This window comes from Melospiza melodia, chromosome 28, assembly GCF_035770615.1.
Source record: "Melospiza melodia melodia isolate bMelMel2 chromosome 28, bMelMel2.pri, whole genome shotgun sequence".
NCBI classification, from domain to species: domain Eukaryota; kingdom Metazoa; phylum Chordata; class Aves; order Passeriformes; family Passerellidae; genus Melospiza; species Melospiza melodia.
The window spans coordinates 2,524,028-3,072,700 of NC_086221.1; the positions used below are offsets into that span (position 1 = coordinate 2,524,028).

The window sequence follows — 548,673 nt, forward strand, 5'->3', positions numbered from 1 at the left end:
GCTTACGTGAGACAGTGGCACTGTGGATCAGGGCAACACAGGCACCCTGTACATGAATGGAAGAGTGCTGGAAGCTGTGAATTCCGCAGCACACTCCAAAGGACGGGCATTGCTGGCTGCCCACAGTGGTGGCATCCAGTGCCACCTGCCCCATGCTGCCCTTCACACCCTGGATGGCACCAAAACCCCGACCTGGGCAGTGGGGGCTGTGCTGGCCCCAGCCCACCATGGGCACAGGGTCAGGGTGTGTTATCCTGCAGTGCCCTCCCCCTCTCCAGCCCCACAGGACCCAATTCCCCATCCTGCAGCAGGAATGGGGCTGATGGGCTCCCCAAGGAGCCAGGCAGGAGAGGCAGAGCAGCCCACCCACCCAGGATGGGCCTGAGCAGGAAACAATTCCTCAACACCTCCCTGCTTGAGCAGGAAGGGGGGGCTGGATCACACAATCACAGAATTGTGGAATGTCCTGAGCTGGGAGGACCCACAAGGACCATCCAGCCCAACCCCTGCCCTGCACAGACACCCCCAAGTCCCACCCTGGGCATCCCTGGCAGAGCTGCCCAAACACTCCTGGAGCTCTGGCAGCCTCGGGGCTGTGCCCATTCCCTGGGGAGCCTGGGCAGTGCCAGCACCCTCTGGGGCAGAACCTTTCCTGACATCCAGCCTGACCCTGCCCTGGCACAGCTCCATCCTAGCAAACCTCCCCTGGCCCCTCCCAGCATCCCCATTCCACCATGTGGATCCCTCACTCTGTGCCCCATCTGATGGCCCCAATGAGAGGCTCCACATCCCCTCTGCTGAAACCCTGGGGCCCTGGCTGGATTCCAGCCCCAAGAGCTTCTGCTCCATTGTCCCAGGGGGTCTGTGAGCCTCTGCAGCCCCATCCTGGCCCGTAATGCTGTGGGCACTGGCCTGAGCCTGGTTCCCTGGAACGTGCATTGGCCAGATGGCCCCAGGACATCAATCCCAACATGTCCCAGAGATCTAAACACGTCTCCAGAACAGCCCTGGATAAGGGGAGCTGGCCATAGTTCCTGTGTGGATGCAGGGGCAGCACCAGGCTCTGCAATATTTCACCATGGCTTTGCTTCTGGGTCTCGAGCAGGCAGAGAAGAGCACGAGGCTGCCTCACTGCCAGCACTGCTTTAGCACCAGGACAGCCCCAAACACTGCCCCAGCATTTATCAGCACCTTCTCAGTACCAAATGCATCCTCCCTCACATCCATGCCACCCCATGGGGACAGTGGCACCAGGGAGTGCCCTGCATGGCAGTGCATGGACAGACCACGAGCTGCTGTGAGCCCTGGCAGGAGTCTGCTGCAGGCTGGGCTCCTCAGCAGGGCTGGGACATCTGTGCTGGACCCTGTGGAGAAGGATTTGGACCCTGGGCTGGCAGCAGCCTCTGGAGCTTTGAGCTCCTGCCAGGGCATTGGCACCACCCCAGGGAGGGCAGAGCCACAGGAGCCCTGCACTGCACACAGCACACACACACTCTGCACTCTGCAGTGTCACTGAGCAGCTCCTGGCTGCCTGCTCTGCTCGGGCTCCCTGGCACACAGCCTAACCCCCGTGCCCATGAGCTGTGCTCCAGGGAGGTGCTGCACAAGGGGCTCCTCAAAGGGCCACAGCATGGAGCTGGAGCTGGAGCTGGAGCTGGAGCTGGAGCTGGAGCTGGAGCTGGACTGGGTGATCCTCGGGTCCCTTCCAAGGCAGGGAATTCCACGACCCCTGCTCCGTGTCCTGTGGCAGAGGCTGCTCCTCTGCAGCCTGTCAGGGAGTGTTTCACCTCACAGCTCCCGGGAAGATGCCCTGCTAGGGAAGGGCAGAGCTCCTACCCCTGGCACCAGGGCAGTGCCTTGATGTGCCAGCCAGAGGTGCTGCCCACGGGGACAGTGAGAGCACACAGCAGAGCTGGAGGACAGCAGAGCCCTGCAAACATGGAATCCCTGAATGCTTTGGGCTGGAAGGGATCTCAGAGCTCATCCTGTTCTACCCCCTGTCATGGGCAGGGGCACCTTCACAGGCCAGGCTGCTCAGATCTCCACAATGAAGCACTTTGAGGCTGTGAATGCTCTGCACGACCCTCCCCAGGCTGCTCCTGGGATCCCTCACCCTGGGCTCAGCCCTGCTCTGCTCTGCTACCCCAGACTCACCATGTGCTCCACTGGCAGGTGGGGACAGCAGCACACCACAGAGTCCTGGCATGTCCTGAGCTGGAAGGGACCCACAAGGACCATCCAGTCCAACCCCTGCTCTGCACAGACCCCCCAACAATCCCACCCTGGGCATCCCTGGCAGCGCTGCCCAAACACTGCTGGAGCTCTGGCAGCCTCGGGGCTGTGCCCATTCCCTGGGGAGCCTGGGCAGTGCCAGCACCCTCTGGGGAAGAACCTTTCCTGAGATCCAGCCTGACCGTGCCCTCGGCTCTGGTGGCTGCCCACAGAGAGCAGAGATCGGAGTTGCCTTCGGGAGGAGCTGCAGCCCCTGGCGAGGGGTCGGGGGCAGAGCTGCTTCCCAGCACCAGCACAGGCCCCGAGCCAGCTCCAGGCAACCCCGGCACAACCTCCCGAGGCACGGCAGCCACTCCGTGCCAGTGCAGCACCTGGGGCCTTTCCAGCAGCCTGGGAGCCCCCAGTGAGCACCACAGGCTGCTCTGCCATGTCCCAGGGACTGCAGCACCCTGCTCTGCCCTGCCTGGTGTCCCAGAGACTGCAGCACCCTGCTCTGCCCTGCCTGGTGTCCTAGGGACTGCAGCACCCTGCTGCTGCTCTGGGACTGCAGCACTCTGCTCCTGCTCCTGCTCTGCCTCTCCCGAGCCCGGCAGCAGCAGCGTGCTCAGAGCGGGATGCCCGGGCCGAGCTGGGCCGGGCCGGGCGCTGACTCAGGCCGGGCCCCGGCGGTGCCGCACCGGGAGGTGCCGGGATCGGGCTGGAGCGGGGCCGGGAGCTGCCGGGACAGGCAGCGCTGTGGGAAGCAGGGAGTGCCCGGGCACCGCCGCCCTGGGCGCTGCCAGCCGCAGGGACGGGCAGAGCGGGGCCGGGGCTGGGCTGAGCTCCGGCCCTGCCTCCGCCTGCTGCAAAACTGCGAGGATGGAGCTGCAGGGCCCGGGAGAATGGAGCTGCAGGGCCCGGGAGAATGGAGCTGCAGGGCCCGGGAGAATGGAGCTGCAGGGCCCGGGAGAATGGAGCTGCAGGGCCCGGGAGAATGGAGCTGCAGGGCCCGGGAGAATGGATCTGCAGGGCCCGGGAGAATGGAGCTGTGGGCTGGGAGAATGGAGCTGCAGGGCCCGGGAGAATGGAGCTGTGGGCTGGGAGAATGGAGCTGCGGGGCCTGGGAGAATGGATCTGCAGGCCTGGGAGAATGGAGCTGCAGGGCTGGGAGAATGGAGCTGCAGGGCCCGGGAGAATGGAGCTGCAGGGCTGGGAGAATGGAGCTGCAGGGCCCGGGAGAATGGAGCTGCAGGGCTGGGAGAATGGATCTGCAGGGCCTGGATGGATCTGCAGAGCCTGGGAGAAAGAATGGATCTGCAGGGAGGGCCCAGGAGAATGGATCTGCAGGGAGAATTGATCTGCAGGGCCCAGGAGAACGGATCTGCAGAGCCTGGGAGAAAGAATGGATCTGCAGGGCCTGGGAGGATGGATCTCCAGGGCTGGGAGAATGGATCTGCAAGGCTGGGAGAATGGATTTTAGGGCCTGGGAGAATGGAGAATGGATCTGCAGGGCCTGGGAGAATGGAGAATGGATCTCCAGGGCCTGGGAGAATGGATCTCCAGGGCTGGGAGAATGGATCTCAGGGCCTGGGAGAATGGATTTTAGGGCCTGGGAGAATGCAGAATGGATCTCAGGGCCTGGGAGGATGGATCTCAGGGCCTGCACAGGGGAGGTGTTTCCAAGGCACACACAGCTGATGCCCCCAGTGCTCCTGTCTCCTGTTGCTGTGCATCAGGCAGGCAGGAAATGTCCCTTGCTGGACCATCACCCAGCCACCCTCTGGATGTTTCCCAGTGTCCCAGCAGTGCCACCCCACCCAGCTCTCCCCTTTGCCCGCCACACCTCGGTTTTGAGGAGGGAGGTGGTGGGGAGCTGGTTGTCCTCCACTTGTGCCTCACTGATTCTGAGCTTCCCAGAGCCTGGGAAATTCCCCAAATTCCCCAATTCCCCAAAACCTGGTGGTGTGTGTTGAAGGAGGGAAAATAAATCCTCATCCAACAGGAACACACGGGAGAAACCTGCAGGACACCCCCACATGACCAGGCAAGGGATGGGGAGGACAGGCAGCCTCAGCAAGGAGGACACAAAACATCTCACCAAGGGACAAGATTCACCACCCTGTGCATCCTCCATCCCCACTGCTCTGGGAAAGGCTCCTTGGAGGCTGGATTTTGCTTTATCAACAGCATGGGACAGGCTGTCATAACATAACAGGGCAGCAAACAGCCCTCCAGGCCTCTGGTGCCTTGGGCTGGCTGCCAGTCCAGGTTCAGCTCCAGATCCAGATCCAAAACCAGATCCAGATCCACCAGGAACACTGGGGGGTCTGCAGGTGATGTGTCCCCAGGGACAGCACACGTGTGACATGCTATCGATTCCCAGCCAGATGGAAGAGATCTGCCCCTGGAGCACAGAGCAGTGGCCTCCTCACACAGCTTTATCTCAAGGCTTCCTTGCATGCTGTCAGGAACATGCAGAGGAGGCAAACACAGCTGGTCAGAGCCTTTAGCAAGAGCTGGAAATAGGAATGGAAATAGCCTGGAAGGTGAGTTAGTGACTATTCCATGGGCCAAGAGGCTTGGAAGAAGTGCCCCTGTCCATGGTGTCCCACAGGGGACCAGAGAGCAGCCAGTGGGGCTCTGGTACAGAAGTGGCCATGATGAGGATTGCCCCAAGGTGCAGCAGGAAAAGCAGCTCAGAGCACCGAGGTGTGTCACCAAACTGCCAAGGAGTGTAGCTGAGCTGATGCTGGGAGGCACAGGGACAGGGCTTAGGGGGTCCTGGGTGGTTGCTGTGACCTCTCACAGCCTGGGCAGCAGGTGGGCAACTCCTGGAGCTGTGCTGAGCCTGGATCAGAGCCTCAGGATGGAGAGCACACCTGCACCCCTCAGCACCTCTTTATTTACAGACACAACAACACTGGGGGGGGCAGTGGGACACTCCTGAGGCCTCTGCCCCCTGGAAGCCCCACTCCTGCAGCCAGGGCTCTGTGCAGCCCCTGCAGCTCCTGAGGCTCCTCTCTCCCTGAGCCTCTACTTCCTTCGGCTGCCCACCATGGTCTTCCCACGGGCACCCTTGGATCTGCAAGGGAAGAGGAACAGCACGTGCAAAAAGGCATCAGTGACCACACAGGGAGGAGGAGATGGCTGCTATCAGGGGTCCTGCAGCCTTTTCCCGTTGGAAACTGCCCTGGGGTTTGTGCTGGCCCCAGGTAAACCTTGGGACTTGAGCCAAAGAGCCTTGGGACCCCCTGGGAACAAGCTCATGCAGTTGCCAGGTGATTCTAAGGACCCACCATTTCCCTCCCATGTTTCTCCCCCCCAAGAAGAATCGACAAGCTGCATCTGTGGCTGCAGAGGGATAAAAGCAGCTGCAGGATCCTTTAGGACCCAGCCCATGGCTTGCCTTAATGAGCACAGGGGAGCACAGAGGAGGAGTTTGGGTGGGCAGTGAAGGGCAGTGAAGGGCACAGAAGGGCACTGAAGGGCACTGAAGGGCATTTCTGGCTACCAATCCTTGGGATTGCCTCATCCCTGAGCCCTGCTTCTGCCCTGGGGTCCTGGTGTCCCTGCCACACACATGGAGTGGGACACACGGAGCTCCTGTGCAGGGACACACACAGCCCTCAGAAATGTCTGTACTCACCCTTTGCTGCAGGATCACACCGTGGTGGGGCAGGAGAGAAGAGAGATCTGGTGTAAGTGGGTGGGAGCTGCTGCCCCTGACACACGGGTGGGCTGAGCACCTCCCACATGAGGGGGAAGTGGGATGGGGATGTGGGAGCACCGGGGTGCTCCTGGGAGTAGGGGTCAAACAGCGTCTCCCACCCTCCTATGAACAGTTCCCCAGCCACCTGCAGGGGCCATGGGCATAGGGAAGGTTCCCCTGGCCTTGTGGGCCTGCACAAATCCCACAGCCCGTGGGACTTCCCCTGCTGGACAAGCTGGGATCTCCAGCAGCTTCCTGAGGTGCTGGGCAGAGCCCCTGCAGGGAGGGGGTGGCTGGAGAATGGAAGGACCCCAGAGGACACAAAGCTTCCCCTGCAGAGGAGGGTTCTCCCTGGGGCCCATTCCCTGCCAAGGTCTCTGGAGAGGGGGGAGCTGGTGGCAGTGGGACCATGGAGGTCCATCAGGAGCAGAAAGGCAGGGACTGAGATCCTGGGACAGACCTGCAGGTCCAGGAATGCCAGGCACCAGCAAGACCAGAGGCAGGAGGGGAAGGGGAGGAGGTGGTTTAGCAAGGGAGATCCACAGGGAGGGAACTGGGGAGCTGGAAGGGCAGGAGATGGAGGAGGGATGTGCAGCCACTTACACTTTCTGGTGGTCACTGATGCGATTTCGAAGAACATTGATCTGCAATGAAAAATGGTGGGTGGTGAGGTCTGGCAAGAAAAAGCTGCAGGTGGACAGTGAGGTCTGACAAGAAGCCCCAGGTGGGGGCAAGGCTGGCTGAAGATGCATCACTGCTCTCTTTTCCCCAGCAGTTTTTCTGTGGGGTTTAGAATCCCAGAATCCCAGGATGGCTGGAGTTGGAAGGGACCTCCAAGCCCATCTGATTCCACCTCCTGCAATGAGCAGGGACACCTTTCACAGTCCCAGGTTGCTCAGGGCTCCATCCTGCCTGGCCTGTGATGTATTTGCCCTGTGGTGGTGCCAGGTACACGTCCCCAGGAGCTGGGAGATCACAGCCCAGCTCATCCCCTGGCTGGGGAGCACAAGGAGCAGTCAGGAACACAGAGGGTGGACAAATCACAGATGCCCTGGGGCTCACCTCATATTTCTGCCGCTTGAATTTCTCCTGCAGGTCAAATTTCTCAGCCTCCAGGTCATGGATGTTCTGCCACAGCTCCTTGGCCTTGTCCCTGCAGGAAGAGCCAGCTGGGGACAGTGCAGGGAAGGGCTGTGGCTCCCAGGGAGCTCAGCAGGGATGGGGCACTGGTGCCAACCCCTCATCTGCTCCCGGGGATGGGGCTCAGGAGGCTCCCAGACAGGGATGTGTTATCCAGGCAGTGAGTTCAGGACAAGAGCCACGGGGGAGGTCAGTACACATGGGGACACACATCCCACCCGTGTGACCCTGGCTCCCCAGGACACCCTTGTGCCACCCGTGTGACCCTGGCTCCTCAGGACACCCCTGTGCCACCCGTGTGACCCTGGCTCCCCAGGACACCCCTGTGCCACCCGTGTGACCCTGGCTCCTCAGGACACCCCTGTGCCATCTGTGTGACCCTGGCTCCCCAGGACACCCCTGTGCCACCCGTGTGACCCTGGCTCCTCAGGACACCCCTGTGCCATCTGTGTGGCCCTGGCTCCCCAGGACACCCCTGTGCCACCCGTGTGACCCTGGCTCCTCAGGACACCCCTGTGCCATCTGTGTGACCCTGGCTCCCCAGGACACCCCTGTGCCACCCGTGTGACCCTGGCTCCTCAGGACACCCCTGTGCCATCTGTGTGACCCTGGCTCCCTCTCATGGCTGGTGCCATGAGTGGCAGCCTGGCCATGGTAGCCCTGCACAGCCTTGGCACCCGTGCCCCCACGGGATGTCACAGCCCATCCCCAGCTGTGCCATCTCCTCAGCTGGAAGCTCCAGGGAGCTGTCCCCAGCCCAGGAGCTGTCCCCAGCCCAGGCTCCTGTCCTGGCTGTCCCTCCTGCAGCCTGTGCTCACCTCAGCTTGTCTTCACTGAGGTGGTCGATGTTCAGGGGCTTCCGTCGCTCACTGAGGATCTTCTTCTTCTTCTCCCGCTCTGTTTGCTTCTTGCCACCCTTTTTCTCTGACTGAGGGAACCATCACTCCACTGGAGAGAAGGAAGTCTGCCCAGCCTTCGCTGTCCCCCATCCCGAGTTCTGCACCCAACACCCTCAGCTTTTGGGACTCCAGAAGCACATGAGGTCCTCAAGGACATTTTGGCAACAGTGGACAAGACACCTTGTCCTTGTCCCCATCCCTGTCCCTGAGGCAAGGCTGGAGCTGCACATCTGCAGAGCAGGGCTGAGCTCGGGGCCGCTCTGAGCTCACTCTGGCCTGGTTGCTCCTCACCCAAGCACAGTTCCCTGTCCCTCCTGCCTCTAAACCCCCAGTGTCACATGGATGAGGCCAGCCCATGGCCAAGCCTCCCCAGGAGCAGCAGTGGCTCCATCCCAGCCCCTGGGGAGGCTCCCACCTTCTGCATGTATCCCCCAAAGTGCAGCATGTTGGAGAACGCCTTCTTCTTCCGCGCCTCCTCCTCCGCCCTCTTCCGCGCCTCCTCTTCCTCCTTGCGGGCTCTTTCCTCCTGCCAGGGTCAGAGGGCGGTCAGCAGTGGATGGATGGACACACAGCTCGTGTCCCAGGCCCCATTTCCAGAGGGCACTCACGGCCATGCGGGCCTGGCGCTCCTTCTCCCGCTCGCTGCGGATCCGCTGCTGCTCCGCCCGCTCCGCTCGCCGCTGCTCCTGCACGGGGAGGGCACCTGGGCTTGGACACCGCCGGGAATCTGCATCCTCTCTGCCCCCAGGGACAGAGCCCTGACCCCGAGAGCCCCAGGGGAGCCTGGGCACAGTGACCCGGGGAGAGGTGCATCGGCACCGGGCACTGCAGCACCACCGGGGGCATCCCAGCGAGCAGGGACAGGAAGGGAAGGGCTGGAGCTGGGCCAGGGCAGGGTCAGGCTGGAGAGCAGGAAAGGCTCTTCCCCAGAGGGTGCTGGCACTGCCCAGGCTCCCCAGGGAATGGGCACGGCCCCGAGGCTGCCAGAGCTCCAGGAGTGTTTGGGCAGCACTGCCAGGGATGGGGTGGGATGGTTGGGGGGTCTGTGCAGGACAGGGGTTGGACTCAGTGATCCCTCTGGGTCCCTTCCAGCTCAGGAAATTTTATGGTGTGCAGGCACTGGGGTTAATAAAAATCTGGTTCAACCTCAGGCTCTGTCCTGCAGGGTCAGGGGTGTCCCAGGTGTGCCAGCACTGTGGGGAGGGGACAGTGGCTGTGTGCCCACAGGACCGGGTGGCAATAGCCAGAGAGGAGAAGGCTGAACACGTACAATCCTGTCCTTGAGGGACAGCAGCTCCTCTTCCTCCTTCTTCCTGCTCTCAAAGTGGGCTTCGATGAGGGCCTGCAGCTCGTTCAGGTCCTTCTCCATGCGCTTGCGGTGAATGTCCTACAGCAAGCACAGACAGCCAGGGCTCCAGCAGCTGCTGGGCACTGAGGGGGAGCAGAGGGAGGGTAGCACCCCCAGGGGTAGGAACTGGGCCATAACTTACATCAAAATCCAGTCTCTCGCCATCTGGGATCTTGGGGGGCACCAAATTGGGCATGAAGACCCTGCAGAGGAGGGGGAGCCGGAGCACAGTGGGGCTGCAGCAGGTCTGGGACAGCCGTTGCCCCTCACCCATCCCACCCCCTGAGCCCCCGGGTGCAGAGGGGGCACAGCTGGAGGAGAGGGAGTGCAATGCATCCTGCTGGAGGTGCCAGCTGGGCAGCCACAGAGGAAGAGCTGTGGCATTCCCTGGAAATGCTTCCAGGTGCCTGCATGGCTGGAATAACCCTGCAAGCTGCAGACAGGGCCCTTTGCCAGCCCCCTGAGCTGGCAGCCACCCCCTGCCCCCCCAAAGGGCACTGTGTGCTCTGTGTGACCGGGCACACCTGGATCCTTCCTCCTGTGGGGCATGAGGGAGGGCAGGGGATGCCCAGCAGGGGCACAAAGGGGTGAAGGGATGATGGTGGCTGAGGGCAGATCTGCCTCCCACACTGCAGAGTCCCAGGGGCCCAGGAGGACCCCCCGGGCTTCCTGCAATCGTTCACAGTCCTGCTCCCTCGGGGTCAGTCCCTGGCACTCCTGGACACATGTGCCTCATGCCAGCCATAGCCTGGGCTCTGTGTCCCACACTGGGGTGCTCACACACACACACACTTCTGCCACCTGCAGGGTCACAGGGCAGCTGAGCTTCTCCCAAGGAACATACAAAATGCTTCAGAACTGCCTAAAGACCTCGTTCTCAGGGTCCCCTTCATGGGCTGTGTTTTGCTGTCATTTCTCTCCCTTTTCTCTCCATGCCCCAGTCCCACCCTGCCCTGGAGGCTCCCTGTGCCCTGTCCCTTATGGACCAGGGCTGTCACACAGAGCCTCTGCCCTGGCACAGCTCAGACCTTGCCCCGGGGGACACCCTGCCACACTTACTTGGGTTTTGGCTTCGATTCCCCTGCAGGTCCCGGGAGCAGCACAGAAAGACAAGGTCAGTGTCACCGAGGGTTCCTGTCACACCCTGAGCCCAGCCCTCCCTCTCCCCACAGCAGCGAGGTGCCAGCCCTGTGCCCCAGGTGTGCCCCAGGTGTGCCCCCGGTGCTGCTGGCTGAGCAGGGCACAGCTGGAACCCCAGGCAGAGGAACAAGGGTGATACTTCACCTTCCCCGGGCTCCTGCTCCCGCTCTCCCTCTCCACCTGTGGAAAACACGATGCTTTTTGTCCCCATGGCTAGTCCTGCCCAGGGACACTGTGGGGGGCTGTCCCCCTCTTTCCTGTGCTTGTCCCCACTGCAAACCCCAGCTCCATCCCTGCAGGATGAATGGGAGGACAGCAGCCCCTGAGGGACACCCCTCACTCACAGGGGGACCAGGAGAGCCCCAGGTGCTCTCAGGAGGAATCCAGACAAGTTTTGCAGAAGCTCAGGCTGGAAAAGCAGCAGTGCCTCTCCTCTGCTGCTGTATTTTGGGTGAATTTCTGCCAGAGGCAGCACAAATCCATCCCTCCTGCTGCACCTGTCCTGCTAGGGATGTGGCCAGGGCAGCTCTGCCCCATTTACCACAGGTTGTCCCTTTGGCAGCAAATAAATTCAGCACCAAAACCTCATTACAAGGGCCCAGTGTCTGAGGGGAATGGGATCAGGACTGGAATGGCCATCTCTCCTCTGCTCCTGTTTTACCTTCTCCTGCTGCTTTCGTTTCATCTTCTTGCTCTGTTTAAAAGCAATGGGAGAACATGAGCACCCCTGGGTGAGGGCAGCCACACCCCAGCACAGAGGGGCCCCAGCACCCTGACTTGGGGCCACAGCCAGGATCTGAGCCTGCCCCAGCAGAGGGGACAGCACAGGGTCACACACCATGCCCCAAAGCCACCTCATGAACCCAGTGCTCTTTTGGTGATCAGACACATCAGAGCTTGATCCCAGCTCTGGAAACCCCCTCTGAGGCAGTGGACCCCTTGGTGAGCCAGGCTTGGCCCATTTTTGGCATTATTTCAGAGGGCTGGATGCAGCCACAAGCAGCAAATTTGTATTTCATGGATTTCATCACAATTTCATGTTTGTGGGGCCCAGACAGAGCAGGGAAGGGCATCTCAGTTTGACACCCCCTTGCTGCACACCCCATCTGGGTGACGTCCCCCTGTCACAGCCCTGCTGGGACATCCCAGCCCCCAGCTGGCAGCCCTGGAGCAGAGCATGGCCCCACCAAGCCACCATGGCCCAGCCTGGCATGGTCCCCACTCACCTTCTGCCTTGGCTTCTGTGCTCTCCTCCTCCACCTCCTCTACCTGCTCCTCCTGACCTGTGCAGGGAGGGCGGAGTGAGCACAGCAGTGTTCCCTGGCTCCTGCAGCTCCTCACATTCATCCTCCTCACGTTTATCCCTGCAGCTCCTCACACTTATCCCTGCAGCTCCTGCAGCTCCTCACACTTATCTCTGCAGCTCCTCATGTCTATCCCTGCAGCTCCTCACGTCTATCCCTGCAACTCCTCACCCTTATCCCTGCAGCTCCTCACGTTCATCCCTGCAGCTCCTCACCCTTATCTCTGCTGCTCCTCACACTTTTCCCTGTAGCCCCTCACACTTATCCCTTCAGCCCCTTACATTTATCCCTGCAGCTCCTCACATCCATCCCTTCAGCCCCTCACATTTATCCCTGCAGCTCCTCACGTTTATCCCTGCAGCTCCTCACAGTTACCATCCCTGCAGTTCCTCACATTTATCCCTGCAGCTCCTCACACTCATCCCTGTTGCTCCTCATGTTTATCCCTGCATCTCCTCACATTTATCCCTGCAGCTCCTCACGTTTATCCCTGCAGCTCCTCACACTCATCCCTGTTGCTCCTCATGTTTATCCCTGCTGCTCCTCATGTTTATCCCTGCTGCTCCTCACATTTATCCCTGCAGTTCCTCACGTTTATCCCTGCTGCTCCTCACACTCATCCCTGCAGCTCCTCACATCTCTCCTGCTTTGGGACAGAGCCCAGAGGGACCTGGGCAGCCTCAGTGGCTGGGGAGCAAAGGGCTCCTCTCTAACCCTACCCTGGGCTGCCTGTGCTCCTCAGGGCAAAACCCCCTAAATTAATGAAATGCAAGGATTTGTCGCCACCTCCTGCCTTGTCCCTCATCCCCTCTCGCTCTGCAGACCCCTCCCAGCCCAGGAGGAAGGAGGGATCCCCATAGCTCTGCTCTGGCAGGGAGCCCCAGGGCTGGCTGAGGATGCGCTGTGACGCTGCTGGAGCCTTTTTCCACTGGAGGGAGCAGCGTCCCCGCGGGATTCCCCGGCGGAGCCAGAGCGATGCTCTGCCCTGGGAACACCCGCGGGGCCACGGCCAAAAAAAGGGGAAGGAAAAGATGACAGCAAAGACAGCAAACCACGGCTGGCAGATATAGAGACAAGGCACAGACAGAGGATGGACACACAGCACGGCAGGGCACGGCAGGAGTGCAGGAAGAAGAGAGAGAAGTGGAAGAATGAAAGAAAACCATTCCCCAGCCAGGGAGAGGCAGAACACATGGAGCCAGGAGTTCTCCCGAGAGCAGAGAGAGGAAATAATGAAAGGTGCAATAACTACCGTCATCTTCCTCTATCCATTCTTCCTCTTCTGAGCCAGGGAGGAGGGAAGGAATAAGCACAGGGATTAGCTGGGTGCCACGGAGGTTGGGCGTGCGTGAGGTGAGGACTGGAGCACAGCAGGGGCTTCCCCCTGCACCTCTCTTTGCTTTTACACTTAGGGTGCTTTGCCTGGCAGTGCCCTAGAGCAGCCACAGGCTCAGCTCAGCCCAGTTCAGCCCAGCCCAGCTCAGCCCAGCCCAGCCTAGCTCAGTCCAGCCCAGTTCAGCCCGGCTCAGCCCTGCCCAGCCTGGCCCAGCTTGGCCCAGCCCAGCTCCTGGGTCTCCATCAGGCCGAGGCAGTGGCAGTTTGAGCTTGGCAAGGCTGTCACACGCTCAGCAGAGCTCCAGCTCCCGTTGGGATGTTGGGATCACCTTTCAGCCCGGCCCAGCTCAGCCCGGCCCAGCCCAGCCCAGCCCAGCCCGGCCCATCCCAGCCCAGCCCAGCCCAGCCCGGCCCAGCTCAGCTCAGCCCAGTTCAGCCCAGCCCAGCTCAGCCCAGCCCAGCCCGGCCCAGCTCAGCTCAGCCCAGCCCAGCCTAACTCAGCTCAGCCCAGCCCAGCTCAGCCCGGCCCAGCCCAGCTCAGCTCCTGTGTCTCCATCAGGCCGAGGCAGTGGCAGTTTGAGCTTGGCAAGGCTGTCACACGCTCAGCAGAGCTCCAGCTCCCGTTGGGATGTTGGGATCACCTTTCAGCCCAGCTCGGCCCAGCTCAGCCCAGCTCAACTCGGCCCAGCTCAGCCCGGCCCAGTTCAGCCCGGTCCAGCCCAGCCCAGCTCCCATGCTGGGTTGTGTCCCCATCAGGCCAAGGCAGTGCCAGTTTGAGCTTGCCAAGGCTGGCACACGCTCAGCAGAGGCTCCAGGTCCCGTTGGGATATTGGGATCACCCCTCAGCCCACAGCCATGTCCAGCATTGCCAGCCCTGCTTTGAGGCACTGACAAAAGAGATCCTGAGAAAATTCAGACTGGTTTGATCCTACTGATGTTTCAGGTGCAGGCATCTCAAACATGGTCACATCAGCCTTTCCTGGACATGGTTTGCCCATTGCAGCCCAGGAGCTGATCCCAACCCCCAGCAAAACACTGAAGCCCTCTCCTTTGGCTCTTGGTCCTTGCAGGTGCAGCTCCTACCTTCCTCCACGCACTCCTCTTCAGAGAGCACACAGGGCACGGACAGAGAGAAGGGAAAGAAGCCTCAGGTTATTGGAGTTTCCCTGATCAGTTTTTGGCCTTAGGGCAGCTGCAGGTGCTCCATGTCCTCTTACCTTCCTGCTCCCTGCAAAGCACAACAGGAATTTAGAGTCACATTGAGCTGCTGGAATGGGGCCATCAGTGAGGGAGGCTGAGGTGAGTTTGGGACTCCTCAAGGCTCCCCTGTCCCACAGCACAGGCCGTGGCTGCTGGGGGGCTGGCAGGTGGCACTGGGAACAGGGACAAGGCCCAGGTCACCCTGCAGGCTGTGGAGAGCAGGGCCTGAAGGTCTGGGCTGGCACTTTGACAGTGGTCAGGGCACTCCTCCATTTTGCAGCATGAGAAGATGAATGACCTTGGCTTGTAATCCCAGAAATGGGAATCTCACATCCCACCTTTGCCCCCAAGTCCTTCCCTGGCCGTGAGGGAGATGCACAGCCCGTCCCAGGGTTAGGTTAGGACTGAGTCTTTTGTCCTTGGGTGTGTGTGACAGCCATCTTGACATCTGCAGTGTCATGCTTTTTATAAGATACAAGAACAAGAAATTTGGTGGGTGATTGCTTGATGATTTATCATCATGGTTTGTAATTTTGTTTGGGTTTGGGGGGGGGTTTAGTTCTGCGGTTAATTCTGTGTTTGTTTGGGGGTGGTTGTGGAGTGATGATGACAGTTGGTTATTGGTTTTGATACTAGGAAATATAGAGGAAGGTTAATTGAAAGTGTATTGATGACAAATGATTTGGATAATGTAGGGATATATGGTTTAATTATTTGACAAAAAAGGTCAAGATAAAAAAAAATGGATGCATAAAATTGAATTTACATACCAGTTCCTAGTAAATGATAAAATAATGAATATGTCTGGCAGCCATTACACTATCTGTAATGATTGCCAGAAACACACAAGTCTGGTGTGGCACTGAAACCCCAGAGGGTTCAGGTCCTTTCCCTGCAGGTGGATGAGCAGTGGGAGCTGTGTTGGAGCTCACCCCTATGACCCAGCCCCATCTCTCCAGGATGTGCCTCCATCAGCAGAAGCTGCTCTCAAATCTGGGCCTTGGAGAGTGATCTGCTCTGCATGTGGCAGCAGGACCCAGCAGCAGCAGATTGGGTTTCCCATCTCCCCACTGACTCTTGGGTTTTCCCATCTCTGTCCCACACATTGAGACTGCAGCATTTTTAATACAGCAATCATCCTTGTCCTGCTCGTGGCTGTGGGTACAGCTCCCCACACAAACTGCCCCTGCTGGGGTCAGGACACAAACTGTGTGTGTTAATTCAGCAATCAAACCTTGTCCTGCCCGTGGGGAGGATCCAGCTCCCCACACAAACTGCCCCTGCTGGGGTCAGGCACTGCCAGGGCAGAGGGGCTCAGGCTGGGGGTCCATGGTGGGTGCTGGGTAACAATGAGAGCACCCCCAAGCAATGCTGCAGTGGGAAATGGTAACAGGGAGAAAGAAAGGGGTTAAATCCACCCCACTTACTGCTCATACTCCTCGGTGACCTCCTCCGTGTCTGACATCCCTGGTTCTCTGGCAGAGGTGGAGGCAGATTGGAAAAAGTGAGGGTTAGAAGTGAGATAAGGGCTGGCACAGCCTGTCCCTCAGCACAGGACAGGGGCACAGAGATGCTGCCTCTCTCCAAAGCCCTTTGGAGCTCCCAGCTGTCCCCAGCCAGGCTGTGACAGCGTTATCTCAGCAGAGATAAGGTGCCTGCCCCCCCCATCCCGGGATCACAGCATGCCCCAAACAGGAGGCAGGAGGTTGGACACCACCTCTGTGAGACTGATAACTCTGTCAGGAGCATGTCCAGGGCACTCAGCCCCCTGGCCCAGCCCTCTCAGGGGCTGTGTTTGCTCAGGGCACAGGAAAATCACCCTATTGCAGTGTTCAGCTTGTTTTGCTTCCTGACTATTCTTAGCCCAGGGATGACCCCTTCTCTCAGATTTCCAGCCCTGCACCAGGCACAGCACAAGCCCTCAGCAAAGCCTCCCAGCCCAGCCCTCCAAGTGCAGAACTGCTGGGAAAGGGGCAGCCTGGCCTCAGCAGGTGCATTTTCCCCCTGTTAGCTAAAAGGAATAATTAACAGCCTGGTTTAGTAACTTAGCCCTCGTTTTAGGGCTAAAACATCTGCAGAAACAGCTTTTCATCCTCCTAGCACATCTGTCTCCCTCCCAGCTGTGCTCAGGAGGACTTTGCTCATTATCTCACCTTATCTGACCTTCACCCAGCACTGCACTGGGAGATCTGCACCCACCAGCCCCATCCCTGGACATCCTGAAGCAGCCCAGAGCCCCATCCTGAGCCCAGCCCAGCCCAGAGCCCCAGCCCAGCCCAGCCCAGCCCAAGCCCAGTCCTGTCCCCTGCTCATGCCAACCCTCAGCAGGGCTGAGATGCCACAGGATGATGCAAGGCAGCTCAGAAATAACTTCCATGTGCTGAAGCACCTGTTCCCAGAGCAGCAAGACTTCCCTGCTGCTGCTACCCAGAGTCTGGGAGCAACTGCTCCTGTTTGCATCTGTCGGGCATTCATTACCCGGGATGGGGAGGCCAGGCCTCAGGAGTGCTTATTCAGGATGCTGGAGCCAGGGCTGGAATGCTCAGGCATGGCAAAGGGGCATTCCAGGAGGGGAACCTTGGCATACCCACGGCTCCAGAGGGTCTCTAATCTCACTGTTCCTCACAAGGAGCTTTTTGGAGACAAATAAAGGCAGAACTCAGCCCCCTCTGCCTCGGGGTCTCTGTCTGCTCCTGCCACCACTGTTCCCCTTCCTGGGTTGGGTCTGGGGCTTGGCTCCAGCACCATCCCCAGGATCCCTGCTTCCCACCAACAGCAAGTCCCACTTTTCCCCCAGGCTCAGCATGGTCCTGATGCCCCAAGTTTGGCCAAATCTGAGCTCCACACAATCATTTCATGACATGGGAGAAGAGGGTTCCCAGTCCCCAAGCCTCTTCCTACATCCTCACTGCCCTCCTCCCTCAGACACCGTTAGATCCCACAGAGCTGAGGGAACAGCAACCAGTCTGCCACTGTTAAGAGGATACACAAAAGAGAAAGTGGCTCAAGGAAATATTTATGCATCCTCTGCACAGAAACACATAAACCTTTTCATTAAAGCTTGGAAATCTTGATTTGGTAGAATTAGGAGAACTCAGCAGATATTACAGAGATGAAGAGGAAACATTGCACTGGCTAGAAAAAAATCTCCCAGAATTTGCTGTGTATTAAACAATCCAGATATTCCTCACACTCCTTGAAATCCCCCTATCCTTTAGCTCAGGCCTGGCTGCTCACAGCTCTGGGGCTCAGTTAATCCTCCACAGTTCTGAGTCTCTGCTTTCCTCCAGGCTGCCCAGACATGGAGCTCTCCTTTCCCAAGAATGGGTCATGTCCCTGCTCCAGGTCTGCTCGGCAGGGTCAGACCAGGCACAGCAGCATCCCATCCCATCCCATCCCATCCCATCCCATCCCATCCCATCCCATCCCATCCCATCCCATCCCATCCCATCCCATCCCATCCCATCCCATCCCATCTCATCCCATCCCATCCCACCCCACCCCATCCCACCCCTGGGCTGCCTCAGAGCCAGGGCCAGGCTGCCCATGGGCATCCCATCCCTGCTGTCACTGCACACAAGGGAATGGGATTCGGGAGATTTCCCAGGGCAGCCAAAACCCCTCTGAGCCACCTGGGCACCCACCAGGGTGGTCCAAAAGAGAAATGGCAAACACAACCCACGGGAGAGGCTGCAGATGCTTTATGCATGGGAATGCCTGCATGGCATAAAACACCGGGGAGAGCGGCTGGGGCACCCCGAGCCTGGAGCCCGTCCCGGAGCCGAGACCGGAGGCGAGACCGGAGCCGATCCCTGCGGAGGGGCAGCCGGGGATGCCCCGATCCGGGAGCCCATCCCAGAGCCCATTCCAGAGCCATCCTGGAGCCCATCCCTGAGCTCATCCCGGAGCCGATTCCCCCGAGGGGCGGCTGGGGACACTCCGATCCCGGGGCTCATCCCGGATCCCATCCCAGGGCCCATCCCAGAGCCCATCCCGGGGCCCATCCCGGACCAGATCCCCCGAGGGGCAGGCGGTGATGCCCCGAGCCCGGAGCCCATCCCGAGCCCATCCCGGATCCCATCCTGGACCCCACCTCGGGGCCCATCCCGAGCCCATCCCGGACCCCATCCCGGATCCCATCCCGAGCCCATCCCGGATCCCATCCTGGACCCCATCCCGAGCCCATCCCAGAGCCATCCCGGATCCCATCCCGGGCCGATCCCGAGCCCATCCCGGACCCCATCCTGGACCCCATCCCGGAGCCCATCCCGGGCCGATCCTGAGCCCATCCCGGACCCCCCCGCGGGCCGGGCGCCGCCCCAGCCGTACCTGGGCGCCGGAGCTGCGGGAGCGCGGGGAGCCGCGGGGTCTGGGCAAGGCTCTTTGGGCCAGGAGGCTTTAAGGGGCTGCAGCGCCCACCCCGGGGCGGGCAGCGCCGCAGGAATGTGCCCGGCGCCCAGCGAGGAATGCAACACTTGTGAGCTGCTATTTCGGCAGCCGCGGCCCTGGCCCCCTCCGCCGCTCCCCCTTCCCCCCCAGGAGCCCATATAAGCCCAAGCTATTGTGTGGCCTCAGAGATTTGCTATTTTAAACCCTCCGGAGCGAGATACGTGAGTGCCCGAGGGGCTGACACAAGCCAGCCCAGCTGTCACCGCGGCCGGGACGCTGATAAGGCAGCGCTGTCACCAGCACAGGAGCAGCCCCTGCCCGCAGCTCCGGCCCGGCTCCCGCAGCCCTGCTCCCACCGCGGGATGCTGCAATGACAAGGGAAGAGTCTGCTTTTAACCCCCAGGACACATTGGATTCGGGGTTTTCCTTATTTTCCCCTTGTCAGGAGAAGGGAAGGGAACAGTTTCCAGTCCCAGACCAGCAGTAGGTGACCAGGAGTGTTTTAGAAAGAGCAACTTTTATTAGAAAACAAAAAAAGCAGAGTCCTTTCCCAAGCCTAACAAGCAGGATCAGCTCCAGGGGCAGCAGCAGATTCCCACACTGAATTTGTCACCACAGTGGTTGTTCAAGGCACAACCCAAACCCAAAGAATGGCCCCAATCAGAGAATTTGAGTCCTTTGCCCATGGCACCCTAAAGCCACCCTAAAGGCTGTGAGAGAGCATCCCCCATCCCTGCTGGGTGGGCTCAGCAGCCACGGGAATGCAGGATCAGGGGCTGCACAGCACAGGGCTCGGGAGGAAAGGCAAGAGGGAAATGGGGCCCAGCCCGGGGCACTCAGCTCCATGAAATCCCCCAACAGGGCTGTGGCCATGGCCAGGGCCAGCTCAGCTCCCCTGGGTCACTGGATGAAGGGTCAGTGCCTGCAGGGGCAGGGGATGGCAGGGACAAGGACAAGTCTCTGGTTCAGCTGTGTGTGGAGGGAAACACCAGGGCCAAGTCCCCCCTCATTCCATGGGACATCTCTGAGCACTCGTGTGGCTTCATGAGCCTCTGGTTGTGCCCCTGTGGCAGGGACAGCCTGGCAGGGTGACAGTGCCTGCCCCAGGCAGCAGGGACAGACGTGGTCCATGGATGTGCAGCTGGAGCTCCCTCAGGCAGGCAGGTTCTGACATCCTCCAGCTGCCAGGGAGCCCTGTGGGGATCCCTTGGCCAGGGCAGCTCTGGGGCATAGGCAGAGATCAGGAACAGAACAGCAAAATGAGCTGGGCAAACAAGGCAGGAGTTTGCCTTCAGCATCTGTGGGGAGCCTGCAGGCCTGGACAGACCCACAGACAGGCAATGATGGGGACTGGGGGCACAGGGAGACTCTTCCAGGCTTCTTCCTTCCCATCCCACAAGCAGAGGACCCCATGCCCTGGGCTGCACCCACACATGGCACAGGGGACTCGTGGCAGTGGCTGCTGGACGGTTGGGTAGGGCTGGGCTTTGATCTTTGGAGCAAACCAGTTTTTCCCAGATGGTCTGATAGCACAGCTGGTGTTACTGCAACTGCAAAACAAAGTGGGAACCACTGAGGCTGTGCCTGAGACTGCAACCCCCCCAGAGCAGCTGCTTTAACCAGGACGGTGGCTGAGCCCAGCAGGGGATGGGGCAGGCAGGGATCCCCTAAACCCCATGACAGCCCCTTCCCTTCTCCTCCCAGACCAGAGTCCTCCTCTCCCTCACAGATGCCTCCAGTTGTCCCCTCCTGCTGACTTCCCAAAGTCACAGGGTCCTGATTCCCCCACGTCACCTCTCCCTGTATATCCTGCCTCTGCCTCAGCTGATGCACCAGGTTCCAGAGCAGCTCCACAATTACCTTGGTGTCTCCAGAGGTGTCTCCAGGCTGCTTTATCCAGACATTTCGCTTTGCCAGGCTGTTGATCCTCCGGATTTCCTGCAAACAGAAGAGTCAGAAGTGACAGGAGAAGTTTTCCCCATGCATCATGTGCAGCATTGCCTTGGTGTGACTGTACCCAGACCTTGAAGCACACAGTGTCTAGGTGAAACCAGCCAGCTTTGGGATCCTTCCTGCACCTGGGAGACCCTCAGGGCCAAGGGCAGCTCCAGCCACAGAAGTGGAGCAGGTGCTTTCGAAGGAGAACTGACCAAGGAGCTGCAGGCCTTCCCCAGGAGTCACCCCAGGAGCAAACCCTTTGCTGGCACAGACACGTCTGGGCAGTGCTGATCTCCCAGTCCAGCCTGGACCCACCTTCCCTGGCTGCAGGGCTGGGCTGGAGCTGCCCCTCCTGAGCTGCCAGCAGGGGCCAAAGCCCTCCCTGCTGTGAGCAGTGAGCCCTGCCCAGGAGCTGCTGAGCCCCTCCTTTCCAGGAACACCAAACAACCAAAGGCTCTCTTGTCCCTCCCCTGCACGTGGCCAAGTGGTGACCTCTGAGTCCCCTTGGCTGAGCACTTGGCACCCACAGCCACGAGACCCCCTCATTTTAGGGGGCTGGTTTCAAGTGGGGGTGCAGATGACTCCAGACCCCTCAAGCCCCTCAGAGCTGCAGGGCTGAGCACTCAGCTCCTGTCCCACTGGCCCCAGGCAGAGCTGCTCATCCAGACAGAGGAGATGGATGGCAGAGATGGGATCATGCTGGGGGCAGGGTCAGGTACCCCTGCATGTCCTGGGACATGCACCCAGCTGGCGCCTCTCCCTCCTCAAGGGCTGGAATCAGCTGTCCTGGGAATTTTGGGCTCACAGTCAGGATGCAGCAACAAGGAGAGCCCTGATATCTCATTGTGGTGTTCCTGCAGCTCTGACACCTCCAAACCTGGCTAAACTGCTCCCAAACCCTTTAATAGGTTCAGCCAAGGGATCATCCACCCTTCAACACCACCCCAAGGCACAGCACCATGTCCTGTGAGCCTGCCTGCTCCCAGGGCTCTCACTTGAGGCTGACACAAGCTGCTACCTTGCCGTTCTCCTCCTTGGCAGGCTCCTGAGCTCGGCTGATCCACAGATTAATGCGGGATGTCACCGACCCTGGGATCTTGAGGCTGTCCTGTGGCACAGAGAGGGACAGCGGGGTTACAGCAGCGGCTCTGCCTGCACGAATGTAACCCGGCCCGGTCCGCAGGGCCCAGCCCACACACTGGCTCCATCCCAGCTCCCCAAATTCCAGAGCTCGGCAAGAACCCACACAGCGCCGGGGCAGCCCTGGCACCGGCTCTCCCATCCCTGCCGCAGCCTGCCAGGCCTAGCCTGGATCGGGAGAGGGGAAATTCGCCCCAGAGCGGTGCCCGCCCCGCACGGAGCGCTCCGGGCCCGCCCCGGCCTCACCTTCCTGGGAGCCGCCGGCTCGGCCTTGCCCGGAGCGCTGCGCTCGAAGAAGTTGCGCTTGCTCGCCACCCCCTCCGAGGAGAGCAGGCGGCCCTTCTGGGCCGGCATGGAGGATTTCACCCCCTCCGAGCGCTGCGAGAGAGAGAGAGGGGCGTCAGCGGGGCTGTGCTGCATGCCGCGGTGAAAAGGAAAGTCCAGTTTCTGGCTCATACCCTGAGCCCTTGGGGTCCGGTCCCCCCCGGCCATCACTGCTCCCCTCAGGGACCACAGCACCCCAGAGCCTCTCCACAGGACCTCTCCTCCCTGCAGGGCCATGCAGCATCCCCGGACCCCTGCAAGGGTCCCTGCTCCTAAAACCCTGAGGCCAATCCCTTTTCCTGCCTTTCCACCTCCTTCACCCCCATCAGCTCTGTACTTGGCGCAGCTCAGGCCCCCACTCGGCTCCAGGCCACCCCTCTCTGTCCCCCACTCCCTCCTGGCTCTGCTGAGGGCCCTCAGTACCTGCACAGCTGAGTTGTACTTTTCCAGCTTCTCCCCAATGGTGCTGTTGCTGCCTGGGATCCTCAGACTCGCACTGGGGAACAAGAGGGAAGAGTTGAAACAGCCCCCCCCCCAGGATGTCCTGGGATCAGCCCATGGTCCTGGGGCAGCAGGAGAAGGCCCCATCCCACCCAGCACTCCTGCATCTCTGCCAGGTGCACCAGACAACCCAGTGCTGCTGGTGACTGAGCTCTCTGGGTGTCACTGCCTTTCCAGGGCCACATTCAACACCAAAACACCTCAGAGCTCCTCAGCCTGCCCTGGCTTCAGCCCTGCCAGCCCTGAATGCATCACCCCCAATGTCAGTGTGGCTCTGCATACACCTGCCCCTGATCTGGTCACCAAAGCCAGGTCAGGCTGTCATGGAGCTGCTTTGATGTCCCCATGGATGGGACCTGTGCACACAAGCACCAACATGGAGCTCCATGACCCCAGAGAAGTGGGGGCTTGCTGGGGGATATTGGAGCAACCTGGGACAGTGGAGGATGTCCCTGCCCATGGCAGGGGCTGGAGTGAGATCTGCAGGGTCCCTTGGAACCCAAACCATTCTGTGGTTCCAGGATCTCATTCAGATGCAAGCTGCACTTGGACATTGTTCTGTCCCCTGCCACTCCACAGGGCTGGGGACCAATGTCCAGCAGATCTGAGCCAGGCCCCAGCACCTCCTCCTGCCTTGGAAAACAGAGCATGGCCATTCCTGCCCAGCAGGACCAAAGCAACGCGACGAGAGGTGCTGACCTCCTTGTGAGAGGGCTTTGGCTCTCTTCTTTCTGCTTCTTGGAGATGATCTGGAAGAGACAAGGAGAGGAGATCCTGCAGTGAACTTTGCTTATCCAAGATAAGCATGGGAGACACTATCTCACTGATCTCCCCCAGGAAAGCTCCATTTGCACCCACACCAGAGCTTATCTCATATCAAAGCTCCCCAGACCATAGACACTTTATGGTGATAACAGTTTTATTTCCAGTAAAGCCTCATGGAAGTCAATCAAGTGTAGCCAGTCAGCCCTGACTCACAGCAGGGATGATCTTGACAGGTCTAGGCTTTCCCAGCCTCTCCAATCACTTCATTCCAGAGATCTCTTTTGAAATGAAATATATTCTCAGACTGTAACATGGGATGAGAGGGAGGATGGATGCTATTTTTATCCTGTGCTTTCACATAAGACTGGAAAGGCTGGAAAGGGGATGGCAATTCCTGTGGCTCTGGAAATTCTGAGGACAATGAGTTCCCTGTTTTCTCATCACTTCCCATAAGTTTTCTGGCCAGCAAAAGGTGGATGAACTGGACAGGTTCATCCTCGTGGAGAAGGAAAACAGGGGGAAGAGGGAAGCAGGACTGCAGTGCCCAGACCAAGGGGAAGTTTTGAGCACACTTCTGGGAACAGGTTCTGCCCACATACTACTCCAGGGGCCACAGCAATCCTTCCTTCCCCCCATCCTCCTCTGGTCACTGGAATCCTTTCCCCACCTGCTTCAGCTCTTACCCTGAAGGAGACGGTTCTGGGGCTGGCCCTTCGGATGGAGGTGACGTGGGTTGGAGAAGGCTCTGGCTTTTCTTCAGCTTCATCTTGGGAAGGGGACAGCTGGATTACCTGCTTTGAGGGGTTCCTGGATGGCTGCTGAGGAAAAAGGAGACCTCAGATGCATCCCTGCAGAGCCTGCAGGGAGGACTGAGGTGCAGGAGTGGGACAGTCAGGGCAGGAACTGGGTTGGAGGCCAGAGTTTGAGAACAAAACCCTCCAAACCTTTCCTGTCTCCGTTGGACATACAGAGTCCCCAACAGCCCTTCAGTGTCCCCATGATGGCAATCAGCAGGACTTGCTGGAGAAGGTGATCAGGATAGCACAGACCAGGGAGGGGAAGGAGGTGGTGGGACCCTGTTCACCACCTCGTGCTTTGCAGCTCTCCAAAAATCCTTCCTCAAAATCCATCAGGTCCCATTTCCCTCCTGGTACTTTTGGGCTGTGTCTTTCTCTGGCTCTCCCAGCAGCCAGGAGAGGTGAGAACCTCTCCCCCCCGAGGTTTGGTGCCCCATCCATTCCTGCTTACCTGCTGCTCTGGAGACGAGGCCACCGCTGAGGTTTTCTCTTCTGCGCTGCGGTTCCCCACCCTGGTGAGGATCTTCACCTCCCGGAGCCGGCAGCTCCCCACCTCTGGTGGCTCCTTTGCCTCCTTCCTCTTCTCCCCCCGAGCAGCCTGCACTCCCTGGTCTGTGTCCTGGAGCCGTGCCCTCAGCACCACCTTCCTCTCGGGGGCTGGCTCCGGGTTCCTGTCCCGGGCCGGGTCCCCCCTGCCCCCGGGCGCCTCCTCCGCAGCGCGGCCGCTCTGCTGCCTCCCGCGGGGCTGTGCCTCTGTCTGCGGGCCGCTCTCTGCCGCCCCCGCCTCCTTCTGCTCCTTCTCCTGCCGCAGCTTTTCGGACACGGCTGGGAGGCACCTCGTCCTTCTCCCCTCCTGTGTCTTCAGCACCTCTGAGAGCTTTCGCTCCTCCCCGTCCTCCGGGGACTGCGGCTTCACCAGGGACGAAGGTCTAAGGACAGGGACAACATGGGATGACAACCTCTGCACCTGGGCCTAGAGGGGTGCATTTCATGCTGCAAGTGAGGCAAAAGGCTCTGGAGAGGACATAAAAATCCCACAAACATCCTGGAGTCCTCCCTGCAGACCAGGCTTGCAGCCACTCTCATCCCCATCACCCCAGCTCGGCTGTCTGAGAAAAAGTTTGCATTAAAATTCTTTTTTATCCTTTCTGTCATAGAGATGAAGCATTTCTGCAGCCTCATTCCAGGACACCAGGACCCACCAATCCTGTGCCAAGGAGATCCAGGCTCAGGGCAGTGTGCTGGGTCTGCTGCTGGATAAGAAGTGTGGCTGTGACTCTTCACTGGACTAGGAAAAATCCCACCAACTTAAAGTGGGAAGTGTTGGCTGGAAGCCACTCTGCTCTGGCAGGTCCACCCACAGTGACAAGCTGTTTCCCTTCCTTCCCCAGGCAAACAGGCACAAGGCCTGGGAAGGGGCAGGAGGACACCTGGCAGGCTGTGTCTGCACACTCCCAGCACTGGGGAGGAGAAGTGATAACATCTGCCCTCCTCCTGAATTGCAATCACCACATGGCCAGCCTGTGTCAGCACCTTGTCCTTCCCACCTGGTTCATTTTAGCCATTCCCCATATCCAGCCCAAGTGTCCCAACTGCATCCTGTGAAACACAGGAACACCTCTGGAGTGGGAGTGTCACTGTGGACACAAACCACATAAACACTGGACACTCCCAGGACCAATTTAGAGAGTAGGTCAGGTTGTGTAAGGGCAGCCTGGTCCCAGAGTACCTCCAAATCCCAGCTCCCTGCAGCCAGGGACTTTGGCAGCACCAGTGGAAAGCCCTTGGCTCAGATCCCCACTTCAGCAAAGGAGCCACAGCGTCACTGTGAGGTGCAGAGGGGCAGCACAGCCAGCCAGGCTCTGCCTGCTCCTCTGCCCTGCACAGCTGGGCACCCCTCACCTGCTGCAGATCCCCCTGTAGCCCCACCCTGAGCCTGGCCCTGGCACCAGCCCTTCCCCAGTGCCTGTGCCATGGGGAGCCCACCCGAGGTGCCCCCCTTGTGCCCATCCCTCCTCCCCAGGGCTGTGAGCTCTGCCCACAGCTCAGCCAGGGCCCGGGGTCAGGAGCCAGGCCAGTGCCAGCAGGGCCCCACAGACCTGCTGGAGGCCGGGCTGGTGTCCTTGGCAGGGCTGGCAGGTTCCTCCTCTGTGGAGGTGGATGACAGCAGGTTCCGGTGCCTTCGGCGGCGCTCTCTTTGCTGCTCTTCCTCATCCTCCAGGGTCCTCTGCCTGGCCAGGCTGTTTGGGAGGAAACACAAAGACATGGTGGGGCTGCGTCCTGCATGGGCACCCTGAAGCTCTGGTGCCAGATAAGAAAGGAACTGCTACACCCTGGGCAAGGCCAAGGGCTGGCAGAAGTCACCTTGCTGGAGGAGAGCAGGGCCAGCACGAGCCAAGCGCCCCAAAGGGCTCTCACTCCACCCAGCTGATGCAGGCCTTCCCAAAGCAAGCACTTGACTTCCCAGCTCCCATTTTCTCCTGCTGGAGGGAGCACTCATTTCAAAGGAGTCCCTACATTAAGCAAACCTTGCAGGGGAAGGATATTGAACCTGTAGCTCAGCCAGATCAGGATCCTTGAGCTACCACACAGACCTCAACCACACAAGGGTAACCACTATGGCACAAGATTTTAGGCCAAAACCAAGATGTGGTGATGGCAATTTAATTTTTATAGAGCAAAAAGCCTCAGATGCAAAAGTCTCAGAGGCTGAAGGCAACTGCTGAGAGGCTCTGCCTGGGGATGGGGCTGGCAGGGCTCCACTCCCCTGCATGTGCCTGGACTGGGAATTGTTTATAATCACAGACTGAGACCAAAAGATGAGGTTTGGAATCATCTTTGAGCATTTTATTTTGCACAATGTGGGTTGGGTTTTATTAGTTTTGGTTTTTGCTTTGTTTTAATAAAATGCCACTCAGAATAAAAAGTTGTCCAGAAAACACCAGCTCTGCCATCCATTCTCTGTGCCAAAGCTGCCCACCCTCTGTGCTGGTGCATGAAATGTGCTGGAAAATATTTTTATTGGCTGATGGAGCCTTTCAGAGCCTGGTTCTCCCCCAGCACGATTCCTCAATCAGCCACAAACAGTGCAGGGCACCCAGGGGAGCCTCCCTGCCCAGGTCCGTGCCAGGAGCTCAGCCCAGCTCAGCCTTTGCCACCAATTTGACTTTTAGTGAAAGTCAGAGGGGCAGGGCCGCATTGCGAGCGGGGACTCGCGGCTGGTTCCGAGTTACTCAGTAATCCCAGCCGGTCATAAATTAATCCGCTTTACCCCCCGCGAGTGCTCTGTGCGGCTTCTGCTCCTCCTGCCGGGGCGGGCGGGAGCGCCGTGGCAGCGGAGCGCGGAGGGGGCGAGGGCAGGGCTGGGGACAGGGCTGGGACAGGACAGGGCTGGGGACAGGGCTGGGGACAGGGACAGGGCAGGGCTGGGGACAGGGACAGGGCAGGGCTGGGGACAGGACAGGGCTGGGGACAGGACAGGGCAGGGCTGGGGACAGGACAGGGCTGGGGACAGGGCTGGGGACAGGGGCAGGACAGGGCTGGGGACAGGACAGGGCTGGGGACAGGGACAGGGCTGGGGACAGGGCTGGGGTCAGGGGCAGGACAGGGCTGGGGACAGGGGCAGGACAGGGCTGGGGACAGGGCTGGGGACAGGGACAGGGCAGGGCTGGGGACAGGGCTGGGGACAGGGCTGGGGACAGGGGCAGGACAGGGCTGGGGACAGGACAGGGCTGGGGACAGGGCTGGGGACAGGGCTGGGGTCAGGGGCAGGACAGGGCTGGGGACAGGACAGGGCTGGGGACAGGGCTGGGGACAGGGGCAGGACAGGGCTGGGGACAGGGACAGGGCTGGGGACAGGGCTGGGGACAGGGCTGGGACAGGACAGGGCTGGGGACAGGGCAGTGTGGGCTGGGGACAGGGCTGGGGACAGGGCCGGGGACAGGGCTGTGCCGGGCTGGGGACAGGGCTGCCCTGCCCTGCCCTTCCCTCCACTGGCCCCGCAGCCGAACAGCCCCAGCAGCAATCGGACCCAGGCTGGGGAGCTCCGGGCGGGCTCTGATGCCTGCTCAGCACCGGGATGGACGGGGCTGGAGAAGGCTGGGACAGCCCAGGGAGCATCCCCTGGATGGGACAGCCCAGGGAGCATCCCCTGGATGGGACAGCCCGGCCGTGCTCGCACAGCCCCGGCGCTCCCGGGCACATCCCAGCCCGCACATCCCCGCCGCAGATTCCCGGGGAGGGGACACAGATCCTGGTGCTCTGCACTCCTGTCCCTCAAGCAGTGACCTCACGGAGCATTAATGCTGAGCTAAATCCTCACAACGACCAGGAACTTCTTTGATTATACACAGCCTCCTTCCAAGTGAAAATGGGATTTTCCTGCCTTGAATTCCCGTGGCTCCTTCTGAGGCAGCACAAAACCTGGCACTATCCACAGGCAGCTCCTTGTTATTTGTAATTAAGTGATCCACCCATCAGGCTATGGATTCACTCTGCCAATCTTTCTCTCCTCTTTTCAAAGATGGATTTATTTTTCGCTGTCTTACCTTTTTTAGCTGAAAGAGATGAGTAAAAAACTTTGGCAACCGTCCCTGCCTTGTCCTCTCCTGCCCTGTCAATGATTAGTGCAGAGGTTTCTGACATTTCTGCTGTTTCAGTGCTGCCTCATCTCAGGAGAGCTCAGGAAATGCCTCCCGGGCTTGGGAAGCACACGGGGTGCAGGACCCAGCTGGGCTGGGGTTGGGGCAGGTCTGGCTCAGGGGAGATGGACCAGGACAGGGCTGGAGGGGCCTCTGGGTCTGTTCCACCCACACCACAGGCAGCTGGTGGCCTCTGAGCAGAGGTGTCTCAACTAAGATGAGGAAGTTTTTCACAGTGAGAGTGGGCAGGCCCTGGCACTCAGGGCACTCACAGCAGCTGTGGCTGCCCCTGGATCCCTGGCAGTGCCCAAGGCCAGGCTGGACAGGGCTTGGAGCAGCCTGGGACAGTGGAAGGTGTCCCTGCCATGGCAGGGGTGGGACTGGATGAGCTTTAAGGTCCTTCCCACCCAAACCAGTCTGGGATTCTGTGGACTCCCCTTCTTACACCTGGTTCTGAGGTTTGCAATTAAGTCCCAGAGCCGTAGCATCCATTTGGGCCGGGGTTCCTGCTCTGATGGTGGCACAGCATGGCTCTGTTTGAGTTTCCATCCCCAGCCTAGGCTGCCCTGGGGTCTGCAGGGGGTCAGGGCTGATCCCACCTCGCCCCAGCCTCGTGTGAGAGCCTGACCCAGCCCAGGGTGCCCAGGAGCCTCCCCTGCTCTGGAGCACTCTTTGGGGAGCCGAGGGAGCTGGCAGTGCTGTGGAGATTGCTCAGGGGTTGCTCAGTGCCGCTGAATCAGGGCTGGCTCAGCACAGGAGGGGCTGCAGACTCCGCAGGCAGAGCAGGACTCACACCCGGGGGCTGCATGGGCATGGAGGGAGGCAAACACCCCCAGGCAGCTCCGAGCAAGGCTGGAGGCACAGCCCAGATGGTCTGTTCCCCAAAGAAAGGCAAACCAGACCCAAAATGTATCCAGCATGGCGCGAGAACGCTTATCCAGGTAATTCTCCTGTGCCTGGCCCAGCTTCCCCAGGCAGCAGAAACAAAAACGCCTCTGATCTTGCCCAGCCACAAGGAACTCCAGCAGCGCCGAGCTCTCCGTGGGGCTGGCATTCACCTCTGCAAACAGCAAACACCCCCAGGGCAGCTGCCCCCTCCTCCCATCCTCCCCAAGCCCCTTGGCCACTCTCACCCCTCCTTAAAGGGTTAAGCATTGATCCCCAGCACTCACCTGGAGAGATCGGACCAGTTCCTCCTGCTGAAGGACATCGCTGCTGGCCGGGAGTTCAGAGAGGCCCCAGAAGCTGAGCCGGCATCCAGGCCCAGGGAGCCGGGGCTCGGCGCTGCCCGGAGACTCTGCTCTGAGGAGGGAGGGACGGAGGGAGGGAGGAACGCCCTGCAAGGTTATTTCCCTGTGCACCTTCACCCTGCCTGCCTGCTCCCACCAGCCGCATCACATGGTTCCTTATCTACCTGGCACAGGCAGGGCTGTGATTTGTGTGCCAGCGGCCCAGGGCCGCCCTGCCCAGCAGTGCCCTCCTCGCTGCAGGCCCGGGACCCGCGGCTCGGGCCATGCACGGCTCCGGGCTTTCGGAGACAACTCCCTGCACAGAACCTGTTCTACCAGCCGCGATCCGCCCGTCAACAACCGCTGCAGCCCGCGGAGGAGGCGAATTACCCGGGCCGAGTGGGAGGAGGTTGGCTCCGGGGATCCAAAACAGTCATTAAAACACCTCCGGCTGGGCGCAGTGCGGCCTTAACAGAGCTTGGGAGGGTCCCCTGCTCCTTCCAACCTTTCTGGATTCTCAAATGGAGCTGTCAAGGTCTTCTCATTCTTGGGCTTTGCTGCAGCAATGAGCACTCAGTCTCAAAGGGGCCTGGGGCATGGGGGGATCCAGTTTTCGTGTGCCAGAGAGCACCTGTGTGCCCAGGTTCATCCCTCACCCAGACCCATCCCATCCATCCCATCCCTCTCTGGCTGTGCCCTGAGACCCCTACCCTTACACAGGGCAGCCCTTTCGTGACAAGGGCAGGTGTGGAGCAATGGGGTCACTGCCTTTGGTGGGATTGTCTTAGGGGAGAATGGGGGGCCCAGGCACAGCAGAGCCAGGTCCCAGCCCGGATTTTCCCACAGCATGGCCTCGACCCCACTGCTCGGGCTGCCAGGCACTATTCCCTGCAGGAAATGTCATCCAGGACCCCTCAAGTACAAGCTCTGCTCCCAGTGAGATCCATCCCTGCACCAGCCCGAGGAACTGGTTATGAGGCTGGGCTGGCCCTGCATGCCTCCAGCCCACAGGGGTGTGCCATGACCTGAGCAATGATTTTAATCAAAGGCTCCTGATTAAAATCCCATTTCTAGGAGATAGCCCTGTCAAACGAGCCGCCCGCTCCAAGCAGGGCTCGCTCTCTGCTCTTCTTTCTTCTCGCAGTAATCGCTCGTCTTTCAAGTGTTTTCATATATACAGAGAATTCAGTTAGTTGTGGCATAAGGAAAAAAATTACTTAAATAACCTTGCAATCATCCTGCTAATTGCTGACAGACTATATATAGCAGTCCAGCATCAGCAGCTCCTCTAGAGCAACAAAAACTCTGTGATTAATGCACGGCGAGCACGGCGCTCACAAAACTCATTGCCAAAGGATAGCACTGGAGCACAGGACTTAGCGGGGTTTTCCAAAGGATTAGACTGAACGTGGCAGTGAAAGAACACCCCTAGCTAGGATCTACACAGCAAAGGAATATAAAACCTCCCAGTCTGCAATTCCTCTGGTTATTAAGTTGAAGAAATTCTAGATGGACATTTAGTGCCTGGGGATTAGTCAGAGGATGAGCCTGGCTGACACTCGCCCCCTCGCTGACACTTGCCCCTTCCTGGGGCTTTATTTGCAGCTCAGAAACCTTTGGAGCTGAACAGAGTTTCCTCTTTATTCAAGATCCCCCAGAGGCTTTCTCCTCCATGGGTTTGCCCCATTTCCCTCAAACCCATGAAAACGGTCAGATGATAAAATCTCCTTCAGCAAGAAGTTCCCAAGGTCCAGATTTCCAGTGCTGGGAATCTCCTCCTGTATCTTGGATGGGTCCTGCTGGGCTGTACAGCAGCACAGAGCATTGACCTCTCATGTCTGGAGATCTTTGCTGCCATGGAGCTCCTGTTGTCCCTGATGTTCCTCACATCCTTTCATGTCCACCATAACCCCAAAATTTCACTGCCAAGGAGGTAAAGCTGAGTTCCAGAGCTCCTCATCTCATAGATGAAGTTGTGTTGGATTTTTCCCCTGTGTGTCACTTCATACCCCTCTAAACCTCCATTGCCATTTTATCCCCAAACTCTAAGTGCTGCCAGATCTTTGTGAATGTCTGCATCACCAGTCTTCCCCTCTGCTGTGACAAAATCCCAGGAATTATCAGCAGTCTGTTATCTCACTACTGTTTCCTCTCTGCTGGTTGATTATTTAGCTCTGTTTGGACTTTCCCTCTGAGCTGTGCTTGACCTAAAGGTCTTTGCTTCTGGAATCCCAGGAAAATGCTTGTGTCCCAGGTCACCCTTATCCATAGGCTCATTGATGCCTTCAGCAAACAGCAGTCACTTTGTCAGACCGGATTTCCCTCAGCAAAGTTATTTAGGCCACCCTGAGCTCATCCTCAAAGCACAGCCCAAGCTGCAGGTCCCAGAGCTGAGGGTGATGAAATCAGGCAGAGGGATGAGTCTGTGAGGGAAGGGATGCCTGGAGAACCAATCTGGTGTTTATCCAGACCCACTCCATTCTCCAGGCTGTCCCATCTGCTGTTCCAGACCCACAGCCCCCAGGGGAAGGCTCTGTGCTCGTGGCCCAGGGAGCAGAGCTGCAGGATGTGCCCCGAGCCTTCTCCCCTGCTCTGCCCAGGGGAGCTGCACCTGCCCGAGGAGGAGCCCAGAGCTTCCCCTGGTGTGATCAGCAGAGCTCATTAATACCCTCTAAGGAGCTAGACCAGTTTCAGCAGGGCTGTTTTTCCCTTGGGAACAGTGTCCTGTGTCTCATCACAGAGCAGAGCCTGTTTCTTTGGCTACAGGGTGGTGGAGAGCTCCCAGTTTGCACAACTGTGTGTAATTATGGCATTCCTCAGCTTCTCTGGGGCCCAGCTCTGAACCCTGCACCTCCATCCCTTGTGCTGTGCTGGTCCCTCAGCCTCAACCATGGCTCAGCTCCTCTCTCTCTCCTGAGGCTCATCCCTGCTGCTCTGCCATGGTGGAGCTGCATTTTCTTCCCAGGCTTCCCTCCTGAGCTGGGGCATGGGGCTCCATGGCCAGGAAAAGGGGTTTTCACTCCTGCTGGGCTCCATCCACCACAGCTCCCAGAGGTCCCACCAGCATTCAAAAGCTCTGGGAGGAGCTGGAGGTCTCCCTCCATCCCTGGGATGGTGCAAGGCTCTCCCTCCCCCTGAGATGTGTTCAGCTTTTGGAGAGATGTGTGTGATGATGCAGAGAGAGCACTGTGAAGGGTCTGGAATTGGTGCTTGCTCAGAAACCAAACCATGGCCTTTTGTAGGACAGGAAAGGAAATATCTATTGCCTGAACTGCCTGGCACCAGCTACCAGAGGGCTCATTTTCCTTTAGAATTTAGCTTTTTATTTAAAAAAAGACAAATCTTGCTTCAGAAATTCCACCATGGTGCCTTATTGTCCTTCAGGTTCCCTTTCTGCAGATTGGCTCCTCATCAGATGCCATCCCTGTGACACTCCAGATCTAACCATGGCAAACGAGGGGCATCCCCCAAAAGTGCCATCAGTGCAAACTCTCAGATGCTGCACAGAACAGGCTCAGTGCCAGCAGCTCTGTGACAGCTGCACCCTCCCAGCACAGGCAGTGACAGAATCCCAGGGTTCCTGGGCTGCAAGGGACCTCTGGGGTTCAGGCAGGGTCACCTGGAGCAGGGACCCAGGGGTATATCCAGCTGGGTTTGGGATGGCTCCAGGGAGAGACACTCCAGACCCTCCTTGGGCAGCTTTCCAGGGCTCTGCACCCTCCAAGGAGTGAAGTTCTTCCTCATGCTGAGGTTGAATTTCTTGTTGGGGTTTGTGGCCATTGCTCCTTGCTTGTGCTGTCCCTGGGCACCCCTGAGTTGGTTGTGATTCCTGAGGAGCCCCTGAGCAGTGAGGGACAGAGCTCAGGCCCAGCAAGGGCAGCTGGACAAGAGGGATGTGCCCTTCTCCCCCTGTGCCCTGCTCCTCCCAGGAGCTGCAGCACATGGGGGGCTCCAGGAGGGAAAAATCCCTTCCTGGTTTCTGCCACAGGGGACACACAGGGCCAGGGGGCTGTGCCATGGCCCTGCCATGGGGTCTGACCCTGCTCCCAGAGCCCTCAGGGGTCCCAGGGTGGAGTCCCAGCCTCACCTCAGGGACTGATCCTGTGCCAGCCCTGTGCAGGGCAAGATGCTGCAGCCACCTTCAGAGGCCATGGAATAAACTCCACTCCCTTCCCATCACCACTGACCTTTCTCCCATCCTCCCTTTGCAGCACCACCTCCAGCTGAGCTGCAAATATTCAGGGAGATATTTGGGCACAGTTCAGGTGTCTCTGAGTGTGACTGGTCAGCAAGGAGGTCACACAGCCCCTGTGTGACTTGGAAGGGACCATGTTACAACCAACAAGGAGGGATGTTTTTGGAAGTCCATACTGCCTTGATCATATTTTTTTTTCCCTCTGTCCAAATTAATTTGAAATTTGTGTAATTTTAAGATTCTAGTGCATTGCTTTGCTTTCTTTTGGGAGTTTAGGCTGCAGTGGAGAAAAGTGCAGGACAGTGGGGACTGGGCTCTGCTCAGCTCAGGGAGTCAGGGCTGACTTGCAGTCCTTCTAGAAAGAGACACCAGTGACTCCTCCAGCATCAGCCCCTCTCCCTGAGAGCAGCCTTGTGAACTCCCCCATTTGGACTGAATTTTCATTAAAAATGTACTGGAGGGTTCCTTTCTAATTCAGTGAGCAGAAACTGAGGTTGTTGTCACTTGGGAGGGAAAAACCACAGCACTGCAGAGCTGTGGCTGAGGGAAGGCAGCTGCAGCCCTGGTGGGAGGCTCAGCCTTCCCTTTGCCATGGGAGCACTGGCACCCAGCTGGTCCAGGGCCACAGGGCAGCTCCAGGGCAGAGATGGAGAGGAAGACTTGGATCAGTCCCTGATCCAACCAGGAGAGCTCAGAGCTGACTGTCCCATCTTCCCCTGGAGATTCAGTCCCACTAAAAGAGACCTTTTTTGTGTTCCTAATAGAACTGCAATCTGTAGAACTTTGTTTTCCCATGGCAGCCAGTGTGGTTTTTCACCAGAGAGGGATGAAAACGGGACCCAGTGACTGGGGAGCATTATACCTTGAAAAAGTGGGGAATCTTGTAGAGGGAAAAGTTTTGGGGTGGGTTTTTCTCTCCCCACTCAATCTAAAACACAAGGTAGCCTCATGAAGCCATCTGTAGCCCATGGCAAGGGCCTGTGGGCCCTGGGACCTTGCTGAGCACACCCGGCTGCATTTGGGGCTGCAGATTCTCCCTGGGGAGCCCCTGGGTTGGCTCTGCAGCAGCTTGGGGTGAGCAGGATCTGAGGGCAGGCTGGGCACAGGGACAGACACAGGGACAGGGACAGCCTGAGTGCCCAGCACTGGCCAGGGCCTGCTGCACAGCACCCACCTCCCCTGTGGCCTTTCATCTTCCTTCCAACCCTCCCCAGCCCCGCAAACCCCACCCTTGTTTTTTAATTACTAAATTAGCATAATTGTACTGAGCACAGAGAACTGTACTCAGCCCCTGCTGTGCCATTTTCTGCTTCTGTTCCAGGCCTGAAGAAGACTTTGTTTCCATGAAACTTCTCTTGCATTTACCAGCTCTACCAGTTGGTCAGGTCACAGTTATTACCTCTCCCTGCACATCTTTCTTCCTCTGCCAGGACCTGTGTGAGCTCCCTCTGGGGATTCCTGGAGACATCCCAGGATCTCAGACCTGGGCCCTGCCCCTGCCTGGGCCCTGGGCTTGGAGGGGAGAGCTGCAATCCAGAACCTTCTGTCTCCAGAGTGGGCACCATGGCAGGCCCTGGGTCTCACCACACACCTCTGGGAGCTCAGCCACCCATGCTGGCCACGACAGAGACATTTCCCAGGGCTGGGCCTGCCTGGAACCTGTCCTGGGGTACCTGGGATGAGGACAGGGGAGTCCTGGCACCCTGCTAGGCTGCAGCTGCTTGGCCAAATTAAGCTTGAAAAGATAAAAATGGGTGGGAAAGGCTCTGTGTGCCATGCAACTGCTCCAGTCCTGCAGGGGATGCTGAGGGGCTGAAGGGCCAGGAGGAAGGACAAGGACTGAGCATCCCAAAGCCTGAGCCAAAATAGCAGATAAAGGAGCAGATTTTCCAGTGGCAGCTTCCTCTGCTCCAGTCCTGATTTGGGGAAGAGTTTGCATATGAGTTTTGAATCTCCCTGAAGGAGCTGCAGAGTGCTGTGGCAGCCTTGAATGCTGGTGGCTGGGAGAGAGAGGTGTCCCCAGTAGTGTCCCCCTCACCCTCTGTGGCCAGGGACAGTGAGCAGAGTGGCTCAGGATCCCCAGAATGGCCAAAGGAAGGGATGTGAGGCCAGAGGAATTCAGCTGTCCTGGAGACAAACCCAAACCCACCTCCCAAAGCCTCTCCCTCACTGCCTCTGCCAGCCATGTCCTGCAGGAGCATCTGCATGGGGCCATCCTCTCCCATCCCCTGCTTTGGGAATGCAGTGTTTTCCTGGGAAGCTTGATCTCTCTGGACCCCACACACTGTTTGATGTGGTTTCCTTCCAGCCCTGTCTGGGACCTGTCCTTTGCTCTCAGTTTATGGCATTTTTGCACATTACAGGCTCACTCCAAAGGGATGGGGGGTGCTGCAGCACACCCTGGTGTGGTGTGGGCTTCAATCTGGGGGTGCTGCAATTCTCTGGATGCCCTGGGAACACAGACAAGGCACTGCTGTAACTGCCAAGAGCAGCTCTGCCTGTGGGCTGAGCATTCCCTGCAGTGCCCCCAGCCAGGAGACCCCAGCAGTTTGAATTCTCACAAATTCACCCCTCCAGCCCTTCTCCAGAATGAGCTGGCACATTCCCAGCTGCCTTCACTGCCCAGCTGCAGGCTCGGGGCTGTGACACAGAAATGGTTGGGCTGGGGGGAAGCACGGGATGTTTGGCCTGAAATATGGATTCATCTCTGGAATTAACCCTCGAAATGCCCCAACTGCCACAGCTGCAGTGCTTGTGGTGGGCAGCAGGAGGGGAGCTGGTGTCTGGAGCTCTGAAGGCTTTTCCAGAAGCACAGGAGTGGGGATGGAGAGCAGGCAGCTCCATTCCCCCAGGCTGGTGCTTGGGGAGCTCTGCAACCCTGAGCCCAGCAGGGCTGGCCCTGACCCAGGCCAGGGGGCTCAGCGGGGCTGTGGGATGTGAGGAACAACCCAGAGCTGGAAGGGACGAGCCCAAAGCCTGTGTGAGCCCAGGGAGGGCGTCTGAGTGCCAGCATGGGGACACTGCAGGGTGGCCTGGCCCTGGGCAGAGTTCCCCAGTGAGGAGTGCACACAGCCTCGGCCCAGGACAGTCCTTTAATGCACATCTGGCTGCCAGGGACATCTCGGGGTGCCACGGGGCACAGGGGGCACGGGGGGCACAGGGGGCAGCTCTGCAGGGCTGGCAGGGCCGGGTGGCACTGGCCCTTGGGGACAGCACGGCCTGTGGCTGCTGAGGGGACGCTGTGCAGGAGCAGGGCTGAGGGCACTGCTGGAAGGAAGAAGCTCAGGTCTCCTTCCCACACCGCTGTCCTCGTGTTCCAGCTCAGGGGAAATTCAGGGAAGGGCACAAAGGGACAGGGAGCAGCAAGGGCAGGCTGGCAGCAGGGACGGGGACGGTCCTCCTCCCAGTGCTCCTGTGGGAAAGAAACAGCAGAGGGGCAGAGGGACAGAGGGACAGAGGGACAGAGGGGCAGAGGGACAGAAGGGCAGAGGGGAAGAAGGGCAGAGGGACAGAGGGGCAGAGGGGCAGAAGGGCAGAGGGGCAGAGGGGCAGAGGGGCAGAAGGGCAGAGGGACAGAGGGGAAGAAGGGCAGAGGGACAGAGGGGCAGAGGGGCAGAAGGGCAGAGGGGAAGAAGGGCAGAGGGGCAGAAGGGCAGAGGGACAGAGGGGAAGAAGGGCAGAGGGGCAGAGGGGCAGAAGGGCAGAGGGACAGAGGGACAGAAGGGCAGAAGGGCAGAGGGGAAGAAGGGCAGAGGGGCAGAGGGGCAGAAGGGCAGAGGGGAAGAAGGGCAGAGGGGCAGAGGGGAAGAAGGGCAGAGGGGCAGAGGGGCAGAGGGGGTTGAGGGGCAGAGGGGCAAAGGGGAAGAGGGCCAGAAGGGCAGAAGGGCAGAAGGGCAGAGGGGCAGAGGGACAGAGGGACAGAGGGACAGAGGGACAGAGGGACAGAGGGGCAGAGGGGCAGCTTTGGCTGTGGCTGGTGCCAGCAGTGCCTGTGGGATGAGGGTGGCACAGGCAGCACACCCAAAGGGCAGCACCCAGCAGAAGAGGAGGGGCCTGGCAGGCACCCCGTGGCAGGGAGGTGTGGGACATGGGGACAGGTGGCCTTTTTCTGTAGGGAGTGGGGACATTTCTGTGTCTCCCCAAGCACAGCCCAGGAGGTGAGGGAGCTCAGGGGGATCAGCCCTACCTGTCACTGCCCCGTGGGGGACTTGGCAGCGTCGAACATCTTCTTCCTGCCCTCCATGCCCGACATGGCCTCCACATTCTTGCGCCAGTCTCCCACTTCCACAGGGCGCTCCTGCCGGGCACAGGGCTGGGCATGAGGCTCTGGCAGCCCTGCCTGACCCTCCCCTGCCTGCACAGAGCCCCAGCTGGGACACAGCTGCCCCTGGCAATGCCCCTGTCCCTCTGCCATGTGTCCTGGGGAGGTGGCAAACAGTGCCCTGATCTCCACAGGGAGCTCTGCATCCTTGTGGGCACTCCCCTCCCCAAAGCCTGGCCAAGATGCTTTCATGCACCAGAAGGCTCAATAATCTCACAAAGATTTCTTTAGGAGGAAGAAACCACGTGGGACTTTGGGTTTACAGCAGCACAGTGGGACAAATGTTTTTACTGAAGTAAAAACACTTCCTGCATTGCCCTCACCTTCCCTGAGACTTTGGTGGTGACTGGGATTGTTGGTGTGACAGTGGGAGCCTGGCAGACACTTCCAGAGCAGCTCTGGCCAGGTGACAGCAGCTCTGGGAGCCCAGGTGTCTGCTCTGCCCCCCCCCAGCATTTACAGATTACAAGCTGTGCCCCAACACCATCCCACCACACCTAGAACAAACCCAGATCTGTTCTCCACCTGGTGCCCAGGGCTGTAAGCACAGTTTTCTGTCCAAAGGGCTGGAAAACTGCTATACCACAATGGGGGGGCAAATGAAAAACTGCTGAAAATTGAGATTCTCATCCAATTCTGCTCATCCAATCCTCATTCACTCTGCTGAGCTGGAATGAGCTGGTGAAAGCCCTCTGAGGAGAGGGGATCCCCAGTTGTGCCTGGGGATGAGGCCAGCTCCTGCTGCTGGGGCCCCTGCACACCCCAGGCAGGTTTGGGCATCGCTGGCATTGAGACTTTCCCCTCTCACCCCTCTGCCAAGCAGGTGGGGACTGGGCCATTTATCTCAGGCCAACTGCTGGGCTGCTCTGTCTTATCTAATCTGAGTCTGGGAGTTCCCTGGGAGATTTCTGGGTGTGATTGTGCCCAGCAGGAGCTCTCGTGGTTCCCTACAAGATCAAACTCTGCATGTGCAGCTCAGCCATGGTGCTGAGGGGCCCTGGTGAGAGACCCCCCCCCATACTCTGGGAGGGAAAAGCACCACAGACACTGCCCTAAATCTCACCAGTTACCATCCACCTGGCCCAGTCAGATCCCTAAATCTCACCAGTTACCATCCACCTGGCCCAGTCAGATCCCTAAATCTCACCAGTTACCATCCACCTGGCCCAGTCAGATCCCTAAATCTCACCAGTCACCATCCACCTGGCCCAGTCAGATCCCTAAATCTCACCAGTTTCCATCCACCTGGCCCAGTCAGACTGGTCCCACATGGTCCCACAAGATCCCACAGTGGGAATGGCCTCACAGGGCTCTTTCCAAGGCTGATGGGGGTGAGCACAGGGTGCCCTGGAGAGGGCAAGGGCACCCCATGGAAGTGTGACCATCTCCAGCCTCCAGGGGAGTCACCCACCTTCTCCGTGTCCTCCTTCTTGACAGACTTCAGGTTGGCCCTGAGGTCCATGGACACCTTGTGCTTGGAGCCCAGCAGAGCCCTGAGCATGGCATCGGCCGAGACGCGGACCCGGCGCAGGGGAGGCCGCTTGAACTTGCCCCGGAGATCGAGGACTTTGATTTTCAGATCTTTAATCTGCAGGGGCAGGGGAGGAGCAGGGGGGGAGGTCACTGCTTGGCTGCCTTGCACATAGAGCCCCTGTGGGAAGCAGGAGCTCTGGCAGCACCGAGCCCCAAGGGGATCTGTTCCTCTCCCATGGGACCATCCCCACCAGGGCTCTGCCCCACCAGGCTCAGAGCTGGGCCATGGGCTGGGCCCAGCCTGCTCAGGGGGCAGCTGTGCCACCAGAAGCTCCCAGACCCACAGGCGTGACCAGGAGAGTGAGGAACCTCTCTGTGGACCCCGATTCCCTTGGGATTCCCTTGGGCAGGGATGAACCTTGCTCTGAGTGGTGCCTTGCAGAGCAAACACCAGCCCTGAGAAACCCTGGTGCCTGTCCCACATCCCAGCCCAGCCAGGTCCATGACACATCCCCATTCAGGCCAGAGCTGCCACTGGGAGGGAGCTTCCAGAAGGAACCAGCCTGTCCTCCCTCCTACCTCCCGGGTGTTATGGTTGCATTTTGCTTCAATGTCGTATCTCTCCTCATCCACAATTTCCACCTTCTCGTGCAGCTCCCTGCACAGGTCCTGGGCCAAGAAAACAGGAGAGGGGTGAGTGAGGCCCCTCACGCTCCCAGGGAACCCAGTGCACCCTTGGGCTGAGCAGTACCTGGAGCTGGCTCAGGGAGAGCCCGCTGGTGTGCAGTGGGGTCACCCTCTCAGACAGGTACCTCTCCTTCTCTGCCTGCTTGTCCACAATCTCCTGATCCCACTCCTCCTTGGCCTTGGCCAGCATCAAACTCTGTGAGCACAGCAAATGGCACAAGTGTGAACAGGCCCCTGTTTGCCCTGAGCCACTCACACCACATCTGTAGGATGGGACAGACTCGTGTGCCACCCCCTCCCTGCTGTCCCCAAACACATCAGAGCCTCCCCACAGCTGGGTGGGTCTGTGGGGCCGTGGGGATGTGAGTCTGTGGGGCTGTGGGACTGTAGGGCTGTAGGGCCTGTGGGGCTGTGGGGATGTGGGGCCATGGAGCTGTGGGCCTGTGAGGCCGTGGGTCTGTGGGTGTGTGGGTCTGTGGGGCTGTGGGTCTGTGGGGGCTCTGGGGCTATGGGGCTGTGGGGCTGTAGGACTGTGGGGCTGTGGGACTGTGGAGATGTGGGGCCATGGAGCTGTGGGCCTGTGAGGCTGTGGGTCTGTGGGGCTGTGGCACTGTGGGGCTGTAGGGCCGTGGGGCTGTGGGGCTGTGGGTCTGTGGGGGCTCTGGGGTGATGGGGCTGTAGGACTGTGGGGCTGTGGGTCTGTGGGGGCTCTGGGGTGATGGGGCTGTAGGACTGTGGGGCTGTGGGGCTGTGGGACGAGGGACCATGGATCTGTGGGACCATGGGGCTGTGGGACGAGGGGCCATGGGGCTGTGGGGCCGAGGCACCGTGGGTCTGTGAGGCTTTGGGGCCATGGGGCTGAGGGTCTGTAGGGCTGTAGGGCCATGGGGCTGAGGGATGAGGGGCTGTGAGGCCATGGGGCCATGGGGCTGTGGGGCCGTGGGGCCGTGGGGCCATGGGGCTGTGGAGCCATGGGGCTATGTGGCTGTGGGTTATGAGGCTGTGGGACGAGGGGCTGTGGGGCCATGGGGCTGTGGGGCTGTGGGGCTGTGGGGCCATGGGGCCATGTGGCTGTGGGCTATGAGGCTGTGGGACAAGGGGCTGTGGGGCTGTGGGGCTGTGGGACGAGGGGCCATGGGTCTGTGGAGCTGTAGCACTGTGGGTCTGTGAGGCTCTGGGGCCAGGGGTTGTGGGGCCATGGGTCTGTGGGTCCCTGTTCCCGCTGGCTGCTGCCATTGGCCCTGCTGGGACAGGCAATGTTTATCCCAAGCAGAGCCCGGGGAGCTCCCAGGCCTGTGCAGGAGCACAATCGGGCTGAGGCCTCAGAGCTGAAGGTGTGGGGGTCTCTCCCCACCCCAGTGCAGGGGAGGTTTGTTTGGACCACAAATCCCACATGAGTGAGAAGAGAGAGGTGGGTGGGAGCTGCTCCCCACAGCCCATCCCTGAGCTTTCCTCGCCCCTGTCCCACCAATGTGCTGCAACCTGGCTCCTTTCCCCCAGCAAGACAAACCCCAGGGAGTTTCCAGCCCTCGGGACTCACCTTCAACAAGAGTTTGCGTGAGGCTGTGATCTTGGATTTTCTCTGGGGGAAAGGGGAGGGAAGGAAAACACCCTTTGAAAACAAACGCGCAGCAAAGGCAGAGCAGCACCAAGGGCTCTCCCAGGGAAAGGCACTTACCTCCCTGCAGGCAGGGCAGCAGCCAGGGAACAGCAGAAAGAACAAGAGAAGAACACAGGGCATCAAGGAATGAGAGTAAAAAAAGAGGGGACAGTCAAGGAATGCATCTCATGTGGTTGCAGTTGGTTCCTTTTTTCTGTATCTCACAGCTGCCACCAGCACGTGAGCCAGGCCTGAGGGGAAGGTGCCCTCTGGAAATGAAGTGGGAGCTCAGGGCCACAGCTTAGAAAGCCAAAATGTCACTCAGGTGTGACAGGTGAGCTGGCACTGTGCCCATCGTGCCAATCCCAGTTCACTCCCTGTGGTTCAGACGCCCTCATTGCCCCAGTCCCACTTCAGCTGGGCCGGGATGCTTGGATGCTGCTGAGGTTCACAGGGTTGGGACATCCCCAGGTCGCTGCTCCAGGAAAGATTTACAGGGAGTTCCTCCCTTCTCTGCTCACCAGGGAATGTGTTGGATTTGTGCAATGTGCTACAGAAAGCCTCACGGCAAATCCAGAGGTGCTCCCTCCCCTCCAGTCTGCATTTGGGGATCTGGGAAAGCCCCGAGGTCTGAACTGGGACATTGAAAGGGCAAACAATTTGCATTTAAAGCCGGTTTTTGCAAGGGGAATGGCACAGAGGTGTGGGGCAGGGCAGGGTCTCCCAGCGGACCCTCCCCAAAGGGACAAGCGCAGCCGGGCGAGGCTTTGGGGATCCCGGGGCGCAGCTACTCACGGCTCCGGCATCGCGGCGGGGCTGCTCCTGCCGAGAGAGGACAGCGGCTGAGCCCGAGAGCAAATCTCATTTCACAGAGGCACAGGCAGCAGGAGCGGTGCCGAGGCGCTGCTGCCCCGCGCTGTCGGCGGTGGGAAGCGGCCCCGCGGCTCCGTCCCGCTCCGGGACACCCCGCCCGCATCCCGGGCAAGCTGCGGCGGGCACAGCCGGCCCTGCAGGGCTCGGCCCGCGGCTCCTCGGGGCTGTTCCCAAGCTCCGAGCTGCTCCCCCGCCCGCCCCAGCTCTGGAAACAGCGGGAGAAATGGGGGTGCCTCGGGGGTTCCCCACTGGGTCGGCTCCTGTCCTGCAGCTGCCGTGGGCAAGGCAGGGATGGGAGAGCCAAAACCAACCGGGGAATGCCAGAGCGACGGGCAACAACTCTGCTCTGAACCGGGCTGAGGGCTGGGGGTGCCCAGCCTGGAGAAATGAGGGATCCAGGGAGACCTGAGAGCCCCTTCCAGAACCCAAAGGGGCTCCAGGAGAGAAGGAGAGGAACTCTGGGACAAAGGATGGAGGGACAGGACAAGGGGAATGGCTTCCCACTGCCAGAGGGCAGGAATGGATGGGATATTGGGAAGGAATTCTTGGCTGTGAGACCTGGCACAGGCGCCCAGAGCAGCTGTGGCTGCCCCTGGATCCCTGGCAGTGCCCAAGGCCAGGCTGGACAGGGCTGGGAGCAGCCTGGGACAGTGGAAGGTGTCCCTGCCATGGCAGGGGTGGCACTGGATGGGCTCTAAGGTCTCTCCCAACTCAAACCATTCAGGGATTCTCTAAGTCAGATCCCAGAGCTGAGCAGGGTCCTTCAGCAGTCACATTCCAGGTGAAACACTCAGGGTTTCCTGTTTTACATTTGCCTGGTGATCCCAAGCCCTGGCAGCTGCTCCAGCCCACGCTGCTCCCCTGGCCCTGCTCTGACCCCTCCTGTGCTGAGCAGCCAGGGCACCCTGTGAGCCCAAGCAGCAGAAAAACGTGGGGGGAAATTTTAATATTTTTTCCCCCTCAAAGAGCATTTTCCAGGCATGGGTTTATTGCTTTTCCTTGGGAGTGAAATGGACAATCTGGGATTTTTTTGCCTTGATCCTTTTGCATCCCCTGATATTTTAAAACTGTTTTAGATCCCAAGGATTCTTGCTGGGGGAAATGAAAAGCTGGTCTGAAACAGCTGCTCACAGGTTTGTGTGGAGCCTGTGCCAAGCAAATCTCAGGGCATATCCTGGCTCTGTTCCCTTGTCCCCGTTCCCTCCCCATACCCCCACAGCTCAGCCAGATATGTCCTGAATAAATGAAGTTCAGGGGATGGGGGGAATGTGATAAAATCCCATCAGGAATCCTCTTCCCTAGAGCCTCCCGATCCAGATCCCCGGATTTACAAGGAGAAATCCCAAGAACAGGAATTTCTTTGTCCTCAAACCATATCAAACATTCAGTTTCCTGCTTTTGTGGAGGTTTTTGGTGCTGTGACAAACATCCCAGAGGACAGCAGGCAGCACTGGGGTTTATTCCTGCTCCCAGGTTTATTCTGGGGGTGGCAGAGGAGCCTTTCTTTCCCTGGAGCTGAGGGGGCTGGGAGCAGCCTCAGCCTTTCCTTTGTCCCCTGCTGGAGCAGAGCCCGGCATTCCTTGGGGTGGGATCCACACCACACCTCGAGCTCACGACCTCTACCAAGGTCAGTCACATTTTAGGGCCAAATGGTCCTAAATTGGCTTCCCAAACCGCTGCAGGGACTCAGTTGTGCCAGTGACACATCCCCAGCAATCCCCAGTGCCAGGACTTTTGGACTCCAGCTGGTTCTGGAGCATCCAAGAGAGACTTTGGTCCCTGATGGGGATGAGAAGATCTGGGCAAGCTAATTCTGTAATATTTGCACTGTCCCAGCTGTGAAAAGCTTGTAAAGCTTATTGAACCACTGGATCATGGAAATCTTTAAAAGAAATAATCCCATAAACGCAACTACAGTCAATTCCTCCATCCCAGGAGGCTGGAGACAAAGCACAAGCACTCTCCCACTACCAGGAGGGAGCTCTGTTCCCTTTGTTCCCACCCTGAACCTCCCACCAGTGAGCCAGGCTGGAACACACAGCAAGTGCTCCTCAAACAGTCCTGTTTGCCATGGCTTGGGAAAAAACAGGCAAATATCAGCTCAAAGTCTTTGTCCCCATTGCAGCCTCACCAATCCTCTCTCCCAGAGCAGAGGAAATGTCTGAGCCCCTCAGAGAGGGGCAGAAATTCAGGCAGATCCTCGTGCTGGGGGTTCCTCTGTGTCCCGTGCCAGTGCTGGGGGGTCTCGTGCCCATCTCAGCCCCAGCACACCCAGGGGGACAGGGGACAGGGCAGTGGCAGTGCCTTACCTGGCTGTGCAGGAGGGAGGTGACGCCTGGCTGGGGCAGCCGCGCTCTGCCGGGGCTGGGGCTGAGGGGGGATATTGAATCCCAGCCCTGCCTGCAAGTGGTCGGTAAAAATAGCACAAATCCCCTCCTCTGCAGGCATCTGCTGCAACCCCGGGCGTGCTGGGACTGCTGCTCACACCTGGGGCCCTGCCTGGAGCACAGGGGCACACACAGGTCACCCCTGTGTCACTGCACTTGGGTCCCAGGGCACCCACAACCCCCCTTTGGTTCCAGGGCTGTTTGCACGGGAATCATCCCAGACTGGTTTGGGTGGGAAAAGACCTTAAAAATCATCCAGTCCCAGCCCTGCCATGGCAGAGACACCTTCTACTATCCCAGGGTGCTCCAAGCCCTGTCCAGCCTGGCCTTGGACACTGCCAGGCATGGGGCAGTCCTGTGCATGGTGGGCACCCTATGCCAGGGCCTGCCCACCCTCACAGGGAAGAATTTCTCCCCACTCTCCCCTCTATCCCTGTCTCTGGCAGTGGAAGCCATTCCCCTTGTCCTGTGCCTCCATCCCTTGTCCAGTCCCTCCCCAGCTCTCCTGGAGCCCCTTTGGGCACTGGGATGTCCCCAGGACAGCCCCTGCTCACATGGGGGCTCTGGGGGTCACACACACAGGCTCAGGCTGCCCAGTGCTGGGGATGCCCTGGGCATGGGCTGCATCCTCCTGGCACCTCTGCCTTGTGTCTGTCTGGTGTGACAGAGCTCCAGAGAGGCTGCAGAAGGCAGGGGAGGGGGAGTGAGCAGCCTGGGAGCTGCTGCCCTGCACGGTGGGGCACACACAGGACAGTGCTGGCCAAGGCGACTCCTGGGAGCCACCAGAGGCACCAGGGCAGGACAGAGAACCCCAGCAGGCCAGGCTGCACTGCTGAGGGGTGATGGTGAAAACCAGCAAATGTGGGGCCACACCTCAGGCCAGGTGGGGTGGGGACCAAGAGGGCACTGTCCCCTCTCTAAGGAGAAGGAGCAGCCTCACTCCCCCAGCACAGCACTGCAGCTTGGCATGCTCAGCCAGCTCCCAGCCCCTCACAGGCCCTGAGGTTTTCCCCAAGAAAAGCAGTGAAAAAGCAGTGAGAAAGCTGCTGTCTGTCCCCACTGCTCCCCACAAAGCCCCTTGCCCGATGTCCTTTTGCATGACAAGGGCTGCAGGGCAGGCAGCACCTGTTCCCCAGGATATTTTTAGGGACAAATTTAGGAGCAAACAATTCCCAACGTGGGGCCCAGCAGGGACAATGCCTGGCATGTTAATCCTGAGGCTTTTATGGCCAGGAGGGACAGAGGGACACACAGCTGCAGGAGTGGGGCAGCTCCCATGGTGGGGAGTACCGACAGCCCCATCCTGCAGAGCCTTCCCGGCTCCTTCCCCCTGCCTGGCAGATGGGTGGCAGCAGCACTGGCAGTGGCAGTGCCATCCTCGTGGGAATTGCACCCAGCAAGTCCCAGTGGGCAGGGGAGAAACCCCCCCTGCATCCAACCCACCCGGGACTCTGCAAGCACCCTTCCCTGGCCAGCACGGAGGATCTGCTCTCCCCTCGAGCAGGAGGAGCAGGAGCAGGAGGAGGAGGAGGCTTTTAGCAGCCCCGTCAGACCTTTATAAGGAAAAGCCCCCTCGGGGCCAGGCCTCCAGCATCTTTCCTCCCGGATGCCTTGGAATTGTTTTCGGAGCACAGAGGAGCCAAAATTAGCCCGTGACAACGGCGCTGCATTCCCGCAGCTGCGGGGATGGGGCGGGGGCTGCTCCGGATGCCATCTGCTCCAGGCTCGGGTTTCACCCTCTGCTGGGACCCGGGGACAGGAGGAGGGAGCGGAGTGGGGCAATGGGACCCCCAGATTTGGGGTTTTTCCTTGGGGTTCCAAGCCCCGGCTCTGCCATGGGGGCTGCACAGAGGGACTGGCAGGGGACCGGGATGTCCCATCCCTCCTCCCCAGGTGACACAGAGGGGACGTTCTGAGTGCCCATCCCTGGCTCACACAGCACAGGGAGCTGTCTCCAGGTGAGGGGTTGTTTTATCAGGTGCCACCAGAGCCTTGGACACCACTCTGAGCTGCTTGGGGTGGGAAGGATCAGGCTGGAAATCTACAGGGTGATTTCCAGTAGTGCTGAAGGCAAATTCAGAGCAAAATAATAAAAATATATATCTGGGATTGGCTCAGGTGGTCAGAGCTGGGTGCTGATAACACCCAGGTCATGGGTTTGATTCCCATTCACTTTAGAGCTGGACTCAATGATCCTTGCAGGTCCCTTCCAACTCAGACTATTCCACCCTTCTGAGATTTGTCGACATGCTGCTGCTGCTACAAATCAAATATTCCTCTGTTACTGGGAGCCACTGGTTGAAGGGAAGGGCTCCCCATGGGCTGCTACCATGGGGATGGATGCCAGCAGAAATTTCCCAGAGAGCTGTATGTGGGGAGCTCAGAGCCAGGCAGGAGCAGGTCCCCAGGGACAGCTGCTTGTCCCTGAATGTCCCTGGGATCCACAGGTCACTTGTGTTTAGTCTCTTACACGTGGACCCCCTGGCATGTGTTTAGAAGGATGGAGCATTTCCCCCTCTGGACTTTCCAAGTCCCTGGAGAGTGTTGGTGGATCCCCCACACCCATGGCAGGGGCTGCCAGAGCTGCCCAGTGGCTCCTCAAGGTCTGGAGACTCCACATGCAGAGGTACCTGACTCCTGTGAGCAGTTCAGCTGCCCCACACGAAGCCAATCTCCCTGAGGAAATGGACTTGAAGCAATGCTGGAGGGATCTCTCCCCCTCCTCTGGAACCTTCCCACCAATCCTGTCCTCACCCTCTCCCAACCACCATCCTCGTTCCATCAACCTCGATGGAATTCACAAAGCCAACAGCTCCCAGAGCATCCAGGAGAGACTTAGAAATGACAGCTGAGCCCCTGGTGTCCTTTGGGACTGAGCCCCTGGTGTCCTTTGGGGCTGAGCCCCTGGTGTCCTTTGGGGCTGAGCCCCTGCTGTCCTTTGGGACTGAGTCCCTGGTGTCCTTTGGGACTGAGCCCCTGCTGTCCTTTGGGGCTGAGCCCCTGCTGTCCTTTGGGACTGAGTCCCTGCTGTCCTGTGGGACTGAGCCCCTGGTGTCCTTTGGGACTGAGCCCCTGGTGTCCTGTGGGACTGAGCCCCTGCTGTCCTTTGGGACTCATCCTCACTGCCACACTCAGAGTCCAGCACTGGGGGGTGACAGGAGAGCCCCCAGCTGCACCAGGCTTGTCACAGGACTGGGACAGATGATGCCCCACAGACTCACCACGGAGTGGGAGAAGGTTTTCCTTCTGGTGTGCTGGTGTGGGACAGCTCAGGGACCAGGGGACAGCGAGGTCACCCCCTAAGCTGGGTGATTGCAAGGCTGCAGGGTCAGGTGGCAGTGAAGTGGTGAAGGGCCATGTCCTGAGGAATGTCTCCCATGGTGTTCCTCCTGCAGACCATCCAGCAGGAACCAGCCAGTCCCACCTGCTCTGTGGATTGGTGACAGTGCAGTTGAAGCTCCTGGGATGCTTCTCTAAGAGCTGATGCCTCCTGCAGCCCTGGGGGGAATTTCCTCCCCCTGCTGCATCTGTGAACAGATCCCACCAAACCTGAGGGATGCCCCGAGATGGAAAGGGGGCAGAATTTGGATAATCATCACAGCCCAGCCTGGGAACCAGCACAGCCCCAGGCCAGACCCCAAATATTCCCTAGGGACTGAGAGACCTCTCTCAGCTCATCTGCCCCACAGATCTTCACTCCATTGCATCAGCCCCACCAGGGCATCCCCATTTCCCACTGCCTGGCAGGGCAGAGGCTCCTCATCCCTTTGGGATGTGCTGCTCCATGTCCTGCTCCTATCCCAGCCCCATTCTGGGACCCCCAAGCTCTGGAGCCCCCCTGGGCTGGTGCAGCTCAGGAGGGTGCCCATGCCAGACCCTCCATCCTGGGCACAGCACTCACCCTCCCCACTTGGCTACAGAGGACAAATCCATTGCAGGCAGCTCTGGGGCTGGATGCCAAAGCAGGACAATGTCCCAAAATGCAAGAAACACCTTCCACTTCTAGAAATACCATGGCCAGCTTGTTTTTCTCTGCTTGAATACTTTGGGGAGGCCTGAAATGTTTGCACAAGGTGCCAAAGCTGGGGAGGGTCCCCCAAAAGCCAAGGGGCCCTTTAGGAACAGCACAGGCTCCAGCCTTGTGCCTCTGGCAGATGGAAAAGGCTTTGTTAAATGAGGAGGAATTACCTACTTCGGGATAGTGGAAGGACATTATTGAAATGGAGCCACCCACTGAGGACTTGAAGCTTTCAATGGCTTTGCCAGTGACACATGAAACCTTCCCAGTGCTGATCCTGTGGGCTCTTCTCACCAGGAGGGGGATTTGGGCTGTTCTGTGCCAGTGCAGCCACGGCTCAGCAGTGACATCAGTCTGAGTATCACAAACTCCAGGCTGGTTTCCAGCCTAAGGCAAAATATTCTATATGAGCAAAAAAAGCCTGTTCCAAATAATTCAAAATTTCTGGCCCGGCAGGGACCCTGACAGAGTTTTTGGACATTTTCAGGGTATTTGCATGTAGGGGGATACAGTATGAAGATGGTATAGAAAGTAATGTTATCCCCTAAAGAGTTGCAGCTGAACCAATAACTAAAGATTAGGAGCAGGCCTGATGCTAACAGGCCACACCTGTAGCAAATAAGAACAGGGGTATAAAAGAGTGGATTGGTGGGAGTCAAAGGAGTTAGATGGCTACTGTGAGGAACAGTCAGTGCTTGGAGGAGCTGCCTACAAGAAAAGAAACATCGAGGAGGTATGAAACTCTGGTAACATGGAATCCTTACACTATAATGATAAGAGAACTCTTGATATATAAGACAACATTTGCAGGCCTTTGCATCTGTCTCTGAGACACATCTCAGTATCCTTACTTTGGGTTGGCTGTGCCACCCTTGCCCCCAGAGCCACTCAGTGGCTCCTGCTTGGGGACAGACAGGTGCTGGCATGTGCTGGTCGTTCCCCCTGCAGCTCCAGCAATGTCTGGGCCCTTGTTTGTTTCTTCCTGGGCTCCCACAGCCTCTGCTGTACTGCTGGGAATGTCACAGCTCTGAGCCCCCTGGGACACAGAGTCCCTCCAGCAGGACCCTGTGGCTGGGGAGTGAAGGTGTGACCCTGCAGTCCTGCCCTGGCCCCTGAGCAGCCCAGGGGCTGTGCTGCAAGCACAGGCACTTCTTCTACACACCAGTGCAGGAGGATTCAGTGGGGATGGCCAAGCCCCCACAGCAGTGCAGGGGACATCCCAGGCTCTGCTCCCTGCAGCATGGACACACAGACAGCAGAGCTCTGGGTGGCTGCTGTGTCCCAAACCAAAATCCAGTGATTTAGGAATTGTCATAAAGGATGGCCAACAATGAAATCATTTTAGGAGCATCTGGAGGAAGCTGGACAGTTGACCTGAGCCAAAAAGCAGAATGCTACTGGGGTTTCTTTTTTTTTTTTTTTTTTTTTTTTTTTTTTCCATTTTTATCTGAAGAGGAGCCACCCACAAGCTCAGGGATGATGCCCGGAGAAGCGGGGCAGTGCCAGGCTCTCCACAGGGCACTTGGTGATGGAGGAGCTCCCACGTGACAAAAGCATTGGCACCATCAGGCTGCACCTCCCTGTCTCAGCACTGTGACCCCAGTGCCCTCCCTGGCACTCAGGGTGTCCAGCCAGCCCCAAACTGACCCCAGAGCCAGACCTGGCATGTCCTCAGGTGGGAAAAACTCCTGTCCTGTGCACCCACTGCACCCCCGTGGTGCTGCAGGGAAGGTGCCAGTCCCTGTGGGTGCCCCTGCCCAGGGTGGGGGACACAGGGCAGCCCCCCAGAGCAGCCTCAGCACTGGGGCACCCTCACAGAAGTGTGGGGAGGGATGCTGGAACAGGGCACCGTGGGCTGGGAGCAGCAGAGCCAGATTTTCAGGCTCCTGCCTTTGAACTCTGGGTGCCCCAGGGCACCTCTCTCCTCTCCCTGGAGCCCCAGGGGGTCTGGCCATGGGAGCCCTTGTGCTGAGGGGCCACAAACCCACCCTGCATCCCCTGTTGTGCCTCCGTTTCCCCACCTCTAGGGGCATAAGAAATGCTTCCCATGAGTCCTCTCCTGCTTTGCAGGCTCCACGTCCCTGGTGCTGGGGATGCTCCAGCCTCTGGCCCTAGCCCCTCTCCACTCCCTGGCTGGCTCTCTGGGCTGTTTATTTGCTTCTCAGTCTCGGGGTGATTTTTCCTCTGCAGAGACGTTCAGGCCTCCCAGGGGAGATGAAGGCAGCACACCTTCCACCCCCACAGGATCAGCCTGGGCTCTGACCCAGCCCCTGCTCCAGGGTCAGCCTGGAAATCCACCCCCAGAGGATGGGGCAGGTGTGGGTGTCTGCTCAGAAGGAAATCCCAAACCTGGAGGCCTGCGGAGCTCTAAAGTCCCTGGGGGATATGGGGTCCAGGCAGGGAGCCTGGATGTGTGTTGGACTGGATGAAGGCTCAGGATGAGGATGGAGAAGCTTGACTTTGCCTGGACCTGAAACACTGACACAGGGATTTGTGTTTCCTTATTGTCCCCTCCCTGCATTGACTGCCTGAAGTTCTGCCCAGCTCTGGGGCACCTCTGTGGCCTCTCTGCTGCCTCATCATCAGTGCCCAGTGATGTACCACAGCCACGGCTGGTGCTTACATGCTCTCCTTGATAATTTTCTCTGACAGTTCCTTGCTGGCAGTTGGAAAACAGAAAATATCTGTTTACAGGGGGCAAGAGAGCAGAAAAAATTGAAAAAAAGGAGTCACACTGAATAAAACTGGTAACTTTGGGAACACTCTGGCACTGGGTGCTCCTCACCCTGGCACCCACCATGGCACAGGCTTGGGATACTCACATGGCTTTCACATGGCTCTGGGAGCTGGGGATTTGGGGGAAAGCCCAGGACAGGGATCCTTGCCCTGGAAATGCTCCAGCAGCACCTTCCTGGCCACCCCATTTCCCCCTGACACATGTGCAGGGACCTGCTCTGGGGCTTGTCCACGCAGGGCACCACTCCTGAAGCATGTCCTGTGGAGGGTCCCACCACCCCTGGAGCCCCCCTGTCCCTGTCATGACTCTGGGGTGGTGCAGAGCCCCATCTGTGCAATGCTTGGGTGTGGCTCCATCTGCAGCCCCAGCCTGGCTCCTGCCCCTCTGCACCCCCAGCTGGGGGGGGTCTCGGTAAATGCGGCTCTGAGCCCCCCCGGCCAAGGAGGCTCTGCTGGGTGGAACACCCAGGGCCTGTTCCTGCAGAGCCAGCACGAGCCTGGCCCTGCACAGAGAGCCCTGCCACTGTCCCCAAAGCCACCGGTGCTGCCTCTGCACGGGGATGGGAGCCCTCAGGCTGGGGTACAGGGTGGGGTTCAGGTGCAGGTACAGACTGGGGTGTAGGGTGGGGTACAGGTGTACAGGGTGGGGTTCAGGCTGGGGTACAGGCGTACAGGCTGGAGTAGAGGGCTGCAGGGTGGGGTACAGACTGGGGCTCAGGCTGGGTGCAGGCTGAGGTTCAGGCTGGGGCACAAGGACAGATTGGCATGCAGGCTGGGGTAAAGATCGGGGTTCAGGAAGGGGTGCAGGTTGAGGTTCAGGCTGGGTGCAGGCTGCCTGGCCCGGGCAATAAGGACACCGCGCTCCGAGGTTCCCACGCGGCCGGGAAATCTCCGGCAGGATCCGCAGCGCCTCCGGCCCCGGGCTGGGCTCAGGCTCCGGCTTGCGGAGCGCTGCTGGCTCCAGGCGCTGCCGTCTGCGCTGCCTGTCGGGGCAGGGCCATCCCTCCCTGCTGCGGAGCCACAGCGCTGCTCCCGCGTCACCGGCGCACAAACCACCGTGGGAATCCCTGGGGACACGGGCGCAGCGGGACTGGTGACCGGGGAGCCTCGGGGCGCTGCTGGGGGGCTCTGGAGCCCGACTAGGGGATGCTTGTTTAGGGGTCATGACTGGCAAAGCTCTGCACAGGATTTGTGCTCTCCTGTGCCCTGTGGGTCCCACAAATCAAAGCAACACCACGGTAAGAAGCTGAAAGTCCTTTTAAGGGACAGTTTTGGTACAGGGAATTGGGGTCCCGACCATTCCCCCACAGCGCAAGGACATCCCAGGGTGAGACAATGTCCAGCAGCATGGCTGTGTCACCACAGCATCGTTTCAGTGCCCTGCTGAGGGCTCCCTGCTGCAGCAGCAGCTTTCCAGCCCCTTTTTAAAATTGGGGCCCAGCCACATCCATCTGTCCCAGTGTCACTGTCACACAGGCAGAGCTCCCTGTGGCACAGATCCTTCGGGCACAGCCTCATCCATCCCCTGTCCTGCAGGAGAAGCCTGGGATCCCCAGCAGTGCATCGGGTCCTGCACACAGCTGAATGAAGGGCGGTGGGGCCCCAGGCAGGGATGTCACCTCCTGCCTTGTCTGAAGTGCCAGGTGGTGGCCCTGCCTGTGTCCTGTGCCCCGCTGTGCCGAGGGGAGGTGGCTGTGCCAGCCCAGCTCCTGCGGTGCCTCTGTCCTGCCCCGGCAAGGGGGGAGCCAGCGCCAGCACCGGCCTCCCCGGGGCCACTGTCCTCGTCCCCGGGCTGCACAGCTGTGACCTCACTTGCCCGCAGGGATCCCGTTCTCCCCAGCGCCTGCCGAGCCGAGCGCCATCTCCATCCGGCTCCTGGGAAGCTGCGATTCCCGGGGCTGCCCCACCGGGGCTGTGTCCAGCTGTACCACTGCAGAGAGAAGGCTCCTGTCACCCGCTGGGGCATCCTGAGGGCACTGGGGAGCGGGGCCAGACACCTTCCCCACCCCATCCCACGTGCAGGATACCAAAGGGCCCTGTATCCCCCAGGCCACCCCAGACAGAGGGAGGATGTTAGAAAGTCCCTGTCCAGGGATACAGAGAGGCCAAATCCACGGGGACATTCCAGCCAGTGCAGGGGGACATGGGAACATCAGCCTGCAGACCCACCCTGCTCCACGGGACCCCCTCTGTCGTTCCCCAAACCACTCAGGGATGGGAACCTGCGGCCAGGGACCTCACGCTGGGCTGCGGTACCTGCTCGGCAGCTGTGCCGGGCGCGCACCTCCTGCATCGCCTGCTGGTTCTTGAAGCGCACCAGCCCCATGGCGATCTCGGCGTTCCAGCCCGGGTCCTCCTGGGCGCAGCGGAAATCGATCTCCAGGCTGTCGTCCATCACCACCGTGAAGTAAATGTGCCGCTCCTTCCACTCCACGCACTCCACAGCCTTCATGCGGGCAAAGCTCAGCTCCTTGCGCCGCGAGCCCTTGGGCTCGAAGAGCTGCAGCCCCTTCTCGGTCAGCAGGCACCGCTTCTTCTTCCAGAGCTGCAGCAGCCCCCCGCTCCGCTTCTCCAGCACCCCCTCCCTCAGCACTTTCTCGGGGGTCATCGCGGCTGCTGGGCCCCGGGCTCCTCAGCACCCTGCGCCGGCCCAGCCGGGCATTACCCGCCGGGGGAATCCCAGCCGAGCTCCCGGGGCCGGGACCCGCGGTGGCCGTGCTGCCCCGGGCCTGGCCGCTCCCGCCGCGGCTCTCAGAGGGGCCGAGGCGCGGGGAGCCCCATCCGGCCCGTGCCGGGCTCCGCTCCCTGCCCGAGCCGCGTGTGGGATCCGCGCTCGCAGGAGCTGTCGCTACTTGCCCGGCCGCTCTCCCACTCGCATTCCTGCGCCTCGCCTGGCCCCTCCTGCTCCCAGGCTCCCTTCACGCCCAGGCGAAGCCCGACCAGGCCCGGCGCAGCCCCGCTTCACCCGGGAGGAGCTTCTGGGGTGCCCGAGGGCAGGCGCGGCCTCGGGGCCTTCATGTGAACAGGCGGGGTGAGGGACGGGGCTGCATGGCAGCGGTGCAGGGTGTGTGAGGGACGGGGCTGCATGGCAGCTGTGCAGGGTGTGTGAGGGACGGGGCTGCATGGCAGCGCTGCAGCGTGTGTGAGGGACAGGGCTGCATGGCAGCTGTGCAGGGACGGGATGGAGCAGGGCTCGGGGACTTGTGCACGACCGCCCGGGGTGCAGGCACAGATGTTGGAGGGGCAGGAGCAGCTCTTGGGGGTGCAGCACCGGGTGTTGGGGGTGCGGCCCCACGGGCACAGGGCTGTAGGGTGCAGGGGGCTCTGCGTAGCGAGGCAGGGGTACAGAGTGCAGTGCTACCGGCCAAGGGGGGCTGGGGTGCAGTGCCAGCCAAGAAGGCACAATGGGCTGCAGTGCCAGGGCAAGGACTGCTGGGTGCAGTGCCAGCTGGGACAGTAGGCCGTGCCTGCAGCACCAGCCAGGCAGGGGCTCTGGGGGCCTCGAGTGCAGCCCAGGAGGAGACAAAGGCAGAGAACAGCAGCAATGGGGACAACCCCTGACAGCCACCCACCCCCCAGTCAGTCACTCGAGGGTGCCGGGCCACCACTCAGCTCACAGAGCTCCCATCCCTCAAAGCCCTGAGACGGGGGTTTGAAGCGCCCAGGCTGTCCCACAGCGAGGAGCAGCATCCCCAGCCCTGTGACCTGTGCAGGAGCCGCGGAGCGGGGCCGGGGCAGCGCAGCCCGGTCCTCCTGCCTGATCCTCCCCCCGCTGCCGGCAAGCGCCGTCTCCTTTCCAGCCCGTCTCGTTCCCGGCCACCGCAGCACCGTCTGTTCCTGTGCCAGCGCCTGGCACCGAGGGTTCCCCTGGCCGGGCCGGGCCGGGCTGCCGGGGGCACACCTGGGGACTTATGCGGGCTGCCACGGGGGGTGACGGTCACAGCTGGCTGGGCAGCTGAATGTGCCCCTGCCTGTGAGAGTGGGTCCTTCACCCGGATGAGGTCTGCAATGGGACGAAATCCTCCCGGGGTCACTGACGGGGGCTGGATCAGCCGCTGTCTCCCTGGCACACAGCGCCCACCCTGCTCCTGCAGCCCTCGCAGACCCCAGCCCCGCAGAGCCCCGGCCGGAGTCCCCTCCTGCCCCAGCCCCTCCATCGCTCCGCTCCCTGCCGGGGGCTTTGCCGGCAGCCGCCGTGGCCAGCGGGCAAGTCTGCAGCGCTGATGAGATGCACCTCATTATCCCTCATTAAGAGGGCGGGGCGGCTGGCGGAGCCAGGAACTGGTTCGTGCTCCCTGAGGCCAACCTCGCCACGCTGGCAGAGATCCCGGCTGTCCCAGGAGACCCGGGCTCCTGACGTGGGGCGGCCACGGAGGTCACCCCGAGCACCCCGGTGCTTCGGAAGGGGCAGAGCAGGGTGGGTTCCCTTGGCAGAGCACTGTGGGTTCCCCTGGCAGAGCAAGGCTGTTTTCCCACACACAGCTAACACTCAGCTTCAGGGATGCTGAGCACTGGGAGCTCGGGGGGAGCAGTATTGGGACTGTCACTGTTCTGGTAAGCTGGGATGTCCGTGGGCACTTCTGGCTCACCATCCAGCTCCAGCTCCATCCTCACAGCTCGGGGGAGAGCCAAGGGCTGCCAGTCCCTGCCCGAGACCCCTGCCCCTCTGCTCACCACAGTCACTGCTCCTCCAGGCACCAGCCGCCAAGGGAGGGAGCTGGTCCTGCAGCCCCGGGTGTGAAGGAGCTTTGGGAACGTCCTTCTCTACTCCCATCTCCCCAGACACAGCAGGGGCAGGGCTCTCACTCTGCCAGGCTGCCCGGGGGCACATGGCACCTCCTGCCCTGCAGCAAACCCGGCAGGACCCGCTGTGCCAGGCTGTGGGTGAGCCAAGGGCTCTGCTCTGCTCCATGGGCTGCCCACGGCTCATCCCATCCACACGGGCCCTCAGGGCAGGTGACACCCCCTCTCACGGTGCTGTGGGGCTCAGCCCCGCCCCGAGGTGACATCCCCACAGGGCTGGGTGACAGGGTGACATCCCCCCTCACCGTGGGGCTTGGGGGCTCCACTCTGACCCCTCAAGCGGTGCCATCACCTCGAGGCTCCAGGGTGCTGGTTTGTCCCTTGAGGGCAGGTGTGGGTGCCACAGCCCCTTCCCCAGGCTGCAGCCCCCCAAGGGTGGGAGCTGCCGGGCTCAGCGCGGCTCTGCTGCCTCGAGGGGGAGCTGGACAGTACCTGGCACAGGTGAGCAGACTCGGCTGGGCCCTGCCGTGCTGCTGGCCAGCAGAGGGTAGCATGGTCAGAGCTGTCCCACTCCAGCTCGGGCAGGAGGTGCCCAAAAAGCACCTCTAATCCCACCCTGCTTCTCCTGGGCCATGTCCCACCACCTCCTCCCGCCCCCCTCATGCCTCTGTCGGGATGTGATCCCATCCTGGCGTCCCCACGGTGGGCTCTGTCCCTCCCTGAGCCACCCTGAGTGACCAGGGCAGGGTCAGCAGGAGTGTGGCACCCAGGGCAAACCCCCAGGACATGATCCCTGTCCTGGGACATGGTTTATCCGGGACCTTTGGGGCTGGGAGCTCAGCAGGGACCCACCAGGCAGGAGAAAAGAGGACCTGGGGAGGCTGAACTTCAGTTTTCCACTGTCTATAGAAAGGTTGTGGAGACATGGCCCTGCCTGGCAAAAGGACACAAGACACCAGGCACAGGGGCACAACAGGACAAGCAGGGATTCAAAGAATCATTAATGTTAGAAAATCCCTCCCAGGTCACAAGATCATCGATTCAAATCACTCCCCCAGCACTGCCACAATCCCATGTCCCCATGTGCCACATCCCACAGGGCTTCGGAACACCCCAGGGGTGGTGACTCCAGCACTGCCCTGGGCAGCTGTGCCAGGGCCTGACCATCCTTCCAGTGATGAAACAACCCTTCCAAGGCTTGTGTGGCTCAATGCTGTGACAGGATCCCCAGTGGTGGGACCTCCATCCTCAGAGGGTTCCTGTACCTGAGTGGACACCAAAGGCTCTGACCAACCTGACCTTTGGAACCCTGCCTTAAGCAGTTAAGGTTTCTGCTGGTCCCTTACAACCTACATCTATCCATGGCCCTCCAAAACCAAATCCAGCATTTTCTCCTGGCTTTGACCAGGCCTCCAAGTGGAATTGGCCTCTCTGGGGTCCATCACATGTGAAATGTCACTATCTCATAGAACCATCAACTGGTTTAGGTTAAAAGGTTAAAAACCATCCTGTTCCACCCCCTGCCGTGGCAGGGACACCTTCCACTGTCCCAGATTCCTCCAAGCCCTGTCCAGCCTGGCCTTGGACACTTCCAGGGATCCAGGGCAGCCACAGCTGCTCTGGGCACCCTGTGCCAGGGCCTGCCCACCCTCACAGCCAAGAATTCCTTCCCAATATCCCATCCATCCCTGCCCTATGGAGTGGGAAGCCATTCCCCCTTGTCCTGCCACTCCAGGCCCTTGTCCCCAGTCCCTCTCCAGCACACCTGGAGCCCCTGTAGGCACTGGAAGGGGCTCTGAGCTCTCCCTGGAGATTTTTCCAGGTGACATCCCCAGCTCTCCCAGCCTGGCTCCGGAGCAGAGGCGCTCCCTCCCCTCCCCTCCCCTCTCTCTGACAGAACCCCTACAGCTGCATGAGGAAGGGACAAAATACTCACTGTAGCTTTACTGACCAACCAGCACTGCCTGGGCACGATCCTACCTGGGGCACATCCAGCTGAGGTGCCAGAGCAGCAGCAGCACAGCATCCCCTGCATGCTCACAGGGAAGGCAGCAGCTTCTTGACCCCCCATCGCTGCAGCAGCTTCCAGAACAGGCCCCCTCACCTCTGTGGTGGAGCAGCAGGGCCTCTGCCAAGCAAGGGAGGCAGGTTTGGGTCTCCCCACCAGGCTGGTACCTGAGCCCTCTGTGCTGCAGCTCCCAGCCCTTCCTGAGCCTGGGCTGTCTGCCCCCCACACCAGAGCCCTCATCCCAGCCACCCCACAGCCCAGAGCAGTGGGTCCTGCTGGACTCTAGAGGGGGAAGGTTTTGGAGATGGTAAAGGTTTTGCAGATGGCAACTCCCCATCTGTATTTCATAAACATCATGTAAAGCTGAGGGTGTGATGAACAGGAGAAAGCACTGAGGTTGATAGAGGAGCCCCAGTCCTGCCCCAAAAAAAGGATTTCTGCCTCTGTTGTGCTTCTCAGAACACTCCCCATCTCACTTGCTCAACCACAATATTTATAACTTTAAAAACCCCAGAACTCAATTGCCTGTGGAGTCCCTAAGCTGCAGAGAGGCTGATCCGAGTCTGTCCCACCAGTCCAACAGAAGAATCACAGAAAGGGAGTGAAGAGTTTAGATGGAAACCAATTAGACCTGGGCAGCTGCCAAACTGGAGGCTTAATGATCCACAAGCTGTAAAAAAGCAGGGAGTAGGTGAAAAGCTGTTAATTACTTGGCACTGCTGGGCACATCTCTTGGAGAGGTGCCACCTAAAGCACTGATAGGGGTTTTGAGAGCCTGAGCACACGTGTGGTGCTACCAACACACCCAGGAGGGCTGTCCTGGCCTCCCAGCATCAACCTCTGCTTTTGGAACAGATATCCCCATTCCTGGAAGTCTTCACCAGGGCTTGGAGCAGCCTGGGCTAGCGGGGGGTGGAACAAGATGAGCTTTAAGGTCTCCTCCAATCCAAACCATTCCATGCTGATTCTTGGTGGGAGCAGAGGGGGAGCCCGTGCCGTGTCAGACTGCACCCACACATTGCTGCCATTGGGCTTTCATTCCAGTCCAGGGCTGCAAACCCCTCCCCAGCCGGGCCCTCAGCCCCCGGCGCAGTCAGAGGCAGGGCCAGGCTCTGATGTCGCTGATGTTTTATTGCTTGCTCGGTGTCACGGCTGAGCACGGGACGGGCGGGACTCGGGCACCGGGGCCTCTCTGCAGAGCCAGGGAGTGCCCCCCCCGTGCCCCCTGCCCCAGCAGGACCCCACGGGGACAGGGCTGGCACCCCCCGGCTGTGGGGAGCGCCGGGGCAGGGCAGGAGGGGCTGGTGCTGCCAAGCAGCGGTGGCGGGGGGTGACAGGGGTGACAGGGGGCACTCACTGCGGCGTGGGGCGGGCGGCGCAGCACAGCCCTGGGCGAGGGCAGGGCTCAGCCCTGGGGCTCACTGCGAGTGGATCAGTGCCCCGGCGCCCTGCCCGAAGCCAAAGCCCTTGGGACCGAAGTTCTTGGCGTAACAACCTGCACAGGATGGAAGGGAGACACGGGTGAGGCTGGCACAGGAGTGGGTCCCTCCAAGGGGCACACCCTGCCTGGCCACGACAAGGTTTGCCAGATTTGTTGGGCAAACAGAGGCCCTGGCTCAGCAGGAAATTCCCCAGCTCTGTGGCTGGCACAGTCTGTCCTGAAAGCAGCTGCTGGGCCACCCCTTCCCAGCCTCCATCCATCCCCCTGGGTCCTTTCACCCCCACCCCTTCCCAGCCTCCATCCATCCCCCTGGGTCCTTTCACCCCTTCCCAGCCTCCATCCATCCCCCTGGGTCCTTTCACCCCCACCCAGCCTCCATCCATCCCCCTGGGTCCTTTCACCCCTTCCCAGCCTCCATCCATCCCCCTGGGGCCTTTCACCCCTTCCCAGCTTCCATCCATCCCCCTGGGTCCTTTCACCCCCATCCTATCCCCAACCTCCATACACCCCCCTGAGTCCTTTCACCCCTTCCCAGCCTCCATCCATCCCCCTGGGGCCTTTCACCCCTTCCCAGCCTCCATCCATCCCCCTGGGGCCTTTCACCCCTTCCCAGCTTCCATCCATCCCCCTGGGTCCTGTCCCCCCCAGCCCTCAGAGCCCAGGAGAAGCCAGCAGGGAAGGTGGGGCTCACCTTTGCAGTAGATCTCCCCATCTTTGTCTGCCAGGGTGGTGGACTCCAGGCTCTTGCCACACTTGGCACAGCGGAAGCAGGACTTGTGCCAGGACTGTGGGACAGGGGCAGAGCCCAGTCAGAGCCCAGGGACAGCACAGCCAGGCTCTGGTACCAGCCAGGCTCCCTGCCCTGCTGCTGATCCAAAGGGGGTGGCAAAGAGCTCTGAACAGGATAAAAGCTTTTCCCTGGAAAGCACTCCCAGTCCCACAGGGAAAATACAGAGAGGAAACATCAGGTGTGGGCACTGCTCCTGTGCTGATCTGGCTGTGGAGACCTTTATGCCAACACTAAGAAGTCACTTGTGCAGTAATTTCTACAATAATTTCTCCCCTCTTTGGGGACTGCCTTCTCTTAACCAGTGAGATAAATCCCCCCATTGTCCAGCTGAAACCCACGACGGGTGGCAGCAGGGATGGGACAACTGCCCCACACAACCACAGCTCCAAGGAAGGCAGAAAACAGAGAGGAAAAATGCCAAAACCAGACAGTGTTTAAAAATAACCCCCCATGGTTCCAGCAGTCCCCTGGAGATAAATGAGCTCACAGCCTTCAGGCAGACCTTAAGTAGCCAGAGCTGCTCACCGAGGAATTTAAACAAACACTTGGGAAAACATGAAACCTTTTTTGGAAGAAAATGTGAAATTCATGGGCTGGAGGAGGAGGTATGGGATGCAGTCATCCAGCAAACATTAGCACATGAAATACATGCTCTGGAATCCTCTGTGGGTCTACTTTGATGTAATTGCTTCACCAACTTTGGTTCTCAGTAAACATTGGGGCCAGAAGCTGACCGGGAAGCCCAGATCATGGTTTTAAGGGTAAATTCAGCTCCTGACCCTGGGCTGACCCCCAACGTGTCCATCACAAGCCAGCTGGGGGGTGATGATGCTGAGGGGCCCCTTCCTTCTGTTGACTCCCTCCTTGTTCTGGGGACACGGGACAAGCACAAAGCCCCAGGAGGACAGAGCCCAGCCAGGCCAGGGAGTGAAGCCTCATCACAAGGGAGGCTGTCCCAGCATGGCCACCCTGTCCCCATGGCACAAAGCCTGGCAGCCTGGCCTGGTGTCCCTGACAGGCCCTGCATGTGCCTGACCTTGCGGGGAGGGCAGCTCCAGGCAGGGGCCTCATCTGGGGTGCCAGGGCTGGCAGGGCAGAAGGGATCCCCAGGCCTTGCAGAGGAGCTGGGCTGGCACCAGGTCACAGCTCAGGGTGCAAAGAACCCTGGTGAAGGGATGAGCTTGGCACAGGGGGTGCCAGGGCTGTGACAGAGACCTTCACACCAAACCTGAGCTGACCCAGCCCCACCAGAACAGCCCCAGGACCATCCACCAAACCCATGGCCACACTCCAGCACCCTGCCCGAGCTGTGGGCAGTGCTGACCACTGGAATTCACTGCCTGCCCCAAAGCCTGGCCACAGCATCCTGGCCTGTGGCACAGAGGGGAGAAAGAGGCACCTTTCAGTGACCAGGGACACTGGCCATGGCACATGTCACTGCTCACCCTCCCAGCACATCACACAGGATGTCCACTGTGGCCTCTGCTGAGCAGGGCCAGAAATATTTAACGTAAAATGTATTTGTCCCCCATCTACCAGTCTGTGAGAGCTGCAGCCTGGACAGCCTGGCTTCCAGGCATGCCAACATCTCCTCTTGGTGCCAGGCTTCCAGGTGAACATGGCATTAGAGCCAAGCTCAGCCCTGGCTGAGGGCAGGTCTGGACCCCCTCTGAAGTGTCCTTGCCATGCAGCATGCTGTGCCCCATGCCAACCATCCCTGTGCCCCATGCCCACCATCCCTGTGACCCCCATCCCCGTGCCCCCCATCCCTATTTCCCCATCCCTGTGCCCCATACCCACCATCCCTGTGCCACCACCCTGTGCCCCCCATCCCCGTGCCCCCATCCTGTGCCCCCCATCCCTGTGCCCCCCATCCCTATTTCCCCATCCCCGTGCCCCCCATCCCCGTTACCTTCCCAGCTCCGATGACCTTCTCGGCCGCGTACACGGCCTGCCCACAGCGGGGGCACCCGTCAGATCCTCCCACCTTCTGGGCCATCCTGGCTGCGTTGGGGTTCATGGGTCGGTGGGGCTGGCCCCTGTGGGTGGCAGGGAGCTCATGATCAGGGATGCAAGGTGGATCCCAAATCCCAGCCCAGTTTGTAAGGGGACTTCCAGAACAGTGAGCCCCATGGAAAGTTCAGCCTGGGGGAGGGAGTGGGCAGTGTGCTCAGGCAATGGGGACATGTGCCATCCCATCCCAGCCACCAAACAGGCTCAGTGGGATTCCCTGGAGCAGCAGAGGGGCCAGGCAGCCCATGGACACTGCTGGGAGCTCAGCACAGGCTGCACCACAGCCAAGCACCACGGGACAGGTGTAGGGAGAAGGTGCCCACAGCCCCAGTGTCGAAAACTGTAGCCATGATATTTTCTGAAAAATCCTTTCCTTAGGATTTTTTCTCCTGAGAAGCTGAGAGGCATCAGGAACAACATGTAAACAATGATATCTGCTGCTGTGGAATCCAACGGGTGGATCTGTGATTGGTCTCATGTGGTTGTTTCTAATTAATGGCCAATCACAGTCCAGCTGTACGGACTGTCTCGGTCAGCCTTTGTTATTCATTCTTCTTCTATTCTTAGCTGGCCTTCTGATGAAATCCTTTCTTCTAGTCTTTTAGTATAGTTTTAATATAATATATATAATAAAATAATAAATCAAGCCTTCTGAAACATGGAGTCAGATCTTCATCTCTTCCCTCATCCTGGGACCCCTGTGAACACGGTCACAGGGAACTTCCAGAACAGTGAGCCCCATGGAAAGTTCAGCCTGGGGGCTGTGTGCTGGGAGGGCTGGGCAGTGTGCTCAGGCGATGGGGACATGGTCCCATCCCATCCCATCCCATCCCATCCCATCCCATCCCATCCCATCCCACCCCACACACCAAACAGGGCTCAGTGGGATTCCCTGGAGCAGCAGAGGGGCCAGGCAGCCCATGGACACTGCTGGGAGCTCAGCACAGGCTGCACCACAGCCAAGCACCACGGGACAGGTGTGGGGAGAAGGCGCCCACAGCCCCAGTGTGGAAAACAAGGCTCCAACTCACTCTTCATATTTGATTCCCAGGGACTCTCCCCTGTCCGTGCTCAGGGTCCCAGCTCCCTGCCCGTAGCCGTAGCCCTTGGGGCCGTACTTCTTCCCGTAGCAGGATTTGCAGTAGATCTCCTCACCGTGCACGGCCACGGTGGTGCTGTCCAAGTTCTTCTTACAGACCACTGGAACAGAGGGGAGGGAGTGGCATCAGCCTGCTCCTGCAGAGCTCCTAATGAGCTGGGGAAAACAAGCCCTCACAGGGACAGCTGTGCTTCAAGGAGCTTCAAGGAGCAGGGAGAGCCTCGCCAGGATCCAGCTGCAGGGAGCACATGCAAACCAGGCAGATAAGGATCACAACAAGAGAGGCGTCTGGCTTTAAAAGGAAGCAACCATCAAAGCCAACAGGGTGATACCAAGGGAAGGAAAGCTCCCTTAACCCTCTGGGCGCTGCTCTCCTGCAGCTGCATTGAAACCATGGGGGTGAATTTTCCCTAGGAATCACTGGGGATGGATGTCCTAGCCCCACGCCTTATCCACAGCAGGAAGCACTTGGGGCAGAGAAATGTGAGCCAATGTGGTTTTGATGGTGTTTGGATGGACCAAGAGCCATCCCAGAGCAGCCCTGTGGCCATTGCCACACCCGAGGCACTGCAAGGGCTTCACACATTGGGCACAGTCACCTGTCCAGAGCTGAAAGGCTCCCCTGACACCCCAGCCCTGGGTCTGGGGTGGGCATGGGGGGTCTCAGGTGAGGAACACTAACCCAGCCGGGTGTTTGAGCCCTGGGGGTCAATGTGGGATGCAAGATGAGACTGGAGGAGATGGCAGCCAGGCTCAGGGGCCCTGCTGAGCCCACCCAGAGCTTGAGCTTGAGCTTGGTGCGGGGCTCAGGCCTTCTCTTGATTTTTAGGTTTCTATAGAATCACAGACTGGTTTGGGTTGGAAGGGATCTTCAATTCGGATTACCTGATTCCAACCCTCTGCCATGGACACTTTCCACTATCCCAGGTTGCTGCAAGCCCTATCCAAGCTGGTCTTGAACACTTCCAAGGATGGAGCAGCCACAGCTGCTCTGGGAAGCAATGTTCCACCACCCTGAGTAAAGAATTACTTCCTTATATCTAATCTAAACTTTCTCCCTTATATCTAATCTAGATTGTTCCTCTTTCAGTTTTAAAACATCCCCCATTACCCAGTCATTATCTGCCTGCGTTTAAAGTCACTCTGCCTCTCTTCTGTAACCCCCATAAGGTCCTGGAGTACCAGCTCCTGTCCCAGCTCTGCCCACAGCTGCCCCGTTCCTTCCCAGCCCTTCTGAAACCATCTGTGTTGTGAGTAGAACAGCTGCCCATTTTTTTAAGAGTTCATAGGTTGGGATAGTTGCTGCCAGGGTGGAGTTCTAACTGTTTGTTGTTGTAATCACCTTTTTCGTTAACTACCTGTCGTTGATGGTTAAGAATTCCCCCTTTTGTTGGGTGGCACCTGCTGCTTCCAGGAGGATGGCACTGGATGGTGAAGAGCAGGGGACATTGGGGCTGGCATGCAAATGAAGAAACCCCTCACCAAACCTAGCAAAAACCCCTAAAAACAACGAGCCAACACGGAATTGATGGATCAAAGTGATGTCTGCACGTGAGGAACACAATCCAGTATCCACTAAGACCCTTTTTACCTCTCACCCAACCCTAAAGATGTTGGCTGGACAGAGGACCTCAAATGTCAAACCAAAAAATTGGGACTCTCCTGATGCTCTGGTGAGGATGGAAACCCAGCTCTGCCTGCAGACACAGCTGCACTCTTCCTCCTCTTCCATGCCCCTCCCGGGAGCAGCAGCGGCGGCCTAAGCGTGACCGGTCGGTTCATCCCACGGGAGCTGATTTTTAACAAAGGCATTAAAAAGCAGAAGGATCTCCTGCCCTGTTTATTTCACTCTGCCAGGCAGAGCCGGCCCCAGCACCCAGGCTGCAGGTGCTGCCCCGTGTCCCTGTGCCCTGTGCAGGGTGGCACCCCTGGGGCAGAGCCTGCAGCGCTGGCAGCCAGCCCCACACACATCCAGCTGCAGCTGCCACAGCTCCCCCAGCCTGCTCTCCACGCCTTAAATGTCGAGGCTTCCAGAAGCTTCTGGGCCAGCAGAGCAGCTCCTGGGCCTTTCCCAATATCACAGGAATGCAAACAGAGCAGAGTTCTCCCCTTGGAGCAGCACAAACTGAGCGGGGGCAGAAGGCAGCCCTTGCATGACTAAATACAGCCAGGAGAAGAACCCTGTGTGCCTCTGCTGGGCCAAGGAGGAGGAAAGGGAAGCATCTCCTGCCATCTAAGGAGGCTCTGGCAGAGTCCTCCCCTGGCTACATGCCCTGACCACAGCAGGAGCTGGGATGGAGAACAGATCCCTGCTGGGAGAGACCAGAGCAGGGAACTGACTGCAAAGCTGCTCCTGGGCTGCTCCTGGGCTCCCTGCACTGCCCTGCGGTGACACTGCTCAGCCACACCATCGGGAAGGAATTTGGGCACTTTGGCTGGCATTTCAAAGGGGTTTGTGTGAGCTTTGCCCGGGGGCAGCAGTGAACGGTCTCGGCGGGATCTGGATGGATTTGGAGCTCCAGCCCAACCTTTCACAGTCCCTCATCTGTACTCTCAGAGCTTTGAGAGGCAACAGAAAAATTTCTTACCCAGCCCCCGGGTTTGTGCATTGCAGAAATTCCAGGGCACTGCACTCAGGAGTTAAGGACCCTTTGTTTTTCTAAGAGCAGCTGAGCTGCTCCCAAAACAATTAAACAAGAGCTGCCTCTGCTTTCCAAGGCCATGGGGCTCATTCCAGCTCGTTTCTGCTGCACTACCCAGGCAGCTGGACCACGGCCAGGAGTCAATCACCAAGCTGCTCCCTGAGCTCTAATGCACTGTGGTAGGCTTGGCTCCTTTTAGATGATGTTTTTGGCAGATCTGGTTGAAGTATTTGTTATTCTCCCCTAAAGATAATGGTTTTAAGTTCCTTGATGGGGCCCAAATGCAGCACTGGGGAACAGGCTGGGAATGCAGGAGCTCAGGAGCACCATCCACAGCCTGGGAACAGATTGGGAACAGTGGGCAGCAGGGTGGGCTGGCACACGAGGCACAGCCAGGACAGGCAGAGCTGCTGGGTACATGTGGAATGGCAAAACAAATGCCTGCCAAGCACAGGGACAGCAGCCCTGAGCCCAGGACCCCTCCCTGGGCATTTGCTTCCACGATCACACACGGGGCACCTTCCTCCCCTCTCTGGCTGTGTATTCCCTCCTGGAAGAAATGCCTTGGACCTCATTCCATGGCTCTGGAGGCCTGCCCAGCATCCCATGGCATTTCCCTGACAAACAGCTGTGTGCACAAGGGGTGAGGGCAGCACTCCCACCCTCCTTATCTGAGGCTAAAGCACAAACAGGATTTCCTTCTGCAGAGCAGCTGCCATACAAACCCAGCCTGTCGCCCTCATCCTGCCCAGGAAACACCTCAACAACTCCCTCTGAGCCCTTCCAGCCAAAGCAGGTTTGCAGCCTGGAATCTGCCCCAGATGGGAGCTCCTGGCCATGCTGCAGGGAGCACAGGCACAGCAGCAGCTCCTGTGCCAGCTGTGCCAGCTGTGCCCAGCCAGGCTGGGCAGGTCCTGCAGCCAGGCTGGGTGGGCACAGGGGCACCACAGGGATCATCCCATGAGGGCCCTGGAGTTTCCTGCTGGAAGGGATCAGCTCCAGAGTGTGCCTTGTTTCCAGATGCCACCTCTGCTTGCTGCCCCCATGGCAAAGACCCCAGCTGTGCCCCTGCTGTGATGGGATGCTGAGGGCACTGGGAGCAGCTGAGGGGACATTAAACCTCAGCGGGGCCCCGCTGCAAGGCCAGCCTGGAGATGCACTTCTGCTGCTCAATGACAGATCAATGTCTCAAGGAGCCATCACAGACACAGACAACGTGTGTGCTCCTGTCCACGGGATTCCAGAGAGGTTTGGGTGGGAAGGGACCTTAAAACTCATCTTGTCCTACCCCTGCCATGGGCAGGGACACCTTCCACCAGCCCAGGCTGCTCCATGCCCCATCTCCTGTAGGCACAGGAGAACCACTGGTTCTGATAGGTGACAGTCTCCAGGGACAGAGGACAGTGATCTGGTACCACACAGGCTGAGGACACTGCTCACTTTTGAATCGAACCTCTTGTGGCCCCTCTGGATTCCCCAGGTTTAAGGAGCTGCTCTCAGCACTGCAACACCACCAGCTATGGGATCCCCAAAGGCAGGGAGGGGGTCTGGGGATTGCAGCAGGACCCCAGCAGCGTCTGTAGGATCCTGCAGAGGGGGCAGAGGAAGGGGCTCAGCACTGCATCACCTGCGGCCAGGTCCTGCCCTGCTGCCCCTCCCCAGAGGTGGCACTTGGGTCCAAACACAGCCCAGAGACACCCTCAGTGACAGGGGACCTGCAGACAGGCTGGGGTGATGCTTCAGCACTGCTCAGGAGGCTTTCCATCAGCACCAGGGCCAGGACAAGATCTCCTCCCCATTATCCCCTCAGACATGAGGAGATTCCATGGCAGCTCCCCAGGCTCAGCCACCTTTAGTGTGGCACAGGCACAGAGCAGGCCAGAGGCAGCCCCTCCTGCAGCACTGCATGGCACGTGCCACCTCCTGACCTGCCACCACTGCTGGGACCCTCCTGCCACCCCCTGGCTCCTGAACATCTGGACACAGAGCAGGGGACCCAGCCTGGCCCTTCCCTGGGGCCAGGGAAGGGAGGGGAAGGGAAGGGAAGGGAAGGGAAGGGAAGGGAAGGGAAGGGAAGGGAAGGGAAGGGAAGGGAAGGGAAGGGAAGGGAAGGGAAGGGAAGGGAAGGGAAGGGAAGGTACTCACTGCACAAGAAGCAGGACTTGTGGAAGCTGTTGCCTTCACACTGCACCTCCTCAGCGAAGTACACGGCCTTCTGGCACACCCCACACTTCTTCCCTCCTCCCCAGTTTGGCATCCTGCAGGGGAAAGCAGAGTCAGGAGCAGGGCCAGGGCTCTGTGGGGCCGGGATGGGGCAGCCAGAGGAGGCCTGGAGCTCCAGCACCTTCCCACAGGTGCAGAGAGCACCCACAGTGCCTGCAGGGGCACACGGTGCAGGGCCTGAGATCCCCAAAGGCAGGGAAGGGCAGAAGCATTGGAACTCAGGGCCCCAGCAGTGCCAGCTGCAGCCCAGGGAGCACTGGTCCTGTCTGCCTTGGAGCTGTGGGACCTCACAGCTCCTGGCAGTGGCAGGAAAAGGGGGGAGCAGCACAATGCTGGGACAGAGCACCCACAGAGCCACCCAGGCACCTCCCCAGGTCACAGCCCTGCTGCCACCCCTGCCATGGCCAGGGTGACTGTCACCTTGGTGCTGCAGTGACAGAGCTGCTGCTGCCCTGGACAGTGCCAGCTCCTCCTCCCTGACCAAACTCAGGCACTGCAGGGCAGGGCACAGCCGGGGCTGCCCCTGGCACCACCAAAGCCCAGCTCTGGCACAGCTCCCACAGCACCACCAGCTCCTGCCTGACCAGAGCCTCCCTCCCAGGCACTCCCTGCACTCTCAGTCTCCCCCAGGTCTGCAGGCAGAGTCACAGCCTGGAAAACATGAGAGCAAGAAGACAGAGCAGGGCAAGGACCTGAGCTCCAGCCTAAGGCACCATCCAGCTCCTCAGCAGGCTGTAAATGCTTCTATTTCTCTTCTCATTCCTAAACTGTGTCTGATGAGACACCATCAAGAGGCCCCTGGATCTGCAGATAACCCCAAAATACTGTCAGCTGCTTACAGGAGCAGCAGAGCTCCAGCCCAGAGGGGCCCTGACACTTGTCAAGACCATAAACCTTGAAATATTCATACAACAAAATCCTGCAAGGAGATTCTGAGGGAGCCGGGCTCACTGAGCGTGGCCAAGAGGAAGCCAAGGAGGATCAAACACCAGGGGTTGCTACAAAGACAATAAAACACATTTTGGAGGGGCCCATGATACAAGCAAGGTCAATAGGCACAAGCTACAGCCTGAGAGGTCTCCAGGGGCCTCTTTCCATCAACACCTCTGGAATTCCATCCTGCTCCCCTCTGGGGACAGGCAGCACAAGTCACCATGTGCTTCCTGACCCCTAACAGCTAAAGCAGGGCAGGGGTCTCCAAAACCAAACCCCACTTTCCCAGTACAAGATTTGCCAGCCCACCTTGTGGGCTGGATCTCATCCCCCCCCTCAGCTGAGCTGTGTGGAGATGAGGGCGGGAGCAGGGTCTGCAGGGCACACCAGGAGCCCCCACTGCAGCCGGTCCTGGGTCACCTCCAGCCCCAGGCCCTGCGGCTGTCCCAGCTGGGGCGGGGGAGCTGAGCCCTGAGGGCTGGGGCTGTGCAAGCCCCAGGCAGAGATGGGAGCACCAGGGGCTCACAGGCACAGCGGGATCCCTGCACCTCCCGGGCCAGGGGGAGTGAAGACCTTCCCTGTGTGAGAGCATTTTGTCAGGAAAAGGGAAACTGATCCCAGCCTGGCCACCAGGGCAGGGTCAGAACCGACCCCACTGCACCCTGGGCACAGCTCCCAGGCGCCCAGCGGGTCTCAGGGCAGGACAGACAGACAGAGGAGGGGAGGGCAGGGCTGGGGAGGCTGTGCTGGCCCCCGGGATGCTGGAGCGTGTCTGGGCTGTGCTCACAGCAGCTGGGAAGTCTCCTCTCCACAGGCTGGGCTCCCCACCGTGCCAAACCCCTCCCTTCCAGCCTGATCCTCCCAGTCCCAGCCTTTGGATTGCCTTAAAAGGACACAGGCTGCTCTCTCCTGCTGTTTCCCCTCCATCAGGACAGCCTGACCTGGCTCGGGAGTTTCCTTGGAGGGCAGAAACATCCAGCAGCACCCTGAGCCCTGCATGGGCTGGGAGCTCACGGCCCCTGTGTCAGATCCCAGTCAGGAACGACAGACACATCACTGCCCCCCCAGCTGGCAGACCCCATCTCTGGGATTGCCAGCCCTGCTTGTGGGGCAGCCCAGAGCCAGGACATCACAGCTGCACCCCATGGTGTGCGAGCAGCTGCTCCCTTGGCCTCCACAGCACGTTTGTTCCCCTCAGAGCAGCAGCGCTGAAGGAAGATGTGGTATTCAAACTCTCTGAACTTGGTTTGTCCTGAACACCAAGGCTACCCTGAGATCAGCAGTGGGGACACCTTGCCCTGAGCTGCCTGGAAGCCTAAAGGAGGAGAAAATCTGATTGTGAGTGAAGCTCACCTGACATTTGCCACAACAGGAGCCCCAGCCCTTTTGCTGCTGCTGATTTTCCTCAATCCACCACGGGAAGGCTGCAGGTGCCTCCACTCAGTTTAAACGATGTGATTAAACGTGATTTGAGCAGGTGACTCTCACCATGCAGCACAAACAGAGCCCCAGCAAAGCCACATCCCAGCAAAACCTCCTGGCACACACCAGGATGGATTTTCTGAGGGCAGAGACCATGGAAATCAATCCTGGGGATCCCTGTGAGGGCTCACAGCCAGACACAGAGAAAACATGAGATAAGATTTAAGTTGCTGAGAATTCCCTGTTAATCCACAATAAACCACCCCCGCGTGCTGCGAGCCCAGCAGGCTACACACAGCCCAAATCTGTGCTACAGGCTTTCAGCAGCAGCAAAAAAAGGGATAGGAAATCCCTGCTCTGGGTGCCTGAACCTGACCAGCCACGTCCTCACAACTGCCATCCAGACAGATCCTCCCTCCCAATTCCCTGAGGAATGGCTACTCAAGATATGTCAGAGTGTTTACATCCCTTCAACATTATTTTCAGAATGCTTTGCATATTTTGCCCAATTGCAACACTTGGTCACCACAGTCACACTTCTCCAAGTCACTCTGTGCCCCGTGCAAAATAAGGAACAGGAGGTGACAATCCCAGAGCCAATGACCTCACTGAGCACAGGCAAGGGGCTGCCAAAACAAACCAAGATTATTCTCCTTCCTCCTGCAGCTCCACAGCTCCCAGCAAACACACCCAGAGCTCTACAAACACCACTCTCAGTGCCAAGCAGGGCTTGGCCATGGAGCCACTCCATTATCCACCACAGATAAGGGAAGAGGCCCCAAACCAAGATCCCATCCTTCAGCAGCAGCTGCACCGTGGGGAGCACAGACATGGGGAGGCTTGTGCAGAACCAAGGCTGACCCCAGTTCCAGAGTGTGACGTTGCAGCAGTCCAGCTCTCCAGCAAAGACCAGCTTGGATGGAGCCTGGAGCAACCTGAGGTGGTGGAAGGTGTTCCTGCCTATGGCAGGGGTGGCACTGGGTAACCTTTGAGGTCCTTCCAACCCAAACCTGGCTGTGGCTCTATGAAATCCAGGCTCAGGCTCACACACGTTTCAGAGGTGCTGTGTCACAGACAACTTTTATGGAAAATCCTTTCCTTAGGATTTTTCCTCCTGAGAAACTGAAAGGCCTCAGGAACAAAATGTAAATATTGATTATCTGCTGCTGTGGAATGCAACAGGTGCATCTGTGATTGGCCCGTGTTGGTTGTTTGTAATTAATGGCCAATCACAGTCAGCTGGATTGGACAGAGAGCCGAGCCACAAACCTTTGTTATCATTCTCTGCTATTCTATTCTGAGCTAGCCTTCTTGTGAAATCCTTTCTTCTATTCTTTCAGTATAGTTTTAATATAATATGTATCATAAAATAATAAATCAAGCCTTCTGAAACATGGAGTCAGATCCTCATCTCTTCCCTCATCCTGGGACCCCTGTGAACACGGTCACAGTGCTGTGCTGCACCAGCCTGGGAGGCAGGGTAAGCCACACTGAACCAGCATGGATCCAGGATGTCCTGGTGCTCTGGGATGTCAGCACTGGCTGTGAGAGGAAGCAGTGAGCTGCTGCAGCCATCAGGCAGCACAAACACACTCATCCTCTTTTTCAGTGTGCTCCTGTCGCTGCCCCCAGAGCTGACACTCAGCCCTGCCATCCTGAGAGCAGCTGGGTGGGAGCTGCTGGAGCTGAGCAGGGCCTGTGGCTGTGGGGATGCAGCTCCATGGGAGCACCCAGGGCAGGGCAGGACCTGCTGTCACTCCAGGAACATCCCTGCAGCCACCAGGATGTCAGCTCAACCATCCAACCTTCTGCTATAGCTGGACAATCTCCCTGTGTCTGTGCCCTACTAAAATCCTACAGTAATTAATGGCAGAACAATCACTTTGTGCTTGGAGATCACTGAGGAACAGCAGACTTGTACTGACCCAAATAAAAAGTTCTTTTTTTCCAAATGAGAGCGTTAAAACAAGTGAATGACAAGAGCACCATCAGTGATACACAAAATTCACTCCTAAGCATGTTCATAGCAGTCCAGGCAGAATTAATCCATGCCCTGGGCAAGGGAGAAGTCAAAGGGGAGGAAGCCACAGCAGGAGCCCCAAGCCCAGAGGTCTGAGCAGAGCCTTCCAGTTAGAGAGCAGCTGGCATGGCCATAAAATGGGCAGAAATTTGAAGCAAGAGGGACCCAGACAGATGAGACGTGGGCAGAGCAGAGAGGAAGCAGCTCCCAGGGACAGAGCAGGGAACATCCCCTGCTCTGGGGATGTGGCACCAGGGGCTCAGCATGGGGACCTGCAGTCAGAGCCATGGGGACCCTGCCCCAGGCAGCCAGGAACTGTCCCAGAGCAGCTTCCCCATCACCTGGGCACAGGTGGGCACAGCTCTACAAGGGGCGAGCTAGAGCTGTCCCCTTGTCCCTGCTGTGTCATGGGCTGGGAGGAGCAGCAATGTGAGCAGACTCTGGGCCACCCACAGCATAAACAAGGATAAGTGAAGGTCATGTGTGACCCAGTGATGTTGAACTGGTGAGCAAGAGAACGGGGACCTGAGGCTGCTGAGCTCAGAGACATGGAAAACCACTGGGAATTACCAGGGAGAAATCACAGACCTGCCCCAGGAGATGCAGCTGGATCACATCATGCCCCTGGTGCCTCTGAGGGCTTTGCTGGGATAGGAGGGAAGAAGTCAAGAGACTCTGAGCTCGAGAGTGATGCTCACATGTGGCTCATCTGCTCTGTGACTCCAAGAGCAGTCAGGCCTGACTCCAACAGCAATCAAATGATTCTGCCACCAAGGCAGCCTCAGGTTGTGCAGAGCAGGGGCCTGAGAGAGGCCAGCACAGAGCTGAGCCCCCGGCCAGACACAGCTCTCACAGCCACGGGCCCCTGCCTGCACACACAGCTCCCAGGCTTGGCTTACAGAATCACCAGGCTGGAAGAGACCTTCAGATCATCCAGCCTAACCCTTGCCCTAACACCTCAACTAACCCTGGCACTGAGTGCCACATCCAGGCTTTGTTAACACACCCAGGGATGGTGACTGCACCACCTTCCCGGGCAGGCTTTATCACTCTCTTCAGAACTTCACCAGAACTTTATCACTCTCATAAAAAACTTTTTCCTGATATCCGACCTATATTTCCCTTGGCGCAGCTTGAGATTGTGTCTCTTTAGAAGCAGGGTTCTCCATGAAATCCCAACTTGATCCAGAACAAAAGCAACAGCATTTTCAGGGGTGCTAACAAAAGCTCCTGACTCCCACAGGGATCAAGATCCACCACTGGACTGAGCCCACTTGAGCTTCCCCAAAGCCCTGAAATGCCCCAGTTGGTCACATCCTCCCCTTGCAGGAGCAGGGGGCTGAGCTCAGACGCTCTCAGGCACTGCCAACCTGACTGGAGAGCCCCTGATCCAGGGGACAGCAGAGGCTGGCACAGAGCCCGTGCCCCACTGGAGCAGCACAGCCCTGAGCTCTTGGGAAGGGGTGAATCCTCCCCAGGGCCCAGTGCACCCTGCCAGCCTCACCCCCAGCAGAACAACTGAACATCCTGAGCTGGAGCAGATCCACAAGGATCACACCCAGCCCCTGCCCTGCACAGACATCCCCAAATCCCACCCTGGGCATCCCTGGCAGCGCTGCCCAAACACTCCTGCAGCTCTGGCAGCCTCGGGGCTGTGCCCATTCCCTGGGGAGCCTGGGCAGTGCCAGCACCCTCTGGGGGAAGAACCTTTCCTGATACCCAGCCTGACCCTGCCCTGACACAGCTCCAGTCCTGTCCCATCTCACAGAGAGCAGAGATCAGAGCTGTCCCTCCGCTGCCCCTCCGGGGGAAGCTGCAGACCCCGGGGAGCTCTGATCTCAGGCTGCTCTGCTCCAGCAGGATCAGACCAAATGAGCACAGTTGCTCCTTGCAGGGCTTCTCCTCTCACCCTTCCGCAAGCTCCAGAGCCAGGAGGAGCAGCCTGGCTCAAACCCAGTCTCACGCTTTACACTATTTTAACACTGGCCCTTTCTCATGCAGGCAAAGACAGAAGATCTGACACAGGAACCTGGCACAACCCGAGGCTTTGCCCGGTGCTCCTGAACCCCCTCCCACGGGCTGAGGGCTCTGAGGCTGAAAAGCAGCGCCTGGAGCTGTGCTGGAGCCTGTGCCCAGCCCGGTGCCCAGCAGTGCAAATCTCCTCTGCGAGCCGACCCGAGCCCCCAGCAGAGCTGCCCAGGCTCCCTGGCAGTGAGCGAGTGGCACCGATCTGATGCAAGAGCTTTGGCTTCCGCATCCCGCCATGTGCGCGGCAGCGCGGGCAGCGCGGGGGGCTCCGTGCCCACCCCGCGGGCACACGGGGGGCTGAGCCCCTCCCAGCCCCGCACCCCCCTGCGGCCGCGGGGATGGGGCACCCTCAGGACAGGGCAGGGATGGGCAGGGATGGGCAGGGATGGGCAGGGATGGGCAGGGATGGAGGCAGCCCCGGGCACGGCAGGGCAGGCGGAGGCGGCTCCGCTGCGCTCGGCGGGACCCGGCGGCCGCCTCGGCCCCGCACCCACCTGCGGCCGGGCCGGGCTCGGTGTCGGGCTCGGTGTCAGATCCGGGCTCGGTGCCGGTCTCGGCGCTGGGATTCGGTGTCGGTGCCGCTGCCGGTGTCGGAGCCGCCGGGGCCGGCGCCGCTCGGCGCTTTTGTCGCTGGCGGGGCAGGGCGGGCCCGGAGGGCGGCGCTGATGCCACGGACCGGGGGGGACGGCACGGCCCGAGCGGCCCCGGCAGCTCCTGAGGCTGCCCGGGAGCCCCATCCCAGCACCCGGGCCGGGATCCTCCGGGTCAGAGCCCCAGGCTGGCTCCGGGCGGCGGGAGCGCTGCCCGATGTGTCGGCGCTGGTTTGTTCTGCTGGGCCGTTTCCTCTAAGTTAAAAGAGTTGCAAGATTGGAGAATGGACAGAGAGCAGCCCTGGGGAGAAGGAATGGGGATGTTGGTGGATGAGAAGGACATGGGGGTGTTGGTGCATCAGAGGACATGGGGGTGTTGGTGGATGAGAAGGACATGGGGGTGTTGGTGGATCAGAAGGACATGGGGTGCTGGTGGATCCGAAGGACATGGGGGTGTTGGTGGATGAGAAGGACACGGGGGTGCTGGTGGATCAGAAGGACATGGGGGTGTTGGTGCATCAGAAGGACATGGGGGTGCTGGTGCATCAGAAGCTCAGCCCCAGCCCCGTGCTCTGGCCCCCCAGACCCCCCTGTGCTGGGCTGATCCCCCAGGGGGCAGCAGGGCAGGGGGGGATTCTGCCCCTGTGCCCTGCTCAGGTGAGGCCCCACCTGCAGAGCTGCCCCAGCCCTGGGCCCAGCACAGGAAGGAGCTGGAGCTGCTGGAAAGAGCCCAGAGGAGGCCACGGAGCTGCTCCAGGCCTGGAGCCCCTCTGGGGGTGTTCACCTGGAGAAGAGGATTCTCCAGGGAAGCCTTACTGCAGCTTCTCCACAGATAAAAAGGAGTTCATAGGGCTTCAGCAAGAATTGTTGTACAATATGGGTAGGTAGGCCATGGCACAGGGTGCCCAGAGAAGCTGTGGCTGTCCCATCCCTGGAAGTGTCCAAGGCCAGGTTTGACAGGGCTTTGAGTAACCTGGGGTAGGGGAAGGTGTCCCTGGCAGGACAGGTGGGACAAGATGGGCTTTGAGGTCCCTTCCAACCAGCCCAGGCTGGGATTATGAGTCTCTCATAACAAATTGCAGAGCAGGGGATGAGGAGAGACTCTCTGGCAATGGCTCCCATGGGAAACCACCACAACAGTGCTGCTCTGGGTGCAGACAGAAGGGCTGGAGAAATATGCACAGCCCCAAATTGCACAGGAAAGGCTGCAGAGGTGTTGAGAAAGCACTCCCAGCACAGCTGGAGGACAGGTGGGAGCCTGGCTCCCTGTGAAGGGAGAGCTCTGAGAAGCGAAGAGGCCAAAGCAGTGCAGGAGCAGAGACTCTGCTGCCCTTCCCTGATGTCCCACACACCCCCTGTACCCTCACACGTGTCCCTCTGAGCCCAAACATTCCCAGAGCAGCCTACAGAAAGTGTGGCTGCAGGGCTGCAAAGCTGCTTTTCCCTTTTCCTGCATGTTTTATGCCAGGGCAGTACAGGAGCCCAGGAAGGCCCAGGACCTCATGACAGACAAACAATTCCAAGGCTCCAGGGGATGCTGTTTGCACCCTGAAAGGCTGAGGGTGATCCATGTGTGGCCCTGCAGCCTGACCCCACCCTGAATGCTCTGTCCATGCTCAGAGCCCTGGCAGGACCCCAGTCCCAGCTGGAGTTTGGCTGTGCCCTCATGTGCTCATCCCTGCTGGATCTGCAGCTTGCCAGGGTGCAAACTCCCATTCTCCATCTTCTCCATCTCCCTGGGAAGCAGTGTCCTGGTTGTGTCCCCCTCTGGCACTCCCCTGTGCCTGTGGAGGAGGGCAGGGATGGCAGTGGGACACCCTCCCTGATCCAGCAAAGCCCACACAGCGTCAGGAACCAGGTGGCACCAGAAATGGAAAGGATCTCCCATTTCTTAGGCATTTTTTAGTGCTCTGGAAGATTCCAAGAAGATTCCATCCATCAATGTTCTGCTCCCTGGACCTGGAGGTCACCAAAAGGCTCCCACTTCCAGGAGCAGCTGCACAGGAAGCCCCTGCAGGGGAAGTCAGGAGAATGGAACAGTTCTGCTGACTAAATGGCTTCCCACCCTGAGCTGCTGCCCTGGCAGCCCTGGGGCTCTGTGCTCCAGGAGGATCTGCCAGCCCTTGCAGCAGGTGAGGCTGGAGAGGAGTTGGATGATGCTCCAGAGCTCCTGATGGCAGTGGCCACGGGCAGGATTGCCAAGGGAGGCCATTGGCAAAGGCTCCCATTGAATTCCTCTCCCTGGGCTGGCCTTTTCTCCTTGACAAAGGGAAGAGGGAACTGAGGAGCAGGCAGCTGACACGAGGAGCTGATGGCCACTCTCTGGGACTCAGGGACCCTTCGCCACCCTCTCCTGAGGCACCACAGCTCGCTGGGGCAGGAGCCGGGGAGCCCAGGCTGCTGGAGCTGCTGGGATTGTGCAACTGAAACTGGCAGGAAGGGAGGAGGACTGGGAGGGCAACAAGGAGCTGCTTCCTTTGGACCTGGAAAGCTTTTGGCACCAGATCCCACAGGAATTTTACTGTGAACTCTGGGTGAAGAAATTCCTGGCACAACCGGGGCTATTTCCTCTTGTCCTGTTGCCTCCCACTTGGGAGAAGAGCCAGATCTCCACCTGGCTCCAACCGCCTGTCAGTAGTTGTAGAAAATGAGAAGGTTCCGCCTGAGCCTCCTCCTCTCCAGGCTGAGCCCCCCCAGCAGCTCCCCCAGTCACTCCTGGTGCTCCAGAGCCCTCCCCAGCTCCATTCCCTGGACAAACTCCAGCCCCTCAGCGTCTCTCTTGCCTTAAGGGCCCCAAACTGCCCCCAGGGCTGGAGGTGCCCCAGCAGTGCCAGCACAGAGGGACGGGCATTGCTCCTGCTGGCTGCACCATGGCTGGCACAAGCCAGCATGCCACTGGCCTCCTTGCCCACTTGGGCACGCTGACCACTCATGTTGAGCAGCTGTCAACCAAAACATCTCCCCCTGCAGCTGCTCCTGGTGGCCATGGATCTCCCACAGGGATCCCAAGGCCGAGTAGAGCATTAGACACATCCCAGAGCTGATGCCACTGCAGCATTTGGGAGTAAGCATCCTTTCCCTGGGGTTGGGAAGCCTCTACAGATGGCTCAGAGGCTGTGTCTAAGGCAGGCTGCAGGAGGTGGTGCTGCAGATGCCAACCTTGGGCAGACCTGCCTCCTCCAGCCTCCATCCCACAGGAGCAAGGCAGGGGCTGCCAGGTTTCAGAGTTTCTCCTACTCCTATTTCTTTTCTCCAGAGGAGGCAGAGCAAGTGGATTAAAAGCTGCCTGTCAGCTTCAGAAAGGTTCCCTGTATCCCCAATTCTACTGTGGAAATGCCATCTCTGGTCTTTGCTCTGAAGAGGCCTGAAGGGGACCAGGCTTGTGAAGGACCCCATTGCAGAGGGAGTGGGGCCCAGGCCTGGCCCCTTCCAGCACTGGCTCAGGACGCCTTGTGTGCCCCAGGGACACTCTCAGCCCCTTCAGGGAGTGCAGAGAGCTCAGAGCACTGGCTCAGGACGCTTTGTGTGCCCCAGGGACACTCTCAGCCCCTTCAGGGAGTGCAGAGAGCCCAGAGCACTGGCTCAGGATGCTTTGTGTGCCCCAGGGACACTCTGAGCCCCTCAGGGAGTGCAGAGAGCCCAGAGCCATCCCAGCTCACCCCCAGTGTCTCCCCAGGGGCAGAGTGGTGTCTCTTGGGCTCTGTAACCTGGGGCTGTCCCTCACCTGCTGCAGCCTTCCCATCTTCCCAGCAGAGCCCAGGGATGCAGGAGAGCAGGAGTTTCTGTTCAGGGACTCATAGCCAGGGCAGGGTCAGTCCATTCTTCCAGGGAACAAGGGATGGAACAAGAGGAAGGGATCTCAAGTTTCCCCAGGGAAGGTTCAGGTTGGATATTAGGAAAAACTCAATAGTGCTTTGCAGCTGAGAAACTGCTCAGCACCTGCCAGCCACGTCAGGGAAGAGGAAAGGTCCTGCATCCGAGCCAACAGCTGGGTGAAAATGCTCTCCGCTGATAAACATGGTTCATTAAAGTCTAATTGTATCATTAACACACCCCTCCATCCCAAAGGTACCCCCTCTCTCAAAAGTATGACTACCCCTCACTGGTGGTTTTTGTGACTCATCTGTAAAAGCAAAGCAACGGAATTTTACACATAAAGGCCTGCACAACTTGAGTCACTCAAGTTCCACCCAAACAGAAATAAACTGATAAAAAGTAAGTTGAGAATGGGGGAGGAGTGAGGGAAGACTCCATGGTTACTGCTGGGCTTAGTCAGTGGGCTGAACCTGCCTTCTTCCCCTTCAGGACCTGTTGGGTAAGAACTGCACTCTGTGCACATTGAACGCTTTAATTGGGGATTAGAGCTTGTCTGGGGATTGCTTTGAACACCTTTATGCAGTCAGATCCTATCAGTGACAAATCCTATCACTGACAGGTGGTAACACAGACAACTCTTGAACTATAACCTCACAGTCTTATATCAATAAAGGGATTTATTCTGTGAACTCTGAGGGTGAGCCCTTCCCCAGCACCGGCTGTCACCAGCAGGAGGGAACACACTCGGTAAGAGGAAGGACCCCTGTGGCATCAGAAAATGGGAAGAGCTGCTGGGGGCTCTCCCTAATGCTGGAGAAGGTCAGTGGCACCACCAGGATCCAGCAGGATGGCCTGGGGAGGCTCCTGACGGGACACTGACAGACTGCTCAGGCACAAGGCTTGGCTGTCCAGGGGCACTGAGACAAATTAAACACCGAGGGTGTCTTGGTTTGGAAAGACAGGAGTCTGCTAAGGAAGGCAGGAACCTCCCCTGAAATGGAGAGTGTAAACCTGCTCCCTCTGAATTGCTGTAAATTTTAAATTTAGGGGCTCTCGGGTAAAAAATATGGGAGCAGGAGTAACAATTTTTTATTAGAGAAGAAAATAAAAGGATAAAAATAAACAATGCAGTAAATCAAAACAACGCTGACAGAGTCAGAGCCCAGCCTGACACCCTGTGGGTCAGGGTGCTGGCAGCAGTCCCATTGGAATTGTGGCTCAGCCCTCCTGCAGTGTCAGGGCTGGTTCTGCTGGAGCAGGGATCCTGGAGAAAGGTGCAGTCTCTGCCTCTGAAGATGCAGGGGAAGAAGAGGCAGCTGCTGTTCCTCTGGGCAATCCAGTGCAGAAGCTGTGCTGGTGTTGCAGAATCTCCAGATTATATCTGGGTAGGAATGCTTGGCTCCTCCCTCTGGGCTCACATCTCCTAATGGGATGCTGTAGTTCTTATCAGCCATGCAGGGACATTCAGTAGCTGTTATCAGCAGATGTCTGCCCGGTTGTGGAAGAGATCAGGAAAACTGCCCACTGAACTGAATACATCTGCCATACAGATAGCAAATAGAATCCAATTTGCTTGGCAATCCAGGACAGAGGGTCAAGTAACTCTCCCCACATTAACAGTATAGAAAATCTCTTTTCATGTGACAGATGTGGGTGTAGCACTCGGGGACACAGGGTAGTGCTGAGCATGGCAGCTCTGGAGGAATGGTTGGACTCGATGGTCTTTAGAATTTTTAAAAGTTTAATAATAGGATAAAAAAGGACAATATTTCCAGTGCTGGTGTGCTTTGGACAAATGGCCAAAGAGTATGCCAAAACCCCTTAAAATCATGCTCTCTATATACAGTTACTTGCTGGGGTTACATGCATATTCATTAGATTGTACATTATTTAAATATTCCTGAGAGCTTTTGATACTTTAGGGCTCTTTGTGTTTAGCTTTCCCATCCTGACTTATCTGTATGACATCCTGAGATCAAGTCAATAAATTGTATTCCTTCCTGAGATTTCATCCTCGTTGTTTCACACTTTTCTGATAAGAGGAGTGAAGGAGCTCTTCCCCACTCTCCTCTGGTGCTCTGTCTTGTGTCACTGTTATCTTATCACTTGGACAGTCAGTCAATGGATGGTTTTGCACTGTTCTTAGTTACACAAAAGCTTTTTCACATTTATGTTTGCTCAGGTCTATAGTACAATAAGTTCATGGCACTACTGTTTCTATAAGTGATACATAGATATCATATTCATTACACTACTGTTTCTATGAGCAATACATTACATAAACTGATGGATTATATTGTATTAACAAGCAGCTAAGAAAAGTTATAATTTGTACCATATCTAAATCCTTATGATCAATAACAGCATGCAAAAGCTAATACATAAATGTGAAAGCCAATATTATCTGGTCATTTTTAACACTCAGGAATGCTCACACTTGAAGGTCCAGCCAAAAAGTGTCCTGGGGCAGTGAGATGGGACCAGAGGTGCCCAAAGCAGTGACCAAAACCAATCAAGGCATCACAAATATTGTTTACACCTCGAACAAATGGGGTGGTGTTCCCTGAGGGGAAGGACTCAGGGCACTGGTGCACGGGCAGTAGCCCCCTGTGGACAGGACACTTACATAGGGCCAAGCCCTGCCTTGTGAATCCCTGACTGATGGGATTTAGCATGGAGTTTTCCAGAGAAAGCAGCTGTGCCGAAATTTGGGACAAACTCCTCCAGGTGCAGATTTCCCTGCTGCCCATGGCGTGGCCATGCAGAGGCAGCTGTGCCCTGCAGCCCACGGAGGGCACGGGAGGCAGAGATCCCTCAGCCCCTGCAGGACCCTGCAGGCTGGAGCAGGGGGTGCCTGAGAGAGGCTTCGAGCCCCTGGGAAGCTCCTGCTGAGCAAGGTCCTGGCAGGGCACCACAGAGCCATGCAGGGAGGAGCCCTGTGTGCTGGAGCAGGTTTGCTGCCTTGGGAGGCCTTGGGGGCCTGTGGGGGACCCAGGCTGGAGCAGGAGGGCCTGAAGGACTGACCCTGAGGCAGAGTGACCCACCTGGCAGCAGGCTGTGGGGAGCTGATTCCCTTGGGATGGACTCCAGTTGGAGAAGTTCCTGGAGAACAATCTCCTGTGGCAGGGCCCCTGTGCTGGAGCAGGGCAAGGACTCCAGCCCCTCTCCCGGAGCAGCAACAACACTGTGGGATGAACCGACCAGAACCCAAATTCCCATCTCCCTGTGCCACTGGAGGGGGGATGAGGGAGACATTGGGAAGGAGGGAGGGCTGGGGGAAAAGTGACTGTGAGATTTGTTTGGTTTCTCATGATCCTGCCCTGATGCTGGGAGTAGTCAATTCAGTCGATACCCAAAAACTGAGGCAGTTTTGCCCATGAAGCTGAAGGGGGAGGGATCTCTCCCTGTCCTTATCTCAACCCAGGGACCCTTGGTTCAATTTTCTCTGCCCTGTCCAGGTGCAGAGGGCAGGGACAGGGCTGTTCTGGTGGGTACCTGGTGTCCAACCAGGATCAAACCACTGCACACCTCCAGGCCTGTGAGTCCACGACCTCTCTGGGCAACCTGGCCCAGTGCCCAGCCACACTTCAAGGCAAGAATTTCTTCCCAAGACCTCGCTGAAACCTGCCCTCCCTCAGCTTCAGGCAATTGCCCCTGTCCTGTCCCTGAAGGCTGTAGGGAAAAGTCCCTCTGCAGCCTCCTGGTGTCCTTCTCCGGGTGGGTACTGGGAGGCTGCTGGGATGTGTCCCCTCAGTTCTGCAAGTTCTCTCCTCAAGTCCCACCTGTTGGTCACTGGGGACACAGCAGAGTGCAGGAGCTCTGGCAGCCTGGGCCAGGTTATCAAGGAGCAGAGCAATGGAAGCCTCCTGCTGCAGAGCCAGAGGAGCTGAGGCAGCTCCAGGGGCAGAGCCAGCAGGAGGAAAGCACAGCGTGGCCTTTCCTTTGTCCTGTGCTCCCCTGTCACTTCCCTCTTGCTGCCTTTTGGCAGCCGTGACCTTCACTGGAAGTTCGCCCCACATCTTCTGCAGCCGCCAGAGGAGCAGCAGGAGGAAATGGCTGCAACTGGCCCTGGGATCAACCTTCCTCCCTGCAAAACCCACAGACTGGTAGAGGTTCTGGGCTGATCACCTCTGCTCTCTCCTCAGCCAGCTGCAGGGAAAGGCTGGTGCTGGCCTTGAAGAAGGAAGGCCACATTCCCAAACTCTTAAAGCTTTTCCAAATCTGTGAGGAGTTACAGCTCAGATGGGCCTTGCAGCATTTATAATTTGTCAGCCATTATACAAGGAATTCTGTGGCTGGACCAAGCAGCTCTGCTGGAGGTGATGCTGTCCCAGGAGTGTATCGTGGATGTGGTCGGATGCCTCGAGTATGGCCCCTCTCTGGCACAGCCCAAATGGCACCAGCAGCTCCTGCAGCAAACAACCAAGCTGAAGGAGCTTCTTCCCATCCGAGACCCTGAGCTCCAGCAAAAATTCCAGCAGGTGTTCTGGGCACAGGGTATTCAGGCTGTCATCTTGGCCAAGGCAGCTGGACTGGGGGAGGGTTCTCTGCCCAGCCTCACCTCCTTCATCAGTTGCAAGAAGAAGGAGATCTTCCATTGGAGGTTAGTGCCTTCTGAGCTGCCTTTAATGGCTTGGGACCTGGAGCTGGGGTTGCCAAGGGATCACTGCTCCTCAGACATGCTTGCATGAGTACAGGATGGGAATGATCCCCCCTTCTTTCTCCTCCCTTGGATTCTGTACTTTAATAAGGGAAGAGCTCGGGGGAGGATCTAAAGATTCCTGAATGGGCTGTCAAGGGTCTCAAGTTCTTCTATTTGATGGCCAAGCAACAGCCTGCTTTGGAGCTGGTTTGTGGGGGGAGCTGGGGAACAAGCAGCTTTTGGGATTCCCTCTCAGGGCCAGGTGCAATGTCTGTGGAACTCATTCTGAACCTGAGATGCCAAAGAGCATCTGAGACATTTGTTGGACCTGCTGAGCACTTGTGTGTCCCTCTGCTGGCGCAGAGTGGCTCTGCTGAGAGTGGAAGTGGATTGCACCACTCCAATGCCAAAGCTCCCATAGCTCTGGCAAAAGGTTGGCAGGTTGTCATGATGCATTTGCAGAGAACTTGAAGGACACTTTGCCAAGCCTTGGGAGTCTGGATGGATTGCCATGAGAGATTAGTATCCCTGGTGAGGATTCTCTTGGGCGTAGCAGTGTGGGCTGGATGTCTCTCAGATTTCCTCCCAAAGAGAGAAATGGCACTTTGTGCAGGAGACACCTGAATGCTTCAGGCCCCACCAGAAAGACACAGGCAGAGCTGTTGGAGCCAAGGGAATTCTTTGTAGGCTGTTTCTGTTCATACAGCCCTGGCCTGTGGCTCTGGAATCCTTGCATTTCTCTCTTCACAAAGGTTCTCTGCACTTCCTGAGGAAGATCATTGCCCTGAAGGATGAGCTTTATACCCAGGGAAAGCTCTTGGCACCCCTTGTGCAGGCTCTGCTGGATGATGGAGCTACATCCAACCTGCTCCACTGGGCTGTGCTGGAGCTCTTTGAATTCCTCAGACTGGAGTTCAGCAGCAGCTTCAGCTCGGACATGGCTGTGGCCTCTCTGCTCAACAGGCCCAGTGCAGCCTCCTGCTTCCACTGTCACCAACAGCCTTGGACACTGCTGACTCTGGTGTCCCTTGCCATGAGAAGATGAATCCTTCTTTCCAGATTTCAGCTCTTGCCTTCAGGATCAATCTGAATTGCTTCAGGATTGCTCCAGACAAATGTGTTTTAGTCTGGCCAAGGAATCTGTTCCTTTGCAAAGGGAACTCAGAAGCTTTCTGAACTTTGACCTGTGACCACTGGAGACTTGAGACCGTGTTTTGTTCCTCTGCAGGAAGATTGTAAGTCCCTGGTTGCCCATGTCATTGAGAACTGAGTCCACTACGGAGTGGATCTTGCCCTGCCCACTGGCTGGTCTGGCTGGGGCATGGACAGAGGAGATGGCATTTGGGTGTACAAAAATTGCACCTTTCTAAGTATTCTTTCAAATGGAGAATTTCCTTTTTTCTTTTTTCTATTTGGCAGAGACCTTGACCAGTGGAGTCTGCCAATGATCAAGAGGAAGTAATTCCAAAGAAAAGACAGCATCTGGCCTAAGGAAGGAAACCCACATTTTGGGATTTTCAGGCTAGGAGCAGTTGGATGTTAAATAGGTTTAGTTTGTATTGGGTTTAGCTCTTGTTTGTTAAAAGATTTTCTGTTTTTTGTAGATAGACAAGTTGGTAGTGTTTGTTCAAGATGGAGAAGTTTGCTTTCTGTTCAAGTTCCCAACAAAATTGTTTGAGCTTGTTCAAAAGTAGGTGTTAAGATTAATAGATAAAGGCTGAGCTGTAAAATTCAGAGATTGACATTGGACTCTGTAATTGTAGAAGATGTATTATTGATACACACTACTGGGATAAAATGTTCTCTGAAACTGGAATGGGTATGTTTGCCTGGTTTCCCGAGAGTTCTTGGACAGTGCAGTCAGCCATGGAATGCCGTGGGGAAAGGGGGACCTCTCCTGGTCTCATTTCCACTCTCCTCACACCAAAGCAGGAGAGGATTCCAAAAGATTTCTATGAGTCTTCACATCAGTTGTTGGGGACAGACCCAGCTTGGCATCTAAGGCAATTCCTTTTGCTTCAAGTTCTGTTTATGGCAAATTTGGACCCACAGGCTGGGAAACTGCTCCAAATGTCTGTCAAATTATATAATCTGGTCTTCATATGGACATGACAGCTTGACTCCAATGTGCTGCATCTTTCACAAAAACCAGAAACAGTGGCACAGAGTGCAGGGGTTTGGGATGGCTGTTGGTGTGGGTCACAGCCAGTTCTCCAGAGATGTGGCTGTGCAGGGCTTCTTGGCCTTTGGTAGGCCACTCCAATGTCAGAAGTCCTGGGAAGAGGCAGAAATCTCCACAAATAGCAGGATCAAGTCCTGTCAGGACAAGAAAAGCCCTGGTTTCAGATGGCTGATTGGCCCAGCCAGGCAGGGTGCACAGGAGCCTGCTCTTGTCAGCAGTGCAAACAGGGTGGGCTCTCTCCCAATCCCACAGCTCAGGCAGGGAAGGGGATCCCAGAACCCAAAGCTGAACCCAAAGACACCAATGTGGCCATGCCCACAGCTTCGGGCCAGGGCTCCAGCTCACGCCAGCCTGGCTTCCAGCCCCAAGGAATTCCATTCTGGAAACAAGAGGGCAAAAGCTCAGCAGCTGCAGGCCTGCTCCAGCACAGACCCAGCATGCTCATCCTCAGGAAGAACCAAACCTGCTGGGAAGAGCCAGGCTGGGGGACGAAGGCATCGAGAGCAGCCCTGAGGGGAGGGACCTGTGGGTGCCTGGTGGGTGAGAGGTGGACATGGCCCATCCACACGTGCTGGCACCCAGAACCCCCCTGTGCTGGGCTGATCCCCCAGGGGGCAGCAGGGCAGGGGCGGGTTCTGCCCCTGTGCCCCACTCAGGTGAGGCCTCACCTGCAGAGGTGCTTCCCACCCTGGGGCCCAGCACAGGAATAACATGAAGCTGTTGCAGCAAGCCCAGAGGAGGCCACAGAGATGACTTAGAGAAGTAAGGAAAGGCTGAGAGAGTTGGTGTTGTTCAGACAGGAATAGCAAAGGCCTTGTAGTGACCTAATTGCAACCTTCCAGTACCTGAACAGAACCAACAAGGAAGATGAAGGGAGACTATTTACAAGGTCCTGGAGTGACAGGGCAAGGGGAAACAGTTTTAAACTGTAAGAGGAAATATTTTTTTTGGATATTGGGAATAAATTCCTCCCTGTACGGGTGGTGAGGCCCTAGCACAGGTTGCCCAGAGAAGCTGTGGCTGCTCCATCTGTGAAAGTGCTCAAGTGTTCATCCACCCAGGCTGGATGGGGCTTGGAGCAGCCTGGTCTAGTGGAAGGTGTCCCTGCATATGGCAGGAGTGGAATGAGATAAGCTTTAAGATTCCTTCCAAATCAAACCATTCTGGGATTCTGTGATTCTATGATATGAAGCATGGGAAGGTGATCACCCACCCCACAACCAGTCTCCTGCTCCCCAGGAGTGTGTGCAGAGGAATCCCAGCCTGCAACAGCCCACTGCTGAAAGCCTTTTTCAGGCTTTCAGGCCAAGGAGAATTGTTTGGTATTGACTTACTGTAAATAATTTGTCCTGTTTCTTTCACATCCACCTGAGAGGTACCAATCTGATTTTTATTTATGCCTCAGCACATGTTATGTTCTTATAGGGCTGCAGATGTGCTGGCAGCCCTGTCCCCAGGAAGGCTTCACCTGGCAGGCAATCAGGGCAGGGACAGCCTTCACGATCGGGCTGTGAGTGGGCCCTCCACTCTCTGGCCGGTGGGGCAGATGCCGCCAAACCGGGCTGTGAGGGAGCAGCAGCGGCTCCCCACGCACCGGGAGCGTTTCCTTCGGGCACCTCGGGGGGAGCGGGGCTCGCCCGTAGGGTCCGCCCGGCCCCCTCTCCGTCTGGCCTGTTCCTCCCGTGGTTCTGTGTCCCTGTCTGCCCCCGTCCTGCCCTGCCTGGCCGATGCCGCGATGCAGCTCGCCGCCGCCACCAGCCGGTGCTCGCTGTTCTCCCGACGGGGCGGGCGCGCTCCCGCGGCCCCCGGCCCGGAGCCGTCGCGCCCCGACCGGAGAACACGCGGCGGCTCCAGGGCCGCGCCCTCGGCAGCCCGCAGTGTGCGAGGGAAGGAGCACACACAGCCTGCGCCTGTTTGGATACCGTGCCCAGCCCGCAGTGTGCGAGGGAAGGAGCACACACAGCCCGCTGCTGTTTGGATACCGTGCCCAGCCCGCAGTGTGCGAGGGAAGGAGCACACACAGCCTGCGCCTGTTTGGATACCGTGCCCAGCCCGCAGTGTCCGAAGGAAGGAGCACACACAGCCCGCTGCTGTTTGGATACCGTGCCCAGCCCGCAGTGTCCGAAGGAAGGAGCACACACAGCCCGCTGCAGTTTGGATACCGTGCCCAGCCCGCAGTGTGCGAGGGAAGGAGCACACACAGCCCGCTGCAGTTTGGATACCGTGCCCAGCCCGCTGTGCCCGAAGGAAGGAGCACACAGCCTGCGTCTGTTTGGATACCGTACCCTGCCCGCTGTGCCCGAAGGGAGCACACAGCCCGCTGCTGTTTGGATACCGTGCCCAGCCCGCAGTGTCCGAAGGAAGGAGCACACACAGCCCGCTGCTGTTTGGATACCGTGCCCAGCCCGCAGTGTGCGAGGGAAGGAGCACACACAGCCCGCTGCAGTTTGGATACCGTGCCCAGCCCACTGTGCCCGAAGGAAGGAGCACACACAGCCCGCTGCTGTTTGGATACCGTGCCCTGCCCGCCTCGGCAGCCACGCAGACGCAGCGCGGTTCGCAGCGCACACGCTGGGTCGGCCAAGCCAGGCTGACACACAGCCGGGTTCTTGTGCTGACGCTGGCCCTGTCTTCTCTTTGGTTCTCTGTCTCTCGTTTTCCCTCTCTGCTCTTTTTTTCCTATCCCCCTTTAGTAAGAACACTTACTATTTTTTATCAATAAACGGTTCTCAGATATAATATTGTTGCATTTGTGCTTTATTTTCGTCTGTCAAATCTATCAAAAAGAATTCTTGCCGACTCCTCTTTTTATAGCGGATCGGACGCCACCTCAACAGCCACTGTCTTTACCGCCCACTGCCAGGAGCTCCACACGGAACTCTGCCATGTGAAGCCCTTGTCCTTGTTGCTCTGAACTGAACCATTTCTGTTCTAGCAATTCCAAATGCCGTGTTCGTGATTTTATATTGTCATGTCAACCATTATCTGGCTATTCTATTAATATTGAACAGCCCTGTGGCTTCTAACAGTTCATTAGAGTGGGTCATGATATTTTGCATGCTGGGGATATCAGATACTCGGCTCCACAGCTCCTGGGGGTTTTCCCTGGAACTTTGCTGAAAACTGCTGGAGTTGCTTTAAGGCTAACAAGCCAATGTCATCTGCTCTGGGGGACTTATTACTGATCATTCAGCAGCGTAGCCATCCTGAGATTCCTCCAATGAACAATTTGAGGCAAATCCTCCGTTCGGCAGCTGGGTACCACAGAACAACCTGACGAGAGGGGCAGCCCCTTCGCCGAGAGCAGAGGGGCTGTGTGATGCTCAGCGGGACGGGACGGACGCGCAGCCACGAGAGGGGGCTCGGGGAAGGCACAACGAAGCCAAGGCAAATGTCTCATCCAAGCCCTGGGCGCTGCAGCGGGTCCGGCTGGAAGGGAGCGGCCGGGGGGCTGTGCCGGGGGAGCCCCGATGGAAGGAGCGGCCGGGGCTGTGCTGGGGGAGCCCCGATGGAAAGGAGCGGCCGGGGATGTGCCGGAGGGAAGGAGCCCCGATGGAAAGGAGCGGCCGGGGATGTGCCGGAGGGAAGGAGCCCCGATGGAAGGAGCGGCCGGGACTGTATCGGGGGAGCCCCGATGGAAGGAGCGGCCGGGGATGTGCCGGAGGGAAGGAGCCCCGATGGAAGGAGCGGCCGGGGCTGTGCTGGGGGGAGTCCCGATGGAAGGAGCGGACGGGGCTGTGCTGGGGGAGCCCCGATGGAAGGAGCGGCCGGGGCTGTGCTGGGAGGAGTCCCGATGGAAGGAGCGGCCGGGGGCTGTGCCGGAGAGAAGGAGCCCCGATGGAAGGAGCGGCCGGGGCTGTGCTGGGGGAGCCCCGCAGGTCCCGCTCCTCTCCCGGGGACGCCCGGGCTCGGGGCTAACCAGACACTGAAATACTACATGTATTCCATCACGCATATTTGTCCCTCGCTATTTTCCCCAGGAATTCTTGAAATACATCTTAAAATGTCCAGAGAATAAAAAATTCTTGTAATATTTCTTCTGTATGTCTGTAACCTTGCGCAAGTCCTGTATTAGTGTGGCGGAAGAGTTGCACAAAGTTCTGAGAAGACTTCTTGAGCTTTTCAAGGAGGATGAATTTGGTTTCATGCAGGTTTCAGAATTCCATACTTTTTTTTTAATATTCTTTGTGCCAGGGTTAGAGTTTTCACAGACCTACATGATTTTTGCTCAGTTCTTGCTTGCAAATCTACAGGTTCTGGCATTTCCTCAATAAAATCAGCAACTTGTGTGACTGATTTTAGACTGGCAGCTCTGGGAGCTCCGCACCCCTCTGTCCGTCCCGATGGCAGCGGGACATTTACCCGAGGCTCCAGAGAAGAGAACGGAGCTGGGGAAGGGTCTGGAGCCCCAGGAGCGGCTGAAGGAGCTGGGAAAGGGGCTCAGCCTGGAGCTAAGGAGGGTCAGGGGGCTCTTCTGGCTCTGCACAATTCCTGACAGGAGAGGGCAGCCTGAGGAGTCGGGCTCTGCTCCCTGGGAAGAGGGACAGGACAGGAGGAAATGGCATCAAGTTGTGCCAGGGGAAAGTTTCGGCTGGACATCAGTAAGAATTTCTTCCCGGAAAGGACGGTCAGGCCGGGGCAGCGGTGGAGTCTCCATCCCTGAAGGCACGAGGTCTAAGGGAGACTGGACGAGGCACTCAGAGCTCTGGGCTGGGTGGGCAGGTGGCGATCGGGCACAGCCTGGCCCCGACGCTCCCGCAGCTCCTCCCCGCCCTCAGCGGTGCCGGCGTTCCGTGAGGCCGGGGAGGGCGGGGTCCGAGGAAGCCACAGCAATGGCGCCCGACCGCACCCGCGCGCGGGGGCCGCCGGGAGTTGTAGTCCCGGTCGCGCCCAGGTGCGGCGCCGCGCGGGGGCCGCCGGGAGCCGCGGCCGCCCCGGGGCAGGTGCGGCGCCGCTCCCGCCCGAACTACATGTCCCGGGGTGCCGCGGGGCGCGCGCGGCGCGGGCGCGGCGGCGGCGGGGGCGTAGCGAAGATGGCGGCGGGGGCGCTGCGCCCCGCTCCGGGCTGAGCGCGGCGCGGCCCCGCGCGGCCCTCAGAGCGGCGGCGGCGATGTCCGAGCCGGAGCACCTGGGCGGGAAGCGGGCCGAGTCGGCGCGGCTGCGGCGGGCCGAGCAGCTGCGGCGCTGGAAGGGCTCCCTGACCGAGCAGGAGCCGGTGGCGCCGGGGGGCGGCCGTGGCCGGCACCGCGGCGCGGGGGGGTCCCGCGTCCGCTTCGAGGAGGGCGCCGTGTTCCTGGCCGCCTGCTCCAGCGGCGACACCGAGGAGGTGAAGAGGCTGCTGGGCCGCGGCGCCCGCATCAACACCACCAATGTGGACGGGCTGACAGCCCTGCACCAGGTACCGGGGCCGGGGAGGCGGCCCGGCTGTGTGTGCGCTCGGTCGGCACCGGGCCGGGGGCGCGGCGGTACCTGAGCCCCGGCCGGGGGTGTCGGTAAACAAAGGGCTCGGTGCGCCTCGGTCCCTGCGCCGTGCGGCGCGTTCAGCCGGTGTCACAGAACAGACCGGGCTGCTTCCACTCGGGCAGCGGGATGTACCAACTTTCACAGGGTTGTTAAGTAGCTTAATTAGCAAAATAAAGCGGGGGCTGGCAGGGCTGCGGGCCTGACCAGGCAGCTAATTTATTAATTTTTTAAAAACTTAAAATGTGATTGGAGTCTCCTGAAATGCCGGGAAAATTTCCCGGCAGGAGTGCAAATTCTGCAAGATCAGGGGTGTCTGGCCAATTCCTGTGTTGTGTTTTACCAGAGTTTCTTTAAAACTCCCCAAACTGTTCCTTGGCAGGGAGCAGAGAGTGGCCGCATGGCCGATAAGCGACACAAATTCTATTTATACTCATCCAAATGTGAAGATGATACGAAGTGGTATCAGGAATTGGCTGCTGAGCGGTAAAGCCTTGACTGTCAAGAAACATGTGCTGTGTTCCATCCGTAGCTTTGGCTGCACTTGTATAAATGAGCAGGAATGCGAGGGAACATGCAAAATTGCCTCCACAGAATATTGGGAAACCTGTTGCTGTCCAAGACTGATTGAGGATTCAGCAGAATGTGTGAAATCAGTGTCCCAGATTGGTACATCTGGTCAGTGAAATGAATCTGATTTGGATCCAGGCCAGCTTCATGAAGAAAATTTTGTTAGCACAAGATAGTGTAGATTAAGCATGTAATGTAGCAACAGGAGTGGGGGAAAAAGCACAGTTCAGGAATAACATCTGGAACTAATGTGTTTGTAAAGAATAATGTGTTAACAGCACAAATAGCAGGATAGTTCTTGAGTTAATCAGGATTTCTTCTTTGCTGGGCTGATGTTACAGAAGCATTTGGGACTTGTACACGGTGGTTCAGGGGCTTGCTGGCACCTGGCTGTCAGGGGCAGGGAGATGTATTCATTTTGGTTTAGGCTTCCAAAAATAAGTAGTGAAGTAAGGAGCATGCAAGCTTACAGACTGTCAGGTTGAATGAGACTTCAGCTGGCAAAGCAGTGACCTTTGTAATGGATGGGCCTTTTTCTTGGTTATTTGTGGAGTTTGGTGTAGCAATAGCAAATAAATTGCCCTGTGTTGGTAGCCTCCAGCACAGCACGTGTACATTTATTATCAGGTAAATAAGTAGTCCTGTGGACACTGGTGAGAACCAGCCACTGAAAAGCAGGTTGTTCATTTTGACAGCCAAGAAGGCTGAATTTGAGGTGGATACATGGTAGAGTTGGGATGACTTCATAGGGGTTTCCAGCCAGGATGGATTGTGATCCCCTTGGAGGGGCCTGGCTCTGTACTGAGGTGTCTGGTGAGTGCTGGATCTGATGGCAGGCACTGAGCTCAGCAAGGTCACACTCCTGCAGACTGTGGCAGGCCATGTATTGACAGGCAGGCTGCAAATTGAATTCTGTGTACGTAAAGGATACAGAATTGTATCATATGTGCCTTAGGAGCACAGTATCAGGTGACACTGACCAGTAACACCTAGGGCTTGATACTTGGGAGAGCTTGGATGAGTGAGTGGTGGAGCAGATGCTGGCAGTACCAGCCAGCTGCTTACGTGAAGTGTTTCTTCACAAACTTGACAGAAAGGGAGGGTGACCTTACTGGGATTGGAATAAAAACTCTGTTCCAACATCCCATGGATGTAATAACAGTTTTGCTGAGGAGTGACAAGATGTTCTTGCACACCCAAATGGAACAAACACTGTTTTGTAAAAGGTTTTGCTGTGCATGTGTATCCTCAGTCTGTAAATGTCTGTCAGGTGAGAATGGTTGTTAGCATGGTCGGGGAGGTTGTTGTGAGTTCCTTTCTCTGAACCTCTCCAAAACAGATTTGTTTTCATGTTGCTTGGAGAATGATGCTGCCTATGGTAAAGCGTCAGCCAAGGCCAGTTAGGTTGGGGATCCCCAGAGCACTGGTTGACAGCTTAAATGATGTAGTGCATGTGAGGGTATTTAAATAACTTCTCTTAGTATTAGAAACACAATGTTACATTACAGGGCAGGTGGTAGTGACAGTCTGCCCTTGTTTAATACCTGTGCAACAAATGGCCACTCAGTGCAGAAGGAAATCCTACATATTGAAAGAAGATGTCTTTGTTGACAGAAAGATCAGGTAAAATATTTTCCTTTGGTTAAATAATTTAGTACATGAGACTTGCTCTGGATGAGCATCAGGTCTTTTTAGGTAATGGAAGGGTTAACCAAGTCAATTGACTTAATTTGTCAGACTCGGCAGCTGCTCCCACAAAACCTAAGACCAATCTTACAAATCAGGTTAGTTTGTTTGAAGTGCAGGGTGGCCCCAATATTGTGTGTGTTCACAAAGGTAAAATTACACTTGCTCTGGTATCTGGGCCACTGTGGCTAAGACCCATTGTGTGCTTGCTGTGTGAGAAGCTGGCTTGGCTATTTATAGCCACCAAGCTGTATTTTGAAAATACCCTTTTAAATTACAGTGATGTTTCTGAGCCTGCAGCCTGTGTCACTGCCCTCTTTAGAAGCATCAGGTGCCACACAGACCTGCACCACAGACCGTGTCTGGAACCTGCAGGGTGGCTTCAGCTGTGCTTTGTCTACCTCAGTGCCTGCAGAATGTTGCTGGAGGAACATCAGTCCTGTATTTTCAATAATTAACTTCATTATATTCACTGAATTATTTTTGACAATGATTTTGTGTCTAATGCAAAATGGAAAGGGGGATATTAGTTAAATGTGAGTGAACATTTAGAAATCACAAGAAAGCTGCTACCAGTTGGTGAAATGAGCTGTTGGTGGCAGTTGAACTTCTCTGGTGTTTGCAGGTGGTGGGAAATGGGAATGAACTGCTCCTCTGTCTCCTGGGTGACAGATAAAACCAAAGAGTAAACTCTGTGAAATTGAGTCTTAAGGGAAAAACATTCTTCTGCTTCTAGTTGGTAAAGCATCTCCCAGTGTAATAATAGCAATGCTTGGTTGTCTTCAAGGACTGGTTCACAAAGGATGACAGCAAAGATTGTTTATCCTCTGTCTGCCCTTTGATGATTTACTCTCTGTTTCCCTTTGGCCCGTTCCAAGGAGCAGTGAGTTGCTCATGAAATAGCTCCTGTGTCATTTACAGCACTCTGCAGTACCTTGATGCTTGCTGTTGACTTTGTTTTCAGGTGCTGGGTGCCTGTGATAATTCAGGAGCTGCTTCCTGAATAGTCAGGTACTTTGTGCAGTAGCTCTGGGTTAGGTGGAGGCTGTTTGTTGTTCTCAGTTTGTTATTCCTCCTTCTGAGCCAGAGCTGTAAAACTGCAGGCATGTCTGGTTGCTCCTCAGAGCTTTAGAAGGTGGCATCTGTGTCAAAAGGTTTGGACAATTTTCAGTTGCTGCTCAGCAAGTTTGCAATTTCCTCATACAGGTTGTGTGCAGCCATAACAAAGCAGGAAGCAGCAGAATTTTAGGACAGTCCAGAAACCAGACAGAAATATTAGAGCACCCTGCCTATCACAGCAGTCTGGAGACTGTTGGAAGAGTCACTGCAGTGATAACATTGGAACAAAATCTGGAGACTGAGGGGGAAAGGAGGAAAGGATTCCTCCACCACTTCCATGTTCAGCACTAAACCATGTCCCTAGGTGCCACAGCTTTACTCTTTCTCAACACTTTCAGGGGTGGTGACTCCTTTGCCAGGGCCTGACCACCCTTTTAGCAAGGACTTTTCCATAAGATTCAACCTAAACCTCTCCTGGCACAGCTTGAGGCTGTTCTCTCTCATCCTGTCCCTGTTCCCTGGGAGCTGATCCCCCCCAGCTGTCCCCTCCTGTCAGGAGTTGTGCAGAGCCACAGGGTCCCCACTGAGCCTCCTCTTCTCCAGGCTGAGCCCCTTTCCAGCTCCCTCAGCTGCTCCTGGTGCTCCACACCCTTCCCCAGCTCCCTTCTCTGGACACAGAATTTCTTAATCACTGAAAGGTAGCAGCCAGTCTGTGCCTTGAAAGGTGAGGAGATAACACAACTTAGATTGGCATGATAACTCTGGAATGAATGTTCAGGTGCCCATCTTTGGGGCATCACAGCTGTGTGTTAAGGTAGTTCAGCTTCTGATCTTTAAGTTGGTGATGATAGCATCATAAATCAGGCTGCATTTTTTAAGATTGGGTGGCTGCATTGCCTAAAAATACATTCATTCCTGGAATAGAAGGTTATCTAGGGAGAGTCATACCTTTCCCACTGTGCTGTGCAGAGTTCCTTTCTGAAGGTGTTCTTCTGCCAGGAAAAATAAAAGTTGCAATCTTCTTGTGCTGCATGTAACACTGCTCGTCAAAGTGAAATATGGCACTGTCAAAAATAGGGTTTATCACTGGGGTGAGTGGAATGGGGTTTTTGGATTTCAGTTGGAAATGGGAATTTAGTAGCATGTACCATCCCACAGGGCTCAGAATAAAGTGAGATAGCTTGGAAAATGCCTACAGTACACAAGGAATTTATGAGACAAAATAGTTAAAATCTGCAGTGCTGTTTTATCAGCCTCGTGCTTTTATTTTCCTCCTTTTGGCTTACTCAGTCCCTGTTTTGCCTTGATACTTTCATCAAGGGTTCAATTGTCTTTCCCTTGCATCTCTGTTTCCAAGCAATCTCCTGAGTGGGCAGAATGAACTGTAGACTACACAAGCTAACCTTGAGCTGCAGTTAGAGCCTGGGAGAGCTGCTGCTCCTGGCAGCAGGGCACAAACCTTCCCTGGTTTGCTCTGGGGCACTTTCAGCTGCTTGCTTTGGCTTCTGGAAACTGAGGACAACCACATCATTTACTCAGTACTGGGTGCCTGGGAGGAAACTGCATTTTAGTAAGTAAATGGGTGTTTGGGAGGGGAAATGTGCATCTTCATTGCTTCCTTCCTCAGCCTTTGTTTATCCTCCCCAGTGATTCCATGTGTCAGGCTCTGCTGCTCCCCATAAACACTGAGCAGGGGAGCTGGTGGGACTTGCAGCAACAGCTTCCTTCATGGCAGCAGCTGGAAGTGCTGACCCTGGTTCCTTGGTGCTGCCTGTGGAAAAGTTCTCATCTCCACTAGAGCTGCTGGGCAGTCTGGAGTCCTGGCCTCATTGGAAAGCAAAGGTATTTTAGGGAAATGGAAAGCTCATTTGGAAAGCAAAGGTATTTTAGGGAAAGCTTGTTGTGCCTAATGTGTGCTCAAAGCTTTCTGACTCGTGCAAATGAAATTCTTGAGCCTGCATCAGAGATGGAGACAAGTTTTCCATGCTGCATACTTGTCTGAATCAACATGGCTTGATAAGATTGAAAGCCAGCTCAGCAGAAATGCAGGAATTAGCAATGAATGCAGTGCCTGGCCAGCCCCTGCTCCAGCAGCACAGCTCCTGCTGCCATGGCTGGAAACATTCAGTGTTTGTGCTCAAACATTCAGTACATTTATGTGCAGAACTCTCAGCTGTAAGCTAGGTGAAGCTCCCATCATCCTGGCATTATTTTTTGCAATTTATAATGTCTTCTGCTTATTTTAACAGGGAGTGTTTGGGCTTGGATCTGTTTCTATTTCAAACAGTTTTAGAGATTTAGAATTCAGACTTGGTACTGTGGGGCTTGTGAGACATCACAAGTGCTGTGCTTTGTAATATACTGAGATAATAACTGACTAATATTAAAATATAGGACTTCTGAATGGGTATGCTGGCTCCCAGTTGAGGATTATTATATACCATAAGTCAAAAAGGCCTGTCAGACTGTGCATATTAGAGCAATGAGTTTTAAGAAGGCTGGGAGAAGGGAATATTATATAAGTGATTGTATAAATTGATATTTATTCTTTCTAACTTTTGAATACAAATGAAGGCAGGTGGAGCATTAAATATTCTGAAACATGTGTTTAAAAAAATGTGTTTGTGCAGAGGGTTGGGGTAAAGAATGAAAGAGAAACCCAGAGCCTTTCAGGGGAATGGCAGCCCCTGCTATGCAGAGACAGGATCCCCAGCTGAGTGAACCTTTTGACCTAGTGATGATGGGATGGTGAGGGTGCCCAGTATAAATCCTGGGATCTGAGTCTGCAGTTTATTTTCAGCTGTCCTTCTGAAGGGAGGTGCCACAGCTGTCCCTGCAATCTCCTTTCTTGGGCTGCAGCAAACTGATCTGCATGGGGAGGAAGGTGCAGCTTGCCTGAGGAGCTGGGCCATGGGCCTGAGCAGGAAAACTTCACTTGCTGAAAATCTGAGAGCAGGTTGGACAGGACTTTGAGCAGCCTGGCCTAGTGGAGGGTGTTCTGTCCATGATGAGGTGTTCAGTGAGATGAACTTTAAGGTCCCTTCCAACCCACACCAGTTTGTGATTCTCTGAAGGATTTAGTGGGGATTTATGTGTTTGTTTTCATGGGGTTCACTTCAGCATGAATGGACTTAAGAACAAGCTGATGGTGGGTATAGTCTCTGCAGGCCTGTGCAGAGATGTTTCAAGCTGCTGTGAACTTCAGATGGGAGCAGTGGAAGCCAGAGCATGGCTGTGAGGTGAAGCTCCAACCTGCACAGCTTCAGGGAGCCACGTTTTATTTCCTCCCTCCACTCCTGAGATGTTCCCCCTCTCACTGTAGTGAAACACAACCTTTCTTAAATATCTAAGGCTTCACATGATTTTCAGAGGAAATTTGCTTTTCTGCATTTCCAGGCTAATGAGCACAATACCACACATTGCCAGATCCTGGCAGTCAGGCTTCTCTTTTCACATCAAGCTGACAATCAAGGGCATCAAAATTCCTGATTGAGACACCTACACAATTTTTCATGTCAGTTTTCATTCATAATAATTATAACATGCAGTACTTACAGGTGATCAGTATTTTAGAAAATACATCTGTGTGTTCTCTTGTTAAATATTTTCCTTGTTAAACAAATTTTGGAAAAATCAGTCTCCTTCCAGCTTTAAACTTGAAGTTTAAATATAGTCTTTGCTGCTCTGAAAACCACCAAAATAACTGAAAATTCACTCTTTGAGAGTAAATGGTATGATTTATTTTTATTTAATGCTGATTTGTTTGGGATTTTTGTAACTTGTTTCCTGTGGCTGGACAAAATAGAACACTCTTAACTTCAGTTTCACTGGAAATGTTTCTATAATACAATAAGCTGACCTTGCAGAGGGACACAAGCAACTTCAGCATTGCTTTTCCAGCATTCAGCCTTGCTCATAAATCTTTGTGAGATGTACAGAATGCAGAGTGACCACCTGCCATTAGCTTTTTATGTGTCACTGCCTTTTCAGGGTAAAACTAAACCTGGTCCCTGTCTGATCCCCTGAGCCAGAGCATTGATTTGCCACAGTGATTGCTCACCATCCATTTCTGGAATCTGTCTGAAGCCACCTCCTATTTATAATTTGCCATTCCCTGCTGTATCAGTTAATGTGGTTTTGTATCAAAGGCTGATGGGTTTTACATCTGAAATGTGGGATACTAGCAAGTCCTGGTCTAGACCTGTCTAAACACAAGTGCTGGCTTAGTGAGGGGACTCCAGCAGTGCTTTAGGGAGGTGAGGTGAGTGTGTGTGGGCCCTGCCCATACCCAGCTTAAGTCTGTTTGGTTTGGACCTGTAAATAGAGTGGCATCCCCCAGAGGAATGTAAACCAGCATGAAGCTGGTAGGGCCTGCACAGGGAGCTGCTCCCAGTTCACCACATGGGCTTTGTGCTTGAATTGAAGCATCCAGAAGTGCTTCTGGTTTCATTCTGAAGTCAAAGTATGAAGCATCTTCATCTTCCAGGATTTCAATTCATTTGGATTGTCATCCTTACCCAAAACTGCTATTAATTATGAAGTATCTTGAGTGACAATTATAAAAAGCAGGAGCTTTATTTAAAAAGTGGCTTTTTACACAGGCAGATAGCAATAGGACAAGGGGGAACAGTTTTAAGCTAAAAGGGAAGAGGTTTAGATTGGATATTGGGAAAAAAGTCCTCCCTGTGAAGGTGGGGAGGCCTTGGCACAGGGTGCCCAAAGAAGCTGTGGTTGTCCCACTCCTGGAAGTGTCCATGGCCAGGCTGGACAGGGCTTGGAGCCACCTGGTGTAATGGAAGGTGTCCCTGCCCATGGCAGGGAATGGAACTGGATGAACTTTAAGTTCCCTTCAAACCCAAACCAGCTGGATTCTGTGATCTCTGACAATTTGATACTTTATGTGAGACATGTAAATAGGGATTTCCCCCATAGAAGGCTGGTGGGACAGGGGAGCTCTAAGCCAGCTGGCTGTGAGTGCTGTGGCTTGCTTTAATTGTTTTAGTAAACCCAAATATATATGTGTGTATATATCATTGCTCTGAGTTACATCGTCAGCAGAGACCCTGCCTGTGCCAACAGAAATAATCAGAATATTTACCTTAAATACTATTGTGGTACTGGAGGATGAAATGTTCTAAATTTTTATCTAACAAACCATTTTTCTACCCCATTTGCTCTGTGGTTTCTGTGAGATGACACACTCAGTGTAGACAGCTTTGGTGTTTTTATGGATAGCACCTAAATCTGAGCTACTGGTTACATTAGCAGAACAAACACATGTCCAGGAAGAGGTGCACATCCTGAGTCTGACTGCACCTGTGACACACTTCACGCTTGCCAACTGTGTGATTTAATTTTTTTTCAAGTGCTGTGAACATGCCAGTGGTGGTTTCTGCAGTAGTGAACCCTGTGCCCTTACTTGAGCCTTTATTGAACATCACAAGTGATGTTGGTATGACTGACTTGTTGTTTTAATGTAATCATTTGTGTTACCCAAAAATATTCCACAGGCCAAGATGCTTTCTAAGCAACTTGATGGCAGTGAAATGCTACATTCTAGCCTATTACCAGATCATCTTCCATTTTTATGTGCAATGTGGCTTTTAAGAGTCTGCAGCAAATATTTCAAGCAGAATTATGATTTCTGGGCTGAAATAGCTCTCTAGAACAGAGGTATAAAGAGCTGCTGACTTGCTGGGTTAAACCTTCAAAGGTGGTTCCATCACTTGATGTTGGCTCTCAGTTCTTCCCTGGCTTCATGCTCCTTCCCTGTGTTCTCAGGAAGCTGACTGATCTGCTCCATGCTTCAGCCAGCTTGACTTAGTGTGGGCTGATGTTCTCATCACACCCTTTTAGGGGATTCTGTGTACCCTGCAAGGCTTTGAAAGGTAGAAGTTGTGTTCAAAGGGACTCTTTCAAAGGCTTTTGAGAGGCAGAAAGTCACTGTTGAGTTGCAGAGTCTTCCGGACAGTTGTATGGATTATCTGTAGGAGCAGTTTATTGTGTCTGTCTGGCCTCTGTCCCCTTGCTCTCCCCGAGAGCTTGGCAGGTTTGCTGCAGAGCTGCTTTCCAGCCAGCTGCCCCAGGGTGTGCTGGTGCAAGAGCAATTCTGTCCTGGGCAGGGCACTGTGTGCCTCTGTTCATAAACCCTCCATCAGCCCCTTTCTCCAGGCTCTGCAGGTCCCTCTGAGAAGGATCTCCTGCCCCAGCCATGCCAGCAGTTTGGTATCATCTGCTGACTTGGTGAGAGCACTCTGTCCCATAATTGGTGTTAATTGAGTTTGTTAATGAAGATGTGGATTTGTATAGACCCCATCATCACCTGAGGGATGCTGCTGGCGATCAGCTGCTGGCTGGACTTTGTACAGCTTTTGAGCCTGATATTCTCACCAGTGTCAGTCACCTGCTTCTGCAGTCCAGCTCCTGCCTGTTAAACACTGGCAGAGATGTGTCCAAGGTGTACCACACTTGCTCTCCTGTCTTCCACACAGGCAGCTTAGAGGGCAATCAAGTTAGTCAAGATTTGCCACTGGTAAATCCATACTGGCTGTTCCACCTGCTGCTGGAAATGGCTGTCAGCAGGATTTATTACACAGCCTTTGCAGGGGCTGCAGTGAGACTGAGATGGCTGATGGTCCCTGGATCCTTCTAACATGGTGGGGTGGTGTTTGCATGTCATCAGGCCTCCCTTTGTCACCATGACATTTGAAAGTTGACAGTGATTTGCAGCTCCCTCTTAAGCCATGTCTGCATCCCACCTGGTCTCACAAGTGGTCCATGGTCATTCCCTCCCCCTCCCTCGCTGGCTCTGGTGCTGCACCCAGGGGCTAACAGGACACGTCTGTGCTTCCTGGGACCTGCACTTGGTCTGTTCCCTCGAGCATGTGTGCCTCTTGCAGGACCAGGGCTGTCATCAGGAGCACTGCCTGGAGTTGTGGGCCTGCAGGGAGCTTCAGCCTCTGACTCTTTGCAGTGACTGTAAGACATTCCTAGAATCACAGAACGAGGGAATGGTTTGGGTTGGAGCAGCCCTTAAGGATTGTCTTGTTCCAGCCATGTCAGGGACATTTTCCACTGAACCCAGTTGTTCAAAGCCCTGTCCAACCTGGCCTTGGACACTTGCAGGGTTGGGATAGTCCTGTGAGCACAAACAAACCATTTGTAGGGCATTTTCCTGATTTTCCCCTCTACCAGCCTTGCTCTGCCTCTCCCCATCCCCCTCTACAAAATGCAAGTTTCATGGTGAAGTCCCTGCCAGGAGGGAAATAGGAGATGTTCTTTCCACTTGACTTGTCTCCTGTTCTTCAGCACTCAGTCCTGCAGGAACAGCCAGTGAGCAGTTGCTGTTGTGTCATACCTGTGGTGCCCTTCCCTACTTTTTGGTGCAACCTTGCACAGCACTTCACCCTCAGTTCCAGTTCAGTTCTGAGGCACATTGTGACCTCTGTTCTTCAGGAGCAAACCCACAATCAGCAGTGCTGCTTCCTCATGTCTCCAGGAGAGATGATGGCTGTAGATTTCTACTTTCTGCTACCACTTTGGTAAATGTTTCTTCCCCATCCTGCAGCACAGACATCAGTGGCTCCTAAGGTTGGAGGTATTGTCGCAGACATTTCTCCACAGAAATCCTTTCTTTCGGATTTCTGTGTCTTCTGGAGGCCAGAGGCTTCAGAAGACAAGGTAAACAATTATTATCAGCTGCTGGGGAATGCAACAGGGACACCTTGATTGGCTCATTTCCTATGTTTATAATTAAGGGCCAATCACCAGTCCAAGCTAGGGGACTGAGTTCTTGAACACAACTTTGTTGTAGATTCTTTTCTATCAATTCTTAGCCTAGCCTAGCTGCTCTGCAAACCTCTCTCTATATTCTATTTAGTATAATAATGTATTATATATAATATCTTAATAAATTAAGCCTTCTGATCAAGATACAAGGTTCACCGTCTCTCTATCACCAGCAGCGCCCACTCAGGTGCGGTAATAGAGTAATAGAGGTATTTTCTTGTAGAACTTGGCTGTCTTAATTTTATTAATGGGCTTAGCAGTCGCTTCCAGTTGCTGAGGAATGCTTCTCGCTGCTGCAGTGTGCTGACACTGTAGGAAATGCTACAAAGCTGAACAGACATTTTTGGTTCCTGAGCCCAATTTAGTGGAGCCCTCTCTGCTTTCTGTCCAGCTACCAATTTAATCACTGCTGCACTTTGGATATTAAGTGTTGCTCAGTGCTCTCTGAATATGGGAAGGGAGTGCAGGAGGCACCAGGTAGCGGCTGGCCTCTGGGGAGGATGCACAGCCTGTCAGTGATACCTGCTCAAGACTGAGCAGCCATAAGTCAGCAGGCTCAGCTTGGTCCTTGCAAAAAGGAATGTCCCAGTCCCACTTGCTTAACCTCACTTGGTAACTCCATGAGCTTGTCACAAATCAGTCCCATGTGCCCAGCTGACACATGTGCCACCCTGGGGAGCTGGGTTTGAGTAGCTTTGAGTGCCAGAGCTTTGTGCAGGCACAGCCTTGCTTCTGCCAGCAGGTGAGGAAACTGGGCTGGTGGGTGGGAGTCAGTGGCACCTGAGGTTTGGAGACCAGCAAGCAGGGCATGAGGGGAGAGCAGGGCTTGGCAGCTGCAGTCCCTCTCTTGGACCAAGGGTGCCGGTTTCTGGGCTGTTTTAATGACCTGGAAAGGCCCGGGGTGGCCTTGGGCAGCCCGCGCTCCAAAGGATGAGAAGAGGCTTCAGGTCTTTTCTCGGTCTCGGTGTTTATTAATTGTTTATCTAAAAGATTTTCTCTCGGCCCGACAGAGGTCTGCACAGCAGCCAGCCATGAGCACACTGAGAGCCCCCGGGGCGGTCACCTATCTTTATACTCAAAATTACGTATACAATATTTATCAATTTTCCCCAATACCTTTCACCCTTATTGACCAGTGCACTTTTAGTAATAACCAATCCCAAAGTGCCAACATCACCACAGAAGATGGAGGCCAAGAAGAAGAAGGACAGGACACGCCCCAATTCCTCCATCTTACTTCTCTAGACCTCCCTGTACAGAAATCCTAAACCCTGTGTCTCACACTCTAATTAACTTATCCCTTCACCATTCACCCAGTGAGATCCTCCCATCCTCATACAGGTGTCGTCTCCTGTGTAGGATCAAAGTCCAGCCACCAGACACTTCTGGCAACATTCCAGGACTCCTGAGCCCCCCAAGGGTGGTCTCGGTCTCTCTGCACCTCAGTCCTGAGATGCTGAGATCCCACACAAGTGGAATAGCCTCTGGCTGGGAGGGGAAGGAACCAGTGAGGATAGCAGCCCTGTTTGGCAGCTTGTGGCTCTGTGTTCCTTTGCATAGTCCTGGGTGGGACTGTTTGTTTTCTGTTCCTGGGCAGTTCCACCATGTGTTGGCTGCTCTGCATCCCCAGGTGCTACTCCAGGGCTGCCCAGATGCCTTCTGGACCAAAGTGCTGCTCTGGGGCTTCAAACTTCCCTGGAGCTGTTGAGCTTATGCCAGTCCCTGTGTTACTTTCCTATCAACTGTCATTTGTTTCCCAGACCCTCTAGTAAGCTAATCTGATTAATTCAGTGAAAAGCTGACAGGCAGTAGAGTTCCTGCCAGGTCTTCAGAGGTCCACTTTTTATCCAGGTGCCCTGGGGGCCAAGAAGGCCAGGGGTGTCCTGAGGTGCATTGGGATGAGCATTCCCAGCAGGTCAGAGATCCTGCCCCTCTGCCCAGCTCTGGTGAGGCACATCTGGCGTGCTGTGTCCAGGTCTGGGCTCCTCAGGAGGGACCTGGAGCTCCTGGTTTGGGGCCAGCAGAGGCTGCAGAGATGAGAAAGGGCCTGGAGCATCTCCCTGCCAAGGAAAGGCTGAGGGAGCTGGGGCTGTTCAGCCTTGAGAGGAGATAACTGAGATGGGATCTCATTCCTGTCTGCAGTGGAGGACTCAGAGCAGGGCCCAGGCTCTGCTCCCTGGGGCCCAGCACTGGCACAAGAGGAATGGACAGCAGCTGATGCTCAGGGAGTTCCACCTGGACATGAGGCAGAACTTTGTCCCTGGGCAGTGATGGAGCCATGAACAGGCTCCCAGAGAGATGTGGAGTCCCCCTCCCTGGGGATATCTCAGACCCTTCCAGACAATCCTGGGCCTTGTGCTCTGGGGTGACTCTGCCTGAGCAGGGAGGTGGGACCACATGAGCCACTGGGGTCCTTTCCATCCTGACACATCCTGTGATTCTGTGGTGCCCAGTGCCATCTGAGCTGCACCCAAAATGGTGCTGTAGACAGAGGTGCTCAGGTATTGGTGTGTCAGCCCTCTGTGCAAAGGCTCTGGGCATGAACTTTCCAAATTCCAGGTTAGATCACCCACACCTCTGCTGGGGTTTGCCCCTTCCCTGTTCCCACACACAGGATCTGGAGGGTGGGGTGTACAGGGAGAGTGGGTTTGTGAGCATGAGCAGATTTGCTGCACACACATGGTACTTCTGCAAACATCTACACACTGGACCTATGAAACAGGACTTCCAATGAAGAAAATAGAAAAGTGATGATCTGGAAGAATTTAAATCCTAATTATTTCAAATTGGAAAGAATGATATATTGTTCTTGTGACATGTCATCTTGTATATGTTGTGGCCTGTGTGCATTCTCTTCTCTATCATAAATCACTGTTATAGGTACATACTCTATTCAGGAAGCACCCAGTGTCTGTTTTTGAGGGGATTTTTTTGAGTGTATTGGGAGAATCTGAGTCTTGGATACAGCTCAACAGAATAGTTTCAAATGACAAATCTGTCCCACTTTTGGCATTGTGTGCTGAATAGTTTTGCAGTGTTTTCTCAGTGATACCAGGGCTGTGTGCTGTCAGTCTTTCCTGTACAAACATCTCTTAAGACAAAAAATTAAAATTCAGCTTTCTGAGCTTTCCCAAGCTGTAGTATTGACAGAACAGGTTCCAGAACTGCTCAGACAAATGAGAAGTATCAGGTCTTCAGCATCAGTTGGAGCTGGCACATGAAGTCACTGAGCTGTTCTCCACTGTGTGGATGTATCATTTAAAGCACCTACCAGGGGATGTCAGCAGGAAATGAGAGTTTCAAAAGGGACTCCAAGAACCTGGGGAGTGATGAACCCAAAGCCTGTGGAGAGGAGAAATCTGGTGGAGATGATGTGTTTGGATTTCCATAACACTTTTGACAATATCGCTCTATGGAAGCTCTGAGAAACAAAGCTGTTGTGAAATAAAGAGAATTTATTAATTACTGTCTGAAAGAGAGAACACAAAGGCTGACAATAAAGGGTCAGTTTGCAGGAGGAAGGAGAGTTATCCTGTGCAGTCTGTGCTGCTCTGCACACCTTTATGTGAGGCAGGAAAGGTGAAATAAATAGGGCAGGAGATCTTTCTCCTTTTTAATGCCTTTATTAAAAATCAGCTTGGGTGGGGAGAACTGATGGGTCACGCTCACACCACCGCTGCTCCCAGGAGGGGCACAGAGGAGGAGGAGTAAAAGTGCAGCTGTGTCTGCTGGTCTGCAGGCAGAGCTGGGCTTCCATCCTCACAAGAGCACTAGGAGATGCCCATTTTTCAGTTTGACATTCAGGGTCCTCTTTCTAGCATCCTTTTAGGTTAGGGTGAGAGGTAAAAAGGGTCTTAGCTGATACTGGATTCAGTTCCTCACCTCTAGACATCACTTGGCTCTCTCAATTCCATGGTGGCTTGTTGGTTTAGGGGCTTTTCCTGCTGGATTTGGTGAGGGGTTTCCACATTTGCGTGCCAACCCCGATGTCACCTCCTCCTCACAGTCCCTGGTGCCACCTTCCAGGAAGCAGCAAACTCAACAAAGGGGATTTCTAACTATCAACAACAGGTAATTAAAGGAAAACTATTAACAGCAGGTGATTGCAACATGAAATTATTAACAACAAATAGTTAAAACTCCAGCTTAGCAGCAATTGGTTTAACCTGTTAACTCTGCAACTTTTTTTTAAAAACGGACAACTTTCCTACTCATAACAAAGGGAATAGTGCAAGGTCACAGTTTGCAAAGGCTCCTGCACAGTCAAGGTAGTGAAGTGTGAGCTGGCCCTGAAGGGTTCTGTATTGGCCAATTCACTGATAAAATGGCTGGCAAAATTTGGTCTGTAAATGGGGAATAATGTTTATGGGGAAACAGTGGCTTCCAATCCAGCTGTCACAGCTGGAAAAGCTTGTGTTGTGCTCATGTGTAGATTAGTGTGTGCAGTTCTCTTTCTGCCATCTCAAAAAAATATAGTTAAGGGAAAGAGATGGGAAATAACATCAAAGGGATCAAAGTCATAGATTGGGTTCTATACCAGGAAAGAGCAGAACTTTGTTATTCCTTCTGACTGACAGAAAGCCACAAGCACAGATAGGATAAAGGTTTCCAAAATTATATGTAAAATGGCATTAAGGATGTTCAGTTTTTCCTACAAGGAGGGATTTAAGGACATCAGAGTTTTAAAACAAATACTTTTTCTCATCCAGTGTAAAATTCAGCTGTGGAACTAATTGCTTTAGAGCACTGCTCATGCCAAAAGCTTCAGTGTGTTCAGAGAATAGTGGGTTCAATTCTAACTGTGTAAGTTAAGTTCTGGATTGCCAAGCTCTAGGATGGGTGGAAGATATAAAAAGCAATTTAAAAAAAACATTATTTATTGCAGGTGAGAGTCAAGAAGAGAAAATTAGATATGGGAAAACTAGTAAGGCCAAAAACCTTCTCAAATGTTAAAGCAAAAGTTTCAAAATAAAAACCTGGTGCTTTTTAGAGGGCTCATAACACTGTCCTGCAGAAATTGTGGCAGTTCTGCTTAGTGGGCAATTTTATTGAAGTTTTTGGTAACTTGTTGCAGTGATGTGAAGTTGGTATTTCGTAATATCCTCTAAACTAGAAAAATATGTATATGTGTGGGATATCATCTCACTAGTCCAGGAGGTTTTGAGCATTTTTCTCTTCCTGACTCATAATAGACTGAACTGGTACATCTGACTGAACACAGAGTCCAGGTGTTCATGCAGGGATGGATTTCCTCTTTCTTCATCATCTGCACTGGCTTTTCTTTCATTCTTGGGTGATTGACAAACAGAATTTGACCTTCACAGCCCTAAATGGTTTGTCTTTTAAATGAACATCACTTGAGTCATTCTGAACAAGCATTCCCTCGTGCTGAAAAAGATAAGTGGTAAATGTGTCTGTCTCTGGTGAGAGACTTAGGGCTGTGCCAGCCTGTGCAGCAGCAGAGCCAGGGTTTGAACTTCAGAGCATATTGCAAGAGTTATTTTTGTTCCCTTATATTAATAGCTGCTGTAGAAGGAGCCCTGTGCTTGAGGCCAAATCCTGTCTTACACTTACTCTGAGTATTGGCTTCTCTACAGTCTACAACTCTGTCCTCAAAATCCATTCTTTTCCATTTAGTTTAGGTGCTGTCAATCTGTGAGGAAATTGTTCAATATTGCAGAAAGTGAACAAGGAATAAAACATTGATTGTAGTCCTTGGGAGGGCACCCATATGCTGACAGCACAGCCAGCTTCCTGCAAATTGTGATTGGCATTTCAGTTCAGGCCCTGGCCTAAACAAGAACTGCTGCATCTTTTAAATTACAGTCTTGTGGTGATGAAACAAACCTTCAGAGTCATGGAGATCGGGTGATACCTATTGTTGACAAAGCTTCTACTTCTTTTTGTAATTTATTTATTTTAAACATAGAGTCATGGAACCATTATGTTTGGAAAAGACCTCTAAGATCATCATGTCCAACCTTTGACCAACCATGTTGTCAGGCAGACCTGAGCACTGAGTGCCTTCTCCAGTTGGTCCTTAAACCTCCAGAGATGGGGAAGTCCTTAAACACCTCCTTGGGAAGCCCCTTGAAATGCCTGGCCACCTTTTCTGTGGAGAAATTCTTCCTGATGTCCCACCTGAACCTCCCCTGGTACAGCTTGGGGCTGTTCCTCTTGTCCTGTCCCTTGGAGCCTGGGAGAAGGAGGCAGCCCCTGTCCTGCTGATGTGTTGTGCTGGCCTGGTCTCAGTCTCTGACCATTCACCTCTTCTCCACTTTGGTCAAACTTGTTTCGTGATGCCTTGGCTTCTTGGAGCAGTGCTTGGCTAATTCCCCTTCTGTGGTGGATGCTGGAAGCTGCACCTCTCCTGCTGCCATGTGTTTGGCCTTTTGCTGTTTGCCCACAAGCCAGACTGGGCTGTCTCATGGTGAGTGTCACCTGGCTCTGGTGACAGACAGGTGAGGGCAGGTGGTGCTGTTGGAGAGTTCCAGACACAGCTGGAAGAGGTCACAGAAACTCTTTTAGTTCAGTCCCCTGTACTGAGACATGACCAGGTTTATCAGAGCTTTTTAGAAAAGACAGTTAATTATCCCCTTCCCAAACATCATCACCAAGCACTTGTGTGCACCTCCCCCAGAGGGTGAGGGCCCCCGTGGTGGCAGGCTCAGCTGGAGCCATGGGAGATGTTCTTCAGCAGCACCCTGTGAGTCATTCAGCCAGCCTCAGTTACCCACCGGGGACACAGAGGAGGGCACAGAGATGCTGGATTAAAGCAGAGCTCTCAGTCACTGGTGCTGGAACAACACATCAGTGAGGGCTGTGCTGGAGGACTGAGACCCCCAGGAAGCAGCGTGGGAGCTGCTAGGGCTGCAGCACAGCAGGGCTGGGGCTGCTCTGGCCTCCTCAGAGATCCCCAGTGCTGTGGCCTTTATGTGCTTGTTTTGCCTTTAGATTCTCCCACCTAAATGTAGGAATATTGCTATTTTGCTTCATTGTAGGACTGTTTATGAGAGGCTGGGCTGTGCTCTCTGGAGCTCTCCACCTTCTCTGCTTTGGTTTCATCTCACACCAGTAAAAGGTGAGCTCTGATTCTCCTTTTGTTGAACAGGAGGGACAGAGCTGGGCCTTGTTAGGCTGTGCTGGTGTGGGACCTTTGGAGGACTCAGGGAACTGCAACATCACTTATCACAGTTCAGCTTTAAGGAAATGCTTTCTTTTAAATGCTGCTGAAATCTTGATATAATTAGATTCCATGGATTCCCTGCCCAGCGCCATCCCTGCTGTGTGGCTGCAGTGGGTCAGGGTAGCAGCTGTGGGGAGCAAATGTGGAGCAAACATCCTGGTTTCCCCAACTTTCTACAGCTTGTTCTCTTTTTATCTTTCTGAAATCTTCTTCAGCCAGTTTGTTTTATCCAAGGAGTTTATTTCTGTGGTACCCTAGAAATAGCATCAACCATTTTTTGTGATGGCACAGAAATCCTTAAGAAAAGCTATTGGAAAATAAGGGAAGTTGTTTGGGTTTTTTGGGAGTGAATTTTGTTTCTTGTTTGGTTTTTTTTTCATTTTTTTAGCTAAGCTTTTTCTCATTCATGTCCTATTCATATCTTGTATCTTTCTCAGTTCTGGAGACCAGAATTTCTTATGATACAGAAAATCTGTTGCATTTTATAGAGGCCTAATGATATTTTATGGTTTGTTTTGTTCCGCTCCAAGTAATTTCTAGAATTTGCTTTGATTTCTGAGCTTGGAGCTGATATTTTCCTACAGCTATTTGTTATAATCCTAAGAGCTTTTCCCTGAACTCAGTAATAAGCTCAGAGCCTTTCATTTTGGTATGTTTTGTTGGGTGTATTTTGTGCCTGTGATTCACTCTGCAGTGATCTGCACTGCATTTCATCTGCTGTTTTATCAGCAGTTGCTCAGTACTGTGAGATTTTTCAAGTTTGTCCTTTGCTTTACCCCTTGAATTGTTTTACCAGCAAACTTCACCTCACTGATCACCTCCTCTTCAAAGTCCTTTTTGCAGCATGTTTGGTAGCACAGACCCTGTGAGAGAGCTTTCTGCAGAGCTCTCCAGGAAGATCTGTCTCATATTCTGGTCTCCTCATCAGGAAAATACATTTAATTGTGCAAGAATCTTCCATCTTACCTGGGCAACTCAGTGGCTTCAGGAGCCACAGTGAGGGGCCTGTTGAGAGTCCTGTAGAAAATCTCATAAAATCTCTGGAACTGGAAGGGACCTGCAAGACTCATCAAGCCCACGCCCTGGCTCTGCACAGGACAACCCAAAAAATCACATCATGTATCTGAGGTGAATGTCACCTCTGGACCTTCCTTGTCTGCATGCTTATTTACCTTTCAAAAGATTCCAATGGCTTTCTGTCACATGATTTCCCTCCCAAAATAAAACCATTTCTTATACACCTGCTCTTCTGCATTGTGCCATCCACTAAAGTGACCCCAGCAGGTTGGTGGTTCTTGGGTTTGGTGAAATCTTTCCCTTTCTCCATTCCAGGAGTTTCTTCACTTATCAGTGACTTTCTTTCCATCTCCTTAGTCATATAGTGACACACTTGCTGTTTGTCCATTTGTCTGCTACACCAGAGGGTCAGGCTGGATCTCAGGAAAGGTTCTTCCCCCAGAGGGTGCTGGCACTGCCCAGGCTCCCCAGGGAATGGGCATAGCCCCGAGGCTGCCAGAGCTCCAGGAGTGTTTGGGCAGCGCTGCCAGGGATGCCCAGGGTGGGATTGTTGGGGGGTCTGTGCAGGGCAGGGGTTGGGCTGGATGGTCCTTGAGGGTCCCTTCCTGCTCAGAAGATTCCATGATTCTGGTGTAGCCTTGACGAGGTTTCCAGTCCTCCTGTCCTGCTCCTGTTCCAAACCTTGGAGTTTCTGGAGCCTCCCATGCCTGCAGGAGGAGCTCACCTGCATCCCATGGCCATCACCACCTGCCCACACTTATGCCTGAAATCCACCTGCTCATGGCCTGGCTTTTGCTTCAAGCTGGGAACTCAGGGGTGCATCCATGGTTTTGGGGCTCTGCAGTCATGTTGCAGTGACAGAAACACAGGATTGCTCTCCCAAGGATCATTTCACTGCTTCCTCCTTTCAGGTCTTCCTTCACAGCTGGCACAGAGATGGGGCTGCATTTTGATCCCTCTGAAAGTCTTCCTGTGTGATGTTCTTTGTGTCTCTACTCGCCAGCAGAAACCATAGAATCATAGAATTGTTTGGGTTGGAAGGAGATCTTAAGACCCATCTAGTTCCAACCCCCCTGCCTTCAACTAGACCAGGTTGCACAGAACTTCATGCAGCCTGGCCTTGAACACCCCTGGGGGGGCATCCACAACTTCCCTGGGTTGCCTGTTCCAGGGCCTCTGCCTCCCTCACAGTACACAATTTTTTCTTAAGATCTAATCTAAAGTTACTCTCTTTCAATTTGAACCATTCTCCCTTGCCATGTCACTACATGCTCTTGTAAATAGTGAGATAGTAAATAGTCTTGCCCCATCTTTCCTTTAAATTTCTCTTAAGACACTGGAAGGCAACAATTAGGTCACCCTTAAGCCTTCTCTTTTCCAGGCTGAACAATCCCAATTCCCTCAGCCTTTCCTCATGGGAGAGGTGCTCCATCCCTCTGATTCACTTGGTGGCTTTGTCTGGCTGGGGTGATGCACTCAGACAAGAGGTTGTTGCATGCCTCTGGCAGTTGGGCTTTGTTGACAAACCTCACCCTCTCCTTGATTGATTCTCCTGTTCACCATGCAGGTTGTAGCACTCTGTTCCTGAGGATTTCCTGTGCCACCCACCTGCAGGGCAGACTCGTGCTCAGGAGACACAGTGCAATAAACAGGGAACTCACCATCCTCCAGCTGGACTTCCACCAGCTTTTGATTTCCTTCAGGGATGAGTAAGGGCTGTAGTTCACCTGTAAGCCCAGGCAGCTGCCTGGCTGCTGCTCCTGGTGGCTCCAGAGGTGGGGAGTTTGCTCTGCTGCCAGCCCTCCCTTTACTGGATGCATTCATTGCTCTCACCATGTCTGGCTGTGACCTTTTTTCATGTGTGTGACACTTGGGAGTCCTGTTGGGGCACTCAGGCAGAGTTCACAGCAGGCTGCCAGACCTCAGCCAGTGACTGGCTTTATGTTACTCTGAGGAACACATCAAAGTTTGTATCAGGTCTGTATTTCTTAGATCGTGGAGACCACAGTTTGTGATTAGATTTGAAATGTGATTCATGCCACTGGGGAAAGCTGACACTTTAGCTGTGTCCATCTTTCAAACTCCCAAGGTGTCTGATGTCGTGCTGTGACAAGGGGCAGTGCATGGCCACATCCTTGGCACACTCAGCTACCCTGGGAGATCTCACAGGGCAGTCAGGCAGTTCCTCTCCCTCTGCAGTGACCTTATTCCACAGGTCATTTTCTTTAACAGCTCAGTGCTCTCTGTACCATGTTGGCCACCACCTCTCTTTTCCACAGACATCACCAGAATGGAGTTCCCTGCCCTTTCTTTGGGCTGCTGATGGCAGCAGGAATGGAATGTGCTCCGAAACAAGCAGTGAAGGATTTTGTTACTGGTGGCTGTGCTGAGATTTGCTTTAGTTTGTTTCCCACAAGAGTAAAAAAACTCAAAGGCACTTTGCTGTGACCAAGCAGCCCTAGCAATGTCAATTGATTTCTTTTTCTTCTTTTTTTCCTGTGAATAAAGGCAAGTGCAAATGAGCTCTGCCTGACTCACACAACTTGGATCCTCAAACATATATATTTTTCCAGTATTGGGAGTTCTTGAAGACATTTTATCTCTGCTCTGGAGCCAGGTTGGGGGAGCAGGGGGTGTTCAGCCTATAGAAGGCTAAGAGACTCTATAGGGGCCCTTCCAGTGCCTAAAGGGGTTCCAAGAGAGCTGGAGAGGGACTTTGAACAAGGGCCTGAAATGCCAGGACACAGGGGAATGGCTTCCCACTGCCAGAAGGTAGGGATAGATGGGATATTGGGAAGGAATTCTTGGCTGTGAGGGTGGGCAGGCCCTGGCACAGGGTGGCCAGAGAAGCTTTGGCTGCCCCTGGATCCCTGCAAGTGTTCCAGGCCAGGTTGGATGGGGCTTGGAGCAACCTGGCCAATGGAAGGTGTCCCTGCCCATGCCTCTCCTGGAGGCTCTTAGGTCTCCCCAGAGCCTTCTCTTCTCCAGGCTGAGCCCCCCCAGCTCTCCCAGCCTGGTGTCACAGCAGAGGAGCTTCAGAGCTTTAAGTTCCTTTTAAACCCAGACCAGTCTGGATTCTGTGAAGGGATGTGCAGACTCTGTCATAGGATCATGAACTCCTGTGTTCTCCTTTACCTGCTACACTAAAAATGCCAGCTGTAGTCCAGGCTCAAATTGCTGTCTTTAGGTAGATTTATTTGCTGTGTTTTGGGAAAATGCCTAACTTAACTTCTGCTGTAATATCTAATTGTATCAAGTTTTCAGCAGCATTTTAAAGAAAGCATTTCCTTAAGACTGAGCTGTGATAAGTGATGTTGCAAATCCCAGTGATGGCAATAGAAATGGAAATGCTGCAAAATCGTGGCTGTGGGCCTTTCAGGAATAGTGTGGAATGAGTTTATTTTTAGAAAGATTTCTTTATCCAGCCCCCTCTTTGTCAGCTCCATTATTTGTTTTGCTTCAAAGAAAATTCTGTGTCCTCTGATTGCTGTGGAGCCTTTTCCTGCTGGGAATTGTGACTGTGGCAGCTGAGCCATGGTGGATGCCAGGCTCTTGTTCAGGTGTGGGCAGGAACAGTGGCAAAACTCAGAAAAACCCCTTGTTACTTGACTGAGAAGGCATTGAGTGGCATGGGACTGGAAAATGCCCAAGCAAGCTGCCACACATCTGTCTGGAGATGATTTTTGCCTCTAGGAGCACATGGACTGATCCTTAGAGAGGTTTTAGCCACTGAATATAAAACTGCAAAGTAACAAATTTAAACTTTCCTGCATGCTGCCAGACTGGAAAGGAAAATGAATAAATAGAATTACTGAACTGTATATATACAGTTCTCTTTATATACCACCTTCTTTTTTTCTGGCCACAAAGGTAAAATTCAGATCTTGAAACAAAACTTGATGTGGCAACAAGACAGCAAGACAGGGATGTGCAGGGTAACCAAGGGCCTGATAGTGTGTTTGTGAATAAACTGACAGTGAATCACTCCAAGGAATCTCCTCTTGCTCTTCACCTGGAGTTGTGTTGAGGTGTTTCTGCTCACAGCCACTGGTTTCCAGTCCCTTAGTGCTAATTCAGCATTTTTGGCATTTGCAGGAGTTCGTGAAAGTTTTCATACATGAACTTTGATATCTGTACAGCAGAGCTGGTTTCTGTGAAGGCAGTACTGGCCCTGGAGTGACTTGAATGCTTTCTGTGTTGAAAAATCCATTTTTCCCTGGGCTGTAGGCAGCATGAGCTGTCTGTCTTGACATAAGCAAGGTATTATGTGGCAGCTTAAGACTATCTCAGTGCTGCCCTTCCTGCTGCTCCTGTCATGTGCCTTTGACACCAGTGCTGTGCTTGTCTGGTCCCACTGTGAGCCAGTTTAGCTCCTGGATCTGTTCAGTGGGGTATCAAATGAGTGCCAGTGCCCTTGCTGGGGCAGAGGGTCTGCTGGCAGGGTATCAGGGGTATGAGGGCAGCCCTGGCTTCAGCAGAGCCTGCTGCAAAATCCTGCCGTGGCAGAGACTAAAGAAAGCCTGCAGTGATCCACAGAGATTTTTCTGTCTGCCTTTGAGGTCTATAGTTAAGCAACACAAATCTCACCTTTAGTTTGCCAAGTTGTAGCTAAAATCATTTGCAGCTGTTTTTCCATGTCTCTGCTGGGGTAGGAGACCTGGAGAGGCTCTTCTTGTAGAGGATTCTCTGTCAGAGCAGAGGGGCCCTGCCTGGCCTTCCCACCCCACCTTGCTCTTCCAGCAGGTGTGCTGTGAGTGGAGCCACCTTTCCAAGTGGGCCACAAAGTGATTTTGCATTTTTTCCTCCCATTATTCACCTGGAGAGTCCCCATTTGGCACTGGCCATGCTGTGCTGCTTAACCCCCACCAGTGGTCCTGCAAGGCACTGGGTGAGTGTCAGCCCTGGCCTGCAGGGCACCACCTTGGTTTGGCTGAAGCTGATCTAAGGCTGCATCTTGGGAGTTTAGGGTATGTTTGTGTTGTAGAGATGATGGCAGAACCATATCTATATTTGCTTGTGTTGTGAAAATGAAGTCTTAAGGAACTGCATTAAGTAGTGCAGTGTAGCCCGTGATGGAGCTCCTGTCAGGTCAAAGGATTGTTAGCTGAACATTTCTTTGCTAAGCAAACCTGCAGTACCTAAATTTCCATTTTCCACTCACGATTGAGATGCTTGTGAGTTTTCTAATTATAAAACATAGTTATTTTGGGCAGGAATGAAAATTTCAGTAATTTAAAGGCAAGGTTTTATATAGACTGTCTTGATCAAGTGCCAGGGAGCGCTGGCTGAGGGGGAGAGAAATTACATACTTAGTGGTCAGAATGACTAAACTGGTGAGACTTGAAAAGCCAGTGCTGTTCCACACCATTAGAAAACTGGCAGTCCCTGCTTTTTAGTGACAGAAAGACTTTATTTTTAGTGCTGGCACTTGATCACGTACTGGACTCATTTCAGGCTCTTCTCAGATGGTACCAATCATTACCCTCTGCTGTTGAAATAATGGGTATTAAAAATCATACTGGAACTAGTGGGATGATGATGATGATGATGAAGAAAAGGAAGGGGGTAAAATAATGATCTAGAGTGAATTTTGATGTCAGTCCCACATGGCCTGGTGCTGGTTTAGAGCTGTGTTGTGGGCTGTAAACACAAATGGCAAACCAGTCAGTCAGCTGCAGAGGAGGAGCACTGTGGAAGTGGCAAATCAATGTCTTGGGCCCTGTTTGAATGAGAGGTGAATTCAGTGCAAGTTGTTGTACACATGGGAGCACAAATACTGTGAGGCTGGAGGGGTTCATAGGACCATAAAATGTCCTCAGATGGAAGAGATAATGGAATCTAACTCCTGGCCCTGCACAGGTACTCCAGCAATCTTAGTCTGTGTCTGAGAGCATTGTTCAAACCCTCCCTGAGCTCTGGCAGCCCTGGGGCTGTGACCATTCCCTGGTCCCTGGGGCCCTTTGCATAGTGAATCCATGTCTGTGTGGTCCATACTGATTTTCCTAGGTTTGCCCAAATGCACTTTGATTAGAAGTGTTCGAGGAGAGGCAAAGAGCTGGCAATCCTGCATGCCTGTACCTGTCATCCTAGGAGAGTAAAAGCAAAGCAATTTAGCTTTCTTGCAATTTCCCTCCCCTTTCACTAACACAGAGTGTGAGTGTCCAGCTGACCTTCTCTCTCCTTCCCAGTGGCTCCTGTTTCTTACAGAAGCTGAGCTGGGAGCTTTGGCATTCCCAGGGTGAGGGCAGAGTGTGGTGCTCCAGCCCTCACTGGCAGCTCCATCTCTGCAGGACATGCAGGGGTCCTGGCAGCTGGAAAGAATCCCACAGACATTTAGCCAAGCTATCTCTGCTTTAGTGCAGCAGGGATTTACATCTAACTCCCTGGAAATAACTTGGTGCCCCCAGTACATATATATGAAGGTGTGGGGAGTTTCAAAATAGTTGCAAAATGTGGCTTCTATTCAAAGCACTTCTCCACCTGACATTTCATGCTGCTGTTTCATCTTGGAAATGCTACATTCATGGCATAATTATGCCTTTGCATATATTCCTCTCTTCCCATGTGCTCTGCTGGGTTTTTTGTTGTGCTAATCATTGTAAGAGATTTGTTGTTGGTTTCTTTTGATGACTGACATGGATACTGCTGAGTACTTCTCGTTGTGTGTGGGGCTTTTTTCAATGGAAAAATCTGACATAATCCACATATTTCTCTTCATGAGAAGTATGCTTACATGAGAAGTATGACTCAACTGCTGTTAAAGAAATGAACCTCCATAGCTAATTAATCAGACTAGAAAATGAATCTTTTTATCTCATTTCACTTCCTTTCATCTGTTCTTTTTAAAGCAGAATTTGCCTCTCTCTCCTGGTTTTAATGTGGTTGTTTCAGAATTAGATTTGCCAAGAATTTTAGGGCATAAAGATTTTGAAGCTGGGTTGGTGGTACAGAAGTGCCTGTGCAGGGTGTCAAGGCATGAGGGCATGCAGAAGCCAAGGCTGAGCAGAGAGAAGGTGCAGAAGCTCTGTGGTTTTGCAGGAGCAGCAGTGGGAGCTGTTTGTTGTTCCCCAGATCACTGGTGAGTGTAATCTGTGCTGCCAGAGATAGGGGATCACTTGGAGGTGGAATTTTTGGGCAGTGCTGGTTCTGACAGCAGCCCCTTAAGAGCAGAGCTGTGATCATGGGACACCATGGCAAGGTCATAGCTGCAGTGCCGACAGTCCGAGTGCTGACAGTTGCCAGGCTATTTTGGGAGCGCTTTTCCCTTTGTTTTCTGTGAACTCCTCTCTCTGTGCTCCCACATTTAACCCTGGTGCTGTTCATCTGTCATCAGCCCTGCCTTTGTTTGTGGTTTTGAGGTGTGTGTTGACATCACGTATTTACTCTTGCCTTGCGTTTGCTGGAAGATGCGCTCCCCTATCTCCTGGCTAACCTTGTTCATGGATTTCAGACTTATGACAGGAGAACAGTTGAGAAGTGAGTCTTGCCTTTTAATCCCTTTGGCTGTGCTGTGACAGCATGGCTGCACTGCCCTGCCAGTGCTTCCAGCCCAGTGTGTTAGAGTTAATGGTGCTGCTGGTGTCAGCGTTGGCCTCTGGTTTGCAGGAACCCTTTAACATTTCCAGAACTTCAAAGTCATCTCGTTACACCAGTAGAAGAAAATGTTGTTGTAAAGAAAATGTAGAAAATGTTGTTGTAATAAAGAAAGCCCTGTCAAAGCTCAGGCTAAGGGGTGAGCTGGTGGATCTTGGCTCGAGGAGCGTGGCCTGTGGCTGCTGGTCAGTCCTGGAGGGTGAGGCTCAGCTCCCCTGGTGTCACTGGCTCTGTGCTGCCCTGCAGGCAGTGGGAAAGGACAGGCTCATCCCACCCAGCTAGGCAGGCAATGCCCTCTGGGCACATTTTGAAAATGTGGATGAGACTGATCCTGTGCAAGGCAAGGTGTGGGAGCACATGGCTGGGAAGGAGGAACCCTGGCAAGCTGGGCTTCAACCTGCTGGGGCTCTTATGGTGATCTTGGGCTGAATTCAGACTGCACTTACATGAATTCAGAAACCTTCCTGCTTGTAGACTGCTGCTTTTGATGGCCTCTATTCAGTCTCACACTTCACTTAGCACAGAGCAAACCTTTTAATAATTTGAGTGTGCTGTCTCCCCTTGGTTTGTTTAAACAAAACCAACTTTTTTCGCCCATATCTGATGCAGAGTTTTTTGTAGCTCCTGGGTGGTGCAGCCTCTGTCACTCAAATGAGTCTGCATCACGTTTTCAACATGAGGACATCATTTAGGAGGCAAAAGCCAGAGGCTTGGGCACATAAAGCATCAAAGCTGTGGAGGTGAGTCAGGTCTGGATCAGAATGGCTGCACAAATCTGTCTTCTAGTCCTTCCCCACAATTATAAAGTGCCCTGAATTTTCAAGGAATAAATGTGTCTATGTCTGTATGAACATACATGCGCATATGTGATAATCCACACAGCCCAGAAGGGCGAGGAGAATTCCCTGCTGACACTGGAGGCACTAGCTCAGGAGTCTCCAGAGGTACTTCCCAGCTGCCTTGGTTCCCTGGTGTGTCTGTGGCTGCTCTGTGCCTGACTGGCACTGGGCTCTGTTGAGAGCTGGGTGCCCTTCAAGCAGCAGCAGCTGCTCCCTGCTCTGAGGGTCTCTCCATCTGAGTTGTAAGTGCTTTCACCTGATGGAAGGATGGAGTGGCCTTCTGGGCGCATGGATGTGTGGAGAAAGGTCCTGAAGATCAGTGCAGGAGTGATGGATGTGTGGTTGTGTGGAAGAATCTCAAAGGACTCAAGAGTTACAGAAATTTAAATTGGTGGGGGAACAGAGGGAAGCAAACCATGTCAGGGAAGGGCTGGGTGTGTAAACATGGTCCAACACTTGATTTCTAGATTGGAGGAGAGTCTGGTAGAAGAATTAATAATGGGGTTTCATGAGCAATCTGATTTAGCAGCAGCAGCAGCATTTTGCACAGGGCAAGGGGTGCCATAGTGCTGGGAGGCTCTGGAGGTTGGTATTTCCTGCAGTAATCAAGAAGAGCTGAAGCATGGCCTCTCCTGGCCTGGCAGCTCATACTCCATTTCCAAAGCCAGCATGTGCCTGAGCAGGCAGTTTATGTATCACATTTATGTGTGACAAGGGGAGCTGCCAAGTGTGATTTCCATGTGGGAACCATGGGGATTGCTACCCCAGGATCTGACACGGTGGGATTATGAGATTTTCACTGTGCACAGAGAAGTCACTGAGATTGGGTTCTGTCACAAGACTGGGTATTCATAGCAGAAACATGTAACACAGCAGCCAAGCATGCAGCCCTTTCTGCTTTCTCCCTCCTGCATTTTCCTTGTGCCTGGAGCAGATGCATGGCTTCTCTCTCTCAAATCCCAACCAACCACATTGGGAGCACCAGGGAATTAAATTCAGCCAAAGTTAGCCCACAGCAGTTATTACAGGTTTCCTGGCTGGCTGATGCCAAGTGTCTACATGCTGCTTTATCCTATGATCATATGACACTGGCAGATGTGACATATTATTTGTAAACTGACTGTTGGCTCAGAGGGGCTGCAGGGAGCAGAGCCTTGTGCTCCCAGCCAGGTTCCCCCTTGTTACAGGTGTTGCTGTTGGCAGGGCCAGCACCTTGTGCAGGCACAGGGCAGGACGTGGCCCAGCTGCTGAGTGGCCCTCACTGACATCCTGGCCAAAATTGTTCTTCCTGCAAACAGATGTGCTGAATGTTATTCTTGTATTTATGTTAAATCACCAACAATTGGGCAAGTTGTGGAGAAAACAACCACGTCCACGTGGGTGCCTGTCTCAGCACTGTGGATGTGCAGTTACTGCCTGGCATCTGTGTTCTCCTGGGTTTGTAAATGTTTGTAACCACTTTTCTCTTGTGGAGGTGAAAAGGGTGGGGTTTTCTCCCCTCTCAGCTGATGCCAAGCAATTTCTTAGGAATTTGTGAGGTGGTTTAGATGCTCTCCTCACTGCTATCCTGTGTGTATCTAATAGGTAGTGAAATGTAACACCAGTCCTAGGGGCTTTGCTAAACATGTTTCCCCCCTAGAAAGTGAGCAGTGTCACACTGTTCACACCTTCTTGGAGCTCGATTCCCAGTCCTCTGAACCCTCAGTCTCATCCCATCTGTCTCCTTTTCCTCGCTGATCCTCCAGTCTCAGGACCAGGGGATGCTCAGGAGATGTGCAAACCAAGCCCTTGGCAGGCAGCTGGAGCAGATCCTCATCAGGCTCAGCGGTGCCTGTGCGTTCTGGGTGCTCAGAGGAAAGAGCAAACACAACACCATTGTAATAATGAGGTTTCATTCAAGATAAGATCAGATTTTGTCTGGTTGCTGGACAAGCCTTGCCAGACAAGCCAAGTTGTTCTGTCCCATTTCCTGGTGTCCCCGTTTCCTTACTGTAATGTAAACTTCATGCTGGGAAGAAGAATGCCTTGGCAAGAGCTCCTGGCAAACTCCAGTCTGCAGAGCGTGTCCCTGCCTGGAAAGGGCTCCACCTGTTCACTGCAGAGGGGGTAAGCTAATATGCCATATCTGCAAATTTTAGAAACTGAGCACTTCCTCCCTATGGAAAAACTGCTAAATGCTGGTCTCCTGCCAGGAGCTGGAGGAACACCATGAGCTGGGGATGGAGGCTTGCCCAGTGATGCCTGGGATTTAAATCCTATGAGCCAACTTTCTTTGCGTGTTGAGTGGGTAATTCTGGGCACTGGATGTGGTTTGCATCAAGGACTGCTAAAACTGTAATACATTAGTACCATTCCAGAAGCCCTTGAAGCTTATCAAGTGCCAAGAAAAATACAGGGGTGGCAAGAGATTAGCCTGCTGAAGATCCACCATGAGAGGGAGAGATACTCACCCTCTACTCCCACCTTGCCACATCACCTTGAAGGTTGTGTTAGAGCTTGTACAGAGGCAGAGGATAAAGAAGGAATTAAAAATTTCAAGACAAAATTGCTATGCTTTGTAGCTAACCTTGCTTTTAGCCTCTCCTATGTGTGAACTAAGCAGCTGAGGGTTAGCAAGGCCTGAAATGGAAAGAATTAAGCCTATCCCTCTATTTTTCTTCATGCCTGATTCCAAGGGCAGTTGAAGAGAGGGAGTGTTTCCTCACATGAAGAAACTACCCACCAGAAAGGCAACATTACTTCTGAACCAACTCTTTTTGACTGTCTCCCCTCCCTTTGGGGGCTGAGGGCAGGTGTCTGCTCTGTGACTCTGCTCCCTGAGGTCGTGGTCCTTACCATGTTCCTGAGGAATGAGGGATCAAATAAGAGAGGAGAACTCTGCATAGCAATAGATCCTCTCGGATTACTAAACTTATCCACTCTCCTAAATCTGTTGCAGGATTAGTGGTACTTAAAGGAGGACATATCTACCCCTTTACTTCCTCTTTGTCCTCTTCTCCTTCCTCCAGTAACCTTAGGTAACCCAGCTGGTCAGCCTGAAGGTGAGCTGTACCCCTGAACCCCAGAAAGGCCATTTTTCCCTGCAGGCTGGCTCACAGGGCTTAATTTCAGTAGATTGGCACAAGAAAACACACAGCAGAGATGTGCCAGAGGGGTATCAGCAGTCAGGCCTCTCAAAAATTTTAGGTGGACAAATGTGTGCCCTAAGTTCTTCTAAACAGTGAGAATTTTGTTCTTGGTTAAATGGTGACATGTATGAAACTATAAATACCATTGATGTATGTGCAAGTATGAAATCTCTGATAACATCAGTGTTGATCAGTTGATACCTTGAAAGTACTCACAGAAATACATTGCAACCCCTAAAAGTTGCCATTTAATCTGTTGTAACATTTTTAAAGGTTTTCTAAAGTTCTTAAAGTTCAGAAGATCTTTAGAAGTTACCAATTTTACTCATTATCCAAGTTGTTGACCTCATAATTCTTGCTCTGAGTTGTGTTAAACATGTCATTATCATGTTAAGATCTGAGAAGTGTGTTCTTTTAGGGTGTTTGACTAAAAATTATGTAAATAATCCCTTGCCTGACAGTTTCTTGCATGACACCATGATGAGATTTTCAGAGCTGAGTAGGAGTTACTCAGTACATTTTTGTCTAATGCAGGTTTTGGAAACTCCTTTTTCAAATCTCAGCCAAGGTAATTAGTTGCATGTAATGATACAAGAATGGAAAAAAATCTTGTATTTTGGTGTTTGAGGTAGGCATGGTCATACCTGTCAGTTAAAAAACTGTTCATGTTACTCTGCACTGTCTCAGTTCCATTCCTGTGTGTCATCAGCTCGTACTAAAATCAATATTTGCCAGGCAGTGTTCCATGGCTATGGAACAGCAGCTTTTCCTTGATCACATACATTGAACAGAGCTTTTCATGAACTACAGAAGAGGGGAGGAGGGTTATTTCTCTTACAAATTAAAGAATATTCTCCTGCTGCATTGAGGATAAAGGTGGAGACCTTTGCACTTGGCTTTCTCTTGGTGGTAAGTGCAGACAGCAGGTGTTAAATGGCCCTGGCTCCCTTGGGAGTCCCTGGTGCTGTCAGCACCCAGAGAGCCCTGACTCCTCATCCTTGCTCTCTGCAGGAGCCAGGAGAGGCAAATCTCTGCAGATTTCTGTGTAGGAACAGGTGGGGATTGATCCCATCATCCTGCTGCTTCCAGCATGCATTCCATCAGAGCCAGGCAGGGTGGGCACAGCTCAACAGCAGGGCCAGTAACAGGGAGGAATTTAAAAGAGTGACAGGGCTCTTTTATGTATTTAAACAGGCATTTGACTGTAGAGTTCAGTTTATCCAGTGGCTTGGGCAACAACTGTGCTTTTCCCTTGGCTGATTCCCAGGCTGTACAGATGTAGTGGGTGTGTTTGATAAACAATGTAAATAAAATTCTCTCTCAAATATGTACAAAGCTCACGCTCTGGAGACATTCTTCAGTCTAAATTTAGATTTGCACTCGAGCTACAGGTAACACTTGAACAAAGCCAGCAAAGTAGTGAGTGTAGGCAGGATCCATCCATCCACCTTGCTGCCTTGGCTGATAAAATTCCTCTGTGAGGCTCCAGGGCTGTGGGCAGCCAGAAGGGATTGTGCCCAAAAGAAAAGCACTGCGTGGGTGAGCCTTGCCTGGCTATTTCCAGAGCAATATGCTTTTAGATGAAGTCAACACTGGTGGTGTTCCAGGTCAAAATGTAAATAACTCATCAGGAGGATGTCAAGTGCAGTTTATTTTAAATGTGTTGGGGCAAAACTTGAAGTAAATCACAATAAATATCAGTGGCAGCAAACCAGAGATTGGATCTGAGTTTTGCAGGATCAGACTTGAATTCTCAGAGAATTCCTCTTTGAGCTGAAGAGGGATTATTATGGATCCCTGTGTTTCCATGAACCTCTCTATACATCACATCCTTTGCCTTCCTGCTGCATTTCAGTGTGTTGGTACAGACAGAAGAATTCATAGATTTGTTTGTGTGTTTTGTGGAATTATGGATATCAGGCACTTATCCTTTCTACAGTGTGTCTTAAAATTAATCAGATGCACATTGGGCACGCTGAGTTCTCCTGGACACTAGGAATATTTGACTTGTGTTTCCTGCCCTCATCACTTTTCTGCCTATCCTGCACTCCTGCTTTTCTCTTGGTATTGAATTCTGAACTTCTGAGGATTAAAGTGAAGCCTTTAACTGGTTGCCTTTTTCTGTTGCCATTGGACTCTCTTATGATTCATTAGATACTTTAGCTAAAGTGCCAAGCAGAAAGGAAAATGGGACAGCTGCTACAGGGATGTGTAGTGAAGGAGCTGCTCCCTGTGAGGGTGGGCAGGCCCTGGCACAGAGCCCAGAGCAGCTGTGGCTGCCCCTGGATCCCTGGCAGTGCCCAGGGCCAGATGGGGCTTGGAGCAACCTGGGTATATGAAGGTGTCCCTGCCATGGCAGGGGTGGGACTGGATGGGCTTTAAGGTCCCTTCTGACACAAGCCAGGCTGGGATTCTGTGAGTGCATTTCCTTACCACAGACAGACTGAGACTTGGAGGCTGCATCTGTGTTGCTGAAGCAAAAGGAATAAGTTGCAAGGAAAATCCTGATTAGATTGTGAGAAGAATTACCCACAGAGAGGCTGGTGAAGCACAGGGATAGGGAGTGTCCATCCCAGCACACTGAACTGAAGCAGGCCCTGAGTTGTGTGGTGTAACAAGATTTAGCCATGCTTTGAACAGGGGGTCAGACCAGATACACTAAAAGAAGACCAAACCCTTGCTCCTGAGGCTGGTGGTAGAACCTGGTTTGCATCCACATTGCTAAGATGTAACCATGTTCTGCCCCATCATGCTTGGATCTGGGGCTCCTCCAACCTTATGGTGATGCTCTTCAGTCCCCAAGAATTTTTGTTTATGTTGGGTTGGTTTGGTTTTTTTCCTAGTTTTACTTCTTGGAATCATCTAAGAGAAGCCTCTCAGAGCAGGGTTTACAGGACAAAACTCTTTTGGGCCTGAGGGTGGGAGATCAGAGGTGGACTGAGCAGGGGGGATGGAGCCAGTCCAGACTGGGCTCAGCCATTCTGGGTTAGGAGCAGCCCCTGAAGTAAATGACTTCTAGATTTCTGCTTGTGCTTTTCTGGCCAAGGTTCAGGTAAACCACTCTAAAGCAGGGCCAGGAAACACACTGATGCTTCAGCACAGGCTCAGCTGGGACGTGAGCCTGCTCCTGGGGCATCCTTTCCCAGTGCTGTGGATGTTCCCTGAGTTGTGCCATGTCTGCCAAGTACCTGCACTAGGAGTTAGTTATCTGCAATGTGCTTCCTTGGGGGTTTCAAAGCTGGGCTTGTGCATGGCTGCTTGTGGGCCAAGCAGATGGAGGAGTGATTGTGTCCTAAGTGGGAGTTTGGGATTTGCACTGAGAATCCTAGAGTGTCCTGAGTCAGAAAAGCTCCACAAGGATCATCCAGCCCAACTCTCTTTGCAGTAAAAATAACAAAAGCTGGCTGTCCTGGTCCAGGACATGCCTCTCCTTTGACTTGAGCAATGCAGCACAGAAGAATGTGTGGATAAATCAGGATTGTTTATTTTTGGGGTGTGTGGATATTGGTTCGAGAGGATTTCCTCATTTTTTTCCCCTTGCTGGGACAGGAATGGATGGATAGTCAGTGGTGCTTATTTGAGATGGATCATCTGAGAGTCACCTGCCTGCTGTAAACAATAGGTGTGCCACATCAAACTGTGCAAAAGGATTGGGATTCTGGAGGAATCCTGGACAAGCTGTTTCCCTCTCTAGTGATGAGGAGCTGTGTTTCTGCCTGGGGATGGACATGTGGTAAAAAGCAGTCCTGGTCATGCCCTGTGCTCCCAGCAGAGGCACACACATTGGGATGTGTGTATGAAGTTGCCAGCTCATCCTTGAATAGCAGCTTCCAGTGAACTGTAAATGTAACACAGAATGTGCTGGAGACAGGAATTTGAGGAAGGAGGAATTCCACCCAACAGAAGTGCTGAGACTTGAAAATCAAGCTAGGTTTTCTTCTGGCAACTTCAAAGCAGGGAGCTCTCTGTAAATGCAGGCTCAGGAATAACTACAGCAGCTAATCAAGGGCTGTCATTCTCTTCAGCAGCTCATGGGGCTGTAGAACAAGCAGGGAAAGTTTCCTGTGTCAGACTCAGGAAAACAAAGAGGTATTGCTGAATAAAGAAGTTATTAAGTTCTCTAGAACTCTGCTTTTGTGATGATTACCTCTGTAACTGAGCTGCTTTAGTCTGGCTCCTGGAGCTGCTGCTTACCCATCTCATCCCTGCCCCTAGTGAGGCCTCATTGTGTTCACTGTTACAACTCTTATTCACTGACATTTTGAGGACCAGTATAATCTAAGTAAATGCACAGCTTGCCTTGCTTAGAGGGATTTGATGCTGTACCTAAAACTACCACAGATCCATCATGTCAGTGTCCCCGTTGTGGGGGAGAGTGGAAGGAGATCTCTGGTGAAAAGGGAAGTTGGAGCAAATTCAGAGGTTGTCCATCTGGGAACTCTGGGTTACAGTTAATTTTTGAAAGTTCTGAAATTAATTGGTTTTCATTGACAGATTGAATTTATCCTGAGCTTTAAGGTGTGATTGCTCACAGCAGGGGAAGTTCAACCCAGATATTGCTGCCGGCGAGGGTTGTACGTTTGATTTAACACCAGCACATTTTTTTTTTTTCCTCTCTTTCTTTTCCCTTCAATTCTTCTGCCCCCTGGACATTCCCTCCCATCCTCCCTCAGGCCTGTATTGATGAGAACCTGGACATGGTGAAGTTCCTGGTGGAAAATGGAGCCAATGTGAACCAGCAAGACAACGAGGGCTGGACCCCTCTTCACGCAGTGGCATCGTGTGGCTACCTGAACATAGCCGAGTGAGTGAGTCTGGGGCTGCTCTGGGTATTTAGAACACTTCCCTGTGCCTTTCCATTCAGAGCAGCTACACAGGTGATGAATACTCTAAGCCTTGTTCAATGCTTTGGAAAGCAATGCTAAAAGAAGTGCTTTTCTCTTGGTGTTGAATTCTGAACTTCTGAGGATGAAGGTGAAGCCTTCAACTGGTTGCCTTTTTCTGTTGCCATTAGACTGTCTCATGATTCAGTAGATACTTTAGCTAAAGTGCCAAGCAGAAAGGAAAATGGGACAGCTGCTACAGGGATGTGTAGTGAAGGAGCTGCTCCCTGTGAGGGTGGGCAGGCCCTGGCACAGAGCCCAGAGCAGCTGTGGCTGCCCCTGGATCCCTGGCAGTGCCCAGGGCCAGGTTGGACAGGGCTTGGAGCACCCTGGGATAGTGAAGGTGTCCCTGCCATGGCAAGGGTGGGACTGGATGGGCTTTAAGGTCCCTTCTGACAGAAACCAGGCTGGGATTCTGTGAGTGCATTTCCTTACCACAGACAGACTGGTGTGAGCACTGCTGTGGTTAAGTGGGGACTTTCAAGTTCAGCTGTCAATCCAGCACCACCAATACATTCACCACTAAACCTCAAGTGCCACATCCACTCCTTTTTTGAGCACTTCCAGGGATAGTGATTCCACAACTGCCCTGGGCAGCTGTGCCAGGGCCTGACCACTATTTCTGAAAAGAAACTTCCCCTAATCTCCAACCTGAACCTCCCCTGTTGCAGCTTGAGGTCATTTCCTCTTGTCCTGTTCCTGTTCCCTATTGGAGAGACCAACCCCTACCTGGCTGCACCCTCCTGTCAGGAGTTGTGCAGAGCCAGAAGGTCCCCCCTGAGCCTCCTTCTCTCCAGGCTGAGCACCAACCCTTTATTCCTTACCAGACATGCCATGCTTATATATTTAGTCCACCACAGCTACCAGAAAGTTTCCAAAATTTGAATTAAGATAAGTATTTCTTAAATTAATTGAAAATAAATTATAAAGCCAGGCAACCTCACCCTCCTATATTTGTGTGCTTAAACAGATACTTCTTTTACTTCTCAGAATTCTACTGATTAAAAGATGTGCAAGCCAAAGAAGATGTCTGTTGTTGTAAAGTTATGAGAGGAAAAATTTAAAAATTGGTGATACTTCATGAGACTTTTTTAAAAATTAGTAAAAAAAAAAAGATAATCAAGCTGTCCTTGCTGCAGGTACCTGATCAGCCACGGGGCCAACGTGGCTGCTGTGAACAGCGAGGGGGAGGTCCCGTCCGACATCGCGGAGGAGGCGGCCATGAAGGACCTGCTCCTGGAGCAAGTCAAGAAACAAGGTAAAGGAGGGGCTTGAATGGTGAGAGCTGGCACCCCTAAGAGTTTCTGTGTGAGAATTCTGCTGCCTTGCTGTCTGTTGGTGAAGAGATCTGAGATCTGGCCCAGGAAGCAGCAGGCAAATTTTGCTTTGCTGTCAGGACAGTGGAGCAGATACAGGAGGTTTGTGGTCTCTGTCCTTGGGCTTCTTCAGAGCACCACAGTCCTGAAATCTGATTCATCAGATCTAGTTACTTTTAAAGTGAGATTTAATTCTGACCTCTGATACCAATGAAAGGTCTTGTTTCACTAAGGCTTGATAAAATTGAGGTGAGATTTGTTGTGGTGATGGAAGACTCAGACGCTCAATATGAGAATCAGCAAGCTTTGTTTTTTGAAGAGAGCATCAGACATTTATGGACAACAAGTAATAAGCTCATACATATTCTGTAAGCTAAGCAATCTATTGGTTATACTATAATTATCAGCTCCTCTCTAATTTCTTCATTCTTTATATCTTACATCTACTTATTCTCAGTCTTTGTCTCAGCTGCAGCACTTTGTTATTGTAATCCAGCTATGCTCAAGGCTACAGTGTCCTTGCAGGTGCAGGGACCCAGATTAGCTGGGTCCAGCACCCTCCCAATTCTTGGTCAGCTATCCAAAATTCCTCCACAAGATTTATGGGACTGCCAAAGGCAGGGACCAGGAAATGAATATTCCAGGCCTGGAATGACATGCTTTATCCTGATCTTTCCCTAGTTTTCTTCTGCCATATCCCCTTTCTCAGCAGGTGTGCCTCGCTGAGGGGCTGCTCTCCAGGCTGTCCCTGCACAAACATCTCTGGCTGAAGACTAGTTTGGGACTGATGTTAAAATAAAGAATTGCTTTATTAGCCTAAAATTTTCTTCATACTCATGGAATTCATTTGGGAGTGGTTGAACGTCTGCATGTGTGTCTGAGAAGTTTAAATCATGTCTATGAATTTCATCAACAATGTTGGAAAAGGAACCCAAGGAATTCCTGGAGCTTCTATCCTTGGACATAGGCAAAGCTCAGCTGCATTCATGTCTGAGCTGGTTCATCTGGCTTTGAAGTTACTCTCCTTGGAGTGTGTGTTGGGGCTACAGAGCCCCACAGACTCTGCTCTGGATTATTTTATTCCTTCAGGTTTGAGGGGGTTGCTTACATGCTGGATTGAATCCAGTCCCTCTATCAGATATATTTTGACACATGGTGATCACTTTGTTTTTTTAAGGTATAGTTAGGCAGGAATCAGTCCCTTGGTGCTTTGTCACCCGTGTTAATGTTCCTGGGCCACCAAAGGCACAGCTTGCCCTCAGAGAAGCCAGGCTGGCTGTCACCTCCTTATTTTCCATGGGCCTTAACAGTTTCCAGGAGGATCTGCTCCATGATCTTGCTGTGCACAGAGGAGAGGCCAATTGGCCTGTAGTGCCCCAGGTCTTTCTCTTGTCCCTGTTTAAAAATGGGGGTTATGTTTTCTGTTTTCCAGTCCATGAGAAGTTCACCAGACTGCTACAACTTTTCAAATACAAGAGTGACTTAGATACTTCCTCTACCAGCTTCCTTGGGTGCGTCTCACCAGGTTCTGTGGACTTGTGCACCTTCAGGTTCCTTAAATGACAATAATGTGGTTGAAACCTTACAGGACATTGAGGCAGTGGTTCTGCCTTACCTGCAGGTCTTTTGTCTGACACTTTTTGGGATTCTGCTTGCATTGCCTCACCACATTAGTGGCATCCTGCTAAGATACCCTGAAACAACCATCTGTCTCCAGATGAAGATTCCCATCTCACAGTTTAAAGGATCATATTGCTGGAGGAAATGGGGTTGAACTTTAAATAAGCATCTGTCCAGCTCTGCAGCCTGTCCTCAGCAGGGGCTGTGAGCAGATGCCTGCTGCAGACTGTAACAACAGCTCAAGTGTGTACAATTGCCCTCCCAGCCTCCAGCCACTGTGCCTCCAGAAATTCCTGAGCCAAACTGGCTTTCTGTGTATTTGTGAGTGCCCCATGGCTTTCTGTTTCCTGAGCTCGTGTAGCCCTCCTTGGGAACTCCAGCATGTTCAGGAATTGTGTGTAACAGCTACAAACTTGTCTAGTCCTTGGTCTGAAGCCAGTTTATTTCTGATCTTTGCAAAATCCTGCAACAGTGGGTCTCACAGGGCCTCACTCTGAGTTAAATGTTTTCCTTGGTTCTGTTTTAAACCTAATGCCCCATAATTTAATTAGCAATTATGTCATTCTTATACTAAAAGTATTAATCCATAGGAACACTTGCACTTCAGGACCCTTCTTGATTTTTGAGATATGTCATCTTCTAATTTGTATGTTTTCCTGAGTGGAGAATTCTACTCTGATTAATCTCATTTGGATTGGTATCAATACTTGTGATTGATACGTTGTCCTTCTATGATCTCATTGCTTAGGAAAACAAGTCCAAGTTGGTTTTTCCTCTCATTGGTTTAATGCGTGTGTCAGCCAGACACCTCCCTCTCCACATCATCCTCCTGCCTCCCCACACCTCCACCTGCCCCTAAGCAGTCACTTAGGCCATCAGCATAGACTTCTTCTGGCCTTCTAATGCCAAAATTATTTCAAATTGTGTTTTGTCAGAATCTGGGGGTGTGCTGCTCAGTGGAATAACTCAGCCCTTCTCTCAGCATGCCTGTCAGGAATGCCTCTGGAGCAGTGCAGGTTCCTGTGTGTGTCACATGCAGTGTCCTGAATATGGAGTGAGCACAGAGCTGGCATCACTGAGCTCTTGCAGGAGACACCTGAGGGTCCTCAGACCTTCTCTGTAGATGTTACCAGGTCAATTGAGTCAGTTAAACTGTTGTTCCTGACTTTGGTATTTCAGTCTGGGACACCCTTAATGCACACCTGAGCTTTTAGCTAATTGGACTGGGTTGCAACCACTGGCCCAGCTTTCAAAATTTTTAACTTGGGCAGTTTTTGAAGTCTCTGTCAATGACACAGAAGAGGCTTTTGCTGATTGTTTTGTGGAAGATCAGAAATAGTTTACCAATTTTTTATAGCAAATGAAGCATAGGTTAAGTGTAACAAACTTTCATCTGTTGTTGGTTTTTGTTCTGTGCTTCACCCCCTAGGTGTGGACCTGGAGCTGTGCAGGAAGGAGGAGGAGCAGCAGATGCTGCAGGACGCCCGGCAGTGGCTGAACAGCGGCAGGATCGAGGATGTGAAGCAGCCCCGGACAGGAGCCACAGCTCTGCATGTTGCTGCAGCCAAGGGGTATTCTGAAGTCATGAGGTAGGAGCTCCTCCAGGACTGATGCATGAAATTAAGGCTGAAGACATCTTGCTTTACGTTCAGAGACATTTATTCCATACTGAGATTTCCTGGTTTCTCTGTGGTGTTATGTGTACAGCCACAGTGGTTCACCCAGAAATACACAGGGACTGGAGGATTCCCTTTCATACCTCCAGGCCTTTTTAGAGTAATGGAAGCTTTTTGGAGAATGAGGCATAAATTAGGAGGTCTCTAATTTTTCTAATCACAAGATCTGATTTTCACTATTACAGTTTCAGGACTAGCAAGTTAAACAGCAGTAGGGGATAAAAGTATAATGTTGACATACAAAGTGACAACACATACTGCATGACAGTCACAAACATGACCAGTCTTGTGGGAAAATGCAGTGTCCACCCCTGTCTCACTGTCCTCTGCCCCTTCATGTTACTGCTCCTGCAGTGACAGAGGGATTCCAGCACCTCACAGCTCTGCTGTTCTGGCACTAACAAGATTATTATGACCATAAACCTGCCCAGTGTAACGTTTCCTGGTAAAAAAACATTAATATTGTTACAGGTAATGTCAAATTAGGCTTTCCACCAATAAAGCTTTCTTCTCTGCTCTTTATTTGTGGCTGGAGCTGCCCATGAACATAGAGCTCATGGAATCCCAGACTGGGTTGGGAGGAACCTTAAAACTCATCTTGTCCCACTCCCTGCCATGGGCAGGGACACCTTCATCTGTCCCAGGTTGCTCCAAGCCCTGTCCAGCCTGGCCTTGGACACTTCCAGGGATGGGGCAGCCACAGCTGCTCTGGGCAATCTGTGCCAGGGCCTGCCCACCCTGACAGGGAGGAATTTTTACCTCATATCTAATCTAATCCTGCCCTCTCTTCATGTGAATCTGTTCATCTTTGTGTTGTTACTACATGCTCTTGTAAATGGTCTTTCCAGAGTGTCGTAGTAGGACTCACTCACTCACTCACTCACTCACTCACTCACTCACTCACTCACTCACTCACTCACTCACTCACTCACTCACTCACTCACTCACTCACCCTCCCCTTCCACAGCTGGGCAGAGGAGAGAAAAAAATTACCAAAGTGTTCATGAGGTGAGATAAGGACTGGAGAAAACCCTGCAAGGGCAAAACAGGCTCAGCTTAAAGTTGCAAAGTGAATTTATTACTAACAGAATCAGAGGAGAATAATGAGAAGTAAAATAAGCCTCTAAAACACCTTTTAACCCCAGCCCCTCCCTCCTTCCCACTGACAGCACAGGGATACAGGGTGTGGGGGTTTGTTCAGTTCATCACTGAGATTTTCTTTGCTGCTCTGGGAGAGGAATCCTTCCCCTGTGAGACCCTGGGTTCTCTGTGAACTTTCCAGTGTGGCTTCACTCCCACAAGCAGCAGACCTCCCAAAACTGCTGCAATGTGAATTCCCCCCACAGGCTCACAGTCCTCCCAAAACTGCTGCAATGTGAGTCCCTCCCATGGGCAAACAGTCCTCCCAAAACTGCTGCAGCCTGGGTCTCTCTTCCCACAGGGTGTAGTCCTCCAAGGACAGGCTGCCCCAGCCTGGAAACAGAGCCCCCTCTCTCCACTGGGTCTGTCTCTGGATCACAGCTTCCTCCAGGCATCCACCCACTGCAGTGTGAGCATCTCCCCTGGGAGGTGGCTGAGGGTGGATCTCTGCATCCCTGTGGATCTCTGCATCCCCCAGGGATCCCAATGGGCTTTGGGTGGATCTCTGCATCCCCGTGGATCCCCAGGGGCTGTGGGGGAATCTCTTCATCCCTGTGGATCCCCAGGGGCTGTGGGTGGATCTCTGCATCCCCATGGATCACCACAGGCTTTGGGTAGATCTCTGCATCCCCCATGGATCACCACAGGCTGTGGGTGGATCTCTGCATCCCTGTGGATCCCCATGGGCTGTGGGGAATCTCTGCATCCCCCATGGATCCCCACAGACTGTGGGTGGATCTCTGCATCCCTCATGGATCTCTGCATCCCCCGTGGATCCCCAGGGGCTGTGGGTGGATCTCTGCATCCCCGTGGATCCCCAGGGGCTGTGCATGGATCTCTGCATCCCCTGTGGATCCCCATGAGTTGCAGAGCACAGCTGCTTCACCACAGCCTGCAGAGGAATCTTGGCTCTGGTGCCTGGAGCACCTCTTCCCCTCATTCTTCTTGGTGTCTCCATGTTGTTTCCCTCACATATTCTCACCTCCTCTTCTCTGACAAGAAGAAAAACTGTGCATGCCCACTTTGTTTTGATTTCCTTCTTAAATCTGTTGTCACAGAGGTGTCACCAGCCTCTCTAACTGGCCCAGCCTTGGCCAGCAGCCTGTCCATCTTCAGAGCCATCAGGGATTGGCTCTGCCAGACATGGTGGAAGCTTCCAGCAGCTTCTCACAGAAGGCACATCTGTGACCTGCCTGCTACCAAAAGCCAGGCTGTGTAACCAGCACACAAGCTTACTCTGTTGCCTATGTTAAATCCATTCTGGAAGTGTTCATCTATCTTGATCCTAAGTTTCATAATTTCAAGTGACATGACCTGATGTCAAAGAGCTGTTTCATATCAAGCCCAAGCATTTTACTGTACTTCATGTTTCTGATTTGTATTCAGTCATTAGAACTTATAATTGAGTGATGAGCTGTCTGTACCTGTACTGTGCCCAAGAACAGGAATCTAACACAGCTCATGTGAATAGAAATGTGATATCTCTGAGTTGGAGGTGTTGGTCCCATCACCTGTCAGGGGAGGATTGTGTATCCAGTGCTCCTTGATGAAGTTCAGTGTGTGCAGTTAGCTCTGGACAGTCTCTCCTTGGCATTAATTGGGGTAATGATAAACACATCTCACAGCAAGCTGCCATTGTTTCACTCTTGTGTATGTGGTGGCTGTGCTGAAGTTCAAATCCAGAGCTTTAGTGACTTAAACCAAGGGGGCTGACAGCCAGGAGCCAGCTAACTCTAAATGAGACATGGAATTTGTCTGTGACCTTGAGTCTCTTAGCAGCTTTGTTTCTCTTTTCTGCCAGCTGGAAAATCAACAGAAACTCAGCACCTAATTTACAATTTCTTTCACAGAGAAGCCCACAGCTGCTCTGCTGTGACTGTGTTTTATTTAGCACAGTAGCACTTTGGTGTAAAGCTGCAGGAGTTTCCAAGCATTGGTGCCATGTTGGGGTCCTGCTGGATTTCCCTCATGCTGTGCAATGGTGGCTCTGCATGGGGGAATTTCCCACAATGGAAATTTTCAGGAGCAGTTTGACCAGACTTGCAGGATTCCCCTGGGATGTTATTCACTATTTCAGCAATTTGGATAATAGTTTTGATACCAGAGCTGCTCAGAGCTCTTGCCTGGTTACTGCCACACCATTGTGCACATGGCTCTGGAGCTCCAGACTACCCCAAACCTTTTGTGTTTGTTTTGGTGTTAAATATTCAAGCTCCAGGTGCTGTGAAACACCAGTGTTCTCCTCTGATGGGGAAGGGAGGCTGGAAGGGGCACAGCAGTGAGGGTAAGGGAAGGAGATCCCAGGCAAGCTCACTTGTGGAAGATTTGCTTGAACTGTCCAAGGGCTACTCTGAAAAAATGGATTTGGGTTGTTTAATCCAAATGAGGGTTGTTTACCATACACATTTTACCTCTGTCACTGTCCCTGGTGCTTCCCTGCAGTCCTGTTGGTCTCCTTGAGGGCCACCCCCCACTGTGGCCTTGTGTTCTCAGAGAACCAAGCTGGAGCTCCAGTTCCCCCATGTTCTCTCCAGTTCCCCCATGTCCCTCTCCAGTTCCCCCATGTCCTCTCCAGTTCCCCCATTTCCTCTCCAGTTCCCCCATGTCCTCTCCAGTTCCCCCATGTCCCTCTCCAGTTCCCCCATGTCCTCTCCAGTTCCCACATGTCCCTCTCCAGTTCCCACATGTCCCTCTCCAGTTCCCCCATGTCCTCTCCAGTTCCCCCATGTCCCTCTTCAGTTCCCCCATGTCCCTGTCCAGTTCCCCCATGTCCTCTCCAGTTCCCCCATGTCCCTCTCCAGTTCCCCCATGTTCTCTCCAGTTCCCACATGTCCCTCTCCAGTTCCCCCATGTCCTCTCCAGTTCCCACATGTCCCTCTCCAGTTCCCACATGTCCCTCTCCAGTTCCCCCATGTCCTCTCTAGTTCCCCCATGTCCCTCTCCAGTTCCCCCATGTCCTCTCCAGTTCCCACATGTCCCTCTCCAGTTCCCCCATGTCCCTCTCCAGTTCCCCCATGTCCTCTCCAGTTCCCCCATGTTCTCTCCAGTTCCCACATGTCCCTCTCCAGTTCCCCCATGTCCCTCTCCAGTTCCCACATGTCCTCTCCAGTTCCCACATGTCCTCTCCAGTTCCCACATGTCCTCTCCTGGCACAGGGATGCAGCTGAGCCACTCCAGACTCTCTCCTCTGCTGGAGCAGGAGTTCAGGCTGGGTCACCAGTGCCAGGTGAGAAGCCAAGGTGTTCTCCCAGTTCAGGACATGCTGAAAGGGAACCTTATCAGTTTGGCATGTTCCAGCAGGTTTTACATTGAAGTCACTTTTTGTTCATTGCCCTTTCCATCGCAGTTTTGAGCACATCAGGTGGGAGGTTGCTTTGGTTAATAAAGAAGTCCAGAAGCTCCTGGCTGTTATGGAGCCAGGCTGCCCACTTGGTGCCTAGCAGGGGAAAGTGCTCTGTCAGGAAGTCATTCCTGAGGGGCAGAGATCAATGCTGCTGCTTTCCTCAGGCTCCTGATCCAGGCTGGGTTTAATCTGAACGTCCAGGACAATGATGGCTGGACCCCACTCCACGCTGCTGCTCACTGGGGAGTGAAGGAAGCATGTTCCATCCTGGCTGAGGCTCTGTGTGACATGGACATCAGGAACAAGCTGGTCAGTACACAACTAATGCAGGTATTCTAGAGCCACATTGAGAGTGACTGATGCCTTCTGCTTGATCATGGAATCATAGAACCCCAGACTGATTTGTATTCAGAAAAACCTTAAAGCTCATCTCATCCCACCCCTGCCACAGACAGGGACACCTTCCACTGTCCCAGGTTGTTCCAAGCCCTGTGCAGCCTGGCCTTGGACACCTGCAGGGAATGAGCAGCCCCATTTTCTCTGGGCAACCTCTGCCAGGGCCTCACCACCCTCACAGCCAAAATCTCCTTCCCAATATCCCATCTAACCCTGCCCTCTGGCAGTGGGAGCCATTCCCTGTGTCCTGTCCCTCCAGGCCCTTATCCCCAGTCCCTCTCCATCTCTCCTGGAGCCCCTTTAGGCACTGGAAGGGGCTCTGAGCTCTCCCTGGAGCCTTCTCCTCTCCAGGTGAACATCCCCAGCTCTTCCAGGCTGGCTCCAGAGCAGGGGGGCTCCAGCCCTGTGGTCAGTTTAGGGGGCCCCTCTCAATCCTGTCCAGCAGGTCCATGTCTATCCTGAGATGGGAGCTCCAGAGCTGGACACAGAAATCCAGCTGGGGTCTCAGAAGAGATCCAACATCATGATGCATGTACATGACAAAGTCATTGCAGTCCTCCTTGCCTGTGCAGTGGATAATTTAAATACATCAGTAAATGAAGAATCTTGATTGGGAGAAGACAGAAAAGATTTCAAATATTATGGGAGATGTGACCTAATTGAACTTTAGCACTGAGCTTGTAGGAAGGGATAGGAGCTGATCTGTGCCATCCTGAGTTCGTGTAACCCTGAGAAATCAAACAGCAGCAAAGAAACAGTCTTGGAGTGCAAATAATATACTAATATTAAGGTATAAGGCACTGAAAACAAGTGAACCCAGGAGAAACCGGCAGTTTTAGATCCTCCTTCTTCTATGTATTGGTCATAAAAAAGGACATTGAAGATTTGTGAGACATGAGCGAAGAAAAATAGGACGGAAGAAAAGGAACAAAAACCATTTCCTTTCTAACAGTTGCAGGTTTTTCCTTGAAGAGCCCTTGGACTTTCGAGAGTTTGTCCAGGGCTGCTCTTGTGGTTCCCATCCCTGCTGGGATGTGCACACTGGTCTGTGAGCTGCTCCCACTGGGCCAGGTGTGCTGTGGCTGCCTCTGGGCAGGAGGGAAGGCTGAATGTGCTGGAGGAGCACCAGGGGGTGAAGGCAGGAGGAGGTGATAAGAGAGGGCCCTGTGTGTTCAAGTGCATCCAGCTGTGCTGGAACTGCTGCAACTCAAATGCCCCATGAGGAGCTCTTTCAGCCTGGTGAGCTCTTTGGCACCCAAAATGTGGGGAATCTTTTCTGTTTAAATGCCATCAAGTGCTTTTCCTGTTCAGTGTTCAGGATGTGTATGGGGTCTTGTATCATGCCATACTTGAAACAGCTACAGGTGCATTTATTGTGTTACCTGCTTCTTCCAGCCCAGAATTGTCTCCTTGTTGGGTCAGATGTACAAGGCTACCTTTTATTTTTTGACCTGTAGCCATTGGGTTTCGGGTTATTAATGGCATTTAGAGTTTTAGTTTGGTGAAAATGTAACCAATTGCTTGGTTTGTGCACTAGAGTATTTTTTCTGGTCTGTTTTAGTTGATAAATGGATGTGGAAATGGATCCCAAATTTTTTTCCTTGCTGGCAGCCTTTCTGAATGTTTAAATACATGATGATAAAGTAACACAGGAAGGGACCCACCAGGACCATCCAGCCCAACCCCTGCCCTGCACAGACACCCCAACAATCCCACCCTGGGCATCCCTGGCAGCGCTGCCCAAACACTCCTGGAGCTCTGGCAGCCTCGGGGCTGTGCCCATTCCCTGGGGAGCCTGGGCAGTGCCAGCACCCTCTGGGGCAGAGCCTTTCCTGAGATCCAGCACAAGGAGAGGTTGATCACATTCCCTCTCAATACAAGAGTGTCCTTTTTAGAAACTTGGAAACTCAAGCATAGTCCTGGCTGTTGGACTTGAGCAGCAGCAACCAGGGAGCTGCACTGCCCTGGGAAAAGCTGCTCACTGAACATAAACATGATCCTTGAGGTGTTTTCCAGCCAAAGTGGTTCTGTGATTCCATGATCACTGTTACCACATGGGTTTCCTTGCTCTGGAGTGAAACAGTGTCTCTCACCACTTGGGGAGGGAGGATGTGGAGCATATGCTCTGGGAAATGGGACTTTCTGGAATATTCCCACTGTGCCATCTCAGACATCCTCTTGTGTTCTCTCTTTGCACCAGGGCCAGACACCCTTTGACGTTGCTGATGAGGGACTTGTGGAGCATTTAGAAATGTTGCAGAAGAAACAGACTGTGGTGAGTTTCTGGAGATCTTTTTCCAATTACCTTTTCACACCCAGGTATTCTGCAGGACATATGGTGCCAACAGATGCAGGAAGCTGAGGCCTAGCTATTTTCTTTAGTTACTCATTTGCAATCTTTAATCACAGCAACATTTTTAATAGCTAGAAATCTAGATAACAGCAGCAGGAGGTCAGTAGTGTGATGGCATGCAGAATTATGGGAACTGGTAAGGATTTTGTGTTCATCTTTGTAACTGTTGTTACCCTGCAGTTGCTTTGTTGGCTGGCAGGCTCTCTAGCATCAAAGAGCTCTGTTCCCAATGAGTGATTACCCAAGTCAGCTTTGTGTTAGCATCCAGGGAAATACACTGTCAATGTTTAGAAAGGGATCTGTTACCATGTCTGCCTCTCTCTTTCAGTAGGGAGGCTTTGGATTGAGGAAGAAGAAATTATAAACTTCAGAGAATTCTGGACTGAAAAAATGGGTGGTTTCAAAATGATAATAAATTGCCATTTCATAATGCCGTGGAAGGGATTATAAGCCAAAAGTTGACATAAAAAAAGGAAAGCAAAATATATCTTGTTCAAAGTAAGGGCAGTTGTCAAGCCAGAAAGTTTGGATTGAATTTTTTCTTATTTCATCTGATCTACTCAATTATCTCATTTGGGTGCTTCCAAAACACAAGCTAACCTTCTTTCAAAAAGAATTAAAAATCTGTAAGTATCACTTAAAACATTGGGTTCAGAAAGAGACAGAATGGGAGCACTGCTGATAAACCCAGGAAGGGATTTTCAGGAACTGACAGTGTGGGTGGTTAGAACTCCAGCTCTGATCACAACACAGCTGCTGCCATCCTCAAATTGCAGCCTTAGTATTCACAGGAACCTCTTAAAAATTAATCAGCTTCTCCCTAAACGAGGTGTTGATAAATACTATCAGGGTTGTGTTTTGGATTCTCCTCTCTCTCACTACCCAGGATTTTGCAGATAACTGCACTTCTTAAAAGAAAGAAAAAGAAGAATTTTTTGGGGTGACTGCTCATCCATTTTTAGGGCTGCTTTGCAGGGGCTACAACCCCCTGTTCTCTATATAGAAGCACTATATAAAGGCCTTCTCCATTTATTCAGTCAGTGTAGAGCTGAGCAGAAGAATCCAGATTTTATTACACTTTTTTTTTAGTGGATATGTTTTTTTTAGTGGAAAAGCCAGTTTATCATGTGTTTATCATGTTCTATCACTTAAAACCAGAAAACTTATATTTGTTAAGGATAAAACAGGCAGTTCCATGATGTTATTTCACTTCCAAAATGGCTTTCAAACCAGATATGTTTCTCAGTCAAAGGCTGAGCACTGTACCACCCTTGCTGAAAGATCTGCTGCCATTATTGGAAAGCAGGGGGCATTTTTGTATGCTGGAAGCAATTCATTTGGTTTGGGTTTGGATTTTTTTCCCCAGTTACTGAATTATCTGTGAATGGAGCAGGCTGTTTCCTGCACTTCCCTTTGCTGTGCTCCAGCAGTTGGGTCAGTTTAACAACGTTGTAGCACAGATTTTTGCTCTTCCCTGGAATCCATGCAGCTTTTCCCACTTCCCAGGGTGCCCAGAGCAGCTGTGGCTGCCCCATGATCCCTGGCAGTGCCCAAGGCCAGGCTGGATGGCACTTGGAGCCACTGGGATAGTGGAAGGTGTCCCTGCCATAGCAGGGGCTGGGGCTGAATGACCTCTAAGGTTCCTTCCAACCCAAATAATTCTGGGATTCTATGATTGAGAATTTACAGTGCTTTTACTTCCCTTGCCTGGTGTCAACTGCTGTCAAAAGAAAAAGAATAACCTGGTGAGCCATGACACAGCAGAGTCAGCCTTAAATTGAGCCCCTAACTGCCATCCCTACTTCTGCTTCAGCTCTTTCTGTGCTTCTGGAAGGTACTAAAACAATTTTTGGGTACTGTTTTGTCCACTGATGGTGGTAAAATTAATATTGTTGCTCTCTAGACAAAATCTTTCCATTTCTGTGTGATCCCAGTTATTCCCATGCAATCACTTTATGCATTTGAGAGATTTAAGAAGTGACCCATCCTCACTGGAGTTCCCTGGTTGCCTGTACAGGGCAGACTGGAATGCTTTCCTCTGACAGCAAGTCAATAACAGCCACAAAGGCAGCAGATTTTTAGCTGAATCTATTCTGATTTCATGGGCACACACACATGGACAGACCTCCAGCAGAATCCCAGAATGGTTTGGGCTGGAAGCAACCTTAAAGCTCATCCCACTCCAACCCCTGCCATGGGCAAGGACACTCCCACTATCCCAGGTTGCTCCAAGCCCCATCCAACCTGCTTTGGAGCCTTCCAGAGATGGGGGAGCCCACAGCCTCTCTGGGCAGCACTCAAGGTTCATCCCTGGTCATGCAGGGGCAGCTGCTAATAAAAACTTTAAAGTTTTTGTTAAATGGCAGCTGCATTTCCAAGGACATGCTGGTGCTGTGCCCAAGGCTCACAGTGCCACTGCAGATGTGCTGCTGTCCCAGTGGCATCTCACACCAATCTGCAGTGGTTGGTGTAACAAGGCTGGCTGACCTTGTGCTGGTGCTCACTGGTGACAGGGCTGGTTAATGTCTGTCCTCATTCTCTCTCTCCCATCTCCCTGGACTGTGAACAGCTGCGAAGTGAGAAGGAGACAAGGAATAAGCTGATTGAAGCTGACATGAATGGCAAGCCTCAAAACAGACTCTTCACCAAGTAAGTATCTTCCTCTTAGTTGAAAAGAAACTGCCCAGAGAGTAATGGGAGAGCAGCTTCAGCTCTCACAGGCAGCTGGCCTCAGCTGGGTCAAAAACAATTCACTGCTGTTTAGTTCATGCATTTTTTTAATCTGAGCACTCTCAAGTACAGTTTTAGTTGTGTCAAATGCAGTTTGTGTTGTGTCTTAATGTACCCAGTGAGTGGTGGATCAAGGGCTTGGGCTGGTGTTTGGTTCTCCAGCTCCTCCTCTGGCTGAGGATCAATCAGATCTTTGGGCTGAGAACTGCACCTTTTTGTTGCACAAAGCCCAACAGCCCAACTGCTGTGTTGTGTGGCACTAGAAAAGGAGAGATCACAATTTTGTGGATGGAAAAATGCTTGCAGAATTAGAAAATGTCAGACTGGCAGTGGAATCCATGGCAAATTGGCCATGATGGAAGTGCTGGAGTGTTCAGTCTGTAGATGGATTTTATCCTTTGCTTGTTCTGTAAGTAGTAAATAATGTCTGTGTCTTCCTGAGAAGTACAACTTGCTTGCCTAGTCCTAAAAATTTCCGATTTTGCAGCAAAGAGAAGATTCTTTATGAGGAAGACACGTTGAAGTCCATGGAAACTGAGGAGGAGAACAAGGACTCAAGCAGTTCTAGTTCTGAAGAGGAAGAAGCTGAAGATGAAGTTTCAGAGTCAGATGCTGAAAAGGAGTCAGGTAAGACTTAGTACAGCCTTGGATTTAATAACTAGCCTAGCTATTGCCATTATTAATGGTGTTGTTATTGTTAACTAATTATATAATTAGTTGTTAAGGACATGCTGAAAGTTTTACTTCTGGTGTATATGTACAGAATTTGGAGAAACCTGGAGCTACTGTGCTAAAAAAGCTGATTCAAATGCTGACTCACAGGTCAGAATAATTATTTTTTAAAAATCCTTCAGATCCTGTTTTAATTCATACTTCCAGCTCACATGTATTGAAAATAACACATTGTCCATAGCTTGTTCTCAAACAGGATGTTTTTCTTGTTGGCCCAGTTCAAGAGGAATCCTTCAGGAGGGTAGGGAAGCAGGTGAGGGTGTAGCGAGGCAATAGCCTGTTGTGTTTGGATCAGTCTGAAATGAAGGACTGAAACTGTTCTGACTGATTATAGAGGTGAGGAACTTCTGTTTTCTAGGCTGTAATGAATAATGATTGCAAAAGATAGTGGAAAATAAGGATTAAGTACACAGAGTCACAGTAGCATTTCCATTACAGTATATTGCTGGCATCTTACTCTCATTCCTTTTCCATAATTTCTGTGGCTACCTTAATTAATTTCAAAAGTGTTTATGTGCAGCACAGAAAGTTTAAATACAGACACTTAATTGTACAGTAAGCCAAGACTTATTTGTACTTAATATTTTGCAAACACAGATGGATCTTGGACTATGATGTGTTTAAAGGTTAAACTACTTTTAACATCAACTCACTTGGTCTATATCCAATATACAAAGAAATAGGTCCTGAGGAGAAGTGTAGTTTAAAGTTTTGTTGTGCTTTGTGCCAGTGAAATTGTCACTGTGTTAGTTATCAGTGAATGCTGTTGGGGCAGGGTGTGAGGGTGGGAAATCCTGGCTGGGCTCTGCTGCCCCAGCTCATGGGCATGGCAGGAACACAGGGAAATGGTCCTGGGGCATTGACATGCAGCACAGGTCACATATATTTTCTCCATAAATCAGGGGTTTACCCTGATTATATACATAGTTATATAAATATAAATTATATCTGTCTAGCTGGGTGTCATTATTTGTAATCCTTGTAAACATGGTGGCAGTTTGACCAAAACAACTCAGATATTTGCACACCTCTAAGACCTGGAGCTGTGTGGGGTTTAACTGAGTCAGGAGCAGCCTAAGATCCTTCAGCAAGGAAAGGTCTACAGCACTCAGCATTAAATTTTGTTTAAAGCAAGAACAGGTCTTTTTATTGCAGTAATTCACTGAGCAAAGCACATTATAGGAGTATATGTTAAACCACTGAAGCTAATAGAAATGGGAGACAACAGGGATTCAGTAGTGATTCAGCTGCAGGCTTTGTTACCTGTGCTCTCCTTTCCTGGGAAGATTATTGGGTCCTTTGAGAAATTGAAACCTCACCTTATAAACTCCTGAAATCTCTGCTAAAATGAGTGTGGAGTTGCTCAGCTGGATGGAGACAGAGCTCTCACTTGCTGCAGGTGTGAGTGTAGGGTCACATGCTTGTTGCTCTTTTTAAAGCAAGATTCTGGAAGGTAACAGCATCAGGCCACATTGTAGGAGCCTCCAAAGAGAAGTAGGATTTTTCATTTTGGTACTAAAAATAACAAATGTCACAGCATTACTGATTTCAAAGACAGACACTGATATTCCTGGGCTGATCCCCCAGTGGGGCAGCAGGACAGGGGGGGATTCTGCCCCTGTGCCCTGCTCAGGTGAGGCCCCACCTGCAGAGCTGCCCCAGCCCTGGGCCCAGCACAGGAAGGAGCTGGAGCTGCTGGAGAGAGCCCAGAGCAGGGACCAGGGGGATCAGAGGGATGGAGCAGCTCTGCTGGGAGGAAATGCTGGGAGAATTTGGATTCCTCAGCCTGGAGAAGAGGAGTTTGGGGTGACCTCATTGTGACCTCCCAGGACCTGAAGGGAGCCTGCAAGGAAGATGAAGAGAGACTGCTGACAAGGGCCTGGAGTGACAGGACAAAGGGGAATGGCTTCAGACTGACAGAGAGTAGGTTTGGATAGGATAATAGGAAAAAATTCCTCCCTGTGAGGTGGGGAGGCCCTGGCACAGGGTGCCCAGAGAAGCTGTGGCTGCCCCTGGATCCCAGGAGGTGGCCAAGGCCAGGTTGGAGCAGCTTGGGATAGATGAAAGTGTCCCTGCCATGGCAGTGGGTGGAATGAGATGGGCTTTAAGGTTCCTTTTGGTTCAAACCAGTCTGGGATTCTGTGGTTCTGTGTTTATTTGGTCAGCATTTTACATGCTTGTATTCTACAGGAGGCAGGGGTATGAACACATGATTATTATTCCTTTATTCCTCTTCTTTTTCTGTAATATTCCCATACCTTTATCATTCTGAGCAGTTCTGGACACATAGATTATGGCTGTTGTTCTGAAGTGTTCAAAGTCCAGATGAAAAAAAAATTCCTAGTGGTCTTTTTAAAGCTAAAAATCCCAACTCCTTTGGTAGCTGAGCATACAGCAGGACATGTAGAAGCTGGCAGTGTAACACACAAGTTTATTTTGAGGTGTGTTTTGAAGAGTCTCAGGTTGCAATTAATTTGTTGAATTTGCAGAGTGAGAGGAAGAAATTGGATGAGGGAAGCAGTGCAATTGTTGGAGGGTTTCAGAGTAGTATGTTTCTTATAATGTGTAAGAAGTTTTTGTTCTTCAGACAAAGGAAGCTAAGAGCATTCATGTCACTTTATTCATTTTGAAGACAGTTAATTTGGCATTGAACTCTTGTAAAAAAGAGAAAGATCAGTGTCAAATTCTGTGGTGATTATCTGTGCTGGGAACTATTACAATATGTAATTATTGGGAATTAAAGCAGGCCAAGGAAGCTTTTAATGTTGTTTTGTTTAGAAAGCAATCAAGCAAAAACCCTTATCCAAAAACCCTTACAGAAAAGGAATTAGAAACCTAAATTTTTACTCTTACAAATTTGTTTTGAGGAGATTGAACTAATCCGCTCCAGTTTTTCTTGTCTGGAATTCATAATGTTTATGACTGAAATTTTGGTAGAATAAAATGTGGGATCCTGCCCAAAGCCAGCCCTGCCAGCACAGAGTCCCTCTGCTTGTCCCTTTCTGCAGTGACAGAAGATGTCCCACAATGTCCCAGTCACATTGCTCACAGTTAGTCCTTCCCAAGCTGTCATTACCACTTTAGCCTGTGCCCTTCTAATTAGGCTTGACCTTAAAAGCTTCCTGTGTGCTGTGAACTGCAGAGCAGGCTCCCAGTGCCCATCCAGCCCAGCCTGGGGAGCTGCTGCCACCCTCCCTGCCTGCAGTGCTCTGTGGTACAGCCTCAGTCACAGCAGAGAGCAGCTGGCACAAAATGGGCATTTCCATGCTCTTGGATGCCCAGGTGGCAGGCAGGGCCTGCAGGGAGGAGTGAGGGAGGCTGGGTGAAAGCTCTGCTCCAGAACTGACATTTCTGTTTCACAGAGAGGGAAAGTGGCTGGGAATCCATTCTTCTGGAGACCCACAGGAGCAGCTGGAGCTGGGCCAGGGCAGGGTCAGGCTGGGTATCAGGAAAGGCTCTTCCCCCAGAGGGTGCTGGCACTGCCCAGGCTCCCCAGGGAATGGGCACAGCCCCGAGGCTGCCAGAGCTCCAGGAGTGTTTGGGCAGGGATGCCCAGGGTGGGATTGTTGGGTCTCTGTACAGGGCAGGGGTTGGGCTGGATGGTCCTTGTGGGTCCTTTCCAGCTCAGGAGATTCCTTATTCTGTCATTGTCTCTTTAGTTCAGGCTCTGTCAATCCTGGTAACTTCCTGCTATTTTAAAATGTTTCTTTTGCCTTGCTCTTTTCTGGTTTTTTGTGCCCTTTGAATCCTTATTTTTCTCGTACTGAGAATATTTGTTACAGAAAGATTGATCTTGACACTCCAAGGTGCCATCCTCCAGATGCTCCATTCCAAACAACTCCAAATATGGAACAGCAGATTTTTATTCCTTGCACATAGGTTATTTGCTAGGACTGTTGGGATGCTTATGCTTAAAATTGCTTTATTTTTTCCAAGCCATGACTGTGTGAGCACTCGTAGCTATAAGGAAAGCCTATATTGGTGAGTGTGGGTACATCATTTCTCAGGCAGGTTCCATGTGCCTGGGTTTATGATGAATAGTCTGTCTCCAGCCTGTGCTCTCCTGTCAAGTGAACCTGCTGCCTGAGTCACACTTTCTGCTTACTCTCCCCCTGGTAATGTCTGCTGAATGTTCTTTTGTCAAGAATGTGCATAGATACAAAAAATAAATGTGATACTGGACAGCTGCTCTTATCTAACAAGCAGGGAGCCAGCTGTGAGCTTGGACAAGGGTTGCTTAGCTTGCTTGGAGCCCAAGTAAGGCTTTTTGTTGGGCAGCAATCTTGACTTCCTGTAGAAAATGGGTTTTGCTGCAGAAGATCAGAAATTCTGCCCAGCAGCACAAGCAAATGCAGAGAACTGTGCAGTGAAACAGCACTGGGCACTCAGGGCTGTGGGCTGTACCACACTTGTGTACAGGAAGGAGGAGCAGCATGTGCCCCTTTTCATCCCAAGATTTACCAGGGAAGAAATTCCCATACAGGAAACAAAATTGTGAAAAACAAAAACCTATGTGTCCTCTTTATGGTGCTTTCTGCAAAGATTTTGCTTGTCTGTGAGGATAAAGTACAAAAGCTTTGCCTGGCAAACGTGTCCATGCTGTTCTTTAGGAATGGAAGCTCCTTGCAGAAAGCCCTGGCACTGCCAGTGCAGAGGGCACTGACATCTGTGATCCAGGGAGGTCACACAGCCCTCAACTGGAGTGCAGACCACACTCTGTGTAAGGAAGGGCCTCAGAAGTGCAATACTGAAACATTTGGTTTCTCTTCTTGTTTAAAATTGTAGAGAGGAAGGAAGAGCCCTTTGCCAACCACTCGAACCGGGAATCCAGGCCCAGCATCCCTGAGCCAGCACCTGAGCCCAACTCCTTCACTGCATCTGCCAGAAGAGTAAGTGAATGTGGATCCCTGGGCACCCCAGGAGTGCTCAGAAGCAGGAGGTGTTACTGGGAGGTGGATGCTCTGAAACCAGTCTTCAGAGCACTTAAAGACTTGAATTTAGAAAAGCCTGGTAGTATGAAATTCTGATAAAGATGTGTGTTAACAGCAGTGTAGGGACAATATGGTTCCTCTTGAATCTCTGACCTCCAAAGGCAATTGTGGTGAAGAAAGCCAGCCTAGAGCACATGTTCTGTGTGCTCAGTTCTCAGGGGGCTGGTGCCAATGTCTTCTCAGCAGATCTGTCACCAGAGCTGATTTCTGCCTGTGTGCCTGTGGTGAGTTCAGCACCATCATATAAAGTGCCTCTGACTTGCCAAAGCCAGCTGAGTCAGTGGTGTGCTGTTACTGCCCAGCAAGCAGAGGGTGGTTTGCATGTGGCTGGCCAGCTGGGCTATGAGAGCTTTGAAAGGTGAAGTGGTCACTGAAATCTTGTGTGATTGAACCCTCCAGCTCTCAGATCACTCAGCTAGATGGCACCAGGAGACTCTGCTCTGCACAGGACTTCTGTTGTGTGCTGCTGCTTTCTTTTTGCACCAGACTGTGGAGAAAACAACACAGAAACCTGGCCCAGGGCTGAAGCTCTTGGTGCTTGTCAGGGGGAAGTGTTTCTTGCTTAGTCACAATTTTTTATTTTTCACATGTAACAGAGCATAACCAAGATCAAATGAAAATGAGCTCCTCTGGGCATTGTTCAGCTCAGGCTGGCTTAGCAGGGGAACTTAGAGGGAGAAGGATGCTGGGAAGTGTGAGTACTTCAGTTAACCTTTTCCCAGTTGCTGAGGTTTGGTCTCACACTCCTTTGAGCTGTTGAACACAGAATAAGGGTGTTAGGATGTAGGAGCTGACCTGTGAGTGGAGGAATTATTGATTTGACCTCAGTGACTTAAGATCAGCTTCTTTACCTTCTCTCACCTGTTTGTTTTTTCTGTAGTTCTCTTTGACAGACTGGGCTTTAGATAGTGTTGCCCTCTATGAGGGGAGTTACTAGTATGTGCTGTTCCTGTGTTGTTCAGAATTTACAGGTGGCAGCTTTTGCTGTGGTTTTGAGCATTCTCTGAGGAAAGCATCAAAACTACATGAAAATGTTAGAGCTGTGTAGCTCAGTAGACTGGCAGTGCTGGAAATGGTGGAGTACAGATTAACCCTTTGCATCTGCATTGAAATGACATGAGCTGAAAACATTGCTCAAATACTGGAGGGATAATTTCAGCTTGGCAGTCTTCAGACAGTGAGTCTGAGGGCAGAGCTCTCCAGTAGCTCCATTTATTCTGAATAGTGTCAGGTAGAATATGGTATAATAATGCTTAGATCAGCTTTGATCAAAACCCTTGTCTGCCCACTGTCCTGCCCAACAGTGGCCATCAGAAGCTACTGGAGAGCACAGTCTTGTAGGAATTCCCTCCCACAGCCCAGCAGTTGGCATTTCAGGGACTTACTGAACCTGGTGTATTTTCGGTCTTCAGTAGCCCCTGTTGGACTTTTCCTTTATGCACTCACTTTTTAATTGGGATCCTCTAATGTCCAGTCCTTCAGCTTAGTTCAAAACTCTACAAAGCTCCCTGTCCCATTAACCAACCACACACAGGGTTTGTTTGCTGTCCCTCATTCCTTTATGGGGAGGACCAAGGAATAATTGTTCCTTACTCACTCTTCTGTGTTCCACTGAGGGTTTCATGTCCCTTGGTCATATCTCAGCCTGGAGACTACTGAAATACTGAATATCTCCTCATGCACAACCTCTCTTGCTCTTCTCATTCTTGCTGCCTTTCCCTGAACTCTTCCCTTCTTGTCAACTGCTGCTGATTGCTGGAGCTGAGCTGTGTGTGGTACCAAAGGTGTGATTGTACCCTGCAGTAACACAGCCACAGTGGTTGTGTGGTTTGTATTCTGTACTTTGCCAAAAATTCCTAATTTATTTGCTTTATTCCTGTACAAGTTGGTGCTTAGCCCTGCACAAGTGTCTCTTGTGATGCTCAGGCTTCATTCTTGAATGGCAGTGTGCAGCCTTTTGAAAGACTTGATCACTGTAGCTATAGTTGTGCATTGAAGCAGTTGTGCATGGAAGCAGTTGTAAATTGAGGCAGTTGTACATGGAAGCAGTTGCATATTGAAGCAGTTGAGCATTGAGGCAGTTGTGCATGGAAGCAGTTGTATATTGAAGCAGTTGAGCATTGAGGCAGTTGTGCATTGAGCCAGTTGTACATGGAAGCAGTTGTGCATTGAAGCAGTTCTACATTGAAGCAGTTATATTGAAGCAGTTGTGCACTGAAGCAGTTGTGCATTGAAGCAGTTGTACATTGAGGCAGTTGCACATTGGGGCAGTTGTACATTGAGGCAGTTACATTGAAGCAGTTGTACATTGAAGTTGTACATTGAGGCAGTTGTGCATTGAGGCAGTTGTACATTGAGGCAGTTGTGCATTGAAGCAGTTGCACATTGAAGCAGTTGCACATTGAGGCAGTTGCACGTTGAAGCAGCTGTACATGGAAGCAGTTGTGCATTGAAGCAGTTCTACATTGAAGCAGTTCTACATTGGAGCAGTTATATTGAAGCAGTTGTACATGGAAGCAGTTGTGCATTGAAGCAGTTGTACATTGAAGCAGTTGTGCACTGAAGCAGTTATATTGAAGCAGTTGTGCATGGAAGCAGTTGTGCATTGAAGCAGTTGTGCACTGAAGCAGTTGTGCATTGAAGCAGTTGTGCATTGAAGCAGTTGTACATGGAAGCAGTTGTGCATTGAAGCAGATGTACATGGAAGCAGTTGCACATTGAAGCAGTTGCACATTGAAGCAGCTGTACATGGAAGCAGCTGTACATGGAAGCAGTTGTGCATTGAAGCAGTTCTACATTGAAGCAGTTCTACATTGAAGCAGTTATATTGAAGCAGTTATATTGAAGCAGTTCTACATTGAAGCAGTTATATTGAAGCAGTTGTACATGGAAGCAGTTGTACATTGAAGCAGTTGTACATTTAAGGACTAATGCAGGCAGGTCACAAGCGCCTCATGTAACAAAAAGCACGAAGCCCATTCTGTGCTGTGCATTTACCTGCCCATGGAAGGGGCCTTAGTGAGGCTGAAATCCAGCGTCCTGCTCAAAGCAGGATTAACCTTTTGTCATGTTGCTTTGTCCTATCTGAGCTCAGCTGAGTATTGAAATGTCTCTGAGGATGGAGGTGCTCTACTCCCTTACTCTCTGTCCCAGTGCAGCTCTGATCCTGCCGGGAGTTACATTTCCATGTCAGCTGGGATTTCCCAAGTGGAAACTTGTCTGTTGCCCTCCTTTCACTATAGGCTGTAGAGAAGTCTGGTTCCATGTCCTCTGTAAACCCACTCCCAGGTAGCAGAGCAACTAAATCCTATCTTTGCCTTCTCTTTTCCATGTTGAACAATCCAGATTGCCTCAGTTTCTTCCTTTACAGTGTTGTTGGCTACAGCTCCCTGGTGATCTCAATGGTATCTTCTGGACTCCACTGGTGTGAGGGGTTTATTTGCAGCTAGCTCCATAAGACCTGAGTATTTGTTTTAGGAATTCTGCTTTCACTGAATAATCCCCCTTTCCTAAATGGGTGATAATAAAAGCTTCATTGTTCCATATATTCTTTCCTCAAAGCTGGAGGAGGACATTGTGTAGGCAAAGACCTGCACAGTGACAGAAGATTCCTTTCATCCTCTGTCCTTGGAGATGAGGCACCACAGCAGTTTGCATCCCTGTGAGTTCACCTTGAGCTCAGTCCTGTAATTAAAGTGAAGCAGGAAATAAGTCATTCTACCTTACAAGTCTAGCCCAGCAAAAACTGGAGCTTTTTGAAGCACTTTGTCAACTTAGAGTGTGCCTTGCAGTGCTCTTCCTTTTTCCAAATGTTCATTTGCTCCTCCACAGTTCAGTTGGCTCAGCAAGTCAGACGAGCAGAAGGACGAGTCGCCTTCGTCGTGGCGGCTGGGCCTGAGGAAGACTGGCAGCCACAACATGCTGAGTGAGGTCTCTGCCACTCGTGAGGCACAGAGGGATAAAACTTCTTCCATCTATCGCTCCTCGTCCAGCCCTCGCATTTCTGCACTCTTGGACAACAAGGAAAAGGTTTGGCTTTCAGCAAGGATATTTCAGTGTATCCACTTCACCCCAAAGGTGTAAACCCTTTTCCCTTTGAGTTATTGCTGGGGTTTGTATCCATAACAAACAAGAGTCTCTTTCATTCTTATCTCCTTTTTCTTTTGAAAAATATTTTCCTCCTGTCAGTTGTTTCGCCAGAACTGGAGTTTGGTGCCCCTTTGGCCCAATTCCTACTCAGTTTGGACTGGGCTGCCACTAAACAGGGGCTGCCAATCTGGCACAGCCTGTTCTTTACCAGAAAATGTCCAATCCAGACAACAGCACATACCTGCAGTGGAGATTGGCCTTCTCCATCATTTATATGAATTTCTCCTCTGTCTACCAGCTGCATTTGTAAATCCCATGCCATGTATTCAGTAACTGTAACTTTTCTGCCCATGGGTAGATGCCTTATCCCTGGAGGCATTCATGGCCACCTTGGGTGGAGCTCTGCTGCAGTGGACTAAAGATCCCTTCCACCCCAAACCAGTTCTCTGATTCTGTGATTGACAAGTTATTCTCTAAGTTAGAAGATGCTTTTATTCACTGGTCATCAGGAAATCCCTTTCAGAACTGATATTTCTATGCTGTGGTATGTTGCTTTAAGCAACATTAGAGACGCAAGAAGTTGCTTTAAACCGGCTGGTAGGAGAATGCTTTCTTAGTTGAAGAAATTTGAACATGAATTTATTTACTACTGTATGTGCTGTAAGGGTAAGAGATGTGTAGCTGAAGTTCCTCTTTTGCTTCACCAGGACAGAGACAACAAGAGTTATCTTGCCACCATAGTCCCCAGAAGACTGAGCAGTACGAGTGATACAGAAGAAAAAGAAAACAGGTGAGACTGGCTGAAGTTAATGCTCAGCTTCCCTTCTGTCAATAGTACTTCTGGAATATAATTTTTCTGTAGTCATGCTCTGTATATTTTCTTAGCAGTCTCAAGTACACAGGAATTCACAACATCAAGAGCCAGCTCTGTCTGTAAAAGTTCTGGTACGTTGGTTTTCATTTAGGTGAGCAGGAATCAGCAGATTGGTTCCTCCACCCTGTACTCACACAGGCACAGGCTCCATCCAGGCAATCAGATTTATGGATCCTTTTTCCTTTTAATATGCAAGTGCCTCATTTTGTAGCTGCCACCTGCACTTGTAGTTGTCACTTGCTCAGCAGTCACCTTCAATCCCTTTGTTCACACCTCTGTCACTTGAGATTCACTCGAGCTTGTGAACTCTGCCATGTAGGAACTCATTCCTTGCATGGCTGTTTTTACAGTCAGTGTGTGTAAATGCCCCTGGTCCTAACCATGGTGTAAATGGTGTGTTTATGTCCAGGAATTCCAGATGTATTTGAGGAGCTGCCCTCTTCTAGCAGCTTCTTCAGGGGCCTTCCAGTGCCTAAAGGGGCTCCCAGAGAGCTGGAGAGGAACTTGGGACAAGGTCCTGGAGTGGCAGAACACAGGGGAATGGCTTCCCACTGCCAGAGGGCAGGGTTAGATGGGAAAATGGGGAGGAATTCTTGGCTGAGAGGGTGGCCAGGCCCTGTTACAGGTTGCCCAGAGCAGCAGTGGCTGCCCCAAGCCTTTAAATGTCCAAGGCCAGGTTGGATGGGGCTTGGAGCAACCTGCGCAGGTGGAAGGTGACTTTGCCTGGGCAGGTAGAAGGACAGGATGAGCTTTAAGGTCCCTTCCAACCCTAGCCATTCTATGATTCAGTTTGTACTAGAAGGAGTAAAATTTGACTTTAGCCTCAATTCCAGCTACTTCCCCAACAAAGGAGGAAAGGCACATGCAGAGCAGTGGCTGTGGGCTGTAATTGTTGGGCAGGAGCTGTGGCAGATGACACCCTGAGAGAATTTCAGCACAGCTTGAGAATCTTTGCTGATCTTTTGCTGGAACCTCCCTGCTGTGTTCTTGTTCACTCTCAAGCAGTCTCTGAGATCCAGAGTTTTACAGACAGTTTGTGTCTGTTGATCAGCTCAAGAAGCTTTGGCAGAGGTTGCTGTGAGTGGCACATCCTGCTGTAGGAGCTCAGTGTCCTTTTCTGGGTGGAGTTGGGACTGCCTGAGCAGTACTGGCCTTCAGGAACAGATGGTGCCCAGGCATGCTGTGTAGTACAGATTTTTTCCTAATATTCTTTCCTTTCAAAACATTTGGGTTTTCCTTTCTGGAACCCACAGGTGTCTTGATAGAGCATCAGTCTAGGCATGACAACTGGAAGTGAGAAATAATTACTTTCTGATAGGGGAATGGATTAGTGCTGCATTGCAAGCTCCAGGTGCTGTCCTGCACCAGCAGAGAGCAGGATGCACTGCCAGAGTGTGTATTAGCATTGGGGAAAGAGCCCTGTTTTCAGATAATCAGGGTAAACAGGACTACTAGGAATTTCTTGATAACTTGTCAAGTAGCTTTAGATGCTATAAACATTTTGTTTGTTGTTTTCTGCTTCATGATTTTGTGGTTGATGTGGTAGTGCTGGGTTAATTGTTGGACTCAATGATTTTAGAGAACTTCTCCAAGCCTAATGATTTTGTGAAAGGCTTTGCTGTGCTGAGTTGCTTTTGTTTTTGCCTGGATAACTTGAAGAATAAAAGCTTCCCTACACTTCCAATATCTGCCCATTTATACCTTATTGTTTGATACAGACAGCAGTGAGAATATTAAATGACACTATTTAATATGTTAAATTACTTTTATGGACAATCTGAATTTCATTTGCAAGTTTTCTGACTGTAAAGGATCTTGTTCCTCTTTATGCAAAACATTACATCATCTGTGGTTCTTGAGTGAGCTGGCAGGAGCAGGAGCTGATGTTAAGGCCAGAGCAGGTGTTTCTCTGAGCTGTGTCACCTGAACAATGGAGCACGTAGGTGTAAGGGAAGGATCTGTGTTGTGAAACTGAAGGAACCAAAAGCAGACTCCAGAGGTTTTTCTAAGCTTTTCTGTGCTGCTGCAGGGAATCTGCTGTGAACCTGGTGAGGAGTGGCTCCTACACCCGACAGCCCTGGAGGGACGAGCCAAAGGGAAACGAAGCTCCCCACTCTGGGGCACCCACTACCTACGTATCCACCTACTTGAAAAGGTATGCTCTGCCTTCCATGGGCTCTCAGGCAGTCAGAACACTCTTAACATGCCTCCCACACCTCAGCCTCCTGCTTGTTGCCTCCTGCATCTTGTAACTGGCCTTGGGACCCTCTTCTGCTGAGAGCAGGAAAGAAAAGATTTATTAGATTTGTCATGCTAAATAATGGTTTTAAAGGATATAATTTTTATTAATTTGCAAATTGCTGCACTGAATTTAAATACTCTTCTTCACATAATTCAAATGCAAAGTTTTCTCTGTTTAATGCTGGTGTTATGGTTAGAAAATAACACCAAAATTGATCATAAAACAGATTAATGTAATAAGAGTCCAAAAGCGTTGTTCAGATAGCTCTTGGTGAGTAATTTATAGCTTATCTCTAATTTTGGCTTATATTAGTCCATGTTTATAGTATTATCAGAAAGTGGCAGTGCTCTTGTGCATGATGCACAGCACTTGCTAAGGAGTGAAATTGATGCTTCCACCATTGATTTGTAAGGCAGAGAGGAAGCAGTTTGTTCACAGTGTGTGTGAAGTTGTAGAGGCGGATTATTTGATTATTGGTAAAGGAGCCAGGCAGAAGCAGGAAGGCAATTCCAGGCAGAACTCCTGTACCTGCAGTGGCCTGGAGCCCCTTGGGAGGCAGGGCCTCGGTGTCCTTGAGGTGCAACCTCAGGGCTCTCTGAGTGAGCTGGAGCCATGCCCTGCTCTGGTGAGCAAACAGTGCATTGCTGGGTTCTCATGTGAGCAGGAGGATCAGCAGTGCCAGCACCTCACCTTTATTTCAGCTGATACTGAAGACCATCAGAACAGCCTGTAATAAACATGTCACACTGCAAAGCCATTGTATTTCTGCTTAAGGACAACAGCAGCAATAGCCTAAGGTTCTAGATTGAGTTTCATGAGATTCTACACCCTGAACTAAATAACTGTCCTGAAGTCAGAACAACTGCCTGAGATACTTGGGAAGAGGCAGTTTGTTCCAGTGTTTGTGCTGTTTCTGTAGAGGTAAGTGGTGCTCAAGGGTGTGTGTGGCCAATTGCTGAGCACATACAGATCCATTGCCACAAAAGGTGAAGCATCCCCTTCAAGCAGGAGCTTCTGCTCTGCTGCTCCATTCTGGTGACTTCACAGCTATCCTGGGACGTGATGACAGCCCAGCCTCCATGGCTTGTCTCTCTCTGAAGCTGGGCTGACAAGCTGCAGCTGATTACATTGGAAAACTTGTCCCTTGCAGCTGGCACACCTGTGCTGCTCCCTGAGCTGGGGGACAGCCCAGTCACCCCCAGGCAATCTTACAAACATTGCTGGTTTATCCCAGCTAATCCTGCACCAGATTTAGTGTTGCACTCACACAGTTGTACTGTATTTCCTTGGTTAAACTGTACAGAGAGTGGGGAAGGTTTAGACTGCACTGGGAGGTCACTAATAATGAGTTCTTGTTATAAAGGCTGAATTCTGCCCTTTCATAAGGGAGTGACAGGTTCACATGCAGGTACAGAGAATAGCTTTGTCAGGTAGGAGTAAATATACTTTTAAAGGAGAGATCAATGGTTTGATTTGCATTTCATATACAAACAGTAAAACCATGATCAATTAGACCTTTGTCCCATATAGCATTCTGTAGGAGAGCACAGAGGAATTGAATACAATTGTATTGAACTTTTGATTTCTCCAGCCTTGTGCATCCACCCCTAAGATGAGGAAAGGACCTTGTTAGACATAAGCATTTTGTCATTTCCAGGTATTAGCAAAACTCTCAACCCAGCTCCAAAATGTGAAAACTTCTTCTTAGACAGGAGGAATTCAAGGGATTATGACATGCTTGGATGTCACTGAGGGGATAACTGTACACATCTGCAGCTCCCCTTTGCTTCAGCATTTGACTGATCTCCATAAAGATCACAGACTTTGGGTTGGAAGGGACCTTAAATCCCATCTCCTTCCACCCCCTGCTATGGGCAGGGACACCTTCCACAAACCTGGCCTGGACACCTCCAGGCATGGGGCAGCCACAGCTGCTTTGGGCACCCTGTGCCAGGGCCTCACCACCCTCACAGGGAACATTTCCTTCCCAATATCCTTAGTTACGTTCTTTAAGTGTTTTATGTGACACCCCAAACAGAATGAACAACAGCAGCAGGTCATCTTAAGATGGGGAAAAAGCTGGGTTTTTCCTTTTTTTTTTTCCATTTTTTAAATAAAAGGGAATAAAATAACTTGCAGCAATGTTACAAATGTTCTTCAGCTTTAGTTGAAGCATATATTGATGCTGTCTCTGTTGTGGTACTGGCAGTTGTCCTGCTTTCTCTCTGTGTGCCACTGGCCCAGAAATCTACAGAACCCTGCTCTAATATCCTGGTGTCCATTTTAGTGTGTACTGGCCTTCAAAAATCCAGGTCACTTGCACTGTAAATGAAGGGATGTGGAGGAAAACTGGCAAAGCAGGTTGGGTTAGTTCAGCATCCTGCCTTTGACATCAGCCAGAAGTGCTGCCTCCCAGGAAGGGCTCACACTGGAATGAAATCCTTCAGCCACACAGATTTGCCTTCATTTCACATTTCTGCAAATACCTCCTTGCTGGTTCTGGTCACATAAAAGCCATTGCTGTGAGCCAGGACAGCAGTCCCTGCAGCCCAGACTGTTGCTGACAGCAGCTGGCTTTGAAGGAGAAGTTGCAAGAGCCAGGATAACTTCAGAGCAGTTTGCTACCTCCCACACTCTCCTTGCTTCCAGCAATCAGGAATTGAGGAGCCAGGGGTTATATTTAACCATTGTTCTTAATAGCCACCACTGCAGCCAGCTTCCATACCCAAATCCCAGTTTGATCTCTGCAACACCCCATGGCAGTGTGTTTAAAGAATAGTTATGTGCTTTGTGCAAACCTTTTTTATTGCCACATGTGGAAGCTTTTTAAGAGTGTGAAGGTTCTTAAGTAAAAGTTTTTAATGCCTTCAAAGTATTTCTTAAAGTCAGAAGTAGTTTTTTCTTTATTGCTTTGAAATGTTGCTTTACATTTCATTGCTCATTCCCTGATGGTTCTGTTGTGATAATGTTAGAGAATGAAGAGCATTGTGTCAGTGCCTTTTTTTATTTCTGACATTGAATTATTCAGCATAATTTCATAGTCCTCCCTTTCACAGACTCCTATGGATACAGCTGTTAATTAACAGGATTCCCTGGCTAACCTTTATATTGCAATTTTCTGGTCCAGCTCAGATCACATGTGAACAATGGAGTAAATGCCTTGGAGTGCTCCTCCCACTGTGCAGTGCCACCCATGCAGGGGACAGGCTGGGAGGGGGATTCCCACAGAGGTGGCAGTGCCTTGGCTGCCTTTGGAGCAGGAGGCTGTTCCTGCTGCCCCAGCACCACATTTCTCTGCCCATGTGTGTTGGAGCTGGCACAATGCCATCCCTGCGCCCTCTTCTTCCATTCCTCCTCCTCCTTTCCTCTTATCCCCCACATCACTGCTCTCCCAGGCACCTGGTGTTGCTTCCATCCTCCTCACCCATTGCCTTTCCCTTCTGAAAAACAATCCTTGGCAGGGCTTTTTTGGTAACCCTCCTGCATCCTCCCTTCCTGACCTTGCAGCCACCCTTGTGCCCCAGCCTCTCTGCCTTGGGCTCTCCTAGGATGGTGCCACACCAGCTCTGTTCCCCCAGGGCTGCCATCACCTTTTCCCCTGCTGATCCTCTCCTCCCCTCCCCAGACACAGGCTCCTGTGCCCTCCTCTCCTCACAACACTCATTCATGCAGCTCCACCACCCTTGCTCCACACACCCACCCCAGCCAGGCTCCTCTTCCCACTGCCCCCCTCCTCCCAGCCCATCTCCAGGCCTTGGCTTTTCCCTCTGGAGCAGAGAGCCAAGAAGGGAAGGAATTGCTGCTCCTGCATGCTCCAGGCATGGAGCATTCCAGAGAAAGCTCTCTTTAGGGTCTGGCAGAGGTGGCTGCCTGGTGACAATGACTTGCTTGTTCCTGTGTGACCTGGATATGGCAGGCAGCCATCAACTGAGGAGCCCAAATGGGAGGTTCCTCCCTGTGGAGGCCCTCCAGGATGCTCTGTTGTCCCCTTTGGCTCCCCAGGGACCAGCTGCTCATGCTGGGCTTGCTGGGGGCCTTGGCATGTAAAACTGGCTTGTAAATTGGTGCCTGGGTGAGCAGGACTGGATCCTTTCTCTGGCCTCCTGTCCCTGGCTGTGCTCCTGCCCCTTCCCAGTGCTGTGTCAGCCTTGGGCTGCTCTCTGGATTCTTACTCTAGAGTTGACTTCCAGTTTCATTCCCTGGCTTTCCCTAAAACCTGCAGCTCTGTCCAGGCCTGCTTCTTTCCTCTAGGTCAGCTTTTATTCCTGTGCAACCACTTGGGTGCATGTGCCCTGCCCTGGGAGCCATTAGGAGCAGAAGGTGAGAGCCAGCCTTGCTAGGCTTTGATCCTTCAGACAGTCCAGTCTGACCAGTAGCAACTAGGCATGCCAGGTGCTGGGAAAGGTGTGGCAGGGCCCTAGGAGCCCTGGATTGCTCTGTGCAGGCAGGGAGCAGCTTGTGTGCAGGGCTTGGATGTGTGTGAGAAGGAGATTCTGCCAGACTTCATCAAGTCTGTTTTCAGAGATATGCAGCTTTTCCCACTAGAATGGATTTTCTGTCCCATTAGGGTGGATTTTCTTTGAAAAAGTGAAAGGGTCCATCCTTGTATAAGAGCCCTTTTTCTTTCCTCCTCCATCTTCTCCAAAATATGAACACAAACACAGCTTTTCAGTAAGATTGGTTTTCAGGGCTTGCTTTAAACTGGCAAAATATTATTTCCCTTGCTCATTCTTGAATATTTTTGGACAGCTGTGCTAGTTATTTTCCAGAAATACAGTTTGTGCCAAACATGTCTTAAAGAGAATTAAAGTCTGAACTGATCATCTTTGCCAAAACTTTAAGCCACTGGAAATAAGTTCTTAAAACTGGAAGTCCTGGGCATCCTCAGGGGTCATGCAGCCAGCCCAGCTTTTGTCATTCTCCTTTCCTGCTTCAAGCATCCTCATCCTTGCCCCTGCCTTTCCCCAGGGCACAGGGTGCTCCATATGCCCTGCTTTCACTGCAGCAGGGCTTTTTCCTTCCCTGATCCTTCCAGCTCACCCCCATGCCATTTTTCTCTTGCTGGAACTGAGCTGGGCTTGGCTAAGCAGGGCTCTGCAGGCACTGGCCTGTGTGGGCAACCAGCAGCAGCCCCTCTGCTCTCTGATCTCCTTGCACAGCTTTTGCTGCCCTGTGGTACCTGCTCCCTTCCCAGCTGCCAGCCCAGCTGTGGGATGTGCTGTTGAGTATTTGCTGTGCTCTGAAGGACGTGGTTTTGTGATGTTTTACAGTGCTTCCTTTGGTAGAAGTAGTGACCTGAGCGGTCCCTACATTTCAGCCAGTCCATCTCTAGCTACCTCACCCAGTGCCATTGGCTCATCTACCTCCCTGGGCACCCCGTGGCATCCTGTCTCTTGCTGCCCCACCTCTCTCGGTGTGAACACTCCTGCTCCAGCCCTCCACAGCACCAGGTAATGGCTCCCAGAGACACCGCTCCAAAAATCAGCATTTGGGTTGGAATTCTGGAGTGGATTAGGGATTGGAGGTGTGCTTCCACATGGGACGTGCTGATAAGCAATTCCACAGTGATAAGCAATCCCAGGATGGTGGTGTTGGACAGTCCCATGGTGGGTGTGGCTGGCAGGCAGGTGACAGCCCTCAGTGTGTCCCTTGTGCCCTCTGTGACACAGCGCGTGCCCAGGCTGCCCTCGGGTGCTCAGTGTACAAGCTCTTGGAGTTCCTTCCTTCTGCTTTTTCTCCAGGTACACTTTCTGATCATTTTTGCTACTAACAGGGATGTGAAGGCTAATAATTCCTCCGGCTCATTCTTCTCCAAGTTTTGTAAAATTCATTTTGCTGTGGCTGTTGTCTACAAGCACATGAGCGTAAAGCGAGGAGGATGAACCGTCCATGCTCCGTCGAGGAGGTTGGGCTTGGTCAGCACTGGAGTTCACTTGCTTTGCTTTCCATATGTCTTCTCTATTTCAGAGCCCCTTTCAGGCAACAAAGTGATTCTGCTGTAGAGAAAAACACAGAGGGCAGCAGTGGCAGCACCCCTCTAGGTGTAATCACAAACCATGCTGTGCTCGGCGCTGCCAACGGCGCCGCGAATGCCGGGGCTGCCTGCCCGGGGAAGGACCTCTCGGCTGAGGAGGCCAGGGAGCGCAGAAGGTCAGTGAGGACTGGGCTCTGCTGGCCCTCTGTGTGGGCAGCTCTCACGTGGTGGTGATGGTGGGGGTGTAAGGACTGGTTTTTAGGTGTTCCATGAAGTTCCCAGGGTGCTGTCCCTACTCTGTCGAAGGTTTTGAACTGAATCGTCACTGGCTTGTAGGTTAAATTTAGTTTCATAATTAAATTTAGTTCATAATTTAGTTCCATGAAGTTCCCAGGCTGCTGTCCCTACTCTGTCTGAAGGAATCGTCACTGGCTCGTAGGTTAAATTTAGTTTCATAATTTTCTACTTGTCTCTTCAGCATCTCAGCCTTTTTCTTCAGTACTAATCTCAGCTCCTAATCTCAGCCCATCCCAGTGTGTTTGCAGGGACACATAGCAGAGTTTGTCCACTCACAGTGATTTCTGTAAAATGAATTCCATCCTAAAAAGAACGTTGCACTGAGATACAGTCAGATAAAATCTGTCCCTTTGATTCAGCTCAGCTGTGTTTACTCATGCCCTGATGGAGATGTCTGTGCTGCACAGGTCCCCCAGATTCCCTTTACAGTTACTGGGAGAAAAGACACATTCCTGGGGTGTGTAGGTGTGTGACACAGTAGGAGATGGACTCCAGCAGCAGGTGTAGCTTTGGTTGACTGGACAGGCCAGAGGTAGGAGACTGCCATGTGCAGCTGAGGCTGTTCCAGCAGTAGCAGCAGTGGGAAAGACTCTGACTCCAGCTGGTGGTATCTCTTTCTTATCACATGGTGCTATTTTAAGACTGGGGAAATACAAACCTGGGGAGACAGAGCTCTTTTCAAAGGAACACTACCCTATGCATTAATTGCAGAGTATGAAATGATCCATATATTCTTCCTGCAAACAGGTTAACTTTTCCAAAACCTGTCTCTTCTAATGGCATCAGTGAAAGCAAATAGTAATAAACAAAATGCAGTGATGAACTGGGTGTTTCTAACCAGCAGTGACTTCATGCAGAGTACCCAGTGCTTGGATTCTTCCAAACTGTCATAGTGATTTATTGAAATCCAACCCTTCCTGAGTGCAGATAGTGCTCTGACACATCTTAAATGGCCTGAGGCTGAAGGATGGCAAAAGCAATAATGGGAATTATCAGCTTACAGGGCTAAAGGTGGTGGGGCTGAGCTGCTGCTCAGCTTCACCTGCAGCACATCCAAGTAAGGTGGGCTGTGCTGTTGGAAAATACTCAAACTTGTAATGCTGCTTGGGATTTTTTTTTTCCCAGAGCTTGCACAGGGAACACTTGGAAGGTATTAAAACATTCATGAGGAGCCACGTTCATCAGCTTTGTGTGCAGGGACAGTTTGCACTAGCCACTGCAGGGTATCTTTGGTGTTAAACATTTGGGTTAGCCCTGGAAGTGCCTCTGTGTGCTCCTGTTGTGTACCTGGAGGTCACTTGGCTTGGGGTCATTTGCAATTGAATTGAGATGAGCTGCCAAAAGATACTGCCAGTGCCCACTGAGGTTGTGCAAGAGGACAGAGTGAGTATTGTGCTCTCAGTTCGCACTAAAGACCTTTCACAATGGTCTCTCCATTTTAGCAAGCCCAGAATCAAGTTGCAGAAGCAGATTTCTCCCTGCAGAAGTGGACTGCTCACAGTCCCCCCAGACTTCTGGCACTATCTGCAGATAAAGAACTGGACTGGGCTAGTGACTTGGAGATGTCCAAAAAAGCATCCATTACTATTACTGCATTGGCATTTGCTGCCAAATCTGTTTCTATAAATAATACAGAAGATCTCTTTGTCTCCTGCATTTTTATTAGAGAACCATCTCCTGTGAATTATGGTAATGTAAAGAGAAAACACCAGAAAATTCCTCCCACCTTTAATTGATGCTTTGAAACTACTGAGAAGGAAAAAAGCCCAGAAATTATCCATTGTGCTCGTGGGGGAGGAAACCTTACTGATGAATGTATGTCCTCACGGTGGGATGAAGTGACTGCACATTGGAACCAGGACACAGGGACCCAGGGAGACAGGAGAAGTCACCTGAACAGGAAAAGCTTAGTAGGGAAGGAGACCAATTCCAGTAAAATAAAAAGGCAAATGGCAAACAGTTGTCAGGGCAGTGCTGTATGGATTTCAGTTCCCAGTGGCAGCTGTTGCAGGAGTGCTTGGGCTGCTTCGGTGTTTCCAAAGCACCAGCTTGCTCTTAGCAACAAAAACATAAACAGCCTGATCATCTAATTTTAGATCACAGGGATATCTCCGAGCTTGTGGCCTTAAAATTATCTGTGTGAAGCCAAAAGGTTAAAGCAGAAGAGGCAGCTTAGGGCTGGGAATGAACGACTGGCAGAGTGCTCTGGGGTGCTGGTTTGCATCCTGTGGTGGCCAATAAGCCTTACCCTGCCCCACCACAGTGTGACCCATGGTGATTCACCTGCTCCTTGTTTTCCAGCTGAATTGGTCAGGCTCCAGTAAATGCTGGAAAATGGTGTAAATTACAGAGGGAGGAAGGAACAAACAGCAGAGAGGCAGTGGAGCAGAGATCTGTTTGGGGTGTGTGATGCTACATGGTGCCAGCTGTGCCCGGTCAGGGCTGGGGCCTGGCTGCTGCCATGTGTGTTCTGTGTGTCCTGCTGCACATGCCAGCCTCCTGTCACTGCCACATGTGTTCTGTGTGTCCTGCTGCACATGCCAGCCTCCTGTCACTGCCACATGTGTTCTGTGTGTCCTGCTGTATATCCAGCCTTCTGTCTGTCCTGCTGCACATCTCAGCCTCCTGACCACATGTGCTCTGTGTGTCCTGCCACGTGTTCTGTGTGTCCTGCCACATGTGTTCTGTGTGTCCTGCTGCACATCCCAGGCTCCCGGTGCTCCTCTGCAGCACTGCAGTGTGCTGATGCTGTGAGCTGGAAATGTGCCATCTCCCACAGTCACTCCTTGTGCCAGGCAGTTTCTTTTGGCCTTTTTCTGGGAATTTTGGAGCTGCTGATGATCAGTGTGGTCTGGCCATTTGAATGATCTCCTGCCAAAAGCAAATTGTGTCCCGTTGTCAGTGTGTTTGTCCACTGGACTCAAACAGCCCTGGCTCTGCTGAGGGTGGATTTCAGCTGTGTGGATGTAGTGCCTGCAGTACCTCACACAGACCCAGCTCTTCCTAGGGCAGAACTAACAGCTTCCTCATTTCTGCTGGGTGCCTGTAGATGGTGGGGAATGGGGATTCCTGTTGGTTGGAGCCCAGTGCTGGATTTTCCACCTTCATCCAGGGTGACAGCGGCCTCTAGTGCCACCAAAAGCTTCCTACCCAAGTTCTCTGCATCCTGTCTGTGCAGGTTCAGTGCAGGTCCTGCACTGCTGCCCCCAGCAGAGTATTCCTGGTGTCACAGGCCTGGACTGCTCAGGGCTCTGTCCCCTGGGCATAGGAAGGGGCTGCAGGAGATCCTGCCATGCTGGAATTCCACCCAAGTGACTGGAATGTCACTTGAGCCATGAGATATCTGTGCTGGAAAGAAAGTCTGGGAGATCTGGCTGAAGCTTTTCATACTCTTCTTATGGAACTTTTACATCCCAGAACAGCTGGAAATGTGACCGTGCAGCCCACAGCTGGCATGTGGGGTGAGACACACTTTGCCTGAGAACTTCTGAAAGGCAAGTCTGTGCTCTCAGCTATGTGGCCAGTTTGAAAGGACTCTTGAATTTGAAATCTCTCCTGGTTTGCCAAGAATTAGGATTTATTTTTTTTAACCCCCCCACCACCATTGTGTTTATACTAGTGAATTCTGCTGTTGTGTATGTTCTTCCTGTTCCTCAGAAGGTTCCAGCACTTGCCATCAGACATGCTCCTAGAGACAGGAAACTCATCTCTCTCCTTACTTTTTCACTTATTCTCACCAGTTTCTCACATAACTGCCCAATCCCTGGAAGTGTCCAAGGCCAGGTTGGACAGGGCTTTCAACAACCTGGTGGAGTGGAAGCTGCCCTGCCCATGGCAGGGGTGGAACTAGATAAGCTTTAAGGTCCCTTCCAAACCAAACCATTCCATGATTCCATGACAAATCCAGAGCAGGAGTGAGGTGGACTTGTTTTCTGGGCAGCTTTGGGGCTGGTGGCTCTGCTCAGCCTTCTTGCCCTCTGAAGTCTCCCCTAGAAATACTTTTCAGCTGAAGGAAATTCACTGACCTGCCAGGTAACTGTGTTTGACAAACATTTCTGTTTCCTGCTTCATTCCCAAGAGGAATTTATTTTTCATTCTAAGGATCCAGCTGCTAATTATAGTGGCATATATTATTAATACATTAATAACTGAGTCCTCCTCCACCAGTACTGCTAGATGAACAATTTTTGGCAAGTCCTTTTACCTCGTGGTTCTTGTCCTCTGGGCATTCTGAGTGTTTCTCCTCTAGGAAGAGCATGGATGTGTCACCTGATATGTCCTTTAACCCTTATGATCTGATGAAATAAAGGACCCTGACCTCTGTGAAAGCTAAACTATGAAATTTGCATTCAAGGAGTGTTTAAATTTCACTTGAGAGGAGCTGGCACAAAGGGCTGTGAGCAATAGTTCACTGCTGCCATATTTTTAATAGCATTTGACTCTATAATCCTTATCACTGGCTGATGTAAAGATGAGTGGTCTTAATCTCCTGGGAAAGGTCCCTGGGAAGCAGAGCAGTGGGATGCTCATGCAAGGAGCTGCTGCAAGGCAAGGGAAGGATTCCTGTCCACACCACACACTGGACAACAAGAAGTTAAGAAGTTTCTCTCTCCTGTGAAGAGCTGAATGATCATCTGGCACCTGCTGCGACAGCATTTCCCTGCCACTGCCTCTGCCTCTGCACTTAATCACCTTCAGATAAAGCTGTCCCTTTTTTCAAAGGCTGCTGGTACAGATGACGTGGGAGGGCAGGAATTCTGCTGGCCTGGGATTGTCCATGTTGGGAAGAGGCGAGGTTGCTCCTGCTGGATCAGAATTCAGGCTGCATTTTTATTTTGAGTGAGGTCGAGGTGTGGGCTGGGGTCAGTCTGTTTCCTGTAGGGGTGGTGAGCAGGTGTGTGCTGCATGCTCAGCCAGCAGGGCTCTGTCCAGCCAGGCCTCAGGGAAGGGGGGTGGATATTTTGGCATTTGCTTTCAGCGGGGGAGCCCAGGCTGTAGGCTGGCCCTGCTAACAAAAGCAGGAATCCATGCAGGATCCCTCAGGAATGGCCAAGGAAAGGAAGCAGGGACCACTTGAGCTAAGCATTGTAAAAGAACTGCAGCTTGGCAGCGTGGAGCAAGCAGCAGGTAAAACTGCCTCTTCCCCAGCCCTGTCCATGCCCAGTGTGTGTGCAATTATTCCTCTTGGCTTACTAATGGGAACCACTGCCCTGCTGCACCTGCTTCCCCCTGGGTCTGACAGCAATGATGGCACCTTCTGGCTCCAGTGCCATCCCAGTGCCACTGCCTGGGTGTTCTGGGGCTAGGCTTTACTAACTTTGACAAATTCAGCTACTTCTCTGGGCCCAAAATGGCTGTTAAAGCCAAGGATGTACCTGAAATATTTACAGAGATCCTATGTGTCACTACAGCTGAGAGCTAATTCAGCACTAAATCAGCTAGTCTGATTTAAATTCTGTGCTCCACGATATTGACCTGGAGATGTGACAGTTGGAGGAGCCAAAGAAGCCAAGTAACCTCCCTGGCATTTCTATTTGAGAAGTTTTTGTGCAGGCTTAATTTTCTGTACCCGAGAACAGCAGACACTGAAAATTGAACCAAAGCCACTGGCTAAGAAATTGCAGTGTGAGCTCAGTAGGAAATGGAAATCTTTGATACATTATTAATATTCAGTGATATTTTGCATAATTCAGCTGGGGCTGGTCTGTGATCTGTTCCTTGGAGCTGCTCAAGCATCTCCTGCTCCCACAAGGTGGCAGTGGGAGGCTGCTGGGATGCACTGCCAGGCAAACACTGCTCCTCGGGCTTATTTGGTTCAGCAGCTGAATTTGATCACCATCAAGTTTTGATTTTACTTTATTTTTTAGTTGCAGAAGACAATTTACCAAACACTCCGAGTTTTGCCCAGTAATTTTTTTTTGTTTCCCCAGGGATTTTCTGCCCTGGAAAATTTCCTGTTTCAGACTGCAAACTAGCTTTTGGGAAAGCTCTAACAGGTCTGCTTAAAGGTGTTGAAAATGTCAAATTGTGTTGGTTAAGTTGCAAATGAGAGGGATGCTGGCAGGGGCAGGACATTGGTTTCCTCTGTCAGTGTCAGGAAGTTCCATCCTGTTCCAATTCCTGCAGCACATTTTTAATGCAAGGATGCAGCTCCTGAGAACTGCAGACAGTGCACCTTGTTCCCTATCACAGTGATAACCCACTCAGTGCTGTGTATTGACACCTGGAGTCCTGTGCTGAACACAAACAATTCCAAAATGTTCCATCCTGGTGAGCTTTGTGCTGGTGATGGTCACAGCTGCCATGTTCAGTGACAGGGTCATGCTGCCAGCTCAGGTGGTGTTGGCTGTCTCTGCTCTGGGGTTGCAGCACTCTTTGCTTTTCTCTTACAGAAAGAATTCCTGGATTGTTTTTGGTTTTTAGAAAAGTAAGTGTTCTCCTCTTCTGGCAGAAGTTTAAAGGTCTGAGTTCACAGCAATGGTTGCTGCAGCCACTTTAGGGAATGTGATCACTGTGATGTTTGTTGCCTTTTCACTCTTCACCATCATGCTGAGTGACATTAATTAATGTGAAGGGATTACATAGGTCATTAAAACTTCTCATGTATGTGCTGACTGCCCCAGCCCCAAACTTGGTGAGCTCTGAGGAGCACCAATGCTGTGTTTTATTCCTCTGGCAGAGGGATTGCAGGGCTGTGTTCCCAGCTGCATCTGCAACCTGAGCACTCCTCAGCTCGTATTGGAGCCATCCAGGCTGCCAGGGAGGCACCAGGAGCTGCTCTGGGGGCACAACACAGAAGGAGCAGCTCTGCTGTGTGAGGGGCACACACAGAACTGAACATGGAACCATGGAACGCTTTGGTTTGGGTTGGGAGGTTGGTCAGGATCTGCTCATCTCATCATAAGGATGCCTTCCACTAGACCAGGTGCCTTCAAGCCCCATCCAGCCTGGCCTGGAGCACTTCCAGGGATGGGGCATGGGAAAGGACCAGAATTGTTCAGAACTTCCTGATGGGAAATGTTCTTGTAGCCTCAGCTGTCACACATTTAACCTCACCCCCTTGTAAGTGTCCCATGGAAGGAGGAGTTCTGCAGGTACAAAGGGACCTGGTTGTCCTGATTAAAGTGGCAAAGATCACAATCTCTTAATCTCTTGGATCAGCACCTGAACATGTTGAGCAAAGCAGTGCTGTGGGAAATAAAGAAGTTAATCTGCTGCTAGTGAACCTGCTAATCAACCTGCAACCAAAGTTTCAGACATTGAAACTTGCAGGAGCTGACAATTCATTGTCCAGATTGAAACACAACAGCTCCCAGCAGCAAGAGCCTGAAAATGGAGAATTCTCAGCCAAGCCTTTTCGAGCCAGCTGTGAAAGGTTTAGGACTGTGATCTTGTTATCCTTCTGTCATCAGCTTATTAAATAACTCAGCATTGTCAGGCTGTCTCCCCCCTCATTCTGAGCTCCAGCACTCACAGTCTGATGTGTTGTCCTTGTCTCCTGCCTGGAAGGGTCTCTCAGAGCACATCCAGCTTCTGGCAGTTTCTCTAATGACTATTTCCAGTTGCAGAGGGCTGATGGGCAGAACATGTCAGCATAGGGATAAATTCAGGGAAGAACCAAAACCTGTTGCTTGGATAAGAGAGCAGGAAAGTTTCTTTTTCTGACTGTTTCCATGTAGCTGCCAATGATTGACTTGCTGCTGGGGGCATAGTTCATTTTCTAACTTAAGGAATTGTATTTTGGGAACTGCTGTCAGCATTGTTGCTTGCAGAACTTGCACTTGCTTCTCCTCCCTCCTCCAGCTTACTGATAGTTATTTGCTAATGGCAACTCTCCAGTTGGGAGGAGTGCATTGCTGGGATGCTGTACTTTTCCAGTTGTTTCCAGAGAACAGTATCTGTACTTGAGACTTTTGCTGACTTTTATTTTTATCTTCCTTTTTTCACAGTGCATGTGAATTTTTAATACACATACATGTATATACAAACATATATATGTGTGTGTGTGTATGCTTGAGAAATAGATTCGTGTGTGACAAAGACATTTTAAATCACTCCAGTGTTTGGAATAGGGATACTGTACTCTTCTTAAGAAGAGAAATTTCACACATGTTAAGTCTGAGTATCCACATAGCTTTCCATGTGGTGAACACACCTCCTTGTGCACAGGGAGCCAAACCTGTGCCTGGCTCCCCTGAGCTGTACCTGTGTTACCTGGATTTGGAAGAGCCAAAAGTCTGTCCTGGCTTCCAGGAAAACTGTCACTGTTGGTTCCAGTCTAGTGAGTGTAGTTCAGAGTCATTTCTAAACTAGAAAGAGGTGAGAGGATTTGGACTGGCCTAGGGAGAGCTTTCCTCCAGAAGAGCCCATCAAGCCCAGCTCCAATTCACAACCAGCAGAGTCTCATTGCCACAGACTGGGGCAAACTGTGATAGTGAACCAGTTACTGTGTGCAGTTCATGTTCTTACTGTGCTGCAGGACCTGGATTTATTGGAGAAGGACCTGACATGGATGGAGGGAACTTGTCATGGCCCAATGCAGCTCATGTTGGGGGTGTATCTCAATTTTCAGTCCTGACAGCAGAATGAAATTCCTTGAAGAAATTCTGAGAAGAGAGCAGCTGTAGAATTTGGTGGATGTTTAGCTTCCAAATTTGTTGCCAGGTGTTCATAGAATGTCAGAAAGGTTTGAGTTGGAAGGGAATTTACAGCTTATCTAATTCCATCCCCTGCTGTGGGCAGGGACACCTTCCACTAGACCAGGTGACTCCAAGCCCTGTCCAACCTGCCCTTGAACACTTCCAGGGATGGGGCAGCCACAGCTGCTCTGCCACATGTAGATGGTGTAAAACTCCAAGTTTTGCACATTCTTGCTGTTTCTTCTGGGACTTGGTGATGTTCTGCCAAAGGACTCCATGGTGGTGAATGGTGTTTGACAGAAACACTTAAAGCTCTGAGTGCCTGAAGGAGCTCAGGATGGCAGGATGGAGACCAGTGTTATAAAAGGATTATCAGATGACTCTATGTTTCTTGGAGAAATTAATCTTCTGTTCTTGTTACCCATGCACCACCCAACAGAGCATTGTACCTCTCTTTTCTGCATCATTCACCCTTGACTTGGGAGGAGTTTCTCCTCACAATATTTTCTTTCCTGCTGGCCAGCATTCTCTAACATACAGATTGCTCGTGTATTCCTGGTTTGCCAGCCTGTATACCCAGCCTTCCTATTTCCTGGGTTGAATTTCCCCTTCTATTACTATTGTATTGCAGCTCCTTTGGCCTTGATGTGGTCATGAGTAGTTGGGATCCTTTTGAGTTTTACACTGTCCTTGATGAAAGAATTGACGGATGAAAATAGGTGTTTTCTTGAAAACAGGCAGAATTAAGTTGAAGCCAGGTTCATCAGTCAGTTTCCAGGTTTTTTCCTTGGTAATACACAAACCAGAAGCCTGTAGCTCTCTCAGGGCAGCGGGACACACTTTTCTCTGTCTATGGGAGTTGTAAACCTCTGCAGTTGTTTTGCTGACTCTCACACACACATCTTGAACAATTTGTATTCTTCTCCTTGAACTTACAGCCAAAACTCTGGTAAAAATCTGTTCTGCTTTATACATGCCTTGAGCTTGGTGTGATGGCTGCTCTTACTGCAAGTATTTCTCAGAGAAAGCTTATTGCAAGGAAACACAGCACACAGGGCCTTTCCTTTGAAGATCTGCTTGGACCCTGAGATATTTGCTTGAATTAAGATGGTGACACAGGCTCTGCACTTGAGGCAGCAGCATGTTCCTTTAAAACATAATTAAAAACTCTGTGACTTGTTCAGAGGCTGCCTCACACCCCATTGGTGCTTGTGCCCTGCAGCCTGCTGTGCTCTGCAGTGTTTGTGCTCTGGAGAGCAGCGTGCTGCTCTGCCTGTGCCATCCAGCCCAGCCCTGAGCTGCACCCAACTCGCTGTCTCCTTCCTGTGCATTTGTTCTCTCTCACTCTTCCTGCCCATTTAGCACGCTCAGGTCTCTCAAAATTCAGTTTGTAAGCAAAGTGACACATTGAAAAATCTGTCTTTTCTCTGCCTTCCCCCAGAATTAAAAAGCAAAGCACACAGGGTCCCAAGCAGGACACACCTGGCCTGCACTGCCAGGCTGCTGTTGCAGTTTCAGGTACTGACAGCAGAGCCCCTCCTTTGGCACATGGAGCAGGCTGTGGCTGCTCCCTTGCACAAACCAGCTCTGTCACTGTGCAGTGGCTCTGCTGACTTGCCTCAGAAAATTCAGTTATCTCATGCTGTAAATGGCTTTGGGTGAGCTCCAGGAAGGGATGAATTGTGTAAATGGAAAGAACCCAAAAGTTGGCGAATGACTGCGGCTGTGGCCCAGGCTGAGCCGTGCTGACCTGCAGGATGTGCTCAGCTGAACATCAAGTCCCTCTTACAGGTTGGACTCCCAGAATGGCTGATGATGCTGTAAGATGTCTGTATTTTTATATAGATTCTGGGGGAGCAGAGGGGAAAAAGCCTGGGAGGATGATGGGTAAAAGACCCAAAATGTTTTTTCTCTTGCCATACCCAAAGCAAAGCTGTGGCTGAACTGCACCAAGGGAACGCAGCAGCCTCCTGCAAATGCCTGGGCTGCCCCTTCTGCAGAGCCCCTCCCCATGCCTGGGGCTGACCTGGTCCCCACAGATTTGCCAAACCATTCCTGAAGCTCATTTGCAAACCTGTTCTGTCCTCTCTGTACCTGTAGCTCCTACATACCTGTGTGTTCATTGCAGAGTAAATTCCACTGATTTAAATTCCACTGATTCAAAGCCATTGCAGCAAAGTGCCTGCTGTACTGAGCTATAAATTTACTTGGTTTATACATTTCAGGAATTTATCTTATTTTACTACTGCTCTGAACTTCATTTGCAGTATATTTTGCAAGTGCCTTCTTCCTGTAGGTGGCTTATTGCTTCTGACTGCTGGGCAAACAGCAGTGATTCTGCTTGTGTCAAAAGCTGCAGAAAATGCTTATTGTTTCCTTAATGTGCCATTATGTGGACAGTGCACACACTGCAGCAGAGAGAGCAGGAGAGCTCCTGCTCTGCAATATTAGGAGTTGCACAGCTTTCAGGCATCAAACAGCAGCTTTTTTTGTTCATGAAACAGCAGGTCCTTGAGAGACAGTCATCCCTCTGGAGTGTAGGCGCTTCCCGTGTTGGCATATCCATCACAGCTCCTGTGTCTGTCTGGATAATGAATGGCAAGAAATGAGCTCCTCTGCAGTGCATGCACATGCCTTGTGCTGGAGGCTCCTTGTGAAGGTGATAAATCACACCCTGGCAGTGCAGCTCTGCAAGGCCTCTCATCTCCATTGCAGGCAGCTCCCAGGGCACAGTTCAAGGAATCACAGAATCTCCTGAGTGGGAAAGGATCTCAGGGATCATTGAGTCCAACCCCTGGCTGTACACAGACACCCCAACAGCCCCAGTCTGTTCCCGAGAGCATCATCCAAACACTCCTGGAGCTCTGGCAGCCTCGGGGCTGTGCCCATTCCCTGGGGAGCCTGGGCAGTGCCAGCACCCTCTGGGGAAGAGCCTTTTTCACAATATCCTGACCCTCCCCTGGCACAGCTTCATGTCATTCCTCCAGGTCTGTGCCTGGTCACAGAGAGCACAGATCAGTGCCTGCCCCTCCAGGAGGCTCCAGTGCAGCATCCCTGGCACAGACTCAGTCCTTTGCACTTTCCTTGGCCTCTGGAGATCAGGGATGTTCAGCACATTATCTGTCAGGTCAATCCTTGCACCAGTTTCAGGTGAGAAGGCTCTCACATGAGCCCACAACACCTGAGGAGCTGGGAGGTGTCTGTCTGTACCTCCCACAAGCCAAGAAACCCTGTAAAGGGGATTCCTCTCTGGAGGCCATGCTGCTTTTGCTGCACAGCTGAACCAGCACTGAACACAGTCCTGAGGGTGGATAAAACCCACCATGGCAGATTATTGTAGAATGATCCAAGTTTCCAGATTCTCTGTGGTTTTGTCACATGCAGCAGTTTAGTGAACTTTCTAATAAATATCTTAACATATTGGATCAGATGCAAATCCTCTTCAGCCCATTATCTTTCCCATGAAGGTGGTGGACTAAAACAGGGAAAAGAGTCCAAGGACACAGGAAGTGTATTCACCTTCACCCCTCACTTAGCTCCCTGCCCTTTGAACACATGCAGACCTCTGGTACAGTGTGAACCTGGCAGTGATAGACCTGCAAAGAGCATTCCTGCTCCCTCCTCCCTGTACAGTAATCATTCCATATTAACCAGGCTGAGAGTAAAGTTTAATTAACTGTTCATAAGACTGAAGCCTCTCCTCCAGCATGGAAATCATTTACTGCTGTGCACTCCTTGACTCAAAGCACTGCTCAATTCCTCACCAGTTCCTCCCAGTGAATGCCAGGGCAGAGGCTGCAGTTTATGTTTTCTCATGAGAATAATTCTTTCGAATTCTCCCAGCTGTGATGAAATCTAGTTGTGCCCAGGTCTGTGTTTAGCTGTGGGTTTTTCAGTGTTAAGGATCTTGGTTTACACAGAGTGTGAAGGTCATTTCTTTATTTCCATGGCTTTTTCCAAGGTGTGTCTGTGTGCTGCCTGCAGTTCAGTGGCTCCCAGCGTGATGGGTTTCATATTGATGAAGGCAGCAGATTGCAGGAATATGATCGTGACTGTAATGACAGGAAGGAGGGTCTGAGGAATGCACCAGCACAGGATTTCTGTTCTGAGATTTTTGTCTGAGTGAGAGGGTGTTTATGAGGAGTGGGGTTCTTTTCCTAATGATGCAATGATTTGGAATGGAGCAAATAATCTAGGCAATAGGTGCACCTTTTAAACAGAACTAAAGGGTTTATTGAGAGGCTGTGGGGAAATCGTGCTGTGAACATGTGTGTATTGTGTGCTCATGGGGAAGTTGTCCCAAAGAAACAGCAATAGCAGATGAAGCTAAAATTAATTTTTGTCCATGAGAAAGAGAATAATAGCTCAGGAGTCTACAGAGAGAGGAAGGCAGATCATCTGCTTTTAGTTTAACCTCTTCTGCACCTTCTTTTTTTCCAGGTCATATCTGACTCCAGTGCGGGATGAGGAAGCAGAGTCACTGAGGAAGGCACGATCCAGACAGGCCCGGCAGACTCGCAGGTCTACCCAGGTACAGAATGGAAATGTTCACATTCATGTGTGGGATGAGGAGAGCTGCTTAATTGCTTGCCCAGAAAAGCTGTGAGTGCCCCATCCCTGGAAGTGTCCAAGGCCAGGTTGGACAGGGCTTGGAGCAACCTGGGATAGTGGGGGGAGTCCCTGCCATGGCAGGGGGTGGAATAGGATGAGCTTTAAGGTCCCTTCTAATCCAAACCATTCCATGATTCTGTAAAGAGGCAGCATTTTCTTTTATGTTATGTTATTTCTTAGGACAAGGGACTTGTCTGCACTCACACTGTTTTAGAGAGGTTCTGGCAAAATTTCCTTCAAGCAGTTATTACAAAACCCTCCCACAGACATACATGAATTAGATTTCCAAGCTTTGCTTTCTGCAATGTACCTGCCTCTTAGTTTGTAGTGTGATCACATGTATTTGGGTTGCTTTGAGTCAGTGATATTGTCAGTAGGCTGAGAAATAGAGTAAAGGCAAGAGAATTCTTCCCTTTCTCTTACCATAGGGATGAAACATGAGCCTGACCAGATGTGAGTCTGTGGCATTTTAAACTGACCTGGAAGACTGAAAATGTAATTTCAGGCTGGAGAAGTCTCCAAGGAGACTGTAGAGACCCTTCCAGTGCCTAAAGGGGCTCCAAGAGAGATGGAGAGGGACTTTGAACAAGGACCTGAAGGGACAGGACAAGGGGGAATAGCTTGCCATTGCCAGAGGGCAGGGTTAGGTGGGATATTAGGAAGGAATTCTTGGCTGTGAGGGTGGGCTGGCCCTGCACAGGGTGCCCAGAGCAGCTGTGGCTGTCCCTGGATCCCTGGAAGTATCCAAGGCCAGACTGAATGGGGCTTGGAGCAGCCTGGCCTGGTGGAAGGTGTCCCTGCCCTTGGTGGGGGTGAGACGAGATGAGCTTTAAGGTCCCTTCCAAGCCAAAGCAGTGTGGGGTTGTGTGATTGTGTGCACGAGTGGAGCTGCTGTTTCCCTGCAGGGAGTGACCCTGACGGACCTGCAGGAGGCCGAGTGCACGTTCAGCCGCTCGCGCGCAGAGCGCCAGGCGCAGGAACCGCCGAGCGACAGAGCCGAGGACAGCGGGGACAGAGCTGCGCGCTGGGCACGGAGCGCGGACGACGAGGTGATCCTTGTGCACCCCCTGCCTGAGAGCTGCCAAAACCCTTTAGGAGAGCTGACACCAGGAGATATTCCTTGGCAGTTTTCTTTTTATTCTGAGGGGGACAGCCTGGCTGGAAAGAGGCGCTGCTGGCTGAGGAGCAGCAGTTCAGTGGGAGGGAGGTGCACGTGGAGGGGCTGGAGCTTAGCTCTGCCTTTGCTCTCCTCTGGGAATTTCACCTTTCTGTCTCTTGCCAGAAAATAAAACAGTGTAAATCCCAGAAAGTGTAATGAGAAGGCTAATGATAGAAATGTGGCCTGGATCCATCCTGCTGTGCAGTCTAGGCAGAGCCTTTGTGTTCACATTTTTCCACAGATGTTCAATGTGTAATGGAAAGCTGGAGAGACCAGTTTTCTGCCCCTGCCACCACCTCTGTTTTTTTCACTCTAAATCATATCTTTCTATTAGATAACTTGTGTCTCCTCCCATGAGCTGTAGGAACAAAGGGATTGATCCCAGATCTCCCTGCTGTGGAGGATGCTTTTACACTGTAGCTGTGCAATGACTTTAACATCCATCCTTATTTGATAGAATGGACCTGATCTGGCAAGTGCAGGTGATCACTTCCAGCAGCAGTGAAGAAAACATTGCACTCTGAAAAATTACTGCATTCCTTGAAATCCAGAATTTGGTACTTCCTTTTCATTGTGCTATTTTTCTGTCATGGCTCTTTGTTTCTAGACCATCTATCGGCGGCTGAGGGGCCCAGCACAGCCTGATAAACCCACAACGCCCGTGTCTCCTTCCACAGCAGCACCTCTGCTCTATACCAGCTCATACCTGACTCGAACAAATAAATACCTAGGGCTGGACTCTGTGAATCCAGCAGATTTCAGAGCATCAGGCACAGAGATGGAGAAAAATGGTACGTACCAGGAGAGTGAAGAACAGGCAAAGCTCAGGGGTTTTCTTGTGGTTTAGAACTTCCATCTTTACAGATGGAGAGAACATGTTTACCTGTTACTCTGAGGGAAGCTGCCATGTCATAAAACAAATGTTATTTGTTTAAATGAAGTTAAACAAATTCCTATTGCTTGTAACAGAGGGATAAAAGGATATTTTTCATTTTGGATAAAGAAATGAGACTGCGATCAGGGAGCATTTAGCTATTGGAGCTGGGGAAAGAGGTTCCCCTAGTACAGGTTGAGGAGTAAGTCAGGATGACTTGGGGAGAGCTGGCATCTGGGGTAACTTTCCTGGCTCTGATGAGGGAAGGAGTGTATATATACAGTATCCAGCTGTAATAGGACACTGAGATTCCATTTCATTTCATTTAATAACTCCTTTGTATAATATAACACAAGGCAAGGTGACCTTGATCAGCTTGAAAAGAACCCCGGAACCTTAGCAAAAAGCACAGATGTAAATCACTGAAACCAAAGCAGTCTTTCTTTGCCTGGCCAGAGTGTGAAGATCAGGATTCAGACGACAGATCCCTGAACAAACAGTCGATCCGAGAGCGGCGACGGCCAAAGGAGAGACGGAGAGGCACCGGCATCATCTTCTCCACACAAGATGTGAGTTTGAGTTCCTTAGAAAGAGAAACTCCAGGGTCAATTTTCTTCCCATTCCAAGCTTCAGGATTTTCTGCCCAGTCCATTGATTTCCCCTTAGTTCTTCCCTCTCCAGCTCTCTTTCAGACTGGCCTATCCAAAGGTCTCACATCCCTGTTTGGGCTCTGTCAGACCAAGCAGCTCTGGGCAGCCTTTTCCTGAGTTATATTATGGAACCCTGCAGAACTGGGGAAGGGCCACGTGGGAGAGGAGAGATTCACTGTCTGATTCCTTTGGAAGGACGTCACAAGCCACCTGAAGTATTTTCAAATTTCTTCAAGCCCAAATTTGTCTGCTTTTTAGGCCCCCTGAAAGAAAGACAATAGGAAGAAAACTTGTGTCTGGGTCCCCTTGCAGCACCAGGGAACACTCACAGCATAAGTGCAGAAGAGCTGTCTGTGTCATGGTCACTTCTCTTAGTCCTGGTTTCAGAGGATTTCTTCAGTCTGAGGGAAGAAATCCTACCCTCCAAACTTTGGTTAGAGCCTCAGCTAGGAAAATAGATCACCTTTTCCAGGAGAGAATAAGAATTATGAAATTATGGTTAATGAGTTGAGTCCGGAGTCAGCTGGGATGCCATGGTAGCTCACATTTGCTCTGTGAAATCCTGGAGCAGTTTCAAAGGGCAGTGGCTTAGAGAGGCTATGCAAGTGTAAGATACCTGGGATGATGAGTCCTTCCACCTGGAGTCTAACTGAGCTGGAGATACTTTTGGAAGTCAATATTATGACAGGAAGTCAGTACTGTGACAGTGTTTCAGATGTGCAGTTTTTCCAAGTTTTTTTCCATCAGTGTAATAGGGACTTCCTCCCAGCTCCTCAGGGCTTTGGAATGGCAGGAGCCATCTCAAGAGAGTGATTCTGTCCTCAATACCAAGATCTTCTAAATGGCCATTAGGACACCAGACCGGATCTGATAATTAGCCAAAAGCATTTGGACAGGCATTTCCTTTCACAGAAGTTTTCCTAACATTAGCATCAAATAATTTTTTCACTGAAAGGGTTTTGGGGACTGGCACAAGCTGCCCAGAGCAGTGGTGGAGTCACCATTCCTGGTAGGGTTCAAAACACACACAGACATGGCACTTTGTGCTGTGGTGGAGTTGACATGGTGTGTTCAAAGGTTGGACTTGTTGGTCTTGGAGGTCTTTTCCAACCTTAATGATTCTGTGATTCTATAAACAATACATTATCTTATTGGGATAAAGTTTTGTTGTCTCGAGAGCTGCCTAATTTTATTGTTTGCCTTTCCTCCTAGGATGAAGATGAAGTTGATGGAAACGAGGAAGTGAAGGAAACTCGGGTAAGTGAGACCATGTATCTGAATCACTGATGTGTCACCCTTGGGTGTTGGTGGCAGAGTGTTCTGTGCCTTTCACTCTTGTCTGTAAGAGAGTTCAGGCCCTGCTCAGGAGTATGAACAGGCAAGTAGCTCCAAGCAGCAATTTCCTTACTGATTTCTCTTGTGAAAGATGAGGTGTATCTGCAGAGTGGCCTGAGCTCAGTGTTGGCTCCTGGGGAGCTGCACAGGAGTTGTGGAGCCCGGAGGGAATGCAGCAGTGGGGCTGCAGTGCTGGGGCAGTGGGATCCCAAGTGTCCTGGGGAAGGTGTGACCCTGGATCTTGGAATCACTGCTATTTTGGACAGGATGTTTTGTATTTCTGGAATCTGCTCTCCTGTCTCTTGGATTTGTTTTCTTGTGGGAAATGGTCTTTGCAAGCAGCAAGTCAGAGGTTGTTCAGTGTTCCCCTGTTTTTGCAGTAGTCTCATCCTTTGAGGCCCTTTCTTTCATTTTATAATAATTACTGAGTCTTTCCAAATTGCCTTGGTTTCCTTTGGTTTTGTTTGTCTTTGTCTGAAACACATTTGAGCCTGACAGCATGACTGACTCTGACAATGTCAAAGCTAAATACATTTCCAAGCTATTAAAGTGCAGTGTGGAAGACCTGGGAGAAGTAGCAAATGTAAGGTTGCCTAGGGGTCAGCCTGCTTATGGGATGTTCCACTTTTGCTGGGAAATGTTGAATATGGAGGAGCCTTTCCCTGTACTTTGCAATGCAGTAGAGTGCTTGAAGCATCATTTAGTTGGAATTAACTGGTTCTTTGCTGAAATTTGGCAATAACACTCTTCAGACTGTGTTTTTGTTTTCATTCTTGCAATATTCAGTCAGAATGCGGCAAAGTCACGGCGAGCCTTGCTGGGCCCAGAGCCTCACGTGGTGCTGGGATGGTGTTTAGCATGTGCTTATCTTTCCATGCCAGCCCTTGCTTTCCCAGTGCTTACGTTGCACTTTACTCCACTTGAAATGTGAGGTATTCCTGCTCACAGAAGCATCACCTGCTTCAAGGAGGCCAACTCTTCCCACAGGAGTTTCTGCTCATCACAGTGCAGAGCTTCCTGAAATCCTCACTGAACCCTGCAGCAAAGACTCGGCCATTTATCGTCATTAAAATTGTTTTGACATTTCTGCTGCCTCACAGTAAGACTGAAGGAGGGGAGTTTTGTAATGTGTAAAAGTAATAATCGTAATAGGGACACCTTGTTTCCAGCAGGCATGTTTGGGACTCGCTGGGAATGTCTTGTTCTTCTGAGAAGTTGTCCCAGATTACCTAAATTAAGACAAAAGAGTAGCTGAGGCTGCAGGTTTGGAGGCTTCCTGGAGTCTAGTTCTAAAATTGCTGAGGATTTTATTGAGCACAGTCCTCACTGCTCATGTAAATGGACAAGCTGCACTTCAGGAGAACCCAGCTGCCCAAATAGTCAAGGTCACCCAGTCTCTTACAATGAATAATGCTGGTTTTCCCCGAATTAACAGCAAGGATTCCTTTTGCCTAACACTTCATGTGATTTTCTTGTGGCATCCATCTAAAAGCAGAGGAACTTCCTTTCAGTTCCATCATCCCCTTTGTGCAGGTGCTTCATGGCACCAGTACCATGGTTTCTTATGCACCCAACATATCTTAAACCTGGGTCAGACTCTCCTCCTACTCTGCTAGAGCTGGTTTTCCCATTTTCCCAGTCCTCTTGTTTTTATCCAGTTCCCAGTTTATTTTCTTGAATGCATGCCTCCAGCATCATGTCACTTGGTCAGTCTTCCCTGGTTTATTTGAGATCCAAATCAGAGATTTCTGTCCTAACTGGCCATCACTTCGGCAGGAATCATGGAACAGCTCTCTGGTTTCAGTTCTAGTGCCAATAAGAAAGTACAGTTAATAATCCTTAATTCTTCAGTAACTATAGTTCTGGAATGGCAGGTGCCAAATGTCAGCAGGTTGTGAACTTGAAGTCTGGAGTGTCCCATTTTAGTATCAGAACCCCAAAGAATCTGATTTTGTGGGAACAGTTGCATTTTTCCTCCAGTATTTATATCTTGGCTGATAGCAAGATGATTTTCATGGAAGCCAAAAAAAGAACTTGCTTGAAATCCTTCCTCCGAGCTCTGCAGTGCAGGAGACTAACACAGAAAAGGTAAAGGCAGTTTTGGGAAGAAAAAAAAGGAGCAAATACATGTTGTTCTAATTCTCAGAAGTGGATGAATTATTTTGGCTGAGCTCATGAGCACCAGAGTGGGAAAGCAGCCCAGACACTTTGGCTGAGCTTTAGCAACTGAGAGGTCTCGTAGTGGGATGTGTCAGTGTCCTCCATGTGTTCTGCTCCCACCCCAGCTCCCTCCTTGGGACACAGACTGCCTGGATGCACTGTGGAAAGTTGGAAGAGCAGACAAGGTTTTATTGTGGAATAAATGTTCAAGGGTACAAGGACTTCAGCTGGAAAAAGCCTCTGGGGAAGCAGCGTTAGGAGAAGTTTTTCCATGATTCCAGTGGGAAGGAGCTGCAAAGGAAGGAGTTTTTGTGTGGTCTGGGGAGACCTGAGCTCAAAACAGAGGTGAGGGAGAAGCTTGGCCACAGTCTTGTCTCTGTTTCTCAGAAAATAAAAATTGGGAGAGTCAAAAGCTCATGTTGTACCCAGACTGAGCTGGGGGGAGGCTGGAGCTGGGAAACCTTCCCTGTTCCCTCAAGCCACTGACTGCAGAATGCCAGTGGGAATTCCTTGGTGAGGCCAAATGCAGCAGAGCCAGTGTGGGCAGGGATCAATGGGCTCGTCTGGGATGCAGCAGGAGGATGATGGTGGTGAAGAATAAAGAGAATGTTCCGGTGTTCCATTTCAGAGCAGGTTTTCTTTATCCCTGACTGCTGGCTTTGACTTGGCCCTGACTTAAAATAATGGAATCCATTACAGACTGGTTTGGATTGGAAGGGACCTTAGAGCCCATCCAGTCCCACCCCTGCCATGGCAGGGACACCCCCACTACCCCAGGGGGCTCCAAGCCCAGTCCAGCCTGGCCTTGGGCACTGCCAGGGATCCAGGGGCAGCCACAGCTGCTCTGGGGAACCTCTGCCATGGCTGTTGCACAGCAGGAACAATTAGAAACATAAAGTATATTTTAAATGACAGAGCATAGAGAACAAAGAGAAAATGTTTATAATCATTTAAAGGATTGTTTCTCCTTGCAGTTCTCTGCTGGAGCATTACAGATGTGCCTCACCCACAGGAGAGTTTGTCAAAGGAAAACTTTAAATTCAGAGGAAGACACTGAGTGTTGTGTTCGTAAAATAACAATTTCTGAGCAGTAAAAGTATCAAACAAAATGTCTGTTGTCATGAACTGCCTTCAGGACAGTCTGTATGGCCCAGTATAAACCCCAGACACACTAATGGAATTAAGTTTTATGGAGGAATAGCACTGAAACGTTTGATTGTGAATTACAATTGCAGTAAGTGGATTAAATAGGCTCCATTCCTGTCTCCCTGTGCTTTGATTTATGGAATGAACCAGGCTCACTCTGGTTTGTAAATAAGTGTTCTGCCTACTCGTACTGGTACCATCAAATCACCAGATGCAACTGGATACCAATATAAATTAAATTTCTGTCTTAGAAGGGCTGAATTTCCAAGCTTAATTCCACAAGTTCTAAGGGAGGACCAATGAACTGGAAAATTCGTTATACAAACTCAATGTCTTAATGTTATTGCTGATTCAGAGCTATGACCTGGGAGTCCTGATTTTGGTGTGCCCTATTTTTCACCTGTATTTTTGCTTTTAGTTCCACTTTATCCTTCCACAGAGGCTTCAGTTCAGCTTTTGTCACCATGCTGTTTGCCTTTCTGTGAAAGATGGATGTGATGAAGATCAGGAATAGCTTTTGTTAAGTGCTTTGTGAATGTGCTGTGGTAGCCAGACTGGGTGTACTGGGAGTCCCCAGTCATTGCTGCCCCTTTCCCAGTGCCATGCAGCCATCCCTGTGCCTGTTCACTGTGTTTGGGAGCCAAGGAAGGCTCAGAGTCCTCCACTTTCAGGGCTCACATTGCCTAATATGGTAAGGTATGTCTGCAGGAGCTGAGCTGTTTCGCTGGGATACGAGGGAAAGTTGACCAGTAAAGGAGCAAAATAGGTGAACTTCTGGCCAGCTGATAAGAAACTGAAACCCTTTCAATCCAGACAGTGCTGTATGGTGGTGCTCATCCTCTGCCTCATTGCTGCAGGCCCGGGGTCCCTTCTGGGGATGAAGGATATGAGTATTTTCCCCTGGTTTTACCCTTGAATGTTTATTTCTAGAAGAGATGTGGTGTGATGTGGGAAGGAAACCATCTGGCTCCTGTCCAAGGGCACGTAGATGGCACTATGCGTCACTTGCATCATGTAGTTAAATTGGAGAGCATTTAATTCTGTGTAACATAAGGCTGGCAGAGATTGGCTCTGTTTAGTCCTGTTTATAAACAAATTGCTCTAATGGGCTGTGTATGCTGCAAGGAAAGATCTTTAATATGTATAGCAATATGAAATAGCAGCAAAGTGCTGCAGGAAGGAGCAGGAGCTGAGGCTTTGCCATGGAGTTGGACGTGGTGAAGAACGTCCTCAGTGTGTTCAGAGTGCCCTGGGTGCTCTGGGAGGTGAAGGGGGCAGACAGCACAGAAATTAAAATTCATTCTGCAAATATTCCTACAAAAATGCTTCGCATCTGCACAGAGGATTTGCCTTGTGAGTCTCCAGCCTGGTGTGCTTGTGTTGGTTTTTCTTAACCTCAGTATGTGGAGAAGGGCACCAGCCTGGGTGGCTGCTCTCCGTGCTGGTACAGCACTTCACTCCTCAGCCTGGCTCTGAGCACCAGTTTACAGCTCTGGGAAAACATTGTTTGTGCCTAAAGCCAAGTGACCCAAGTGGGTTATGTGACTACAGGGTTACAGCTAAATGCCTTCAGGTGAATTCCTCTAACTCACCAAGTTGCTGAATTAGGAAGGCGTAATGTGAAGCAGTGATGAAGATGGGGATGGGTAACACAAAACCAGCTCAAAGCCAATCTGTGAGTCCTGGGAAGATGAAGCAAAACAGCCAGTCCTCCAGGAGTGATTCCCAAGGTCACAAACTCATAACTATTTAAGGTAACTTTATGCTGTAGCATCTTGTTAGAAGATTGCTGTCAGCCTTGTGGTGCAGTCTGAGGTGATTGATCCTTCTCAGTTGTTGGTAAGTCATTCCCCTGCAGCCATGGGGCTGGGGTTGGCCCTGCAGCAGCCACCCACAGCTCCCTTGGCTGCTGCTGGCATTGCTGGGAGGCCTGGGCAGTCAGTTCAGCTGATCCCAGCTCAGCCCAGGCTCCTTTTCCTTTGCACCCATGGCAGCTGTTGCACAGGGTCCTGGGATTCTCCTGCTTTCTTCCCAGAAGGAGCTGGGAGCAGTGTGATGGACAGGGTGATAACCGGATCCATGACACGTGTGTGCTTCTCTCCAGTGCTGTGTGCACACAGCAGAGCCACTGCAGGAAATGGGAGTGCTCACTCCAGGGTGAATGTTACCCCAGAACCACCAGCCTGAGGAGCAGCATTGCTCCTGCCCCATATCCCAGAGACAGAATAAATCTCACCATTGTTTTATGTCTGTTTGTAATTTTTGACTTTTTATAGGTTAACATTGTGTGGTTATACATGTAACAGAGCATCCCACCACTTTTTGTGGGAAACTGTCAAAATCTGTCTCCTTGTGACATGTTCAGAGCTATGGAAAGGAGTCTGTGACTGCTGAGCTGCTTGGAGCAGGTTCTGAGCCCCTCTGGGAGCTGATGATCCCCCCTCAGTGTCAGTCATCCACTGGGCTGGGGGAGGATGTCTCTCCTGACACGATTGAAGTCATCCTCCAAAAAATCTGATCTGCTGAATTAAAATTCCTGCCTGGAGCAGTGGATATCTGGGTGGGCTGTGTCGTGGTGACACAGGGTCTGCCCTGGAGAAGGGGATTGGGGACAGTGGGGGGGCTGCAGCACTGTAGGAATGTACCCCCTGTTTACAGAGTGACCAAATTATCCTTTGTCTCCTAAAAAGGGAGAAAAGCCCAGAAGTTTCTCTCCTCAATTAGGTAAAAAGACACCTCATAGGACCTCGGGGGCTTCACCTCAAGGATAACCACCTTAAGGATAGCCAACTGGACAGGAGCCAAAAGGTTCTGCCTAAACAATTTACTAGAAAAATAAACTAATTGCTTTTGTGGGGTGTTTTACCAGGAGCAAGAACCTCTTGTCCTGGCTCAGTTTTTCTCTGTAAAGAGCTTTGTTATTTTGCCTTTTATTAAAACTTTTCTGTTTCCAACACTTCCAGCACAGAAGCCATCCTGCTGATTTTGTGCCATCTGAGGTGGCTGAGCTATCTCAGGTGTGACATAGATCTCCAAGGGCTCATAGGACCTGGCTTGAGGAGACCTCATATCACAGCACATGGAACTGGGATGTGCCATGCCCAGGCTCTGCTGGCCCTTCTCCCCAGTGTCAGAATCTGCATCCAGTTCTGGGGTCTCAGCACAGGAGGGATGTGGAACTGCTGGAATGAGTCCAGAGGAGCCCATGGAGCTGCTCTGAAGGCTGGAGCCCCCCTGCTCTGGAGCCAGGCCGGGAGAGCTGGGGGTGTTCACCCGGAGAGGCTCCAGGAAGAGCTCAGAGCCCCTGCCAGGGCCTAAAGGGGCTCCAGGAGAGCTGCAGAGGGACTTTGGATGAGGCATAGCATGACAGGACAAGGGGAAGTGGCTTCCCACTGCCAGAGAGCAGGGATAGATGGGATATTGGGAATTGTTCCCTGTCAGGGTGGGCAGGCCCTGGCACAGGTGCCCAGAGCAGCTGTTGCTGCCCCGGGATCCCTGGAAGTGTCCATGGCCAGGTTGGATGGGGCTTGGAACAACCTGGGACAGTGGAAGGTGTCACTGTCATGGCAGGGCTGGGATGAGATGAGCTTTAAGGTCCCTTCCAACACAAACCATTCTGTGACTCCAGCATTCTGTGGATGTTTCTCTCTGGCAAAGCCAGAAGCTGGTTGTCCTCATCTCCTGCCATCCTGGTGCCATCTCCTGCAGGCTGGTGCCATCACACATTTATGTAGTCAATTATTTATCTCCCAGACATGTCCAGAAGGAACAAAAAGCAGAAACTGTATTGCCTCATGGCTAGCAGAGAACTAAGGATTAATCTAAATTTGTTTGGAAAATTGGAGTCAAATTCTTTGGCAATAATATATCATTTGGAAACAACCACTGTAGGACAAATGGTATGTTGCTGTGATATAAGTGGTGATGTGGTTTGTCCCTTGTGTCTCTAAAAGGTCACTTTTTGTTCAGAGTTTATATTCTCTCACATGCCTCTCTTCAGAAAAACCCCCATGTTTGGAAAGTCATTGTTCGTTTTGTGCTCTTGGACATGGACTTCCCCCATGAAAAGTAACATTATGTGGCATAAGCTGCTCCATTGTTTGGTGTGTCAAGTTGTTGAATCCTTAAGCTGCAAAACTTCTTCTGGCAGGAATTTCCCACCTGCTCTGGTTAATTTACACCTCATTGCTCATTATAAGGAACCAAAAGAAAGATGGAGAAAGACTTTTTACAAGAGCATGTAGTGACAGGACAAGGTGAAACAGCTTCCCACTGTCAGAGGAGAGGTTTAGATCAGGTCTTGTAAGAAATTCTCCCCTGTGAGGGTGGGGAGCCCCTGGCACAGGTGCCCAGAGCAGCTGTGGCTGGCCATCCCTGGCAGTGCCCAAGGCCAGGCTGGACATTGGGGCTTGTGGAATAGTGGGAGGTGACCCTGCCATGGCAGGAGTGGAACAGGATGGACTTTGAGGTCCCTGCAAAGGCCCCTTCCCAGGCCATTGTGATTCTGTAGTAGATACCTACCAGGTACCCAGTGCTGGCTGGGTTTGAGTGGCTGTTTTATCATATTTGTTAACTTTTCATTGATCTTAGATTTCATCCTTGGCAGTGGACGTGACCCTCTGCACCACAGCGTGCTGCTGCTGAGGGCTGGTCAGAAATGGGCTGAAGCACAGTTAGGTGACAGTGTGCTGAAGTTACAGATTTGCCTGGCCAGTGGCACTGGGACATTGTTGTGTGCCAGCCACTCACTTCCACAGCTGAGCTGGCAGACAGGTTTTACAGCCATGGGTACAGAGAATCTGATCAATGCAGATAAAGAGCAGAATGCATCATGACTATTGTGAGGGCCCTGAGATTTTTATTTCTCTATGTCATATTTTGGAAAGTCCCTTAGCTTGAAATAGCTGTTTCCATCTGGTTCTTGTACTGCTGTTTGCTTTCTCAGCTTCTCTGGCATGGCCTGTTCATAGCTGTGCAAATTCTTGTGTTCCTCCTTGTAAGGAACCTGGGTGGGTAGAGGGAACCTGTCAGGAAACACTTGCTGAGTGCAACTGCCAGACAGCTTCCCCTGGGAAATAATATGTTCCAGCACTACTTTATCCTTTAATGGTTGGAACTGGATGAAATCAATTGATTTTTTGCATGAACAGTGCTCAAACTGGACTTGTGAGTGGACAGAGCAAAGCATCTCCCTGGGTTTGCTGAAGCCTGTCCAGAGAAGGGCAGCAGAGCTGGAGCAGAATCTGGAGCACAGTTCTGATGAGGAGCAGCTGAGGGAGCTGGAGGGGCTCAGCCTGGAGAAAAGGAGGCTCAGGGGGCCCTTCTGGCTCTGCACAGCTCCTGACAGGAGGGGCAGCCAGGGGGAGTTGGGCTCTGCTCCCAGGAAACAGGACAAGAGGGAATGGCCTCAAGTTGAGACAGGGGAAATTCAGGTTGGTTATTAGGAAAAATTTCTTCCTGAAAGGTCTGGTCAGGCCCTGGCACAGCTGCCCAGGGCAGTGGTGGAGTGGCCATCCCTGGGAGTGTTCACAGAACATGTGGGTATAGCACCTGGGACATGGTTTAGTGGTAAACATGGCAGTGGTGGGGGAACAGTTGGGCTCATTGGTTTTGATCCTGTGATTCTCTGATTTTATTGTGATGCTTTTTTTGAACGAAGCACAATACTGAGTTCAGGAAAGGGCCAGGTTTTGTGTGGACATGAAGCAACCTCTTCATAGCCACCAGGCCAGTCTCTGGTGTACAGACCTGGCCAAGATTATGACATGACAATAGGCAGTGCTGGGGTTGCCTCAGGGTTGTGCCCATGGCTACATTTACAGCCTGAATGGAATCCTGTCTGTGATCTTAGAAACATTTCTATTTTGCAAATCTGACACATCTGTCCCCTTCAGCCCTTTGTGGTGCTGGTTTGTTGTTTCTGGTTATTGCCACTGTGGCCACCCATTTCTGTAACCTCTCACCATCAGCCTGTGCCAGGGCAGGGTCAGGCTGGGTATCAGGAAAGGCTCTTCCCCAGAGGGTGCTGGCACTGCCCAGGCTCCCAGGGAATGGGCACAGCCCCGAGGCTGCCAGAGCTCCAGGAGTGTTTGGGCAGCGCTGCCAGGGATGCCCAGGGTGGGATTGTTGGGGTGTCTGTGCAGAGCAGGGGTTGGACTGGATGGTCCCTGTGGGTCACTTCTGACTCAGGATATTCTGGGATTCCCTGAAATACAGTTTAATGACACATTCAGAGGGGGAACATGAACATCTGTGGGCTCTCTCAGAAGCATTTCTGCCTTTGATACTCTCGAACTGTGGGTTTGTCTGCCCCCTCCAGGCCCTGTCTCAGGTTCCCTTGCCTTTGCTGTACAAGTGCAAATGTAGATTGGTTTACTGGGCTTGTCCTGAGCATTATCTTCAAATGATGATGAACTCAAGACAGTGAAACATCTCCCTCTCTGCAGCCTTTGCTTTAGATCCAGTTCTCCCCTCTGCAATTAGGGATGTCCCCAGAGGGGTCAGTGAACAGCCCAGCTTCTCATCCTGCTCTGCCTGCTGGATTTGAGTGTCTAAGACACCTTTTCTTCCAAAAACTCAACTTTGCTCCATAGAACTGCTGGAAGATGTTTCTCCTGCATGCAGAATGGGGCACTTGCAGGTGCTAAAGTGATGTTTCCCTGCTGAGAATGCTGCTTTTTGAACTGTCTTCACCCTTGCTCTTCATTGCCTGTATTTATAAGAAAGGAAAAATAAAAAAACTGAAATTTTACATTTAAAATGTGCTATTCTCAGCCCCCACTAAATGATCTGCATGTGCTGCTCAGTGCTAATCCAGATCTGCCTAATGCATGGTGCTTCCAGCTTTTTTGTGATAAATTTTGAGATGGGAATAAAAAGTGGGAGAAGAATGATGCTGTAGATGCAGTTACAGACTCTCAGCTGCTGTGTGTGCCTGGAGGAGAGGAAGACCCTTTCCTTCTTCTCCCTATCTGCGTGGCACCCTGGCAGATGTGCTCTTGGGAACCCTGGCCTGGGCCCTGCAGATGGAAGTGTTCCCTCCTCCAGTTCAGATTCCATTTATGGAAAACTCCAGCAGAGCCTGCACGTCCCATTTACAGAGCAGCTTCTGCCTGACCATGTTGCTTTGCTCCAGTCCTGCAGCCCAGCCCAGCATAACCCTGACTGCTTCTGCAGTGCTAAATAAACCCTGCAAGCTCTGTTTGACCCTGGTGAAGCTTGAGGTTGATTTAAAAGTAATTTATTTACAGTAGGGTTTATATATCATGTACAGTTGTTGTGTAGCAGTAGCAGTAGTAATAATAATAATATTAATAATTTGAATTATTAAATCTTGAGATACAAAGTTCCATTAAATAAACTAAATCAAATGCCCAGAAGTACAAATTGTAGACTAGATTACGAGTCATGTTTTAATAACTTATTTTAAAGGTGATATGTGTTGGCCTTGTAAGTGCTAAAGGAATTCATATATGTGTGTTTATACATCTATATACAGACAGTTCCTTGGCTCTTCTGTACACACAGTTCCTTGGCTATACTTGCTGTATAGCACATTAATTTCTATAATCCAGCAGCTCCTCAGCTGCCCATGACTATACCCCAGGAATAAAAATCTGTATTTTGGAGCCAGTTTTAGTTCTCTCACTGTTCAAATACATACTTGGTCAAAATTACCTGCTCAGGTTCCCCAGTGTCATGAGAACATCACTGTTAATAAGCAATGCAGAGGGGAAGAGTGGAGCTGAGTTACATTTTTTAGGTTAGAAAGACCAATTAAACACAGAAAACAAGCAACCAACCAGTGCCATCAACCCCTGAGCTGGAGTCCAGTCCTTCTCCTGCTCTGTAAGTATCTCAATAACCAAAGCAGAAAATCCTTGTCAGGAAAAACCCACAAACACCACCCAGAACACAGAATAGGTGAGAAGACTTGTGATATTTTCCACACTTAACAACACTGATTTTCTGGGTTCTGTGGTCACTTTTGAAGATTGGCTTTTGGTCCCATCCCCTGGGACAAGTGACTGTGCTGCCAATTCCAAATTCACTCATTATGCACCAGAATGGGCAGTTTCTCTCCAGAATTTCTTTGCACAGAATGGGATGGGTGCAGTGAATGAAGAGGTGAGAGCAGGAGGCTTAACAAGGCTCAACCTTTTCCTTCCAATGAGCTCCTTTCCCAATGTTTGGGATGGGATGGGATAGGATGGGATAGGATAGGATAGGATAGGATAGGATAGGATAGGATAGGATAGGATAGGATAGGATAGGATAGGATAGGATAGGATAGGATAGGATAGGATAGGATAGGATAGGATAGGATAGGATAGGATAGGATAGGATAGGATAGGATAGGATAGGATAGGATAGGGACATTTTACTACAAGATCCCATATGGAAAGAGCAGTGACTGGTTCCCTGGTGCAATGGCCCCCTGGGTGTGACCCCTTCTCTGGCTGTGCAGCCCTGAGTGCTAAACCAGAGCTGTTCCTGGCTGTTGGAGCCACCCTTGGGCTGGTCATGGCTCGTCCTTGGCATATTCCAGCTCTTGCTCTGCTCTGGGTGTAAGGGGAGGAGGTTCCTGTTCCAGGACAGAGGTGGGGACAAGGGGGACACAAAGGATGGCTGCTGGTTTGGGCTGAAGGAAGCACCAATATAGGACACCCTGAGATGATGCCAATCACAGGATCGTTCATCTTTGCCCACTGTTGCAAAGGGGAGGTGCAGGATTGTGGCAGTATGGATTTCAGTTTTGTGGGCCAGTCCAGTGATAGAAAAGCAGTAGAAAATCAAATTCTGACTCTGCTCTCTAGAACCCATGAGGGTGGTTCAATGGTAAATGGTTTTTTATGTTTAAACTGAGTTTCCTGCACAGATTGCCCAGAGAAGCTGTGGCTGCCTCATCCCTGGAAGTGTTCAAGGCCAAGCTGGAGCAATCTGGTGGAAGGTGACCCCGACCATGTCAGGGCTTGGAACAAGATGAGCTTTAAGGTCCTTTCCCACCCAAACCATTCCAAGGTTCTCCTTTTTTTCTGGATATTTTACAAAACTGCTTTATACCTAGAAACATTATTTTCTGGACATATAATGACTTTGTAGCCTGACTCTTGGAAACAACTGCCAGATTATTTTGTTCCATTTCTCCAGAGAAGTGGCATGAGAATAAATGCAGTGTTACAGTTGATTTAGGTACTGCATAAAATCACGAATTTCAGTGATTCCCTGGACCAGCACATGACTCCACAGACAAACAGCACATTCTGCTCCTGCAGTGGGAAACGCAGAAGGGGAGGATTGGGAAGATTTGTTTACTTGAAGAGCAAACAGCTGAACTCTGTAGAAGGAGGTGCCAGCAGGTATCAGAAGTGTCAGGAGTGGCATGAAGCAATTATGGAGGGTCTCTGCTTCTCAAAGAAGAGTGAGCAAAGTGGGCTCAGTGATGGGCTGGGAAGGGGCTGAAGGAAAGGAGGCTCAGGGGAACCTTCTGGCTCTGCACAACTCCTGACAGGAGGGGCAGCCAGGTGGGGGTCAGGCTCTGCTCCCAGGGAACAGGAACGGGAGGAGAGGGAACGGCATCAAGTTGTGCCAGAGAAGATTCAGGTTGAAAACTGGGGAAAATTTCTTCTCTGAAGGGGTGGTCAGGCCCTGGCACAGACTGCCAAGGGCAATGGTAGAATCAGCATTCCTGGAAATGTTCAAAATATGTGTGGATGTGGCTCTTGGGGGCATGGTTTAGTGGTAAACACGGCAGTGGAGGGGGAATGGTTGGACTCAAAGATCTTTTCCAGCCTCAGTGATTCTGTGACAGGTTCAAAGGAAAACATGAAGCCTGCTGCCTGCCTCTCCCTGTTCTGCCCCTCCAGCTGGGTTGTAGCTCACAGGGAGCTGTGCTGCCCCATGTTCTTTTATCACAGGAGGGGGTTACAGCAGGGGCTGTGAGAGCCCAGCCTCAAAGGCTCAGGACCCATCAACCTGCTGCTAGCCCTGAGGCCAGCTGGGAAGGAAGAGACTGAATCCTCCCAGCCTGCAGATCAGGGTCCAAGGGGCCTGCTGGGAATGGTGCCTAGGAGTGCCCAGAGGTACCCAGAGTGCCCAGAGGTACCCAGAGGAGCTCAGTGGTACCCAGAGGAGCTCAGTGGTACCCATAGTGCCCAGTGGTACCCAGAGGAGCTCAGTGGTACCCAGAGGAGCTCAGTGGAACCCAGAGTGCCCAGTGGTTCCCATAGTGCCCAGTGGTTCCCAGAGTGCCCAGTGGTACCCAGAGGAGCTCAGTGGTACCCAGAGTGCCCAGTGGTTCCCAGAGTGCCCAGTGGTACCCAGAGTGCCCAATGGTACCCAGAGGAGCTCAGTGGTTCCCAGAGTGCCCAGTGGTACCCAGAGGAGCTCAGTGGTACCATAGTGCCCAGTGGTTCCCATAGTGCCCAGTGGTTCCCAGAGTGCCCAGTGGTACCCAGAGTGCCCAATGGTTCCCAGATTAGCCCTCATTGGCCAAAGACAAGATGGTGCCAGAGACCTTCCCCCTGCTCAGTGATCACAGGGTTGTGTGCTGGGGGTCCCTGGCTGTGGTTAGTTTAGCAGATGTAGGCAGGGAGGCCCTGGGGGAAGGCCACAGTGCTGAGAATGTCCTGGTGCTGTGTGGGCCCAGTTTGTGTTTTCTGCCCCAGCTGAGCCCTGTGTAGCTGGAGACACCACTGTGCTCCCTGGGATATGCCTGCATCTGGAGATATAGAGGAGGTTTGGCTGCAGATGAAAGAGCTCAGCTGGATGAGAAGGAATTCAGTGAGGTACATGGTAAGCCTGGTGTGAAAAATGACAGCTAGGACTTTCAGGAGATAGTTTTGGGATCATTTGTTCCAAAAATACCAACTACTCTCATTCTTCAAGTTGTGTTAGAGTTCTGCTCTCCCCAGAGGGCTTCTCTCCTCTGCACTCAGGGAATGTGCTGTGGGCTTGCATCATCCCTGAGCATCACTGCAGCTCTGGCTTCAACTCCCAGATTTGTTTCCCATTTTTGTCTGCTGCAGGTTGGAATGTTGCAGCACTGCTGACATTTGTTTTACCAGCATCATGTTCTGTAGGTGAAGATTTTCAACACAGATAAAAAGAGGGTGTGTGTTTTCCTCTCAAAAATTCAGCTCAGGGTTTCATCCTATTTCTGCTACATCATCTTCCTGCATATGAATTCTCCTGTCTAACTAATTTTAAAAGTGGAGTACAAACACAGGCATCATCACCAGAGGAACGGAGAGGACACACATCTGAATGGAAAAGGAAGTAACAGAATCTGCTGAGCTGGAAGGAACCCACAGGGACCATCCAGCCCAACCCCTGCCCTGCACAGACCCCCCAACAATCCCACCCTGGCATCCCTGCCCAAACACTCCTGGAGCTCTGGCAGCCTCGGGGCCGTGCCCATTCCCTGGGGAGCCTGGGCAGTGCCAGCACCCTCTGGGGGAAGAACCTGACCAATTTTTGGGTGAAGGTGTATGAAGAGTGATCATAGCCAAGGCCAAACTCTTAACTATGGGAAAACACTTTTTCCTATGAATATGGGAAAGACACAATGCTGTAGTATAGTTGTGCTGCTATAGTCCAAGGTGAGAAGAAACTTTAAGGTGATTTTGTCCAGAAATAGGCCAGAGCATGAGGTCAGCATTCAGACAGCCTCGGGGGATTGTGTGCAGTGGTTGTGGAAATGCTCATGGAAGATGATTTTTGTGCATGTCTTTCTGAAAGTTGTATAAATATTCCTTATGAAGTATACAGCAGCACAGCTAAAGCATGGACCAGCCTGGTACTGACTGAGGAATCTCCTGAACAGACAGGAACAGTCAGATCTAAACAATGACCTTGAACATGACAGAGCTGAGGCTGTGAGGAATAGCAGCACTGTGAAGGAGAGTCATGTTTCATAATTCCACTGGGGACTACTTGAAAGTAAACTGTACAAACCAGCAGGAAGAAATCCCTAAATCAGGCATTTGTTGGAATAATGCTGAAACCTGGTGTGTTTTGCCATATTGCATCTCTTGCTGCTCTCTGTGTCCTGGCTAATCAAGCCTCCCCCTCTCTCTAAATTGAGTTACTGTCCACCAAGCTGTATTAATCAGTCTGGGTGAGATCTACACTGGGTCACTAAATAATTAGTGTGGAATGGCTCAGGGTGTATTTTGGATTTGGGCTGTGAGTTCTGTACCAAAATGTTGATTTTGGAGCTTTCCTGCCCCTCCTCAGCAGAAACGTGACTGTGGAGGGATGGGAGAGTGGTTTATTTGGGACTGGATGGGAGGAGAAGCCAAACACTGCAATTGAGAGCTGTGTAGCTCCACCTTGGTGATTAAGCTGGGCTTTGTCAGCCCTGGAGCTGGGATTGGGACACTCCAGTGCACCGCCAGCCAGTTTGCCCAGTTTCGCTTACACTGTTTTGAAACTCCAGAAACTGAGACTGCTGTGAAAGGATCACCCTGTGTGCAGGGGCTATAAATATGCCTCTGAAGCATCTGAATTACCTCGTTGTACAGCAGAGTTGGGCTCCAGGTACAGGCAGGGGTGTGATGAGTGCAGCAGATGGAGGCTGGAAAGATCCAGGTCCTGCCCCAGCCCTCTGGAGCAGTGGGGTGCCTCTCACTGCCTGCTCGTGTGTCTGGACTTCATTTCCTTACCTTGAAAGGGGAATGCAGAGATATTACCAGGCAGAATTAGACCTCTCCTAACCCCTTTTCCCCTCTCCTGCAGTCAGTGGATGATTAGTCCCCTCCCTCCTTGTGAAGAGGTACAGAGAAACCTGATATCACTGTGACTTTCTTAGAGCAGGAAAATCTGGCAGCCCCACTCCTGCTCTCCCTGGTTACACAGTGATGCTGCTTTGCCCCTGAAAAGTGAAGATGCTGGATGGCAGGAGGAATTACTGTAGCTGCCATTCCAAGTCCCTTCCCCAGCTCTGTGCCAGTTAAATTACTCAGGTGCCAAGCAGGGTGCAGAAAGGAGCAAGATTTCAGAGCAATGCAGAGTGGGATAATACTCTTAAAATACTTTAATATAGATACTATTCTGCACTTCACAGAATAGTTTGAATGGGAAAAGACCTTAAAGCTCATCTCACTCCACTCCACTGCCATGATAGGGACACTTTGCACTGTCCTAGGTTGCTCCAAGCCCCTTCCAGCCTGGCCTTGGTAGGAAATGTTTGATATTAAGCAGATGTGAAGCTGGAGCAGGACAGATGCTGCTGATGCAGGACAGGACAGGCACCTGCTCTAAGGGACCCGGCCTTGACAGGGGGGTTGGACTGGATGATCTCCAGAGGTGCCTCCCAACCCCAGCCATTCTGTGGTTCTCTGTGGTTATGTGAGCTGGTTTGAGGCATTTTTCAGGCGAGCATCCCATGGGCCCATTGCAGTGGGACACGAGGGACACACGGCCACCTTTGCAGGGAGCCATCTCACCCCTTCCAGTGAGCTTGGGCAGAGCTGGGCAGAGAGAGGGGAGTCTGGGAGAGGCACGTGCTCCCCACACCCTCTGTCCTTTCACCCGAGCTCCTCTCCCTCCTCCTTGAAAGGCTCCCTTGAACCAGGGTACATTACACAAGCTCTGCCGCCCTTGCACAGCTCAAACAGGCTTGTGAGCAAACAACAGAAATCTTGTTGTGCTGTCCAAGTGTGTCCTCCCTTTCATGGCATGAGCTGCTCCGTGGCCTTTAAATCATCTCCCTTTGTTGCAGCCACACAGAACTTCTGGAATTTAGCCTCAGCAAAGTGCTCTCAGCTCACCTCCAACATCCCACTCACAGCCCACCAGGCCTCAGAAGCTCGAGAGGGATTTTCTCTTCTCTCCCTTCCATTTTTTTTTTCATTTTTTTTCCTGCCCAAATCCCAAAACCAATCCCAAACCCAATTTGGCAGCCCAAATCCCAAGCTGAAAGTGAATCGCTGCTGCTGGCTGCCCTCCAGCATTCCTCTTGGAGCGAGTCAGGATCTGGAATGTCAGAATGTCAGGAGGCAGCGGCGGGAGGGAAGGGACGGGAGAAGCCTGTGCGTGGGTAAGGGCGCCGGAGGGGGGAGGAGGAGGAGGAGGAGGAGAAGGAGGATGGAACAAAACCCAACTTCAGCTGGACTGCCCCTTTCCAAACCAGCGTTTGTTCCTGATTTATGCTTTTGTGTTTCACTTAAAACGTGCGGCTCCATGCAGCAGGGGCAGAGCTTGCGGCCGCGCTCCGGAGTAAATCGGGGTTTGCTTTTCCTTTCCTTTTTTTAGCTTATTTTGGCAAAAGCTTCGTGTGTAGATATACCCAGCCAGTTTCCAGCTCTCTCCTTGAGCCGGGAGTTCTGCCTCCTGCACTTCTGGGGAGAGGTTGATCCTCCTGGGCCCGAGGCAGGGGAAATGTCCTTTTGCGGAGAAGCCGGGACGGGGCCCAGGCAGTGAGGCTGGCACAGAGCAGCGCCCGGCACTGGAGCACAGCGAGTCCTTGACACCTTCTCTGCTTCTGCTCGGACAAGAAACCTTGTGGAGCCTCAGGTCTTCCTGCAGCAGATTAATGCCTAAAATTATACACCCTAAACAGGAGGGTTTAATTACCAGAGCTGTGAATAGTTTAATTAGTTTGTTCTGACCTTGGAAGAAGGACCTGCCCAGCGCCGTAGAGCGACAGGAGAGCACGCCTGGTGTTGCAGCTCAGAGCCTGCGAGGCCATGTCGTCCCTGTACAGCAGGAGTAAGGATTACACTCGCAGCAGGAAGTCTCAGTCAGACTCTCCCCCGTCCTCTCCTTCCCCGATCGCAAAGACTCTCAGAGTAAGCAGCTTTTTCCTTTCTGTATTCCCTGCTCAGCACATGCTCTGGGCACAGCCCAGTGCTGGCGGTTTGTTGTCTTACCCTTGGAGACCTGTGCCTGTGGTTTCCTTTGGAAAGAGGATGGTTTAAATGAAACTTTGGATGGTGCCTCTGCAGCAACAGGTTTTAAGCAGCTGCCAGAGTCCCTGCACTGGGATTAGCTGTGTTAGTTGTGGAGGGAATTGCTGGGATGGTAGTTTCCACCTATCCTGGAACGTGGCTCGCCTGGTAGGCTGTTGCTGGATGAAAACCTCCCTGGTAAAAACGAGGCAGAACCTGACCAGCTTGTTAAACTGCACTTTTTCCATAAACACTTTGATATTGCTGGTGAAACAAGGTTTATGTTCAGCTTTCACCCCTGGGGCTGAGCTGGCCGGTGCTGTAGTTCAGTAATTTCAACACCACAAAAAAATTGAGTAAGACCACCTGTAGCAGGAGGCAAGTCAAGGTAGTTACCTGTATTCCCCACACCAGAGCTGTATCTTCCTCTCCCAAGGTGTTGGAAAGTTGGGAATGCTTCCCAGCAATGCTGCTGCTAACTCCTGTCATGGGAGAAGCTGTCACAAAGCCTCTGGGTCTGTATCATTGTGCAGGCAGCCTCTTCGCCATCAAGAAATATTATCATGCTGGAGTCAAAGCCTGGAGGAATTAGTTTTTAACAGCCAGGCTAATTTTAGACGGGAGCATTAAATTAATTCCAGCACTGGTATTTGCTCAAATCAGATATGCATTGCCTGCTCTGTTGGAAGAGACAGATCTTGGTCTGGAAAAAGTATTGCCCGAAATACTTGATTTTTAACTCACTGCTGTGGCATTAATGGAAGCAGTTCCTGACCTAGGGAACTTCAGCCTCAAGGCTTCTGTGGCTGTTGGTTGCCCTGGGCTGTTAACTGCAATCAGGAGCAGGTGGTTCCTTCCTTCTGCAGCTGTAGTGGCTTTGGGATGGTTCAGATAATCTAAAATTCTCCCCCATGGGCTTGGCTGGGCTTCCCTCATCAGTTTAAGCTCTGTGCTTACCACTCCTCCCTAAAGGGCTGCACTGCTGATCACCAGCCTGGTAACAGGTGGGGAACCATCCCAGTGTGCTGGAAATGGTTTCATTTCTTTCAAACCTCAAGTTTTTAAGGTCAGGCATGTTCAGACTGACTCATTTCTCCCTCTTATGCATCTGGGCACATGAGTGAGTGACAAACATCTCACAAGAGCCCTGAGCTGTGCCTGGAGCAGATGACAGGAGGGGCTGGTTTCTCTGTCCAGAGCCATGGGGGGACTGCAGAGCTCCTGAGGGTCCCTGAGTGTTGGAGAAAGTGCTGGGAACTCTCAGGTGGGTGGAGGAGGTGCTCGTTTCTCTCTCCATCACCACAATGAGATTTGCAGGCTCCTGGGGAGCTGTGGGTATCGGAGAAGGAGGTGGGAGTTCTCAGGTGGTTACAGAAAGGTGCCAGGTGGGAATGAGGGCCTGGAGAAGAGCTGCTTGTTAGTGAGGTTTTGATGAGAGCCAACACACAAGCACAGAAATCCTTGCAGTGGTAAGGCAGTGCCAGCTGTGACTCCACAGCATCTGCAGGGAAAAACCAGGTGGGGAAGGCAGCAGCATGGACTCAGTCAGGGTAGGAAACAGCCCTGGTGCTATCTGGGTTATGGAAATAGCCCATGCCTTAAAAGGCTGATTAGGGCAGGAGTGACTTCAGGCTAAAATAAGGATCTGAGTTAACTCTTTCTCCAAGACAATGTAATTTTGCCATGAGCAAGAGAAGGGAGTTTGGTTTACTCTGGGTTTCTCCCATGTGTTTGTTCCTCCCCACCCACTGCCCCATGCCCACAGTCACAGGCCTGTGCCACGAGGAGCCACCACCCTTCATAAAGCAGGTAGGAATGTGATATCTTGGGGTCTTTTATCTTTCCATGCAGTCCATTGACACTAGCAGAGCTGTGGGCTCTGAGCAGGGCTGTGAGCTCACACAGGCAGGCAGGAGCCTCACACATGGTGCACACAGGGAGAAAACTCCTGCAGAAGCAAAGGAGGTTTGACTGGTCAAGGTGTCACTGCCAAAAGCTCCATTAGATGTCATTTGCCCAGCAGTTTCCTGTGGCATCCCCTCTGCACCTGCACTGCTGCTTCCTTAGGAATGCCCCTCCTTAGGAGTTAGGATAATGTTGCCTGGGCTTTTTCCTCCTTTGATTGATGGGAAGTCCCCAAATGCACAGCTAAGGAAGGGAGCACTCTGCAGTGAACTCATGCAATCCATGAGAGGGAATATCCCTGCACAGGAGCTTCTGGTGACAGTGGGATGGGGTCCCTGTGCCAGGGCAGCACTGTCCCATAGCCCTGGGACCACCACAAACTAAAATACACAAATCCTGTTCAATCCCCCAGGCTAAGTGTTGCTTTAATGAGGATGTTCCTCAAAAGAGGAAACCCAAACCCCTTTGAAATCAGTTCAGATGGTCCCAATATTTGGCACAAGCTTCAAGTGTTTGGCAGTGGGTACCTTGTCATCATGTTTTGCACCATAGTGATTTAGCTTGAGGTTTCTCCTCCTGAAAAAAAATAATTTTCACTTCCAAGAATGTAATAGGCATCCAGTGGCATGAAACCTGTTGTGTGCATTTAAGCAAATAAATGACAGACTGGAAGGGTGAGAGTGATGTCAAGGACTGAATTTTTATTTTTTTTTTTTCATTCCTATTACTGCTGGGCTGGTCATTTTGTTCATATGAAAGAAAGTACGGTGTAGTTTGTGTTTAGATTATCCATCTGTTTCTGGTGGTACTTTGTAACCCTTGTTCTTCTCCACAGCTATTGGTTAGGTGGGAAAACGAAGGTTAAGGAGAATGAATGCTCCTAACTTTCTGCAGAGATTCCAATTGCAGCTTTTTATTTGTTTTCCATCTCTTTGTCAAACCTTCCGCTTTTATATAAACTGCTCCTTCTTGATTTATTAGCTGATATTTTTTTGCTGTAAAAAAGACCATCAAGATTTAAAATTGTCATTGATGTGTGTGGGCTGCTGTTTCAGTAGTGGCTGTTATCACTTAGAATCCCAGAATAGTTTGGGTTGGAAGAAATCTTAAAGCCCACATTGTCCCATGGTAGGGACCCCTTCCACTGTCCCAGGTTGCTCCAAGCCCTGTCCAGCCTGGCCTTGGACACTTCCAGGGATCCAGGGGCAGCCACAGCTGCTCTGGGCACCCTGTGCCAGGGCCTGCCCACCCTCACAGCCAAAAATTCCTTCCCAATAACCCATCTAACCCTGACCTCTGGCAATGGGAAACCATTTCCTCTTGATCTGTCCCTCCAGCCCTTGTCCAAAGTCCTTCTCCAGCTCTCCTGAAGCCCCTTTAGGCACTGGAAAGGGCTCTGAGGACTCTCTGGAACCTTCTCCAGATAAGCATCCCCCGCTCTCCCAGAGGGGCTCCAGGCCTCAGAGCAGCTCCGTGGCCTCCTCTGGGCTCTCTCCAGCAGCTCCAGCTCCTTCCTGTGCTGGGCCCAGGGCTGGGGCAGCTCTGCAGGTGGGGCCTCACCTGAGCAGGGCACAGGGGCAGAATCCCCCCCTGCCCTGCTGCCCCCTGGGGGATCAGCCCAGCACAGGGGGGTCTGGGGGGCCAGAGCACGGGGCTGGGGCTGAGCTTCTGATGCACCAACACCCCCATGTCCTTCTGATCCACCAGCACCCCCGTGTCCTTCTCATCCACCAGCACCCCCATGTCCTTCTCATCCACCAGCACCCCCATGTCCTTCTCATCCACCAACACCCCATGTCCTTCTCATCCACCAACACCCCCATGTCCTTCTCATCCACCAACACCCCATGTCCTTCCCCCCAGGGCTGCTCTCTCCGTTCTCTGCCCAGCTCAGTTGTGAAGTAGCTGCTTGATGGTTGTTACTCACTCCTCAAGAGAGACTGTACAATTCTCCTTGTTCTGTCCATGCTCACACTTTCACTGCAAGGCTCTTCCCTCTGATGTTAGACCCCTCCCTTGTTAAGCCACCTTCAGAGTACATTACCTGAGCTTTCCAGCTGAATTTTCTCAGGAAGAGCTCAGCAATAAAGCTCTAAGTGTATGCAGTGGTCTGCACTGATTTATTCTATTCAGCCTTTCATTGGAGCATCTGAAGGAGCCGTGCTGGGTGAAATATGGGATGTAGGAGCATCACCTTTTAAGGGCCGTATGTTTGCAGCGAGTCACTTGATAGCAATGCTTGAGTATAAAAAGCAGCCATTCCCAAAGCAGTGTCTGTGTTAAGGAGCCCCACACGAGCCTGAGCTGCTCTGAGCAGGGCTCTGAGCACTGATTGCCATGGCAGCAAATGCACCGAGGCTGCCACGCTCCTGTGCACACACACGGCGGGAAGGCAAAGCCAATCTTGCAGCAAAAGGAAAAGCTAATGCACTGAAATGTGAGTGAGTGGCTGAGCTGCAGGTGCTCAGCATGCAAATCACACTGACAGGGTTGGTGTTAATGTTTCAGTGATCATAGAATCACGGAATCCCAGAATTATTTGGTTTAAAGGGACCTTAAAGCTCATCTCATCACCCCCTGCCATGGGGAGGGACACCTCCCACTAGCCCAGGTTGCTCCAAGCCCCATCCAGCCTGGCCTTGGACACTTCCAGGCATGGGGCAGGAAGAATTTCTTCCCGATATCTGATGTAAATCTTTCCTCTCTTACTTTAAAACTGTTCCCCCCACTTGTCCTGTCACTTGCTCATGTAAAAAGTCAATGTCCCAGAGTGCTGGGAGGTCATTACAAACGCCTGCTAGGATTATAGCCTTCCTCCAGTTTGGAACAGAAATGTGTCAGAGGGTCAGTTTTTGCTCTGTGGTGTTTTTGCAACAGGTTCCATCCCTTTCAGATATTCCTGGTCACAGGTTTATTCTCACATGAGGTTTTCTGCTATGAATCATTGAACTTGCTGTGCTGCCACTGCCAGTGTATTACAGAATAGAAAGTGTTATGAAAATATTTTTCCATGAACCTTTACCTTCCTGGGTTTCCATTTAGTGGCTTGGACCCGTTTGGTTGTGATAAAAGTGATGCCGCATAAATTGAAAGAGGATCAAATTTAAGTTGTGTCATGACAGTTTCTGTCTCATTTCTGGATTGCTGACTAGTTACACAGTGTTTGTGGAAATGATTCCCTTCTCTCCCAGCAGCCAGCAAAAAATGTGGGATACTGATACTTGAACTTTCAGGCAATTAACCTTTGTCTGTGTTCTCCAGCACCCTGCTTTGTTCTGTCTCTGGTTATTCCTCCAGCACAGTGTTTCTCAGATGGGTATCAGGATGAAATCCTTCTCCCTTGTTTGTCCTTGGGGTTGTTTTTTTTTTTTGAGTTCTCCTCTGTAAATGTCCATATCTGGAAACATATTGGGAACTTGTGGTAATTCCCAGGGCACCACCCATGAGATGTTCCCTGCTGTGACTCAGTAGCCAGACGATGCTCCTGCATCTGGATGAATAAACAAGATGGTCAGGGCATTGCTGTGACCCGTGGGCTGAACAGCCTCTGTCCCTGAGGCTGAAGTTCCTTCAGCTCTCCTCCCTCCCCAGCAGCAGAATTGATCCAAGCCAAAGCTGGAGCAGGGAGGCTGTTAACTGTTAAAGGCTCTGAGGGTCATGGATGATTTGGAAAGGACCTGATGTAACACCTCAGCCTCATTTACAGCTCCTGTTTGACCCTCAGCTGCCTGCTCAGAGGTGTTGCCTTTGGAGAAGCTGGTTAAGCAGTTGGAGAGCAATCCCTCAGGATAGCTCAGCCTTGGAACCACGGCTCATTGCAGGAGGTCACAAGGTCAGGGGCAGCCTGAGGTTCCACCAGAGCTGGGAATCAGTTGGGACTTTGAAAGGGATGAAGGGAGGAGGAGAAAAACAATGCCCTTAATTTGAGTCAGTTAATGGTACAGCCACAAAACCAGGGACAGAGAAAGGGGGAAGTGCTGCAGGATGGGAATGAGCAGCCACAGGAGTGATGGGGAGAGTGGGTGGAACCTCTGTGAGAGCAAACCACTTCATCCTGCTGAGCTGGAAACCAGTGTCTGCTTCCCTGCAGGGGCCCACTAGAGTTCTGGTTTTCATAAAATGAACACAAACCCATCAAAAATAGGGCTGGAAGAGACACAGAGCCCAGTTCATCCATTTCCCTCTGTACTGGCTGCTCTACTTGTGCTCTTCATAGGCGGTGGTGCACAGAATCATAATCATGGAATCATTAAGGTTGGAAAAGCGCTCTAAGATCACTGAGTCCAGACATTAACCCAGCACTGCTGGGTGGGCATCATTCTCTGCTCCCAAGTGAAAAGCAGCAGGACAAGACGAAATGGCCTCAAGTTGTGCTGAGGGAGGTCCAGGTTGGATATTGAGGAAGACTTCCATGAAAAGGTGGTCAGGCACTGGCTTAGGCTGCCCTGGGCAGAGATGGAGTCACCATCCCAGGAAGTGCTCAGAAAACATGTGGATGTGGCACCAGGGATATCACACCTGGGGACATGAGTTAGTGGTGAATGTGGCAGTGCTGGGGTAGCATTTGGATTTGATGGTCTTAGAGGCTTTTCCAGTCTTCAGAGTTCTGTGATTCCCTGATTTCAGTCTTGCTCCATGTGCTGCCTGTGCCCACAGTGCTGTTGTGGGAATGTGGCTGCTGCCTCAGGAGCTGTTCACTGAATCTTGGAGTGAACTTCATACTGAAAAGTTGCTGGTTGGCTCTGGCAGCTCTCTCCCTCACTGCTGCTTCAGGAGTATTCAAATCCCTAATGAAACATCTGAGAACATCCTGCCAGAGGTTTTCAGGGCAGGGAAGGGGTTCCTGCAGACCTATGGCATTCTCATCTGGAAGAAATTTAGGAGTAGAAATCTTTTCCTCTCATGTCACTTGGCCGCTCGGTTTTTATTTCCACACGTCTGGAGAGTTTTGTCTAAGATCACGTCGCTTTGCGAAATTAAATTTTTCACCAATAAAATTTGATCCCTTAGAAAAGAAGGGAAAAAGGGCAATGAACCCTGGGTTTCAGAACTATGGCCTTTCCTAAATTAAAATACTATCCAGCCTGATGTTTTACACGGTGAGTTTTATCCCCAAGAGACAATGGGAATAAACTGCAGCTGCTGGAAAGCCCATGGTCCATGAGAGAGTTTTGGAGCACAGAGCCACAGGCTGGCCATGGTACACATGACAACTGTTCCAACTGTAGTTTGTTTGTGATGGCAGGAGATGTGGCCATCAGTCCCTCACAGCCCTGGATGTTTGTTTCTGATTAAATATGTGCTGTTTGTACTGAAAACGATGGGATCTGCTGCAGCCAGCTGCCAAAGCCACTATTCCATCTTGGAGAAGCTTTTAATGTTATGCTTCAGTAAAAGCAGTTTTTCTTAAGCAAAGTTTATTGATTTATAGTTTGAGAAAACATATTTTGCATCAGGCTTTGGGGAGTTGGAGGTTACATGGAGGTGGTTTGGCTGCACTGGATTATTAATCATATCCAAGGATTTTGGAATCCTTGCATTTGCACGCTTGCAGGCTCGAGCTGGAAGCAGCACATCCATCACTCCAGTGGAGCTAACAGGATGCTGCACAAACCACAACTCTCAGGTCAGAGGAGCAGCTTTCTGAGGGAGGCAATGACCTCAAAATAACTCTCAAAAGTAGAGTTCAGCCAGACCTTCGAATTATTCTGCGCCCACTAAAAAACTAAACTTGATCCCAGCCATTCCTGCTTGGAGTGACAAATGCAGCTGGAGGGGAACACCGACCTGAGCTGTACCCACTGGGGATGGTCTGAGGTGTCCCAGGCAGCCTCCTCCTGCCTTCTCTTCCTTCCAGCTCAGCTCTGGCTGCACTGGCTCCTGGAGGATTCCTATCCTCAGCAGTGTCCTGCTCTGCCCTGGTGCAGCCTCACCTCAGTTCTGGGGACAGTTTTGGGCACTGCAATGTAAGAAGGATCTGAAGTTGTTGGAGAGTGTCCAAAAGAGGGACACAGAAATAGGGAAGGGTCTGAAGGGGCCACATGAGGAGCAGCTGAGGGCACTTGGTCTGTTCACCCTGAGGCCTGAGGGTGCAGCTCTGATCTCTGCTCTGTATGACAGGGACAGGACCCCTGGGAGCAGCTGGAGCTGGGCCAGGGGAGGGTCAGGCTGGATCTCAGGAAAGGTTCTGCCCCAGAGGGTGCTGGCACTGCCCAGGCTCCCCAGGGAATGGGCACGGCCCCGAGGCTGCCAGAGCTCCAGGAGTGCTTGGGCAGCGCTGCCAGGGATGCCCAGGGTGGGATTGCTGGGGTGTCTGTGCAGGGCCAGGAGGTGAGCTGGATCCTCATGGACCCCTTCCTGCTCAGGATTTGATGCTCCTAAGAGGGGGAGGGTGTCCTTTGGAACACACATCAGCCTGGAGCTCATGTAGGGGCAGCTGAGCTACGTAACTGCAGGAACATAGTGACTTCTGCTTATAAAAGGGAAAGAACCCCAAAACCAGCTGGCTTTATTTTACATTTACTTTCTAAAATAAACACAGCTCATCAAGAGGATATTTGCCAGCAGAAGAATATAATTTGAGGGGTTTCTAAAACTTCCCCTGTTGCTTAAAGAAGGACAGAGCTGGAGCTGTGCCCCTGCATCTCATTACATGGTGGTTAATTAATCATTGGCATTGATCAGGATTTCTGAGAGAAAACACACCAAAATAAATTCCTTGACAGCTCTCTTAAAATAGTGTACACAGTCCTGAGATTGGCCAGTTGGATATAGAGAAGTATAAAATGTTCCCAAAGCATCTATTTTGTTTCCTTTTCTTCCTTGTTGGTTTTTTTTTTCTTTTTTCTTGAAAAAATGTAAATAGTAGGGAATTGTGCCTTCACTGGCTCCAACCTCAGCCACAGAATGCAATTGGAAGCAATTAGGGCAGTTTCTGCCTTGGCAAAAGCAGCAGCCAATCCCCCTTTTGTCACTGCAGTTCAGGGCTGTATTTTATTGAAACCTTCCATGAGGAATTTGGTTTAAATTATTCATCACTGAACTCCCAACAGCTGCAAGATTTTCTGGTTTTTGAGGGAAGGCTCCTGCCCTCCACAGTCCAAGTACATTTGTAAAATCAGTCCTGGATGGTATTCCTGGCACAAGGCAGCATCCCAGCACCTGGGCAGGTGGAGCCACAGCCAGTACCCAGCTGTGCCTTTCCCTCAGACTGACCAATGTCAGCACCCTGAGAATCTCTGGCAGTGCCCCAGGCCAGGTTGGGCAGGGCTTGGAGCAACCTGGGATTGTGCAAAGTGTCCCTGCCCATGGCAGAGGGTGGAGCAGGATGAGCATTGGGGTCCCTTCCACCCCAAACCATCCTGTGATTCCATGGTTCTGTGGTGTTCTTCGCCCTTTTTCTTGGGTCCCATCTCAGATCTTGCTGATTTTCCAGCCCTCCTGGGTTGGATGATCTCTGAGCTAGCAAAATGGGCTGACCCCCTTCAGTGTCCTCCACCACCTCAGCCCTACCTGGATGTGCTGCCCACCATGAGATGAATGGGAGGGAAGGTGATGGGATCTCTGTGGTGAGAGCTCTAACACCTGAGGATTACCAGAAGCTTGTGAGCATGTGTCTTGGTTTGGAAAGACAGGAGTCTGCCAAGGAAGGCAGGAGCCTCCCCTGAAATGGAGAATGTAAGCCCTCCCACCCCTCTGAATTGCTATAAATTTTTATATTAAGGGGCTCTCAGGCAAAAATATGGGAGCAGGAAATAACAGTTCTTTACTAGGGAAGAAAATCAAAGGATAAAATAAACAATGCAGTGAATCAAAGCAACACTGCCAGAGTCAGAACCCAGCCTGACACCCTGTGGGTCAGGGTGCTGGCAGCAGTCCCATTGGAATTGTGGCTCAGCCCTCCTGCAGTGTCAGGGCTGGTTCTGCTGGAGCAGGGATCCTGGAGAAAGGTGCAGTCTCTGCCTCTGAAGATCCAGGGGAAGAAGAGGCAGCTGCTGTTCCTCTGGGCAATCCAGTGCAGAAGCTGTGCTGGTGTTCCAGAATCTCCAGATTCTATCCATGTAGGAATGCTTGGCTCCTCCCTCTGGGCTCACATCTCCCAATGGGATGCTGTAGTTCTTATCAGCCATGCAGTGACATTCAGTAGCTGTTATCAGCAGGTGTCCTCCCCCGAGGGAGGTGTGATTATGATCACTCAGAGAGAGATAAGGCAAACTGCCCACTTAACAAAAGACAACTGCCATACAGATGGTAACAGAATACATCTTGCCTTGCAATCTGGAGCAGCAAGTCTGCAAGTGCTCCATGCTTTTGTTTTCCTTTGGAAGTCCCCCCCATGGGTGTGTGGGCAGCAGCAGCCAGGCTCAGCTCAGCTGGATTCTGAACCAGGACAGCCTGTTCCCCCATCCCAACCCCTGCAGTGCTCTGACCCTCTTTAGATTATGGAAGGATAATTTCACAACTCGATGCTTCCCTGGCTCTTGATGTTTTTAGTTGAATTTTGATCCCAGGGGAAATAAATGAATCTGGGCAAAACTGCAGTGCTGCTCCAAATTTGCCAGGGAAGGAAAAAAGCCTCCAGTGCATTTATTGATAATGACTGGAGTAGATACAGCAGTTTCTCAGCATCCCCTCAGAAACCCTAACAATTCCCTTCAGGAAAGTCAGGAAGGAAAAAACCCTTCTTGCACCAGCTCAGTCAGGTGCACGTGTGATGCCTCAGCTCTTCATTCCCTCTGTTCGTTCCCAGCAATGAAGGAAGAAGAGTTTTGTCCTTCACCTTCTCACTCTCACCTTGGAATTTCCTCTCTGAGCAAACAACCTCCTTCCTCACTGCCATGGGCAGCACAGGGAGCCAGCCAGTGCTGCAGGAATTCCAGTGAATATTTGGGGCTGTTTGACAGGACAGGGCAGTGCAGGCAGGGCCAGTGGGGGCTGCTCTGATGGAGCATGTGCAGCTGGAAGCACACGGAGAGGGTTCCAAAGATGCTGTGGTCAAGCACTGGGCAGAACTGTGCAGGAATGCAGCTGTTCTCTGCTGAAACTGTCTCCAGTGAGACATCCCAGTGGCCTCTGAAGACATTTGTCTCTCTCTGAACAAATGGCAGAGATGTCTCAGTTAAACACCTCCTCCAGTGTTCCACAGAATCATGGAATCACAGAGTCAGTGAGGTTGGAAAAGCCCTCTAAGATCTTTGAGTGAACACTGCCATGTTCCCTGCTAGCCCATGTCCCAAGTGCCACATCCACATGTTTTTGAAAGACTTTTAAAGGGTTGCTGACTCCACCACTGCCCTGGGCAGCTGTGCCAGGGCCTGACCAGCCCTTCAGGGAAGAAGTTTTCCCGGTTATCCAACCTGACCCTTCCCTTGATGCCGTTCCCTCTCGTCCTGTCCCTGTTCCCTGGAGCACAGCCTGACCCCCACCCTGGCTGCCCCTCCTGTCAGGAGTTGTGCAGAGCCAGAAGGGCCCCCTGAACCTCCTTTTCTCCAGGCTGAGCCCCTTTCCCAACTTCACTGTTCTTCTCTTAGAGGGCTTTTTCATCCTTAATGGTGCTGTCATTCCATGGTTCCAGGTTACTGCAGGGTGGCTGTCTCAGTGCTGACAGCAGCAGCAATGCCTCCCCTCTCATCTGGCACTTTGCTTTTCTTTAAACACACAGAGACAGTCACAGTCTGAACCAAGCCATTGCAGTATCCATCACAGCAAAGTCATAAATACAATAAACCTGAGGGGTTTCCCCCTTTTTGCTGTGTATGTTTAAAATGATTCCTTCTTACCCCAGCCTTCGTTTGTGGAAGCATGCCCCTGCTCCCCCTGCATATGGAAATTCTCATTTCTTAGAGGGAAAAAGGACAGAAATGGTTTTTCCTCTTGCTGCAAGTGCCTTGGCTGGCTCAGGGACCTGACTGGGTTCATTGCCTGGATTCCATGTCACCTTGCCCAGCCACGGGGTGTTTCCCAGCATTGTTCAAATCCTTTAGTACCTGCATTTGCTGCAGTAACTCAGGCTTGCTAGGGAGTGGATTACTTGCCCAGCCATTTGTCATCGTATCAAAAGTCATCGCTGAAGGGGATTAGCATGAAGTGCACAAAAAACTTTCAACAAGAGCCTTGTTCATCAGTGTAATTCCCTTCTCCAGCTCTTCAGGGGAGGTTGGGAGGATTCAAAAGGAGCTCTCAGGCTGTCGAGGGGTTTAGGAAACAAATGTTGAAAGCTCAGCTCACAAAGCACCATGGAGAGATCAGCGTGTGTGGCTGAAAATGGGAAACCCTTTGTAGAATCCTAGAATGCCAGACTGGTTTGGGTGGGAAGGGACTGTCATAAATGGAACTCCGCAACGAGTTAAGTTGCCCAATTAGAATTTATTAATTAAAGCAAGCATAGGTAATAAGCAAAACAGCGCTGGGCGACAGGGGAGTCCAACTCCACCAACTGCCGCACCCAGTATCTCACAAGTTCCCTTTTTATACTAGTCCATTTCCGTAGACGTGTTCTTCCCTTGGCGCATGCTCCACTTGTTGCTAGGGGGTCGTCTTCTACCCTCTGGTGGTCGCTGGATGAAGGCTTGAAGTCTTCCTCAGGCCTGTACTCGTGACCTCAGAGCTCTTGCCTTCCTTATATGGGGTGGTGTTTGGCTAGTTTCTGTTTCTCTGCTAGCTCTTCTTAGTTCCTAAAACCTTAGCCTTTCGCATGGTTTGTATTTGCGCAATACATGGTTGAATTTAGCAAACATTAGTAACTTGATATATATATTATTTTTAGGTTATGCGGTTATGTATTTCTTAATCATATGGTTGACCATGTATCTCTTAATCACAATCATACGGGGCTGACCATGTATTTCTCAATCACATGATTGTCTATATCGGGGTTTAGTGAACAGGGCTGTCCGTTACAGGGACCATCAAAGGTGATCCCCTCCCAGCCCTGCCATGGGCAGGATCACCTTCCACCAGCCCAGGGTGCTCCAAGCCCTGTCCAGCCTGGCCTTGGACACTGCCAGGGATGCAAGGGCAGCTGTGCCAGGACCTCACCACCCTCACGGGGAAGAATTTCTTCCCAATATCACAAGTCACCCTGCCCTCTGGCAGTGGAAGCCATTCCCCCTTGTCCTGTCACTCCAGATCCTTGCCCTCTCCAGCTCTTCTGAAGCCCTTTTAGGCACAGGAGGGGACTCTGAGATCTCCCCAGAGCCTTCTCTTCTCCAGGTGAGCATCCCCAGCTCTCCCAGCCTGGCTCCAGAGCAGGGGGGCTCCAGCCCTCTGAGCATCTCTGTGGCTTCCTCTGGAATCACTTCAGCAGCTGCAGCTCCTTCCTGTGCTGGAAGCCAGGGCTGGGGCAGCTCTGCAGGTGGGGCCTCACCTGAGCTGGGCACAGGGGCAGAATTCCCCTTCCCCTGCATGAGCCCAGGACGTGGTTGGATTTGTGGTCTGTCATTCTAACAGCCCTCTGCAGTAGCCATCTGTACAGAAACTGTCCCAGCTTGCTGCCTTCAGGTGTCACACAGAGCATGGCCTGAGCCAGGGCTCTTTGGACAAGAGGGCTGTGTCCCTGTCACAACATTGAGTGGCATGAAATGCTTCCCAGACAGCATCCAGCATGGCTTGTGGAGGTGCAGCAGGGCTTAGCCAGGGTGGAAATGCATCTGCTGTCTTCCTTGGAAGGTTTCTCACCTCTAAGATGAAAAGAAGAAAGAGAATTTATTAGAGCAAATAAAATAGTGCCAGGCTGGACCCGCTGCTGTGGCTCAGGGCTGTAGCTTGGGGCCTCCTGGAGCTTTGGGTGTGGTACCTACAGGGTGGGGCTGTGTCTTGGTTTGGAAAGTCAAATGTCTGTTAAGGAAGGCAGGAGCCTTCTGTGAAATGGAAAATATAAACCCCCTCCCTCTGAATTGTTATAATTTTGAAATTAAGGGGCTCTCAGGCAAAGATATGGGAATAGGAATAACAGTTCTTTTATAGGAAAATTAAAAATACAAATGCAATAGTACCAAAACAAACCACTGAAAGAGTGAGAACATGCCCTGCCCCCTGTGTGCCAGGGGGTGTCCCAGCCCCATGCCATGGGGGCTCAGCCCTCCTGCAGTGCCAGCTGTGGCTCTGCTGCAGCAGGGATCCTGCACAAGGGGGGAGTTTTCCTCTGCAGCTCCAGGGCTGCTGCAGATGGGCCTGGGCTCCCTCTGGCCATGCAGGGCAGCAGAAAGCTGCTCCTCTGGCAGTGCAGGGGGCAAAGGCTGCTGTGCTGTGCCAGGCTCAGATTGCATCCAGGCAGGAATGCTTGGCTCCTCCCCTGGGCGGAGCATCTCCCACGGGATGCTGTGATTGGATCAGCCCTGCAGGGACACTCAGTGGCCATGGACAGCAGAAGATAATTGATAATTAATGGCCCAGTAACAGCAGAGATCTCCTGGAGGGAGGGTTGGCTGTGGCAGAGATAAAGAAAACTGCCCCATGAAAAGCAGAGAACTGCCCCAGCTCTGACAGATGGGGATAGAATGCCCAGTTGCACCCCCAGCTGCATCTTGCAACCTAAGACAGGCACTAGACCTGCCCAAGAGCCTGGCTAAGGATGGCCCTGTGGGCACAGCTGGAGGGAGAATGTGCTAATCCATAGCAGGGTTTGCTTGTCCTTTTGATTGATCTGCAGGTAGCAGCTTTGCCTGAGCTGTGGTCCATCCTCGAGGCTCCACGTGCAGGGTCCAGCAGTTCATTTTCCTGGTGCTGGTGCTCACAACACAGCATGTCAGAGGCTGTGCTGCAGAGCCCACGCTTTGCAGACTCCCTAGGCACCTTCCTGTCCTGATTCAGGATGCCAGATCAGGGTCACATTAGGCTGGGATGAGTTCAAACCTCAGCAGCCAGGTGCAGGTGATGGGTTGCTGTGTCCTGGCAAGCAGCAGGCAGGGCTGGGCACTGGGCAGGATGCTCTGGGAGCTGCCCCCTGCTCCTCAGGCTTGCAGTGGAGGGGTGGCTGGGTCACTTGTCCACTGGGTGACTTAATCCCTCTCTCCATGGGGTGTACTCCCAGATCCCTGCCCATGATCAGAGGCAGGCATTGTCTGTGTGCCAGGCAGGAGTGGGCGCCAGACAGGCAGCACATCTGCCTCCCAGTGAGGCCTTAGCACTGGATTTACTGGTGTAGCTGACAGCACAGCACTGCAAGCATGTCTGGGCACAAAAAGCCTGACCTTTCATCTGCTCTGATGTCCTTTGTGTTGACTCTGTTAAAAAGAGCTGAGGGAATTGGCTGGAAGTGCCTGTGGGGGGTTTGTGCTCCCTCAGAACAGTGATGCTACTGATAAAACAACAGAGGAATACTGGGCTCAACTTCCAGTTCAAGGGAGGATAAAGAGTTGGAATGCACCTGGAATTTGAGTAAATGTCTGTCAGAGGAGGTGACTGTCAGTGTAGCATGTCCCACAGGATAGTGATGCTGTCACCACTGGATTTATGCAACTGTAGGAAGGAACTATTCGATCCAGAAATGTCATTGAAATGGTGGTTTACTACATTAAGCCTCTGTTGGATATTCATAGAATCATTATTGAGTTGGGGAAGCCCTCTAAAATCATTGAGCCCAAACTTCCCAGCATTGCCAAGTTCACCATTAAACCATGACCCCAGATATCACATCTGTATATTTTCTGAATATTTCTGGGGAGTGTGACCACTGTTGCCCTGGGCAACCTGTGCCAGGGCCTGACCACCCTTTCAAGGAGGAAATTTTCCCTGATACGCAGCTAGCCTGAACCTCCCTGACATCACTTGAGGCCCTTCCTCATGTCCTGTCCCTTGTTCCCTGGGCCCAGACCCAGGTCCCCCCTTGTACAGGCTGAGCCCCTTCCCCAGCTCCCTCAGCTGCTCCTGGCGCTCCAGACCCTTCCTCAGCTCCATTCCCCTCTCTGGACATGCTCCAGCCCCTCAATGTCCAAAGGCAATCCAGGACAGCACAGCAGAGGTTTGGGTTGATGGGGAAAGAAGAACCCAGCAGAGACTCCAACCACCCTGGTGTAAGGATCTTCTCCCTCCCTCCTGCAGCTGCTGTTGTGTCTCTGTCTGCCACAGTGAAGCTTTTCTCCATGGGGAGCTGCTTGCCCATGGAGAGAAGAATGTTTATGATTTTCTCAAGTTCAGCACAAACACTGGGAGATGCCTGTGTCTGTTCATCTCCCTCACCCACATCACTCAGCACAGTGATCATAGTCAGGAAGAATAACTTCACTGGAAAAGGGAAACAGTAGATTAGTTTGGATTCCAGGGAAGGTGTTTCAGTTCTGGAAATGAGAATTTGAACAGCAATGTTCAGGATTTCTTAGGTGAGTGAAATAAGTGCTTCAGAGGAGCTGAAGCAGTTGAAGATTCAGGCAGAGATTGGAGATTCCCAGTTTGGGCTGGGAGATCACTGTGTAGCCTGGCCTGAGCTGGGTGCTAATATCTGAGGTGGGAAATTGCTGATGCCTGGAAGCTCTGCAGTTTTGAATTGAATGTTTCATTCTCATTATTAATTACCTTTTCCTTTCTTTTTTTTTTTTTTTTTTCCTTCAGCATGAAAGACTTTCCAGGTAAGAATTTTATTTTTTTCTTTCTTTTTTTTTCTGTGTAATATTTATTGGCAGCATGTTTTTGTATGCCTTTGAGGATTCCCTGTGCTTCAAATCCAGTCTGGTACTGGCTATTTGGTCCTTTCCTGAGCTTAGCTGTGGCACCAGTTTGCTTCTGGTGCCACAGCTAAGCTGTGGAACTTTAACTCCCCAAATGGTTAACCTCAGTGCCCTCTTAAAAATGGAGCTGGTTCCCACCCTGGAGATGAGAGGTTTGTGGGAAGTCAGTGCCCATGGGAGGCTGGGCTGGTACCCTGGGATTTTTTCAGGTGTTGTAGTGGTGGCGGCTGCCAGGTTTTGAGCAGCGATGCCCAGGGCCAAGCAGAGGGTGCTCCCACTGGCTCAGCCGGGTCTGCCCTCCCTGCAGTCCCAACCAGCTGGGCTCTGTGCTGGCTGTTACAAGTTCCCACAGCTCCACAGTGCTGGATGTTGCTCGTGTTTCAGGTTGGAGGCAGCTACGAACCCCAGCACGAGCGACTCGTCGTACGGCGAGCGCGCCTCCGGCCGCTCCAGCGCCTACAGCCGCAGGGAGAACCGGCTCGCCGCGCTCAGCAGCCGCGCCGAGGAGGAGAGCAACAGGGACTACAAGAAAGTAGGGCTTTAAACTGATTCTTGTCATTGCACACACTGCAGAGCCTGCCTGTTCTGCAGAAACCAGCCCCAAGAATCAGCGGGAAGAAGGAGAAGATGTTTATTTTCATTTTCTCTGTTTCAAAGAATCCAATGGTTCAAGTTGGAAGACACCTTAAAGTTCATCCCATTCCACCGCTGTCATGGGCAGGGACACCTTGCACTATCCCGGGTTGCTCCTGTATGTCTTGGTTTGAAAGGCAGGAGTCTCCCCTGAAATGGAGAGTGTAAACCACCCCCTCGCCCCACATTGCTGTAAATTTTAAATTAAGGGACTCTCGGGCATAAAATATGGGAGCAGGAAATAACAGTTCTTTACTAGGGAAGAAAATCAAAGGATAAAATAAACAATGCAGTGAATCAAAGCAACACTGCCAGAGTCAGAACACAGCCTGACACCCTGTGGGTCAGGGTGCTGGCAGCAGTCCCATTGGAATTGTGGCTCAGCCCTCCTGCAGTGTCAGGGCTGGTTCTGCTGGAGCAGGGATCCTGGAGAAAGGTGCAGTCTCTGCCTCTGAAGATCCAGGGGAAGAAGAGGCAGCTGCTGTTCCTCTGGGCAATCCAGTGCAGAAGCTGTGCTGGTGTTCCAGAATCTCCAGATTCTATCCGGGTAGGAATGCTTGGCTCCTCCCTCTGGGCTCACATCTTCCAATAGGATGCTGTAGTTCTTATCAGCCATGCAGTGACATTCAGTAGCTGTTATCAGCAGATGGCCCCCAAAGGAAGGAGTAGTTGTGGAAGAGATAAGGAAAACTGCCCACTGAACTGAATACAACTGCCATGCAGATGGCAAATAGAATACATCTTGCCTTGCAATCTGGGACACTGTGATAGATGAATAATGTGGTGATTGACTCTCACAATTAACAGACAAATATCATGTATATAGGTTAAGAAAAGTTTTACAGATTTATAGTTATGTTTTACCCCCTCACGTGGTTATCGAAGGACAGCTGGGGTTGGGACATCTGGGAGGGCTGTCTTGTCACTATGGAACACCTGACCTCCAATCTGGATTTGAAGAAGAGATCTCCACCACTGGACAGCAAAGAAGGGGTTGATGGACAGAACTTTGGGAGGGGTTAAAGGGTTAAAAAGGGTCCATTGTGTGGGAGAGAGAGCACATGGTGGGGAAAATCCTTTGCTCCCTGCACTGTAACCTTTTTTCTCTATTCAGTCTTCTGTCGTATTTTTGATGAGGTTTAATGGACCTTCCTAAACTATGAAAAGTGAGTAACCAATTCTCACACTCCTGGACCTGGACACTTCCAGGGATCCAGAGGCAGCCACAGCTTCTCTGGGCACCCTCTGCCAGGGCTTGACCACCCTGTGAGTAAAGAATTACCTAAATTAAAACTGTCCCCTCTTGGCTGTGTTTAAACTCCCTACAAAATTCAACAGCTGTTTTCTTATTTCTAATTAATGAATTATGAAAACATAAGTAAAGCATCCAAGTTGGTTTTGTTTTCCCTTCTCATCTGTTGACATGTGGGAGCAAAAGGAACCCCTCAGCTCAGTGCTGAGGGCAGTGTCTGCTCAGCCTGGCAGGATGGGGTTAATTAATCAGGAGCAGCCTGGTTAATTGAGCTCTTGTTTTGCATTTCAGTTATACGAGAGTGCCCTGTCTGAAAATCAAAAGCTGAAGTCAAAGCTGCAAGAAGCCCAGCTTGAGCTGGCTGATATCAAAGCAAAGTTGGAAAAAGCAGCCCAGGTAAGGGAAAATCCAGGTCCTGACTGGAGAAACTGAGCACTGGCCATGACAAAGCAACACTTGTTCCAGAATGGGAAAGGGAGGGAAGGTGCCATAGAGGAAACAGAAATAAACAAGTAATTTTGTAAATCAACATGTTGCATCCCAAGCAAGAGCATCTTGCTTGTCTTGGCCTTTGTGCAGCACCCTGTGAGAGCTCTCGGGTTTAATCACTTTCTATTTTTAATTTCCATAGCAGAAACAGGAGAAAACTTCTGACCGGTCCAGCATGCTGGAGATGGAGAAGAGGGTATGTGTCTCTGCTTTCTTCTGAGTCACAGCCGTGCCTCGTGCAGGGCAGTCATTTCTAGAAGGGAAGTGTTAATTAAAGATAAGTTGTATTTTTGCCTTGAGGAGCAGTGCACAATGATAATTGTGTTCTGACCTTTGCAGGGCCTGAGACTCTGCTGCTCTCAGCTTATTCTGATTCCTCTCTTTGGTTCTAAGCAGCTGAGGACCAAAGGATTGTATCACACTGGCAGACTGTTGGTCCATTATGCTTTGAAACATTCTTGATCCTTACAAATAAAGGCTGGTTTGGGGTGGTAGAGGAGCAAGGCAGAATCCTGGAAGGGCTGCTCTCAATCCCTTCTTTCCCCAGCCTGGGTTGGTACCAAGGATTGCCCCAACCCAGGGGCAGGACCTTGAACTTGGCCTTGTTGGAGTCAGGGCAACATGCTGTATAACTTCTGTTGAATTAGGATCACAACAGCCACAAATTCTGAGTTAGAAAGTGAAAACATGTCCCGCTGTTCTCAGCAAAAATGCATTAACTGTTTCCAGGACAGCTCATGCATTTTGCACTGATGAATCCCTGGGTGAACTGTGCTGTGGGCAAAAAGTGCCCCAGAACTCATCATCCACAGCACACTCAGAAGCTGCCTTTTCCTCACTCTCCTGGCCTCATGGCTCTTTGCACAGGGCAAAGGAGCCGGGCAGAGTGTGTAAATCTTGTTCTTGATGCATGTTTCCCACTTCCCCCTTCTCAGGGCATGTCCCTGGAGCAGTTTGAGCCCCTTCATGTTGGGAAGGTCACTGAGTAGTGCACTTCTCCTCAGCTTGGCACAGGTGTAGCTGAGGCCACTCACACAGCAGAGTCTAATCCTCACTTTCTGAAATGCACTGAAAGCAGTCAGCTCTGCAGCCCTGGATTATCTGGGAGGAACAGGATTTCCAGGCAGGGAATTTCCATGTTCTGTTTCCTATTTGAGCGGCTCAGGGACTTTTCTCATTGCCACCTTCAGTGGAGTATAAGTAACTCCGTGGCTTCACCTACAGAGCTCAAAATCACATTATATCAGCAGCTCCTGAGAACTGGGATCACTGAAAATGGGGAATAATTTCATTAGGGGTATGAATAGAGCTTGTGCTCTGCCCAAACAGGCCCAGCTTATATCCCTGCTGGTTTGCCAGCTGCCCTCTCCCATCTGATCAGCTCCTGGCTGTAACCTCTGCCTTGCATTCCCCTCTTCAGGGAATGCTGCTACAGAAACACAAGATTTCTATTTTTCTTTAAAAGAAAATATACTGTAAATTTTTCTTCCAAATCCTTGTGACCTTCTTTGTTGTGAATCCTTGTAAACAGGAGAAGCGAGCCCTGGAGCGGAAACTCTCTGAAATGGAGGAGGAAATGAAGGTAAGAAATAATCTTCACTGTGTCTATGCCATTTTATATGCTTTGTATTCATGTCTTTGGGGACTGTCACCCAGGAGGAGGATGTTAAAGGTGTCCATGGGAAGGATCTCATTTTCCTTTCTGCAGTCAGAACTTGCTTTAATGGCCCTGTTCTCCAAACATGAAATGCTAATAAACTGTCCTGGTTCTTATTCATTTGATTGCTCCTATGTTTGATTTGTTCTGCTGTTTAATCTGAGAATGGTGAAAGCTGTTCTCCTTAAATGCCTTCCCCAACTAACTTTCTGTGGCATCGCTGAGTTCCAGTGTGCTGACCCCCTGTGCTCTGACTAGTCTGCAGCCCGAGTAAAGGCTCTGAGGTTCTCTCCGGATGGGTAAGAAGACAAAGCTGGCTTTGAGCTCACGCACACTGGCCAGGAGAAAACACAGAGTGGTTGTGTTCCTGTGCTCCCTTCCCCACAGCATGTCACTGGGAGGCCACAGCAGCCTGGGATGGATAATTCCAGCAGAGAGGTATTTGCTTCCTGATGGGATGTGCAGCATGGCTTGCTGTCACCAGCCATGGCCACTGGGGCTGTGGCACGTTCTTGCTCCCGTGGTGTGGCTTCCAGGATGGCTGTGGCCATGAGGGGACCCCTGCAGGGCCCAGCAGTGTCTGGCTGCCCTCACACCCCCACAGCCTCACCCAGCTCAGCAGCACTGCAGTTCTGCTGGATGTCAGTGCTGTGTTCACAGAGTGGGTGCCCCTCTGCTCTGCCCCTGCTTTCCTTCCCTTTCAACATCAGCAGGTGGGACCAAGCTGCTCTCAGACAGAAGGAAGGACCCACCTGAGAGCTCTCCCTGCACTGACAGAAATGACTTCTGCCACCCTGGAGGAGGCTCCAGCTCTGTTTCTGTTTGGAGCTTTTGTTTCTACCAAGCACATAACTCTGAAAGGCCTGTGCTGCATCTTCTGCTGCAATAAGTAGCACAACAATATGGTGGATTCTTGCTGTAAGGCTCTTGTTCTCTCAGAGAGGGGAAAATAAGCGTGAATGTGTGAGCCAGGAGGAGAAGGAGAAAGGATTGAATATGTCTAAATTCCAAACTCTTTGTTCAGTGAGCAGGTAGGAACCTTCAACTGCACAGAGACTTTCCTGTAATTACAGCACTGTGGTCTTCAAGAGAGATACAGGCATGAGCAGTTTGTGTTGGTCCTTCAGCTCTGCAGATCACTGCAAACCTGCAGCTTCAGCCCGTGGAGTAAGAAGACAAGGTGGTGGCCTCTAGTGGCCTCAGTTTGGAAACATGCTGCTCTGGAAGAAGTAATGAGGGAAGGTTCCTGCAGGGTCTGTGGGACACAGCCAGAGCACCTCCAGCTCAGGTGGAGCTGCAGAGCCATGGAAGCCAAGGGAGGGCAGAAGGAGAAGCATTGCTGGAGGTTGGACGTGTTCTCTCACTGCCTCAAGAGCTGAAGGAACCTGTGCTCGAGCTGAAAATGAGCTTCAGCTCCTTGAGAGTGGTGCTGACTCTGCTCTGTCTCTTCTTGCTGCATTGGAAAACCACAGTGGCCTTTTGTTACTAGAACAAATAGCCAAGGATTTGGAAAATCTCTCTTCTGAGGTGCTACTACATTTTTACTAATTTTTGTAAAACCTTAAGCATGCAGTGAGTACCTGAGGGCACTGTGACATGTCTTGTTTGACATCTACTCAAGAAAAAGGAATATAAAATCCCTTAAGAAAGAAGCATTGAACTGGACCTTTCCGAAGGGAAACTGTTGTGTCCACTTTCATGATGCCTTGAAGCGGGAGAAGCAGCCCTGCTGTGTTTGCCTGGAGGGAGATAACCTCTGCAGAGCATCCCTGTCAGTCACTTCTGTGGGAGTTGAGCCAGGAAAATCTGCAAATTCTGGCTGGGCTTTCATTCTTGCTCCTTGTACTACCTGAGTAGCTGTTGTGGAGAGTCAGAATAAGGAAGGAGTCATGAAGGAAAAGGCAAATCCACCAATTTCCTTTCATGTGGAAACAACAAACCTGTCAGGTGATGAGGTCTCAGGCTGTTTTGGGGAATTCTTCCCACTAGTCTTTGAATCCAGCAAGACTCACATCCGGCTATGTCTATGTCCAGTTGTGCACATGAGATGTCCTGGCCAGGGCTGTCCTCTCCTTGCAGCTGACTTCTGAGGAAGAGGAGGCAGAGGTGGCAGAAATGTGCAATACTTCAGCCTCCTGTGTTTGAGGGAGTGAGCTTTGTTCCTGTCTGGAGTGTGACCCCTGCTACCAAAGCCATAGAGAAGTGAAGAGGAGCAAGACAGGCTTGGTAACTTCAAGAACCTTGGTGGCAGAGCTGCTCCTCAGAGCTGCTCTTGCAAAGTTGACAGACACTCAGCATTCCCTGAGTGACTGCACAACTCAACTGGAGATCCAGAACCTTGGCTGAGGCACGAGAAAGAAAATTAACATTTGCACTGAGCTGAACTCAATGCCAAGTGCCTGAGGTCCCAACTTAACACAGCAATTGTTCTTGAAGGTCACAGAAGCTCCTTTATTCCATGGCAATGCTGCAGCATCGTGCAGGCTCTGGGCGTTTTTATTTAGTGTTGCAGGCACAAAATCTGTTAATTGAAGGCAGGTACAGAGAACTGAGAAACCTGCTTTTGCTAAGCCAAGTATCAAGCAGAGTGATAAGCAATCACAGCGGTATCATCCAGATCCTGCTCTTTGCCCTTGGCTTCAGTCCCAGCCTCCCAGCCCTTGCTGGATTTGGTGCATAAACAGGAGCCTGGCCTACCTGCAGCACACAGACATTTTTACATAAATGATCCTTTCTGAGGGCTGTGCAGGTGTGGAGGCTGAGCAGGGGCTGATGGGACCATGCTGAGGTTCTGTGCTGTGCTGGTGTGGAAAAACAAAGGTGGTCTCTGAAATGGTCACAGTCCTTTCCACCTCACACAGCACCATGCCCCTGCTGTGCGTGTTTGATGCTTTCTGCCAGCTGTGAGCCATGTTATAAAACAGAGGGGCTTTATTATCTGTGTATCATAAAATCAGGGAGTAGCCTGAATGGAAAGGGACCCACAGCCCAACCCCTGCCCTGCACAGACCCCCGACAATCCCACCCTGGGCACCCCTGAGAGCATTGTCCAAACCCTCCTGGAGCTCTGGCAGCCTCGGGGCTGTGCCCATTCCCTGGGGAGCCTGGGCAGTGCCAGCACCCTCTGGGGAAGAGCCTTTCCTGAGCTGCAGCCCCCAGTGGGCTCTGACCTCAGGCTCCTCCAGGGTGAACAGACCAAGTATCCTCAGCTGGTTTTGGTACTATCAAAAGGGACTATTCCAGTACAGCCACCTAACAGCAGCTCCTGGTGTGATGTGTCACGGGACACTGTGCCATGTCTGTCTGTCTGTCTGTCCTCACTGAGCACAGTGGCAGCCAGCAAATCTTGGACTGTGAAGGGATGGATGGATGGATGGATGGATGGATGGATGGATGGATGGATGGATGGATGGATGGATGGATGGATGGATGATGGATGGATGGATGGATGGATGGATGGATGGATGGATGGATGGATGGATGGATGGATGGATGGATGGATGATGGATGGATGATGGATGATGGATGGATGGATGATGGATGGATGGATGGATGATGGATGGATGAGGGATGGATGGATGGATGGATGGATGATGGATGGATGAGGGATGGATGGATGGATGGATGGATGGATGGATGGATGGATGGATGGATGGATGGATGATGGATGGATGGTGGATGGATGGATGGATGGATGGATGGATGGATGGATGGATGATGGATGGATGGTGGATGGTGGATGGATGGATGGATGGATGGATGGATGGATGGATGGATGGATGGATGGATGGATGGATGATGGATGGATGGATGATGGATGGATGGATGGATGGATGGATGGATGGATGGATGGATGGATGATGGATGGATGGATGATGGATGGATAGGGGATGGATGGATGGATGGATGGATGGATGATGGATGGATGATGGATGGATGGATGGATGGATGATGGATGGATGGATGGATGGATGGATGGATGGATGGATGGATGGATGGATGGATGGATGGATGGATGATGGATGGATAGGGGATGGATGGATGGATGGATGGATGGATGATGAATGGATGGTTGGGGGATGGATGGATGGATGGATGGGGGATGGATGGATGGATGGATGGATGGATGGATGATGGATGGATGGATGGATGGATGATGGATGGATGGATGATGGATGGATGGATGGATGGATGGATGGATGGATGGATGGATGGATGGATGATGGATGGATGATGGATGGATAGGGGATGGATGGATGGATGGATGGATGGATGGATGATGGATGGATGATGGATGGATGGATGGATGGATGATGGATGGATGGATGGATGGATGGATGGATGGATGGATGGATGGATGGATGGGGGATGGATGGATGATGGATGGATGGATGGATGGATGAGGGATGGATGGATGGATGGATGGATGATGGATGGATGATGGATGGATGATGGATGGATGGATGGATGGATGATGGATGGATGATGGATGGATGGATGGATGATGGATGGATGGATGGATGGATGGATGGATGGATGGATGATGGATGATGATGATGGATGGATGGATGGATGGATGATTGATGGATGGATGGATGGATGGATGGATGGATGGATGGATGATGGATGGATGATTGATGGATGGATGGTGGATGGATGATGGATGGATGGATGATGGATGGATGGTGGATGGATGGATGGATGGATGGATGGATGGATGGATGGATGGATGGATGGATGGATGATTGATGGATGGTGGATGGATGGATGGATGATGGATGGATGGATGGATGATGGATGGATGGATGGATGGATGGATGGATGATTGATGGATGGTGGATGGATGATGGATGGATGGATGATGGATGGATGGTGGATGGATGGATGGTGGATGGATGGATGGATGATGGATGGATGGATGGATGATGGATGGATGGATGGATGGATGGATGGATGGATGGATGGATGGATGGATGGATGATGGATGGATGGTGGATGGTGGATGGATGGATGGATGGATGGATGGATGGATGGATGGATGGATGGATGGATGGATGGATGGATGATGGATGGAATATGGTGAGCAGGGATCTCACTGCTGTGGTGTCACTGCAGCTTTCCTGCAGTTGTTTGCTGTAGTTCTGTTTTGGGATCTGTTGATTTATCCAGTGTCAGAACTGTGTTTGTGTGTCCCAGGAGCTGCTCTGTCAGTTTGATTATCTCAGGGGCTCAAACCCCATCCTGTGCTGGCTCCCTGCCTTCCTGTCTTGCTTACCTTGGTTTTGCAAAGCTTTCCAAAGAGGTATCTTCATTCTGTCATGGAGAGTAAATGTAGGGCTTTTGGGCAGCTAAGAACAGAGCTGATGGTTGGGGGTGCACAGAGTGCCTCAGTTTTGTGCAGGAATGAGCCCTTGGACAGAATGCCCTGGGACACAGCAGATTCCTTGCCAGCTGCAGTCAGCTCTGGGTCATAGAGAATTCCAGTGGCTTGGGTTTGAAGGTGCCCTTCTCATTCCATCTCTTGCCATGTGCAGAGACCCTTCCACCATCCCAGGCTGCTCCAAGACCTGTCCAACCTGGCCTTGAACATTGCCAGGGATGGAGCATCCACAGCTTCTCTGGGCACCCTGAGTAGTGCAGGTTGGGTGGATGGTCACTGTCTTTGTGTCACAGTAGATTCTTTCATGGTGCTCCTTGTTCAGGACAGGCAGCACCTCCCTTTGAGTGTTTTTTTGCTAATGAAATGGTAGAAAGGAACCCTCTTCCTCATAAACCCTTCCCTCTGTTTTCTTCTGCCACTAAGTGGACATGGGGAGGAATATGGTGCTTTGTGGGACTGCTTTGGTTTGGGACTGGGAATTTGCCACTTGAATTTACAACTCTTCTTGTGGATGTTTCCTGCCTGCCCCTGCCCAGTGCTGGGGCTCCTTCCCTCATGCAGGATGGGTTCTTGCTCAGGAGGGGTTCTTGTTGTCTTGTGGCCCAGCTGCCCAACCTCTCAGGGGGAAGGAGGGCAGGGATGCTGCTCAGGAAGCAGCTCCACAGCTCTTGGCATCTCCTGGCCCCTGCAGTTGTGTAAATGTCCAGCACGTGAATTCACTTTGGCATTACTGGGAACAGTGTCATCCTTGTGGCACTGAGATGTCTGCATGGCTTGGACCATTTCCCTGTTCTGCTTCCTCATGGCTCTTCTGTTCCTGACCTCCCTCTGCTGCTGAACCCTGTGCAAGCCCCAGTTTGTACCCATGTCCAGTTTGTACCCATGTCCAGTTGGTTCCTGTGCCCAGTTTGTATTTATGCAAGCCCCAGTTTGTACCCACACACAGTTTTACCCATGTCCAGTTGGTTCCTGTGCCCAGTTTGTGCCTGTGCAAGCCCCAGTTTGTACCCGTGTCCAGTTTGTTCCTGTGCCCAGTTTGTATTTGTGCAAGCCCCAGATTGTACCCACACACAGTTTTACCCATGTCCAGTTGGTTCCTGTGCCAGTCCCAGTGTGGGGCTTTGTCTCTGCCCTGTCCTGTGCCCCTCATTGCCTTTGTCACCAGGAATGCCCTCCTGGCACATCCCCACTGTGGGAGATTCTCTCATTCAGACTCCTGTTCCTAGAATGAACAGTTTAAGGTTCAGACTTGTCCCTTCTGAAGGTCGGATAAATTGAGCCCTGAGACAGAGAAGAGTTGAATCTGGGCATGGATGAGAAACCAAACCCCAGAGGTTTTGGCAGGACTGGCCTGGGCAGAGCCAGGAGCATCACTCAGGGATGAGGGACACAAACAGACACAATACTTGTCCTGGTGATCTGCTGTGGGACAGTGACACTTTCAGGTGCTTCAGTCTCTGCCTTTGGGATCTTCAGGAAGCTCTGATTCCTCTTTGTTCCAGACAGCTGCTTTGGCTTTTAGAGATACATGAAGAAAAGGAGTTTTAAAGGAGTTATCAGTTCCCAGCAGTGCTTTTAGAGCCTGTCTAGGTGTTAAGTCACTGGTGCTAGGTCTCACAGCAGTTCCCAGGTCCCAGGGCTGTCTGGGTAAACTTGAATATAATCCTGCTTTGTGGTGGAAATCCTTGTATTTGACCTTTTTTAAGATTTTGGGGGCCCCTGGAGAAAGGGCTGATTCCCAAAATATCCTTGGTGTGTTGTCAGGCTTTCCCCATCCAGCACTCACTGCTACTAATTTCTTTTATTCTCTTTTTTTCTTTCACTGCCTGTGGACTAAACTCCCATTTCTGTGCCTTTTCATTTCCATGATGTTCTCTCTGTATTTCTCTGTCCACTCCTCTCACTCTCTGCAGAATCTCCACCAGCTCAAACAGATTCACACTCTGAGGCAGATGAATGAGCAGCTGCTGGCTGAGAACAGGGCTCTGACCCGGGTTGTAGCCAGACTCTCTCTGCCCTCCAAGCCCAAGGAATCAGAGGAGCTGTAGCTGCTTTCCCTCGGGCTCATCTTGCCTCCTCTTCCTCTCCTCCAGGCAGGTCTCGGCTCTGCTCTGCTCCCCAGGCTGCCTTGTGGCTCAGAGCTTGTGGCTCAGCATCTCTGCATTCCCAGAGCATGGTGCTGCTGCCGTGGCAGGGCTTTGCTGGAGCTCTGCTCCCCCTGGCTCCTGCTCTGCTTGGCAGATGCTGCTGCCCTTGCCAGCTTAGCCCTGGGAATGGCTTTGGGGTGGCTTGGCAGTGCCAGCAGCTCCTTGCCTGGTACTTGGCCTTCAAACAGACCCACAGAATGGTTTGGGTTGGAAGGGGTTAAGTTGAAGTTCATCTCGTTCCACCCCCTACACTTTCCACTAGACCAGGTTGGTCCAAGCCCCATCCAGCCTGGCTTTGGACACTTGAAAATAAGTGGTTTATGCACATGTCTGCTTAGAATAGAATTCTTTTTTAATTGGACTTAGTTCAGGGAGAAGCTGGCACTCAGCAAATCAGATTATCCAGAGTCAGGAAATTTTCAGGGATGTTGTGAAAAGCAATCATTATAGACAGAAAGGGTATTTTTAGAAAAACTACAAAGTGAACTGTCCTCAGCAGGTTTTCTTGGTCACTTGAACAAAAGGGACAAGCTTCTTTCCTTATTTTAAATTGAAATTTTTGAGTGTGAGTCTATAGGCTCAGCACCCCTGCCTCCTGTGGGCTGGATGGGGGATGCAGGGATGCAGCAGGAGCCAGACCAGGAGCACTCTGTGTTTTCATCTCCTGTTTTAAATCCAGTGCTGGACAATTAGTGATGGAAACAGAAGGATGAGTCTTCCCTAAGCTTTGCCTTCACACATCACACTGTTAAATTACATCTCTTCCTGCTACTTCATTGGTTCAATGCTAAAATAAAGCTGTAAGTGCTCATTTCAGGGGGCCCTGCCTGTCCTTTGCAGGTTAGTAGGAATATTCACATCCCTTGGGACACAAGAAGTTGTGTGCTCTTGTGGGCTGGAAGTGGCACCACAGAATAAAAAAATCTATTCTTAGCACACAAATTATACCAAGGCTGATTAACCATAGAAACAAACTAATCAGGGGAATTGTGGCTTCCCCTTTCCAGGAGTGTCAGCTCAAGCCCACATGTGTGTCACCAGGGCCAGGAGAGTCAGGGGTTTTATTGTGTGCCCTGGATTGTGCAGGTGGTCAGCTGAAATGATCTCACAGCCTTTCTGGGTTTAATCTGTGGAACTATCCTCCAGCCTGACCCTGCCTCATTTCTTCTCACAAACTGTGAGTTGAAGTCATTCCCCTTCCCCACATGCTTTGAGATCTGAGAGGGAAAATTGGGCAAAATTCTTTCCAGACTCAAAGAGCTGATGTTCCACAACCTGCAAGTGCCCTCTCCTCCTCCCAGGACATGCCCATGTGCTGACTGCCCTGCATCCCCTGTGCTCTGAGGCTCTCACTGCCCTCCTCACTCACTCACTCACTCACTCACTCACTCACTCACTCACTCACTCACTCACTCACTCACTCACAGGTCTGCAGTTCCCTGCCAGTGCCACACTGGGCACAGCCATGGGCTGTGAGCTCTGCTGCTTTAGTTCCAGCTCTTTGAGTAGGTCTGACACAGGCTGCTGCTGCTGCTGTGTGTGAACTCTGCCTCAGTGGTGTCTGTGCACATCACAGCTGTGCAGAGCTGTCCCTGGGTTAGGCTGTGCCAGCTGTCCCACGCTCTGGCAGCACAGCTTCTCAGTGAATCTCATTTTCCTGCAGGCACATGAGTTCTGAGGAGCTGTGTTCCCATGTCCCAGGTGGCACACAGCCCTGCTGCTCTGCCCAAAGCCAGGTGACACCAGCACTGCCTCATGGCCAGCCCTGCCCTTCCCTGGGGCTGGGCCACATCCCTGCTCACCATTCCTGGACACTCCAGCGCTTCCAGCCTTGGAACCCCAGGGGTTCCCTTGGGGTTCATTTCACCTGACTTGAGGCTACTCTGCTTCCAAGGGAGGAACACCCTGGGCTTGTGTTGTCTCAGGCTGATATGCAGCTGTCAGGAGGCCTCAGTGGGCACTGTGGAGCTGGGTTGTGACCAGGAAACGTGTCCAGAGGCACTTATTTCACACTCCTGCATTTTCAAATAAGTGACACAGGTCGCACGAAGCCCCCCATGAGGAGCTGCCCAGTGTCTGGAGGGGCTCCTGCAGGCACTGGGAGGCGCCAGTGTGAGTGTGGCAGGTGGAGCCCAGGAGGAGACAGAGGAGTGCAGAGATAGCAGGAGCTCTGCTGTGTCTCTGAGCTCCCGATCCTTGGGTGGTGGTGATGGCACTGCCTCTTGTTTGGCCATGAGAGATGGCACAAGGAGCCACGAGTGCTGTTCTGTCCCCACGGTGTCACAGCAGCACGTGGATTTATCCTTCCCACAATGTCCCACCACGCAGCAGCAGCCCCTCCTCCCTCCCAGCTGGAACCTCCCTCAGCAGTGCCCACAGGGATGGAGCTGGGGGTGTTGGGGCTTGGCCCGACCTTGTAAGAAGGGAATTGCTCTGGTGGGAGCTGGAACTGCCCCAAGAGCTGCCCCCACTCAGAGCTGGTGAGCAGGGAGGGACTCCAGGTGGAGGGGGCAGAACATTGTGGTCAAAGCTGAAACACCAGGTTAGGAGGAAGGAGATTTAGTGCAGATTTTTCATTTGAGGGAATTCCTCCAAGATGCACTTGGCAGACAGAAGTTGTGGCTGAGCTCATACAGGTGCCATGTGTGTGACCCCCCTCTGCCCTGGGTGTCCCTGCAGCCCTGGTCACATGTGGTGGCAGTGACCCCCTGTGTGCCACCCCCAGACAGGAGCTGGGTCTCCCTCTGGTTGGGAACAGCCCAGGGAAAGTCACTGTCTGCAGCACAGGAAGCCAGCAGGGTTTGTGCCCATGGGAAATGCTGGAAGGGTCTTGTTGAAGCCATTTCTTCTCTGTTTCCAAATGCTTTTTTCTGTTGCAACCTCAGCTGAGCACCCAGGAGGTACCTCCAGTGTCAGTGTGTTCTACCAGTCCTCTGGCCTCAGCACTTGGGGCTGTATCACACATCTGCAGGGTCCCAAGGAGATTTGGGGGTATTCTAAAGAGATTTGGCAAGGTCCAGTCCTAAATGAAGATTCCAGGCCTTTGGTTTCCCTTCCAGTCCTGCCAAAATGGAAAAGCATATCAGGAACACCAGCTTTCCTTGTCTGCTGAGCTGTATTTGGCCTCTGGGCGCAGGTTTGGGCTGAAGCAGCTCAGAAATGGTTCCTGCCCTGCTGGTCTGGTCCTGCCCTGCTGCTGGGGCTGAGGCCTTGCTTTGCACCAGGGCTCCCTGCTCAGTGCTGTGCTCGAGGCCCCTCACCCCTGGCTCTCACCCAGCTTGTGAGAGCCCTGGGGATGCTGCAGAGCCATGGGAGGTGCTGCTGGAGGGGGCAGGGTCCCCCTGGCCCCCCAGCCCCTCTGATCCCACCTTGTCTCTGTGTCTCCACAGATTTTGACAGAGCTGAAGTCGGACAACCAAAGGCTGAAGGATGAGAACGGAGCCCTCATTCGAGTCATCAGCAAACTCTCCAAATAGGAATCAGAGCAAAGGGAGGACAAGGAGGGGTGTCCTACACCAGCTGCCAACCCCACCACCCAGCCCTAGCCCTTCCTTCCCGTCAGTACAGCAAGTGTTTCAGCTGTGGGATCAATGTCACACCTGCCTTGCCCTGCCCTTTGCTGTACATTCCCTTTCTAGCCCTATTTCCCCCCAACACACCCCCTGCCATTTTATTTTTTTTTTAATTGATGCATGTTGTGGTATCTCGGACATTTTACTCAAGGGAGAAACGTGAGGACTGGGTTTGAGCTGCCAAAACTTCTTCCAAAAGCTCAGTTTGGTTTTGGACTCTGACCTGGAGTGGGAAGCTCCTACTGTAAAAAGTGACATCTGAAGAACTAACCCAGCATGTCCAAGCCCTTTACAGGTGGGAAATGTGAACCTGGGCTGGGACTCTGAGGATGCACATCAGCCCACAGAGATGTGGGACTCTGGTTAAATGTGATGCTGTGAAAGCCACCAGAGCACATGTTTGTCACAGGCTGATGAGCTGTTTTGCACAGACACCTTCTCCTCTTGCCCCAGCAGACTGAGTCTTTTATTTTAGATAAGACTTTGAACCTGTTCAGTACCATCAGTGCTGTGCTGATGCTCAGTGTCAGACCCTTGTCCCTCAGCCTCCCTTTCCCCCCAGCCTGGGTGATCCTGTGTCACTTTGTGTCCTTCCAGGGCTCCTGTCTCTGTGGTTGGCAGCATCCAGTTGCCACCTGGACTCTTGTTCCTTGGGACAGGATATATCCCAGGCACTTGCTGAGCTTTCTGAAGGACAAACTTGAACCCCTACAGACCCTCTGCTGCTCTCACCTGTGTGTGAGCCTGAATCACCTTGCAGGGAGCTGTGCCCATGCCAGAAACCAGGCTCCCCTTCCCAAAAGCCATCTGGGACCTTCTCCCGCTGCCTCCCTGAAGGCAGAGCCCATAGCAGAGCCTGGTCTGGTATTTCAGGTACCCTCCCTTTGATTTGCAGCAGGATTTATAGACAGAGAGTACCAGCATCCTGTCCCACACACCTTGGAGAGGCCAGGGTGTGTCGGTGTCAGAGGGACAGGGAGCTGCTGGTAACTGAATCATGGTAAATTAAAGTCTTCTGACCTGTCAGAAATTTGTGATAAGCTTAGACCTTGAAGGAATCCCCCAGAATTATTCCTCTTTAATGTTACATGCACTCTAAACAGTTTGGAATTGTTCTCTCCCATGGGCATTCAGACATTGGCTCCTCTCTCCATGCTGTGGGACGTCAGCAGTTCTGTCAGCTTCCCTTTAACAGACTCCTCTCCAACAGAACCTTCCCTCCCAGAGATGTCCTGCTGTATCCAAAAATTCTCCCACCTACATCCTTCCATATTTTCATCCTTTCATCCCCTTTGTCCTTCAACTCCCCAGGCTCTCTCTGGCCAAGGGCAGCAGTTCTTGGTCCCTGAACCTGGGGGTGGCCGTGGGGCAGCTCTGCCACGTTCCTGAGCAGCTCTGGCTGGGGGGACTCTCCACTACCAGAGAGATGAGATACTTGAACATGAGCACAATACTTGAGCTTGCTCAGCAGGGTAAAACTTCTCTGTCAGGCAATCCTGGGCTTTTTCAAACCTTTTGCTGGTTATTGCCTCAGAAAGCATCTCTGTTTTCCTCTCTCTGGGGTTTTCTCTCTTTTTCACCCCCCTAATTCTCCATTTTCCCCCCTTCCCCTCCCTGTCCTGCCTGTTTCCACCTCTCTTGCTCTTCCTGGAGCTGCCAGTTCTCCCCAGGCAGCTCTGACCACAAGTTGCTCTTCAGCTGGTGGAGCCATTGTGCAGCTGAGGCACCGTTTCTCCTGGTACACTGAGGCCCTGCCTCTGCTGCTGAGCTTTGGGAGGAAGAGACCAAAGCTGGTAAAGGCATCAGGGTTTCTGCAGAGCACTGCCTAAGCCAGGCATCCTTTTTATATTCCTTGATTTTAACCCTGCTCTATTTAATGGCTTTAAGTCTTGAGATCCAGTCAGTGCTTGCCCTGCACGCCGTCCCCTCCTGGTGCACTCTTTCTGTGAGTCCTTCTGCTGTTCTTGGTGTTTTCTCTCTTGGTGACCACTCCTCACTTCAACCTCAGGCTCTGCTCTGCTCAGGGCTCAGGAGCTCTGTCCCTTCTGTGCTCAGGGGTCAGGAGCCCTGTCCCTTGTGTGCCCAAGGATCAGGAGCTCTGTTCTTCTGTGCCCAAGGATCAGGAGCTCTGTCCCCTCTGTGCTGAGGATCAGGAGCCCTGTCCCTTCTGTGCTGAGGATCAGGAGCTCTGTCCCCTCTGTGCTGAGGATCAGGAGCCCTGTCCCCTCTGTGCCCAAGGATCAGGAGCCCTGTCCCCTCTGTGCCCAAGGATCAGGAGCTCTGTTCCTCTGTGCCCAAGGATCAGGAGCTCTGTCCCTTGTGTGCCCAAGGATCAGGAGCTCTGTCCCCTCTGGGCTCAAGGATCAGGAGCTCTGTTCCTCTGTGCCCAAGGATCAGGAGCCCTGTCCCCTCTGTGCCCAAGGATCAGGAGCTCTGTCCCCTGTGTGCCCAAGGATCAGGAGCTCTGTCCCCTCTGTGCCCAAGGATCAGGAGCTCTGTCCCTTGTGTGCCCATGCAGCAGGAGGTGCTCCCCAGCTGGGCTGGAGCCTCAGGCCGTGCATCCTGGCAGGATGAGGAGGAGAGTTCAGAATCAAGATCCTGTCCTTCTCACAGGTTCCTGGCAGCAGGAAGAAGCCTGGTGTCTGTTTCAGGGAGAGGGTTCAACCCAATCTGACAAATCCATCCTGCACTGATGTTTTGCCCCTTCTTCCAGGACACTCGCTGCCTTTTTCCCAAGGGGCAGAGTGGAAAGGCTGTGGGGGCTCGTTCTGAGTGGCACCTTGCAAAGCCAAACCACTGCAGCTGCAGTGGCTGCTGAGCACTGGATTCTCTGAGCCCTGGGCCCCTCAGCTCAGTGGCCCTGATCAGCCAAAGCTGTGAGCGTCCCGTGCTGACGGCGCAACTGCAAATCATATTCTTGAGAATGGATTTTCTTTGTCTCACTTCATGCCTGACATAACCAGTGCACTGAGGAGGTGACAAACAGGACACCTCAAACCCTGTGCTTGGCACAAGGTGCAGAGCAAATAGGTTTTTAAAATTGATCCCTCTTGGAACCAGAGCATTTGCCAGACGTGGTCTCCCTCGGGGAACATGAGCTTTTTTTTCTAAGCAATTGCTTGGGGTGAGTTAATTTTTATCGCTTGGGGTGAACCCACCTGTTGTGGCTGCAAGTTTGGTGATGGCTCTTTGTAAATAAAGTCCTTGGAGAAGCAGGACTGGCTGATGAGATGGGGAGAGAATGTATTTTTATGCAACTTTTGAGTGGCCTTTCAAACCCTGAGATGAATGATTTGTTTTACTGGTTGTTGTTATATAGTATTATAAGTATTATGTGTTTGAAAGTTTGGGAATAATATTCACAGCTATGATGCTTGTAAACACAACAGTATTTATAAATGAATAAAGTAAGAGTTGATAAAATAGAAGCTTTGACTTTGCTTCCATCTTTCTGGAATTACAAGTTGTTTGTGCTAAAATTCCCTGTTTCTCCCAAAATTCTTGTGACATAACAACGTCCATCATCCATAAAAGCACAAAAGTTTTGCAGCTACAACACAGGCGCCTTTTCAGGGGAAGCTGAAATGAAGGAACTGGGATGCACATCCCTGAAAAGCACCCACCAGTGGGAAGGGAAAACAGGAGAGGGTCCCATCTCCTCCACAACATCACACTGGGGATCAGGCCCGCTTCCCACTCTGGTGGCAAGCCCTGGTTTTGCTCTGCTCACAAGTTTGGTCAGCACAAAGTGTGGCACAGGCAGGAGGTGGTGTCACATCTGGGAACCTCTGTCTTGGGTGAGGCTGCTGGAATCTCCATGTGTTCCAGTGTTCAGAGGTGGTTGGTGCAGGTTGAGTCCTTCCCTTAGGGCTGGTGGAGCAGGATGTGACTGTGGGCCAGGCTCAGTGTGCTGGGGGTGAAGAATTCTGTGGGGCCTTTGGTATTTCCCACCTGTGCCCCAGGTCTGGTCCAGCCTTGCTCAGCTGGGGTTTGAGGTTGCCCAGAGCACAAGTCAGAGGGAGCTGAGGGGCTCAGCCTGGAGAAAAGGAGGCTCAGAGGGGACCTTCTGGCTCTGCACAACTCCTGACAGGAGGGGACAGCTGGGAGATGTTGGGCTCTGCTCCTTGGGAACAGGGACAGGACAAGAGGAAATGGCCTCAGGTTGTGCCAGGGGAGGTTTAGGTTGGATATTGGGGAGAAATTCTTCCCTGAAAAGGTTGTCAGGGCCTGGCACAGCTGCCCAGGGCAGCAGCGAAGTCGCCGTCCCTGGAAGTGTTCAAATGGTTGTGAATGTGACACCTGGGATGTGGTTCAGTGGTAAACATGGCAGTGCTGGGTTAGTGGTTGAACTCCACGATCTTAGAGGGCCTTTCCAAAGTATTCATTTCATGATTCCGTGTTTTGGGGGACTTGGGCCCTTGTGGGGTTCCACCCACACCTCCATCCCTCCATTGTCCCTGGGATCACTGTCCTGGCTCTTGCCCCTCATGCCCTGTGAGCCCCAGCAGCAACACCAGAAGGGAGACAGCTCCTTTCAGCTCGTTTCTTTAATAAGGAGACGTAAATCATTACAAAATAACCATCAAACGATCAGAGACGGAACGACAGAGTCCACACGAGGGGAAGGGGCATTAAAAGCAGCTTCCGCCGGAGCCGAGCGCTGCGGGGCTGGCGCGGCCCGAGCGGGGCCGGCACCGCCGCCCCAAGGGTGGCCGAGCCTGCGACTCCAGAGGAGCCGGCTCCTCCCTCCCAGACCGGCAGAAAAAAAGGAAAAGGAGCCCGAGCCTGTTTCTAAGACTCATGGATTCATTTTCCTTTGGTACCTCCGGGAGCATCTCCGTGGCACGGCCGGGTTTGCTCCGCGGGGCCGCCAGGAGAGGGAAGTGCCAGCCCTCGTCCCCAAAACAGAAACCGCCGGCTGGGCATGGCAGAAATAACCCAAATTGCTCCGAAAAGCCTTTTCACCGCCGGCAGGTCGAGCCCCACATCTGTGCCCAGCGTTGTGCCGTCCCTGGCCCGGGTGACAGCGGCACCCCAGGGCAGCGAGCCCGAGCCCCGCGGGCCGGGGGACACACGGGGAAGGGGGTCACGGCTCAGCGCGGGCTGGCCCCGCGGGGTCCCGCTGCACCGTGCTCTAATATGGCTTCTAAAGTTGCTCTGACGGTGAAATGCACCAACGCGACACAGGACACCGAAGCCACGATGTTGCTGCTACCCGGCCATGGGACAAACGCGACAAGACACAGGAACACGACACACATGGACGCCACGGCCGCGGCGGTGATAGCTCACTCTCCGCTGGCGGGTCGGGCTTGGCATGCTTTGCTTCTTGGCATTATTTTCTTCTTTTATATGATTTAATCGGGGATTTTCATTTTAATTGGGGGGAAAAGAATCAGGGCGGTGGAGAGCTCTCGAGCGATGGGGTTTGGTCGTCGCCTCCTCCGTGGGGGAGCCGGAGATGGGGCCATGCTGCTGCTGCTGCTGCTGCTGCTGCTGCTACGTGGCTGCATCACATGCACTGCTCGTGGTATATACAGCTATGTCTCCATATAATTTACCTACACACAGCTAAGGGGCGGGTCAGAGGCAGCGCAGATGGCTTCAGGATGTTGGTTGGTTTTCCCTTTTTTATTTAAAAAAAAAAATTAAATCATGTATTAAAGTCACAGTCTTCCCCCTCCCCAAAGGCTTAGAGAGTCTGAATGGAAAGCAGCCAGGTGGGATCGGCACTCCTGGCCCGGATCCCCGGAGCCCGGCCGATGCGGTGGGTCTGGGGGCAGGGGGGAGCACAGGAGGGGGTGCACCTGGGGTGTGCAGGTGTGATGTGCAGATGTGCAGGTGTGCAGGTGTGCAGGTGTACAGGTGTGATGTGCAGGTGTGCAGGTGTACAGGTGTGCAGGTGAACACATCTCTACCTGCTTCCCTGGGAAGGCTGCAGGGCCATGCACATTCGCTGGCTGCAAACAAGGATTTCAGTGCTTTTTCTAATTACTCCTCTTTTAACCCATTCCATGTAAGGCAAATGCCCCCACACTCTCTCTCCCCCAATGCCTGGATGGACCCCAAAATGAGACTGAGTCTTACCAGTGCTCCTGACCATGGGGGATCAGCCCCCTTCCAGCTCCCCATTATTAAAAGCATCCCAAGACCTCTTCTCCCTTTGGCTACAGGGGCAGGACAGGACCCCATCTGTTGACACTGACACATCCATTAGGAAAAGGGACTAATTAAAGCTGGAGATGGCCCTGAGAGAGCACTGGCTGCATGACCCCTGCAGACCCAGCGTGGCCCCAGTGCCCCCTTCACCAGGGCATGGCCAAGTGCAGCTGCAGTGGTGGTGGAGGTGGTCATTGGAGGTCCCTGCCCAACATCCCCTTCCCACACTGCAGCTCGGCCACCCGAGCCCCAAACCTGCCACAGATGGAGATGTCCTGCCCTGGGGACCTGTCCCAGAGCTGCACAACCCTCCAGGGATGGGGGCTGGTCCCTGTGTACATTTGAACCCCTTGAGCCAAGTTTCAAACCTGGTGACTGCCACCAAGTGTCCCATCATCTCCCCACCTCTGGGGAGGGCCAGGATGCCCTTTGGGAAGTCAGAGCTGTGGGAGCTGCTAAAGCATCCAACAGCTCTGGGATGAGCTCAGTTTTGGCACTGTGTCCCTGGGCCTCGGTCCCAGCCCAGCTGTTGAACCCCCAGAGCAGCGTCCCCAGTGCCAGCACATCCCTGGGGCTCAATCCTTCACTGCTGCAGGGCTGGAACCCCCAGCACTGAGCCCAGGGACACCAAAGGGAGCAGAGTCTGAGGCTGCTGTGGGGCTGGAGCTGGGACAGGGACACGAGCTAACATCAGTGCTCCAGTACAGACTGGGCAGGGCTGCTGGACCCTCTCCCAGCTGCAGAGAACTGTGTTGGCTTTCTGGCTCGGGGCCTTTTCTGGGACAGTACGAGAAGTAGCCTAGAGAAGCTCTTAGCCACTGTCAGGGTCATGGATATGGCTTATTCCCCCAAGGGGAGCAGGATGGGGTGGCTTTAACAGCCAATGGCCTGGTGGGGAGCAGTAGCTCATGGGGGTCGGGGGCTGTGGTCCCTGGTCGGCCCCAGGCTTGCTCTTGCCATCCCCACCCACAGCAGGTGGGGCTGGAGCTCCCCATGGCCCCCTGGCTGCCCTGAGGCTGGGGTGCCCACAGCAATGATGGGACATGTGATGGACAGTCCCTGGGGAGACACCTGGTGCAGCTGTGGGGAGCTGCCCCCATCCCATCTGGAGACCTCTCATTGTAAATCTGCCTCATGGAAGCATTTTGATCTATGGGATTCACCAGCCATGGTGGGACACAGATGCAAATCACCCAGCGCTGCCCCTCTGGGGACAAAACAGAGCTTGTGGTGCTGCTGGTGGTGGTGATCCACACAGTGCTGCTGGTGCATCCACGTTTCACCCTGTGTCTCCTTGGAGCAGCCCTCCTGAGGCTCCCTGTGCCCAGCCTGGCCTCCACAGCTCCCGCTGGCACCCCACCAGCACAGCAGGATCCATGGCCCCTGCAAGCCTCTCCTCAGAGAACCCAAGCCTGGAGCTGGCCAGGGGCCCTCAGCCTTCCTTGGGGAGGGCCAGGGGGAGGCACCTGGGTCTCTTCAGAGGATCTTTGCACCATTTTTCTGTCTCACTGCTGGTCATGCCCCAACCAAGCACAGTGGGACTGGTCATCTCACACCATCAGGCTCCAGCATCACCTCCACACAACATTCCACAGTTCCCCACGTGATCCCAAGGGCAGGATGGTGGCAGCAATGCTGCAGGCTGGTGACACAGCTGCTGGGGAAGGTCCCAGCTGTGCTGCTGGCTTTGCTCTGGGAAGGGATGGCGAGCAGAGGCAATGGGACATGCAGCAGAAGGGAGCGATGCCGAAGAACAAAAAGAACCATCCATGTCTTTAACCTCTTCCCCTGGAAGCGATTGGGACTGCCTGGATACCCTTCCAGAGGCATCGAAGGGCATTTCAGCTTGGAACAGAACAAAAACCAAAAGGAAGGGTGCAGAACTGAGGTATCAGAGCTCTGGGTGAGCTGTCCGCGGACTATTTGTTCTTGCCGAGAGCCGCATCCACCTCCTCCTCGGGCTTGAGCGAGTGCCACTGCGCGATGGGCCGCCGCGGGTTGGCCAGCATGTCGGACCAGTGCCGCAGCTCCGTGCCCGTCGAGTTCAGGCCCGTGAAGATCTTGCCGATGGCCTCGTTCTTCCCCAGCTTGTCGTAGTCCAGCACTGTGATGACCACTTGCACTTTCTAAAGGAGGAAACCTTGTTTAGAGGGGTGGGAAGGTGCGGTGGCCATGACAGCTCCATAGGCCCGGGGATCCCCCGAGGATGAGCCCCAAGAAGAAGCAATGAAAATCTCTAACAAATGTGAAGAAAACATTCTTAAATCATCTTTTTAAGATAGTGAACGATCCCCTTTTAGGATCCAAACTGCTGCTGGATGTTGTATCTGAGAAAATCTCAGTTTTCTTGTATCAGATTTTACTATAACTACATTTGGCCCATTTTGGGGGCAAGGCCCCCTCCCTGCTTCCTTCATGTCCTTCTCTGAGGAGTGCAGAGCCCAGTGGGGGCCCAGCTCCTCCTGAGCTGATTCACCTGGGAAAGGTCACCAAGCTGTGGTGTGGGGCTGGGCAAGAGCTGTGGGCTACTGGGCAGGACCAAGGGGCACATGCAGGACTTGCACAGGACATGGAGGGGCAGAAGGCAGGGGCCAAGAGTCCAAAATGCCCCCAGGACCATCCTGTTATGCTTAGGGTGAGCACTGTAGGATCAGGAGCAGAGGAAAGCCCAATTTCAGCTGTGATCTGGGTTGGGGTTCATCTCCCATGGGTGCTGCCCAGCCTCCCACCTCTGCCCCCACACCAGCTGCCCTCAGCATCAGCCCAGGTCCCAGATGAGACTGGAAGAATCTCCTGGGTGACCAGACCAGGAGCTCAGCAGGAGCAGCCCAGGCTGCTGGAGGGCTGGGATGAGGACTCAGGCACCTTTAGGACATCTTCCACCCCAGGGGAGGCATCAGACAAACCTGTATCTGCTCAAAGGGGATCTCAAAGCTGAAGGACTCATTGAAGTAGGGGTTCAGGGTCTTCTTCTTGACTGTGGTCTTCTTCTTCTTCAACCTCTTGCCATTCTGCAGCAGGTGGATCTTCACGTAGGGATCTGGGGGTCAGGATGGGGCATTAGCCAGGGCTGAGGTGCCCTGGGGATACCCCTGGGACACCTCCTGCTCCCAGGAGACATCACAACCCAGGGTGAGGGAGAGACTGCCCTGAGTAAAGATGGTCTGAGCTTTGTGGATGGATGCCAAAGACAAAACGGTTGGGCTGGAGAAGATTTGTGGGAGCAAGTGTTCAAGGGATGGAACCAGCAGAACTGGGGAAAGGTCTGGAGAGTCAGGAGAGTGAGGAGAGGCTGAAGGAGCTGGGGAGCTCAGCCTGGAGAAAAGGAGGCTCAGGGGGACCCTCTCATTCTCCACAACACCGTGACAGGAGGAGGCAGCTGGGGGGGGTTGGGCTTTGCTCCCATGGAACAAGGGACAGGAAAAGAGGAAACAGCCTCAAGCTGAGACAGGGGAGGTTCAGGTTGGACATCAGGAAGAATTTGTTTATGGAAAGGATGGTCAGGTATTGGAATTGCCCAGAGAGGTGGTGGGGTGCCCATCCTTGCAGTGCCTGGACATGGCACTCAGTGCTCTGGTCTGGGTGACAAGGTGGGGACCAGGCTCAAGTTGAACTGGATGGTCCTGGAGGTTTTTTCCAACAGTAATGATTCTGGGATTCTGTGCCGTGGGCCCCCTGTAGGAAGGCAGGGACAGCAGAGTGACAACTGGCCTGTCAGGTGAGTGACACTGGGTGGGCTCTGGCCTGACCCCTGTTTCTGGAGCAGGAAAGCCCACAATAAAGCTGAATCCTTCCAGCCATGCAGGTACTGCTCTTGTCGTGGTTAAAGCACATCTGGAGAGAGCTGAGGACCCCTGGGCACAGAGCTGAGCCCCAGGATGGGGCTGGGAAGACACTTCAGGCACAAAACATGCTGGCAACCAATGTCCCCGGCCACGAGGTCAAGGAGGAGCAGGAGCAAATGGCAGAGGACACTTTCACCACCCAGGTCCTGCAGCATCCTGGGGGCCATGTTTGAAGGTTCCTTCCCAAGAGTCAGGGATGCATCCCATGCCCATCTCCCCTCATCCCCAGCCAGACCTGGGGCTGCCTCCAAGGCACGAGGAGGCCCTGGGGGCTCTCCCAAGCTCTGCCAGACAGGAGGCCCCAGAGTCCTTTCCCACAGAGGATGCTGAGAGCCCCCAGCAGGGCAGGGGGAGGCTGCCCCTGAGCAAGACCCACCTGAGAGGCCCCCAACATCCATCTTCTTCAGGTTCTTGGCTTCCAGGATGCAGACAGTGAGCTTCCCGGCCGTGGGCACGTACCGCAGGGAGATGCAGATGTCTCCCAGCTTCTCTGGCTGCCAAGCACAGCAAGGAGGGGAGATCAGAGCCTCACCAGTGCCTGAGACTCCAGTGGTTGGACACAATCACACATGCAGGTCCCCCCAGACCCTGCTCAGCCCAGGCACAAGCTGGCACCCTGTGCACCAACACAAGGGTTTGATCACCGGGTCCAGGACAAGGTAGGCCCTGCACAGCACTCAAGACATTTTATAGTCTTGATTTTTTTTGTTATAGAAGCATTTTCACAGAGAGGAACCACAGGTCAGATCCCAGTAATGACTGCCAGGATGCTCCTGGTGCCCTGGTGGGACCCCACAGTGAGTGGGACCCCGAGCTGTGGGATGGCCCTGGAAGCAGAGCTCACCCATGGCCAGCCCCATGCCAGGCCCCAGCCAGGGCTCAGCCGTGGGCTGCTCTCACCTCCTCCTTCTCTCCACTCTGCAGGTCCCGCCACTCCTCGATGGGCTGGCCCAGGTCCACTGTGTTCATGGGCACCTTCACCTCCCCGATGATGTCGTGCTTGGAGAAGCGGTCGAAGTCGTAGATGGCCATCACCAGCGTCTTCCCACCCAGCTCCTGGTAGGGCACCTGCACAAAGGGACAGCAACCAGGCTGCAAGGGGGACCCAGAGCCAGGACCACCTCTCCTGGAAGGGAGAGTCAGCACACGGGGCTGCTCCAGCCAGGGGGAAGGACTGGAGGGGGAGACAAGGTCCTTGTTATGGATGCAGGGCTCACCTTGAAGGTGAAGGTCTCATTGAAGGCAGGGTTGAGGGTCTTCTTCTGCACTTTGGTCTCATATTTTTTCTTCTTGTCAGGGAGCAGGAACACCTTGACATAAGGGTCTGAGGTGCCACCCATGTCCAAAGCTGGCAGTTCAGCAGCTTGGAGGATCCCCACTGTGAGCTGGAAGGGCAGAGGAGTTCTCAGTGAGACAGCCCAGCCATGCCCTGCAGCTGCCAAGGGCTCATCTCCAGTCCAGCATGGGGCAGGATTTCCTCTGACACAGCACCCAGCTCCTCCTCCCCTCGTGAGCCCCCCAGGCCCAGCACAGACCTGTCCTCCTCTCAACTCCCCCCAGGCAAAGCCCACTCCTCAGCTGAGCCCCAGCCCCTCCATCACCTGGTTTGCCTGGAAATCATAGTCCAGTGAGAACTGCAGCTTGCCCAGGTTCTCTGGCTCCTTCTCCTCTTCCTCACCTTCCCCCTCTGTCAGACCCGTCTCTGCGTCATCGTCGTCCTGTTGGTCCTGCAATGGCAGCCAGGTCCAGCTCAGCAGGACAGACAGAGCCCCACAGCCCTGGGCACCTCAGCAACCCAACCCAACCCTCCCGGTGTCCCAAGAGCCTGGATTTCCCCACCAGAGGGAGGGGGACCCACCTGCTGGGGACAGGAGGCACGGACAGAGCAGGGGGTGGCACTGGGATGGCACTGGGGGTGGCACTGGGGGTGGCACTGGCTGTGCCACAGCCACACAGCTGCCAGGGAGGCCCCAGTGCTGGTCCAGCCAAAATGACAGGGGGGCTGCCAGGGGTGCCAGGACAAGGGATTGACTGCAGTGGAGGGAGGTTTGGTGCTTGCAGCTGGTGGGTCCTGTGCCCCCAGCCCATGCTTGGAGGAGCACTGCAGCCAGAGCTAAGGGCTTGTCAGGGCCATTTCCAGGCTTTGTAGGCTCAGAAATAGATTGTCCCCAGGAAATCCACCCCTCTTGCTGCCTCTCCAAGCACAGTCCATGGGGTGGGAGCCCCAGCTCCTTGCCCTCTCTTTGATATGTCCCCAGTCCCCCGTCCCACCCAGAAGCAGATGATGAAGGAGGCTCATGGTGACACTTACATGGAGGGTGTCCCCAAGCAGAGGCAGCCAGGGCAGGACAGCCAGGGCACCGTGGGCAAAGAGAGACACAGACACTGAGTTACACCAACACTGAGTTACACCAACACTGAGTTACACAGACACTGAGTTACACCAACACTGAGTTACACTGAGAGATCTGGCAGGGGGGGGATCAGGGCTTGTGCCACCTGGGGAATCCCACCTCACATCTGCCCCCACTCCTGCTCCAGCCCTGTCTGCATGCCCACAGTGCCCACATGGTTCTGAAAAGCAGGAACAGATACCCAAATTCTCCCACCCCCTCCAAATGGCCATGGGTCACAGCCATTGAAAAGGCTGGGGTGGCCCCAAGCCTGTGGTAGCAGAGCCTGCCCTGGGCTGGCCACCAGGATGAGTTACCAGCACCTGCCACTTCACCACAGACATTCTGGGGATCCCAAACTGCCCGGTGTTCTGGCCTGGTGGGCCTCCCCTCTCAGCTAAAGGCTCAGAGAAATGAGTCTGACCCAGAGGGAGGTAGGATTAAATCAACATTTCCTGGCTCAGGTGGAGCATTGGCATGTCCAGGCCAGCTTGAGCCTGGTCCATCTGGGCCACCAGACACTGGAAGAGGACAGTGCTGCTGTCCCAGGTCCTGGCTCCATCCCGGGGTCCTGGTGGCTCCATCCCAATCTGCTGCCTGGTCTATGAGTGCCCTGACACGGCCCATAACTCAGCCAGAGGGGCTGTTGGCCAAGCAGCCCAGGAGGACATCACCTGGTTGCCTGACTTCATGTCCTTCATGTTCATGGCATTCTTCATGCCCTTGCCCTTCTCCTTCTTGTTCTTCTTCTTCTTGCAGCAGCACTTCTTGCAGATGCAGAAGCAGCAGGTGAGGATGAGGAGTCCGGCCACAACAGCGATGGCGATGAGGGCCCAGGGTGGCACTGTGGGCAAAGGCCACGTCCTGGTCAGCCCTGCAGCTCCTGCCAGCCACCAAAACCTGGTTCCACAGCTTCTGCTGGGACCAGTGCGGTGGGGAGGCCATCAGGAGGGTAACACCTGGAAAGGAGCTACTCACAGGGGATCTTGTTGAGCTCATTCATGAACTTGTCCCTCAGCTTGGTGAACATGTCCTCCTTGCTCTCGCCCGGCCCCGCAGCCTCCGTGGAGTTCTCCATGGTGCTCATGGGCAGCGTGCTGGCCGTGGCCTCCGGGGCCATCATGGACGCTTGCTTGAAGGTCATGGTGGGCCAGGGGCTCCCTGGAACACATCTCCCATGGTCACACAGCCCTGCTGCCCCCACTCCTGCCCAGGGTCCCCAGGACAGCGCCTGCAGCAGGGCTGCACCAGGACACCTCATCTTCTGCTAGAGGGGCACAGACCCAATGGCTGTGAGAGGTCACCTGGATCCCCCACAAGCCATGGGAAGCCCAGCTGGCCTCTGGGTTTCCTGGTCCTTGACACCTCCAAAGCCACTAGGAGCATCACCCAGCCCTGCATCAATGATGGTGCCAGCTCTGAGCCTCCTGGGGACAATGGGGACACTCCTGGGAGAAGTTCACCTGGCAAAGCCCCTTGGGATGAGGGGAGGGGGTCTGCATCCCCAGGAGAGAAGAATGAGATCAGCTGGGACAAATCCAGCCCTCCCGTCTCCTCCTTCTCTCAGGCAGGGACCCCAGGCATGGGGCACCCACAGGGACCCAGCACTGCTGTGGCACCTTAGGACTTGTTCCCAGTCCCAGGGTAGCTTCTAACTCTGGGAACAGCAGCAAACCTGCTCTCCTGCCAGCCCCCAGGGAGCTTTGGCAGGGCACATTTTGAGGATGGATGGAAGCAGGGAAGAGCTGGCTCTACACAGCAGTGGCAGGTTCAGTGTGCAGGTCAGTGGGTCCACCCACATGTCACAGGTACCATGTCCTGGGTGTCACACCTCCCAGCCCCACAGGGCTCCCCTGGCCAGCTCTGCTCCTCCATGGAGCCAGGGAAGGGGTTCAGGTCACAAACAGCCCCACAGGCTCTGCACCCCCTCCCCAGCCCAGCTGGGTCTGAGCACCCACCAAGGATGGGCACAGCTATCGTCCTGTAAATGTGGTTTTGACTCCTGCAGGAAAACCTGGTACAGAGTACCCCCAGAACCCCAGCTCCAGCCCCAAAGGGCCTCCACAACCCCATCAGAAAGCAGCTTGCAAGAGAAGAGCAAAGCAGGGAACAATGCCAGGGAATGCACAGTGCCAGTGGGGTTCAGGAGAACACCAGGCTCTGCAGCAGGGGAAGCAGAGACAGCAGGATCACAGATAACCCAGGCAGGAGTTCCTGGGGGCAGCTGAGCTGTGGCTTGAGTGAAGGAAGCTGCATCTCTTTTTTCCTCCTCACACTCAAGAAGCCTCTCAGCCAGAGCATCATCCCCTGGGGCCAGGTGCTCCTCTCCTTTCCTGCAGAACTCAGAAAGGAGTGTTCTCACCTCAGAAAAGGCAGCCAGAGAGACCTGGGGGTGTTGCTGCCCCAAAGTGACACTGCCTTGTGTCTCCAGCCACCTCGCAGGTGAATCAAGCACTGAATTACCCAGAGTGTGGCTCCACCCCTGGACACCTTCCTCCTGCACCCCTGCTCCGGGGGAACGTGGTGTGGGGACCTAGGGGAACCCCCCATGAGGCAGAGACAGTCGTTCACACAACAAAATGTGATTATGTGACTCCCACCTAGACAAGGTCCCTGCTGCAGCTTTGTCACCCTTGGCCACAGTCACCTTCCCACCCCACTGAGGGACTGTCACAGCCCAAACACCAGCATGAGCATCACCTGGCCCTGAAACCTGGCACTGGGGGGCTGCAGCAGGAGGCTGGAGTCCCCCACAACCCCCACATCCTTATTGGGATGAGCCAGGAGCTGCTGCATTTAACCCCTACATTGGGAAAGATCAAACAGGAAACCCTTATAAATATGATTGCCTGGCAAAAGATTTTGAGAATATGGAAACTATAAGCGAGATTGAAATGAAAGCAAGCTCTGAGATCCCTCAGTTACTGAACAACTGGAAAACAATGGTGTGGCCAGCTGAAGGTGATCCCCTTTTGATGGAACAACACCCTCTGCTTGCAGACAGGCCCAAGGGTCAGAGCAGACCCTGCCAGCTTGGCAACAGGGGCCCAAAGAGGAGTTTTTAGGGTTTAAAATGTAACACAGTGTGGTAATGTAATAATTCTTATAGGCTGTGTGTAAATGCTATAGGATTTGTATCTTGTACTAGATTGGTTGGTGAGAATTAGAATATTCAGCCCAGAAGAAGATTTATGGTATTGTAACGGGAACCTCGCTCTCTTACTCTCTTACCCTCTCATCTTCTCTCTCTCACGCTCTCTCCCCCTCTCTTCTCTCAGTCCTGCCCCAGCTGTGGCTGGCAGCTCCCAGCAGGGCCCTGCACCCAGGCCCTTTGCAATAACCCACAAGTTCCAAGCCCTGGCTGCAGAGATCTCTCCTCTCCGTCCGTCCCGACTCTCGTATCTCCTGTAGCTCCTACTCCCCTACCCAGCTGAGGGTTATTTGATCTTGAAGGCCTCGAAGGTTCCCCAAAGCTTCCAGCAGCTGAGGAGCCCTGGATGTGTGTGTGGGTCTGTCCCCACCACTCCAGGGGTTTGTCCCCATCACTACCCATGTGCACCAGGGTGGTGGGAGAAGAGCCAGGATTTGGAAGCCAGGGACAAAGGGGAGGGGTCCAGGCCACTGACAGCCTGCAAGCTCCCCAGAAAACAGGAGGTGGGGGACCCCAGGGCTGCCCCCCAGCACAACAAACCCCAAGGCACCCGCCCTGCCACACAAGGCGGGCAGCACCCAGAGGGGGCACCTGGCTGAGCTGTCTCTCCTCCCCTGGGCGCTCAGGCCAGCACTGCCTGGGGGCATCCAGCAGAGCCCTGCTGCCATCCGGGACAGAATGATCTCAGGGTACCACAGGCGGGCATGGGCACAGCGGCAAGGGCCGGTGCGTGTGCATGGGGAGAGTGTGTGTGTGTGTGTGTGTGTGTGTGTGTGTGTGTGTGTGTGTGTGTGGAGTGTCTGTGTGTGTGCACGGGGAGTGTGTGTGTGTGTGTGTGTGTGTGTGTGTGTGTGTGTGTGTGTGTGGGGAGTGGCTGTGTGTGTGCACAGGGAGTGTGTGTGTGTGCACAGGGAGTGTGTGTGTGTGTGTGTGTGTGCGCGCGCGTGAGGAGTGTGTGTGTGTGTGCGCGCGTGAGGAGTGTCTGTGTGCGTGCACAGGGAGTGTGTGTGTGTGTGTGTGTGTGCGTGGGGAGTGGCTGTGTGTGTGCACGGGGAGTGTGTGTGTGCACGGGGAGTGTGTGTGTGTGTGTGTGTGTGTGTGTGTGTGCATGTGGGGAGTGGCTGTGTGTGTGCACAGGGAGTGTGTGTGTGTGTGCGTGGGGAGTGGCTGTGTGCGTGCACAGGGAGTGTGTGTGTGCGTGGGGAGTGGCTGTGTGTGTGCACGGGGAGTGTGTGTGTGCATGTGCATGAGGAGTGTGTGTGTGTGCACAGTGTCTGTGTGCACAGGGAGTGTCTGTGCGTGTGCATGGGGAGTGTGTGTGTGTGTGTGTGTGCATGGGGAGTGTCTGTGTGTGTGCATGGGGAGTGTGTGTGTGCGTGTGTGCGCGTGGGGAGCGTCTGTGTGTGTGCACGGGGAGTGTGTGTGTGTGTGTGGGGAATGTGGGGGGGAGGAGTGTATGTGTGCGTGTGTACAGAGAGTGTCTGTGTGCGTGCAGAGGGAGCGTCTGTGCATGTGCATGGGGAGTGTCTGTGTGTGTGCACAGAGAGTGTCTGTGTGTCTGCACACCGGGGGAAATGGAGCTCCAGGTGTGGCCATGCACTTGTGCAAACAGGCGTGCGTGGGACATGCGGATGTGTGAAGGTGTGAACACTTGTGCAAGGTGTATCCACAGGATGTGTGGGTGTGTGTGTGTGCGCATGTGCAAATGTGCACAGGATATGGGTGTGTGTGTGTGAACGTGCACAGGGCATGGGGATGTGTGGGTGTGTGTGTATGTGTGTGTATGTGTGTGTGTGTGTGTGTGTGTGTGTGTGTGAATGCTCATGCTCGGGCGTGTGCCCCTAGCTATGCACAGGTGCGAGCACAGCTGCCCGGGGCCATGTGTGAGTGCCCAGGGCTGTGTGTGAGTGCACACACAGGCAGTGTGTGCCCGGGGCTGTGTGTGAGTGCACATACAGGCAGTGTGTGCCCGGGGCCGTGTGTGAGTGTACACGCAGGCAGTGTGTGCCCGGGGCTGTGCACATACAGGCAGTGTGTGCCCGGGGCTGTGTGTGAGTGCACACACAGGCAGTGTGTGCCCGGGGCCGTGTGTGAGTGTACACACAGGCAGTGTGTGCCCAGGGCTGTGCACATACAGGCAGTGTGTGCCCGGGGCTGTGTGTGAGTGCACATACAGGCAGTGTGTGCCCGGGGCTGTGCACACACAGGCAGTGTGTGCCCGGGGCTGTGTGTGAGTGCACATACAGGCAGTGTGTGCCCGGGGCTGTCCCGGGTACCCTGGGCGGTGCACACCCGCCCAGGCTGTGTCACCTGTCCCCTCAGGCAGGGCCCGGGTGGCTGTGCCAGCACCCAGCCGTGTGTGTGCGGGTGCCGCAGCCTGTGCAAGGTTTGCACACCCCCGCACAGCCCCGAGTGCCAGCTGGGTGCCAGGGGCCTGTGGGGCACAGATGCAGCCCAGACCCTTATCCACGGAACTACTGCTTCAGGGGCTGCTGCGGGAGCTCTGCGGGGCTGCCCGGGGCTGGGGGCTGCAGGCAGCATCAGGCCTCGCTGGAGGGGCTGCTTTTGAACCGGGCAACCTAATTAGCATCACTAATTGCTCCCGTGTGGTGCTCAGCGGGCGCTGGCAGAGCTGAGGCCGGGGATGCCTGCGGGAGCCAGGCAATGGAGGCCCTGTTGCTGCTCCCCTCAGCCGAGGGCCCCACAGGCCCTGCCATGGGGCGGGGGCTGATCCTGCCCTCAGGCGGGGCACCAGGCTTTGATCTGCCCCTGGCATGGGCAGGGCAGCGCCGTGGGGCAGCCGGGAAGGGACGGGAGGCTGGGAGGGCACGGAGGGGGGCACTCTGTGGGGCACGGAGAGCAGCCAGCGGAGCACTGTGATCTCGGGGATGTCCCCTCAGCTCCAGGTCCCATCCCCGCGGTGCCTCCCTGGGTGTCCCCGGGCACGCCCCGTGTCCCCAGCAGGCACAGGCGGGCAGCCCAAGCCCTCAGCTGCGGGGGCAGAGCTGCTGCCAGCCCTGGGCTCGGATTCTCAGGGGTGGGGCCCGTCCCGGCCGCCTGTCCCAGTCCCGGCCCCTTCCCCGGCAGCGGGCGGGGGCCGTGCGGGCACGGCTGCGGCACTGCATTGCAGTCCTGCTCCGGCTCCGCTGCCTGCTTGGTTTTTTTTTTTTTTTTTTTTTCCATTCCTTTTGCAATTTTTTTCCCTCCTCTTTGCAAGTTGCGGCAGCCGCTGGCGAGGAGCCGAGGGCCGGCGGTGCGGGCGGGAAGGGAGCTCGGCCCCCGCCATCCCCACCGCACCCCGAACCCCGCTGGGCCGCCCCTGCCGAGCACTCGCTGCCGTTCTTCAAGTTTCCTCTTTATTCCTCTTTATTCTGGTTTGGAGTTGTTCCCTGCCAACCCCCACTGCTCCCATCCCCCCCAGCCAAGATCGCAGGTTAGGGACAAAGAAAATATGAGGGTTATAATTAACCATTTCTATCAGTCCTTGGCCGAAGAACGAGCATGGGTTAAGGCATGATGAATAAATTCTGGCTAGGAAGGGGCCCCTTGCTGCCTTGCTGGTCCCTGGGGATGCCCCAGCCCCTCTGTGGGGTGCAGCATCCATCAGGGGAGGGTGATGGGAATGCACCCAATGGGAATGCACTGCACCCCTCCTCCCACAAAATAAACCCCACAGGAGCTCCCCATGGAGCAGGACAGGCTTCTGCTCGGCAGCTGCTGCAGAGACCCACAGGGGCAGCGGGTGGGGAGGGTGGCACATCGCCCACGCACATCCATTACACTGTCCCCGAGGTGTGGGGTCCCCACAGCTCCCCAGCTGCCACCTCTGCCCCCACAGGGCTTTATCTTGCTCCGTGTTGCTCCAATCCCCCAGTGTGTAACCCTGAACCCCACTAACCCATCACTCTCACAGTGCACTTCTCCTCTAATGCACCTCCCTGCAGCCCCCAATGCCTCATCCTGCACCCCTCAGTGCGGCACCCCAAATCCACCACTGCAGCACCCCCACCCCCAGAGCACATCCCATATCCTGTGCCTGCAGCACTTCCCAGATCCCCTGATCTATCACCCCAGCCCCATTCCTTGCATGCTGCACCACCCTCAGAGCCCCTAAAGCCCTTCTGTACCCCACACTGTGTTACCCGGGACCCCTCAGGCAGTGTTCCCCAGCTGCAAACATCTGGCCTAGGACACCCTGGGGCTGGATCCAGCGAGCTCCCTCCAGGCTCCAGACTGCCCCAGGTTTCCATCCCCCCTCCCCGCGGTGAAGCTGATGCTGAACCCCGAGAAGCTGCACTGAGCTCCAACCCAGCCCTTCCTGGTGTAAACCTCCCGGGCTCCATCGATGGTTTTGGGGAGCAGAGGGGGTGGGGGTGGCGCACGCATTCCATTTGCTGCATTCTGTTTGCCGGCACCATCCCAAGGTCTGGAGGGATGCAAATCCCAGGCTGGAGCCGGCGATCCCATCCCCATCCATCCCCAGGGCATCCCCAGTGTACAGAAAAGCAATTTAGACACTGAAAAATCCCCTTCCTGAGGCCTTCATCCCTCTTCCTCCATCAAAGATCCCAGAGATCACCCCCCTGCTGCTCCAGCACCTGGCACTAAAAAGGGGATTTGGGGTTTCTGCAGAGCTGGTTATCATGGCTATCCCCTGCCCCAGCAGCAGCTCCCTGTCTGGGTGGGATGGAAGGATGCAGGGGGGAGTCACTGGCTGGGGGGCTTTGAGGATCTCTCATCAGCCAGGATGTTCTGCCAAGGACCAGACCCGGGGTGAGAATCTGGGGTTGCACAGAAGGACCGGGATGTCCCTGGACAGCTCAGTCCCCATCAGGGTGAGGCCTTGGGGGAATCCAGCTGCTCCTCTGCAGGGGCAGCAGAACCTCCCCTCCAGCAGCAGGAACTCTCCCCATCAGGAAGGTGAAGGCCGCGGGGATGATGGAGAGCAGGAACGGCAACAAATGAGGATTAATGAGGCTGAGGCAGCAATTAGCAGCAGCGGTGCTGACCCAGCATGGGCTGGGTGTGGGCAGGCACGGGGGTGTCCCAGCTCTGGCCCCCCCAGCCCAGAGGGATGAAGTGTCCCAGGGAGACCCCGACCTGCGGGGGGCTCGTTAGCTAAGGAAGGGCAGCCATGGGCCCAGTGGGATGAGTTACTGCTCCTTTAGGGGATGGCAAAGCCAGGTCTGAGCTGTCCTGCTGGGACAGGGATGTGGGAACCCCTCAGACCTCCACGAACGAGGAGCTGACCCTTAAACTGTGCTGCAATGTGCCAGGGCTTGGGCTTGGGTGGTCATGAATGAAAATCCCGAGCCAGTTTCAAGGTAAGACCTCTCCCACCCCAAAGCCAGCGGGAAGCCTGGGCCCTACAGAGCCTGCACAACCCTGCAGTGCAGCCCGGGGGCAAGCAGGGATCCCAGAGTACAGCTGGGATACCTGGCAGTGCCCCATCTGGATTCCGATGCCAGCAGGTGCTTTGTTTCGGGGTCAGGAGCTGGAGGGGGAGATCCCATCCCTGCTGGAGCCGCGGCACAGTGCCCAGGCATCCCTGGGCAGACACAGCCGGGCACCCCTGGGCGGGTACAGCCGCTCCCCACAGTGCCCGGGCATCCCTGGGCAGGCACAGCCGCTCCCCACAGTGCCCGGGCATCCCCCACAGTGCCCGGGCATCCCTGGGTGGGCACAGCCGCTCCCCACAGTGCCCGGGCATCCCCCACAGTGCCCGGGCATCCCTGGGCGGGCACAGCCGCTCCCCACAGTGCCCGGGCATCCCCCACAGTGCCCGGGCATCCCTGGGCGGGCACAGCCGCTCCCCACAGTGCCCGGGCATCCCCCACAGTGCCCGGGCATCCCTGGGCGGGCACAGCCGCTCCCCAGCGCTCCCCCAGCCTCAGTGGGACACAGAGGGGACACGCTGAGCCCGAGGTTCAGCTCACAGCAGTGAGACAGGAGACTCTAATTAAGGCAAAAACATGACTTGGCTTCTAATGGTCATTTAATTAACAGAGCAATCCCGGGCAAGGGATGTGTGAAGGCACCAGACCAAAGGATCAGGGGGGAGGGAGGGGAGGGGGTGCTGGTGGGGAGATGCTGCAGGACCCTGCTGCAAAGGGACTCTGAACAGCCCAGCGAGCTGTGGAATCCATCCCTGCTCCCCTTGCCCAGCACAGCACCACAGCAGCTGCATCAGCAGCGCCACATCAGACCCTCAGCTCCCAGCACGGTGGAGCAGCTCCCAGGGCTTGGGGAGCACTTTCCCCCAGGATCCCCCCATGTTCCCACCCTGATCCACTGTGCTGAGGGCAGGGGCAGTCTCTGCTCCCCCTGCTCCACATTTTTCAGGGGAGGGTATTCCTGCAGCTCAGGGGTGTGATGGGGTGAGGATATTCCAGTAGCAAGTGGCACCAGAGGACCTGAGCTGCTGAGACATCACCCTCTCAGGGACACATGTTCCTGTCCCCAAACCCATGTAGGAGCTGCTGGCCAGACACCCCCACTCTCCAAGGGAAACTGAGGCACAGCATGAGAAGCAGCATCCTGGGAGAGGAAATCCATGAGCAGGGTTGAAGCTCAGCATTCCCCCAGCTCTGAGTGGGCCAGTGACAGCCACCAGACCTCACTGGGACCCCCAGCACTGCTCCCCATCCTGCAGGCTCCAGCAGCATCTCTGGATGGGACCAGAGCTGGCAGCACCCTCCTCCCAGCAGGGCACACTCCACTCCTGGCCTCATCAGCTCTCTAATTAAAACTAACGACTTGCTGGGCTTCAGCAGCCCCAGGCTCTTCCCCAGGGATGAGGAATCCGAGGAGGGCACCCCACGGCCCAGCTCAGGAGCAGCTCCTGCCTCACTGACCACAGCTGGAATCTGGGCTCCTCATCATGGAGCCCCTGGCCTCAAGGAAGAATTAACTCAGCCCCTGCCTCATGAGGGGGAGCTTGTAAAATAAAAAAAAAAAAAACAAAAAACTGATGGTGGTTTTGTAGCCAGAGCTTGCCTGTGAGAGAGGATCTGTGTTACTCAAAGCAAACCCAAGTGAGGTCTGGCAGTAAATGCAGCCTTAAGGCAGCCTGTGTCCATCATCTGGGCTCCAGATTGATGGCTGCTGGTGTTCCCAAGCCAAACCATCAGCTCCTGCTGCCAGGACTCTCCCACTGGATGGACACCTGAAGGTCAGTGTGGGGAAGGGATGATCCCACCCTGCCCTGCTCGCTCCTGTGCATCTCCTCCTGCAAAGAACCCCCAGCCAACACCCAGCAGGTATTGGGGAGCTTCTCAGCAATGGCAGGGCCCCCCAGAGCATTGTGACTCAGGAGATGGCAGGTTTGTCCCTACCCAGGGACACCTCCCTGCATGGGGACCACTGCTGGCACCCACCAGCACCGGGGTGCCCAGTGAGGCAGCTCAGGGATTTTCTGTGCCTTTGCCTCTAAAATCAGAACAGAACGAGGAGAAATGGGGGACGAGGGCAGTGACAGCCCACAATGCCAACACCCACATCAGAGGAGAGAAGGACCCACTGCTGGGCACTCAGAGCCCTGCCTGGCACCCAGAGGTGCTGATCCCTCAAAGCTCACTTTTTCTAGAGGGATCAGGCCCTGGCTCTGCTTTGCAGCTGCCCCAGGAAGGAAGGGCAGGAGGGAGCTGAGCTGGGGACTGGTGCCACAGCCACTGCCACCTGAAATTTGGGTACCAAGGGACTGATGAGCACCTTGTCCCCCTCTCCACTGTGGCTCTCTGCTTCCCACTGTCTCCCATCACTGCTGCACTGCTCTCTCATCCCACAGGAATGCTGCAGAGGCTCAGGCACCATTCACCACCAGCACTTCCTCCAGAGGGTTTTGGCTCATGCCATGTGCCACAGGCAGAAAAGGCAGCTGGGGATGCTGGACACCTCATCCTGAGCTGTGGGGACACAGCTGTGGCCAAGGCCAGCAGGGCATGTGGAACATCTCACATGGCACTGACCACTGCCACAGGCAGCCACCAGGCTCACCCCAACCCCAGCAGCTCACTCAGTCCACCCTTGGCACACAGAGCCACGAAGGGCCAAAGAAGCCTCCCAGAAACAGGTTCTAGGTGGTGGCACAGCCCAGCCCACCCCCAGCTCTGTGATGCCACAGCAGCAGTGCCTTGCTCCGAAGGCAACACGAGAGCAGCTAAATAGGGCACCAGATGGTGATGGGCTGAGCTGCCCTGGCACTCTGGAGCCACCACAGAGCCAAGAGCTCCAAGTTCTGCCCTCCCGGGTGGGCACCATGCTGTTGGCACCACGGCCACGCTGCCAGCACTCCCGGCCATGGCTCGGTGCCACGCTGATGGCTCCAGATCAGCAGGGAGGAGAGCAAAGGAGCCAGGTCAGCTCCTGGGGAAGAGCCAGGAGCGGCTCCAGGAGCAGGGCGAGACGCGGGGATCGATCCCAGACGGAGCAGGGAGGGCACGCCCCGTGTGCTCCCGGCTCAGAGCACGGCTGAACCAGCAGGCACAAGCCACCAGGGGCCATTTCCAGCGGGAGGCTCCAGGGAGATCTCCACAGCTCCCAGCCAAGCACGAGGTTGTGATGGGCTGGTGTTAGAATCCAGGAAAGCATCTCCCATCCCTGGGGAGCTCCCAGCAATGCTCATCCCCCTCCCCCTGTCAGCCTGGGCTTGGTCCCCCAGGACTGGATCCTGTGGGAGCAATGCTGGTGCTGCTTGCCCAGCCCAGGGGCAGGGCAGAGCTCTGTGTCCCCAGTGCCCCCAAGCCTTGTGGCATTTGGGGTGGCAAAGGGAATGGAGGAAGCACAATGATGGGATCAGCAAGGACACGGCACCACAGCAGCCCAGGGGATTTTGTTGAGGCACAAAGCCCCACCAAGGCCAGGACACAGGGCTGAGGTCCATGAAAAAACCTTGTGCAGGTGGAGAAATGTCACTGGGAGAGCTGGGGCACGGCTGGGGTGGTGAGCACAGCCCCTGAACACCACAGAGGGATCACCTGTCCCTGCCCAGCCCCTCTGGACTGCATCCCTGTGTGACTCCAAGTGTTTTGTCAGCACAGCAGCACACACTTTCAGGGCTGCACAGAAGAGCTGCTCCACCAGTGCATCCTGGAAAAGGTTTTCCAGGTCTTCCTCTCCTGGAAAAACCAAATGCAAAGCACCCTGGTTCCTGAACTGGTGTTGGTGGCCACCATCCCTTCCAAGGGTCCCCCATGGCCAGGCCCACACCACTCCACCAGGAGGTCTCTGCTGGGCCCTCCCGTGGCACAGAGCAGAGGCTGAGCTGGCACAGCCCCACACAGCACCAGGCAGGGGCTCTGCCAGGCTGCTGGCACTGGTGCCACCATGCTGCATGGGCAGAGTGGGCATCCAGGCACTAACCCAGCCCTGCCAGGCCTCAGCTCCTGGAGGAAACTCTGGGACTCCCCTGGGAACAGAGCATGACAGCAACAGAGCCCACAGGGAGCTTGTAAATCCATGCATGGCTCTGAAATTTGGGGTTGTTTTCTTCCCTGAATCCTCTGCTTGAGGCTGCTGGGAGCTGTGATGCCACTTGGGGTTCCCCAGAACCAGCAGCCCTCAGTCCCAGCATGTCCCCAGAAACACCCTGTGTCCTCCAGGAGAAGGTAGGAGGCATCTCCCTGGGACAATGCTGAGCAGTTTGGGGGCTGTTTTGGTGGAATTGCTGTGGTGTGAGGCACCACATGAGGCTCACAGGAGTCAGGGATGCCTCATCCCATGCCAGCACTGCCAGAATGAATATCAGCTGCCAGATCATCTCTGCTGAGCCCAAAGCAGCCTGGCAGACAGGCATGTCACACTCTCTGCTGCTCACAGACACCCCAATGCCCATGGCCTGGCCCCAGAGCAGCTCCCCAGGTCCCTGGCAGCAGGACAGACCCCCCAGGCCACCTCCAGCTCAGCCCAGACTCAGGGCTTGGACTACCCCATCACATCCCACAGCCCCCACCTACACCTCATGCCACAAGCACCCACTTTGCTCCTGGTCTCCCCACATCCACAGGGATGCACAAGCCCAGAGTCCACATCTGCTGCACCCTGCAGGGCTGGGAAAGGCTGGGGAGCATGAAACACCCCGGATTAACTAAAACACACCAGCTTTCCTTAAGATGCACATGGAGAAGGACAGCCTGTCTGTGCCACAAGTACCTTCCAGGCCAGTGGGGATGGGTTTGGTGCAACAGTCAGACAAATTCCTGTGTGGGTGAGTGGGATGTGGCTCCAGACAGCAGGAATTTGGCACAGCCCAGCACTGCCAGAGCTGGCTGCAGTCACCCCTCCCAAAGCACCAGCAGCAGCAGAACCACCCTGGGGGAACAGGGAGCTCTGCCAGACTCTGCTGACCAGCAGCGAAATTCAGGGACAACACAATTCCTACTCCAAACACCAGATCTGATGAAGCATCACAACTTCCAGCAGGCAGGAAGCAATGGAGCAGGTGGTCCCACTGGAATGGGGCAGCCCCCAAACTCAGCAGGAGACACCAGGATCCCACAGCCCAGGGCTGACAGGAATGGGCCAGCACCATCCCCAGCAGCAGCAGGATTACACCAGAGTGGGGCATTCAGGTTCCAGACACACGCTGCCTAATTTACGGTTTAATTAATAAATGGGGAATTATGCCAAGTTTATCCAATACTTTTGGACGCGTGATGTTATCAAAATCCCATTACTGATGAAGGAAGGCTTGAAGAGCAAAATTAGCTTTGGCATCTGAAACAGTTCAGTCAATGCGATAACACAATTATTAGGGCTAATAATCAAAGAGCGCTTTGGGGAGCGCAGGCTCAGGCAGGAGCTGAGCTGAGGGCAGGAGCTGGGTGCTCACCCAGGAGGGAAAGGCCGAGCACAGCCAAGGGCAAAAGCTTTTTGCTGATTGCACTTCCCAGCAGCTCCAGATAACTGGCACAGGGAAGGTGCTGGTGGCCACCAGGCTGAGGAGGAGCACAGCCGGGCACAGTGCCGAGCTGCACTGCCGGGAGTAGGGAATTAAAAAATCCAGGATTTTAAACCAGTGGGCACTGGGTCCCATCTGTACACTGGGCATTGATCCTGCTGGAGGACATCACGGCTGCCAGCTCGCAGCTCTCTGCGCAGCCCGGGGAAGGAGAAATTCCAGTCGTAATGAGGAGCCGCAGTCATCCGGCTCCCAGAGCTGGGACTTTGCCAAAACAGTGGTGAACTGGAGGAAGGGCCTGCGGGGGAGTGGGAGTCCCAGCTCACTTCAGTGGCCTCGAGCTCCAGCCTAGTGACCATCCCTGGGGCTTATGGAGCAGGAGGCAGCTCCCACGGGAGCAGTCAGCAGCAATTCCACAGCGGCTGTGTTTGGAAATCCCCCTGGCATGGATATATCATATATATCTATGTACATGTACATACAGGGTCTGTATGACTGGATTTGTGTGTCCTCCCTCCTCGGGCCCTGGGTGCAGAGGCAGCACACAGCGCCGCGGGTGCTGCTCAGCGCCGCTGCCACCCGGGCTCAGGCAGCCAGGGACGCGTCCTCGCCCTGCAGAATCCGGGGCACCAGGGCTCCAGGCTGGCTCCCGGCAAGCAGGGCAGGGGTGCTCACCAGGGGAGGCCGGGCAAGGTGCCAGGGGATCGGGCAAGGTCAGACCCACTCCTGCACTACACCCATAAGCAAGGAGGAGACATGGCATCACCCCGAGAGGCGCTCGGGTTTGGGGGCACGGGGGTGCTGCGCTGGGCTGTGCTGGGCTGTGCAGCACAGGTGACTCCCGCTGCCACTGCTGGCCTCAATGACCTTGGGTGTATCACCTCCCCCTTGATGTCTCACTCCACCTGCACACAGACCACCGCAAACCGCACTTTCTCCCACGCAAACCCTGCGGCCAAAAGCACCGCACGCAGCGCAGCGAGGCCGAAGAGCGCCGGGGATGCCCCAGGGGTGCCCCGGGGGTCCGGCAGCCCCGGCAGCGTGCGGCGAGGCTCTGTGCTAGCGAGCAATAATGCAGCAGGCTGGAGACTCCTGCCGGTGGCTGCGCTGCCGCTCGGTGCGTGCAGGAGTAACCCCGCTGCAGCAGCAGCAGCTCCCGTACCAGCCAGCCTGCGCTCAGGACTGAAGTTTTGCTGCAGCAGAGGAGCAGGCGGGGAGTCCAGCAGCGCCCTGCAGCTCCACAGCGCAGGAGGCTGTGCTGTCGGACACTCTGCAGTGGGTGACACCCGCAGCACCCCGGCCGCTCTCTCTCGAGTACAGAAGAGCGCTGCGCCAAGGAGCGCCCGTGCGGACAGAAACACAGAGGCGCTGGTACAGTTGGAGACCACAAAGCAATGGGTGACACAGACTTGTGTCCCCCCCCCTCTGTGCCACAGTCACCTTGCAACGCTGCCTGTCCCCTGCGCAATTTGCAGAGCTCCTTTGGGATCACTCTTTAAAACTAGGCTGAGGGGAGCAGCGATGTGCTGAGCGCAGCAAGGGCTGCGGCACCCCAGTGAGACATCCCGAACCCCTCCTGTGCAGGGCTGCACCCTGAGGGCACCCAGCCAGCCTGGGAGTGCTGGAGGATCCCGGAGATGGTGCAGCCACGGCGGGGGAACCCAGACGGAGGGTCTGCCTGGAGCTGGCTCCGGGCCAGGCCGCTACAAAGAAGCCGTCAGTGCAGCGGGGCTTGTGCTGCCCACGCTGGGGCCACGCCGCTCCCAGCACCAGGGTGGGTTCCCCGCAATGCTGCGGGAACAGCCCCGCGCCCCCGCCACTCCAGCACCCCAAGGGCACCCACTGTGGGGCACCGCAGGGATGACAGGAGCTGGAGCTTCCCGCAGCGCCCAGAGGGCACCTCTGACCCGGCGGCACCGCGCGGCATCCTCGGGGCAGCCCCGCATTCCCAGGGGGTCTCACGCTTTCGGGAGGGTCCCCACGCCCCTGGGCGCTCCCCGCCAGCTCCGCAGCCTCCTGCACCACTCGCCGCCCCCTCCCCATCCCTCCACGCTCCGTCCCCAGCCGCCTTCCGGGCGCAGCCCCGCACGGGCAGCTCTGGGACCCGTGTCCCGGGATGGGTTCCCGGGAAAAGCGCGGGTCCCTGCCCTGCTCCCGGCACCGGGACAATCGAGCGGCACTACCCGGTGCCCACGGCGAGTACTCCATCCCACCCCACGGGGGACGATCGCGCCTCGGGTGGCGGCGCCGGGACGGGCTCGGCGAGAGCTCGGGCAGCCCCGTCCCGCACGGTCCGCGCCGCTGCGGCACCGGGGAAACTTCGGCGGGAGTGCGGGCGGGCACTTACCGGCCGGGGCGGGAGCGGAGCGGTGCGGTCGGTGCTGTGCGCTCGGTCCGGTCCGGTCCGGTCCGGGTCAGCCCGCTCGGCGGCGGCGGGCGGGAGGGGAGCGGTCGGCGCGGTCGGTGCCGGGCGGGCGGCGGGACCTGCGCGGCGCTGCGGCAGCCCCGGCCCCTCCGGGCTCGCGTGCGGCGGCTCCGCGAGGCTCCTCCCGCCACCGGGAGGCCCCGCCCGCGGCCCCGCCCGCACCTCGGCCCGCCCGGCCCCCCCGGCGCGCACCGGGGCTCGAGCGGGAGCGGCACCGGGCACCGCATGGGGCCGCCTCATACCGGGCACCGGGCACCGGGAAACCCCCACCGGCACCGGGCACCGCATGGGGCCGCCTCATACCGGGCACCGGGCACCGGGAAACCCCCACCGGCACCGGGCACCGCATGGGGCCGCCTCATACCGGGCACCGGGCACCGGGAAACCCCCACCGGCACCGGCACCGGGCACCGCATGGGGCCGCCTCATACCGGGCACCGGGCACCGGGAAACCCCCACCGGCACCGGGCACCGCATGGGGCCGCCTCATATCTGGCACCAGGTACCCCATTGGGTCACCTCACACTGGGCACCGGGCACCGGGAAACCCCCGCCGGCATCGGCACCGGGCACCACATGGGGTCACCTCATTCCTGTCACCGGGCACTCCGTGGGGTCACCTCACACGGGGCACCGGGCACTGGGAAAACCCCACTGGGGTCACCTCACACCGGGCTCTTCACATCAGCACCGAGCACGGGCACGGGGCACAGTCACCTCGCCTCGAGGTCACCTCGCACACAGTGCTGGCACCTGGCACTGACACCAGGGACTGCCAGCAGGCACCTCACACCGGGCACTGATACTGGGCACCAGCACCAAACACTTCACGTCCATCACCTCGCACTGGTCACGCACGCTGGTCCCTCCTCACCAGTGACCTCGCCCAGATCACCACCCGCCAGTCACACACCACTGCCACCACTGCCACCACTGCCACCGCTGCCACCGCTGCCACCACTGCCACCACTGCCACCACTGCCACCGCCACCACCACACGGACCTGCCAGGTCCTGCTGCGGCCACAGGACAGAGGCGCTGAAGGCAGCTGTGGTGGTGGCACCTCCATCGTGCCTCTCCCTACATCCAGAGGGCTCCTGAGAACCCAGGTTTTGTTTTAGAGTCAAAACATCAGGAAAAAGTTGATGGGATACAAACGAGGATCCCGGGTGGGGAGGAGAGAGCAGTGTGGGGACAGTTTTGCCCCTGCTGTGCTGTGGGATCCCCTTCCCATCAACGGAGTCTCCAATGGGAAAAGGGAGCCCTTGGACACTCCTTACTCCCCATACATGAGCCAGGGACAGGGGCCCTGTGGGTTCACCCCAAACCACCCCAGCTGAGGGTCTGCCACCTCCATTCCAGCAGCCCCAGGTCCCAGTGTCGCAGCCAGAGCATCTGAACTACACAGGGAGGGGCCGGCTGCTCCAGGAGAGGTGGTGCCTGGAGCAGGGGGAGCATCCCGGGGTCCCTGCCCAGCTGGGAGCTGCATCGCCCAAAACCTCTGCACACCCCAGTTTTGCTGCAGCAAAACCCCCTCCCAGCCTTGCACCAGCCCCCGACAACACCACAGAGCCAGGCAGGAGCTCCCAGCGGATGCCGGGGCAGGGGAAGGGCCCTGCATGGGCCATATCCCCACTGCAGCACCCAGGGGTGCTGGTTGCCGGAACCGAACCCTGCCTGTCACTCTTGGAAAGGGAGGCTGAGTGTTCCCAAACGCTGGATCCGTCTGAAATTAAAGTGTCAGCATCAGCTTCGTGTGGTCCCTCCGCATCCCCCCCACCCTCCACGGCTCGGACCGATTGCTCTGGCTCTGCGCCGTGGCAATTCCCGCAGTCACGATGTGTGGGACCCTTCTGCCGCTCCCCTGCCTCCTGTCCCGCCCGCTCTGCTGCCTGCACAGGGCTCGGAGCCAGCACAGGTCGGGGGCACGCACTGGGCACATCTCTGCGGACGAGGGGCCGGGTGTCACCCAAACCGGTCCCACTCCGTGTCCGGGACCGCACCCAACGTGCGGAACTCGTGTGAACTCGCTCTGCGGGAGGAGCGGTGGCGATGGGAAGAGCCCTCTCCTGGCCCTGGATCCGCCACTGCAGCCTCTTACAGCTCATCGCCATCCCGTCATTAATTAGCGGCTCCTGAAGCATCTGTCCCTGCTGCAGCATCGCTCTCCGGAGGGGAGAAAACAGATTTGGAGGCGCCGCGGGAAGAGCGGGCTCTCCCTGCCTGCTCCAGCCTCCAGCCGTGCTCTGCTGCAGGCAGAGAAACCGGATTTGCACAAGGGACACTGTCCCAGCTCTGTCCCCCTGCGCTGATGTGGCACCTGCCACCATCGTGTCCTTTCAAATGGGAGATCAGATCAGACCTGGGGAGGCAAAAGGGGCCCTGGGAATGCCCACCTACCCCGAGCCCTCCTCCTCCTGCTCACCTCAGGCAGGACCTGTCTCTCCTGCCCCAGGAAAGGGACCTCCTGCTTTCCATGTCCTGAACTACCAAGATTCCAAATCAGGAGTTTCTGCCCACCCCAGACTACAGGAGAGTAACCTCGGGAGAGAGGTCCTCAATCCCTAAAACTGCTCCCAGCATCCTGAAAACAGCCAAGATTCCAACCCAGGAGTGTTTCTACTCAGGCTCCCTTCACATTTTGCAGGCAGGCAACTACCAAGGACAGGGGAAGATGCTTTGAGGGCTTGAGCCCCTCTGCTCTGGAGACAGGCTAGGAGAGGTGGGGGACACTCAGCCTGGAGAGAAGGCCCTGGGGAGAACTTAGAGCCCCTTCCAGTCCCTCTCCCTTCCAAGAGAGCTGGAGAGGGATTTTGGACAAGGGCCTGGAGGGACAGGACAAGGGGGAACGGCTTCAATCTGCCAAAGGGCAGGGTTAGATGGGATATTGGGAAGGAATTCTTGGCTGTGAGGGAGGTGAGGCCCTGGCTCAGGCTGCCCAGAGAAGCTGTGGCCACCCCATCCCTGAAAATGCTCAAGGCCGGGGACTTGGAGCAACCTGGGATAGTGCAAGGTGTCCCTTCCACTGAGATGAGGTTTAAGGTCCCTTCCCAAACCACCACAATTCTGTGATGTGTACAACTGCCCTCCCCTCTGCCACACAGGGCCAGAGCCACAGACACAGGACCAGGAGCCGAGAGTACAGGAGATCACTTTATTGAATCCAATGGTGTTAGACAGACGACTGAGAAGAGACATGCCAGTTGGTGCGGGCAGTGTGGGCAGCAGGAGCTGACTTGGTGCAGGGCTGGATTTGTTTCTGTCTTTTCAGAATATCCTCAAGCCTTTTCCTGGCTTCCTTTTATGTTTCCTTTAAAATTTCTTTGAAGTAAAAACAACTAATCGTGGAAAGAGTCCAGATGGTGTTTGTTTGTTCCCTATGATTGTTCCCGCAGCTATATACAATGTGGGGCTGGGTCTCAACATCAGGTATAAAATGGAGCGAGTTTACAAACGTGGAGGGTGCAAGGAAAAAGCAAAAACAGACAGGCGTGAGTAGAAATCTGGACCAAAATCTTAAAGAGAAATTTAAAAAGTGCTATAAAACCCCTCGGCAGGAATACCATGCAGTTAAGAAACACAAAACCCAGTCAATTACACAGATAATCTAGAACAGGAATTTGTCCATTTCATCTTTTATTTAATTAAAAAAAGGTTGTTTGTGTTTATTAGAAAAAAGCTAAAATTGTAAGGTTCAGGCCACCAGGCAGCAGCAGCTCGAGGGGGCAGGAGGGTGAGGCACTGGCATCACCCACCTCCAGCCCCTCAGGGGGACTCCCAGGGACCATGGGCACCTTTGGGGGCAACTTGCCCTCTGGAGGTGGCAGATATCACCTTGTGGGGCGATGGGCACCTTTGGGGACAGCAGGCACCTTTGGGGACAGCAGGCACCTTTGGGAGTGGTGGGCACCCTTGGAGGTGGCAGGAGGATGAGTTAAAGCAATCCTTGGAGCCTTTCCCTGGGGACGGAGGGGCTCAGCCCACAGCCAGGGGTTGGCCCAGACAGCTGCCAGCCTTGGGGACAGGAGGTGCTTGGTGTAAGCCAGGAGGAATGCACCAGGACCTGGCCCCTCCTGCCAGGTAACCCCAGCCAAGCCCCCCACCAGCTGATCCCGGGGGCTGCTGGCACAGCCCTTCCCCTTCCCCTGGAGATTCCTCCCGGATCACACCCCACAGGCTGCTCACCTCCAGCTGCTGGGGCTGAGGGGATGGCACAAGGGGCAGCCCCAGCCTGGGGAGGGATGGGGCAAACCTGCAGGACACAGGCCAGGGCAGGCTCAGCAGTGGGGGACGGCTACAGGTTTGGTCCAGGTTTGGGTGGCTCCTGGAGGAGTCACAAAAGAAAGCTCAGGCAAGGCTGCCCCTCCTCCCACAGGACTCCTCAGGGCACCTGGGCACAGGGCAGCCCCCAAAGGTGCATCAGTCCCTTCCCTGCCTGGGCACCTGAGTCCCAAGGAGGGTGTGAGGGGCTGGAGGGAACGGCTGCATCCCCATTGCAGACCTCGAGCGGCTGCTGGGCCGGAGTCTCATACAATCAGAAAAGAAGTCAGCACAGCACAGTCATCACAGAGTACAAAAAAAACCCAAAACCAGGGACAAGGCGCAGGGCCGGGCCCCCCCAACCCACACAGGGCGTTCCACGACGGATCTATTTACAGCGAGTCCTCGACAGAAGAGAAGGCGAACAGAAAGCCCTAACGCCCAAGCCAGCGTGGGGAGGAGATCGCGGAGATGCCCGCGGGGAGGGGCCGGGCTGGCGGGCCCGGAGGCAGCAGGAGGCTGTCGGACAGACGGACAGTGGGAGGAGTGAGCACCATGGGGCGGCGGGGCGGGACACACCGGCCGGGAGCACCGAGGGCAGAGGGGCCGGCAGCCTCCGGGGGCACTGCCCGTTCCAGAGGGCTCTGAGGGGTCCCTGAAGGCCACACCAGCTGCAGCACAGGGGGCTGAGGCTGCCCAGTCCCCAGCCTGGCAGAGCTTGGGGACAGGGTGGGCTCAGGTGATCTGGCCCTGGGGTCAGCTCTCCTCATGTGTCTCTCCAGGGCCCCAGAAGGATGTGGGGGCTGAGCTGGAGGGCAGCAGGGAGGAGAGGGCCCCCAGAGCCCAAGTGGGCACAGGATGGGAGTGCAGACCTGCAGGGCATCCCACAGCCATGGCTGGGGACAGGCCAGCGAGGGTGCTGCAGGCAGCAGTCCCAGCACCTTCATTCCATCCAGCCAAGCTGGCTTTGAGGACAGAGATGCTGGAGCAGGCTGTGACAGCACTGTCCCAAGCCCCCTTTCCCCCTTCCCGCATGGCCAGAGATTAAGGCACCGCGGCAGCACCGGGGCCGACCCTCTCCATGGAGTCTGGCCTTTTGACAATGCAGGATAAGGCCAGGAGGACACATGGCAGCCCCAGGTGCCCCCAGAGCACCAACACAGACCCTGGCAGGCTACAGGAAGGCACAGGGCCAGGGGGAGCAGGCAGCATGGGAAGCAACCCCAGGCTCATTGACCCACAGCCCCAGGCCTGGCAGCACCAAGGGGATGAGAGGCTGGTTGGGCCCCCCTCCACCAAGGGGATAGGGATGGCATCCAGCTGCCCAGGGATGGGGCAGCAGTAGCAGCCTCCCCATGCCCCAGTAGCTCAGGGAGGGGATGCTCTGTGGCATCCCAGCCTGGTGGGAGACACCATCCCAGTGCCCTGTGCCTTGGGGGAGGAGGGAGTTGCCGTGCGAGGGGCTGCTCTGGGAGCCTCCTGCTGCCACCTGCCTCCACACTGCCTCCAAGTCCCACCTCAGCCAACCTGTGCAGGCCCAGGAGGTGGGTTCAGGGACTGGAGATCGTCCAGTAAGCACCAGTTTTGTGACAGAGGTGGTTTGAGTGGTGAAACCAACAGCTGCAAAAGAAACCAAAAGGGAAGGACACTGCTGCCAGGGAAGTAGTAGGCACCAGGCCACAGGCTCCAGGCCAGGAGAGCAAAGTACCAGAACAAAAAAAGGGATCAAAGCAAAGTCTGGACTCGGCCAAAGGAAAAGGGGAAGGGGGAAACAAAATAAAATAAGAAAAGCAGGGTTTTTGGGCTGTCCTGGTCACAGCAGCTGCAGGTGGAACAGGGAATGCACAGAGAGCAGCCAGGGCCGTGCTCCCACAGTGGAGGTTCCCGTGGCTTGGCCCAGCGGGCACAGAGGGAGCCAGAGCCCCTCGTGCCCACGTGCTCATCCTGCAGCCCCAGCTCCTCCCCAGCTGTGGCCCAGGTGGCTCCTGCAGGGTCCCTGCCCCTCGCAGGGGCCTTCCTGCAGCTCCCGGGAGCGGGGCTCAGCCTCAGGATCACCTTGGTCCCAAAGCCCAAGAGTTTGCAATAGAGACAGAAAAAACCAAGAAGAGAAACCAGGATTCTCCTACCCCCAGGGCTGGGAGGGGAGATGGTAGCTCGTGCTCTTTCACGGATGAGCTGAGTTTCCCCAGGCTCCACCAGGACACGCCAGAGCCCTGCTCTTCTCCTCTCCACTTGCTCGCCAGCCCCACGCTCCTGGATGCCAAAGGAAAAGGAGAGCAGCCCAGCAGCAGCTCCCCTCCACCTGGGCTGGCACATCTGGGCCTCACAGAGTCGACTGCAGGTCGGGGTCCACCATGGTCTCACGGTCTGGAGACTCAATGTAGTTGGCAGCTTCCTGGAGCTTCAGCAGCATGGCCATCTGTGGGGACAGGAGCATGGCAGGAGCCCGAGGGGGACACGAGGCCCAGAGGTGACTGGGGAGGCCACTTGGCCCTCTTGCCCTCCCAAACCAGCCTTGCTGGAAAGCTCCTTAGAGGATAAAGCAAGTGCCAGAGATGCTGCAAAATCCCTCTTTTGTGCCAGGATCCAGCCTCAGGCACAGCTGGAATGCTCAAGACTCAGTGTGCCAAAGCAGCATCAGCTGGCATCACCTGTGGAGCCAGCAGCCTCTCCAGGTGACAGCTGGCATCATCTGGAGCCAGCAGCTCTCCAGGTGACACATCAGGACGTGTAGGAGCACGTGTGCCTGTCTGTGGCTCTGCATGTGGACATGATGCCTCGTGGAGTGTCATGTCGTGCCCTTTCACTGGCACGTCACCATGTGTCCTCGTGTGCAGCCCACTTGCCAGTGCCACCACCCCTCACCCACTGCTCCTCCAGGGAGCACGCAGTGTTTCTGCACCCCAGATCAGGCGTTTTACACTGAGAATTAACTGGGAAAGCAAAGCTCCGCCCTGCTCTGCCACCAGCTCCTCCCAGCCCCTCCTGCTGGCCAGCCTACCAGCGGGTCCGAGTCCAGCGAGCTGGGCGTGGTGTCCTTCGCGGTGCGCTCCTCGGGCGGGGACACGGCGCTCTGGGGCCCCATGGTGGGCGGGGGCAGGTGGTACAGCTTGGACTGGTCCTGCTGCGCTGACGGCCAGGGCAGGGTGTCCCGCACCCACTCCACGGGGTCCTCCCAGGCTGCCTTCTGCCCATGCACCTGCGGCAGGGAGCAAGTGGCAGCCATGCCCTCAGTACATGCCAGAGCCAGCAGGGTGGCACGCTGAGCCCCCCAGGACAGCGCCATGTGCCACAGCAGCCACAAGGTACAGGGACTGAGGGAGATTTACACCCACCATCCCAGTGCCTCCCCTCTGCCCCCACCCAGGATGGCTGTATCAGTGTGTCCCTGCCCTGGTTTGTGTTCTCATGTGCCAGCAACACTGGCTACCTTGAGCCCATCTTTTGCCCCCTCCTGCAGGTAAGGGATGATGGAATTGTTCCACAGGTCGATGAACCAGGTCCGGAAATCCTCAATTCCAATAGGGCAGGACAGAAAGAAGCAGGGACCTGTGGGGGAAAGGCAGACAGTGGAAATGGGAGCTGGGTGCCCCTCCTCCAGTCACAGCACTGAGGTGGGCACACCTGGCTGGAACGGGGCCCTTGGGAACAGTGACTAGGCACCATCCACCTGTACAGCAGACAGGCAGCATCTCCCAGACAAGGAAGGGGGCTGCCAAGTTCAATCTATCCCCCAAAAGCCTGGTGAGGCATAGGGGGTTCACCTGGGAGAAGACAGCTTCTCCATGCCCAGGGAAGGGTACTGGGAGCCTTGGCTGACACCCCTAGTGACAGCTCCCAAAGGAACAAAGAGCACCCAGGGAAGAGCAATGCTTGTGTGCATCACTCAGCAGCTGTGATTTGTGGGACTGGGAGACACAGGGAACACATCAACCCCCCCAAGCTCCTCTGGGAGGGTTTGGTCCCAGTCCCCAGGGATGGTTTGGTCCCAGTCCCCAGGGAGGTTTTGGTCCCAATCCCCAGAGAGGATTTGGTCCCAGAACCCAGGGAGGCTTTAGTCCCAGTCCCCAGAGAGGGTTTGGTCCCAGTCCCCAGGGAGGGTTTGGTCCCAGTCCCCAGGGAGGGTTTGGTCCCAGTCCCCAGGGAGGGTTTGGTCTCAGACCCCAGGGAGGGTTTGGTCCCAGTCCCCAGGGAGGGTTTGGTCCCAATCCCCAGAGAGGGTTTGGTCCCAGTCCCCAGGGAGGTTTTGGTCCCAGTCCCCAGGGAGGGTTTGGTCCCAGTCCCCAGGGAGGGTTTGGTCCCAATCCCCAGAGAGGGTTTGGTCCCAGTCCCCAGGGAGGTTTTGGTCCCAGTCCCCAGGGAGGGTTTGGTCCCAGTTCCCAGGGAGGTTTTGGTCCCAATCCCCAGGGAGGGTTTGGTCCCAGTCCCCAGGGAGGTTTGGTCCCAGTCCCCAGGGAGGGTTTGGTCCCAATCCCCAGAGAGGATTTGGTCCCAGAACCCAGGGAGGCTTTAGTCCCAGTCCCCAGAGAGGGTTTGGTCCCAGTCCCCAGGGAGGGTTTGGTCCCAGTCCCCAGGGAGGGTTTGGTCCCAGTCCCCAGGGAGGGTTTGGTCTCAGACCCCAGGGAGGGTTTGGTCCCAGTCCCCAGGGAGGGTTTGGTCCCAATCCCCAGAGAGGGTTTGGTCCCAGTCCCCAGGGAGGTTTTGGTCCCAGTCCCCAGGGAGGGTTTGGTCCCAGTCCCCAGGGAGGGTTTGGTCCCAATCCCCAGAGAGGGTTTGGTCCCAGTCCCCAGGGAGGTTTTGGTCCCAGTCCCCAGGGAGGGTTTGGTCCCAGTTCCCAGGGAGGTTTTGGTCCCAATCCCCAGGGAGGGTTTGGTCCCAGTCCCCAGGGAGGTTTGGTCCCAGTCCCCAGGGAGGGTTTGGTCCCAGTCCCCAGGGAGGGTTTGGTCCCAATCCCCAGAGAGGGTTTGGTCCCAGTCCCCAGGGAGGTTTTGGTCCCAGTCCCCAGGGAGGGTTTGGTCCCAGTCCCCAGGGAGGGTTTGGTCCCAGTCCCCAGGGAGGGTTTGGTCCCAGTCCCCAGGGCTCCTCACAGCCTGGGGCAGAGGAGGAAGGTGAGGCAGGGCCGTACCGATGAGGAAGTCAGATGTGCTGTGTTTTTCCAGGAAGGTGTGCAAATGGTACCAGAGCTTGGGCACCCAGTCCAGCACCCGCAGCAGCTCCTCCTTGTTGGCGTTGATGTCCGTGTCCGACTCCAGCAGCTTCCGCCGCAGGTAGCGCACCAGGAAGCCGTTGGCCGGCTCCACGTTGTTGGAGAAGGTCAGCATCCTGGGGAAGGACTCCAGTGGTCAGGGCTGGGTCTCCACACAAGCTGCCCTGCTCCCCAGCACTCCTGAGGCCCTCCTTGCATCCCCACCCTGCATTTGCCTCAGGCTGGGGAATATCAGGTCCTTCTGGGATGGCAGGGACAGGCCTGGGGGCTCAATCTTAATCAGGGTCCTCAGCCATAGGACATGACCACAGAAACACCCAGGTGGAAGTGATGGCTTCTGTCCCCCACAACCCCACAAGGATGATCCCCAGGGATGTACAATTCCTACCTGAAGCTGAGATGGAGGCCATGGTTTGGGGTCATCTTCACAGGCTGGTTGGTAGTGCCAATGATATACGGACTGAGTGAGTGACAGAGAGACAAGATTAATGAGAAAAACCTCTGAGTCACCCCTGCCCAAGGCAGAGCTGATCTGGGCACAGCAGACATGTGCAGCCTCATTCCCACAGCCCAGTGACCACGGTGAGAGCAGCGGGGAGCATGTGTGTGCCATGGGGCTGCACTGGAGGGATGCAGGGGGGCTCTCACCATTTGTGGTACTTGCAGGTGAGCGCCCCGTTGACGAGCTCGCTGATGGAGCCCGCCTCGCTGAGGTCGTCCAGCAGGATCACCAGCGGCACGTCCGCTGTGCCCGTCTCCCGGTCGATCTGGTTGGCCAGATTGGACAGGTACAGCTGAAGATCCTGGAACAAACAGGTTGGGTGTCACGTGTGGGGCCATGGCATGACTGCCATGAGGACCATGGCACCAGAGCCCACAGGGACACTGCTGTGTGTCCTCACCTTGCAGGACTGCTGGTGCATGTTGAAGGTGCTGACGATGCCCTCGGTGACGTCCCGACCCGAGCGCTCCACCAGGTACTCGGCCAGGCGGTTGGTCAGGTAGGTCTTGCCGGTGCCACTGGGCCCCGAGAGGATGAGGCGGCGGTGCTTCAGCAGGAGGCTGATGTAGTGCTGCATCATGGGCTTGGGGATGAGTGTTTCGAACACCAGGCTGTCCACGCACTTCTCTTTCAAGCCTGTGGGCAGGGGAGGGCTGAGGGTCCACTCCCACCCTCTAACAGCCCCAAACAGCAGGGACATGGCACAGCCACAGAGCCCCTCTGCCACACTGACCTTTGAGTGTGACGACAACGCTGGTCAGGCCCCGGCGGCACAGGGGCAGCTCCGGTGGCTCTGTGTCCAGCACCCGCTTGATGTGGCTGATGCTGTAGCCGTAGATGGACTCGGTGCTGAGCCCCAGCGTGGATGCAGGATCCATCTTAGTGATGTAATCCTACATGGAGAAGGACAGAGCTGTCAGAGAGCAGCTCCAAGAGAGCTTGGAGAGGACCTGGGCCAGGAATAGCAGGCCTGGTGGAGCAGTGTCAAAGGATGGTGCTCTAAAGAGTGCTCTTTTTGCTCCTACCTTGAAGACCTGGCAGACAGCCTCATCCAGCATCTTCCAGTCTACCTTCCCGCTCACCTTGGTCCAGCCCAAGAAGAACTCCTGCTGCTTGAGGTCCTAGGAGCCAAGGCAGAAGTGTGCAGTGCTGCAGCACCATATCTAGCCCTGGGAGGCATCCTTTCCCCTTTGTCAGGGCCATGACATGGTGAGAGGTCAGGCTCCCCACAGAGCCCACACTCACCCCCTTGATGATGTGCTGGGGCGGCATGCGCACCACAATCCGCAGTGTCAGCTCATCCTTCTGGGTGCCAGCGCTGACAGCATCCATGGGGGACATGTCTGGGGATGGAGCAGTGAGGCTGTGTGGCCAGAGCTGAGCCACCAGGCCTGGCTGTGCCCAGCCAGAGGCAAATCCCGCTGTGGCCAACAGCAGAACCAGCAGCACGACAGATGCCCTGTTCACTCCAGGTGAGCAGCAGCACGTTGCCACCACACACACTCCCTATCTCAGCCCTTCCCCATCTGCCAGCAGCTCTATCACCCCTACCTGCATCCCCCGGGCTGGGGCTGAAGGCGTGACCAATGGTGAGACCCAAGGAGCGCCGTGGTGAAGAGGAGGCCGATGTGCTCGTGATGTGGCTGGGAACGGCACCTAGCACTGCTGAAGGCCCAGGGGCCACCTTGAGACGGTCATTCTCAGCCTTCAGGAGATCCACCTCCAGCTGGGACACAACAAGGCAGGGCACAGGGTAAGGAGCTGTACAGCAGCAGCACTCTGGGGTGCAGCACAGTGGTGAGAATGCAGGGACTGAGGGCACCTTGGTACTGAGAGCAGCCAGGCTGCGGGCAGGGGTCCTCACCTGCATGTTGTGCATGGTCTCCCGCAGCTGCTCCAGCTGGTGGGCTGAGTTAAGGGCCTCCAGGCGGATGTCTGTCAGCTTCATCTCCTTCTCCCACAGCTCTGACCGCAGCTCTGACACCTCCTTCTTCTCGGGCTCGCCCTCACTGTGGGCCTGGAAGAGCCTAGGCCAAGGGAGAGACCAGGTCTCACACGTGTCTCTGGCAGGAGCCTGCTGCCCCTGCCACTGGCCCTCCCTGGCCCCACGTACTCAGCCGTGTCAATGCCCACGGAGGAGGATGTGGAGGACTTGATGGAGGGCGAGGCAGTCTCTGTGGGGCCATGCTGCAGCTTGGGGGAGGAGGGGGCTGATGAGTCTGGCGTGGCGATCTCCTCTATGTCAGAGTAGGACGAAGCCGACTTGGGGCCCTTCTTGATGCTGAAGGCCTTATTGAAGGAGCTGCGTAGCTACAGGAGAAGGAAAACTTGTTAGAGGCAGTCCAAAGTGCAGCCTCATAAGCAGAGACCTGGCCTGGTCCTGCTGTGTCTGTCCAGGACCCACAGACAGCCTGAGCTGGGACCAGTACAACCACACCCACCACAGAGGCAGCACCTCCACCATGCTGGGGAAGGCTGCAGCCTGAGCCCCTCTGCTGGCACTGCCAATGGATGGGGTGCACAGCCCTTTGGGCAACACTCACCCCAGCCTGGATGGCACCAGAGCCCCACAGAGTGGGACCCATGTCCTGGTCATGATGTCTCCCAGCCCTGCTCCCCACCAGCACCTACACCAGGCTGTTCAGGCATGGCACCAACACCCTGGTCCATCGAGAAGGGCCAATCCACCCCCACATTCACCCCACCACAGCCATTTCAGCAAGAGGCATTTATTTCAGGGATGTCCCTTGCTCCAGCCACTGCAGAGCCAGAGTCCTGCCCCACACCTCCCTCTGCCCCGTGGATCCTGCTGGAAGCACAGAGGGGCAGCCAGCCCTCCACAGAGCATGCAGGTGTCTCACCTGAGCATGCAGCATGCACACAGCACACACAGAGCAGTGGTGGGTGAGCAGCGCGCTGGGGCCAGGGAGGGGGATGGACACTGCACAAACTAGACCCAAACTGGGTCCCACCAGCTGGTAGGAGAGCAGCAGGACGAGCACCCTGGGCTCACAACATGTGCCCTGGACTGCCAGGGCCTGCTCCAAGGGAAGGTAGGAGAAGGAAGGGATGGAGAGCACACTGGATCTGTCCCAATCCCCACAGGCACTAGCAGACTGCTCTAGGGTGTTCTCAAAACAAAAAGCATTGCATTTCAGTGTAAACAAAGTAGGTATCCAGCTCTGCTGATGGTGGGAGCAGGGAAACACTGAGACCTACATGGGTGCTGGCAGAGACAGAGCCACTTGAGACCACATCAGGCAGCCCTGGAGAGGCAGAGATGGGCACTCTAGTGCCCTCAGTGACACTGGCAGGGCTGCACCAAGGCCTCCACCCCAAAAGATGCAGTTACAGGAAATCAGGAGAGTGCCTGCCTTCCCTAGGCAAGAAGGGGACTGTTCCCATCCATGGGGCAGGCCCCATGTGAGCCTTTCCTGCTGTCTATCTATGGCAGTTCAAGCCCCTCCTTGTGGGTGCATATTTGTCCTTAACATCAAAGGAAGCAGCCAAGGTGGGCACAGCCTGGCTGGGGACCCAGGATGGCCTGTGCTGGGGTTAGTGCCAGTGGGATGGATGGGATGGGGAGTGTATGAGCACCATCCATGAAATGGAGCAAAGGCCCTGGCTGGGCACGGGTGGATTGGACAGCGTGGGACTTACCTCATACACCTGGAAAAAAAGGGTTGAGGTCAGCATAGGGGAAGAGAAACAAAACAAAGCAAGACTTAATTGCACATCCAGCTCAGAGCTGCCTGGTGCAGGGAAGGAGCTGCCCAGCTGAGGTGCCAGCCCTCCACACTGTCAGAGCCTGCGTGCGCAGGAGGGAGACATGGGGGAATACACAAGGAAGCAGGCATGCAGGGCCAGGGCTGGGAAACTCCTGAAGGGGCTGGAGAAGTCCCAGCCAACAATTCAAGACACAAATCCATGGCAGTTACACTCTCCTCACTACTGCTGTCCTCAGAGGACAGGGAACACCAACACCCCAAAGCCAAGGCAGACTGAGAGCAGCTGGTTTGCGGGGTTGACCTTGAGCAGACCCTGCCAGTGGCTCCCCAAGCCCCAGATCTCCTGCCAGTGCCCCATCCAACCCACCCAGCTCTTCTTCTTCTTCTTCTTGGCGTCAGCATCCTTGCTGCTGCCGATGCTGGAGTGGCTGGTGATGCTGTTGAGGCTGGAGATGCTGTCAGAGGAGTTCTGCCGCTTGATGCGCAGCTCTGGGGTCCACCAGAGAAGCAGGAGAGATTGGGAAAGGAGGGATCAGTTACCTGCAACTGTCCCAAAACCAGAGCACCCTATGGTCCCTCCTCCCACCCAACACCTTCTGAGCTCTTGAAGCCACCTTGTAACAATGACATGGGACTCAGACACCACCTGGTGAGAGATGCCCAGGGCACATATCACCCTGCTGCTGTCCCAGGCCATCTCCCTGACAGCTTCTTGCACTCACACTGGGGTTTTGGGGCTACAAACAGCACTTATGGGAACAAAGTCAAGAGCAGCAGGCAAAACTGGCTGTTGGCAAAGGGCCTGGCAAGGAAGTCTCCCAAGACTGACAAACAACCATTCCTCTACATGCCAGCACTGTGACCTCCCATGGTGACAGCTCTGGCTGTCCATTCCTGGTTTCAGATGGTCAAGGATCCCAGGTGGGGAAAAACTGCTGCCTGGGGCATCCTGTCTCCAGATGAACTTCCCCCATGAGAAAGTGTGCCCTGGGGCCTGTGCCAGTCTCAGCAGGAGCATCCCAGCTCAGGAAGGGCTGCAGCATCATGCCTTACCTTTGGGGGTGACATCAGTGCCATTTAGAGCACCCTGGATCACAGCCTGGGCCTCTGAGTTCTTCTTCTTCAGGAAGTCAATGGTCTCTCGCAGGTCCAGCAGCTCCGTGTCCTGGGGCAGCAGAGTTGGGAGCCATGGAGTGCATCCCGATGGTGGAGAGCCCACCCAAGAGCATCCTTGGGGCAACCTCCCAAGTCCAGCACACACCAGCCCCAGGACACACCCACCTTCTCCTCGGCAGTCTCAGCCAGGTGCCGCAGGCGGGACGTCATGCTCACCAGGCTCTGCTCAAAGGCTGCCACCAGGTTGGCCTGGGAGAAGTGGAGAAACAGGTGAGCCCCAACATCTGGGCAAAAACCCACGGACAGGTGAGCACCCACCGCCAGGTGTGGGATGCAAAAGGCTGAAGGGAAATCAGGGCTTCCATGGGCACATCCAGCACCAGCCCTACGCCCTGCAGGGATGGAGTGGGGTGCCCCACAGGGGCTCCATGGGGACTCACGTTAGCAGACAGCTGGGACGTCAGTGTAGCCACCTTCTCCTGCGAGGACTCCAGCTCGCGGCGCAGCTTGCGGATTTGCTGTGGGGAGAGAGGGGAGATGAGAGGGGCCAGGCACTGCCCTCACTGGGGGCAGGGGCAGGCGTGAGCAAAGGGTGTGGGCTCACCTCAGACTGCATCTTCTCCTCAGCCTGGCAGCGTGAGAGCAGAGAGGGACAGACAGACAGAGGCAGGCAGTCAGGGGGGCAGCGAGGCACAGACAGGCTCAGCAGCAGGCAGAGGCATGCACAGAGCCCCCCCAGCCCCACCCGGATCCCCCAGCCATGCACAAAGCAGCACAGCAGCACGGAGGCGGCTCTTACGGAGGAGTAGGTGGAGGACGCGCTGGAGGCCAGGGACAGCACCGATCCGTGAACTGCAACACAGGAAAACCCGAGCTTTTTTGTCAGGGTGCCCTGGAGAGCAGCACCCAGGGCTACAGGACAGGGCACACCTACTGACTGGGCTCTCAGGGGTGCCTGGGGGAGGTACAGGGTGGAATGGCAGCTGCTCAGCACTGCCCGTTTCTCTGTATGTGCTCTCCATCTGCACCCTCCTCTCTGGGGAACCCGGGGGCTCTGCTGCCCTCCCTGTCTGCTTGGATCCCCTCCTCCCCAGTGTCACAGCACCCTGGGGGCAACTGAGTACCCATGGGGGTCAGGGCAGACCCAGGGCTGATGCCAGCACAGAGTCTAACAGAGCCCTCAGCGTTGCTGTCCCTCCTCTGATGCCAAGAATGGGACACAGCCACCCATCCAACAATGCCATGGCAGCACCAGTAGGAAGAGACAAGGGTGCAGGGAGCCCCACCAACCCTGTGCAGCCTCCTCTGCCCGGGCAGGAGCACAGCACTCTCTCACCATCGTCCACAGGGTCCCGGAAAGAGCCCGAGCGGATCATGCCCTTGGACTTGTCGGCCAGGGAGAGGGTGCTGCCCATCTGGGAGGTGCTGTACAGCTCGAAGGTGGAGTCGTGGGTGGGGATGCTGTTGGAGCGGGTGATCCGCGGGGCTGTGGTGGCAGTGGGGCTCACTGCAAGGAAAAAGCAGGGAGGAGGCAGGGTCAGAGCCACACTGGGGACCTGCCATCAGGATGGGGAAGCAGGACTGGGAGCGATCCACGAGAGCTGTGATGCAGTGAGGAAGCAGGGATTGTGGTCCCAAAGCAGGGAGGGGCTGGGGAAAGCTAAAAGGCAGGTTGATGCTGGGAAGACCTGGACACCAGCACCAAGGTAATCACAGGGCTGAAAAATAAATCCATTGTCCCAGGGCCAAGTGGGTACCACTATGCCACAGCCCAACACCTGCAGGTGCAGGAGTGGAGCCTGCTGCCCCAACTTGTCTGCCTGGACCCCCCCAAACCCTCCAGGAACATTCAGGTCCTGGTCAGATAAGGGCAAGGCTTACCAGGAACATTCAGGTCCTGGTCAGATCAGGACAAGGCTTACCCCTTGCCCTGCCAGGCACCCCCAGAGGAGCAGTTATGGCCTGAGGCCCAAAGGTGGATGAGATGCCCTGAAGCAGAGGTGATGGACAGCCCTGGTCCCAGTCCAGCACCCGAAGCACCAGGTGCTGGTGTTGGTGGTGTCAGGGAGACAAGCAGCGCCCAGGGGAGCAGGGAGCAGGGGCAGCAGGAGGGAAGGGGCTGGCAGCGAGGGCACTGACCAATGCTGGTGAGCGGGCCCTTCCCCACCAGCGCCATGGGGAGGGCGGGGGGCGAGGGCAGCTCCTGCTGCTCGTCCGGCTCGGGCAGGCTGCTGACCGCGTGGGAGTGGCGCCGCTCCTTGGCCTCCTCCTGGGAGTGGAGCTGGTACCTGGGGAGCCGCAGACAGGCACGGTAAGATCGACCAGCACCGTCCAGCTCCTGCCCACTGCACTGCAGCCCAGCTTCCCTGGCTCAGGGGCACTGGCCTGGAAAGCCTCCCCTTCCCACCCCAGCACCACACAAAAATCATTTGGGCTCTTTTACCTCAACCCCTTCTTGGGCAGTGTGTTCCTGTCGCGGTTGGCACTGGAAGGGAAGGAAAGATCAGTGACATCCCTGCACAGACTAGGGAAGGAACCATGGGGATTGAATTGTAGGAACAGGGAGCTTTTCCCTAGAAATGTAGCAGGAAGAGACTCTGAAGCAGGCAAAGGACATGGCAGAACAGCAGGGAGCAATGTGTGCCCATGAAGGTGCTGCAGCAACCCACCCACCTCCTTCCAGCCATACCTGTCCAGATGTGTGAGCCGGGGGCTCCCACTCCAGCCCAGCTCTCCTGCCTCTTCTTCTTCCTCTTCTTCCTCTGTGCTGGCAGGGGGTGCAGCAGCAGGGGCGGGGGTGGTGGTGCTGCCCCCTGAAAAGGCACTGGGCAGGCTCATGGGCATCTGCAGGGATTCCATGCTGCGGTGAAGGCCGGAGAGCTTGGGGTACATCCTGCCCTCCTTGGGGACACTGAAGCCACCCATGAGCTCCAGGCCCTGGGAGAAGCTCGCCGAGTTGATGTTGAGGATGGGGGCAGGGCTGGGGCTGAAGCAGGGCGCAAGGTGCCCACCAGCCGGGTGCAGGTCCTGGAGCTTGGCAGTGTGTGGGGTGTGCAGCTCGCTGGAGGAGGGCAAGTCCAAGCTGTTGGAGTTGACCTTGTCCAAGTTGGCCAGCGAGGGAGGCTTCACGTAGGTCTTGGCAGGTGCTCTGGAGGGGGAAATGGGTAAGGAGAGGTGAGACTCAGGTACTGGTGCCAGGCACAGCTGTGCCAGGCACCTGCTGCCCTCGAAGGTGGAAGGACCATACCTGAGAGGTGTAGGGGGCAGCTCAGCCACCTTGGCTGCTGGCGGGAGGCTGGCCTGGGCTTTTGGGGTGCTCTCAGGTGAGCTGGCACTCTTCAGGGTGCTGCACTCAGAGTCAAGTGCCACTGCCTTGGCCTTGGCCTTCTCCTTCTCACGGTCTGTCTGGTTCACAGGGGCCGGTGTGCCACGGCCAGTGCCAACCTTGGAGGGCTCCTTGAGCCGCGACACCGAGATGCCGCCCGGCTTGGTGCTCAGCAGGCTGGGGTCAATGCTGCTGCTGACCGGCCGGGCTGCGCTGCGGCCCCCGGTCACACTCATGGAGCTGGACTTGGCCGGCCGGGGCAGGCTGCGGTACTGGATGTTGGAGCGAGCTCCTGGTGCCAGGAACCCGGGCTCAGGTGCGTTGGAGACATCGAGGCTTGTCTTCCTCCCACTGACTGGCTTAACAGGGATGCCAGAGCTCTTCTGGATCTTGCCAAGAGTGGCTGAGCCCCCAGCCTGCATGACAGTGGCCATGCCAGTGGCAGGAGCTGGTTTCTTGTAGCCAAAGGAGCTGGAGGATGAGGGACGTGTGAGCCCTGACGGCGGCTTCTTGGCGTCAGCGGTGCGGTCACGGCCGGCATCGGACGAGGAGCGCTGCAGTCCTGTGTTCTTCACTGACAGCTTGCTCTTGTCGGTGGCTTTGGTCTCTGGCTTGCCTGGTGGCAAGAAAGGACAGGTTAGTGTCCCTGGAGACTTTGAGAACATTTGGAAGTGAACAAGCCCACACAGGATATGGGCACCAGAGATGCAGGGATGTGACGGAGAAGGGACATGCCAGACCCTTGGGGCACTCAATGGTTCCCCAGCCTGGTGTGTGGACATGAGACCATGGGGCAGGCACAGAACCCCAGATTGCCTGCAGCCCACAACACAGCCCTGCCTCCCCTTCCAGCCCACACCCAGCCCCTGGGTCTGAGCACAGCCATAGGCCATCCCATGGCCCACATGCCTGGGGAAAGCACACAAAGACAGCAACCAACCTTCTCTCCATCAAAGGAGCTGGACCCTGCCCAAACTGGTTTTTACCTGCCACTTTGAGGGTGCTCTGGGCCATGTGGGTGATGGGGGAGGTCACAGCCACTGGAGGAGTCTTGCCCTTCTTGAGGGAGCCCGGGGTGCCCAGGCTGACAGGCTTCTTCAGCTCACCACCCTTGGGCCCCTCCTCTCCACCCTCTGAGGGCTCCCGCCGCCACTTGGAGGAGCCATGCTCCATCTTGAGGCTGCTGCTGTCGTAGTCCAGCTTCTTGGGTGCCTTCTCGTCGCCCTCCCCGTACCAGCTCAGGCCGCTCTCTGCCAGTGAGCGCTTCTCCGAATCCGTGCGCAGCTGGGGGCAGAGCAGAGTCAGGGGCACTCCTGGCACCCACCCCAAACCCATCCCCAGAGAACGTCAGCCAGCTGGGAGAAGGATGCAGCAGACACCCTGTGCCATCCTTGTTTCCTCTCACTGGCACCCTCCATGCCCTCTGTCCCTTTGAGGTGTGCCAGGAAGGCTGGGACAGGTGCTGGAAAGGGTCCGGGTGCCCCTGGCACCTACCGCTATGGCTGAGTTCCTGCGCGAGGCCGTGGGGGTGGAGGGCAGGGAGTTGAGCGAGGAGCTGGCATTGAACTCCTCTGAGCTGAGGTTGTCTGAGGCATCGCTGAGGCCGCTGCTGATGGAGCTGCTCTCATCCCAGCTGTGAGGGAGAGACAGCATCAGACCCCTGCCCAGACCAATGGGTCCCACCACCCGCAGGATCTTCCTGTTCCAGGGGCTGCTGGGGCAAAATCCAGCTCCTGGTAGTGCCCATGACAAGGACACGGCATGCAGGGCCCATGGCTGGCTCCAGCCCAGCCTGGCATTGACTTGTGTTCCTGTGGCACACAAGCCTCAGTGACCCTGCTTCTCCCCATTAAGGCTCGGTGGAGCTTTGGGGGGATGGAGGGACATCCACAGCTGGCAACAAGCCCCCAGCAACCTGCTCTGACCCTGGAGGCAGGTTGGGATTGCCAGAAAGGACAGGACTGCTGGAATAAACAAACCAACCACCCCGCAGCATCCATCATTCCCGGGGTGATCCCCACCCACTGCACCCTACTGCCCCTCTCCAGCCCCCAGCAGCCAGAGGCAGCAAGTCTGGGATCTGCTGCTGTGCCAAGGTGGCTGCTCCATGTTGGGGCTCAGCCAAGTGTGCAGAAGCCCATCTGCAGGGCCATCAGTCAGCATCACAGTGGGGCAGCAGCTGCCTGGGTGCCCCAAGGGCACAGCGGGTTCCACAGCACTGGGCTGTGCCCATGTTGATCTGGCACAGGCAGGCACGGAGCACCTTCCAGCAGGATGAGCACAGCACCTTTCAGGTCAGCAGCTGAGTAGGTCAGTGAAGCCTCGCTGCCCCCCAGGGCCTGTGAGGGGCTGGGGGAGGCAACACTGAAACAGGCTGCACAGAGAAGCTGTGACTGCCCCATCAATGAAATGTTCAAGGTCAGGTTGGATGGGGCTTGGAGCAACCTGACCTACTGAAAGGTGCCCTTGGCCATGGCAGGGAGTGGCACAAGATGAATTTTAAGGTCCCTTCCAACACACACCATGCCATGATTCTGTGACAAGCTGTAGCACAGGAGTGCAGAGCAGAGCTGGGAGCTGTAGCCAGCCCCAGTCCCTGCAAGAGAGATGCCTGTTTATCTGCACTGGGGCCACAGAGGTGCAAGTGAAGCCCAGCAAACAGCAGAGCCCCAAGAGCAGTGGCAGAGCAAAAGCAACAGCCACCAGCATCCCCATCAGATACTCAAGGCTCCAGAAGGAGCAACAGAGGCAGCTCCGGCACCGTAACACCTGCACTGTGTGTCCTGCTCTTTCCATAGGGGAGGAGTTCATCAGAGACTGGCCAAAGCCAGGATGGACACAGCCCCCTGTGCCCCCACAGCAGCTTCTGGGACAGAGGCAGCAGGCGCTGCTGCCCATCAAGGGATTTCAATAGGATGTGCTGCTGAGCTCCACAGCTCCAAGCCATCATGTCTCACCACCAGCCCTATGCCTAGGGTGAGTTCCCACTGGGATGGAAATCCTGACCCCAGGGTCTCCCAGCCTGGCATCACCTGGCAGTGGGCAGTGCCAGGAGTGAGGCCAGGCTTCATAGGACTGTGTCCTATGGCAACACAGCTGAGGCCACATGTGGTGCTGGGCATCTCAGTCTGGCTTTTGGGGCCAGACAGGGAAACCCCAAACACTCTCCCAGCCATGCATGCAACACCCCCACTGCCCTGGGCATCCAGAGAGCCACTGAGAAAGGGACAGAGGGTCAGAGGTTTGGCCAAGGCAGGAGGTGACTCCAAATCCTCCTTGACAACCCTGTGCCAAGAAAAGACAACAAGCAAGGTCACATCCCAAAATCACTAAAACCATGTCATGAGGCTGGGGAGCCAGCTGCACACTGTGAGGGTGTCCCTGACTCTCTTATGGGCACACAGCTGATGCACAGAGGGATCCCCCTAGCTGATATGTGTATGTCGTAGGCAGCACAGCAAGGAAAGCCTCAACCGCAGCCCCACTGGCCCTGCAGCAAGTACAAACTCCCGGAGCACGGCTGAGCCCTGGCACCTCCACTGCCCCTCAGAACCCTCAAACGAGGGGCAGCCGTATCTGACTGTCACTCCGGGGCAAAACTGACCCTCTGCTTTGTGCTCCATCCCCTCCATCTTATCCACAGCCATTCCCAGCTCCTGCAGACGATCCCGCACCGAACCTACCCGCCAGCAGCCCCGCGGCAGCTCCCAGGAGCGGGGATGCTCAAGGGCAGCGCGTCCGTCCTGCCGCGCTCCGCGGCGCCGGCGGGCGGACGGGACCCGCTGAGGGCGGGATGGTCCCGCTGAGGGCGGGATGGTCCCGCACGGCCTCGGGGATGAGCAGCCGGCCCCAGCCCGGCGCGGGGAGGCGGCTGCACCGGCAGGGAGCGGAGGATGGAGCGGGAGCGCGGCGCGGTGCGCGGGGATGCTCCGCCCCGCCCCGGCCGCACCCCGATTCGAAGCCCCGCGCTCGGCAGTCCCGGGGTCAGACCCGGCGTGCGGAGGCACCAGAGCCCCGGGAGCCCCCGGGAGCCCCGCGGAGGACAGGCCCGGCCGTAGTGCAGGTGCGGGGCGCGGGCCGGGGCGGAGGATGGGGGTGCCGGGGCGGAGGATGGGAAGGCAGCGGGAGCCGCCCCGATGCCCCGGTGCCGCGGTGCGGGCGCGGCCGCGCTGCCCCGACCCCCCTTTCACACCCCCAGCGCGGCCGAGACAAAGCACCGCCCGCGGAGCGGCCCCGGGGCGCGGGGCTTTGTCTGCCGGCGCCGAGCTCGGGCCGCGCCCCCGCCCGCCGCGGTGCCCGCTCCGTGCCCGCTCCGTACCTGCTGGCGAGGCGCGGGGCGCGGCGCGGCCTCCCCGCCCGCAGCATCGTGCTGCCCGCGGCGCGGCGCGGCCCCGCCGGCCGAGAGAGAGGGGCGGGGGGCGGCGGGACCGCCCCGCTGCCCGCGCCTTAAAGCGACAGCGGCACAGGACCCCTCCGCCGTCCATCGGCCCCTCCCCGTCCCCGCCGGGACGGCACCGGGCTCCCGGCTCCATGCCTCGCCCGCCTCAGCTCCACGACCGTGTCTCCGAATTCTGCCCCGCAGCCCACGGCCCCGAACCCTGTCCCTGGTGTTCCCCAGCGTCCCCCCAAATGCCCGCAGAGCCCCCAAACCACGATTCATATCCCCAAACACAGCACCAGTGATCCCCAGTCCAGCCCACAAAGTGATAACAGAGGGCATTCCTCAGCACTGGGCCTGGACTCAGTGCCCCCCAAACCACCCTGTTCTCTGTCCCAAAGGAACCTCCTCGATGTGGGTCACACTGTGGGGTGCTGGGACAGCTGATCCCAGAAACCTCGGCACTCATCCCCAGAAAGGACATCCATGCCTTCCCCGCTCTGCCTTTCATTGACCAAAACCCCAACTTTTGTCCCTTTTTTCCTCTCTCTCTTCCATCACATCAAGAGCCATGCTGCAGGGTAGGGTCCTCAGCGGGATGGTGGCACCAGGGACAATTTCACCAGCCCAGCCACGTAGGGCAGAGAGAGTTAACTGCAGCCTTGGCAAGACACACCAGACCCTGCAGGCTGGGAAATAAGTAATTCCTTCCTTGAAGCAACGGCAACGCCTCTTGGCTCCTTCCCCACTGTCCCATCACTCACCACACAGGGCTTGTCCCAGCCTGACACGGCAGGACAGGGGTGCCTGACCATCCCTGTCCCCAGTGACCAGCTCGTGCCCACACCCAGCAAGCCCTGGCAGGAGCTCGTGGCGGGGCTGGTGGTGCAGCCAGCCCGAGGTGCGGGTACGGCGCCACGGCCGCGTGTGCCAGCGGGTGCGGCGGCACAGCCCGGCCAGCACCGCATCCCCCGGGTCCCTCCGGCCTGGCACCGTGCCCGATGCTGTCCCTTCCCTCCTCTTCTCCTGCCTGCCTGCCTCAGCCCCGCCACAGCCGGCTCAGGCAGTGCTCAGAGCAGCTTCTGCTGGGCACAAATCCGGGCATCCCGGGTGGCAGGGGAGCCAGCCTGGCACAGCCCAGCTCTGCAGCCCCGCAGAAAGGCAGCTTTGACCGTGCCAGAGCCACGGGCCTGCTGTGAGATAATGGCAGAGAATTGCTGCTGGTCACAGCAGACCCTTGGGCACCAGCACAGGCACTGAGCCCCATACAGAGGAGTACCCCCAGCACATTTCTCAGCAGAGGATCTGGATGGTTTTGAACTCTCCTTGCTTCACCTGTCTCACACCAGCACAGACACCTGCCCATGTAGCATCCAGACCCACTGGCACCAGCCAGGGACACTCATGTCCCTGCCAGGCTGGTCCAGCCAGATCCCCACTGCCATCCTGCCATGAAGCCCACCCTGCATGGAAGCAAGTCCTGGTCTGCCCGGGCCCCTTCCTCCCGTGGCAGGGGAGGAAATGCAGGGTGCGCACTGAGGGTGTCCCACACATCACCAGATCACCGGCATTGAGGGGGCTCTGTGGCACTGGTGCTCCCAGGCCCAGCTCATGCTGTGACTTGAGATAGGAGCAGTGAGGAAGGCACAGGCACAGCCGGGCTCTTCACACCCTCCCCCTCTCCTCCACTTAATGGGGCAGAAAAAACAATTAGCTTCATAAATCCCGTTGAGGGGGTTGGGAGCTCCCCATGGATGTGGGCAGGGCGGGGCTCTGCATCTCCCTCACATCCACATCAGGAATCAGAGTGTAACAACACTCCCTGACTACCCTGATCTCCACAGCCCTGTAAACCCCTCTGTACCCTCCAGGATGCCCCCCAGCTCCCCAGGTACCCCCTCAGAGAACTCCAGCCCTACAGAGAGTCAGGCTACCTTGACCCCAGGTGTCTCCTGCTTGCATTTTGGGTACTGTGATCTGGCACCTTTCTCCGAAGCTGCACTCAGAGGAACATGGGTCTGCAGAGTTTTGGCAGATGGGGAAACTGAGGTAGGGAAGGGGGATCTGACTTGCCTGAGCTTCCGCAGCAGAAGAGAATCAACATTACATTCTGCATTTGATTCAGGACTCCATTCTCGAGGCACCGCCTCTGGTCTCTGGCCCCCCAGAACCCTGAGGGGTGCAGAGGACTCTGCCACAGGAGCCTTGAGCGTGGTCCCTGCAAGGGGGACCAGGCTGTGCCTCCATCCCAGCTCTGCACCACCAACCTCAGTAACAGTGGGGTCTGATTTACCCGCAGCAGTGAGGCCAAGGCCATGGGGGGGTCAGCCAGCACTCACTGCCTGCTGCAGTGACATCAGCCATGGACCCCAACCACACTCCAGGCTGAGAGCTCACCTCTGGTCACCCCTCTGCTCCCCCCCAGGTGGTGGAAACCCTGGAGGAACTGTGTCCTGGTGTGGGGATCTCCACTGGCAGTTTTGGTGACGTGTGGAGCCTCACCCGGGCCACGGCGGCACCCGGGGCTGCAGAGGCCACGTGCAATGCTCAGAGAGTCCCAGGGCAGTGCCGGGGTGGGGAGCAGCGTGACTCAGCTCGGTTGTGAAATTCCTATTTTTCCTGTTGTCTGGACGAGCTGGTGACCTCGGACACCTCAGTCCAGAGTGGCCAGCTCCTCCACAGGCAGCAGGGTGGCACATGGTAAAGCCAGGTCTCGAGGTGCCCAGGTGGCATGCAGAGAGGCAGGTGGGTTTGGGTCAGATTCTCCCCAGCAGCTTTCCCCAGGGCACATGGGTATGTGAGGTCCAACCCTGCACTTGGCTCTGCCCTGTGTCGGTATCCAGCCTCATCAGCAAGCTGCAGGGGCCAGCAGCTTCCTGCATCTTGGGCATCACTGACCCCCAGGTGCCCTGTATCCCCAAGCCTCACAACCCCAGGATTCCCTTCCCAAAACATGCCTCATGCAGACACTGTCACATCCCCAGGGACCAGGGATCAGCACTGGGTGCCTCAGCCCAAATCCCAAAGGATGGAATTGCTAGAAAGCAGCGCACAGGAAGGTGCTGATGCCCAGGGGGGCCTGGGGCCCTTTCTGGGAGCGTCCCCTGTACCCAGCTGGCGGGAGGAACTCGCCAAGCCCAGCACACAGCACAGCCCAGCAAATATTTATACAACATTGCTCCCTGGCCAGCCAGGGTCCCACACACACGCCAGGCCACGTGCAGGGCCACGGCCATGCCCCACGGGGTGTCCCTGATGAGGAATGACTTCATGGGCTCACTGGGACAGGACATGGGGTCATGCTGGACTAGCCAAAGCGGAGCAAGGGGCGTTTGAGGGAAGGGAGCAGGCTCCAGCGCCAGTCCTGCTCGGAGCAGGGGGAGGCCGCTCCCCTGCTGCTCCTGGGGAGCTGAGCCAAACATCTGCTCCCGCCTACGGCTGTGCCGAGCCCGAGGAGATGCGAGGAAGCCGGAGCCAGGCCAGCCAGAGCACAGCGGGTGTCAGCTCCAGAGCATCCCTCCTGGGAGGATGCTGCTGGCAGCCCCCAGCCCTGCTGGAGGGGACCACAGGCTCTGCAGTGCTTGGCTGTCAGCAGCACCCCCACAGTGACCTGGGACGGTGCCTGGGGTGTGCTGTGGGCCAGCAGCGTGCCCTGCACTCCCAATTCCAAAAGCTGCTGCCTCAGCTCCATTTCATGTCCACAAGAAGAGTCAGGGCAGTACCCAGCTCATGAGGGTGCAGATGCTGCCACTGCTGCGGTGGGATGCAATGCTGCCTCCCTTTCCGCCTCCGACAAACGAGATGCAAAAGGACATCCTGAAATCACAGCAGTCCCAGGGTCACACAAACATTCCCCCAGTGCTCTGTAAGCCCCAAGGAACATGCAGAGCCCTGGGGACTGGCTCCAGAGCTACACCTCCACAGCACAGCACTGCAGCACACACAGACCATCATCACTGCTCCTGCAGCCATCGCAGCAGAAGATGCTGACTCAGCAGCCAGCCCCTCCAGCTCCTTCTGTACCCCATGAGCTCCTGACTGCAGCAAAGCCTTGCAGCATCCCACTCACTCCCACCGCGACACCACTGGCCCTAGGAAACACCCAGGGACGGTGCTGAGCCACTACTCAGGACACACCACATCAGGTCAGGCTCTGGGCACACACGGCACAGGGGCAGGCACACCAACACGTGGCCACACTGTGGTGGCACTGCTCAGACATGCAGGACATGGCCAGAACAAAACTAGGCCAAACCTGGCTTGCACATCCTGCTCCTCACCACTGCCTGGTTCACATGCAGGTCTGCACACAAAGGCACCCACATTATGCAGAGATGTCCCTGGGGAAGCTCCCAGTGGAGTGACCTTGGTGGGGTGACCTCCAGAGTTCAGCAAACAACCCCAGCCTGGATGAGTGGGAAAGCGTCAGAGGTGGCACTGCACCCTTCCTGGAACTGGCCACAGGGCAGGGAACAGCAAGTGGCCACTGAATACTGGCAGATGGGAACCAGAGTTGACCAAGGAAGGGAGTAAATATGTTTTAGTGTTGGAGAAACACACCAAGACTGGGTGCACATGCCCTGCCTAGGGCCCCAGGGACAGGCAGGTCAGGGCAGGAGAGCAGCACCATTCCTTCCATCCCTTCAGTCATCCCAGACATCCTGGTGGGTGCTCCCTGTGCCAGGTCCCTGCCCTGATGCAGTGCACAAGGAGGATATAGTGACATTGGGAACAAAAGGTATGTGCTGCCAAATAGGGGGCAAAAACAAGAGCTTTCCAGACCCTGAAACCAGCAGCAGGTAGAGAGGAGTGGCAAATGTTATGCCGATGGATGCAGGCACAGCTGGGTGAGGAGCCAGGATGCCGGGGCATTTGGCTAACACAGAAATGCTGCTGGGTCTCGGGTGTCCCCAGCCAATCCCTGCTCAGACCTGACCATCCACTCCCTCTCTGAGCTGGGCCTCAAGTCCCTCACAGCCTCCTTGGCTGGGCTCACCCCAACCTCCACCCAGCTGAATCCACCTCCATACCTTGCGGGCAGTCCCCTTGCCCCAGCCGTGTCTCACCTACCTCAGCCCTCGCTCCTTCCAGCCTGCTCCCCCGCCGAGCCACGGGCATGCCTGGGCACATCCCACAGCCCCACACGTCTGTGTGTCCCACAGGGACGGGGACAGGGACAGGGACGTGTCAATGCGTCCTCCGAGCCGTCTCTGACCTACTGCCCTACAAGCGGGGCCGTGCGCCGGCGCGAAGCGGGGGACGCTGCCCCGCGGCCCGGGCTGGGGCTGCCGGCCCCATCTGCAGCAGCCGCTCCTGCCCGGTGCATTAGCAGCACCGCGAGATGGGGCCTGCGGCGGTGCCGCTTTCTAGGTCAGAGCCAGCGAGGAGGCTGGGTGAGGGGCTGCAATGGGTGAGGGGGCAGCGCTGTGTGAGAGGCTGTGTGGGTGAGGGGGGCTGTGCTGGGTGAGGGGCTGTGTGGGTGAGGGGCTGTGCATGAGGGGCTGCACTGCATGAGGGGCTGCACTGGATGAGGGACTGCACGGGGTGAGGGGTTGTGCTGAATAAGAGGCTGTGCTGGATGCCAGGAGGCTGGATGAGGGGCTGCACTGGGTGAGGGGCTGTGCTGAGTGAGGGGCTGTGCTGGATACAAGGCTGTGCTGGATGATGGAGGCTGGATGAGGGGCTGCACTGGGTGAAGGGCTATGCTGGCTGAGTGGGGTCTGCATGAGGGGCTGTGCTGGACGGGTGGTCCTGGCCAGCTCCTTGTCCTATCTGGCTCTCTGGATGGAATGCTCCTCCTCTGCTTCCCGGGCTCTGAACCCAGACTGTGCAGGCTCCTGGACAGGGCACCTCAGTGTACCCCAGCACCCAGCCAAAGGCATGCTCTGGGACAGAGACCCTGCCATGCTGCCCGCTCTGGGAGACCCCCCCAGGTCCTGCTGTGGGGCCATGGGGGATGAAGCTGTGAAGCTGTGTAGGTCACTCATTACATGTGCCCGCAACAACCCCGGTGAAATGGCTGATCCCCAGGAGATGCCCCTGAGGATAAGGGAGTCCTGTGCTGCCCTGGCTCACTCCTGCACCATTCCTTGGGGAGGGTACCCAGTGCAGAGCACCCAGTCTGTCTCTGGCATGGCAGAGAACTCCAGGCACATCCAAGAGTCTCCATGCTGGGGACTCTGCACAGGAACAGGACTGTGGCACCTGCCCACAGCCCAGCTCACCACAGCACTGACAGCCTCACCCACACCAGGGATTGTGCACTGCCAGGGCCTCACAGAGGCTCAGCCATGCAGGGATCCATCCCCAAAGCTTGCACCTTCCTGAAGGAGAAGTAAATCCTGCTCATAGCAGTGCAGGGCTGAGCTGTCCTGGGTCTCTGACCCTGCCCACACTCCCTCTGCTCTGTGACTGATGAATACGAAGTGTTGCTCCACTGCCTCTGAAGCCAAGGGCACCCCAAGGTTATCTGCCTGCATGAGCAGCACCAAGGTGAGACAAGGAGGGAGATGGGGAGCAGTGCACCCTTCATCGCCACAGCCAGCCCTGATGCAGCCTCAGCCATCCAGGGCAGCCCAAATCCACCCCACTGCCAGTCACATCTCACTGTCCAGTGGCCAGTGGCAGAACGTGGTGACATGGGACCTCTGGCTGCCAAGCAATAGGTTAAGATCTACAGCAGGGTCCGTGTGGAAGCAGCACAAGGCTCCCTCATTCACAAGCACAGAGCAGCCCCCAAGGTCAGTGCCCATGGGGAGGATGGGTCTGACACCCACAGTGCCACACACTCTCAGCCCACAGCTGGAGTAAGGCAGGGGCAGAAGCCAGCAGATAGCCAAAGGTGTGTCCCCTGCAACTGCAACAAGCACCTACAGGCCATACCTACAGAGCACTGGCCCCAGGATGGGTGTGAAACCACAGACTGTGCTCTATCCTGCACCAAACTGATGTGACTACAGCCACCCTAGGAAGGCCAAAGCAGCACTGTCAGGAGGCCAAATACCTCATCGGGCTCTGGGACAGCTCAAACGCCCAAGTTATTTATTTTCTGCTGTGCTGAAACAGGAAACCTCCAACATGTTCAAACCCTGGACCCTTGCCAAAGTCAGGGGCACCTCAACAGTGCAGCAGGAGCTGGACACATCTGGCAAGAAAACGTGAGCCCTGGGAGTGCTGGGTTGTGCCCATCTGGCAGGAGATGTCCCTGGCCCCATGGGTGGAGGGACAGGGGCTGATGGGAGTCCCACAAGGAGGGACTCTGCTCAGCAGCACACCCTGCTCCATGTGGAGTCATCCATCAGCAATGACACCTCAGTGCCCAGTTCTCACTGGGGTGCTGAGATCTGACCCAGCCTGTCCCACCATGGACCACCAGGAGTCTCACAGGGTGTCCCCACAGTGCCTGGGTCACAGGAAGCCGCTCAGACTGACTGGTGTAAACTGAAGAGCACTTCTGAAAGCAGCAGGACTGTGGCTCAGGGCCTCTGCAGTTACAGACCATGCACTTTTCTCAGCTCCCTGCTCCAGGAACACCCAGATCAAGCTGGACACTTCCCACATGCTGGGAAAGCAGCTCATTCTCTCAGAATGCCCAAAGAAAACCCATCTGGCCCAGCACCACCAGCACTGCTAGCAGGGAAGCATCTCCTGGGATGTGGGGACATGATCCAATGCTAACCAGACTGGGGGTAACCCACGTTCCACTCCATCCACCCGCACCGTGCCAGGTGAACGGGAGCAGGTGAAACTCCTGCAGAGCCCCAGTTTGGGCAGGACTCCCCTCACAGGCACGTACCCCGTGGTGATGTCGTCGTCCTCCGTCAGCGTCTTGCCCATCAGGTCACTGTCACTCATGTACCCCGATTTCAGCTCCACGTCGTCGCTGTCCAGCGCCTCGACCAGCTCCAGGCGGGAGATGTGGCTGAGCTTGCTGGGGCTGCGCATGGGCATGGTGTGCGAGTAGTGCGCGCGCTCGCCGTGCGCGTACCAGCCGGGGGTGCCCTCGGAGCGGCACGTGCCCCCCACCGAGGGCGCGTCCCCGGCCTGCAGCCGCGGGCTGGACTGCCCGTAGCGCCACGACAGAGGCGACGAGCGGTTGGACAGGCTGGAGACGCTCCGCGCGTTGGCTTCGTCGCTGTCATAGCACGTCATCTCCAGGGAGCTGCAAGGACAGGCAGGCAGGGAGTCAAGGCAGGGCACAGGGGGCAGGGGAGATCTGTGCCCTGCCTCACCCCCCAGAACTGGGTCTGCCAGTGCTAACATACCAAAACTGCCCATTTTGAGGCAGCCAGGCAAGGCCAGAGGCTCCCAGGATTGTGGCTGCAGGGACACTGTCTGTCCTGGACCATCTCCATCCCAGACAGCAAGGGACAGTCCCCTCCTTCCCTGCCCAGTGCCACCCCAGTGTCCCACAGTCCAGGACACCATGCACACCATGGTGTTCAGTGATGCCCATGTCTCCCCAAGGACGGTGGAATAGGACATGGGATATGATGGGGGCTCTGTGCTCAAGTCAATCTACAAAAGCAACACTCTACCACAGCCCTGTCCACCCACCTCAGAGCAGGGACTGGTGGCAAACACACCTGGGAAAGGGATCAGCACCATTCTGGAGACTGGCTCCAGCCCCAAAATCTGGCTGTGCTGAGCTCATCAAATAGGGCACCTTTAGTGGAAAGCCTGAACATGCTCCCCTGTGTCTGAGCTGCTTCTGCTCAGCCCCTTCCCCCCCAGCACTTCAACATCTGCACCACAAGATCACACCAGACCCAGGGCAGGACAAGCTGGGGTGGTGGCACCAATCCCAGAGAATGTGACAGTGGGCCATGCCAGGGAGTGGAGGCTGTGAGTGAAAGGATGCTGAGGGACAGACCTGGGACCAGTCCCTGCAGCAGCACGTCACACTGAACCCCTGCAGACTGAACCCCCAGCATCTGGGGCAGGAAAGATGACCCCAAGAGAGGGCTGCTCACAAGCACAGTGCTCTGCAGCCAGCCCAGAGCCCACAAGCACTTCAGAAATGGGGAGTTCCATCACTCCCTGTGCCTCTCAGGGTGTATTTTGGGCAAACAGTGATTCTAAAACTAAATTTAGCCACGAGAAACTATTACTTCTTGGAGCAGCTCCTTGGGAACCCACAGCCCTCAAATTGGCTCCAAACACTACTATCAGTAAATTATTCCCTAGCTTGGATTAAAGGTTCCTGCAGGAGCACCCAAAGCCAAACCCAGGCTGCAGCATTGAATCTAAAACAGGGAACTACATTTAAAAAAACGAGGAAGTTTGTTAAAGCAGAACTAAAAGGGTTTTGTTTTTGTCAGCAGCACAAAGGCTGTTTGAGGATGTGCTCCCAGCAGCTCAGAGCAGATGCCAACCATGTCTCTGAGCAGGAGGAACAGAAGCTTCACCTCAAATCCTGGGTTCAGTTCTGGGCCCCTCATGACAAGAAAGACATTGAGGGGCTGGAGCATGTCCAGCAAAGGGCAACAGGGCTGGGAAAGTGTCTGGAGCACCAGGAGCAGCTGAGGGAGCTGGGGGGCTCAGCCTGGAGAAAAGAAGGCTCAGGAGGGACTTTCTGGCTCTCCACAACTCTCTGACAGGAGGGGGGAGCTGGGGAGGAGTTGGGCTCTGCTCCCTGGGAACAGGGACAGGAAAAGAGGAAACAGCCTCAAGTTGTGCCAGGGGAGATTTAGGTTGAATATTGGAGAAAATTTCTTTCCTGAAAGGGTGGTGAGGCACTGGCACAGGCTGCCCAGGGCAGTGGTGGAGTTACCATCCTTGGCATCCTTGGAAGTGTTTAAAAAACGTGTGGATGTGGCTCCTGGGAACATGGTGTAATGGTGAACATGGCATGCTGGGGAAATGGTTGGACTTGATGATCTTAGAAACTTTCTCCAAGTGTCCTCCAAGTGTCCACCGAGTATCCTCAGTGACTCTGTGATTTCATGATTCTCTAAGCCCCAAGGATATTCATGCAGCCCTGCTGCCAGGAGTATGGTGACATCTTTCAGGAATAACACTGTGCTCTAACAAGGGAACAGCAAAGACTGAGCCCTCAGCCACTGGATGGAAGAACACAGTGAGGGTAACAAGAGAAATTTGAGGAATAGTTTGTGGAACGAATAAAGAGAGAGCCCAAAGCAGCTACAGGACACCAGCAATGCAGGCACATCCAGAGGACTTGCAGATGACATCTGCATTGGGCAGACTTGTAGGAAGTGTTCCCAAGAGCAGAATGAGTGGGTACGTGTGTAATTACAACGTAGCAGGGAAGAGCTGACACAGCTTTGGGAAAGGAAAATCTGGCTCACAGCCGCAGAGGAGCTCCTGGAGGGATGCAGGGAGCTGCCGAGGCTGCTCTGGGCTACTGGAATAAAAAAAGCTTCCAAATAAATTCAGCTGTCGTGGGATAAGAGGGAAGAGCTTCACATGTTTAAGTCCTGCTGAAAGGGACAGAGAGGAGGGGTAGGGATCCCTGGGCTATCCATAGCCATTTTTCTCCACGGCAGGAATGCAGCTGAGGCATCCACCATGTGATATACTCACAGCTCATCAAGGAAAGGAAGTGATAGTGAACAGTCAAATCCCACCAGCAATGCTAATTTAATCACCCTTAATGTCCTCGCCCTATTTTCCTAAGACCTGAGCTGAGAAGGATTTCTGAAGGAGCTGAGTGCTGGGGTGAGGAGGGGGGTGGAGTTTGACACTTCTCATTTGATGAAAGCAAAATTAACACAACTGCAGCCCTGGCTTGGCATGAGCAGTGCTGGGCTCTGACCCAGCTCCTGCACCGAGCAAAGGGATGGCAGAGCTGTAATGGATCATTTCAGGAAATGGCCAGCTCAGAAAATATTGCCATGGCCCCATGCAAATCCCACTGCCACAGCTCTCTGCTGCTCCTGGCTTGGAAAACATCCAGGAACAGCAGCAAGGGTGAGCTGGGTCTCCAAGGTCTAGAAATTTCAGGTGATGAAGAGGGAGATCAAAGGGCTGCTTCATCATGGACAAGGCTGCTTGAGGGCTGACATGGGAAGGTCTGTAATGGTGAATGGTGGGTGAAAGGTGGGAGGAAGCTGCTGCTTTTTGTCCCTTCCAAGACATAAAGCAGGATCGAGAGAGACCACGAGGTGGCAACACACTCCAGAAGAAGGATGCTCCCGGCAAACCCCCACACAACCTTGCAAATCCAGAGTGAAGCAGAAACCATGCAAGATCTCAAGTGAGTGACCCAGGGGGACACAGGCAGTCCCAGACGTGTGGCAGAGCCCCCTAAACACAGACACTGTACCCTGGTTGTCCATGCAGTGCTCACCCTGTCCCCATCCCCACCATTCCCTCGCTCCAGCCTGGGCAGGGCACCCCAGGGCATCCCCACCTCTGCTCCTGGGCTCTGGCTGAGAGTTCCTCCATCATCACCCTACACAGAGCAGAAAAACTAAGTCACAGACAGGGATGGAGCCTCTGGTGCAAACTGGGGTGGGTACAGGTGACATACTGACCTCTGGTGGTCCATTCAGGGTCACCTGACCACTGGGAACAGACCTCACCCCCTCTCTCTGCTCTGTCAGCTCCCCTCACTGCCAGCACTCCCCAGCCTTTACTGTCCCAGAGCACTTTAGGGGACAGGACTCTGCTGCAGCCCCACACGACACCCCACGGGTTTGGGGGCTTCTCTCCAAGCCTCCATGCACAGGGTCCCCAGGTCACAAAGCACTGGTGATTCCCTCCCACCCACACGGCCCTCACCAGGAGCAGAGCTGCTTCCCATCTGCCCCAGGAAGGACACTGACTGAAGGGGCTGGGGGGGTCTGGTGCTGGGCCCTCACCTGTGAGACACCTGAGAGCCCCTTAGGCTGGACATGGTCTCCTCCAGGTTCTGACGCAGGTCCAGCACATTCTGCACTGTCCTCTTCCTCTGGGACTCGGGGTCTGTGGAGAGACAAAGTGAAGGCTTTAAAAGGATGGATGGATGGATGGATGGATGGATGGATGGATGGATGGATGGATGGATGGATGGATGGATGGATGGATGGATGGAGCACCCCCCTGCCCGTGGCCATGACTAACAGCCCTGGCTCTGCCCATCAGGAAGGAACAGGGCAAGTCTGGCACAGGCTGGAGCTGCACCACCCCGAAATGCCACTCCCAAGCATGCAGCTGGAATGGTGATATCCAGTCCAGAAAGGATGAGCTGGCAGAGACAAAGTGGGGCCACAGGACCCACATAGGTGACAGGATCAGCAGTGCTAGAATAATGTCCCCAAACCTGCCCTGCATCCCTCAGGCCCCAGGGGTGCTCCAGCTTGGGAACATGAGTGCTGGAGCAGCATCACTTGGTGTGCAGGCAATGGGGATGTCGGGGGGGGAAGGACACTGAGCCTCACTCATGAAGGAGTGGCTGCTTCTGTGCAGGGCTGGAGCAGCTGCAGCCCCCACAGGCACAGCGCAGAGCTGAGGATCCCCAAGCTCTGTCTGCCCTGGGACCTCTCCAGGTGTACACACACACCCATGCCATGGGTGTGTACACACACACACACACACACACACACAGAGCCATGCACATGAGCACATGCATCTGCCCACATCACAACCACTTGTGCACATGGGCAGATATACACAGGCACCTCCACAAACACGTACATCCATCTGCACACACAGAGGTGTGCACCCTGCCCAGAGACACCCGCACAGATGAGTGAGAACACAGACACCTGCACAGAGCAGGGGTCACTCCTGGCACAGCCCCAGCAGTGCTATGGGCTCAGGGCCATGGCTCCAGCCCCAGGTCCCTGTCCTGTGCACGTGCACCCCGGGCACCAACAGCCGTGCCACTGTGGCTTTGATCCCTGATTTCAGCATTTCAGCTGCAGCCTGCCACGGATCTGCAGTGACAGCAGGCGTCAGGGACCTGGGATGTGGCTCCTCCTAATGTAACGTGGCAACCAGCGCTTCAGGATTTGCAACGGCACCGGCACCATGTGAACTGCAGGCACAGGGAGATGGGGGACACTGCCAGCACACAGCCCAGGGATGGGAGATGGGGGACACTGCCAGCACACAGCCCAGTGCAGGGACAGGGAGATGAGGGACACTGCCAGCACACAGCCCAGTGCAGGGACAGGGAGATGGGGGACACTGCCAGCACACAGCCCAGGGATGGGAGATGGGGGACACTGCCAGCACACAGCCCAGTGCAGGGACAGGGAGATGGGGGACACTGCCAGCACACAGCCCAGGGATGGGAGATGGGGGACACTGCCAGCACACACCCCAGTGCAGGGATGGGAGATGGGGGACACTGCCAGCACACAGCCCAGGGATGGGAGATGGGGGACACTGCCAGCACACAGCCCAGTGTAGGGACATGAGGATGGGGGACACCACCAGCCCTCATCTCAGCAGCTCCCCATCAAGGCACAGCCACATGCCAGTGCTCGAGCAGGGCTCCTTGTGTGTTCCTTGCCCCCATCACGCTCTGGCCACACCTCAGGCAGCACCCACAGGTTCTGCCCCGTCCCCAGGCTCCCCTTGCCCCCCTGCCTGGGCAGGAGCACCTCAGACCAGTGAAGCAGCCCTGATTCGTGCATGAAGGGGGTGACAGGCAGGAACAGCCCGATGAGACGGGTTCAATGAAGCAGGTTAAAGTCAGTTGTAGATGAGGTAAAAGGGCTGGTGCGCCCACAGGGCACCCAGTGTGGCCAGCCACATCAGAGCACAGGACACCCATCCCTGCATGTGTCCAATCACCCCAGTCCAGCTCCCAGAACCTGGCTCAGCAGGATACCAGTCATTATTAACTCATTATTAAATCTCCATTGAGGAGATTGGAGGAGTTAATCAAAGGCACAGAAGCTCCAAGTGCATGTTCCAATGGCACTGACCCACATCCTCAGCTTCATCCATTGCCCCCGTGGAGGAATTAATCAAAGGCACAGAAACTCCAAGTGGTCCCCAGAGCCACAGGATGGGGATGCACAGGCTGTACAGGAGAGGAATGTAGCTGAGGTGGCTGCACACAGGGAACCAGGGTGCAGGAGAGGCTTGAGAGGCCCTAAGTGCTGAAGAGTGGCACCCACCTTGCTCTGCAGCCAGGGACAAGGGGACACCATGCCTGTCTGGTGGGGCAAGAAAGGATTGTGTTGGCACCTCAAAGCTGCAAGGTCCTGCCCTCAAGTTGCCTGCAAAGATGGATTTTCAGGCTTGACACGGCAGGGCAGGAAGCTGTGGCCAGGTCCCTGGCTGTCACACTGCAGTGTGTAGGGCAATGGGAGATTCGGGCCCTTGAACCTCAGGGAACAGCAATACAAAACCCACCAGTGTCCCCAGGTGGGTCTCCATGCACGAAAGGACTTGGCACCTTCAGCTCCTTCACCCTGGCCCCATTCAGTGGGTGCTGTCACCCACACCCGGCCCCTGCAGCCAGAGAAGGTGGCACACACACCCTGGCAGTGCCACATCCCTGCGTGCTGGGCCAGGACAGAGCGGGACAGGATGGAGAGTCACTGTTGTCCCCTGGCGCCGGCAGGGCTCCCCCCCTGCCAGCCGGGCAGCGTGCTCCTCCCGGGCATGGCTCCCTCCCAGAGCCCCGTCTGCCTCCCCCAGGGCCACCCGCAGCCACTGCCCGGGCACAGAGCCAGCGCGGGCCTGGCGCTGCCTCCTCCCCGGGCGCCGCTGCCAGCGGGGCTGCTCCGGCCGTGCCAGCCCCAGGAGCAGCGGGGCGAGCCTGCCTGTGTCCCCAGCTGCCCTGGCTGAGGGGCCAGCACAGGGACACCACCTCCCTGCACTGCTCTGCTGCTGGGCCACCAGTGGCAATTAGCAGCATCAGGGACAGGAGTTCCGGGGCAATGACACCGACCCACATCCCCAGCTTCAACCATTGCCCCATTCGTCATCCATGCCTGGATGAGATCACCCCAGTTCTTGGGTGACAGTCCAGGTCACTCTAGACTCCAGGAAAAGCAGCAGCTCTCACCCTGGAAAGGGCCAAATTGGGACTGGAAGAGCTGCTCACCCACCTCTGGCACACGCCCTGCTGCTAGCACTGAAGTGCCACCATCTGCCCCCACGGTGCTGTCCTGGTGGTGACACAGGGACTCCTGCAGCTCCCTCCTCCCCAGGGGCAGCGAGGGCCCAGGGGCTGGCTCGGAGCTCACAGAGTCACCGCGTGCCAGAGTTGAGTCGAAACCGGAGCCACTGGGAGAGGCTGAAGTGTGGGAACAGCAGGAGAGCGCTGGATTCCTCCCCACATCGATTTAGCAAGCTTGTGCAGCCAGATGTTTCCAGCTGCTGGAGCATGGACAGCAGAGAGGGCTCAGCCCATGCCGTGGCAGGGTCAGTCAGACACTCAGCCTAGGCCAGGCTCAGTTTCCCAGCAGCCATGGCTGGGATGTGTTCTGCAGCACTCCCCACTCCTCTGGAGCTGCAGGCTCAGGGACTGATGTCTCCCTGCCTCAGCCCCAGGCTGGCCTGCACCCCCTCAGCAAATCCCACTGCTCTCACAGGCTCTGACCATCCTGCTGTTACAGGGGAAGGCAGTGCTGCCTCTGGCCCTTTGCCTCCCGTTCTCACCATGCACAGGGCAGCCATGAGATGCAGCCACTGTCCCAGGCCCTGCACTGGGAGGTCACCAGAGCCCTTTGCCCAAATCACTTGTCCCTGTGCCAGGCTGGCTCTCATTTGCCTATACTCTCTGCTGTGCTTGAGCAACTCTCGCTCAGCTGAGAGCTCCCACTCAACACTCCTTTCTCAACTGAGCCCTTCAACATCAGCAAATATGACACAGCTCCACTTGCACTTGAGGAAACTGAGGGAGGAAGCCTCAGCCCAGCCCCAACCACCCCCTGACCTGCAGCACTCCCTGGCATGGCTTCCAGCACTGACCACCACATTACACACACTCAGCAACCTGGCACTGTGGGCACCTGGCCCCGACCCACACAGTGCCCATCGCCCCATCTCCTGCCTGCCAAGGTGGGGCAGCAGCAGGTACCACCACCACAAGAAGGAGCATCTGCAGGGTGGCATATAGAGACAGCCAAGGAGGAAGAAGAGCAGGAGGAGGAAGAAGGAGAGAGCTGTGCTGGAATGGCTGGCTCAGGGCACAGCACTGTTTGCTGTGAGTCTGACTGATGGGCAGCACAGCACCATGGCTGGACAAGGCTGGGAGCTCCAGGCTGTGCTCATGTCCAGCTCTCCCTGCCCCTCCCAGAGCAAGCAGCAGCAGTTCCTTTGTCCGTGTGTCGGGGTGCAGCCCCGGCCCCGCAGCCGGGTGCTGCCGACGTGGCCAAGTACGTCAAAGAATGAGGAAATAATCAACTCCAAATGGCTCTGACAGCTCATTTCAAAGAAGCATGTGGCCACCAGCTCCTGCTGGGGCGAGGCAGGGCTGCATGCGTGGGACACGTGTGCCCCATGTGCCTTAGCACAGAAACTCTCGTGTGTGTGTGTGTGTGTGTGTGTGTGTGTGCATGTGTGTGTGTGTGTGTTTGCATCATTCATGTGGGGGCCACATGGCAGCAATAGCCTGCAGAAAGATGCATTTGTGCAGGAGTATCACCTATGCCTGTGACCTTGCACATGTGCCCACGTGTCCATATGCAGGCAGTGCAGGACACGACACCAACCCTGGCACAAGGGTGCCAGGCTTGCAAGGGTGCACCGTCTGCACTCAGCATGAGCATGGCACTCACACCTGTGTTTTCTTGTGCCCTGTGACCCAACTGGTCTCATTTCAGAGGATCCAACTGGGAAAGGACTCCAGTTGGCCCAGTAAAGATTTCAACAGCAAGCAGGAATTCACCGGGAAAGGCTGCGTGGTGTTCCTGAGTCATTCCGGTGGGCCCCTATTACACAGTAGCTGTAACGAATTTCCCCAGGCTGGAAAACATTTCTAACTGCTTGCTCAATTCCTTCCAGTGCATTGAAAAATCCACTAATAAACTCTGCAATAAAACCCATTCTCACGGGGCTGTGAGCCTCCTCCAGCCTCGCTGCACTCCCTGGCTCCACAAACCCTCGAGCAGGCTCACACTGCTCCCTCCATCTGCCCCAGGCCCTGCCCCCAGTCCTGTTTATGAATGAATCAGCACAGGCACTGTTTTGTTGGTATTTTTCTTGAAAACCTTCCACCCTGGCACTTGGAGACCACCCAAGGGAAACCCAACAGCCTGAGCCCAATATGAACCTCACTGAGCCCTGTGGGTTCCTCACTCACACCTTGCAGCCTGTGACTCTCACCAGCATCCGGGTGTGCCACCTGCAGTCTTCCTGAATGGAGTAAATGGCTTCACCTTGCATTATTACATCCAGCTCTGATTCCCATCCTGGATGGCTGGGCAGGGGGATGATTGCAACCTGCAATCCTTCTCTTTGGGGCTTAACTGTCTTTTCTCCCCAACAGCTCCCAAACAGGCAGAATGAGCAGTGGAGATGGCTAACAGGGCTCTGTGGGGTGACTGCCATTCTGCAGTGTTGGCCTTGTTCTCCAGCTCAAGCCCCATCCCTGCAACTCCTACATGCTTTCACCAAGGATGTACCAAAATCAGCCCTCTCTCTCTGGAGATGTCCCAGGGCACACAAGCTGGGCACAGCGTCTTCCACACTTGCTCAGTGCCCTGGGAAAGCACCACACTCTCCTGCAAACCTGCTGCCCCACCCAGAAGGCAGCAGGTACATTAGCACTCCTGGTTTTATTACTTTCATTGGTGTGAGCAGGGCTAGCTGCCAGCCCTGCATCCTCTGCTGCAGTGTCAGGAGAGGGTCCTGCTCCCTGATGGGCGGGGACAGGGCCAGCCAGCACCCTGGTAATGGGGGACTGGGGTACTTGGACAGCTGGCTGGTGTTCTGCTGCCCCCAGGCAGATGGATGGGGAAAGCCTGGCCACCATTCCCTGAAAGACAGCAGCAGCCCCTCAGCTGGTGGAGCTGGAGGTGCTGTTCCCCATGGACATGGAGCACAGCCTCCTGCCATCGGTGATGGTGAGGTGCAGGGGAAGCTGCAGATACCTGAGGGCCCACCTGTGACTCCAGCAAAGCAGGCTGGCCTCTGCACACGGTGCTGCTCTGCACGTGGCCCTGCAAGGCTGCGGGAGGAGGTTGGACACGGCCCAGCACGTTCTGCACTTGCCCTTGGCTGAGGGAAGAGAGGCCAGCAGCAAGTCTTGGGGGAGACAATGGGGTTCCAGCAGGCAGCACTGTGGGGGCAGCATGTGTCCTGCAGAGCCCAAATCCCCCAAGAAGCACCAGCCCCTGAGGAGCCAGAGAGGTGACAGGGCTCTGGTTTGGCACAGCCACCCCACGTCTCACATGTTGGTGGACCCTTCTTCAAAATGCCATGGCTCTGCAGGAGGCTCCAACAGTGGCTGCAGAGGGGGAGGAAACCAATTCCCTACCTGCACTCACTGACTCTATCATTGCACCCCACCACTGCAGCCATCATCACCACCACCGTCCCCACCACTGCAGCCATCATCACCACCACCATCCCCACCCCTGCCAACACCCCCACCACTGCAGGCATCATCACCACCACCATCCCTATCACCACCACCATGCCCACCACTGCAGTCATCACTGCTGCCAACATCTCCATCGCCACCACCATCCCCACCACTGCCACCAGCGCAGGCAGGGGCAGCCCCACGCCGTGGGAGGGGGCCACCACCTCCCTGCAGGCAGGTGAGAGCAGACAATAAGCAGCTGTGCAGCAATGACAGGCTGGGACTGGAGCCGAATCAGCACTTTAGGGGCGATCGTGGCTGCTAAGCCTTGAGAATCACTGCTCATAACAAGGGCAGGGCTGAGAGACCTGGAGCCTGGACCCCGTCTGGCTCCAGTGAGCCAAGCTTTTAAAAGGGATTCAGACTTTCTCAGGCTAGAGCAGCCATAAATCTACTTAATTGGGTCTCTCCCATACACAAGTTTCCAAGTGAATCCACTGGAGAGATCCAGACTGGGCCTCCAGCCCATTTGTGGGTTATTCTTTCAATGGATGCTGTGCTTGGCCCCAAACCACCCCACCTGCACATCCAAACCACAGTTCCTTTTCCAGATCCAGAGCCTCTAGCTGCTCCATGTCCAGGCATTTCACCTCTGTGCTCCTCTGTGCTGATGAGCTGGGGGAGCCCAAAGTCCCATGTTTTGGGACAGACTCTGCTTCTGCACAAGGCACTACTCACCCCAGAGCCACACCTGCCTCCAGAGCTGCTCCTGAGAGCACCAGAGGAGCTGGGAGCATCCCAACACCCCTGTCCCCAGCACCACGGGTCTCCAAAATAACCCATGCAGACACTTGTGCAGCTTGGGAAGGAGGGGGATGGTAGGTTAACAGGCCAAATCCATGCTCCAAGGGATGCCCCGAGCCTCTGGCCACTGGCACTCACAGCAGCAGCCACACACAGTGACACTAACTCCCTGCTGACAGCCCCAGGGCTTTGGGAACACGGAGACAGTGTCACCAGTGCTCACTGCACCTGGGATCTGTGCTGAGCTGACAGAGGAGGGTCAGACTGGTCACGCAGCACTCCATGCCTCAGTTTGCCCTGGAGCCTGCTGCCATTGCCCTCACAGTTCTGCATTACCAAGGTGTGCTAGTGCCCTGCTGGCTCCCAACACAGCACAGCTGTGTCCAGCCTGGTTTCAGCACCCCAAACACAACACCTTTCCCACAGCCACCAGCAGATGGCCAGGGCAATGCTGCAGACCCTGAGCAAAAAAAAGCCAAAAAGTGGGGAAGAAATGGAAAAAAGGCCTAATTCCCCAGGGTGAGGCAGAGCAGCACAGGCAGGCCCCAGCACAGAGGCCCCGGAGCAGCCGGCAGCAGCGGGTTCACACTCCCCACGCATCACCAGACGCAGGTTGGACATTGTGGAAATTCAAAATTCCAGATGGCTCTTTTTGGGTGGGTTTTTTTTTTTTTTTGCCTTGCCTCATTTCCAAGGCAACAAGACTCCCTGTCATCTGCCAGTTGCCATAGAGATTTCACCTGATTCTGCTTCAGCGGAAGAGAAAGCCGGGCTGCTCGCTGCTGCCGAGGAGCCACGAGCCGAGACCGCCTTCAAACTTACTGGGAAGAGCAGAGATAAATGGGGCTTTATATGAGGAAGGCAATGGGCTGATTCAGAGGATCAAAGGAAGGAACTGCGGGTTTCTATAGCACAAATCAGCCCTTCACTTAACTGCTTTGGTGCCCTCCAGATGTGCCCTGCATCTGGGGACATCGCCAGCTCTCGCTCCAGGCTTTGCCTGGTGGAGGAGGGGGGATGTGGGTGCATGGGGAACCCTGCACCCCCTGCTTACAGAGTATCCAGGACCAATCTGGGCTCCCTGCACGGCCTGTGCAGGTGACAGCCATGTCCTAACCCCGTAAGGACCCTCCCTCACCCTGCACAGCCCTTCTCCAAAGGCCCTGTGACCCAAAGAGCCAAGGGGAGGATGGGGAAATGCAGGAGCAGCTAAGGAGGAGGAGATGCCATGGGCTGTGCTCAGAATGGCTTGGCTGTCATGGACATGGGGGTCAAGCACCCCCAGGGCAGCCCCATGCAGGCAGACACAGGGTACGCTCCTCATCAGCACCAAAGCCATCCCAACAGCCCCATCACTGCTGGGGATCATCCATGGAGATGGTGTGGATGTGTCCACACCCCAAGCCCAGGTGCAGCATGTGATGCAGTCATTCCTCCCAGACCCACCCTCACCCCAGGCCCCTGTGACAGCAGCCATTGGACTCTCAGTCAGATGCCCCAAATGAGTTGATGTGATGTCCCCCTGCCTGGGGCTCCCTGCTGTCGATGATAATGAATCCCTTGGGCACAGGAGAAGGTTCTAGGCACTGGCAGGGTGCTCATGGGTGGCAGTCACCCCTGTGTACAAGAGGCCAAGATCCTCACACTCATCCCTCTGCTCTGGGTGCCCAGGTCTGGCTAAAAGGGCATTTATCAGGCCCCAGAGGCTCTGCCTGCATCGCTGCACCAGGGCCAGCAGAGAAGGGCCAGACTGGGCAGCTCTTAGCTCGAGTTGGCTCTGTTTTGTAGAACAGTCATTAGCAGAGCCAAATTTCCCATTCCCAGCCAGAATACGGCCATGCTTGGGGAAGCTTTATATTCACAGAGACAAACAACTCACATTTGCTTTTTAACTGTTGGAATTGCACCCACTGGGACAGAGTGAACAGGGAGCCTTTTGTCCCCCTTGCCTTGTGACTGAGAGCTTTGTGCAGAGCAATGCGTTGCAAACATAATTCTCCCTGGCCTCAGCTGGGCTCTGGTAGACACTTGGTCTGTCTGTCCATCACCAGATCAGCCCAAGAGTCCTCATGTGTCTCCAGCAGGAATGCAAAATGTCCTCCCCAGCTTCCCTGGCAGCCTGTGGAGCTGCTCCACACTGAAAGATCAGAGACACTCAAATGGACCCAAAACACAGCTGGTGATGGGGGTTCTTCATCTCCCAAGTACCTGGGGTGAGCAACCAGAGTGGCAGACAGCCACAGGCAGCAGAGCTGCTCTCTGGGGCTACAGCTGGCCTGGATACAAGGAAGAGCAGCTCCAAGCATGGAAAATCCCAGCATGGCACAGGCACAAAGAGCAGCTCATCGTGAGCCTCCAGAGAAGGTGCCCCAGCCACTCCCCAGAGAGGGCATCTCTGGAAGCCTCCAGCTCACTGCCAAGCTCCTGAATATCGGAGCTGGCACTCACTAAGCTGTGAGCACCAGCAGTCCTCAGAGCTCTCGCTCTGGAGAGGGACAAGAGACTGCTCTCCTAGTGTGGGACATGTCCTTGAGGCACCAGCTGAACCCCCATCTCAGCTCAGCAGCACCACTCAGGGATGAGCATCCTCCACTCCAGAAGAGGGAGATCCTGGAACAGCTGCTCCCCTCCAAACATTCAGCTTCAGGAAGGGGCTCAGCATTGCAAGCACATCCTGGGCTCTCTGCAAAGCCTGGGGGATGTGCACATGAGGGCCCAGCTGACAGCAGGGTCAGACCCCAGGGTAGGTCATCAGCCCTTGCACCAGAGGGTCCCTCATAGCCCCGTCGAGAGAAGAGACCGGGCAGCAGGCAGAGCACCTCGGGGGGCAAACCCAGCTTAACGAGTTCCAGGCTCGTTAGTAGATCTATTGTTACCACATCCCGCGGGAGGAGGGAGATAACACAGGCTATTTTTGCTTCCATCTGGGGAATCGTTTTCCTCCAACATATACTGCCACGATGCTAATTTTTAAGGCTGATGATTAATTGATGTCAGGCTCATTATGGGGCCAGCGGATCTCTCTTCCCTGGGAGCGCCAAGGACAGAGGGAGACGTGTTTTGACAGATGTCGTTGGAGCTGCGTGTGAGTGACGTCCTAACAACAGAGGAGAACAGGAGCCATTACCATGGAAAGCCCTGGAAATGGGAAGGGAAGTGCCTGCACGCGACCCCAGCACCCCTCCTCAGCAGCCCCTAATCAGCCCTTCACGCTCTGCCCGTGGTTTCCAGGGCTTTGCTCCGCAGATAAACGCTCTTTGTGCACACCCAGGGAGAATTGAATCTCCTGCCTGCGGCGAGGAGGGCTTGGCCTTTCTTCTCCCCCTCGCCAGCCTCGCAGGAGGGCCAGGTGCCAAATTCACTCTGGCACCAGAAGCAGCAGCCTGCAGGGAGCCGGAAACAAGCCTGCTACACACATGATCCCCAGGACCCCGCACAGCTCGGGCTGTCCCCGCACCTGCACCCCGGCAGCGGGGTGGGTGAGCACTGCTGGGGTGCCCAGGGATGCTGGTCATCGTACCAGGCACTGGGCAAGGCTCACCCTGAAAATCATGGCAGCATCTGCAAGAGCAGCCCAGGCAGGGCTGCAGACCAACATGCATATCATGGATTTTGGGGTCCCTTCAGTCTGCAGCATCAGGTGATGCTCACCCCAAATCAAACCCCCCATACCCTCCCAAAGATGGAGCTGTGCATGGTGAGTGGCAGAAGGATTGCTTGAAGAGAGTGCCATGGCTCTTACAGCAACACAGTGACCTCCTGCACTCCCCAGGTCTCCCATGCCCCCTGCCCAGAGGCAGGATGAGGCACCCTGCTACCTGAGTTGGGAGCATGGGGTGATCCTGATCGGTGCAGATGGTCTCCCCGGCCTGCTGTGCCAGCTCCCCAGGGACACCCTCACTGCAGTCAGTGGGTACAGAGCATCATGCCCTGCCACAGCCCTCAGCTTGCTCCCCTCCCCACCAACACTGCCATTACCTCTGCTGGCCTTGTTACCTGCTCCTCCAAACTTCCCTGGGAAAGGTACCTGACCCACTGGAGCCAGGAGCAGCACCAGCCCCACATCTCTCCCCATCCTGGGGCTCCACACCCAGCACCCAGGACTGCATCCTGCTGCCCCACAACGGTGCCTCCCACCCCTGTGCCAGGGACATGCTGGGTGTGTGCTGGGGAGCTCAGCAGCAGCAGTCTCTGCATCCACACTCAGCCAAATTCGACACCAGCTCCAAAGGCTGCACAGCCAATCTGCCAGCAGTGTTATTACAAACTTGTGTTAATTGCTGCACAGTGCCTCGAGCATCCTTCACAGGGGGAGGGATGCAGATAAACTCTCTATTCTTAGCACTGATGGTTGCCCACTCCTGGTGCCGGCCCACACCATCCTCCAACTGCTTCCAGACCTGCTCCCTCTCCCAAGGCACACTCCTGGTGGGAGAGTCCCTACCACCAGGGAAAGGTTTTCTTGAGCAGCACTTGTGCTTTTCCCACTAAAGGTGATTTGCAGAGAAGGAAGGTCCTGTCTCCTTCAGGAAATCTATTTGTGCCACAGGAGGGAAGGGGCCAGAAAGCTTTGTGGGAGCCACCACTTGGTCCTTGCCCAGGGGCTAGGGGCTGGCATGGAGGCAGCGTGCTGTACCTCCCCCACCTGTGTTAGTGAGTGAAGGGATGCTGACACACCCTACTGTTCTATGCAAAGAGCTGCTGTTCCACCTACAACTCCAGATTTTACTGGGGGCCTGGCAGTATGTGGGATGGACAGGGTGGAAAATGCTCCCAGTCAGACACCAGTGCCAATCAAAGGGATTTCAGTGTAGCCTCTGGACTTTCCCCTGTGCAGCTCCTGTGGCTGCCCTCACAATGCACCTGCCAACACCAGGGGCTGAGTGACATGTGATGACAGCAGCCATGAGCCTCCAGGCACAATGGGAGAGCAGCCACTCACCTCTGGACCCCACACACACACAAGCCCCATCCCCTGCAGGCTGCAGGATCCCTTTAAGCATGCTGAGAGCACAGGGAGTTACAGCCCCAACTTGGGCAGCGGGGATCCCCAGCCAAGCTCGAGACAATGCCATTCCCTGAGCTGTCACAGAGCCAGCGCACACCGTCCCACAGGCAGGCCCTCCTGGGAGTGCCACGCTTCAGGGATGGCGCAGAGGGGTCCCTGGCAGCACTGCAGCTGGGATTTATCTTCTCTAAGAATATCTCAGCTCCGTGCAATGGCTGCCTGCACAGCACAAGCCCTCTTCGCCGTGGGAAGCAGCTCTGCAATGTGCTTTGAGCTCTTCCCCCCAAATTTGCTCTGGGGGCCTGTCCAAGCACTGACGATGCACAGCCCAGAGCCACAACTGCTGCAAGAGAACCGAGCCAACACTACAGCTTGGGGGGAAAGCATCAGCCAAAAGTCACTCAAACAAGGAAGCAATTTGTCTTATTCTGGCTGCACTCCCTTGAAAAAAGCAGCTCAGAGCAGGGAAATCAGGATCACGTGCGGCGCGCTGACCGAGCACCCACCGCAGCAGCAATGGGGAGCGTTCACACCAGGAGCCTGACAGATAGAACAGAATAGGGGAAAAAGGATAGAAAAAGAAATGCCATGTGACCCCTCGCTCGATCCAAGGCAGACACCACATCCAACAGTTCAGAATATGAAATACGCACAATGAGCTCCAGTGAGTAATTAATCCCTTCAGGAACACTGTAAGTGATTGCAGACAGCTTACCAAGAAAAAAAAATTGGAAAGTCATTGAAAAAATTACCACAAAGTGTTTCTTTTTCTTTTCCAGCCTGAAATACAATGAGATCTGCAAGGAGCCCTCTCTGCTCTGCACAGTGTGACAGCAGTGGATTTCCAGCAACCAGCTGGTTTTCCAACAACACTCAATCTACCTGCCAAGGTGAAAGCTGTGAGAAACCAGCCTGGCCTGACTGGTGGCTGGTCCCAGGGCTGGGCCCTGGCCTTGGTGTCAGTGGGACATGTTGGAGGGACAAGGCATGGCACAAAAAGGAGTCCATGATATCTCACAACTTCATTGGTGATTCAAACTTTCGCAGGTCAGAGCTTGGCTTATGGAGCAGGACAAGCTCTCCTGGTGATGGGATTTGGGCTCCCTGGTGTGCCAACCTCCCCTCCTATCTCCACCTCTCCCCTCCATCCTTGTGCTCCCTCTTGCCTTCTTCCACTTTCTCCAGCGCTAACCAGGCAGTTCTTCAGCTGGAAGAATTTGGATTTGGACCAAATTCTGACCCATTGCACCCAAAGTCCTGCATCTGCTCAGTGCCCTGCACCACCAGGCAAGGAACCACAGCTGTCCACATTCTGCCCTGTGCAAAGTGACCACGTGTGGGTGATCAACCCTGCAATCCCTGTGCAAAGGCAGACAAGCATCCAGAGGCATCTGCAGGGGGGTCTGTCTCACCCACTCCTCAGTCCCCCACCTCCAGGGAGCACTGACCCCCAGCACAGCCAGGGGGAATTACAGAGCACAGCAGCTGCCTTTTACTTCCATAATTTCATGGCATTTTTCAACCAACTACTATTATTTCTACTTGTAAAACAGGAGTTTGTTAAAAAGAGTATTAGGAAAGGTATTTTCTCCTGTCAATAAAGTGACTTAAAATTTGTTGGAACTTTCAAATTAAAAACACAACCTAAACTTCCACTTGCAATCACTCTGATTTGGAAACCAGAATTTTTTCCTCATATCCTCTCCTGGGTTTTCTCCCCTCTCTCCTGTTCTCTCCTCACCATGTTTTTGTTTAAAAATTCATCAGGTCAGGGAAAAATGCCTGGGCAGGAAAAGAGGGTGGGAAAAAAAAAAAAAAAAAGCAGAAGAAACTGTAGCTTTTACAAACCTATCTCAGCACAGGGGAGAAGAAGAGCTTCCAGACTCACCTCCCTGCTCTTGGAAAGCGAGAGGCACTTGGAAGGACAAGGGAATACTGAATATTAACCAACCTCCTGCACACTCCAGCAGCAGACACGGCCTCACTGACCCTCCTCAGAGTTCTGTGATCCTCCATGGCCTAACAGCTCCTCTAGCATGGCAACCAGGGGAAGGAGGGATGGATGAGGCAGGAAAAGAACCCTGGGTGTCGGTGTGGGATGCAGCCTGCACTGACCACAAACCCCAGCTGCTGCTCCCAGCTCCTGACAGGGCTCTCACTCCACAAAGACAAGTGCCAGCTCGTGTCTGGCCATGGCACAGCTCAGAGCTGGACTCTGGCTGATGTGAGGCACACCCCACAGGGGATGCTGAGCTGGGGAAGGACTAAGATGGTGTTTGCACAGCAGCAAGGGTGCTGCCCTGCCCAGTGCAGGGACACAGAATCACCACAGAACAGTTCAGGTTGGAAGGGACCTTAAAGTCCATCTCGACCTAACACCTCCTACCCAACCAGGCTCCTCCAAGCCCCATCCACCCTGACCCTGAACACTTCCAGGGCTGGCACAGCCACAGCTTCTCTGGGCAACCTGTGCCAGGGCCTGACCACACTTACAGTAATGCATTTCTTCCTAACATCCTTCCTGCATCTCTGCAGTCACTCTCACCCCCAGGCAGATCCCTCTCTGCTGTTCCAGAGCTTCCCTCTTACAACATGATTTTTGAGGACAGCTGCTGCACTCTCCACACAGGATGTGTGCAGCAGCATCGGCTTACGAGTGAGCACACTGTGCCAGAGGATGAAAAGCTATATGGAAATGGAAGATCATTACCATGATCTCTGTGGAAACATCCCATCAGAGCAAGTTTTTTGTCCTCCTCCTTCTCTCTCCCCATGTGCACAAATTCTGGCACCCCATGCACCACTTGGCGTTGCCTCAGCACTGTGGGCCCAAAATGCAGGCGTCTGATTTCTAAAGCCATTGTCTGGGATGTGCTATTGAGCTGCAAAACATGGAAGGTTTGGGATGGAAAACAGGCATCTCCTGAAACACAAAAAGAAGCTGGCAACCCAGATTTTATTTGACTTTGAAGTTACAGAGAATGTCAACCAAACACAATTTGCTTTATTCCCACAAAGGGAATGAGAATCTCAGCCACAAAATAAACCCACACCTCTGCCCCTGGAAGGCAGCAATGGACAAATGGGGAATAGAGCAAAGAGAGCTCTGCTGGTCACTGCTGCAGCACAGAGCAGCTGGGCTTGGAAACACATTACCCTGTTCCACCTGGGAATGTGAGGCAGGAAAAGCTGCTTTGTAAATTTACTTTTGATTTGGAGCTCAGGGTTCATGTGCCATTACATTTAGCCAGTGCTCCTTTCTCAGTTCCAGGCAGGGAGGTTTGCAGGAACCCCCAGAGTTTCACCCGTTTTGATTTTAGCACAGGGACTGTTTGCACCAGTTACCTGCTGTTCATTTGTGAGAGTGAACAGGGTGGGAAGTGCCCAGTGGTGCAAACAGCAGCTGAGCTGAGATCAAATCCTGCCTCCAGGTTACTGTATTTTCCCCACCATAACATCTGATGAGTGACCTCTCACTGCAGATTCTGCTTTCAGAGGAGCAGCTTTAAAAGCCCAACCTCCAGGCCCGACTCTGCACAGTCCTGAAAGCATCTCACAGGCTCCAGGATGAGATTCCCTCACTCATCCCCCATGCTGCTTTATGAGTGGGGCCATTCCCCTCCCCTTGCAGAAATCAGCCACATGTTCTACATCTGGGAGCAGATGCCCATGAGCCAATAAGCTCAGCTTGGAAAACTTCACTGAAAATATCACCAGATTTCTGAGTGCTCTACAGACCGCGGCCAGATGATGGATATTAGTGCTTCAGCAGTCCTGGGACGCTGTTTGGCACAGCACAGCAAAAACACAGCTAAAAGGGCTCAGGGAAATGGAAATGAGATGGCTGGAGGTGCTGCTGCTGGACAGTCTGCCCTCCTCCAGATGATCCAGCCTGTAAGGAGGGAGGGTCCTGGTCTGCTGGTGAATGAGCCCCCAAACAGCTGCTGTACTCAGCCTGGAGTGTTGAAGGACACCAGCTTTGGCCTGACAGCAATCCCTGCCACTGCTGGGGCACAGGGCAGAGCCCTGGGGAGAAAGGTGAGGGACCATGTAGGGCAGGCCCCTCACCGCCCCACCCCAGCCATGCCCATGGCACTGCTGGCACAGAGCTGAGGAGCAAGAGGCCTGGGGTAGGTCCTGGGCACTGCTCCTCCCCACAGGGTCAGGATACAGTCAGCTTTTGATGCATCCAACCACCACAGTAGGAGACAGGAGTCCAGACAGTGATAAATCCAGCCTCACACAACCCAGGATGAGACACCAAAATGGAATTTACCAAAGGACCTTAAACTGATGAGCTGTGAGCTCCAGGCAATGTACAGCCCGAGGCAGAGAAGATTCAGGCCTGCTCAGAGTCAGGCAAATGCTAGTACTTCCCCTTGGCCAGCAATCACACTTCTCCAGGCCAGGATGGATTTTAACCCCACTGAGCCTATGTACACATTGTCTGGGAGAGAAACCACCAGGAGCCAACAGGTGCCAACTGGCACCTCTGCCCCCAGGTCCTCTCCTCATTGCCCACCCTGATGTGCAATGCACAGCCTGTACCGGGTGACTCCGATTCCCTGGAAGGGTTTTGTTACATTTTTAAATGAATCTGGGGTCTGGGAGAGGCAGGATGCAGGGCAGCCACCTTTCAGCATACCCAGGGAATGGGGCAGCCCCAGAGAAAAGCCCTGGGCTGTCCCCACTGACTCTCCACAGCTGTTTCCCTCCAGCAACCCTGCCCTGATCCAGCAGGACAGAAAGCACCAAGCCAAACAGAGCCAGACTCAATTTCCTCCCATCCTTTAGTCTGCACAAACCTCAAGCCCTGCACAGTTCAGCTGCAGTGCAAGTCCAGCTCCTCAGGATTCAGCACACGCTCCTCTGGGCTCACGGCAGCAGAAGTTTGCAGGACATCATCTGTCTGTCCTCCCTGCTGAGATGAGGAAGCTGAACTTCATTATTTCCCTTGCTTCTGCACTGCCTGTTGGGGGTTTGGAGCCATCTCCTCGTCACTCCCTTGGTGCAGTGAAGGGCAATGCAAGGTGGCTGTGAAAGGCCACAGCTGGGTGCCCAGGGGTCCTGTGCCAATGGTGGCCTCAGCATGCTTGGCTCCATGTTGGCCCTGCCCTGGCAGGGCTGGACTGTCCCAGTTTCCAGCCAGAATCTGTCAAATGCCTTTCCTCCTGCTTTTAAGATGAGGGGAACTTTGTTGTCTCCCCTCCCACAAAGCAGTGCTCCCACCTTGGAGCCTGCCAAAACAACCCTGCCTTAGCTGATTTCACCACTGCCAGCCTAGCCCATGACTCTGCACCCACCCTGGCACTGCTGCCTCAGGCTCTGAACCACCAAAGCTGGGAGAAACCTCGGGATGTGGGAGCAAGCATCCACGAGGCTGAACACGTGTGCCCTGCGGCAGCACACCGGGAAACAGCCGGGGAGGGACGTGCTGGCCCCATGGAATGGCCCACAGCACATTTCCTGCCAGCCCCAGCTCACCTCGGGAGCTCCGGCATCCAGGGATCAATGTGAATTAGCCGCTATCTGCTCTTCCACTTGTTTGCATCAGCTTGGAAATTTAACACCAGGCCAGAGATAAAGTGAACTGGAAATACCCCGGCAGGCCTAACACTTCCAGCCCGAGGGGTTCATTCAGCTGATGGGTTTCATCATCACAGGTTCCAGCCCGAAGAGCGGGTTCCTGCATTCCCCATGCACATCCCTCCCTGCCAGTGCCTGCATCTCACACGCTGGGCTGTGAAAGGGCTGCTCTCTGTCAGATGGGTTTTACAGAGCCCAAACTGCCCCTCACCACACTCCCTGCAAAAGCTGATGATGTCCTGACAAGAAAACCCTGCCATAATTAACTAGCTGAATCTCCAGGCCAGAAAAACACCAGGGTGAACCCCTTTTAGTATCAAACTGGGCTGGCATAGCACCAAGACAAGCCCCAAGCTGCCATGTGGGAAGCTGAGACGATGACGCTGCGCATGGGCGACGGACGTGTGATTTTGAGAAGTGTCTCCTCAGTGAGTTATTCTCAGTGCACAGCAGTGCTGAAGCTCACACACTATAAATAGCCAGCAACAGAGTTGTACCTGCACCACAGCTCAGAACGTGCCTCAAGCCAGCTCGTGGAACTGGGAGTGCCAGGCTGGGGCAGAGCCAGTGCCAGGGACGCTTGAGGCCCATGACAAAGCAGAGGTGTGAGCTTCAGGCAGTCTGGGCTCCCAACAGAACCAGTAAGGGCCAGGTTTGGCCATGACTGGGTGCTCTTGAAAAAGCTTCTCTGGTTACAGGGTCTCACTGCCAGCTTTGTCACTCTTGATGACACAACCTTGCATAAGATGAACAGAGGTGGGATATGCAGCTTCTCCAGACACCAAGCATGTAGGGTGGGAGCCAGCAGGGCTGACATGAGAAATAAAGGTGGTTCTACATTTCTCCAGTGCTAAAGATATGGTACTACCCATCTGCCATGCTGCAGTTAGGAGGAACAGTTTTATATTGAATGGAGACTAGAGATGGACTAGAGATTAGGAAGAAATTCTTCCCTGTGAGGGTGGTGAGGCCCTGCCACAGGTTGCCCAGAGAAGCAGTGGCTGCCCCATCCCTGGAAATGCTCAAGGTCACATTCAATGGGACTTAGAGCAACCTGGGCTAGTCAAAGTGTGTCCTGGCCAGTGGCAGGGATTGGAACAAGATGATCTCTAATGGTTTAACCCAGACCATCCTATGGTTCTATAATTTCCCCTCCAGTTCCCACAGCACAGGCTGCAGCACCCACAGCACAGCTCAGCCCGTTTTTCTGGCTTACATGAAAACAACCAGAACCTCCAGCAGCTTCAGCAAGGATCTGATGCCATCCTTCCAGCTCACCAAGCACGAGAGGTTGTGATCCCAGAGCCGAAGCCAGCCGAGGGCGGGGGAGCCAGGGAGCTGGCGCAGTGCCCGGCGCTCCCGCTGCGTCACCTGTGGCTGCGAGTCAGCTCCCAACCTGCCGGGGAACCACAGCTCCGAGAGCACAGCTCAAACCCTCAATTTCAGTTCCCCACTGAAAGGCGCCTCCTGGGTCCCTCCTAGCCAGCTCACCATCCCCTCCCTGCCCACCGGGCAAGATCCAGCCTGAGGGGAAGGCAGAGCAGCCCTACCTTACATCTTCAGACACTAATTTCTGGATTTGCCAAAATCTTTCTGTAATTTCACAGGGATGCTTGAGGCCAGACCCTCACAGGTACAGAGGAGGACTGCAAAGTGCCCACCTCTGGATAAGCAGGACTGCTAAGAAGAGAGATAACAAGGCTGACACAACACCAGAGCAATGTGGAGTGATTAAGAATCACTGATACCTATGCCAGGTGGAAAATCCTGTGCTCCCAACGTGCTGGCATGCTCACATGTTCACAGTGGTGGAGGCACATGTCCAGCTGCGGGACACATCTGCATTTCACTGGGCAGCATGGGAGCATGTGTGTGCCCAAGGTCTGCCCAGGTCCCCCCTCCAGGGAGCTCACATGCCATGCTGTGCCAGGGCCACAAGGCTCTGGAGCCACCTCCCCGATCCATGGCTGCTCCCAGGAGCAGGGAAAATGTCCTCACCAAACATGCTGAGCTTCTGCTCAGCTTCCCTGTGTGGATTCCAGCAGGTCCTTCAGTGGGAGATGAATCTCAGTCCTCCTCCTGAAGTAATAAAAAATACATTATGCCCTCAATTGAACAAGACAAATACCAGCACAAGGAATGAGAGAAATGCTGGCGTGAAACAAAATGTGGAAGAACTGGATTAGAGGCAGGACCAGCAAATCAGTGGGCACTGGGCACCTCAGTGTCACACCCACCCTGACACAAGCACATCTCCATTTGCACAGCTTCTAATCTCAGCTCTGCAATGCAGCATCCCCTGACTTCCCAGCTTCACGGCTGCAGCATCCCTGCCTTCCCAGCTCCCCTCCTGCTCAGCTCCGTGCTCCGAGCTGCAATGCAGCAGCCTGGGCAAGCCCTGCTCTCCCTTTTGCCCCTCCACCCCACCACGAGGCAACACTGAGCCTCTCAGCCGAGCTGTGAGCCTCACACATCCTCTACCCTCCCAAGCTCACTGCTTTCCAGGCAGGGAACTGGCAACCCCTTCCCTGGCTCCCCCGGGAGAGCTGCTCGGTGTGTCTGGAGGAGGACGTGACTCTGCAGGGTGGGGGATATGGCAGAACAGCACCATAATCTGCTCCCCTGTGTCCCCACAGCTCTGCAGGAGACACAGCCAAGGTGTGAAGCCTGGAGAGGACAAGGACTCAGATACCACAGAGGGATGCAGCCATCCTCACTCCACCCAGGGTGTTGATCCAGGCTCAGCAGCTTCACCATTGCCACCAGTACCAGGAACACTGCACACACAGAGCCCAGGACACCACTGTCACAGGTACCAGGAACAGCACACACATGGCCATGGGACACTGCTATCACAGGTACCAGGAACACTGCACACACAGAGCCCAGGACACCACTGTCACAGGTACCAGGAACACCACACACCTGGCCATGGGACACTGCTATCACAGGTACCAGGAACACCACACACCCAGAGCTCACTGCACAGCTGTCATTAAAACAGCCCAGGACACCACTGTCACTGATACCAGGAACACCACACACACAGAGCACAGGACACCACTGTCACAGGTACCAGGAACACCACACACAGAGCCCAGGACACCACTGTCACTGATACCAGGAACAGCACACACACATGGCCATGGGACACCACTGTCACCAGTACCAGGAACACCACACACAGAGCCCAGGACACCACTGTCACAGGTACCAGGAACACCACACACACACAGCCCAGGACACTGCAGTCACCAGGACTAGGAACACCACACATGCACATTGTGTGCAGGACACTGACTGTATGTTCAGGACACCAAAAGCCACAAGCACAGTGCCACAAAACACACTCTGGACCAGACAAGTGACTGATTCAGAGGATGTGCCAGTGGGTCCACCTGACAGCACACAGCCAGGCAATCCTGATCCCAAGACTGCAGCCCTACAGCAAACTGCCCTGTCACAGCCACAGCTGAGCCAGGGAGGCCAGGAGGCACATGCTGGCCATGGCAAACAGGCTGTCACTGGCATCACTCACAGCTTACACACCTCAGAGGGTGTGCAGGCTCTGATTCTGTGCTGAGCTGGAACAAATCCTCCCCCATGCAATGGGCACAAGCATCAGCCAAGGGCTGCCCTCAGATGCTCAAGTGAGAGTGGGCAGGGGGGTCTGCAGGTAGAAGGGACCAGGGACATTGTTTGCTGGCACCATGAGAAGCTGCACAGGAAGACAAAGAGCTGGGAACCTAAATGGACATTGATGGTGGGGGGACTTGTGACAAGGGAGTGCTGTGGGCACAGAGATACATGCCACAGCATGAGCAGCCAAATACACAAAATAGGGAACAGAGGCATGTGGAGGACGGTCTCCAGAAGGACCCAGAACTGCCCACGATTCTCCAAGTGCCCCTCACACAGAAGCAAGCTGCTCATGAGGCACCAGGACCAGGCAGGAGCCATGGGTGGACTGGGTCATCCCAGCAGCACTCAGCAGTCACAGCCATGGGATTTTAAAGCCTTGAGGAGGCATCACCCAGGTCCCACTGTGGTCATATCCCATCAGCAGAACCCAAATAGCACTTCCAGAATTTCCACAATTTTCTATTTATTTGCATATTTTCTTTTTAGCCATGTTGGATTTGGGGGCGAGATATAGGCAGTCACTGTGAAAGCCCCATTTGATCAGGGATTTTCAGGCTCTTTGGGGAGAACTTTCTTTCAGTAGTGCATCCACAAATATGTTTGTTTTCAAGTGTTTGCTCTGCTACCTTTCCATAGGAAATTTTGAAAGACAAATCTGGATTTATTTTTTTCTCAGCCCCTTTTCCACACTGCCATAATCACTGGGAACAGAGCACATCCCAAACAGCTTCAGCAGAAGCTCTGGGGCGGCCCTTGGATCCCATTTCCAGATCTTCTCCCCAGTCACTGCAGCCATCTCAGCTGGAGAAAGCAGACATCTACTACTTGCTGTCAGCTCCTGAGAGCAGGCTGGAAGTAGCAATACAACTGTGTACCACTCCCCTTCCTCCTCACTATTACCCCAAAGGCAGGAGTCCAGCTCTGTGGGCAAAGGGAAATCAATCCCCATCCCAATGACCTCGTCACTCAGATGCTGTCACACAGGGACCTTAAGAGAGGAATATCATTAGTGGTGTCAGGACAGCCGCAGCACTTTATGAGGCAATAACCCGCTCTCATTGCTGTGAAGAGCTACTTGGTCTCTGACCTCCTCATGGTCTCCTGCCAGGGAGCCTGGCTACTGCTGCCCAGTGCTGCCAGGGGCACATTAGTGCTTAATTAAACCAGCAGGAACAACGTGGGGCAGAGGGAGGAATGCCATGGGGCGGAAGTGCTTCCTTGATCCCCCCTTGTGTGTTTCCCAGCAAGGATAGCAATCAAAAAGGAGTAACTTGGCTCCCATCTCCATCAGGGTCAGGAATGTCCTTGCATGGGACATGTCAGATGCCAGTCCTTTCTGCACTGTGGTTCACTTTTTAAACCAGAGTCAGATGCAACACACAGCTCCCGCCTGTCACAGAGCCCATCTGCCCATTCCAGCCCTTGGCTCTCCTCCCCACCACTGAGGGGCTGCTGGCACCCAGTGCCCACCCAGCACCAGCCTGAGCACAGCGGGCTCTGTCCTGCCTGGGTGTTGGCACCACAAAGCTACAACTCCCCATGGCTTTGTACTGCCCAGCAAGGACATCCCTGCTGGGGAAGGGCAGCATGGCCCACTTGGGGGCTGCAGGACTGAGATGCTGCAACTGAAGAGTTTGGCAGGGCTGCAGACTCCTGCAGAGAGCATTTCGGGGAACACCATCTCCACTGGGACCTCACGTGTGTCCACCTGGGCTCTGGCCCACACAACACTGACCACTTATTTGTTGATGTGAATTAGCAGCCACTTAAGAGGCACCACATCCAGCAAGAGATGGACAAGGAAATGGCTGCAGAAAGCAGCTGCAGCATCTCAGAGGTGCCCTGGGGAGCTCTAGGTAAGTGCAACCATCACACCGGGCACCACAGGCACAGCCTGTACACAAATGCCCCTGCACCTGATGAGCCCAGTCCATCACACGTGGACACGAGCAGGGTGAGCTCTGCACAGCCAGCTCTTCCACCACGCTGGCCACGTGCCCTCTGTCCCCTTCATCCTGTGGCTGGGCACTGGTGTAATTAGCAGCCCCAGCTGCCAGGCAGTTTTGATGAGAAGCCTCAGCCTTTGGTTGATGCAAAACGTGTAATTTGGATGATGGAAATAGCCTCTACAAAGCACATGTGGTTGCTGTGCGCCCGTGACCTCTCCTGGCTTGCGCAGGCTGCTCTTTAAACGTGGTTCAGCTACAAAGGCTTCAGTGGCATCAAACACATGAGGCAGAGGCAGTGACTGAATGAGAGGTAACATTTGGCCACGACTGAATAAACTGTATTTTTGGCCAAGAGGCTGGGGAATGCTTCTGGCAGGAGAAGTGTGAGGCAGAGATGAGAATTCAGGTGTGGAGACTGAACACACAAGGTCTCTGGAAGCCACTGTGGCTGGCAGGGCCAGGAGCTCATGGGCTTCTCAACACAGGTCAGCAGTTCAAGGACAACCATGTATATCTGCAGAGGCTGGAAGTCCCCGCAATTTCCTCTCTCTTCCCAGCACAAACCAAGCTTGTGGCTCTTTCCATGCCATTCTGGATAGGGTGTCCTTCAGCAGACATTGCCAAACAGCTCAGGCTGATGTTTTGTTTGCCAAAGGGACTGATGAAAACAGCAAAGACCTTCCTTTCCTCCCTCCACAGCATCTCCTGTAGCAACCAGGAGAAAGCCCCTCTCCTGGTGCTCCTCACCAACCCTGGCAGGGTGTGAAGCCCACTCTCCTGAATCCAGCTCTCCTGGGATCCCATTCCCTCTGGGTCCATCTCCACCACAGGAACCACCTTTTCCTGGGGAAGTCAGGTTGTGGAAGGCACCATCACCATTGAGGAAGACTTCATCTGCCTGGATTGCAAGCAAAGGGGTCTGGAGGCTCAGCGTGCGTCTACACAACCTCGAGTTGTGGTTGTGCCAGCACCACTGTCACACAGCTCCCTCCTCTCATCATCCCAGGCTCCTGGTGGCATCCCCACCACACAGGCTGGCATGGGTGTGCCAGGTCATGGCTGGCTTGGCTAAGTAGGTGTGATTCAACATCACAACTCCCACGAATGTGGCAAGTACAGCCCCATAGAAGGGGAGTTTCAGCAGGGTGAAGCTCCTGCTCTGTCCACCCCAGATGCTCTCCCCATCCAACTCTGGACACAGCCCTCGATCCCCCCTGCAGGAAGCCTGCCAGTTCAAATGTCTTGGAAAATTATTGGCAATACACAAAGGACAGATCTGGCAGAGTTTGGGCCTCACAGACCAGCTGACCAAGCCTTCAGATGCTAAGTGCAGTCCAAAAGGATGTTCAACACCTCCCAAGGTCAAAGTCAGCCCTGACTGATACAGGTGGAGGTTTGGCAACACCCCAGAAACCAAATCAGTTACTGGGGGCACTTCCACAACCATGATCTTTCTCAGTGTGTGCACAAGATCCTTCTTGGATCTCTGGTACTCCAGAGTACCACAAACTGGGAGTCACTCCCACGTGGGCCAGTCCCACAAGGATTTCTCTTGGGAATGCTGAGGAAACTCCCACCTAAGAGCAGAGCATCATGGGGGGACACTGAGATTCCCCCAGGCATCCCAAATCAGGGAGTGGCAGTCTGTTAGTCCCCTAAGTGACAAATCCTCCTGCAATCCTGCCCTGCTCCCATGGCATCTGGTGCTGCCACAGCATTAGGCCTGAGGATGGATGGCTGTACACCCAGCTGTGGGACCACTGGGGCAGCCTGAGCCCCCACAGCCAGCCTGACCTCCTGCATCCCCCCTGCTTATCCCCACAGCCTGCCTGCCCAGGCCCAGAGCTCACCCTGTGGCTTCCATTTGTGAGCCCTGGGATGCCCCAGCATGAGGGCAGACCCTGCCAAGGACAGCACTGCTGCTGGCCCTGTGGCTGGGGGCCAAGGGCAATGCTCTGGGAGGCTCCATGCCTCTGTGCCAGCACACACTGGTGCACACTGTGCCAGAGCCCTGCTGGAGCTGGGGCTGTGACACCCCAAAGGCTCCTGAAGCAGCCAGGGGTATGCAGGGAAGTGGAATCTGCAAATGTGGCTTTCCAGGTGCCTGGCTCCAGCACACACTCCAGCTCCACATCTCCAAACCACCTCCCTCAGGGCCCAGCCACAGCAAATCTCTCCCCTTTCTCTTCATCACACAGCAAGGACAAGGCATCTCAAGCCAGCTCAAGCACCAGAGAAACTCCCGACCCCCTAAAAAGAGGTCCAGGCAGGGAACTTGAAAGGACTGGACACACCAGTCCTGCCTGTACTGCTGCTCCCCCACCACCACCAAGCACCAGGGCTTTCCAGCCAGCCAGCTTGAGCACCGTGAGCACCATGATGGCTGTGCACAGCTCTCTTGCCACTCTCTCATGCCAGTTTGCACGGCTCCCTTGCCACCTTCTCATGCCAGTTTGCCAGACCAAGCACAGCTCTTCAGAGCCAGAAGCCCCCACAGTCATTGCCCAGCCAAGACCCAGGCACTGCTGGGGGATGCAGGGGAGATGAGGTGTCAGTGGGAAACAGAGGGCTGCCGAGGCAGCCACAATTCCTAGAGACCAGCATGCAGCACCAGAGAATGGCAAGGGCTGGGCTCACCTGCACCGAGACCCAGCACTGCAGCCCATGATGGGGCACTGGGTCCCCAGGTCTGGGGCACAGCCAGCTCTGGGCCAGTGCTCGTTGTTCTCATGGAAACCCACACAATGCACACAGCAAGCCAGGGATCAAACCCACAGGGATAGCAAAGCAGGTTTCAGGCAGCCACAGCCCGAAATCAGCTCACACAAACCCTGTAGCAGCATCCTTGGAGACCCTCCTCTGCCGGAGACCCAGACCTCAGTGGAGCTCTGGATCTGCCCAAAATGGAGCAGCAGCATGAGCCCCTCGCACAGCACCTCCAGCAGCAGCTTCCCAAGGTCACCCCCAGGGCGAGCCACGCTGATGGTGGGGAGCAGCTGTGGCACCCGGCTGTGCAGCCTCCATCGTGTTTGGTGGGTGTTGAGACAAGGGATGGCCGACAAGACACGTGGGGGAGGACAAGCTCCACCACCACCTGCCACTGCTCCTTGTGAGGAGGAACTGCCTTTCCTCCAAGCAAGAGGCAGCTGACAGCACCTTCCCTCAAGCATGCCTTGGAGATGCACTGAGGGCTGGAGCCCCTCTGCTCTCAAGACAGGCTGGGAGACCTGGGGATGTTCAGCCTGGAGAAAGCTCTGGGGGGACCTTAAAGCCCATTTCAGTGCCCAAAGGGGCTCCAGGAGAGATGGAGCGGAACTTCAGGACAAGGGGGAATGGCTTTCCACTGGCAGAGGGCAGGCGTAAATGGGATATTGGGAAGAAATTCTCCCTTTGAGAGTGGGAAGGCTCTGGCACAGGGTCCCCAGAGAAGCTGTGGCTGTGCCATGCCCAGCAGTGGCCAGGGCCAGGTTGGACAGGGCTGGGAACAACCAGGGCTAGTGGAAGGTGTCCTTGCCCATGGCAGGGAGTGGAACAGGATGAGCTTTGATGTCTCTTCCAACCCAAACCATTCTGTGATTCTAAGTGACTGGGGACACCGAGGCTGATAACTCCTTTCCCCTCAGCCTGCCTTCACTTCAAGACCCTGAGGTCGCCCTCAGCGGGTCCTCACGGAGTGCCAGGAGCCCAGCTGCCTCCAGCTGCCACCTCTGGCCATTCCCATCTCGACGTCGAGCCCGGCGGTCGCGCCGGCCGCACTCACCCAGCATTTGGCTGAAGAGCAGCTGCTCCAGGTCGCCCAGCACCGTCACCACCAGCTCGGGGTCCACCTTCAGGTACGGCTTCTCCTCGGTGCCCGCCGCCACCGCCGGCGCCTTGCCGCCCAGCAACTCGTCATCGCACTTGCCGCCGCCGCCCGCCTCGGGGGCCTTGCTGAGGGGCTTCACCTCGGCGTAGGGCCCGCGGGGGATGCGGCTCGGCTTCCCGGCGGGCGGCGGCTTGGCCGGGCCGGCGGGGCGCGGCGACAGCAGCGAGTGCTCGGAGCGGGACAGGCTCCGCGACATGGCGGGCGCGTCCCGCCCGCGGGGGCCGCCGCGCCCGCCGCCCCCCGCCGCCGCCGCCCCCGGCGCTGCCGCCTTGGCCATGTCGTCGCTCCAGCGAGGCTCATAGAGCTGCCGCTTCTTCTCGGCGTCGGTGAGGAAGGCGAGGTTGGTGAGCGACTTCTGCTTGCGCAGGTTGGAGCCGGCCGGCAGCCGCCCCTCGGCGCTGCTCGCCTTGAAGACGCGCAGCTCCGCGCCCCGCGGCCCCGCGGGCGCCGCCGCCGCCGCCTTCGCCCGCTTCGGCATCACGGTGCTGCCGTCGGGGCCCCGCCGAAAGCCGCGCTCCTCCTCGCCCAGCTCCACGTCGGGAAGGCTCTTGAGGTTGCTCCCCAGCATCCCCGCGCTGCAACCATTTAACCCGCCAGGCGCTGCTGCTGTTGCTGCGGCACCGAGGACACACCGAGCGAGACAGAGGGAGAGGCGCCGTCAGCGCCCGTCCCACCGGCCGGGGCGGAGCGGGGAGGGGATGGCGCGGGCGGGGAGCTGGGTTGCGGGGAGAGGGGGGCGAGCGGCACGGCCCCACCTCGCCGCTCCACCGCCGGCAGGACACTGCGAACCAGCGGAATGTCAGGGGCGAACAAAAAGGGCCCGCCCTCCTCTGGCGCGGCCAGGGGGCGGGGCGCGGCGCGCGCGCCCGAGGGGGGCAGGGAGGGGAGGGGGCGCGCGCGGCGGGGCGGGGCCGGGCGGGGGCGCGCGCGGCGGGCTCGGGGCGGAGGGAGCGCGCGGGACCCCGGGAGCGCGCTCGGGGCGGCGTGAGGGGCGAGCGCGGGACCGGCCATGGCCCCGCGACCACGGCCCCTCGCAGGCAGGGACGTGCTGGGGGCTGGGTGGGAGGCGGATGAAGCCAGCGCGGGGGCCCCACGCCCCAGCACCCTGCGCTGAAGGGACCCCCACACTCCTGTCCCGCCCGCCACGGACCCCACACCCATCTAGACACTGCGCACCCATTCCCAGGGGGGCCAAAACATCCCCGTTTCTCCCCAAACTGTGCAGCGAGAGCCCAGGGTGGCATCAGGAATCCCGGGAGGGACACTGTGGCCCCCAAACCCAGCAGGGCCTCTCCACTGATCCTAGGGAATTAAAGGCGGGGGGCAGGAGGGGAGTGGGATCTGGTTATCATCATTTTTCATTAATTACCCGTCCCTTGGGAGGGCTGAATTAAGTCTATTTGGTGACCTCACGCGGGCTGCCATGGCAACCGCCGGGAAATATTGCATTAGACCCCATCGCTGCTGCCGAGATAAGGCCGGGAGCAGCGGGGGTGGTGCGAGCCCCCAGCCCACCCCGGGCTCGGTCAATGGTAGTGCTGAAGAGTCCCAAAATAACTCCACCCGGCTGGGACAGTAAAGGGTGCCCCAAAATAGGGTGATTTGCCCTAAGAGGTGCTGCTGGGGCAGGGTGGGTGCACAGGCTGCACCCCAAAGCCACTCGGGGTTCGGGGGAGGGCTGTTGGCTGCAGGGCCTGTTGTTGGGGGCAGATCTGCGGGTGTTGTGTCGTTTTGGGGCTGCTGAGGTGATTCTTGGGCTCTCCCAATGTCCCCTGTTCCCTCTGGGCCCAGCCGAGCCGTGGGAGGTGCCGCGGGCAGGGGAAGCTGGAGCAGGCACGGAGGGAGGGAAAGGATCCGGCCCCTTCCCCGGGGCCGAACCCGCTCGGCTTTGTCCCAAAAGCTCCCCAAGGAGCAGGGCAGCTGCGCTGAGCGCATGCCAGCCCCGCTCGCTCCCTCCTGCTTCCTCCTGGAACACCCTCCCGCTTCCCGCTGCCTTCAGCACTTTCCAAATCGGGGCTCAGCGCTGTTATTCTCTGATTGAAGTACTGGGACCCCAGGTCAGAGTCGGGCTCTGCCAGGAGCCACCGTGGATCTGACCGACTTCTGTCCCTTCAAATCACCCGGTGAAGCTCCCGGCTCTTTTTCCCCTTCTCTGCACATCTCTGGAGCATCCCGCCATCCTTCGCTGCCGCTGCCCTGGCAACCGCCGCCCCAGCATCCCCCCTGGACCCGCCTCCCCAAAATCTCCCCTAAAGCAAGCGCCAGAGGGGACCGGGGTGGCCTCGGCATTGCGGCGAGGAGTTGGGATCCAGCCCTCGAGAAAGGGGTGACCCGGTGGTGGGTGTGGGCAGCCCCCGGTCCCTCCGCGCCGCTCCTTGGAAATGGGTCATTCCTGGAGCTCGCCGGGAAACTGCGGAGGGAAAGGAGCCAGCAGGGGTGATGTCCTGGCACCGTCCCCAGAGGGGTCAGTCCCCTGTGCTCCTCACAGTGTAGGGATTTGGCCACGGAGGTCACCTGATGCAGGAACTGCAGACGAGCCTTTCCCAGGGGAGTTGGGGCACCTCCAGTGTGAGGGTTCCCCCACACCCCACTGCCCTCCAGCCCTGGCTCCTCCCGTTCCAGCACAAGCCTCTGTCCCCTGGCCCTGTCACGGGAGCCCCCCAGCAGGACACCCACACTGCTGACCAACCCCTCTGGACTCACTCAGGCCTCTGGGCTTGGGGTCAGATCCCTTCTCAGGACTGGAGCACTCATCACCCGGGGACGTGGCCCTCTCATGCTCCCGGTCCTCCTGCAGCCTGTGGGCAGAGGGGGTAAGGGTGGGTGATCAGGGACACTGGCCCCAGGAGATGAGAACCTGGAGCTATAGGCTCTGCCATGGTCTGGGAACACTGGTCTCATGGCAAGGGGTCCCAGGGCACCCTATTCCCCAATGAGTCCATCCCCTGCCCCACATCAATCTCCCATGGGTGACTTAGGAGCCCCAGCACCCCAAATCCAGTGGGAACCTCCTTTTGGCACAGAGCCCCCTGACCCAACCCCACCATTTCCCATGGCCACCCCTGCTGGGCCTGCCTGCCTCCCCCTGTCCCCATGCCCCCCACAGCCCCATGTCCCCATGCCCCCCACAGCCCCATGTCCCAAGGCACCCCCAGCCCCCTGTCCCCATGTCCCCCACAGCCCCATGTCCCAAGGCACCCCCAGTCCCCTGTCCCCATGTCCCCCCCATCCCCCTGTCCCCATGTCCCCCACAGCCCCATGTCCCAAGGCACCCCCAGCCCCCTGTCCCCATGTCCCCCCCAGCCCCCTGTCCCCATGTCCCCCCCAGCCCCATGTCCCAAGGCACCCCCAGCCCCACGTCCCTAGGCACCCCCAGCCCCACGTCCCTAGGCACCCCCATCCCCCTGTCCCCATGTCCCCCCCATCCCCCTGTCCCCATGTTCCCCCCAGCCCCCTGTCCCCATGCCCCCCACAGCCCCATGTCCTACGCACCCCCAGCCCCCTGTCCCCATGTCCCCCCCATCCCCCTGTCCCCATGTTCCCCCCAGCCCCCTGTCCCCATGCCCCCCACAGCCCCATGTCCTACGCACCCCCAGCCCCCTGTCCCCATGTCCCCCCCAGCCCCCTGTCCCCATGTCCCCCCCAGCCCCCTGTCCCCATGCCCCCCACAGCCCCACGTCCCAAGGCACCCCCATCCCGTGCCCCCCATCCCCAGGGACTCACCGGTACTGGAAGGGTGCCACAGTGGCAGTGATGGGGTGGCTGTGTGGGGGCCCTGAGGAGAAAGTGATGGCCCCTGACCCAAACACAGGTCCCCTCCCCTGTGAGCCACCATGAGACTCATCCTCTGTCCCTGCTGGGGCTGCTCCCCTGCCCTTCCCAGGGGACCCTCCCAGCCGCCCCCCACCCCTGCCCTGTGCCAGGGGGGCTTTGCACAGCTCAGTGAGCTCCCCCACCCTGCCTGCCCCTCTCCTCCCACTGCCCACTGCCTCTGGCCATTTCCCAGGGGACACCAGGGATCTTGACGGGGCTTTCTGCCCTCCCTGAGCAGGGACACCGGGGCTTCCCTCCCTGCCCTCGGCCAGCTCATGGCCAGCAGCTTTGCCAGTGGCTTTGGGCTTGAGAGTCTTGGGACTGGGGGCTGGCAGCTTCCCTGGCCGAGGGGACGGAGCCCTGTGGAGGACAGGGGACCCCGGGGTGCTCAGAGGGGCTGTGGGGTGCAGTTTGCCATGGGCTATGGCACGGGGCACTGGGATGGCAGACTGGAAGGGGCTGCGGCCGGTGGAGTTGACATTGGCTGTCCCCTTCATCCTGGTGAGGCAGCTGCTGGCAAGGCTGTGGAGGAAGAGGAGGGTTTGTTACAGTCCAGCACAGAGGGGGCACCCACAGCCCCTCAGCTGCACCAGATCTCGGTCTTTGTTCCCACTGGCCATGGGTGCTCAATGTCCCCATGCTGGGAGAAGGCCACTGCACCCCACACCCCACAGTGAGGACACACACGATGTCCCCTGACAGGGATCACAGGACCAGGGCCTATGTGATGTCCTCCCCCTAGGGAGGCTGTGCAGCCCCACCCCTGTGTCCCCAGGTCCCTGCAGCAAGGACAGTTGGGCACAGACCCTCACCAGTTAGGGCTGCACCACAGGCAGGATGGGGCCCTCTTGGCCGCTCGAAACTCTTTCCTGGTCCCTAAAACCACCTCCCAATCAACCAAGACCACCTCCCAGACACCTGAGGCCATCTCCTGCCCACCTAAAACCATCTTCTGGTCATCTAAGACCAACTCCTTGTCACCTGAAACAATCTCCTGTCACCCAAGAGCACCTCCTGCTCTTCTAGGCAGGAGGACCAGCTCTGTGACCCCATCTATTGGTGTCTGAGTCCCATCCCCACACTGGAGTGTCCTCCTCAGCCCTGATGTCCCCCCACATGGTGCCACCTGCCACATCTCTCCACACTCCTGCTCTCATCTTGCTTGCCCCATGGTGACTTTCATGTCACCCCTCAGACAATGCCCTGTGTCCCCCCTCCCCTTGCCTTGGTGTTTTTCTCCATGTGATAAGGGTGTGGTCTCATGCCACCCAAAACACCCACAAGCAGGGCCATCCTTGCCACCACCAGTGACAGGGATGTCACAGCACAGTCCCAGTGAGGGGAGAAGCTGATCACTCCTCATGCCCAAAGGATTTGCCCAGGCAGGCAGAGCAGAGCTCAGCAAGGAAACCAGCCAGGAACAATTTCCCAGGTGAGCTCCATCTCACCTGCAGCTCTTCAGGAAAAAATATCAAAACTCAAAGAAAAAGGTTCTCTCCAGAGGAAGAAATGATCTCTAGAAAGATGTGGAGCTGTGGTCCCTCAGACACGAGGTGCCACAAATCTCCCAGGACACACATTCCACAGGTTGCTCCAGCATGGTTGCACTCAGCCTCCTTGAAGGAAAACCTCTGAGGAGGAGAAGCATTTTGGGGTCCCAGAGCATTCTGTGGGGACCATCAGCTCCAGGCTGGCCACCCATGGTAAGGGTTCCTCTACATGTGTGGGTGCAGTGAGTGCATTGGAGGGTGTGCACTGAGGCTGTCCCTGGTGGGCTGGGGAATGCACCTTCCAGGTACCCCCTCCCACACACACACACACAAACCTCCTCTTTCAAACCACCCAGCCAGGACAGAGCTTCTCCAGAGCTGCAGAGCAGCTGGGGGTGCAGGGAGAGGGCTCCTTCACCCTGCTGGGAACAGCAGCCCAGCCTCAGACCTGCATCCACTGCATTCCCAAGCAGAGGGTATTACATGAACAAAGTCCAAAAATGTCCCAAACTGTCCTGCTCTGCCTCTTCCCCATCCTGAGCTGCCCTGCACCCTGCTCCCCCCAGGCTTCTGGGGGTCTGCAAGGACCAAACCATGCCCCACATTCTCCCCACCCTGGGATGACCATGTCCCTGCCACAGGCAGCACTGAAATTCCCTTTTCCCAGACCCACATGAGCTGGATCATTTGATCATGGAGCCGTGGGTCACGGGGAGAAGGGCTGATGCAGCAGATGAGATCAAGGAATTGCAGCGCCAATTCCAGCGCCAGCTGGGAGCTGCAGAGCTCCTTCCAAGGCAATTTGGATTAAGGGGCAGAGGAACCTGACACACACAGCCCTGGGCTTGCTCTCCCCGAAGCCTCTGAAACATTGGCATGTTGCAGAAGATGTCTCCCCACATCCTGGCTGAGCTGTCTCTGGCCCTGAGCCACAGCAGAGCTGGGGGAGGCAGTGCTGGGACAGGCACGGGGGGCTCTGGAACCCCCAGATCCATCCTCGAGTCACTGTGGGAGGTGGGATGGAGCACGGGGCTCTGCACTCCTGTGGGCACACAGACCCAGCTCAGGGGGCAGCCACAGCCCCAGGGTGTGCTGGCCCCATTCTGCACCCAGGGGTGCTGCAACGTGGGCAGCAGGAGCCAGGCAGGGCTGTCCCTGTGCCAGCAGGATTTCCCAAACCTACAAAGGTCACTCCTGGGAGTGTGGAGAGGCCAGGGCTCAGCACCCAGCTGGACACCAGCTCATTTTGGGGGCCTAAAGTTCCCAAACCAGCTGTGAAATCAGCAGAGAGCAGCTCCCCTCTGTCCCCCCATCTGTTCCCAGGCTGTGCCACACAACTCACACCTACCAACCCCAATTCTACACTTTTCCCCCCTCTCTTTAAGTCAGCCCCTGCCCCAAGAGTGCTGTGCCTGGGGACAGCAGTTCACAGCCTTGAGCTGCAAAGCATCTTGTGCAAACACAAAATTGACCTTCACAGAACTACAGAACAGTTTGGGCTGGAAGGGACCTTACAAACATCATCTCATTCCAACCCCATGCCAAGGCAGGGACACCTTCCACTAGCCCAGGTTGCTCCAAGCCCTGTCCAACCTGGCCTTGGACACTTCCAAGGATAAGGGAACCTTCCTTCCCATAGGTGCAAGGATGATGAAACCAGCAGTTGCAATTACCCATTTCACCCTGAGGTCCCTCACACAAACACCTGCAGCCCAGCAGCTGGCTGTGGTGGGTTTTCTCCTAACACAGAGGAAGATAATTTGCCCCTCACTCTGTAAAATCTGTCCCAAGCTCATCCTCAACCAACTCAGAGGCAAAATTTTTATCTAAATTTATGCTGTGACTTTACCTTCCCCAGCACCCAGTGAGCACCACCAGCATGCAGCACTTCTCCAGCCCTGCCTGCTCCCTGGGCATGTGGCATCAGGGCTGTAACCAGGTTTTGTAGATTTCTTTTCCACTCTGGATCTCTCTCTTGTGGACACAACTTCCATTTCTCCCCCTCTGAGCCCACCAGCGATGCCACAGCTGCAGCAGAAGCCAAAGCTGCCGCGCTGGCCACAAGAAAATCAATCCTTCTCTTGTGCTCACAGGGCTGAGGCTTCTCAGGAGATGCCAATGCCTGCTGGGAGCCGGGCTCAGAGCACTCCTTTTCCCACCACACACACCTCAGGTGCCTCCAAGGATTCCACTGTGCGTGGTTCAGCACTACTGACCCCTCCCCAGGCTTCCTGGGGGATGGAGAGGGATGATGTGGATGTGGCCCCGCTCCCCCAGCCTGTGACACCACCTGGACCCTCATGCTGGGGTCCCACACCCGGGGATGCCGTCAAAGGGATGAACCAAAGCAGCTCCTGCCAAGCCCCTGTTGCCCCCAGCAGCTCCAGGAGGAGCCACCCTTTGCCCAGAAGCCCCTTTCACATCCAGCATCAACCACCATGAACCAAAACCATTCCTGGGAAAGATTCAGTCTGTCCTTGTTCCCAAGGAATTCTTCCTTTGCCTCCAGACTGATTTTACCCTATCTAGGACTGGGTGTCCCTGGCATGTGCCCCATGATGGTGGCAGGGCACCCATCGTGCTCTGTCACCCTATGTCACACTGTGTCATGCTGTGTCACCCTATGTCACGCTGTGTCATGCTGTGTCACGCTGTGTCACGCTGGCATCCTGCTGCCTCTGCCTGGCTAAAGCAGGTCATGGCCTGACCCAGATAGACTCAGCAGCTCCTTTGCAATTAGCTCAAAAAGGAAACAACTTTCTCCTTCAGCCCAGGAACAGCTCTCAGGAACAGGCTGCTGCTCCCCCTCTGGGTAACGTGAGCCCTGGGAACTTGCACCTGATTTAATATGGGGACTTCCAGCTGCTGGGTGAGGTTTTGGCCCAATCACTTCCCCGGGTACCAGTTTGGGATCACTGGGTCCCGTGGTAGTGGAAAGCAGCAGGCACACACGAGGTGTTTCAGCACAAGGGGATATTCTGGAGCAGCCGCAGCAGCACTGTGGGCAGCAGAGCTGTGCCTGGGCATCAGGGCAGAGCCTCCTGGGCAGCCAGAGCTGTTTGTCTCCCAGCCAAACAGAGGATACTCATTCCAGGTGTCCCCAGAACTCAGGTCTGGAGGTGAACTTGAGTTTTTAACCCCAGAGGTGAGGTGGATTTGATCCCTTTGGACAATGCCATATGCAGAGTTACGAGTGTTCACATTGAAGGAAAGCCTTGGCTGAGCTGTGTCCTTCATCCCAGGAGAGACACAAGCCAGCACATCCCTGAAGGCATCTCCTTCAAAGAGGAATCTGTTGTGCCCGGAGCTTGAACTACTTCCCCAGCCTCGTGTCCAAATCCATCTCACACGTGTGATTTTAGCAGCCAGAAATGAACAGGGACCTGGAGCCTGATCTCCTTTCATGTCCCCATTTCCATGACCTAGAGGGGTCACTGGAGCATTCCCAGCACTGAAGCAGATCTGCTTTGGAGCCATCCATCACCTGAGCCGAGCTGGGAGCAGCCTCCAGCCCTGCAGGGGCTACAATGAGTGGCTGAACCCCTGGCCCCACCTCTGTGCCTTGGAGGGGTCCAGCCACAGGGGTCCCACGTTTCCAAGAGAACAGTGAATGGCTCTGCAAGCATTTTGTTCTTTATTTTGTAGCATTTTGGGGTGACTTTTATGAGTGAGATAAAATTTGCTTGTCTCTTATCACAGCTTAGATCCCTGTCAGGAATGACATGCTGTCCCATATCCCAGGATAAATCTGGCAGGAGTCTGAGCATGGACACTGAGGGACAGAAAATGTGTTCAACCCTTCAGCCTCTGCTGGCACCTTGCTGCTGTTCTGTGCCTGTTTCCCCACCCTGACACAGCCTCTGGAAGGGGTAAGAGAGCTGAAACCAGGCTGGTGAATAGGAAAGAGGGAGGATGGATCCTTTCCTGTGTGTGCTGGGATGCAGAACAGCTCTGTAAATTGGGAATCATCCTTGAGACACCCTTGGGACTGGCAGCACAGGAACACCAGGGGCTGCAGCACTGTGCCAGGTGTCCCCACAGAGATGCTCAGGGGCTTCAAAGCATCCTTCCTTTTTATGGGTGAGGGTGGAGGGGGCAGCCCAGGGGTGAACCCCAGGGTGTGAGAGACAGGAGGAGCTGAGCCCCTGCCAAGGACAGGTCCTGGTGCTGTGAAACAGCTGCCCCCAAAGGCTGCTGCCTGCACCTTGCAGCGCTGTGCAGCATCCAGCCTCGAGCTGCCATCAGGGATGGCCATGCTCCAGCACAGCCTTCTCCCTGGCACGCTCGGCAAGGGCGACAAAGAAAAGGCTCCTTGTGACACAAGGAACATAAAACTTTCCAAAGAGAAACAGAGGGAGCCGGGGCAGAAAGGGCCCTTCAGAGGAGAACAAGCTGCCGATTCAGACACCAGGCCCAGCCCTCCAGCCCCCGTGCCCCGGGCAGGACCTGGCCTGCCCACCAGCCGGTGTCACTGCCTGGAACACTGTCACCACCCGTGTCACCGGGGCACCAGGCTGGGTCCTTCCCCAGGGAGGTGCCACTGCTCCCCTCTCCTGCCCCTCCGGAGGGCAATGTCGGGCTGGGTGCAGGCAGGTGCTTCTCCTGGGGGCAGGCAGGTAGAACTGGAGGGCAACCAGAGCCAGCTCTGCCTGTCCTGGATGTTTGTTCCCCCTAGCACCATGCTGGGAGCTCTGGGAGATGGGGAGGGCAGGCACTGAAGGACAGAAATCAGCTGTTGTCCAAGCAGAGATCAGAGAGAAATCACAGAATTGTCAGGTTGGAAAAGCCCTCCAAGATCATCAAGTCCAGCTGCTAACCCAGCACTGCCATACCCATCATTAACCACGTCCCCAAGTGCCACATCCACACGTTCTTGGAACATTTTCAGAGATGCCCAGCCCGTAGCCACAGCACTAATCCCTGCCTAAGCCCCTCAGCAGCAATCCCATTAGGCACTTAACCCATTTCAATAAAACCGGCTCTGAGCAAAGCCGAGCTCTGGGCTGGACCTGCTGAGGCAGCCGCTGTCACCGAGCCGCGGGTACCCAGGAGAGCGAGCCCTGCTCGGGTTGAGCCGTGCCCGGCACAAATCCTGGGTGGATGGGCTGGGGCTGGGGCTGGGGCAGAGCCTGGGGGCTGTGCGGGGTCTGTGCAAGGGCTGTGGGAGGATCTGGGACGGTGGGGACGGTGTGAAAGGCTGGGCAAGGGTCGTCCATGCCCAAGGCTTCTCCCCGGGGCTATCCCGGCCACACAGTGCCCGGTTCGCCTCGGCCCCCGCGTGTTCCCCCAGCCCGTGCCCACCCCTCTCTGTCACAGCCCTGGTTCCTCCCGGGCCGGTGGGCGTGGGCAGTGCCCGGCGGGGGCGGGGGCAGCGGGGACATCCCGGGCCCGGCGCTGCGGCCGTTCAGGAGCCGCCGGTGCTGGACAGCTCCGCCCGGGGCACCGCCCCCGGTACCGCCCCCGGGCCGGTGTCACCTCCACCCGCTATCGCATCCCGAGCCGGTGTCACCCTCCCCTCCCCTCCGCCGGCTGCCACCCCCTGAGCAGATGTCACCCTTTCCCCCGAACCGGCCTCACTCTCCTCGGTCCGGTACCGCCTCCCCAGCCGGTGCAGCCCCCCCGGGACGAGCGTCTCGTCCTCGAGCCCGTGTCCCCTCCCCAGCCCGGTGCCCGCCGGGCCGGCAGCGCCCGCACCGCCTGTGGCCGGTGGTGCCACACGGGCCGCTGTCGGTGGTGTCACTGTCCCCCTCGGGCCACACCACCAGCCGGGGGCCGGCAGAGGGAGTCCCCAGGGAGCCCCCGGCCCGGCCCCTCAGCTGCCTGTCTGGGACGGAGCCATCTGTCCGGTGCCTGGTGCCATCTGTCCCCAGCAGCGCTGCCTGTTATGTCCTGGTGTCCCAACACCCACAGGGAAAAGGGTTGGGCTGTCCCTCCAGGGGCTGTCTCTCCATGGGCTGTCTGTCCATGGGGTCACACCTCACTGAACCCTCTCCAGATGCCCCTACAGTGTCACCTGGGAAGGTCTGGGTTGTGCCCAAGGCTCTCCCACTCTCCTCGGCCCCCCGCTCTTCCCGTGCTGTGTGGCAAGCAGAGCCATAAGCCCTCGGTAGCCCTGCAGGTGCCTCCTCCATCACAGGAGCCACCATGGACACCACAGAGCCTGGGGTCCCTCTGGCATCCAGCACCGCAGCCAAAATACAACATCTCCTATTGCACATCCTGAGGGCTTCAAAACCTTCCCAACACCACCCCAAATCCTTCCAGAGCCTCAGTGCTGCCATGGGGCCAAGGGGCTCCCAGTGCCGGATCGAGACCCGGGCCAGGAGCCGTCCCACAGCTCTGGTGACATTCAGCTAAACTTGTCTGGGCCAAAACTCCACGGAACCAGTTGCATCCTTTATTCAGCCCTGGGTTCCTGCAGCATCCCACACCTGGCCCTTTGCTCCTGAGAATTTTGAGCAAGACCAGATGTCACAGTGTCTGTGTATGGAAACGGCCCCCCCCAGTCCTCGACCCATGAATCCTGGAAGGGCCTGATGGATTTTGGCTTGGCTGCTGGGCTGGCAGGGAGAGGCAGCTGCACAGGAGGGCTGCAAAACACATTAGCTCAGCAGATGCTGTCACCTTTGCAGGCATATGTGAGCTCTGGGTGGTCAGGATGGTCGAGGGGGCAGCTGGGCTTGTCCCCCCCATCCTGGCACTGGCAATGCATCCCCAGCACCCCCAGTGCCCCTGCTGAGACCCTCAATGCCTGTCTGCTCCTTTCAACACTCGGCTCTCTCAACACACAACAGGCAGAGCAGAGTCGTGGGTGTACCCAAAAAGGCATTTTTTTCCCCCCTAAAGCAGGTTAAGGATTTAAAAATGCCACTGGGAACATGGGAGAGTTATCTCTAGGGACACAGCAACAGGGTGTGCCAGCCAAGTGGGAGATTAAGCCCCAAGAGCAGAGACACAGGGCTGAGGATGTGCCATCATCACAGCCGAGCTCCACATTGGGGTGGTTTTAGATGCTGAACCTACTTTGGGTGAGGAACTGAGTGAATGAAAATGAACCCATGGATCTGATTCCAAACTGAGCCCCTCGATCCCTGCCCCAGTATGGGCTATTCCCATCACAGACCATTCCTCCCATGAGCTAAACTGCCCTGTCTGGTCTTACCTGGCCAAGTGAGTCAGGTCTCCCTTGATCTGTCCTGTAATAAATGAAGCACAGCCTGGACTCTTCTGTGGGGTTTGCCCCGAGAGCCCCACACACCCACTGGCACCAAAGGGGTTTCCCTCGGGATAACCAGGTATTTGCAATGGAAAGCAAAAGCCACAGGGAGCCCTTAATGGGATGAGTGGATTTTCCAGTAAGCTGATAAATCCTCAGTGGCTGCTGGCAAACACCTCCCTGCTGGCTCCGGGTGTGTGTGTGTGTGTGTGTGTGTTGCAACAGTCACCACTCCAGAGGGATCCACATCCCCAGGGTTTATCACAACAACTCCAAGCGTGTTCATGATGCCAACATCCCAAGGGAGTTGAGCACTGTCATTTAATAGATGAGGCTGGAAGAGGTTGGCAGGGGCTGACAATGCCTGGCCCCAATACCCCTCACCAGCCCAGCACAGCTCTAGTTCTGTGACCCTCTTACACGTAAAATTAAACCTCCTCCCTCCAAAGGATGCAGCCAACAGAGTCAGCATGAGGCTGTCACATCTGAAAGTTGCCTGAGTTTCCCAGAGGGGAGACCAAGCATCCCTCAAGCATCCCTTCAGCATCCCTCAATGTCCCTTCAGCATCCCTCAATGTCCCTTCAGCATCCCTCAATGTCCCTTTGGCACCCTCCCTGCCCGTGCCAGGATGGCCGCGCTGCACATCCTGGGTACGGACGGCCCGGCAGGGAGCAAGGAGGGGCTGCCGAGGCCGGAGGGGCGAGGAGGGAAGGCGGGGGAGCAGGGATGGAGGAGAACCGTGACTGAGCGCCCTGCCCTGCCCAGGGGGAGTTTCCGCTGCCGGAGGCGGCGCCGCCCGGCCGCATCCGCACCGATGCGGTGTGCGGATGGGAGCGGAGAATGAGCACGAACCCAGCTCCCCCCGCTCCCCCAGCTCCCCCAGCTCCCACCTCCGCTCCTCCATGCGAGCAGGGACCCAGGGAACTCAGGCAAACAGTGGGATGCGTTAACTCGAGCCCCGGCTCCCGCTCCCAACCCGCAGCACAGCCGAGACCTCCGGAGCCCCAATCCCCTCTCCGGAGCCCCATTCCCCCCTCCGGAGCCCCATTCCCCGCTCCGGAGCCCCATTCCTCGCTCCGAAGCCCCATTCCCCCTCCGGAGCCCCATTCCCCGCTCCGGGGGCGGATGCCAGGACAGCATCCCACTGCCCCAGCCGGCCCTGGGCACGTTGTCCCCGCCTGTTCCCTCCGCATGCTCCGCTCCGCGGTGCCGGCAGGGTGGCAGCAGGGCAGGGGCAGGGTGGCACCGACACCGGCTGCTGGAAGGGAAGGGAACGGCTCGTGGAAGGGAACTCGCAGGATGTGATCCCACAGTGAAGCTCAGGGCAGCCCGGCACCGAGATGGGGTGACCCAGAGTCCCCCATAAAAGTCCCGAGGGCAGCGGTGGTGCCACAGGGGATTTGGGGCCGGGATGGGGCCAGACAAGCTCAGAGCAGTGCAGGGGGACCAAGTCCCACAGCCAGACACGGCCTCACCCCAGCTCCCACCCGGCCAGACCCCGGGGACAGAGCAGAGCTGCAAACCCTCCCTGGGCCGCTCGTGCAGGACCTCTCCCCACCCTGGTTAATGGAAATCCTGCTCCCCCCAGTTATTGTCACTTCCTGTCAGGGTGGTCGTGGGTGCCACATGCCAGAGCAACCTCCAGCCCCTCTCCCAATGAGTGTCTCCTGATCCAGGCACTCAATCCACAGCAGTGCCCAGTGTCCATAGCACTGCCCAGACCCTGCAGCACAACCCAGCAAAGCTCGTTACAGTCACTTGCTAATGAGCAAGACTCAGGCTGTGCCAGCACCAGGGAAGCCACCAGAGCCTGCTGGGACAGGTTGGTGGCTGATCTGTCACCTGGAGCATTCGAGGAGTTCCCGAGGTGTTGGCAATGTGCCACCTGCCTGCAGCCTGTGCCTCAGTTTCACCATGCACTGCCACCAGCCTCGTCACCGCCAGTGCCACTGACTGCCCCAGCAGGTCCTGGCTCCCTGCAGAGCATTCCTGGGACTGGCACTCCTTGGTTAGGGCTTAGGGACCGATCCTGCCCAGCCAGGACAGGCCAGTGACATGAGATGAGATGAGACATCCTGAGGACACACAGGCCAGAGGCAGTGTGGTCCCAGCTGCTCCCTCCCTGTCACTGCTGTTTTTCCCACTGCACAGGGCACAAAAGGCTGTGGGAGGACAGAGGGTGCTGTACCTGTCTTGACTGCCACTAAATGAATGGTGAGGGGACACTGTCACCCATTTGCCAGCAGCAAAGTGAAGGGGGGTCACAGGGTGGTGGGGACAAATGCTGAAGACTTCCATGCAATACTGATGTCCCAATCCCATCCTGGTGTCCCCATTCCAGACTGATGTCCCCAGCCCAGGCTGGTGACCAGGCACTTTGTGGTGGAACATTCCAGACCTCCCCAGGGAGCACAGGCAGCTGAGGGGACATGGGCAGTGGGCAGGAGTGGCTCTGCACAGGACAGACATTCTGCTCACACAGTGCCCCTTCCAGCTGCACACGGATCCTGCTCCAGCCAGAAAGGAGGAACATGTCCCCAGGGTTCTCTCCTGGTGGCTGCCCCAGCTGGTGGCACTGGGGACAGGACAGGGTGCCCAGCCTGGTGGCACCACATCCTATCCCCACAGCGGTGCCAGCCTGCACCGAGCTCCTGCCACCAGCCCGGCCAGGGCCCAGGGGCTGCAGTGGCCCCACTGAGGTCAGGGGTCCCATCGGCCATGGGATCAGGGGCTGCACCCCAAAATCCAGCCCGAGGGGGTCCCCTGCTCCCCCTGTCCGTGTCCCAGGCCCCACACCCCGCTGCAGGGCTGGCCCCGCTCCCATCCGCAGCCGGAAACACCTTTTTCCTGTCCGTGGGGCTGCATGGGGGGGCAGCAGGAAAAAACCTCGTGTCCCGGCAGGTTATTTACATCCTGCTGCCAGTAGGGCCAGCCTGATTCCCTCCACGTCCCCACATGCACCCCAAGCCCTGCTCCAGCCCTGTCAGCCTCATTCCTGTCCCCATCCTATTCTTGTCCTCACCCCCATCTCATCCCATCCTGTCCCCATCTCCACCCCACCCCTATCCTTATCCCATCCCCAACACATCTCATCTCATATCTCATCTCATCATCACACCTCATATCTCATCTCATCCCCACCCCTTCCCTATCCCCATCCCTGTCCCCATTCTAATCTTATTTCCCATCCCAGTTCTCATCCCCATCCTTTCTTCACCCCCATTACTCCCCTCAATGCCACCCGCCTACCAACACAGCCAGACTGGAGACCCCCTTTACTGGAAGGAGGATCCCAAATCTTGCTTTGGGGATACCATTCTCTTCCCAGTGAGCATCAGACCTGTCCCAGAGTCCCCATCCCAACCTGTCTCCCCTCTCCCGTGCTGGGATGTGTGATATGTCCACGTCCCAGGAGCCTTCTGTCTCATCCAGTCCTAGGAAAATGTCGGGGGGAAACTGAGGCACGGGGCAGGCGGGGCTGGCAGTGCCCGAGGCCAGGGGGGCACTGCGGGGCATGTGCGGGATGACAGCCCCTGCTCCCCCATCTATCCCCGGGCACGGAGCCCCTGCTGCCCCGTCCATCCCCGGGCACGGAGCCCCCGCTGCCCCGTCCATCCCCGGGCACGGAGCCCCTGCTGCCCCGTCCATCCCCGGGCACGGAGCCCCGCTGCCCCGGCACGGGCACTTACTCAGCGCCGCCAAATGACTCAGCCGGGATCCGGCCGGGCCAGCCGGGATTTCCTGACTCAGCTCCCCCGGCTGTGAAACTGGGGGGGTCCAGCCCCTCCTTCCAACAGCACCGACACCAACACACGCTGCTGCGGGGAGCAGGGAGCTCCCCATCCTGTCACCCCCTCGGGAGCACTCGGACCTTCTCTGGCACCGGAGAAAGGCACGGCAGCCGTGGCAAAGCCTCGGGGAGCACAGGCAGCGCCCCAAAACCCCACGGGCCAGCCCTGCCCGCACGGGGTCTCGCCCGCTCCGGGCAGTGGCGGCTGTGCAGCAGCGGGCCTGGCATCCCGGCACACCCAGATCCCTGGCTCCCCTCCCAGTTGTTTTTTTCCTAGGTGAAATCCGGGAAAAGAGTCCTCCCGGCACTCGGCGGGTCCTCACCGCTTCCCTCCACAGGGTGACGGCACCTCCGTGCCTCAAGGGGCACGGTCTGGGATGAAGTCATCCCAAAGTTTTCCCTCTGTCCTGTGCGATCCCGGTTTGGCTGAACACTCCCGGCTCCCAGGAGTGTGGGGATGGCCGCTTCACCCCAGCGCTGGAGGATCCCCACGGGAAGCACACATCGATGCCTACAGCCCAGAAACACCTTCCCATGCCAAAAATGAGGGCAGACACCATGACCTGCCAGCACTGACCTGCTCTGCCCGTGGAAAGGAGATGTGGGGCAGCAGGACACACATTTTTACAGTCCCCGTGCTTCAGTTTCCCCCGTCACCCTTTGCTGGCCATTTCGTGCTCCCCAGGACTGAACTGGGGAGGCACCACAGCGTTCTCCTGCAGTCCCCCTCTGCCGGGGACAGGAATTGGGGGTGTCCAGGGGACACCGAAGGCACTGGGACACGGGGATTTGCCAGCCCGGTCACGCTGCAGCTCCCACTGCTGAAACAGGGTCTCTGTGGAGAGGTGGGGACATCGTGGGGCACAGGAGAGGGGACGCGGGGGCTGCCCCGAGTGTCACGCTGTGCCACCCCGACAGCTCCCCGGTCCCTGCCAGCATCCCTCGTGTCACCGCTGTTCCCCGCAGCATGACCCCATCACCTCAACAGGGTGTTCCCCATCATGTGCCGCCCTCACCGTGGCCAGCCAGTCCCCGATGGGGTGTCCCCATCACCCCCGCTGTCCCCGCAGGATGACCCGGCCGCTGCGTCCCCGACCGTCACCGCCAGTCCCGTCGGGGTGTTCCGCACCAGAGCCGGTCTCCCCCGGGCTGTCCCTGCCTTCCGGGGCCGCGCAGGGTGTCCCCACACCCGCGCTCCCACCGGGGTGTCCCGAGTGTCCCCGCTCCCCGGGGAAGCGCCCCAGTCCCAGCCCGTGCCCCGCTCACCGCTCGCCGCCCCGGCCCGCAGCGCCCGCAGCCGCCGGTGGCGGAGTGACAGCGGCCGGGGACCCGCGCGGGCCGGGCCGGGCCGGGGGAGGAGTCGCGCAGGCCCGGGCCCGGCCCCGCCGCTCCGGCCGTGCCCGCCCCGGCCCCCGGTCCCGGTTGCCGATCCCCGGCCCGCAGGGGCGGGTGCGGGGCCGCCCGTGCCCCGCTCGCTGCCTGGGGACGGTCCCGCCCGGTCCCCGCCGCCCCCGGTGCCGCTGCGCTGCCGAGACGCGGCGCCTGGAACCGGCAGCAGAGCCTGAGCCGGGGAAACCCCATGGACCCCCCCGGTCCCGCCCGGAACATCCCCTCCTCGGATTTCTCATGGATCCCACACGGCTGCCCTGATCCCGTGGATCCCCCACGGATCCCTCTCGACTCTCCCCGGATGTTCCCACGAGCCCCCCCGTGGGTCATCCCTCCATCCCTTCCCCATGGATGCTGACACTGTCCCCGAAAAGCACGCTCCGGATCCCCCATGGACCCCCCCGGCGAATTTCTTATGGATCCCGGCCCCTTCCACCCCCACCCTCCTCTTCCCCGGATCCTCCGCCAAGGATTTTCCCTCTGTCCCTCCCCGATGCCCTCGCTGGATCTCGCCCCACCTGATCCCCAGCTCTGGATCTCCTCCTCATGGATTCTGACCTACTCTGGGTCCCCCTATATTTCCCCGTATCCCACATGGATCCCCCACCCCGGGACACACCTGCCTGCACTCGCTCTTCCCCCAGACCTGTATCTATATCTCTATCCTTCCTCGAGGTCCCCCAGGATCTTCCCACAGACCCCTGTGCTGGGTCCTCCCCATCCTCTCTCCATGGAGCCCAACACGAGCCCTGCAAAGGATCCCATTTTGGATCCCTACAGACCCCCCTGTCCAGGGGTGCCCTGCCAGGAATTCCCTTGATCCATGGATTCCCAGCCTCTGAATTTTGCTGCCCCCCGCACCTCCATGGATCCCCACCCATAGATCCTCCTAGATTTCTTGCCCCAACGAATTCCTCCCATCCCAATTTCCCCCAGACATCGCTCGATTCTGCCCAACCCATAGATTCCCCCTTCTCCTGAATTCTCTCTGGAACGCCCATAGGTCCCTCACAGATCCCCCTACATCCCTGTAGCATGGATCTCACCCCACGTCCCCTCCATCCCCCCTCATGGATCCCCCACCCATGCATCCACCCTATAGATGTCCCTCCAATTCCCACCCATGGATCCCCAATGGATCCCATCCACCTATATCCCACCCACCTATACCCCACCCATAGATTTCTCTTCATCCCCCACTCATGGAATCCCAAGGGAATCTCCCTATGAGTCCCCTCCAATTCCCACTCATGGATCCCTGATGGATTCCACCATGGGTCCCCTCCAATTTCTACCCATGGATCCCCGATGGATCCTACCCATAGATTTCTCTCCATCCCCCATTCGTGGAGCCCCGAGGGAACTCCCCAGGGGTCCCCTCCATCCCCCACCCATGGATGGGTCTCCTCCATCCCCCACCCACGGATCCCCCCTGGCTCCCCTCCATCCCCGCTCCACGGATTCCCCCGGGGTCCCCGCGGCTCCCCTCCATCCGGCTCCATGGATTCCCCGCCCCGGCCCCGCCCCGCTCCCGCCTCCGCTCCCGCCCCCGGCCCCGCCCCCGCGCCCCTCAGGCGGCCCCGCCCCGGCGCGGTCGCGGTCCCGGCGCGGCGATGGCGGCCCCGGCACCGGACGTGGCCGCGGTGCGGGCCCGGGCCCCGGTGCGGGACGCGGCCTCCGCCAGCAGCGCGGGCCCGTGGTCGCTGCTGCACCTGCACCTGGACCTGCGCGTGTCCTTCGCGGCCGCGGGCGCGGGGCGGCTGCAGGGGCGGGCGCGGCTGGAGCTGCGCTGCGAGCGGGACGGCGCGGGCTGCCCCGAGCTGCGGCTGGACGCGCACCCCGCTCTGGCCGTGAGCCGCGCCGCGCTCCTGCCGCCGCCGGGCGGGCCCGGGGACGCGGCCGGGCAGGCGCTGCCCGTGGAGAGCCGGCCCTTCACCAGCTACGGCAGCGCCCTGCACGTCACCCTGCCCCAGGCCCCCCGCGCCGGGCAGCTGCTCACCCTCGTCATCGACTACGAGGCGGGCGAGGGGCCCGGGGTGAGCGCGGGGACACCGGGGGGGCGGGAGGACAGCGGGGACACCGCGCCTGGGATGAGCAGGGGGACACCGGGGAACACCGGGCCTAGAGAGAGCAGGGGGACGCCGGGGAACACCGGGCCTAGAGAGAGCAGGGGGACACCGGGGAACACCGGACCCGGGATGAGCAGGGGGACGCCGGGGAACACCGGACCCGGGATGAGCAGGGGGACAGCGGGGAACACCGAGCCCGGGGTCGGGAGGGGAACACCGGGCCCGGGATGAGCAGGGTGGGACGAGGAGGTACCGAGCCCAACAGGTGATGTGTTGGATGGAAGGGACGCCGAGCCCCGTGGGACACCCAGGCCCACAGGGACCGGGAGAACGCTGGGTGTGGACTGGGGGCCGCCAGACCTGAGGGGAGCTGGGGGATGGTCCAGGGGACACCAGGCCTGGGGTGGGCAGAGCCCCCCTGGGTGAGGAGCCCCTTCCCCGCTCCCTCCACAGGGAGCAGCCGTGGTCGAGCCACCCCTCACCGGGCTCTTGGTCCCCCTCAGGTGTGCTGGCTGTCCCCTGAGCAGACGGCAGGGAAGCAGAAGCCCTACATGTACACCCAGGGCCAGGCTGTGCTCAACAGGTCCTTCTTCCCCTGCTTTGACACCCCCTCAGTCAAGTTCACCTATTCAGCCACCGTGAAGGTAAGTGGAGCCCCAGGAGCAGCCCCAGCCCTTCCCTGACACCCAGCAGCAGCAAAACCCTCCATGAGTGCAAAGTTTGCTGGGGAAGAAAGTCCAAAGGAAGCCATGGAGATGATCCAAGGGCTGGAACACCTCTGCTGTGGAGCTAGGCTGGGAGAGCTGGGATTTCAGCCTCCTGCGAGCCAGGCTGTTCACCTGCAGAAGAGAAGGCTCTGAGGAGACCCAAGAGCCCCTTCCAGGGCCTAAAGAGGCTCCAGGAGAGCTGCAGAGGGACTTGGGACAAGGATCTAAGTTCCAGGACAAGGGGGAATGGCTCCCACTGCCAGAGGGCAAGGTTAGATGGGATAATGGGAAGGAATTCTTGGCTGTGAGGATGGTGAAGCCCTGGCACAGAGCCCAGAGCAGCTGTAGCTGCCCCTGGATCCCTGGAAGTGTCCGTGGCCAGGTTGGATGGAGTTTGGGACAGCCTGGGATAGTGAAGGTGTCCCTGCCATGGCAGGGGTGAGACAAGATGATCTTTAATGTCCCTTCCAGCTTAAACTGTCTGAGCTGTGGGGTCCCTTGCAGGGAATGTGCCAAAGCCCTGGGGCATCACAGCAGGGACACTGCTTCAACCCTCCTCCTCAGGCCCCAGCTGTGAAATCACTCACCTGTACTTGGGCTGTTTTTCTCTTAGATGCCCTTTTGGATGGAGACAAGCAGCCCCAGGGCGCTGCTGCCTCTCCCCAGGTGCAGTGCTGGTGCCCAGGAGTGGGTGCATGTGCTGGCCTGGCTGTGCTGCCCTGGCATCTGTAGCAGGAGGGGCTGAGTTTGGGGAAGCAGCTGAAGGAGGGTGGTGGTGCTGGGCCATGCTGGGTCCTGGTGGCAGTTCTGGGGCTACCAGACTTCCAGGAGCGAGCAGCTGCTGTTCCCCAAAGATGGCACTAAATCCAGATTCCCCCCTTGTCTGTGTGGGCATGTGGTGACACTGGCACGGGGCTGCCACGCGTGCCATCCTGCTGTGGGCAAGGGGAATGCCTCATGGTGTGACACCATCCATGCCAATGACGTGTGGTGGCATCAGCTGCTGATGCCAGGATTGATTTATTTTGCTGTCCCAGGGCAGAGCCCCTCTGGTGCCACAGGGTGAGCGTGGGGCTGTTGCTGAGCTCTGGTGTGAGCTCTGTACCAAGGTGTGAGCTCTGTATCCCTGTGCACCATGGACTCACCCCCTGCTTGGGCTGGGGCACACGGCATCAGTGTTCCTGGGCTCAGCCCAGGCTGGTGGATTTGCCATGGGTTCTACACTGGCTTGGAAACAGGAAACAGGAAAAATGAGTTGTTGTGCAAGAACTGGGAGGGGAGTTCTGAGGGATCTGCATCCTCTGCCCTTTCACACCTGCAGCTCCAGCATTTCCTTATCTCCTGCTAGCTCCAGGGCCACCTGGGGCAGCTCCAGCTACTCCAGCACGGCAGGGATGCAGCTGGGATCCTCAGTGGGAGCTTGGGGTGTTCCTGCTCTGCTCCCCAAAGCCTGCAGTGCCCCTGGCCCCGGCACCTTCAGGCTGGGACACATTTGCCATCAGACACTGTGGTGTCCCAGCTGGCTTAGCTGGCCTGCCACTGTGTGTGCTGTGAATCTCATGGGTGGCTCTGTCCCCATGGTCAGGTCCCCGAGGGCTTCACGGCTGTGATGAGTGCCACGAGCTGGGAGAAGCAGAAGGACAACACCTTTGTGTTCAAGATGTCCCAGCCAATCCCCTCCTACCTGATCGCTCTGGTTGTTGGGGACATCGTGTCTGCTGATGTTGGCCCGAGGTAAGGGGCTCAGGAGGGCTCCAGAGCTGTGGCAGCTGCACACTGAGGCTCCTGTGGCAGCCACTTTCTGCTTCTCCCTGCTCCACGGGGCTCTGGAGAGCAGACACTGGCCATGAGCATGGCACAGTCAGTCCCTGTCTGTGTCACCAGATGGGATGAGGGTCCTTCTCAAACTGAGTGTCAAAAGAAGCCTTGATGCTGTGTCCCCTCACCTTCAGGAGGGTCCCTGCACATGAATGAAGGCAGTGGGTCCCATGCACGAAGAATCCCACATTTCCTCACAGGCTGGTGCTTTCTTGAGTTCTTGGCTGCCACTGCAGCCATATAAAAGCCCTTTGACATTCAGACAAGGAAAGAAATCACAGCAATTTGCACTATTGGCATCTTTAGATGCCTTTATCAGCAGGGTTTTGTTTTCTTTGGAATAAACCTGTGCAGTTTCTGTCTGATGAAGCAACAAGGTGAAAGTTCCCTAATGGTTAAACTTCCTCTTCTCTGCACTTGGCAGGAGCCGTGTCTGGGCCGAGCCCTGCCTGATCGAGGCTGCCAAGAAGGAATATGATGGGGTGATTGAGGAGTTCCTGGTGGTTGGAGAGAAACTCTTTGGACCTTATGTTTGGGGCAGGTATGGCTGGAAGGTTCCTGAAGCACCTGGTTCCTCGGGGACAGGGAGAGAGTTTCCTTCTGTCCCCAGCCCCGTTTTCAGGAGGAGAGGGGTCTGAGCCCGGCCTTCCCTTCCCTGGCAGGTATGACATCCTGTTCATGCCGCCCTCCTTCCCCTTTGGTGGCATGGAGAACCCCTGCCTGACCTTTGTCACGCCGTGCCTGCTGGCCGGGGACCGCTCCTTGGCAGACGTCATCATCCACGAGATCTCCCACAGCTGGTTTGGCAACCTGGTCACCAACGCCTCGTGGGGAGAGTTCTGGCTCAACGAGGGCTTCACCATGTACGCCCAGAGGCGCATCTCCACCGAGGTCTACGGTGCGTGGCCCTGCCTGGGGGGTGCTGAGCCCTGGGGGTCTGGGCTCTGCCCCACAGCTCAGGGCATCCCTCCGAGTGCCCCTGGGGATGGAGCCCACGCTGCATCTCAGAAGAGGTGAAGGGCGGTAGCTGCAAGGCCCTGTGGGGTTTGTAAACTGCAAAGGAGTAGGTTTAGATTAGATATTGGGAGTTTGGGGAGGCACTGGCACAGGTGGCCCAGAGAAGCTTTGGCTGCCCCATCCCTGGAAGTGTCCAAGGCCAGGTTGGAAGGGGCTTGGAGCCACCTGGTCTAGTGGAAGGTGTCCCTGCCCATGGCAGAGGGTGGAACAAGATGATCTTTAATGTCTGTGATTTCTGGTAGCCTTTGCTCTGAGATGGACAGTTCCCTGCAACCCCTGCCAGGAATGTGGGCACTGTGTCCTTGCCTCACCTTCCTCATCCTCCTGCAGCTTCCATGTGGAGCTCACGCCAGCTGTCCTGAGCTCCCCCTTGGACACACAGTCCTGTCCAGAACCTTGTGCTCTCCCAGCACAATTTGCTGTATCCACATGAATTTAAGCATCTCAAAAAATCTCTCACTGCCTGGGGCTGGGTTGCCCCATGCCCCCTGCAGCTCTGCCATCCCAGCTCCTCATGTGTGGGTTCCTGCTGTCCCAGCTCGTGCACTGATGTGTTCCTCTCCCGCCGCAGCGCCCGCTGTGCCCGCAGCGCGCAGGGGTCTGCCCGGGCTCCCCGAACGCCTCCGCTTGTCTCTGCCCAGGTTTGCCCTACACCTGCCTGGAGGCTGCCACGGGAAGGGCCCTCCTGCGCCAGCACATGGATGCCACGGGGGAGGACCATCCCCTCAACAAGCTGCGGGTGGTGATCGAGCCAGGTCTGTGAGCCCGGGCGTCCCTGGGCGTCCCTGGGTGTCCCTGGGTGTCCCTGAGTGTCCCTGGGCGTCCCTGGGCGTCCCTGGGTGTCCCTGAGTGTCCCTGGGCGTCCCTGGGTGTCCCTGGGCGTCCCTGAGTGTCCCTGAGTGTCCCTGAGTGTCCCTGGGCGTCCCTGGGCGTCCCTGGGTGTCCCTGAGTGTCCCTGAGTGTCCCTGGGCGTCCCTGGGTGTCCCTGGGTGTCCCTGAGTGTCCCTGGGCGTCCCTGGGTGTCCCTGGGTGTCCCTGGGTGTCCCTGGGCGTCCCTGGGTGTCCCTGGGCGTCCCTGAGTGTCCCTGGGCGTCCCTGGGTGTCTCTGGGCGTCCCTGGGTGTCCCTGAGTGTCCCTGGGCATCCCTGGGTGTCCCTGGGTGTCCCTGGGTGTCCCTGGGCGTCCCTGGTGTCTCTGGGCTCTGAGGGAGTGAGACAAGGACAGGTGGGCTGGGGCCAGCCTGTTCCATGGCTGGCAGTAACACCAGCACGGGTGATGGGACCTGGTGGCTGCAGGAGGGATGGGATAGGCTGCACCCAGCACGGATGGGGGAATCTTGGTGCGTGTGAGGGCTGTGTTGTTTTGCAGCTGGGCAGAGGATTTCTGACTGTTTTGCCTTTTTCTAGGTGTCAATCCAGATGACACATACAATGAAACACCCTATGAGAAGGGGTACTGCTTCGTTAGCTACTTGGCCCATCTTGTGGGCAACCAGAGCAAGTTTGATGCCTTCCTCCAGGTGGGTGTGAGCTGCAAAGTCAAAATGCCACAGCAGGAGGCCAGGGCACAGCAGGAGCCTGGGAAGGATGGGCTGAGAGGGTGGCTGGGGAGAGGGAGAAGAGGTGGGGAATGGGAATGTGAATAGGGGAATAAGATGAAGGCAGAGCCTCGCCTTGTGCTTGCAGCAGGTGCTGGGAATGTTGAGGGGTATCCCTGGGGATGCAGGGGCTGGGAGCCCCTGGAGGGAACAGGGGCTGGAAGGGGTTCCCCCATGAGGTGGAGCACACAGAGGCCTGGGCAGCACTGCTGGGTGACAGAGTCTGGCATCAGCCCCATCTGTCCCCACAGGCCTACGTGAACCGGTTCAAGTTCCAGAGCATCACTGCGGACGACACCCTCGGGTTCTTCCTGGAGTACTTCCCAGAGCTGAAGGAGAAAGGCGTGGACTCCATCCCAGGTCAGCACAGCACCATCCTGGCCAGGGAACAGGGGCTGCCACTTCTCAGCCCCACTCCCGTGGGTGTCAGAGCAGCCCATGTCCCCCAGAGCCTTTGCACATTGTGTGTTTTACTGGAGATGCTGCTGCTGCCAGCCTGGCTCTGTCAGAGCAGGCACGGGTGGCACTGGCCAGCTGGGATCAGGCCCAGGCTTGGCCATGTGCCAGCTCAGCCTGAGTTTTTTCCATTCAAACCCAGTCCCTGCTCTGCACTTGGGTGCTGTTTCATGGGGTGTCCGTGACTCAGCCTGGTGAGTCAGGTGAGCACTGGGATCAGGCCCAGCCAGCACTCTGGGCTTGGCTCAGCCTTGCTGGAGATCCAGGCTTGGCAGGAGCTGGAGCTGCTGGTGCTGGGCTGATACCCACAAGCACACCCTGAGCCCATGTGTCTGATGGCCTCACCTCTTTAGTTTGTGGTGGTCACCATCCTCGGGCAGGTTTGGTGGCACTGGGGGAAGGTGGGGGGCTCTGGGCAGCAGCAGCTGGTGGGGGCTCAGGGCTCTGTTCCCAGCTCTCCCTCCTGCCCTGCTGCAGGGTTTGAGTTTGACCGCTGGCTGCACACGCCGGGCTGGCCGCCCTACCTGCCTGACCTGTCCCCGGGGCAGCAGCTGATGAGGCCGGCGGAGGAGCTGGCAGAGCTCTGGGCAGCCGACAGCTTGAACATGGAGGCCATTGAAGCCGTGGACATCATGGGCTGGAGGACATACCAGCTGGTCTATTTCCTGGATCAGATCCTGCAGAAGTCCCCCCTGCCTGAAGGTGAGTGCCAGGGCACTGCCAGGGCTCTGGTGCCCAGAGGAGACACAGGGTGATGTGCCCAAGTCCATGCAGAGGGCACAGTGGGGGGACACTCTGGTGTGTGGCCATCAGCTCCTGTCCAACTGCTCTGAGTCCTGGTTCCAGGGAAGCCTCGGTTGGTGTGGTGGAGGATGCCAGGGGAAGCCTGTCTCTGGATTTATGGGACATGTGCAGTCCTGCTGTCCCCATGCTGGCTCTGCTGGGCTGTGTCCCCATGTCACTGCAACTCTCCTTGCCCTCTTTGCTGAGGAATCTCCCCCTACTTTGTGCTGGCACCCCAAGGCACCAGCACATGGCCCTGCAGGGCTGCCCAGCCTGGTACACCCAACAAGGGCACCATCCTGCCCAGGGCCAGCAAGAGCCTGGGGTGCTCCAGAGCTGGGGCTGGGGGCACTTGGCCAGGGGCCAGGGCTGGGAGGATCCCAGAGAATTCACTGCACAGCTGGGATGCACTGACAGGGTTCACTGGGAGCTGGGTCAGAGCTCCCTGGGGATGGTGACTGCTCCCCTCTCACAGGAAATGTGAAAAGGCTGAGCAAGATGTACCCCAAGATCTCCAAGGCCCAGAACGCTGAGCTGCGGCTGCGCTGGTGCCAGATTGTCCTCAAGAACAACCTGGAGGCTGAGTACAGCAAAGTCAAGGACTTCCTGCACAGCCAGGTTTGTCCCTGGGCACTGGTGGCAGTGCCCAGCAGCATGCCAGTGGGAGAGATGGGCATGGGGTACAAAGCCTTCAGTGCCAGAGAGACAAGGGGTTGGCTCTCACTTTTGATAGTCCCACAGGATGGTTTGGGTTGGAAGGGACCTTAAAGTTCATCTTATTCCACCCCACTCCATGGGCAGAGACACCTCCCACTAGACCAGGTTGCTCCAAGCTGCATCCCACCTAGCCTTGGATACTTCCAGAGCTGTGCCAGGGCCCCACCACCCTCACAGGGAAGAATTCCTTCCCAATATCCCATCTAACCCTGTCCTCTGGCAGTGGGAAGCCATTTCCCCTTGTCCTGTCACTCCAAAGTCCCTTTCCAGCTCTCTTGGCACTGGAAGGGGCTCTGGGGTTTCCCTGGAGCCTTCTCTTCTCCAGGTGAACATCCCCAGCTCTCCCAGCCTGGCCCCAGAGCAGAGGGGCTCCAGCCCTGGAGCAGCTCCATGGACTCCTCTGGACCTGCTCTGTCCCTGTGTGCCTTGTGCTGGAGACTCCAGAGCTGGATGCAGTGCTCCAGTGTTGGGGTGTTATGAGAGGGCAGAATTTCCCCCTCACCTGCTGCTGGGGATGGGCCCAGGACACAGCTGGCTTTCCAGGCTGGGAGAGCACATGGCCAGGTCACACCCAATTTGTCACCCAGGTCCTTCTCTGAAGGGCTGCTCTCCATCCCTCCATCCATCCTGTCCTGAGCCAGTGCAGGACCCTGCACTTGGCCTTGTTGAGTTTCTCAGGGTCTGCTCCTTCTCCAAGGTTCAGGTGCCCTCCCCTCTCCAGGTGCTGCGGTGCCAAGGGCTGCCCACGGCAGCATTCCCACCCTGTGCCATTTGCTGTGAGCTCAGTGCCTCGCCCAGAGCAGGGACAGGGGCCCGGGGCTGTCCGGGGCGGGGCTGTCACTGCGCTGTCCCCGCAGGGCAAGCAGAAGTACACGCTGCCGCTCTACCGCGCCATGTGGGGCGGCTCCGAGGCCGCGCGGGCCCTGGCCATGGAGACCTTCTCTGCCACGGCCCCGCAGCTCCACGTCAACGTGCAGAACTACGTCAAGAAGATCCTGGGCCTGGCCGAGGCCTGAGGCAGCCCGGGCTCTGCCCTCCGCCGGTGCTCCTGCTGGCAGGACCTCAGTGCCTCCCTCTCACGTTTCCTTATTAAAATGTGGGATTTTTTCTCAGTGTTCTTCCTGTTCCCAGTGAGCCGCGGGCCACCTCAGAGTGACTCCCTGCCCTATTGCCAGCCCTGCTCTGGGTGCTGCTGGCACGGGAGGGATGGGCTTGGCCTCAGTGCCTGCAGGGCTGCAGCAGCTCCTGGCCCTGTCCCACACTGCTCCTTGCTGGGCTCCTGCCCAGCTGCCACAGGTGTGACAGTGGGGACATGGGGAGCTGCTGCAGTGTGGCAAAGCCTCTGCTGCTCCAGAGGAGTTGGGGATTGCTTCTCTGCCTTTTGTCACCACGCTGGGGCTCACCCTGGGTTGGAGGAAAGGGGTGCTCCTGCTCTCCCAAGGGCTTTAAATAGCCAGTGGGGCCTGCATGTGGCAGAGACTGTTGGAATAAGACAGAGCTGGACAGCCACAGTGTTCTTTATTCCTTATCAGATTCAGGGATGTGACTGCACAAATTCCAGTACAGAACTGCCCAAGGCTGCAGGAGCATCAGTAACCTGAGAGCCTGCTGGCCCTACTGATAACAAGGTGATGATAACAAGAGCACCTAACTGCCCTGGGAAGCTCATGTGTACCCCACAGTCTGTGTGTGTGGCCCCTACAACACCTCCCATCCTGTGATCTCCCAGGAAACTCGGGGTGTCCTCTCAGCTGCAGTCCTGGCACTTGCACAACAGCAGCCCAGAGGCCAATCCCAATGGGCTACAAGTGTTCACAGTAAATGTGACCCAGCACTGTGGTCCCTACAGCAGTGACTGAGCCCAGAGCCCCCCCAAAGCCAAGACCCCACAGTGCCTGCTCAGAGGGTGCAGAGGTTGTGCATTTCCTCACAAGTGGGCTCAGGATTTACACAAGGCTGGTTATGGCAGGTTCAGCCTGAGAGAATGAGGCTTCCCTGGGCAGTGGGTGTCCTCTAGTGGATCAGCATTACTGGAAATAGACTGTAGTGTTGTTACAAGTTGCAGTGCAGAACCTCTCTAGCTGCCAGCCTGGTTTCCCAGGGAACACAGAGCCTGTCAGGACAATTATCATGACCTCTGGTAAGGGACTCCACTATCTATGAGGCATCTGGAAACAATCCCTGAGGATCAGAAGGTGCCCTTGGCTCTCAGAAGCAGCTGTCACCTCTGGTGTGACTCACCTGAGCAGGCCACCAGGGAGACAGAGGGGTGGTCCCTAGAGCAGTTCCCTTGGATCAAACCTGAGATGTGCTCCCCATTGCCCAGCCTGCAATGCTCCTGGCACGTGCAGGTGTGCCAGGCTGTGGGATGCTGATGAGGAGCTCACAACTGCTGCTCCAGGAACACTTCAGTGAATGAAGATCATGGCTGCACAGGTGGAGTGTGAGGGCTGGGGGCTGCAAGTCTCCTCAGGGATCCTGCACCACTCCAGCCCCAGACAAGCAGAGAGCAGCCCCTGCAGCTGGAGCAGGACAAGGTTTTGATTCCCAGCTTGTCACTCCCTGCCAGGGCAGCCCCAAGGGCTCTGGGCAGGGCTGGGACAGTTCCACCACCAGACACTTCACCAACACCATCCAGCTGTGAGGAGAGGTGGGAAACATCCAGCACAGAGCTGGGGGTGCAAGGGGCTGGAAATGGCATTCTGCCTTCATTCACCTCCTGCAAAGGCAAGGGCTCACAGAGACACTTCAATATAAAATTAGTAACAAGATGTAACACACTTATTTTTAACAATGTGACCTTCATCAAGCACAGAACGTTTTTTGCTTAATTTTTTTCCAGAATGAAATCCAAGTCAATCATGAAATGCCAGGAGAAGATGTTAATTCTTTATTAATAAATAGATTTAGTAAGGCTTAGCAAGACAGGATTAATGGATTTGGTGGTCAGAGAGGACTGCTGTAATCTTCCAGTCTGACCTGCTGCAGAGCATAGGTCTGGATTCCTGCAGCCCACCAATCCAGGCAGCTGCACAGGGGCTTATCTGTTAATCCACACCATGGAGTCTCTGAAAAGTCACCACATTCTGGTCCAAGGGCCAGTCTCCCTGTGAACACCACGTGCTCTTGTTCCCAGTTTCATTCTGACTTCCCCTCACAGCTCTCAGGCTGGGTCAGCTGAAGCTCTTTAAATAGTATTCTTTAAATATTGTATTTCAAAGGATTAGTGACTCTTACTCATGACTGCTTGATTTTACAGTATGAAAGTAATAATGGGCTTGATTATGAACTCAGTAACTTCCCAAACCATGTGGAATTAATTCAGGCCTGCAATGATTTCAAGTCTGCATTTGGGTAACAAATGTAACAAAGTCCAAGTGCTGCACAAAGGTACAAACCCAGCAAATCCAGAGAGCACCTCAGCTGTCCCTGCTCCTCCAGGGCTGCTGTAGTGTGCAGACACTGAGCTGCTCCATACACAGCAGTAAACCAGAGCCAGCTCTAAAGTGCCAGTGTTTTTCAGGAACAAATGAGAAGGTGGTTTCCCAAGGCATGTCATATGTCTGCACTCAGCTCTGCACACTGCTTGTCTGAGATGTGGGTAGCTAAGGAATCTATGATGTCAAGGAGGAGGAGCTGACTGAGCGAGCGGAGATTTGGCAACTTGGAGACCTTCAAGGAAAACAAAACAGAAAAAACAGGAAGAAATTAAAACCCTCCCCAAATCACAGCTCATGTTATTACCCTTTTACCCTTGGCACCCCACAGCAAGTCCAGCTGGGCACAGATGGTGCAAGAGATCCCAGCTGTGGGGCTGGGCTGCAGGGAACAGACCACAGGGCTCCAGTCAGGGCTTAGAACCAAATTCAGACTGCTGGGAGTGGGGAGCAGCAGGAACCTGGCCCAGAGCTGCCCTGTGGGTACTGACAGCCCCACTGCTACAAACACTGACTGAGCACTCTCCTAAGAGAGCCTGAGCTCTGAGATCTGTGGTTTTGCACTGAAAATGTGACTCAGGGCTTGATCCCTTTGCTGCTGTGCTCCTGAGGAAAAGCTCTTCTCAGTATCCATGCTGGTTCTGCTGGCATTCTTCCTGCAGTCAAAGCAGGTCACTGGAGCACTTGCCAACAAAAACCCCCACCACATCAGATAGATGAGAATCTACAGCAAACTTTATGCTTTTGGACTGTTCAGAAGCTCAACTGTTTGCAAAAAGGAGCTCTTCACATTCCTTCCTTGTCCTCAGCCTCGTGGCAAGGAGCCAGCAATGCCTCTGTCCCGAGGCACTGACACAGAGCCAGCTGCAGGCAGGCTGTGCCCCAGCACTCACTCACCCTCCTCACCTGAGCTGACATTATCACCTCACCCTGGGAGCTGCACTGGGGTAAAGAGTAAAGATGTCCTGAGCAACCTTTGAGGGCCAGGAGGGAAATGGCTGAGGGTGCTCTCAGAAGAGCTCAGGATGTGCTTGTAGCAACATCCCAGTCTGAGATCTGCCAGAGACCCCCTGAGCACTGGTGGGATGTGCCCCCACCCAAGGCACACACTGCAGAACAGATCAGGGTGTCACTGCAAACACAGCACAACAGCAGGTTTATTAGGGCTTTTGCACAACACTGACACACAAGAGCCTGAAAACACATTGCCCAAAGCAGGGAACCTCTGGGAACAGCTCTTCAGAAATGCTCCTGCTGTGGGGAAAACTCCTTAACAGTCCAAATCCAGAACAGCATTAAGTAACTGGAAGAACAGGAGATGCCTGAGCCAGGGAGCCAGCCTGCCTGAGCTGCAGTGACCCACAGGGCTTGTGCCTGAGAACAAATCCCCCTCAGAGCCCAGGGCTGGCCCAGGAGCAAGCAGAGAGTGTCTGTGCCCAGCCACACTGAGTCACCCAGCCCAGGCCAAGAATCACACACTGAGGCCTCTCAGGCCCAGGGAAAACATTGCATAATTGAGATTTCTCTGTGCACATCTGCTTGACAGTCTTCCAGCCACGTTTTGATGAACACTGTTCTAGCAGTCAACAGTTTAAATATAAAACATTTCCCCACATCCTGGTGAGGAAGTACAGCTGAGGAACGCCCTCCAGCTCCCCTTGCTGCCTCCCAGAGTTGTAATGTCCATTTCCCCCTGTGCATTCTGGGCACAATCACAGCTCTTTGTCTTCCTGTGGCCTCCACTGGGAAGTGATCCTGTGATATTTCAGCCCTCAGTGGCTGCAAGGCACTGACCCCAACCCCAGGGATGTGCTGTCCATGTCCTGTCCTGCCCAGTGGGACCATTCCCCACCCCTGCTGAACTGGGCTGCTCCACAGGACTCAGGGGGCCAGAGGAAAACAGGATGAATGAAGGCAGGGGATGCAACCTCACGCTGTGGACTCTCCTCTGGGAGTGATTTCTGGATGCTGGCTCCACTCTCAATGCTTTTTATGCAATTTCAGTTATTTCTGAATGTAAAATGTGTCATGCTCCAGCAACTTTGGCATTTAATGAAGAGCCTGAACACCATCCTGTCTCCTCTCCAGACACTAATGGGACATAGCAGTGCTCTTCTTCCCCAGGAGGATTGTGAGTTTAAATATACAAAGCAGAGAGAGCTACTTGAATATTAACTAGGGAATTATTATCAGTATGTGTGTAGCATCCAGAAATCCCAATTCCTGTGATTTATCTACCTATTTCAGCAATGCTAATAAGCTGAGCAATGAACTGATGACATGCTGGGGAACTCTAATGGAGGGATCACATCTCAAAGGAACAATTAAATGACAATATCCTTATTCTCTCAAGTGAGGACAGGAGTATCAGCACATTGGGCTCTTGACCTTTCCTGCCACGAATGCATAATCCCATCAAAACAGACCCAGAGAATTTTTAAGATTGGAAAGGACCTCTAAGACCATAGAGTCCAACTGTTGAACATGGAAATCACAGAGAGCCCAGCCAGGACATGGTAATTTGTTTTAGAGCACATGACAACAAAACATGTATGACAGAGAATACTTCAAGGGGAGTGTGAGGAGCACACTGGCAACTGCTAGTGAGGGAGAGATTGTGCCCTCAATATACAACAAGCTTACCCTGCTTTGCATGGCACAAAATTAACAGTTGGAATAACTGGGAATGGAAGCAATTTTGGCTAACTTCTGCTTGGAAGGGCTTCACATTTCTAGACTAGCTTGTTCTACTCTTTAATTTACTTTGGAGTGAGCAACGTGCCTAGCAGTCCTGTCAGTGAGTGTCAGGAACAGGCAGCCAGCTCTCAGCTGTCTCACAAGAGGAAGAATTAAACTGATTTCTTTATGAACATGTCTTTAACCAGGGCAGTGACAGAGGACAGCAGCTCTCCAAAGCCACAGAAAAGATGCAACCAACCTTGGTGAACTGGTGAACAATGATGTGCAGGCAGTGCCTCTTCATGTCCAGGGCCTGGGTCTTGTCAGCTGCCTCTAAAATCTAGAGCAGGAGCAAAAATGTGATTTCCTTTCTGCACAGCTCAGGTGCACAAACAGTCCTGACCCAGAGCAGTAACTCCTCTTATCTAGGGAACATCTCCACTTTGCATTACAAATGGAATATTTTCTGAACTATTCAAAATTAAGCTTTGGATTTAAAATGTATGGAGTCCTCAAGAGTTAATCAGCAGGACTTGCTTCTGCTTGTGCTGCAGAGGTTCAGGCTGCCTGCCTGGGAGCCAGCACTGGCTTTCTTACCACAAAATATCATTTGTTAGCTCAAACTCCACTGCAAAATCCTGTCAGTATCACTGATAAAACAAGACTCAAGTCTGTCACCTGCAGACCACCCTTTGTCCTGGAACAAATGTCTGCCAAAAAGGGTTTACAGTGAAGTGCTGAGCACGTGGTCATCTTAAGAAGACCTTTAGGGACACAGTTCTGTAACAGGGGATGAGAGCTCAGGAGGAGCCAGGTGAGCAGCACCTGCTGAACCCTGCAGCACAGGAACAGAGGTGCCACAGTACAGGTAAGGAACAATGCTGGGCTCCCACACGTGTCATCACACAGGGCCACTGCCCCTGGAAGGGCCTGGGCAGCCTCAGTGACCTGGCACTGGGGGTACCCACCTGACCAGCCCCCTTTTCCTCTAAGTGACTAACTGAAGGGCTTGGGGACAATTACCTGGAGCACATTCTCCACTGTGACATTCATTTCCAGGTTCTGCTTACAGTAGGCCTGGAGCCTGTTGTTGTAGAAGCCATAATAGTAAGGGGCTGCAAAGAGGTATCTGTTCATTGCATTGAGGAATAAAGCAGAAAGGGAAGGTGAGAGCACTGATGGCAAACAAAGCCCTGTGGGGATGGGAGTGCAGAGCCTGCTGCTGCCCCACAACAGACCCTCCCAAAAGGAAGGTGACCTGCTGGGCATGCACTCAGACACATCCCCCAGCTCCTTGGAATGTAAGGATACAGGGAGTCCTCAGGAGGCATGTTCACTTCTCCATAGTAGATGTATCTAAGCATGGACTCGAATGCTTGCTTGCTGGGAACCATTTCACCTATGGAAATGTTCACCTGCCCATCTTCTGGCATGAATGAACGGAACATGGCTTCAAAGTAACTGCAAAGGGAAATAAAACTGATAGAACACATTCTGCAGACAGATGGTTTAACCCAGTATTGTTCAAAGGCTGCTATTCAGAACTGCAGCTTCCAAAGCAACAAATTCAAGTGACAACCTGGGCAAAAACACTGCTCATTTATTTTTTCATGTATGTCTGCCAGTGAAACTCCAAATATAATCCCCCTAATTACCATCAGAACTACCTGAAATTTGTCTGTTTCTTGAAAATTAGGACACATGGTGCTTTGATTTTTTCTCTAATTTGCATAAGAGCCAGCAGAGAGCTTAAAGCATTATGAATTTCCTTGGTATCTACAGGCTGCCAATCATCAGGGCTGTTTTAAGAGCTGTGAAATGCTTCTGGTAAAATACCACAGTAAGTAATACTGAATATTGTTAGGGCTTTTTTTCTGGGAAAAATGGTGATGGTATTTGAAATAAAAATTTTATATGAACACTTAATGTCTGGTGGAACATAAGGTGCAGGTCCACAGAACACACAAGTGCAGGACAAATCCACTTCACCCATGCCCTGAGGAGGGAGAACAGTCCCACCATCAGCAGGGTGGACTCCTTTCTCTGCATAAAGCATGAGAACACTCCAGGCTCTGTCATGCACCATTTTTCATTATGTTTATTCATAACCAGTCTTAAATATCAGAAAGTGAGAAAGAAAATCAAGTTCCACATGATAAAATAGGAATTGTTCACTGTCAGAAGGCTCCTTCTGACCTCAGTGGACATCTGTTGCTTTCCACTTCACTGAAACCACCTCATGTTTTCCACCCTTTTTCCCTTCCTGTGATTTTACAGATGCTTTGTCTTGCAGTGCAGCTTCTCACACACCCTCTGCAGAATCTCTGCAGTTCTAATTTCTCCCTATCTTTCCCTGCTGGGTATCAAATGGAAAAAAAAAAAAATTAATCACTGCTGCTTAAAGGCTTATTACACTCATTGAGCAAAGCTGCATCTTAACACTTCATGCAGATTTAAGTTCCTCCCTGTGTTGTGAAGCAAGGCAGCTGAGCCCAGGCTGCCCAGCCCTGCCCAGCCCTGCACACCCACCCCTGGTGCAGGGCTCACCTGGAGCGAGCTGCCAGGATGGCTTTGTGGGCTGGCCGGGGGTGCCCGTCCAGCAGCAGGATGATATCACAGAATTCAGTCCCAGCTCCTTCCAGGTAAGCCTTCATGTCCTGAATTAAAGATGTTCCTGAAATGAAACATCATGAAATGAAGACATGATAGTTCCAGCTGACCAGGTACTAACCAGCTAACACATGGCCAAGCCAAGCTCCAGCCCCTCTTTCCTTTGGGAGTCTCACTGTGAATTTGAGTCCAGTCCTGCCTCACAATCTTGGAGCAAAATGAGCTTCATCCTTCCCCACCACAGCTGATTCCCCACTGCCCCTCCCAGAACCAAACCTGTCAGCTCTGCTTTCTGCACTGACAGCAAACTGCAGCTGTGGCCACACTGACAGATGCTCTCTATAGATATGAAAGCTGATTTTCCCCCTCCCTTTGCACTATTTCCAACCACAAGGAATATAACATTTTGTGTCTTAGTGAAAAATCTTCCCAAATCAGCAACAAAGGCTTCTTTTATCCAATATTTTAATCAACCTTTGTAAATACACAACTGAGAAATAGAGCACATCCAAGTCTGCTCCATACTCACTCATATTTTCAAAGTTCATCTTTCAGTTTTCAATATTTGGGTCTCACACCATTCCAGCTCTGGATACAGAACTGGCTGTGCCACCTTCCCAGCCAGTGCACCTCACCCCCCTGGGATAAATGCCAGACAAAGCCTTTGTGCTTGACCTTCCAGGACAAGCTTCCTTCTCTTTCTCTTCAGTTCCCAGTTATTTTTGTGCAGCACTCCACACCAACACTGCCAATGCCTCTGAACTTTGTGGCCTTAGAAAATTTCATTATTACATTCCTTGTGTTGTGTGTCAGGATGTTAAAATGTTGAGTAAGACTAGTCCCAAATCAGCTCCTGATGAATTTCACAATAAAGCTGTAAATCATGTCTTTCTCTTCTCCTCCATATCTCCTGTTCATTTCACACGGGCACACAGAGCAGTGCCTCATTCACAAGATCCTCCTCCCTCCTCCTGGTGAACACCTTCAAGCAGCCTGTTTCCCTGCTCAGCTCTGTCACCCTTCAGCCACTTACAGTGACTGTCCACTGCCTTTTTTTGGATCATTCTTTACACCCTTCTGCTCCTTCTCTCGTGTCTCTGAACAGGATCAGGATGGTTTATTGCAAGAACACAATCCCATGTGCATTGATGGGACACTGTTTTGACTGAACCTCACTGGGAACAGAACTGTTGTGCTCTCAGGAGAGAGCCTGAGCACTTATCCCAACTGGGAACTGCTGGGCTGCAGGGGCTGCTTGCCACACTCCTCCCCAGGCTGAAGAAGCCATGAGCAAAGCCCCAGCAGCAGCTGGAGTGAGCCCCTGAGGCTGTTGGGAGGTTACCTATGTCCAGGGGCTGGTCAGAGTGGGTTCGGACAGGAGGCTGCTGCTTCCTCCGCACAATCTCCACGATCAGGGATGAAGAAAGATGCTCAAACTCCTTCATCATTATGACTTGATTAAAATGGGATTCCTTCACCACAAAGTTCAGGCAGTGTTCCTTAAAAATACACCAATATTAATTAAGAAATCGATGGTTTATTGTTTGAAGTCATCTTAGAGCATCCCATAAATCTTACATGTTGCATATGCCATCAACCATCCTTCCCTTTGAACCTCCACAGGGATCCTGCAGCTGGAATTATCCAACAGTGATATCCTCATCCTTCCTAAAAGACCTTTTAGGCTCCTCCTTGAACAGAAAATTCAGGACGATTCTAAGCATCTAGAAAAATTTGACTAGAAATATTAACAGGGAAGAGATTAACTGCCCATTGAGCTGCTCCAAAGCTTTCTAAAACAGCAATCTCAGGAGATACTGAAAACTTCACGGAGATAATGAAGATTGGTTGCTACCTCATAATAACTTTTAACATAATTAGATGCCAAAATTTAATTAAAAGGGTGAAGAGATCTTAACTCTTGACACTCTCCATCAAGGGTCCAAAGAGCTTACAGGATTCATTGTATGGGTTTTGCCTGAACCTTTTCCATAAAAGGAAAGGTTCATAAAGGCATAAAGCTCATAAAGGTCCATAAAAGCAGCAAAGAGTTCAAGAGCTCCAGAAGGCTCTTGTGTAATAAACTTCTTACAAAAATCAGTGTGGTGAAAAGGTAACAAATGAACCAGACCTAATGCTAAACAGTTAGAGACCAAAAAAGGGCACTTTATTTCCCAGTATGAACCAAAGCTTCCCCTCATTCCACTTTTATAAGCAATAAATACAATCTACACCAGCTCACCATAAGGTGGGTACAAGTTCACCCAAAGAATCATTACTACTGCCTGTTTCTGGCAGTTTATTCCACCTGGGATCCAAATGTACCTGTCAGGACTCACCTGTAAAACATTTTAAACCATGACTGGGATTCCAGAAAGGACAGCTTTCTACAGAGGACCCACCCATGAGGACTAATGAGCACCTGAGCAGACAGGATGCCAGCTCAGGGTGATCCTGCCCAACTGGAGCCATGTGCAAGAGCTTCTGTCACTCCAGAGGTGGCCAGGGCAGGTGGGGGCACCAGATCCACCAATGCTTGAGCTTCTGGGCAGCTGATGGCACCAAAGGCTGTGTCAGCATTTACAGAGTGCTGCTGGCCCTGCTGCTTCCTCCTGGAGGCATTTCCTCTCCCAAATCCAGAGCACACACAGTGTGAGGAAGTGCTGCACACTGCTTTCTGCAGCCTCTGTGCTTGCAGCCACCAGCAATGCAGTCACTGCTGTGCACAGGCTGAACATCCTCAGCAAGCACTGCACAGCCCTGCTCTGCCTCTGGGACTGGGGGCAGGAGCTGCTTCCCTGCAGGCTCAGCAGAGCTGGCTCTGGGCACTGCTCTGGGTCAGCACAGCCAGCACCTCTTGGCCTGCAGCCAGGGGTCAGCTCCACCCTGATTGTCACCCAGCACCCCAAAGCCTCTCACCCACCACAGCAACAGAATCACTGGCACATTTTGTTTTTCAGTGCAAAGGCCTGAGAACAGAGTTTAGTTTTTCATTCTAGCAAATGAAAGAACCTATCTGCAGTGTCAGTATATGTAACACAGCAAGAGCAGGAAATGCACTGGTTCCATCTTGCTGCAGCAAGAGTGAACTGATGAGGAGCCAAAGTCACTCTGCCCTTGACATTCTACAAAGCAGATATGCAAAAATACTGAGCATGTATTGAAAAAGCCTACATAATATCACAAGCCACTGTAGGACACCCCATGCTAAATATACTCAAGCAACTGTAATTAAAGGAATGATGAATTTGCAAAGCTGATACCTTTGGCCAAATGTTAATTACATAATTTCCTTTTTTAAAATGTCTTATCAGTTACTTTGTATGCAGAATGTGATTACCTTTAGCTGATCCAGCTGAAGCTTGTTAGCATTCTCACACACAATGAGCACATTCTGCAGATCCACAGATGCTTCAATGTACTGAAGGCAGAGCTGTTCCAGCCGAGAGAGCTTGAAGTTTAAGGCCAGCTTGTACACATCCATAATGAGTAACACATCTTGCACATGACCTGAAATTGCAAGAGGGAAAACTGCTGGAGGGCCCACAAAACAGAGATGAACCCTTCTGAAAGTATTTTTTAAATCACCTGGAGCAATTGGAATAGCAGAACAGGCACTGGCTGGAGGATTTTTATAGAGAAAAGAATTCCATTCCTGGTTAGATAAAATCTGAATCAATACTAGAAGATGAGGTTCAAATTTGAAGCATGCAAAAGATCAAGATTTTGTGACAATCTGGATCACAATTTTTTGAAACCCTCCAAAGAAAGTGAACTGATTCTCTAAAATCCCTGTCAAGGCCCAGAGCTTGCAGCCCAATGACTCAGTGCCCAGCTGCCAACAGCCCTGCCAGAGTCCTTGGGGTTTACACAGGATTAACAATCAGCTCCCTGATTCTGACAGACCCTGATGAAGGTACTCTGTGCTTTCACTCCATGCTTCAGCCTGCATAGACCTGGTCTAGAGGGGCTAAAGTGAGAGAGGGCGGAGGAGACCCTTATAGGCACTGCAATGGGGCTACTGGGACACCAACTCAAGGAATAATCCCCCATGGCCTTTGCTTTCCTCACAGGAGATCTCTGCCCATCTGCCCTAACTACTTTTTAATAGAGAAAAGCCCTCTCACATGTCACGTGCCTTCCCTGTGGCTAATTGGAAAATCCCATTTGATGAGCATGCCCAATTCCATTAGCTCAGCCTCGGGATGGCTCCCCAGGGTGCTGCTCTCTGAGCTCAGAGGAGCCACTAGGAATACAAATGGGCAGGGCAGGGCCCATGGAGGATCCCAGCAGAAGGGGGAGCACCAGGGAGAGCCCCTCATGGGCTGGGGAAGAGGGCAGGCTGCCTGGGAAGCCTGTAACAATGGAAGAGCTCAGGGGTCCAAGCCTTCCCTTGGCCTGAGGCTGTCTGAAGGTTCTGAGATCAGTGAATGGCTGGGAGCAGGATCTGGCAATGTCAGCAGAATCCAGGAGCAGTTCCCTCACCCCCAGCCAGTGGGATCATTCTCAGACAGGCCTCCTCACAGGGAGAGCCTTGGACCAAATGGACATGTATCACTTTTTTCCTGAGAATTATCTTTGCAGAAAGCAAAGCTCTCAGAGTGAAGCTGAAGCAAAATTCAGTGCTAGGACAGCTGTACCTCTCTGTACTTCACCAGCCCCCGTGGCTGCAGCTTCCCCAGCCCCAGAAGCTGGAGTTCCTGCTGTATCCAGTTGTATCCATCCCCTCTCCCATTGCCCACGGCCCTCACCACTCACACAGCCAGGAGCTGGATTCCCTGTGTGGAAGCTGTGAGATTTCTGGCTGTTAATTCCTCACCCACAAGTGTTTTTAACTCCTAGAACTTCAATGAATGCACCAAAAGGATTTTTTCCTTTCTTGAGGCATTACTTCAGATTGGATTTTTAACAGGTGATAAATACTGGCTTGCACACCTTTCTGTGTGGGCTCAGTTTAAAATGGATCAAAACAGTATCAGAAAAAGGAAATTAGCCAAGCCAGGATAAGATACATGGTCCTTCCAAGCAGGATGCTGTGATGTTCAAAATACCACAATATTTTTGTTTGTTAGGGTTTTTTACACCTTTTGGAATGATCAATAACTTGTTCTTCCTTGATATTTGAAAAGAATTAGGGGGAAAAAAAGCATAGTTAGTACTCTCTGATAAAAATCTGCTTTTTGTTTAATCTCAAGTTAGTAATGAAGTGCTCAGCAAGGACTGATCACCTGCAAATGCTGCATCCTGCTGTTTCTGAACACATTTGGCCCCTCCCCTCCCCAGGGCAGCGTTAGCTCCCCCTGCTCCCTACCTTTGCGGGGGTACTTGATCTTATCAGTGTACAGGAACTGCATGAGCACCTCGAAGGGCTGCGCCTCGGCCTCTCGGATGGGCACCTCCAGCAGCGGCTGCAGCCGGCACAGCTTGACATTGCCACCAGTGCCATCCCTCTGGCACGTGCTGTGTCCCTCCTCTTCTACGTCCTGCTTTGATTTCTAGTGAAACAGAAAAAGCACCCAAACATGGCACAAGCCTGTGCCAGTTCACACAAGTTACCACCAAACCAGAGGATCCTTCTCCTTACTCCACATTCTCCAAGAGTCAGGATCTCTTTAGCTTCAGGATTATCTTGGAGATAACAAGGAATTCATGTCTTAGACTTACTGTTCCATATCCTGGGACACACATGGATGAGAATACAAGGAAGTTCCTGGATACAGGTCAGAAGCAGGACATCAGAGCAAGGGAGGAATGAACTGCACTGAATTCACATTTCTGCCCCACTCTGTGAAGGAGGGACAGGTGGGAGTAGATTCCACAAATCCTGCCCTGCAAAGGCACAGCACAAAGTGCTGCACAAAAGTATTTTAAAGCACTCTGTTACTTCAAGTTTCACTTTGACAGCCTTTTCCCACAGCCTTTCCAGTGGCAAAACAATTAATTGGGAGGCAGTGAGGCATCCACATCTTACTGCAGATTGTGTGCTACTACCTCCCCAAAAGCCATTAAATGTTTGCTGCTGAAAAGATGGAAGTAGTCAAAATTAAATGACAATGATTAGAAGGCACCAGACTTTCACCTCTGGAAAAAGTAAAAAATACAACAGTTAAGGGAAGAGAGGCAGCTGAAACCTTTAGCATTGCCTTTCTTCCCTCTAATCTGTCTGATCTTGTGGGCCATCCCCATGACACAGCTCTACCACCCCCACAGAGAAGGGTACACACGCCTCTCTGGGGCATTCCACAAGATTAGACCTCAGACAGCTACAAGAGCTTCCAAGAACCACACTGTCAAATCCAGATAACTGGATTAACTCTGGCTCCTCCATGTTACACTCCTGATACACCTCCAGTAGTCTTAGTTAATACTAATGATCTTTATTTTACTTGCTCAAGAGCACCTTAGCATCAGACACTGCTCCTGTCCTCCAGCTGTCTCAACAGATATTACTTTTCTCCTGACAACCTTATTCCCAAACCTGGGCACAATAAGCCTCACCTTGCTACAAGGCTACTTTTCCAAAACACTCACCTGTTTCACCCTCTCCCTGGCCTGCATGATTTTCTTTTTCAGCCACTTGCAGCGAGCGGTGACGATGGCAGTGTGCCCTCGGACTCGCTCCTCCTTCTGCCAAAGGCAAAGGCAGAAATCACATTCAGCTTCTAAATCACACGGTGATGGCAGATGGCAGAAGTCACAGAAACCTGGGCTGAACCCCAGGTTATGATACATTTCAAGTTAAAGGCAGCCTTACATCTGCTCTGCACATGCAGATGAAATTCAAGGCCCATTTCCCCAAAGGCTGATGGCAAACACCATTTGGGAAAGAGCCTGGGTCACATCCACTGAGTGGAAGCTGCTGTGTCACTTATACTGCTTTTTATTCTTACATCTGATCTTCTGTTTAATTTTCCCTTTTCAAAATAACAGCATGGTTTTTTGCTATTGTTTGTCATAATTTATTTCACCTGTTGTTGAGGATCTGTTCTCCAAGCTTTGCAAAGCTTTTTCTGACTTTTCCTTTTTGCAAAAGGAATGCGGGTAAATTCAAATTTCTCATGTTTATTTTCAGGAAACCTGTTCTCTGTTAAATGTTTTAACTGTTTGCATTACTAGAGAACCATTCCCCTGTACTGCTTTTTCTCATTCTCTTTTATTTCAGTAATTAAAAATGGCTCTTGAAATGATAGTGGGTTTGCAAAACACTGACCTGCCTTCCTAGGAGGCAACTGGGACCTGGGAGTGCAGAGGTCATTGGTAAATTTTCACATTGCAACTCTGTATAAAATGCTTTGATAAATTCAGGTTAAGTCAGTAACAGATCTTCTCAGTTAAAAAGTTTCTTCTCCATTGCAGCTTTAAAAATTTATCTGGATCAGTGAAACTTAATAAACCAGGCAGACAGTTCACCAGTGATTCATTCCCAGGGTTTCTGGCACAACCACTGCACAATTTGCTTTTTCCCAGCAAACACACCACACACACAGTAACACCCCCATTGGCACCTCTCCAATAAATTCTACTCACCTCTCCCAAAACAAACTCCAAGTCACTGAACTGTCTGTTTTCCCACAGCCTTCCATAGTCTTCATGGAGAGTGCATTTAGGGTAACAAGAAAACTAAAAAAATAAAACCCCACAGAAGACAGAATTAATTTCAGTGGCTACATAAACTTCAAATCTCACATCACTTGGAAGCAGAGGAGCCTGAGGTCAGATCCCCTCAGGGTCTGCAGCTTCCTCACAAGGGGCAGTGGAGGGACAGCTTCAACCTCTGCTCAATCTGAGCAGGGACAGGACCAAGGAAAGGCTGGAGCTGTGTCATGGGGATGTTCCAGGAGTGTTTGGGCAGCGCTGCCAGGGATGCCCAGGGTGGGACTTGGGGGTGTCTGTGCAGGGCAGGGGCTGGACTGGATGGTCCTTGTGGGTCCTCCCAGCTCAGGACATTCCTGATTCTATGATTCTATAACCAGAAGGGCCAAGGTTACATCTACAATCTCTGGATTTTGTTCCCAACTCAGCCTCAGTGTAGCACATAAAGTAGAATGTCACAAGCAAACCAAATACATGCAAGGGCTTCCCCCAGGGTGAGGTTAAGGACAAATAACACAGTGTAACACTGAAGAATGGTGCCTCATCACAACTTTCAGATATGAGGATTTGGAGGCTGGGAGTCTCACCTGCTCTCAGGACTTGTCTGAGGGTGCCATGCAATAAAAATAGACTTGACTGTATGTGGGATTTAATCTAGTATGAGTATCCTGAATTTAAAAATTTCAATTCCCATAGCTATGTCAGATGGGAATGGGAGAGCTGCATGGAGATAAAAGCACAATACAAAACTGCCCCAGAGCCCTGAACAGGACAGGACATGAAGAGGAACAGCCAATTTTAATGAAATAATATTTCAAATTCCATCTGCTACACTTTTCAATAATTTCTCAAAATTGTCATGATCTCTGTACGACTTCAGAAGGCAGTAGAGCGCTTGACCTTACCAAAATATCTGTCCAAATAACATTTCTCAAAAGATTTTAAAGACAGACATTGACCTTTGAAAGCTGAATCTGAAATACAGGGGCTGCCTGCAAGAAGGACATGGACTAAATGCCATGGAGCTCATGGTGAGCTCAACCACACTCCACAAACAGGACTCATGGAATTGGTGTGGAAGTGAGTAAGTTTATCAGCAAATTACCTGGAACCTGTACATCTCTCCACTTCTGATGTTATTGTCCACTGTGCCACCAAAGATGTACATAGCATCTGAGATAACCGCTGCTGCATGGAAGAGTCTCCCACTGGGTAACTGGGGAGAGAAAATAGGGAATAAGCAGAAAGAAAAGGACAAAAAAGGCAAGGTAATAAATAAAAACCTATTCTTCTGCCAAGAAAAGGATCTGCTATTAACAGATCAACAGTGAAAAGGGAAAATCACAGAATATCTGAATTGGAAGGAACACACAGGGATTGTCGAGTCCAACTGTTAAAGTGCTTGGGGATTGAACCTGCAACCCTGGCATTACAAGGACAAACCAATGCAGCCCAGGGTCACACACTCATACACACACACACTCACAAACACACACACACACACACACACACTCATACACACACACACTCACAAACATACACACACACTCATACACACACACACTCACAAACACACACATGAACAGACACACGCACACACACACACACTCATATACACACACACTCACAAACACACACACACACTCATACACACACACATTCACACATGCACTCAGACACACTGGCATGCACATTCACAGACACCCACATGCACACTCACACTCACACACGCTCATAGTTACACACACACTCAGACATGCACACACAGAAGCACGCTCAGACACTCACACACACTCAAACACACACACACTCACACACTTGCATCCCATGACTGACATTTGCTGTTTCCTAGCATGTCTAGAACATATTGTCCAGTCACATTTAAGAACTGCATTCACTGCACCTTCTAACCACAGTGGTACCTACACAGGTCTAACTATCATGGCAGTTACAAAATGTATCATTTACAAAATTAAAGCCAATGCCATTTTCCACATAAACCCCACACATACTTCTAGAAATAAGCAGATTCTGCAAATGTGAGCACTGTGCTTATTCCAAATGGTGTCAGCTTATTCCAAATGCTGTCAGAACTTGAAAGGTGAGTGATCATCTACCTCAGCAGGACTGAGCCCCAGGCCTGTGAGTGCCCACCTCCCCCACAGCTTGAAGGGCTGAACCATCTGGCTAAGGCCCCAGGAATGCCCAGTGCTGTTGGCAGAGCTGGCACCTCAGAGCCACAGCTCTGCTCTCCATCCTGCCACCTCCACAGAAAGAAAAGCCCCCCACACTGCAGCTATTTATAGGGCTGAGGGATCACACCATCCCTGCAACAAATCCCACCTCAGAGCTGCAGCTTTGGGTGATTTTTGAAGAGTCACTACAAGCCAAAGCCACCATGACCCTCCTGCAGAACACAGACTGCAGCATTTTTACTCATTTCTTCTGAGGCTACACAAAGGTGTGTGAACACATCAGCATATCTCACTGAGAGCTCACAGAAAGCCTTCAAGTGGTGAGAGAAACTTCTTTTTTTCCCTCTAGCTTGATCAGGCTTTTCGTCTTCCAGGCAGTAAATCTCATTAAATCTTTGCCTACAAAATAAAAAGCCCTCTGGTATAAGAAATCTTGGCTTCTTGTACATATTTATAGACACCACTCAAGTAAAGTCAAACATGAAACAAGATTATGTTTATCTGGAAAGGCAGATTTTCCAGGAAAGCATGCTGACTGGCAGTTCCCATTCCCACCAACTCACCCCTCTCACCACAGTATCACACAAGAGCCTCATTTAGCCTGTTACTCACCACACTTTCCATGACTTGTTCTTCTCCTCAAACTACAGCTTTTAAGGAGACAATCCCCCAGTCAGTAACTAGGACATGGGTATTTTTCTCAGATGTACAAACCACAGGCTTGCTCACCTGAAAAGGCACATTTGCCTGTGCCAGTTTAACAAACCCTCTGGATTCCTCTGGATAAACAAGGTGCCTTCTGTATCCAGCATGTTTCATGGTTACTTTATCAAGGAAACTGCAGAGTTAGCTCTAATAAATACTGTGATGGGTTATGGAATAACACTGATCTGTCAGTACATTCCTGCCTGGACCCAGTTCCATACCTCTCTGAAAGTGGATGAGATTACTGTCAAATATCATCTATTATGGCCTCTGCTTGTTCTTAGCAATAATCTCATTAACCAAATAAGATGTACTGATTGAAATAATCAACCATATTATAATGGGTTAAAAATACATCTGTCACCCTCATCAACGGGAGCTCCAACCTCATCCCAAAGTAACCAGTTTGCTTGCCAAGACCCATTCCCACACAGCTAGGCAGGCTGGTGTTAGCTGTACTGTAACATCTTCCTCACAACTGACTGCAACCAAAACCAAACAAAAAGAACTGTTCTAGCAGAGCTCAAATGCAGCCCACCTGCTTTACTTATTCACATAATTTTCCACTTTTTAAAAAATAAATAGTATTTTAGTATTGCTTTTAATTGAAACAATTCTCAAAATTCTCTAATATTTAGTTTTTTAAGATGCCATTGAATTTAACAATCACTTTTTTTTTTTTTTAATCAAAAAGCCTTACATCTTTGAAACAACTGGTGCCAGAAAGCAAACATGAACCACCTGAATATTTAACTAAGTAAGATGTACTTGCCAGTCACATCATATTCAACTCCAACAATCTCTATGGAATGCTGTAATGATGATTTTTCTTCTGTAATGGTTGGTACTGGCCAAGGAACCAGAGCTCTGCAGTTACTAATAACTTAAGTAATCAAACAACTTTACTTTCTAAATACACAGACCACATTTTTAAAGACAGAAATGTTAAACATGGAATGACAGCTTGGAACAGAAAAGGCCATGTCCAGTTCTCAAAACATTGTGCAGCTGAGAGTTTCAGGGTGTTTGTTTTACTGAATCAGAGCAGAATTCAGGCCAGCAGAAACCCCCACGTGGAGATGACAACGTTGCAAGTGACATTTTGGTGCCACCTGCATGGGGAACAATGCTCAGCCCTCCCAGGAGCAAGGGTTTGGCCACAGCAGCTTTGTTCCAGTGCAAGGAAGGAAAGCTGGGCCCTCAAGAAAAGATTCAGGAGGAAAGGCAGGTTAACAGAGCTCAGGAGCACAAACAGCTGTTGAGACATTCTGGTCCCCATCCTCATCCACCAACACCAGACACCCAAACCCTGCCCTTGTCTTGGATTTTTCACTGGGAGATCTCCCAGGCTGCCAAATCCAGCTGCTGAATACACTCAACCCAGGTAGAATTTGTAAGAAACAGCTACAAAATACCTTCTACTTTGCTAGCCAGGATGCTCAGAAAGGATGAGAGGAAATGGCTCAAATTGCAGCAGGGAGGTTTAGGTTGGATATTAGAAAACATTTTCTGCTTAAAGGCATTAGCACAGGCTGCTCAGGGCAGTGACAGAGTTACCATCCCTGGAAGTGCTCAAAAGGTGCATGGCACTTGGGGATATGGATTAGAGGTGAATGTGGCAGTGCTGGATGAATGACTGGACTTGATTATCTTGAAGGTCTTTTCCAACCCTACCAGTTCTGTAATTCTATGACTCTAACTTCATCTGCTGGCACAAGTCCAGATGGTCCTGTGTGAATCCAAAGGGATTTGTCTTTCTCATTCCTGTTACATACAGGAATGCTAAAAATCACAGACAAAGAGGCACTGCCAATCTGACTGTATTTGTCAGCTCTAGATCCTGTACTTACCTATCCATCCATGTGATCTTCTTACTTTATTAACACTGCCTGACAAAAGAAATTCTGGATTCAATCCTGACACTTCCAATGATGGGGTCTGGCACATCACCCTGTTTCATCTGCTGGAGTGGTTTCCGTATTTAAGGTTAATGAGATTTGCATCTGAGGAACTTCACAAGCTGGAATCTTTGCTTTCAAAAGCAGAGCTCATTGGTCACCTTTGCTTCCCTTTCAGTACACCCTTCCACACTGCAGGCATGACTCAAGCCATCATTTTCAAAATAAAAGTATTTCACAAGTCTTTTTTCCTCTCATTTCTTGTGCTCAGACTCACACTGTAGCCTGTCCAGACAGCACAAATGGAGTTTGTCCTGTGCTGCTCATCAGGCTTCTAATTTGACTCCCAAAGCTGTGCATTAAAGTTGCCTCTCCCTGTGCCAGAGCACCCAGCAATCATTCAAATAGGTGAGATTACAGCTCTGAGCATCACCTCTGGGCCTGAGCACATATACTTTAAAATAAACTCAGTAATACCTGTGCAAACCCCTTCATAAACTCATTGATTGAAATTTTGATCTCACCAGGAATATATTCAGCTTAGCTTGAAGTCCTTAATAAATTAAGTTGAAGCAATGTAAAGTCAAATTAAATAGTGAAAGAAGTAAAATGAATCATTTCCACTCAGGGGTCAATAGTAGCCTGCTCTGTGCAATTTAGAACTTGCACATGCAGAGCCAAGGCTTAAATGGTTCTTGGATTACGGCTTAAGTTAAATAGCTCATGAGAAATTGCAAAGGGGGAAAAAAGGAGTGGAGAAGAAAAGGCATATATGAAAGTGGAATTTCTCTCTCCTATAATAGGTTTAATTTCCATTTTTAAAGTCTTTTTCACTTTCAGGTGTTTCTTTATTTACCTCTGAGTCTGCTGTAGGTCTTTGTTTTACTGTTGCTATGCTGAAATCTCAACCAAATACATCCCAAGGTTATTTTAAACCCCATTCTCTCGAGGGCACAGTGGGAGCTTGCTCTGGGGCAGAAACCCTCTCATACACTGCTGGGTAGGACACCTGGTTACAAGGTTTGAAAACAAAAGTGTGTAAAAGTATAAATGGAAAGCATGAGAGACTGGACATGGGGCAGCAGTCCTCTGCAGCTGAAGCTCCAGAAGATCATCCCTGTGTACCCAGAACATTCAGGGTCAGTCCACAGAAAGCTCTCTGGTCCTGTTTGGAGCCCACCACTGTGATTGAACCATTAACATTTTAGCTGTGTGGCTTCCTCAATGTTTGTGCAATGACAGAGACACACAGCAATGAAATCTTTTGCATTAGCTGCTTTTGTCTGCCCTCTTCCTCCCAATGGCTCTTCACAAATCACAGAATCTGAGACTGGCTCAGGCTGGAAGGGACCTTAAAGCTCACCTTGTTCCACCCCTGCCATGGACAGAGACACTTTCCCAGTCCAGGCTGCTCCAAGCCCTGTCCAGCCTGGCCATGGACACTTCCAGGGATGAGGATGAGGAGCTGAGGGGTTTGCTCACAGGCAAAACACAGATCACAAGCTAAGATGGTGAAGAGGGAAGATCCATCAGCTATTCCTAAATCTGAGACAGCCTTCCCACATTTTGTCTTGATGAAAAAACAGGCCAGATGGATCACCCCAAAGTGACAACCTGTGTTTTATGTCAAAGCTGACTGACACACTGGAAGAGGATGAAGTAAAGCCCTTTCTCAGCTGGCAGATTGGGAGCACACACAGAGCCATGGCTCGCTCAGCTCTTCTGGACAGCCAGCAGAACTGGGTCAGGGACAAAATTCAACCTCCTTGTAGTGAGATTCACTCTCTTGGCTGTGAGGAATGCATTAACTATGCTATTATTGCAGGCTGTGACTGCTTGTGCTGTTGCAGTGCTTATCTTCTCTCTCTGACTCCTTTCTCAGAACATTTTAATGTGCTTCAGTGCTTTTGGTGAAATTTCAACATTATGGGCAATACTAGGACATTGCTAAAATCAAATCCTCTGCAACTGTTTAAAGGTTCTCCTTTCTTACTTTTAGCTCCTCAGAAGCCCTCTTACATTTACAGAATAGATTTATAACTGTGTAAATGTTAATTTTCCTCACACTCAGCTATGAATGAGCAGGTATTATGGAAGGAAATTGTTGCACTGAACTCAAAAGGCAGTAATGGTGAGCTCAGATTTCTTTCCCAACCTAGGAATATCAATGAGCTTCTCTATCCTTCAGTATCATTAAAAGCTCAAAGCCAAAATGAAATAAGACCTAAAGCCATCAACAAACCAACCTGGTGAACCAACATAAACTAAGAGGTAAAAGAATTATCTATATTTCTCTGAAACTGGAAGAAAACCAAGCTACAAAAGGTCCAAATGAGCTGTCACCACTGGGAGATTGGGAGCTGTTGATACCTGAGATGTTTTCACACTGTTACACCAGGCAACAGCATCAAACTCAAACAGATGGACAGACAGAGCTTTGGATTGTCTTTAGGTTCAAGGAGGTTTAAGGATTTAAAATGTTTTCCCATGCTGGGTGCAGACAATCTCTGCTTTCAGACAAAACTGGAACAGACACATGTTAGAGTGAACTTCAAGACATGCAGCTCTACAAATGAAGGGAAGCAGGCAAATGCTGAAGGATTTTACTGAACCTTTCCATAGGCTGTTGTTCCTTTATTGGGCCTTTCCTTGGGCTGTCATTCCTTTCAGATTATGGCAACAGAGTCATTCAGTTTATCACTGCAGGTACTCAAGAGTAACCAAAGTTTATAACCTAAGAAGTACCTTATTAATTTAAAAAATCTGGCCTGGTGTGAACTTTGGGAACACAGCTAACCATGAGCCAGGCAACTGCACTGCTGTCCCAAGAAAGTTATAGAGAAACTCTTCCTGGAAGCTACTTGCACCACATGAAAGAGGTGACTGGTACGAGTCAGCAAGGAGTTACCAAGGGCAAATTTTTCCTGACTAACCTGATCAGACCCTTCAAAATGCTTCATGGGTTATAGGAGGGCACTGCATTCTCAGCAAGTCTATGCTTGATAGCAAATTGTCTGGAGCAGTTGAAATGCTGGAGGCTGATATTCCAAAGGACTTAGCCAGGCTGGGAAATGGGCTGATGGGCACCTCAGGAAGTTCTGCCAAGTGCTGTCCCCAGGAGAGTCATTCCTTGCAATGGTACAGGCTGGGGAATGGCTGTCCAGAACACCAGATGTGGTGGACAGGGAGCTGCAGAGGTTCAGCAGCATCCTCTGGCAGCACAGCCAGCAGCCCCTCAGCTGCTCCAGCAGGCTCAGGGATGGGACTTGTCCTCCTCTACTCACCCTTTGTAATCCCCAGCTGAAGCACTCTGGGATCCCCAGTACAGAGAGGCATTGGCCTATGTAAGTCCAGAGGAGGGACACCAACATCAGGGTTGTGATCAAGGGCTGGAGCACAGCATGATGAGAGGAGAGAAGGCAAAGGAGGCACCTTCCTGCAGGGAACTCAGAGCTGCTCTTCAGAGCTGTCCAGTGGGGAGAGAGGAGCCAGCAGACTCAAATCAGCACAGGAAGCTCTTTCTTAGTGTGAGAGGAAAATGTCTTTGATCATGAGAGTGGACAAGCACTAGGAGATGGCTTCCCATGATAGTGGGAAGCCAGGAGAAGCTGCTGGATATCTAAGCTGGGAGATACCCTGGGATGGGATGGGATGGGATGGGATGGGAATGGGATGGGAATGGGATGGGAATGGGATGGGAATGGGATGGGATGGAATGGGATGGGATAGGATGGGATGGGATGAGATGGGATGGGATGGGATGGGATGGAATGGGATGGACAATGCCCTGAGCAGCCTTCCTCAACCAGACCTGCTCTGAGCATGAGGTTGGATTCAAAACCTTGGAAGTCCTTCCAATCCACTTGCTTTTGTGATTCTAAGACTTCATCCTGTTGTTTAACATGTTGCAGGGCTGGGAGCTCAGCTGTGCTCTTGTTACAACAGAAATTTAATTCACATCCAAGATGGAAACTTAGCTTTTACTTTTCCTCTTTGGTGGTACAGACAAAAAAACAGGGAATAAAAGCTCCATCCCAGACACACAGAATGAACCTCTTCAAAGGTTATTTCCATTCCTTTGCCCCACACAGGGTCAACAATACTTATTCTGTTTCTGAGAGAAAAAAATTCCACCCTGTTCTTAGAGATTTCTTCTGGTAGACTACTCAAGACATCTCATGAAATCTTCAACACTACACTAATGCCAGAAAGCCAAAAATATTTTGTCTGCAGTTTATTTATTGAGATTGCCATAACTACATGGTCAACATAAATGGATCTATTGCAGCTTAAGAATGATGAAAAGCAGAGGATCACCTCTGTAAGCACCACTTCCTAATATGGAGCCATTAATACAGAAAGAGACTGTCAGGGATTGAAGAAAGAAGATAGAAAGAAACCTACAACTTAGCAAAAGCACAGAATCACAGGATGGTTTGGGTGGGAAGGGACCTTAAAGCTCATCTTGTTCCAATCCCTGCATGGCAGGGACACCTTCCACTGTCCCAGGTTGCTCCAAGCCCTGTCCAGCCTGGCCTTGGACACTTCCAGGGATCCAGGGGCAGCCACAGCTGCTCTGGGCACCCTGTGCCAGGGCCTGCCCACCCCAAAGCCAAAAATTCCTTCCCAGTATCCCATCTAACCCTGACCTCTGGCAGTGGGAAGCCATTCCCTCCTTGTGCTGTCCCTCCAGGTCTTTGTCCAAAATCCTTCTCCAGCTCTCCTGGAGCCCCTTTAGGCACTGGAAGGGGCTCTGAGGTCTCCCCAGAGCTTTCCCTTCTCCAGGATGAGCATCCCCAGCTCTCCCAGAGGGGCTCCAGGCCTTGGGGCGGCTCCGTGGCCTCCTCTGGGCTCTCTCCAGCAGCTCCAGCTCCTTCCTGTGCTGGGCCCAGGGCTGGGGCAGCTCTGCAGGTGGGGCCTCACCTGAGCAGGGCACAGGGGCAGAATCCCCCCCTGCCCTGCTGCCCCCTGGGGGATCAGCCCAGCACAGGGGGGTCTGGGTTAAATCAACACACACAGAAGAAAAGTCATAATAACAAAAGCTTGTACCATTATCAGCTGTGGTTATGATAAGTGACAGGGGATGCAACAGAGACATCCTTTGCAATTGTGCTCCACACTGAGGATGAGCTTTTTCCATCTGGCATTCACTGGAGAGCACAGAATGGAAACAGGAAGGTAAATCTATTAACAATGACATCCAAACACGTGGCAGCATAACCACAAAGGTCAGGGTATGAGGCTGCCTGTAATTTATTTACAGCTGTAATAATAGTAAATGTTATTTCCTTTAAAATTGTTTTAGTACATATCAGTTGCAAATTTAAAGAGCAATTTTAATGTATAATTCATCAGAGGGGATGAGGCAGCTTGAAGAACAAGGCAAACTCCAGCCAAATCCAATGAACACATCACAAAAGATCCTATATTGAAATCTGACAACAGCTGACAGAAATCCAGTGACCAACCATTTGCTTCTCTTTGGCATGTGGCATGCATTCAAAAATCCAATAACCACAATAGCACTTTTGGGATCTTAGTTTGACTTCCTGGATACACCAACCTACCAAACTTCTGTGAAGAGGTACTGAAATTTAAATTGTTTTGAGGAAAACATTCCTTTTAAAAAATATCAAATCCTGGTTTAAGTGTAATGACTTTACAAAAAAAAAACAAAAAAAAAACAAAAAACCAAAAAAAACCGGATAAAATGTTCCAGTAAATAATTACTTTCATTCTTTAGAATTTGTAAACATTTATTTTCCTTTCTTTTTCAGTCTGGATATTTCTAGTTTCAAATTGAAGTGGCTGGATCTTGTTTTATCTTTCACTGACAGATTAAAAACCCTCTGTTCCCCAGGTAAGCCAGGGAAGATTTAATTTCCTACACCTCAAAGAGACTTCAATTCATAGTTGGTCACACTGGGCTTCCCATCTTCAATCATTCTTCTCTGAACATCCTCCCTGTTTGCAAACACAACGTGGGGAGATATTATACTGGATATATACACAAGGATCATGTATTTATGTTACTTAATGGCACTACACTGTGTGTAGAATGAAGAATATCACAGCACTTGCAGCCATTTCAGACCACCAGGAGCTCTCTCACCTCCCCACAAGAACTGGGAATTTAAGTGATTGTTTCCAGGGATGCTGTAAGGGAAACCATGGAGCCCAGACCACACACTCTGCTCATAAATGTATCCTACAGCCAAACTGAAACTTGGACTGTTTGCACCCACCTTAAGAAGAAATCAAATCCCTGAGTGGACTGTTATTATAACCAGTAATTGGCAAAATTCTGGACAATTAGCAAATATTGGAGGAAAGCTGTGATTTTCTATTGTCTTTCAAGGTTGGTGGCATAAGTTTATCCAGAATAACTGCTCCTCAATCAAAAAGCATATTTCAACTCCTTCTGTTACTCAATTTTATACCACCTTAATGCAGGTCACATTAAATCTGTCTTGTTACAATTCCTCACCAGTGAGTGAGTTACAGAAATATTCCTTCTGCCTATCATCCACATCATTTGCATTTTGCTTTCTCTGGGAGAATACTGTAAAAGGATGTAATAATGAACACCCCTCAGAAAGGATACGAACACAGAACTGACAAACAGAAGTGGAGCTGTACAATAGTATTACCTGCAGGTACCCTGATGTGCAGATTCTTATAAACACAAACATTTTCAAGATGTCTCTCTCCAGTTCACTGAGCACAGACCTGCAAAGGGCACTGGTATGAAGCTCCTACATTTTTAAAAAAGGATGCAAGCCTGAGCACTGCACATTATTTATAAACACCTAAAGTATCAGTCTTCCCTCTGGATTGTGAAATGCTCAGTTTTATCTCTCCCAGCAGAACATGATACCTTGATAACCACCCTGCCCACGTGTGAGGCAGATCCTGTTAGGGGGCTCACTGCAGGAATTGGGGCATTGTGCACACAGCAATGTGTTTCTCTTGCCTGAAGGTACCTCAAGGGGTGTAACTAATCCCTGCACAGGGGACTGGGGCAGACTCATCCCCAGGAGGATGACTAAGTAAGTCCTTCTAATCTTCCTCAGCTGCCCACAAACCACGTCACTGTAATCTGTCTGAAAAACCTCCAAAACTGAGCCTCCAAGTAAGCCCAAGAAGGTTACCAGCACATTAACCTCCCTTTTGGCTTATTAAAAGAAAAATTAAGAGCTTTGAAAATTGGAGATTTTTACTGCTCTTGGCTTTGAAAGCCCTAATTGTGAGACTGAAATGTTTCCCAGAACAAGTTTTAGAGATTTCCCTCATAACTTCAGGAGAGATGGATGACTTGCCAGTCCCTGCAGCCCCAGGGAGATGATGGAACTATGAGGAGGGAGAATTTTCTTCTTCCTGACATAATAACACCCTGCCTCTATGAAGGCAGGGGCTGCTCCAAACATCACCTTGGATTCTGTGGGCTGTGCTCCCTGCCAGACCCAGAGCTCCTGTCATTCCCTGCAGAACACTCCTCTCTGTAGCACAAGCCATGACTGCCACGTGCACATGTGTTTGTCACCTGTGCAACACAGGGCACTTTTCCTCTTACTGCCTGCTGATTTTTTATGCTGCTCCAACCTCCTTCAGAAAGTAAAAGATATTTTGAGTTTAATAGAAAAACTTGAGGAAACAAAAAAGTCTATTTCTTGTTTTTGACACCTTTCAGTAGCCCTGTAGAAAGAAAATCCAGCATGCCAGGAAGCCTTGGCAGTGTATGCAGGCAGGCAAGGACTCAGACAAGACATTCCTGTGGCTGCCTTAGAAAAGGGGAACCTGCAGCTGTGAAGATCATCTCAGCAAGGATGGGGAATAGCTCTGCGTGCTCTGTACACTATGTATGTACATGTGTTATATATAGCTTTGAGGAGCTACAGACTGCAACTGTGTAGCTCAGCAAGGATGTCCTGTTATCCACTCTGGAGACATCCTAAAGCATAAAATGGCAGCTCCTGGTTTATTTTTGAAGTACTGACCTGTTCCATCTCAGTCTGCCCTCTTCTTCTCAATAAGCCATTTCCCATCCTCCATCCCACAGTGAGGCACTACCAGGAATTCTGAGCACTCTGGGCAGAGAACTACAACAGGTCCATTGCCAGATCTATTCCCAGGTTTGTTCTCCCTGTTTACTCAAAATGCAGAAAATGCCAGACTGTCTCAGGGCACCTGCAGCACCTGACACACAACTGCTGTCTGTGGTCAGGAAGTGTCTCTAGGATCTTCCTAGTACTCACTCCACTTTGCTGTAATTAATGCCCAAACTGTGCCCCCTTTTTCCAGAAAACAGTCCCAAGATTCTTCAGCCTTGTGTGACTTGTCACCTTCTGTGTCAGCCATAACAGGGTAGCAAGGACATACAAGTTCCACCTGACACCTGTTCCTGCTACTGGCACTAACAGGTCTGAAAAGTCCAAATCACTCCCTGATCACCCTGAGAAGCTCCTCAGGGCAGCCTAAGTTCAGAGAACAAGACTGGAATGGCAGTAATGACTCTCCTTCAGCATAAGCAATCTCTTCTGTAATCTCTTTTGCCAAGCACTGTAACAATCACCACTGAATTTATAGCTTAATCAGCACCAAACCTTATTTTGGACTCCAGAAGCTTTACTCACTCCATGCTAAACATCCAAAAGAAGAAAGAATTAAGGATATGCATCACATGACCATAAGTAAGAAAGTAACCTCACCACAGTGTGGTCAAGCAATGTTGTAATGCAGCATTTCTAAGATCATACCACATAATACAGAGCCAGCAGAAGGTAAATCCTACTATCCATCAAGTGGAAAGGAAAAAACCCAACTCTAAAAGTCAAGGTAGGTCATTCTGCTGCACAATAACAGAGGTCACTGTCACTTCACACACAGCAGAAACCCTCAAGTGCTGAGACAGCATTGCACTTATTGACTTCTACTTTGTTTCAAATTAACATGAGTAATTTTATTCACAGAGATGGATAAAAAAGGAAAATCCAAGTTCAGAGTGTCCAGGGAACAGAATGGTATTAGAGATTCATTGCTACCTTTAGAAGTCTTTGCCGAAAGCTCATGGAAACTTTAAGAAAATTATTCTGAGAAATTACCTAGTTATGACTCCAGAAGACACAAAACAATTTAAAACTTACTTGAAACACCAAAAGTCTGCAGTTAATCAGTCTTCCAGGAAATTTTACTATCATGTGTTTCAACAGCACCAGTTTCACCTCCCATTTCTACCAAATCAGCTTCTAGATGCTGTACCAGAGAAAGAAACTACAAAATACAACATGGGAAACATGGACAACTAACCTGGGATTACAGACAGACGAAGAAAAGAGCTTTGAAATCTGAAATGAAATTTAGCAGGGGATAACTCAGGGAATAATGCTGGTTTACAACACTGCCAGGAGCAGGTCTGCTCCTGGAAGCAATAAGCAACTGTGTCCCAAAGAACCAATGCCTGCTGAAGCCTCACATGTCAAATGATGACAGTGGCAGGAACAGAACAGGTTCTACAGTCCTGATGGCAACTGTGGCTTTAAAAAGTTGAAGAAGCAGCTTTATTAATTTCATGTGACAATAAATCAGCTTTGTAAAGCATTAAATAGGCTGCTGTGAAATCCTTTGGTCAAATAACAGTTCCCAAGGAGGCCCAAGTGCATGGTTAATTTTGAGCTCTGTGTGTGGAGGATTCTCCAGCTCATCCAGGGCTGTGTCTGCAAACACAAACCCACCAAACTCCCCACACAGCTCTGGGGCTGAGCCCTGTCACACCTGTGCTGCTAAATCAGTAACTCTGCACCTGATCCCAATGCCTGCAACACTCAGTGTCTGAGGTGTAGCCTCAGGCTGTGCAGTTGTGTACAGAGCACACACACACACACTCAGCATCTCCTCCTGCAGAGCAGCTCATACCCTACACCCACTGTGACCTCAGCTGCAGTCCCTTAACATGGCTTAAGGTAAAATCTAGTCACATTAATAAACACAATGAATGCTGCTTTTCCAAAGCCAGGCATTACACACACTGGCATGGGCTTCAGGGAACAACTGTTTGTGCATTCTGGGATGAAATGATCCTCACTTACATGACCTGAAATATGCACTGAAACCAGGTGAGCCCTTGGCACTTCTGCCTGGAATACAAGGTGATCCCAGACAGGATCTGTGAGTGTGCTTTGAGAAAAAAACAGACATTTTATCACACAACCACTGCCTTGCATGAGTAGCAAGTAGCAAAAGAAACAGATTGATATGTTCATCTTTCTTTCTTTTAAATATTGTCTCATTTGGAGTGTTTCCTTGGCACTTGGTGGTCTACAGCCTTTTGATGTCCATGTAAAAACAGACATTTTAAAATTTGTATCTCTTATTAATGAAAGTATGTTAAAACAGCCCTTTCTGAGCCTCCATATTACTATTTGCCACCCACACCTCTATGCATAATCAGAATTTATAAGATTTTATGCACATGGGCACTACAGTGTCCTTCAAATCAAACCTTGTCTAGTTGTGAATTCTGCTTCAAGAGGATCACACAGCCAACCAAAGAACCACTGGTACACACTGAATTAATTGTCCAGCTTTTGACTGAACAAATGATTGAAATGCATATCAAAGTGTTTCATGGTATTTCTTTACAAAACGTGTTAAGAGAAGTTTTAGATGTGTCAACACTGACTAATTTTTAAGGACTGCTACCCACAATATTTGAGCTGATTAACCATCAGTGGGAAGGAGTTGTTACTATTCAGCTAAAACCCAATTCTCTCGTCAAAAAGCATCCACGGCAAAGATGAGGCAAAAAAAGAAGGAGCGCAAAGGAAAAACCACAAGCTGAAAGTTTTACCTCACTGTCTGGGCTGGGCTGGATGACCTCCCATGTCTGGGAGTCCACATCATAGCAGTGCAGCTCGTTGGGCAGGGTGTTGTCAGCAGCACCGCCGAACACGTAGAGGTGCCGGTCGAAGGCCACCATGGTGTGCCCGTAGCGGCGCTGGGGCGGGGGCGGCGAGCCCCGCAGCAGGTGCTCCGTGGGGATGCGGGTCCAGCTGCCACAGCAAACAGCAAACACGGGGCTTTTTACAATGCTTTAAATTTTCTAACTCTGTGCTTTGTTGTTGGGGAGGATGAAACAGGAAAGCCTTATAAATATGATTGCCTGTAAGTGAGATTGAAATGAAAGCAAGCTCTGAGATACCTCAGTTATTGAACTACTGGAAAACAATGGTGTGGCCAGCTGAAGGTAATTCCCTTTTGATGGAACAACACCCTCTGCCTACAGACAGTCCAAGAGGCACAGCAGACCCTGCCAGCTTGGCAGAAGGGTCCAAAGAAGAGTTTTTAGAGTTTAAAATGTAACACAGTATGGTAATGTCATGATTCTTACAGGCTGTATGTAAATGCTTACAGCCCAGTACAAGATTTGTATCTTGTCCTATGTTCAGTCGGCTGTCTGTCTCTGCCCAGACACGTGTAGGATGGCTCTGGGGCAGCCCACACTTCAAAGGATGAGTCTGGACTCTTCAGATTTTCAGTCTTCAGACTGTTTATTGTTTCTTATCTACAGAATTTTCTTTCTGCCCAACAGAGGTCTGACCAGCAAAGCAGCCAAGGGCACTCTGCCCTCCTACTGGGCATTAGTCTCTTTTTATACTAAAAACTACGTACATCATATTTACCTTTATTTCCCAATGCCTTTAACCCATATTAGCAAGTGCACCTTCACCATGGACCAATCCCAAGGCGCCAACATCACCACAGAAAATGGATGACAAGAAGAAGAAAGAAGAAGGACAAGACACACCCCGATCCCTCCATCTTGTCTCCATAACCTCCCTGTACCAAAACCTTAAAATCTATATTTCACCCTGTAAATACATCACTCTTGCACCATTAATTCCCAAGTGACTCTCATGTCCTCAAAAAGGTGGCACATCCCTAGAGGGATCGAAGTCAAGCCACCAGGCGCTCCTGGCAACATTCCAGGATTTCCGAGCCCCCCAAGGGTTCTCTCAGTAACTCTGGACATCCAGAGTGATGTGCTGAGTTCCCACAGTATGAGATTGGTTAGTGAGAATGAGAATATTCAGCACAGAAGAAGATTTATTGTATTGTAATGGGAACCTCACTCTCTTACCATTCTACGCTCTTATGCTTTTACTCCTTACTCTTTTACTCTCTTACCCTCTCATCCTCTCTGCCCCTCTCTTCTCTCAGTCCTGCTCCAGCTGTGGCTGGCAGCTCCCAGCAGGGCCCTGCACCCAGGCCCTTTGCAATAACCCACAAGTTCCTGACCTGGCTTCAGAAATCTCTCATCTCTGTCCGTCCCCACCGTCCCACCCCCGTCACTCCTACACTTCATCACCAGGACACAGAGTGTTCTCCCTCACTGCCCTCAAGTATTACATTGCACAACTCAGGCAGTCAAGGATTATGTGGATTTTGCACGACTTAACTGTCTACACTTACATCTTTTCCTTGAATTCAAACTGGAAGAGATTATTGGTAATCTTTGCTCCACTCTGGCCAGAGAAAACAAACATCTTGTCTTTGCAAACCGCCACGGGAAAATTACAGCAGGAAGGAGGAATTTCACCGCTTTGTTCAATCTGAAAGGTAATTAAGTTCAGAATGAGAAATGTATTGTTACAGTGCACAACTCCACATGCTGAGGATGCTGCAGGCCATGCTCACACAGGTGCAGCCAGGGTGAGCACATGGCATGGGCCCTGTAAATCTGGTAATCAACAGGTAATCAACTCCTGCTGTGCTTACATGTCTGATTTTTCCCTGGATAAAAAGACTGGGAGGCCATGTTTTGAAAGCTCCCAGTACTGCAAGGATCAGGACTTTGGTCAGCTGGCCAGCAAAGCTCCCAGTCTGTGTCAGTGCTCTGAGTGGGAATGCAGTGGTCAGAGTGGGAATGCAGTCCCAGCACAGCAAATCCCCCATGGGAAGTCCAAGTCCAGTTCACAGATTCACAAGCAAAAATATCACCCTTTCATACACATTTGGTTTTCCAAATACCCAAACCAAATCAAATTTGAACTGCTTCTTTTCACTGTGGATCAAAAACACATTCTGGAGAAAGAGCAGTGCAGTCTAGTATGGGAAATTTTAAATAATTATGCATTAAAACCAAAAAAGAGAATTTTATGTGTTAGTTGAAATTAAAGCTTCTTACCTCTTCCCAGCAGGTCAGCTCTCTGTCCTGCAGGCCTATTGTCCACATGTCATTTAATCTGTGCCATAACACAAAAAATGCTTGATTTGAAACAATTCATTTTTTGCAACAGTGTTGAAAGGGCAGAAATCCTATTTCATCAACATTCCTCCTGCACAGGAAGAGACTCCTACTTCCACTGATAGAAAAACAATTCTTAAAATCCCTTTGTTCTATACCTAAATCTTACAGCCCCACCCCAGCTTGCTTTAGCATCTTTCTAGTTACAAGTACCCTGCAGTTAACAGCTACAGTCTGGAGCTTAAGGATTTGAGCTATCTAATCTTCAGGATTTTTACAAAATACCCTTTTTTACCCTGCTCATCCCTGTTAACTACTGAGACTGACCACAACAATTATTTACATGGCTGAATCCTTCCTTAAATACAGAAGAGGACAAAGCAGGTAACCTGACACATCTCTGTGCTGTTCCCAGAATGAATTACTCACAATAATTACAGATGTTTCCTTTGTTCAAATCTGCCTGGAGGCTCAAGTTCCATAAAAAGACAATTTTTTAAAGTGATTTGACATATTTAACATAAATCAGACAGCTCCTCTCACCTACTCCTTTCCTTACAGCTACTCAAGGCCTGGGGGGACTCCCTAAGCTGGCACTGAAAAATCCCACAGTCATGCATCCTATACCAATTCCTCCTCCAGAGATAACAAAGACATCCCATCTGAATTCCTGGTTATCAGCAGTTCTCCTGGAGACTTTGTGGAGCTGGACACAAAGCTTCAGCTGTTTCTGAAGATTCTTCTCAAAAGAGGAGGCAATTCAGCTCCTCATTTGTGAAAATCTCTGTGTTCTCCCATGATGCAAATATTGTACACCAACATAAATTACTACTCAAGTTCATCATAACAGAAAAAAAATGGCATGTCCAGAATTGACTGTTTCCTAACAGACCAACAGCAAATGCAAGGAGCCACTGTGAGACCAAGCACCAGGCTCCCTCTCACATCTCAGCACCACTCCTTTCCAGTCTTTCCCCACACAAAATCCATTCTCCCTTCAACCCAAATATTACATATTTCCAGAGATTTCTGAGAAAAAACTGACACATTGCTCTTAGTTGTGTCAGATGATTTCATAGCAAATCCAGGCTCTGCTCTCTAAGTATTCAGCAACATCAGCTGGCCTGTGCTGGGGATCTTTCAAGAAATGTGCATTTGCCAAATTCCAAAGATCATTTTGCAGCCTTACAACCAAGCATGCTGTCAAATTACACATCCACAGCCACTCTGAGTAACCAGATCTTGAGGCTTTAAGCACACACTCATGTGAACATGAACCAGTGAACTGCAAAAGGCAATGCTCAACAACAGACTGGGTTTGCAAAGCTCCAGCTGAGTGTTTAAATCTCTTGGAACGTGGAAATGTCTCTACAAAGGTGGAAACTGAGGGGCTGGGATTTCCCAAAAGCAGTCAAGGAGAGGGTGACAGTGCCCCATACCGTGCATTGCCATCATATCCAGCAAAGATCCACAGCTTGTCACTGTACACTGTTGCACCATGAGCTGACCTGGCCACTGGCAACCTGCAAGGAAGAAAATGCACACAACAATCTGCAGAAGGATCTAAGAGCTAAAATGCACATGTAAAAAGAAGAAGAAAGTCCCCTGCACAAAATTGTTTCTGCCATGTGCCCTCCAAACACTGAGTGAGCCTCTGAAGGCATGTATTAGTTTTCACTCTGCTGTCTTTAATGGAGACAAACTGCCTTAATGCAGACAGGAAAAAAAAAAAAAAAAAAAAAAAAAAAAAAAAAAAAAAAAGAAAAAAATCCCAACTAATTCCTTGTCAGGACCCAAATACTCTCAGAGTATTTTGCATAAAGTAGTTAATAATGGGAAAATTCATAGCACCACTGGTAGAGTGAGGTGGCAATCAATTCTGGCTCTGAACATCCCACACGAGTTCCCACAACTAAGCAGGAGAAACACAGAAATGACACCAGGACAGAGCTCAGGATGCTCATTTGGAATCACTCAGGCTTGTTCCCAAGATGTAGTGCCCACAATGAAAGATCAAACTTATGATTCCTCTTCCACAATCTTTGTTGTTTTAACTAAATCAGCCAGGTTGAACAAACCTGTGATGCCACAAGGCATCTGTTGGCTTGTCTGAGGTCACTGTGTACCATGAACACTAACTCTGGGGAACAACAAGCAAAATGTGAGTTTGTAAACTAAGTAAGAATTGCTCTCCAAAATGTCCCAAGTTACCAGAATTAACCAGAGACAGAAATGACTAATACAGTCTCTGTTCAGAAACACAACGTGCTCATCAGAGGTGAGCAACAGTAACACAAGAATGGATGGGACATTCCTCATCCCTCTCCACAAATCAAAATAACAAATGTTCAAATGTTCCCTTCCCTCTACCAACTGAAACCAGCATTCCAGAGGCTTTAGTAGCATATGAGACTGCAGGTAAAGACACCACACAACCCTTACTGGAGAGTGGTAAACACAGAAATGTTTGGGGCAGAAAGAGACCTTAAAGCCCATCCAGTGCCATCCCCTGCCATGGCAGGGACACCTTCCACTTGCCCAGGTTACTCCAAGCCCCATCTAACCTGGCCTTGGACACTGCCAGGGATGGGGCAGCCACAGCTGCTCTGGGCACCCTGCACCAGGGCCTCACCAACCACACAGCCAAGACTTCCCTCCCAATATCCCATCTAACCCTGCTCTGCCAGTATGAGGCCATTCCCTCTTATCCTCTTCAGCCCTTTGTAAAAAACACTAAGAATTGGATCACAATCACTGTCAGAGATGGCATTCTGAAATGTGCACAGAGCCAACTTTAGGAATGTATTAGTGATTTTGATTTTCCTTGAACACTGAATCTCAGGAGCCCTTTTCTTCATAAGGGATCCACAATTTACAAGCTAACCTTGAAACTGAAACAATTCAGAAAAAAAACCCAGCTCCCTATGCTCCCATTCCTTCTGTCATGGACCTGAAACATGAAGAGGGGATTTTGGACAAATTTCTACTATAGTGCATTCTGGAAAGAGGCCTTCCAAAAAAACTCCTGTAGAACCAAAAAAAGTTAATTGAGAAAGCAGAGCAGCAGTCATGCTGCAGCCCTAACATCAGCACTGTACCTAGGTCTGACTGTGCCATGTGAAATGATGCCAAGCTACCCTCACTCCCCCCAAGCATGATACCAAATCTTACCTTCCCTCAGTCTTCCACTCTGTCCACTGCCCGGTTGCAAACTTATACTCAAAGAGGTCATTTTTATTCTTCAGGTTAGAATTGGAATAGATATCTCCAGTGTAACCACCTGGACAACAAGAATTTCATTAGACTCCCAGGCTATGGAGCACACACGCTCCCAGGCACTGCATTAGGAGAAATTTTAGATTGCATAAAATGTTTGGCTAATGGACTACTACAGAAGGAGACTTCTCTTTCACTCCTTCTCCTAAAAAATCATTATGGTAATGAGCTTCAAGTTGTCTTTAAACAAAACAGTGCCATCTTTCCAAACTAAAGTTGAAATCACAGCCATGAAAAATACTGCATTTGCTACTGAATGAGACCTTTGACACCTCCTAAAGATCTCTCAGTCTTTTTCCAAACCAGTACAGCAGCACATCCCCACCCTGCAGTACAACCTGCTGCTGCCTTACCAAAAACGAACATGCTGCTCCCGTAGACCACGGCCGAGTGGTGGTACCGTGGCGCCGGCGGCGTCCCCGTCGTGAAAGCCCTGCACGGGTTACAACAGCACCAGTCAAACACTCCGGTTGTACCTTGGGCACCCAGAGCTACTGTGCAGACTCAGAAAAGAAACAACTGTTAGAAGTTATTCTTTTGCTCGAGTGTTTCCTTGGTTTTGGATAGTTGATTGCACTAAGATTTTATGGAACAGCAATATAGTGTAGATGGTTACAAACATGCTGCTGCTGAAATCTATTTGGCAGAGCTGGAAAGTGAGACACAGGTGAGATAAGACAGAGCACCTACTGCAGAGCAAAGGAGCCAAGAAATGTGTGAGGAGCCCTGGCACCTTCCCTGGCCCGAGGGGTGCAGCACACTCAGTCCCTCTGCACTCCCACAGGCTGCAGGAACAGAGGTGACTCTGGTCCTCTCCCTCCCTCGGGCAGGATCCATAAACCCGATAGCCCAGCACACAGCAGGCTGGCAGGGAGCAGCTGTGACAGCGCTGAGCGGAGGTGACACTTCCTCTCGGGTACTCAGGTGGTGCCACAAACTTCTACACCCAGCCCGAGGTGCTGACAGAAGCTGCGGCATGTCCCGGCCCTGCCAGCGACCAGGGATGGCGAGGGGCTGCACTGCCCACCTGCACCACGAGCAGTCCTTCACGTCGAAGCGCAGGAGATCGTTCAGCATCGTCTTCCTGCGGGGAGGGACGGGAGAAGCGGCTGAGCCAGGCCGGGGGTAGGACAGGGGCGGCCACGGACCCTCAGCCCTGCTCCCCTCACACCCTCACACCCATGTCCCCTTACATCCATCTCCCCTCTAACCTACCTCCCCTCACACCCCCTTCCCCTCACACCCACCTCCCCTCACACCCCCTTCCCCTCACACCCACCTCCCCTCACGCCCCCTTCCCCTCACACCCATCTCCCCTCAAACCCATCTCCCCTCATACCCACCTCTCCTCACACCCATCTCCCTTTGCATCCCGTACCCCTCACACCCATCTCCCCTCAAACCCATCTCCCCTCAAACCCATCTCCCCTCAAACCCATCTCCCCTCACACCCATCTCTCTCAGCCCCGGCGTTCCCGGCTCCCCTTACCCGTTGTCCCCGCCGAACACGTAGATCGCATCCCGATAAGCCACCACAGTGTGTTTGCTGCGCCTGCGGGCGGCACGGACAGGTCAGCGGCGCCGGGAGCCCCCCTCCAACCATCCCGTCCGCTCCCTAGCTCACCGGGCCCCCACGAACTCGTCGCAGGGTGGGAGGCGGCGCCAGCGGTGCACGGTCTCGAAGGGCCCGAAGTTGAGGGTGAGGTACTCGACGCTGTCCGAGCAGCTGTGGTCGAAGTCCACGCTCGGGGCCACCTTCGAGCGCCCCGCGCCACCCGCCGGGGCCGCGGCCGCCGCCATGGCCCACGCCTGCCCTCTTGGACTACAGCTCCCAGCGTGCCCCGCCAAGCGCGCCCGCTTTCCGGCGCGCCTGAGGTCCAGCCGTCAGACCACAACTCCCGGCGTGCATCGCGCCCGGGGTGCCGGCCTTACAGCCGCTAATCCCTGGACTACAGCCCCCAGCATGCACCGCTAGAGGGGCGGGGGCCCGAACGCCGCTGTGGAGCCCGAGGTGCCGCGTTCGAGGCTGGGCGGGGACCGAGCTCCTCGGGCCGAGCCGGTACCGGCGCTGCCCGGGTAAAGACGGGGAAGCCAGACGGGATGCTACATTACTAGGGTTTATTTGTTCATTCAGAAACAGAACAATACTGATGAATATGCATAAAGTCTCATTCCAGGGTCTGAGCTGAGCTGGTCAAACGCGGTCCCGAGGGGGCCAGCCCCCTCAGGACTCTGTGGGGATGAACTAACTGGCCACATTCGGAAGCGAATGTGGCCAGTTAGTTCATCCCCACAGAGTCCTGAGGGGGATACGCGTGCCAGGCACCACGGCAGCGATGGATGTGCCCTCGGCTGTGCAGTCCCCCACAGCCCATCCTTTGCTTTTCCTTAGTTTATGTTTCCTAACATGGTGCCAGTCACCTCTGTGACCATTAGTTTAGTTTCTTCACAACAGCAGAGAACACAAGTGGTGCTGCACCTCAAAACCAGAGCTCAGATGCTGCTTTAGAGTCCAGCAGTTTCCATGCTGAGCAATCACTGTGTGACCGGTCAGAGGTTTTTGGCACAATTCCTGCAGCAAACACAATCCTTCTATAAAGACACACCACAGAGCGAGCCTTCAGAATTTTATTAGGAAAGATGACAGTGGTTAAGCAGAAAAGCAACGAAGTCATGAGCACCAGCAGGACTTTGCTGAGGTCCCTCAAACCATCTCCCTTGTGCACTCTTAGATCCTCTCCAGCCTCTTCCTAGGGATTCCTTCAATCAGTATTTCTTGCCCAGACCCCCTGCACACGGTGAGGGTGCTGGCAATGCTGCTGCACAACCACACCACCCCTGTGCCAGTCCTGCCCCTCGGGCTGGTCCCAGGCTCCAGCTGCCATGCAGCAGCACCATGCCCAGCCAGCTCAGGCTGCATCCGAGCTGAGGATGAATCAGGGAGAGTGCAGAGCACCAGTTCAAGCCAAGAGGAACAACCTTCCCGCTTCCCAAGCAATCTGTAAGGGACACACAGCCTTTTTTCTGTCCATCTGTGCTGTGGGAAACTCAGGTAAGAAAATCTCTACACATAAGAGACAATGCCACTTATCATCCCATCCTTCCCTTCTCACATTCCTTGAAAAAGCACTGATAACTGCAAATCAAAGCTGGTTTTACCCAAACCACAGATGAGCTCCAGCAGGAACATGGCACTGACCCATCCATCTTTTGGCACTTACAATGCCACAGACACCTTTAGATGTTTCAGTTCAGTGCCAGTACTAATGTCAGCCTCATTTTTCATGGATTATTTGCATGTGCAAATGTTCATGCATATTTTCATGGATTAAATGCACCCTCTGACCTGGCTGAAGCCCCCGTGAGGCACAGGATTCCAGCTCCCACTGGAGCACACACAGACCCAAGCAGCATCTCCTCTGTGAGCCCAGTCTAAGCAGCCTTCAGTTCAGTGTGCTGACTGCTCCCGACACCCTGAACACACCTTGGTGCTTGCAGATGTTTGGCATTCACTTTTGTCCAAGTATGGATGCCTGGGTTTGTGCCTTGTTCTTCTTGGTGGGTTTTCAAAGCTGCACTGTTAGGTTTAACCTGTTGGCCCTTTCAGTGGAAGCTGAGAGACAAAGGCCTGAGAACAAAACTCCTACTGGACTGTATGACAGGAGGGCCAGGGCACCCCTTTTGTTACACGTTCTTATAGACCAGAGAATCCCCAGGGAAGAAAGACACTGAGACTCAATGGCATGGGAAGAGCTTGTACCTTATTAGACATATAAAAATCAGGCTTCAAACTCTGCTTCTCATAGTTAGTTAGGCACTCAAAAAATTGAGAATGGCTCAGAGGAGTCTGCAGGGGATGGGGTTTCCTCCCTGGCTCTGCCCACTCTCAGGCACAACCTGAGACCAGTGAGAGACAGAAGGAGTCCAGGTTATGGGGGTTTTGATACAGTGTCAAAGCAAATGATTCCACAAAGGAACAGCAAGTGCCTTTCTTAAAAGGAAACTGTAATGGCTCAGCCCATTTTAAGCAGCAGATACAGACAGCACAGGGCTCCCTTTCTGTCCAGGTGGCTCCCATGAAACACCCAAACATCCTCAGGCAGCACATACACAACGTGTCCTAAGGAGAAATATGTCTTTATAAAAAGTGACTTCAGGAAACAAGAACAAGTTCCTTTTAAATCTGTTTTATAAGAAGGATACCAATGTACATTTTAATAGTTTTATTTCATTTTCCCCAAAAGGGAACCAAAGGCAGAGAGGTGTTGTGAGATACATCACACTGTTCTCATGGGGAAATCAATTTGCAAATGTTATTTTACCACTCTATAAAAATACACACAGGAGTGTGAAAAAAGCAAAGTAGTTCAGAGTGGCTGTCATGGAGCAAATCTGTTAAATACAATCAGTTCTTTTTTTTCCCCTAAAAACTGTGGCTCCTTGTGTTCCAGAAAACCAGTCTTTCATAGCCACATGCCACAGGAACAGAAATGTAAGTGATGGCTTCCTCTGAGCATGTGCACACACAAGTGTTAGTGAAGAACTGCTCCCATGGGAGATGTGAGCAGCAGAGCCCCATCCACACCAGGAAAGAAGAAACGCACTCAGGTTCATTGTCTCAGCTTCCCTCCAAACTCCTGTGAACTGGCTCCATCCCATCCAGGCAGCTCTGAAAAGAGTCTGTGGTTCTATAAAAGAAGTCACGTTGTAGGATCAAGATATTTACCCTGTGTTTTGTGAGGAGGAACAACAGCCAAGAGGAACAACCTTCCCACTTCTCAGGCAATCCGTAAGTGACCCGGGTCCTTTCTCTGTCCAGCTGTGCTGTGGGAAACTAAAAGTGCCTCTTCACAGGTAGAGACATTTCCTTTTAAAAATATTAAGGACACATTATTTTTTATCTTTAAGAACTTCCTGGAAAGTTACTGTGGAAAATGAAAGTGCTCCTGTGGTGAGACCCATGTGCAATGTCCTTGCTGCTTTCTCAGGATTCCTCTCCTTAGCATTCTTAGATGTGCGTTAAGATGAGGCTCAAAACAAGGAGGACACTGTCGACCTGGAACAAGGCAGGCAGACACTGGAAAATGTTTTATGTCCTATCATAAAACGTGGTATTAGCCAAAAATAACCTGTTGTTCAGATCTGGCAGGTGTGGTCTCTGGAGTGGCTCTATATCCCGATGGCCTGCAGCACTCGCTTCTCGTTGTCGTTGAGGTGGTCAGAGAACATGGCATAGCAGGGCTGCTGTGCAAACTGGCACAGGAAATCGGTGAGATAGGCCTGGGAGGGACAGAAACAGCCTGTCAGCACCACCCTCCTGGGAAATCCTGCTGCTTCCACCTGGCAGCACACACAGCCCAACATGCACCACGTAACACCCCGGGATTGGAGGGAACAGAAAGGAGCGTGCAGGAGGAGGACTGGAATCAGAGGGAAAGGTTGGAGCAGAGAAAAAGGGTGGGAGCAGATGGAAGGGCCCATTAACAGCTGCAGGTGTTGGGAAAAGCAGGAGCAAAGGGTAACACAGGGGCTGATGGGGTGGGAGCATCTCCAAGTGGAGTATAAAATTCTGTCACATTCACTCTCCAACCTACTCCTGACTTTTGCCTGTAGCTGTGAAGCTCACAGGTACAAAAGTCTCATCTCCCTCTGTTCAAAGAGTTTTGTTCATTCACATTTCCACGTGAATGGAAATAATATAATATAATATAATATAATATAATATAATATAATATAATATAATATAATATAATATAATATAATATAATATAATATAATATAATATAATATAATATAATATAATATAATATAATATAATATAATATAATATAATATAATATAATATAATATAATATAATATAACTACTACTACTATTGATGAAAAATAGCTCCAGAAGTTCTTAGGACACCTGGCCCTTTCCAAAGTAATTTCAATTAACAGAGTGCCTTCTGTTAGTAACTGCTGTTTCCAGTGCTAACATATTTGTTAAAGTACAACATTTAAAAAATTAAAGTTTATAGAGAATGACTGGATTCTGATAAAATCCCTCATTCTAGAGCATCACCTGGAGATCTATTTGGTAAAGAGGGTCCTTTAATGCATCTGGATCATCCTCTTCATCATCTTCATAGTAATCTTCATCTGTCAGAGGCAAATCAGCAGGTTTTAACATCAAAAAGAACAGACTATCTCAGGAAATTTTCTATTAAGCTACTGAAACCCAAGGATCCAAAAGTAAATAGTTTCAGCACTGCTGGGAAAAAGAAAATTTATCCAGAATATTCTCCTTTAGGTGATGTGATAAAAACCACTGAAGCCCAGAACCAGGGTCAGCAGAGGCTTGAGGGACACACAGGTGAGCCAAGCACACATGAGAGGTTTAGGAATTCCAGGCACCAGGATCTTCTGCCTTAGTCCCACGTGAGGGTGACACTTTGCCAGTTCTGAGCTAATGTGAGCAGCATCCCTCACTGTTTGCCTGTAGAGTTCTCCCTTCTGAGGCCACGAGAACCTGAGGGATGATGCACCCACTCATCTCTTTATGCAGCACTTGCTCCTCGAGGCCTCTGCACAAACCAACTCATCCACCCTAGGACAGCACCATGCTGAGGTCACACCTACACCTTGAGCAACAATTTTCTCTTTAGAAGAAATACCTGCAGGAACCTCTTAGGTGTGCAGCCTGTGCAGGATGTGAACTCCCAGGTGATGTTATTTATAATGCTGCAATCTAATCCCCATGTTGCTCAAAGCCATGGCTTCTCCAGAAAGTCCTAATTCACAATCCAGAGCAGAATTCCTTCCCAATGCCTGCAGAATTTGTTCTGCTGCTGGCAAGGGAATAAAACCTTGACTAGGATGTCACCTACTTGATTGTTGCTTTGAAGAAGGACTTTCAAGCTGTTACTCACCATACTTGTTTGTGGAAAGAATATCTGACAAGAACTGTCCTGCTAAGCCTTCATCTTCATCCTCATCTTCCTCCTGATCCTCCCACATATCATTTGAATCATCTGTTTAGAAAAAAGAGTTCTAGAAATGATCCAGATTCAAGAGGTCCAAGAGGTCTGTGATCACTCTATAGGGGACTGGAGTTTGTAGGCAAAGACAACTCTGCCTGTGTGGGTGGATGAAGAGAACACCTACAATCCTCCTTATCCTTTTGGAATGATTCCAGAGCTGAAGCCAAGCAAAAGGCAACACCAAGAACAGATATTTGAAGTAGGAAGAAAGGCAAACCAGATACACCATGAAAGGGTAATTTTATTTGCACATGGTCAGATCCCATCTTCCAAACTAGCCCAAAAGAATTTTTAGGTCTAAGGATACACAACACTGACTTATCTTATTCTCCCATTTTATTTATTTTTACCTGGAAGAGATTGGTAGCACTTAAATACAGCACAGGGAAGGAAGAGATATTGTCCTAATGATGAACTGCACAACCAAACAAGAGATCTGGAGAGGGACTTTGACAAAAGGAATGGCTTCCCACTGCCAGAGGGCAGGGTTAGATGGGATACTGGGAAGGAATTTTTGGCTGTGAGGGTGGGCAGGCCCTGGCACAGGTTGCCCAGAGCAGCTGTGGCTGCCTCTGGATCCCTGGGAGTGTCCAAGGCCAGGCTGGACAGGGATTGGAGCAGCCTGGGGCAGTGGAAGGGGTCCATGACCATAGCAGGGAGTAGAACAGGATGAGCTTTAAGGTCCTTTCCAACCCAAACCATCCTGGGATTCTGTGATTCTATGAGCTTATCCTCTGGACCACTATTCAAACTTTTGTGACATTAAATCATGTACCTGTAACTACAAAGTCCCTATACCAGAAATTCTTCTCAAGAGAAGATCAAGTGGCTTTAAGCCATGCAAAGAGTAAAAGCAAACCCAGTATTTTACCTTGGCTCCAATCTGCAGTTGACTGTCTAGATGCATTTGCTTCCATGGCATTAGAGAGTTCATTTATTATTAATTTTAAGATTTTTACTAACAAAGGAATGTTTGTCCAGCGCTCAGGATCTGTAAGAGAAAAAAATACACATATTCATATTGCTTTTAATAAAAAGTTATAAAACAGGCCCTTATTTGTAGAGGTGGGGTTTTTTTATTAGGGAGGTTGGGAGAGAAAACCGACTGACAAAAAAACCCCAAAGGTTCTTTCCATACACCCTCAGAGCTACATTCCCAAAGATCTCAATGCAGTATCAACCTTGCACATTCTGAGCAAGGAGGAGGCAGGGGGAGAATCTTCACAGCTGAATCAAAGTGTGACTCTACTCCTGCAGGTGCTTAATAGAGTCAGCTGGAGCCAACCTTCTTTCTTTCCTGAAGTCCCTTTGCACATCCACCAATGCTTTCATGTAAATGAGCAGTGCATGCTCCCAGGCATGGCTCTGCCCTTCTGAGGCACTGTAAGCTCCAACTTTTCCTTACTAGTGTTCCTGCAGGGCTTAACTATTCCACAGGGCAGCCAGACAGTGTATTTGCCCTTAACTACAAAAGTAAAGATCCTATCAAATAAAAAATCTGGGAGCACTAGTTTTAGGTCTCACCAATGCTAGTATTAATCCTTGTTTAACTCAAATGCTGGCAGTTTTGCTGTCTGACCTTCATTGGTTTGGTTTTTTTAAGCCAAGAATAATCAGGTAGCAAGTGATTTGTGACCACCACCCACCTCTTAAAATCCCTAGTGCTTGCCCCATTCATCTCCTTAGCTGTCACCTTAGTCCTTCCCTGCATCCCTGCAGATCCCAGGCCTGTGGCAGCTCAAGGAGCACTGAGTGCCTGGAGAGGCTCCCAGTTTGGGTCTGTACAGCCTCCACATCCCATCCACCACTGGGCACAAGGAGCTCTAGCACAGCAAGTGGCACAGCCAAGGTCTGACTGATGGCTGAGCAGCCCCTGAGTGTCCTCCTCCCCTGGAAATAATCAGGAAATACTGCCCAGGGCTCTGCACTAATTTAAAAGATTAATCTCAACAGCAACCTCCAGTCAAAGACCTTGGGTTTAACCTATTAAAAATAAGAAAAGTATTAAGGGGAGACTGGTCAAGTTTCCTTAAAAGAAATCTCTAACTTGTTGAATCACTGCTTTTTGTGAAAATGTCTCATTGAAAAAAACACCCCTTTGTTTTAAATCTCTGCATGCACTAAAGACACTTTTCTCTCAGAGAAGCTACCAGGCATCCAGAAATATCAATTCTGTCTCATGATGCAAAACAGCAGTGAAGAACTCCCCATCCCATAATTGCCTCATCCAGTTATATTAAATCAGACATCAGGAGCCCTTCAAACCAAGTCTCTGGCAGAATTAAGGTAAATAGATACAGGTAAACAGACATCTTAAGCACATGATGTATGAATGCACTAAAAACCAACACATGCCTTCTGCAGGAACTATCTCCCACAGCTCTGTGTGATCTGCCAGACCTATTTAAGGCCTTTCATAGCATCTACTTACAGAAAAAAACATTCTGTTAAACACAGCAAAATGATCACTCACTTTTGGCCGACTTGGATCGTGTCCGAATTCCCTCATCCATATTAAATATTTCTTCTCCCTTCACCCTGATGTCCTGGAGTCTCTTGTCATCTGTGTTGATGCCATACTGCAGGAGTTTGCACAGTGCTACAGAGCTGGGAGCAGAGAACAGGAAAATTAGAGATCAGAATTTCCCTGAACTGTCTGGCTTTCACAGCACCTCTCTAACAGGGAACACACCCAGAGCAAAAACCCCGATGCTCTCTCTTCTCCATCTTTGCCAAGAACAAGCATGACAGAATCTCCCCATGTCTCCTGTTTTATGTCAGCATCTGAAACTGGACTCAGCTCCTGACCTGCACAAGGAGCAAGCTGGGCACTGCTCAAGCTTTGGATTTAGCACCATCAGCAGTACAGACATCCATCCACACACACATTAAAGGTTTCTCCAGGTCAGAAGGGCCACCAGGTTCAAGTGCCCCTGCAGCACCATGTGCACACGAGGATGGAATTAAGAGAACAGGAGTGGCAGCAAAGCAGTAATTTGGCTGATCTGTAGCAATGATCTGCCCCCTTTCCCCAGTCTCAATGCTGATTTTCACTTCTGGTCCTTCATGGCTCTGCCACACTCAGACCTTCCAGCTTGCTCCTCCCCTTTACATGTTCTTTCCATCTCTGATCTCACATTTCCACTCCACACTTCCAACCTTTTCCAGCTCCACACTGTTTTCAAGCACACTGAGGATGATGCTGACTACAGGTCAAGGCTGACAATCTCTGCTTGGCACCCCCAAATCTCTCTCTCCTGGCTCCACGAATCTCAAACTGAAGTTTTGGAGTTCTGTGGAACTCTTTTTGTGCTTTCACTTCTCACCCTCTCTCTCTGTCCCACACTATGGCTCTGACTTCTGCTGGTTTGGACCCAGGTCTTACCTGCTGCCCCAAGCTGCCCAAAGTTTTCCCATCATTTCATCAAAACCCCACAGCCACTTCTTCAACCTGAACCCAGTGGCTGGGACTGTGCACACAGGAGATGTCCTTCTACCAACTGCTTCTACTTCTGTGCACACAGGAGGTGTCAGCTGCCTTCAGGGTCCTTCTACTAACCCTGAACAAGAGGCTCCTCAGGGCAGGCCCTGCTGTTCCTCAGGACACAGAAACTCCAAACATTCACTAATGTGGTAAATGTCACCACAACCAACCAAATCCAAGTGTTTAATACAGTGTGGAGCCCTGTTACATCACCTGTACACAAACATTTCTCATTTTGGACAATACAACTCTAAGCAATCCCCTTAACCTTCTTCTCCTGGTCATACTTGGCTTTTCCCTGTGCCATAAGCCTCAAGAGATCCTGCAGACAGGCCTGCACTGTCAAAATGGGGATAAACCACCAGGCTTAGGGATGAAACCAACAAAATGTGAGCCAAAAGAGCACTGGAAACCCAAATCTGCTCCTTGTCCTTCGGGATTATTACTAACTTCCATTTTGAACCTGCATTTTCCCATTATTTATTTCACAGGCTATTTGACAGTCCATAACAATGACATAACAACACACACTAATAAGTGATTTAACAGCTGGTGAGACCCCTAAGAGTGGTCTGTGAGGCTTCATGATTCCAGAAAAATCTAATACAGCAGCTGTGACAAAATTTAAATGAACACAGAGCATCCCATGCTTTGGAATACAGCACTCAGCCTCCAGCAGAACACAAACATGGTCCCACAGCAAAAGGGAGAGAACACTGTTGTAATTGGTTTCTTGATCAACTTTTAACTAGATCAATAAATCCAGAAGAAATCACCAGATTCTCTTAGGAAATACTTCACAACACTCCAGAACTCTACAAAGGCAATGCCATGTGTGGAAGCTCTTCTCATCTCATTCACGGAAATTCAATCCCAAAAGCAGCCCCGTGTTTGCAGGACCTATCCCCTTCCCCCTCCTGTCTCTGTTCCATCACAGGAGCAGCAGCAGCACTGCTGGGGAAGCTCAGAGCTTGTTCCAGTTACCCCAGCTCTGCTGAGCACCACTGGCAGTGCAGGGAGTTCTGCCCAATGCTGGCACACCCTGCTCCCAGCTGAGCCAGCACTCACAGGCAGAGGGATGAGGGCACTACCAGGAATCTCTGTGGCTCCCACCTGACTTTGCCTTCATACTGCCCATAGAAGAGGTGCTGCCTGCTCATCCACTCAGCCATCACAAACTCCAGGGCAGGCTTGCCAGTGGGGCCAGGCAGGCTGCACAGGAATTCCAGGAGGGGCTCCAGTTGTGAGTGAACCAAGTGGGCAAACACCATGATCAGGGACTGCAGGAGGAGAAAGGCAATGTTAGCTGTACATAATTTAATAGCTGCAAATGTTTTATCAAATATTTAAGGAGCTGGAATGAAGCTGTGCTTGCTGAAGGAAGCTGAAGCTCCCTGCAGGAGTGAAGGCTGTGCTTACCAACCCCAGGAGGAAGGGAAAGTACACCCAGCTGCAAAGCACTGTGCTACAAATGCAGGAAATAAACACCAGCACATCATCACTCAGCGGCACCTTCTCAATGCTGAATACATTTTGAACATGATTTTAGGGAAAGAACTACAACTTCTGAAAAGGTTCATTACCACATGAAGTTTTAGACTCCTAAAGATCAGAACTCATTTCCTGTGTATGTCTAAATGTCACTTTCCCATCTTGAAGGCATCTCTGCAGCCCTCCTCAGGAAAAAGCTGCCCATCTCCAGAGGACCATCTTCCAGGCTAACACAGGGAAGAGATCCAGCATTGCAAAATGCCTGGCTACAAGGGCTGCATGGGACTGCTTCAGATTTAAACTTCTGTATCTTTTAAATCCAAAACCAAGCAAAGTGAGAGCCATTCCAAACAATTATCATCAGTATACCCCGGGGTAAAAAATCTTAAAGCAGGTGAGATCTGCTGACATTGAAATGGCCATTGTGGCACCACATGCCAGCTTGAAAAATGCACTTTCAAAAATCAGAGAAATAAGATAAAATGATTAGAGCAGAGTGAAGATCAGCTGAGTGCTGCACTGGAGGCAGAGATGGGATCTTGCTCAGCAGTGCCAGCAAAATGTCCTCCCCCAGCTGCTACCAAGGAACCAGGGCAGTCAGCATGAGCTGCTCTACATTGAGGGCACAGGCAAAAAAAGACAGGAGAGAGAATGAAGACCACTGGGAAAAAAATCGCTCCAGAAAACTGTGTCACTACAAGTAGGTCAAGGCTAGAAGAGATGGTGATGCTCTTTAGTGGGCTCACTCAGGCCAACTATGTCTCCCATCCACCAAAAGCTCATCTTGTCTCAAGTCCCAGGCATTTATCCTTGGAACACAGAACAAATCCACTCAAAAACACATGCTGCCTTTGCCAAGATGTTCCTACTGAGGCAACTCCTATCTCTCCATAAAAGGCTTCCAAGTACAAGGGCATGAGGGACTACTGAAGGTGCATTACAGCTTATCCAGGAGAATCTTGCTTACCCTGTAACCTGACAAAAAAAAATTTTGGACCTGAGGAACAGCATGGAGCTGTGTCCCAGGAGGGTCAGGCTGGGTATCAGGAAAAGTTTCTTCTCCCAAAGGGTGGTCAGCACTGAACAGACTCCCCAGGGAATGATCATGCCCACAAGGCTGCCAGAGCTCAAGGAATGTTAGGACAGAGTGAGATTGTTGGGGTGTCCTGTCCAGGGCCAGGAGCTGGATTTAATGATTCTTTTGGGTCCCTTCTAACTCAGGAGATTCCACGATTCTCTGATCAGAGTAGGCATAACAGGATACACAGACCCACCAATTGTATGAGCCATAAATAACAGGCAATAAATGAAAGGAAATGGCGACAGTTTCTTCTCCTGGTGCTTCTCCTCACTCTCCGGGGTGCCAAACCTGCTCACCTGCATCACACTGAGCGTCTCTGCTTGCTGCATTTTACTCAGGATGGCTCTCAGGATCTGGTCCAGATTCTCTCCCAGCTCACTCCCGGCTTTTGAAATTAAAGTGGAGACCAGTCTGCCCACAAAGGCAGCGGTGAACTCCGAGGTGCGTGGGTCCAGCAGCTGGCTCACCACCTGCATGACGTACCAGAGCCCGTTGTGGCCCTGCTCGTCGTGCCACTGCGCGATCTGCTCCAGCGCCACCGACACGTACGCGCGCAGGCACTCGCCACCGTTCTAGGGACACAACGGGCAAGGGGTTGGGGAAATGAAACAGGAAAGCCTTGTAAATATGAGTGTCTGGCAAAAGATTTTGAGAATATGGAAACTATGAGCAAGATTGAAATGAAAGCAAGCTTTGAGATCCCTCAGTTACTGAACAACTGGAAAACAATGGTGTGGCCAGCTGAAGGTGATCCCCTTTTGATGGAACAACACCCTCTGCTTGCAGACAGTCCAAGGGTCAGAGCAGACCCTACAGCTTGGCAGAAGGGGCCCAAAGAGGAGTTTTTAGGGTTTAAAATGTAACACATTGTGGTGATGTAATGATTCCTATAGGCTGTATGTAAATGCTATAGGATTTGTATCTTGTACTAGATTGGTTAGTGAGAATGAGAATATTCAACACAGAAGAAGTTTCATGGTATTGTAATGGGAACTTCACTCTCCTTACCCTTTTACTCCCTTACTCTCTTACCCTCTCATCCTCTCATAACACAGTATGGTAATGTAATGATTATTACAGGCTGTATGTAAATGCTATAGGATTTGTATCTTGTACTAGATTGGTTAGTGAGAATCAGAATATTCAATACAGAAGAAGATTTATGGAATTCTAACAGGAACCTCACTCTCTTACCCTTTTACTCCCTTACCCTCTCATGCTCTCTCCTCCTCTCTTCTCTCAGTCCTGCTCCAGCTGTGGCTGGCATCTCCAGGTATGTCCCTGCACCCAGGCCCTTTGTAATAACCCACAAGTTCCCAGCCCTGGCTGCAGAGATCTCTCATCTCCATCCATCCCCACCATGCTACCCCCTGGCACTCCTACATAAGGGAGTGGGCATGTGGCATTCACACACTCTTTGAATATAACTCTCTCTCTCCCAGGATTTTTCTTGGAGAAGTACAGAGAGAAGAAGAGAAACCAATTCTTATCTCTACTTGCTGCTCCTGTTGTTTTTGCACATGGAATGTGTTACGAAGATTGTTTACCTGAAGGGATTTGTCAATTGGATTCTGCTGAGGGTTGTTTTGTTTCCTTGGCCAATTGGGTCAAAGCTGTGTCCTGCCTGTCTCAGACAGTCATGGGTTTTCTTAAGTATTCTTTAGTGTCTTTTGTATAGTATCGTTTTAGTATCTCTTTAGTATAATTATAATATAGTATTAATATAATATAGTATTGTTTTAATAAAGCAATCGTTCAGCCCTCTGAATCATGGAGTCATTCCCAGATGTTGGGGTCACCCTGCATTCAATATGGGCAGGCAGGGGAGACATGCCCTTCACCATCCCAGAACCTCCCTGAACTACAATGAAAACAAGGGGAAAACTGCTGGCACCTGGTAAGATTCACAGGTAAGTTCTACAGACTCCAGCTCACTCACACATACACTACTCCTCACTGCCCAATCAGCAGCAATCAAGATAACTAATAAATATTAACAATAAATACAACAACAACCTCAAGTAGCTGCAGTTGTGTGCCAATCTTGCTACCTAAAGAAATTCAAAAAGTTTTTAACAAGTGAGAGGTGAAGACAGAGAAGTGTGACATGAACAAAACACAACTGCAGCTAAGCTGCAGTCCTTTTGAATTCTTCTTAGCACAAAGATCCAGCAAAGCAACCAATGTGCAGGTCTACAATTTCTCCCTGCTGGTCTCTCACCTATTCTCACTGGTTTGTTGTTTAGGCAAAGACCACATTGCCACGGTCTGTATTCACATGGCAAAGAGCAGCTGCCACTATGGAACTCCTTACATAAGGAATGAAACCACCCTTGTTACTCATTTGCCAGTTAGAAGCTGGAATGAAAAGGCTCCCTGCACTTCTAGCCTCTAATGCCTTTTCCTTCTTGCCAGATCCTCCAAAGACACCAGGCCATAGCCAATCCTGCCTGCAAGCACAGCTCAGCTGATGCTGGAGATGATTCCCTACTTTCCCTCCATCCCACACCTGGCTCAATCAAAAAGAAGTTTGCCTTCCCCTTCTCCCATAAATGAGTACAGCAGAAAGCTGCTAGATTAGGAGGGCTAGGAGGGTTTTTGCTGTCCTATGCCTGTGAATATTCCTGAAGATAGGCCCTGCCATTACCAGGTGTGATAAATGTTATTGGGGACAGAAAGTCATTACAGGATTGTTTGGTTTTGGGAGTTGTTTTTTGTGTTGTTGGGCTTCGGTTGGTAGGTTTTTTTAACATGCTCCAGTGCACTAAAACAGAAAAACCATCCAGGCTGCTGCCTTTCTACTGTAGTTCTCCACATTCAGGAATGATCAGGAGAAGTCACTGCAGGCCCTGAACAACAGGACTTTCATGGTAAACTGGAGGTGGCAGAGGCTCTGAGGGGCTGCTGATACAGCAACTGGCAAGCACAGCCTGGGCTTCCTCAAAGGCTGTGTCACCTCCCTTGGGCTGGTACAGCCCTGCAATCCTCCCCAAGTGTCACCAGCCTCCCCCTCCCCACAGCAGTACCTGCATTGTAGCATTGTCATCTGTGTTCAGGCTGCACTGTGCCACTGCAGGGAATGCCTGGCAGATGAGGAGCTGGGACAGAGGGGGCTTTGTATTCCTCACAACTGTGGTCAGTATATCAATAGAGGTCTGAAAGGAAAGCACAAACTGTCACAGCAGCAGCCACAGAACTTGAAGTCAGCACTACCCACCCCTGCTGCAAACATCAAAGGTGTGAACTGCAGGGATGTGGCCACTGCTGCAACCACACCCTGAACTCACAGCCTAGAATCATTTTTAAATGCAAGGACCCTGGAGTCACACACCCAAGCATCACTGCTGTGAGCTGCAGAAGTTCCCAGGACAGTTCCCAAATTAAGAGCAGTGTCACCACTCAAACAGGGCAAACAGATGCATGCTAATCAGAACAGCCAGAGAACTGCTCCAGCTGACTTGTTCCATTTTGATGATATTGATTGAAATTTATCTTAATTACCCATAAGCAATTGTTACAGTCACACCAATTAAGAGATTATATGCATATTGATGCAGATGTTTATGGATTTAATTCCACACAACCAATCTACACAGTCAGTGCTCCATCTTTTATTAAGGCACCTGTATAATTTATCTCAAATTCATACATATGTGATGCATAAATCAGAAAAAGCCTTAGGAAGAAATGCAAGGAACAGTTGTGTACTCTGCTGGGAGAAGAGGCTGTTCCTGCTGAAAGATGGCAATGTCACAGCAAAGTGACTGGGGATGACTGATACTGTGGAGACTGGAAGAAGGCCAGAGGAGCAGTTTAAAGCAAACTTTTGGAAGCATCCTCCTGCACCTGCAGCTTGCCTCCTCCACAGAGAAACCTCCCCCAGTGACTGAAGCCATTGCTCCAGAGCATGCCCACAGCAGCCTTTCTGCCCTTTGCAGAGCAGCCAGCCCAGTGTTACAGAACAGGAACAGCTCCAGCCCAGGCCATGCCCCAGTGAAGCACTTACTGCACACAGCCCTGCTGGGATCTTGTCAGCTGGGGCCTGCATGATGCTGACAAGGGTTGGGATCAGCCTCATCTGCATTGGACCCTGGCAGGCTTCTATTTGAGCTAGCTCCTTAAAAATATCCTGGGCAAGAGAAGCAACAACAGGATCTGGAGAGAGAAAGCATCATTTACTAAAACACACACACATCTCAATCTTTGCCACCACTATTTTGGCTGGGCAAGGCAGCAAGTTTCCCCTCTACCACAGGAATCAGTGTTCATTCAATGACCACTGATTCAGTTTTCAGCTGCAGGATTCAACAGCAAAACCAAGTGTGCTTAGGGATGTAGGTGGATGCATACCATTACTGTACTTGAGGAATATTGCAATGGTGAAGGGGCAGATCTTGTTCTCCATGCTGGCTGTAAATGCTGCATCCACTGTGCACACAATGCACAGTGTCTCCATCACCAGGTTCAGCACCTCGGAGCTGAACTGAGTTGCCAAGTGGATCAGGCCATCCAGAATGCTGGGGAGGAAAGGCTGCAACACGTGGGTGCTCTCAGAGATCTTCAGCTGGTCACAGTAGCTAGATGAGAAATTTGTGATACAAAAACACATTCCTAATTTATTGAAGTAACTTAAATATATTCCATTCTGTATAATACATAAGGGGTTGTTCCATCCTCTCTATTGTTATTCCTTAAGTTCACTCCTCTAGGATTTCTCTCCTTCAGTCCTCTACTGCTTGACCTCCCCAGCAGCTCAGCAGGAAGGAGGAGGAAAGCTCTCACCAGAATTCTTCCCTCCACATTGCACACAAAGCAGAATTGAGCTGAGTGATGTTAGAGGCTTCTACTGCCCCTCAGTGACAGATCTTTTCTAAGAAGTGCCCAATGATGGAGAAAAGGAAAAAAGTCCAGGACAGACACTGCTTACAAAGTGTTTTGTTACCATGTTCTACAAGTGAGCTGGGGTGTGATAAAGCAATTTCAGGAATAACTAAGTCATAAATCTCTGACTTCATTTATTCATTAACCTTTCAGTGCAAATAAGACAAAGCGCTCTGTTTGGAAGTGGTGAACAGTTAGGTTTTAGATCTTTTTGTGACTGGTTTTTTGATTTCACACTAATGTTCATCAAGTACAGCAAAGCTGCCTTCTGACAAAAATGGGGTAAGAAAATCAAACCCCAAACACTCCTTATGGCTGTGATTGGCTCCATAGGCCTGGATGATGTCAGTCACCTTTATGGCCAAACAGGAATAATCTGGGTTTCATCCCTGTGCTTTCCAACACTACCTAGTGCTGCTCCTCCCTGTGACCACATCCATCACAACACTTTACTGCAGCCAACCCTGAATCTCAATTCCACATTCCTCATTAGAGTTATTCTATTTTGAACCTGTTTGCTTACACTTTTTAAGCTGACATCTATTTCATTCAAAGCAAAACCTCCCACAGCCCAGACAGAAATGTTATTTTAACGAACCAGTTTATCAGTGTGATTTCCACCCCTGTCCCAGGGTTTGCTTACCCCCAGATGGCTCTGACTGCAGAGATCCTGACAGAGGGGGGCTGGGTTTCGTGCAGCCCACTGACAGTGGCCTGCAGGAACTGCTGGATGAGCTCTGGGGACATGGCCACGGTGAAACGGCTGGCGGCCCACAGGGCCCGGCCCAGGAGGAAAGGAGACACTGCAGCAACACAAAATACCTCTGTTGTTTCAGAATGAGCTTTATGAGTTTAAAATCATAAAGCTGCTTCCATCCATTATTTACAGTCTTGTCATCCCAATAGGGAAACACTGAAATGTGACACACAGGACAAGTGTGCAGACATACAAAGAATTTTTGCTCACGGTTTATTTTCTTAGTTATTTCAAAGAATAATTTTTCATTTATTAAAAAGCCTCCTCCCTTAAACTATTTACACTTGAATTTGTTCATCACTGAACAGTAAAGGAAGAGAACAGAGGCTTTGCCACCAATTCCCATTTATCCAGTTCAATATTCTGTCCCCAGCAGAAGAAAGCAGCATCTTAGGGAGAAGCATTAGAATAAAAGAGCTCATACCCAGGGACCCTTCACAGTTTGCAGCCATCACCCTGCAGTTACAGAATGGAATTCTGTGGTTCACCAGCACCACAGAAGCAGTGGACATTCATTATCCACTCACCTGCTTGCACTCACTAAGGTATGATATATCTTTATCACACTTATTCCTGCTGCCTTTTCAGACTATAATCTCCTTACCTATCTAGGCTGGCCTCAAAGTGATGATGCTCTCTGTTCCTCAGCATCTTTACTGCCATTATTTATGCTCCTGCAAGTACTAATTTTAAGATGAGGACATAAAACACTCTGTGCAAGCTGTACAGCAAGAGAAGAGCTTTGTTTTTTAAGTCAGTATCATAAAACACAACATTTCTTTGTACCATTACTGACCATTAAATGGATATCCTTGGAGAGCCATCAACACACTGACTGTGGGAGCCCTTCTAGAGCACAGCAGCTCATTTACAACCCAGTGCCATACATGTAAATGAATGTAAATATATGTAAATTGCTGAGGTGGTTTCTTACATGCATTGCACACTATGCACTTTGCACACTAGCTCTTCACCCAATGTTAACACAAAGAGAACAAAAAACCCTTCTTTGTAAGGGGTTAAATAAGTGTTTCTTTGATGAAAAAGGAACCCAGGAATCAGTTGTTTCTACCCTGACAACTCAATGTGGACTCATCAATGATGCTCACATTAATGCCTTAAACTTCTAAAATTTTAATTTGCAAGGACTTTTGAGGTCTGACTTTCAACAGTTCCTCTGATTTTCTTGCACACTGATGTAAGATAACACAGAGAGCAAAATCCTGCTGAGTTCTCAAGAACAGAATCCCATTTAGCCAGGAGCATTATTTGAATTCATGTGCGACAACTAGTGTCAGCCTCAGCAGAAAACAAATGGGATGACATGGTGCAGCAGGAATTCTGAAGGCAGTTAAACAGAGCTGGTGCCTTTCCCAGGAACAGACACAAGACATCAGAACAGCAATTTTCCACCCAGCTCCTCCAGCCTCATGCATCCAGCCAACAATCAAATCCAGCTGAAAGCACAGTCCCACATATAAGGGACTTAGAGTAGAACTGGGAGCACCTGGGAACTCACAAGATTTATTTTTTTCACATGAGCAGATGCACAATTGCATTTCCCAATCCCTCATGCACACATCAACCTGATTGATTCATCAGACTCCCAGCAGTTACTCCTAGGGATGCATGCAGGGTCCCACATACCTGAAAGGTTGAGGTCTGCCAGGACCACATTTGTCAGGAAGCCATGCATATCAAAGTGTATTCTCCCATTCTTCACACTGTCTGTAATTATAGACTTGACTGAGCCCAGGGCCAGCATACAGGCTTCATGGATTTTCCACCTGCAAAACAGTTCAGATGCCTTAAGACTTTTCCTGTCATCACTCAAGAAATAAATACATATTCTGAAGTGAAGTCACAAGTCATTTTCTGGTCTAAGCTATGACAACTATTTCCTTGATCCCAAAAGAGAATTTAAAAAAGCCCTTAAAGAGATTAACATTCAAAAACTGCAAGATGGGGGCTTGGAAACTCCCTCAGGATGGGCATCATTCTCAGTCACTCCCTAAAATATTGGTGGAATAGTTTTTACTTGTACCAATTTTGTCCTCATAATAAAAAAGAACCTCTTCCATGAAAGCTTGTGTCCCAGCCATGCCTTCATAATTTATGTGCAGAAGCACTGGGATACCCAGTACATTAAAGGTTTGAGAACATCTTATTTTGCATTAACATTTTGTTAATTATGATGATATAGAACTCTGTGCAAACACACTTCTCCTTGGTTATATTTGTGAATCCAACCTACTTTACAATTAGGGAACCTAATGTCTGATTGTGCAGCCATTCCATTGCTGCTCATTATCAGAGGAGCTCCTCTGACACTAATTCAAAATAAACACAAGCACTGAACCAATGCCCTGTAAAACCAGGAGAGAATCTCTGTGGACCAGCAGCCAGGTACTCCTGCAGTGGAGTTTTCTTCTTCTATCCCCAAATAGCATTAAAAACTGCAACTCTGAAGTTCTAAAATTGAACACATATATCTGCATACAGCACCACTCGACATCAAGTAAAAAAAAAATTAACATATATCTATATGTGTTTTATATATATATATTTAACATAATATATAATATTTTGTTATATATTATATATATAATATATATATGTATGTTTAAAACACACACACATATATATACTATATATATTATATATATAATATATATAATATATATGTGTGTGTGTTTTATATATATATATTTAACATATATATATTCCTGAAATTTATATACATATATACATATAAATATTATAAATATTATAAATATAAAATATATATAATATATATATTCCTGGAAATTTTTATATATATATATACACATATAAATATTATAAATATTATATATATATATATATATATATATTCCTGAAAATTTTATCCCAATTACTGAGCAGGAAGTATTGCAAACTTCTCCTCTGATTTTCTATAAGTAATAATCATTTCCCATGAGATGTTTTAAGGAACATCAAGCTCTGAAGGGAGGGAGCCTTGGCACAGATAACTTGTGCTAGGAACTGCCCAAAGTCCTACACATGAAGATTTCACCATCTGGCTCAAGAACTGCTGTACTTTCTTTTTCTTCTTCTAATCAGAGCTCTCCAGCCCCATCCTTGCTCTTCAGTTGCATTGTCACAAATGAAATGTGACTAAATCATGGTGCACCCAGAGGTCAGCACCCATCCCAGCACTGTCCCCTCCCAGCCAGCGCTGTCCCCTCCCCTCCCCGCCCCAGTGCCATCCCCTCCCCGGCCCAGCCCCTCACCAGTGCTCAGCCCCGCTGTTTTTAGCCTGCTCAGCTTCCTGCAAATGCCTCGTAGCTGCTGCAGCCAGAGCAGTTGCACTCTCGTTCTGGAAATCAGCAGCCACAGCCTGTGCACAAGGAAATGGGAACACTCATTTGTATGGACTGTTAAAAGTTGGCCTTTTCTCTAAATGCCCTTCCTGAGGGCAGGTTTGATACTTGTTATTACTACTGCAGTATCTAAATGTGGGATATGTTTCATACCAGCAGGAGATCCTGAGCAGCAATTCTCACTGTGTAGGAAAATGTGTCATCATCTTCATCCTCCACAAACTGCTGTGGATTGGCAGTCCAAACCTTAATCTAGAGGAGACAAAAAGGACAGGACAGCTGAGAATTCAGGACACCATCAGTGAAAGGCAGCTTTTCTGTTCTCTGCAACCTGTTTTGGAAAACTACTTTCAGAATTTTTCTCTGCCATAAGAAGTCTTCATCCTCAACTGATTTTACTTCTATTCCATTGGAGAAACCTTTGAACAGAAGAAACTCTCTGTTCCGAGCTCATCTTGCTCTTCTGGCCCTCATTTGAGATCAGAGTTTGACAGAACTAATGACTGACCTGGAAGCAATGCTGCAGCTTTATTTTTAGATGAGGAATGGGAGTAGCAGATAAATCTTTTAACAGAGTGCTTGTCTTTATGCATGCCTACCTAAACTAAAAGATGATGGTTGTGACACTTGAGAGGCCAGGAGCTATGCAGAATTTCAGTACAAATTATTTCACCCTGCTAGCACAATATTTTGGCTCTCACAGAAAGCTGTTTATTCCTTTCAGCATGAAAATCCTCATTTTCACAGCACATGGAAGAATGAAGGAAGAAAGCCTGAAAGAGCTGAGATTGTTCAGCCTGGAGAAGATTCCTAGAGGACCTTATAAGTGCCTTAAAAATAAAGCCCTTTTACCAGAGCCCCAGGACAAGGGCAAGACGGTAGGTTTGGATTACAGAAGGAATTCCTAACTAAGGGGGTGCTGAGACACTGGGTGTGCTGCCCAGAGAAGTTGTGAATGTCCCATCACTGAAAGTGTCCAAGGCCAGGCTGGATGGGGCTTGGAGCAACCTGGGATGGTGGAAGGTGTCCCTGCTCCTGGCAGGGGGTGGAAAAGGATGGGCTTTAAAGTCCCTTCTGACCCAAACCCTTCTGTGATCTGTGATTTTCTGTCCACCTTGTACCATTCTGGAACCTCTAAGTGCTGCCACAGCAAAGTGATGGAACAGTCTGTTAGATTACAGCAGCTTCCACACACTGAAACTCTTCCCAGGACACTTGCTGGTTTAAATCTCTTGTTTCCTTTGTTTCCTACACAACACAAACATGCCCACCTGCTCCTCTGTGATCTGCATGTAAAGCAGGATGTAATAGATCAGGTCTGGCAGAGCCTTCTTCACCGTGCTCTTAAATTTGTTGTTTTCCAACAAGGCATGTACAAATTCAAATATGCTGAACACCAGATTTTCAAAGCCCAGAACTTCACCTGAACAAAGTGGGAAAAACAAAAAAGAACATGACTGAATATGCCAACAAACAAAAAGGTACAAATGGATGTGAAAATAATTACAAACTATTAGCTTCTCTGAGCAGATATTTATTCCTTCTCCTGGACTAGCAAGTGCAGCAGCAGCCCCAGGAGGATTTCAGACCTCATCACTTTCTGCTCTCTTCCCACCACACACCTCTCATTAAAAATTATCAAGCTCAACCTAAAACCTATTTGATTTTCTTTTGTCCCACTACTTTTACCTCAAAATTGTTGCCAATCTCACTCCTTGAGCCATTAGAAAACTTTATTGTGTGCCTTCAATTGAACACAATCACAAGTAATTTGCAAAGAAGCGATGGACACCATTCTAACATGGTAAATGCACCTTTAGCACAATCTCCCATGGTGTTTCAGTTACTGTTTTGACAGCAATATTTAGGTAACTCCATTCCTCTTCAAATAGTAAAAGTGAAGTGCAAGTTCTTACCATCAGAATCCACAGGATCCTCCACTTCTTCTGTGTAATTTACTTCTGTTCTCACATAAGTGGATGGAGTTAAGGAAATGCTTTTTTCTAAAGAACAACATCTATTTTGGAATTAGTCTGTTCCTGTCTTAAAATTGCTCATAACTTGGGAAGTTTTCATTCTTTTAAAAGCCTTTGATTTTGTGTAGAGTCCTGTGCTTCAGGACACACAGACAACGTCCCCAGGAGCTCCTGGCTTTGTGCACTGCCCAAGTTCAAAGACCACTTTCCACAGACCACTCACACATCACTTCAGTACATCTTTGTTATTATTTGATTAACTTAGATCAAACTCACCAAGGTAACCTAAAATTTCATTTATGTTAACTTTGCCAGAACAGAACCACCCAGACTCATTCTTTCCAGGGGATGTGAGCCAATTCAACACCTCACTGCTGCCCAAGGGTGAGGAACCACCCCATGTTCCCACATCCTACCTTAGGTTTGCTCTGCTCCCTACCAAGCTTCTCCACAAGCACCAGCCCTGGAAAATGACAGAAAATTAACCTGGGGGTAAAAAGGAAGGAGTTTTCTTTGTGGATGGTGAACTGAAGATCCAACATGTACCAGAGCACACACAAGGCAAGGAAGAACAAGACTCTCCCTTTTGCAAACAAAAGCCCATTTTGTTTGCCCACACCAACAGGACTGTAGTAGGAGTCAGGACAGGAGAGGGAGAAATACACCATCAGAAATCCTACAAACAGCTCCTTGTATTTTCACAGATTCACAAAATTATTTGGGTGGGAAGGGATCTTAAAGGCCATGTAGCTCCAATCCCCCTGCCATAAGCAGGGACACCTTCCACTGTATTTAAACAGGGGTCTGAAAAAACAATATGGAGAGATTTGAGTTGTCAGTTTTCGAGCACAGGGCAATGCACCCACAGACCACTCTGACACAGCTGGGTGTGCAGTGAGCACTGACTGAAAATTCAAATGTTAATCAGCTTCTGCAGCAAGTGCAATCAGTCATTAGTTCTGCAGCAGCAAGGGTAACAGCTGGTTCTCCCTCTCCTGAAGTATTTACACTGTGACCAGCACCTTTTTAAGAGGACAATTTTTACCAAAAAGTACCAGAAACAATGCAGAGCTCATGGCAGTTCTACAGGGGACATGCATATCAGCACACATTTAAGCAAAAAGAAACTTAATGGAGCCTCCAGAAGTAACAGAAAGATCCTGTTTTGTCTGGCAGGGCAGAGCACTCCATGAATTGTCCTGCTCAGTCAGGTCATTACTGAGTTTGTCTCATTTGATTCCAGGTAAGCACATTCACTAGCAAGGATATAAAGCAGCACTTTCTGTCAGGGTGTTCCAGACGATGGGCAGGATCTGCTGCATTGATGAAATCATGTGCTTTGGGTAGTTTTTCACAAGTGCTGTCACAGCCTGGAACCAAAAAGAATATCAGTCAAAAGTGAAACTGGGAAAGCCATCAACACGCTCAAATCACAGGCTGCTGTTCCATTAACAACTGAGATCATCCAAAGGCTTCCTGTCACCAAGGTCACCTCTCACTCCTGAGCACACAATCCTTCTCTTGCTCACTCACCAGCACACTTCTCTTGGTGTTTCCTCTTTGGCAGGGAAGCAAAGGGATGACACGATGTGGCACTCAGGAGTGAAGACAATGCCACAATGCAGTGGTAAGACAATGACTCAAATCCAAAGCACATCAGTATCTGGATACAATTATCCTGGAAGTGTTTGTCCCAGAAAAAGAACTCTAGTGTCATGTAAATCCAGACTACTGCCCACTTTCCACACTTCTACTCATGCAAGCAACACATCCATTGCACATCCAGGGAGCAGCTGGAGGAGCAAACACCCACCCAGTTCAATTCCCTTCCCATTTTGGCTGTGCCAGCCCAGCACAGGGGCTGCTCTGGGAGCAGCTCAGCAGCTCCACAGGAGATTGTGCCTGGACTTTCATGAAGCTGATCATCCTGACTTAGGGGAGCCCTTCCACTGACACTTGCCAAAAGCCTTTTGGGACCTTCCAGGAGTGAGAGAGCTCTCAGTCCCCCCTCTCCTCCCCAGGGGCACAGCTCCAGCTGTGTTACACTTGTTCCAGAACAGTGTACAGCCCCTCACAAACTGCCTGAGAGGTGGCTGCTCCCAGACACACAGGTGTCAGTTTGTTTGTGCTCACCCAATACTAATCACTCTGTGCAGTTGGTTTGTTTGCAGCACTGGGTACATTAATAGAAACAAAAAAAAAAAAAAAATAGTAATTCACCTTCCAGAAAAACAAGAGCAATCTAATATCAGCATTGGAGATGAGCAGGCATCAGGAATAACCCAGTTATGTGGGTTTGGGAATGAGTCTGGCAGGTGCTGGAAGGAAGCATTACAGAAAATAATGCTGAAATCTCCGGGGAAAAAATTATGCAGGTGCTGGCAAAGGATGTGAATCTGATCCTCAGGACTGCTGCAAACACCCTGCCTAGGGCCACAGGAGCATCCAAACACACTTGTTCCATATGCCACTCCATATGAACCCTGGGTAAATGTCTCCAAGCTCTACACCCAACCAGCTCTGCAGGAAGCACTGCTGGAGTGCTAAGGGAGCTCCCCAATGGCTCTGCAGATGGAACAATAGAAAGCTGCATTTGCAAGGTCACCACAGCCCTGCACAGCAAGTCATTAAAACACAGAGCACTCTCCTGTCAGATGTTGTATTTCAACCCCTGGCCCCTCATTCTGCCAATTCCCACTGCTTGTCTGAACTCAGAGAACAGTCCCCTGCCAATCCCCATGTATTGCTCCACCACCTATTAATCCTTCAAGAAACCCTTTATCCTTCTCTCTTCAGAGCACTGCTCCTTCAAGTCACTCTACCAAAGCCTTTTATTGCTTCTCTTCCTGACTGCATCTTTAAACAGAGAAGAAATCCCCACATTTTTGGATAAAAAGCTTAAAATACACACTAGAGAGTATGCTAAAGCTGACTGTCAGTCAAAGTTCAGAAGCAGCAGGTGAAGTACCTTGTTCATAAAATTGGGAAGTTTGTCCCAAGACACAGATCCCACCTCATCTTCCATCCAAGAACAAAGAGGTTATGATTAATTATTTTTTCTAGCTAGTTATTTGTTCCAGTGTCAGGAAAAATGTAAGCATAGCATAACTTCTCTGACCCACAGGTGTTGAACAGCTTCTAAGCACAAATGAAGAAGCACAACAGCAAGACTGCAAGATGCTTTGATTGTTGATTAATTGGTGTTCCTGATATATTACCACACACTAAGTACACCACTGTATTCCAATTTGTATTCCATTATTGTGAAATTTGCCTTAAATCTGTCACCTGACATGTTTAATCAGTCTGTTTCTCTCAAAACAATCAATAGTAGCATGCTCAACACTGGAATTAGGATTCAAGAATTGCACAGTTGCAGCTCATTCATCCTTAGAGACCCCAATTTAATTCATGCTGAACTATCAAACACAACAATAAATTACCCCATGGCTATTTCCTTCTAGTCCTCACACTTGGTATTTCTGTTGTGGCAAAACTTCCCATCTCCTCCAAGGATAAAAGGCCCCGATTTTCTGCTGATAACTGCTTAAAAGCTTGTAACTATTCTGGGAACAACTTGGGGCACATTAACCATCAGTGGCTCCCCATGATGTGATCCAAACCTTTCACTCCCCTAACCAGGATAAATGTCCCAATGAATCAGGCAGAGGTGCACACTGCAACAGCATTCATTCCTTACACCTTCTGCCACTGTCCTGCAGAACACTCTGACATGGACAGCACAGCAGTTTAGGTCAGGACTGCCTCTGACTTCCATCAAAAACTCCATGAGCCTTGGAGTACAAAGCTCTCAAGTGACAGGGAAGGGAAAAAAAAGTTTTCCTATCATTTGCTGCACAGCACTTCATTAAGGAAAAGAAAATGGAATTGAGTTTGCATCTGGTTGAAAATGTGCTATAAAAAAGTCTCAATTCCCTCTTCCATTGCATCAGCTTTTCAAGGGGTTCCTGTAATGACTTCATCTGTAGAGCTGGTTTAAATAATCCCCTAAGGTTTCTTACTTCTGCATTACAATGACTATAAAATCCACTTCTCTGGAAGTGAAGGCAATTCACCTGAATCCCCTTTTCCTCAGAAAATTGCTATCATCAGCTTAGAAACCTGAAGTTACAAAACCATGAACTGCCTTAAGTCAACAGCCAGACCACTCATCTCTTCAAAAAGAGCCTCCTACAAAGCACTTGTGAGCAGGAGATCTCCTGAATTTTCTGTTTAAACGCACATTTATTCTCTGCTGCCATCAATGCCACCCAATACACAGCAGTGTATCCAGATCCAAATCCTCCTGTGCTGCACCTCCCCTGCAGAGGCCACAGGCAGAGCCCCTCACACAGCTGAGGAGCAGAGCAGCAACAAGGTGACATTTCCTCAGAGCCTTTCCCAGCCTGTCACCTTGTTCAAGAACCTCCTGGTGGGACCAGTGCTGACACACCCATGCAAAGAGCCCAATGCCAGCAAGCACTTACTTAAATAACAGAAAAGGCTGCAGAATGCATGGATGTAATGAGAACAGAACTGGCCTGGCCTGGTTTAGACTGAAGCCATCAGTTACAACTGCTTTCTGTGGAGGCTGAAAAATACCACTACTCATTAACAATCCAAATGTGAGTATCTGGAGTAAGGGATCCAAATATTCTTGAGCTGCAGCCTGTTCAAATTAAGACGATACCCTGCAGTGCTCCTTTCATGTTGCTGTTCCTATAAATCACTGCCCCAGAAATCCCAGTGCACGGAAAGGAAAAAAAAACCCACAAGAGACATTCTCTCAACAAAAACTGCCAACATCCTTCCCCAAACTGCTTTCCAGTAGTGCTGCACAGCAAGAACAGCTCAGCTGTTGGAGTACAAGACATGCAGCCCTCACTGAGAAGCCACAGGATACCCAGACCAGTACTGCTGCCTTGAACTGAGACAAGTTCCACAGGACAGAGCTCAGGAGCTGCTGCTTTGTGTAACACAACAGCACCTCCCAGCAGGTATTTTCATTACTTCAGTCTTGGAATGTTGGGGGACACAAGACAGATGAGGGACTTTGGACTGGTTAACATAAGAAATTTGATAACAGGATGCCTTGGCAAAAGCAAATGGAACTTTGAAAATTGGACCTGGATTGCAAGAAGATGAAATCAAACAGGTTTACCAGAAAAAGAAAATCCCATTAAACTCTGCAAGCAAGAGATGTTGTTATATGCATAAGTTTGTGTTTGTGATTTTAACCTAATCATTGTAGTACACATTACTAGTCTCCCTGAAATAGTATATAAGTGTTTGTATCCCACAATAAAATGGGATTCTGATCACTGAGTCAGTCTCCCTGTCTCTCTCCATCGCCGACACTTCAGCACAAAGCTGGTGACCCTGACTTTTGACACTTATTTAAGTAATTTCCTTATTGCTTTCTTCATGGAACTCAATGAGCCTCAGTGCCCATCCTCAGAAACCTGTACACTGACCTGAGTGCTGCCCACCCCAGCACACAGGCAGGGAAATGAAAGATTTGGATTTGGTCCTGCAACTGGTGCTTTTGGCTCTTTGCTCTCCCATGCTGCAGGCACACACCCTACAGCTCCAGGGCTTTGTGAGCTCTTACAGGGGTCTGCACTGTCCCTGTCCCCATGCACACAGAGCTCTCCAACACAATCTCCTCTCTACAGGAAACCAGGACAGTACAAGGACTTTCCATCTCTCTTTCCCAGAGATCATTTAGCATTAAAGAGCAGGCAAGTTCCAGAAAAGCACCTGCACTTAATAAGCTTTTACAACTTATTGCAGAATTCTACAACTACAGATTATGATGTCCAGGACATATCCAAGATACATCAGATCAGCAAATGACAGAGACAGATGGTCCTATGGACCAGATTCCTGTGGATCATTTTACAGACAGATCTTCATGGATCTCATCATAGGTATCTTCAGCACAGGTGAACAACTTGTTTCACTGTTGATGGTGCTGGGAGGCAAAAGCCTTCACTGTTCATCCCATGAGCACACTGGGAGATTTGCCACTTGAGCTTGTTTTCCAGCACATCTGTGTGTTGGTATTCAGATCTTTCTCCACTTAACCAGCCCTAAGTGACTCACCTTTAAAACCTCCATCTTAAAGCCACTGTCTGATGTTGGTCCATCAGGCATCTGCAGGGCCTGGACAAAGGCTTCTGTGAACTGCTGCACCACAGGGAAAATCAGGACCTTGGCAGCACCCTGGTTACAGACAATGCAAGCACAGCTGAATATCAGATACAGAACCCCCACATCTGACAGGTAAAGCACTAGAAGCAGCAGCAAATGCACTTTGCTGGTAAAAAATAGAAGAGAAACTCATGGCTACTGCAGAATATTGCAAAGTCACATGAAAGCTGCTTCAAACATCACTTGGGCTCTCTCTTTAGGTAAGGAACTAAGCTCAGCTGAATCCCACTCTTCAGAACCCCACAGCACAGGCTCCCACAAAACACACACACATCCAACTTATCACTTTGGAGTCTCAGGAGAGATCCAGTCAATCCAGTCTGGAAAGCCCCAGGAGCAGTGCTCACCCCATCATTTCATCTGATGAGCTGAATCCTGCACCCCAGCACCCCCAGGCTTCAAAACCAACCTGGGGTGGCTCCATCACACACACAATCACCCCAAACCCTGTGGCTGGCATTTATCTCCCCGCAGAGCCTCCATCCCCCAAACCAAACAAGCTGAGTATCAACAGCTGGCCTGAAGATTAACAGGATGATTCTTCCTAGGAAAATGCAACAAGTATTTTTCCAGATGTCAGAGCACTCCATAATCAGTCCTTGGCAGAGCAAGTAATACAGGACCAAAATAATTTTATTGAGATTATTCCTCATAAATCCAGAGCCAGGACACGCAAGTCCTATGTTTAAATCAATTAGGAAATGCCATTTATAAAAAGATTCCAATTTTTTTTTTTAATAAAATTTCAAAGGTTCAAATTTCATAGAAAAGGTTTAGTATTCAATGTAACGGACACTTTCAGCCCTTCTCCAGAATAAGACAGAGGAGTTACTACTATCTCTTAGATACTGGTATCAGCTGCATGATACAGTGCATGAATAACCTCCTCATGGCAGTACAGATACAATGTAATTACCAGAACTTTCCAAAAGTCTGCACTGGGTTGCTAGCTCCCTGTGCAAACAGGGAGGGAACAGCCTCTAGATTGAGAGTCACCCTTCCCTATCCTCACACCCCAAAAAGTTAAAAATAACCATTTATTGTCTGGGAGTGCTGGAAAAGCCACTTGTCAAAGGCCTTTTACAATGCAGATGTGCTCAGTTAGAGCCAGACAGCAGACTCACATCTAAAGCTGCTTGACTGCTGTGTTTGTTTCTTAACAGCTATTCTTCCAAAACTGGGCTGGGTTTGGCTTCCCCCACCCCTTCAGAAACAAGGCCAAGGCACCTCCTGAAGCACAGGGTGAAGCTCCAGGAGCTTGGAACCAAAGCTTTGCCCAAGGGTGCCTCGTTACCGAAGGCCTGGCAGGTGACTGGGACAGGGCTCAGCTGAAGGCTGGAAGCCAAGTTACAGATTTATAAACAAAGAGATGATACTCCATCTCCTCCCCATGCTGACTCCCCATTCCCTGAGCTCTTACAAGCATGTCTGTTGATAAACCATAAATTAACCTTAATTATGGAAACCAAGTCCCACTATCAAGGCATGCATGTAAAGCAGGGAGTCAGCTACTTTACATGTATTAAATTACAGCCTCTTCCCCCAAATTCCAGCTGACACAATATGTAATTTTCCAGTGTTTCATTTCCATATTAACAATTATTTAGAACCTCACTCAGTTTGAATTCAAAGCATCTTGTATGTCAAGTTAAATTCTTGCCTTTTCCAGCTCCTCCATGTTACAAATCATGTGGGCACACGTGGTAAATATCTCCACTGCACGTGACCTCGTGCGAATCCCATACACCTGGACAGAAGTTAAACATCAGGAACACAACATTCTTCTTACACAAAATACTTCCTTTAATTATATTTTAATTGTATTTCATTTTTGCTTTAGATTTACTCTCTTATTTTATTATTGGCTTCAACTCTTCTGTTAAAACATTAGCTGCCATCAACTATCATATCATCAAGAAAATTCTTTAAGTCTAACTCATGCTGCTGTATGACTTAACCATTAAATCTGAAGTTTCTCTGTTCCAAGAAACATTCCCACTAATTTAATAATGGGAATTATTTCCCACCAATGGGAATTCATTTCCCACCAATACCAACCTCACTGTGAAGATCCTACCTCTGCCATTGTGAAAATTTTGTACATCTCTGGAAGAATAACTGGAGCTACATGTGGCATCTGTATGTCTGTCACTTCTCGGGTAAATTCTAAAAAATGGAAAAAGAAGAGAAGTTCTTATAAGAAATCCAATCTTATAAGAATCCAAATCTTATAAGAAATCCAATCCAAAAAATGTTTCTAGAGAACACCAACAACAGAACTATTGGGAAAAATTAAGAGAAGTGAAACATGCTGATTTGCACTTCACTAGACTAGGGTCATCTGATCTACCTGAGGCAATCCTCAAAGGCAAGCAGAAAATATCACACTAAAAAGTGCAGGTATCTGGAAAGCAGGATGTTACAGTCCAAGTCCCTTCTGAGCTCCAACCTGCAGCACAGCACCTCCTTCCCCAGCTCTCATGACACCTGCTGAGCACAACTCCACAGCCAGCAACAGGCACCAGGGGAAGAGAGGAAGACAATTCCAACTTCTTCAATTTGGATGAAACATGACACAATACTGGCACAAGGAAAAGCCCGAAGAGCTCCCTAGAGCAGCCCTGCCCAGGCACGGCAGCCACAGACCTGTGAGCACCCTCATGGCTCCGTGCACCGCGTTGACATCGCCGCTGACCAGCATCTCCATGAGCAGGTTGAAGAGCTCGGGCCAGGCCTCGGGCCAGTCCCAGTGCGCGATGGCTGACACGGCGTAGGCCACGCTCGAGCGCACTTTGCTGATGGACTCGCGCAGCCCGCTGGGCAGCAGCTCCCTGATTGCCACTTTGGCCTGGGGAAACAACAGCATTCACAACAGAGCCACAGCACGATCTCATTTTAAAAATCTAGACCTATGGCTGCGTCCTGATATTGATTCAATACAAAATGAATCATCGTGGAAAATTCATCAAAATGAATTTTTGTTTTACAAAATGAATAACCGATGATTATTCTCAACTAACCACAAAGATATTGGGACCCTATAACTAATTTTTGGTGCATGAGCTGGAATAGTAGGTACTGCCCTAAGCCTCCTCACCTGAGCAGAACTAGGCCCACCTGGAGCCCTTCTAGGAGACAGCCAAATCTACAATGTAGTTGTCACAGCCCATGCTTTCGTAATAATTTTCTTCATAGTTATACCAATTATAATTGGAGAGTTCAGAAACTGACTAGTTCCTCTAATAACTGGAGCCCCAGACATAGCATTCCCACAACAACATAAGCTTCTGACTACTCCTCCATCCTTCCTTCTCCTCCCAGCATCTTCCACAGTCGAAGCAGGGGCTGGCACAGGCTGAACAGCGCACCCTCCACTGGCCAGCAACCTAGCTCACACTGGAGCCTCAGTCGACCTCGTGATCTTCTCCCTACACCTAGCTGGTATCTCTTCAATCCTAGAAGCAATCAACTTCATTACAACAGCAATCAATACAAAACCTCCTGTCCTCTCACAATACCAACCCCCCTATTCATCTGATCAGTCCTAATTACCGCAGTACTCCAGACAAAACCACTCTTGCACACCCTGTAATTTTTTAGAGAAAACTTCATGGTGTGTTTTAACATAGCATCATCTCACACACAGCATCAGACAAGCACAGAGTAAACAGCACACAGCTGCAACTACACAGGATGTACAGATCTACATGGAAAACATCCAGAGTTAGCTGAGATAAATCCCAGCTCCAGTGTCAGGGACTGTGTTTGCTTACTTTGGAAGATTTCAGTAAACAAGAACAGTCAGCCAGCCCTGAAGGGACAGGAAAAAACAAAAGCCACTTCTGGGACACAATTCAAGCAATTATCTCTGGATGGGATGAATCATATTCTAGATTTGAAAGATGCTCCAGTCAACAGTCAGAGTGGAAAGGGCTGGAATCTCTGGCCATCTTAGCTGTTAAATACTCCTGCTGAGCAGATTCTCAATGAAACACAGCAGCTTTAACCTAAAATTTGTCATGGGAAAATAAGTCCCAGGATGTACAACAAAAGATTTAGCAAATCTCCAAAAAAAAGACTGCCAGAACCAGTATTGGTGAAACTTAGGAAGCAGCTTTTCTTCTAGTCTTGTTATGAGAGTAACAGGAGCATTGTGGCTGAGCTTTCCCTACAGGAAGCAGCCCAAGCTTCTCAAGCCCAGTTGTTTTAGGTGACTAAAAACAGATTTTTGAAGTGCAAATTGTCAAAAAACCGTCACTGAAGCCATTAATCCTCAAAATACACATGGGTGCTGGTACTTCTTTAAGTGTCTAAAGAGTTCATATTCTTGATGGATAAACCAGATAATGTAAAACCAAGTCTTACCCTTTCTGTGGTCTCTGGAGGTCTAAACTTGTCAGACTGAGAGCACCAGTGAGTTTCCACATACTGCTTGAGAATAACGGACGCCAGCTGTGGCAGGAGAGAGGTCAGCAATCAGGGACACATCCTGCAACCATTGCAAGGATCACCCCTGACCCATTTGCTCAGCCTCCTGTCCCATCATGCTTCTTTTAGAGGGGCAGCAGGACTTGCCAAAAATGTTAAAAATCCATGAAATGGATCACAGAGTTACTGCAGTAAAAAGAACTGCTGGGCATCCACTGAGCAGCAATGGCCTGCACAGCACTGACCCAGGGCAGCAGCTCTAGAAAGGCACAAGATTCAGGTCACAAAGTAACTAAAGGAATATAGAACAAAAACTTCCTTTCCAAGGAGGAAAACACCTCCAGAAAAAGTTTCTGCAAAGAGAAGCCACACTTCTGCTAGCTGATGTCTACCACCCACCTCCTAAGCTGTGTCCATTTCCAGTACAGTATTGTCTCAGCACCAGGTTTATTAAGTAAAAAAAAAAAAAAATTCAACAAATGTTAAAGTATAACACCAGAATAATGTTGAAAGAAAGACTCAGAATGCCATTTCCAATATTTCACCTGAAAGCATGGAAGAATATTTTAAAAACTAAGGAAATTTCCACCTAAATTCTTTCTGCAGTTCCAGGAAAACTCACCTGCCGGATGGCCAGAGCTCCCTGAGGGTCCACAGTCAGTTCTGCCAAATGAACACCAAATTCTGCAAGGAAAAAAACCAAATATCGGTATTGTAACTTTTATTGCCACACAGCAAAAGTCATCAAGGTTTTTGGAAAAGGACATCATACCAATTGAGTGACTCATATGCAAGAAGGAAAAGGCAATTCCAAAGCACAGCTACTCAAATAAATCATAAGCATTGTTTCTCCCCTGTGCTCTTCACAAAAATTTCATTTATTGTCTTGGCATCTTATTTTCTTTTTTCATGGGCAAAAAATTTTGCATTGCAGGCTAATAACTAGCAAATTACTTAAATGCATATATAAAAGTCTTATCTATAATGTAAAATCACTACTCAAGTTTCTACAGGAGAGATGCATGGAAAAGATGCAGGATGGAGTAAGGCAGCAGCAGAAGGGCAGGCAGCAGTGCCTCTGTGGACACCCTGGGTTCATCCACAGGGATGTGCAGGCATCACTTCAGCTGTGCCAGTGCTACCCCACCAGTGCCCAGGACACAGCAACACCTTCCTGAGCAATCCCTGCCTGGGACAGCGACACCAGCACTGCCTGGACAGCCCCCAGGGCTGTGGGACCTTGTCCTGCAAAGAATCTGTCCAGAGAAAGTCAGAGCTTCTTGCGGCTTCTTGCCAGGCAAAGGCAAAATTCAAACACTTGGAACAATCCTGTTGATGCTGAGCACAGGAAATAAAAGCTTGGAAGAGCAGCTGTTCTGATATGGTAAATCCATACAACTCAATAAATTTGCTTAAAATTGCAATTTTAAGTTACAGGCAGCTGCTAACTGGCCTAAATACTTCATTTAATTTCACCAGTCTGCTTAAGAAACACATTTGTGATGTTTCAGTTCTTAGAAGTTGTGGAGCAGCAGTTATGCCCTGGGGTCCTGTCAGCACACCCTGCCTCCTGCAGACAGGCTAAACGTGCTGACAGCACCCCTGACAAACACAGAATGAAAATTCTTCTAAAAGGAGTTCCCTCAGCAGCACATCTGAGGGCTTCACAAATGCCTGAGTGTCTCCTAATACCCACCTCACTGCTAAGAGGCTTTTCTGGGCTGGGAGATAATTGCCTCTCACTTTCCACAGCACACACTGAACATACCCAGTTCCCTTACCCTTCCTTCATAGATCATGCATTTAAGGAAGAGGAAAATAACCCTCTTATCCCAGCTGTGAAAGCAGGGAGCCTCATTCCAAGATGTACTTAACATAATACTTCTCTTAACTGAAGCAGTCATTATTCTGTGTGCTGTCTGTGATTTCCATGATCAAGTGTGGCATTGCATTTCAGCCCCATCTTTAAAGGGTAAGTTGGAAGGGTATAAGGAGTATAAATGGAAAGCTAAAAAGGGTAGAAATAGATATAAAGGAAATCAGAGTAAGTGCAACTGCTTCACACAGCTACAACTCAGTATATTAGTTCACAATCCTGAATTTGTTTACATATTTGCATTTGATGTACTCTCTCTGCATACACTGCAAAGCTGGAAGGGACCCACAAGGATCATCCAGTCCAGCTCTGTCGAATGGTTTACACCCTACAGAGAGGAGCAGTGTCTGCACACAGTCCTCCAAATTATGTGGTAAGGAGGTTTGATGGCAGCAGGAGGAGGTTTAATCATGGCCTGTGATTTACAATATTTAGTTTCTCCATTTTCCTTCACCTTAGTTCTGCTCCCCAGGCAGACTGCAGTGCCATTGTTGGGACACCAGAGCCACTCACAGGTGCAGTGACCCAGAGTTCTGTCCTGCAAACCCCTTGGGTCTGACAATAACCACTGACACCCCCGCATCCACACAGGCTTTCAGCCTGATGTCCTGCTTAAAAATATGACAAAACTGCACCTTCTTAACTGAGAAATTACCATTGTGGCAAATTACTATCAGGAATCCTGCTGAATTCAGACCACTCACACCCAGCACTTGTTTAAGGAATAAGCCAGCTCTCCTGTCAAACCAAAATCAGAGGGATTTATCAAGAACAGATCACATAAAACAGTACTAGTTGTGTAGCAGCTATTTATCCTATTGTTACAGACAGTGACAAGCTGTTTAAGGAGCTGCTCCAAGAATATTTCCAGGGACTGACATTACACTGATCCTTGTACAGCTCACTGGCTCCTCTTTTCTCAAAGGATGGTTTATTATTGGGATCTTTCCCAGCTGGCTGGAAATATCATGGGTAAATGCAGTTCAAATGGACCCTGATAGGCGATTCCTCCACTTATATTTTGTAAATTTGAGATATCAGAAAGACCAAGTCTTCTCCCCAAGATAAAGTCTGTAAACCTCAAAGATTAGAAGCTTTTAATGAAGCTTTATTTAAGTGCTCTGGCATAGACAGCACTTGGCAAACACATTTTCTACTGGCTCTGCTTCTCCTCCTCATTAACCTCTATATTAATAAAATCAAACCCTCCTCTTCTATCTACCACATAACCAGTTTATGTAACCTCTTCACCCCCAACATTTTTGCCAAACAAAGCCACATGAAACCAAAAATTACTTGTAAGCAAGCAGGAAGGAATAAATGAGCAGAAGTTTCTAGTGAATCTTTGCACCTTGAAAGGGGTCAGCACTGACCAAGTCCAGCTCAGCATGGACGTGCTCGGGAGCTGCTGGAGGTCCCTTTGGTTGTCTCTGCTGGGAGCAGAGACAGGGTGAGCAGGAGAAAGGACTGTGGGGCAGTCTGGTGAATCCAGGTATCCCATGGCCACTGACACTCCAAACTAAAGCAACACTTGGTCTGCAGAGCCTGGATCTCACCACCACCATCACAGCAGCACCAGAAACTGAGTTCCCTTTACTCAATACTTGCCCACCTTTGTGCATCCTGGTCCTCAGCCACACAGGCACAGATGTTTTCCACAGGACTGGCTTTCAGTAACATCATCATAAAGAAACTTGTGTTGAAAGGGACCTTGAGAGGTTACCCAGTCCAATCTCCTGCTCAAAGCAGGGCCAGCCACGAGATCAGACCAGCACAGAATGAAATGAGGACCTGCAGACAGTCAGGAGGAATCACCAAGCAAGAATCTAATGCTGAGCCAGAGTTCTGACACTCTACACATGTGCTGCCTTGAGGAACTTCTTCATCCTCCATCATGATGCTCAAGAACTGCTCCGAAAGCATTCCTTTTGTTAGCTACCTCTAAAACTGCATTCATATTTTCCTCATTTCTCAGCAAAAGACAGAAAGATTGAGGTCACTCTTCTCCAGAAGCTGAGCTGGTTTTAAGTATCTCCTTTGAAACCCTTCTTCACAACTTCTCTCTACAAACATACCTGCAGCATTTCACAGAGCAAACACCAGGGTGGTGTTTGATACTGACAGGCAGCATCATATGTTGCAATGTGGCCATTTCTTGTTTCAACTTCCCTGCTACAAATCAGTTCAATGTTAAAGTTTACTCCATCAAGAATTCAGCTCAAGACACCCACAGGACTTTTCACTCATCTCTGCCCATCACTCACTCTACCACAATTGAAGCTACAGCCACAAAAGCACCACAAAACCACATGTTGTGGTCATGTCTTCATATTCTCTAGAATCTCTCCTTCCAAACAATGCTTGGGTTTATGGACTCACATAAATCATGGACTCACAGAGTACCTGAGGCCACACTGCAATCCCTCCTGAGCCATATTAGAGCAGATCTGCTGGGAAGGAGCTGACCACAAGCAGGAATGTGCTGAACCAGGGAAGCACAAGTGATGCAATGTGTTCTGTGCCATTATGGTACCTGTAGGTGCTCTGGCACAAACTGACACAAACTGTATCATGAAAACAACATCAGGGAATCAACAAGTTCTAAAGCATCAAACTGAATGTGCTGAGCCACCTGCTCTGGGAGAAGAGATGGTGAAAGAACATTTACAAAACCCATAAAGCAAATCTCCCATTCTGAAATCACACCAAGTCAAAGCACTGGTTATCTCCTGGACAGGACTGGTTTCAAACAAGATGGGCAAGAGGGTCAGCATGCCCAGACTGACACAGGAGTCATTCTGCCAGGGTCAGCACCATCTTCACAGCCACCTGCACATCTCAGCTTCTGGCAGCAAAAAACCTTGTAAAGGACTGAGCTGAAGGTGCCTTTTCACACACGGGGTGTCACAACATAAGCCATGCTGAAGATGGCCTTATGATGCCTTTCTACCTGCAAAAAGGACACACAGAAACACATAAAACAGGCAAAAGAAAGGCAATTCTCCAGCCTGCAGTCATTCATCTCTCACCACCACATTTCCAGAGCACAAGAGTTCAGAAACTAAATACTGTCATCATAAAGCATCAAACTTGGAATCTAACCCGGCAAGCAGGGAACAGTGTTTTCCAGCTGTCTGAGGAGCTGCCATTAAACCTCCTTACCCACATAATTTAGAGAGTGTGTAAGCCATTCAACAGAGTTGGACTGGATGGCCCTTGTGGGTCCATTCCAACTCAGAAGTCTGTGATTCCCAGCAGTCTGAGCCCTCCTGCTGGACCTGAACTCCTCAGAGTTCCTGCTCTGGCATTCCTGGAGATCACCTGGGCTCCACACATGCTCTCCAATACAGTAAGACCCAAAGGAAGAGACCATTTTTCCACCCTGGGTAACTATCCTCAGGTGATATGACACTGGCAGTAGTGCACACCATCAGGGTGGTGTGTGATGCACCTGGATGGACCAGATAAAGGGAACAGAAGCTCCACTTCACCAGCAACACTCTGATTCCACAGTGGAGACAGACACACAGCAGCAGCTCTCATTTCTCTGCCTTCCCCCTGCAGTCTCAGCATTGCTTTTATTTTATTGATGTTCCACTAAAATCTAGAGCCAGCAAAGGTCACCAGGTGAGCTCTCCTCTTTCCAGAGACAACAGTGATGCACCTCCCATCCCCAATCTGCCACGTGGTGCCTGCTTCCTCAGCAGACAGAAGATGCAGAAGCAGGTGAGAGACTGAGCTGCTGAGGACATCAGGCAGCTGCCAAAGGGTGACATGGTGGGAAGAAACTGCTCCCATGTCCTTAATCAGAGGAGACATCCCACATTCCTCCAGAGCAGGTGTATGGAGTCAGGACAGTCCCCTTGAACAGTTCAGCCTGTTCCAGAGGTTTGGCTGTGCACTGCTACTCACTGCCAGCCTGCTGCAGGGAGCTCAGCTGCATCCTCCGCACTCACCATCCTCACCTGGCTGAAACCTGCCTGGAAGAGAGAGCAGCACACACCACACAGGAGAGCCAACAGCAGCATTGGCCCAACCACATCATACAACCCAAGGCATGAGCAGCTTAGGAAAAGAGGTGGGGGCAGAGCAGTGCTGCCCCAACACCCCCAAGGGAATGCTGGCATTAGGAACCTCCTGAAGTGGATGTTACATCCAACCACTGTGTTCAGTGGTTCTTGAGGAGGTTGTTCCTCCACAAATGTTAAATCATTTTAAAACTATTTCTACTTCTAACATCCAGCAACAATGAATTCCACAGTTTGCATACTGCAGCAACAGCCTAACTCTGCCTGTTTCAGATCCATTTCCCCTGACAGCCCAGGATATTCCATGATTCTGTGATCTCAGCTTCATGAAAAGTCACAAACAATCCCTCCTCACTCACCTTCTCTGTAGCTTATTATTTCAGGGCCTCTATCTCTGCTAACCCTTTCCCAGGCAGAAAAGCCAATTAATTATGTCTTTGAAAACAGAAGCTTTTCCACATTTCTGTGAGTGTCTGTGCTGCCTTTCTGCTGCCCTGCTTGGTCCCTGCAGGAGCAGCAGGCAGTAATGCATGCAGCACTGGCTGTGGAAGCATGAGGAATTTGTGATGGCTTTGTTCTCTGTTCCCTCCTTAACGGTCCATTTGGCTCACTGGAGCATGACAGGGCAGTGATTGGGTGTTTTCAGGGACCTCTCCACACACACAATGGGATTTCTTTTCCCAGGACAATGGTTAGGACCGCCCATAACTTTTTAGGGCATTATCTGGACTGGCTCCCCTTCCCCCAGCACTGCTCCGCTGCCCAGCCCTGACCAGCTACACCTTCTGTGGCTGCACTCACCCCACCTTGTGAAATCATCTTGTGATTTGTGCCACTGATTCTCACTCTGGCCAGACTGAGCAGCACTATCAGCAACTTTGTCCCCACCATTTACAGATGTGCTGAGCAGCTCAGCCTCTCCTGGACTCCTGACCCTGCCAGTCAGGAGCTGTGGTCAGGAGCTCAGTTTCTGCAAAAAAAGTTTCAGCAAGTGAACTTTCTAAGAGCTTTGTGGGAGTCCCAGGACTCCTTCAAACAATTCTTCTGCCACAACAATTTCATGTGTCCGTCTCTTCTCATTCCAGCTGCTGAATTTTAACCATAACAGACAATGCAAAACCCACTCCACTCCCCTGTGCCAGGCCCTGCTGCTCTTCACCTTGGAGCCCTCACTTGAGGCTGTCCCATGTTTACCAGTAAGTATGAAGCTGGTCCCTAAGTGGCAGGTTTTACAGCCCAACATTTGCACAGTAATTAAATGTTTGAGTCCCTCTAAACCCTGGGAGATCCATTCTTTAGCACGGGTAAATGGAACTGCTCCTACTCAGGCTTCAATCTGATGTGGATTCCCTGATGTGTCTCCTGTAGAGGCTCCTCAATGTTGCAAGTCAACATCAGCACAAGGAATTTGGCTCCTCTGCAGTCCTTCTGTACTGAATGTACCTTCCCAAGTCAGTCACTGGCTTTGAACACCTCTGAAACCTTTTCTGCTTCTGCAACATTTGAAAGCATTTTAAGTTTTTATGACTTTAACTAGTTCCTCAATCTCTTTTTGCCCTACTTTCCTTTGCTTTGCATTAAAAGTGCCAACACTTGTACTCTTTCCTATTTCTTCATTTCTATTTCAGCATCTTCAAGCTGCTTAATGATAAATTTTTTGGTCTTTTAAAGAACTTGTGACACCCATGATCTACATTTCTCTACCTCAGTAATATGGTGCTGGGACACACCAGATTCCTGCAGCTCCTCCTCTGGTTTTTGCAAGGCTCTCCATGCCAAAGACAACACAGAAAGGGGAATATGGCTTATTCCTCCCATGCTGCTTGACTAGTACGAGAGAGCAGGAATCAAAGGTGTGCAAAATAATTAAATATTTAATTTAATTTAAAATAATAAAACCTTGGGAGGTTTCCAGTCAAATCCCCATGATCAAAGCAGAATTTGCAGCATAAGATCAGGGTGCTCAGATTTTCTAGGCAGGTCTTGGAGATACTCAAGGATGGAAACAACACAGCTTTTAGAGACAATCTGCTTAAAAATTCCTTATATCCAGTTGCAACCTCTTGTTTTGGGTTTGTGCCCATTTATTCCTCATCCTCTCCCATCTCTCAGTTCCTGACAATCTCCTCATAGTTACCAGAAGCTGCTGTCAGACCCACTCCCAAAACCCTCCTGCTTCCCCAGTGGCAAACCCCTCAAGCCCAGCATCCCCTCATGCAGTGAGTGCTGCAATTCCCCCACCCCTTGCTGCACTCAGCCCCTCTGCTGCTGTGGCTCATCCTGGGCTGGCAGCAAAACCCCCCAGGAAGCCCAGGAGTGGTGTAAGAGCCCTGGGTGGAGAGGGCTGAGCCTGCCTGGCCCTGCTCACAGCCCGGGGGCAGGTGGGCTCAGGGCTCTGTGCTGGCCCTGCCCAGCTCAGCAGGCACTGGCATTTCCTGGCCAGGCAGAGCCTGACCCACGTCCCAGCAGTGCCTTCTCCTGTCCCAGAGCACAACCTGCTGTCTGTCTGTCTGTCTGTCCTTGCTGAACTCCTCTGGCTCTGCTCCTGCAGGGCCCTCAGGACACCAACTCCCTCCCTCCAGTTTGGTGCCACCTGCAAGCTGCTCGTGCAGCTTGAACAGATTTGTAAAAGCATGATAAAACAGAAGGGTACATGACTCCATTCCTCTTACCCTAACATCCACTACATGCAATTCTCCAATCCTGAGCTCTCAAAGGCACTTCAGGGACATCCATTGCCTAGAACCCTCAGAAAACATTCTTCTCTGGGAATCTGTCACCCAAATTCCTGTGGAAAGGTTCACACTCTTTGGGGAGAAGCTGCCACTGAAGTAGTGGCTGTTCCATGGTCAGTGAAGCTCCCAGAACTTCCAGATTTGTGCTGCTGCAATGGCATCAAACCACTCCATGAAACTCCAAGAGCTGTGGGGACAACACACAGAATTCCTGCTAACGCCAGGAAGAGCCAAGCTGAGTGTGGTACAAGCACTTTAAGGGAACAAACAACAAAAAAATTTTGTTGTACAACAACAAAATTTTATCAAACAATCTGCCTGCCTTCACTCCCAGAGCAGCAAAATCACAACACCACTCTTGACCCTGTCTCACCCTTACACCTTCCCTCTTTGCACCACAAATTGCCTCTGGTAACACTTCTGAGCCTCACAAAACACCTTCAGAGCAGTGCAATCAGACTAAAGGGAAGGCAAAACTTCCAGGAGGGTCCACAGACAACCAGCCCATGAAGCTGCCAGGCCACAGGCAAAACTTCAGGCCTGGGGTTGCAGTGCTGCACTCTCCAGCTCCTGTCACAGCAGATCATCTGCAAATCTTCCCTTGATTTCTACAAACTCCAGTGATTTGGGCTGAAGCAAAATAAAATGTTGGCATTAATAGGTTTTTAACTGTATCTTCCACACAGAAAAAGCAGCCAGTGCATGAACTGACCTAGTGCCACCATAAAAAGGCCAAAAGAGTAATGGAATGATTAGAGACACTGCTTGAACTTGGGGTGTTTGCTCATTTAGAATCTCTCTTTCCAAAGCCATAGGTCAGTTGCTATCCAGCTCCACTGTCCTCAGCTTTGAGACAGACAGTGCAGCTCTGTCACTGGAGTTTCACACTGGGTGAGGGCACAGCTACATCCTGGCCACCCTCAGCCTCAAACACCCCATGTACAGATGACAACCTGCAGGACATGGGCACACACCAGGACAGACATCTGGAGGTGAAGGCGATCCCTGTGGGAGCAGGGCAGGGTCTGCAGATGGAAGGGCTCTCCATGAGACCCTCCTGTGACAATCCTGGGGGCTCCAGCTGAGGTGGACCAAGGTACCCAGAGCCACAGCCTGCAGGGCCCACCCTGGTGAGCTCAGAGCGCTCCTTGGTGCCCAGGTCTCACACAGCAGCCCAGATCACCCAGGGCAGAGCCCGGCTGCCCCCGTGCCAGGGCAGAGCCCGCCGTGCCCCGCTGCATTGGGCCCAGCCCGTGCCCGCGGCCCCGAGCCCTGCTGCAGGCAGGGGCTGCTCCGGAGAGAGACACGGGGCTGCTGGAGCGGGTCCAGTGAGGCCACAAGGATGATGAAGGGTCTGGAGCATCCCTCTGGTGAGCAGAGCCTCTGGAGCTGGGCTTGTTTAGTCTAGAGCAGACTGAGAGGGAAATCTCAGCAATCCACACAAGCACCTCCACTTTGGCGGGTGCCAAGAGCTTGGTGCCAGACTCTTCTCAGCAGTGTCCAGCGACAGGACAAGGAGCAATGGCCATAAACTAAACCACAAGAAGTTCTATCTCAACATGAGGAAGAACTTTACATTGAGGGAGGCAGAGCGCTGGAACAGCTCCCCAGGGAGGTCGCTCTGTGCAGACATTCCGAACCCCCCGGGACGTGTCCCTGTGTCACCTGCTCCAGGTGACCCTCCCTGGGCAGGGGCTTGGCCTGAATGATCTCCAAAGGTCCCTCTCAACCCCAAATGTTCTGAGATTCCGGGAGAGACATGGGGCACACACCGACAGCCGGCAGGAAAGCAGCCGCGGCCGCCTCCTCCCGCCGGCTCCAGCGACGGGGCTGGAAGTGTCGGCCGAGGCCAGGGCGCAGCCATGAGGCGCCGGTACCGGGAATGGCTGTGGCGGCGGCCTGGGGTCCCCCCATCCCCTCAGCGCGGCCCTCACTCACCCTCCGTCACCTCCAGCACCTTCACCTGCTCCTCAGCAGCGGCTCGCACCGCCTGCACCGGGCACAGGATCCCCGTCAGCGTCTCCACCAGCGCCTCCTTCAGCCCCTGCGCCACCGGCCCGGCTCCGGGCCCGCCGCCGCCTCCCGCCATCGCCGCCCCCTCCGCGGGCCGCGCGCGCCAAACGCACCGCGCGCCGGGGGGAGGGGCCGGGCCCGAGCCCGCGCACTGCGCCCCCTGGCGGCGCGGCGGACCCGGGCATGGCGGGGCGGGGATGGCGGCGGGCTCGGGAGGGGCCGGGAATGCCGAGAGCCCGGGCAGGAGGGGCCGGGAATGGCTGACCCGGGAAGGAAGGGCTGGGAATGCCGAGAGCCCGGGCAGGAGAAGCTGGGAATGCTGAGAGCCCGGGCAGGAGGGGCCGGGAATGCCGAGAGCCCGGGCAGGAGGGGCCGGGAATGCCGAGAGCCCGGGCAGGAGGGGCTGGGAATGCCGGACCCGGGCAGGAGGGGCTGGGAATGCCGAGCCCGGACAGGAGGGGCCGGGAATGGCTGACCCGGGCAGGAGGGGCCGGGAATGGCTGACCCGGGCAGGAGGGGCGGGACAGGGGACCCTGCGGGGCCAGGGCAGCGCTCCCCTGGCACAAAGCTCCCGGCTGGGCCCAGGCCGGGCTGGGCTGGGCACGGTCAGAGCCCTCACGGCCCTGAGGCAGCTCAGGAGGGCCCGAACGGAGGGGCTGTCAGGAGAACTCTCATTGCAGGAGAGCTCTCATTGCAGGAGAACTCTCGTTGCAGGAGAGCTCTCATTGCAGGAGAAGTCTCGTTGCATGGAAAGAGACCTGCGGAAACCTGCCCAGAAAATGTAACCCCCAGGCAGCACCCTGCACACCCCGTGGAGCGGACAGCAGGATCAACGTGCTGGAGCCAGGATTGCTGATTGATTGATTGATTGATTGATTGATGGATTGATTTCTCTCTCTCTCCCTCTCTAATTAATCTCCTCCTTTCTTCCCTTTCCTCCTACCCCTCTATCCAAACCCCATTGCCATGGGTTAATAGAGTAGATCAGGGAATAACAGAGCAATTTCTATGACAAGTGTGTAATTTACTAATAAAGCTTTGATTTTTGGTGGACTGATTTTTGTCCTATTCCAGCAGGAGCATCCAGGGCTCGTGGCTGCTCTGTCCCCCATAAGGGTGGGATGCCACAGGGGGAGCAGGGACCGAGGCAGTGCCCAGGGTCCTATGGAGCCCCCAGAGCAGGGACTGCCCCGGGGTGCAGGCACCAGGCACAGGGAAGAAACACCTCACAACCTCTCTTCCAGCACACAGATGTGGTGAACACCCCGTGTGAGTCTTGAAGAGCCCACCTGTGTTCTCTGCAGCTGTTTATTGAGGAAGTATAAGCAACTTTACAAAGCATTTACAAGTATTAAAAAGCAGTGTTGACCCATACAAAGTGGGTTTCTTACCTGGGGGTGGTGATGGAGTTGTGTTTGGGATGGGGATAGCAGTTCCCACACACTAGGAAAAACACTGTGAGGTTTTCTGTATCCAGTAATGGTTTGGTCACTGAGTTCCCAGGAGTGTGACAGTGATTTGTCTACAGACACATTCAGTGAGTCACAGAATCACTCAGATTGGAAAAGCCCCCCAGGATCATCATCGTCACCAGCCCAGAGCACTGAGTGCTGTGTCCAGTCATCCCCTGGACACCTCCAGGCACAGGACTCCAACAGGAGCCCCTGGCACTGTTTCATCAGCCTCTCTGCCCAACAAGCCCTGAGCTGCTGCAGATGCACTTTGCACTCAGACCATCTCCATCCTGGGGGAAATCCTCTTTCCACTGAGAGCCTACCAACATCCCACTCCATGGTGAGGGATGGCTCTCCTTGCCCACAGCTCCTCCTGTTTGAAAGCTCTGGAGTTTATCAAGTGAGCACCTGGTCACTGATGTTCTGCCACCAGCAGAATTTGGGATTCACTCTTGTTCTTGTGCTAATAACAAATGTTCAAGGCGAGGATGGGACTTGGAATAATCTTATCTAAAGTGTCCTTTCCAACAGCCCAGGGTGGAACAAGATGGGCTTTAAGGTCCCTTCCAACCCCAGCCAGTCTGGAATTCTGCAAATCCACCCATGTAACTTTTGCAACCTGGATTGAAGATTTTCTGTAAAAGCAGAAGGAGCAGTTGGGATCCTACACAAACCCAAGCCTGGGCTCAGCTCCCTGCAGGCTCAGTGTCCTGCTGCCCCCATCCTGCAGCCCCACAGCTCCAGCCCTGCCGCTCTGCCAGCTCACATCAGCACCAGAACCCACAGGGCAGAACCCACGTGCCCAGCACCAGCCCCCAGCCCCCCTGGAGTCCCCTCCTCACCCTCCTGCCTGCTCTCCAGGCCTGGGCAGCTCCTGCAAGGGCAGCTTCACATCAGCAAAGACAGCAGAGGGGACACCAAGTGCCTCTGGAAGCTCCTGTGTGCTCACCTGAGACACAGCCTGGGCAGCTGTGGTGAGAGCAATCAATTCCCATCGCACACAAACTTCCCAAGAATGAAGTCAGATTTCCTTCTGCAGAAGTTGGGCTGCTGGGCCAACTTCTTTCCCCCCAGATAAACAGGAGCAGGGGCCATACCCCAGACAAGACCTGCTCTCCCTGGCACTGCACAGAGAGGCCACTCCCAACCAGAGGCATGGCCACAACCAGGACAGGCTGGGACTTTTGTAGCAGAGAAGGGCACATTTTTCCCTAGCAAGAGAAGGGCACATTTCAGCCACACTGCCCCACCCAGACTGGGCCCTGCCCTGAGCAACCAGGGGGCTCCTGCCCTTCCTCTGTCCTTGCTGGCCCCAGAGAGGTGTTTGCAAGGGGAATGTTTGATTTTTCTCTCTTGTTCTCCTCAATCCAAAATGCTGCTTCTGCTGGAGGAATAAATACCTATTTTTACGTGTGACTTCTGCAAGCTCAGGGTCATCACTCATCTCTGCACTGTGTCAGGATTTCAGCTTAATGGAAAACATAAGTGAGCTGCTGCTGCACCACAATCAGTGATGCAGGAGCTCCAGATCTCTTCTCCCAGGAAACAAGGGATAGGAAAAGAAGCAGCAGCCTTGAGTTGCTCCAGGGGAGGTTCAGGTTGGATATAAGGGAAAATTTCTTCCCAAAAGGGTGCTCAGGCCCTGGCACAGCTGCCCAGACCAGTGGTGGGGTCACCATCCCTGGGAGTGTTCAGAGGATGTGTGGATGTGGCCCTGGGGACATGGTTTAGTGGTGAACATGGCAGAGCTGGGGGAATGGTTGGATTTGATGCTCTTGGAGGGATTTTCCAGCCCTGTTGAGTCTGTGGTTCTCTGATCCCCTCACAGCAGGCTCTCACTGCCTCTCAGTGCCAGCACCAAATCTGACACATCTCTGCAAGTATCTGTTAGGAAGGAACAACCATTATCACAATGGCATCAGTTTCCTCTGCCTTACAAACACATTTCAATAAAAGAGGATGAGGTTTAGTGAGAGGAGGGGTATCCCAGAGCAATGCCAGCTTAGCCTGAGCTCCTTTTAGCTGAAGTGATGCATAACCACCCTGAATGCGCCAACTTATCTTTCTGTATTTGTAGAAACTCCATTTCTTTGGATCTTCCAGGCTTTTCCAGGCTTGAATTCCCACCTGTCTGGGCATTGCACAGGCTCTTCACAGGTTTCTGCAGGATCCCTCATGCAAAGTCAGCTCTCAGAGCTTGCTGGTCTAATACAAGCTCGGTCTCCAAGCCCAACCCCAGTGCTGTCATCCCTTCTTTGGGAGGACACTTCCCTCACCACAAAAAGACATTCTTGGCATGCAGAGGTGTTTTATGGTGAACTCCCTGTTTCTGCCTTTGCTGTTTCAGCTCAAAGCACAGCTCTGAGCTCCCCCTGCAGTTCCATCCCCAGGAAGGCTCCACAGGAAGGTGGCATGGGACTATTGGAACAAGCAAAAATCCCCCAAGAAATATCAGGGCAGCACATGGAGCAGGAAAGGATCAGCTGGGTTAGAAGGTGCTAGCCCAGCCTGTCCCCTGCTTGGTTAAAATCTAACTCCAGACAGTAACAAAAACATGAAATGCCAAAATCCCAACAGACACCGAAGCAGCCCAAACACTTGACTCACACTCTCCAATATTGGTTTTATCTTCAATAAAGCCTGGATGATGGAGAGACTGTTGAAGTGAATTCCATGTGCTTTATGCAGAGGGCTGCTGCTTTTACTTTACATGTTTAGAAGCTCAGCTCTCACAGATTTCAATGAACAAGGACACACACACTTTTACATATATATAAATATATAATATTAAAAAAAAAAAATATATATCTATATATAGAGATATAAAAATCTGTATTTTAGTATTGTTTAATCAGTATTATGATTAAACAAACAGCTAAATTACTGTAAGCAGTTTTTTAGAACTTGAAAAACTGAGGTGCACAAGGAGCCTTTGCGAAGCTGCACCTCTGAATTTCTTTCTTCACTATTTCTTTTATTTCTTTTCAACCACCTTGCAGCAAACCTTCCTCTAAAGAAGTGGAACTTTGGACCTGGCAGTCTATCACATGTTCACGTGGGCTTTTCTTTTTGTCATAAAAGACAAAAATTTGTTCCTTCTACCCAAGGCCTTTGAGTAGAAAATATTTGTTCCTTCTACCCAAGGCCTTTTTCCTTGATCCCAGATTTTCCTTTTACTCCCTGATCCCAGTCTTGTCTGGCTCTAAGAGCAGCTGAGAGTTGAACCTGCAGCTCCATTCTTCTCCCGTGGCGGTTTTATCTCCTCCTCCAGACAGACTTTTATCTCCATTGATGCTCTTGGTGAGGAGCTGTTTCCTCACAGACTGAGGTGCTCCCATCCTCAAGGAGAGCTCTCAGTATGAGATTTGTTCCCTTCTAAATGAGGTGTGTTGCCATTTGTCAGGACTGTACTTCAGCCACTCTCAGAACAGCACACTCATTTCTGGATTCACAGAAGAGCTGTCTCAGCTCCTTATGTTGCTGTGTGTGCATTCTGGAGATGATTCCTTCCTGAATCCCGTGTGACACGTGCAGTTGTGTCTTACAGACTTATCTCCTGCAGCCAAAGCATCCTGCCCTGGCAGGGTCCTGGCAGCTGAACCCCTGCTGGAAGTCCCAGTTCCCTGAGCTGCACTGACCCTGGAGCAGCCCAAGCACTCAGCAAGTGCTCCTCAATGTTGGTTTTATCTTCCATAAAGCCTGGGTGATGGAGAGTCTTCGAGTGAATTCTGTGTTCTGTAAGGATAAGCTCATGGAATCACAGAATCCCAGGCTAGTTTGGGTTGGAAGGAACCTTAAAGCTCATCCTGTTCCACCCCCTGCCATGGTAGGAACACTTTCCACTGTCCCAGGCTGCTCCAAGCCCTGTCCAACCTGGCCTTGGACACTTCCAGGGATCCAGGGCAGCCACAGCTGCTCTGGGCTCTGTGCCAGGGCCTGCCCACCCTCACAGTCAAGAATTCCTTCCCAATATCCCATCCATCCCTGCCCTCTGGCAGTGGGAAGCCATTCCCCCGTGTCCTGTCCCTCCATCCCTTGTCCAAAGTCCCTCTCCAAGTCTCCTGGAGCCCCTTCGGGCACTGGAAGGGGCTCTGAGGTCTCTCCAGAGCCTTCTCTGCTCCAGATGAACACCCCCAGCCCTCCCTGGGGTGTTGGAGCATCTCAGCAGCACATGAATGGGTGGAATCAAAGCCCTGGGCCTTCCTTGGGTGAGTCACAGGTGCTGTGTGAGCACCCTGGGCTGCTCTGATGCCCCTGGGGTATCACACAACACAGGAACATCCCATGGACCAAAGGTGGCACAACAGGTACAATCTCAGGGTCTGGGCACACGGCACAGGCAGGATTTACACCTGAGTTTTCAGCCTGAAATCCACAGTAGGGTTACTTAATTTCATTTTTGTCCTGTTTTATGATTAAACAAATGGAGAAATCATAGATTATTCTTATTAAATAAAGAGTTAGGACTTGAGCATTCCAGGGAGGTTTGATGTATTTGGTTGCTACATTAGAAAAATAAATTAAATAAAGAAAAGCAGCAGAATGAGGTGAGAGAGACCTGTTTCCTGTTCTCTCTTAGTCTTTGGAAATCTGGGGTGCACAAAAGGAGAGGTGAAAGGGGCAGCTCATCCTCCCAGACTCTGAGCATGTTCTGCCCTTGTCACCCTCCCTGAGGATGAGGAATGTGCAAAGGGCACACAGCAGAGCCCACCCCAAAGTGAACAAATCTCTCTTGTTTTGTTTCACAGAAGTCAAACCCCAATTTCATCAAGTCTGAGCATCCACATGGGGATGAAAGCCAAGGGTGGGTCTGTGGCATGGCAGGCACTGTCACCTCTTCCAGCCTCCAGCCACTGTCCAGGGGCCACAGCTCCAGCAGGAAATGAGAGAAATGAGACACAAATCCTGCAGCAGTCCTGGGCTGCAGGCACAGCCACCCATGGACTGGGGGCTCCATTTCTTGAAAAATTTCAAGCAACAATGTGGTCATTTCCAAAAAGTTGCACTCCAATTCTACTCAGTCAATAATCCTGATAATAAATGCTGCTGTTGGAACTCCAGAAGTCTCCTCTGACCCCCCAAGCCCCCAAACAGACAATGGCTGGTCCTGTATGGAATCACCATGCTGAACTCAAGTGCATCCCATTTCCTATGGCACTTTTTGATAAACAGCCATTTCTTCAATGGAAAAAATAAAGGGGACACAGAGAAACATCTGTAATGATTCAGCTGCATCAGACACTGTGCCAGCTCCATTTCCAGCTCCAGTCTGTCTGTCTGTCCCCTCTGAAAGGAAGTTATTACAGAGCAGTGTTTTTCCCCAGCATTGCACAAAAATTCTTCCAAGCAAAAAGAGGAAAAAAAAACCAATTTCTCATCCTTTTGGTACTTAAATAAAAAGGACCAGTTATACCATGGAAGCATAGACACAACTCCTGTACACAGGCTCAAGGCTCTCCCTTACCTCAGCACTTTCAGATAGATCACTTGAGCCAGGCAGAAGATTCTTTTAACAGTCAAAAATTAATGTTTAAAAAAAAAAAAAAAAACCTAACAAAACCCCTGTGGGACCAAATTCCTGCACAGTTCTGATCCCACTCACAGACCCTCCCTGTCACCATCAGCCACAGATGCCCCAAGGCTCTGCCCTACCCCAGTGACTCTGTGCATTGCTGCCCATGGGAAAAGAGGTAAAACCAGCAGGGAAAAAACTTACCAGCAAATTCCTCCTGGTGATGAGGGGAGGGAACACCAAGCCCACCATGGTTCTGCTGAGGAGAAGCTGTCCTGGAGAGTGCTGTGCCTGGGACAAAGATCTGCAGCCCTCCTGTCTGCAGGGGCTCCTGCAGTTCCACCTCTGGCAGGCCTTGGAGCCACATCCCTGCCATGGGGCCCTCCCAGCTGTGCCCTGCAGCAGTGGCTGCTCCCCAAGGGGTTTTGGGGCAGCCCCCTGTGGGCCTGGACACCCAAAGCTGTGCTGCTCAGAGCCCCAGGCTCCTCCGGCAGCCACATCTGCAGTGCCCCAGCTACAGGCCCTCAACAGCCTTTGGGAGAAGCAGAAATCTCCTTATTCCTCAGGCTTCTGGGCTAAATGCAGGTGGGAGCAGCTGAAGGGATCCACCCAGAGGCAGAGCAGAGCTTGCTGTGGCCACAGCCTGGGCAGTGAGGGAAGGTCTCTGCTTTCCTGCAGCTGGGCAGGGCTGGCAGGAGAAGCTGCCCCACATGTAAATCCTCCATTCCTGCCCCTGCCAAGTCCCAAATCGTGCCTTCAATTCTTCACACATTCAACCTGCAAATAATTTCAGCTTTGGAAAAGCTTTGCAAAAATCTTGGAAAAGCTTTTTTTTTGTTCTTTTTGTTGTAACATTTTGACCTCCCTCCTCCTTCCAAATCTGAACAGACAAGAATCATCACAGCTTCTGCATTGCTTCTTTGGAAGGTGATTATTTCTTGTCTAAGAGAACCCAGCGATGCAGTGTGGATTCAGAGGGAAATAAAACTGCATTTCAAACTCTCTAAAAACACCAACATTTAATTTTATAACATAACCAGGGGTTTATTCCACAATATAAACTGCAACATTTGATACAAGCTACCCAAAAAAGGAGAAAGCCAAAATACAGCTGTGGCAATTACTTTACAGATTTTTTTTTCCTGTCTTCTACATCACAGGGCCCTCAGTGACACTAGGATCTAACATTTGCTGTCTGTACATCAACCAATGCTAGAAGCAACACGCTGTTCAGTTGTCATTCCAGTCACTGAAACCAGACATAGAAGTTATTGCTCAGATAAATAAACCTAGTCTACGAAAAACGAAGTGGAAAAAAACTAAAGTCTCCAAAGAGTTAACAGAGTAAACAGGGATTTCCTCAAAAGAGGATTATTGGAAAATTCATGGTGCAGGGGTTTTTTTTGTTTGTTTGTTTGTTTGTTTTTGCACCCAAACCAAGCTGAATTAAATATGTCTGTAAATCCCAGAGGTAACTGAATGCTGTACAATAAAGGTGCATTTGTCAAATGCCTTCCCAATCGGCGGAAACCCCTGCAAACAGTCAGCATCTCAAACCTCAACAACCACAAACAGATCAAGGGAAAATACAAAAGTGTCAAAAATTGTTCTGAGTTCTGGAAAATGATCCCATAAGGATAGAAGTAGCACCATTTGCAATCTGGTTCTTAAACCAGCCCCTGTGGCTTAACTGGAAAACTGGGAACCTTCTTTACTCAAGTCCTGAAGGGTTTCTGGGGTTCACTTGCGGCCCTGGGCGTCCTTGCCGGCGCAGCTGGCACAGATGTAATCCTCCTTCTCTGCCATCTCGGGGGAGATGCCCACACACACCTGGTGGAACCACTGGTTGCAGCTGCCATCACACTGGACCCAGTCGACCTGGTGAAGAGCAGACACAGGGGTCAGAGCAGGGCCAGGCCAGGTGTCCCACACTCCTGGGTCATCCTGGGGCTCCTGGTCTATTGGAAATGTCTGATCCACAGCTGGCTGATGCTGGATATTCACTGTGCTCCCTGCTCCCCCAGGCTGTGGGCAGAGCACACCCTCCCTTATCTCCCCACTGCTTTCCCACCTATCACAGACTCAGCATCCCTCTTCTCCATTTCCAGCATGGATGGGCCTGAGCAGAGCCCATCCACACCTGGATCCCAAGAGCAGCCAGGACAGAGTGTCTGCATGTCTGTCAGCCCCCTCCCATGGTGTGCAGATGTTCTGATGTGACACAGCTGCCCCAGGGCAGGTGGGGTCAGTCCTGCCCATCCCAGCGGCACAGACACCGGGTTAGCCAGGGCCTCTCACAGCCAGGACACAGTGTCTGCATGTCTGTCTGCTCCCTCTCATGGTGTGTAGAGGTTTTGATGTCCCATGGGTGTCCCAGGGCAGGTGGGGTCAGTCCTGCCCATCCCAGCTGCACAGACACCAGCCCTGGGTTAGCCAGGGCCTCTCACAGCCAGGACACAGTGTCTGCACAGCCCCACCTGCCCCCTCCCATGGTGTGCAGATGTTCTGATGTGACACAGCTGCCCCAGGGCAGGTGGGGTCAGTCCTGCCCATCCCAGCGGCACAGACACCAGCCCTGGGTTAGCCAGGGCCTCTCACAGCCAGGACACAGTGTCTGCACAGCCCCAGCTGCCCCCTCCCATGGTGTGCAGATGTTCTGATGTCACACAGCTGCCCCAGGGCAGGTGGGGTCAGTCCTGCCCATCCCAGCTGCACAGACACCAGCCCTGGGTTAGCCAGGGCCTCTCACCCCCCTCATGAACAGCTTTTCTGCAGTCAAACAGTCCCAGGGCAGCTCCCTGCCCCAGACCCCAGCCCTGGGAACACCAGGGTGAGTCTGCCCCTCCTGACCTCATCTCCCTCGGGCTGGAGGCAGTTCACAGCTGGGCAGATGGCATCCTCATCCTCAGAGTCCTCCTGCTCTGAGAAGGACGTGTCTGAGGGCAGCAGGTGGCTGTCACTGCAACGCTGCAGCTCCAGGAGCCGCTCCCGCTCTCGCTCCAGTTTGTTACTGCACAGATCCTTTGAGTGACTCAGTTTCAGTTTCTTCTTTTTGGGTGTTCTCATCTTTTTTACTCTCGCTCTCTTCTCACCACAGAAGGTCTCTCTCTCGAAACGCCGCTTCAGCTTTCTCTCCATGTAACTCATGCCGTCCTTCTTCCCTCGGCAGCACTCGCTCTGTGGGAAGCACATTTGGCAGGGTTGGAAGTGTGCAGCTAACACCCATTATCCTGTTATTTCACACCCTGACTTTAGGAATAGGTTTAAGCACAAGTGCAGTGTTTGACAATGTTGCACTTTCAGTATTATGAGATGTGCAAGAGAAGCCAAGGGCAGGGTCAGGCACCAGGGACAGAACTCAGAGAGAAAACCATGCTCATTTCCTGCCTCTGAGCCCACAGCTGCCACAGCAGCTGCCCTGGAAAGCCTCAACACAGGACAAGAGTCAAGTGTTCAAGGCCAGGATGGGACTTGGAGGGGAAGGTGCCCCTGCCCATGGCAAGGGGTGGAACAAAAAGAGCTTTAAGGTCCCTTCCAACCCAAGCCAGTCTGAGATTCTGCAATTCTGTGAAGTCAGGACAGATGTACATCAAGTACAGGGACTGACCATAAACACAGATCTAAATTTCAAAAATGTATTAGGCCACAAATTGTATTCAATATTTTGTAACTAATTTATTACTGACTTCTTGACTCCTTTTGTACAAGGAAAATGTATTTTCATGGAAGTGAAATGAAAAAAAACCCAGTAAAGCCCAAGGGCTGAGGCAGAGCCTCCCCCAGGGTGCCCCAGCTCAGGGCTGCTGTTGGACACTTGCCTTGTCTCCTGTGGCTGTGCTAGGTGACCTCTGCTCTGGCTGCAGGGCTGGGCTCTGCTTTGTGAACAGGGCCTGGTAGAGCTCCTGGATCTCGGGCAGAGAAACCTGCAGCAGCTGGGCTTCCATCATCAGCTCGTCCAGCTCAGTGCTAACCACTAGTGTGAAACACAAGGAGACACACAGGAATTCTTCAGTGACAACAACTGCACACATAATGAAAAATCTCAACAAAATCACAACAAAAAAAGGTTAAATACTTTAAAGACTTTAAATCTGCAACTGCATGAGTTAGTTCCTATCTGCTCCCTCTCAACTGCTCATTTTTAACAGCAGTGTTAAAAGGAAAGACAAAGGCTTGCACAGCAGCTCCTGCACTGTGGCTCAGCACCCTGCCATGCTCCCATTCCCTGCTGGTTCAAGGATAAGGCATTGCAATCATTCCTGGCAAATTCTCCTGCTTTGGGAGCTGCAGGAGTGTGACAATCTCCCCTCACTACCCAACAAGTGGCTAACATGAACAGACTGAGTGAGGCCTGTACAGGGAGCCAAGACAGGAGAGGAAGGAAGGCTGAGGATAAGCCTGATGCAAGGTCCTGCTCCATGGTCACTGCCCTCTGCTGCTACTGGCTCCAAGCTCCAAAGCTCATGCAGGGCTCTGAAACAGTCTCAGCTGGAGAGGCAAAAATCTTTGTATAAATAACAGCTTATTAATACACTACAACAAAAATATGAAAAATAAACCTGGTGACACAAAGAACTGCCTTGTTTGATGTGAACTGTAACATTCCACTGAAATGGCTTTTCTAGCACTGGTATGGACTGAGTTGCACAGACATGAAGGTAAGTCTAGACTTGTGTCCCTGGAGCATTATGCATGAGGAGGGAAGAAATGATAATTAATTTCTGTCACAGTCATAAAATGATGCAATTCACAGCTTGTCTCTTAGTCCAACCCACTGAGTCTGAGGTGAGGATGGCCCAGAGCCTGTGCTGAGCAGAGCAGCCCCAGACCCTGACAGCTGCACAGTTGTGCTGCAGCAAAGCTCACATGGACTCATGTCCTGTGCATTCAGTATCCCATGGCCTCCAGCACCACATCCCTGCTGCTCCCATCCACCTCCTACACTTCCAGTGGCCTCTCCTCTTTCCTCCCCCCTTCCTGGGGCACAGCATGGGGGAGCTGTTCTGGTGGGAAGGGGCCAGCTCTCCTGATTCCTCATCCCATTGTGCTCTCCTGATTCCTCATCCCATTGATGCAATTTTCATCACACATGGGAAATTTCTGTCCTTGAGCAATGCACCCCTCTGCTAAAGCTGGGCACTGAGCTCCAAAGATGCTGAGGAGATGGAGAAACAACCACCAGGACTGTGCAGTCACAGGCCTGCTCAGCCACTTCCTGGGGACCAGGACACCCTCCCTGTCCCACCAAACACGGGGGAAAAAAGGAAGGGGCAGGGGGAAACCTCCCAAACCAAAGTGAAGATTACAAACCATGAAGTGGGATGCAGTGCTGTCCTGTAGAGAATGGAGAATGCAAATACATGGTTCTGTTATCCCAGTCATGAGGCATGGAGAATGACATTGCCCCAATTGTCTGTGACACCTAGAAAACAAAACACAGATAGTTTCACTAAACATGGAGTTTGAAATGCAGAATAACTGTGATAGGATCAACACTTGTTTCTCTTACAGCTACTGAAATCTTGTATCTGCTCCAAAAGACTGCAGGGACACACCAACAGCAAACCCTGCACCTCCTGACACTGCCAGGGGCATCTCACCAGGAACCTTCCACAACTCCCTCAGCCTCACTAACCCAAGTGCCTCAGCCCCTTGCAGAACAAGGCTCTCCTCAATCCCCACTGCTGCTCTCAAGGGAATTTTCAAACTCACCCACATTCCTCACTTTGGCCAGTGTCAAAGCAGCCCAGCTCCAGTGGTTACTGAAGAGCTCCTTGTGTGGAAGTGAGTGCTGAATTAGCCCAGATGACAGGGAGAACAGAACTGGGACAGGACAGGACAGCCATGGTGAGAACTGGATTCACCAGAAAACCACCTCAAACCCATGGAGGCTGAAGTTTCAGCTCCCACCTGCCCCAAGGTGCACTGGGGCCTGGCTCAGGCACACTGAGGGACCCAGGCAGGGGAAGCTGGTCAGAAGCTCTTCCACTGAGCTTCCCAGGGACCTCTGACTAGGGAAATGTTGTCACAAGGACCTGGACAAGCTCAGTCAGAAATAATCTGATTTGGAAGGTTTACTGACTTATGGTCCAGACCCCCCAGAAATGGCTACACTGCTCTAGGTGGGAGGAACCTCACAGCTCCACACTGAGCTAACACCATTAGGCAAATAAAATGAAACTGTTTCAATTTCTGGCCGAAACATCAACTTCTGTTTCCAAAATCGTGGCCAGTTCTTTTCAGCTACACTAGCTGACTTAGCAAAATGATACTTTCAGACCTAAATGACTCGGAAGAAAATCTCTTAAATACCTAAAGATATTTTAATTTCTAGATCTTGACTTGCCTGTTTGAAAAATTTGGTCCACTAGCCACTGGCACAGCTGGGTGAATGAGAAGCAGCTGCAACACCCTGTCAGGTGTGGCATGGTTTGTGCTTTAATGTAAGTGAACATGAAAACAGAAACACAGCCTAACTGTAGCAGGACTGGACTAGCTAAATTAAGGTATTTCAAAATGTAAAACCAACAGAGTACATTCCATTTTGGGGTGTTTCATGTTCTTCATATAGCACAGAACTTCGATCTCTGCTATTTTTCTGCATTTGTTATTCTCAGGAAACTTCTTTACCTCTTTTCCTTCTTTATGTCTGCTTTTTGCTGTAAGATCTTCACTGAAAAAAGACCAAGTCCCTCACTGCCCCACCTGAAACAGCTGCTGTGGCTGAACCCAGCAACATGAGCAGGATATTCAGCTTGGGAGGTCTAGAGGAAGTGAGGAGAGGCAGCAAAGAATGAAGACACTTTGTTCAAAACAGCTTTGCCTAAGAGCCAAGCTGGTAATGCACAGGGCAGTTTGTGCCTCTGTCAGTAATTCTCAACACTTATTTGAATACTTGTAGGAGCAGAATATAAAGACCAACTGAATAGTAGGTGTTACAGTGTTCACAGGGGTCTGAGGATGAGGGAAGAGAAGAGGATCTGATTCCACATTTCAGAAGGCTGATTTATTATTTTATGATATATATTACAATAAAACTATACTAAAAAGAATAGAAGAAATGATTTCATCAGAAGACTAGCTAAGAATAGAAAAAAAAAGGAATGAATAACAAAGGCTTGTGTCTCAGACAGAGTCTGAGCCAGCTGACTGTGATTTACCATTAATTAGAAATAACTCTATGAGACCAATCCCAGATGCACCTATTGCATTCCACAGCAGCAGATAACCATTGTTTACATTTTGTTCCTGAGGCCTCTCAGCTTCTCAGGAGGAAAAATCCTAAGGAAAGGATTTTTCAGAAAATATCATGGCTAGAATATGCACTCCAGAAACAATAACTCAGCAGCTCTGTCATTAGTGGTGCCACAGCAGAACACAAGAGCTAGAAGAGGAGAGGGGAACATCAGGCTCTTCGGGATTTGTCGTTCCTGGACTCCAGCAGAAGGGAGCAGGAAGCTGCTGCTGGGGCACACACACATCCTGGCTGAGGGGCACAGCAGGGCCCAGCTCCGGTTCTGGGTTTTGTAAAGCAGGAACAAATCCTCTGCCTTGTGGGGATTTGTAGGGAGCTCCAGCAGACCCGAACCCAGAGCAGCACCACCCCCTGTCCTCACTGACCCCACGCTCCCAGTGTCAAAGCCCATCCCCAGCCCAGCCTCACCTTGTTTGTCTCCGGCAGCTGTCCTGCCGAGCCTTGCCACCTGCTGTACAGTAATCCTGAGCCAACTTTGTCCTGGATGCGTTTTAGATTCCCTGAATACAACATTTGTTGTGCTCTGTGCTGCCAGTTCACAGTTCTCTCGATCATGTAGCGCAGGGCGTCGCCCTCGGGCAGCCGCACGCGGATGCGCTGCAGGGACGCCAGCAGCGGCAGGATCTTCTCCAGCGGCGGCTTCTCGGAGCGCCGGCACTGCGGGCACAGCCACACGCGCGGCCCCGGCGCGGCGCCGGGCACGCAGCCCGTGTGGAAGAAACCCCTGCAGAGCTCACACTGGATCATGGGAGCAGCCGGCTCCTTCTGGCACAGACACACCTTGAGCTCGGCGTCCTCCTCGCTCGCCAGCACCTTCAGCTCGTTGGCTGCTCGCAGGGCACGCAGCGCCTCCATCTCCCTCAGCCGCGCCTCTCCCAGCGTGGCCATCTGAAAGGGAGGCAAAGGATGGTTGTGGAAAACCAGGGCACACAGGGAATATTTCTCTGACCCCCAGGGGAGTGTTGCAGCCTGAATTGCTGCTGGTAAAGTCCAAAGTAAAGATGCAAAAAGGGCCTTTGCACAATATCTATAGATGTTTAATTCAGCCTCGCGGTGAGATGTTCAGGTCCCAGCCATACACCCATTCTGGGTCCAGCCTTCTCCCCTCCGGGGACTGACCCTGGTCTTGGGGCAGGATAAAGGTGAGGGGCAATCAGGGAGACGGGAGGGAGTGGCTCAGGAACACCCATGTTCAGACATAGGAACAGGGGAAGGAGCCAATAGGGTGTAACTTAGGAGATGCCCCCCCAGGGGTCCACAACAGAGCACTGACTTTGACCCTCATCCATGGAGAAAGTTTCTTAGACTTCAGGACAGACTAGAATCCCCTAAAGTGTGAAATACATTATAGAGAGTAGTGTAGGTGTATCACTTGGTGAGAAATTGAGGTTTTGGGATTTTTAGTGTGTTGTGGATGGAAGCAAGATGGAGGGCACAGGGTGTCCTCCTGGGTTTCTTCTTCATGCTTCTTCATCCTTCTTCATGGGTTTGGGTGGCATTTTGTAATTGGGCAGAAAAGTCTGCATTGTGGGCTCTGTGGGATGAGTTATTGGGTTAAAAGGGAAAATAATCTAGGTATCAGTTCTTAATTGGACAGTTTAGTCTTAAAAGACCTTGTAACAAGAGATTGTTGGCCATTTTGTGCCTTCTAATGAAAAGCTGCAGAACTCACAGCAGTGATACTGTTTTACTGATAAGAAATAATGAACACCTGAGTCCAAACACGAACCACTGTCCCAAGTGCCTTCAATCCAGAGTCAGAGAAACTGATGACCAGTACCCCAGCAATTGGGACCCCCCAGATGACACCCCCAAGGGAGTTGCTTGTTACAAACAGGGTGCCCCCTGCTCCATCACCCTGCACACACACCAGTCTCCAGGGCTTTAAATGATGGAATGAAGCAAGGATGGGGATGTGCAGTGGGGCAGCAAATGGGACTGGAGGGGCAGCACTGGGAATGTGCTGTGGTGTGACTTCAATTCCCTTCCATTTTCTCATGAGGCCCTGAGAGAAAAAGCTTAACTCTTCATAAAAAAATAGCTCCTAACCCCTTCTCTCTTCCAAGTTTTTGTGTTTTGTACTACAAAACCATGGTCTGCCTCAAGCAGCTGAAATCCTGAAAAGTGCAAGTATGGATTGTAGACACTGCTCTGGGAATGTCTCTCAGCTGTCTGACTCTGGATACTCAGAAAAGCTTCCTGGGCAGTTTGCACAAATGCAAATGTACCTCTCACCCTCACTTTGCACATGCTGAACAGTGCTCAGGGCCATGCCCTGACCTACAAACTTGCTCTGGGGATTGTGAAAAGCAGACAAAGCTCAGGTGTACCCTGGATGTGCTGTTTACCCTCTCTGCAAATGCTCATGATCCTTTTTTCAGGAATCTTTAGCACTAGCTCCTATAAAACCAGCAATGTATTTCAGTTTCATAAAAGCTGTGCAAACCAGCTGCAACTAATTAATTCTATGCATTTTATAATGTATATGAACACACTGAGAAGGGTTTATAGATATATACAAAGCGGTTATTTCTCACACCATAGCTTTCAGGCATAATTCCTGGACTAAAATCAGCTCTGGAAAAGTTAAGATAGCTGTGTCCATGCTGGGCAGACATGGGACTGGGACACAGCACATCCTGATGTGCACACAGGTGCTGAGCTGGGTTGGAGTGTGGGAAGGTTCTGGCTCCCCTCGTGTGTCAGAAGCAAACCCTGCCACACTGAATGACCTCTCCCCCTCCTGGGTGCAGTCCCTGGGGTGCCCTGCATCTCCTTGGCCAGGGGTCCTGGAGTCACCAAGGGCTTAGTGTGACCCAGGGCCCAGCCTGTCCCCACAGGGCCACAACAGGGACAGTGCTCCAGCTCTGGGGGTCAGACGAGAGATGCCAACACCAAAGCACTGAAAGTACGAGTTTCAAGTAGTTGCCATAGGTTAAAATTTAAATGTCCCACATTAAATGACATTCAAGCCCCACCCAATGAGCCCCTACTGCACAAGACATCATTACCTGGCCCAGGCAGAGGCCGTGCACTAGATCTGCTGCAATGAAGCTCTTCCCCATCAGCAACTGAGTCTGGTCCACCCAGAGCAATGTTTTAGGGCCTCCATAACTCATGAGGTTTTCTTTAATTATTTAGAATGTTTGTTTTAATTATAAATGGTGCTGGATTATTGTGTTCTTTGAAAGGATCAGACTTGGCCAAACCCTATCCCATTTTTAATAAGCTTTAGGTATGATAGGGGAAAACAGGTCTCCATTTTTGTTTTCCTGTGCTTTGTTCAGCTACAGGCATTGCCTAGCAAACTGTGAGGCTGCCTAATGCACAAAGCAACACATGTTGTTTCCACTGAAAGCAATTTTGGGAAGCCTGAAGCAAACACAGCAAAGTGCAGTTCAGAAATCCTGCAGAGCAGCACAGCAAAAACAGGGTGGAAGCCACACTCCTGCACAGGAGGCAAACAGAAAGAAGGATTCAAGGAACTCAGAAGAGATTCCAGTTAGGAGAGATGTGAGCACTTACTGCAGATGCAGTGTCCTTGCTTTCAGAGAGTGCCCGCTCCAGGTCACTCAGTGTCTCCAGCTTAGTGCTTTTCTTCTTGCCACTTGGCACTGGCTCCTTCAGCTTCTTCTGCTTCCTCTTCAGACTGAGCATCCCAATGTCACACCAGGGACACAACACCTGAGGGACAGAACAGCAGTGTCCCACATGCAGCAGTGTTACACCTGCACTGTTCCTAATGCACCTCCCTGCCTGGATGCAGCCACAGGCACCTACTGAGAACTAGGGTTCCTGTAGTTATTCCATTAAAGATCTGAGGGATTAGGATGAGGTTATCTGGAAGGCAGGGAGAGCTGGAAAATTCAAACTTCAGTTTTGTAAAATGCCCAGACCCAAACAACCCTTGTGTTTCACCCAGACTGCTGGGAGAGAGAGAGAGGGGGAGGGAGAGGGAGGGAGACAAAATGCTGAACAGCCTCCATGGGACTGAAACTGCAAACCCTGGGAAAGAGCAGAGATTCCAGAGGTTGCCCTACATTCCTGTCTGTCCCAATAGGAGGGGGCTCAGAGAGCCTCAGTGCTGGGCAGAGTGTACATTGCTCATGGACTGCAGGTGTGACACAGCCACAGCTCCAGAGGGGCAGCAAACACAGCCCCAGCCTTGCCCTGGCACACCTGAACCTGAGGACGATGGAGCAGGTAGAACCTGCTCACCTGCAGCTCGGTCTGATGCACTGGAGTTAATCCAGTGCCACAGATTTGTCACTATTCCCACATTCATATGGAAAACGTTAGACACTGGCACTGCCTGCTCTTGTTAGCCACTGATTAAGAAGAATAGAGAAAACACAGCTAAATCTTAAGCATTTTAAAAGTTTAAAACTATTATTAGAGCTATAGGACACTAACAAAAGTTCTTATTAAAACAGTTTGTGTAATCCTAAAGCAATTCTGCAAATATACTTAATATTTACTGCTCCCTCCTGGCAAACACTGAGGGAGCAGCAAATGCACATGCATGACTGAGCTGATCCCCAGCCAGGCCTCACCTCCAGAAGGGAATATGGAGAGTTCTCACACAGGAAGGTGTTTGCTGCACACTCCTTCCACGCCTGCACTTCAGCCACCAGGGCCTCCAGCCTGGGCAGGTGCTCCAGGTGCACGGGGAGGGAGCGGCCCCTCGAGACGAGCTCCACCAGCGTGTCCAGCACGGGCACACGGCCCCCAGCCTGCCAGGGGGAAAAGAGGAGATGCTGGATGCACCCAGCACACAGCACTGCCCAGGTCACAGCAGCCACTCAAGAAGTTCAGGGCAGAGTTGTAAAAATTAATTTAATGCTCAGACAGCTCAGTGACTGGCACTATCAGCCCAATATTTGTGCTGCTTGTGCACTTAGTCATTGACTACCAGACAAAACTAACAACACATTTGGGGGCTGGGATGTGACCAAGTGATCCTTTAAAAAGATAACGGAACAAAATCAGAGACTGCCAACAATATAAGAAGTCTCCCAGTCTCACAGTGCATTCACAGCAGAAAATCAAAATAATTCTGAAATTATAAAATTATACAGTTATTAACATTGAAAAAAGATCACCAAGATCGATTTCAGCAATTAACACAGCACTGCCAAAGCCACCATTTGTCCCCAAGTGTCACATCCACACACATTTAAATCCCTCCAGAGATGATGACTCTACCCTGGGCAGGCTGTGCCAGGGCCTGATTACTCCTTCCAGTGAAGAAACTTTCCCCAACATCCAACCTGAACCTCCCCAGGTGCAACTTGAGGCAGTTTCCTCTCACCCTGTCCCTTGTTCCCTGGGAGGAAACTCTTGATTCCCTGGCTCCAGCCTCCTTTCAGGTACTGCAGGGAGCTCCAGCACCAGAAGACAATTTAACCCAGGCTCAGGCCAAGAATGAGAATCACCCCCAGTATCCCATGTGCCATTTGGGAACAAGCTCTGGCCATTCCCTTGGCACCCCACACCTCAGGCAATGCAGGCACCACACACCCAGAGGTAAAGCAGCACAATTCAGTAATTCCAGAGGTAATTACTAGAACAGGCAGTTGATTTAGGACTGGAGAAATATTCACCAAAACAGCCCCAACACCTGTAGCAACTTCAAAGTCCTGATGCCAAGAACTTCCTGCAAGTCACAGTGACTGCAGGCATTTAACAAAACCTTCACAGAACCAAAGCAGAAATTTTTGGTGCAGACAGAACTGGTTTTCCACATTCAAGAGGCAGAATTTCAGAGTCCAGACCAAGAGATTAGCAAGTGCCAAGAAAAAAAAAAAAACCACTCAAATTCTTTCAAGACAGCCCTCAAATGAAAGTTAGTATTACATGAATTTTATTCCTTAAAAATATTTAAATCCAAGGAAATTAGTTTTTTAAATATGAGCTCAAATTAAATTTTTATTGAAAGCTGAATTTAGGCCAGACAGACCTGAAAATACCCCTAAGTTAAATTAGAGCTCACTTTATAGAAAAAAACCAAAACAAAACAAAACAAAAAAAAAAAAAAAAAAAACCAAAAACAGGACAAATGAAAATACTGGGCAATTTATACCAAAATGTGAAATCAGGGCTATCCCAGTGCCACTCTGGGCTGATCTGGGCAGTCCCACTGACCCCTGGCTTGAGCACTTGCAAGGCCGAGCCAGGAACTACTTCTGTAGCACCACTCTGTACCTCAGTGCAGCACAAAAATGTGATTAACAAGGAGTTGTTACTGAGCAACTCAGAAACAATGACCTTAATGTGAAGTTCCATACTGCAGCAACTTTTTAACTTTCAATTCTTGCTAATAGCTGTTTTATAGATTTTATTGCAGGCAGTTAGTTGCAAAGGTGAAGGAATACAGACCAGAAACAGAAGCAAGAATCAGGGCAGTGGGTGCAGCTGCCCCATGGCTGAGGTAACCAATGATGTCCCAGACTGGGAGCTCAGAGTGACACCAGAGCCCAGGAGCACACACAGGGGGTGGGGTGGCTCTGGTGACATGAGCAGGGTCACTGTCCCTGCCCAGCAGCCAGGCTCACGTACCTGCAGAGCCTCCACCTCCTGCAGCCAGTCCTTGGCCTTCTGCACTGCATCCTTCAGTGCTGCTCCGTTTGGGAGGTAGGCTGGGATCTCCTCCAGCTCCTTCACTGCTGCTGCCAGGCTGCTCAGGGACTGCCGGGGCCTGGGGGAGCACAACAGCCCAGATGGGAGATGCTGCTTACAGGGGGGCTCTTCCACTCACCTGGGTTGTTAAATCAGAGGGCCACACCAACTGATGATGTTACTGATGATGTTCAGTACTGGCTGCACCCAGCAGAGCTAGGGTGTCAGGAGCATGGGGGTTTAGAAATGTGTGTTTGCTTACTCTGGCCTCCAACTAGAAATATTCTCACATTTGGACTTAAAGAAGATGTACCTTTTATTAACTTTTGGATGACAGACATCCACCAAACCCCAGACCAGCACCAACTGAGAGATTCTGCATTCAAAGGTTAAAATCCTGAAATGGGCTTTTCTGTATTTCCCAGTTTGATTCTGAGGTTTTAGAAAGGTACAAACACTACACAGCTCCCTATAGAACGTTGAACCCAAGCTTAGTCATTAATGTGCTATTTAAGCTGTCTTAAAACACTGGTTAGTAGTGGGTAAGAAATGTTCCAATACTTCAAGTGTGACAAAATAAAAAAAAGAAAGCAATCTTGAGGGAAGAAACCTGGACTTAAGTTTGTGCCACGTTCCTAATTTTAAGTACACTGTCCTCTCCCGTTTTATTTTATAAATCAGAAGGTAAAAATCACAAGAAAATTTTTCTTAGTAAGGATATACTTGGCTTATTTCCTTCTTCCCTGCACCAATTAATCTGGAAAATCTCCTCCTTATTAGTTAGAAATAGTCCTACATGGACTCTGTGGACTATGAAATTTTACCTGCTGGTGGTACCTATCTGAGCTTGGTCTGAACACGTGTTCTCCAGCCTGAAACTGGGGAGGGGAGAAGGTGGAAAAGAAGAAGAGGCACCTTAAACCCCTTTCCTGAGTGTCCTGGTTTGATAACCTTTTTTGGCATTGTGGTAGCATCAAACCATGACACTGTGGCACAAGGAGAATTACACAAGATGGTTGAGCAACACAAACACTGCGAGGCAACTCTGACACCTGAAACTGCTCCATCTCTCATCTCCCTCCTCCAGCCCTGTCCCTTCTGGCTGGCACAAACTTTGCCTTCATCATACTGGATGAACAAAGCGGGGAGCCCCTCCAGGAGTCAGGGCACTTCCATCTGAAACAACTCATGGAACTACAAAATGCCACACCAAGATTTAGCTCTACCTGGCCTTTATCAGGTTCCTGGCTTTGTCATCCCAGTGCTCGGACACGGTGAGGAGCTCCTGCAGCTTGGCCATGGCCTTCTCCACAGCGGGGTAGGGCGCGAGCCCCACGCCGGAGTCGATGAGGCGCCTCATGTCATCCAGGGTGAGGGAGCTGTGCTCGGAGCAGGCCAGCTGCACGTCCTCCAGCCAGCGCGCCTGCTCCAGCCGCGCCCGCAGCTCCGGCAGCTGCGGCAGCTCCACGTCAAAGTCAAAGCTGACGTCCAGCAGCTCCTGCAGCTCCGCAGCGCTGGGCATCTCTTCAGAAAGGAGCTTTTGGCTTTGCTGTTGGAAAGCTTCCACACGGTCAAGGAGATCCTGAAATACACAGATGCAACAATGAATCAGATGAAAGGTCTCTGCCAAGTCGCTTGACCGTGGAAGCGCAGGGTTAACAATGGGAGCACAGGCTCCTGGCAAACCCCCTGCTGCAATGCCACGGAGCACATGGCAAATTATCCAGATGGATGTCTCCTATTTCCTACATTTCTCCTCCCAAGATGTATAAGTTTTTTGCTCCTGAAACTTTCCTTAATTATGAAGGATTTAAGAGTTTTCATTGTGATAGTCTAATGTTATAGTGTTGCTTTTTTTTTGTTTTTGGTACAAGGTGCTGTACCCTGTGCCATCTGATCAGACTGGCAGCAGACCCCCCACTATTCACTGTCTCCTCATCCACTAGTAACCCTAACACACCCCTATAGCAAGCCCCACCACCACAACCAACCCCATCCCAAGGCCATAACCAACAACATCCCAGTTGGCCCAGGCTTCTGGGAAAGGATGTGCTACCAATGACACTGAATAAACAAACACTCCCTAAATAAACATCCTCCCTAAATAAACCATAACAAGCACCAAAGACACAAAGGAAACCCCCAAGCTTACCAGCCAGCCACACCCTGCAACTGCTGCTACAACCAGCCCCAGCACCCCATAATAAGGGGAGGGGTTAGATGTAATTAATAACTTATATTAAACCTTATGTGCCAGAGAAAGGAGGTGTGGAAACATTAGAAAAAGTACCAGGAGCTTTTTGTAAATGGCACATGGCAAGTTATCCTGAGGGCTGAAACACTACAATAGTGTCTTCAACACACAGTGTGGCCAGCACTTCCCCATGTGTAGCATGGCCACAAGCTTGGGTACCCCAGAACAAAGCAATCCCATTGACAGGGTGCCAGAAAGAGGGCTCCAAAGAACAGAAAGGATGCAAAGGGAAATTAAGAATTCCATGGGTGTTGCTGCCTGGCTTTGTTTTGGAATGGTCCAGGCAGCTGAGGAACAGCAAGGTGAGGAATATGAAACAAAACACTGGGAAGGGCACAGAATTTCTGAAGTTCATTTCTGCTGGACTGGCTTTTGAGCTGCACCCCACAGTCCCAGCGAGCCACAGGCATTTTACTCTCATGCAGGGCAACACCCTCTCTCTCTCCATGCACTCAGCAGCTCATTACCCCAAAAGGTATTTCTGGGGCTGTTTGCCCTTTCTTCAGGATAAAGGACAGTCATCCAGAGCAATCCCACAGTGAAGACTGGGATTATTCTGTATGAAGCAACCTGCCCAGTACTCCCAGTGCTGCCTGAAATGCTGTTCCTGCAGGAAATTCTTTCTTCACAGCTGACACCTTGGCATTTTGCCAGCGAGGCTGTCTCCCAGGGTGGGCAACCTCCCCCAGCATGGAATCAAACATTTTTTAGAGATAGACTGAATTGTGAACCCATCTCCAGTAATGTTGGTCATTGATATTAACAGCCTAATTTGCACAATGACATATAATTGAGACTTGTTGAGGATGACACAAAGGAACACTCGGACCATATGTGTTTGTTATTCCCCTGTTCAGGAATGCCAGATGGAGAGGAACTGTTTGCATGTCTGGCATTTCCAAATTTCTGCTTTTCAACCAGCAAGAAAACTTCACAGCTTCAGTGCTACAAACAAATAACTGTAAATAGGACTGCATCAAATCTGATCCACACACTGCAGGGCAGATAAAGCTTCCAAAGCAGCAGTCAAAGCTGAGTAGAACTGGTTTGTTCCCATTCATTTCCATGGCACCATCTGGTGTCTCAGTGTTGGGTGGATACTTGAGGGACAGTTCAAGAAGTGGACACGGCCTCTCCTGGTTTCAAGTGTCACAAATATGCAAAGCTCTTCTCCTTTAAGACAGGAATTGCAGCTGCACAGAATTTTTTTTAATTACCCCTCAGTGTGATATGTAACATTTGGGCAAATTCTGAAACAAGATCTTGAATTACTTTCAGTTTGCCTGAGGGCTCATCATGTGGGGAGCACAGAACCAGCACAGCTGGTGGTGGTGGGATTCAAAGTGCTCTGACTCCAGGCAGCAGCAGGTTCTCTGCTAGAGAGAGGATTTGGCCAGCCTGGGCTGGGTTTGGCTGGAGTTATCTGTGGGGTTTCCTGGAATGTGGTTAGAGAGCACAAAGAGGGATCTAATTACAAAACTGAGAAAGCTGATTCTGGATTAACAAAGAAGGAAAGTGGAAAGGATGACAGAGCTGTCCCTCAGAGCACTGGGGAGTTTGAATGCTCTCAGGTAAACCTGGCTTTACTCGTTACAGCAGAGCAGGTAACTGAAACCCCAAACTTTTAACTGTAGTTACCCAGGTCATCCTGCTCCTTCTCCTACAATCCTTCACAAACATGAATGGTTTGATTTGCCTGTGCATAATAACCTCTTATCAGACCTTATCATAAGCAGAGCATGAGCCTGGGATCTCTGTCCCCAGGGGGGTTGAGTGCCAGAAGCCAGCTCACTTAGACCATGAAGCCGCAGTTCAAACCCCCAGCAAGCAGGGTGATATTCAGCTCTTACAGTGATTAACCAGCTCATAAGATTTCAGCTTGCTGCTGGGTAAGTTTGCCCTTGGCTGGAGGCTTCAGAAGACTGAGAGAGGAGAAGGAAGAAGACGCCGGCTATTCCACGAAGATGGCTTTATTTGGGGAGTCCGTGAAGGGTCTCAGCTCCTCTTCTTCTAAGTTAGTAGGGATACAGTATGCTACTTTTATAGCCTTGGCCAGAATTCAAGCTTGACCAATGGCAAAGGGTTAGAGGGACCAAAAAGTGACCAACAGGTAAGGGTTACAAGCTTTTTCCTTAAAAGGGTATAAAGATTGGATCTGAGTCAGGGGCTCAGGAACTTATCTGCTGCTGTGTCAGCATTCCTATTGTTAAATTCTCCACAGCGCCTTTGATAAGGAGAATTTGAGCCTGTGAGCTGTATTACATGTGCAGTATAAAACTCTGCTGACCACAAACAGCAGCTGGTCAGAGCTCCTTTCTTCAGCATCCCATGTGCACGAGTCACCCCAGCCTGCAGTGCCCAGTATTAACTCTTGGAGCAAACAGTGAGATGGGAGATGAATGCAGTGCAAACCCATCACTCTGTGAATGCTCCTGCTCCCCTCCCAAGGCTTCCCCAGTTACCTTCAGCAGTGGTGTCTGGCTGAGGACACAGGGCAGGGCGTAGAGCTGCCTCACGAAGAGCCGCAGCTCGTTCACCGTCAGCTGGTTCTGGCACTTCCCTCCCCCGGAGCGGTACCTGCAACGACACATTCAGCCTTCAGCTTACCACTAAATAGGAAAATAAACCCCAGAAATCAACTCTGAGGCCAGGCTGGACAGGGCTTGGAGCAACCTGGTCCAGTGGAAGGTGTCCCTGCAGGGAGTGGAACAAGATGAGCTTTAAGGTCCCTTCCCACACAAACCATTCTGTGATTTATTGATTCCCTGACATCTGCTTATGATTTCATGTCAGCCAGGCCTTCTTCAGGAACAGCAGAATATTCACAAGCATCCAAGCAGCCCAGGGCTCACATACATGGGAAACCTCAGTCTGCCACTGTAGAACGAGCTATTGTTGAAATACTCATATTAAACAGGATTCTGGAACAACGACTCAGCCTTGGAAGGGCACTGGTTATTATGGAATAAAATTAAGCTTTTTTTTCCAGAACACAAAGCAACTGTGGATAAACTATTCAGTTATGTTGCAGTAGCTGTTGTAGTCAGCTCTGCCCATGTCCACACCAAAAGAGAACAAATCCCAATTCTGAATGGGTTTTATATTGACAGGTTGTGTAGGCACTTCTGAAAAATCCTCTCTACACTGAAATCAGCATTTTTATTTTTATCTAAAAGCTTTGTAGCAAATGAGTGGCTTATAAGTGTTAACAAATGGCCCAATATTAAAAGCCTCTCTAAACTCAAGCCAGTATTAATGAGGTCTGAGAACCCTGAACAGAAAAGGAAAGAGATCCCTTACAATGCTGGCTCCAGTTGAATCCACAGTGTGTTATTTATACAAAAGAGGAGAACAGCCCAGCAGGATATGCCAGCATGACTGGAATGTGAACTCTATAAAATAAATTTTCATTTACCATTCTGTGTTAAAAATAGGTATTTTTAACGGATACACAGAATCACATTGAGAGTTCCAAACCCCACAGTCAGCTGAACAATAAAATGAATTCAAAGCCTCAGGTACAACGCAGGTTTCTTTACAGGCTGCTTTGTTCTACTGGTTTTTGAGTAAGCTCCACAGTGTCTTCCAAGGAAAAGCACAAGTTTTTAAATACATAAATATTTATATACATATACATACACATATCTAAATGGCAAAGCTGTCACAAGATGTTTTTGAAAACCAGAAATTACATGAGCCTAAGAAAAACCATTGACAGAAGCCAAACCCTCGTTCATCCAGGGTTAATAATCACAAAGGTCTCCAAGCACAAATCCTCAGAGACTCTAAGGAACAAAACACGCTTTAGGAGACCTAGAGAAGGAAGGGGATAGACAGGAAAAACATGGCAGCAGGGCAGGAACACTGCTGCCTTCCAGTGCCAGGAGAACAAGGGCCACACTGTGCTCCAGCCCCATTCAGATGCTCACAGAACATCTCCAAGCCTGCATCTGTGAGTGTTTAACCCCCAGCACCAAGAGAACCAGAGGAAACAGGGATGTACAGCCCATTTGCATCCCTTCAGGTACTGCAGAGGAGCTGGTGAGCAGGAGTCACAGGATTTACTATGATTTATTACCTCCTGTCCTGGTTTTCTCCCCATGAACTGCTGTGTTTACTGCACTGGAGAAGATCCCCCAGTGTCACTGACTGCTGTGACTGATAGGGACAACCTTCCTACAGGAAACAAGTCTCCTTCATGACTCTTCCAAACTCGGGATCAGACCAAAATGCTCAGTCCACAATAGAAAGCTTGCCAAAAGCACAAATCAAATTTTAGGCAGAATCCAGAATCCAACACCTGGCACTGGGTGTGATGGAGGTTGTCAAGCAGATGTGACCTCCAGGCATATGAATCTGCATGTGATGTAACATGTATTAAGATTTTAAGAAGGTAATTATCTTCTTTATATTTTCCTTCAAAAGTTGTGAGCATTCCCCACTTCAACCTTGTGAGAAAAAAAATAATCAAGTAACACAGGTTCTAAAACAATTAAAAATTATGATGAAACTGGACTTTTCCCAGAAACATGCCAAAAAAGATTCAAGAAGAAATTGTGAGAGAAGGACAAAACCTCTTCTAGAGCAAATAAGAATCTCAATGCAAGCACTGCCTCAACACTGTACAGCAGCAGGACAGGGTCAATTACTTGTCACAGTCTGGGATGCTGCAGGAGCTGGCAGGCCCAGCTGTGAGGAAGGCTGAGAGCCTCTCATGGTGACAAAAGAACAGATCTAGTCAAAGAGATGAAAATAAGAATTGCTCCCAGCTCTTCTCAGTCCAAACAAAGTCAGGGACAAGTCAGTGCAGGAGGGACCCATCTGGCACAGAGGAGCAGGGAAGGGCCTGGCTGCTGCTCCCAGTTCAGCACTGGGAGCCCTGAACAAGCACCAGGGATGGGAGAACACAGGCTGGGGATGCCAGATGGCTCAGCACCAAATGAAGGAGGAGATCAGAAGTGGACAAGTCCTTTGATGATGGTGCCTAAAATCTCTAGGTTGGAGGTTCCCTATCTGGCAGAAGTCATGCCTGTGGGAATGCTGAATTTCTCATTCCTTGTTGCAGTATTTTCATGTTGCTGTGACAGAGGCTTCATTCTCCTGTGTGTGCAGGACAGCACAAGTGAATTTTTATCAAGTTGCTACTACAAAGGCTTACAGAGGGAACAGCAGGAAAGAAAACAAGAATCACATCTAAGTGTGACAGCAATATTCAGCTACAGACAGTGTAACAGAACATTCTGCCCCCCAGTCCTTCCAAGCCTTCAAGGTACTGCAAGAGCACAGGAGTGAGGAGCTCTGACCCCTGCTGAGGCACCATGCAGGAACCACAGGTGCACTTCTACCAGCACAAAAGGCAACTGCTCCAATAAACACCACGTTGCTCAAAGCAGCAGAAATGGGTGAAAATTCTCCAAATGGGACAAATGACAATCAAATTTTTCTGAAGTACATCACACTTAAGATTGGTGGACATGAATCATACTGTTCTCCACATACATAAACCAAACATTTTCTTAGAAATCACCATCCTGCAAGGCTCAGTGTGCTCATGGTGAGTCTGAGTGCCCTGATCAATGGCTTTAAGTTGAAGGAGGGCAGGGATAGATGGGATATTGGGAAGGAATTGTTCCCTGTGAGGGCGGTGAGAACCTGGCACAGGTTGCCCAGAGAAGCTGCAGCTGCCCCATCCCTGGAAGTGGCCAAGGTCAGGTTAGACAGGGTTTGGAGCAACCTGGGATAGTGGAAGGTGTCCCTGCCCATGGCAGGGGGCTGGAATGAGATGAGCTTTAAGGTCCCTTCCAACCCACACCAGTCTGGGATCTATGGGTGAAGAATGACTCAACAGAAGATGGTAATTAGTGAATCCTGAGAGAAAGGCTCTTCATCAATACAGGCACAACTAGACTTGTGCAATGAAGAGAACCAGCCTTAGCCTTCTGTTCTGGCTCTTTTCAGCTCATTTCAGACATGGAGTGCCAGCAGGACCAGATAGGTAGTTCACAAAGAACACTGCCTCACTTCAAATCCCTTGAGCAAATGACCTGTCTGAAAGATTTAAGGTAAAAAGCAGGTATTTTTTCAGACCTCTCATACAACATTCCCACTAGCAGCAGCTCAGGGAGTTCAGGCACTTTGTTTTTCCACAGCACAGAGAGTAATGAATACAACAACACCTGCCTGTGGACAGATTTACAGTGCCCACAGCACAAAGACAAGGGGACTGTATCTTGCTGAGTGTTACTTTGTCAGACATACCACACCATTCTTTCTTTTCAGGGAACATTGGAATGAATTTACAAACTGTCAAACACAGAGGAAGAAGAGATTTGAAAACTCAGGATGTTTAACTTATTACATATAGTAAAGCTGAACCTCCCTGTCAAAGATGGCTCTGCTCTGCGGAGGAGACAAAGATTCTTTTAATTTTTAAATCTTGCAGAGCATTAGCACCCATCACTGGCCACTGACATCCATTTTTGGTGGCCCAATTTTGCTGCAGACATGGAGTGGCACTTACCTGGTCTGTCTCTTGCCATTCAACAGCTGCTGGGCCACCGAGGCACATTTGTCTGCATCCTGTGTCACCAGCCGGAGGTGTCGCAGCAGGTCATTGTCTGGAAACTTTTTCATTTCTGATTCTTCTATCAAAGCCTTGAAACTGATGAGACCTGTTGGGAAAGATATTAAGTTAAGAAGTCTCCCTTTGTGAGGGGTTTTCCATGGTAAGGCTTAGAAACAAAACACATGAAATGTGTTTCTATTTCTACTTCAGTTCCACTTTGTGTCAAAATGATTTATGGTCTTGTCACACAGAGACAGCTTAGCATCATTTCTGGGACTGTAACAGCTAAAATATTTACTTAAAAACACAAAGTGATAAATGATTTCTTTTGATTATCGCATAAGAAAAAAGTTACTACAGTTTGGAAACTAAACACTGAAAAAACAGTCCTTTTAAATGACGTGCTACAGGCAGTAGGTAAAATCCTCACTTTTTTTGTTGTTGATCTTTGCCTCCAGGGCCTCGTTGACGTTGGAAGCCCACTCGTTGTAGGACTCGGCGCGCATCTTGAGCGCGTTCATCATCGGGTACAGCTCCTCCAGGGTGTAGCGGTACCTGCGGGCAGCACACGACTCAAACCCCCCGCAACACCGCGGCTGCACGAGGGCACAACGAGGGCACCAGCACGAGGACCCAGGCTGGGTGGGGCTCAGAGCAGCCTGGACTGCTGGAAGGCGCCCCTGCCCATGGCATGGATGGCATGAGATGAGCTTTAAGGTCCCTTCCAGACTAAATCGTTTGGTAATTCTAAAGTGTGTTGGTCAGTACAATACAGAAATAAGTTTCTGTGTGCTCAGGGTTATACAATGAAGACCTTACAACCACACCATGTTCCTTTTGAGATAATTTCAATGTTGTAATTGCTTCAAAAAGCAATTTCTATGGGAGAATTAAGGAGTTTGGACACTGTCTTAAAGCAAGCCACATTCATGTAGGACAAACGATGTACTAAAGAGCACAGCAAAGTTAACAACAGGAAGGAAAGCTCCAAAAAGCAAAACAATACTCCTTGGCAAGGACTGGATCTAAGGGACAATGACCTGGTTGCTATAAATAAAAATGCAAACTAACTTCGCCAGCAATTTTTGCCATTATAGAGGAAGAAGAGCTGAATGCTGAAGAGGCTTTGTGTGTCAGCACAAAACAGTCCCATTGTTGTGGGGGCACTGGATTTGCAAAGGACTGAAACAGAAACAGAGCAGCCCCACTGGCAGCAGAGATTATCAAATCACAGTACCTACACACCCAATCCTATCTCCAGATCATGGTGTTAGTTACTACCTCAAGCTTACCCCAGTTTGTATTTGTAGGTGGGACAGGAGCAGAGGTCCTCAACGTGGTACAAGCACACCAACAACCCAGGTTTGCAGGGACAATAAACTGCTGACATGAAGCAGGTGGTTTTACACTTCAGGCACTGTCGCTCATCATCAGGGAACAGCTCAAACGTCACTCTCTCCGAGTCAGTCACTCCCTGCAAGAGTGTCACATCAAAGACTAATGAAGACGTGACTGTTCCAAAGGGGAGGCTATTTCAAGCTAAAACATCAAAAGGTGAATTTATCAAAAGAATAATGAAGTTTAGATATAACATATTCAACCCAGGTAGGCAGAAATCTTGGTTAATGAAAAAATCATTTCCTGACCAAATGACTGGAAGTACAAATATTACCTTTAAAGTGACATTCTGAACAACATTAGAGGGCAGGTACTAAAATAAGGTGCATGATCAATGATTCTTTACCCAGGTGCTCCTCTGAAATCCACAACTTAGGAAGGGACTAAGTACCTCTAAGCCTCTGACACCCCAGTACAAGAACCAGCATGTTCTCACATCACTGTTTCAACTGTTACTGCATTTATTATAATGAATTCCATCCCTCCAAGTGCTCAAGCCCAGGTTGGATAGGGCTGGCAACAACCTGGTCTAGTGGAAAGTGTTCCTGCCCATGGCAGGGGATGGAAGGAGATAACCAGTGAAATCCCTTCCAACCCAAGCCATCATTTCCTACAACTCACCAGTTTATCAACCTTCTCACGCAACCTCTTCTCCTCTTCAATCATAATAGCCATGTCTTTCTGGACCGTAGATGCCACCACAACGTCCAGGACATCTGCTTTGGAAGCCATTTTACAGATCATCTCGTCGTGGGAGAAGACGCAGTAGCGGTTGAGCAGCCGGTAATGCTCCACGCACTGCCGGCCCAGGGGCAGCTGTGGGGCAGACACAGGGTGCACTTGGGACAGGAGATCAAGGCAATCCCTCTGCATGCTACTACCCAGAAACTGCCCCCAGACAAATCCTTCAGCAACAACATTCACACTTCAGTGTAAAACTAGAGAAATCAAGATCGCGAGTTGTGCGCGCCAGGAATGCTTATAGTTCTTTCCCAGTGTGAGCTGAAGGAGATGCCCCCTCTTGCAGAGGTTGTAATTAAAGGCTACTAAATCACTAAACCACAGTGGGCTCAGCAAGATCCAAGGTAAAAATGCACTGACGCCAAGGAAGCATCAAAAGGACAAGTACATAAGCCTGGCCTATACCCACCACTCGAGGGATGCCCCATCCCACGCAGGTGCAGGGCACCCTGGGCTGACAGGAATTGTACTGCAGCATGAGAAACTGCTGGCTCAGGGAGCACTGATGTCCCTGACTGGCTGCAGGCACAGCACACAGCTCATCCTGAGCTGGGCAGGTCACTCAGCTCTGTTTTAGGAGCAGGCAAACAGGGATGCTCAGAGTACAATGAGGTTATGTGCTGGGTTCAGTGTGAAACTCATGGAAGGGCAAGAGGAAAAACCAAACCAAACCAACTAACATATAAGCACAGTCAAGTGCAGAAAGCTTTCTTGCAATATTAGTCATCTTTCTCTTCTAATTAATGTTTTTTACACCTAGCAATGTTTTAGTTGGGCTACACTTAACAAATAGCCAAGACCTTTTTGGGGGGAAAAAAAAATCACAAGAGAAGTAATTTGAAATATCAGAAGCTTAGAAGAACCTTTGTGAGATCAGACAGCACTTTGTATCTGAGTCACTTTCTATCAAGGTAAAATTACTTGTAACTTAGGAGCAACTGTCCTCCATTTGTGTTTATTTTTAAAAAGACAAAGATCTTACTCAATAACTCTAACCTAATAACTGTAATGTGTGCCCATCTCTGCCAGTTCTGAGAGCTGAGTGAAGCTCACTAGGAATGATGCACTGCTCTGTAAACCTTCTATCTGAACTTCAGAACTTTCTGCTCTCTTCCCATTAAGGTGTCTTTCCCTAAAAACCTAGAGCACCTCTGCTACCTAAGAGGATGCTCTCACATGAGATGCAATTCTTGTTTTTTCCCCTACAAGAGGACTATCAATGTCTTTAACTTTTAGTAATGTGCTACATGTATTATCTAACTTTATCACAGAAGCTAAAGCAGAAAAGATGTCCAAGTTGGATTTGGTTTCCAGCTGCAGAAAGCACTTAGAGAATTCCCAGTGCAATAAACTAGGAAATTTTATCATTCCAGCTTTTGATTTGAGATGGAATTTGGGAACACAAAAATGAGCAACACTGGTGCATCTCATACTCCAGGCATGCAGAGAACTGTGCCTCCCTCCTGCTGCAAAAGTTACATCAGCCCTGACACATAATTCCAAACTAAATCTTCAGAACCAGAGGCAGCCTGCAGCTCAGTGCATGACAAACCTTCAGCAAACACAGTAACAGGCTCCTTCTGATCTGTGGCCTAGATTTGTGCCTCAGCAATAAATCAGAGCTATAGAGCAGCTAGGAACAGCTTTGGAACTGCTCACTTAGGGAAAAACTGGTTTGGAACATACCCAGTCCACGGTGCAGAAGTTCACAGCTTCAGCAAAGTTGAAGCCCTGGTTGAAGCCGCTGTGGTAAGCTCTGGGAAAGGTGATAACAAACTCCCCTGCACACTGGTTGGTTCTGTACACCTGGAGGGACAGACAGGCCAGGGTCAGCTCACACCCAAACACAGATGGGGAGGAGAACATGGATTTCCAACTCGCAGTAACTTCTGTGAGGACTTCCCAGAGTTTAAATCACAAGCCCAAGAATTACAACTGGCAGCTGATAAAGTGTCACATAAAACCATGGAAAGCCTGGGTTCCACTCAGCCACACCCCTCTCTGAACAGTTCTAGGTTGGCTGCCTGGGCCTTGTGCTCCTCACACCTCAGGGTTAGGGTCAACACAGATCCAGCTCTCTCCAATGTGCAGCTGAAGGGGGAGAGAAATTGGGAACCTTAACATTCATATTATTGTTCATCTAAGACTGTTGGGGCCACACAGTCTGCATGAAAGCAGGCAAGTCATCCTGCATTCTTCCATTTTGGAGGCTACCATAGGAGACAAACAATTTTGCTACTTTTTCCAGATTTTCCTTAAAGTCCCAAGGTCAGCCCATCAAAAGCCAATTAAGTTGTAAAGGGACATAATTCCCATGAATAATCTAGTATGGAATAAGATGAAATCTGATGAAAAAATGTTTTTTAAATACCTAAGGACTTATCCAGGAAAAATAAGAGAATGTGGATGACAAAATAAAGGAAGAATAGGGTTTGGGGCCTTGACAGAAACTCTATGCCAAAAAAACTGTGTCTGATTGAACAGACATACAAGAGCTCCTGCCATTGTTCCAAAGGTAAAGCCTAAACCTTTCAGCTGAGACACAGAAATAGAAATATCCAAGATAGATCTCCAGAGAAGAGTCTGCCAGTTGACTCCAAAGGCAACAATTCCATTGCTCATCTGTTCACACTGGCACATTTTAGTGGATAAGGAAGATGCAACACACATGGAAACCACCACACCACCTCTGTAATAAAAGTGGCTTCAATTATCAGCTTTAAGTAGAGTTCCAATCAAAGAGGGTTGGTTGGGGGAGTAGCACAGGAGTCTGACACATACAGGCACCCCGTGGGCCATCAAAGTGTTCGGGTTCATTATGGTGACAAGTTGGTGCAAGAGATCTGGCTGGGACTCAAATAGCTCTGGAGCAAGTTTCTTCATTACATCCTCCAGCTGCTCAGCTGCGTACCCTGGGGCTCCATACCACGTTTTAGGCTCCCCCCTGCAAGATTATTAAAAAAAGTTAAATATAAGCAAACTTTAAGTTACATTTTTAGTCTTCTGCTTTAAAATACACCATGTCAAAGGAAGGGCATATCACCAGGAAGGAATGCAAAGGTGCTGTACATTCCTGAATCTTCACATTTTACACAGGTCCCTCTTCTCCAGACCTGTTTTTAACTGCCTACACTTCTGAGCAGGTACTTCAAATATTGTGGGGGAGGGAGAAAAAGTCTGAAGAAGTCCTCAGTGAAATTCTGCTGATTCCAGCACAACTTCAAAACCTAAGCTGCCTGTCTTTTCTCATGAACACAAACTCCCTCTTGGGTCCAACAACCAAAGCCAGTTCTTTCTGTCTTATGTATAGCTGCCATAAAAGCAACACATAGGAAGTAAAAATTAAACTTCCAAATTATGCAAGACTTCAAGGGAAAAAAAATCCACATCCAGAGTAGAAACAAAGAACTTTCAGCACTCGATGCAAGCCAGCTGAGAGAATTAAGGGGATGCAGATGTGTTCCAGCAGATACTGTTACAAGCTTAACTGACACTGGCTCACTGCAGCACTGAGACAAAAATGCCTCCAGGGCCTTAGAAAGAATGAACTTCGAAAAGGTATTTAGAAAGGAAAACAGACAAATCACCTTATTCCAAGACTTCTGAAGAGTTGGCAGACTAAAACTGACCCAACAGTCAGTTCCATCAATCATGAAGTAATTGGGAGGATTCCAAAATATAAAAGTGAAGTGTGAATCCAGAAGTCTACTTCTCATCCCTAGGAGTTCATTCCTATGCTTACACAGCCCCTGTGTCAGGGGAAGAGGAGAGCCAGCAGGATGGACTGTGGAAGGGCAGCTACACACAGGGAGTTACACACAAGGAGTTGTTACAGAGTATTAAATGACTTTGTAGCCTTGGGCCTGGCCATCATCCTGGGACAACTCTGCAGCCTTGTGCCTGGCCATCATCCTGGGACAACTCTAGGAGTCCAGGAAAACCAGCCACAGATGCAACTGAAATCCATTCTGTGTCTGGACTGGGCTAGTCAAGAGTTCTGCTCCCTCACATATACCAGCACTGAGGAATGGGTAACACAACAGATATGAACTGTGTAAACTTGAAGCAAGATATTGGAACTGGGGGTCTCTGGACTCAGGGGAACAAGTGACAGACAGTTCTAATGCAGGTGTTGAGGTGCCAGCAGCCTGAGGGAGCAGCAGTGGAGGTCACAGGTTTTTTTGCTCTGCTTCCTGACTGCTCCACATCCTTGCCTGTACAAATACTAGAAGCAATGATGGCAATTCTTCCTCTGTCCAGGACTGACATCTTATTTATTGCCAAGCATCTTTAGAGCAAAGGTTTGAGTTTTTTTTTTTCCCTTTTACCATTTCTAGAACCAACACAGAATTCAGAGTTCTGTAGGATTACTACTGCCTCCAACCCTAGGAGAGCTCTGCTGCTGCAGCCTGGGTCCCTTGGGGTTAGCTGCTCACAACACTGCACCAGGCAGGACACAGGCCCCTACAAGGCACATGGGAATGTTGAAGATGGACATGCCATCCCTAGGACTCTCCCAAGAACCAGTCCTGCTTTTTGGAGTCTTTGATTCACAGTTTGGAGCACTGTCTCTGCAGAAGCAGGTTGTTCAGAGTGCTCTGGCCAAGAACAGCTTTAACTTAATGCACATTGCCCTCCAATGCAGATTTAAACCCCTGCATGGAAGGGGAATGAAGGATATCTGCAAATGAAAGGACATCAATGACTTTTCAGATGGAGGATAAATAAATTGAAAGCAGGTCAAGTAACTTTTTATGTCTGGATGTATCTCATGTATGCACAAGAACTCATATGCACTGCCACACCTTCCTGGCCATCTGCAGACAACAATGCAATTGGGGGCACACTATGGAGGACATTCTATGAACAGTGAGGGAAATGCTCCTAGAAGGAATGAAATCTGTGCTGCAATCTCCTCTTCCACCCACAGTTTTCAGTCTGACTGAAGACTCAGACAAAGAGGAAAAAAAAAAGCAGTAACACATGACAAGATAGATTGTTTTTACCATGTAATACTGTCACTCCTTTGCTTATTTTCACTCAAACATTTGTTTTTTTAACAGTAAGCACCATGAAAACAAGTGAATTAAGTCACTGGCTCTTGGGCTGCACTGCAGAAGCTGCTATTTCAAGGAGCAGCAACTGAATAATCAAGCAAAAAAAGGACCCACTGAACAGCAGCTGGCATTGGTTTTACCATTCTGCTTGAATACTCGTATGAACTAGGAAAGAGAAAGAGCTTGACAGGTTTCAGGAAGAGTGACAAGCATAATCCAGACTCTAGAAAAGCTGTTGTAAGGTGAGAAGTTCAAGGAGTTCAGTCTATTTAGAATATCAAAGAGATGGTAAAGATCTGTCCTGATTACAGCTGACAAGTGTTGGCTTGATGAGAGGATTTATGACAGCATGATCCATCCAACAGACAAAACCTGCCGGAACTGAGTTGCTAAGCTGAAGTTGGATGATTGTTAAAAGAAAACTCGCATGGTTTTTAGTTTATATTGAATATAATAAAACATTTGATGGAGTATCTGCTGCATCTTTCATGGATTTTTTAAAACTGGGAATGGATGTCTCTTTCCAAAACATGACCTCTTGTCCAGAAGTAAATCAATGTAGGAATTACACTGTCAGATTTGACCCTGCTGCAACAGGACAGCAGGTTACTCTGGCTGAGCTCTGCAAATCTGCTTTTAGTCCACTAATTAAGGAGAATAGGGAAGGAAAGGGAGATTGTTTCCTAGACTGGGTTTATTCCTCAAACTCACCAATGCAGATAGTTAATGGAATAGCTCCAATGGTCTTCTATATGCCAACAAAATGAGGAAAAGCACATTCCTACGTACAGCCAGGGCAGTTTCATCCCACAGATGTCTGCAGTGATGTGAGCAAGCACAGACTGCTCCATCACAGGCATGTTGTTTAAATTCCAGCCACTATCAAGGTATTCCTGAAAATGGAGCAGAACAGTCACAGGTTTATACAACAGGAGGAGAAAACCCAAGAAAATAAATCTACTCAAGAGCAATGGAAGAGAAGCACTTTTCCCAACTGAGGAATACAAGAAACAAATCAATGACTCAAAGACTAAAGCCTCCATTGTCTTTGCCTCTTTCACAATCCTGACCTGCCCTGTTTTGTTAAAATGACACCTTTTTAATTTGGTTTTATTTGGTTTGGAAGTTATTTATTAACTACTAGAATAAACCTATGGCTTTGAATGGCTGATCACAGCAAATTTTATTTATTCAAAATCCCAGTGTAGCTCTGCTCTTAAATACTCTGCCAGATACACAAAACTCTTGGCAACCCAGTTCAATTATTGTGCTTTAAACCAAGAAGAGCCATCCCATGAAAAACTGCAATAAAAACAACCACAGTGAACTCAAAGACCTACCTCTTCTTCTGGTCTAACTTTAAACTTCCCACCTCTAACAGGGAAGCCACTGCCAAACTCCTTTGAAGCAATGTCAGCTCCGTACTCCACTGTCACATCCTCTTCAATGGTACTGACAAGTCTCCAAAATTCTTTTTCAACCAGCTCAGTGGGGACCATCTAGGTATGAGAAAAAAAGGGAGTATGTTTGAGGAATCAGTAGATGAGGAGCACGAGCATCAAAGCTGTCTCAGGGAGGAACCTCCATTAGCTTGAAGCTTTTCTCCATTTTAAAATTGTTTCAACAAGAGAAAAACAACTGCAGCAGAGATGTGGCTCCAGGAGATGCTGCTGCCCTGCTCTCTCAGGAGTGCCTGACAGTCACTGTTCTCTTGCCTACAGACACTTCTTCTAAAGTGGGAAAAGACCAAATAAAAACACAAGCAGCTGGTGGAACAAGAAACCACGAACCAGCAATAGCTAGGATTTGCTGATGTAAATGAGAACCTCTGATTTGGGATTTCATTCCATTCAAACCCAGAACCCCTCCTTTCCTCCCTCCCTAGATATACCTAATTTAGCTAACCACACAAATGAACTGTACACAAGAGGAGGATGAAGCAGGAACATACATGTACTGGCATGTTAAAATAGTCTGACTTGAAGGCATCGGCCATTTCCCCGAACGTGCGCAGGGTGTAGTCTCGTGCTGCTTGCTCAAACCCAAAGGCTTCCTGAGGCTTGTTACACTCCTGCAAGGGAAAAGGAAATTGGTTCTGTAACCCATTCACACAACACTGTGCTCAGATTTACACAAATGGGCTATGGGCTCCTGGAACAGCTTCTGAGTGGTAAGAAGGAAGGACACCACTGAAATGAAAACACTTCCAAAAGGCAGAGACAGAAGAAGAAACTCTGCTTGGTTCACCAAATTACAAAATTTATTTGTAAATAAATCTGCATAAACATTAATGAATTAATATGCCTAATTTCTCCTTACTCTAGTAGAGCTAAGCAGGATAAGATCCATAAATGATCACACTGAAGCACCCAGTGAGACTCCAATTATAAGTACAGAGAAAAGGTGTCAGTTAAAATCCAAAATGTTCTTCAAAGACATACCAATTTTTGGCTGAAAACAATAAGTGTCAGCTTTGCAATATGAAGCATTCCCAGTCTTCATTTTAGCTTTACCTCTATCACCTTATTTGCACAACCTTAAATAGCAATTCATTGTATTTTCTATTCCTGATCAGTTTAAAAAAACCCACAAAATACAAATTAGCCTTTGGCTTTACTGCAGTGATTTGTCAGATTACCTGAGCCAGACACTGGGGACACCTCCAGTCCCCTTTGGGAACATCATGGAGGGGTGGAATTAAACAGAAGGTGTGGTAACTGTCATCACAGCCATCACACAGCAGGAGTCTGTCCTCATCGTTCCCACTGCCACACAGGAGACACACATACAGATCCACCTGCAACACAGAATCCCACAGGAGCAATGGGAGAGCTGAAGGTAACTCAGGGTGAAAGCAGTTTGGTAACTCCCATCTGTGACACTCCCCAAAGCTCATTCTTACTTTATCTCTGCAATGGAAATGAGACAAACACACCCTGAATATTCTTTTAGAAGTTTAAATACCTCCCTCTGTAATTAAACAAGAGCTGCAAGCCCTTCCATGCATTTTTTTTCCCAAGTGCCAGGACAGCTCAGATCAGCAGTACTGTGGCCTTGGCAGGTGCAGCCCAACACCTGGGGCTGGGCAGGAATACCCCCACACCTGCTGGGGCTCACAAACCCAGCATGGGCTTTTCCATGTACAGCCTCAGGTGTTTCATTCCCCTCTGAGACCAATTGCCTTGGAAAACAGAAATCTGGAGAAAGGAGTTCCTGTTGCTGGGGATGTTCCTTATTTTCCCCAGAGAAGCCTCCAACCTCCCAGAGGAGCTTTGGGTAGGGGGGCAGCTCTTAATTCTGACAGAGCAGCTCCCAAGCCCTAAGGAACAGGCACAAGCACTCCAGCCTGGGATGAGCTCTCTGCTGCCTGTCCTACACCCAACTCTCACCAGCAGTAGCCTGGAAGGCTCTTCCCAAACACAGAACAGAGTCAAGAGGACAGACAGAACCTCTTGCCTTAACTTGTTAAAAAAAAAAAAAAAAAAAAAAAAAAAGCAGCAGCATCTCCTGTTCTTCCCCACAAGCTTCTTTTTTCATTTGGGGGTGAGGGAGTCAGGGTTCTGGTATTTGCACCCTTCATTCTCAGGTACCAGCTACAGGTGTGGATTGAATGGGAACAGGTTTGGTTTTAGGAGGGACCTAACTCGTGGCATGGGCAGAAAGAATCTCAGCATTATCTTCTCAGAAGCGAGACAACTACCACTGCCTTCAGGAGGGGGTTCTGGGGATAGTTGGTGGCATGTGGAGAGCTGGAGCAGGAAGAGAGTTGGTTTTTTAAGATACATTTGAACAACAAAGCTTCCAATTTAGTGCTGAAATTGTGGAATTAGGGGCAGGTCTGTGAAGTGCCATGTGCCACAGCCTGCACAGAGCTCTCCTGAGGTTACAGAGCTGTGGGGAGGGATCAGCTCACACAATCACTTCCACTGCACTATGCTTTCAAAATGCTTATTTTGAGACTGTACTTTGGAGACAGAAAACAAGTTACTTTAGTTATAGATAATGAAACTTAACCATCCTGCCATTCCCAGCTCTGTGAAGCTTTGGCACTGTTGATATTCCAGCAGGCACAAACACTGCTGTGCTTCAGCCTGGGGCTCCAGGAAGCAGCCAGGAGTCTTCCAGGTCACAAAGTGACAGCAGGTTTTACTACACACCCTAGAGAAATCCAGAAATGCATGTAAAAGCTGCAGGAAGGCAGGGGGTACTCACAGCATTGGTGGGTTTTTTAGATCTGGCTTTGGATTTGTCCTTCTCTGGCTCCCCAGAAAGTTCTTTCTTCTCAGGGAGCTTCACCACACTGCGCATTTCCTTGTCTGGGCAAAGGAAAAAAAATGAGAGTATTGCAAAATGTTTCAATGCTTAGCATTCTTTGTTATTATTTGTTTTATTGATTGCTTGTTAGACTGCATCACACCAAGGTGTTTGCTGAATTGTTATCCCCCAAACTTGGTTCAGTCAGCACAGGGCAAGACTTGAACTCCTGCAACGCCTCCAGAAGTCAGTGTTATCCAAAAATCCCAGCAAACCCCCACAAGCCAGCACTGGCTATCACAGCCCACAGTTTTTCAGTATATGCCATTTTAATTCATTTTAATTGAATTATGAGCAGGTTTATCAGCTAAGGTTTTCTTTCCACGTGGTGTTGAAGAATGTTGTCAAGAGCTTTTTCCTTCTACTCTTGGGGAAGGGAGGCTAGTGCTTAGAGACTCCTTGAAGAAAAAAATTCAAATTACAAAACACCATAATCTAAACAAATTATTGAAAAAAAGATTCTGAAGGAACAAATGAGATTGACAGATTGCTCAGGTAATTTCAATTATTGAGTAGTTGTAAATGGTTCCTGTATTTATTTGGATAAATTATTTATCAGCAAGCTTATTCTTCTGTTTGATGGCATTAAATATTGTTTCTTAGTCTCAAATAATTATTTCTTAAGGAGAAAATAGACTCAGGTCTGCTGATAGCAGCAATTTAATAATATTATGGAAACTTTATCATTAAGCTCAAAACAGACCACCTTTTGCTTTCATTAGTTAAATTTCCAGATTTTAAGTCCAAATTCCTTCCAAAAAGTGTCTGATATCTGACACATTCTTAAAAGAGTTTCTTCTATTTAAAGCTCATGGACTGATATTATTTAAAATAGAAAAAAACCCCATTGCTCCAATCTTATTTCTGATTGTTCCAGAAGAGACGCCCAAGTTCAAAGAAGTGTAAGTCTTTTTCAAATGAAAACATCATCTTCAAGAAAACTCAACCACTTACAAGAAACCTCCCCCAAAATACTTAAATCCATAAAATAACTTTTTATCAAAAAATCCTATTTTAAAATTAAGTGAAAGTTGGTTTCTTTTATAAAATACTTTGAATAGTTCCAAATGCTAATTTTAGTTTTGGTCTTAAAACACATTTGTGCAAAATAACAGAAACTGCATTTCTGCTGTGTTTCACTCACCACCTTCACTCTTTGGAGGGGCACAGCCCATTCTGCGTCTCAGATTGTGAGTTCTGGCTTCTGGAGGGTCAGTCTCACTTTTAACATTGGTTGCCTTTAAAAAGGGAAAAAAAAACAAAACAAGGAAAAACCCCTAAGTAACATCCTTAGCTGGAAGACTCTGGTTTGCCACTTGTGTTTGGGAAGATGTTCAGTGCCAGCTGATCTGGCTGCTTGCCCAAGCACAGAGAGATGAGTCTGGAATCTCCAGCTGGCTCTGGGAAAGGTTGGCTCTGTGAGTCCCAACTAAACATTTCCTAAAGTCCCTTCCAGTTCAAACCATGTGGATTGCATTGGTGTGAGACACAAACACCTCTCTGAAGTATCACAAAAGTTCAAGACTTGTAACCTGCCTTGTTCCAGTGAGAGTCAGAGAGACACTATGGGGACTTCAATTAAACTCAGAACCATCTGATACTTACAAACCACTAAATCTAAACTGACACCTGGAGTTCTGAAATACTTGTCTTCAATTATTTACAAGTAGTTCAGAGAGAAATGATGCAGGGAACAACATGGAAGATTGGAAAGTAAATCCTCCAAAATATCCATGCCAATAATGATACCAGGATTTGGGTTTGCTTTCAGTGGGACCCATTAAGAAGCAAAGCACAAGGAACTTGGTGCCTTCACAGATTTTCTTGTACTCCTAAGGAGCAGAACATGCTTCAGTCTTCAAAGCAGGGACCTTTGTTGGTACATCTTGGAACTTTCACCACAGAATAATGCTCTTCCATTTAATGCTTACATTTCTTCCCTGAAATTTTGAGATGGTGGAAGAACAATTCTCAAATCCCTCAGTGTTTCGAGAGGTTTCTCCAACACTCTAAGGAAATGAGGTCATGCAACAAGTCACTCAGCCACTCTCTGAAGCCCAGAAGATGGGATGTGTGTGTCAGGTCTAAGGCAGGACTGGACACAGCCCCAAGTACTCTATGGGGTGGGAACTGATGTTCAATCTAGGGGGTTTTGGTTTTTTGATTTTTACAGAGCTGGTTTTGACAATATTTCCTAATCACTTTTCATGTTCTCTTTGCTCAAATATCTCCATCAGACCACTCAGAGGTCCCACTGCTTAAGAAATGCACCAAGAGAAGTTGTTCATTGTGGGCAGCAGTTCTGCCTCAGGGCCAGCATACCCTGAGCCTCAAGTGCAGGGATAGACACCCAGTTTCTGCATCTTCAGCTCCTCTGAGCTGTGCCTTTTGTGCTTCAGCTGATACTGATCTTCACAAGAGCAGCTCTTGGTCTGGCCTGAGCCTTTTATCGCATCAGGTCATCTCACTTTCACCTCCCCTGCATTGTTGTGGTCTTTCACACTGAACTGCTCTACATCAAGCACTTAAAGCCTTTGCATTTCAAAGCCAGCCTAGACAGTCATTGCCCTTTTCCTTTCTCATTATGAACATTTTCTCCTGTCTGTTTACTCACCAGGTAGGAAAGGGCAAGGGAAAACTGTGGGTGTCTTACAACTGAAAACATCAAACTGGCAAACATGAGAATGAATTTAAGACTCACAGTTTAAGACATTGACAAATCGTTGTGTATTGCATTAGAGCAAAAAATTGAGATATGAACCAAACATTTCTCTTTTGCAACCAGGTCAGTGCAAATGCAAACTGCTTAGAACTCTAATGCTGAATAAAATGGATTTAATCACCACCTCTGACTGCATTGATATGGAACAGCTAAATTCACATTAACAAATCTTAATTTCAGGAAATTACTGTCTTAAAACACTACAGCTCCTGGCTAAGCCAGCCAGTCCCTGTTGCTCAATTCAGCCTTAGTGCTGTGTGTTCCAGTTATGTTCTTAATTATGGATCTTCTTTCCGCAAAAATGAGGTACACAACATCAGTGGTGCTTGGGGCAAGAGCTGAGAGGGCAGCCTTGTCTGTTGGCTTAGGATGTGTAGTTGGTTTCCCACAAAATGACAAAAATGTGCTCTCTCTGTCAGTGCCATCTGAGACCACTGCCAGAGAAACAGCTGGAATTTTAGTGTATATTTGTCCTGCTGTAAATTCCTAAGGGATCCATGAGAACAAGAATCCTTCAACCACAGGCAGATACTTCAAATGGAAAGTTTCAGCCCAAACTACTCAAGTCTGCTCAGAATTATAAATCCACTTGTAACCAGGTATTTGAGTGGAAAAGCTTTAGAAACCCTTAATTGTATCTCATTAACCAAGCATAATTACAAGCAGAATTTGCAACAGCTATGCTGTACTATTAGCACTAATAAAGACCAAGACCAGAACAATGGGAGTTAATAAGAGTCTGAAACAAACTGTGACCTTCCTAACTCATGATGTCACCACTAATCAGACCCTCTCCTGGGAATATCCTCCCCTACTCTTCATCTGCTCAAACAAAAGAAATAGGAACTCTCTGGAGATAGGATCATCAGGCTGGAAAGGCTGGAGCCAAAGTATTGCTGTTTTCCAGCAACAAAGGAGACACATGATCTCCTAAAATATGTCTTCACAGAAGATACTGAGATATAACCAATACATTTCATGCTTATCCAAACAAACACTGCTTCTCAGAGACGTGTAAGATCATAGAAAACCACACTGACTTCATGGTATGCATTTTTTCCTTATATTGCAAGGGTAAATTAACACAAATTTATAGAACTCAAGAGTGAAAAATGAATTATAACAATGCTGATGTTATAACCAAAATCTTCCCCACCCTAATAGCTGGCTTCAGCTCATGAGATATGTACAGAAACCTCCTGGTACATTTAGAGAACAAGGAGAAGGAACAACAGATCAAAGCTGCTTCACTTCCAGGATTTGTCACCTGTACTTTAATCTAAGAGCCCCACAGTATCTATATCATGCTGAAAGCATAACCCTACTGTACAGCCTCACCAACAGTCCCCACAGCAGAGCCTCCCAGAACACCAAACTTCAGTTACACACTGGGTAAAGTACCAGACAATTCTTACCCATTATTTACGATTTCTGTTATAGATGGAAAATGAGATGATTGGCTCTCACAATTAAGGGATCATTATTGTGTGACTATTAAGAAAAGCTTTAGTGATGTACAGTTATGTTATTGTAGTCTACATGTCCTCTGTTCTCCCCATAGTTCCCTTTCCCCCCCTGTATTGCTGCCATCAGACAGCCTAGATTATCTAGGACAGGTACAAAGAAGCTGCACAGGTGTCCCTTGCATGGGGCAGTTGGGAATGGAAAAGCTTGGGGGTGCTTACGGGGTGCAGCATTGCAACACCTGACCCCCAATCCAGTTACAAAGCAGTCTGCACTGATAAATGGCAAAGAAGAGCTGACTGACAAACTTTGAGAGGGGCCAGGGCTGGCTGATGCAACCCCAGGGGTATAAAAGCCTGAGCATCCATCTTGCAGATGAACCAGCCACGCGGTACCCACGAGGGGCAGTTCCCAGCGCTGCGACTTTTTTCTTATGTTGTATTTTTGTTAAGGTTTAATAAACCTTTTTAAACTTTCAAAGTGAGCAGTTGTTTCTCACCATTTCTGAACGTTTAGGTAGCCCTGACACAGTGAAGCAGCTGTTCCTAGACACAAACACACACACACACACAGAGTGCCCTGCTCAGGGTCCCTCTGCCCCAGCTCACCTGTTCCTAGGCACACACACACAAACACACACACACACACAGGGTGCCTCTGCCCCAGCTCACCTGTTCCTAGGCACACACACACAAACACACACACACACACACTCACACAGGGTCCCTCTGCCCCAGCTCACCTGTTCCTAGGCACACACACACAAACACACACACACACACACACACACACTCACACAGGGTCCCTCTGTCCCAGCTCACCTGTTCCTAGGCACACACACACACTCACACAGGGTCCCTCTGTCCCAGCTCACCTGTTCCTAGGCACACACACTCACACAGGGTCCCTCTGCCCAGCTCACCTGTTCCTAGGCACACACACACACACATACACTCACACAGGGTCCCTCTGCCCCAGCTCACCTGTTCCTAGGCACACACACACACACACACACACACACTCACACAGGGTCCCTCTGCCCAGCTCACCTGTTCCTAGGCACACACACACACACACACACACACACTCACACAGGGTCCCTCTGCCCAGCTCACCTGTTCCTAGGCACACACACACACACTCACACAGGGTCCCTCTGTCCCAGCTCACCTGTTCCTAGGCACACACACACACACACACACACTCACACAGGGTCCCTCTGTCCCAGCTCACCTGTTCCTAGGCACACAAACACTCACACAGGGTCCCTCTGCCCCAGCTCACCTGTTCCTAGGCACACACACACTCACACAGGGTCCCTCTGCCCAGCTCACCTGTTCCTAGGCACACACACACACACACACACTCACACAGGGTCCCTCTGTCCCAGCTCACCTGTTCCTAGGCACACAAACACTCACACAGGGTCCCTGTGCCCAGCTCACCTCGGGGGTCAGGCGCTTGGCGCGCCGGGCGGGCGGGCAGCTCTCCGAGGGTGGCACCGACTGTCGCTGTGGGATGTCGTGGGGCTTGTACTCCTTGTCCTTCGTGTCACTGCTCAGATCTGGCTTCTGCAAGCACTAAAGAGACAATTGGATTATTTTGTTTCTGCCTCTCCTTGCAATACAAACAGGGTAGAACAATTTCCTGGCTCATGGAAAGAACATAGACAGGGCCCTAATAATTCCTGTGCTGGGTTAATAAACAGCATGTATGACAATGGAACATTACTTATCTGAACAAGGCACAACATCACTTTTTCTCATCAGTTTAAGGGCTGCAATAGCCATAATAATGGATCTTAAATAAAGCTGAAGTCATCCTTTAAGTGTTAATGAGCACCAAACCTTTCTGTGTGGAATACCAAGCCCAACTCTTCTGGCAGATGGGGCTTTGCAGACTGGGTCACCAGCACTCTGCAACTGCTGAAGTGTCCTAAGGTTGAGTGGCTGTCATGCCAACATACAGAGCAATATAAAAGTAAATTACAACCTATCAAACATCCCTGTCCTAACTGAAATACAGCTCTGTACTATGCACATTGCAGGAGCTCCCCTCTTCCCATGTTTTGGAGAGGACAACTGCTGCTTAAATTAAGGGCAGAAGGGAAAATATTCAAGAACAGTTTTAGTTCTTTCAAGCTGCTGAATGAACACACTTAATTGCTGAAAACTGTGCATACCTCTGGCAAGAAACAGAATAATTAGTGACAATTCCCCGTTTGTCAAGCCACACAACACTCAGTAACTGCAGACAAAATGTAACAGTTTTTAATGAGTAAACAACAAATCCTACAGACAGAAAAATCTCATGTTGCCAGGAAGTAATTCATGAAATTGCTGGATCCACACTTCCCCAGTTCTGTTAGTGTATTCCCATCACAAGCATTTTCTCAGCAAGAGAGAGCAGTAAAGGACAGAGAGACCACTGCAGTGGTGTGAGGATGATGATGCCCCATAAACAGCACAGAAAACAGACTTTCAGAAACAAATTACAGCCAGGAGGGGGGAGGGAAAAGGAGGAAAAAGTGTTATTTTAGAAGTGAAGTCTATGCTAAAAAACTAAGTATTTAACAAAAAAGGAGTATCAGTCAAGGGTGGCAGGATGTCATTAACCGTCACCCACAGACAGCCTGTGATAATGACCAAAGAAACCTCCAGAGCTGCTGCTTGTTTCAGACTGCCTCCAGTGTTAGACTTTGTAAACTCTAGATTTATATTCTGAAAGCAAATGGCTGACTTAATTTCAGCATTAAATGCACAGTGCCACTCAGCTTTCCAGCTCATGCACACAACCAGTGAGTCCTGGCTGATGCTCAAAGGTTGGGTCTGGAGCCCCAGAGCACTGCAGCTGCCTCTCCACAAGAGCCTTAAAGCTCCCACTGGAACCAAAACCACAGGATTGCAGAGGGTTTAGGTTGGAAGGGACCCTAAAGATCACCTTGTCCCATGGGCAGGGACACTTTCACTAGAAAAGGCTGAGACCCATCCAACCTGGCCTTAAATGCTTCCATGGATGAGGCATCTACCAAAGATGAAAGAAGATGATGTGACATCAATATCAGTGGAAGGTAGCAAAAAAACCCCAATTTCTCAGAACAGAAAATGGACAAGCAGAAAGAGCAAATGGGGAGGAAAAGGTTGAAAATGAGAGAAGAGAAAATAACATCTATAAAATCTGGGTCCTTGAATCATTCAGTTCCTCATGTGAAAACCAAAATTATCAGAAAAAAAGAGTTTCTACTGCTTCTGATAATAGAGGACATATGGTCCTTGAAAACAAAGATCTAGAAGGCAGGCAAACAGCTTTTCCTAAACAAAAGTGTAAGAAAACCTTGAAAACCAACAGATTGTGCCTCACTTCAGTGCAGTGCCTAAACAAACCCAAAACAAAAAAAAACCTAAAACAAAACCAACCAAACAAAACCACACACAAACAAAAAAAAAAAGCCCAAAAACCCAAAACATCCCCCAAAAATCCAAACTAAAAAAAAACCCCAAACCCCAGGAACAAAAAAACCCCAAACAAACAACAAAAAAAACTCACCCACAAAACCCTGAAAAAGTCAACCAAACAAACCAAAAAACACCCCAAACCCCCGAAAAAAGAGGATTCACTGTTCTTTAAAAAACAGCAGATGACATTTCCTAAATAATGATCTTTCACCACCTATTTAAGCACAAACACTTCCCAGTGCCTCTCTAACCCGAGGCAAAGGCAGTGGTAAGGAATGGCTGTTAATCACAGTACCAGCTGGACCAAGAGAACACCTGGAATTGTTAAGGTCTAAGGATGAGAACTCCCCTGTCCCTCCTTTACCCCTACACTGACAATCAACTGGCTCCAACCAAGGACACAGCTGCCATCTCTGCAGTCCTTTCCTTGTCCCAGCCAGGCTTTGGTGAGGTTGTGCTTCCATCAACCATTCCCCAGAAGCTCATCCCACACACTCTGACCATGATCTCCTTGGATTCCAACAAGATGGTTGCACACACGATCCTTGAACCCTCAGCAGTGACAGGGAGCAAGTGAAAACCCCTCAGCTGAAGCCACAAAGCAGCAGCTCCTTTAGCAGACAAAGGACAGTGCAGGAATGGTCACAAGGCCTTCAGGAAGTCAAAAGATTGGGGGGGGAGAGGGATACAATTAATCTCCTCTAGGTTTAGACATTTATCAGTAGTAATTAAGTCAGTCAGGCTCCCTGTACTTGTAGGACACAACTGGTTTACCTCTGTTACACATCCATGGAGGGTAAGCCCCACCAAGCTCCAGAGGTGCTCATTGCTCTCCAGGAACAATGAAGATGCCAGAGAAATGTCTGTTGTTTTGGGGTTTTTTAAGTTTTTCTAAGCTTTTTAATGTTTATAATCTTGTAACAAACTTTCTCACACACTTTATGTAAATAACTTATTGCTTTGTATTTTTTTATGGAGGAGAAGAAATTTAATAAACCGTTTGTTCAGTGTCATTGGAGAGGTAGCACTGTCATCCTCTAATCTATTGTCACTTTTAGAGATCTATAAATGTTAGAGTCAGAAATTAAACTTCCCTCTTTTATAACTTGGATAGTTGTGTGTCCATGTTGTTTTACTTTGTGTCCTATAGTGACAAAATGTCTTACACTGAAATATCTCTATCAGGGGCACACACATATAAATCTTTGGAAGTATGAAGCTCACTAAAGCCTTAGTTTGGAAAAGAGACCAGATGCACAACTACTGAGTCAACTGGATTCACTGAAAAACAGAAGTAAGACCACCTTGAGGGCCCCAAAATGTTGCTGCACTTTAAATCCTGAAACATCTGGGCAATGCACCACAGAAGGTGCACTGACAGAAGATCCTGGACACCTCAGTTCATGCAGGGGACACTTGTCCCTCTGGGCATTCAGTGTGACTCCCTGGGATGCCACACAGTTACTACAGCTGGGAATGAGAGGTACAGGTGGCAGGAGCCAGTACCAACAGGTTCACTGCAACTACTCTGGAGACACCCAAGGCTAGTCTAGTCCAATTTCAAAATAAAGAGGAAAACAAATACCCCCTGTGGAGAGCTGCTTTGGGTATTACAAACTGGCTGGTTTGAGGAATTTTTGCTGTTGGACTGAACATGAGCTTTAATGAAAACATGCTATTCCGGTCTATTCCCCTCTGAACAGCTCCAGAGAGTTTCATTATTTCAGCATGTAGATAGAAATATCTCCAGCTGGAATATCTGTCAAAATAACTCCTGAAGCCACTTTAACATGTATTGAAACCACACAAACAGATAATGCTATACACAGATCTAGAGGAGATTAAAGTTATGGCACAGTCATTAGTGGAAACTACATAATTTCATATTTTTGGCTTTTGCAGGAAAGAAAGCAATGACTATTTCAAGTATTACCAAATAAAGAAAAAAAAATCAAAAGACTCAGTGAATACAAGCAGTAATCTTGTCTGGATGAGCACCAGAGCTGCATGAAGAGCTTCTCTCAACAGGCTGTTAAAGGAGGAAGCACATCTCCAACTGACAGCTGTCACACTGAACAGCCACAGCTTCTCCAAAAACACAGCTCAGGTGCTTACATTACCACTGAACAGACACACAGTAACAAACACCTACACAAGAAGCATCTGGGTAAGCACCACTTAATAAAAACATGTGAAAGGAAGCCAAAAAGAATCTCATTTGACATGATACTCAAAAAACGTATTGTAAAACAAACTCACTTGAAAGACAACACTGTCAGGAAAAAAAAAATCAAATTAGAGGGAAAAGTGAGCTAAACTCAGCTTATTTCTGTGAATTCTCTCAGGTCATTAAAAAAATCTGTGTCTGCCCCATATAGGAGGGGAATATTTTAACTGCCTGGGGAGGGGAGGAGCTAAAAAATAAGTTAACCTTCCATGCATCACTTGTCTAGAACTGCCTCCACACGGGTTTGGACAGATGTCAAGTGCTCATTGCAAGGCAGAGCTTGAAAAGTCATTTGAAATGAAGCACATCCTCACCTAAAGAAGAAAAACCTCTTCTAAAAGAGTTAAATACTGCACAAACCATGAAGTGAGTGTTAACTGTGTGACAGACACTCTCAGGAAATTTCTATTCCCAGGATACTATGGTACGATATTCACTGTTTTACAATTTAAATGAGATCTTTCCCTGTGCAATGGCACCTCAAAAATATGGCAGCAAAGACAGGTGTAACAAACACACAGGCTCAATAAAAACCCAAAAAGAAATCTCAGTTTTCCGACCTAATATAAATGCCAAGTTTTCAATTAAACGCCTTTAGAAAATTATGCTGCTTTCCATTACTTAACATGAATGTTTGAGGGAAGCCAAATAATTTTTGATCCAGCAGTTTCCTTAGCATGAAGATTTTTATCTTCAACTCTATTTTGTTCTTATCCTGTTTGCAAAAGACCCCTTTTTCTGAAGAGCCAGCAGAATTTAGCTGTTCTTCACTGAGAAGTAATTGTCACTACCTACAGAAAAAGTCTAATTCTAACCTCTCTGGAGTTACATGAAATCCCTTCCTCCTTTTGCTAGCTTTGTGTAAAGGCCTGTGTTGATTTCTGTACACAGAGATATTGCTTGTAACAGGATTAGGGCATTTATTGCTTAAAAAAGGTCAGCGCTCCTGTCTTTGAAAGAGCATCACGGAAAGAGCATTTCAAAGAAATAAAAACGGATGTTGGCAACTGCAACCAATTTTGGTTTTCCAAATAAATGACTGCTGCTCTAAAAGATCAGACCTATTCCTCATTAGAGATTATGTGGCCTCCACTCTCAATCAACCCTGAATTATGGTTTAATGGGCAAATCAAAGATTGATGACTAGGAAGGATGAAGATTTAAGCTTGAAAAATATCCCAGGTCACGCTGTTAGCATCACTACAGCAGCCAGGAAGCTTTCTGCAACTTCTCCCCCTTAGTGAACGTGCCACAACCTTGCCATGGCTTGGCACAGCCCCTGAGTCACTCTAGGCATGTGCTCACTCAGGCCCACAAGCTGTGGCAAGAGAGATGGATCTGGAATGCTCCATGGATGCAGCAGTACTTGGCCTTACAGAAATCATTACAGGAACATCCCTTATCATGAGGTTTTGGTAAACTTAAAGACAGAATACCAACAGATCCTGCTGGAAACAGGAGTCAGAGGCTACCTGGGAGGACTAATGCTAAAAACTTCACTTCTAATGAAAAGTTTGCCTGTGGCTTCCTGAACTGCTGAGCATAGCATCTGGTCACCTGCATGACACCAGGCACAAAATGCAGCTTCACAAACATTCCAGAAACCAAGAGAACCCTCCCAGAGTGGCTGCTACATGAACTGAGCAGTTGGTTTCAGCAGAGCTTACCAAGAGACTCGCCCCTGACTGGAACAAGTTGTAGGGGTAGAGAATTCGCTCGTAATGCGCGCGGATGTGCGAGCCCACGGCTTTGCCAGGAGCAAAGCCCATCCTCGTGGCTATTTTGGTCCATTTTCTCTCCTTGCAAACCACATCAAATCCTCCTTGTTCTGCAACTAGCTAAAAAGTGAAAATAAAATAGTCACATATTTAATGGTAAAACTACCAGTGTTCAAAGAAAAAGGCAGGACAACATTCCAATGGACATTTTAAACAACAAATATATAGATTTAAAAAAACACTTGACATTGAAGTTGTTTTAAGGCAATAGCTGGAATATGTAACATATAACCTGTAATATATTACTGTAATTCAGGAATTACAAACCTGTTGAATTTACAAAGAAGTCAGCAGCTGTGTTCCATGTGCACTCAGGCTACTCTGAGAATTTATTTGGCTGCAATTTGTCACTTTGTATCCCAACACAACTTTCTAGCACAGGACACTCAGTTCTTTTCACTGGAACAAGTGCTATAAAATAAACTCAAAATTTCCCAATAAAAACTGCCCTAAACATTAAAAAAGGAGAAAGAATGTATCCTATTGGAGAGTCCCATCTCTTACTATCAGTATATGTGAACCTCTCCACAAGTTTAATGAATTTCATCCTAAAGTAATTTGATTTTTTTTCTTCCATATTTCTAATTAATTTTTTTTCCTCTCACTTTTGTCATTGTTCAGGAACTTTCTCCAATTAAGCCTAAGATAATTCTTGACCAGTATACATAAGCTCAGTTTTAATGAAGAGTTGTAAATTAAAGGTGATCTCCTAGCCCACAGGAAAACTTCCATGTTAATGTGTTTCTTAGAGTCTTCCCCTGATAATGTATTCTTACTCTTACTGTCCCATTAGCTATGTTAGCTTAAACAAAGCAATACTTTTTCAGCTTAGATATACTCCAAAACCTCCCCTGACCCACTGTGACACCCCCCAGGAATTGAGGTAACACAGCAGCTCTTCAGGATAGTTTTTCCATAATGGTCTTACTCTGTTAAGCTGAAATAAATCCAAGATCTTCCTCTCCACATGTGGAATTTTCAGTGTGCATCCTTGAAGCTCCCAAAACTTTGCAATCTGGTCCAGAAAATTCAGCTTTACACGAGTTTGAGCCTGAAAGCAACCAATCAAACAAGTGAACTGCATGCTAAAAGCAATGTAGGTTTTGTATAAGGTTTACAGCACTGCAGCTGAAGCTGCTTGTCCAGCTTTGCCCTCTGCAAGAGTCATTTTGCATTTTTCCCTCTCATTATTTGAAGAAAAATAAATTCCATGCAGATACCATCGATGGCATTTATATCTTTCCTTGAGTCACTTTTTGTTACCTTTTACTGCACTGAGAAAAGTACTTTGGGAGAACAGCCAAACAGTAAGTTATTACTGCTAAAGGCTCCCTAAACCAGCTGCATTGTCAGGATTTATTGCATTTACTACATTAATCATTGCAATAGTTTATTACTATTTGGTTGATTTGCAGTAAGTAAAAAATGAATCAGGTTTGGGGTCTTTTTAATTTTTGAAGTTTTTTTCTATTATCCCTTCTCACTCACAACTGCATTTGTTTCACTTTTAAAGATACAAATGGGTCAGGGCAGGGAAAGTCTTGACTGGTTGCACAGCAATTACCACAGTTAGATCACTGCACTGCTGCTATGTAAGAGCACTAACTTAAATTTTGACATATTTTATTTTCAGCACATTCTCTAATTTTAAGGTAAAAACTAGCCATATCTGTACAGTTTAGCTTGTCTGCAAACTCCAGGGAGCTCTGAACAGCTTGTGGTCATACAAATCACCCCCTTAGCATTCCAAGCCAGCAGCTGAGCCCCTCCCCAGCACTTCACACAGCCACTTCAGGGCTTTAAAAACTAAGAATCAGGAGAATAATCAGGCATAGAGTCACCATTATCCCAAATGGTACCAGCACTGAGCCAACCAGAACTCCTCACACTCCCCTTTAGTGTCAATTCATTGAAGCAGTGAATGAAAGTGCTTGTGAACAGCAAATTTCCACAAACTGAATCCAGATTTTGCAATTGTTTCTTCCAAAAGGCTGGCTATTTTTAAAGCACTCCAAGTGTTTCATCTCTTTTCCTTTTGAAAGATGCTGTATGAGTACAAAATACAGACACAGATCTATGGCCCTGGACAGTTTAACTACTCTGAAGCACCTGTGTGGAAAAGACCTAAATTATGTTCCTTTAATGAGCATTAACATTACTTTTATGCCTGGAATGTTTCTAACCAGGTTCTCAAACAGATGAATTTCCGTGCTAATTAAAAATTGCTGTTTGTGGTCCAAAGTGCTGTCAGCTCATGGCCAACTCTGGCAAACATCACCTCCCAAAAACACACAGACACATTTGGGAGCAGAAGTACTGCCCAGCTTTCCAGTTTACCTCCAGTTCATTGAGCCTCTGGATCCTTGGTGTGAAGTGAAGCTTGTCCACATCGCACGCGAATGGAGGCTGCCAGTCCTGGAAAACAGAAGGGTTCCATCAAAAGAGCAAGAAAAGGAAAGGAGTTTCTGTGACAGTCAAAAGCCAGGGGAGCCCAAAGCATGAAGAGGCCCCCGTGGCCTCCAGAGCCTCCTCAGCCCCACCAGAACTTGGTGCAGAGGGGGCTCAGCAGTCACAGCCCAACCTGTCAGGGAGCCAGGGCTGTGCTGACACCCAAATCCCCTCACCAGGAACAAGTCAGCAGCAAGGTGAGATACCTGGAGTGAGTGCCATTGTCTGCCCCTCAGAACACACCACTGTGCCTCAAAACCAGATAATGGAACCACAAAATCAGTTACATTTTGGAACGGAAGACCTGTCCTGTGCTGTAAGCCTCCACAGAACCATGGAATCTTTAAGGCTGGAAAAGCCCTTTAAGATCATTGGGTCCAGCTTTTAACCCAGCACCACCACCATGATCACCCCTCACCCATGTCCCCAAGTGCCACATCCACACATCTTTCCAACACTTCCAGGGATGGTGACTCCACCACTGCTCCGGGCAACCTGTGCCAATGCTTGACAATTTCCTTGGCTGCAAACATTCAGGAAGAGCTGGAATATGACCAATTTTAAAAAAGATTGTTATTACTATTGTTATTACTATTACTGCAACTGAAGTGTTATTTATAAACACAACTATAAAGCTGTTTTATCTTTTAGATCTCTGACAACTACTGCACACTCTTGGTTTGCCAATACACAACTTCACAAAACTAAATTAGATTTGATTTAAACTTGACAGGAATTTATTACATATAAAGGTATCTTATTATCACTAATTACAGAATGAAGATAATGCACAAGTGAGCTACTGGCAATGGAGCTTTGCTTCAGGAAAACAAAAACCTTTCTTCAGCATTGGGTGACTGAGGCAACTGAAGTAAGACCAGCATCATAAACACAGTATTTTTTATTTTAGATTCACAGACAACATGAAAATTGGAGTTGAAACCAATCATACATGATTTCCAAAGCAATTATCTTACAAACAAACAAGGAGCAAGATTCACCAAGAGTGTGGAGAAGCTGAAGAGCAAAGACAGCCACCAATCCATACATTTTACCAAGCTTGCATTGATTAATGCAGAACTCAAAATTGGCAATAGAAGTTTTCTGATCCTGCAAGGCACTTGCAGCACATCACAACTTGACAACTCCAATTGGAATTAACATTTGAATTGGAAATTAGACAATGGTAGGGGGTCAGGATGACAAATTATCCACAGAATACTCAATCCTTGACCAGTGGGATACATGTCTTGATTATTTTCCTACTTTTAACCACAAAACTGCCTTTTGCCCAAAGATGGGTTCTTGAGAAACTTGATAACACTAACCCTACTTTGACTGCCTATTTATGCCAGAAAACCAAATGCAATGAAACCACCAAGTCTGAGGAAGAGAACTGACATTCTTTTCTAATATCCTGTTGTCTGATGAGTCATTTAGAGCCCTCAAGCTGTAAGATGAGAAGTACAACTGGGAACAACTGGGCAGGATTTGAAGTATTATACTTCAACAGGACAAATCTGACTCTCAAGCTGAACCAACTGGTTACATCATGAGTCACAACTCCAGAGTGTGCTCTGTACCAAACACAGGGAGACAGGAGACAGGCACCAAGACCAGGAGGGGACACAGTGGCAATGACACACAGGACCCTTGAAACACTGGGGAGTGAATGAAACTGCCCAGGGGAGAACTGTAGGGAGCTTTGCTTAGGCTGAGAGTAAATGACACCAAGAGGGCTGTGCTGCCTCTGGCTTTGCTAAGCAGTAAGCCAAGGCTGTTCCCATATGGACTCTGCATTACTCCAAACCAGACCCTCTAACTAGGGACAAGAACCAGGAGTAAGAGGAACAGGGGCAAGAATTCAGCTCATGTAGGCAATGACACCACATCTGAAACTGTCATCAGTCTAGGCTGCAATTCAGGGCCACCGCCTGCAGTTACTGCACTGGCAACAGCAAGGGAAGCCAAGGAAGGGAGGGCACAGCACAGGAGACTTCTGGTCAGGCCCCATGTCTGCTGGCACAGGTGCTGCTCTGGGCAGAGCCCAGAGGAAAGCCTGCATGCCACTGGGCACAACAGGAGGAACAGGATCTACCTGCTCCTACAGGCTCTGGCTCAAGCTCAGACTAAAAAATCCAGCTCCAAGGGTGCCTAGGGCAGACACAGACCCAATCCAAGCCAGACAGCACAGAGCAGGCCAGTCCCCTCTGCTTATGGAAGCAAATGAGGAAGTTTATGTGCATGATCTTACAGAAACACCTCGTTCACAGCTTGGCACCTGAAACATCCTGCTCCAGAATGAGCTGATTATCTCCATGATCTCCATGTGTCTATTTATTACTGACTGATGCATGTTTGGGGACAGCCTTTCCTGTTTGGCCAAAGACACTGCCTCTGGCAAAGCACCAGTCACCTACTGTGTTGGAAGAGTAACATGACTCCAGACAACACAAGCTGCCACAACAGGCATTTCCTACTCCTGCAGCTCTGAAGTTACCAATGACTGAATGACCAACACACACCAAGACGCCCTGATGGCACGTCAGCTGTTTCTCAAAGACAAGCTTTGGGAGCTCCATTTATTCAACAGCACTTTCAGAAGGTGACTTTTCAGCCCATCAGGCAGATGGGGTCATCAGCCAGAATCAAACATTTAACAGCCTTAAAAGTGTTTAATTTTCAGCAAGGAGAAAGTCATTGCAAGAGCTTCTGCTGGGTGACGGTAAATTCGGTTAATGAAAGGCAACACAGGATTTGACTCCAGCTTCTGAGGTTTTTAAGCAGATATCATAGAATATGCTGAGTTGCAAGGGACCACTAAGTCCATCAGGATCATCACATCCAGTTCCTGACCCTGCACAGACACCCCAACAATCCCACCCAGTGCCTGGGAGTGTTGTCCAAACACTTGCTGGACTCGGACAGGCTCGGAGCTGCGCCCATTTCCTGGGGAGTCTGTTCAGTGCCCCAGCACCCTCTGGGGAAGAACCTTTTCCTGACATCCAACCTAAACATCTCCCAGCTCAGCTCCAGCCATTCCTGTGATTTCTGTCACTTGTCATGAGAGGGAAGAGATCAGTGCCTGTCCCTCTGCTGCCCCTCATGAGGACATTGAAGACCCCAGTGAGGTCTCCCCTCTAGGCTGAACAAACCAAGTGCCCTCAGCTGCCCCTCATGAGGCTTCCCCTCCAGACCCTTCACCATTGTCATGGCCCTCCTTAGGATGCTCTCCAGTGGTTTAATGTCTTTTTTATATTGTGGTGCTCAAAACTACACCAAGGACTTGAGGTGAGGCCACGGTAGTGCAGGTAGAGCTGAGGGAAACAACACCATACATAATATTTCACATTAGATTACCATAAAACCACTCCTGGCTTTACAAACACACTACAGCACAGCCCACTGCACACAAACTCTGTCAGATGGCACTGCTGCAGACCCACAGCCATTCACCATCTGGAGAAATGACAGCAGGTATAGCAGACAGTCCATCCTGACTGTCACTGAGCCATTTAAAGTCACAACAAGTTTATTTTGGAGCATCCAAACTACTCAAGGTTGATATAACAAATAAGGCTAATATCTATCTTTCTCTATTCCACAGTATGGCAAGCTCCTCAAGTCCTAAACAAGATACTTTCAACTCTTCTTTAATAAGTGTATTATTTACTCAACAAAAATCTTGGACACATTTTGAAGCAAAAGTTACCAAGCCAAATGCGATGCTCGCTTGCAGGCCCATGAAAAGAGATTTCTGTGAGACAGAAATGCCTTTATGCACTTGGAAAGGCAGCAGCACCACGAGAGGGAGCTTTGTTGTGCAGGATTCACTTGCCAAGCTGCTGAGCCACATGAGCAGCTTTGCTGGGGAAGAGACCAGCCCCCACCCCCAGCTCTCCAGGCTCTCCTCCCTAAAGCTCCTGCCTGGGAATCAGTAAGGAACTGGTTTGGATTCCCCTGTTTTAAAATATGAATTTTAAAAGTGTAAGTACTTCAATCTGAAGTGTCTTCCAACAGCCAAGCTGAGCATTAAGATTAAGTATATACAGAGATAAAGAAGACATTAATTTCCTAAAAAAATCAGTTCTTACTCCACCAGGACTCTACATTTGAATTACTCAATTGTGTTCTCTTATCCATCCCTGACTGTTATAACCCTACAAGGGACAAACAAAATCCTGTGCCCACCTTGGCCTGCAATTGTTATAAACCTGTCCTCAAATCCCGGCAAAAATGAGATTGACTTCAAAATTCCAAACTCTTCTACAAACTTGAGGGACAAATCCAGCCATGCAGAAGGCACGCTCTAAGGATCACATTAATATTTCAAACAGTAACGTGAACTACAAATGGTCAGCAGAATTATTTCTGTGATTTCCATATTCCAGCTCCCAGCTGAGCAGTTCCAGGGATGTCAGGCTTCAGAGCACTGCATTTCAGCTGGCAAACCTGCACCTCACCCAAACTCACTAATTAAAATTTAACCACCCCCACCCCTATGAATTCAAGTGAACAAGAAATTACCAACCTCCCTGCTAAGCTGTTCTACAAGTTGGTTGGCTTCAGCTTGTCTTCCTCCCTTATCCTCATGTCCTTTATAACCAAATCCCTCGTCTGCTGGCTGCCAAAGCAGCTATTCCTGAATCCCTCCCAGAAGAAATGCTTCAAGACATTTTTCAATAAACAAATACCTTTTTCCTTCTCTTTACAGAACCAGCTTTCCAGTCCTGCAAATAAAAGGGTTTTTTTTCCTTGGGCTTTTTTCTGAAGTCTCTTATATTTTTTCAACACCTTTTGAAAACTGCAAGTAACATTTTACTTGCAGTCTCTCCCATATCAGACACAAAAAAAAAGACAGCTCTTTCATTATTTTGCTAGACAGCAGCTCATAGTAAGATCCAAAGGAATATCTTAGCAATTCTTGCCAGAGAAACACATCCATTCAGTAAACTGCAGCAATTCCCCCCTTCCTGGGATGCCCACCCTGTGAGCCTGACCTACATTCTTTGTTCCCACATCTATGATCTTGCCTTGGCAAAGGTGTTCCATGATTGCTGCCTCTGAGAGGAAAGGAGCACACTCAGTGACTCAGGAGGTCCCTTTCAGCCTCCTGGTTTTATGCCTACATTAAAAACACACTTGGAGCTCAGATGGCAGAATGCACACAAACCCATTATCACCCGGCAGTGGGTCAGCCACAAAGCTCCTGTCTAACGGGAACTAATCCCTCTGTGACCCTGTTAAAGGCTGACATCAGTTGGAAACTCCAATCAGCAACAAACCCAGTTTGTGATGAATAGTCCTTCCTTGGCCATTTTAAATGGTGCAGATTTTTTCATCAAACCCCCTGAATTCCTCCTTGCCAGTAAGGGACCCTGGGTGCACTAACCCACCTCATGTGCAGAACTCTCCAAAAAGGAGCCTGGTAGGGTATTTCTTATTTGAGACAAAATTGAGCTCTGTTATGTATTGCAGACTAGCAAGGGAGAACAGGCCCAACCACAGCTCCTTCCCATCTGAGAACCACAGCCAATGAAAATGAGTGTACAGTGGTAATCATCCCCCTAGATCCCAGTGTTTCTGTGCCAGCTCCACACCTGGACAGAAATAAAGGCTCAGGTAAGCTGGAGATGATTCTTAAGTGTCAGGGCCAGCTGCTCCTTGGGACCCAAAGGCAGAGGAGACAGAAAATACATGCAGGGTTTGAAGCTCTAAACACAACGGGCAGCCAGGCTCACGCACAGGAGATGCCAGGCTCCTCTCCATGGAGGCACCTGCATGCAAGGAACAGACACACCCCCAGTGTTCCAGCAGCACTGCAGGTACAGCTGGGGATGGATGGGGTCCATCAGCAAATCCCAGACCCCTGATTCACCTCAGAGCACTGACCAAGACCCTGAAACAGAGCATCCATCAGGCTGGGGCCAGACCCAGCTGTGGGTGTGTGAGGGCACCAGACCCCAAGAGCTGCAGCCACCTCCCCTCAAGGCACAGGACTACCCATGTGTGGAGATCACACCTTTGCTCTGATGCCCAGTACATTCCCAGAGTGTGTGACCAGCAGGGACAGCGCACTCTGCTCCTCAGGCTGTCCCTTACAGCCCTTGCAATGAGTCCAAACCCTCTGCAGAGCTCTAACTGGCAGCTTTCAGACCTTGATTTCACCGCCAGGGTAACTCAGACTTGGAAAAGACCTGAATTCCACACCCATCCAGAACAGCTATGGGCAACTCCACCAGCCTCAGCCACAAGCAGCTGCAGAGCCTCAGCTGCCCAGGGATTCCCTGCAGCTCCACCATCCACTGCCCTGGCCCTCCACAACATCCTCCCCTTCCAGCTGCTCAGATTCACCATCCAGGTAAAGCACCTGCTCCAGGAACACCTTTCACTCAGGCACTCCTAAGGGCAGCAGGCTGGAAGATCCCACAAGTTCTTTTTGATTTCTAAAAGCACTCAGCCTTGTCTCTGGACATGGACACAGCATTGTCCCCCAGCACATCTCAGACCCAACCCAGTCACCTGGGATGGAGAGGAAGCACATCCTGATGGATACACAGCATGGTTTGCTTCCATCCACTGACAGCTTTTGTTTCATTGCTGGGCAAGGGAGCCATGTTTAGTTTTAAACTCCATTTTCAGCTATTAGCTATCTTAAGTTAGATAAGAGTTTCTGTAATTTTTTGTTTATGTTATTCTTGCCCCATATGGAAAGTTCTGGACTAAATTGTTTCATCTTAAATTTTCAATGAGCTGAAGAATGTGTGTTGAAAATCCCTCACTGAAAGAAACTGAGGCAAGGAAAGGAAACTCTCATTGTTTTTTAAGCCTACCCCAATGTTTCAGTGTTTCTGAAGAGCAGAAACCACTCATCATGACCACAGCAGCCTTGTGCATGGCCACTGCCATTAGTAAAATAAATAATAAACTAAAAATAATTATTCTTTTGCATATTTTCTTGCTAATTAGAGATCAGTAAATAACCTACTCTGAATTTACCTGATTCCACAGCACAACCCCTGTGATGAATATGACAAGTTCCTCATTTAAAGCCAACATTTTCTAACGACCTTTGGTAGCAGATTACTTTTCTTCACATGAATTGACACCAGGGGAACAGGAACCTCAGCACTAAAATATCTCTTCCCCTCCCAAAACCTCATTCATTCTTGATCCCAAAATTCCCAAAAGAGGCAGATCCACCACTTTCCACCCTCCACTGTCCCCTTCCAGCTGATCCTCTCTCAGCCAGAAATGCCCTGTTTGCTGACCCACCTGAGCCTGGCCCCTCAGCAGGACTGACAGACGTGGCAGCACCTGTGGTTTCCCCAACTGAAGCTCACTTACATGTTGTAATTGAGTTATCTCTGTGTTTTCTTTCTGATAAAATCAACTGACTGAGCCTCTGTGTATTATCAAACCTGAAGGATCATCACCATCAGCTTCCTGTTTCAGACAAAGTAACACAATTCTCTGCATTAATTCCTGTTTTAGTGGGGGTTTTTTTACGGCTCCAGGACTAGATTGTCAGAACCTTCAGTCAAGCTGCTCCAAAACTGAACTGGTTTTTTGTTTTGTGTTTTCTTTTTCTCCATAAAAATGAAAATCAATCAAGCAACCAGCTGAATGAGAAGCCTAAACAGACCTTAAGAGGTCTAAACAACATTTAAATCAATGTTGCTCCTCAAAACATGTCCCAGGAGGAGGAGGTCCATTTCTCCCAAGCCCTGAGCCTTTAGGTTTCACCACTCAGGCTCTGTTAAGGTTGAATATTTCAAAATTCATTATTTCATGTGCTGAACTTTTCTGATGCATCTCTGTATCCTCTCCAGTTGTCAATTTTTTTAAAATCTTCCAATGAGTGCAAGATTCTGAATGCAGAATTTTCTACTCTTGTGCTGTCACAGAGGTAAAATCCCCCCCATTTCTCACAGAGAAACTCCAGAGCTCCCATTCCACCATTACACTGCTCCCCACAGGGATCCACAGCTATTTTTCTATGCTCCTTCCTCCTCTAAGATGCTCTATGCTCCTTTGTTCCAAAGGTAAACCTCCTCATTGAGTCCTTCTTAAGTGATTACTGTTTCATAATATCCACTGTTTATTGGGCAACTGGGATCCCTCTAAAGCCACCACCATAACTCCATTCACCATCACAGTTTTTGCTCTTCTAGACTTGTAAAAAAAATTACATACCCTTGGCTTGAGGTTATGAGACACCATTAGAAAGGGATCCTTCATTACAAACAATCATTAGTAGTTGAAATAATTTGTGATTTGGTGTATTAATTTTGCATAATAGTAATTTCTGTAATTAGAATACTGATCACAAGTTCTAGATCTCAGACAACAACAACACACAAATACATGGAATCATGGAAAAAAATAAAACTAATTTGGCCACATCAGTGTCCATACAATTGTATTCCACACTATCGCCCTCCAAGTTCCTATCCAGGACTATTCCAGACATTCTTCCACTCTGGAGCTAGAGGGAGTCAACTCTTGCACCCACAAAGAACTTAAACCACTAAGGAAATTAATTTTCCCCATTCTCAAGTTCACCAGTATTCCAGGATTTACTGAAAACTGACAGTTAATAATTTTGATAACTCCAGTGTCAATTCCTTCAAATTTCCAGCTCTGCTAATACAGACTTTCTGATCTTTAAGTGCTTGGTTTAAGTTACTTGGAAGCCTTAACAGTACTTCTCCATATTCACATTATTTAAAGCAATGAAATTTAGCCTGGATGTTCTCAATTTTCATGCTTGGCCTTGGGAAAGAGATGATGTTTCTAGTACAATGTACAATTCTGAGTATTTTGAAAAGCATTTATATGTTAGGTAAGGCTTAAGTAATCATTATTTATTATTTCTTCACAGCAGCAAAGCAACGACGCAACAAAGTGAAGGAAGAGTCCATCTTCAAGAAAGGCTTGGAGCATTTGATACCACTCCTGCTCCACACATTACCATTAACTCACTTTTGTGAGACTGTTTGCTTCCATTAATTGCTATTAACTACCTACCTTGAAGAACAACTCCATTCTCAAGCAGTTCTTCATTTGACTCCCCTATATGCCCTCACTGATTTGCAGAGCTATCACAAGTTTCTAGAATATAAATCCATCACTTGATATGCCAAGTTTTGGAGTAAACTTAAGTTTATTCCAAACTATCTGATACTGTTTAAATGGAGAAATGCTAATGAAAGATGGTTTTGGTTAATTGAAGAAAATTTTAACTCCAAGATGGCACATGATGGACTGCAAGCAAGTACCCCACCCACTTTCCTGCATCCAGCTGCCCCTTCCCCTGCAGATCCACAACAGACTCAAATTTAAATCTCCACTTTATGCAGCTCATTACCTACCAGGAACAACCCCATCCAAGCACTCTCTACTCACACCCCACACTGCTGACAAAAAGCCCCAGAGAGCAGTGCCAGTGAACTGGTTATGGCTGCACCACCAGCCACTGCAGCATCTTTGAACCCCCAAATGAGAGCAAAACTCAGTCATTGGTGATGGCTGGAACAAACTGCAATGAAGAGGAAGAAAACTCCTTTGGAGCACTCAACTGGAAACTGCCATGCAGAAATTGCACCTCCTGTTATATTCCTGGATGTTCTTTCATCTTGTGAACATGCAGTGATCACCCAGAATCCTCTGTCTTCTGCACGTCAGCTACCTCGATATCTCCTCACTAAACAGGTCACTGTCCTCCAAAGCTGCTACACAAGAAGCCACTGCAGTTGTGGTTTTCTCTGGGCCCACCTGGTTCCCAGGTAATGCCAACAGAAAGGGACCAGAGAAAGCCCTGCTGCTGGTCCTTCCAAGCCCAGGCAGCTCTCCTGTGCATGCTCAGCTGCTGGAGCATCAAAGCCAGCTCTGGAGCAAGGACTTGTTCAAAAATAAGTGGGGAAGCTACAGCTGGGCACCAGCAGCCTCACACAACGTTACTCCATACTGCTACTCATATATAGACACACAAATTCATCTGCTGATAACAATACAGCAGAGTTTAGGCTAAAATAATGCCAGCCCAACATCAAATTTCCAATCCTCTCTCGGCACAGATCCTGCCAGTTCATGGTGCTGCCTACCTGCTTCCCGGCACGTAACCAGACTGCGCACGCCGGCAGGAGATTCCCTGGGATGAGGAGGATTCCAAAGGCCAGCCATCACCAAACAAGGCATCCAGCTGGCCACACACACTGCTGTGCACAGGGCAGGGCAGGCTCTAGCTCACGGAATTACAGACCCCTCGATGACACCAAAAAGAACAATAACTGAATATTCACTGCGGCTCCTGCTCGCAGGGGGAAGGCCAGGAACTACGTCAACTTAAAGGGTTTTCTGGTCGCTTTGGAAGAGCTCCCTCTATGCTCCAGGCCGTTGAACCAAGCACGCACTTCACAAGTCATCCCAGGCATTATCCAGGGAAGATAAAGCCATGGGAGCTCAGCTCTCCCAAAGCCAGGCTCCACAGAACCACCCGTGCTCAGCCCTCAGCGGCTCCAACTATTTTCATCCTGCTTCTAAATACGCTCAAAGAGCTGATCCCACGGCCAGGCAGGCACAGCGCCTGGTTCATATCTGCTGCAATACCTGCCCCTTCAGGAAGAGGAGAGCAGCTGAAAACGCAGTTGCAGTGAGTAATTCAGTCCTTTGGAGGGCTGGTGATTTATGATCTCCAACAGATAACCTCCTACAAGCAGCTTGCTGATAAGGTTTTGGCTTTTTACACAAGCAGCCAAGAAAGATGGGATTTTTTAGATGAGATGTTTTTAAAACAAAAAGACATCCCTCTCAAAAACATCCAAACAAACAAAAAAAATAACCCTCTCAAGAAACCCAACCAAACAAAAAAAGCAGTTCTGGTCGCAGTTGCTGAAACATTGTTGGCAACTTGGCAACTTAAAACCTCAAAATATCTACTAAAAAGTACTACAGATCTTCAGTGGTGACTCTGTAACAAAAACCATCTTACCCCCTTAACTCTGAGCATCTGGCTGCCCTGCATGAAAAGAAACCCTGGCATATTCTACCAGGATACAAATTCAAGAGCTCTCTTCACACAGCAATCGGGGATTATTCCTCCAGAGAGCTGGAACACCTTCCTTCCTCTCCAGCAACATTCACATTATTCACTCTGCCACAAACATTTCTGCCACCTCAGACACTAACTCAGCAAGTTATTACTATTTTAATTCAGAAGGAAAAGAATGGACACAACAGGAGTCCCAGGAACAACCAAAACACAAAAGTAAGGAGTGTGTGTTTCTGAACATTATTTCTTTGAAGTCAAAGTCTCACTCGCAAAACTTCAGCCTACAAACTGTTCAGTCGGCTTCCCCCCTTGCTGGAGGAGATGTAAGCTCAGTGCCTGTTTAACATTTTAGTTGTTGCCGTCATGTTAACTGCCTTACCTGGCTGCACCACCCCAAGACTCACACCACGCTCCACTGAGGGGAAGAGCAATTCACTCAAAATAAAGATGATTCACACATTGTTTAATTAGATTTTTACTTCCAGAAGCCCCTCTCCTCACCAGTGTGGGTGTTCATTCCTTTAAACAAACTAAGAATTCTGACTCCACAAAACTGTGGTTCTAAGATCGTCACAGCATTTCTTAGTAAATTGAGTCGACGAACAAGGGGAAATCAGAATTCATACCCCAATTTTGAGCTTGCTACACCATCGGTTGAGATGATGATGATGAAGATGAAGGCTTACTACTTCTTCCCACTGTGGATTGCATTCTAAAATGGTGGCCATGTCTGTCTAGGCTTCAGCTCGCACAGCCACCAGCCAAACTCACGGCTGCGGAGTTTGGTCTTGTCCAACTTGAGGAACAGTTCCCTGCGCTAGACGTGCGCCGAGGCCGGGGAGGCCGCGGCGGGGCCGGGGGCTGCGGGGAGCGGGTCCCCCCGGCCCCACACGGCCACAATGCCAACATGGAGGGCAGCACCCCGGGACCTCCTCCGGGGTTCGGTGGGGCCGCTCCGGGCGCGAGGCCCCGGCCAACCCCGGGAGCCGGGGAGAGGCCGGGCCCGGCCGGGGCAACTGCCCCCCGCCCCCGCTCCCTTCACGGCCGCTCTGGCGACTCCCCCACCGGGAGCTCCGACACTTAGGAGCCACTTCGCGGGGGAAGCGGCCGCTTCCTTCGCTCCCCTCAGCCCCAGCCCAGTGAAACTTCTGAGGGGCGGCCTCGCCTGCCCGGGGTCACCTGCGCGGCCGCGGGCCGGGGGGAGCCGGGCCGGGCCCCACACAAAGGCCGCTCCCGGCGGCGCCATGCGGGCACTCACCGGCGGCGGCCGCACCTTGCAGATGCCGGTCTGCTCGGCGATGGGCCGGATCTTGTGGATGAAGGCGAAGGGGTCGGCGAACTCCTCCCAGCTGGGCTCGAAGACGGGGCACTCGGGCGGGGGCAGGAACTCGGCCATGGCCCGGCCGGGGCGGCCGCTCCGCTCCGCGCTCCGAACAATCTCCGGAGCCGCCGCGCTCCGTGCGCGTCCGCGGGGGGGCCGGGGCTGGGAAAAGAGTCCGCCCGGCCCGGGCAGGGGAGGGGGCGCGGCTGCCCCGCCCCGCCCGCGCCTTTGTGCGGGGGCCCGGGGCCGGACCGGGGAGGGCCCGTTGGGGGCGGGGGGAGCAGGCAGCGGCGGCTCCTCTGGAGCGCGGCCTGCCCCGCGCGGCGCCGACCCCTCGTCCGCTACCGGGCACCGGCGGAGAGCGAGGCCCAGAGAGCGCCGCTCACCGCGGCCGCCCGCTGGGGTTCCGTCCCGGTGCCCCCCGCCCCGCCGGGCCGCAGCCTCGCGCCCCCCGCTCCCGCCGCCTTTGTGCGCGGCCCCTGGCCCCGGGCGCGCTGCGGCCGCTCCCCCCAGCACCGCTGGTTCGGGGAGGCCCCGGGCCGCGCTCCCCGCCCGCCGTGCCCCCCGCGGCCCGGCCGCTCCGTCCCGCCCCCCCGCGCGGGGCCGCCGGCGCTGTGTTTACATGCGCGGAGGGATCCGCACAGCTGACAGCGGACCGCAGCCGGCGCTACTTTTTTTAAAGAGCCTCTCCGCGCGTCGCCATTGGCTGAGCACGGGTCGCGTCACGCGCGGGGCGGGACCCGTCCGCCTCCGCGCGGCCGCATTGTCTGCCCCGGCCGCCGAGCCCCCGCGGCCCCGGCCCGGCCCCTTTGTTCGGGGGGAGCCGGGCCATTGTCCTGCCCGCCGGCCCCGGGCAGCGCGGAGGGAAGGAGCGCTCCCGTTCCCGAGGGAGCGCCGCGAGGTGCCCCCCCCGCGGCCCGGCGGTTACCGGGGCTCCCCCCGCCGGGGGTCCCACACTGGGCGGTCCCGGCCCCAGCAGCGGGGCTGGGGGGCGGTGCCGGGCGGGGGAGGGGCGGCCCCGCCGCAGCAGGCGCCGCACGTAGCGCACGTGCGCGGGGGGGCGGCCCCGCTCCCGCCCCCGGCCCGGCCCCCCGGCCCGGCACCGCCCCAGGGACCCCGGCACGGACCCTCGCACCGGCACCGGCCCCGGGCCCCAGGGACCCCCGCTAGCGGCCCCCGGCCCGGCACCGCCCCAGGGACCCCCGGCACGGACCCTCGCACCGGCACCGCCCCGGGCCCCAGGGACCCCCGGCCCGGCACCCCCCCAGGGCCCCCCGGTAGCGACTCCCGCACCGCCGGTGCTTCCACGGCCCCTGAAGGCACAAAGTCACCCTCGGTACTTCAGGTCACCGGTCCAGAGCGGAGCCAACAGCGGTGCTGTCACATCCGACAATGAAACCAACAATTGCAACTTTTGAGATGTGCACACAATGCTGAGGGTGTCATTTCTTGTAAAACTTCACTTACCGGCTTCAAATTTCACTAAAACTCAGAAAAGCGTCCCCTGTTAACAGCCGTGGCTGGAGAAGTAACACCGAATTGCAGAGCAGGGTTCGGGCAGCAAGGCCCCGAGCTCACCCCGCTGCACGCTGGGATGATGAGCAGGGATGGATGCTCATGGAATCGGCTCCATGTCACACCGTGCTCCCACCGCACGGAACACCTGCCCCGGGAGAGGGGATGAGGAGGAAGCTGTCAGCTCTCTGCTCTGCTAGTCACGGTTACACTGAATCAAAAATTTGTACAAAGTGCTCAGGGCTAGTTTAGGACAAACATAATTCTTTTCCTCACTTAAAAATGGAGAGAAAAAAGCAAGCGGACACAGCTTTTGTTAAGCATTTGTGCAGGCGGTGTCACAGGGAGAGATCCTCCCCTCTGAGCTGCCCTGGGGGCATGCAGAGGAGCAGGACCCACACCTGGGGACTGCCCCTGCCAAGGGCACAGGACAAGGCACCACCTCCGAGCCTGGCAGCACAGGCTGCTCTCCATCCCACCCCGGGCTCAGGGGCCGTGCTGGGCCAGCGCCGATGCCGAGCCGAGCCCGAGTCAGCACCCGGCCCCAGGCAGCACAGCAGCGGCAGCAGCGCTGAGCTCTGACAGTCCCACCCTGGCAGGGACACTGTGACAGTCCTGTCCTGGCAGGGACATGGTGATAGTCCCGTCCTGGCAGGGACAGGGTGACAGTCCCACCCTGGCAGGGACACTGTGACAGTCCCGTCCTGGCAGGGACACTGTGACAGTCCTGTCCTGGCAGGGACATGGTGATAGTCCCGTCCTGGCAGGGACACTGTGACAGTCCCGTCCTGGCAGGGACAGGGTGACAGTCCCGTCCTGGCAGGGACACTGTGACAGTCCCGTCCTGGCAGGGACATGGTGATAGTCCCATCCTGGCAGGGACACGGTGACAGTCCCATCCTGGCAGGGACACTGTGACAGTCCCATCCTGGCAGGGACACGGCAACAGTCCCATCCTAGCAGGGACACTGTGACAGTCCCATCCTGGCAGGGACACGGTGACAGTCCCACCCTGGCAGGGACAGGGTGGGCCCGGAGTCACCCCCAGGTGCAGCTCCAGGAGCCCAGGCAGGCTCAGCTTCTGGGAGCCCTGCAGAGTCCTCAGCCAGCAGGAACATCTCCAGTTTCCAGGAGGCTCCTGTCCTTTCCTTCCCCCAGTTTGACCTACATCTGATGGAAGTCACTATACCCCTCTCCTTGTACAAAAACAAGATCAGGTTTAGCAGAGAGCTTTAACCATAAATGTGAAATGCACCATACCTGTTTGTACTTTCATTTACACCAAGAGACCTCATGGTACAAATCACCAAATATCATCACCTGTAGAGAAAACAAAGCTGGTTCATCACCTTCCAACAGCTGATCTGCAGCACATCCCAAACTTGAGGGGCTCTGGCAGAGCAGAACACTACCTTTGAAACTTTGGGTCTGAGTGTCCCTGAGGGGCAGGGATGTTTGATCAACAGTGGATTATGGTGTTCCACAAATAAATCCATTTCTGCAATGATTCCCTGAGGACTCACTCCTTTCATCAGAGCTGAAGGACCACATTCAGCAGGACTGTGTCTGCTACTTCTGTCACATCTAAAGGCCTCCCATGGGGCTGTGATGAAAAAACACTCAGACACAGGAGTTTTACTTGAGTAATTCTGATGGAGGAGAAAAAGCACTTGCTGCAAAGATCTGAAGATGGGCAAAGCAGGGAGATCAAGGGATGACCCAGGGATAAAAAACAGGTGCCTTGAAGGGAGGGCAAAGTGGCTCAGGGGTGGGTGAGATGGAGATTTAAGGTAAGCAGGAAGCCCTGGAGGGTCTGTGCATCCCATCAAGCATCTTACTTGTCTTTCCTGCTAACCTTGCTACTGCTAATGAAAACACTTCATCACCACAAATGTGTACTTTTGCACGTTGCCTTCTCTGTATCTTCCCTCTGCTGTGACATCTGCAGTATTTGTTCTGTTCAGGGGATTAGTGTGGCACAGCACTGTCTGGCTTAGAAACCCAATTCCCCAAGTGTTAGAGGCACAAGCTGCAGGAATAAAAAGCTGATTTCCCTCGGCTGGAATGAGAATGCACACATTCCTTCATCGTGGTTTGGTTGACTGCCATTAATTAACCTTTTATTAGATGGGCTTTCTCCAAGCCTGTTCCATTTGTGCCCTGTGAGCAGAATTCCCCCATTTGCTGCAGCTCAGTGTTAACCCAGGAGCAGCTGCAGGACTGGCAGGGACCAAGCAGGGACAGTGAGAAATCAGGGAACAGGGCTCCAACACACAGTGCAAAGGCCATGCAAAGGGGTTAGCCCAAGGTGAGGAGTGCCAAGGCTTCCAACTGAAGCCAAGCATTCTTCACCACATCAGGGATTTATTCTTGGCAGCTCCTCCATCCTTGCCCAGCTGTGAGCTGCAAACAGAGTATCTGTGCAGAACATTCACAGCTGAGTGTCCCTTTGCAGGCTGCTGCAGAACAGCTCACTCACACACCATCTGACTACTGGAGTCCCATCAGCCTGGAGGAATATTTAGCAAATCTTTTGTGTTTTCTTGGATGGGCACCATACCCTGAATTTCCCTACTAGTGCAAACTCCCCTTCAATCTCCTGCACCAGCCATCACCTGCCTGGAGCACTCTGTTCACACAGCCTAGGCTGACCTGTTTGCTTTTATGTATCTGACTCAGACACTGCAAGGAAGATCACAGAATCCCAGACTGGTTTGGGTTGGGAAGGACTTCAAAGCTTATCTTGTTCCACACTCTGCCATGGGGGCAGGACACCTTCCACTATCTCAGGTTGCTCCAAGCCCTGTCCTACCTGGCCATGGACACTTCAGGGATGGGGCAGCCACAGCTGCTCTGGGCCAGGGCCTCAGCACCCTCACAGGGAGGAATTCCTTCCCAATATTCCATCTAACCCTGCCCTTTGGCAGTGTGAAGCCATTCCCTTGTAAATGGTCTCTCTTCATCCTTCCTGTAGGCTCTCTTCAGGTACTGGAAGGCTTCAATTAGGTCACCCCAAAGCTTCTCTTCCCCATGCTGAACAATCCCAATTTTCTCAGCCTTTCCTCACAGGAGAGCTGCTCCATCCCTCTGATCAGCTTCATGGGCTCCTCTGGACTCACTCCAGCAGCATCACCTCCTTCCTGTGCAGGGGACCCCAGAGATAGATGCAACTCTGCAGTTGGTGTCTCATGAGAACAGAGTAAGGATAATCAGGTTAATTTTTCCCCTTCTGTGTACTCGCCCTTGCCATTCTAGACCAGCTCTCCTCTTCAGACAAAGGCTGGCTACCAGTCCCTTGATCCAACACCTTCCATCCCAGTTTGGGTCTGTTTGGTTTAATTCTGTGTCACAGCAAGAGCTGCCACTGCAGCCCTGGTGCCATCAGCCTGGCACAACAGGAACACTGAGAGGAGCAGCTTTAGGAAACACCTGGACTTCTCAGAAGATATCTGCTCTTGGGACACTGGAACAGCCAAGCAAACAGCTGCCAGAGGCTCTGCAATGAACAACACTCAGGGAAATATGGTAACACTCCAGAATAACCCAGAAGTGAGCTGGAGATCCTGCCCAGGGGGTGCACTGCCATGTCCAGGCACCACCAGCACCACTTGGGAGTTGAAACTCCACTGAAGCCAAAGCCCTCATTTCATCAGCACAGTCTGGCCTAATTAAAGCTCTACATGTTTAGAGGAGTACAGGGCAGGGAGAGATGTGCTGAGCTTCTCTGCTCTTTAAGAAAATAGGTTCCTGGGAACAAACAGATTTAGTAAGCAGAATCTCTGACAGATCAAACCAAACCAGTTTTCCTGGGCAAACCAACAGCCTGCACAAACCTGCAACGCAGTCCAAGTGTCATCATCAAGGCTAGAGAAGGGTTTTACATTTTCCAGCTGCTCCCAGAGATGGTGATGCACAGCAGTCCTTGAGAAACAGGGCTGTTAGTGACAAGGCACTGTGATCTTGGGATCCTGGTCAGAATTATGGAGTATTCTGAATACACTGGGCTCTGGCATTTACAGCACAGCTCCCAGCTCAGACACTGCACTGGCTCTTGCTCTGATGCCAGGCCAGATCATCTGTCTCACACTGTGTCCTAGGTGAGGCTCAGCAGCAGCACCCAGATGGGGAATTAGGGACTTTGCTGGCAACTTTTACTACAACAGAACCATTGGTTTTAATCTAGAGATGCTCTGGTATGTCTCTGCCTTTCCTCCAGAAGCTGCCCCTCTCTGCACTGCTCCCTGTGATCCCTTCTGCACTCTGGGGCAGCCAAAGAGCCTCAGCAGCTCTGAACTCCTCAGGCTGGAGCTGTGAGCACAGGAAACCCTGCTGAGGGGCCTGCAGAGGGGGCAGGCAGGAAACCTGAGCCTGGGCTGTGGGCTGGAACAGAGTGGCCGAGGACTGAAGTCCCCCAGCTGCACACAGGTCCAGTGGGGACTGTCAGCAGCCAGGTAAGAACAGCTGGTGAGCATGTGGAGCCAATATGAAAGCTCCCCTGCAGTTGTGCAACTGCCTTCAGCATTACTTTTATTAATAAAATTCTGTAAGTCCCTTACCCTATCATTAACTGCTATTAAAGCTGAGTAAAGCCTTACTCCAAATCCTTGCCCAGACTACCCTAAGAACAAGGATAAGCAAACCACAGCTGTTGGAAGTGCTGGAAAGGCAGAGCTGTGGTGCTGTTTCACATGCCTCACCTTGCTCTCAGGCACTCACTGACTCACACTCAAGAAATTTGGGCTGCACCTTCCTGTGCTCCAGCAGTGTGGGACACAGCCTGCTCCCAGGCAGGACGTGCAGCAGGTGGGATTCTCATGGTGGGGAGGCTGGAAAGGGACCTGGCACCAGTGTAGCACTGCCAGGCAGTGAGGGTGAGGCTTTGAAGTTCTTTATCTTAAGGCAGGTGCCTAAAATAGGTCAGAGTAACCTCACCCAACCCCCCCTGCTGCTCTGCACCGCCTGTTCAGGGAGCCTTGGGGTGACTGCTCAGCCCCAGGCCTCAGTGCTTGAGAAAGTGAAGCCCTGGCAACAACAGAGCAACTTGGGAAACACACTTTGCCACAATGTATAAAACCACAAAAGCCTATCTTTTTTCTCAGAAAAAAACACTGAGACATGAAAATCCAGCCCCTTGATGCAGTGAAAGAAAGTACCATCAGTGCTGGTCCCCCAGGAGGATCTGGACTCAGCTGTGGCTTCTGCCAGGGCAAGCAGCAGCAGCAGAACCCCCTCAGAGCTCAGCAGAGTGCCCTGTGCCAGCCCTGCACAGCCCTCTGCCACTGTGTGTGCCACCTCAGATGAAGCCCTGTCCCTCCCACGGTGCTGTGACACCCCCAGGCCCAGGCAAGGAGAGAAGCTGGTTCTGCAGAAAATGTTTAATTAGCAATTCTTGTTCCTAGTCAGGCTTCCTGCCTCTGCTGCAGCCAAAATCCCCCTGGGTTACCCAGACTCGCTCCCAGACACACCAGGGGTGGCACTACCAAGGCACTGAGGACACTTCATTGACTTGGGCAATGGCACAGCATTCAGGGATCCTTGCACCCAGGGACCTGCATTCCAGAGGGATTTCCACTCTCAAACTCTCCCACCAAGCTACTAGCCAGGTTTCAATCAGCAAGTTCAACACACAAAGCCATCCAAGCACCTGTGGATCACTTAAAATACACTAAAAATGTCCAGTCCAAGGCTGAACAGACAAGTTTGTTAAAACTTAATCAAGTCTATTAAAACCGAAGTTAAAACCTGGGTTTTAAACCACTCTTTCACTGATAAAAAGCCATGTAAAACTGCTCCTGAAAAGGATTTAAAGGGGCAGAAATAGTTGCAGATCACTTGAGTACAATGGAAAATGTGCAAGAGTTACATGAATTAAGGCAGAGAAGACATTTCAGTCAGTGCTGATGGCAAAGATGACAATGTCAGCAAAGCAAAGGTGGCAAAAACCCACATGAATCATACCAAGGAAGACTGATAATGAGTATGGGAGATGGCACACAGGTTCAAAGCAGCTGGGGAACCAGCAGGCATTCAAAGGGCAAAGAGTGGCATTAAACAATCTGCAATGGAAAGAATTTAGGAGCTTTACAGTCAAAAATTAGGCCTCCAAAAGCAGAGTTCTGAGGGAGCTTCACAAAGGAATCTTAGCTTACTGTCTTCATACCTGGAACCACACACATCTGAGGAAAGTGATGTAAAAAATTCAAGGTCTCCAACAGACCTTAGAGTATCTTTCACAAGGAAATACAAGACTAAACAAGAAAAGCCTTTAGTGACCACAAGTACAACACTAAGGGTTACTCTTCATCTGCCAGCACCCACAATTAGCAAAGAATAAAGAGGTGCACCAGCACACAGGTGCTTCAGAGAAGTGCCTGCACTGATCATGTATGAGTGTTTAATACAACCAGCCCAAAGCAGTATGGGGTCAAGCTGCCCCCCTCAGCCTCACCAGGCAGATCCAACACATGCAGATACTCAGCAGACATGAAGTACTTGCAGGCAGTGACAGCAACAAAGCCAGTGCACATATGCTCTAATAGACAGAGCTGGAGCCAGAACACTCTGCCAGGATCTGCAACAGCAGTGAACAAGCAAAGAAACAGGCACAGAATTTGAAAACACAGAGAGGAAGATAAACACTAAACACAGCAACAAGTAAAACAAGAAACAGGAGTACTGTGCATGGAAGTGCCAGTAAATTGCTGGAATGCTGAGGGAAGTGAGGAAGAGGAACCCCCATCTCTGGGTGCCATATGTTCATATGATCACAGCAAGGCATTAACAGCAGATTCAAAGGCATTTGTGGACAATGGCAGAAACTGTTCTATAGCACACTGAGACGTGACTGGGACACTTCCATGCACACATGGGCTCTGCCTTCCACACAAACACATCACAGGAGTTGGGAAGAAAAAAGGCAGAAACCATTCTGTCCCCCTCAGCAGGGAGCAGAGGAGTCTGTGGTTCCACAGCAGCTGCAGCTAAGCCCTGGTACCCCAGTTCCCTGCTCCAGCACCCAGCTGATCCTACACTGAGTTTGGGGGAGCAAAAGAAAGCTGGGCCCTTCTTGCAGGATGATTTTTTTTCTTCCAATTTAACACAAAGCTCAGTGCCAAGGGCAGTGTAAGAGTGAAAACATGATTGCATGTGTGAGACAACAGGGACAGTGATAGCCAGCAGGTAAGATATAAAATATACATATATATATATGTGTGTATATACATTATATATATATATAAAACATATAATATATATACACACATATACTTCTTTTTATCCCATTTAACACAAAGCTCAGTGCCAAATGCAATGTAAGAGTGAAAACATGATTGCATGTTTGAGACAACAGGGACAGTGACAGCCAGCAGGTAAGATAAAATACACATATATATATGTGTGTGTATATATATATAATATATACATATACTTTTTTTTTATCCCATTTAATACAAAGCTCAGTGCCAAAGGCAGTGTAAGAGTGAAAACATGATTGCATGTGTGAGACAACAAGGACAGTGATAGCCAGCAGGTAAGATATAAAATATACATATATATATATGTGTGTATATACATTATATATATATATATATATAAAACATATATGTATAATATGTATACACACATATACTTCTTTTTATCCTGTTTAACACAAAGCTCAGTGCCAAATGCAATGTAAGAGTGAAAACATGATTGCATGTGTGAGACAACAAGGACAGTGATAGCCAGCAGGTAAGATAAAATACACATATATATATGTGTGTGTATATATATATAATATATACATATACTTTTTTTATCCCATTTAACACAAAGCTCAGTGCCAAATGCAATGTAAGAGTGAAAACATGATTGCATGTGTGAGACAACAAGGACAGTGATAGCCAGCAGGTAAGATATAAAATACACATATATATATATATGTGTATATATAATACATACATATACAAGAAAAGTAACTCAGCATAGGGCATTGCTGTGGCAGCTTGTGCAGAATTGCACAGAATCAAGTCCTGAACTGCTGGAAGACAGCACCAGGCTCAATGTGGGATATCACAATCTCTTGAGAACACTGCACACCAGCAGCAGCAGCCAAGGCAGGTTCCACAACAGGGTTTGGAAATAACTGAAAAGCCACAAAGATCCCCACTCTCAGCAGAACAAGTGAAGTGCAGCTTTTGCAAGTGGTGGTGAGGTAAGAGCATGAAATGCTTTTGACAGTTGCAGCCACAGAGCTCTAAGAAAAGGAAAAGCAACACAAAGATGCTGAAGGTCTTTGCAGCCTTCTTGAAGAACATTGCTTGGAATTCCTCCCTAATTTGGAGTTCTGCAACAAGTCTCTCACAGCAGCCACCTTTGAAACAGGAACTGGAACACTGACAGCCAGTAACCTCAGGGGTTCTTGTCTAGGAGAAAGGAAGATGAAAACTGCAGGGAAAAATCACAGAAACATTGAGACTGGACAAAACCAGAGTCCAACTATTCCCCCAGCACTGCCATGTTCAACACTAAACCATGTCTCAAGTGCCACATCCACAAGTTTTTTTGAAAAAAACTTTTCAAAATGATGTGGTGGAGTCATCATCACTACCAGGGATGGTGACTCCACCACTGTCCTGGGCAGCCTGTGCCAGTGCTTGACCTCCCTTTTGGGAGGACATTTTCCCTAACATTTAATCTCAGTACAACTCAAGGTTGTTTCCTCCTGTCCTGTGCCTGTCCCCTGGGAGCAGAGCCTGACCCCACCCTGGCTGCCCCTCCTGTCAGGAGCTGTGCAGAGCCACAAGGGCCCCCCTGAGCCTCCTTCTCTCCAGGCTGAGCCCCTTTCCAGCTCCTTCTGAGCTCAGTCTCAGCAAGTTTGAGCCATTTCAGACAGGAATTTGTCCCAGTTTAAGCCTTCTGAAGTCAAACACAAGTTCTGGACTTGACAACAACAGGCACTTGCTGCCTGGTGTGTATGGAGCAGAGACAGGTCTGCAGATAGAGCCCAGCAAAGCCTCTCACCACTTCAATCCAGAACTATTTAGAGATGAAAGAGCTGCAGCTTAGGAGGAAGCCACAAACAGGCCCTGAGCACAGGGTGATGGCAGCTCAACATCTCCCATCACCTCCCGAGGGGAGCAGGGCTGCAGGGGCAGAAATGCCTCAGGCAACATGTCTGGGGCAGCCCTTCTGGAGCCCTGATCAGACCCACATGCACACAAACCCAAGTCATCTGGAACATTCTTTTCAACTTCTCTCAACATCTGATCTCCAGTCCCAACCCTATAAAATGAATTTCAATATTCCTGCCTGTGATCAGGACGTGCTTGCCACTTTTTTTAAACCCTTGTTCCTCCCTCAGCTTTGCAGCTGACGTATCAAAATCACAGCTGCACATATTGAGCCAAAATTGAGAGACCACTCACACATTTACTCGTGTCACACAGAAGCCTGGAATAGTTCTTAGAGCCAAGATGAGCACATCCAGTGGGCTGCAATGCTTCATTTTAAAGGGACTCAGATCCACCTCCTTTTTTTTTCCTCATAAAGAGTAATTCACTTAAGGTTTCCCAAGTCTCTCTGAATTTCTAATTAACTGTTCAGCATTAGAAAAAAGTAATTCCTGAATGTTTCCAGAATGTTTTCTGGATCTTCAAGCTTAGTGTTTACAGCTATTGTTTTCTAGCAAACATTTGAAAAGAAGGATTTAAGTTTTTGTGCCCAAGTACCCAAAGTTCCTGACACAGACCAGGGAAAACAAAATAATGCTACAGAAAAAGTGGGAAACCTGCTCCTGAAAGTTGGCTGGAAGCTTGAGAAAACAGGGTAGTATGTCAAGATCTAAGAGTATCTTTAGACAACTCAACACATTTTATATCACATGAAGCTGGCCATGCAAAGGAGGGACTGCAGAAAGCCAAGGAACAGGGACATGACAGCAGAAAGATGGAGACCAGGGTTTAACTGGCTCAATCCACTGAAAGGCTCCACACACAGCACCACTCCTCATGTGACTCTTGCCATTTTTATTTTTAATTTAATATCCTGTTATTCTCAGCATCTTGTCAGCCAACACCTACAAAACCTTCAGAGCAATGTAATTTTCCCCATTTCATCATGCTCTCATTCCTCTCCCCATTAACAGCCAGTTGAGACTCCACATCTTTAATCTACTTGCCCAACTTTTAGGAGAAATCTGTAGATCAAAGTCTCTGCACAGCCTGAACTTACACTGTTAGTCCTTTTAGTTCAAACCCAGATAGAGCCAAGGGATTAATCATTATCACCTCCCCAACACACACAGAAACCCTACAGCCCTTCCAGGGACTCCTGCAATATGATGGAAAATTGTTCTTCAGCTCTTTACTGCTGAGTTTACTTATAAGCCCAGTCCTTGTTTTTGGACTTCAGAAGAAAACACTTTTTTATTTGAAGTAATTCCTTATAAACATGACAAAACAGGCAAGATCAGGAGTCACCTCATTCAGGATCTTTTTCCTGACAGAAGCCTCTGTGTTTTCCCAGCCAGAGCAGCTCACAGCTCCTATCCAGGATATGGCATCGCCACATTTAGTACCAGGCTCATTTTTCTTCATAAACTTTTTGGAGTTATAAAATAAATGTGACTTCAAAGGCACTTCTGTGAGGGTGGGGAGGCCCTGGGTCCCAGAGAAGCTGTGACTGCCTCATGCCTGAAGTGCCCAAGGCCAGGCTGGATGGGGCTTGGAGCACCCTGGGCTAGTGAAAGGTGTCCCTGCCCATGGCAGAGGGTGGAGTGAGATGAGCTTTAAGGTCCCCTTCTTTTTGTTGCCACAAAACTTCAGCAAAGCCAGTGAAAAGCCCACCCCCTGCACAGAAATAGCTCTGCACTATAAATAGTGACCATGGCAGCTTTGTTTCCGTGCAGCATCTCCTACACACAGGAAACCATGGCCTGCTGCAAAGGTTTATCTGGCAGAGCAGAGGCACTGGGCACATGGCAGCACTGCTGCAGCTCTCAAGCTCTCTGACAGAGCTCACAGGGACTGCACTGCAAAGCAGAGTCACTACAGAACCATGCCAGCCTGGCCTCTCTTGGGGAATCTGGAGAATTCCAACAGGAATGCCAGCAGGCCTAGCAAGGCTGAAGGCCTGGGACAAAACACCAAAAATTGTGCAAAGATGCTCCTGTAAGCAGGCATAAAGTAATGGAATGAGTGAATGGGTGAACCTTGCCTATTTGACAGAATTTTAAGTATGTGAGACACAAAAGTTCTTTCTGATATTAACTGAGATCAGTTTGTCTGTAGTAAGGAGGTAGAGGCATGTGTAGCTGTGGGCTTATGTCACCTCTTTCATCATACAATTACACTGTGGCATCCTTACTACAGAAATCAGAAATGTACATAATTATATATAAAATATAAATATTAGCACATTAAAGGGGACTCAGATTGCTTTTTCAGAGAGGAGAGTGGGTGGAAATCAAATTCTGCTGCATTGCATTCTCCTGGAACAGCACCAGAACTATCCTAGAACAGATCTTACAGATAACACCAGAATTTACCACAAAGTTCACAGTGACCGCCATGGCTCCAACTCATTTCCTCCTCCTCCTCCACCTCATGACTCACACAAGTTTTTCTGTCAGGTGAGAGCTATTAATTGCCAATCTCAATACTGGAGAAAGCTGTGTCACCACACAGGTAAAGATATATTTAGTTACCACTAGATAATGCCTGCACTTCTGCCAGTGCAAACAGGCACATGACTGTGCAAAGCACAAGTATGGGCATTTCTTATCAAACAAAACAACAATTAAAGTACAGAATTGGAGAAAGGCTTTCAGAGTGCCAAGCAAGCAATTTCCTTAAAGTGACAGCTAATATCAACCTCTGCAAGTTTCAGAAGTTCACTCTTACACTCAAATTTTAATTCAGTGCAAGTTCTCCTCTACATTTCAGGAAGCAGATGAGCCACACATTTGCTAATCCAACCATAGAGTCAGTAATTAGGACATTTTTAAGGGTTTCTGCAGCTCACTGAAGCAAGAGCAGTTTTAGCAGGATTTTCCTGCTGTAATTGGCTTCATATCTGAGAGAAACCCTATCTTATCTTAGCTCAGCATGCACATGCCTACACAGAGAGCAGCTGCCCACTAGCTAAAGCAACAGGGTTTCTTAATACTAATATGATGAAGCTTCAAGCATGATGTAGGCTGAAAATGTATGTGTTTTCAGCAGCAGTCCCATTGCTACCAGGTGCCAGAGCATCTCTTGTGAAACCTTCCACCCATCATGTTGCAGATTACATCTTCTCTAAGTAACATTCCATGTTACTTTTAAAAATTAAAAGCATAATGCTTCTCATCTAATGCCTACAGAGAATGCCATTCCCAGGTTTTCAGAGCTCAGCATTCCATGTGCACCAGGATTTTACATGGCTGAGTGCCCTGCACAGCCTCAGCAATGAACACACCTCAAACAGACACACCATGAGCCAACTCCCACTGCAGAGGAAGTGGCCTCTACACAACTAATCCACAATGCAGTAAAAACCAGACACTATTTGCAGGAGAGAGTAGGCCAGGCTTCAATGAAACCAAATTCCTCACAGAAAAGCCAAATCACTGCTAAAAGATCCCACTAAAGGCCAGTTCAGAAACCCACAACTGCAACACAATTAACTTCCAAAGGAAATGATGGTGCTGCACTTGTGGCACAGAGCACTCCCCATGATCTGCTGGCAATACAGGATGTTTGGGGTGAAAACCTGACCCTTGCATGGCACCAAACAGCCCTGTGCACGTTTCTCTCTGGGAACTGCCATCCCATTAAAACCTGAATGATTGCCAACATGGAGTCCTGACTGGAATGAATTGTGTCTGTCCCTGGGCCCCACCAAACACATTTGCTTAATCAACCAGTAAGCAGGAAAATATGTTAATCAACAGACTTCAAATTCATGACAGTTATGTCTACCCTGGAACATAAAACCACAAGGAAAAACAAATGAGAAACTCACTGAAACACTGGCCACACTAGCTGTGCTGAATGGCAGGAGGTGTGATTGCCACACATCCTGCACAGCAGCAGGGCTGGCTGTCTGACACAACCATGGAGGTGATAAAGCACTAAGACTGCTCTCCCCATCCTTGTAAAACTGGTAACTTGCAGCTGCAAATCAGATTGACTCAACACAATGGCTAAAAAAAAATACAATGATCCAGAAAAAGAGGAGGCAAAGCAATTCCTGGTCAGCTCTCACAGACCAGGATTGTTCTGGGACCTATCAAGAGCAGCAGCCTGTTACTCTAAATTACAGGTGACACCCCCACCTAGAACAAGTGCAGCCAACTGGGACCAGGAAAAGGGCCCCATTTTGTGAGGGATGTCAGATACTGCAGCATTACCTGAGCACTGAAGCTTCCATGCAGAAAGGAGTTCAGGATCTTGCATAATTCAGCTGAGACTCCTGCCAAGCAGGTGTGCATATCTGCAGCCAACAGATTTCAAGGCTTGCCTGAATCATGCTCTGCTATTAAATCAGAAGGAATATGAGTAAGTTTGAAATTGGATGGGGAAAATTCTCCAGCCCAAATCTCATCTTTGAGTCAGGTTTTGGTATCCTGTAATCACATTCAGTATTCAATCATCAGATTTAACTATTCCACCTTTGGCATTGCTGTGGGGGAGACTGCTCAGTCATCCAGCTCTACAACAATGCAGTTATTTGGTTTGTGCTTCACTGTGTGCCCAGGCCCCCACTCAGTCGATGCAGAAGGTTTCAGACAGAGGCTGCTCACATCTGAAGATAAACCTGATTAGCCAAATCCTCTCCTGTTCCATCAGCTTACACAGAAGGATGTTCATATCTGAAGCCATGGAATAATTACTTCTGCAAAAGACTTAGTTTTAGGGAAAACTAAGATGTTTAACTTTGGCCAGCTAACCCAGAGATTTTTCTCCAGACAGTTTCAGGAGGGACTGCAGTTCCTTCTGTGGGAGGGCACAGCAACACGAGGGCAACCATTGCTCAGGCTCTGGCTACAGTGGCAGGTCCACCATGCTATGGCACACCCCTCCAGGACATCTCCTCCCCATCCAGGTTACTGCATCTCTAAGTCATGGCCCTCTCTAAGAACAGGAGACAGCTAACCCAAACAGCCTTCTGCTTTGGAGGTCTTGCATCTTTTATGGGTAACACAGGTCCTTTTGCCTCTTGTGACACCAGCTCTAGAGTCTTGGAAAATATATACCTAACACCTTCCAGGAAAAGCTCCAACTCATTCTAATCTCATGTTCTGGGCACTAATAGCTTTTCACATAGCAATGCTTAAAGGACAAGAGCTGACTGAACCATAGCATGGTTATTTTATTCAGCTACCTTCTTCAGAAAGGAATTCCATCTCCTGGACTGCTGACTGCATGTAGTTAATGAGTGCACATAGTGTTTGGACACTACCAAAGTTCTTGATTAAAGAAGTTTATTCCAATCAGTTGACATCATTTACATTGCTACTAAAGAGGCAGTAAAATGGCAAAGACTTGCAATTCACTGTTGGATTTAATATTCTTCTCCTTCATCTTCTCCATCCATCGAGTCTGTGCCCACTTCTTCATAATCCTTCTCAAGTGCAGCCAAATCTTCCCGAGCCTCTGAGAACTCCCCCTCCTCCATCCCTTCTCCAACATACCAGTGAACAAAGGCACGTTTGGCATACATCAGGTCAAACTTGTGGTCCAGGCGAGCCCAGGCCTCGGCAATGGCCGTGGTATTGCTCAGCATGCAGACTGCCCGCTGCACTTTGGCCAGGTCACCCCCAGGAACCACTGTGGGGGGCTGGTAATTGATGCCAACCTACAGGAGAGGTGGAAGAGACATGAGTTTCTCAGTGGTGTTTGACAGTGACAATAATCAAAGTCAGACAATAGGAGTTGATTAAAATGTGTGACTCACAAAACAGCCCTGGCATGAGAACCTAAATCTCCACATCTCAGAATACAAACCAGGTAACTACAGAACAGCTCAGAGCAAACACACTCCATTGTGGAAACACACCAGAGTTTTCCCCACCTGTCACAGACATCTTTTTATAAAAATCCTTTATTTAAGATTTTTCTCCCTTCTGAGAAGCTGTAGCCTCAGCAACAAAATGTAAACAATGGTTATCTGCTGTGGAATGCAACTGGTGGATCTGTGATTGGTCTCAGGAGGATGTTTGGATTTACTGACCACTCACAGCAGAGCTGGGTCTCACTCTGCTGAGACACAGCTCTTTGTTATTCATTCCTTTTCTATTCTTAGCTTAGCTAGCCTTCTGAGAACTTTCCTTCTATTCTTTTAGTATAGTCATAATGTAATATATATCATAAAATAATAAATAATCAAGCCTTCTGAACATGAGGTCAACATTCTCGCCTCTCTCTTCATCCTGCAACCCTCGTGACCACTGTGACACCCACCTAGGCTGAGAGAGAGGACATTCCCCATGGTGCTGTGCAGCACTGTTGCCAATCTACATTAGATTGCTTCCCCCGGTGGCCAGTTGACCCTGCCTACCCCAACTGTTCATCCCCCATTTCCCCTACACATTGCTGCCCTTTGCCTTCAGGTCACTGGTCACTGACCCCACACAAAGCCTCTGCACAGCACATGGTTGTGTCTTTGTCCCTGATCCCTTGGCGTGGTGGATGCAATAAACCTTCACTGGAATACACCATACTAAGACCCTTCCTGTCTTCCCTCTGCTGAGCTATTTGTGGGGTGTGTGTGTGTGCATGGACTTGGAATGGCTGCTCTTGTGACCTTACTCTGAGCAGCTTCTGAAGGAGACACTTTGAAGAAGAGTAGTCAGAAGCTGATGTTGTTTCTTCATGGGAATGCTATGTCTGAGGCTCCAATTATTAGAGGAACTAGTCAGTTTAGAAACCCTTTGATTATTATTGGTATAACTACGAACAAAATTATTACTGGCAGCATTTCCACCACCCTGCCCCATTGCCACAAAACAGCACCCACCACCCAGGACAGTGAATGAGAAACCTAAGAAATCACGGTGGAACCGAAACCTGCCTTAAATCCAGTGGGACACCAGTCCACAAACTGGATGGTGCGCTTGGTCTTGATGGCAGCAATGGCAGCGTTGACGTCCTTGGGCACCACGTCCCCGCGGTACAGCATGCAGCACGCCATGTACTTGCCGTGCCGAGGGTCACACTTCACCATCTGGTTGGAGGGCTCGAAGCAGGCGTTGGTGATCTCAGCCACGGAGAGCTGCTCGTGGTACGCCTTCTCTGCTGAAATGATCGGGGAGTAGGTCACCAGCGGGAAGTGGATGCGAGGGTAAGGCACCAGGTTAGTCTGGAACTCGGTAAGATCCACGTTTAAGGCACCATCGAACCTAAGGGAGGCAGTAATGGAAGACACTATCTGACCGATGAGGCGGTTCAGGTTGGTGTAGGTCGGGCGTTCAATGTCCAGGTTCCTACGGCAAATGTCATAAATGGCCTCATTGTCAACCATGAAGGCACAGTCAGAGTGCTCCAGCGTGGTGTGGGTGGTCAGGATGGAGTTGTAGGGCTCCACAACAGCTGTCGAGACCTGAGGTGCAGGGTAGATGGCGAATTCCAGCTTGGATTTTTTCCCATAGTCAACTGAGAGGCGCTCCATCAGCAGAGAGGTGAAACCAGACCCAGTTCCTCCCCCAAAGCTGTGGAAAATCAGGAAGCCCTGCAAGCCAGTGCACTGATCTGACTGAAAGAGAAAATACAGGTGTTCAAGACATTGTGTGCTTTAAGAATCCCCAATCAAGCTCAAGAAAGACAGCACTGAATTCTGGCACATACCAAATGTTCAAGCTTCAGAAATACAGAATTTATCCATCAAGAGTCAAGAAGGTGTCCCAGGATAAGCAATATTCTTGGCTGGTTTAAACCCTCTATGTATTGGATGATGACCACTTCAAATCGCTAGCTTAAAATTCCTTCTATCCCCAATTCTCAGCTGAGGCCATTAACAATGAGCAAGAAAACAGGAATATTCAAAGACCTACACACTATCTATCCCTTACAGTTACTTGGCATTCTCTAACTGCACAAAAATGGAGCAATCCCCCATCCCAGAGCTACTGTAGCAATGCTGCACGAGTGCCAAGTGTGTATCTCTGCAGGGGGAAGCGAGCTGTCACAGCCCATTACAGTGCCAGTCCCATTCACCCCACTCAGGAGACAAAACCAGACAGCCCTGTCCTCACAAAGAGGTGCCACATGATGCTCAGCTCCCAGGACTAACAGGGACTGCCAACAGCTTGTACAAAGAAATCATGACTGTTTTTCAGGTCAAAGTAAAGCCTGCTGCAAATTTATCATTGCTTTAATTAGAGACTGTGGCAGTCAAGCGTTGAGAATAATTCCAGTTGTAATCTGCAAAAGGTGAACTTTACACCAAGACCCAGTTATAATTCCATATCAAAGCACCTGGAATTTGTGCAATGAGAATTACCACCTTTGTGACACAGATTGGGCAATGGACATGCTTAGCAGCCCTAAATAGGGAACTTGAACTTCCTAAACTGCTCCCTTCATAAGTTTGCACATGACTGAAGAACTGGGGAAGCTGAAACATCCCAACTTAATGAGATTGATTCCTTTTCTACTGTTATTACCATAAAATTAATCCAGAAATCATAATAGCAGGAAATGCAAACAATAGTCCAAACCACAGAAACAAGCACTCTTATTTAAAATTCCTTGAAAGAGCCACAGCCAGACACCAATCCTTCCCCAGCAGGAACTATGCAAATCTTAATTTTTGGTTCTGACTTTCTAAACATGAAACTATAGATGAAGTTTTAGGTGCCTCATCAGCATTTTAGGCCACTTGAAAGCCATATCTGACAGCAGAAACCCAGCCATTCTCAGCTGGCTAAGAACAAAAGCAGATGCACACTAAGTCCACAGATTCTCATACCACAAAGAAATGAAAGCACAGTTGATGTATTTGATAACCTCATTTCCAAACCCTGTAAAACAGATGTTTCAGAGCCTGCAGTGGAGCCTCACCAGCTTCCTGATGCGCTCTAGAACCAGATCAATGATCTCCTTCCCCACTGTGTAGTGACCTCGAGCATAGTTGTTTGCAGCATCTTCTTTGCCAGATATCAGCTGCTCAGGATGGAAGAGCTGTCGGTATGTCCCATTCCTAACTTCATCTGGGGAGAGACAAGATCCATATTATTATATAATATAGAAATATTTCAAGTAAATGTTTAATATAGAGCAGCTTTTTCAAACTTCTAGGGGTGTCCAGAATAATGTATTTAAACCTTTAGAGATAAAAAGCAAATACCAATCAGTAGGTGCCTTCCCACAGCCTAAATGCTGAATAACTAAGAAAAATTAAGTTATTGCTTAAGAAACTGCTCTATTTTACACCAAATTTTAGAATTCTGACCTGTCAGAGCAAAATTAAAATCTGGCCTATAGCAGAAGCATTTTTCTGGTTTAAGACAACTTAAGGCCCATTTTGCAGCCAGTAGCCAAAATCCCATTTTTCCCCTTCACTTCCCAATCCCTCCAGGATTCTGCTTGACCCCAGTTTCTGTGGGCAAGCAGAGCCAACTCTGCTTACATGTCCCTTTCTCTTCACTGTACTTTGTGCCAAAGGTGGAGAAGGGTTCAAAAGAGATGGAGATACTCTTAGAGCAATTATCTGAACACTGAGTTGTAAGCTGTAGCACACACATCCCCCAGCAGTTTTTGGAGACTGCTTAAGAGCCACTAGTTCCCAGAAATATGCACTAACACCCAGCAGGCTAAAGCTCTGTCCTACCAGAGAGGTACAAAGACACTCAGCAGAGCTTTGTCTCTAGTTTAACTCAAACCACTCTTGTGTGCTATTGCAGTATTGCATTCTTTAATTTAAATCAGGTGGACAGCAGAGAGCCTTATTAACTACAGCTGAAGTCGCCTGCTTGCATGTATTCATTAATCTGAAATAGAACAAGCAAGACAAAGAAAAGTAAAACTTAAGACATAAAAAAAAAGTTAGCATGTAACCAGTTTAGGCTGAGCAACTCCCACTCCAGTCTGCAATGCAACAGTCTAAAGTATTTCTAAGACTGCATCAAAATAAAAACAATTTGGAAAAGTTTACCACCCAAATACCCATGTGTCTAAGACTTCCTATAATACTTCTCCACATTACAAGAGAAAAAATACGGGTAATAAGGGAAAAATATAGAACCAAAATGAAATGGTTCTTTATTTATTCTATGCAGACAGGGGTAGCACAAGCCAGGATGGTCCTTGGGAAGTAACAAAACTTGTGGAGTTCAGAGGATCAGCCACAAAAGTGTGCCTGGAACAAAGGACTTGGGTGAGGGGTTAGCTAAACCAGCTTGCCCCAGACATTTTATCCTCCACGTTTTCAAGTCTAGCTGGGGTAGACTGTTAAAGACACTTGTATTGAATTCCCAGATGTCACTGCCCTATTTTGTGCTGGAAAGTTTGATGGTATTTTCCCACCACATTCACAGAGGTGGTGCATACCCACCATCCTGCTGCTTTGTGCAAGGCCAGCACTGATGTGGAAGGACAGAAACCCCTGTGCACACATGGCAGCTGCATGCACAAAGATGGTGTTTCATAAATTCAGTGCACAGGGACTTGCTGCATGAATGGGGACCCATGAGTCCTGCCCAGGGAACTGGGGCAGTAATTTCCACATTAGCCAGGGAGGAGTAACAGCCATTTCCCAGAAAGGCACAGGATGTAACCTTTAACAAAAAGCCCTAACTTTGCCTATTATCCATCTCCCCACACTACACCTGCATCACCAACAAGCACTGGAACACTCACTACTTTTTAGCATTTGTTCCAAGACTCACCAGCTCCTCTGCCCTGTTTTGCCACCTGTCTCATCTCATCTCTGAGCTGTTCCTGGTTGCTCAGAGCCACCACCTGGCCAGAGCAGAGGAGGCAACAGCCACAGAGCTCAAAAAAGCATAAAGCCAGACCTGCAACAGCTCCTGGGAATATCAGTGCATGGCCAAGGGTGCCTGGGCTCATTTCAAAGTTATAGCCCAGCACTCCCTCCCTGAAACAGCCACACAGCTTCTGCTCCCCTGAGAGGTTCATCTGCTGTGTTAGCCACAGGAAGGGGTCTGGTGGGTTACACTGAACAGAAGTTACAGAACAGCCATGGTTTGGGTACAGAGGAGTGGCCACAGTCACATCTCCCCAGCTCTGTATTGCAGAAAGATAAACCACAGCAGCTGCATAAGCACAGGCAACACAGACCTCTGCTATAACAGCCCCAAATCACTACTTGAGGCAAGATAGCCAAAAACCAGCTCCAGAACAATTACTTCTGGCACACACTGGTGAGAGGAAATCCAGGATTCCTGACATGAGGGATGAAAGTCTTGTGAAACCAGGAGCTCACATTGAGCTGACAGTGCATCTACTGCCCCAGGATGGAGGACTGGTCAGTAGGTGATGCATGGGATCACAACTGAACAACCATGAGATGGTGTTGCCAGAGCTTGGAAGAGAACACATTTTCAGGAGTAGACTGTTTCTCTAAGATAAGGCACCAGGAAGCTGAAGTGCATGTTCAGAAATCTCTGAATTTAGGCCAGCTATGGGGACTCATTTCTGCAAGCACTGTTCAGCTTCCACAGATTGCTTTGGAAAACTACAGCAATCATTCCTGTGTGCAATAAGGAATCTTCCTAATGACATCTATTGTGTCTCTTAAAGAGGTTCTACTGACTGCAGCACACATCATGCCATACTGTTCCAAGGGGCTGTAACTGCTCCTTGCATAGCAAAACCATGGAATGTGTTCATGAGACCCATTTAACTCCACAGCCTGGCAGAAGGCAATGCTGAAATTCCTGAAAGCTCCACAGAGCACTTTTGCCAGTCTCAATGAAAATAAAGCCAAGTTTTTTCCATCACTGAAGGTGTAGGCAAGCTTCATGCACTAAAAATTTAAAGCCCAAAGCATTTTTCAGGACTAGAGGAATGGATCCCTCAGCCAAAACCAATAGTGTAAAGTATTGATGTGGCAATAACATGTGGCAATGCTCTCCAGTGCCTTGTGAAATACAAAGCTGTGCTTTGTCTCAGGTACATACAGGCAACGTGTGTATTTGTGATTGTGAAATGGGTGGAAACCAACAATGGGACAGTTATAAAGGTGAATTCTAATAATAACTGAGGAAAGTAAAGCATGGAGGAAGGTCTTTGAACCTGTCTTTTGTTTGCAATTAACCTTTATAAGTCTTAAGAATTTAAGCGTTAAGGATGTTGCTCTTTGACAGGAACTTTCTGCTTGTAGTTAATCCTTAAAGAGTTCTGCAATAATAACCTTTTCAAGTATGATTTTAGAATATTGCTTGTATCCTTGAAACTATAGCTTTGGAATATATATAAAGGAAATATGCTTATCTCACACCTTAATAAAGCAGAGAAAAGCAGCTTGAGAAAGGAAGATGAACATCAGCCCAAGGATTTATGGTTTCAACCAAGGGAAGCTGGACATCACTGTTATGAGATTTATAGTCCTTGCAATTAAAAGGTGGACCCACATCTGGAGAGCTGGACCTCACCAGATGGGATTCTTCTTCCTTCTTTCAGAAAGCAGACCAGCACCATCTGGGGATGCTCCTTTTGGGATACATCCTGAGAAAAACTAAATCACAATAATGTATAGAATTGTGACGTAAAAATTGGATAGAAACTGCTGAGAAAGCTGATGAGTACCCCTATAAACACCTGTAACCCTCAACTATTGGTGTGCAGCTGGAGGGAAAACTTCCCCCCAGAGCTGGATTGATCACACTTTACCATATCAATTAATAAATCGATTGCTGCTTGAACATTGGCCTAGCCAAGCTTCTCACGAATAACACCTTGCAGCGTCAGTGTTACCTATGACTGCAGGCTCGAGGTCCACAAAGACAGCCCTCGGGACGTGTTTCCCCGCCCCCGTCTCGCTGAAGAAGGTGTTGAAGGAGTCGTCCCCACCGCCGATGCTCTTGTCGCTGGGCATGTTCCCGTCGGGCTGGATGCCGTGCTCCAGGCAGTAGAGCTCCCAGCACGCATTGCCGATCTGCACGCCCGCCTGCCCCACGTGGATGGAGATGCACTCGCGCTGCGGACAGGGACAGGGACAGAACGCACGGCTCAGCACAAACACAACTGCCCTTGTTCAGCACGCCCGGGGGGACTGCCAGCCCGCAAAGCCATTTCAACATTGGCCTTATTGTCTCGGTGTTGGGGGCATTTGGCACAACACACAACAGGACACAAAAGCCCCTTTGAGGCATCATCAGCTCCGCCCAGAAAAACCCTTTTGGACATTATCATTTTTACAAACTCATTCCCCTTTGTTATTTTTCAATCAGACAGGAAGAGTCTGATCAACTCTTTCAAGTTCTTCAGCCAATTTCTCTCTTCATACCAAACCCAATATTTAGAAAAGCTGATGATCACACCTCTCATTGGCCTAAGTGTCCAGAACAGCAACACCCAGAGCCCAGAAGCAACAAAATCCTCCCAGGACCCGGAAGCACCTCATTTAATGTACACAAAACCAAAAAAATATTCTCCAGACCCCTTGAGGAAACTTTGTCACTCAGTAGGAAAGGCTTTGCCTAACAAACCCCTTCACAACCCTCCATAAATACAGACTCATCAGGCCTCAAACCACGCTGCTGTACACAAGGTACCGAACTCCTCAACACCAGATAAAACTATCTCATGAAAGCCATGTAGAAAATAGTTCATGGCAGCAAAATTCTCTGTTTCTACCCACTTATGAATTCCCAAATTCCCTCTAATGTCCAGAGTTTCAAACCAATTTCTTTAATATTGCAGTACAGGACTTCAAATGATAAAAGACAAACCCTCTCCAAATTCTGGTCCATCTGTGGCATTTTATATTCAACATCTAGTTTTGAATGTCAGTAAAGGACATTCTAGAAAAGCCTACATAGATTCCAGTTTTATGTGACCATTACCCAAAACTCTGTTCAGACCCTGTGACTGGATGGGACAATTTGGTTCCCTGGAATTCCAGGACAAGCAGGAGTACTTTCAGGCACAAGTACAGGCCAGGCAGAGAATGGGCAGAGAGCAGCCCTGGGGAGAAGGACATGGGGGTGTTGGTGGATGAGAAGGACATGGGGTGTTGGTGGATCAGAAGGACATGGGGGTGTTGGTGGATGAGAAGGACATGGGGTGTTGGTGGATCAGAAGGACATGGGGGTGTTGGTGGATGAGAAGGACATGAGGTGTTGGTGGATCAGAAAGACACAGGGGTGTTGGTGGATGAGAAGGACACGGGGGTGCTGGTGGATCAGAAGGACATGGGGGTGTTGGTGGATCAGAAGGACATGAGGTGTTGGTGGATCAGAAAGACACAGGGGTGTTGGTGGATGAGAAGGACACGGGGGTGCTGGTGGATCAGAAGGACACGGGGGTGTTGGTGGATGAGAAGGACATGGGGTGTTGGTGGATCAGAAGGACATGGGGATGTTGGTAGATCAGAAGGACATGGGGGTGTTGGTGCATCAGAAGGACATGGGGGTGTTGGTGCATCAGAAGGACACGGGGGTGCTGGTGCATCAGAAGGACATGGGGGTGTTGGTGCATCAGAAGCTCAGCCCCAGCCCCGTGCTCTGGCCCCCCAGACCCCCCTGTGCTGGGCTGATCCCCCAGGGGGCAGCAGGGCAGGGGGGGATTCTGCCCCTGTGCCCTGCTCAGGTGAGGCCCCACCTGCAGAGCTGCCCCAGCCCTGGGCCCAGCACAGGAAGGAGCTGGAGCTGCTGGAGAGAGCCCAGAGGAGGCCACGGAGCCGCCCCAAGGCCTGGAGCCCCTCTGGGAGAGCTGGGGATGCTCACCTGGAGAAGAGAAGGTTCCAGGAAGACTTTAAAGCCTCTTCCGGTGCCTAAAAGAGCTCGAGAGGGACTTTGCACAAATGGAAATGGCCTCAAAATGCAGGATGATAGGGTTAGACTAGACATTAGGATGAAATTCTTCCCTGTGAGGGTGGCACAGGCTGCCCAGAGAAGCTGTGGCTGCCCCATCCCTGGAAGTGTCCAAGACCAAGCTGGACACTTGAAGCAACCTGGTCTGGTGGAAGAGATGAAACTGGATGGTTTTTAAGGTCCCTTCTAACACAAACCAGTCTGTGATTCTATGACCTGGAACTGCCTATTCCACATCCAGAGTCAATGAAGAAAAGCAGCACAGTCCTTTCAAACTCATTGGGAATCCCATTAAATTAAAAATTGTATTTGTCAAAAAAAAAAAAAAAAAAAAATAAAAAAAAGAATCACCTGTTCTCAAGCACAGCACTGAGCTGTTTTAAGCTCCCATCCATCCAAGTGTACATTCAGGTGTCCAGCCCACATCCTCTCTGCAAGCAGCATCACTCGGAGCTGCTGCCACCCTTCTCCCCTCCAAAGCCATTACACCATCACCCTGCAGGCTGAGGCACTGAGCTGGGCCAGTGCTACATGGCAGAGAGCACACAGCCAACCTGCACACTGTGCAAGAGGTGACAGGAAAGCTGACAGCAGTGCCACAGAGAGCAGACATGGCCATGACTCAGGGAACATCCTTTGGGAGAGCAGGACAGCCTGAAACTTCTCTGCAGGGACAGAACAGAGACCACCATATCAGCCTGGACCCTCACCTGGCTGAGGTTCTACCAGTGACCTGAGCCTTGCTGCAGAAACCCCCAAGCAGCTGGAAAAGGTCACTAAGGTGTGTAAGGACTACACCAGACCAGAGATGCAGGGGGTAAAGAGAAGGGTATGTGGAGCAGCTGAGGCCATTGGCTTGGGTAGCCAGAGGGGAGATTTGGTCATGGTCTAGAGTTCCCCACAAGAGGAGACTCTTTGGTGACCAGTGACAGGACCCCAGGGAAGCTGTGCCAGGGCAGGTTTGCCTGGATATGAGGAAAACATCCTTCCCCCAGAGGGTGACCAGACAATGGAACAGGCTCCCCAGGGCTGACAGAACTCAACACAAAGAGTGGGACTCCTGGGGGTGTCCTGAGCAGGGCCAGGAGCTGCACTCAGTGGCCTTTGTGTGTCCCTTCCAGCTCTGAATGCACAGCTTGGCACCACAGCCACAGAGCAGGTGCTACATGAAACGTGGCATGTTTACTTGGACAAAACACAAAGTTCAACACATGGGGCAATGACTCCCTGCACAAACAGCAGTAACTGAGGGGGAGCCCTGCTGCAAAGATCCTGGAGGCTCCCACACAAACCAGCCTGAATGTCCCATGAGTGCTCTTGTCCTCAGAAGGGCAAGCCATGAGCCATGGAACAAAAGGAGACACGTGGGGAGCACAGAAGAAGGCTCCCTCTGCTCTGCAGGTGGCTCCAGGGCAGATTCTCAGAGGTTGATGCAAGGCTCAGGTTTGTGTCAGCAAAAGCCTCCCCAGTGGAATGGTGTGGCCCTGGAACAGATCACTGCACAAGTGGGAGGGGATTTCCATCCTTGGAGGCTTTCAAAACTTGGCTAGACAAGGTCAGTGATAAAGCCTGGCCTGGTGCTACTGTGAGTCCTGCTTTGGGAGGTCTTTCACCTGCTTTCCTACAACTCTACTAAGGACATTTAAGTAGTATGTGGCTATTCAATGAAGCACAAACCTCTGTCAGACACTAACAGATTCTCTGCCCATTTTGTGCTGCATGGCCTTTTCACAGAACCAATAATACTGAAGAACGAGGCTCCAATTTTATTCCAAGAGCACCAGCTCCACGCTGGAATGACAGGCAAGAGAACTGCCACACTCATTATAGCTCAGGGCCTTCACACATCACTGATGAGCTTCAGAACAAGGATTAAATGTATACAGACAGTGCTGGTAAATGCTGTATTCAAGCCACTACAGAATCCTCTTATTTACTTAACTAACACTCAATGCTTTCCCCACACTTATATACATTATCTGCAGGCACACAGTTTCAGGCAGAATTTCTCCAGCCCAGTCTCTGCTTCCTTTCCCTACAAGATGTGCTCCAGGTGAAGGGCACTGCCCTGTCCTGTCACTGCCCTTCCAGCAGCTGCAGCCTCAGCCCCTTGCTGCCCTCACTGCTGGGCTGCAGCCCCCCAGCTCCCCCACAGCACTGCTGGATCAGGCTCTGGGTCCCTGCACTCCCCAGCACGGTGCCCAAGGTGCAGCTGTACCTGTGTGAGGCTGATGGAAAGCCAAGCTTGCTGAGAATGGCTGTGCCAGCTCAGACCAAACTTAGCAGCACACCACATGGAGAAACGCTGTCTCCTTGGGATGGGACTCCACGGAACCTGCATCCTTTGCAGAGACCAGGGGCTGCATTCGTATTCTTGATTTGACTTTATTTGAAAACGGTGACAATAAACAGCCCCCGAGAGAAGGGTAACAGCAAGAACCTCAACACATCCCACCAACACTCTAACTTCCAATAATTTTCAGCTTAACAAGTATTTCCCACACATTCACATGCCTCCAAGCAGCAGTCTTGCTACATTTGTAAATCCATGTAACCTTCTGACAATCTCTTTTCAGAGATGTAGGAAGGCAACACCCCCGCGGGGAAGAGCCGAACGCCCATCCCAGCCTCCAGCAGCGCTGCCCAGCTCAGCACCTGCACCGCGTCCTGTGGGATACCCCAGCCCCGTCACACCGCTCAGACTGCCCTTCAAGGTGACTCAACCTATCAGCTCATTCTCGCCAGCCCGTCTCACAAAATCCTTCAGGAACTCTGCCCATGAGCCCAGCCCCCGGAGAGCCGCGGGGCAGGAGCGGGGGAGCGGCACCTCGGCACCTCCCAGGCCGGTGGGCCGGGCTCCTCCTTCCCTCCCTGCGGCCCCGCGGGTCCGGCACCCCGCGCGGAGCTGCCCCGGCCCCACACGCCGCGAGAACCCGGCGGCTTCGCATGGACAGACGGCCCCAGGGGCTGACGGTGCCCGGGACGGAGCTGCAGCCCCTGAGGGTCCCGGGGGCCGCCATGTTCTCGGCGAGCCCGCCACCATTTTGGGACGAGACGGCGGGAGCGACACGGCGCGGGACAAGACACGGCTCGGGGCAGCGAGACCCACTGCCCCCACGGCCCGGCGGGGCCGTCCCGCCGCCCATCCCGTCCCCCTGCCCTTACCGCTGTAGCTCGTGGAGCTGCACCGGGCTACCCCTGGCCCGCCAGGCCCTCGCCCCACTCACCATGGCTCAGGAGCGCCGGGACAGACGCGCAACGTGTCTGGGCAGCACCGCAACAGCGGCGGCTCTTACCGGGCACACCTTTTATAAAGTGAGGGGCGGGGCGTTCGGCTCCCTGCGCTGTGCTCATTGGCGTGGCATGCGCTCACCTGTAGACCACTGGGTGATAGAAATGTCTGTCACCACCCTGCGCGAACTATTGGCTGATTCGTAACAAAGGGCGGGGAGGGGGCGGGGTTTAGTCTTCCCGCCAACGGAGGCCGGCACCTTCCCTCTCAGGCTCCGCTTCAGGCCGGGGATCGCTCTTCCCCGGGCCGGGGATCGCTGTGTTCGGAGCCAGCGGCTGAAGGGCGGGGGACTCAGCACTGCCCACCCCTGGCTATTGGCCAAGGGCTCCGAACTCAGCCTGGGGAGCCCAGAGTCAGGGGCTGCTGCCCTGGGAAGGAGCCCTGAGGGACCAAGGGCCGCTCACGCCCTTGCACCCACGGGGTCCTGGGTGAGAGCTCTCCCCGTCCCGGCTCCGCGCACTGAGCCCGGGGAAAGGTAGCAGTGAAACGCCCGGGCAAAGCGGGGACTAAAGCATGGACACCCCGGGATCTGCTGGGGGACAGCCCCAAGCCCCACACTGCCCGGTGGGCACCCACAGGGCCCGTCCTCCAGGCGCTCTGGGTGCTGTCTCTGGGCGGAAAAAGAAAAATCCCTGTCCCAGCAGGGTGGAGGCAGCTCCACTGCAGTCACAGGGACAGCAGGGCCAGTGCCAAGTGCCACTCCTGGGATGGAGAGTCACAGAATGGAAAGGACTCAAAGCTAAAGGGCCAGATCTGGAGACCCACATAGGTTCTACAGGAATCATTAGGTCTGGAATTTAAATGCCCCAGTTGAAGTTGGATAATAAGTGGAAAGCATAAACCCCCTGTGGTATGTCCTAAGGGCTATATTAACAGAAATATTCCTGCAATTGCCAAACTCACTCCCTGGGTAAAAGCAGCTGCTGTGTGTGCGGGTCTGATATTTGATACCTGGAGTTCCGTCCATCCTTCAGGGCCTCAGCACCAGCATCGGTTTCAGGAAATTCCTTCTTCCTGCACTGAGCTGAGTTTTTGCAGCAGGGGAGGGATGTGAAACAGTTTTGAACAATAACAAAGTAGGTGATTTTTCTTCTTCCTGTACAGATCTCCAGCCCTGCAAGCAGCCTGGATAAAGGTGGTACTTTTAGCAGGAGTGTGGTGGAATTGTGCCAGGCTGGATCTTTACATGGAGGGAAGGGATGAACTGATCCCCAGGGCAGGGAACTGACACCTGCTGAGGATGCTGCTCCTGCTGTTATCAACCCCATTGTGATCATCTGAGCCCAAGGCATGGAATGAAACCTGTGTGGGTGTGCCCTGAAAGGAAAGAAGGGCAAAAGCACTCTGGAAAGCAAGGACCAGAGGATTGAGAGAGGGTCAGAGGTGGAAGAAGGGGAAAAACCCACAAATAACACTGATATAATTGTTTTTCCAAAGAAGGGTACCTAGTGTAATGTGTGACTGAAAAACAAGTGGGCTATAAGAAAGCACTAAACTGTGTTTAGGGAATTTGGCTGATGTATTAAGTTTTAGCTTTCATATTTTCCACATTCTGTACTGCATTAGTATATAGATCTAGATTTCATATAGAGTGTCAGTGAGTTCTCACAGTTTAGTTAGACAAAACAAGGACACCGCTGCAGCTTCAGGCCCTAAAAGTGTAAACAACAGGGAATTGAGGAAAGCAAACTGGGAGGATGGGACTGCATAACCTGGAGCTGGAATTGGACAACGAACCCCAATATGGAAATGAACCAAAATTTATAAAAGTGTGAGAACTCATGGTTTGCCAGCTGTCTTGGGTGTACCCTCAGCAGGGTCCTTGTACTGCACAAGGTGTATCCTTTGAAGGCCTTTTTAATAAATATCTCCTTTATTCCTTTAACACTGTCTAGCTCTGTTCTGGGTGGCCTCTCAAAGCATCATGGCCATCCCCACACCAGAGTGGGGAGTGATCACACAAATGGGTACCTGTGAGCTGGGTGATGGACACCAAGGGCAAACATACACCAAGGTGTGCAATGTGATTTTAAAGATAAGTCTTCTCTTTCATGTTTTGATCCTCAGCAAGCCCAAATTCTTTGCTTAGTGCTTTCAAGCTGGTATATATTTGAAGAATCCAATCAATATTAAACTACTAATAATCCCCAAACTGTGCTCCAAGAGACCTGAAAGAACTTCTCTTCCTGTTCTTTTTTCTCATTTGTTTTATCCTAATTGCTTGGCCTAGCCTCACTGAGCATGAGCTTGGCTGCAAAGTGCTCTTAGCTGTGACCATCTCCTTAGTGAAGTTGTTTGGTAAAGAAGACCAGGATGGTCCTGGTAGTCTGAGACAGGAAAAACTGAAATGACAGAGCCATGGAATGGTTTGGGTTGGAAAGGACCTTAAAGTTCATCTCATCCCATCCCCTGCCATGGGCAGGGACACCTTCCACTGTCCCAGGCTGCTCCATCCCTGTCCAGCCTGGCCTTGGGCACCTCAGGGATCCAGGGGCAGCCACAGCTGCTCTGGGCACCTGTGCCAGGGCCTGCCCACCCTCACAGGGAGGAATTTCTTCCCAACACTGAGTTTAAATCTCTCCTCTTTTAGTTTAAACCATCCCCTGCCTAGTCCTGTCACTCTGTGCCCCTGAAAACCTTTGCAGCTGTCGATGTTCATGATCAGATAGGAGGGATCCCTCCTGCAGTGGGCATGAGCTATTGGAGGATGAAAGAGATAAATAGTTACAATATTTTAGTTTCTTTTGTTCTTTTTTATTTAAGAAAAAAAACCCAGTTAGATGTTTTTTGGTTTTTTTAAAATCATCTATTGTGCTTTTCTCAGTTGGAAAAAAACACCAGCACTACATGTCTAGTGGGACCTTCGCAAACCCAGATTTAGGAATACTTTTCCTGTAGGTTAAAAGAGAAAATAGGTCAAATTAGATTTAATTCTTCCAATTGTTGCTATTGTATTACAAATACTTCAGTGTTCTCTTTTTTTCCTTTCTCAAAGCCTCCCATTTTAGACACCAGGTACACTGTGAGAATTTCATCTGCTCATTCAAAACAATACATTTGGTTCTGTTGTTCCAAATTTCTAAGGAAATCTTCAACTTATGAGCAAAGTTTAATCTAAACTGTAGAATGTATGGGAAAAAAAGTGCCCACACTGGCTTAAAAAAATCATAATTTTTAAACTAGTTATAAGACTTTAAAGATTTGATTTATGTTTTATGTTTTTCAAATGCTCTGACCTGAAATAACACTGCCACTGCTCCAACTGTCCTTCAGCTCTGCCAGTGCAGTGGGACAGGGCCTGGACTGCCAGTGGTACAGTCACACTCAGAGGGAATTTTATATATCCCATTTTATTCTCTGTTAGAAACATTGCAGCACCACCACTGAGATGGGCCAGATCCCTTGCCAAAACAGAAAATTCAGATGGTATTGCAGAGTGCAGTGAGCATTCTTTTTGGCTTAGCTGACAAAATCAGATTGGGCTGGGCTGTGCTGTTAAAGGTGCCCTGGTCCAGTTTCAGCTGAGGTTTTGACAGGTTTAATTCCTGTACTCAGTGCCTGCTCTGACTTGGGCACCTGCAGCCTGTGCTGGCATTGCCTCAGCCCCACTCCCCAGGCTGGGCTGGGTGTCTCATGTGGCATCAAGGGCAGGCTCAGGTTGGACACCAGGAAGGATTTTCCTCTCTGAAAAGGTGATTAAACACTGTAAGGGGCTTCTCAGGGAGTCCCCATCCCTGGAAGTGTCCAAGGCAGGACTGGACATGGCACTCAGTCCTCCAGGCTGGTGGACAAGGTGGGGGTTGGTCACAACTTGGGCTTGATGGTCTTTGAGGTCTTTTCCAGCTCCATGATTCCGTGATTTTGTGTAAAGGACATCACAGCAGTGATTCCACATGTTTGGAGATAAGCATGCCTCAGTTTCCCTCAGTGTGCCCTCCCACAGCTGCTGCACTATCAAGAATTCCCCCAGTCCTACAGAAGCTGATGCTGCTGCACACCCAAACCCCATTCCTTGGGACCTGAAATGCTTTTGATTTAGTTTGACTAAATGGTCATGTCAAGTCCAAGGGGCTATTGGGGCTTTCTTGAACACATTCTTTTTTCCTGCTGGAGGCCAGTTCTTGAGCAGCAGAGGTTTTTGTTTCTCCAGTGTGAGAGCCTGAATGAGGGATGTGGGACTCCAGGGGCTCTCCAAAATGCAGTTTATTCCATCCAAGAGGTTACAGCAGTCCAGGGTTGTGGGTGACAGAGCTGTGCCCACAGCTGTCAGCTCCAGCTGCAGGTAGGCCTGGAGACCCTTTGGTTTTGGTTACAATGCATTCTAGACTTTTCTTTTGGTTACAATGCATTCTATACTTTTCTTTGCTGAGCATCTAAATACAGTAGAACCAATCTACACCTTAACTATTATCTATAGCCTATCATAACTACTATAATTACCATATTCATGTTACTGTTCTCCAGTCACTAAAAGTTAGCACATTGCAGTTTAAGCTAGAAGTTGTTTTTCAGTTTTCTTGCAGTGGAAAATCCTGAGACCATTTTTCTACTTGCCACATTTGCTGCCTTGTTTGCCCGTGCTATCTTTCTGCTTGGTAAAAACAACTTCTTGTTTGAGGTGGGTTTATCCTTTGCTCTAAGCCATAAAAACCCCTTCTAACTAACACACCCTTTGCCTCCTTGGTTATCCAGTAAGACTGACTCAGCAATTCTTTTCTTCTATATCAAAACTTGCTTCCATCTCTATTCCTTCTTCAGACTCTACATTTAAAAATCTTTCTGCTAAGCACACATATCTGTGAGAGTTTCTTGTCAAACTTTCATCCTTCCCAACACTCCAGGATTTCCCTGAGCCTGGTAATGCTGTCATGGCCCCAGGCACAGACTTTGGCTGCAATCTGTGTGTTCAGTGAATATGACACCTTCCAAAAATTCTGGCCTAGCTGTGTATCTGTGATACAGTCTCTTGTGGCTGTGCTGTGGGCCTGGGGCTTCTCCAGCAGGTTGGATGAAACTCCTTTGAATGTACAGCTCTGTAGCTCTTGCTTTCTGTTCTTCTCAGAAGAATTGGATAATTAATGTGTGCACATTCACTTCTATCACTGAATTCCCAAAACCACAACAGCCTGCTCTGAGTACCTGGGATGGCCTGGGGATGTCCATGCACATTTCCCAGCACTCAGATGGACAAGGGCAGCCTGCTGCCTGCATTTCAGCCAGGTTGTGACTGAGGCAGCAGCTCCTCTCATCCCCAGCTCACAGCACACCCACCCAGGTGTGGGGATTGCTGAGGGCATGTGCATGGTGAGAGTGAAGCCATCAAACTGCACCACTCAGGGGACAGTGCTTCACCACAGCTCCATTGTTTCAGAGCTCAGGGTCATCTCCTCCTCTCCAAGTGCTGTTTCACACATCCATCCTCAGCCCTGTGCACTCACTCTGCTTTTAGACCTGGCTCTTTCCAGAAGTGTGGGGCCCCTCTGAGTGGATCAGCAGGGAGAGACACTCCCTTCCAAGTGCCTCCTTTGTGGAGACCAAAGAACCCAGCCCAGATGCCTGTGGGGACAATTCCTACACAGGAGCATGGCAGCTGGGGAAGGGGGGCTGGCAGTGACTTTGTGGGATTTCCTGCTCTTGTTTAAGCTGATCCCACAGCCACCAGCCTTACACCAGCCCACTCCAGGCTGGATCAGGGGGCACCTCAGCAGTGTGGGGACCCTGCTCCTCCTCAGTGACAGATTTTATTCTCCAGCTCTGAAAGACCCTTTCTCTCTCTAATATATTTGATTTTATTGATTATTTTAAACTTTAGATGGCAGGTCCTGGACATCAGCTGGGATCAGGTGAAGGGATGTGTACTGCTCCAGCAGCAGGAAGGAGCACACTCCAGCAGCCAGTTCCTTAACAGGGATTTCACTTTCTTGTAAGGAGAGCTGCATAACCCAGGTGGGTGGGGATCCTCCCGTGAGCCCCGGGGGGTGTGGGCAGGGCCCTGGGAAGGAAGGACAGGGATGTGCAGGTGGGGATGCTCCTGGGATGCATCAGAGAGTAGCAACAGCCCAGTGTCACAGACATCTTTTGTGGAAAATCCTTTCTTTAGGATTTTTCCTTCTTCTGGGAAGCTGAAGCCCCAGAAGAAGAATGTAAACACTGGTTATCTGCTGCTGTGGAATGCAACAGGTTCATCTGTGAGTGGTCTTCTGTGAGTGTTTGGATTTACTGACCACTCGCAGGAGAGTTGTTCTTGTTTTCTGCCTGGACACAGAACTTTGTTGATTCATTCCTTTTTCTATTCTTAGCATAGCAGCTTCTGAACTTTTCTCTCTATTCCTATTAGTATAGTCTTAATGTAACTTATATAATAAATTAATAAATCCAGCCTTCTGATCATGAGTCAAGATTCTTGTCTATCTCTCTCACCCTGAGGAACCCTTGCAAAGCCATGGAACAGCCCAGTGCACATCTGTGAGTTTTGGCTGCAGAGCAGGATACTCATCTCCCCACACAGACCTGCACATTTGCCCTGGTTTCAGCCAGGACAGGGTGAAATTTCTTCCCAGCAGCCATGAGAGGCAGAGCTGGAGCTGTGTGGGTGGGTGCAGGTTGTTATTCCATACCATGTACTTCACTGCCAGGGTGGGAAGGTGGCAGTGAGGGATTCCCCCTTCCTGGGGGAGAATGACGTTCCCTTTTAGTGGGGGAAAGCATGGTGTGGTTGGGAAGAGCTGTTGGGTATTTTGGTTCTCCATGTAATTAATAATGCCTTATACCTTGTGTTATTAAAATTGTTGCTATTACTGGTCACTTTCTTATCTCATAGCTGTTTTTAATAAATTGTTCTTATCTCAACACATGATTTGCACCTTTTGTGCCTCCAATTCTCAATCCCATCCCCTCTCCAGAGCAGGAAGGTGGAGGGGAAGGGGGCAGTGAGAGGCAGCTGGTTTGGGGGAGTCTTGATGGAGACACTGAATTGGGAAATATAATTTCTAAACCTCAACAACCTTCTACGTCATCACACAGACCTGCACATTTTATCTCAAGTGCTGCATTGCAACAAACAGAGCAACAATTCAGGGAGAATGATTAATCCACTGACCTCAGGCCAAACTTTGATGGGAGGACATGGATTCTCCATAAGGGTTTTGGGAATGTTTGCTGGGTGCCAAGATAAATCTTTCATTTAGAGCTGAAAACTATTCATAACTAGACAACACCGAATTAATTCCTGTTCTAAGCAGTCCTGATCCAGATGGGCTGGAAATCCCTAAAAACAGGAACTACAAGGCAGAAGGCACAGCCAGAGTGGTTTGTAGGGAAGGCCTGCAGAACCCTGGCTGTGTGCAGGAGGTGTATCTCTAATTATGTGATTAAACCCTGTTTGTACCTGATCCTGCCCCCGCAGGGAGTGTCCAATTAAGTGGGAGGATGTGCCTGAGTTGCCAGAGTGGAACCCCAAAGGGCTGGGCTCTGTTTTTGTTTGTGAGGTTCTTTCAGTGCAGCGGTATCTGCCCACAGATTAACATTTCATGAGCAAGATTAATATCAGCATTCTCTCCCTTGATCACTTGGCTTTGTAACCTCACCATGCTATTAGCCTGGCTTCTTGGAGGTAATCCTTAAATAAGTACCTGGTTTAATGACCTTAAATACATTCTCTGCTTTTAAATCTTAGTTTATTTGTTCATCCAACTGTATTAATCCTGCTCCTGCAAGCCTGGACTTCGCTACCTGCCCTATTTTTTTGTTCTCTGCAAGCCCACATTGCAGGGGCTGCTCACTTTAAATATTGCTTCAGCCCAGACTCTTTCAGTGCTGCTTTCCTGCCTTTCCTGCTGCTCTGTGGTACCAAACCTCCACCTGCCATTTGTCAAAGCTGAACAGCTTTGAAACAGCTTTTCTGGCAAGTACAGTTGGTTTTCATTTAGAATTCAAAGCCTCCTGAGGAACTCACCCACTGGGCCATGGCCTCTCTGTTTTAGGGTGCTGTGTCTGTGCTGGATATTGCCCCTGTCTCAAATGATCCCAGACTTTGGTACCTGAACCTGTACCCAGTTCAGTTTGTTACCTGGGAGTGAACTGTCCCTAGCCTACACATTTTGTCTTCTCCACGCTAACTTTTGGTTTAGATACTGAAAATGTCTCTTGTCTTACCCTACTAGAGGAATTGGTCTCTCTTTTAGGGCAATTAATTGGCTTTTTTGGGGAGGTATTCACCTGGAGAAGAGAAGGCTCCAGAGAGACCTTAGAGTTCCTTCCAGGGCCTAAAGTGGCTCCAGGAGAGCTGGAGAGGGACTTTGGACAAGGGCTGGAGGGACAGGACAAGGGGGAATGGCTTCCCATTGCCAGAGGGCAGGGAGGGGTGGGATCCTGGGGAGAAATTCCTTCCTGTGAGGGTGGGCAGGCCCTGGCACAGGGTGCCCAGAGCAGCTGTGGCTGCCCCATCCCTGGAAGTGTCCCAGGCCAGGCTGGATGGGGCTTGGAGCACCCTGGGATAGTGGAAGGTGTCCCTGCCCATGAGAGAGGTGAAAACAATATCAGCTTTAAGGTTCTTTCCAACCCAGACCATTTAGTGATTCTTTTAGTGTGGGTAACCAAAATCACTCATTAAGCCAGCTCTCTCTTGCTGTGCAGCTTCCCCTCCCTGCTGCTCAGGCAGCAGCACCAGGGCCCAGCTCATTCCCATTCCCAGAGCTGGGACATTCCCATCTGTACTGACTGTGACCACCTGGCAGAGGTGCAGGGGGTGAGTGTGGCAAGCAGGGCACATCCTGCAGGGCTTTGGGCTGGGGCAGGGTTACAGCTCTCCACGCACCTTGTGGTGCTGTTTGGGATCTGTGCTGAGCACAGCACTGATCCCACAGGGATGATTCAGCTCCTGCTGAGTCAGGAGCTGTTCTGCCCCACCAGCGCTGGGCCAGGGGTGGGCCAGGGGTGCACAAGGAGCTGGGGGGACACAGCCAGGACAGCTGTTCCTCTGTGACCACAGGAATATCCCAGACCATGTGATGGCAGGCTCAGCCCTGAAACAGAGGGTGGGGGGATGGTGGGGTCTGGCCAGGCTTAGGGTGGTTGGTGAAGAGCAATTACTTTCTTGTATCACTTTCCTTGGTTTCTATTTTCCTCTCTTTATTAGTTTTCTCCCCTTACATTTTTAAAAAATTCTTTTTCATTATTTACTTTTCTTCATGCCGATCCACCAGTTTTCTCACTTCCACCTTCCACTTCTGCCATTACAGTGTGGGGGAGAAACGAGGATGTTGGTGCTTAGCTGCCAGCTGGGGTTAAAGCACAACACTTCCACAGTCCAGACTCCTTCATGTGTGATGGCCAGGCAGCAGAGGCTGGGGGAAGTGTCACAGACCTGACTTGGTTCTTGCTACCCAAAGTGTCACAGACACAGAAACATCCTTTCTTTAGGATTTTTCCCTCTTCTGGGAAGCTGAGGCCCCAGAGAAAGAATGTAAACACTGGTTATCTGCTGCTGTGGAATGCAACAGGTGCATCTGTGATTGGCCCATGTTGGATGTTTACAATTAAGGGCCAATCAAAGACTGAGCTCTCTCTGGGACAGAATCAGAGAGAGCTCCTTTGTTTATTCATTCCTATTCTATTCCTAGCATAGCAAGCTTCTGAACTTTTCTCTCTATTCCTTTTAGTATAGTCTTACTGTAATATATATCATAAATCAATACATCCAGTCTTCTGATCATGGAGTCAAGATTCTCGTCTCTCTCTTCACCTCTGCAACCCTTGCAAGCCCAGCAACACCCAAAGTGCACACAGGGTGGCTGCACTGAGAATCCTGTGCAGTGCTGAGCAGTAAAACAGGTAGGAACAGAAACTGCTCAGTCCACTGGCTCAGATTTGAGACCCTCTGGGAATTCATGGTGACACTGATGGATTAGAGCAGGGCACCAGGACAGAGCTGAGCATTCATGCCCCCATTAGCCCTGAGGGGCTGAAGCACTCCAGGCACTGACCTGGCTGGAGAGCTCCAGGTGGTGCAGTGCCCTGCCCAGGGGTTCATGGACAAGGCAGAGGTGCTCTGCAGTGCTCTGCACCACAACCAGTGCACCCAGTCCTGCACATGGAACAGCCTCTTTTCACTGCCCTCTGTGCCAAGACCAATTTCACATCAGTTTAGCTGGATCAGCAGCACACACTAATTGTCTGTGAAAGCAGGGAGGGGGTGCCAAGGAGGGAGCCAGAGGGTCCCAGTGAACTGCACTTTATGCTGTGCTGCCCTATGTCCAGCGCTGGCACTGTGGCATCACCTCTCCCAAAACCAGGAGCTGTGTCTGGGGTACCCTCCAGCTACACACAAGACATTCCCTTTTGGTGCCAGCATACTGGGATCCCAACAGAAATCCCATATCCTAGCAGGGGCCTTGAGGAAAGGGATGGAACCAGATCCCCCCGAGCAATGCTGGCATCATGAGGGCTGTGGAGTGCTGGCAGCAGAGCCAGGCTGGGACACTGTGGCTGCAGCAGGGACTGAGCTGCTGAGGGCACAGAGCCCCCAGATCGCTGCTGAGGCACAGCCACAGCCCTCACACTTTGGTGGTCCAGAGCTTTATTCTGAATAAAGAATCCAGGCCTCTGAATGCAGCACCAGCTCCAACAGAACTCCCTGAGCCTGCGGTTGCTGCTCCTTTAACCCTGGGGAGAGGGGCAGGGAAGGGGCAGGGAGCCACCAAGCAGGGACAGGAGGGGAGGGACAAAGGGACAAAGGACACCTGGATGGCCCAATGCCCCCCAGGGGTAGAGGGCTTCCTTTGGATCTGCCAATCACTCTGTGCCCTTCTGGAATGCCAGGAGCGACAGACAGTGCTGGCAGGGGAAAGGAGAGGGGACTGACACACCTGGGAGGGAATGATCAGGGGAGGCACCCGGGGTTCTGGGGTAAACCTTGAAATCACAACACAACACTGCCCTTTTTTGGTGCCAGTCCCTTGGACATGTCATGGCCTGGCAGAGAGAACCAAGTCCTCCAAGAGAACAGGAAAGAACGAGGCAACAAGTTCTTGAGGCCATGTCCTCATGTTCCACTGCCAGATATTCCAAATTACCCAGCGATTGTGCAACGAGCCGCGCTCTGGCTGTTTGCCATGGACAGCATTCCAGGCAGCGTGCAGAGCCAGCTGCTTCGGGAGGGGAAGGATACCTGTGCTGACACGGCTTTGCTCATTTTCCCTTGCTCTCAGGGCATCTCCTCCAGCTGGGCTGGAACAATGGCACAGGGTACTCGGGGCAGCGAGCAGATGGAGCGCTCTGCCTCTGCACGCACAGCGATTGCAGCAACTGTCAGCTCCCCGCAGGGAGCCCGGAGCCTCGGCAAGATAAGGAACATGAGAGGGGGGCAGAGCCCAGCTGGGCATACACACACCCTGCTGCTTCCCCAGCCAGGAGAGGCGGGGACAAACACACCCTCGAGGGACCCTCCCAGCACAGCCCTGCCCCAGGGACGCTCGGATCCCATCAGCACAAATGACCCTGAAAGGTTTGTGAAGGACAGACCCGCCGGCAGCTCTGCCCTGTCCTGCCACAGACAGCCGGGACTGCTGGAAACACGCGGCTCTGGCTCTGTGCTTCGGCCTCCTGGGCACCTGCTGTGGCAGCACATGCCCCACTGCATTCCTGGGCTCTGCATTTCTGTCCGGCTGCATTTCTGGGCTCTGCATTTCTGTCCCACTGCATTCCTGGGCTCTGCATTTCTGTCCGGCTGCATTTCTGGGCTCTGCATTTCTGTCCCACTGCATTCCTGGGCTCTGCATTTCTGTCCAGCTGCATTTCTGCCCGGCTGCATTTCTGGGCTCCAAACCTGCCCCGGGCTGTCCCGCCCAGCTCAGCCCACATGGCGGCTGAGAGGCAGGTGCCCTTCCCTCCCTGGCAGGGTTTCTCCGGGCAGAAGCTGTATCTGACTAGTTCATGTCTCTGTTCATGAGTGAGTCCCCAGGAAATGGCCCTGGGATGCTCAAGGGACAGATCCTCCTCCCCCAGGTGCTCCCACCCCCGCAGCTCTCCAGGAGTTCGATGTGCAGCACTTCAAAAACAAAACTGCAGAACCACTGGGATAGACTGTGCCACACTCGATTCAGTTTTAGAAAAGATGCAAGAAAGACTTTTCTCAGAGCTGCTTCCCCCTCTCTGAGGATGGAAGTGTTCTCTCAGCAACCCTGGAACCTGCTCACTCTTCCTCAGGGGTCACATGAAGGGAGCCAAGCATTCGATTTTCACTCTGTGTAAGACTGGGTCATTTTCAGGTGCAGGGGCACTCACCCCACAGCACACTCCTGTGAAAATTGCCTTCTCTCCCCCCTCCAGCCCCACGGCTCACCTGCATTGCTGGGCTGCCATCTCCCCCCTCTCTGTCACTGAGGCGCCCAGCTGCGCTCATACCAAAGCTGCACTGGAGGGACCTGGCTGCCTCACAACTCAGCACTCAAGTATTTATGCTGAAATGCATAGTGTTGGTTGAAAGAGAACAAAGCTGGCTTTGATAAACGCCCTCATGCTCTCTCTGCATTTTTATGGCCAGTTCCACTCATCTGCTGTGGTTTCCTGTTGTGTCCCCAGCCAGCTTCAAAATACTTGGTGGGTTTTTGGCAAAATGCTCAGTGGTTTTTTTACTCTTTGATTCTGGAGTTTGGCCTGTATTAACCTGACTCTGTGGGAGGCAGGGATGCTTTCCCTGCACCAGTTGTCCAAGGACTCTGAAGCTATTTCATCTCAATTGTTTCCTTTCCTCCTACTTATGTTCCTGCCAGGGAGTGCAATGTCAGATATGTAAAATTACCTTCAGGGAAATTCATAACACATTTCAGAAATCCCTGTTCCCCCACCAGCTCCCTGCAGAGCCGCCTGTGCTGATGGGGCAGTCCCTGCTCACACAGAGGTTCAGGGAATGCAGCAAGGTGAGCTGTGCAGGACAGGGAACACCACAACCACCTCCCTGGCCAAGCTGGCCCTGCTTTCATCAGCCACAGATCTCTTCTGAGCTCTGCTGAGCCATTCCCCTCCACTCCTGCAGGCACAGGTCCCACAGACACAGAGGTCTCACTTCATCCCTGCTGGGTTCCTCTGTGAGGCCTCAGCTGGATGGGAGAGCCCTGGGACACAGCAAACAGCAAAGTTCTCCAAGCTGCTGCTTCAGAGTCCACACTGTCAGCACTGCCCTGGTGAGGATTCCCTCAGTCAGAAGGGAGGAATCAAGGAGAGGCCTCAGGTCCTGGCAGGCCCAGGCACCCAGGTTTGCTGACTTGCAGAGCTTGCAAGAGGGAGCCTTGAATCCTAGCCCCTGCTCCATGCACCACTTACCCGGTTCAGTGAAATGTAACTCATTTAGGGAAGGAAGAGTGTGATTGTGACCTCTGCAAGGCTTGAGTTGTGGCAGCTCCCCAGGACAGCTCAGCTGATCTCACAGCCTGCAGCTGTCAAAAAGGAGCAAAGGCCTCCATCCTACCAGTGCCCCTGGAGCATCCCACAGGCTGCATGTGCCAACCCAGCAGCCAAGAAAGGAAAATTTAGCCTAAGTTATCAAATTTGACACATAAAGCGTTCAGCAGCTGCTCCAGTGGGAGGTTTGAGTGGGAATGGGAGCAGAGAGGTGAAGCTACAGGAGGTGTAAATGCCAGAACCAGACCACAGCTCTGGGCTATGAACCCATCCCAGTACCAGAGCCAGACTGGAGCAAGGTCTGCTTTTAACCATCCTGAGCACATTTAGGGCATATAAACAGAAACCCATACAAACCAGGCAGGCAGGCACTAGAGATCCTGCCAAATCCACACCGGGAAGCAATTAGACAAAACTGGTTTTATTTGCCCCCTTGAACCTTGCTGGAGGGATTGGCTGGAGCACAGGAGGCAGGTTTGTTACTGTTCCCTCTCGAGGCACTGCTACATCTTAACACAGGAGGGTCTCAGGAGTCAAAACTATGCAGACATTAAATAGAAGAATCCATTTTCAAATTAATTTTAAGTGATCTACATGTGGAAATTCGGGTTTCTGCTCTGTCTTGGTATTGATAAAGATGGGCTGCAAGATGAGCCTTCCTATGTACCATGTAAGTGCTTCCCATGCTTAAGGGTTGTCTACCCTTATTTTCTAGGAGTTACCACAGGCAACTGGAAAACAGTTTTTCAACATGCTGGATAAAAAGCAGTGAAAATATTTGTGAGTCTATGTGAATTTTTATTAGCTCTCATTGACACAGGAACGGTGCAGCTTCAGCAGAGCCCAGACGTGGTGCTGTGTCCAGTGGAGCAGCAGCTGCTCTTCCCCCAGGCTGTGCCTGCTGACTGGGAGACTGCTCCCCACGGCTCCACCGAAGGCACAGGGGAGCTGCCTGAGCTCAAATCCCACACTGTGATGCTGCTTTCCCCCACCTCGTGCCCACCCCCTGAAATTCTCAGTCACCTCTGGGAACATGAATTAGCCCAGGTGCTGGCTGAGAGCTGGGCTGCACAGCTGTCGCAAAACCTGCCCCAGGTGTCTGTGCCACCAGCACTGCAGGGGTTTCTCATGGGCTGCAGGAACCCAGACCCTGCTGAGGCTGAATGACACCCAAGATCTCATCGTACAAAAGCTTCTTCCCAAGAATTCCCATCACACTGTTCATTTCTTCTCAGCATTTCAAGCCTATGTGATCCTATTTAGTATTTAAGAGCCAGCAGAAAGCACACCTGGATCCATGCAGGACTCAGCTCCCCTCTCCCACTGAAGAGGAGCAGGAGCTCCCAGCATTCAGGGCTGTGCTGAGGTGGATTTCAGCTGCTGCCATTTCGATGTGAAGGCTTTGACCTGAGCTCTCCCATCTCTCCAGGGCTGTTCTACTGCCTGGGAAAGCTGCCACCACCCCCAGCTCCTCCCAGTGCCACCCACTGCTCAGGAATCCACAGGTGCCATTTCTTGGAGGTCATTTACTCAGTGGTACTCAAGCTGATTTCCAGTCTGTTCTGCACAGTGGCTCCTTCAAAATGAGGGGTGAGCAGTGCAGCACATTTAAGTAACATGAACTGTAACTCAGGGATTTCAGGTCAGAGCACATATCCTAAGAGAAAATAATCCAAATGAAAGTGTGAAATTAGTGATGTGATCCCACCATTTTGCCATGGGTGCAGAACCTGAGTGAAACTCTCCTGTCCTTTGAGGACATCTGCTTGATGAACCTGTGCAGTCCTGGGGCTTAGGGCTAAGAGACAGGAAGGGCAGGAGGGAAGAAGCAGTTTCCATGACAAATGTCCATCTGACACATTCAGCAAGGACACAGCACAGGATTTGCCTCCTGCTCCTCAGCCCTCAATCTCTAGATCACAGTTGTGCCTCTCTCCCTGCCCTGATAAATCCTGACACCAGGCTGCACATTGAGGCAGTGTCTCCAAATCATAGAAGTGCAGGTGCTCAAGCACTGGGACTTGTTTCTGCCCCTCCTGCTGTCAGGATGCCTCTTCTGGGAGACTCATCTGGGGCTCTGCCTGCCCTACAGAGCCCTGCCAGCAAAATTGTTTCATTAGAGGGGTAAGGGAAAGGTTCTTCCCACAGCTTTGGGGCAGCACCCTACCCTAAACCTTGAGTTTGGTGGCACAAACAAATCCATCACCCTGCTCAGCTAGGTCAGCACCCAAGTGCTTGGGAGCAGAGGACAGGGATGTGTCCCACAGAGAGGCACAGCACCAGTGAGCCCAAAGCAGCCCTGGACAACTCACACAGGGCTCAGCAGTGGAGAATGAGCTGGGCCACGATTACCAGCAGTGATAAATGCAGGGAGAACCATGGCTCCTGCAGCCTCCTTCCATCTTTAACCAGCTCTCTGCCCAGCTTTCAAAAGGCAGAAACCAAAACTGGTCACAATATCCCAGATCACTCTGACCACCAGCTTTTACACAAGAGAAATTCCTGACATCACTGTTTAACACACTCATATGTTCTGACATGCTTCAGCACTGCCTGTCCAATGATTCAGGTGCTTTTCAGGCTGGAATCTCTTCACTCCAGCTGCCTGAAAGCTCCATGGTCTGGTACATTTTCTTTGTTTGCTGCTCTATCAGCTTATGCTGTCTGCACATTCTACCTGTGTTTGTTCCCAGGAACTCAGTTAATAGGACTGCACACTTTAGCTGGAATGCCTCACACTCACTTCAGGTGCCACAGCTGTCAGGTGGGATGAGGTTTTGGAGAACATAAATGTTAGAGCTTGGGGCAGTGAACATTCCTTCTGAAAATCAACAGAAGACTCAGCCTTAAGCCCTGGAACTGCTGTGGCTGCAAGTCAGACAGTTTCAGCTGCCACGAGGACTCAGTGCAGCAGTGCTGTCAGTGCAGTCCCTGTCCCAGTGCCCCATTCACACGGTGTCATGAGAGACACCTCAGCCCCCCGGAGCAACAGCAGCCACCAGGGAAGCGGCAGAGCAGCCAGACTGGGGCAGGTTGGGCTACGAGGCAAAGGTGCCAGGGTGAGCTGTCCCTGCAGGGCACAGGGACCCTCCCACCACCAACACTCTTCCCGTGTGGGCGCAGTGAGGAGCCAGCCGTGCCAGGGCTGTGATTCCTGGCGCTGCTCAGCTGCGGATCTGGGAAAGGGGCCGGCAGTGGAGCCGTGGGTCGGTCACACGGGGAGCAGGCAAGCTGCGGCCAGCCAGGCCGCGGGGCGGGCGGGCCGTGCTCGGTGGGGCCCGGCCGCGGTCAGTCCAGGGCTGCCCGGCCCCGCGGGGCTCCGGGGGCTCCCGAGGGCCGGGCCCGGCTCCCACCCGGGCCGGCGTCACTCGTGGGCCACGCGCTCCAGCGCCACGTAGAAGCTGTCCTTGTCGTCCAGGCAGTGCCAGCCGATGGGCCCCGCCTCGCAGTCGGCGCACACCAGGAACTTGACGTTGCCCACGTCGCGGGTGAAGCCCACGTTCTCGAAGGAGAACATGTCGCGCACCAGCCAGTGCTCCCGCAGCACGTCCCCGCCGCCGCCCGCCGCCGCCGCCGCCGCCTTCTTCCTCATGGCGGGCAGGAGGAGCTGCGGAGACACGGGGCCGTCACCGCCCGGCCGGCACCGCCCGCTCCCTCCCCGAACCCCCCGGTACCTCTCGGCGGGCGAAGGTGGCGGCGCCGGGCAGCAGCACCCGGGAGCCGCAGCGCTGGCACAGCACGGCCCGCAGGTTGCGGCCCTCCGCGCACACGAGCCCGGCCGAGCCCGGCGCGGCCGCGGGAGCGGCGGGGGCAGAGGCCGGAGGCGCCGCCGGCTCCATCTCCGCGCAGGGCGCCGCCATGGCGAGGGGCGGGACCGGCACAGTGACGTCAGCGGAGCGCGGCAGTGACGTCATCGCTGTGGTCCCGCCCCGCGGTGGTGGCCCCGCCCCTCTGCCCATCCCGGGAGGGGCCGGGAGCGCCGGGCTGGGAATGGTGTGCGGGAATGGTGTGCGGGAATGGTATATTGGGAATGGTGTATTGGGAATGGTGTATTGGGAATGGTATATTGGGAATGGTGTATTGGGAATGGTATATTGGGAATGGTGTACGGGAATGGTGTACTGGGAATGGTGTACGGGAATGGTGTACAGGAATGGTGTACTGGGAATGGTGTACTGGGAATGGTGTACGGGAATGGTGTACGGCAATGGTGTATTGGGAATGGTGTATTGGGAATGGTGTACTGGGAATGGTGTACGGGAAAGGTGTACGGGAATGGTGTACTGGGAATGGTGTACTGGGAATGGTGTACAGGAATGGTGTACGGGAATGGTGTATTGGGAATGGTGTATTGGGAATGGTGTACGGGAATGGTGTACTGGGAATTCCATACGGGAATGGTGTACTGGGAATGGTGTACGGGAATGCTGGACTGGGAATGCTGTACTGGAATCCTGCACTGGGAATGCTGGACTGGGAATCCTCCCCCAGGAATCTTGCCCTGGGATCGGGCTGAGACCCCAGCACAGGCTGAACCCCCAGCTGTGGCTGCCCCTGGGTCCCTGCAGTGTCCCAGGCCAGGCTGGACAGGGTTTGGAGCCCCCTGGGATGCTGGAATTGTCCCTGCCCGTGACAGGGGGATGAGATGAGTTTTTTGGGTCCTTCCCACCCAAACCAGTCTGGGAATTTCTGGCCCCCAGGGATCCTGGACTGGCAGTGCTGTGTCTGTTGTGGCCCACAGGGACCATCAGGGACAGTCACTTCCCAGACATGGGAGTCTGGAGATGCCTGAATTCGTGGTTGGAGAAGGAGCTCAGTTGATGCTGGACAAAGGGAAATTGTCTCCCTTTAAAGCCTCCATCAGTGGAGATATTCCAGAACCATCTGGACGCAATCCTGTGCCGTGGGCTCTGGGATGGCCCTGCCTGGACAGGGAGTGGGACCAGATGAGCTCCTGGAGTCCCTTCCCTGACCCTTCTGGGACCCTGTGAAGCTGTAGCAGTGATTGCACCAGGATATGGGAGCACCTGGGCTGCTCTAACAGCAGCTCTGTGGCTGCTTGGCACAGGGAGAATCCTCAGTGGGGAGGGCAGGGGGCCTGAAAGGGGCAGGGGCACATTGGCAGCAATGTGTGACCCCACAGAGCCTGGGCAGTGCCAGGGCAGTGCCAGGGCAGTGCCAGGGCTCACAGGCAGCACTGAGGGACGAGGTCCTGGGGCCCAGGGGACTCTGCTGCTCCTCACTGAGCACCTTTGGGCCCCTCTGGCTGCTCTGGGCTGCTGCTGCCACCCCTCTGTTGGTGTTGAGAAGATTGAAAGAGGCCTTTGATTGAGCCACTGCTTCTTTAGAGGACAGGCCAGATCCCAGCAGAGCCCTGGTTTGGTGTAAATGTGCCCCATGCTCCTCCTGCTGCTCACTCCTGACTGCTGCCAAGAGCCCTCAGGAGAAGCCAGAAATGGGAACTGACATTTGAGGTGAATATTCACTAAATATTCTCTGGTGTTCACTAAATAAAGGAGTAGGATTTCAGCAGCAATACTTACACAAGCTGGGGTGTGAGTGTGGCTGGGAGACATCAGCCCACCCTCCTGGCACCTGGGCAGAGTTTGGGGGTTTGAGCTCCTGAGCCCTGTCTGGGGCTGTGTGGGGACCAGAGCAGGGGGAGGAGAGGAGTCAGCAGTGCCACTGACAGCCCTGGGGCTGCCCTGAGCCTGGCTCAGACCAGAGAAAGGAACAGGGTCCAGTCCTGTCCCATGGGAAGGGGACAGGGTCCAGTCCTGTCCTGGGGCTCAGGGAAGGCCCAGAACCCCCATGCCTGGAGATGCTCTGGACTCCACAGAGCCTGATCCAAAGAGAATCAGGGTTGCAGACCCCCAGAGTGCCCTTCCCAAGCACAATTACCCTTGGATTCTGTGGGATCCTTCCTGCTCATGGAGGGTCAACACCAGTTTGAGAAAAACACCCCAGAGCATTGCTGGGAGCTCAAATCCATCCCTGCCCTGGAGCTGACTCTGGCTGCCCCAGAGGCACCTGAGGGTCACTCGGTGTCACTCAGTGTCGCTGTCTGTCACTCCAGGGTCACTCAGTGTCACTCTCTGTCACTCCAGGGTCACTCTGTGCCACTCCAGGGTCACTCAGTGTCACTCCAATGTCACTCCAGTGTCACTTCTCTCTCTCCAGAGCTTCAGAGCCTCCCCATGGCCACTCCTGCCCCAGACCAGCCAGGAGAGCTCTGCTCTGCCCACACATCTGCTTTGCAATGGAGGAGGCCTGTGGCTGCATTTCCCTCCACAGAGAAAAGCAAGGCACAACTTCCCGAGGATATTTCCTGGGAATCGCAGCGAGGAACCTCAGAGAAACAAAAAACAATTCTTATCTAATTTGCTCCTCCTGTTGTTGTGTTGGAAGATTGTTTATCTGAAGGAGTTTGTTCAGTTGGATTCTGCTGAGGATTGTTTTGTTTCCTTGGCCAATTGGAAAAAGCTGTGTCCTGACTTTTGAGAGACAGTCATGAGTTTTCTTTAGTATCTTTTAGTATTCTTTAGGATTCTTTGTAGTATAGTATAAGACAGTATAATAAAGTAATTAATTATCCTTCTGATACCATGGAGTTCTGCCCATCATTCTTCCCAGACATTGGGGATCCTGCAAATCTGACAGGAGGCCTTTCCCTGCCAGTCTGGAGCTGAACGTTTGTGAGGTTCTGCTTGGCTGTACCACAGGTGCATATCCTAATTTTGGGGTAACCCAGGCTGTGAGGGGTGAGATCCCAGCCAGGTGTGGGAGGGGAGCCCTGTGCCTGCCCTGGGAAGGCTGCAAACCCACCCTGCAAACCCACCCTGCAAACCTGTTGGTTTCTTGGCTGTTTTAATGACCTGGAAAGGCTCGGGATGGCCTTGGACAGCCCACGCTCCGAAGGACGAAAAGAGTCTTCAGGTTTTTTCTTGGTCTTCAGTGTTTATTAGTTTTTATCTAAAAGATTTTCTCTCGGCCCGACAGAGGTCTGCACAGCAGCCAGCCATGAGCACACTGAGAGCCCCCGGGGCGGTCACCTATCTTTATACTCGAAGTTACGTATACAATATTTATCAATTTTCCCCAATACCTTTTACCCTTATTGACCAGTACACCTTTAGTTATAACCAATCCCAAAGTGCCACCACCACCACAGAAGATGGAGGCCAAGGAGAAGAAGAAGAAGGACAGGACACGCCCCAATTCCTCCATCTTACTTCTTCAGACACCCCTGTAGAGAAATCCCAAACCCTGTGTCTTACACTCTAATTAACCCATCCCTTCACCATTTATCCCAGTGAAATCCTCCCATCCTCATACAGGTGTCGTCTCCCATGCAGGATCAAAGTCCAGCCACCAGACACTTCTGGCAACATTCCAGGACTCCCGAGCCCCAAAAGGGTGGTCTTGGTCACTCTGCACATCAGTCCTGAGTTGCTGAGATCCCACACAAACCCACCCTGCCAGGCTGCACCTGCCCTCACCTGCTCACATTGATGTGAGATGGGCACTCCTGAGGAGTCCCAGCCCATAAACCCGAGTGGCACCACAGCACCCTGATGTCTCAGCACGTGGCCCCAGGCTGCTCTGGTCAGGGCTGGTGGCTGCAGTGGTGGCTCTCATTGTTGCAGCCCTTGTGGACAGTTCAAGAGGTAAATAAAAACCCACTAAAAGGATCTTTGGCCAATTCTTAAGTCTTGGATGGGAGCTTTCTTTGTTGGAAACTCATCTTTAATTCTTCACTTCTTACTGAAGTTCTTACTTCTTCTCATTTCCCAGGACATTTCCTGACCACTGCACAAATGTATTCTTTCTCTTTCATACAAATTGGTTTGCTGCAAGGTGTTCATTCACAACCAGCTCAGTCAGGAAAACTGTAGTATTTTTAATTTATTTCTGTGACTGTTACTTTATCAGTTACTCTTGCAAAACTCCCAAGTCAGAGGTGGTGCTCCCATGCTTTGCTAGCTCCCTCTACATAAATAAGGCAGAGTGCTTAGTGTTTAAAGAAGAGCTGAGGTGATTATGTGTGCCTTAGCTGCAAGGCCTGCCTTGGTGATTCTCTCCTGCTGCTTCCATGCAGCCAGCAGTGGAAGGGTGAAAATGTCTTTTAGCATTTTCTGCTGGATCATTCATGAAGCAAAGCTTCACTCTTGCTGGCCAGGGAGATCCATACCAGCTTCCTCCCAAGCAGAACATTTTGTCCCTTTGTTTTGCTTTCAGCAGGAGCCTGGACATTTTCTCATCTCCAGCACCAACATGGAGCATTTTGAAGATTTATATTGTGCATTAACTCCCTGGAAACACCTTGAAGTTCCTATTCAAAACCTTCAGTACGTCCTGTCGTGGAGAGGCAGGGATGGATCTGCTGGGCACATCCTGCTGTGACCCAGTTCTGCTGCTGCTGAGTTTGTGCCCAGCCACAAGCTGGACACGGCACTCGTGGAGCTGAATCCCCCTGAGCCCCCTGCAGGAGAGCAGGGCTTGCAGGGAAGGGACAGCAGCCACTGACAGCTCCAGGGGCAGCATCAGAGCCTGGCAGCTCCCCCTGCACCCTGGCAGAGGGCACAGCTGGGACAATCCATGGGTGGCACCAGGGAGTGCTGCACTCCCCAAAGAGCCTGTTCCCCTCTTTGCTTCCCCACTCCTCACTGGTTAAAGAATGATGGAGCAGTTTGGGGACAGGTGTCAGGAGAGGCTCCTGAACATCTGGAGTGAGTGGTGAGCTGTTTGTGGGGGGACCAGGTAGCAGGGGGAGGATCTGGAGCCATCAATGAGGCAGTTTGCCCTGAAACCAAGAGAATCTGTTTTGCACATGGACAGATGAATTAATGCTGGGCTCCATTCATCCCACATGCCCATGGAGGAAACAGGAGCTGTAATTTTTTGCAATTGCAGCTCCACTGTAACAGTATTAGAATTATGGAATTGTTTAATTTGGAAAAGGCCTCTAAGACCATTGAGCCCAACCATTTCCCCAGCACTGCCGTGTTCACCACTAACCCATGTCCCCAGGGGCCACATCCACAGGTCTTTTGAACATTCCCAGGGATGGTGAATCCACCACTGCCCTGGGCCTGATCAGCCCTTCAGGGAGAGATTTTCCCCAATATCCAACCTGAAACTCCCTTGGCACAGTTTGAGGCCGTTCCCTCTCCTCCTGTCCCTGTTCCCTGGCAGCACAGCCCAACTCCCCCTGGCTGCCCCTCCTGTCAGGAGCTGTGCAGAGCCACAAGGTTCCCCCTGAGCCTCCTTTTCTCCAGGCTGAGCCCCTTTCCCAGCTCCCTCAGTCCCTCCTGGAGC

At 52.1% G+C, this 548,673-nt stretch overlaps 14 protein-coding genes across 30 annotated transcripts; 2 read left to right on the top strand and 12 right to left on the bottom strand.

Annotated features, from left to right (window-relative positions):
- Nucleotides 1-5,091: 5,091 nt before the first annotated feature.
- TNNT2 (troponin T2, cardiac type) lies at nucleotides 5,092-18,708 on the bottom strand. Its single transcript, XM_063177850.1, has 17 exons — nucleotides 18,616-18,708; nucleotides 15,714-15,761; nucleotides 14,304-14,314; nucleotides 14,170-14,187; nucleotides 13,004-13,033; nucleotides 11,674-11,730; nucleotides 11,109-11,141; nucleotides 10,592-10,627; nucleotides 10,367-10,388; nucleotides 9,450-9,510; nucleotides 9,230-9,346; nucleotides 8,568-8,645; nucleotides 8,375-8,485; nucleotides 7,879-7,988; nucleotides 6,983-7,073; nucleotides 6,524-6,564; nucleotides 5,092-5,293 (listed from the first exon to the last, which is right to left on the bottom strand). Exons 2-17 carry the CDS (start codon nucleotides 15,749-15,751, stop codon nucleotides 5,245-5,247), a joined length of 903 nt encoding a protein of 300 aa, XP_063033920.1. The 5' UTR covers nucleotides 15,752-15,761; nucleotides 18,616-18,708; the 3' UTR covers nucleotides 5,092-5,244.
- Nucleotides 18,709-19,173: 465 nt separating this feature from the next.
- On the bottom strand, nucleotides 19,174-30,255 carry LAD1 (ladinin 1). 3 transcript variants are annotated; one of them, XM_063178017.1, is made up of 10 exons: nucleotides 29,953-30,255; nucleotides 26,240-26,380; nucleotides 24,592-25,069; nucleotides 24,027-24,158; nucleotides 23,278-23,327; nucleotides 22,501-22,573; nucleotides 22,000-22,131; nucleotides 21,632-21,721; nucleotides 20,536-20,613; nucleotides 19,174-20,225 (listed from the first exon to the last, which is right to left on the bottom strand). In XM_063178017.1, the coding sequence occupies exons 1-10, from the start codon at nucleotides 29,988-29,990 to the stop codon at nucleotides 20,217-20,219; spliced, it is 1,221 nt and encodes a 406-aa protein (XP_063034087.1). In that variant the 5' UTR covers nucleotides 29,991-30,255; the 3' UTR covers nucleotides 19,174-20,216. The 3 variants fall into 3 exon arrangements, with proteins under 3 accessions (XP_063034087.1, XP_063034088.1, XP_063034085.1); XM_063178018.1 differs by having other exon boundaries at nucleotides 21,609-21,721; nucleotides 24,027-24,161; nucleotides 29,953-30,254; XM_063178015.1 differs by having other exon boundaries at nucleotides 24,027-24,161; nucleotides 29,953-30,251.
- A 7,023-nt stretch (nucleotides 30,256-37,278) lies between these two features.
- Nucleotides 37,279-42,375, bottom strand: TNNI1 (troponin I1, slow skeletal type). Its single transcript, XM_063178031.1, has 6 exons — nucleotides 42,226-42,375; nucleotides 40,750-40,881; nucleotides 40,578-40,667; nucleotides 39,937-40,113; nucleotides 38,391-38,501; nucleotides 37,279-37,616 (listed from the first exon to the last, which is right to left on the bottom strand). Exons 2-5 carry the CDS (start codon nucleotides 40,873-40,875, stop codon nucleotides 38,394-38,396), a joined length of 501 nt encoding a protein of 166 aa, XP_063034101.1. The 5' UTR covers nucleotides 40,876-40,881; nucleotides 42,226-42,375; the 3' UTR covers nucleotides 37,279-37,616; nucleotides 38,391-38,393.
- Nucleotides 42,376-53,540: 11,165 nt separating this feature from the next.
- PHLDA3 (pleckstrin homology like domain family A member 3) lies at nucleotides 53,541-54,988 on the bottom strand. The gene is made up of 2 exons (XM_063177899.1): nucleotides 54,556-54,988; nucleotides 53,541-54,229 (listed from the first exon to the last, which is right to left on the bottom strand). Exons 1-2 carry the CDS (start codon nucleotides 54,905-54,907, stop codon nucleotides 54,108-54,110), a joined length of 474 nt encoding a protein of 157 aa, XP_063033969.1. The 5' UTR covers nucleotides 54,908-54,988; the 3' UTR covers nucleotides 53,541-54,107.
- Nucleotides 54,989-60,163: 5,175 nt separating this feature from the next.
- On the bottom strand, nucleotides 60,164-76,282 carry CSRP1 (cysteine and glycine rich protein 1). Its single transcript, XM_063177851.1, has 6 exons — nucleotides 76,156-76,282; nucleotides 69,181-69,293; nucleotides 64,326-64,494; nucleotides 63,194-63,320; nucleotides 61,183-61,276; nucleotides 60,164-60,545 (listed from the first exon to the last, which is right to left on the bottom strand). The coding sequence occupies exons 2-6, from the start codon at nucleotides 69,290-69,292 to the stop codon at nucleotides 60,469-60,471; spliced, it is 579 nt and encodes a 192-aa protein (XP_063033921.1). The 5' UTR covers nucleotide 69,293; nucleotides 76,156-76,282; the 3' UTR covers nucleotides 60,164-60,468.
- A 15,719-nt stretch (nucleotides 76,283-92,001) lies between these two features.
- Nucleotides 92,002-232,464, top strand: PPP1R12B (protein phosphatase 1 regulatory subunit 12B). 11 transcript variants are annotated; one of them, XM_063177758.1, is made up of 26 exons: nucleotides 92,002-92,289; nucleotides 127,891-128,021; nucleotides 129,240-129,358; nucleotides 132,466-132,625; nucleotides 137,360-137,504; nucleotides 139,792-139,866; nucleotides 142,514-142,593; nucleotides 143,162-143,301; nucleotides 148,192-148,295; nucleotides 152,229-152,426; nucleotides 153,194-153,276; nucleotides 155,390-155,515; nucleotides 160,873-161,052; nucleotides 161,570-161,752; nucleotides 174,953-175,043; nucleotides 176,029-176,172; nucleotides 176,890-177,073; nucleotides 177,613-177,725; nucleotides 179,019-179,063; nucleotides 213,791-213,807; nucleotides 214,291-214,438; nucleotides 216,083-216,187; nucleotides 216,423-216,476; nucleotides 217,812-217,862; nucleotides 218,163-218,236; nucleotides 228,854-232,464. In XM_063177758.1, the coding sequence occupies exons 1-25, from the start codon at nucleotides 92,002-92,004 to the stop codon at nucleotides 218,193-218,195; spliced, it is 2,997 nt and encodes a 998-aa protein (XP_063033828.1). In that variant the 3' UTR covers nucleotides 218,196-218,236; nucleotides 228,854-232,464. The 11 variants fall into 11 exon arrangements, with proteins under 11 accessions (XP_063033828.1, XP_063033829.1, XP_063033826.1 ...); XM_063177759.1 differs by having other exon boundaries at nucleotides 218,169-218,236; XM_063177756.1 differs by having other exon boundaries at nucleotides 218,196-218,236.
- Nucleotides 232,465-233,568: 1,104 nt separating this feature from the next.
- On the bottom strand, nucleotides 233,569-257,898 carry SYT2 (synaptotagmin 2). The gene is made up of 9 exons (XM_063177900.1): nucleotides 257,829-257,898; nucleotides 242,412-242,594; nucleotides 242,108-242,277; nucleotides 240,642-240,758; nucleotides 240,258-240,425; nucleotides 239,941-240,108; nucleotides 239,417-239,534; nucleotides 238,102-238,235; nucleotides 233,569-237,321 (listed from the first exon to the last, which is right to left on the bottom strand). Exons 2-9 carry the CDS (start codon nucleotides 242,575-242,577, stop codon nucleotides 237,115-237,117), a joined length of 1,248 nt encoding a protein of 415 aa, XP_063033970.1. The 5' UTR covers nucleotides 242,578-242,594; nucleotides 257,829-257,898; the 3' UTR covers nucleotides 233,569-237,114.
- A 3,148-nt stretch (nucleotides 257,899-261,046) lies between these two features.
- On the bottom strand, nucleotides 261,047-324,046 carry NAV1 (neuron navigator 1). 3 transcript variants are annotated; one of them, XM_063178133.1, is made up of 31 exons: nucleotides 323,435-324,046; nucleotides 322,415-322,509; nucleotides 319,607-320,323; nucleotides 292,247-292,349; nucleotides 288,217-288,582; nucleotides 277,538-277,676; nucleotides 277,030-277,327; nucleotides 275,966-276,659; nucleotides 275,408-275,866; nucleotides 275,162-275,203; nucleotides 274,858-275,006; nucleotides 274,055-274,225; nucleotides 273,518-273,570; nucleotides 273,323-273,346; nucleotides 273,159-273,236; nucleotides 272,884-272,967; nucleotides 272,656-272,767; nucleotides 271,970-272,091; nucleotides 269,988-270,184; nucleotides 269,739-269,901; nucleotides 269,426-269,600; nucleotides 269,120-269,217; nucleotides 268,900-268,995; nucleotides 268,608-268,767; nucleotides 268,275-268,510; nucleotides 268,021-268,175; nucleotides 267,761-267,832; nucleotides 267,292-267,488; nucleotides 265,597-265,715; nucleotides 265,168-265,365; nucleotides 261,047-264,585 (listed from the first exon to the last, which is right to left on the bottom strand). In XM_063178133.1, the coding sequence occupies exons 1-31, from the start codon at nucleotides 324,019-324,021 to the stop codon at nucleotides 264,490-264,492; spliced, it is 6,255 nt and encodes a 2,084-aa protein (XP_063034203.1). In that variant the 5' UTR covers nucleotides 324,022-324,046; the 3' UTR covers nucleotides 261,047-264,489. The 3 variants fall into 3 exon arrangements, with proteins under 3 accessions (XP_063034203.1, XP_063034204.1, XP_063034205.1); XM_063178134.1 differs by lacking the exons at nucleotides 322,415-322,509; nucleotides 323,435-324,046 and adding an exon at nucleotides 320,467-320,488; XM_063178135.1 differs by lacking the exons at nucleotides 273,323-273,346; nucleotides 322,415-322,509; nucleotides 323,435-324,046 and having other exon boundaries at nucleotides 319,607-320,450.
- A 14,977-nt stretch (nucleotides 324,047-339,023) lies between these two features.
- RNPEP (arginyl aminopeptidase) lies at nucleotides 339,024-347,686 on the top strand. Its single transcript, XM_063178137.1, has 11 exons — nucleotides 339,024-339,446; nucleotides 339,983-340,123; nucleotides 341,772-341,920; nucleotides 342,429-342,545; nucleotides 342,667-342,902; nucleotides 343,663-343,776; nucleotides 344,428-344,540; nucleotides 344,870-344,978; nucleotides 345,552-345,776; nucleotides 346,333-346,475; nucleotides 347,432-347,686. Exons 1-11 carry the CDS (start codon nucleotides 339,024-339,026, stop codon nucleotides 347,588-347,590), a joined length of 1,929 nt encoding a protein of 642 aa, XP_063034207.1. The 3' UTR covers nucleotides 347,591-347,686.
- Nucleotides 347,687-349,441: 1,755 nt separating this feature from the next.
- On the bottom strand, nucleotides 349,442-386,017 carry LZTR1 (leucine zipper like post translational regulator 1). Its single transcript, XM_063178136.1, has 20 exons — nucleotides 385,835-386,017; nucleotides 385,700-385,762; nucleotides 385,238-385,294; nucleotides 384,564-384,643; nucleotides 384,106-384,214; nucleotides 382,374-382,457; nucleotides 380,875-380,932; nucleotides 380,160-380,299; nucleotides 378,538-378,739; nucleotides 363,999-364,109; nucleotides 362,828-362,920; nucleotides 361,832-361,927; nucleotides 360,612-360,795; nucleotides 358,641-358,810; nucleotides 356,643-356,799; nucleotides 355,238-355,364; nucleotides 354,002-354,151; nucleotides 353,714-353,819; nucleotides 352,950-353,030; nucleotides 349,442-350,246 (listed from the first exon to the last, which is right to left on the bottom strand). The coding sequence occupies exons 1-20, from the start codon at nucleotides 386,008-386,010 to the stop codon at nucleotides 350,130-350,132; spliced, it is 2,361 nt and encodes a 786-aa protein (XP_063034206.1). The 5' UTR covers nucleotides 386,011-386,017; the 3' UTR covers nucleotides 349,442-350,129.
- Nucleotides 386,018-388,418: 2,401 nt separating this feature from the next.
- On the bottom strand, nucleotides 388,419-429,643 carry IPO9 (importin 9). Its single transcript, XM_063178221.1, has 24 exons — nucleotides 429,484-429,643; nucleotides 419,529-419,590; nucleotides 418,844-418,930; nucleotides 417,125-417,326; nucleotides 416,556-416,644; nucleotides 416,139-416,225; nucleotides 414,371-414,490; nucleotides 409,535-409,635; nucleotides 408,206-408,264; nucleotides 407,561-407,712; nucleotides 406,443-406,541; nucleotides 406,200-406,306; nucleotides 404,575-404,714; nucleotides 402,814-402,973; nucleotides 401,640-401,866; nucleotides 401,296-401,444; nucleotides 400,316-400,444; nucleotides 397,586-397,861; nucleotides 395,831-395,997; nucleotides 393,707-393,840; nucleotides 392,105-392,224; nucleotides 391,123-391,224; nucleotides 390,276-390,352; nucleotides 388,419-389,490 (listed from the first exon to the last, which is right to left on the bottom strand). Exons 1-24 carry the CDS (start codon nucleotides 429,632-429,634, stop codon nucleotides 389,380-389,382), a joined length of 3,108 nt encoding a protein of 1,035 aa, XP_063034291.1. The 5' UTR covers nucleotides 429,635-429,643; the 3' UTR covers nucleotides 388,419-389,379.
- Nucleotides 429,644-437,528: 7,885 nt separating this feature from the next.
- KDM5B (lysine demethylase 5B) lies at nucleotides 437,529-497,310 on the bottom strand. 3 transcript variants are annotated; one of them, XM_063178233.1, is made up of 27 exons: nucleotides 497,132-497,310; nucleotides 484,710-484,787; nucleotides 483,301-483,423; nucleotides 482,262-482,432; nucleotides 476,358-476,492; nucleotides 471,874-471,964; nucleotides 470,625-470,728; nucleotides 469,051-469,209; nucleotides 468,364-468,483; nucleotides 467,753-467,911; nucleotides 467,124-467,305; nucleotides 464,137-464,299; nucleotides 463,042-463,161; nucleotides 461,236-461,430; nucleotides 460,509-460,690; nucleotides 459,647-459,771; nucleotides 459,172-459,322; nucleotides 455,114-455,228; nucleotides 451,624-451,979; nucleotides 450,338-450,476; nucleotides 448,333-448,512; nucleotides 447,305-447,463; nucleotides 444,188-444,667; nucleotides 441,835-441,946; nucleotides 440,343-440,497; nucleotides 439,375-439,701; nucleotides 437,529-438,402 (listed from the first exon to the last, which is right to left on the bottom strand). In XM_063178233.1, the coding sequence occupies exons 1-27, from the start codon at nucleotides 497,267-497,269 to the stop codon at nucleotides 438,265-438,267; spliced, it is 4,557 nt and encodes a 1,518-aa protein (XP_063034303.1). In that variant the 5' UTR covers nucleotides 497,270-497,310; the 3' UTR covers nucleotides 437,529-438,264. The 3 variants fall into 3 exon arrangements, with proteins under 3 accessions (XP_063034303.1, XP_063034304.1, XP_063034301.1); XM_063178234.1 differs by having other exon boundaries at nucleotides 471,871-471,964; nucleotides 497,147-497,309; XM_063178231.1 differs by having other exon boundaries at nucleotides 471,871-471,964; nucleotides 497,132-497,309.
- Nucleotides 497,311-513,135: 15,825 nt separating this feature from the next.
- Nucleotides 513,136-525,942, bottom strand: LOC134430348 (tubulin alpha-8 chain). Its single transcript, XM_063177961.1, has 5 exons — nucleotides 525,893-525,942; nucleotides 520,606-520,828; nucleotides 516,730-516,878; nucleotides 514,742-515,422; nucleotides 513,136-513,526 (listed from the first exon to the last, which is right to left on the bottom strand). Exons 1-5 carry the CDS (start codon nucleotides 525,893-525,895, stop codon nucleotides 513,233-513,235), a joined length of 1,350 nt encoding a protein of 449 aa, XP_063034031.1. The 5' UTR covers nucleotides 525,896-525,942; the 3' UTR covers nucleotides 513,136-513,232.
- A 14,190-nt stretch (nucleotides 525,943-540,132) lies between these two features.
- Nucleotides 540,133-543,215, bottom strand: RABIF (RAB interacting factor). Its single transcript, XM_063177866.1, has 2 exons — nucleotides 543,030-543,215; nucleotides 540,133-542,962 (listed from the first exon to the last, which is right to left on the bottom strand). Exons 1-2 carry the CDS (start codon nucleotides 543,213-543,215, stop codon nucleotides 542,720-542,722), a joined length of 429 nt encoding a protein of 142 aa, XP_063033936.1. The 3' UTR covers nucleotides 540,133-542,719.
- Nucleotides 543,216-548,673: the final 5,458 nt, after the last annotated feature.

Bases quoted from the DNA above. Each gene is read 5' to 3' on its own strand.
- TNNT2 (XM_063177850.1), bottom strand. From the start codon at position 15,751: ATGTCAGACACGGAGGAGGTCACCGAGGAGTATGAGCA. The intron at 10,628-11,108 runs GTAAAACAGGAG...TGTTTTCCACAG, and splicing joins AACGAAAGCAGCAGGAGAAG to GTGGAGAGGGAGAGCGGGAG. The intron at 6,565-6,982 runs GTGAGCCCCAGG...TTTTCATTGCAG, and splicing joins TCAAGCGGCAGAAATATGAG to ATCAATGTTCTTCGAAATCG.
- CSRP1 (XM_063177851.1), bottom strand. From the start codon at position 69,292: ATGCCAAACTGGGGAGGAGGGAAGAAGTGTGGGGTGTGCCAGAAGGCC. The intron at 63,321-64,325 runs GTGAGTTGGAGC...TGCCACCCACAG, and splicing joins CTGGGAATCAAATATGAAGA to GGGCCAGCCCCACCGACCCA. The intron at 60,546-61,182 runs GTGAGCCCCACC...CATCCTGTGCAG, and splicing joins TGGGGAGATCTACTGCAAAG to GTTGTTACGCCAAGAACTTC.
- KDM5B (XM_063178231.1), bottom strand. From the start codon at position 497,269: ATGGCCGAGTTCCTGCCCCCGCCCGAGTGCCCCGTCTTCGAGCCCAGC. The intron at 468,484-469,050 runs GTAATCTGACAA...TTTCCCTTGCAG, and splicing joins GTCCCCAGTGTCTGGCTCAG to GAGTGTAACAAGCCTCAGGA. The intron at 461,431-463,041 runs GTATGTTCCAAA...TCTGCCCCACAG, and splicing joins ACTTCTGCACCGTGGACTGG to CTGCCCCTGGGCCGGCAGTG.
- LZTR1 (XM_063178136.1), bottom strand. From the start codon at position 386,010: ATGGCGGCGGCCGCGGCCCCGGCGGGTGGCGCGGGGCGCTCGAAGGTG. The intron at 385,763-385,834 runs GTGAGCTAGGGA...TGCCGCCCGCAG, and splicing joins GACGAGTTCGTGGGGGCCCG to GCGCAGCAAACACACTGTGG. The intron at 384,644-385,237 runs GTGGGCAGTGCA...TAACCCGTGCAG, and splicing joins AAGGACTGCTCGTGGTGCAG to GGCTTTCACGACGGGGACGC.
- PPP1R12B (XM_063177753.1), top strand. From the start codon at position 92,002: ATGTCCGAGCCGGAGCACCTGGGCGGGAAGCGGGCCGAGTCGGCGCGG. The intron at 142,594-143,161 runs GTAAGTATCTTC...CCGATTTTGCAG, and splicing joins CAAAACAGACTCTTCACCAA to CAAAGAGAAGATTCTTTATG. The intron at 176,173-176,889 runs GTGATCCTTGTG...CTTTGTTTCTAG, and splicing joins CACGGAGCGCGGACGACGAG to ACCATCTATCGGCGGCTGAG.
- PHLDA3 (XM_063177899.1), bottom strand. From the start codon at position 54,907: ATGACCCCCGAGAAAGTGCTGAGGGAGGGGGTGCTGGAGAAGCGGAGC. The intron at 54,230-54,555 runs GTACCGCAGCCC...TTCTCTCTGCAG, and splicing joins CCGGCACAGCTGCCGAGCAG to TGGTACAGCTGGACACAGCC.
- SYT2 (XM_063177900.1), bottom strand. From the start codon at position 242,577: ATGACCTTCAAGCAAGCGTCCATGATGGCCCCGGAGGCCACGGCCAGC. The intron at 238,236-239,416 runs GTGGGTCTTGCT...CCTGACCCCCAG, and splicing joins GGATGTTGGGGGCCTCTCAG to ATCCCTACGTGAAGATCCAC. The intron at 237,322-238,101 runs GTTTGTCTGATG...TTCCTCCTTTAG, and splicing joins TCCCCTTTGAGCAGATACAG to AAAGTGCAAGTGGTCATCAC.
- TNNI1 (XM_063178031.1), bottom strand. From the start codon at position 40,875: ATGCTGGCCAAGGCCAAGGAGGAGTGGGATCAGGAGATTGTGGACAAG. The intron at 40,114-40,577 runs GTAGGAGGGAGG...CTGCCCCTGCAG, and splicing joins GCAACCATAACACCCGGGAG to ATTAAAGATCTGAAAATCAA. The intron at 38,502-39,936 runs GTGGGTGACTCC...TGTGCCCGGCAG, and splicing joins AGAAGGAGGACACGGAGAAG to GAGCGCCCTGTGGAAGTGGG.
- IPO9 (XM_063178221.1), bottom strand. From the start codon at position 429,634: ATGGCGGGAGGCGGCGGCGGGCCCGGAGCCGGGCCGGTGGCGCAGGGG. The intron at 406,542-407,560 runs GTGGGCATGTTT...TGTCTCCTCTAG, and splicing joins TGCAGATCACAGAGGAGCAG to ATTAAGGTTTGGACTGCCAA. The intron at 395,998-397,585 runs GTGAGCAGGTTT...CTCCTCCTGCAG, and splicing joins AGACGCTCAGTGTGATGCAG to TCCCTGATCATGGTGTTTGC.
- RABIF (XM_063177866.1), bottom strand. From the start codon at position 543,215: ATGGCGGCGCCCTGCGCGGAGATGGAGCCGGCGGCGCCTCCGGCCTCT. The intron at 542,963-543,029 runs GTACCGGGGGGT...GTGTCTCCGCAG, and splicing joins CCACCTTCGCCCGCCGAGAG to CTCCTCCTGCCCGCCATGAG.
- LOC134430348 (XM_063177961.1), bottom strand. The intron at 516,879-520,605 runs GTAACACTGACG...GTCTCTCCCCAG, and splicing joins CCTCGAGCCTGCAGTCATAG to ATGAAGTTAGGAATGGGACA. The intron at 513,527-514,741 runs GCAGGTTTCGGT...CCTCTCCTGTAG, and splicing joins GGTGTCCCACTGGATTTAAG to GTTGGCATCAATTACCAGCC.
- NAV1 (XM_063178133.1), bottom strand. From the start codon at position 324,021: ATGAAGGGGACAGCCAATGTCAACTCCACCGGCCGCAGCCCCTTCCAG. The intron at 322,510-323,434 runs GTGAGTCCCTGG...CTCTGCCCACAG, and splicing joins GTGGCACCCTTCCAGTACCG to GCTGCAGGAGGACCGGGAGC. The intron at 265,716-267,291 runs GTACGGCCCTGC...TTTCCCCCACAG, and splicing joins CACATCTGACTTCCTCATCG to GTCCCTGCTTCTTTCTGTCC.
- RNPEP (XM_063178137.1), top strand. From the start codon at position 339,024: ATGGCGGCCCCGGCACCGGACGTGGCCGCGGTGCGGGCCCGGGCCCCG. The intron at 341,921-342,428 runs GTAAGGGGCTCA...TGCACTTGGCAG, and splicing joins TCTGCTGATGTTGGCCCGAG to GAGCCGTGTCTGGGCCGAGC. The intron at 346,476-347,431 runs GTTTGTCCCTGG...CTGTCCCCGCAG, and splicing joins AGGACTTCCTGCACAGCCAG to GGCAAGCAGAAGTACACGCT.
- LAD1 (XM_063178015.1), bottom strand. From the start codon at position 29,990: ATGTCCTTCAGCAGGAGGAACTGGTCCGATCTCTCCAG. The intron at 26,381-29,952 runs GTGAGTGCTGGG...CCTCCCAAACAG, and splicing joins AACTGGTCCGATCTCTCCAG to CCTGGCCAGGCAGAGGACCC. The intron at 24,162-24,591 runs GTAAGCAGGAAT...CTTTTTCCTCAG, and splicing joins CCTCGTCTCCAGAGCAGCAG to CAGCCATCCAGGAACCCCTC.